Source organism: Balaenoptera ricei, chromosome 12 (assembly GCF_028023285.1).
Source record: "Balaenoptera ricei isolate mBalRic1 chromosome 12, mBalRic1.hap2, whole genome shotgun sequence".
Lineage (NCBI taxonomy): Eukaryota > Metazoa > Chordata > Mammalia > Artiodactyla > Balaenopteridae > Balaenoptera > Balaenoptera ricei.
The window spans coordinates 69,958,142-70,534,857 of record NC_082650.1 but is presented as its reverse complement, the minus strand read 5'-3'; the positions used below and the strand labels follow the sequence as shown (position 1 = coordinate 70,534,857).

General features: G+C 39.0%; 10 protein-coding genes and 2 pseudogenes across 29 annotated transcripts; 7 read left to right on the top strand and 5 right to left on the bottom strand.

Annotated features, from left to right (window-relative positions):
- Nucleotides 1-15,893: 15,893 nt before the first annotated feature.
- Nucleotides 15,894-32,077, bottom strand: CGA (glycoprotein hormones, alpha polypeptide). The gene is made up of 4 exons (XM_059942064.1): nucleotides 32,002-32,077; nucleotides 17,766-17,872; nucleotides 16,426-16,610; nucleotides 15,894-15,993 (listed from the first exon to the last, which is right to left on the bottom strand). The coding sequence occupies exons 2-4, from the start codon at nucleotides 17,863-17,865 to the stop codon at nucleotides 15,916-15,918; spliced, it is 363 nt and encodes a 120-aa protein (XP_059798047.1). The 5' UTR covers nucleotides 17,866-17,872; nucleotides 32,002-32,077; the 3' UTR covers nucleotides 15,894-15,915.
- Nucleotides 32,078-80,246: 48,169 nt separating this feature from the next.
- On the top strand, nucleotides 80,247-168,350 carry ZNF292 (zinc finger protein 292). 4 transcript variants are annotated; one of them, XM_059941695.1, is made up of 10 exons: nucleotides 80,247-80,946; nucleotides 81,146-81,342; nucleotides 82,183-82,254; nucleotides 127,079-127,233; nucleotides 127,428-127,506; nucleotides 129,766-129,901; nucleotides 144,918-145,120; nucleotides 151,228-151,364; nucleotides 153,643-153,784; nucleotides 160,494-168,350. In XM_059941695.1, exons 2-10 carry the CDS (start codon nucleotides 81,175-81,177, stop codon nucleotides 167,634-167,636), a joined length of 8,235 nt encoding a protein of 2,744 aa, XP_059797678.1. In that variant the 5' UTR covers nucleotides 80,247-80,946; nucleotides 81,146-81,174; the 3' UTR covers nucleotides 167,637-168,350. The 4 variants fall into 4 exon arrangements, with proteins under 4 accessions (XP_059797678.1, XP_059797679.1, XP_059797680.1 ...); XM_059941696.1 differs by lacking the exon at nucleotides 82,183-82,254 and having other exon boundaries at nucleotides 80,248-80,946; XM_059941697.1 differs by lacking the exons at nucleotides 129,766-129,901; nucleotides 144,918-145,120; nucleotides 151,228-151,364; nucleotides 153,643-153,784 and having other exon boundaries at nucleotides 80,248-80,946.
- A 19,153-nt stretch (nucleotides 168,351-187,503) lies between these two features.
- GJB7 (gap junction protein beta 7) lies at nucleotides 187,504-198,033 on the bottom strand. The gene is made up of 2 exons (XM_059942063.1): nucleotides 197,945-198,033; nucleotides 187,504-189,168 (listed from the first exon to the last, which is right to left on the bottom strand). Exon 2 carries the CDS (start codon nucleotides 189,139-189,141, stop codon nucleotides 188,335-188,337), a length of 807 nt encoding a protein of 268 aa, XP_059798046.1. The 5' UTR covers nucleotides 189,142-189,168; nucleotides 197,945-198,033; the 3' UTR covers nucleotides 187,504-188,334.
- Nucleotides 198,034-207,562: 9,529 nt separating this feature from the next.
- Nucleotides 207,563-243,549, top strand: C12H6orf163 (chromosome 12 C6orf163 homolog). The gene is made up of 6 exons (XM_059941638.1): nucleotides 207,563-207,604; nucleotides 211,162-211,420; nucleotides 230,420-230,514; nucleotides 231,949-232,056; nucleotides 236,724-236,926; nucleotides 243,101-243,549. Exons 1-6 carry the CDS (start codon nucleotides 207,563-207,565, stop codon nucleotides 243,534-243,536), a joined length of 1,143 nt encoding a protein of 380 aa, XP_059797621.1. The 3' UTR covers nucleotides 243,537-243,549.
- Nucleotides 211,355-221,831, top strand: SMIM8 (small integral membrane protein 8). Of its 2 annotated transcripts, none has more exons than XM_059941693.1 (3): nucleotides 211,355-211,420; nucleotides 218,382-218,539; nucleotides 221,363-221,831. In XM_059941693.1, exons 2-3 carry the CDS (start codon nucleotides 218,405-218,407, stop codon nucleotides 221,519-221,521), a joined length of 294 nt encoding a protein of 97 aa, XP_059797676.1. In that variant the 5' UTR covers nucleotides 211,355-211,420; nucleotides 218,382-218,404; the 3' UTR covers nucleotides 221,522-221,831. The 2 variants fall into 2 exon arrangements, with proteins under 2 accessions (XP_059797676.1, XP_059797677.1); XM_059941694.1 differs by lacking the exon at nucleotides 211,355-211,420 and adding an exon at nucleotides 211,487-211,552.
- Nucleotides 226,764-227,468, top strand: LOC132376389 (density-regulated protein-like; annotated as a pseudogene).
- A 34,769-nt stretch (nucleotides 243,550-278,318) lies between the features above and the next one.
- CFAP206 (cilia and flagella associated protein 206) lies at nucleotides 278,319-313,603 on the top strand. 8 transcript variants are annotated; one of them, XM_059941683.1, is made up of 15 exons: nucleotides 278,319-278,353; nucleotides 279,104-279,134; nucleotides 280,577-280,800; nucleotides 282,189-282,297; nucleotides 284,887-284,970; nucleotides 287,836-287,926; nucleotides 290,203-290,391; nucleotides 291,177-291,335; nucleotides 292,451-292,659; nucleotides 300,832-300,951; nucleotides 302,081-302,279; nucleotides 304,181-304,321; nucleotides 307,260-307,453; nucleotides 309,408-309,551; nucleotides 313,101-313,603. In XM_059941683.1, the coding sequence occupies exons 3-15, from the start codon at nucleotides 280,694-280,696 to the stop codon at nucleotides 313,329-313,331; spliced, it is 1,977 nt and encodes a 658-aa protein (XP_059797666.1). In that variant the 5' UTR covers nucleotides 278,319-278,353; nucleotides 279,104-279,134; nucleotides 280,577-280,693; the 3' UTR covers nucleotides 313,332-313,603. The 8 variants fall into 8 exon arrangements, with proteins under 8 accessions (XP_059797666.1, XP_059797669.1, XP_059797670.1 ...); XM_059941686.1 differs by lacking the exons at nucleotides 278,319-278,353; nucleotides 279,104-279,134 and having other exon boundaries at nucleotides 280,719-280,800; nucleotides 282,185-282,297; XM_059941687.1 differs by lacking the exons at nucleotides 278,319-278,353; nucleotides 279,104-279,134 and having other exon boundaries at nucleotides 280,719-280,927.
- A 9,368-nt stretch (nucleotides 313,604-322,971) lies between these two features.
- Nucleotides 322,972-348,417, top strand: SLC35A1 (solute carrier family 35 member A1). 2 transcript variants are annotated; one of them, XM_059941681.1, is made up of 8 exons: nucleotides 322,972-323,058; nucleotides 327,164-327,341; nucleotides 337,244-337,403; nucleotides 337,595-337,747; nucleotides 342,768-342,834; nucleotides 344,858-345,034; nucleotides 345,489-345,623; nucleotides 347,573-348,417. In XM_059941681.1, exons 1-8 carry the CDS (start codon nucleotides 323,043-323,045, stop codon nucleotides 347,698-347,700), a joined length of 1,014 nt encoding a protein of 337 aa, XP_059797664.1. In that variant the 5' UTR covers nucleotides 322,972-323,042; the 3' UTR covers nucleotides 347,701-348,417. The 2 variants fall into 2 exon arrangements, with proteins under 2 accessions (XP_059797664.1, XP_059797665.1); XM_059941682.1 differs by lacking the exon at nucleotides 327,164-327,341 and having other exon boundaries at nucleotides 322,992-323,058.
- Nucleotides 348,418-352,649: 4,232 nt separating this feature from the next.
- Nucleotides 352,650-432,811, bottom strand: RARS2 (arginyl-tRNA synthetase 2, mitochondrial). 3 transcript variants are annotated; one of them, XM_059942060.1, is made up of 20 exons: nucleotides 432,731-432,810; nucleotides 411,005-411,078; nucleotides 398,725-398,827; nucleotides 397,250-397,333; nucleotides 390,204-390,301; nucleotides 381,971-382,026; nucleotides 379,534-379,617; nucleotides 376,704-376,780; nucleotides 367,895-368,053; nucleotides 366,749-366,855; nucleotides 362,997-363,092; nucleotides 359,135-359,195; nucleotides 357,846-357,922; nucleotides 357,219-357,343; nucleotides 356,552-356,619; nucleotides 356,358-356,467; nucleotides 355,809-355,904; nucleotides 354,800-354,874; nucleotides 353,355-353,418; nucleotides 352,650-352,873 (listed from the first exon to the last, which is right to left on the bottom strand). In XM_059942060.1, exons 1-20 carry the CDS (start codon nucleotides 432,764-432,766, stop codon nucleotides 352,787-352,789), a joined length of 1,737 nt encoding a protein of 578 aa, XP_059798043.1. In that variant the 5' UTR covers nucleotides 432,767-432,810; the 3' UTR covers nucleotides 352,650-352,786. The 3 variants fall into 3 exon arrangements, with proteins under 3 accessions (XP_059798043.1, XP_059798045.1, XP_059798044.1); XM_059942062.1 differs by lacking the exon at nucleotides 411,005-411,078 and having other exon boundaries at nucleotides 352,655-352,873; nucleotides 432,731-432,811; XM_059942061.1 differs by lacking the exons at nucleotides 411,005-411,078; nucleotides 432,731-432,810 and adding an exon at nucleotides 398,994-399,314 and having other exon boundaries at nucleotides 352,655-352,873.
- LOC132376381 (Y-box-binding protein 1-like) lies at nucleotides 365,036-366,690 on the bottom strand (annotated as a pseudogene).
- A 115-nt stretch (nucleotides 432,812-432,926) lies between the features above and the next one.
- On the top strand, nucleotides 432,927-493,834 carry ORC3 (origin recognition complex subunit 3). 6 transcript variants are annotated; one of them, XM_059941676.1, is made up of 20 exons: nucleotides 432,927-433,003; nucleotides 435,553-435,607; nucleotides 439,613-439,710; nucleotides 441,211-441,355; nucleotides 443,960-444,064; nucleotides 445,070-445,221; nucleotides 446,534-446,664; nucleotides 449,029-449,188; nucleotides 450,435-450,548; nucleotides 454,125-454,258; nucleotides 454,742-454,805; nucleotides 465,488-465,604; nucleotides 466,476-466,555; nucleotides 480,083-480,216; nucleotides 482,964-483,046; nucleotides 483,982-484,082; nucleotides 488,004-488,145; nucleotides 489,783-489,899; nucleotides 492,255-492,334; nucleotides 492,825-493,834. In XM_059941676.1, the coding sequence occupies exons 1-20, from the start codon at nucleotides 432,980-432,982 to the stop codon at nucleotides 492,928-492,930; spliced, it is 2,142 nt and encodes a 713-aa protein (XP_059797659.1). In that variant the 5' UTR covers nucleotides 432,927-432,979; the 3' UTR covers nucleotides 492,931-493,834. The 6 variants fall into 6 exon arrangements, with proteins under 6 accessions (XP_059797659.1, XP_059797660.1, XP_059797658.1 ...); XM_059941677.1 differs by having other exon boundaries at nucleotides 446,531-446,664; nucleotides 454,155-454,258; XM_059941675.1 differs by having other exon boundaries at nucleotides 446,531-446,664; nucleotides 482,967-483,046.
- Nucleotides 493,835-499,413: 5,579 nt separating this feature from the next.
- AKIRIN2 (akirin 2) lies at nucleotides 499,414-519,175 on the bottom strand. The gene is made up of 5 exons (XM_059941673.1): nucleotides 518,363-519,175; nucleotides 503,493-503,636; nucleotides 501,532-501,681; nucleotides 500,372-500,443; nucleotides 499,414-500,094 (listed from the first exon to the last, which is right to left on the bottom strand). Exons 1-5 carry the CDS (start codon nucleotides 518,595-518,597, stop codon nucleotides 500,084-500,086), a joined length of 612 nt encoding a protein of 203 aa, XP_059797656.1. The 5' UTR covers nucleotides 518,598-519,175; the 3' UTR covers nucleotides 499,414-500,083.
- Nucleotides 519,176-576,716: the final 57,541 nt, after the last annotated feature.

Sequence of the window (576,716 nt, the reverse complement as noted above, 5' to 3'; positions counted from 1 at the left end):
AATTATTGCACTGCTTTAGATAAGGCAACTTGTACTTTCCCCCTTTGTAAGACTCCTTAAAGGAAGGGTTGCAAACCAGAAGAGGAAAGAATAATGAGCTTTTCGTTATCTATAGAGCCTGTGCCGAAAGGTCCTTTGACAAAGGGAAGATGGGAATCAAGTGTGCCTTGACTGGCTCTAGCATTTTCTTTTGTAGCTATACTAACATTTTTCCAATGTTCAATTTCCTTTTATTGTACTGCTTTACCTAATACATGTTTAACAAAATGTAGTTGGGCAATAATAAAATAGCTGATGGTGCCGGGCAATAAAAAAAATAGCTGACACTTAATAAGCTTTTATTACATGCCAGGTGCTGAGCAATTTACCTCCTCATTCCCTTTAATACTCAAAACAACACGATGAAGAAGGAATTATTATCATTTCCACTTTGCAAGTATGGCAATGAAACCTCAGCAAGGTTAAGTAACTCGCACAAGGATACACAGCTAGGAAATGGCAGTTCCTGGCTCAGACGCATCTCTGCACCAAAGCACATGCTCTTCCTTTTCTATAAGCACATTTAACTGAGATTTCAGGACGTCCTAGTTAAAGAACTCGGTCTCAGAGAAGGTGTCCTGGTTATGATTTACCTTGCTGGCCCTGCCCCTTTAGTCCCTGGGTCCCACAGGGCAGCACTGACACTTGAGGATGAAGGAAGTCCACGTCCCAGCTTCCCAAAGGGATATTTCACCCCAAATAAGCTCAGCGTCCCCTCTGCAGCCAGTAGAGAGGCTCATCAGACAGTCTGGATTCTGCTGACCTCCATTTCCATCCCATGGCAGTCACTGGAGAGCACTCCAAATCTTACTAGCTGTAAGACCTGGGGCAAGTTACCCTCATTTCTGTTTTTCAATCTTTGAAACACAGGTAATAACAATACCTACCTCAAAGATTGTTGTGAGAATTAAATGATTTAAGCATCATTTATATAATGCTTATAACAGTGCTTGGCACACTGTATGAGCTAAAAGATGTTGACCATTATCATTATCACTGATTTAGCAGCTCCAGATTTGCACCCCCTTTTCTCATCGCAGCCTCTTTAGCTGCCTCCACTCTCCACACATGCTACTGGCCTACCGTGAAAGCATCCTCACTTCCAGGTCCCTCCCTCTCCAAAGAACCTAGCAGTTGGCTGGCAGACTGGTGTCACTATAATGCCACCAGGTTTATGACACTCTCCATATTAAAAGAAAAAAATTTTTTTCATCATGACTCTCCATTTTCTAGAAACTAAAGTTCTATATCCTGAGTCCAAAGTCCAATGCTTTCGACAGTCTGCTCCCAACCTACCTTTGCAAGCCTCTCTCCCCAGTTCTCACTTTATTCCTGCCTCATGACCATCCCATACCTTTGTACACACTACACCACACACATGCCGATATACCCACCCTTATCTGTCAACAGTTAACTTATCTCTAAATCCATAGATTAACTCTTACTTTCCCCCAGCCTGTAGCAACTTTTTTCTAGTAGGAGTTCCCACAGCTTTCTTTTTTACCCATTCATTTATTTCTCTACACTTATTCACTTGTTTTGTTATTCTCTTCTGTTTTCCTCAGGTAGACTATAAGAAAATTGAAGGCAATGACTATTGAAATTGTATACAGATCTCCCTCAACTTATGGGGTTATGTCCGGATAAACCCATCATAAGTTGAAAATATTCTAAGTTGAGGGAATTCCCTGGCAGTCCAGTGGTTAGGGCTCCACGCGAGTTCCATCCTGTAGGGCCCAGGTTCGATCCCTTAGGGCCAGGGTTCGATCCCTGGTTAGGGAACTAAGATCCCGCAGGCCGCACGGCCAAAAAAGTTTTTAAAAAAGAAAAAAAAAGAAACTATCGTAAGTCAAAAATGTATTTAATACACCTAACCTAGCAAACATCATAGCTTAGCCTAGCCTACCTTAAATGTGCTCAGAACACTTATGTTAGCCTACAGTTGGGCAAATCATCTAACGCAAAGTCTATTTTATGACACGGCATTGAATATATCGTGTAATCTATCGAAAACCGTACTGAAAGTGAAAAACAGGATGGCTGTACGGGCACAGGATGGTTTAAGTGTTTCAGTTGTTTACCCTGGTGATCGCGTGGCTGGCTAGGAGCTGAGGCGCACTGCTTCTGCCCAGCGTCTCGAGAGAGGATGGTACCTCACATCACCAGTCCAGGAAAAGATCAAAATTCAAGATGTGAAGTGCATTTTCTACTGAATGTGTGTTTTCTTTTAAGTGAACGAGAGAAACTAGTGCTTTCAAAGGAATATGGACCAGGTCATTGCCATCATCATGACTGTTATCCTCACCATCTGTATATTAATTTCTGTAGCTAAAAGTCCTGAGCTAGTATATGAGAAGCTCTGAAGGAATTTTTCAAGAGAACAAAGCTGAAGAGACCTCCTCTTCCAGCCTAACAGGAATCTGAATTTGTGGTCCTGAGAGCCTAAAAATTTAAGTGGAAGGATCTAAGAAGGTGGGTGTGAGATGCTTAGTCCATCTGGATTTCCTGAGGTAGTAAAGTATGGTTAGAAGTGCCAAAGGGAAAAAATAGCAGCCTCACTGGCACCAAGCTCCGAGCAGATCAATTTTTCCTGAAGGCTGTCGCCAACAGAACACTCCAGCAACGTCTTAGGATATAAGAGAGTGCTCTTACCAAGAAATATCAGGAATGATCAAGAAAGGATATACATATATTATTTTTTAGTGGTTTTAACATTTTTTTTAAGCTTTTAAGTTTCTTTTTTTATATAAATTTATTTATTTTATTTATTTATTTTATTTATTTATTTTTGGCTGCGTTGGGTCTTCGTTGCTGCACGCGGGCTTTCTCTAGTTGCAGCGAGCGGGGGCTACTCTCTTCGTTGCAGTGCACGGGCTTCTCACTGCAGTGGCTTCTCTTTTTGCAGAGCACGGGCTCTAGGCACCCAGGCTTCGGTAGTTGTAGCATGCGGGCTCAGTAGTTGTGGCGCACGGGCTTAGTTGCTCTGTGGCATGTGGGATCTTCCTGGACCAGGGCTCGAACCCGTGTCCCCTGCATTGGTAGGCAGATTCTTAACCACTGCGCCACCAGGGAAAGCCCAACGTTCTTGAATAAGGAGCTATTCTCTAAGTATCAGAGTCATCTGGCCAAAAAGTCTGTAAAATAAAATGTGCGCTTACTTTAATTTGCATGTCCTCCCAGAGGTTTGATTTCGATCACTCTGAAGAAGACATAAGAAGGAAGCCCACGTCTTGGGGTGTTCATTGGTCATTCTGGGTAGGCAATACTGCACAAGCCCAGCAGAACAAACATTAATTTTTCCCTCATGCTACATGGCCATTGCAGGTCGGAAGCCCTACTGCTCATAGTCACTCAGGGACCCAGGCTCATAGAGGCTCCGTCATCTGGAACATCACCCTGGAACAGTCCCTGTGGGAGGCGAAGAGAGTTCACCCCAGCCCAGAAGTGACAGGTCCCACTTTCACTAACAGCCCATTGGCCAGAAGTGGTCCCAAGGCTCTAGCTATCTGTAAGGGGAGAAGTTTATCCCAAATGTCTTAGACACACTGCCCTGCATTTCTGCTCTAGTGGATATCAGTGTCCACTGCTTCTGGAAAATATATAGGAGACTCAATTATGTACTTAAATAAGTCACACATTGGGAGAATAGAGAGTCCAAGTGGATGACTTCAGTGTGTTTAATTCCTGGATCAGAAATTAAATTCCTTCTGAACCACATCAGCGTCTGTCTCTTTGAGTTAAAATAATCATCTAGGCCTTCTTTGATATTTTGATTAATGGAACAACTACAGAATGTGACTAAGTGGAACATTTTCTCTTTACCTTCTGAGTAGAGAATGGCCAGACAGTAAACACTTGAGTTTGTTTGGTCAAGAACAAAGTTAAAGACTTAACATTTTCATTTGTGCTATGACTTCATGGAGTTGTTATTTATGGTGATGATTTTTTTTTATTACCTGTGTCCTAAGAGAAAGACTATGCATGAATAAGAACCCCATGACCAGCTTTCTTCACGTCAAAAAAAATGTGAAGTGACATGACAAATGAATCTACTAAGAAATTCCTCTCATTAGAGTGAAGCCAAAACTCCAGAGACTAAAGGCAATAATCACTGCTGCTTTCTCCTGCTGATGCCTAGCTCAAGATGTTTATTCAAGAGAGTTAAGGGAGAAGAAATGCAAAGTATAGGATTTTCAAGCAGTGCTTTGAAATTAAGACTAACATCCTTAGGAAAAATAATTTCAAAAGCAAAAAATAGATGACACTAGTCCCCATTCTTATTTGAGTTCTTATTCTTATTTGAGGACTTTTATCATCATCTGGAGCAGCATTTCTCGATCAAGGATGCACATTAGAAACATCTGTGGAGTTTTAAAGTGTGCATTTACTTGGACTCAAGCATCAGGGATTCTGATTCAATGGGTTTGGGGTTGGGCATAAGCATCTGTAACTTTTAAATCTTAGATGAGATTTTAATATATATAAATTTATATATATATATATATCTTGTTTTGTTTGCCTACACTGTGCGGCTTGTGGGATCTTAGTTCCCCGACCAGGGATTGAACCCGGGCCCTTGGCAGTGAGAGTGTGGAGTCCTAACCATTGTGGACCACCAGGGAATTCCATATATTTTTTTTTTTTTTTTTTTTAATTAGGAAGCACAGTTTTAAAGGTATGACTTCTGTTACCTAAAGGAAAATGGCATTCTGCCTTTTTTTCTCCAGAGGAATTTACGGTCACTAATACATCCTCCATTTATTCAAATACGGAAACTGAGTCAGACCACCAAGGCCCCAGCACCACAGAAAGAGTCATTCTCAGAGGTGAAATTACACCTAGGATTTTCTTAACCCATAATCATTCCCAATTATTTATAGCCATGTAAGTGATAGTTAAATCCTGCTTATCAGTTACTCTCTGAATTGTGTATGGCCTCTATCTGGCTATGAGCAGACTGTCAGTCTGTGACAGCAAGACAGTTAGCATTTATCTTCTCTTTGTATCTGGGACAAAAGCAAATCCTGTGTGATGTAGCCCTTGCCTTCCTTCACTCATTCCAGCCGCACCAGCCAGCATTTTCTGCCTCAACACGTCAAGTGGGCTCTAGATGGGACAGGCCTGAATGGGCAGGAGCATGGGCTAGATGGCCCCTGGCGTGCAGCAGGCACTGGGGCAGGGACGCAGTGGTGGCCTTTGGAGCAGTCCAGTCTGGCTGGAAGAGCTTGTGCTCCACTGAGAGGTCACTGGTCAGCTTCAGCGAGTTCTGCCACGGAGTCAGGAGTGTGTGGGACCTGGTCACTGAGAATTCACAAGTAATTGAAATCTGGAGATCCACTCCAGCTAGACTTTCAGAGTCTGGAAAGGCATTGAATTGGGCCCCAGGTCTGGCTCTGAGTCTCCTCAAAACTAAGGCCAAGGAACAACAAGCTCATTTTCATAAGATTCATCTTCTGCTCTAATAAACATGGACAATTATCTGGGACTTCCCTAGTGGTCTGGTGATTAAGACTCTGCGCTTCCACTGCAGGGGGCACGGGTTCAATCCCTGGTTGGGAAAGAAACTAATAGTCATTTTTAAAGAGACCTTCTCTGACTCTTTTGTCTAAAAATACCCACCTTCCCGCATGTCATTATTCTCTACCACTGCATGCTATTGGTTTTCTATATAACCCTCACCACAGTTTGTAATTATATACCTATTTATTCATTTGTTTGTTTGTTTATTTTCTGTCTTTGCCTGTTAACTATAAACTTCTCAAGGGAAGGACTATGTTATTTCACTCACCAGTGAATACTCAAAGCCTAGCTCAGTGCCTGGCACAGAACAACTGCTCAAAAAATCTGTCACTTAATGTATGCGTAGGGACTTCCCTAGTGGTGCAGTGGTTAAGAATCTGCCTGCCAACACAGGGGACACGGGTTCGAGCCCTGGTCCGGGAAGATCCCACATGCCGCGGAGCAACTAAGCCCGTGCACCACAACTACTGAGCCTGCACTCTAGAGCCCGCAAGCCACAACTATAGAGCTCACGAGCCACAACTACTGAGCCCATGAGCCTAGAGCCCATGCTCCACAATAAGAGAAGCCACTGCAATGAGAAACCCGCGCACCGCAATGAAGAGTAGTCCCCGCTAGCCACACCTAGGGAAAGCCCGTGCACAGCAACGAAGACCCAATGCAGACAAAAATAAATAAATAAATAAATAAATAAATAAATAATTTTTAAAAAAATGAATGGGTGGACAAATGAATATTTCATATAATAGAAGGAAGTCCAACATGCCTTAGGGGAAAAGAAGAGAATGAATACTGTTAGAAATGATCCAAGAAGACATCACAGAGAAGGAGACACATGAACTGAATCTGGAACAATTAATAAGATTTTCCTGGGCTGTGAAGAAGGAAAGCTTTCCAGGCAATGAGAAATCCCAGAGCAGGGGAACAAAGGCATGATATACACGTTTGTGAAACAAAGGCTAGGTGTGGCCAGAGGGTTGGCAGAGTTATATGAGGAAACAAGGCTAAAGGGAGGAGTTGGAGCCCATTGTAAAGAGGTTTGTAGGACTTCCCTGGTGGTCCAGTGGTTAAGACTCCATGTTCCCAATGCAGGGGGCAAGGGTTCAATCCCTGGTTGGGGAACTAAGATCCCACATGCTGCACGGTGCGGCCAAAGTAAAAAACAAAAAAATAAGAAAAATAAAATGAATTTTTAAAAAAAGAGTCTTGTAAGTAGAGAGGATTTTAACTTACAAGGCAAACATAGAGCAAATAGAAGAAGAAGGCAAAGGGCGAAACTCTGGGAAATTTCCTGAGAGAAGTGGAGAGAAAATAGGTTTGAACAGAGCAGTTGGAGAGAAGGAAAACCAAGGGAGGAAAGTGTAATGTGAGACAAGGAAAAGAGAGAGAAGAGGTCAAGAATGTCAGATGCTGCAAGGAGACGAAAGCATTAGAATTTGGCAAATAAATGGATGAGTAATGACCATTAAGAGACTCAGTAAAATAGAGTAAGGGATGCAGAAATCAGATTATAAGGAGGATTTTTGTTAACTTTTTATTTTGAAATAATTTTAGACTTGCAGAAAAGTAGCAGTAAGTAATAAATGATAACTGTGGGGACTTCCCTGGTGGTCCAGTGGTTATGAATCCACCTTCCAATCAGGGGATGTGGGTTCGAGCCCTGGTCGGGGAACTAAGGTCCCACATGCCGCGGGGCAACTAAGCCCGCATGCTCTAGAGCCCACGTGCCACAACTAGAGAGAAGCCTGCGCGCCACAATGAAGAGCCCATGTACCACAACGAAGATCCCGTGTGCCACAACTAAAGACCTGACGCAGCCAAATAAATAAATTAAATATTTAAAAAAATAAATGATAACTTTGGAGAAGTAGAGAAAGCTAGCAGACACCGCCTTAACCAAGACATCATGGTTCACATCCCCAGTAATAAGACATTATCAACATCATAAGCTCCCAGAATGACATACTGAGAAGGACCAAAAATGCACAGCCTCAGTCTGATCAAGAGAAAGCATCAGACAGACCCAAATTGAGGGCCAATCTACAGAATAGCTGGCCAGTTCTCTTTTAAAATGTCAAAGTCATGTAAGAAAAGGAAAGACAAGAAGCTGTCACAGATGGAGGAGACTCAGGAGATATAACACCTAAATGCAAAGTGGGATTCTTGGATTGGATCCCAGAATAGAAAAAGAACATTAGTGGAAAAACTGGTCAAATCCAAATAAGACACCTGAGTAATGAGCCCACAGATATGAAAAAAATATTTAGTGGCCCTTCTCCCAGCCACAGGAGAGAAAATGGACTCAGCAGAATGAACCCATGAAAGCGCTTATAAATATTTTTATGTTCACTAATGTAAAACAATAAAGATAGCAAACCAAATGAGGATAAGGTTAATGGCATTTCACACATCTTAAATTAGGAATAACAGTGACTATAAAACTAATTCTATTTTCCATCCTTAGTTTGCTAAACATTTTTCAGGATCTCCCTTTCCTGAATGTTCAGTAGATGCTTTGGTGTGTGCTTTGCTTTGTAATGATGGCAGCCAAACACAGTCTTTTTCTTTTTTCTAATCTGGTCATCTCTCCCACTGTTTCACAACCTTTCATGTGATCACACACAAAAATTAGGAAAATATGGGGTGAACTGGAGGGTATTTGGGGAATGTCCATATGGAGCTTGGTTAAAAAAAAAAGAATTATAGTTATGAGAAAAATACAAAGTATCAAATTTGTATAAAACTTTCAAATAAAACACTTTCAGAAATTTCAATGAGAAAGATGAGGCTATGTCTTTATAACTTTTTGTCAAGTTTTACCTTTGAAATGGCTACATGAAATTCATCATCAAGACTTTTTAATGATACCCTCTTCAAATTCTTGATAGTCACTACCTGCAAAAAAATCTTGTGCATGCAGGAAACAAAAAAATCCTTAAACCCACTATTTCACAACCATCCAAAATTTTATGATAGTTTAAACTATATATAAGGGACCTAATGGCTTTTCCTTTTCTCCCATTGACAAATGTCATGTTGCTGTGTATTAATGTGAATGGATTTGAGCTTTAACTTTAGCTTGTCAAATAGTTTTAAATAATGAAGTTATAATTTGTCAAGTGCCCATGCATTAGAGCTGTCCCCCTGCAGCTAGTTGGATGCCACTAAAAGGGCACAGCAGAGGCAAAATAAACAGAAGGATCCCATCCGTATGAAGACAAATGTGCCCCGTGAGCAGGACCCATCCTGCCAGGCATCCCTGGAAAGCACACCCGCTCCCCAGCCCCATCCACTTTTTCAAAAGCGCCATGCACCACCTGTCCACTAGGGGCAGCAGTGCCTCTGCAGCTGCCTGATGGGATGGAGGTGTTAGCAGTTGGGGAGAGAGCCACCCTCTGGCCACGCTCAGCTTCGCAGTGCTGGGGTGAGCACTTGTGTCTTCAGCTCTAGGAACCATGGGGCCACCCCGGAGTCCACTCTGCCCATGCCAACGGTGACTACATCCCTGATGTTATGACTGTCTTCCACGTCAGAGAGCAGTACCAGAGACACACAGTCACTAGAATAACCATAATTTAATTTAGATAGTTCATAAATTCCCTCCCTAATGGCCAAGGTTAAGGGTTTAATTCCTCCCACCATAATGTCAACCCAAGCATCTGCCAGAAACCCTTTATCCACATGCCCTTCCCACTTCCTCCATCTTGTCAAAGCTGGGGTGCATTTCTGGGTCAAACCCAGGTTTCCTTTCTTCCTCTTCCTTAATCCCTCTGAAGCCATCGTGGGCAAACCACTACTTCTACTCTGCCTCCCAGTTCCCCTCCATTTCCTAGTCCTGACGCTAATGCTGGCTTTTTCTAATTATCTCCAACATGAGTGGCAATTGAGGAAAAGGTATGTAGAAGGAAATTTGCACATCCTGAAATTCTACTTACTGTCAACTTAGCTGAGAATCAATTACTGTTCACAGACAATTTACAACTGAATAAGTGACTATAATTCAAACACACTTTCTGATCAAGAGCATTTGGAGAAAATTGATGCAGTTTTTTGTGCTTCCCACTTTACTATCCTACATTTTGCAAGCATCCCATTAATGAAATGGCTTTAAAACAACAGAATGTCTTCTTTGAAAACATTCTTACAAACTTTCAATCATGTGCCAAGCTTTTGGCCGCTTCTTCAGAGTGTCCTACCCAACCCCCATTTCCCTCACTCTCTCCCCAAAACCTCAGCTTTCAAGTCCTTCAGACGAGTGAGCCCTGGGAGTCAGGTTCAATAGGAAAATACTTTTCCAAACATGTGCTTTTCTGGGGGTCAAAAGAGGAATTCATTAAAAACATCCAACAGTTATTTCCTGTTTATGTCTCCCATTTTGAAGTTCGATGCAATAACTAACTTCTCTCTTCGCTCCAAGGAAACTCAGACCCAGCTTCAGTTCTTCGTGAAAAGTGTTTAATATTTACAATTCCATATGCTATGCAGTTTTAAATAGCAGAATATGGAAATCCTACTTGGCTTTCAGAACAGAGAAATTTCTTTGTATTTCTCCTAATTAAGTTCAAAAAGAAAGTGCCTGAAGGAGGTGTTGATTGAGTAGAGAGGAACTACAAAGGTGAAGCTGAAGTTCACTCTTCGAGACAGAACATCAGTGGACAAGTCACAGTTCAGACTTCAATTTCTTTTACTGTGATGGCTTCTCACCCTGGGAAAACCTCCAAGTTCTCCTATCCGGTATCCAGGGAGAAATGGGTCCTTTATTGGTAAAGCAAAAATTTCATCCCTTGAGAAAACAATGGAATTTGAAAGAAGCAGCACAAAACTGGAGATGAGGAAACCCAGAGTTCCATGCATTCCCAGTCCCTGTACAAGCAAAGCTTTTTGTGCCTCAATTTATCTAACTGTCAAATGGAGACAGTGCCACCTGCCTTAACTTTCGGTCCCTGAGGGGCTGAGTGAGACTCATTGAGGCACCATCTCAGAACTTTCTGGGAAAGTAAAAGTACTGTACTAATGTCAGGTAGTTTGATGTTGATTAACTTTTTATTAAATAAGCAGACCTCTCTGGACCTCTTGAGGTTTGTGGTCCTAATCAACATCTTCATGTCAGCTTCATGGTCATTTACATGTGGATTCTTTGGTTTTACCTTCCTATTGGACCAGGTTATAGACAATTCTAGTTTCTCCATAGATGGCAAGAATTTGGGGCAATATTTTCTCCAGAAGTTTCTTAGCAGTATAAGGATAATAAAGACATCAATATTTGGAATCTTAGATGTCAACTGAGATTCTCGCCAATTTAAGACATTATCTCTCCAAAAGGCAACAATGGTCATAGTAGGATGATGAGATTATGGGCAGAGCTGCTATAAGATTGCACAGTGTGTGCACTGCACAAAGGTGCCCAGCCAGGGGGTAAGGTCGGCCTGACATCCACTTTCCTATGTCATTTAATTATGAAGCCATTCACTCAAGATGCTCTGCCTGGGCATATTGCTGTAGAAAACTCTAATTTGAAAAGACACACGCATCCCAATGTTCATAGCAGCACTATTTACAATAGCCAAGACATGGAAGCAACCTAAATACCCATATACAGATAATGGATAAAGAAGATGTGGTACATATACACAATGGAATATTACTCAGCCATAAAAAAGAATGAAATAATGCCATTTGCAGTAACATAGATGGACCTAGAGATTACCATACTAAGCGAAGTAAGTCAGACAGAGAAAGACAAATATCATATGATATCACTTATACGTGGAATCTTAGAAAACGATACAAATGAACTTATTTACAAAATAGAAATAGAACAGACATAGAAAGCAAACAGAGGGGGAAGGGGTGGGGGGATAAATTAGGAGCTTGGGATTAAATATACACACTACTGTACATAAAATAGATAACCAACAAGGACCTACTGTATAGCACAGGGACCTTTACTCAATATTTTGTAATAACCTATAAGGGAAAAGAATCTGAAAAAGAATATGTATGCATACATATATCTGAATCACTTTGCTGTACACCTGAAATTAACACAACATCATAAATCAAATATACTTCAATTTAAAAAAAAAAAAAAGATGCTCTGCCTGCCCAGAGAGTCATCTTTTTCCATTCACACAAAGGCTTTATGTAGGCTAGAGGTCTTGACTATGGGTGATTACTTAGATTCTGACAGAGGTTGGGGGAAGAAGTGGAAGTGAGTAGAATTATGGCTTTTCCTTTCTGCTTTAATCCAGTTCAGCCATGTCTGAGGCCACAGACACCTCCAGTGGCCCTTATTGTCCCTCTTGCCTCCCTCTCACACATTTTTCCTTCTGCAACTTTTTGTACCCTCCTCATTCTTCTTTCTCTTCCCTTCCCTCTATCTCTTTCCCTCCCATCTTTTCCTGCCCTTTTCCCTAACTCCCAGGAGACAGACAGGAGCCATCCCTGTTTTACTGGTCTCCTCCTTGAGCCCTGGTCCACAGCGACACCCCTGTAATCACGTAGGAGTTACTGCTCATGGTCAGTTCTCGACACAACTACAAAGTAGTAGACGTCTTGTTTCTTTGTTTTATCCCTTGATCGTACTGCCTGACACCCCTCCCTCCCTGGTAAACAGGATCCAGGACCTGCAGACAGACCTGGTGGCCTGTTTAACTCATCTTGTTAATGGCATTGTTAATGATGTTAATGGTCAGCTGTGTTGCCTCAGTCAGACGTGTTGCCATTCAAGAAAAAGGTGCCTGGGATCCTGTGTTTTAGACATAAGGAAAGAATCTCACGTGGGAGAATTTGGGGCAGCTCTCTCTGGCTGAGGTGAATCCTGGAGAGGTTTTCTTGAAAGAAGCGCCCCTCAAACATGTGATCATCTTCCCTTAATACCACTTTTAGGCATTTTTCAGATGGGTTTGAAACAAAATTTCCAGCCTCCATGCCTGCCTCTCTGCCTCCTTGCTGCTTATCCATCTGAGATGATCGTCCTTTCTCTAGAGGGCTCCTATCACAGCTTTCTAATTGACTGTCCCCAAAGACGTAACAGCCGCTTTCTTAGCCAGGCTGGTCCAGAATCTCTCCTTGGTGGTCCGGCATCTTCTCTTCCTCACACCCTCACGCCCTCGTGAGCAATCCTAGCCACCCCTGTGGGGTTGATACCACTGAGCACAGGTGACCCTCGAGCCCACTCCTCCAGGCTGGAGGCCTTTCCTAAGCTCCGTGTCTATCGCTGCACACGCTGCCTATTAGACACGCTCACCCGGTACCCCTTAGACACCTCAGGTCGGCATGTCCCAAACTGAACTGTCACTTCCCCCATCTGCTCCCACACAGACCTATTCCATGTCCCAGTTTGGGGCACAATTATCCATCAGCGACCCAAGAAGCCAGGAGTCACACCCACAATCATTTCTTCATTTTCTCCTAATTCCTCCCAAATCTGTCCCCTCCTCTTACCCTCACCGCCAGTAGGCCACCACCATCTCTTGCCAAGACAGTTCTGTAAAGGCCCCAATTCACGATCCTGTGACTGGTCTCTCCCCTTCTCAAATCACCCTTTACCTGCTGCCAGAATGATTTTTCTAAAGGGCAAAGCAGAGCCTATTGTTCCTTTAATAGCACTTCTCAAACTCCTCTGCTTAAGAACTCCTAATGCAAGAAGAGTGAACCAGCTCCCAGGAGGCTTGGGATGGGTCAGAAGAGCAGGATGCAGAAGGCACCACCCACAATGTGAAGTTTCTTTTTAAGTCGCAATTTTTAACCCCATTTTGGCAATTTTGCATTCTACTCTATAATGTATCTGTTTTTGTTTTGAAATTAAAATAACATGTCCCCAAATCTTCAAGCAAGATTGATCCTACAGAAAGGTGCATGTTTAATCCTGTGGCTTCAGGAACCCTCAGGCCCCCTAGTTTGAGAAAGGAAGGTCCTAGCTGGAATGTACATTTCTTTGCATGTTATTTGCATGCCTAGTTGACAGTTGTCCATTTGTCTCTGGAGCTCCAGCCCTCCAACCAGCCCCTGAAGTCCAGGCACACTGAACTTCTTGTCATTCTATGACCATCATACTGGTTCCCATCTCAGGACATTTACCTATGCTGTTTCCTCAAAGTAGACTGAACCCCTCCCCCATCAATCTGCTTATCTTCTAGACTCAAGTATCACCTTTCCTGTGAAGCTCTCCATGACGAAGCCCAGTAGACCAAGTTAACCATTCCTCCCTTAATGTCACCACAATCCATACCTTTCACATAGCATAATCTCACTAGATCTTAATTCTTTGCCTGTGTCTCTCTTCCCTACCGGACTGTGGATGGCTTCAGAGCAGCATCCGTGTCTTATTCTAGTGCTCACCAGGGTTGATTAGGCTGATCTGAATGACCACGGGGATGTCCCCTTCCTCTCTCATTCCTTCCTCCATCCCCTCTGTCACATAGGATGATCCCAGATGGACAAGGGCACTCCAGTCAAGGGTGTATCGCTAGCTTTCTTCTCCTGCTGAATCCTCCAAACAAGCTCTCAAGATCTGACACATAGTAGATTCTCAATGAATATCTATTAAATGTTTGAATGAACCCGTGATCAGCACCACTGTTTTCTCAAATTAAGCTGCATTATCTTTTCTCAGTCTTATCTTCCAGAGAATCCTGATATCTCTGAATCTCCATGATCTAATCATGGGCCAGCACTTACTAGACATTAAATAAATGTATAATAAATAAATGAATGAACAAGTTAAGTAATGTGTGTGCATTTCAGTGTTTCTTTAAAAATACATGCACTCATTTAAATTTTTCACCCAGACACCTGGTGTGTTTACCTACCTGTTAGAAATTGGGTTTTCATTCAGAAATGGAATCTGACAAATTGGTGATGAGTGAATTTTTTTTTTTTTTGCAAGTGTTATCTGTGACCAGTGTGATTTTTTTTTTTTTTTTTAATTTCAGGCTCCCTTAGGAGTTGAAATTTTGGGTGGCTTTGATCTCTACCATAGCTAATCTAATTTAATGGGTAAGAACCATGGTCTATCTCTGTTTATAAGTATAAATGCTCAATAAATGTGACTTTGAAGCATGGCATTACTCTTAAGCATTTGGACAGAGCTAAGTGAAAGTGTTTGTTCCTCCTAGCCCACAATGAGTGCTCAGTGAATTCTTTGCTCGTCATTTGTTCATTCCCATCAGGATCTGGACATGGAACGTAAGAGGATGATATCCTTACCTTAGCCTCTGTTTGGTTACAACCTGCCTGCCAGGAACTAATAAGATGCATTTCTTTTTTTTTTTTTTTTTTGGTCAGGCATAAACCAGTGGATAGAAACTTCAGGCTGGGGCTGATTTTGTCTTTACCAAACCCTAGAGCAGTGTTCTTCCTTTTTTTTTTTTTTTTTTTTCCTGATTGAAAACTTCTACCAGTAAAAAAGTTTCTGACCAAACATCCTCAATATCTGCATATTTATTTATTTATAAATTTTATACATGCATGACCATACTAATGTATCTGTACTTCTATAAAATTCATCCAAATGGTCATCTAAAGGGATAATGTAAAAATGAATAGAAATAGAAGTTATATTTTCTTCCTTCACCCCAATGGATTGTCTCATAACTAGCACACTGGCCGAAGGACTCACAGCTTGCTCTGGAAGGCTTGGTGGGAACAAGATTCTCCAGTGTCGGGTCACTGAGTATATAGGGGCCCACACTGGCTCACTCCCTCCCATTAATCCTATTAAAAGTAACTGGCGGGCTTCCCTGATGGCGCAGTGGTTGGGAGTCTGCCTGCCGATGCAGGGGACACGGGTTCGGGCCCTGGTCTGGGAGGATCCCGCATGCCGCGGAGCGACTGGGCCCGTGAGCCACAACTGCTGAGCCGGCGCGTCTGGAGCCTGTGTTCCGCGGCGGGAGGGGCCGCGATGGTGAGAGGCCCGCGCACGGGGATGAGGAGTGGCCCCCGCTCGCCGCGGCTGGGGAGGGCCATCGCGCATAAACGGAGACCCAACACAGCCATAAATAAATAAATTAATTAATTAATTAAAAAAAAAAAAAGTAACTGGCTTGAAACTTTTCAGAAAAAATTAGAATTCAGTGGTAGAATGATGATTTAAAAGACTTTATTTCTAGCGGAACCAGCTTCTTATGGTCATGCTAACTGCTGTATTTCATTCCAAATGAAAAGAACAAGACTGCTGATTATACTGTAGGATAAAGAGAAAGGCAATAAAGCTGCAGTATATTCTTAAAGCGTGTAAAAAATGGTATGGTAAGGAAAAGGAGGGTTTTATCTTGCAAAGTCATAAACACTGAACAAATTAATTTTTCCATTCCAGGAAATCAGCAGTCATCAACATGGCCCTTTGCAAAATATTTAAGATTTGTGATAATAACAAGTACTGCAGTGGCACTCAGTGTGATTCTCCACTCTGGCATTTCCCATGACTGTAGCCTAAGGAGGAAGGGAAAAAAAGATAGATGATATATATAGACAGATAGATAGGTAGGCAAAATTGAAAACTGTTAAATAAAATTGACTCTAGCCAGCTGAATTAAATAGATGCTTGCTATATTTGCATATTCTGCTTTTCAGCTGATATTTTCACTCTGAAAGCTTAGGTTTGCACTAAGTATTCTATACTCTCTCCCAACCTGTCCCTCATCACCTCTAGCCCTACTCTCTTCATTCAGAATAAATCCAGCCTGTGCCCACAAGGTTGCTGACTCTTTTGATTAAAGGGGACAAATGCAGCCCTTCACTCTACAAATGCCCAATAAAGCATGGGTCATCAGATACCTCTGGCATTAGACCCCATGGATGTGCTCTGAGGACATTTCTCTGGTTGAACTGATAGAAAGTTTCTGGGGCCCTTTCAGTTCTCACCTTGGTAAATGCTTTGGCCACACAGCATGTGGCTTCTGAGGTGATGTTCTTTGGGACCAACATTGTCTTCTTGGACCTCGCTGGAGTGGGGTATGCTCTGGAGAAGCAACAGCCCATGCACTGATAGATTGGGGCACCCAGCTTGGAGAAGTATTTGTTTTCCTTTAGCTTGCATTCTGGGCAGCCTATCGCCAGAAAAAAAGAAAGAAAAAAAAAAAGGCAAAGAGTAAAATCATCCAAAAATAATTTTAAAAGAAACTATGCATTTTTCCTTACTATGGGACAGCAAATATTCTTTTTTTTTCTATTGGAAATCAAAAGAAATTAAATAAATAATAAATATTGGGTTGACCCAAAAGATCATCGGGTTCTTCCGTAACTTGGAAAACCCGAACGAACTTTTTGGCCAACCCAGTACTTTTGGCTCTATGTTCATCTTCATACACAATATCTATTTGTACCAACTACAGTTATTTTCATGGGAAAACGATTTTTGCAGATATGCATGGGAAATCTCAGTAGCAGTAGTTTCTCTTTCTTTAAGTATGACTTCTCAATTCCAGTGCTGATAGTATGTCTATAGGGAATGCAAAACTTGACAGATGAAAACACCATGCTCATCCGAAAGAAGGATTTTGCCCAGAGGCAAAATATTTTCCCATTTAGAATCTGCTATTGTTTTTCCCCCCATAGCAACTCCAAATACTGACAAAGAAAAGCATGTCAGAATTAAGAAAGCATGGTGAGTGGGACAGCCTGATATGAGATCAGGCATCTGCACTTGGGAACAGGGGTTAAAATATTATCACTTGTCTAGAGAAAAACCATCACCAATAGTAGCTCACAATTTCTTGGCAGATGGAATTATATCGGCTACTATATGAGATTTTTCAGAAAATACAGCAAAACAAATTTACTGCATAAAATGGTTTTGTTTTCTCACTTGTTAACTGATTTGAAAATTCATCTACAAAGGCTATGTTAAAATCCTCCCACATCTTCTGGGAGACATGTAAAAAAAAGAAAAAAAATCAACTAGCTAGACTGAATAAGGAGCACTTTCTGCCTGTAAAACTCAGATAAAGAATAATCAGGAATCTATTCCAGATGGAAATGTACAGGCTGCTATTTAAATGGACATGTAAGATATCATTTTCACTGTACATTTTTGGAACCTAGTTTAATTTTATGTTCACAGTCTAAAAGTGCCTAGATAGATATCCAACAGCAAAGATTTATCACATTTGAAAAGGAGGTAGAAATGTAATTAATGGAGTTATTGATGTACATCTAGAAATGTGTGCTTTCTTGTTACTGCAAACCCAAGTTTGGTCACACACCCTGCATTGTAAACTCTCCATCAGGAAAGGAATGGAGAATTTGCAGAAACACAGACAATGTGGCCAGAATGACAGCTGCATATTTTCTGTAGTAATCCATGGCTCTTCTGAAAAACAGACATGGGAAAAAAGTTACTATAAAATTGGCTTAACAGGCATAACAACAACCAGTAATTTTAATATTACTATTATTAATAGTAATAGTCAGCAGTGTCTTGACCCCTCTGCTTACAGCTCCCAATATACTCTAAAGCCATGTATAAAAAAAGCAATTTCTCTCTTGGAAAGAGGTAGAGAATTGACTCTTCCCACTTCGCACATCAACCAGTAGAATCAGGTATAATGACAACAACAACAAGTTCTCTTTTTAAAATCTTAACATCCTGTTAAGAAGCTTTAATGTCCTTATTTATGAAACATGAAATTTCACTAGATAGTATCTAAGGATATCTATATGAGTGGATGTATGGATACATAGACAGACAGATAGATAGATAGATAAGCTTATATATGATACATAAAATATACAAGCATTTGAGCACATCCTTCCCATCTCCACATTCCCAGGTGGGAGAACAGAAAGAAAAGATAATACCTCTCCTGCCTTTTTTTTTTTTTTTTTTTTAAAAACCCACAGGGCTTCTTTATTTTTTTTTTAACATCTTTATTGGAGTATAATTGCTTTACAATGGTGTGTTAGTTTCTGCTTTATAACAAAGTGAATCAGTTATACATATACATATGTTCCCATATCTCTTCCCTCTTGCATCTCCCTCCCTCCCACCCTCCCTATCCCACCCCTCTAGGTGGTCACAGAGCACCGAGCTGATCTCCCTGTGCTATGTGGTTGCTTCTCACTGGCTATCTATTTTACGTTTGGTAGTGTATATATGTCCATGCCACTCTCTCACTTTGTCACATCTTACCCTTCCCCCTCCCCATATCCTCAAGCCCATTCTCTAGTAGGTCTGTGTCTTTATTCCCGTCTTGCCACTAGGTTCTTCATGACCTTTTTTTTTTTTTTCCTTAGATTCCATACATATGTGTTAGCATACTGTATTTGTTTTTCTCTTTCTGACTTACTTCACTCTGTATGACAGTAGCTGGGCTGTAAGGCTAGTTATCAATGTGCAAAGTAAATGCTAACCCAGCAATGTGGCAAGAGTAGACAGCAGGTAGTATCCATCAAAGGTTTCCTAAATGCACTTCCTGAGTTATTTATACCTGTAGATACAGCTTTACCTAAGCATTCTGAGTACATGAGATCAGGTTATGCAAGGTCAGCTGAGTGATTGACCATTTATCCAGGCATTGACCTCACCGCATTTAAGAACTGGGTTTTATCCCTACATGTTCTAGAAAAATCTCATGTAAGATAAAAGGGACAAAAGAATTTTTTAATAGATCTTTATTGGAGTATAATTGCTTCACAATACTGTGTTAGTTTCTGTTGTACACCGAAGTGAATCAGCCATATGCACACATATGTCCCCATATCCCCTCCCTCTTGAGCCTCTCTCCCATCCTCCCTATCCCACCCCTCTAGGTCATCGCAAAGCACTGAGCTGATCTCCCTGTGCTATGCTGCTGCTTCCCACTAGCTAACTATTTTACATTCAGTAGCGTATACATGTCAATGCTACTCTCACTTTGCCCCAGCTTCCGCCTCCCACCCCGGGTCCTCAAGTCCATTCTCTATGTCTACATCTTTATTACTGCCCTGCAACTAGGTTCATCAGTACCATTTTTTTTTTTTAGATTCCATATATATGCGTTAACATATGGTATTTGTTTTTCCCTTTCTGACTTACTTCACTCTGTATGACAGACTCTAGGTCCATCCACCGCACCACAAATAACTCAATTTCATTTCTTTTTATGGCTGAGTAATATTCCATTGTATATATGTGAAAGGGACAGATTTTTATCCCCATTTTTAAAGTGCTTATGTTCAAACCATGAAAGATAACAGAGACAGAGAATTAATTACCAATGAGAAGACAATTCAGAACATTTAAAGAATTAACACCAATTTTACAGAGTTACTTTCATAAAATAGAAGAGAAGGGAACAGTTTCCAACTCAGTTTATGAGGCCAGGATTACCCTGACACCAAAACCAGACAAATACAGAACAAAAAAAGAAAACAAGATACTGGTATATCTCATGAAATTAGATGCAAAAATCCAAAACAAAATAATAACCAATTGAACCCAGTAATGTATAAGAAGAATTATTCAACACAACCAACTGAAAATAATTCACAGTATTCAAGGCTGTTTCAATATTTGAAAATCACTTAATTGTAATCCACTATATCAAAAGAATAAAGAAAAATCATATGATTATATCAATCAACACAGGAAAGCATTTAACAGCATCCAGTACTCTTTCATGATAAAAACTCTCATCAAACAAGAACCAAAAGGGTTTTCTCAACTTGATAAAGAGCATTTACAAAAACCTACAGATAACATCACACTTAATGGTGAAAAACCAAGTGCTTTCCCCTTAAGATCAGGAACATGGTAAGGATGTCCACTCTCACACTCTTATTCAATATAGTGCTGGACATTCTGGCCAGCACAATATGGCAAGAAAAAGAAATTAAGGCACACAAATTTAAAATGAAGAAGTAAAACTATCCCTATTTATAGATGATATGATCATCTACATTTAAAAAAAAAGCAAAACAGGGAACCTACAAAAAATGTTCTGGAACTAATTAGTGAGCTCAGCAAGACTGCATGACAAAAACAACACATAAAAATCAACTACATTTCTATATACTAAAAACAATAATGTGGAAACAAATTAAAAACACAATACTATTTATAATCGCTCCAAAGAAAATAAAATACGTATAAATCTAACAAAATATGGGCAGGACTTGTACACTGAAAATTACAAAATACTGATGAAGTAAATTAAAGACCTAAATAAACAGAGAGACATCATGTGCATGGATTGGAAGACTCAACATGGTAAAGACGTCAATTCTCTCCAAATTGATCTCTATGTTTAATGAAATACCTATCAAAATCCTAGCACAGCTTTTGTAGACACAGAGAAGTTTATGATTATTGAATGGCAAAGGATCTAGAATAGCTAAAACAATTTTAGAAACAAAGTGAGAGGAACCAGTCTTCCCAGTGTTGCCTTATTCTATAACTACAGTAATAAAACAGCATGATATTGGCAGAGGGATACACAGACCAATGGAACAGAATAGAGAACCAAAAAATATGCCCAGCTAGCTTTTGACAAAGATGCCAAAGCAATTTTAACAGAGGATTTCGACTTTTTCAATAATGGCTGCTATAACAATTGGACATCCATAGGCAAAACAAATACAAAAACAACAAAACAAACATATAAACAAACACCTTAATGTAAATCTCATACCTTATATGAAAATTAATTCAAAATGGATCATCGACTTAACTGTAAAATGTAAAACTATAAAATTTTTAGGAAAAAATTGGGAAGGGTGGGCAAAGGCTAGGTGAATAGTTTTTAGAGTTGACAATGAAATCCATAAAAGGAAAAAGTGATAAATTAGACCTCATCCAAATTATGGGTTAATCCTCAAAGAGGATGAAAATACAAGATACGGACTTAGAGAAAATGTTTGCAAGCCACATGTCTAACAGAGGACTAGTATCTGGAATATATAAAGAACTCTCAAAACTCAATTAAGAAAATCCAATTGAAAAACGGGCATTGCACTGGAGAAGATATATAGATGGCAAGTAAGCACATTTAACGTATTCTGCATCAACCATTAGGGACGTGCAAATTAAAACCACAATGAGATATTATATACCTATCAGCTAGCTAACATAAAAATAACACCAAATGGATGCAGAGAAACAGGATAATTCAGACGTTGCTAGTGGAAATATAAAATGGTACAGCCCTCTGGAAAATAGTTTGGAAGTTTCTTATAAAACTGAACATGTACTTACCATATAACCCAGCAGTTGTACTTGGGCATTTATCCCAGAGAAATGAAAACTATGTTCAAATAAAACGTATACAAAGGGTCATAGCATCTTTATTTATAGTAGCCCCAAATTGGAAATGATCCAAATGCCCAACAGCAGAGGAATGGTTGGTTCTGCAAACAATAGTACTTCCAATACGAGATTATATACTATGTAGCAACAAATAGGAACATGTTATTGATACACATGCAACTTGGATGGATCTCAAGGGTATCCTGCTGAGTGAAGGTTGCATTCTGTGTGATTCCATTTATATAACACTCTTGAAATGATAAAATTATAGAGATGCTACATTAGCAGTTTCAAGGAGTTAGTATGTGGGGAGAAAGTTGAGGGGAGTAAGTAAATGTGGCTATACAAAGAGAACGAGGGAGCCTTGTGGTGATGGAACAGTTCTTTATCTTGATTGCGGTAGTGTCACAATCTAACATGGGATGAAATTGCACAGAAACACACACATACACACAATACTAGTGAAATCCAAATAAACTCTGTGGGTTGTACCAATGTCAATTTCCTGGTTTTCCCCTTGTACTATAGTTTTGGAAGGTATTATCATTGAGAGAACTAGCTAAAGGATACTCAGGACTTCCCTGTACATTTTTTTTGGGGGGGGGCAACTTCCTCTAAATCTATAATTTATCAAAACCAAAATTTATTTTAAAAAAATTTCAGAATGAGATTTATAATTCCATGTGATTCAAAACCTGTGGTTATTTTTCATGTAGACCGACATGATAAGACCATGTTTTTGCTAGATGTTTATATCAACCCATGTATCTTATAAGAATAATTTGTCAGACAGTAGAACCAACAGTTTATAATACAGAAAACAGACTGTTTACGTGTAGGTAAGGCTAAAACATACGTACGTCATTATTTCTACCTGATTTATATACTTATACACAAGTAATTATGGGTTTTATTTATCTTCACCCATAATTAACACTGAATAAATATTGTCCTAAGTCAGTGGCTCTCAAAGTGAGATCTGGGGACCATAAACACTTTTAGTGGGTCTGTGAGGTCAAAATTATTTTCATAATAATACTAAGATGCTGTTTGGGTTTTTCACTCTCATCGCCTCATGAGTGTTCAGAGAAATTTTCTAGAGGCTACATGACATGTGATATTGCAACAGATTGAATAAAGAAGCACCTGAGAATGTAGCTATGTTCTATTAGCCCAGTACTTTTTAAATTTTCAAAAAGAGGGAATTCCCTCGTGGTCCAGTGGTTGGGACTTGACGCTTTCACTGCCATGACCTCAGGTTCAGTCCCTGGCTGGGAAACTAAGATCCCACAAGCCTCAGGATGTGGCCAAAAAAAAAAAAAAAAAATTGCAAAAAGGTAAAACAATGCCACTCTTCTCACCGACTTTTTTTGTTTTGGAAATTGTCATTTTTTATAAATATATTGTATTTGTGTTAACATGTGATGGGTTTTAAGTTGTTGTTTTTAAAGGAATAAATATTTCTGGGAATTCCCTGGCAGTCCAGTGCTTGGTGCTTTCACTGCTGAGGGCCCGGGTTCAATCCCTGGTCAGGAAAATAAGATCCCACAAGCCATGTGGCCAAAAAAAAAAGAATAAATATTTTAAAACTTTTTCCAACATAATTTCTGTATCAGTAACTATTGATAAATATAACTTCATTAAAATAATTCTTTGAGCTCTTCAATAATTTTTAAGATCATAAACAGATTCTAAGAGCCGAAATTTGAGAACCACTTCTTAAGTGATATACAAAGCCACAAGGAAAATTTCAGAATTGAAACTGGTTTTTTTTTAAACTAGTATCATTTTTGTGCTTTGATATTGCAGCTCATATATTATGAAAATTCAGCATTATGCAGTGAACAATTATATCAGAATTAATTCAGAGAGAAGCATTTATAACAAGATTGCAGAAAGTGAGAGCATGAAACGGATGCATATTTTAGGATTTGCTTTATGATAAAGTGAAGAGAAGATTGAAAAAGCAGAACCAAAGTCACCATTGCTTTAGCTTTCAATAACAGAAACGGCTTTGTCTTTATTTTAAAAAGAGATGAGATTAACCAAGCAGAAAGGGATTAACCCTCCAATTCTAGGTGTTTCTGAAAACATTTTAATAAATGTTTTCATCAGCCTAATCACCCTTAGGCCTTTCTGTTTTGGAATATGGAAGAAAAACATTAAGACCCAGGGCAGGAACAATAATCATGTTCAGCTGGGATTTATGCTATTTTGCAAAACATGCTCAATCTAAATCAGATGTACTAATCTCAGCCTCTTGGTATTCCGAGTGAGGACACTGCAGGCATCACAGACTCTATATATCCAACCCCACAGTGCATCTCCAACACCCACTCAACACACCCTCACCTCCTGCCACCTGCCCCATCAGAATGAAATGAGGCCAAGAAAATGTGTGTATTCTCGACTTGACCTGTAAGGCCTTTCTCCCCCTTCTCAGCCATCCACCTCAGAGTTTTTTAAGGAGCTGCCCAGCCACCAGCTTCATTGTGAAGGTTTCATCCAAGCCCAAAGGGAGAATAAATAACTCTCCACTGCATTTATCCATCACTTTGCTTATAATTCTTAGATGAAGTTCCACAGTCTGCCCTGAACTCTAGCTAGTTATATACCTGTTTGTCTTTCCATCCATGTAAAGCTTCTTAAGGGTAGAAACTGTGCCCCTCTAACCCACCCCCATCCTAGCACAAGGTCTTGCACAGAGTAGATGCAGTTATGTCGCATCGGGACTTTAGAAGAGTAACAGTATCAATCAAAAGTTGCTTATGGGGCTTCCCTGGTGGCGCAGTGGTTGAGAATCTGCCTGCCAATGCAGGGGACACGGGTTCGAGCCCTGGTCTGGGAGGATCCCACATGCCACGGAGCAACTGGGCCGGTGAGCCACAATTACTGAGCCTGCGCGTCTGGAGCCTGTGCTCCGCAACAAGAGAGGCCGCGATGGTGAGAGGCCCGCGCACCGCGATGAAGAGTGGTCCCCACTTGCCGCAACTAGAGAAAGCCCTCACACAGAAACGAAGACTCAACACAGTCATAAATGAATAAATAAAAGAACGTGAATTTCTTTAAAAAAAAAAAAAAAAAAGTTGCTTATGTAGAGCTGTCATTCATACTGAGAAACAAGGTAACTCTTGAATGACAACTTAGAATAAGTGTTTAATAAAATAAAATATTTTCAGATAATAAATTCATTAGAGACGACATATTCTCACTTAGCTATAGAATTTGTAGCTGGGTAATACATAAATGTCTAAGTGTTAAATATGCCACAGGTAAGAGCCATTTTATGCTAAGATATAAAAGTCATAAGAATTCAAAAGAAAACATTAATAAAAAGCATATATAAGAGCTTCAGTGTTTCAACTGGGTATCTGTTAGTTTATATCAAACTAGGTATGTGGGCAAATTTATGTTCTTAATATAATAAGACTCTGTGAGGAAAAGATAGCATTCTTAAAAGTATTAAAGAATATTATTGCCATGATTTACTATTATTATTTTTTATTTTTCATAGAAGTATAGTTGATTTACAATGTTAAACTTACTATTATTATTTAATATGTTTGCATATTATTTATTGTGATTATATACATTAATATATAATTAATGTATTAAATGATTTATATAATAGGTAAATAACAGTGTACCATACACACACATATATGGACATCAGTATATATCTATATATATCTATATATATCTTGACACACCAAGTGCCATACACATACACGCCAACCCCATCTATCAAACAGGGTACAACTTTTTTTTGTACTACTTTTTGATGTGGGAGTGGCAAAGTCATACTGCAGAATGAATTTAGACTGAGTTTTTTTTTCTGGCCATTTTTGAAAAGTACACCTGCCATAGCAGTGAAAACTTAGGGGCAATGAACAATAAGGGGGCTTCTCTTTGCAGCTCCTCTGTTCTGTTTTTATCACAGAAAAAATGTGTTTATAAGGTAAGGTGCCAGGACTGAGAAATCTATCATCCCAGCCTGTCAGTCCTATTATTGAAAGGCTTCAAGGCAAATTAAATACACATACACACACATATATGGATGTATGTATATATGTATGTGTACATGCATGTACGTACACAAATACACATATATGTACATATATATAAAAGGTTGTTCCAAGAAGACAGGTGTTTGGTACAATGTGACATCCTGCTCTTCATTTACCTGCAGAGATGCTGCCATTGCTCCCCCACTGCCAAAGAGTAAGGTTTTCGATTTTTCTAATGGTGGGGGTAGATGGGGTGACTCACCCATACTCTCCACACCAGGAAGCCCAGCTGACTCATAGCACATTTTTGAGATGACTGGCCAGGGTAGAGGCATAATTCTTTGTTAACAAAACAGATTAAATCTAACTGATTTCTAGAGCGTTAACCTAAGGTTTCACTTCATTAGCCCCATCTAGCCCAGCTAACTACCAAGAAGAAGAAAAGTAGGCAGCCTTCAGTGAAGGATCACTAATGAAAAGGACCCTTGAAAGCAAAGACTTGAATCCCCAGCACACTGCCTGGCATGAGATAGGTATGTAAGAGTTGTTTGTTAAACAGAGAAGAGGCCTGTAAGTTTTAGCATCTGGCCTGGTCCAGCGAATAGCAATAGTTCAGCCTGGATGAGAGGTGTGAAGGTGGAGCATCTCAAGGGTAAGTGGATATATTCAGCATCCTTCATCCTTCATCCCACCAACCCCCATGGAGCCAGTCCCCGAACAGGCTCACCTCCACGTCCCACCAGGTGACCACTGATGTCTCCTGCTGGACGAATTTAAAGGGTCTGGGTTCAGTGATCAGGAAACTCAACTTGGAGTAGCCTTGGCTACGAGTTTTCTTTCTTCATGTGCTCTAGTTGCAGTAAATGGGTTTTTACCCTGTTCTTGTAACATATTCTGAATCCCAGGTTGAGCAGTGAATGTCTTCTGTGATCCCATGCTCCAGCCCCCAACCTCAGTAATCCTCCAAGTTCTCAGATCTTCGAAGTAGACATTCAAATATTGCTCCTAGGCACCAGAGTGACCTTGAGACCCTGTATCGCATTCACTGATGGTCAAAGGATGGCTGAGAGAGAAACGGTTAATACTCCCATGATCTGTCTCAAATCCCCTCATTCATTCTTTGATATGGATAATTAATACTTTCTCTATTTTATGAAAAGATGAGTTTTGGATGATTTGACAGTTCAACATTGTAAAGTGCAAAATTTAAGGTCCAAATTGAACATTTGAAAGATGTACTTTGAATAAGTACCTGCTACATGCCAGGCACTGTGCCAAGTATGGGTGACACAAATATGAATAAGTTTCCTGCTCTCTGACCCAGATACAAAGGCAAATGACTGTGAGTTAGAGTGACGAATGCTGTAGTAAAAGCATTCATAGATGTTGAAACATTTGATAGGCTGGGGACAGGAAAATGGAGAGGTGAAAAACTAATGAGAATAAGGAACACATATTTCATGGGGAAGAAAAACATGACGGTAGTAAATATATATTTTACTGTTTTAACATTTGTACAGGAGCTTTGTGTATTCAGCACTCCTCATAACTTCCCTAGCCTAATCACAGGGGTTGCAAATAGTGTATCCCCAAAGTGTCCCAGCATCCAGAGGAAAATAAGTGAAGTCACACAGTTCAGCAGCTGTATTTGGGGTGGGATTTCTGTTTATCAATTACTTAACAGTATTTTTTGGCTTCGCAAAATTCTAAAAGGGAGCCGACTTAATTTTCCAGATGAAATGAAGAGAAAGAGTGAAAAAAGGGGGTCTTAGAGGCAAAAGACATATAAAGTACAACTTGTACAGGTATACTTTGCAAAAAAAACACAAAACAAACAAACAAACAAAAAACCCCAGGGGTTTCCATAAAAACAAACAGAACAAAAGATGATCTTTAAATATTTTTTAAAAAGAAAAAGAGCAGACAGTATTTAGAAGGAAATTGAAGTGCTCATAGGATTATAAAAATTTCAATTCCTTTATGACGATTCTTGTAACGATCATATTTTGAGAAGCTTCTTTTCTTAACTGACTAAATTTAAGGGGCTTAAAATAAAATAAGATGTACACTTTCTACTTTAATTGTTATTTTAAGGCACTTTACAATGTTAACATAATTATGTAATTAAAATCTTAGTTCTTCCATTACCCTTCTGGTTTTTCTAGCACATCAGCATTTTTTTAAATTGTCTGCAAACTAAATCAACAAGAAATTTTGATAGGACAAACTCTATGTACCATAAAATATTGTTTTAAATGAGAAATTCAAATATTTGTTGTTTAAAAATACCCAATTTTTTAAATTAACATTATTGCAGTAATAAATGCTATCAGGAACAAAACATTAAGTAGTGTCAACTTATCACTCAGAAAAGTAAAACATCCAAAGGCCAGAAAAGTTTTGTACAGAGCATTGTTATAGCAATATAAGAATCATTCTTGTAACTTTTAAAATTTGTGCATTACATTTTGTTCTTTATTTGAGCTGTTTTCGTGCAATCTTTTGACACACCAAGTATCATTTCCATTTAAAAGCACTAGATTATAGAAACATTTAATTTACCTTAAAGTCTCTCAATAATAGAATGGACAGGCTGGGTTTGTAGATTTCTCAACCTCAGCACCTCACATCATAAGCATTTTTTTCTGTGATAAAAACAAAGCAGTGAATTCCCTAGAGGTCCAGTGGTTGGGACTCCACATTTCCACTGCAGGGGGCATGGGTTCAATCCCTGGTTGGGGAACTAAGATCCCACATGCTGTGCAGCGCAGCCAAAAATAAAAATAAAAATAAATAATAGTTTAAAAAAAAAAAACAGAGCAGAACTGCAAAGGGAAGCCCCTTATTGTTTATTGCCCCTGTTTTCTCTGCTATGGCAGGTGTATTTCCCAAAGATGGCCACAAAAATATCTCTCAGCCTACATTCACTCTGCAGTATGACCTTGCCACTTCCATATGGAAAAGTGGTGTGTCTAACTTTGTATCCCGTTGATCTAGGTGGGCCCTATGACTACTTACACCAATAGAATAAGGCAGTGATGAGAGTGTCCCTTACACCAATACAACACTGGGCCAGTCGTGGGAGTAGCCCTGCACTGACCTGGCAGTTTCTGCTTCCTGTGTCTTAGAAGCCAGTTGCCGTGTAAGAAGTGTTACTAGTCTGAGACCACCACACAATAAGAAGGCTATAAGCCATGTGGACCGGCCCTGGAGAACGAGATGCCACATAGAGGAAGAGAAAGAGGCCAAGAAGTAACGAGTGAAGAAGCCATTTGGATGACCAGCCCAGTCGAGCCTTCAGATGACTCCAGCCCCAGCCAATATCTGATCACAAATGCATGAGAAATCCAAGTTAAGAATGGCCCAGCTGAGCCCAATCCACCTGCAGGACCTTGAGAGATAATAATAACTTCTTGTTTTACCCACTAAGTTTTTCAGTACTTTGATGCACAGTAATAGATAACTGGAACAACCGCTGTCTCTTATAACAAAAATTTCTCCTCCAGGGTTTGAGATATGGGATGCCGGTCTTGTCTCTCCACTTTCTTCTGGTACTTTTCCTCTGTGGGGTGTGATTTATATAACACAGATTCAGTTAATCTATTAGGGGAAATCTAACAAAGTGTGAAAAAAAATTTGGAGTTAGCATTGCCCACAGTATCTGCCATACTGAATTTGGTAATAATAATAACTTCTACATTAAAAAGAATACCAACCATTAATTGAGCACTTGTGTGTGCTAGGTATTTTCTTTTGAGCACCTTGAACACTTAAATATATTCAATACTCATGACAACCCTGTGAGGTATTCTTCTCATTTTGGCAGGTAAAAGAATTCCAGAGGCGAAGTAACCTATACAAAGTCACAAAATTCACCACTGGCAGACCTAAGATTTTAGAATGTCCCTTTACAACTCCAAGCTCTGAACCACATTTTACTACACTGCCTTCAAAACTTTATATTTCACAATGAACTTCTTAAATGTTTTTTTTTCAGGTGGTATATCCCTAAACAGAATGCTGACATATTTTCTTTTTAGAGTAACATTATGTTATACCAGTTCAAATATAACTTGCTCGTGTAATTTTTTATTTTGCATATTTATCTGACTTCACCTTCTTCGGAACAGCCTTAAGAAAGCCATTTCACTCGGATAAAGAGGCATTTTACACCTGACCAAGTCATGAGGACTAGTGTCTGATTGGTGGGGAGTGACTGGTGGGGGACAAGCATTGGCTTTCATATCCATTTCCCTTGTTTGATTCTCTTTACACTTCTTTGGGGAAAGCACTATTATGTCACCTATTTCGTAGACTAGAAAACCACTTGAGAGAAGTAAAAGGATTTGCCAAAGTCATCTGGAAAGTGGTCTGATCCTAAGATAGTACCCTTTCACCTATACTACCTCTGTAGCCTAGAAACACACAGTTAATCCATTCTCTTTAGGGCATTGATTTAAGCATGGATCATGATGTTACTGTTGTCTTTTCACATTCAATTCATAATATTGCCCTTGATTCCGCTCCCGCTCTGGCCTAAGTGCCCTCTTCTCTCTCTCTTTCTCCTCCTCCTCCTCCTACCCCAGTGCACAACGGATGCTAGAGCATTTCTATAATGTTATCTCTGAGTCTGATGAATCAAGAAATTACTGGATTATTTTGTGCAACATTATGATGGGGAATGCTGAAATGTTACACACCAAAAGCAGAATTTGCAAGGATCATAAGTTGATAGCAAACTACTCTGGGATTCATAATCTATAAAAATGGAAGTATGGTGCTATAGGTCATGCTGTTCTCAATGGAAATATCAACTGATTCCTGTACATTTTCTCTTTGTGAAAGCAGATTATCTTGATCTACTTTTGAACAAAATGCACATATTACGTTCCAATTTTACTATTTCTGTTTCCTAGCTCTTACTTTGAGTTTTCATGTAAATTTGAGAAATATACAAGGAAACTGAGAAGCTGTTCTGGAATATAATAAATTGCTTTTCTAACACTTCACATGCTACCTTTTTCAGCAAGAAATGGTGAGAAATATGACTCAAAATTGCAACGACTCTATTACTGCAAAAAAAAAAGAAAAGAAACTTAAACCAAAACCAAAGTTTAAAGAAATGAAATGAAGACACACAAACTTTTCATAAATGGTGGTTATTCTTATCATTTAAAAATAATTCAAGACTATAGCAAAGTATTACAATCAATTTGGGTGACCAATATTTTGAATAATTGAGTTGGTGTTAAGTAATTATTTTAAAGACATCTTCAGAAACTTAAGAATATTCCTCTGTTCTAATATAAAACATCTTCTTTTTTGAGTGGGGAGAAGATTGTAGAGCTTAGGAAACAAAAGTTCCCATGAAAGTGAAATGGAGCTTCATTATTCCTGAGGGACCCATGTAGTGTCAGTTCATAATTCTTCCATGTACCCAAATCTTGTATCCTCAACATTAATAAGGAGGGACAAAGGAGCACTTTTATTTTCTAGTCCTAATTTCCTAACCAGCTGCTGTTCCAAGCTGCGCTGACGCAAATATAACTAAAGTTAGCAAACATTTCTAGAAACTCTCTGCGGAACAAACCAATTAGACTTAGCCAAGTGATGTAGAATTGCAAGGTCCATCAGTAATAGTGAGAAAAACTACCGACTCTTATTTTTGTGGCATTCTATGAAAGAAGAAAAAGGAAACAATGTTGTTCAAGAGATTTCAGTGTTACAATTCAAGTCTACCCAAGAGGGTCTATTCAAAAAATATCAGAAGCTATGGTCATTCAGCTGAACGGGTGAGCTGCTTTACCATTGACCAGTTTGAAGATGTAGTTATGTGTCATTTAAAAACTGATGACAAAACAATATCACCAACTTACATGTCTACTCCCTCTCTTCCTGACCCCGGAAGCCACTCAAAAGAATGCCTTTCAAATGACATCCAATATTTCTTGAGAAAACTTTTTAGTTACTGACAGGCACTCACACATCACAGCAGGAGACAGTTGGTTTCTGGCTTCAGTTAGATAACATCTTAGCCTGTGATCACAGACCACAATTTTGCAGACTTCCTCCCAATTCAATCATGAGTGCTGAAAAGAGAATGTATAAATGCCTGTCTTCTTACTAAGGTTTATGCACAACCAGCTCCTTTGTATTCTCAAATATTTTACTCCTCAATTAAAATCCCCCAAATTATTTCATTCATATTACCTTCCTCTGGATTTTTTGCAGGATGTGGTCAGGGCAGTTGACTGTGGATCTGAAGAGGGATTTTAGCTTCGTCTTGTGATTTCTCAGTAACTGCTCTTAATAAAGTCCTCACCTGTCTTATATACCAGCAGAGTAATAAAAACTGCGTGTTCCCACCTGCATCTAAGTCCAGGGATCAACAGTAAATTCCATCCAGTGATTGAATGGTACTTTGTGTAATTACCATGACATCAATTTGATCTTATCTCGTTTCAGCCCTTCGATCATTTTTTGTTTTGAGCCATTTCCAGGTGGTGTTGACTGCAAGGTCAGCCTATGAAACAAGAATACACTGTTATTTTCTACATAATTTTATCAAGACTTATACACAACATCCTGAAAGTTGACACTTTCCTATAAACAGGATCCTACAAGCATTACATTTAATTAGCTAAGTACCTGATGTTTACTTAAAACAGAAGAGCTGTAAATTTCAGATGCTAGATATAGAGCATTTCTAAGCTTACAACATTACTCCAGTAGAAAACAGAAAAATAAAACACACACCTATTTAGACTCTTCTAAAATTAAATGTGCATCTGGCTTTAATAAGGATGCATGGAGAAGGCATGAGGCAACGCTGAGAAGGACTGATTGGTTCTCAATATTTGTGCCTTTTCCCCCCTCATTTCACTTTTGTAAAACTCAGTTTCTTCCTAAACAGAAAATACGTATGTTATGGCTTGCCAGCTGAGGAACGCTTAGCTCCAAGATTCCCAGTACATTGTCTTCCTAAAACCCACCAAGCACTTCAGGCTATGGCTGTGGCTGTGTCTATCCTGCTTTCAGGGTTGTGATCCTAAAAAAGTTCAAGACTCCATTCGTTGAAGGAAGAGGGACCCCTTCCAGGGCCCAAGAGTGAGCACTTGTCTAACACTCAAAAATGAATTGTCCCAGGAGACACACATCCTGACAAGCAAGAGACTTTACTGGGAAGGGGCACCCAGGCAGAGAGCAGCAGGGTAAGGGAACCCAGGAGAACTGCTCTGCCATGTGGCTCGCAGACTCAGGTTTTATGGTGATGGGGTTAGTTCCAGGTTGTCTCTGGCCAATCACTCTGACTCAAGGTCCTTCCTGATGGCACACGCATGGCTCAAGATGGATTTCAGCAAGAAGGATTCTAGGAGGTTGGTAGGACAACGGACTGGCATCTCCTCTCTCCTTTTGACCTTTTGTAATGGAGAAGAACAAAATCTGACTCCATGTTGGATCTGTTTCTTTTACTTTAACCTTTGTTTTCCGTTGCTTTTGTTACTATAATCACCAAAAGGATGCTGTCTATAGCTATAAGCATACATAATGGCCTACCTTGGGGAACCCTGCCCCTCTGCCTGAATGTTAAACTAAAGTGCCTTTGTTCAGCTCACAGGGAAGCATCCTGATCCTGCCCACCTGAGATCACACAACGGCTTAGGCCAAAATGGCTTCTCTTATGTCAAGAAAGCCATTCCTGGTTCTCTTTCTCTGGGGACTCCATAACTTATCTGCTTACACGATTGAAACAGGAGGGAAGGGGGCAGGGCACCACCTTTAAAAGAATGACCTAGTTTGAGGACACAACATAAACTGATTAGAACCACATAGGTGCAAGATGGCAGATGGATGAGTCGACTTCCACTAGACCTTGAGCCTCAGTATATGTTCATTGTAACACATCAGCAAGCTAAATGACACACCCATAGGAGCCATGACAGTTCCAAGTCTGACCATAAAGGTCAAAGAGTGGGCGGTGCCCCAATTCCTGGAAATCCCCACCCCTTCCCCAAAATAGTTGGAATACTCCTCCCACTTATTAGCCTGTGAAATTACCCATCCCTATAAAAACTGACAACCCCATACCCTGGGGCTGCTCTTGCCTTCTGAGATGGCCCACACTCTGTGGACTGTGTTTCTCTCTAAATAAATCCACTTCTTACCTATCACTTTGTCTCTCACTGAATTCTTTCTGTGATGAGACATCAAGAACCTGAGCTTCATTAAGTCCTGAGACCAGGTGTGTGATCTCAGTTAAAAGAACATGGGTTCAAGTCCCAGTCTGGGTTTTGGCTGGGACTTGAAAGTCCCAGTGTGTGGGTTCAAGTCCCAATCAGAGTTACACGGTTTCAGGATGACAAGGCAAATAGCCACCTTTACTAGGCAAAGTCCTGAAAGCATGTCATGGTACTGAGGAGGTGTCAGGAACATCTTTGCATAGCGGTATGACACAGTGAAGTACATACCAGCTATGCTAAATGCATGGATTTTTCCTAATGACGTTTTGTCATTTACATACTGAATTCTTTTTCAAAATAACCACCTTTGTAAATGTTTCATGTGCTTAGTTGATTTGTTTTATAAGACATAATTTGATCTTTCTGATAGCAAAGTATGATTATCACAAACATTATGCCGTAATCAGAAGAACAGCTGAGGTATGTAAAATCCTTGCTTTTTCAAGTAGCTTTTGCTTCAGTAATTCCAAAGATATATTACGTGATTTTAAATTTTGAAGCAATACAAGAGTATTTCCAATGAAATGTAAGTCTTCCTCCTACCCCAAAATCCTCACTCCCATTCCCAAAGGTATCCATTTTTAACAATTTCTTAACATTTCCAGAAATGATCTGTGTATATAAACACATTTTCTGGGGTTTTGCTATATACAAACAGAAACATAATATACACATTGTTTAGTGCCCTACCTTCCTTTTTCTTTTTAAATCTAACAGTGTATCTTGGTGGTTTTTTCCATATCCATATATGATGCAGATCTAACCATACTTTTAAAATAGTACAGTATCAGGCGTAGCCACACTGAAGCGGATGACGGGAGCCATAAGAATCTGTAGCCGGTCACAAGGGAAGCAAAGGAGGGTTCGTGCAGCTCGGGCTCCTGTTCATCCTGGCTGCCCTCTGCCATGTAGGTCACAGCCTGGAGTGCTACAGCTGTATTAACCCAGCTAATGGCTGCACTACGGTCGTCAGTTGTTCACATAATCAAGATACTTGTTTCATCGTTAAAGCCATGCTACCCAAAACTTACTACCAGTGTTGGATGTCTGACCGCTGCAGTTTCGAAGCCATTGCGAAAGCCTTAGGCGAGACGGAGCTTCAGTACCGCTGCTGCCAGGAGAACCCGTGTAACAAAAGTGATGGGACGAGTATATCAGGGAAAACAGCTCTGCTGGGCATCTTGCTGCTGGTGGCAGTCTGGCGCTTTTGTCTCTAAATCTACACCAGGAGGGCTTCTCCTAAATCTCCTGTTTCTGTATATGCCTTACTTCCTGTGCGGCTGCATTCCAAAGGCTTTATATTTTCCAACTGGATCCTGTTGGGAAAGACTAGAACTAGCTTGAGCAACTTAGATAAGAGAGAGGAACTCAGAGAGATGCTGAAGACCAGTCCTGTTAGCAGAGAAGACCTTGTGTGAGGGAAAAAGTTTGAGTGAAGCGCATGTGATTTGAGGAAGGTTGCATGCTTCTTACTCTGCTCTTTGCAGTGACAGCTTGAGTAGATTCTCTGCAATCCTCAGTTATTTCCCTCTGGTTCCTTGGATGTAGTTAATGTGATCAGTACTTTTTTGGGAGACTGGGGCAGGGGGCTCCTTTTTAACAGTCTCTCTCACAAGGCATGCTTTTTTCTCGCCTTTCATGGCCCCTGTATTGCCAGGTAGGCATGATGCATGTTCCAGGTGTGGGCTGTCAGGGACAGAGATGCTTAATGACTGTTGTATTCTCAGCTAGAAGGTGTCTGGCTGGGAAGGAGGTAAGCTTTCCGGATGGCAGGGCACGGAAGCACAAGGTTTGCCTTTAGAGAGGTACCAGAGGCTGAAATCTGAGTTTTCCTCTGTCCCTAAATTTTGTATTGGCTTTGCTGTCTTTCACTAGAAAAACTCAGTAGCATAAATTAATGGTGTGTTAAAACTGTCCCTCCCACTCCCTGCCTTTTTTATTGGAATGATAGGCTGTCTTAGCTTTGTCACACACAGTTAAAAACTAAACATTCGAATATTCTATGTTACATGTGACTTGCAGTTATTTAGTGTGCTTATTTTAAATGCTACTGGTAGGAAAACTCTTCATATGTGTACATATAATGCATGAATGGAACCGAAGGAGCCTTTGGGGTTGCGATTTGAGATTTCCAAATGTCATCATGAACAGTAACAGGTCTGCAGGGATGTGTTTTACCTGCCAACATCCAGCCTGTTGGCTCCTAGCTGAGTCAGCACAGATAGTGTAAAATAACACTTGCAAGGGCTATTAGCATAATCATGAATGCTGAGGCTTTCAGAAGCGCTACCAGTTTCCTAAAAAGTGATATACCTTTTCAGGAGGACAAAGTGTTGCCTTTTTCTTGTGGATACTGGTGAATAATTTAAGATCCAGTAGACTTAATGCCATTTGTATGCTTACAATCTTGGCTGTATTTGACAGCATAGCCCGCCTTTTGCTGATGAAAGTGGAATTTCTTGATTAACATTAAAAAAAAAAAATTGATTATGTGATCTGTTGGACAAACTGGAATGAATCCTGCCTTTCTGAAAATAAAATCTCATCAAATGCAAAAAAAAAAAAATAAGTACAAAGTATTATGAATCATTAATTACTTAACCAGCCCTCTATTAATGATTATTTGGATTATATCCAGGTTTTTCCTACTATTACAAACGGTGCTCTAATTATCATCCTTGTTCTGGTTACGTGTACAATTATAGTTCTAGGATACACTTTTAGAAGTAGAATTGCTGGATCAGATTATGAGTATTTTAAACTTGTATAGAGATTGCTCAGGCCCTCTTGTCCACACCCCCCAAAGCTGATGTCATGAAATAAGTTAATTTTTGTGAAACAGATGAAATAGAGTATCTTATTTTCATTTGCATTTATATAATTCTGAGCAAAGTTGAACATCATTTCATAAATTATAGGTCATTTATGGATTATTTGTCCATAACTGCCTATTCAAAAGTATTTCTCAAGTTGTTAATTTTATCTTTAATTTTAAGCTTAACTTTTGACTCTTTTATGATATTTTTTACCATACAATAATTCTTAGGTAGTCAAATATGCCTATCTTTAACTTTTTGACTTGTTGGTTTTATGTCATGCCAATGATACTAAAAAGAAGTATTTGTATTTTATTCTAGGGTGTATACAGCTTTATTTATTTTCAATTTAGATCTTTAATTCATCTGTAATTTATCTGGAGTTGATGAGTGAAGTAGAAATCCGGCCTCTTTTTAAATCTAAACGACAAGCCAGTTATAATACCATGTAGGGACTAATCAATCTTTTTTGTCTCGACTATTCTGAAATGCTACTAAATTCCCAAATATTTTGTGGTCTAGTTTTGGGTTCTCTATTAGGATTCATATTAATAAAAGTTCAACAAATGATAATAAATGTTTTAAATTTGTTAAGATCATTAAGTATTAGATTTAATTATTTAGTGTCTGTCTATCAAGTGTATCAATCAAAGTGCATCACCAAAGAGAAATTATTGAAGTATAGTTGATTTACAATGTTGTGTTAGTTTCAGGTGTACAGCAAAGTGATTCAGTTTTATATATATATATATATATATATATACACATACATATACAGTACATCCTTGTGGTTTATCTATTTTTTATATAGTAGTTTGTATCTGTTAATCCCAAACTCCAAATTCATCCCTCCCCCCGCCGCTTTCCCCTGTGGGAACCATAGGTTTGTTTTCTATGTCTCTGAGTCTGTTTCTACGCGATACTGTAAATCAACCATACTTCAATTTTTAAAAAATGATTACCAGAGTGAATTTAGTTAACATCAAAAAAAGAGAGAGAAATTAGACATAAATCATATCCTTAAATTGCTAACACTCTGGTCACTATAAATAGAAGTATTGGGATTTTCCCTCAACATTCTTTTTGACTCGTCATGAGATACTAAAACAGAACTCGGATTTCCTAACCTCCACTCAACTCTTTAACGTTGTGTAGCTCTGTTTCTTGTAGTCTGTACCGTGTTCCATCTAAATCATATTTATCAGGCTGTTTGTTTAAAGACAGATTCCTGGGTCTCATCTGGGACCTACTGGATCAAAATCACTGTCAGCTGAGCTGAGAAATTTGCATTTTACCTACCGAAGCTTCCAAACCATGATTGTGCAGCATTGTTTAGTAAGCCAGCAATGTAGTTAAGGAAGCAATACGGTGTGGTTTCATCTTCAGCTGCCTCTGCAGCACAATTAAATTGAAAATGGTAAAGTCATTTGTTCCTCTACTTCCCACAAACAGCTGGAACCCCAGCACCAGGAATCTGAGATAAAGATAGCCCAAAGCACCGAACAACTATCCCGCGGTCACAGACACAAATGCAGGCAGCAGACAGTTTCTCGGTTGAGATAAGGTTTTTAATCATCAGCAGCAGGTAAGATGACTGACAGCCTGAAAGAACAACCTGAGACGTGATGTGTGACACACGTGGCGGCAGCTAACTCACCCCAGAAGTGATGGACAAGAAGCAGGCCGACTTGACACAGGCAAATCCGCCAAGAATATTCTCTACTATTTCAGTCAAAGCAGCGTGGCCTAATCAGTAATGCAAACATCCTGTTTCCCAGGCTAACAACCTCTGTCCCTGGAACCCTCAGAGGGTTAGAGATAAAGAAACTGCTGCTCCAATTATGCATAATCTTCCTCTAGTCTGAAATGTCAACAGAGAAGGCAAATAACGCTGCAGAGAAAAGGAGGAAAATCTCACAGGCGAGAAGTAATTTGTTTAACGTTTTCCCATTTCTTTTTGTTTTGCACATGTCTCCTCCCACATCCATTTTAGAAAGCTTTCAGTTATGGGCTATCAATGAAAGGAGAAATCGGTTTTGTGCAAAAATCAAAAAAGAAGCAATTGTATTGATAAGAGTGGTTTGGTTAGATTTATAGTGCAGTAGGAGAGAGAAAAATGAAGCCCAAACGACTTCCTACCCTAATTTTGCAGAAGTCTTAGGAGACATTAGATGTGATATGGGTTTGCCTAAAGCATCTCTATCCTAAAGGGCTTGGCTATTTTGCTGTGAGAGGTAAGGGTGCTACATTCAGAAAACTGTATTTTCCCTCTGTGTCTGTATATATGGCCATGTGCAGCTTTAGAGACAGTGAAGAACTTGGTGGGAGGGAATCACAGCCGCTTTTATTAAGGAAAAAGGATTTCCTTTGCACGATGCTTTCAGTGTGGCTCAGAGGAGCCCCAGGAATCCTTCAAGAAGGAGAAGCCAGCAGTGCCGGCTGTCCTGGTCTAAAATCTTGGCTGCAATTCAACGGCAAGTATGTTTAAGGGGAAAGAGGGAGACCTTGTCACAAACATTATCCTGACACCCTCTCACCACATTCCCAACCAACCCCCACCCCCGAGCTCTAGCTGAACTGCAGGGTGGAAGGATTCTGTCTAAGCTCAGCGTCTAAATACTGCGTAAGCCTCATCTGGGCCGATCAAGTCCCAGTCGCCCTGCAGACAGCGGGAGACTGCTCCTCACCACCGATCCGTAACTCTCCAGCTTGAAGAGGCAGCATGAATCAGCCACTACCCTCCAGCCCTTCCCCACACCCACCTATTTCCCATACTCACATCTCCAGGAAAAATGTACTGTCTGGGATTCGGGGGCCAAATGGGAATAGGGTGTCAGGGTTCCCCCCAGTTCGTTTCTCTCTATGCCTGAGCAGATTCCACAGGGAGTTGTTTTAACTTGCATCACTCTGTAAAGCTGGGTTTCAGGGGAATAAAGGAGAAAGAGAAAGAAGAGGAAGAGTGGGATGTAAAGAATTTGTATATACCTGAAAATTGCCAGATGAATAGACCACCAAAAAATAATGCATGAGGGTAGAGATGGCTGGAAACCAGCATAGAGGGTGATGTCTAAATTTCAGAGAACTGAGGCAACACAATCGTTATTGAGTATGTGGCCCCCTCTCCCTACCCCCCAAATACTGTATTTTTTTTTAGTTAATTTTGTTTTGAAAATTATCTATATCCTTTGAGATAGAGACATACTGGATGGGTCCCAGATATAGGGTTGGAAGCTCTGGTCTCGGCACAAAGCATTCAAAACTCATCCTCTCTCATAGTTTCACTTGAAATCTCTGTTGCAGAACTGACCTGTCCCCTGAGCTTCACGCCAGTGTCTTGGTTCAGTGCACTAATTATCTGTGTAACCAATTACCCCAAACTTTGCAGCTTAAAGCAACAAACATTTCTTACCTCACAGAGTTTTTGAGGGTCAGAAATCTGGGAACATCTTAGTTGGGTGGATCTGAATCAAGATCTCTCCTGAGATTGCAGCCAAGCTCTCAGATGGGGCAGCAGGCATCTCAAAGCTCAATGAGGGCAGAGAACCCATTTCCAAATTCACTCACTTGGTTGCTGGCAAGCCTCGGTTCCTCACTACCTTTTGTTCAGACAGGATAGTTATCACACGGGCTTCTCCATAGGGCTGCTAACAGCATAACAACATGGTAGGGGGTGGGGATGAGGGGAAGGGGGGAGGGAGAGGAGGCACCCAAAACATCCACTGGAACCCTCATTCATTATTAGTGGGAATACCAATGGTATTGTCACTTTAGAATACAGTTTGTTGGTTTCTTGTAACATTAAATATATATTTATGTTGTGATCCAGCAATCTCTCTCCGAGGTATTTACCCAAGAGAAGTTAAAACTTATGTCCGTGCAAAGACCTGCAGATGAAAGTTTATAATAGCTTTAAGCATAATAGCCAAAAGCTAAAAATGTCAATAATTCAATTGTTCTTCAAAGTTTGATACCTCCATAAATAGGAATGCTATTCAGCAATAAAAAGAAACAAACTGGGCTTCCCTGGTGGTGCAGTGGTTGAGAATCCACCTGCCAATGCAGGGGACACAGTTCAATCCCTGGTCCAGGTAGATCCCACATGCTGCGGAGCAACTAAGCCCGTGCGTCATAACTACTGAGCCTGTGCTCTAGAGCTCATGAGCCACAACTACTGAGCCTGCGTGATGCAACTACTGAAGCCTGTGTGCCTAGAGCCCATGCTCCACAACAAGAGAAGCCACACACCGCAACGAAGAGCAGCCCCGGCTCGCCGCAACTAGAGAAAGCCCGCGTGCAGCAATGAGGACCCAACACAGCCAAAAATAAATAAATAAATTAAAAAAAAAAAAAGAAACAAACTACTGGTACCTGCAACACAGGAGTGAATCTCAAAATCATCATGCTAAGTAAGGAAGTCAGGCACGGAAGGCTCTACACGGTATGATTCCATCTGTATCGTTCTGGAAAAGGCAAAACTATAGGGACAGAGATCGGATAAGAGTTTTGGAAATGGGGTGAGGGGTTTGACTCCAAAGAGACACAGAGAAAATTCTCTGAGTGTAGTGGTGGTTACATGACTGTATACTTTTGTTGATACTCATACCATACAACTGGAAAGGATGGATTTTACTGTATGTCAGTTATACATCACTAAACCTGACTTTAAAAAATAATAAAAATAGGGACTTCCCTGGCCGTCCAGTGGTTAAGACTCTGCACTTCCACTGAAGGGGGAGTGGGTTCAGTCCCTGGTCGGAGAACTAAGATCCCACAAGCCACAGGGTGTGGCTAAAAATAAGTAAATAAATAAGGTGGGAAGGGCAAGGGTCAATGCATGGAAGTATGACAGCATGGTGCACACAAGAAAGAGACAGTTCACTATTTCAAGGGCATAACATTCAAAGCAAGGAGTGCAAGTAACAGAGTCCTGAGCTTTTCACTTATGTGTCCAGCTTCACCTCAAACTCAATATATCCAACACCAAAGCCCCCATCCCTCTGTCCTGGAAAAGTACCATCTTGCCTGTTGAGGATGCCATTTTCCTAGTCACTGAAACTCCAAAGCTAGAGTCTTTCTCAACTTCTCCCTTTACCTGTCCTACCAAATCCATGCTACTCTCTTGCAATGCCATGGTTTTTGTGCTTTTGGTGGTGGCAGCAGTGGTACAATGATGACAGTCAGGGTTTTCCACTTCTCTCATGTACCATTTTTTTCTTACCCCACTGCTCTCATAATAGTTCAGGCCTTTATTTCTTCTCACCAGGATTGGAACATGGCGGCCCACTAACGAGTCTTTGTGCATCTGGTCGCTTACCCTTTTTGCCAGATGAGTCTTCTGAAAATACCAACCTCATCCCACCATGTCCTAATCAAAAATCAATTCAAGGTCCTTGTCAATGAAAAGACTCTCTCCTCTTGATCCTAATTTACTTTTCAAGTTTATTCCTCAATCCACCCAGGTCAACAACCTGCTTCAGAGCCAGCCAACTTGAGTTCATTTCCACCTGTGTGCATTTTTGTCAGGACAGATCTTACAGTTCTGACTGAGTTGCCCTCTCCTTCCCTCTCCATATATTTAAGTCCTCCTCTTTCACCATGACTCAGCACAAGTCCTATCTCCCCACTCTCCCCTCTCGCTCTCAGCAGGATGCTTCAAGTCACACTTGCTTCCTTCTCTGAACTCTGCAACAATGATTGTTCCCACCTATCAGGAGGTTTAGTGGTTTTATTGATAATGGTATTTCTACAGCCCTTGGAAGATTTCAAAGCACCTTCCTTTTCATCATCCCATTTGAGGTCTTCTCAACAAATCTAGGAGATTATTCTTATTTCAAAGATAAAAAATCTGAGGCTCTATAATGCACGGTGATTTGCCTTAAGGTCACACAGCTAAGAAGAAGATTTTCAATACATTTTTTTATATAAATTTATTTTATTTTTTCATTTTTATTTTTGGCTGCGTTGGGACTTCATTGCTGTGTGTAGGCTTTCTCTAGTTGCAGTGAGCAGGGGCTACTCTTCTTTGCAGTGTGCGGGCTTCTCATTGCGGTGGCTTCTCTTGTTGTGGAGCACAGGCTCTAGGTACTCGGGCTTCAGTAGTTGTGGCGCGCGGGCTTCAGTAGTTGTGGCTCAAGGGCTCTAGAGTGCAGGCTCAGTAGTTGTAGCGCACGGGCTTAGTTGCTCCTTGGCATGTGGAATCTTCCTGGACCAGGTCTCGAACCCGTGCCCCCTGTATTGGCAGGCAGATTCTTAACCACTGTACCACCAGGGAAGCCCCTCAATACATTTTTTAAATGAACAAATGAAGACAGAGCCAGGAAATTGACTTAGCAATCAATTAGAAGAGGCAAGACTTTTTAATGGAGAAGAAAGTATTTAAGGTCAGAAAAAGACTATATCAAGTCAGAATTCGACCATGATTATATTCATACAGACCACACTGACTGCTTGGCTTTTGTGAGACTGGTAAGATTCAGTAAAGGGCAGAACTTAATCTAAACAGTTCAACAGATGAATTTTTAATAAGCTTAAAACTGGAAAAGAGTACCCTCAGCAAGCATGTATTTCTGCTTTTGTGACTGTTGGAGTTGGCTGTGTGGGAGACTTAACTGCTGTGTAAAATGTGGAATTAAAATTAAAAAGCTCTGATGTATATTTTTAGAGAACAGAAACAATTAAAATAAAATGTAACTCAAAATTCAGTTAGTAGAGCTGGCATTTAAATTGTTTAATTAGCAAAATTCTATATGATTAAAGTAGTCACTTGAAAATGTCTTTCAAAGTAAAGCATTTTAATATGCTCCAGTTCTTAGATGATTGACATCACTTGATCTTTGTGTTCCCCTCTGGAATTGACTTGCTCTGCAGTTTGAGTTAAGAAGGTCCTGGGCTAATGTTTTACAAAGGAGCTTATCAGAATGAAAGCATAAAGTGAATCTTATTTGACAATAAAATATCCTGGACCTTGAAATACTGTTAGCATCTTCAGTGTAGAAAGGAGTATAGTATAGATTCCTCAATCTCTTTCTTCATATTGAAGGCTTGGACCTTTATCTCACATTCCATCTGAGTTACTGGGTGGGTGACTACCCTTAAGGGTGTTGATGAATCAGAGAATTCTTGAGGTTGTGCTTCTGACCCCAAACATTATTTAGACAAAGGATACATTTTTAAAAACCCAGTATGAACAACCATATGGTCTTTGAGAAAGGATATCTAGTTCATTCCATATTTTTTCACCTAGAGCTACCCCAAAACCATGACCAGCAGATAAGAATCCAGTTTTTTAAACTTCCCAGGGCAGAAACTAGCTAGATATTCACCAAATACATTTCCTCTTTCTGTGCACCCAGATAAACTACACTTCCCAACCCCCTTGCACTTAGAAGGGACCGTATGATCAGTTCCTGTAAATGAAATGTGAGAAGGGATGTGCCTCTGCCCCATCAAGGCAGTTAAGAGGGATGCACCTTCTCCGTGTGCTCTCTCTTTTCCCTTGTGTGCTACCTGGATGATGCCAGGGTGCCTCTGAGGTGACATGTTGAGGATGGTAGAGCCACAGCATGGAAGGAGCTTGATCCTTAACCAGCTGTGTGCAGAAGACCCACCTCCCGCCACTAACTGCATTGATCTTCGAGGTGAGCAAGAAATAAATTGTCATTATGATAAGGCAGGAGGGTTTGGGAGATTGTTTATTAGACCACTGGGCATTGGCCTACCTGCTAACTCTCCACTCCCCCCAAAAGAAATTTCTACCACTATAATCCACCATGCAATGTCTAAACAATGTTGCTTCACGTCCTTTTGTTCTAGTTGACTGCTAGAAGCCAGTGGATCTTAACCTTGAAGACAAGGACTTTTTAGAATATGATAAAAATCCAAAACACCTATCCTTAAGAAAATAAACAAATGCACTCATGCTCAAAACTGCCAAGGACTTCCTTGATGGTGCAGTGGTTAAGAATCTGCCTGCCAATGCAGAGGACACGGGGTCAAGCCCTGGTCTGGGAAGATCCCACATGCCGCGGAGCAACTAAGCCCGTGTGCCACAACTACTGAGCCTGCGCTCTAGAACCCATGAGCCACAATTACTGAACCCGCGTGCCACAACTACTGAAGCCCGGCACGCCTAGAGCCTGTGCTCTGCAACAAGAGAAGCCACCTCAGTGAGAAGCCTGCACACCGCAACGAAGAGTAGCCCCCGCTCGCTGCAACTAGAGAAAGCCCGCACGCAGCAACGAAGACCCAATGCAGCCAAAAATAAATAAATAAAATAAATTTATTTAAAAAAAAAAAACTTTGCCTAAAATTTCAAGATGTTTTCAGAATTATCCCAAGCTCATAAACAGACCCCAGGCGAAGATCCCTGCTATTAGCAATTAGTGTATTAGGAATGTAGAGGAGCCTTCAGTAAGTATTAAGTATATATTATTTTCAATCTTTCCAGTTTTACTTCTCATCCCCTTCCTATACAGCTGCAGTCATATTCATGTCTTTGATCTTTGGATTTTAAAAATGTAAAAAATCTAGTTCTCCAACACTGATTTTTCTCTCCCAGAGCAAAGATGTCAGTGTAACAGTCTCAGTGCCAAACATCAATTCTGTGACCAGGCCTTCTGATTTCTGTACTGACTGTGAGCAGTCTCTGCATCAGAACCATCAACGATGTGACGGTTGATATTCTATGCCAGGCACTGTGCAATTGCTTTTGGAAACAGAACCTTAACTCCCTAGCATGAACCTTGAGACCTTTTCAATTTTGCCCTGTCAAGCTCTCTAACCTCATTTCTCATCAGTACCCCACATAAACTCTTTGTTCTTTTTTTTTTTTTGGCTGCGTTGGGTCTTCATTGCTGCTCGCGGGCTTTCTCTACTTGTGGCGAGCGGGGGCTACTCTTTGTTGCGGTGCGCAGGCTTCTCACTGAGGTGGCTTCTCTTGTTGCGGAGCACAGGCTCAGTAGTTGTGGCTCGCGGGCTCTAGAGCGCAGGCTCAGTAGTTGTGGCGCACGGGCTTAGTTGCTGCACGGCATGTGGGATCTCCCCTGACCAGGGCTCAAACCTGTGTCCCCTGCATTGGCAGGCGGATTTTTAACCACTGTGCCACCAGGGAAGTCCAAACTCCTTGTTCTTATAATATCACACTGTTCATGATGCACGGAATCTACCACACTCTTTCGTGCCTCTGTGACTTTGCCTGGAATGTCCTCTCCCTTGACTGTCCAAAATCTCCTATTATCTTCTAGGGTTCAGCCCAAACATCAACTTTCTGGTAACCATCCCTGGCCTGCACACTCCTGAGTGAAGTGTCCCCAGGAGTGCTCCCATGGTACTCATCACACGCAGTGAAGATTTGCTGCTCTGCCTCCCATGGGACTCCTTGAGGGTAAAGACTGTCTTTTATTGCATGCCCTTTTTTTATGATTTTTTTTTTTAAAGATCAAATTTATAGAGAGAATGTTTTGCTTATCTCTTTTAAATTTTATTTATTTATTTATTTATGGCTGTGTTCGGTCTTCGTTTCTGTGCGAGGGCTTTCTCCAGTTGTGGCAAGTGGGGGCCACTCTTCATCGCGGTGCACGGGCCTCTCACTATCGCGGCCTCTCTTGTTGCGGAGCACAGGCTCCAGACACACAGGCTCAGTAATTGTGGCTCACGGGCCCAGCTGCTCCGCGGCATGTGGGATCTTCCGGGACCAGGGCTCGAACCCGTGTCCCCTGCATTGGCAGGCGGATTCTTAACCACTGCGCCACCAGGGAAGCCCCTATGATTTATTTTTTATTGAAGTATAGTTAATTTAAAATGTTGTGTTAGTTTCAAGTGTGCAGCAATGTGATTCAGTTATATACACCTGGCAAAAGCACACCTGGGTCTCAGCCCTCTGTTTCCACGTTAGTCTCTCTTCCAGGGGACTCCATTCTTTTTCCTTTATGCCAGCCTATTCTATACCTCAAGGAATATGACTGCTGATGGATCCTAAACCTCGTATGTCAGAGCTTCCATTACCATGGGTGATTTTTCTCAGGTTCCGGGGCAAAAAACAATCCAGAAGGGTGCTGGCCTGGCTTAGGTCAGATTCTTACTCCTGTATCAATTGTGGTGGGCTATGTAATGGATTTCTCAAAGATGCCCACATCCTGATCCCCAGAATCTGCTTTACATGGCAAAAGGAATCTTATAGATGTGACTAAGTTAAGGATCTTGAAAGAAAGAGATATCTTGGATTATGTGCGTGAAGGCAATATAATCACAAGGGTCCTTAAAACAGGGAAGCAAGAGGATCAGAGAGACACAAAGAAAGAGAGAGAGAGAGACAAAGGCAGAAGCAGAGGTCGTAGAGGAGAGAAGATGCTATACTGTGGCTTTGAAGATGAAGGAAGTGGCCTCAAGTCAAGAAATGTAGGCAGCCTCTGGAAGCCAGAAAAGGCAAGGAAATGCATTTTCCCCTTGAGCCTCAAGAAGGAATGCAGGCTTGCTGGCACCAATGTTATCCCAGTGGAACGATTTTGGACTTCTGACCTCCAGAACTGTACAATAATAAATCTGGTTGGTTTTAAGCCAATGAGTTTGTGGTACAACCTTACAGCAGCAATAGGAAACTAATATGCCAATCAAATATGGCCAAGGAACTGGCTGAGATTTGTCCAGCTTGAGTCACAGCCTGACTCACATTGATTTCCTATGACCAATACCAGCCATAATAGTATCTATGTTCTAGGCTATATTAGAGAGCCAACAGATGTGGAATTGTTATTTTTATTTGTTTAAGCTATTCAACTCCCTTGAGTATCCTCAACATCTAAGATTTCTTTGGTGTAATATGACCAGTTGGTAAATTAAAGGTAAGGATTCTAATATGTTGACTTTCTGAATAATTTTAATATATACATTCTAAAAAGAACTAAATTTTATAACAGATTATATAATGATATAACATTATAAGATTTAATTCTCTATTCAATCACTACCATTGAATGTCTCCCATGTACCAGACACTGTCCACCCAGGTGTTGGTGATCATAAACAAAAATTTATATGTGAACAAAATACAAATGCTCTCTGCTTTCACAGTGTGTATTTTTGAATAGGGGAGATAAATACTAAATAAACACAAATAAATATGTAACTACAAATCATAATGATGTTCTGGAGGCAAAGAGGAGACAAAATATGAAATGAAATTTAGCTGGGAAACAAGTCAGAGAACTTTTAGAGTTTTTGTCTCTTCAGATTTCAAGGTTAAATAATCCATCAGAAATAAAAGTGAATTAGCTGCACTGATCTCTTTCAACCTTAGGTAAATGTAACATATTTCCAAACAAAGGCCCACTCTGAATTTTGGACATATGGCTTCTCCTTTACTTTCTTCTATCTTTTATTTATTCTAAATAGCCTATTAAGGATTGGTGGTGACTTCTTGTGGAGCCTTTCCTTGAGCTTTCGGGTGAGGCAGTCTTTTTTTTTTTTTTTAATTTTTATTTATTTATTTATTTATTTTTGGCTGTGTTGGGTCCTCACCCCTGTGCGAGGGCTTTCTTCAGTCGTGGCAAGCGGGGGCCACTCCTCATCGCGGTGCGCGGGCCTCTCACCATCGCGGCCTCTCTTGTTGCGGAGCACAGGCTCCAGACGCGCAGGCTCAGTAGTTGTGGCTCACGGGCCCAGCCGCTCTGCGGCATGTGGGATCTTCCCAGACCAGGGCTCGAACCTGTGTTCTCTGACATTAGCAGGCAGACTCTCAACCACTGCGCCACCAAGGAAGCCCCGAGCCAGTCTTTAAAATAGAAATATATGTATCTAAAAGGAAAAATTCTCTCTAAATGTATTTAAGCACATGTGTGTGCTGAAAGGTAGCAAGTAAGATAAATCTAGAAAAAGCTTTGGCTGTATTTCTACCGTGGATATAGTTACAGAAGATATCCTGTTTATTTCCTCCCCTCTTTCTCTCAAATTGAATATCTGGGCTAAAGTTATTATTTTTATCTTTTTAAAATTCCTTTCCATAGTTTACCAAGAAGCTGTTTACACTTGGGATTGGATGGTAAAAATTAAGGCTGTGGAGAGGGTAAAGGGATCAGGAATCTTCCTGATTTTATGGGTGGATTCTTGCTATACAATGACTTCTAAACTTCAGCACTGCTGCTTCAAAGGCGAGCTTGTCCCGCTCACCTGCTATCAGCGGATTGCTGACCACAGGCACGCTGCTGCCTCTCAGCAAACGGGCTCTCTCCCAGCAAGGAGTTTGATAAAGATTGCAGAAGTCAAAAAAGGCACAATTGGGGGCTTCCCTGGTGGCGCAGTGGTTGAGAGTCTGCCTGCTAATGCTAGGGGACACGGGTTCGAGCCCTGGTCTGGGAAGATCCCACATGCCGCGGAGCAATTAGGCCCGTGAGCCACAACTACTGAGCCTGCGCGTCTGGAGCCTGTGCTCCGCAATGGGAGAGGCCGCGATAGTGAGAGGCCCGCGCACCGCGATGAAGAGTGGCCCCCGCTCGCCACAACTGGAGAAAGCCCTCGCGCAGAAACGAAGACCCAACACAGCCAAAAATAAATTAATTAATTAATTTTTTTAAAAAAGGCACAATTAATAAGACATCTGAAAGAAGTTGGAAGATGCTATTGGTTCCTTATTCCCTACAAATGGTTTAATCTCCTTAGTCTTTCTTAAAAGAGGGGAAAGAAATCACACACACATACATACTCACATACACATATACAGTCTTGGATTACAATGGGATCTGTGTTTAACCATCAGATCAGATCTTATCATGAGGGCAATTTCTGGGGCCAAGTGACTCAAGGTATGAATTTGTGAATTAAGTTGTAGAATCTCAGATCTTGGTTGGTGAAACCATCATCCTTATTATCACAGTTATGAGTGATTTCTGAGGGTCAGAATCCAGACTATGTAGTTAATATACATCATATTGCCATAATTATTTCTCACAACGACTCTGAAAGATAGAAACCTTTATTCCCATTTTACAAATGAGTGAAAAGACACTTAGAAAACTAAGAAGAGTAGAGCCAACATTTAAACCCAAACTAAACTTTCCACATCCCAGGACGCTCTCTGACTGCATATCAGTATTGTTTTCATTGTTCATTGACTTTAAAATCTCAACCTAAATAAATAATAGTACACAATTTTCTGACTTTGGAATTGTTAAGCCTTAAGCATTGTTTTGAATACATCCAAATTTTTTGCCTTCATTAACTCTACACATATAAATCTGTCAGTTTAGATCCCAACAATAGTTTAATCTTATTTTCCAAAGAGCAATTCTTTAAACTACTAATTTACTACATCTTTCATCCAGTGTGTATGCCAGTTCTGTGTTTTTTAAACTAATGCTGGCTTTCTCAAACCAATGTTCACTGTGAAGAGAAGGCATTCTTTAGAGAAAGCCACTTTCCTATTAACATTATTAAACTCTTTTATCTTGTGGAGAAATCTATCACAAAAATGCAGTAGTTGAGATATACTGGGTTTTATTGTGTTAACAAATTAATCCTGAATTCTCAGTGGCTTAACATAATGAAGACTTATTTCTCGCTCATCCTACATGTCTATCACAGGTCAGCAAGAGTCTCTGTTCCATTCAAGGACCCAGGCTGGCCAAGACCCCACCAACTTGTAGGTGCTCCATATGGAACACATAACTTCCTCAATTAGGAAAGAAGAAAGCCTGGAAAATTATACATAGGCTGTTTATTGCTTCAGTCTGAAGATCAGTTTTGCTCCCATTTCATTGGCCAAAACTAGTCACGTGGGCTCACATACTATAAAGAGGCTCAGAAATGGAGGAGAGCAGATGGGACATTTGGTGAGCATTACTGTTTCTCCCGCGAATAATATAATAATTTTCTTGTCTTTTATTCATCTTTCTTGTCCTTTGAGAACAGCATAAATTATTGGTCAAGCTGCATGAACTCACATAGAAACCCTTTTTAAATTGTACTGTTTTGTCTTTTATGCTCATTTATAATCTGTATCTATTTGAACTAGTTTAAGAATTACAGTATGAAAAAAAAGAGTGGTTTCTTGATGTGCCAGCTAACAATTTCCATTGAGGAAAAATAGGCCTCTGCAATGCCCCTCCTCCTTTTCTATTTTTACCCTTGTAATTTGACAGCACTTTTCCATGATCTGGATGCATAACCCCACTACAAAGAAAGATAAACATTCTCTTATATATAGATGACATGTCTATTCAAACACTCCAAGACTGGCTTTAAGATAGAATCGACCTCCGTATCACATGACTTCCCCAAAAAAGCCTAGAGACCAAGTATTCTAGAATTAGAGTCATTATTTTTGCTCAGTATCACCCAACATTAAATGAGTTCATAATTTAAAACTCCATAAATCCATTCATCAATATTTTACAACCAGTTTAACTTAATATGTCCACCAGAAAATTATATTTCTTAAAGGTATACATTTTCTGGGTCCTTTACTGAAATAGCTTTATGGCCAAGGTCAGTGTTTACTTATAGCTGCTCTAAAGTTTTTCCAGAATGAAATGATTTTGTACGTGATCAGGGTAAAGAACTTTGACCTCTGAGAGCTCATTTGTCTGTGTTTTTGAGCTCACCAAATATTACTTTTTGAAAAGAATATTGCCCGCCTAAAGATGCCACCATAGCCATCTCTGTGCAGAGGTGAGGTGACTACTTTATGAGATCCCTAAATTGTGATCCCAGCCAGTTTGGTGTTAAAAGCCAAGACCTGTGGCTCTACACGCTGAATAAGTGCTGCTTTCCAGACACATGTCAGGGATGATAGCCCCAAACCTACTACCCGTCCATCCCTATCAAAACTCCCAGAGAGAAAAGCAATATTTATTAATGATTGCCCAAAGAATGTGCAGGCTACCCCTCTTTCTCTCTTACTACTCAAAGTGTGATTCAAAGACCAGAAGCATCTGCGTCTTGTTAGAGCTTGTTAGATTTGCAAAAACTGAGACCCTAACTCAAACCTAGTAAATCAGAATCTGCATTTTAACAAGCCTCATATGCACAGTAAAGTTTGAGAAGCACCACTGTAAACCACATTCCTAATCTGGGGTACATGGATCGCTGGATAGGCCTCAGGAAGACTGATTTCCTTGACGTATTTCAGTGTTGTGCACGTGCGTTTGTGCGTTTTCTGGGGAGAGGTTGCATGACTGTCATCAGATTTTCCAAAGGGTTTGCTTCAAACATGTTCACATAGGTTAAAACCCCTCGCTGTGGAGTTTCTAAAGAATTTCTTTGATCTCGACTAGAGCATCAGAGAGGTTTGTACCTTTACCACCTCTATTAGTTATCTGTTGTTGCATAACAAGTTACTCCCAAATTTAGTGGTTTAAAATACAAGTATTTGGGCTTCCCTGGTGGCACAGTGGTTGAGAGTCTGCCTGCCGATGCAGGGGACGCGGGTTCGAGCCCTGGTCTGGGAGGATCCCACGTGCCGCGGAGCGGCTGGGCCCGTGAACCACAATTGCTGAGCCTGCGCGTCTGGAGCCTGTGCTCTGCAACAAGAGAGGCCGCGATGGTGAGGGGCCCGCGCACCGCGATGAAGAGTGGCCCCCACTTGCCGCAACTAGAGAAAGCCCTCGCACAGAGGCGAAGACCCAACACAGCCATAAATAAAATAAATAAATAAAAATAAATTTTAAAAAAATAGTCCACATCAAAAAAATCTTTTAAAAAAAAAATACAAGTATTTATTAAATCACAGTTTCTGTGGGTTCAGAATCTGGGAGTGGCTTGCCTGGGTGCTTTGACTCAGCATCAATCAGAGGATGCAGTTATCTGAAGGTTCAGCTGGGTCTGGAGAATCCACTTCCCAGCTCCCTTACATAGCTATTGTCAGAGGCCTCAGTTCTTTACTGGCTGTTGGTTGGAGACCTCAGTCCCTCACTTAAGCGGATCTCTCCATAATCTGCCTGAGTGTCCTCTTGACATGGCAGCTGGCTTCCCCCAGAGTGAGTGAACTGAGAGAGAGACAGAGTGAGACAGAAAATCACAGTGCCTTTTATGACCTATCTCCAAGTCACACACCATCACTTTAGCCCTAGTTATTCTATCTCACAATGTTTTTTTGAGGATTGGATGATGTAATGCATGTAAATAAATACTTTGGTCAAGTATTTCTCACATGGTAATGACTCAGTAAGTATAACTATTGCACTGAAGGCTACTTTAAGGAGAAATTCTATGAAGATCACTGTTATACAAACTGTAAGGGTATTATTGAGGATATTGTCCACAGCAATCTCTTCATAAAAAAAAAAAAAAAGCCCTGGGAGGATTTCTCCTTGGCCTCAGTGAAAGGAATAGATAGTCATCTCATGGATATTGTGAGTTAGGTGATTATGTACTTCCTGTGTTGGCTGCTAGAAAGCACATAACCACATTCATGGTCTGACCTTAATAAGGGAATGGAGACCCTTTCAGGAAGCATTTTGTGCTCTTATCTTGCTCTTAGCTTTATGTTATTTTCCTACCCTATATTCCACCTATTCTGGTTCTCTCACATGTCTAAAATAAAGTTTGATTTTGTTTCATTATATGTAGTTTTATAAACTATTAAAACCTCCTTGGAACCACACAAAATATAAAACAATGTTTCCAATTTCACTCATAAGAAAGTAGACATTAGTTATAGGAAATTTGACCTGGCATATTCTCTCCATAAATGGAGGGATATGGAATCTAAACATTTTTTAGTAAGAGTCACCTATAATGAAAATTAAGAAAATCCCCCCCATGCAAAAACACAAAAAATTTTAGCACAATTTTAGGGTGGCTTTTGTAGCACACTGGAGCCCTTCCACAAGCCCAGGTTGAGAACCAGTGCCTGTGGGATTTCTCTGATATTTAATTCAGAGGATTCATCTGTCCTCTTTTATTTATTTATTTATTTATTTATTTATTTTTTAAAAATTATTTTATTTATTTATTTTATTTTTGGCTGCATTGAGTCTTTGTTGCTATGCGTGGGCTTTCTCTAGTTGGCAGTGAGCTGGGGCTACTCTTCATTGAGGTGCGCGGGCTTCTCGTTGCGGTGGCTTCTCCTGTTGAGGAACACGGGCTCTAGGCATGCAGGCTTCAGTAGTTGTGGCACATGGGCTCAGTAGTTGTGGCTCCCAGGCTCTAGAGCACAGGCTCAGTAGTTGTGGCGCACGGGCTTAGTTGCTCCATGGCATGTGGGATCTTCCCGGACCAGGGCTCGAACCCGTGTCCCCTGCATTGGCAAGCAGATTCTCAACCACTGCGCCACCAGGGAAGCCCCATCTGTCCTCTTTTAAAGCACACTCTTCAAATGGAGCCTGCATGCCCCTGGGGGTACTCTAAGACTTTTCGGGAGATGGAATGGCATGAATATGCTACGGAGTCCAAGCTCGCTCTGCTTGCCTCACTACAGGCCAATAAATCAGGAGACGAAGTGTTGAGGCAAGGAATAATGACTTTATTTGGAAAGCTGGCAGACTGAGAAGATGGGAGACTAGTGTCCCCAAAAACCATCTTAGTGGGGGGGTCTGGATGCCAGTTTCTTTTATAGAACAGAGAGGGGGAGGAGGTGAGGAAGTAAAGTAAAAAAGCCATTCGTTTTGCAAAATATCTCCTGGCTTGGCCAGCATTGGGAGGGGATGTGTTAATTTCTTCTTTTCTGCAGCCATTCACATTGGGCAGGGTCAGATTATCTCCCTGTGAGCTGAACAAAGGCACTTTAGTTTAACATTCAGGCAGAGGGGCAGGGTTCCCTGAAGCAGGCCATTATGTATGGTTATAATAACAAAAGCAATGAAAAGCAAAGTTCAAAATAAAAGAAACAGCTTCAACATGGAGTCAGATTTTGCTTTTCCCTGTTACAAATAGTTTTTGGACCATCAGTTTCCAAATCCTCAGATTCCATAGGCATTATTTTCTAGACTTGATCTGCCTGAGAATGTGCCACAGTCAAGACATCATGCCTGTTCTCCTTGCCCACCTTCCCTCACCTTTCATAATTGCATTTCCCCACATTACAAAATAAAGACATGTCTCTCATGCATCCCCAAACTTACTATATTGTACTGCTCTGAGAGTAAAAACCACAGAGTGAAAACATAAGGAGAATTCTAAATATCTGTGTTGATAAAGCCATCTTTAATTAAGATACTGTTACTGAATTGGTTGACTTAGACCCTCGCTGGGCTGATACCCCTTGTCTTTGCCAGGTAGCTTCTTTCCCCCTCAGATTCGCACAACCAATAACAAAACCGATGCTGAGACTGGAACAGCACAAGTTTTAGTCAATGGCCAAAGAATGAAAAAGTGGGAACTTAGTTTGCAAATCAACTTCTCAACCCAACTGGAGCAGAGACACCAAATATATAGGAGGGTCAGAGTAAAAGAGAGGGAATTGGAAAGAGAACACATTATCTGAGAACAGGAGTGTGGTTTAGACCCACAGAGGCAACACTCCTTTTCAGTGTTTGTATGGGCTTTTCCAGTTGTTGTCATGGCAGTTGTCAACCGTCATGGTGCTGGTGGGTGTGTCATTGAAACATGCAAATGTATTATAATGAGTGTATAATGAGGGTTAAAGGCAACTGGAGGTCAGATCTTCTACCATCTTGGGCCTAGTGAGTTCTAATCAGGTCTTTTTTTTCTCTTTGCAGTTTCCTCCTGAAACTAAGACAAAAGTAATTGGTTCCCATTCGAGAGAGGGGCAGGAGAATGATTCTGGGGCAACAGCCTTGGTAACAATACCATAAACCCAAATAGACCTTGGCACCATTCTCTGTCTTAAATATATATCTGTTAAGATTGAAGCAAAGTGTTAGATATCTCTGTTGGGGTGTTTCAGTCTTAGATGTATGGCGTAGTGGGGCAGTAGAAGTCATGGCAATTTTTTGCTCAACAACTTCATCCCTTCCAATTTTTACCTATTATCACAAAATGTATTGCCCCTGAGATAGATTCTTCTGAGAGCAAAAAAAAAGAAAAAAAAAAGAGCCTCAGTAAGACAAAGTAGCCGTCTCTTATTTCATTCAGTAACAAACTCCTGGCAAAGCTCCATGACTTATGTAAATACCTTGGCATTAGAATTAGGAAGGAAGAAGATAGGTGGTGGGAGGCACACTAACTCTTACGTTTGATCTGAAAATGAAACCGTATTTCTTCTGATGGAAAGTAAGTGCGATTGGGCTCATTGGTTTGACAAAAGGGCTGGTTTGATCAACTATTTTACATGTCAGATATTTTCCAGAGATTGAATGAACTAAATGTAAATATCCAAGGATTTAAGAAAAAAATAAGTAAATCACATATAATAAGATAAAATATGTTTGCAAAAGGGAATTGACATTAACAATTTTTCAACTTTCCCAACCCTTTCTGGGTAAATTGATATGCTTCTAAGTAAGCCAGTAAGAGTAACTAATACTCATTTGATAACTCTGAGTGAAGCCCTATTGGGAGATTTGCAGAAATGAGAGAATTCTAATGACTAAGTAACAAATACTTTGCAAGTTAGGAGGTTTCTAATTCTGTGCTTTCAACAAAATTGAAGGAGCACCTAATCAAGCTGTCAGTTGCTGTATTTTTAGCACATAACTTGAAAGAAGGTTTTAAAAATTGAGTAATATTACCACAATAAAACTTCTTCCATTCCCATTACTTACGGGAATAAAGATTTCTCAGAGCGTACATCATTAAATTTCTTTTGAAAATTGAATAGAATTGATGTTGAAAATTCCATCTTCTAATGATGTGATAGTTATCCATAGATGCACGTAAAATGTGAGCAGTAAGGGTCGCCACATCATGGGACCGCCGTGAACAGTAAATAAACTAACCAAAAAGGACACAGACCATGTGTGGCAAAAAATCAACAGCAATACACATTAACTATTATTATTATTATTATCATTATTAGCCCTGTAGTTGGCATAGAAGTGACAATCATATGAATCACAGCTGTTTCCACATGCACTTCCAAAATGTTTTATGTTAATAATTATTTATCAAATCATAATATATGTATGTTTTGGTAAATTGGCCCTGAAAATAATTTTTCTGGCAGAGAAGTATGTTAGAATTATCTACTAAAGATTTTCAAACATTAGGATATATTACATTAGGATAAAAAGTATGTGGGGAAGTGCAAGAGAAATAAGTCTGAAAAGAAAAGGCAGCAATGTAAAACTCCGAAGTTAAAGAAGAGTTTGTTTATGTATTTTTTTAAATGGCTTATGATACATATCAAGGTGGTATAATATTTGGATTATGATACATTTTAAAGAGTGATGTAACCATTTTAATGTAAAATATCAAAGTTACCTGTGATCATTTTGTAACATATAGAAATATCAAAGCACTATGTTGGGCTTCCCTGGTGGCGCAGTGGTTGAGAATCCGCCTGCCAATGCAGGGGGCACGGGTTCGAGCCCTGGTCTGGGAAGATACCACATGCCGCGGAGCAACTAGACCCGTGAGCCACAACTACTGAGCCTGCGCGTCTGGAGCCTGTGCTCTGCAACAAGAGAGGCCGCGATAGTGAGAGGCCCGCGCATCGTGATGAAGAGTGGCCCCCGCTTGCCGCAACTAGAGAAAGCCCTCGCACAGAAACGAAGACCCAACACAGCCAAAAATAAATAATTAATAAATAAATTTTAAAAAAAAAAGCACTATGTCACGTGCCTGGAACTAGCATAGTGCTGTAGGTCAATTACACTTCAATTTTTTAACTATTAATAAATAAATGTATCTAACTTAGAATATGGAGGAATTTATACACTTTGCAACTACTTAAACTTACCACGAAATTTTTTTATAACCTAAAAAATAGACTGGGCACATCTATTATGAAAATATCATGAAGACCACTGCCCTGGAGCTCTGTCTTTTATTTCCATTCACTCTGTACCACCTGCTCACTCACTCTCATTGCTCAATTAGCCTCTTTATCATCAACTTTATATATCTGGAGAGAGAGAGAGAGGGAGAGAGAGGGACAGAATATGTATGTAAATAATTATTATATATAAAGTATGATATGGGGCTTCCCTGGTGAAGCAGTGGTTTATCCGCCTGCCGGTGCAGAGGTCACGGGTTCAAGCCCTGGTCAGGGAGGATCCCACATGCCGCGGGGCAGCTAAGCCTGTGCGCCACAACTACTGAGCCTGCGTGCCACAACTACTGCAGCCTTTGCGTCTAGAGCCCGTGCTCCGCAACAAGAGAAGTCACTGCAAGGAGAAGCCCGTGCACCGCAAAAAAGAGTAGCCCCCGCTCGCCGAAACTAGAGAAGGCCCACGTGCAGCAACGAAGACCCAGCACAGCCAAAAATAAATAAATAAATTAATTAATTTTTAAAAAATATATATATATAATATGTATAGAGAGAATATATAATATGTATAATTATTATATTCTCTCTATATCTATCTGGCCTCTGGTGGAGTTTGGGAAAGTAACTCATAATCAAGTAATCAAGCACTTCAGTATTTCTCAGCAAAACATATATATGTGTATATACATAGATAGATACAATTTTTCTAAAATTAAGACTTTAAAAAAGTCTTTGAATTCTGAAACACATCAGTCCCCAAGGGATTGTGAACCTGAAGAGATATAAAAACATCTATCATACACAGTCTTTCTTTCACCATGCATTTGACCTATTAGGTAGGGACTGGCGTTGAAGTTGGGTCTTGGAAACATTTTAAATGAGTAATAATGGGCACCATACAACTAATTTCCATTTACCATTTCCTGTTTACTAGAAACTTCTTAAAATCTCCTTCACTTACAGTCTCAAGAAAATGCTGGTAAACTTGCTTGACTTTCTGGAGATAATAATATAGACCCTAAAAGTTATCCTTTTCATGTTTCTGCTTCTTTACCCAAATGTTAAAGCCTTTCTCCTTTTATTACCCAGGAATTTTACTTGTGCCCCCAGAATCCCACTGAAGGAAGTTTCTGATTCATTCGCCCCTTAGGGGCATCTCAGTGTCCTCTTTTCTAACAGATGTAACAGGTTGGTTCCAACATTCGCATTTTTTTTCACCTTTGTTTCTCTAGATCAAAATTTCTAGAATCCTGTGTCTGTAATTTGCCATGAATACTTTTGTCATTTTCCTTTTTTCTATTTCCAATTCTCTCCTTTCCTTAATTGACCCCAAAATAATCATTCATCTATTTTGGAAATAAATTTTTCATGATAACCAAAATGCATGCAAAAATAAAATTAAGTATATTAGAATTTCATATAAAGAGAACTTGCACTTAGGGAAGGATTGCTGGCTTTACAAGTCTTTGATTATAATTTCTAGCCATTACTTTCATGCAGACAGCCCCTGATTCTCTATATATGCACCACAGTCACAATAATTTATGGGATAATGTGACTTTTCCCAAAAGATGAGACTGATAATTCATGTTCCCAGTTAATAAATGGCTTAATAACTCAAGCAGTTTCTCTCCTGCACATGCCCTCAGACCCAATTTAAACCAGGAATTCCCTGGCGGTCCAGTGGTTAGGCCTCGTGCTTTCACTGATGTGGCCCAGGTTCAATCTCTGGTCGGAAAACTAAGATCCCGCAAGCTGCATGGCGTGACCAAAAACAAAAAACAAAAAGCAAACTGTTGACCAACCTGGAATTAGTTTAATCTTTCAGGCTGATCATCCTAAAGTTTCTGTATACCACACTTTTCAAGACTGTGGCCTTTGCTGTGGTAGATGGTTCAAATCATAAGCATTAGACTCTCTACTTATTAAACTAGGCACACATCAAGTAAAAAATCTTAAGCTCTGTGTATGTGACAATAATTAGGGGTACAAAATGATTTTTCCACAAGACTCGCAGAGAAAGTTTGTGATCTGTACAAATTGTAAAAGCATGGCCCTAACAGAGGAAGATGTGAGACCCCTAATCCCTGAGGTAACATTAAGGGCTTCTCTGTCATTTGTGAATAGTTCTGTTCTCTCAGCAATACTCTCTCAAGTAAGTAACAGTTGGTGTCTCTTTGTCACTGGCACTTTATGACTAGACCCAGCTCCAGCCCTGACATCATGACACATAAGAAGCAAGAAGCTATAGTTATGTTCATCATAATGCATTCCTGCAGACTAAAAGTCAATAACCACTTGACATTCAGAAAACGTCCTCATGCTGGCAAGTCCAATGCTTCAGTCTGCTGGAGCTGCCATAACTAAATACCACAGACTTTGGGTCTTAAACAGCAGACATTTATTTTCTCAGCTCTGGAGGCCAGAAATCCAAGATCAGGGTGCCATCATGGTTGGGTTCTAGTGAGGATTCTCTTCCTGGATTGCGCATTGCCATCTTCTTGCTATGTCTCCACGTGGTGGAGAGAAAGAGGGCAAGCTCTGGCATCTCTTCCTAAAAGTCACTAACCCCATCATGAGGGTCCCACCCTGATGACCTCATCTAAATCTAATTACCTCCCAAGTATCCTATCTCCAAATACCATGACAATGGAAGTTAGGGCTTAAACATATTAATTTCAGGGTTGGGGGGGGACATAATTCAGTCCATAACAGCTTCATAATACCTTTTCGAAGCAAGCAATGAAATAGTTATGCAGAGGCTAAGTTCCATGGGAAAATCACCCGAAAGAAGTGATGTAGCAATAGAGGTACAGGTGCAAGGGCTTTATCGTAAACTTTATGTGCACGTGCACACACCCACACCACACCCACACACAATTTCACAACATGACATCTGAAAAATTTCCCCAAACTGCAGTGCTTGGTTCTGAACATAAGCAGCAATGCACTCTCCTGTTTGTTTCTATTTGGGAAATTTACATTTCAGAATAATTTGGGGTGTTTTTTGACAATTGCACCTGAAGACTAGCCAGAGAAACAAAAGTAAGGATCAGTCATTCTCCCCTGGCCCTTTTGCCTGCTGAAGGGAAAGTCTCCTTGTATATCTATATCCACAACTGAACCTTCAGAAAGAGCACTTCTTTGCCCATTACGCGATTGAATCAGTTAAGGAAAAAAGGAGTTGTTGTCGTTTATCATTAGTTCTTAATTCTTTTCAGTTTCTGCATGCATCCATGCTGCAGTGATTGGATTTAGCCTAGAGAGAATTCCAGAAATAAAAGATTATCCTTTCGAATACCTGTTCCTTCCTTGCTTGGTTTTTGTGTTTTGGGTTTGTTTTATTTTTACTAATAACCAATATGTCTCTGCCTCCCACCCAAGACCTACCTCCTCCATGAATCTTATTTCATTCCACTCTGAATTTTTCCTTTTTCTGGCTTTTAAAACATGTATCGTGGACTTCCCTGGTGGCGCAGTGGTTGAGAGTCCTGCCTGCCAGTGCAGGGGACATGGGTTCAAGCCCTGGTCTGGGAAGATCTCACATGCCACAGAGCAACTAAGCCCGTGCACCACAACTACTGACCCTGCATGCCAAAACTACTGAAGCCCGGGTGCCTAGAGCCCGTGCTCTGCAACAAGAGAAGCCACCGCAATGAGAAGCCCACGCACCACAAGGAAGAGTAGCTCCCGCTCACCACAACTAGAGAAAGCCAGTGCGCAGCAATGAAGACCCAAAGCAGCCAATAAATAAATAAATAAATAAAATATTAAAAACAAACAAACAACAAAAAAACATGTACTGTATGGGCTGCACAATCACTTCCTCAATAGTTTTCTAAGGTGGTCACACATAATATTCAATAAACATTTGATTGATTCATTGATACTCTGTATAAATATTTCTAGTCTATTAATTAGGTATCTGTTACACAGTTCTTAAAAAGAGAGAGTGAGAACAGGAGAGAGAGCAAGTTGTGTGCCACTGAGTTTCTTCCTGGAAGCCTCTTCATGGTTTATGCCACCCAAAGCATCTCCTCTGATCCACAGGGCCACCTGGCACAAAGCAGGACACCAGACATACCCACTCTTGGATGCCCACATGGATCTGGATAGTCTATCAACATCATCCCTCTCCCAACCCAGACTTTTGTTTGGAGAGGTGAGGCCTCCTTTCAAGGGACCACTCACCAACATTTAACTCTTGCTTTCTTTCCGATGTACTCTTCCTCTCCCAGTGCAGGATAAAAAACAAATTTTTAAAGAACTTTTTGCTCTGTTGACTGAAAAAAATGCACAACCTAAAAGGTGAGAGTTATGTTTTATTCGGCAGACAAAACTGAGGACTTAAACCTGGGACACAGCATGTCAGATAACTCTGAGAGACTGCTCGGAGGAGGCAAGAGAGGGGGAGCCAGGATAGACAGGAGTTTTTGCAACAAAGACCAGGTGGTCGGAACATCAAACGATTACTGGGAATTAAGGAAAACCAGATTATCTCAAGTTAAGGAATTTAGTGCTTTTCTATGTACGGGAAGATGCAAAGTCTGGGCTCACTGAAATCATCCCTTTGATTTGCAAGCTATCTGGGCCAGTATCCTGTGCTTTCGCATCCTGAGTGTCCTCAGGGTGTACCTTTGGGAGTGCCTGCAGTGGCTGACTGCTAGTTGGGGGATTGGGGGGTACCCTGCCTCTATCCTGAGTTGCCTCAGGGCTCACCATTCTGGTGGCTGTAATGGGATGGCTTGATGGCTGTGACATCCTTTGTTTACTGATATGGCAGGCAATGTTTTTCATTCACAGCTCTCAGGTAGGAATGAAAGGAGGTCAGGGCAAAGTGGAACTCACTTATCAAGTATTTTTTCCAACCTTTCTGCCTTATACTTGGTCCTGGATATTCAAACTTTAAAAGCAAGGAAACAAATGAACAAAAACAAGAAGTTGCTGCTTTGGGAGCTTCCTGGTGGTCCAGTGGTTAGGACTCTGTGCTTTCACTGCCAAGGGCCCAGGTTCAATCCCTGGTCTGGCAACTAAGATCCGGCAAGGCGTAGGGTGTGGCCAAAAAGAAAAGGAAGTTGCTGCCTTGGTTCTCTAATTCCATTATCCTTGGGACGTCACTGGCCTAACTTCCATCCCACAGCACTATTGGGGATGGGCTAGGGAAACAAAAGAAAACAGAGGGGACCACATCCATTCCTATTTTGAAACATCTTTTGGGTGCAGATTATGGTGATTTGGTTCAATATCCAAGGTAGTCTAATAATCATTGAAGGACTTATTAAAAGAATACATTTGAGAAACAGGATTTAGTAATAAATTCAAATAATTATTTTAAAATGAATCATAAAATTATGTTTGTCCTAGATTCCTGCAGTTTTCTCCATTTCTTAGCTCAAGCCACAACTTACCCTATCAACAACTTTTTTTTTCCTACAGAAATCCATTAACAATTTATATCTGTAAGGAGCAATTCTGATCATTTGACTGCTGTGAAAAGCAGTGGTTTGCTTTCAGCAAAGGTGACATTTTGCCCCTAATCAAGTAAGAGAATAGCTGTGTGAGTAGCTGTTATCTTGGTGTTAAAAAAATGGAGACTGTGCATCCCTAACAAAGAATGTGTTTGCAAGCTGTTGATCTCAGGGGAGATTCAGAGGAGGAAGTTAATATTTTCTTGCTGAATTCTATATCACCATAATACTTTGAATTGATTGTAAATAATGCAAAGGTTTGTATGAGTGAAAATTATCTATATCCAAAGAGCTGCAGGAAAGTAAATTTAGCTGCTGAAGATATATATGTTATAAAGCTTTTTATTAAGTGGTTAATATTACATTCTTCTCCCAATATTTTCTACATTCTTAGTACTGCTACTCAACTATGTTACAAGAGGAATTTATTACATTCATTGTATTCCCATTAATCTTTAAAAAAATAAATATTATATTGCTTTTCATTTTATTTCACTGCTATTGTTTTTCCACTAAGCAATGATTTTTACCATGAGGCTGAAAAAATCAATAGACATTTAACAAGTACTATACACAGGTTTATCATCAATCAAAAACCCCAAGGACCTAACACAGCACTTACTAAAATTGAGTTTGAATTCATCCTTGCTATTGTATTTTGTGAAACTTCTTTTAGAGGCTCTGGTTTATTTTACTGAGAAAATGATGCACTCCTCAATAATAACTGACAAAAGATTTAAGGAAATGTAATTCAGGAAAAAAAAATCATTTACTGCACATAGCTGGAACATGAAAATTTGGAACCCTTTTCTTCCACACTCATTCTACCTTGGTAATACAGTAGAGGAGGATATTTTGTGACTAATTTGGTTTTATGTAATTTTTACATAGCAAACCTTCACTTAAAAGGAGATTGAAGATAGAGCGTTTGCTTTCCAGGAAGGCAAAACCAAACTAATATATTTGAGGAAAAGCTGCAAAAAAAACCCATGAAGTTGCCTTTGGTTATCTGATTATATTACCTACCGCCAAGTCATGAAACTAAAACAAGTCAAAAACATAAGGATCAAATTATTAAAATGATTGTAACACTTCAGAGTTAGAATATAGCACTAAATACTACTAGAAGGGAAAATATATAGTTAACATTAAGGAAAGTTGAAAATATGTATACGGATGGACCTACAGATCAAAAGAATCTAGCTAGCAATGAAGGGTGCAGGTACTGAAAACCAGACAACTCCAGGTATAAAGATCCAGAGATGACAGAAACGAGCTGTCATGCCAGAACCGCAAACTTTTTGTACATCAGTTTCCTCGTATAATCCTCCGTCATCTGGTTACCTCTTCCTTTATCGTAGCCTATCACAGTCCAACCTGCAGTACTTCTTTGGGTTCTGGAACCCACCTGCGAGTTTCTGCCACCTGTCAGGAGGAATTTGATGGCTGAGTGTTTACCAAAGAATAATTCTCACTTATATTAACATGGCACAGCATCAACAGGGCTAGGAGCAGTCTCCTTCCACCTAGAGAAACTTGTAGCCATTATTTTTACACGTTATCCTCACTAAATTGAACTCAGTATTGTTTGAAATGGCAATGCTGTATGTATATGCATGTATACGGTTGTAAAGGAAACTTCTTAGGGAATGTTTTGTCTTTCCCGTTTTTTTTTTTTTTCATTAATTTTTATTGAAGTAGAGTTGCTTTACAACGTTGTGTTAGTTTCTGCTGTACAGCAAAGTGAATCAGTTATATGTATACATATATCCCCTCTTTTTTAGATTTCCTTCCCATTTAGGTCACCACAGAACACTGAGTAGAGTTCCCTGTGCTCTACAGTAGGTTCTCATTAGTTATTTTATTCATAGTAGTGTATATATGTCAATCCCAATCTCCCAATTCATCCCACCACCCACAGGGGAATGTTTAGATAGTTGAGAAAAGGAAAAGAAAGGAAAGGAGTAAAGGAGTAAACACTTTGTAGAGAATAAAATTTAGCAATTAGAAATAAATCTCTGCAAGAAACTGGGGATATTGTAAGTCTAACCATAAAATCTCTGGGCCCTTCTGTAGTCAATCTGTCCTCTGCATAAAAGCTCTCAGAGGTCTACCTCTCCCCTTTCTCCCACCTTTTGGTTTATAAATTGGAGTCAGGGGTATTTTGTTGAAAAGGACCAGCAAACCAAAAGGGGAGGGCTTCCCTGGTGGCTCAGTGGTTAAGAATCTATCTGCCAATGCAGGGGACATGGGTTCAAGCCCTGGTCCGGGAAGAGCCCACATGCGGCGGAGCAACTAAGCCCGTGCGCCACAACTACCGAGCCCTCGTGCCACAACTACTGAAGCCCGCGTACCTAGAGCCCGTGCTCGCAACAAGAGAAGCCACCGCAGTGAGAAACCCGCGCACCGCAATGAAGAGTAACCCCTGCTCGCTGCAACTAGAGAAAAGCCCGCATGCAGCAACAAAGACCCAACACAGCCAAAACTAAAAAATAAATAAAATAAATTAAAAAAAACAAAAAGGAGATAAGGCCCATTTAAAATTTGCAGTTTATGAAAAGGCAGGGCCTCTGGTCAGGTCCAAGTCTTCTCAACTTCTCTAAGGCTAATATTATTTTTGCAGAATATGATACTTGAGTATGTGGTAATCTATAAAATATGAGAAGAAAAATGAGGGCAACAAGCATCACTCCAAGCTTTAGTTAATATTCCTTTAGAACAGGGTGATTTTTCAGAGCCTTAAATGCTTATAACTGAAAATAGCTTTTATGAATAAGAACAAGGTAGATTCTGGCCAGATCAATACCTTGTTTTCAGGGGGCCAGGTTCTCATTCTATGTAACTATGGAAATCAGACTACGCAGGAAGGCAATCTTCCCCAGAGAGAGATGGGTACAGGTGAACCTTCTGATACTGCTAGTGAAATTAAAGTTCCAAATCCAGCTATGTTGATTGAATTCAACACACTCTAATGGGCATATGACTCCTCTTAGTATGCTTTATTTTAGTAAAGGGGAACAAAGCGCAAATAACATGATTGAAAGGCTTACTCGGCTTCTGAGTATCATGCCACTGAACAAACGCGGAAACGCCCTCTGCATCAAGAATCTGGAGTCTATTTAATATAACGTCCTTTACATTAAATAGACCTCCCTCCAACTGCTAACACATTAGCAGTTGGCTTTGATACATTGTATCTAAGTCAAATTACTGTTATTTTTTCTAACATAAATATGTCAGCTTTAAAATTTCAAGTTGTTGATCCTAATTATACTAAAATTAATCAGTTTAAAAACTATTTTCCTTCCTTCTATGACATTAGCACTTGTGTTAGTTTCCTATGACTACTGTAATAAATTATCAAAACTTAGTAGCTTAGAACAATACAAATTTGTTATTTTACACTTCGGGAGGTCAGAAGTCCTAAAGGGTCTTACTGTGCTAAAATCAAGGTTTTGGCAGGGCTGCATTCCTTCTGGAGGCTCTAGGAGAGAATCCATTTTCTTGCCTTTTCCAGTTTCTAGAGGGCCCTGATTTCCTTGGCTGGTAGCTCCCTATCATCTTCAAAGCCAGCAATGGCCAATCAAGTCTTTCTCGCATCGAATCAATCTTCATATTCATTTGTATCATTATTTTAGATTCCACATTCATGTGATATCATATGATATTTGTCTTTGTCTGACTTATGTCACTTAGTATGATAATCTCTAGGTCCATGTTGCTGTAAATTCTTTTTTATGGCTGAGTAACATTCAAATATATATATATATCACATCTTCTTTATTGATTCATCTGTCAGTGGACATTTAGGTTGCTTTTATGTCTTGGCTATTATAAATAGTGCTGCTATGAACATCGGGGTGCGTGCATCTTTTCGAATTAGAGTTTTCATCGTTTCTGGATTTGTGCCCAGGAGTGGGATTGTAGGATCATACGATAACTCTATTTTTAGTTTTTTAAGGAACCTCCATACTGTTCTCAATAGTGGCTGTACCAATTTACATTCCCACCAACAGTGTAGGAGGGGTCCCTTTTATCCACACCCTCTGCAGCATTTATTATTTATTATTATCTTCAATTTTTTGGAATAGTTTGAGAAGGGTAGGTATAAGTTCTTCTTTATTTATTTGGTAGAATTCCTCAGTGAAGCCATCTACTCCTGGACTTTTGTTTGCAAGGATTTTTTAAAATCACAGATTCTATTTCATTTCTAGCAACTGGTCTGTTCAATTTGTCTGTTTCTTCTTTTTTTTTAATTGGAGTAGAGTTGATTGACAATGTTGTGTTAGTTTCAGATGTACAGCAAAGTGATTTGGTTATACATATAAATGCATTCATTCTTTTTCAAATTCTGTTACCAATATAGATTATCACAGAATATTGAGTAAAGTTCCCTGTGCTATATGGTAGGTCCTTGTTGGTTATCTATTTTATATATAGTAGTGTGTGTGTGTTAATCCCGAGCTCCTAATTTATCCCTCCTCCCCATGCTACCCCTTTGGTAACCATAAGTTTGTTTTCTAAGTCTGTGAGTCTGTTTCTGTTTTGTAAATAAATTCATTTGTATCATTTTTTAAAATTAGATTCCACATATGAGTGATATCATTGTCTGTTTCGTCTTGACTCAATCTTGGCAGGCTGTATGTTTGTAGAAATTTGTCCATTTCTTCTAGGTTGTCCAATTTATTGGCATATAACTGTTCCTCTTATGATTTTTTGTATCTCTGCGGTATTGGTTTTTATTTCTCCTCTTTCATTTCTTATTTTGTTTATTCAATTAAATCAGACAGGTTTTTTTCAATATTTATTTATTTATTTATTTTTTTATTTTTGGCTGCGTTGGGTCTTCGTTTCTGTGCGAGGGCTTTCTCTAGTTGCGGCAAGCGGGGGCCACTCTTCATCACGGTGCGCGGGCCTCTCACTGTCGCTGCCTCTCTCGTTGCGGAGCACAGGCTCCAGACGCGCAGGCTCAGTAATTGTGGCTCACGGGCCTAGTTGCTCCGCGGCATGTGGGATCCTCCCAGACCAGGGCTCGAACCCGTGTCCCCTGCATTGGCAGGCAGATTCTCAACCACTGCGCCACCAGGGAAGCCCCAGACACAGTTTTAAACAATTGTTAACTGTGTATAATATTAATATGAAATTCCATGAATATACTATGTTTGAAATTGTTTATTAATTTAGATGTTAAAAGATACCCTTAAGGGGAAAACTTATTCTCTTACATCAATAAAGGAATATTAAGACTGAGCTAATGTTTCCTTCTTATTTAATATTTCTGCTGATAGAATGGCTTTCTGGTATATTATTCCACTTTTGTATTAGTGACAAATGATAAGTGGCTTGATTTCTAGTAAGAGTTACTCGTTTTATATGAAATATTCAGTGAACCAAGGAGGCAACTTCTTTTACCTCTGCCTCAGGATGCCAGGGTCTTGCTGTCATTTCCATTCTTCTAGGGTTTCCTTCTTTGGTGCTCTGCCCTATGTCAAGTGTAGAAAGTAACTGAACACTTACAAGCACTCAACTGTCTGCAGCTTTGGTGCATCATTTAGAAAGTAAGAATCATTTCTTACTGAGTGCTGACTGGCACAACACAGCAGGGGAGTAAAGCTGAAAAGAGAAACCATGAGAAATTTATGTTTTCTTTTTGCTTGTGTTTCCTGTCAAACGAGTAAAAGCAGGACTTAAAAATGAATCAAATGTGCTTCAAATAAACTTTCAAGGTTGCAGTCAAAACATTATTTTTTAACTTCCAAATGATCAATATGTATCGCTCCTCACAGAATTATTAGAAACTACTCTGTACAGATTTATTTGAGGTTGTAGGGCTATAACTATGAAAACTAGTTTTATGACAAACAAGCTTTTGGAGTATTTTGTATTTTTCATATACTTGAACTATATATATATAGGATGCAAAAGGCTACTTTAAAAGGGTAACCGATCACCATTACTTTTCTTTTTTTTTTTTTAAATTAATTAATTAATTTATTTATTTATGGCTGTGTTGGGTCTACGTTTCTGTGCGAGGGCTTTCTCCAGCTGTGGCGAGCGGGGGCCAATCTTCATCGCGGTGCGCGGGCCTCTCACTGTCGCGGCCTCTCCCGTTGCGGAGCACAGGCTCCAGACGCGCAGGCTCAGTAGTTGTGGCTCACGGGCTTACTTGCTCCGCGGCATGTGGGATCTTCCCAGACCAGGGCTCGAACCCGTGTCCCCTGCGTTGGCAGGCGGATTCTCAACCACTGCACCACCAGGGAAGCCCCACCATTACTTTTCTGTAGAAGGTTTTTGCACTAAGAATTTTCAGTTACTCCAAATACTTTCCCTTCAAAACATAGTAATAAAACTAAAGGCCCAGGAATTCCCTGGCAGTCCAGTCATTAAGACTCCATGCTTCCTCTGCAGGGGGCACGGGTACCATCCCTGGTCGGGGAACTAGGTTCCCTTGTTCTGTTAACGATGACTGCAGTGTAATACATGTGCCTTGCAGTGTGTCTGCACGATGCCCAGAATATCTGCAGTGATGACCTTCATGAACTGAAGCCTAAGCTCTTCATTTCCACCTCTGATCTCATAAAGCCATTTTCTGCACAATTATTTTGGAAAATAACTTCCTTTGACACTTTTGTCACTGTTAAATTTCTACTTCTTGGGTTGGGGATATATAGTCTCAGATCCTTAAGACCTGAACTTGTGTCTTAATTGCTCTTGATATTGAGTGATAATTATATTCTTTGTTTTGCCTCCAGCGACATAACGTGGTTCTGTTATATTGGATCTTAGACCTCTTTAGAAATCCCTTTGGACGCTAAATATTTTTCTAAGTTTCTGCCATCAACCTTCTCATTATATCCTCTACTTTGGCAATCTCATCCCAAATCAATATCTCCAATCTGAACTTTTCCCTTCACACATCGACCTGCTTGACGGACAGCGTCACCTAGATGTTTTGCTGGTATCTCCATCCCAAAACGAATTCATCAAGGTCCCCTCCCACCCTTGCTCTCACCCAGGCTAAGCTTTCTCTTGTGTGTTTGTTTTGTTTTGTTTATTTCTGCCTGCGCTGCGCGGCATGTGGGATCTTAGTTCTCTGACCAGGGATGGAACCCGTGCCCCCTGAAGCGGAAGCGCGGAGTCTTAACCACTGGACCGCCAGGGAAGTCCCAGGCTAAGCTTTCTCTTATTTTCCTATTTCTGTTCAGGGCATTACTGCTCTTCCAAGTTTTAGGTTCCAAGCCTTAGAGTTCAGCTTTGACTTTCTGCTTCCCCTTTTCTTTACATGCCATCAGCTGTTCAGACTGGCCAAAGAAATCTTTGTATAGCTTCTATCTTCCCAATGTCATCCCCCAGCAGCTGTCATAAATCTCTCCTAGAGAAGGGTTTCTTTTTTTTATTTTTATTTTTTATTGGAGTATAATTGCTTTACCATGTTGTGTTAGTTTCTGCTGTACAATGAAGTGAATCAGCTATAGGTATACATATATCCTCTCTCTGTTGGACCTCCCTCCCCCTCCCTTTCCCACCCATTTAGGTCATCACAGAGCACCGAGCTGAGCTCCCTATGGATTAAAGACCTAAATGTAAGACCGGACACTATAAAACTCTTAAAGTAAAACATAGGAAAAACACTCTTTAACATAAATCACAGCAAGATCTTTTATGACCCACTTCCTAGAGTAATGAAAATAAAAACAAAAATAAGCAAATGGGATCTAATTAAACTGAAAAGCTTTTGCACAGCAAAGGAAACCATAAACAAGATGAAAAGACAACCCTCAGAATGGGAGAAAATATTTGCAAACGAAGCAACGGACAAAGGATCAATCTCCAAAATATACTAACAGCTCATGCAGCTCAACTAAAAAAAAAAAAAAATGGGCGGAAGACCTAAATAGACATTTCACGAGAGAAAGATTTTTTTAATTAGCCTCTTTACCTTCTGCCTCTTCTTCTATTTTGTGCTAAGGATTTCCAGCTAGAGCTGCTCTTCTAAAGGACAACACTGACTTTAAGGCAACGTAATTTAGAAGAGCTGAGCCCCCAAATCTGCAGTGAGCTAAGGGTGGAGGATTATTTAAGCCACTTTATCTTTCATTCCCTATTTCTTATCTGTATTGTGGATACTAATAATTTCTACAAACTATAATTGTTGCAATTGCATGAAAATATGCACATAAAATGTTTTTCCCTGGCACTTTATTAGCACTCAATAGATGGTAACAGTTATTATTATCATGTCACTTTGCTGTTCAAAATTGTCTATGGTGGGAATTCCCTGGTGGTCCAGTGGTTAGGACTCGGCGTTTTCACTGCTGGGGCCCGGGTTGGATCCCTGGTTGGGGAACTAAGATCCCGCAAGCCTCGCGGCGCAGCCAAAAAGAAAAACAGTCAGTGGTGCCATAATGTCCACCAAATGGTGCAGCTCTAACCTACCTTTCTAGTGCTGAATCCCACTTACTGACCTTCACAAACTCTTTTCAGTCATGCATGCTGAACCGTTCTCTACACATTTCATTTACCTAAGATGCTTCTTACTTTCTCGTTTGTCTTATAGCTATTTATTTAATTTCCCTGTCTGAGTCAACATTCTGTTAATTACAACTGACCTATACTCTTTTCACAGTAAAGGTAAGTAAAAAGGAGGGAAATTATTAACTCACACGTGTGGGCCAGGTGGGGACTACAAGGCTGTCAGGTTTCATGGAAGCCACTCCCTGGGTCACAAGCATTTTGGGACCACAAGGGCTCCACTTTTTTCTACACGTCAGCTTTATTTCCTGCCCCAACATTGGCTTTCTCTGCTTCTCCTTAAACCCTGCAGCAACACACTTCCCAGAGATATGCCTTGTTATTTCCATCCATTTAGTTCCACACACAGATCAAATGACCCTGCATTCCAATCCCAAATTTCTGGGACAGTGTGCCAGGCAGTTCTCAGAGCAAGGCCATTCAGGGTAGGATGCTCCAAAGATGGTTAATGTCTCAGAAAATAAGATCATTAGAGCATGAGTAGTGTCTTATCATCTTTATATTTTCTCATCATTCTTGCAAATTGTGACTTGCATAGACCCCCTTCAATAAATATTTATAGAAAGATCTGAAATTTTCTATTGTGAGTTTGCTAAAAGCAATACGGATATTGAGTGAAGTTAAATTTATAATTTATTTAGTCTGCAGAGAATGATATAGACTTGATTGGAAGCTCCAAGACCTCACAACGCAATGGAAAATTTTGCCAAAAAGTGAAGGACACAGGAAAAGAGGATCAACATCACCAATTATTAGAGAAATGCAAATCAAAACCATAATGAGGTATCATCTCACACTTGTCAGAATGGCCATCATCAAAAAATCTACAAACAATAAATGCTGGAGAGGGTGTCGAGAAAAGGGAACCCTCCTACACTGTTGGTGGGAATGTAAATTGGTGCAGCCACTATGGAAAACAATATGGAACTTCCTACAAAAAACTAAAAGTCGAACTACCATATGATCTGACAATTCCACTCCTGCATATACATCTGGAAAAAACCGAAAACACTAATTTGAAAAGATACATGCACCCCTATGTTTATAGAAGCACTATTTACAATAGCCAAGACATGGAAGCAACCCAAATGCCCATCAATAGATGATTGGCTTAAGATGTGCTATACACACACACACACACACACAATGGAATGTTACTCAGCCATAAAAAAGAATGAAATATTTCCATTTGCAGCAACATGGGTGGACCTAGAGAATATTATGTTTAGTTAAGTAAGTCAGACAGAGAAAGACAAATACTATACAATATCTCTTATATGTGGAATCTAAAAAATAATACAAATGAATGTATATACAAAACGGAAATAGAGTCACAGACTTACAGTTACCAAAGTGGGGGGAGGGGAAATTTAGGGGTACGGGATTAACAGATACAAACTACCATACATAAAACAGAGAAGCAACAAGGATTTATTGTATCACACAGGGAAGTATATCCAATATCTTGTAGTAACCTATAATGGAATATAATCTGAAAAAATACTGAATCACTATGCTGTATAACTGAAACTAACATAATATTGTCAATCAACTATACTTCAATTTAAGAATGATCCTCAGTTTGTCCCAAAATTTAAGAAATGCTCATCGAAATGAGCTATTATTTTTAAATTATGAAATTGTTTTAAAAGCTTGACAAAACATAGATCTACTAAGAATTCCTGGGAAACCGGTCCTTTTCTACACTGTTGATGGGACTATAAGCTGGTCCAATATTTTGGAAGGGCAATTTAGCAACATCTGACTAAATTAAAATCACAAATTGCTTTGATTCAGCAAGTCTTCATTGGGGAATTTATCCCATACATACTTACTTGCTCAAATAATCAAATATATGCACAAGGAAGATCACTGCAGCATTTTTATAGTTAAAAAAAAGAAAAGAGAAAAAAACCAACTTGTTCATCCATGAAATAATTAATTAAATTACCTTCATTTATACCATGGAATATCTTAGGGTCATTACAAAGAATGATGATATGGAAAATTTGTAAATTAATTTTTAAGAGAAAAAAGTAAAGTGGAAGACTGTCCAGCTGAGTGGTATGAGTAGATTTGTTAAGAAAGCAGTGGTGATAAGCACATATTGCTTATATGTGCAGAAGAAAATTTTTTTTTTTTTTTGCCACCGTGGGGCTCATGGGATCTTAGTTCCCCCACCAGGGATTGAACCTGGGCCCTTGGCAGTGAGATCACAGAGTCCTAACCACTGGACCGCCAGGGAAAAGAAGAAAATTCTTAAGAATAAATAAACCATTGCTGAGTCAAGTGGCAGGGTGGGACTTGATCCTGGAGGTTAGGAATGGAGGAAGACGTTTATTTTCTATTTTATGTCTTTCTTTGCTGTTTGAAAATTTTATAAAATTTATAATTTTAAAATTAATGGCACCTAATTAGCAATTTTAGGAAGTCTCAGAACCATGGATATTTGGAATTTACAAATCAAATTTTACATTGCCTTTCTTCCCTGTCCACTTACCCTTATATGTATAAAAAAATACATGTCATTAAGACTTATAAATACAGAGAGAATTTTTTTTTTTTTGGCCGCTCGGCCTGTTCCCCTTCCAGGCATGTGGGATCTTAAGCCCCTGACCAGGGATTGCACCCGTGCCCCCTGCATTGGGAGTGCAGAGTCTTAACCACTGGACCACCAGGGAAGTCCATTACAGACAAAACTTTGAACTCTCTTCCCCTACCCCTTCACACCACTTCTGATAGAGCTGTTAAGAAGTAATCATATTCTTCTGCTCAACAAATAGCCTGGCTAGGGAATGCATGAGGAACAGGTTGAAAAATGCACGTTTATTGAGAACACACCTCCCATGTGCTGCACATGGGAGCACATTGAACTAGGGGCTTAGGAGTCAAATGATTCACAAAACAAAGGCTTTGGATAACAGGATGATTAGAACAAATTATGAAGAGTTAGCTAGAACTTTTTTTTTTTTAAGTGCTTTGTGCCCGTTGGTCGTGGGTGGAGCAAGAAGGAAGGTGTTTAGGCTTTTTTTTTCTTTCTTTCTTTCTTTCTTTTTTTACAAAATTGGTACAAGGGCCATGAGTCAGAGGGAAGGAAGGGAAGGCAGAAATTAGACAACTACAGGTCTAGAACAGTATGATCTGAAGGATCCCGAAGTGATGGTTAGAAAGCAGGTTTCTAGGGCCCAACTCCAGTCTACTTAATCAGACTTTCTAGAGGTGTGGCCTGGGAATCTGCCTTTAAGTCAAATTATTCAAGTGATCTTTATGCACACTAAAGTTTTAGAGGTTCTGCTGTAAGATAATTCAGATCCTGAAGGATAAGCTCTACCTGGACTGAGAGGTAATCTTACATTTATTTTCTCCTTAGATTTCTAGGATGGTAGTAAGGTCCCATATTAAGCATGCAGTAGATGTTAGTGGGTAAACTCGTGGTAAAGAAATTGAGAAAAGATTCAGTTATGTTAAGAAAACAGTTGGACTGGAAATTTAGACTCTCTTGAGAAGACAGTAAAAAAAATCAATATTGTGACAAAATGTAAGAGAAAAGACAAAATTAAATTAGATCTAAAGCACAGATTAAGTATGTGAAAGAGAAAGCTAGAGCCTGTGTTTTTGCAGTTCATCTGATAGAGTGTAACAACTGAGCATCTATCTTGCCTTCTTTTGGGTCTACTTGCTATAACTTTTGATTATAGATAATTTTGTTGATAAAAAGTAGAGTCCCCAAAATATTTGAAAGGCAGTTGTAAATAAGTTTCTAAAGTTTAAAGAGCATCATTGCTCATCCTGTAGAGTCTAGGATATTTTAGATAATATGAGGATAAGTGTAAATCTATATCTATGACAGTCAAAAATAAACTGAATTGAATTTAGTTCAATGGGCATTTATTGACTACTTAATTTTACCTTGAAATGTGCCAAGGAATATTAGAGAAGGGAGCCTGGATATAAGACACAGTGTCTACCCTCAAAGGGCTTACAAGCTCATGAGCAAGGCTCATCTATAGACTAACTATAATAAAAGGCAAGATGAGGGATTTCGAATTAAAATGCAGTGGGGGGTGGGATGAATTGGGAGACTTGGGATTGACATATATACACTACTATGTATAAAATAGATAACTAATGAGAACCTACTGTATAGCACAGGGAACTCTACTCAGTGACCTAAATGGGAAGGAAATCCAAAAGAGGGGATATATGTATATGTTTGGCTGATTCACTTTGCTGTACAGCAGAAACTGACACAGCAGTGTAAAGCAACTATACTCCAATAAAAAAAATGGTATGACATTAAAAAAAATAAAATGCAGTAAGTAGTAGATCGAAGCTACAGGAGTTTTAAAGGGTGGTTATTTCTGTATGGGAAGGGGGGTGGTGGGCTAAGGGAAAGCAGAACAAATCAGTCAACTCTACTCTGGTGACAGATGTATCCAGACTTCACTCCACCAGGAAGACAAAGGAAGACTTCACAGAGGAGCCCTGGTTAGAGAGGAAGTCAAGAGGGTGAGAATGTGGAGTGAGGAATAGTGAGCAAGTGAACATTTTTGTAAAGGTACGATAGAGGGTAAGCGCTTGGTGGGACTGATCCTGCTCCAGTATATGAATAGAACACTAAACACTCAAATTGATGTTAATTGAATTATTATTACTGCCACTGTTGTTATATTGACGAATACGTCTATAAGAATCACAGAGGGGGGCTTCCCTGGTGGCGCAGTGGTTGAGAATTTGCCTGCCAATGCAGGGTACACGGGTTCGAGCCCTGGTCTGGGAAGATCCCACATGCCGCGGAGCAACTAGGCCCGTAAGCCACAACTACTGAGCCTGCGCGTCTGGAGCCTGTGCTCCACAACAAGAGAGGCCACGATAGTGAGAGGCCCGCGCACCGCGATGAGGAGTGGCCCCCACTTGCCACAACTAGAGAAAGCCCTCGCACAGAAACGTAGACCCAACACAGCCAAAAATAAATAAATTAAAAAAAAAAAAGAATCACAGAAATCAGCAAAACTCCTAAGAAGTTGATGTCCTAAAATGGGAAGAGAGACCTGTGCATTTCCAAGTTCAACACATTTTGACAGCCCTATTTTTTAAAATCCAGATACCACAAAAGTGATGCTCTCTGATGGGTTTCCAATGAGGTAAATGAGATACAATGATGAAAACTTAGAAATATAAGAAAAAGGCACTTCTATATTGCCTTTCTAAAGGCAATTTCTATATTTCTTCTTGGGAGAGATGCTGTGAATCAACTCAGGGGTTCTCTACAGATATAGCGTATGCCACATTTATGCTTCCAAGATTTATTTTGCTTTATTTCGCGGTTAATTTACGTTTGAATAATTGAGGCTCTATTAAAAGCATTTTCCTTAGAATGGTATTACTCTTTCTCATCTGCACCTGGCTTTTCCTCATGGAAAGAAAAAAAAAATCCGAATAGGCAATACAAATCTCTCTCCTCATTTAACTACCTGTTTATTTAAATATACATGCTATCTTCTTTCTGGGAAGAACGCAAGGACTAGAATTAATCGTTTTAAATGCGGGCCCAGCGTTTCCGGTGCCTTTGGAATCATTTCAATATGTGGCACAGCACCTGCCTCGTGTTTTCAACTTTGATTGGACTCCATTCGCTGCTCCTCTCATGAAAAATGTTTTCCTTGGGAAAGTGTGGTGTGTTTTTAACCGATCCCAATAGACCTTCAACCCATGCTCCCTCTTTGTGTCTGCGGACACAGAAGTGGTTCCCAGACTCCAGGGGGACTTTCTGCTGGACCGATCCCCAGACAGACTCCGGCCCTCACCTCTGAGATCCAGCAGGCGGCCTGTCTGGGGCCTGGCGGCCCAGCCCCTCGGATGAGAGCAGGTAGAACCCGCCCAAGACCCAGCAGCCGTGCCCGCGTCGCGGCCTCCGCAGGACAGACTCTAGCATCCCCGCCCTGTCGGTTTCCGGAGCCCCGGAGCCCCGCCGCGCCCTGGAGAGGCTCCAGCATCCCTCGGCCTGGAGGCCCCGGGCGCCCGCGGCTCCCGAACCACGAGCCACAGCCGCCCTGTGGCCTCGATCCACAGCGCCGGGTGGAAGAGCCGTGCCGGCAGATGCCGGGGCTGGGGCTGCTGAGCGCCGGCCCCTGGACGAAGAGCGCGAGCACCCGCGCAGCTGCCAGGCGATCGAGCGCCGCGCCGCGCCAGGGGAGTCCCGTTCCTCCTCGGCCGAGTGGGGGCCCGAGGACACGGTTAGCCGAGCAGATCGGAGGCGGCCTCAGCCCGGCTCCAGCCCCGCGCACCTTCCCGGTGGCCGGGGCCCCGGGAGACAGCCGGGGAAGGGAGAAACGGCGGCGGGAGGGCGGGGCGCTCTCCGCCCCCTGAGGCCCGCGCTCTCTCCCCGCGTGCTGGGGTTGCTCGGCGCCCCGGTCGGAAGGACGTGCCCAGCCTCAGCCCTGAGCCGTCCGCCGCGCCCGCAGCATCCCTGGCGCGGCCCTCTGGCTCTGTTAGCAGGCACAGCCCAGCGCCCTTCCTGCCCCCAGGCCCTGCTATTTCAAGAATTTTAGGGGGAAAAAAAAAAGTGCACTAGCGAGCTGGGGGCCGGGGCAGCCCGGGAAACTCGCGAAGCAGGCAGGCAGGCGCGGCCTGGATGCAGCGACCTCTGTCCCCTAAGGGTCTCCCCGGCTTTATTGATCGCAGGGGTGGGGTGGGGGGCTTTTTCTGTCTCCCAGATTTACTCTGAAATCGAGTCCCTTGGGACTGAAGGTCCATATGATTGTATCACGTCCATAGCAGTCGCGCTGTGTCCAAAATGGGCAAGGGCACTCGCGGCGCAGACACTGAGGTCCCCAGAGACGCCAAGTCTCTTGGCCCCGGGGCTTATGCTTGTTTTCTCCATGGAACGGGCCTCCGAATTCCCCCAGGAACGTCTCAGTAAGTAGGGGTGTGTGTGCGCGTGTGTGCAATGATTCCCGTGAACTGACAGTGTTATTACAAGAACAAATGGATGTAAGTACAATACGTCATGTGTACTTGTTGATACACTTTTTTAATGGATAAGAATGAAATTTCTGAGGTCTCGAAGACAAGGTCGACTTGTCAAGGGAAAGTATTTCCAGCCCTCATTTAATTAAAAAACCCTGCACTTCTGTAGTGATTCGATGGACATTCCAGCTAGCACCTTAGACGACTTTGGTGTTGCGAATTGAATCTGCATGCATTCTCATAATAGAACACTTGTCATACGAACTGCCATTGCAGGTCACTCTTCCTCAAAACTGTAAGCTTCCTCAAGGCAGGGACAGTTTTCATTCACCTTTGATTTTCCCCATATCAAGCAGTGCCTGCGCATAAATACTCAATAAATGGTCGTGAATTACACCACTCACTCCTAGTCGTTACATTTTCTATAGATTCTAATACGGAGGAATGCAGGAAGGGGAAGGTGGGGGGAAAGATACCAAATAAAAGTGAAGGACTTAGTCGTCCAAGCTGAGGGACATTTGCAAGACAGTGATAATGCTCAGAATCAATTTGCTAATCAAATCTTTTTGGTTTTAGGGCTATCATGGGCAGGAAGTGGAAATGACCTACAGTCGGGCTTTTTTTTTAAATCAATAAGTGGATACATTTCTCTTTGGATATATTTTCCTTTCTTTTTTTTCTTTCTTTCTATAGATAAGGTGTGGTGTAAACCATTATACTTGCAGTGAAAATGTGTCTTGCTAGCCTTTGATGCCTTAGATGTCCTTGAATTTACTGGTATATGTGGCTAATCTCATATTTCTCATTTTTTATATTTTAACGGTTATCCTAAGATAACATACATTGGAGAAATCTTGTTTGGACATCTAAAATACTTCACTTGGGAGAGTGAGCTGCAAATATTAAAATCCATTAGCTGCCTTAATCGTTGCTTTTTAAGCTCTCAGTGATACTTTTATATCTTTGTTCCTTAGCCCTTGAGTGTACTCCCCAGCCTCTTCCATTTGTAACTATTTGAAGAACCTGTATTGTTAATATGTAATATCAGCACACATATGCTGTACTATTATTTTAGCTGATAATGGTTTTTATAAGGGGTTCATTTGTGCCCACTCATCTTATATAATGGCACTTAAACATCGCCATCACTGATGCATTACAAACATTCACTCTGGACAACATACTGTCTAGAACATTTTCTATTAATACTAGAAATCTCCAGATGCCTCATCACTATCATTGTTTCTGAATTTCTGTAGACAAGTTGTAAGAAAGATTAGCCTTTTGTCTAATTTTTGACTACTAACAAAATATTTGTTTTATTCTGAACTTTAGGCTTAAGCACTTGAATTTTTGTACTACTTCTACTGTTCTGTTCAAGTGCCAAGTGTTCATTCTTTCCAGGTTGTAAATAAAATATGGTTCAGAATGCCATCTCTATTTGCAGCACCAGGAAAAAAATGCTGTTGAATTTGTAATAACTCTCGATAACCCTGTTCTTTTATTTTAACAACTTCCCCTCAGTTGTGATTTTTAATGGAGTCCTTATTGCTCTTTTTTTTTTCTTGACCTACTTTCTTTTCAAGAGCTTTCATATAGAGCGTGTTTTATGTGGCGGTGATTTCTGTTGTGTGTAGGAGAGTCTTAAATCGCGGCGGAACAGATTAGTTGCCTATCACTTATTCCAGAAATGTTTTCGTGGTTTAAAAATCACCTGGTTCCAACGTCCACAATTTCACAGTCTGAAATCTTTTAAGCTATGCTTTTCATGAGTTTGCTCCGTTCTCCAGACTGAGGATTGGACCTCATTCTGCTCTGACCCAATTGTTATTTTTCTTTGTTGCCTCAACCCCCTAGAGATTGTGTTTCCAAGGGAGAGGCGTTCTTGGGACTGACGAGGAGGGGAGTGGGACGAGATCTGGTACCTCAGGCACTGGATCCCGCCTCCCCCTCCTGGTGAGAAGTCAGAGACAATTTTGACAGTTCATAGTCCCGCTTTGGCTCTCACGCTCTTGGTCCATGGGTGGGTTTTACCTGCTCCCACTTCCCCTGCCTCTGGCCTGCCTTCGGGCCAATCGCAAATGCAGCCCTTGCCCCAGCCCACCCAGAGCTCTCCCTCACCCGTCCTCTTGGGGAACTGGGGCATATGTCCGTAGAAGGCTTCGGAGACTGGGGAACCCACGCCGGGATCCGGACGGTCGAGAAGACAGCCCCTCCCCAGGCTTTTCCCCGCGTCGCGGCGCTCACGTGACCGAGAACAGGCCTCCACCGGTCCGCCCATTTCGTCCGCTGCTGCCCACTTCCCGCTGGGGGTAAGTAAACCGCGGTTTTCCGCACCGCCCAACCCCGCCCTCCTCCTTTCCCCTTCCCTTCACCTCCCTCGGGTTCCCTCGCGCCACTCTCCCCGCCCCCCATCCTCCCCACCGGGCCCTTTGTACGTGCTCGGCGGCGTGCGAGCGCGCCCGGCACGTGACCCCGCCGAACGTGGCATTGTGTTATCACGTGACCCAGGTGCGTACGCGACGGAGCGGGGTGTGAAGATGGCGGACGAAGAGGCCGAGCAGGAGAGGTTGAGTCGCGGCGGAGGCGGCTGCGCCGCGGAGCTGCAGCGCCTGGGTGAGCGGCTCCAGGAGCTGGAGCGACAGCTGCGGGAGAGCCGGGTGCCGGCCGTGGAGGCGGCCACGGAGTACTGTCAGCAGCTGTGCCAGGTGAGGGCGCCTGGGGTCCCCTCCCCCTTTCCCCCTGCTAGAGGGGGAAGAGGGCGAGCGAGCGCTTGGCGGCTGTGCGGTGGTCCTCGCTGCCTTGGCATCGTCTGCGCCGCCGCCCGGGCGGGAGCGGGGGAGTACGAGGAAGGCGCCTTTGTGTGGCTGCCGTTGTGGCGGTTGTTGTCGGCGGCTCCCGGCTGGGGGAAGGGAGTTGTGGTCAGGGCGGAAAATCCCCCCTCCCCTTTCCTTCCCCGAACTCGGGACTGCGCGGTCCCCGCGGCCGAGAGATGCAGACTGCGAGGACTGGAGCCCTCTCCGCCGTAGGAGAGGGTAAGGGGGGAACGGAGGCCAGGTCCCCTTCCTCCTCCTCTTATTGTGCACTGGGGATTACCGCGCCCCCCGCCTCTGCGCCCCCGCTTCCCACTCCAACGGGCCTCCGCCCCCACTGGTTTGATTCCTTTGCCTCCTTTTGCTTTCATCCGTCCCGCCCCCGGCCCCGTTCTCGCTGTCTCCGGGCCTTTGTTGTTCGAGTTTCGCCTTAGGACTGAAGGGGCCTTTGTTGATGTTCCGAGGAGCAGTCCCCGCCGACCCCTTCTAGCTGGGCGAGACGTTCGGGGGTAGGCGGCGTGGAGGTTGTCCCTTCCTGCCTTTACTTGCTAGGAGCACCTCTTCCATGGTAAAGGTTGCTCTCCTCGGTGGAGAGAAGCTGTCCCTGTATGTGTATCCTAGGTTCGGATGTCCCTGTGCAGCGGCTTTTCCAGAGTCCGCTTCTCTTTTGCCTTCACCCTTGGAGGAGTGTGGTTTCCTCTCTGCCCTTCCTCTCCCGTCTCCCCACCCCCCTAGTATTTGGAGCCTTCCCTGTTTGGCCTCCCGATGGAACAGAGAAGACTGAGGTTCATGTGTACCCGTGCTCAGGTCAGTTTCAGGCCTTTCCTTCCTTTTCTTGCACAAGGACACTGCTTTCCAGTAACTGCGTTCTAACCAGGTTTTGGAATGTTAATAGCACTGTTTGCTTGATAGAAATCGGGGAGTTTGTGTCTACATTTGGACTTGATTACCTACCCTCCAGTTACGTTTGAAATTTCAAGGTGCTGCTGCTGGCTGTGGTCAAGATTTTGGTTAGATTATCTTCTTGAGGAAGAGAAAGAATATATACGGGTCACATTTAGAGTTAGCTTGTGAACATGTCATGATACAGAAGTTGTTTCATTAAGATACTGAACTTGAGGTCGAACAATGGTGGACCGTTTTAGCATTTCAGAGTAGATCACATTTTCACTTAACTTTTGGCCTCCAAGTTCTGAAATCTTTCTTTATAAGATCAGGGATACTTGATCCCATACCAGAAATTCTCCATTGTTCTATGCACCTTATTGTCGCAAATTATTTGATGGCGGTTCATTATCTTAAAAAGCAAAACAACCAAAAACAAACAAAAAAACTTTGTGAGATTGCATGGTGACTTGTCTGGGAATAAATGCAAGGTGAAAGCCACCCACTTAAGGTAATATAGGTCTGGTGAATACCTATGGCATAATTAGAGATTCTATCATTCCTTTGAATCCTAGTTTTAAAGAATTGTTGAAATTTACTAATTTCACCATCCTGACCGTAACCACTCATTCTTAATTGGTCTTTCAGATTTAAAAATTTATCGTAGATTAAAAAAAAAAACTTTAATAAGATGCTCATGAAAGGAACTCTTTCATTTGTAACTAAAGTTAGCTTTTTAGTCAGTGAAAAGTATTAAAGTCTGGCTTTGCTGAAAGACATTTTTCAGGTAACAGTTTCCACTGATGGATTTAAGGCTTATTGCTGTAAATAGTCTTGACCAGCAGTGTTTATAATCAGGATTAATAATTCTGGGAAAGTGGAATCTCGTACAAGTTGGACTTAATTTGGAGGGTGTGCAACATCAGATATTTATCACTTTAAAATTATTTTTAATGTATGAAACAGTATTTCTTTTTGTCAGCATGAAGATAATTTCCTGTATTAGTTTTAAGTGATTAGTCTTATAACATGTAAATTGTTTTTATTGACCAGTGCTACATGAAATAGTAATAAAACAAATGCTGGGTTTGTGGATTTCAAAAATAATGACATATTGCATGCACTAAAATCCCACAATAATGTAAATGCATTTAAAAGTGATCTCCATTATTCGAATAGTAGAGTGTATCTGATGTTTAAAATCTCCTGTAGAACATTTATATATATATATATATATATATATATATATATATATATATATATATATATATATATAATAAGTTTCCAATTTGGTCTTGCCAGATGGGAGGTAACTTGAAACAGTTGTTTCTTTAAAATTGTATCATAGCCATTATTATTAACATTTTGCTACAAGTTGAGCAGAGCAGTGGTTAACAATTAGGGAATTTATTGGAGCAGTTTAAGAACAGTGCTAGAAATACTAGGAGCTAGAAATTGTATCTACATTTCTAACCTGGAGATTATCATTTAACTTTTTCTATCTAAGCTTTTCCTGTAAAACTGGGATATTCACATGCTTCAAGAAGGCAAAGATGAATAAATATTTGTCAGAGTTAGTGTGCTTCAGAGTTAATAGTCTGCAAGTGTTGATGCTTAGTGCTTTTAAATGTGAATTAGTTTATATTCTGAATTTTTACTTCAACGAAAGGTGAGTTTCTGGAGAATGTAGTGAAACCTACAGAAATAAAGTTGCTTACTCTTTCTAGTTTATAGATTTTTTTTTCCTTTTCAGTGAGGTGTAGGATAGTAACAGATTTCTTGAGTTCTGAGAAGTAAAATAGAAATGAAAAACATTTAAGTTTTTTTTATTGTTAACTGTATTGTTTTGCTGTTTATATTAGGTTGCTTCTTGGAAGCATGCCCCACTTTTATATGAACATTTGCTTAAAGCTTAAGAGTAGGAGGAAGGGAAGGTGGTAGAGGATGGGCATATGGGAGTATTTGTCAGAAAATCTTGGATTTCGTTATATCTTTACAAGCTAGCCGTAATCTGGATAATGTTTAATTTTCCTAAAAGCAAATTAGAATAAGAATATAGGATAACCAGAAATAATTTATTGCATTTATTTGTTTCAGTATCATTATATAAAAACAGATTGTAGTTGGAACTTCTGGGACTGTTTATTGTATTAGACTAGGCCAGGATTCACTCACTCATTCAGCATTGTTATTGAATACCTACACCGAGGGCCAGGCAACCATGAGCATGGTCCCTGGCTTCAAGGATCTTACAGTCTCTGGAGGAAGGTAGACAAGTACTTGTAGTAAACTGTGATTTATATCTTTTATATGGAAGGTTATTTATTTGGGAGCTTGAACAGAAGCATTCCAATAGGAAAATTGTTCTAAAAGGATTTTAAAATGATTATTCATTTAAAAAGTTAAGCCATCGTAATAGTTGAAGAATGATTTGTTGGAGCATGGTGTTTGTTGACAGCATTACATACTGGACTGGATGACTCATTGATTAATACATGAGTTGTGACTGTTTATGGTTGTTTACCTTTTGGTGACATAATTATTTTAAAAGGTAGAATTGCAGTTGTGGAAATATGGTTGTGTATCATACACACACGCACGCTTCTTACTTTTGTTCATACATTAATTCATAGAAGCAGCTTCTCAATTGGGCATATACTTTTTCCCACTGCATTTCTTTCTTAAGGACATTTAGAAACACGTGGGTTCAGTTGCTTGGTTACTGCAGTGACTGGGGATGTGATAACTGGCATTTAGTGCCCATGGGCCATGGATGCTACATTTTCTGAAGTGACCAGGACAGTCCCACCCCATTAAAATTTATCCCTCTGCCTAAATACCCACAAGTGCCCTTTTGAGAAACAGTGACCAGAAAGAATATATTAAGATTTTTTTTGTCCTTATGCTTTTTCATGTTTATATAGTTATATTAAGAAATGCAGTTAATCTGGAGCAGATCCAGGTCAGTGCTTTTCAACCATATATAAATGCACACACTGAGCTTCAGTGCACATTGAACTTGAAAATTTCTACTTTCTTAGCAGAAATTACGAGCAATTACTTAAACAATTACTAAAACAATTCACTTTTACTAGGTTAAGGAGGGTAGCAAAGTCAGCATACTTAGTTATCCTGATTAAAGCAGAGATTTGACCTTTTGATAAAAATTGAAATTCTGTGCTCTTAAGAAAGCATTTAATGCAAGGACTAGGTTTAAATGTTAGGGAATATAAGATACTGGAGACTCTAGTAGGATATAAACTAATAAGATAAGATTTAAATATCACTTCAAGATGACAACTGAAGAGATGTCAAAAGGCTGTGTATCATTAACATATTTGCTTTATTTTTTATTCCCCTTTTTAAAATTGAAAATGTGGTACGTTAAAAATGGTTTTTAAAAATTCAAAGACCGAGAAAGGGCATACACTGAAAACTTGCTCTCCTTCCCACCCTATGCCTCCAGTCACCTTCCACAAAGACAGTCCCCTAATAGTATTTTATGCATCTTCCCAGAAATGCTGTTTACTCTTTTTTTTTAAATTAAAAAATCAGGACATACTGTATACTGCATCTTTTTCTTCACCAAAAAAAGGTATCTTTGAGATCATTCTGTAGCTGCCCACCTAAATCTATGGCTTTCTGTTTTAAACTGTGTAGTAAGTCTAGTCTGCAGCTGTGTCTAGTCAGTTCATTGTTGGTGGTTATTTAGAAGAGTAAGTTAATTTTATGTGTAGTAATTTCAGTAGAGTTCAGAATAGGTAGTAAGCACATCAGGCTAGGGTATCAGACAGAAGGCTTTACTAAAAAGGTAGGATTTGACCTAGACCTTAATGCCTTTATTAACTGTGTTTAGTGCCTTATTGGTATAAGAAACAAATGAAATGAAAACTGTTGAGAGCTACTGTTTAAATTGTGCAGTTACAGTATATCTTTGTATATATTTCTTTCAACTATTTGATACAAGTTGATTCTTTTGTGCGTTTTGCTTAGCTTTAATTGCAGAGGCAAGAATTTTGAAAATACTTAAATATTTTCCTTGAGAAACTCGACTTTCTTTTGATTATTAGAGACTATCTTAAGTTAATTTGTAGGTCACTTCAAATCAGAAGAAAAGATAGCTTGCTTGTTAATTAGTGATAATTACTTTAGGTATTGAGGGAGTAATAAGTCATTTAAACTTTAAAAGTTTAGGTAATGCTCAGGGGAAATAATTTATTAAGTGTTCGTAATTAGTATGATTGCATGCTGGAGATATTAAATTCTACTTTCCAGAATATACTTATACCAGTTTTAGCAAAGGAAAACTTTACCAAATTTTGCTTGCCTCCTTCTTAACACTTCTCGATCCTAAATTAAAATGGGGGAAGGGAAGAGGTATTTTGCAGTTGCCATTCATGATATTTTATATGACTAATCTGCAAAACCAAGGATTTTTGAAAATGTATGGTCTTAACTGTATGAAACTGCTGCTGTACTTATTTTCCTGGAGATTCTGTCAAAGTTGAGAAATTACCTTATTTTTCCCAACTCCCACACGTAAATTCAGTTCATAAAATAAACCAATCAATGTGTGAGTAGCCTTGCTTATAAAATGGAAAGTTTACTTTTTATTAATGTGTTTGTCAGATATGCTGTGTAACTTTTAGCTATGTATTGTTTTCCAGGAGAGCCTCTTGATTCATTGTTTCTCGTATCATTTAGAGTTGCACAGTGCACCTCATAGGAAAAAATGTTACCTTTTCTCACCTTACATATATTTAGCCAAGAAGATTTGTTAAAGTTCAGTCAGTTACATCTTAATTTATTTTAAACATATTGAAATTCCTCTTATATGGGAGCACTAAGGGAGCTATGGAGAATTATGGCGTGGATAGAGCTTACAAAATCTGGTACATATATTAATAGTTAAGTAATACTATTAGATAGTAAAGTATCTAGTGATTAATACAATAAGTAGAGTGTGAATTAAGAAAACTAGAGCATTTTAAAATTACTTACATTAGCTAGAAATTGAAAGGAAAGGAAAGGAAAACACTATTTACATTGGGTCTTGAATGTGGATAACTAAAGTGGGAAGGATGGGAATAAACCTCAGAGAACTGGAACAACTTTTCAAACTGGCATCTTGGAGAAAAATGTCATGGGTTGGGATGAAAAATAGAATAGAAAAGGTAGATTAGAACCAGACTAAGGGTTAAAGATCCAAATCAAGGAATTTTAACTAATCCTGTAAGCGTAGCTAATATATGGTTACATTTCTTAAAGACTTACCCTTCCAAGGTTGAGGCATTGAAATTTTAAAAAGTTCAGAATGTTAGAGCCTTTGGTTTTTCTTGAAGTATCCTGTGTCAGTTACTGCCATGTAACAAACTACTCAAAAACACGGTGGCTTTAAAAGAACAGCCATTTTTATTACTGTTCTCAAGTCTATGGGTGTTTTGGGTTGTTCTGCAGTCAGCTGGTAGGTTGTCTGGGGCTGAATGATCCCAGATGGTCTCACTCATATGTCTTGTGGTTGGTGGGTTGGTTGAGGGGCCCCAGTTAAGTTGGCTCATCTCTGCTCCACTCTTACCCTCTAGTAACGTAGCCTGAATTTCTTTACTTTGCAGCAGGAAAGCCAGTTCTGTAGCACAACTGCTTTTCAAGCCTCTGCTTGTGTCATGTTCGCCATTGTCCCATTGGCTCAACAAATAGTCATACCCAGCCTCTTCGTGGGTACAGGGAGATGTGATTCTTCAGGGATCAATTTTATAACAGTCTATGACATATCCCACTTCTGTTTATTCTCCACTGCAATTCTGTGCACTTTTTTGGGTGAGATTTTAATTTTTTGTTTCTGTAGCCCCACCTCTGCTTTCTTTTTTGTCACACATATTCTGTCATCAAAGCACATCTAGTTGCCCCTTTTCTCTTTGATTGGCAAAAGGCATTTCTATTCCTGCTTTCTAATCTAAATCTCCAAATAGAAGAAGGGCCTCCCACTCCATCACTGTAACTTTGGAAAGTTTGTGGAACAACCTCTTATTTGCCGTGGTTCTTTACCTTAATATTAAACCTGGTCTGTATGTAGTGTTTTGTGTTGTCTCTACCTTGTACAGTTTAGTAATAACATTCTAGTTCTTGTCCTAATATTTGAACTTCTTTTTCCTTTTAACTGATGAACTTGCTTTTAACCTTCCATTCAGTTTGTGAAATTCCCCCAGCATCCTGCTTTTATCCTTCTATCTCAGTGACAGTCCAGTACTCATGACAGTGTTTCTCAAATTTGTGTTTGCAGAAACCCAAGAGAGTCTGTAGATTTTAGAGTTACTCAGCTCAGAGTAAGATTAAGATGTAACTTTTTTTACATCACCACTTAGTTGTCCACTGAAACAAAATTATCACAAAAAAATACTTATCTTTACTGTGTGTGATGCATTCTATTTTCATTTACTATTATTGTTTTTAAAAGCTGCTCTTGATTTTATGATCCACTAATACGTCATAACCGAGAAATTGGAAAACACTGCTTATAGGGAGTCAATGGGCTCAATTCAGTAATAAGCACAAACATAGGTAGTCCTAAGTTGTAAGGTGGCCTTCTAGTCTAGTTGATTCAGAAAATTCATATGGTTTTATTTATGAGGAGCATCAAAATTAAAATACAATTTTAAATGACTGCTAAAAACCCAGCATATGTCCATGGAATCAATTTGAGAAAATACTGGTACATAGGATCAAATCCAAATTTAAGCTTGAGCCCAGTGGTCTCCGTGCTCTTTTGTTTACTTTTTTGTTATATTTTCACTGTTCAGCAGGAACTTTCTGCTCCATCTAAATTGTTCATTCCTCATTTTACTGCCTTTGTGACTTTGTTCAGAGGAGCAGTGTTATGCAGTGGAAAGTCAAATGGCTTTGGGTTCAAATAGGAGGTCCCCAACAATCAAGACAAGATTTTAGCTCATGCTTTGTCTGGGGTGAGGGTGAACCTTGGAGTTAGAGTCTAGACCAAACAGATTGAAGAGGAAGAGAATTAATTTTCAAAACAGGCACTGTTACGCTTTACTAACAATGAATTGTTTAATCTGAAGACTTGTGAGATCATAGGATTAAAAAGCGTTTAGTCTGTTTAAATGTCTGTTTACCCAAATTGCCTCTTAGGACCTCATCATTGTTATATAATACTTGTTCAGTATGACATTGATTTATCAGAAAATGTTCAGTTTTATTAAGCATTTGTTTAGGAAGACTGAGATATATGGTTAAATGGCTAAAATGAAACAGTTCTTTAAAAAATGAATTTCAAATATATGGATAATATATTCGTGTGGAACATTTGGCATCCTTATTGGTGCTTGACGTATAGGCAATGTTATGTTGTAAGTTTATCACTCCTAGATACAGATTTTACATTTGGAAAGAGGTAATCTAAATTTAAAAGTAGTAATTAATTGACTTGATCACCATCCCAGTCATTTTGTTTGTTGGTTTTTTTGGATTGAACCTCCCCTGCCCCACTCCCCTGCAGTGAAAGCGTCCTGATCACTGGACCGCCAGGGAATTCCCTGCGTGAAGATATTTTCTAGGAAGGGTTTCTGAGTGCTTGTCATAACTATTGCTCCTTAGTAATTCAGAATGAACTCTAGTATGTAAAACTGAATATGTTGGCAAGAATGAGTCAGACTTAGTATATTTAATATTGTGACCTATTTAGTGTTTCTGAAAAGGCAATCTGATGTTGTAAATGCTGCCTAAAGAGAAATTATTTTTAACACCAGAAGACCTTTGAGGATTTACCTATCTTGAATGAAAACACTTGTGGTGTTTGGTGCCCTTCCTCACCGAATTATCTTTTATAAATCTTGTTTTACTTGATGAAGAAAACCTACCCTCCAGATTCTTTTATATATACTTTGCTTGACAGCTCATTAGATACTGTGAATTAAAATGTTGGAATTCTAAGGACACTGATTTTAATTTTCATGAAATTGTTTATTGTGACCCTTGGCATGCTACTTAAGACTTTCCTGGGGTTTTTTTGTTTGTTTTTTATCCTTGACATGGAGATGCTACAGACTTTGCTGGTTGTTGGTATAAGAATGGATCAAAGGCATGATTATTTAAAACGATTGTTGTCATATAAAGTAACATTTTCATTTACATTTAGAGACTACTTGGGAAACACCTTTGATGTTTTATACATGATAGTGACCTAGCATAATGTTATTACGTTAATAATTCTATCATTTTGAAGTCATCTATTATCGTCATTTTGAAAATAACATTAGATTACTGATTAACCAGCTTGTTTAAAGCCTACATTTTAGAGAAGGCAGGAATAGATTTTATAATAATTTATGAAAGGTCTTTTTGTCACGGGGGGCATGCAGATTACTCAATGTGTGTGAATGTGCCAGGAGAAGATTATTGACTTTGCAATTAAAATCTTTCCTTTGTCCAAAATTTTAAACCTGGGATTTGAGAGGCTGGGATGAGAAAAGCTAGTATTTACCTAGTAACTAAAAGTGTAGATTTTGAACTATGATTAGAATTCCAGCTCCCTTACTTCTGTGGGATTTCAGGCTCGGTTTTGTGTCTGTGTGCTCATCTGTAGACTGAAGGTAAGAATAATATCTGCCTTAAAGCTGTTGTGACTAAGATATAATGTTTGTTGAGCACTTTGCATATTATGATGCTGGAAGCACACAGCAAATGTTAGCTATTAATACATTTACAGGGACTAGGTCTGAAACTTTCCCTCATAAAAGAATATTAATCTTGGGCTTCCCTGGTGGCGCAATGGTTGGGAGTCCGCCTGCCAATGCAGGGGACACGGGTTCGAGCCCTGGTCTGGGAAGATCCCACATGCCGCGGAGCAACTGGGCCCGTGAGCCACAACTACTGAGCCTGCGCGTCTGGAGCCTGTGCTCCGCAATGGGAGAGGCTGCGATAGTGAGAGGCCCGCGCACCGCGATGAAGAGTGGCCCCCACTCGCCGCAACTAGAGAAAGCCCTCGCACAGAAACGAAGGCCCAACACAGCCAAAAATAAATAAATAAATTTATTAAAAAAAAATAAAAAGAATATTAATCTTAGTAAAATACCCTTTAGTTTCTTATCATCTAGTGGTTTTCAAACTTAAAAAAAAAATGAGGGGAACTCCCTTTTCCTCCCCCACCCCCAAAGTCTTACTTGAAATCTTATGTATAAAACAGAAAAGTTACTGCTGCAGAACAGTTTGACAAATACAGTACTAATCCAGAAAACAACAACGCTATTGCCAGGGGTTGTAAAGGGAGTTCAAGCAGAGTTCTTTTCTGCTGTTATTTTCTTCTCAAATGGTTCTTTTTTCTTATTTTCCTTCATTCTACTGCTTTTCTACATTCTCCCAAAAGATAATGAATGTTCTTGTCTTAGAGGCATAATAAAGCCATCACTGAAGACTTGAATATATTTTATCTTTAAAGACTTTTAATTGTGCTGCTTATTTTTGTTTTACATACCAAGGCACACTAAATAAACTCATTTTTTGGTACCTAAGATTTAAAATAAATTTGCTTCTCTGGAAGCATGACACTGATGTGAATATGTCTAAATAGAGAAACTGTACCTTATCAGAGAAACAATAAATATTAAATAATAGTGAAACTTATGCATGAAACAGTCCCACAGATATACTTAGTGCTTATGTTTAATTCTTTCTGAAACTTTGTTGAGAGGACCTAAGCCATCTTGTATATTCCCTCAAATCTTCATCTCACGTTTTCTCTAGATCTTTTATTTTCTTCCTTGTGTTTCCAAAGAAGTGGCTGTTCCCTGGCAAGTGGATCTTTTCATCTGTGCACCTTCTCAGAGAACCTTTCCACTTTCCTGTTTCTTCACATTTTTCTTTCCAACACTTCTGTCCTTTAGCCTGTAGAGATGTGTGTGTGTCTTTCTCATCTTTTTGCTATGTTGATCGTGTCTTCAGATTTCTCCCTTTTCTTTAACCCCTTCTCTCTACATATGAGATGTCTCCTATCCTAAAAATGTCTTTCTCTAACTCTTGTTTTCTAGTCTTCCTTGCCAGACTTCTTTGGAAAAGTACCCTATACATTGCCTTCATTTCTTACCTTCTGTTGCAGTTTGGATTCTACCCCTCACCACACTAAAGAAGACGCTCTTTTGAAGGTCACTGCTTGGCATATTTGTAATACTTTATTAAATTTAGACCCAAGTAACAATCCAGCAGCTCAGACTATTTCATATACCTGCATATTGTGTTTAATAAAATTTAATTGTTAGCATTTTAAAAATCATAAGCTTTCATGTTGAAATGAGAGTGTTTGGCTTTTCCTGGAAAATCAGAAGATCGGGCAATATTGGACTCATGCATGGCTACAGGCTGAAGTGGCTGCCTGCTCAGCCCCTGTTGGCATTTAAAAGTGTTTGTGACCCCATCTTAAGTTCATCTCCCTTCAGTTTATTTACACTGCTCTCCTGATTCTCCTACCTTTGTGACTGCTCCTTAGTCGTCTTCGCTGACTTTTCCTTTCACCGCTGGAAATGCATGGTAATTATTAGCTAGTATTAATATATTTAAACGGAGTAGATACAACATTTCTGAAATTTTTTGTGGCATTTCCTCAATGTTCTTTTCTTCCTTTCACTCATTAATGACCCTCAACCATTTTCCCTATCTCATCAACGTATCTGAGACAGGACTCTAATCAGAAGGGGGCTCGTCAGCCCTGGTTGACAGTCCGTGCTTTACATACTCATCTTCAGCAGGCATCCCCTCTGACAGCATCTCCTGTCACTCACTCTGGATAGGATTTCCAGGGGTCCATTCTCTTGGACCTTGCCACTCTTAGCTCTTGACTCCTGCTTCCAACCACCTGTGGAACTCTTCCTCGTGAGGTTCAGTAGGTACTTCTAATTAAACAAATCTGAAGTTGAACTCATCTACTCTCCTCTCCACTCCCTACTCCCCACCAAAAAGAAAGCCTGTTGGTATTGGTGACATTCCTCCCCTCCCCCTCAAACTTAGGTTTTGAAATCTTGAGTCATTTTTAGCGCCGCCTTTCACCTCCACAGCCCAGTCACTGAGTTCTGTCAATTTTATTCATGCACTCTTTCCTGTATCCTTCTCTGGTTAGATCTGATATGCTATTAGTGGCCACTTAGTTTCTTGCAACAAAAAATTCAACAGACAGTTTTTTTCATGAAGGTACTTTTCTGTTCTCCATTCTCTCCACTAATCTATCTTCTTCTACATTGTCGCTAAGATGATGTTATCTTTTTAAAGCATGGATATCATATTTTTAAAGACTTTTAGAAGGTAGCACAGTGTGGAAGAGCTCAGACACCATGAGTTGAAATCCCAGCTCTACCATTTACTGACTGGGCTCAGTTTCTTAATATATTAGATGAGGATCGTAGTATTGTGAGGTAAATGAGGCATCAGCACAGCACCCACCACATTAGTAAGCACCACATAAAATGCTGTTCCATGAAAAATAAAATTCAAGCTCACTAGCCTTACATTCAGGGGCTTCCATGACATGACACCTAGCATGCCAGCCTGGCTGATGGGCAGCCATTATGTCTTCATTTCTTTTTTATACAGAGCCTCAGGGGTTTGTAGTCTGTTCTTCTACTGCAGTTTACATAACTTCCCTCACCTCTGTGCTTTGGCTCCAGCTTTCCCCTTCAGGATTTCCTCCTTTTATCAACCCCATTTCTCCATATTTCTTTCCTTCAATCTGTGATGAGATTATGAGGTATTATTATCTTTTTCATGAGGCTTTCTTGTACTCCTAAATGGATTTAATGGCATATTCCCCATCCTTCTTATTGAACTGTATTTTTTCTGGCTTTTATCATAGTTTTTCTATATTAAGATGGTCTCCTCGCCCTCTCCCCAAATTGGAGCTCCTTAAAAGCAGGGGCCATGGCTTAATAAGTGATTAAATCTGTTAAATGGTTGTCTCCTCTTTTTTTGCTTGAATAGGCTGGTTTTAATTGTGGGGTGAATTTTGTGCTCATAAGAGGCCATTACTTCCTGAAATTAGGTTTCTTCTGACCGCAGTTGTTTCATCTCAATTCTGACATTGCGTTTCTGTGTTCAAGGCAAGGATTCAGTTTGATCAAATATGTATAGTTTTTATAAAGCAAACATGAATGAATGATAAGTAGTAGCTCTCTTAATAGCTTGTGTTCATTAAATGCTGACTGTGTGCCAGGAACTGTTAAGTGTAAGTGTGTGTGTGTTTGAGAGGGGGAGAGATTGAGAGAGATGAACTCATTGTAATCCTCAACAACCCTCTGAAGTAGGTGGTTACTATCCCTATATATGAGAGATTGCTGAGGCACGGAGAAGTAAAGTAACTTGCCCAAGTCAGTTAACTCAGACTTAATTTTTAAAAAACAAAGGCAAAACCCAAACTAAGTAAAACATTTTTTTTTTCTTTTTGGGAGGAATATATAAGTGTTAATGTTGAAATTTGTTTTAGGGCACAAAGAGAATTTACAATAGTAAAATTTAATCATTTGAAACTAAACCTCGGGAAAGCAGAGCAATGAATATAAGCAGTTATTGTAGTGGAATTTGAGTAATAGTTTTATTTAAGAGTGTGTTAAGTAAAGTTATTTGTTTAGTAGTAGTGGGAATCTTATTAGTTTTGAATTTCTTTGAGTAATGTATAGGTCTTTTAAGGGTAATCAATACATATTTATAAATTACAATGAGGGCAACTTGTTGAAGAAATCTGTTAGTAATCTCCGGATATAACTACGATCAATTCTTTATTTCATTGGAATAAGAAAAAAACTGCATTTGTGTTGTGTTTGGTTGGCCTTTTTATGTGATGTAAAGAAGTACCTAAAATCCATGGGGTAAAGTAGGTCATCAGTGGTCTTTAAGCTGCTTTTAATTGGGTATCCTACCAGTAAACATTTGAATAGGAACTCTCAGTATGGGAATGCCTCATAAATTTCACACCCGTGTGCACATGCATATTATTTCAGCTTATATAGTTATTTGAGTCTGTTAAATTATAAAGTTTGTTTTAAATAGATTTCATAGGAAAAGTTTTTTTCCCCCTCTGTACTGCATTTTACACTCTGTTTGGAAACCTCTGGTTTATAGTGCTGTGAGTAGCTGAAGTTTCTGAAATATGTTATTAAATAAGTGCTGGATTTATTTTCCCCATTTTCATAGTGTACTGGAGAAATGACAGCAGTGACTCAATCAGAGTTTTTTTTCATACAGTCTTTTAGGCAAATTTAATGTATTGTGTATTTCCAGTTTATTGTTTCTGTCATGCTTTACCCTTTATGAACGTTCCTGAGTATTGAGTGTGCCTGTTACCAGATTCTCTCTTAGCTCTGAATCAACTCTGTTACTTGCTCTGTGATATTGGAGCTTGGCCCTTTAAGCATTTCTCTGTTGATCGATGTTAAGCTGTGTCAGTAGAGGATGCTGAAGGGCCATTACATAAAGAAGGGGCTTCTGTTTGTGTTTCTTGCTCCTGCTGCATGACTGCTAGTGGCACAGATAGGGTCCTCTGCTCCAGATGAGTGCCCCGAGTGGACAGGTTCTTCGTGAGCTCACAGCCCTAGCCCTGACTTTGTGACTGCCTCACCACAGTTCTCCTGCCACGGACATTGCACACCCCGGCCACCAGCACCCCACTTTCCCTGCACGGCTGCTTGTGCTGTACAAGGTTGTTTCCTGTGGCCCTCCCCACGCAGGTACTGCTTGCAAGCAGGTCCTCAACTCCCTTTGCAGACTCACCTACCGGCCACTTAGTCCCAGGCAACCTAACCTGGCAAACTTCTTTGCGATCCAGTAGGCTGTAACCATACCTTCTCCAACAAGGTCCAGATCCTAGCTTTGGGGAAGAGCCCTCCTTCAGGTTTGTTTTTTTCCTTCTGGTACTCTCTCACTTCTTGGGTATTCTTTAGAGCAGCGATCCCCAACCTTTTTGGCACCAGGGACTGGTTTCGTGGAAGAGAGTTTTTCCACGGATGGGAGTGGGGAGGGGTGATTCAAGCACATTACATTTATTGTGCACTTTATTTCTGTTATTATTACATTGTAGTATATAATGAAATAATTATACAGGTCACCATAATGCAGAATCAATGGGAGCCCTGAGCTTGTTTTCACTTGCCTCTCACTGATAGGGTTTTGATACGAGTCTGCAAGCAATTGATTTATTATGGTCTCTGTGCAGTCAAACCTCTCTGCTAATGATGATCTGTATTTGCAGCCGCTCCCCAGGGCTAGCATCACAACCTCAGCTCCACCTCAGATCATCAGGCATTAGATTCTCATAAGGAGAGTGCAAACTAGATCCCTCGCATGTGCAGTTCACGGTAGGGTCCGAGCTCCTATGAGAATCTAATGCTGCCACTGATCTGACAGGAGACAGAGCTCCGGAGGTAGTGCAAGCGATGGGGAGAGGCTGTAAATACAGATGAAGCTTCGCTCACCCGCCCGCCGCTCACTTCCTGCTGTGCGGACGGTACCGGTCTGTGGCCTGGGGGTTGGTGACCCCTGCTTTAGAGTGCTCTTTACCTGTTTATATGTGTTACTCCCCTGTTAAAATTAATAATTCTTTATGTGAAACTTTTCCTGTTCAAATTACTGTGTGGTTCCCAGTTTTTTCGTTTGACCCTATCTGATGCAGTGGGCTAAAATGAGATAAAGTACATACTGAGCGTAAAAACTGTATGTAGATTAGTATCAATACTTTCTGCCTTATACACATTGCCTATTTGGTTCACCTGCTAGTCCATGGAAACAAGCTTTGGTATTTAAAAAAATACCATGGTTGTAAATTCAGGTTTTCATTCTAGTGGGATTATAATTATGTAGTAGTGGTCCTTAAAAATCATTGGTCCCAAAAATTGTTGAGGTAAGGGAATGGAGTGATTGTGTTTCATAGTTAAATATCTCTCATACTTTAAACAGTCAGGAAACATCAAGTGAAAACTTTTCTATCCTATTAAGTTGTTGGCATATTTATTGCTCAAAAATTTTCCACCTGGTCTTTTTTTTTTGGTAAATTAGCAAATGACAGGCATGAGTTATCTTTTAAAAAAAATTCCCCAAGTAGGAGGTTGGGTTAAAAGAAAAGCACACCCACACTCCCAGAGGACGTGGAGCTGTTGAGACAAGGAGACAAAGAAGTGCTATTTTGACTAATTTCTTCGTCGTGCTCACTTGTTAAATGGTTTATTTGTAGACATCTGAATTTGATTCTGTTTAATACTTTAATATTTGAGTTTTCTTGTGGATATTTAAAATCAGTAGCTTTGCTGATTTTAAGATTCCTCTCATGTCTTTAATAACATTTACCACATGTCTGCAGCTATTGCTGTACAGTTGACTAAAGTGTTCTATTAATACTACATTCATTCCCAGGAAGTTTTCTCAATTTTACAGTTGCTGGATTTCTGACTTCCACTTTGGTTTTTGTGAGCCCTAGTTCTAGCTTTTTCTTTGAAGCAGTGATATGTACTTAAAATGGATGATGATAATGTTTCCAGAAGTTGAAGGAGAAAAGAATAAAAGTTAATGATCAGATTATTGATTCTATAGGAAATAATTTTGCTATATTCAGTAACCTTTACACTGGTATGGAAGTAATGAGTCTGCATAGTGTATTAAATAAATTACATTACTTTTTAAAAGTTAATAAAACAGTAGGACACCAGAATCCTATTTGAGGGGTTTCTTACTTCCTGGTCCTACTGCTTTAACGTCACTATTTGTGACAGCTTTGAGTAGAGATATTATTGAAGATAAAACTGATGGCCCTGACTCTGTAGATGATGATTTTCCCAGTGGAACATTTATCCAGTTAGTATATTAAGTACAGTTTTAAAAGCAAATCATATTTCCTGTAGAGGAGCCGATTTCTTAAAAAAATCTAGCTTATAATTACTATGTATACAGTGAGTGCTTTTGAAAAGAAAAAAATGTGCTTTTTAATAAAGTTACAAATAGGAGTTTTTTCCCCCTGCAGTGGAAAGAATGGTACTTTAAGTCTTTGACGTGACATTCAGTAAAGGTGTGATGTACTAGAGAAAGATGATGATTACAAAGAGGTGAGTCTCGTCATCTTAAAGGAAAATAGAATTCTTTGCAACAGTAAAAATAATAGGAAAAAAATTTATAATATATATTACTATCAAATACATTTTTTTTTCCGCTGGTAGGCTCCTGCAAGAAAATATAACATGAAATTGAAATATGTAGTATATGTTGTATCTTACTAAAATGAAATTCAAGTATATTGTATATATTGTAACTTACTGACAAGTTACTTTTTTTAAAAGCTCCCTTCAGGTGACAACAGTATGGCAATTTAATTAACACAGTAATTGTTTTAATTTTGTTGGTGTACCCTTGGTATTCTTTTAGAACTTTAAGCATACTTTTCTGTGTTGTTAGTGGAGGTAAATTCCCAGCTAATCAAAAAAGTCTTTTTATTCACAGAGTATGCTTTAATGTTATTTTGTACTCTAGGAACAGGATGCCATGGAGGAAAGAAGGGTTTCCTATTATTTTTCTGAGTAGTAGGCAAGCTTGCTGTCCAATTTAGAAATAATAGTTGTGAGCAGTTTTTTTGGGGGGAGGGTGGGAGGAGGGCTCCTTAACACTTCATTTTCATTCCTTCTCCCTTCCCTGCCCTCTTTCCCAAGTAGCCACTGTTCTCATATTTCTGTGAGCCCCACTTTGCATCCTCACTCAAACCCCCTATTTCATCAGTGTGGGAAAATGCAACTACCTGTTAAGGAATATCTAGACTAATATGTGATAATGTGTGGGTATATCTTAAGAAGATAAGATTTTGAGTAGATAAATAAAAATGGGGAAATATGGGTAATTTGGGGAAGGATAATTTGGAAAAGAAGGGTATTCAAAGAGACAGACCATACTGTTGCTGCTATCTGAGTTCAGTCTTTTTTGTTTTGTTTTTTTTTAAGAGCTGTTTCTGTACTCCTGAACTCATAGTTGCTCTGAAAATTTGAACTCAAAAAACTTTTTCCTAACTACTTTTACATTACAGCAAAGGTTCATGGGGTAGATGAATAGGGTAAGATGGGAGCCTTTGGTATGTATGGTTTTGTAAATTCAAGATTCCAGTTGTGTCATCAGACACTCTAATCTTTTCCAGTTATTATGCGAGCAAATAAATTACTTTTTTTTTCTAATCCTAATACGAATAATAGTCCAAATTTTAAGGGAAAAATTAACTACAAAAATGTAGCAGGGCTTCCCTGGTGGCGCAGTGGTTGAGAGTCTGCCTGCCAATGCAGGGGACACCGGTTCGAGCCCTGGTCTGGGAAGATCCCACATGCCGTGGAGCAACTAGGCCCCGTGAGTCACAATTACTGAGCCTGCGCGTCTGGAGCCTGTGCTCCGCAACGAGAGAGGCCGCGATAGTGAGAGGCCCACGCACCGCGATGAAGAGTGGCCCCCACTTGCCACAACTAGAGAAAGCCCTCGCACAGAAACGAAGACCCAACACAGCCATAAATAAATAAATTAATTAAATAAATAAAACCCAAAAGTTAAAAAAAAAAGTCAGCTGAAATATTAAAAAAAAAAATGTAGCAAGTTGTCAGTCTTCTCTGACTTAAATACATAAAATATACAGATAATTATGGGTCCAGATAAATCATGATAAATACCAGTGAAATTTAAGGAAAAAAATCATCTTGTCCAATAACTCTCTTGACTACATCTCTGGATTCCGAGGCGTGGCCACTTAGTACTGGAAAATATACATGTCCGTAGCCAGATCTTCAGCTGAAGGGCTGTTGGATGAACCTATTTTGTGGACAAATGTTTGATATTTACTGATGCCCTAATGTAGTTTGGTGCTCCTGCGTTAAAAACTGCTTTCACTACTTAACTGTTTGTCTATGCTAGCAGTGACAACACTAGATGCCTATAAACCCCAGGAATGTCAAATAAATGAAGCACTTGGGTAGGGAAGGAGCAGTGAAGAACCAGAGAGCTCCTCCCTGATTTCCCAGTTGCTACCTTCCTGCTTATCACTGCTACGTGGGATTCTTGACCCAGTATTACTAGATCTTCTGAGTCTTCCAAGAAGAACTAGAAATCCAGATTTTTATGTGCATTGTCCCAATTTTGAAATATTGGCATCTAATTCAAAATGTCAGGGGAGGGAGGTGGGGAAACCCGAAAAACATTGTGTGAGCCAAGCAAAACATGTCCAGGGAATTTAAATTTATTCCTGGATATTTTGAGCGGTCTGTAGCTTGCCAGAAACAGTACATGGAAAAACTCCTACCCCAGATTGAGATTTGGTTATGATTCCATCACTGTCCATGTGTTTTCCTTCTTCATTTGCATCTCTGGAAACTAGTCTCCTGAATGCATCTGGAAAGAGGTATGTACAGATGGCTAATACGGTAAGAGGAGGGAAACAACTCAGGTTACTTTCGCACCTTCTTTAGAATAGAGAGCTCTCTGAGGTAAAGATTCCTATTGGCAGATACCTAAGAAATCTCTTACCATCCTCCTGGTCTTGTATTTCTGCTATAGGACTCTATGCATTGTTTAATTTATCCTGAGGCCCGACAGATTTTTAACCAGTATTCTAAGTTTCCAGAACTGTTTAAACATTGTATATATCCAAGGGTGGTTATATCAGTGTATCAGTGGAAAGACAGAGGAGAACAAATCAGATAATACTAGCTTGCAACCCTGTTAATTTGAAACTTGAGTGATTAAAGAGTTAAAAATATACTTATGTTAAATTAGGTTTTAGAATGTCAGTATTCTTGGGCTTCCCTGGTGGTGCAGTGGTTGAGAATCTGCCAATGCAGGGGACACGGGTTCGAGCCCTGGTCTGGGAAGATCCCACATGCCGCGGAGCGACTAGGCCCGTGAGCCACAATTGCTGAGCCTGCGCGTCTGTAGCCTGTGCTCCGCAACAAGAGAGGCCGCGATAGTGAGAGGTCCGCGCACCGCAATGAAGAGTGGCCCCCGCTTGCCGCAACTAGAGAAAGCCCTCGCACAGAAATGAAGACCCAACACAGCCATAAATAAATACATAAATAAAATTAAATTAAAAAAAAGATCACATTATAAAAAAAAGGTCAGTTTCTTGTTTAATTTTTTGCATTATCTAAGAAAAATTCTGAAGTTTAGATTAATACATGGCCAGCTGTATTATCTTTTGTTTATTTTAGAAAGTTCACTTGTTAAAAATAGCCAAATATCAAGTTTGAAAATTAACATATTAATGAAAGATTTTAACAAATAAAAATGTTTTTTAGAACAAATTTCTTATTAGAATAGTTTTAGATTTACAGAAACATTGTGAAGACAGTACAGTGAATTCCCATGTACCCCAGGGCCAGTTTCCCACATTAGTCACATCTTGCGTTCGTGTGGTACATTTGTCACAGTTAATTGAACCTATATTGATATAGTATCATTAAAGTCCATACTGTATTCACATTTTCTCAGTTTTTTTATCTTAGTGTTTTTCCTGTTCCAGAATCCTATCCAGAATACCACATTACACTTAGTTGTCATATCTGCTTAGGCTCCTTTGTGCTGTAATGATTTCTCAGACTTTTCTTGTTTTTGGTGACCTTAAGTTTTGAGAAGTACTGGTCAGGTATTGTGAAAATGCCTCAATTGGAATTTGTCTAATGATTTTTTCTTGATTAGACTGGGGCTAAGGTTTTTTGGCAGGAAGACCTCACAGGTAAAGTGCTGTTGTCATCACAGTCACATTAAGGGTACCTGTTAACAGTGTGACCGAACACTGTTGATGTTGACCTTGATCACCTGGCTCAGTAGTGTTTGTAGGTTTCTCCACTGTAAAGTTACTCTTTGTTCACCCTTTCCATGATGTACTCTTTGGAAGGAAGTCACTACAGTTAAGAGGTGGGAAGTTATGCTGTATCTCCTTGAGCGTGGTGTCTAGATAAATTATTCATGATTCTTTTACATGGGAAGTTTGTCTCTTTTCCCACATTTATTTATTCAGTCATTTATTTACATCAGTTTGGACTCATGGATATTTGTTTTATACTTTGTGTTATAATTTAACACTACTGTATTTTGTTGCCCAAATTGTTCCTGTTTTGGCTGTTGGGAGCTCTTGCAGTTGACGGACTCCTTTGGATTACTGCCCCCCCCATTTCTGTGTGTGTGTGTGTGTGTGTGTGTGTGTGTTTGTGTGTTAGCACAGTAAGTCTTTCTATCTAGAAGAAAAATTTTTAAATAGAGGTTAAGTTTTTTTTTTCATTTATTTTTGGCTGTGTTGAGTCTTCATTGCTGCGTGCGGGCCCTCTCTAGTTGCGGCGAGCGGGGGCCACTCTCCGCTGTGGTGCGCGGGCTTCTCACTGCGGTGGCCTCTCCTGTTGCGGAGCACGGGCTCCAGGCGCGCAGGCCCAGCAGCTGTGGCACACGGGCTTTGTTGCTCCACAGCATGTGGGACCCTCCTGGACCAGGGCTCAAACCCGTGTCCCCTGCATTGGCAGGCAGACCCTCAACCACTGCGCCACCGGGGAAGCCCTAGGTTAAGTTTTATATACAGATAATCTTTCCATTTTTACTCTCTTTCTAACCCTAAAACTCCATAACTAACAAAATTCCACTATTATGGTTATGCCCTACTCTCAGCATTCTTTATTCAGGTACTTTCAGAGGCATTGGTGAACATTATCTTGGAAGTAAACATTGTCAAGATAGAAGATCCTAGAAGATTTTGAAGTTCTTGAAGCAGTGAAAAATGCCTATGCTTGCTACAGGAAAATTTACCAGAAAATGGAGGTCTCTTAGGCCAGTGGATATATATTTTTAAGAAGACTGCAGAAAAATTCCTTCAAAGGAATATTTAAATAGCTAATAAACATCTTTGAAACATGTTTATTTTATTTTTGATCAACTTTAATATTTTTTGGTGATATAAAACTCATTTCTAGAAATTGGACTCTAATATATAATCTCTCTGTAGAGTTTGATTTACTAGGAGCCAGTGAAGTCATTGTTTGGGGTGGGGTCACTGGTGTTAATTATCCATACAAATATAATCGTCCTTAGCATACCCTGAAAGTCAGTTCTAATACAGTTTTCTATGTAGTAGGAACATTCTTTAAGTCAGATAGATAAAACACTTCTATGTGATTAGTTTTTTTTAACTCTCCAGAACATAGTATTAATAGTCTCTTTCCATTTTTTAACTACTTCCTTTTTTAAGTTATAAAAATGGCATTCTTTTTATTTAAAAATACAAGCAATACAAAGGTGTCATCCTCCCTATCCTGTTCTACTCTTCACTGCAGAGGTGTAACTAGTTACAAAAATTGAGTATCTTTCTAGACATTTTCCTGTGCATTCACATAAATGTAATTCATTTATATGTTCAAATTTAAATAGCAGAATCATGTAATACGTATTGTTCTGTGCTGTACATTTTTTTTTCACCTGATAATATATCCTGATCATCATTCCATGTCGGTAAATTCAGAACTACTTCATTCTTATTTTTTTATTCAAAAAAATTTTTTTTAATTTTATTTATCTGTTTATTTTTGGCCGTATTGGGTCTTCGTTGCTGCGTGCAGGCTTTCTTTAGTTGCAGCGAGCGGGGGCTACTCTTTGTTGTGGTGCGCGGGCTTCTCATTGCAGTAGCTTCTCTTGTTGCGGAGCACAGGTTCTAGGCGTGCAGGCTTCAGTAGGTGTGGCACTTGGGCTCGGTATTTGTGGCTCGCCAGCTCTAGAGCACAGGCTCAGTAGTTGTGGCGCGTGGGCTTTTTTGCTCCACAGCGTGTGGGATCTTCCTGGACCAGGGCTTGAACCCGTGTCCTCTGCATCGGCAGGCGGGTTCTTAACCACTGTGCCACCAGGGAAGCCCTACTTCATTCTTTTTAAATAAAACATTTTATAGTGTGCACATACCATAATTTATTAAACAATTTTCTACTAGTGACATTTGGGTTGTTTCCAATATTTTGGATTACAGAAAGTGTCAGAAAACCCTTGTATCAGTGTCTTTGCATGTGTGTGGCAGCATTTGGTTAGGATTGTTTTGTGGAACCAGAATCTTTAGTTTAGTGGTATACCCATGTAAAATGTTTGTATTGCCAAATTGACCTCCAAAAGACTGTACTAAACATTCTACAACACTGGTTGTTTTTAAGGTTTTGGAATTTCTGCCATCTTGCAGAGTGAATTGGCGGCTCCTTGCTGCCTTTAATCTTATATTCCTGACAGCTGGGGAGGTTTGAAAATTGCTTTTTCATAGACTATGCTTTGCCTTGGAAAAGGCTTTCAGAAGGTTTGTTTTCCATCTCTGATTCTGGGTTATTAGGGTACTACAGTTAAAGTGGTTTTCAGATAGTTTCTATTTTAGAAGCATTTTTTAAACCTTTATATCAGGTATCTCTGAATTGTAGCTAATATTTTCTGGAAAAACTAACATGATTTTGAGCCATTAATGTTTTAAGCAATTTTTAATATATATTGATCGGTATTTTCTTTTTCATTAGTTTCAAATTGATTCTGTGAATTTGATGGGTTAAATCAGAGGAAATTCGGACAGCTAGAGATCTATGTCTTAAATGACACTAATTTGCTTAAAATTTAAATTCTAAAATAAGTCACTATTACATAGTACACATTAACTGTGTGCTTCATGTTCAGTCATTTAGAAAATATTAAAACAAGAATAATTTGTAGTTGGGAAATGGATGTTGCTTAATATAGGTTATTATAAGGTATAAAATACTTGAATGTATTAGGAGGGCTTGGGAAAGTTATTAATTCTCTGTGAATTCCACAGTCCTTATGTGAAACCATTGAAGCCAGATGTGATTCAGAATTCAGAATTTTATGGCTTTCTGGAAAGCTATATGGTGCATATACTGTATTTTACACAATACCTTCAGAGGGGCTTTGGGTTGCATCCCATAAACACATAGCAAGATATATGAGTATTCTCACTAAGTGGAGTAAAAGCTATGAAGTATTTCATTCCTTTTTATTATTTTTATTGGATTATATTCAACCATATGGATATAATACATTTTATTTATCCATCCACTCCATTTAATGGACATTCGGCTTGTTGCCAGTTAGTGTTGCTATGAACATTCATATACATTTATTTTTGTCAACATGTTTATATTTGTTGGGGTGCTTTGCTAGTAGAATTGGATAGTGAATTTATGTTTAACTTTTTATGAAACTGCCAGATTATTTTTCGAAAGTGACTGTGTGTGCCATTTTACATTCTGTATGTACTATTTTGCATTCTTCCCAGCAATGCATGAGGGTTCTAGTTTCTCTATATTCTCACCAAACTTGGTATTGTCTGTCTTTTTAATTACAGCCATTCTAGTGGATGTGTAGTGGTATCTTGTGGTTTAATTTGCATTTCCCTAATGACTAATGATATTGAGCATCTTTTCATGTGCTTTTTAAGCCATTTGTTATGTTTGCTGAACTGTCCATATAAAACTTTAGTCCATTTTTGGGAGAAGGTCATTACTTGTGTTTTTATTATAGAGTTGTAATAGTTTTTTATGTATTCTGGATACAAGTCCTGTATCAGATATATTATTTCCAAACATTTTCTCCTAGCCTAAGCCTTGTCTTTTCATTTTCTTTTTTCTTTCTTTGTTTCTTTTTTTTAATGAATGCTTAATTTTTTCCACGTCTACTGAGAATTGATAAATAAATTTATATATCAGGTGTGCAAGATGACGATTTTATATACATATACATTATGAAATGACTACAATCAAGTTGATTTAACATATCCATCACTTCACATATTTACCATGTGTGTGAGAGTACATGTATTGAGAACACTTAGGATTTACTCTCTTAGTAAATTAGAAATATACAATACAGTATTAATTCTAGTCACCATACTGTACATTAGATCCCTAGAACCTATTTATCTTATAACCGAATGTTTTTACCCTTTGACCAACAGTTCTCTGTTTCCCCCACCCCCCAGTCCCTGGCAACCACCTTTCTACTCTCTGCTTCTATGATTTTGACTTTTTATTTTTTTTAAAGATTCTACGTACGAGTGAGATCATAGTGTTTTTCTCTGTCTGGCTTATTTCACTTAGCATAATGTCCTCCAGGTTCATCCAAGTTGCAGCAAATAACAGGATTTTTTTCTTTGTTATGGCTGAATAATATTCTGTTGTGTATATACACAACATTTTCATTATCCATTCATTTGTTAATAGTCAGGCTGTTTCCATATTTTGGCTGTTGTGAAAAATGCTGCATGAACATGGGAGTCCAGATATCTTTTCAAGATACTGATTTCATTTCCTTTGGGTATATGTCCAAGAAGTAGAGTTGCTGAATCATACATTCCATTTTTAATTTTTTGAGGATCCTCCATACTGTTTTCCATAATGGCTGTACACTTTACAATCTTACTAACAGTGCACAAAGGTTCCCTTTTCTCCCCACCCTCACCAACACCTACTTGGTCTCTTTGATAATAGCTATCCTAAGAGGTCTGAGGTGATACATTGTTATGGTTTTGATTTGTATTTCCCTGATGATTAGTGATGGTGAGCACCTTTTCATGTACCTGTTGGCCACTTGTATGTTGTCTTTGGAAATATATCTATCCAGGTTCTTTGCCCATTAAAAAAAATTTTTTTTCCCATCGACTTGTTTTATGTTCCTTATATATTTCAGATATTAACCCCTCAATCAGATAGATGGTTTGCAAATGTGTTCTCCCATTTTATAGGCTGCCTTTTAATTTTGTTAATTATTTCCTTTGCTGTATAGAAACTTTTCAGGTTGATGTAGTCCTCCTTGTCTATTTTTACTTTTCTTGTCTGTGCTTTTGGTATTATAGCCAAAAAATCATTGCCAAGACCAGTGTCAAGGAGGTTTTTTTCCTATTTTTCCTATGTTTTCATCTAGGAGATTTACAGTTTCAAGTCTTCCTTACATTTAAGTCTTCAATCTGTTTTGAGTTAATTTTTATGTGTGGTTTAAGATAGGAGTTTAGTTTCATTCTTCTGTGTGTGGATATTCAGTTTTCCCAACACCATTTACTGAAGAGACCATCTTTCCCCATTGTGTATTCTTGGCACCCTTGTTAGAGATTAGTCGACTATATATGCATGGGTTTATTTCTGGGTTCTCTGTTGTGTTCTGTTAGTCTATATGTCAGTTTTTATGTTAGTACTATACTGTTTTGATTACTGTAGCTAATATAGTTTGAAATCAGGAATCCAGCTTTGCTTTTTCTCAAGATTACTTTGGCTACTGGGGTCTTTTGTGGTTTTGTACAAATTTTTGTTTCAATTTCTGTGAAAAACGTCATTGGAATTTTGATAGGGATTGCATTGAATCTGTAAATCGCTTTGGGTAGTTATGGACATTTTAACAATAATCATTTTTCTGATCCATGAACATGAAATATCTTTCCATTTATTTGTGATTTCTGCAGTTTCTTTCAATATTGTAGTTTTCATTGTACAGTTCTCCACATCCTTGGTTAAATTTACTCCAGTGTTTTTTGTTTGTTTGTTTTTACGGTTTTTGAAGCTTTTCTTAAAAGCTGGAACTGTTTCCTTAATTCCTGTTACAGCTTGTTCTTTTGTAGACACATAGTTTGTTCTCTCATAGTTTCTAAATTTCTCTTATAGTTTGTTCTCTTATAGTTTGTTGTTAGTGTATAAAAATGCAACTGATTTTCCTATGTTGATTTTGTATCTTCCAACTTTACTGAATTTGTATTTTTTTTATTTTCTAAATGAGGTCTTATGAAGTGCAAAAGTTTTAAATTTTGACGAAGTCCAATTTCTTTTTATAGATCATACTTGTAGTGTTGTATCTAAGAACTTTTTCCCTAATCCAGTGTCACTAAGATTTCTTCCTGTGTTTTTTTTTTTGTAGAAGTTTTATAGGTTTAGCACTTTATTTAAATATGGTCTATCTTGAGTTACTTTTTGCATGTGATATAAGGTAAATGTCTTATTTCATTTTTATGTGTGTGGATATCCAGTTATCCCAATGCCATTTGTTATGTTGAGAATGGATCACATCCCCTCATAGTTCAACTTGTATTAACATTTTTCCTAGGAAAAGAAGTAATTTTTTTCATTTGCTTTTAATCAAAGTTTTTGTGGATCAGTAGATATAAGTGACCAAGGAAAAACTAGTTTCTGTTGAATTTTATTACCATCCAAGATAGTTGTAAATTATAGAACTGAAGGGAATTGATCACCTTTTAAGCTGGGCTTCCTGCTGCCATATTTCACGTCTAAAGTAGATGTATTTGTTCGTTTGAGCTGCTATAACATAAATAACATAAACTGTATGGCTTATAAACAATAGAAATTCATTTCTCACAGTTCTGGAGGTTGGCGAGTCCAAGATCAAGGCACTAGCAGAATCTGGTCTGTTGAGAGCCCACTTTCTGGTTCATAGACAGCACCTTTTCACCATGTCTCACATGATGGAAGAGGCAAGGGAGCTTTCTTGGACCTCTTCTGTAAGGGCACTAATTCCATTTATGAGGACTCTGCCCTCATGACCTAATCACTTCTCAAAGGCTCCACCTTCTAATACCATCACCTGGGGGTTATTATTTCAACATATGAATTTTGAGGGGCACACACATATTTAGTCCATATCAGTAGGAATGTCGTATTTGTGGCAGTTGGCCCATGATAGAGAGACATACCCAGTAGACTATGGTACCCTTTTCTGCTGAACCCTAGCAAGTTGAGATTGAGACTCATGCTGTTATTATTTCTGGGATTTTGACTATGCTTATTTGAGTATGATTATGTATATATACTGTGCGTGTGGGTCCCTGGAGATATTAAGGTTACAGTCTTTGTGGAGGTTTTCCTCTCTAGGATTTTGGACCTCCCATGTGATATTCAGCTGTATGTTGGAATAAAATTATCACTCTAGACTTGAACCACGTGTTTACCTTCACTATGACTGCTTCACTCTTGGAGTCACAATATAAAGGTACAGGTCATCCAGACACATGCTGTCATGGTTTTTAGAGTATACGTACAAAGTTAGAAATATTGTGGAGACTAAACTGAAGTCAAAATTGTCATTTTTTGGGGGTTTCCTCGGTGGCGCAGTGTTTGAGAGTCTGCCTGCCAATGCAGGGAACACGGGTTCGAGCCCTGGTCTGGGAAGATCCCACATGCCGCGGAGCAACTAGGCCCGTGAGCCACAACTACTGAGCCTGCGCGTCTGGAGCCTGTGCTCCGCAACAAGAGAGGCCGCGATAGTGAGAGGCCCGAGCACCGCGATGAAGAGTGGCCCCCACTTGCTGCAACTAGAGAAAGCCCTCGCACAGAAACGAAGACCCAACACAGCCAAAAATAAATAAATAAATAAATATATATATTTTTTAAATTGTCATTTTTAGGGTGTCCTGTATGCAGAAGCAGTTATATAGTGTTATGAGAATTAGTTCAATGGATGGGATCTAAAAACACTTCCTCTCTAGGTTACAATGTACTAGACATTGTTACTTTTTATCTCTATTACATCAGGTTTCTTAGGAAATTAGAATCACCTGTGGGCATTGTGAACAGGTTAGTGTCAAACATGTTCATATTAGTCCAAGATTGAGACCCTCTACACGAGCGGTTCCCAACCTTTTTGGCACCAGGGACCGGTTTCGTGGAAGACAGTTTTTCTATGGATGGGGGGGGGGCGGTGGTTGGGTGGTGGTTCAGGCGGTAATGCGAGCAATGGGGAGCGGCAGATGAACCTTCGCTCACTCACCTGCCACTCACCTCCTGCTGTGTGGCCCAGTTCCTAACAGGCCACGGAACTGTACCAGGGGTACCCGGGGGTTGGGGACCCCTGCTCTACACTAAGGAACTCATTTGGTTGCTTTTGTAAAACTTGTTTATAGCAAAGGATATATTATAAGAACTAGAGAAATTAATGGGCCACACCACGTCAAGGTAGGGAAGAGAAAATGTTGGGGTCATGATGTTCATGCCACCAAAATGCTGCAAAGAAAGTAGGCCTTGGATTCTGAGAAATTCTGGAGAATTACAGCATCCATATTGGAGATTATTTAGGATTTTAAGCTATCAGAAGCTCAGTTTCTGAATGATTACTTCACATCCTAGAATGAGTGTATGAGAGTGCAAATTATGTCAAATTCATAATTGATTTTCTTTGAAGATGCTGAAGTGCCACTGAAATAACTACAACAGTGGGCCATTTGCCAAGGACAGAAGACTAAGGTTATGGGGAAACAAAGTATCTGGAATAATGTGGAAGTAAGATTATGAAATAATATTGGATTTCATCACAAGTGAGAGAGACTCATTGAATTCTCACTGTTCAGGAGAAAGATGATACAAAAGCAGCAGCCCCAGAAGAAAGTACAGTAAGGGACAAGCTCAAACCTGAGATGCTGAGGCAGACTTGGGAGGTGCAAGTGATGCAGATGAACATCAGTTCTTTGAAGTCAGGCTTCTGACTAGCTTGGTAGTTGGGAGTAACCTCCTTCACCAATTCTAGTCAGAGGAAACTTTTATTATGGACATGTTAATATGTATTCCTGGGAATATGGGTTGCAAATACTTCTTCCCCGTTTGTAGCTTTTCATTTGGTTTTATGTGGGGTTTTGGTGAACCAGATATTAAGTTCTAATGTAGCTTTGGTTGTCAGTGTCTTCCTTTATGGTTGTGTGTTTTGTTTAAGAAATCCTTCATTGTCCCTTGAAATATTCTCAAGATCTTGAGATCTTCTCCTCCTGTGTTCTTAAAGTTTTAAAGTATTGCTTTTCACATTTAGATATTTAGATATTTAATCCATATGGAATATGATTTTGTTGTATGCTGGGAATAGTTGTAGTTTTTTTCTTCTGAAGAGCTGGTTGTTTAAGCATTATTTATGAAATGGTCTGTACTTTTCTCACTAGTTACTAACGGCACATCTGTTATATACCCAGGTTCCCATATATACTTAGCTTTGTTTTAAAGCTCTCTCTAATTCTTTTCTGTCATCTATGCCTGTACCAATATCATGCTCTTTTAATTTCCGTCTCTTTAAGTCTTGCTATCTGATTAGGGTATGTACTCCCACCTGGCTCTTTCAAAATTGGTTTGGCTTTTTGTGTGAATTTTAGAGTCAACTTGTCAGGTTATATGAAAAATCCTTATGGGGAATTTCTTTGGCATTGCTTTGACTTTATATATCAAATTTGGGTCATATTGCCATTTTAAAAATTTGTCTTCTAACATCCATGAATGCAGTATCTCCATTAATACAGGCCTTCTTTTATGTCTTTAAGTGAAGTTTCATAATTTTTTTCTGAAGATTTTATATATATTTCATTAAATTTATTCTTAGGTACCTCATGGGTTTAGTTATTGTGAGTGGTATCTTTTTAACAGTTATATTTTTACTTGCTTGTGAATAGAATTGATTTATATCCTGATTATATCTTGCAACTAATTTGAATTCTCTTGGACTTATGTATGCATTTTCTGCAGTAATGACATTTTTATTTTTCCTTTGCAGCCTTTATTGTGTTCATTTCTTTTTCTCATTGTGCTGATTAGGCCTACAGTGTTGAGTAGAAGCAGTGATAGCAGATGTTTTTGTTTTGTTTCTGACTTTAAAGGGAAATGCTTTTAACTTTTCACCATTAAGTATGAGGTTTGCCGTGGGTTTTACTGAATACATTTCATCAAGTTAAGGAGCTTTCCTTCTATTCATTGTTGCAAAAAGGTTTTGTTTTGGGCTTCCCTGGTGGCACAGTGGTTGAGAGTCTGCCTGCCAACGCAGGGGACACGGGTTCGAGCCCTGGTCTGGAAAGATCCCACATGCCGCGGAGCGACTAGGCCCATGAGCCACAACTACTGAGCCTCTGCGTCTGGAGCCTGTGCTCCGCAACGGGAGAGGCCGCAACGGCGAGAGGCCCGCGCACCACGATGAAGAGTGGCCCCCGCTCGCCACAACTGGAGAAAGCCCTCGCACAGAAACGAAGACCCAACACAGCCAAAAATAAATAAGTAAATAAATTTTTAAAAAGGTTTTGTTTTTTTTCTTTACGTTGAATGGGTTTTTATTTTGATCATGTCCTTTTTTTGGTAATTATTGAGGTAATCATATAGCTTCCCCTTTAAATCTGTTACTATGATAAATTAGTTTAAAATTAGAGAAATCTTTTTACTGTCTTCATATTGCCAAGATAAATCCTTCTGGGTCCAAAATACATTTAAAAAAATACATTGCAGCCCTTCCTCTTCCCTTCCTGAATAATTCAGTCCTTGATTCCTTATGTAGAGGGGACAAAGTAGGTGTCTGTGGTGGGAGCAGGAGTGTTGCATAGGCCCAGAGTGAGGGTCAAAGCCCAGGTTGGATGAGTAGCAGCTCTGTGGTGCAGGAGTCAGAGCTCAATTAGGGTGAGGAGGGCTCCATAGGGAGTTGGCAGGGGTGGCTGCATCTGGGGATTTAGAGCCCAAGTGAGATGAGTAGGTTGCCCATGGGGTGGGGGAGGGGAGAGCAGCCTGCTGTGGGGCTTCAGAAGGGGGGCATTTCCACAGAGGGGCAGCCTGGCAGAGGATGTCAGCGCCTAAGCAGAGGGAGAAGGGGGAACTACCTGGAGAGACAGCCAGTTCCAGCATGCTGAGCCCAAGCGGAGTGAGGAGGGCAGGCCCTGACTTAATCAAATGATCAAAATGAACATCATCCATAATGGGACAAATTGAAATCATGTACTGCTTGATAGCATACAGTGAGCAGAAATCATCATTGCTTCTGTGGTATTCCTGCCAAAATGCATAACATGGATATAATTATGAGAAAACACCAAACCTAAATTGAGGGTTATTCTACAAAATAACTGGCCTGTAATCTTTGACATTGTAAGGGTCCTAAATGAGTCTTTAAAGTTTCACTTAGGACTTGGAGACCGAAGGGACATGACAAGTAAATGCAAGGCATGGTTCTGAACTGTATCCTTTTTTTGTGAAAGACATCATTGGGATAATTGGCACACTTGAGTGGTGTCTGAGGATTAAATGGTAGTAGCGTATGTACCAGTATTTTTTTCTTGATTCTCGTGGTCATACTCTCTGATCATGTAGGAAGTCTTTGTTTGTAGGAAATACACATTAAAATATTTGAAGGCAGTAGAGCACCAGGTTGGCAACTAACTCCCAAATGGTTCAGCAAAAAATTTTCTCTATACTGTATTTCCAACTTTCTGTAACTTTGTGATTGTTTCAAAATATTTAAAATTTTTTTAAAGTTTATTGCCGTATTTGGTTTGGTAATATTGGGGATTTTAAAATCTGTTTATTAAGAGAGATTGGCCTGTGATTTTTCCTTTCTCATATCACATTTACCCAGTTTTTAAGTTTATAGTAGCCTCAAACAATGAATTGGGGGAAGTTTCCCTCCCTCCCCTTTTCCCTTCCTTTCTTCCAGAAGTTTCTATAATAGACAGTCTGTTTCCTCAAAGATCGTTTAATGGATTTTCCTGTAGAAAACCAACTTGATTCTCTCTTTTTTTTAAATTGGTTTCAGTTTATTTAGTGGGTAAAGGACTTTTTCTGTTCTTGAGATAGTTTTGGTAACAATTTCTACCCATTTCATTCAGATTTTTAAGCTGTTTCATTAAAAAACAAGTAAACAGTTAAAAAAAGATTTTAAAGCTATTTCAAATAAGGAATAAGGTTATTCAATGTATTATCTTAAGATTTTTTAAAAATCTGTATTCTGTAGTTTTGGTCCCTTTCTCATTCCTAATTCTATTTATTTGTGCCTTCTCCTTTTTTTTGATTATTTTTGCCAAAGGTTTTTGGGTTTTTTTTTTTTAGGTCTTTCAAATGATCAGTGTTTGGTTTTGTTGATCCTCTCTGTTGTATCTTCATCTTCTATTTCATATATAAATATATCTGCTCTTGTTTTTACTACTTTAAAATTTTTAAACTCTCTCTGAATTTATTCTCTTTATCTAACTTAAGTTAGCTACTTAACTCAGCTGTTTTCACAAAATTCTGTGTAACAACCACAAAACCCTAGTGACATCTAATAGCAAGTATGTATTGCTCATTCATCTGAAGTCAGGGCATGGTTGGCTAGGCAATCTGCTGGTGTTGGCTGCAGTCATACACAGGTTTAAGGTTGGCTGGATGTTGCCTGGTATAGGCTGGCCTCAACTAGAGCAACAGGGATGGCATCTTCTCATCTTCCTGGGAACAGCAGGCTAATCTGGACATATCTTCTCCTTTTGATGGTAGAAGCATACGAAGGAGCAAGATTCTTAAACTCATAGATGACCTACCATCACTTCTGACACATTCTTTTGGTCAAAACAAGTCACATGGGGTAGGAAAATATTCTCTACCACTATGAGAAGTATTCCAAAGTCATGTGAAAAACGGCGTGGATACAAGGAGGAGTGAGGAATTCAGTCTACCACACTTGCCATCCCCAATATTTTGCCTTCCAAACTTTTTATTATAGAAAAAGTACAAAAATAGTACACTGAATACTCATGTACCTTTTACAAGATTCACCGGTGTTAACATTTTGCTATATTTGCTTTGTCTCATGCTGTAATGCGCTTTTTCTCCGTGAATCCTTTAGAGCTAGGCATCATGACATTGCCTCAGTCCAAAAATTGGACTTGTATTTATCTCTTAAGTCCAAAAATACAGGCATCACACTCAGGAAATTTTAACATTGACACAATAATATTATCTAATTACAATATATGTTCAGATTTCTCTGTTTGTCCCAGTAATATTCTCTATGACTTTTTCATTTTGTCTTTTTCTAATGCAGCCAGTTTTGCTTTATCACAGCATAAGTATCCCTAGCAAAAAACCTTGCTATGCAAAATTGCACAACAAAAATCACAAGGCTTATGGGGAAAATGGGGTTAGAGGCACAACACTCGAAAACTTCATCAGTGTCACACACAGAACCTTATAAAAACTGTAGTACAATTTTATACCCCTTTAGTGGTTAAGACGTACATAACTATTAAAATAAATGTGGTGCTTTACCTTGGAAAAGACTTGTACTTTCTTTGTAGGAGTGGGTGTCAGAAGGGATGCAGTTTGTGAGTTATTGTGAGGTGGTGGAAGGAGAGTTCTCTGAAATTGGACAGAAGGTTGTAAAACCACGTGTGGATGGGTGTGGCTCATCACACACCTGGTGAACTGATGTAGCTGATAACATGTTTTTGAGGTGTGTGCATTTTGTATTTTCCTGCAAGTTTAGTTCAGCTGGGTATAGTTTTCTGCTTTCACCTAATGTTTCTCACCAAAAAAATCACACATAGGCAAATGGGAAATTAATGTTTTGCTCATACTGTGTTGGAACAAATTTGCATGTTTTTTTCAAAGCTATAGCATAACAGTATAAACATTTGCATCTATAAATTTTCCTCTTAAGATTGTTCTAGCTGTGTCCTACAAATTTTGATGTGCTTTTGCAATAGTTCAAGTCTAAGTATTCCCCGATTTCTATTATGATTTCTTCCACCCGTGATTTAGAAATAGACTTAAGGGGGGAGAGGGATAGATTGGGAGTTTGGGATTGACATGTACACACTACTGTGTGTGTGTATGTATTAATTAATTAATTAATTTACTTTTGGCTGTGTTGGGTCTTCGTTGCTGCACGTGTGCTTTCTCTAGTTGCAGCAAGTGGGGACTACTCTTCATTTTGGTGTGTGGGCTTGTCATTGCAGTGGCTTGTCTTTGTTGCGGAGCACGGGCTCTAGGCACACAGGCTTCAGTAGTTGTGGCACGCAGGCTCAGTAGTTGTGGCGCACGGGCTTAGTTGCTCTGCGGCATGTGGGATCTTCCCGGACCAGGGATGAAACCCGTGTCCCCTGCGTTGGCAGGCGGATTCTTAACCACTGTGCCACCAGGGAAGTCCCACACTACTATATATATATATATATATATATATATATATATATATATATATATATATATATATACACATACATTTTAAACATCTTTATTGGAGTATAATTGCTTTACAATGGTGTGTTAGTTTCTGCTTTATAACAAAGTGAATCAGTTATACATATACATATGTTCCCATATCTCTTCCCTCTTGCGTCTCCCTCCCTCCCACCCTCCCTATCCCACCCCTCTAGGTGGTCACAAAGCACCGAGCTGATCTCCCTGTGCTATGCGGCTGCTTCCCACTAGCTAGCTATTTTACGTTTGGTAGTGTATATATGTCCATGCCACTCTCTCACTTTGTCACAGCTTACCCTTCCCCCTCCCCATATCCGCAAGTCCATCCTCTAGTAGGTCTGTGTCTTTATTCCCGTCTTGCCCCTAGGTTCTTCATGACCTTTTTTTTTTTTTCTTAGATTCCATATATATGTGTTAGCATGCTGTATTTGTTTTTCTCTTTCTGACTTACTTCACTCTGTATGACAGACTCTAGGTCCATCCACCTCACTACAAATAACTCAGTTTTGTTTCTTTCTGTGGCTAAGTAATATTCCATTGTATATATGTGCCACATCTTCTTTATCCATTCATCTGTTGATGGACACTTAGGTTGCTTCCATGTCCTGGCTATTGTAAGTAAAGCTGCATTGAACATTTTGGTACATGACTCTTTTTGAATTATGGTTTTCTCAGGGTATATGCCCAGTAGTGGGATTGCTGGGTCGTGTGGTAGTTCTATTTTTAGTTTTTTAAGGAACTTCCATACTGTTCTCCATAGTGGCTGTATCAATTTACATTCCCACCAACAGTGCAAGAGGGTTCCCTTTTCTCCACACCCTCTCCAGCATTTATTGTTTCTAGATTTTTTTGATGATGGCCATTCTGACCGGTGTGAGATGATATCTCATTGTAGTTTTGATTTGCATTTCTCTAATGATTATTGATGTTGAGCATATTTTCATGTGTTTGTTGGCAATCTGTAAATCTTCTTTGGAGAAATGTCTATTTAGGTCTTCTGCCCATTTTTGGATTGGGTTGTTTGTTTTTTTGATATTGAGCTGCATAAGGTGCTTGTAAATTTTGGAGATTAATCCTTTCTCAGTTGCTTCATTTGCAAGTATTTTCTCCTATTCTGAGGGTTGTCTTTTGGTCTTATTTATGGTTTCCTTTGCTGTGCAAAAGCTTTTGCATTTCATTAGGTCCCATTTGTTTATTTTTGTTTTTATTTCCATTTCTCTAGGAGCTGGGTCTAAAAAGGATCTTGCTATGATTTATGTCATAGAGTGTTCTGCCTGTGTTTTCCTCTAAGAGTTTGATAGTGTCTGGCCTTACATTTAGGTCTTTAATCCATTTTGAGTTTATTTTTGTGTATGGTGTTAGGGAGTGTTCTAATTTCCTTCTTTTACATGTAGCTGTCCAGTTTTCCCAGCACCACTTATTGAAGAGGCTGTCTTTTCTCCACTGTATATTATTGCCTCCTTTATCAAAGATAAGGTGACCATATGCACGTGGGTTTATCTCTGGGCTTTCTATCCTGTTCCATTGATCTATATTTCTGTTTTTGTGCCAGTACCATACTGTCTTGATTACTGTAGCTTTGTGGTATAGTCTGAAGTCAGGGAGCCTGATTCCTCCAGCTCCATTTTTCGTTCTCAAGATTGCTTTGGCTATTCGGGGTCTTTTGTGTTTCCATACAAATCCACACTACTATATTTAAAATAGATAACCAACAAGGACCTACTGTATGGCACAGGGAACTCTGCTCAATATTCTGTAATAACCTAAATGGGGAAAGAATTTGTAAAAGAATAGGTACATGTATATGTATAACTGAATCACTTTGCTCTACACCTGAAATTAACACAACATTGTTAATCAACTATACTCCAATATAAAATAAAAATTTTTTAAAAATACGCTTAAAAATTTTTAAATTTGTAGTTTTCTTTGTAAGGGTATTTTGTTAATAGTTTCTGACTTTATTGCATCATGTTCAAAGAACGTGAAATGTATGATATTAATTCTTTGTTATTTTTTGTGACTATGTGACCTAGTTTATGGTCAGTTTTTGTAAGTGTTTTGTGTTTTTAAAGAATGTGCATTCTTTAATTGCTGAGTGCAGGTTAATGTACTTAAATTATCTTATTTCCTTAGCTGAATATTCTATGTATATATCACTAATTCAATCCAAACTCTCCCTCAGTTGTATAAATCCCTTCTCAGCTTATTCAGGCACATTAGGTAGTCTTGTCAATTTCATCTTGAATAAATTTGTCCTAGAGCCATCTGATATGCTGTAGTTATTTTTCAGGCCCATTGCACAGCTGTCTTCTTGGAATCTTTCTTCATTTCCTGTCTCTTGTGTTAGATTCCCTTTTTCCTAGATATCATTTTCACTCCTTCCCTGGTTTATTCCCTCATTTTGGTGAAATTCCCTCTTCAGTAGCATCCTGAAAAAATATGCCTAGAAGTTGAAATTTTCGAGAACTTGCATGTCTGAAAATGACTTTTCTGTCTTAATACTTATGATAGTTGGATGGAAATAATCGCCCCTCAGTTTTTAATGCAGTGCTTCATTTTCCTTTGGCTCCAGTGTTGCTGTTGAGAAGTCTGCTCCCTGGTCCCCCCCAAGCTTGTTTTGATCCTCTCTTTGTCCTTGAGCTCTGAAATGTTATGAAATAGTACCTTGGTATAGGTCTAGTTTGAGTAATTGTGTTGGGCACTTAGTGGGTCTTTCAATTCTAAAATTCGTGTCCTTAGATTCTAGGAAATTAACTTGAATTAGTTCTTTGATTTGTTCCCCTCCATTTCTCTAACTTCCTGGAATTCATCTTGTTGATTTTGAGACCTCTAGCACTATTCTCCAAAGTTTTTTGTCTTTTCTTTCCTTCCCTTTTACTCTACTTTCTGGGGAAATTTCCTCAGTTTATCTTTCACCTCTTTAACTGAGGTTTTCATTTCTGCTATTATATTTTTAATTTGAATCTTTTTAAAATAAATATTCTTTTATGATATGGTATTTTTTTTCATAGGTCTAATAGACTCTCTCTCACACACACACCCCCTCTAGAATATTAATGATAGTTTCTTGGAATTTTGTCTTCTCCCTGTATAGTCTCTGCTTGCTCCAAGTTTCTTTCTTTCTTTTTATTTTTTTTTTAACTAATTTGTTTCAACCTCCTGAGTGGTCCTTGGCTGTCCATATTTAAAGGTATACCACTGAAAAACTGATTGAGAGCTCCAAGCTCATGAGTGGGATTTGTTGTGGTCTTCACTATAGGGGCACCTAGCTGTTTTCTTTTCATGGGGGAAGGCCTGGTGTCAGAATCTTTGGGTCTTTTCTCTTGAATTTCCTGAGAAGGACTCAGCTAAGGAGGTTCTGGCAATTTTGGAGGGAAAAGGACATGAGAAAGGAAGCTGTCTCTATAGTCAGTATGTAAAGTTGACTTAATGCTCCCCTTATCTCTGTGCAGACACCTTTTTTTCTATACTTCTCTCCAGAATAAACTGCTGGGGAAAGAGAGGAGTAGTGCCCAGCTTTGGTCACCTAGCTGTGGAGAGGGATGCAGAAATAAGAGAGGCCAACTGCTTAAATAGACTTTCAGCCAATCCTCTCATTCTCAGTCTCACCTTTGCCCCCATTTCCAGAGGCACCTGGTGCTCCCAGTTCTTGAGCCCTTCCGTGATTCTTCAGAATTAGGTCTTTACCTAAAGCCTACTTTGGAGTCATTTTCCATAGAGTGCCAATCTTCCATATGCTTTCCAGTGTTTAAAATTTTGTTTCTCTTTCCTCTGTTCCTATTTTCTTAGTCCTTGTGGATTTATGCCAGTTTAAAAAAAAAAAAATTACTGTTGGTTTAGTGAGGTTTGGAGAGAACAAGGTGCAAAATGTATGTGTCCAATCCACCATTTTCACGCAAAACCTTAAAATAAATTTTAGTAACTTTGAAATTATAAAGGAGTGTCACTCACCAAAGGCTCAGTGGGTACAAAAAAGTCAAAACTCTGTTATTCGCCTTCTTTCATTCCTGTACAGTGGAGTTTTTCTGGAGGTTACATGATCTGTGATGTTGCAGCAGATTAAATGCAGGGATATGAGAATCCTGCTCTTTTCTATTAAGCCAAACATTGAAGAGATTTGAAAAATGTAAAAAACGCCACTCTTCTAATTTTTTTGAAAACAATTTTTTTCATTAAAAATACCCTGTTTATAGTAACATGTGATGGGTTTGTTGTTATTTTAAATTCATTTATAAGTATATAATTAAACGTCTCAGTTTTCATTTCTAATTCTCACATGGTGAAAATCAATAGTTATAATCCCCATAAACAAACGCTTTGGGATTCTCAGTAATTTTTAAGAAAGGGTCATGAGATCAAAACTTTTGAGAACTTCCAGTCTAGAGAATCATAGCTATAAATTGGAATTGGACCATGAGTGTAACAGTATAAACATATCAAACACTCCAGTCTTACCTTTATGTAGGGCAATAATGTCATTTAATCCTCATGCTTATTAAATTTAACACCCCTGTGGTTTTATTCCCCTTTTATTCTTCTTTCGTTTTCTCTCCTAATAATCCTTAGAGGAACTAAAGGAAGCTTCTGGAAGTTAATCTATACTGTCTTCCTCCCTAGAGTATATATGTCCTAGTCTCTGCTGATTTAGATAATGAGAAATCAGCTTAACAGCCAGAATATTAAACGTGCATTTTTGTTCCCAAGGGGGTGAAAATTGGTTCTTAAGGAGCAAAAAGAATCTTAGATATTACAATAGCTTGTGACCCATAAACAGATAGACAGTACGTCTGTGGTATTAAAATTTCATTGGGGGTGGGGGAGAGTTAGGGAAAAAAGTCAGAAGTTTCCTGAGGAGCGGATGAAAATGAAAAAGAGGTTGAGAAACACTGTTGTAGAGATCCTGCTGGAATATGATCTTTTAACCTTTCTTTTGCTTGTATTTCTTTCTCTGATCGTAATACACACTATAGGAAAGGTGGTGATGACATAACTCGCAGGAATACAATAGGCCCCTTAAAGAGGGAGGCAGCTAGGTAAGGCTTCCCGCACACAGAGAGCCCATGCCTCAGCTCCCGCCAGTTATTTCAGTGCCGGAATACGGACCCAAGGTTTCCAAATTAAAAAAAAAAAAGTCAGAAATCCAAGTTCTGTGTAAACTTATGACTTTTAAGTGTTAGAAACTAATTAAAATAATTTTTAACAATATGCCCACCAATCAAAACCTCTCTGAGCCACCCCCACTAGTGTAGTCTCTTCTGGTGGGATGGAATGTGTCTCCCAAATATGACTGCTTTACTGCATTCTGAACTCAGCCATTTTGCGCCTGCTTGAGTAACTTCAGTGATGGAGGCCAACCTGTTCAATTTTTGGTTAACTGTAATTGCTTGATGCAGTCTCATAGGAAGCAGAAATGTATCTCCTTAAAACTTTAACTTAGTGGTGCTGGTTTGTCCTGTGAGAGCACACAGAGTAAGACTAACTCTTGTTTTATGTGACAAGTCTTCAGATTTGTTAATTTGGCTGTGAATCAAAGTTTTATTTCTCTAGAAATGTAGAGCATAGTATTTAAGAACTCAGGCTCTGAAGTCAGACTATTAAGGTTTGAATCTCCTCTCTGCCTCTAGTTCTGTGCTCTTGGGGCTTATTTGTTACTTTAACTATTTTATGCCTTTGTCCATTTTAATATAAGCATATTACTGTAATTTATCTAATTGCTAATAGGTATTGTAAAGCTTGCAGAACAGTGCCTAGCATATAGTAAATATTCAGTAAATGTTATTTATTGTCCAGATTAAGCACCCCGTCCTTAGTTCCATTAATCATTCTTTTATAGAACACAGTTTTAACTTTTCTTACTATACTTAGTTTACAGTTTACTCATTAATGGAAGCAATCTGGTGCCTCATAGGAAGACTTATAGGTTTCTTTTCCTATAGCTTATCCTCTATACCATCCCCTCGCATATCCCTCTCCAAACCAGATCACAACGACTTTTATTTTTGTTCATTTGTGTATGTGTATTTAAATATAAAAACACCCCCCCACACACACACATTAACTTACTCATTCTTGAACACATGTGGGAGTAAAAACCATTGAAGAGGCAACCAAAGTGTGAGGCTTAGGCCCCTCCCCCACCTTCCTAATAGAACCCTGATTTTATTCACGCATTTTCGTTCTTCAGCATGGCTTTGTGCTTCGGAGAAACCTTGGAGAGTGGGCAACCATGGAGTTCCTTTATGGCTGTGTGATTTTTGACATAGGTGTCTGATGAAATTCTGGCCGTTGGAACCTGAGGAGAAATTTACTGATAGAAATTGGGTTTATGGTTTCTGGGAAGGGTTTCTTTGTTGCTTGAAAAGATGTACATGAAGTGGTAGTCTCATCTTTTCTCTGGTTATTGCTGAGACCTAGGGACTGGGTGGGGCACCACCTGAGGATGGCAGAGTGAAGGCAGAGGTGGTCCTTGAGGACGTTGTTGAGCCGCTAAACTAACCAATCCCAGAACTTGCTCTTCCTCTTAATCTCTTATTATGTGGGAAACCTTTCTTACTGTTTCTGCTGCTTTGAGTTGGATTTTCTTACTTTCAGCTGAAATAAGCTTAACCAATAAAGAGGTCAAGGTATTTAATTCTGTTATGGCTGGCAAACTAGATAAATAGTACATAACCTCATAGAGTTATGAGGAATAATTGAAGTAATAAAGTAATCTACAGATTTATAGTTGTGACATTACCACAAACAGTATTTGTAGTGGACAGAATGTTTCACAGAGAGTGAGGAGGCTGCCTGGCTTTGCTGATTACCAATTCAGTTAATATTCGAATTGCAGGTCACTGGACTTGGCAAAACAGAATTAAGTGATCTTTAAGGTCTGTTCTGATTCTGTGTAAAAAATATGAGTCTGATTGTTCTGGAATTCCTGCCTGAAAGCCTTTGTATAGATTAAGGTAGTAGATATAAATAAGTAACTTTTTTAGTTGAAGGAAGCATAATTTATTAACTAGTCATGTTAGGAATGCTTCCAGTTTCACAGTGGTTCTACTAATCTTAGTGTCTTGAGAAACAAGGGAAGCTCTACTATCAATACACTTACTGGTTATGAATATCAACTCATACCTTTATAAAAATAGATACTTAACCCAACTTTTAAGCTTATTCTCCTATATGTAGTCAGTATGAGCATGTCATTAGTTTTCTTTTTCTACCATCTCTTATAATCTGCTGTGATCCCTTTCTTGTACCCTTTCCCTAGTTAACATTATTCCCAGACCGTTAAAAAGCCACCTAAAAGGTGTGCTTTTCACCAGAATCTGCTTTCTCCTCCTCTTTCCTCATCTATAAAATGAGGTGAAAGTATATCATTTTTAAGGTGCTTTATGGTTCTCACATTCTGCGACTTGTCAATTATTTTTCTCAATTCAGACTCTGTTATACCCAAAAGAAATCATCTTTGATTATAATTAAAGGTAAGTTTAAAAACATTTTCGGACTTCCCTGGTGGCGCAGTGGTTAAGAATCCACCTGCCAGTGCAGGGGATACGGGTTCGAGCCCTGGTCCAGGAAGATCCCACATGCCGCGGAGCAACTAAGCCCGCGAGCCACAACTACTGAGCCCTCGCACCACAACTACTGAAGCCCGCATGCCTAGAGCCCATGCTCCACAAGAAGAGAAGCCACCTCAATTAGAAGCCCGCACACCACAACAAAGAGTAGCCCCTGCTCACCATAACTAGAGAAAGCCTGTGTGCAGCAACGAAGACCCAACGCAGCCAAAATTAAATAAATAAATAAATTTAGTAGAAAAAACAAAAAAACTTTTTCACCTGAGGACAGTAGAACTCAATTATATAAAGGAAAGAAGTAATGTATAAGTACCCTTTGCAGAGCTAGACATATCAAGAAATGTAGAGCTTGGGTAAAATGTAGATATATGTACATACATGTAGATATATGTGATTTTTTTTTCATGTAATATTATTTTAATAAGAAATCCAATCACAATGAGCAGGAATGAGGGAATAGGGGAATAAAGCAAAGCAGGAATATGTCAACCAATATGACAATGCATCATCAAGCTGGCCACCTGTTAAATCTATCAGACTGAACCTCTTAGAAGCTATATGAACTGCATTTCAGGATCACCCCTAGGGTTCGGGGGTGGGAGGGTGGGAAAGGAAGAGGAAGAATTTATCTACTGGTTCTCATCTTGGATTGATCAGAGTCTTTCCCCAAAGGGCACTAACTCCCCTACACTTGAGTTTAACTCCTCTATTCTTCCCGGTTGCAAATGTGTGGGTCTGGGCACTGAGTGGACCCCAGAGCAGTGGTCACATGGAAGCCCTGCGGCAGGTAGCAAAGGGCTTGCAGAATGACAGGAGATGAAGCTGCTAGGTTATGCCTGCATGAGGGTTTGCATAGAGGTGAAATGAGACAAGTGAGTCCTAGAGGATCTGCAATAGTATATAAGAGGTATCTAAAACATTTAGGGTTTTTTTGGGGGGTGTTGGGAGACAAGAAAGGAAGAAGCTTATAATTTCAAAGCTTTTTGGAAATCACTACAATACATTTTCTTTTTCAGGAAAAATTAAAACTATTATGGGAAATTGATTCATTATTGCAAGAGTACTAATAGGGGAAACCTAAGCTTTCAGTCGAACCCACGTGAAATTGGGTACATTGGCCAGGCATGAAATTCCCCAGACACCTAAACTTCTTTTTCCAGAAAAAGGAAAATAATATTTAATGATTTTATGTAGAAAGACAGGTGCTAGCTAAAGTAAGAATTGTATGCATAGTTGGTGTTAATTCCAAAAACCTTGAAGATGTGAGTGAGGTCATCCTCCATCATATCACCAGTTTTATTCCTAGAAGTAGATGGATAATCCCAAAACAATTCCAGAATGCAGATTTTTCCCTTCAGTTGGTAGGTTTTGTTTAGATTTTTCTTTAAGTCCTGTTGAGAGATATTTGTACTGCTGACACCAAACACATGGTGTTTTTTCCAGGACCACTTCTCAAACTCTCCAACACCAAATAGGTGTCCCACAGTTCAGTTAGCTCAGACTCCACAGGTTAAAGGGCTCAGTCCCACAAGACTGCCCTTACTTCAGATGCCAGTTGCAAGTACTGGGCCTTCAATCCAACTTGGAGAGAGTCAGGGTTTGTGAATATATGACTACTCAGAGAGTAAGTTGTTACTATGTTGCTCTTTAATTTACCAGATTACCTTTTCTATCCTTCTTTTCTTCCATATTCTCTTTGATCACTTACTACTTCTAGTAGTTAGAGGGTTGTAGAGAGAAGAAGGTAATAAGTGTTTTCTTTTGAGTGTCTGATGGTAGAATATAATTCCTTCATTCCTACCTTCCTACCTTCCTCCCTTCCTACTTCCCTACCTGCACATTTGTAGAAAGCTGCTTCTGTATACCAGAGGATACAAGCAAGGCCTTATGGAGTTTTCCTTCAAGATACCTCTTTTCTAGGAAATAACACCTGAATTTGCCACATGTTGATGAGTCTTAAACCTTGAAGAGTGAGAAAGACTAATTGTGGCAGTCTTCTATATTCTGAAAACATTTAATTAGAGTTCTACTTCATTTAGCATAATAGTAGAACCTTTTAGATAGTTTTTAGTAACTCACAATGTTAGTAGTTGTAGAACGCATAGGTGTCTAACTACTGTTGCCAGTTTCTTCTATCTCTTCATTCTGTAGGATAAACAGCATTTTGTTTTTCTTGATGAAGAGTTTTTTATTGTAAAAAACAAGCACTTTAGGGGCTTCCCTGGTGGTGCAGTGGTTAAGAATCCGCCTGCCAATGCAGGGGACACGGGTTCCAGGCTTGGTCTGGGAAGATCCCACATGTCGCGGAGCAGCTAAGCCTGTGCGCCACAACTACTGAGCCTGTGCTCTAGAGCCCGCGAGCCACAACTACTGAGCCCGCGAGCCACAACTACTGAAGCCCGTGCGCCACAGCTACTGAAGCCCACACACCTAGAGCCCGTGCTCGGCAACAAGAGAAGTCACCGCAGTGGGAAGCCCGCGCACAGCAACAAAGAGTAGCCCCCGCTCGCCACAACTAGAGAAAGCCCGCGCGCAGCAACGAAGACCCAACGCAGCCAAAAATGAAAATAAATAAAATAAACAAATTTTTAAAAACCCAAAAAAACAAACACTTTATTACAAAAATTTCTTGACCTTATAATCATTCTTTAATAGTGATTTTATGTGTGTTGAACATCTTTAGATGATATTTTTAATGATAAAGCTCGTCATAAAAACCAGTAATATACTATGTAGTATTATTTTTTATTAACTGAAAAAATTACATGTCTTTTCTGACCGTATGTGGTTAATTTATTGTTAAGTGTTGAATTTTATGTTCCTTGCATGAAAAATAGAACACATAAATATTTGAAATTCTTCACTGCATGCCTGGTCAAGTATTACTTGCCCAGGTGTCTTCTTTTTAAAATAACTTTTAAATCTTAGAAATTTGTGGGTGAAAGGGTGGATTTTGACTTGGAAAGAGAGGAGATAATGCTTTCACTATTTAAAACCAGACTTCATGAAAAGATGCTGTTGTTGGATGAATTAACACTAACCTTGTCTCCTACAAAGAGCTGCTGGAAATAAGATTACGGCTTTATTACTTTCAATATTTTAATCAGTATAAACTACTTTTTGTTTTTATAAATAAAAGTTATTTTTCAAAATTTCTTAGGGAGGAAAGAAAAACAGTTGATTAATCAATATATATTTTTATTTACTTCCAAACAGACACTCCTTGAATATGCAGAGAAATGGAAAACTTCAGAAGATCCTTTACCTTTATTGGAGGTATACACAGTGGCTATCCAAAGTTATGTTAAAGCCCGACCTTATCTTACCTCTGAATGTGAAAATGTAGCATTGGTTCTGGAACGCTTGGCATTGTGAGTAGACCTTTGAGTAAATAAAAAATTAGATTTAGCTTTTTTGTTTTTAACTCTGTATCTCAGATCTTATGATAGTTTAATTTTAAATAGATTAGTTATGGACAGTATACTGATGATATTAGAATTATTCATCTTATTTTACTTTGAATTTTAGTAATTATTTGTATCCTTACCAACTTTTTGTTTTTTAGAAGCTGTGTTGAACTTTTACTGTGTCTGCCTGTTGAGTTATCTGATAAACAGTGGGAACAATTTCAGACACTGGTGCAGGTGAGAATATTTACCTACTAGATTTAATATAGGTATATTTTATGGTGATTTTCTTTATTCTTATATTTGGTTAAACTTTAAATGATTTAAGTAATGACAAACATTAATTGCTGTTCTTGTTAACATTAATGTCTTGCATATAGTCAGTGCTCAATAGATGTTTGCTAAATGAATATGTACATTTAAGTAGATTGGTTGAATATTGCACTGTTCTTTAAGATCAGATAATTAGAACTTTGCCAGAGCAGTAAGGGAACACAAAAGAAAATGCCCTCATTTGTATTTAGAAACAGTTTAACTAATTGTTGAAAATTGCAATATGCTTTATAAGAATTTAACATATCTCATTTAATCCTTATGAAAACTTTGTGGGGGTAGGTATATTTTTCCCATTTTAAAGGTGAGGAAACTGAGGCTCAACTCTAAAATACTTATCTGCCCAAACTTGTATAGCTAATATCAGAGTAGTTATTTGAACCAAGATTCTTTGCCCCATAGGCCATACTTTTTCTCCTATATCTGAAAACACATGCTTTATCTCTGTTACTTAGGGCTGTTATTCTACTTATAAAAGTACTACATAGTTTAGCACTTAGTTGTTTTGGAGTATTTCAAGAATGTTAAATTTTGTTAAGCACTAGATTGTGCTGGATATTTTATAGCTTCAAGTAAATTTTGATTAATTGGTTAGTTAAAAAGAATGTTCCTGCCAGCTAGTCTCAAAAAGTAGAGTTGTCTCTCTATTCCTCTAGCCAGAGTTCTTAAAATATCTTTTGGCCTTATGTTTTTCCATAGAAGAGATAGTAAAAGAGGATTAGTTTCAAATTTTAGAAGCATGTGAAATAAACTATAGTTAGGCAGAGAAATCAACTTTCCTATTTTAATATTAAAATTACATCAAGTGCAAAATTCTTGAAGATAGGATTCATATCTTTATTCCAAAAGATTCAACATAGAGTTTTACACATAGTAGATACTTAATAACTGTTGAAAGTGTCTTGTCCTGTTTGTCACATTGCAGCTAACTTTTTGATCATGCAATTTGTACTTCAGCATATCAGTAACGTGTCTCAGGTTTTTTTTCCAGCAAGTGATTATTTTTAGGTAAATGATTATCTCAGAACTTTTTTTCATTGTTTGGCACTCAGATACACTCTACCACAGAATTAGTTATATAAATAGTTTATATACAAATATAATACTGAATTCCTCATATTAATTTTGTTTGTCAACATAAGGTAAACTTTTCAACTTTCTTTTTTGAAACAATAGCACTACTTGATACTTTTTCATATGGTTTAATGAGGAGGAAATAACTCTTTAAATCCCAGTATGGAGCTCTCAGCAGTTGCTCAGAGAAAATTTCTTAAAGCACTTGAACTTGTTCAGTGAGATTTTTATGGTTTTGAGGAATAGACTTTTTATACAAACACAGCGTGCAGCTTTAAGAGTTTCCATGACACTTTGCTTTCATTTCAGAGCTTCCTCAGGCTTATTTTTTACCTGCTTAACAGCATTTGTTTTATTTTGCCTGTGTTTTAACTGTTTTTAAGCATCTCTTTACCCCACTAGAGGACAAGCCCCATAAACGCAGGGACTAGTTGCTCTCTTCCTTGATACTTTGCCCATAGAAATTCTCAATAAACATTTTCTGAATTGAGTTAGAACTGTTGGTCTTTTGTGACCTGAAGAATATGCTAATTGCATGAACACTTGGAAACAACAAGCAAGGTTCAGTGTCAGCTTTAATAGGATGTTGTAAGGCTATATCATGAATAAATGAAAAATCATACATTTAGTTGTTTTCTTTTCATAAGTCCCTTTTATTGAAATATGTGTATACAAGTTGTCACTTAGGCCTTGATGCAGATTTGTCATTTGTTAATGATAGAAGTTTTTTTGGAAAATTTTTTACTAACACAGAGGATATAAAACGTGTAAGGTCTTTCATGCTATGGATACTCTAATAGCTTCCTTGAGAAATAACTTTGCTCTTGGTTTAGATTTTGGGGAGAAAATAATATGAACTTATTTCTAGAAATACATTTTATTTATTTAAAATTTATAATTAATGTAATTCTTATCCTTGAGATTCATCTTTAAAAATCAGAAGTAAAGGATTCAGCACTTTGTAATGTGACATGAAAATTTTAAGATAAAAGTCTTATTTTTCAAAAGTTTAGTATTATATTTAAAGCCTGATAAGCTTGCTTTTGAAAATCTGTTGTAATTCTTTGGATGTTTATTTAATATTTATAGGTAGCTCATGAAAAGCTGATGGAGAATGGCAGCTGTGAATTGCATTTTTTAGCTACTCTAGCTCAAGAGACTGGGGTGTGGAAAAACCCGGTACTGTGCACTATTCTTTCCCAGGAACCATTGGATAAGGATAAAGGTAAATTTTCTAGAGAGCAGAGAGAAAAAAAAAGAATCATTAGACTAGAAATAAGTACTTAAAACTGTTTTGATATAATTCGTCTCAAGATATTCCAAGAAGGACCATTTAATTAAATTTTATGTGAGGTGCTTAAGGCCCTTCACCTTTTTTTTATTGGGGGAAGATGTGTTTATAGGATTATATAATCTTAGAGTAACAGTTTTTTTCTCAACATTATTTTATCAGAGGAATTCCCTCTGCAACATCCTGACAGGTGGCAATCTAGCTTATATTTGATAACTAACTTATTTGACAGATGGAGAAGCAGAAACAGGGTAGTGAAATGATTTTCCTCAGAATAAGAAATTAATGCGGGAACTCTCCAGTCTTCTGTCTCTGAGATTAGTAGTCTTTCTCAAACAGCTTTTTTCTCAGACTTACTTTATCCTGCTTTGTTATTATTGTATGAGCTTAGGCAACAAAGATCCCAGTCAAACTCAAACTGGCAGGTAGCCTATCAGAATTAGATGGCTAAATCACTAATATGTATAACACTTAATGTTCAGAATTCAAAAATTGTATGTGCTACGAAGAAGAGCACAATTATTGTCTTTGGTACTTTTCTTGAGATTATTTAGGAAAGTGCCCAGATTTCACCCCAAGTTTTCCCAAGGTATTTAACTAGAGAAGTAAATAAGCTTCTTCCATTGTTTATTGATGTTTTCTTGTTGATTGATGGCAAACTCTAGGTATTTTGCTATATGATAGCAGTTTCTGAAGGCTCTGAGAAAGGAGTGTAGGTTCATTGTTTGTTAACTCTTCTGGTACTTTGATATTTACCAAAAGGCTTCTCAGCTAATCTCGAAACTTCTCTTCAAGCTGGTTGTTCCTACCTGACTCCCCTCTTAACATTTCTCCGCATTTCTGGATAGTTTTAGCAGTGTTATCTGTTTCTTAGTTTTCACCGAAAGTTTATTTTTATTACCTCCCTTCCTTTGTGTATATCCACAGATTTAGCTACATTGTTCTCAGACCCTCATTATTTAAAATAAGAACAACAACAACAACATTTAAAAGTTGAGAATCTTAGAGGTTGTTTTGCCTTTGGCATATTAGTTTTTTATCTACAATATATTACCACCACCATGTTTTTATTCTTTTAACCAAATTATACTTTTTAGTCTTCCCAGCTTTGGAAATATTGGACGTATAATATATTAATAATAATATCAAATTACATTGTATAGTTCCTTACAGTTTGAAATGTGCTTTTATGTGCATGGTTTCATTTAGCGTTCACACTGATCCTGGGGGAAAAGTGGGATCTTTATTGTCCCTGTTTTACAGGTGAGAAAATGGAGGCTCAGAAAGATTAGTTGTCATTTCTACATCACATTGTCAGTGATGTGAGGTAGAGCCAGGAATTGAAGTGAGGTCCCCAGCTTCTCTCCTTTTTATATTATGCCACGTTGCACCCAGCCTAATAAAATAAAATTGCACCTAGCTTAAATAATTAAATCCTTTTTTCTGTTGTCGGTTTCTGAAGACTGTCTTTGCCAAACTCACACATTATGCTAACGCAGGAAAATGGAACCTTTACCTTAGCAGAGATTTAAAATTTACCTTAAAAGAATATGTGCTCAGTTTCCTTATTTGTTTAAATGTGCCTAACATTGTTTCTGTTAACAAATGTCTTTGCCTATCTCTGTGCTGCTCTATTCCATGGTCTTCCCATGGCATAGCTACTGGAATAATTTGGACTGTGCAGGCAAAAGGAGTTTCTACAATAACAGATGGATTGTAGGTAGCCAGCTTTCAATACCACTCGTGAAGCAACCAGAGAGATGTTACGTGACTGAGAGACTCTGCAACCATAATCTTTACTTGGTCCTCCATTATTTAGAATACTTCTGTGATGGGAGTTAGTCTGTGGGTAATCACATAGACTAGAAGTGTATGTTTATTTCCTCCTTTGAAAAACTTGAAGGGAATTAACATTTTACACATACATGCTAATTGATTTATATTTTCAAATTGGATGCTTCTACAGCGTGTGGAACTTTTAGCTTTTTATATGATATATCCAGCCCCTTGGTTTAACCTACACTAGGCTATAGCAAGTTTGATGAGAAGAGCTAGAGCTCAGACAGTAATCAGTACACCGTAATAAGCTGTGCTCATTAGTTTGTTTATAGCAAAGCCTTTGAAGGTTTGATGTCCTATTTGAACAGTAGATGATCCACTTAATCTTGATTTGTTTTAAATAATTAATTTTTATTGACTAATTTTAGAACTACTAAAGCCCAGATAAACCAAGAAATGCTCTTTGATTTAGGGACTGACAGTGTGTGGGACTAAATTAAAAATGCTGGTTTCACCTTAAGGTTTTAGTATCCTAGAATAAGATAACTCTAGTAACTAAATCAGCATAATTCAAGTAGATGTCCATTGAATATCACAGGATCTTTAGGCTTACATATTACTTTTGCTTTTCTTTAGTTATCTCAGAATTGGAAAGGCACTGAATGCACATTTATTTTTTACCCAATTTTAACTCCCTTCTAAAACATCACTGATAAATAAATGGGCCTTTGCTTGAAGACTTCTAGAGAATGGTAACTATGTAATTCAGTCCATTCATAGCCTGCTATTAGATAATCTTCATTGTGTAAATTGTGAAAAACTACATTCTTAGAGTTGCCATCCTTTGGATCTAGTGCTACCCCTAAAGCCATACCTAACAAAGTACAAATCCCTCTTTCGTGCCATAGCAATCGAGATGCTTAAGGGTCGTCATCCTGTCTATACTTAGTCTTCTTTTATTCTAAAGACTAAAAGCCGTCCTGGTGTGGCATGATTTTAAATCTACGGTCATGATTCCTGACCTTTTAGTGCATTTTGTTTGTTGTTCTCACTCATGTGTAGTTCTCAAAACTTATGTGTACCCCAAATGCTATCTGGCAGGCTCTGAAGTCATTGGTACTCTCATCCCCTTCATCTTAGTGTGACTTAAGATGACGTTACCTTTTTGGGTGGCCTTACTCTCACAACTCAATGAGGTTACTAAAATCACAAAAATTAAAAAAAAAAAAAACTGCTCTTAAATTATTTACATTTTTATATGTTGTGTTTTGGCACACAAAGTAGTCTTTTTTTTTCTTCTTAATTTCACTGTGTTAGATCCATTCTGCCTCTGCAACTTGTCAATATCATTTAAAATCTTGGTTTTGTTAATTCAAGATTTTTGTCCTTCCCTGTTTAAGCAGATCTTATTAGCATACACTCTGTTGGCATCCAAGGTCTTTTTTTTTTTTTTTTAATTCATTTTATTTATTTTTATTTTTGGCTGCGTTGGGTCTTCATTGCTGTGTGTGGGCTTTCTCTGGTTGCGGCGAGCGGGGTCTACTCTTCATTGTGGTGCACAGGCTTCTCGTTGCGGTCGCTTCTCTCATTGCGGAGCGTGGGCTTCAGTAGTTGTGGCATGCGGGCTCTAGTGCTCAGGCTCAGTAGTTGTGATGCACAGGCTTAGTGGCTCCGCGACATGTGGGATCTTCCTGGGCCAGGGCTCGAACCCGTGTCCCCTGCATTGGCAGGCGGATTCTTAACCACTGTGCCACCAGGGAAGCCTGGCATCCAGGTTCTTGATAATAACCATTAAAAAGGTCATATCCAAAAACCTACCCTATGGGGTACTTATAGAAATCTTCTTGCTTGCCTTCAGTCTTTTAGCCAGTGCCCTTTAATTATGGTTGTTTCATCAAATAAACCTATTTCCTTATGTCTGGTCCATGGCTCTCCTTTTTGTCTATCAGGATTTGGTGAAAGACCACAAGAGGTATTTGGCTAGAGTTGTATTAAAGTAAGATTGTTTAATATTGAGGTTAGTCTGACCTAATTAATTTTTAAATTAACTTTTTATTTTAGAATAGTTTTAGATTTACAGAAAAATTGTGAAGAGTTTCCAAATAATCCACAACCATTTTTCCCAACTGTTAATATCTTACATTAGCATGATACATTTGTCACAATTAATAAACCAATATCGATACTTTGTTACTGACTAAAGTCCATACCTTATTCACATTTCCTTAGTTTTTACCTAATGTCCTTCTTCTGTTCCAGGATCCCACCCAGGATACCATATTACATTTAGTTGACATATCTCCTTAGGCTCCTCTTGGCTGTGACAGTTTTTCAGACTTTCCTTGTTTTTGATGACCTTGACAGTTTTGAGGAGTACTGGTCAGGTATTTTGTATCCCCTCAATTGGGATGTGTCTGATGCTGCTCTCATGATTAGAACTGGGCTTATGGGTGTAGGGGAGAAAGACCACAGAGGTAAAGTGCCATTGTCATCACATCATACCAAAGGTACATATAATCAACATGATTTCTCACTGTTGGTGTTCACCTTGGTCACCTGGCTGAGGCAGTGTGTTTGTCAGGTTTCTCCACTGTGAAATTACTTTTTTCCCCCCCTTTCCATGCTGTACTCTTGGGAAAGAACTTACCTTGTACAGCCCACACTTAAGAGGTGGAGAGTTAAGCTCCACCTCCTCGAGGAGGCAGTATCTACACAGATTATTTGGAGTTCTCCACAGGAGATTTGTCTTTTCTTCCTTATCTGTCTATCTATCTGTTTAGTCAATATGGACTCATGAATATTTATTTTATACTTTGGTGATAATCCAGTACTACTTTATTTTGTTGCTCAAATAGTTCAGCTTTGGCCCCCAAGAACTCTTTGAGTTAACTTCTGTGACCCTTTGACATATCGCCATCATTGTGAGTTATGTTTTTTGTTTGGGTACTTCCTTGTTTTCTGGCACTAGAAGATGCTCCAGGCTTACCGTGCATATTTCCTGCCCTAATCCTAGAATCAGCTATTTCTCCAAGGAACCCTAGTTCCTTTTATTGGAGAATAGTATTGATATTAGAAACCAAGACCTGGTAATTGGGTGTGCTCATTGCTACTGAGATGTCATTGCCTCTAGGACCTCTCGGCAGACAAAGTAAGAAAATATATGTAAGTATAACTAATCTGTATATGTACACATATCTATAAATGTTTCTATATGTAACCAGCTGTATCTATATTAAACTAAATGTGAGAGTTTATACTGATGTCTCCAACTCTAATCTATATCACATGTATCATTCTAGCCTTCTCTTCTTGCTTACCTGTAACCTCTCACTTCAATAGAATGTCATATAATTGGAATCATACAGTATGTAGCCTTTTCAGACTTACTTCTCTTACCATTGGCCATCCATATACTTAATCAATCCTAGTATACATGTATAGTGGTTTCAGAATTGATAACCTCTACCCCTGTGGGTACGGTTCCTCTTTCCATTATTCTTGCTGACTCCACTCATCCAAAGTTAGGTGAGCACCCCATTTTCTCACCTCTTTCAGTGAAGTTCTTTCATTACATTTGTAAGACAGATTCTTTTGCCATATCCTACGTTCTATCCTCGGCTTCCCAACCTCCTAAATATTTTTTTTAATTTGCATACCTTGAGTCCTTCTTCATGCTGTAAAGTTCTATGGGTTTTGACCAATGCATAGTATCATGTATCCACCATTACCGTATCATACAGAATAGTTTCACTGCCCTAAAAAAAATTAACTGTGCTTCACCGATTCAGCCCTCTCCAGAACACCTGACAACTACTGATCCACTTACTATCTCTATAGTATTGCTCTTTCGAGATTGTCATATAATTATAGACTTTTCAGTCTAGCTTCTTTCACTTGGCAATATGCATGTAACATTCATCTATGTCTTTGTGTGGCTTAATAGCTCGTTCCTTTTTATTGCTGAATAGTATTCCATTGTGTGAATGTACCATAGTTTGTTTATCCATTCACCTATTAAAGGACATCTTGTTTGCTGCCAGTTTGGGGCATTTATGAATAAAACTGCTATAAACATTGGCATGCAAGTTCTTGTGTGAACATAAGTTTTCACATCAGTTGGGTAAATACCTAGGAGTAAGATTGCTAGGTCATATGGTAGGACTATGTTTTGCTTTGTAAGAAACTGCCAAACTACCATTCTGCATGTTGCTCTGCATTCTCACTGGCAATTGGTGTTGTCTATTTTGGGAATTTTAGCCATTCTAATGGGTGTGTAGTGATATCCCATTGTTGTTTTAATTTGTGTTCCTGTACTGACAAGTGATACTGCACATCTTTTCACATGAGTATTTGCCATCTGTATATCTTCTTGGGAGAGGCATCCATTTATCTTCTGCCTGCTTTTTAATTGTGTTGTATTCTTATTTTTTAAAAATTTTTATTGGAGTGTAGTTGATTTACAACGTTGTGTTAGTTTCTGCTGTACAGCAGAGTGAATCAGTTATACATATACATGTATCCACTCTTTTTTAGATTCTTTTCCCATATAGGTCATTACAGAGTATTGAGTACAGTTCCCTGTGCTATACAGTAGGTTCTTATTAGTTATCTGTTTTATATATAGTAGTGTGTACATGTCAATCCCAATCTCCCAATTTATCCCTGCTCTCCCTTTCCCCCTTGGTAACCATAAGTTTGTTTTCTACATCTATGACTCTGTTTCTGTCTTGTAAATAGGTTCATTTGTACCATTTTTTTAGATTCCACATATAAGCGTATCCATACGATATTTGTCTTTCTCCATACGATATTTGACTTACTTCACTCAGTATGACAATCTGTAGGTCCATCCATTGTTTTCTTATTGTTGAGTCACAGTTCTTTGTTATATTTTGATACAAGTCCTTTAGCAGATAGGAGTTTTGCAGATATATTCAGTTTACTCTGTGGCTTGTCCTTTTTCTTTACAGTGCCTTTCAGAGAGCAGAAGTTTTAACTTTTAATAAAGTCCAACTTATCATTTTTTTCTTTCATGGATTGTGCTTTTGGTGTTTTATCTAAAAATAATTACCAAACCCAAGGTCATATAGATTTTTCTCCTGTTTTCTCCCAGAAGTTTTATAGTTTTGCATTTTATATTTGGGTCTGTGATACATTTTGAATTAACTTTTATAAAAGTGTAACCTAATTTATGTTTGATGAATCTGTCTTGGCTCTTAACAGTCATGCTTTTTTTCCTGACCACTCACAAGCCATGTTTTTAATATATTAATTTTGAGACTCTTAGGAATATATCTATTCCTCTAGTCTACAGTTTGCAAAATGTACCTTAAGCCCCATTTTGAAAATTACATCTTCCCATCTATTTCCATTTTCTCCATTGTTTGTTCTACCTTTTCAATTTAAAGCTTTTTATCAGAACCACCATAAGAATAAAGGAATCCTCTTTTTCTCTGTCATCATAAATAATACATAATCAAACCTAAGGAGCAGGCCCTTCTGAAGAAGTTACCCATCTCCACCAATTTGATCACATTCAACTTTTTTGGTGAGCTAGGGGTCATCTTGAGTTTTAGCTGTAATAACAGTTCGCATAGGTTAGTACCAGGTGCTGACACTCATGGTGCACGCATCCTTGGTCCTGAGCCTGCTGCTTTTCCTTCCTTTGTATATGTCATTATTGTAAAATCTAAACTCTGAAAGAGCTCCCTATTAACAGTCACACTGAATTCCTTCAGCCCTTTCCCTTCCACTTCCATTGTGGAATAATTTGCAATTGCATAAATTGTATTTTTATCAGCTTGCCCGTTCTTTCTTGAATCCTAAGCCCTGTGGTTCTCTCTCTTTTTTTTGAAGCCCTTGGTTTTCAAAGGAAATTTCTAAAACTTCAGCTTTTCCACAGTACTTATAAATCCTCCAGAGCTTTGTGAGAAAATGTCTTCTTTTCAGTAATAAACTTTGCATTTTAAAATGAGCAGGGAAAAAGTGCTGCTAGGTTTACCCGATATTAACATACGTAAAATGTAATAATATTTTAAAGGGAGAGGAGATGGGAGGAGAGAACAAATGATAACTAATAATTTCCAGGTAAATAGTGTGAGGGCAGATCTGATTCCATGCAGCTGAATTTGTTTTCTAATAGTAAATCTCCAGTTCTTTTGCTCATTGATACTTTTCCTATATTTTTCATGTATGTGTTTATATCTTTACCTGTCTGTGTAGAGAATACCAAAAGGGGTGATTCTGAGACCTAGACTTACATCTGTTGATGGTTTTTTTGTGTGTGTTAGGACATTTCTTATAGAAAGTCACTAAAAAGAACACCTTATCGACTATATACATTTAGTACTCTTAGAAATACAGTTTTCTTAACTTGTTTCTATTTGGTTGTCTTTTTTTTTTGCCTTGTCTCTCCCTTTTGCTCTTAACTGACCTTGTTATAAAAAATAAATCAGTGGAGCATTTTAGATTTTATTTTTAAAAATCACTGCTAAATTAGATTGCCTTGTGTTTAGGTTTTACTTGTGTATAACCCTTATTAGATCATTGAGGATCAGTGACTCTGGATAGAATTAAGCTGATAGAACTTAACTGCAGTAAAATTGTGAAAGTGTTCACTCTCCCATTTCAGGCTGATGCTTTATTTTGCATTTTGTTAACCTTAATAATATTCTACTATTACATAATGAGATATAATATGGTGACCACCAAGATTTTATTTTTACTAAAAATGATTTTAAAACATACACTAATTGGCTTTTCTAAACATCCTAGAAAAATTCATTATTTCTGTTCTAATGAGTGTATTTCATTATGATGTTACATGGATAAAGTTGTCAGAATTTAATCAAATGTAATAGTAATAATTCAATCTTATTTCACACAAATTTTAGGGTTACATATTTACTAGGTTCATCTATATTATGGAACATTTTTTTAATGTTTAAAAATTCTGATTTATATCAGTCATGTCAAAGAATCAGTTATGATCATAATGTTTCAGACTTAATGACAAAGCAAGCAACATGATTTAAGAAATTCTGAAATCTTCAAGTGAAAATTCTATTTCTTGTGTATGTAGCTTGTTCTTCCAGGAAAAGGTGAGAGGTCAGGTGAAGATTAAGACTGTCCCTAACTGGTAATTTGAACGCTGAAATATACTTACCTTAGAGCAGTGGTTCTTAATCCTGGCAGTGCTTAAATCGCCTGGAGAGTTTTTAGACATACCTGTGCTGGAGGCCTACCACAGACCAATTAAATTAGAGTCTCTGGGTTTGAGCCCCTGGTATTAGTACTTTTTAGAAGTCAAGATAATTGTACAGCCAGGGTTAAGAACCACTGATGTAGAGCTTAAAGTGTTATGTGTTTTTTTGTGTTTTTTTAAAGATGAAAGTTACTTTAATTTATTTTTATTTATTTATTTATTTTTGGCTGTGTTGGGTCTTCGTTTCTGTACGAGGGCTTTCTCTAGTTGCGGCAAGCGGGGGCCACTCTTCATCGCGGTGTGCGGGCCTCTCACTATCGCGGCCTCTCCAGTTGCGGAGCCCAGGCTGCAGACGCGCAGGCTCAGCAGTTGTGGCTCATGGGCCTAGTTGCTCTGCGGCATGTGGGACCTTCCCAGACCAGGGCTCGAACCCGTGTCCCCTGCATTGGCAGGCAGAGTCCCAACCACTGCGCCACCAGGGAAGCCCCAAGTGTTATGTTTTTATTAAATTTCTGAATTTGGATTTTTTGTCTAACAATGCTGAATTGATTTTTAATGCATTTTTTTCTTGTGGTAAAAAAACAACATAAAATGTACCATTTAATCGTTTTGAAGTGTACAGTTCAGTAGTGTTAAGTATGTTCATAATGTTTTGAAACAGATCTCCAGAACTTTTTCATCTTGCAAAATTAAGCCCTGTTTTAAACAACAACTGCCCCCTTTCCCCATCCTTCACTCCCAGCCCCTGGCTAATCAACATTCTACTTTTTGTTTCTATGACTTTGACTACTTTAGATACGTCATAGAAGTGGAATCATACTGTATTTACCTTTTTGTGAGTGGCTTATTTCACTTAGCATAATGTCCTCGAGATTCAACTGTGTTGTAGCATGTGACAGGATTTCCTTCTTTTTTAAAGGTGAATAATACTGCATCATATGTATATTCCACATTTGTTTATCCATTTATCTATTGATGGACATTGGATTGCTTCTGCCTCTTGGCCCTTGTGAGTAGTGCTGCTATGAACATGGGAGTGCAGATATCTCTCTGAGACCCTCCTTTCACTTCTTTTGTGTACATAACCAGAAGTGGGATAGCTGTACCACATGGTAGTTCTATTTCTAATTTTCTGAGGAACTTCTATACTGTTTTCCTTAGAGGTTGCATCATTTTATAGTCCTGTCAATAGTGTACAAAGGTTCCAATTTCTCCACATCCTCACCAACACTTATTTTCTGTTTTTTTGTTTTGTTTTGCTTTGTTTTTGATAATAGCCATTCTTTTGGCTGTGAAGTGATATCTCATTGTAGCTTTGCTTTGTGTTTCTCTGGTGATTAGTGACGTTGAGCATTTTTTCATATGCTTGTTGGCCATTTGTATATAATCTTCAGAGAAATGTCTATTCAAATCCTTTGCCCATTTTCAATTGGATTATTTGATTTTTGTTGTCGTTGTTGAGTTGTAGGAGTTCTTATATATTCTGGGCATTAACCCCTTATCAGATATATGATTTGCATATATTTTCTCCCATTCTGTAGGTTGCCTTTTCACTCTGTTGCTTCTGTCCTTTGATATGTAAAAGTTAACTTTGATGTAGTCTCATTTGTTTTTGTTGTTGTTGTTGTTGTTTATACCTTGTTATCATATCCAATAAATCATTGCCAAATCCAGTATCTTGATGCTTTTCCCCATTGTTTTCTTCTAGGAATTTTATAGTTTTGGGTCTTATATTTAGGTCTTTAATTCATTTCAGGTTTGTTTTTTTATATGGTGTAAGATAAGGGTCCAGCTTCATTCTCTTGCATGTGGATATCCAGTTTTCCCAACACCATTTGTTGAAAAGACTATCATTTTCCTATTGAGTGGTCTTGGCACCTCATTGAAGATTATTTGACCATATAGTGAGGGTTTTATTTCTGGGTTTTTTCTATTCTGTTGCATCGCCTACATGCCTATCTGTGTGCCAGTTTTGATTAGCTTTGTAGTATATTTGAAGTGAGGAAGTGTGAGACCTCCAACTTTGTTCTCTTTCAAAATTGTTTTGGCTATTTGGGGTCCCTTAAGATTCCATATGAATTTTAGGATAAATTTTTCTATCTCTACAAATAAAATAAAATAGCCATTGCAGTTTTGTTGGGATTACATAGAATCTGTAGATTGCTTTGGGTAGTTGGACATCTTAACAGTATTAAGTCTTCCAGTCCATGAACATGGGGATCTTTCCATTTACTTGTGTCGTCTTTAATTTCTTTCAGCAATGTTTTGTAGGTTTTAGTGTACGAGTCTTTCACTCTCTTGGTTAGGTGTATTCCTAAGTACTTTATTCTTTTTGTTGCTATTATAAATGGAATTGTTTTCTGAATTTCCTTTTCAGATTGTTCATTGTTAGTGAATAGAAATGCAACTTATTTTTGTGTTTTGATTTTTATATCCTACAACTTTGCTAAATTCGTTTATTAGTTCTAATAGTTTTTTGTTTTTTGGGTAGAATCTTTAGGGTTTTCTACCTATAAGATGATGCCATCTGCAATCAGATGATTTTATTTCTTCCTTTCCAGTTTGGATGCCTTTTATTTCTTGCCCAATCAATCTTGCTGAATAAATTTTAAAAGAAAATATAAATTGTATTTTTAAAAAGAAATAGGTGATGCAGATTCATGTAGGCCATGATGGTAATTTTGGAATTTACCCTTTGAAGGCAGAGGGATGCCACTTGGGGGTTTTAACTAGGAGAAGACAGTCGAGCGTGTGCTTTAGGAAAAAGAAAAGGCACCCTCAGTCCTAGTGGAGATGTGATGGAAAGAGGAAGAGTGGCTGCAGAAGACTAGTAGAGTGCAACAAAGTGGTCTGATAGATAAATGATTTGGGCTGGGAGGTGGGGGTCAGTGAGTGGTTGGCGTAGGGATGGAGAAAAATGAATAGGATTGAGTACTTAGGAGTTAGAAGTGACAGGATTATATGGTGGATTGTAGGTTAGGATGAGGAGGAGGCAGAAGAGAACAATTTTAATGCCAAGTCTTAGTTCTGGGTTGAGATACCACATACTGTGGTATAGAGATTTTTGTATGCAGAGTTTGAGATGCTTGTGAAACAGCTACCCAGAGATACTGCAAGGGGAATTGTGAGCAAATCTGAGTGTGGAGATATATACCCAGTAAACAGGTTGACTCCACTTTGGGGGGGGAATCCAGGACCTAGTCCTAAGTTTTGGTGCATGGTACATGATCAGTTAATATTTGGATAAAGATTTATCACAAATATTCAACTTATATATTGTAATATATTTAAAATTATCTTCCATGTTTTTCTTTTTTACTATTATGTAAGTAGCATTTTATGGGAAGAAGGGCATTATTACTTTCTTAATTGAACTGGCTGGGTATCATTCATTTACATTGCCATTTTATGTCATCCAGCTCTCGATAGGCTTGAATGTAGTAAAACCTGCTTTTTTCCCCCAAGTACATAAATACAGACAAAATAGATAAAAAGGCTACACAAGTAAAATTCAAAGTATTTTTTCGTTTTCTGGGATGGGGATGGGTAAAGCAGGGTAGGGAGTGAAATTTTATGTGACTAGGTACTCAAGGATAAAGATAACAAAACTTGTTTCATAAGTCTGGTAGTCTTTGATGTGCTATTATAACTCTGTAAGGAAAACATATCCTGGAGTAGAGAGAAATAGAGAAAGATACAGAGGAATTGGGACAAGGAAAGCAGTAAAAGAAAAATGGAGAAAAGAGAGGGGGAGTGAGGGGAGTGAGTTTCCCTCCCCTGAGGGAGAAGTTCTGAATTGAGTGTTGTTGAATGTAATCTAATTTTGATCTGTTTGAAACATGAGCTTCAGAATACATTATTACTTTCCTTTAAAAGCTAATGCTACTTCACAGCTCTTTACTGCTGTGTAGTGCTGTTCTGATAACTAGTAGACACACTAGTTAAATAAGATTTTTTTTTTTTTTTTCTTATCACACCACTGTGTTAAGGCGGAAGTTGCAAGACCCCATTATTCTGGTCCTCGTTCTGTCATTAACTGGCTTTATGACCCTAGAAGGTCACTTGCCTTCTGTGAGCCTCAGTTTACTCATCTGCCAAATGATGGAGCTGGACAAAATGATCTAAAGTTCCTGCTGCTCTAATATTCTGTATTTCTTTGAAATCAATTTTGCCCTAAGTGTGGCAAAGGTTTCCCATTGTTTAAAAAAACACACACACAAGTATGTTTTTGGAATGTATAATAATAGCATATATTTTACTATACTTGTTAGTACAGAAATTATTTTGTATAATTTGTCGTTCTAACTACACATGCTGCTCTTTGAGATTTTAGGGACTATTTGAAATTCCTCCTATTAAGATTGTCATTAGTTTTGTTAAAAATCTTGCCACCTTTAAATAATGTCTTTGCCATGAACTTCAGAGTTTGTTGATTATGAGTTTTTGTGGGAGTATTTGAAATAATTCCCAGACTTTTTATTGCTAGAGTTTCCTGGAAACTCAAGCTGTATTTTAAAGTCTGTGACTTATAGCCGGAATAACTTTGTTTTAACTCTTCTTTCCTTAAAGTTGTCATTGAAAATCTTTACAGATTTTACTTTGGCCATTGAACTAAACTGTGAAAAGGTATTTGCCATATAACTGTCTTAACCAGGATCGTGTCATATTAAAAAAAGAAAAGTAATGCCCTGTATATGTCAGACATATCATCAGAGGCACCAGAGGGTTATGCAGATAGTGTTATTTATCTGTGTTCAGTCTTTATACTTTTTGGTTTAGTTTAATATGTAAAGAATAGAGAGTAGCAGATACAAAGGTCTAGACTTCAAGAAAAGGATGAAATTTGTGATCCTGTGTTAAATTGCTTACATGCTCATGGTTTTAATACTGAGGAGCCGTAATCATACTATTTTATAGAAGAGCATTTTCATAGTGGAGTACAGTTAGATCTAAATAATAAAGGTACTAGAGGGTAGCAAAGGATATTTAAAGAAGGGAAGAACATCTCTTATTTTCCATCTTCTAACCCACAACTTACTTACTAGACATGTCTTCCAGTCTGTTCACAAGTGAGAAATTGTGTATTTTATAGTATTTATAGGGCATTTAAAATTTTATTACTGAAAGCCTTCCAAAGGTTTCCAGCTAGCCATCACCAAGTAAATTTTTAAACACGATTTTCATCCTGGTAAAGAAAACTTAGGGAAAAGTTTAAATTTGCATTTGTTAAAATTTAAAATCTCCTTCACCAAAAAAAAAAAGTTAAATTTTTATTTGTAGTTGATCAAACAAGCACTAGGAAATTTAAGATTTCAACAGAATAGAATTTTATTATGCAAGTGTTGAGGTTTGTTGATTGGTATTTTAAAAACCCACAGAACTTTCAGCAGACTACCCCCACCCCCTTATTTATTTTTCTGTAGATATTTAAATTTGTTCTGAAACACTCATTAAGGCAAGATAGACTTCACCTTTGTAAAATGAAAAATACATCAACAGTATTGAACACAATATTAGCTGAATTTCATCTTCTTGAATATCCAAACATCCTTTTGTGGTTTCCCATGTACGTGTGTAATGTCCTAACTCTGCAAATTTCTAGAAATGCTAACGCCTGGTATTCAAGAATAAATGCTGTGGGGAAAAGAATTTAGTATAATTTTAATAACACTGAGTTTCAGAATTCAATGCAAAATTATTTTTAAAATCAGGAATTTAACTCACCTCATTGTAAATGGTACTTTCAGGGGCAAAAATATTTAATGCAGCTCTAAAAAGTTAGCAGCATAACTCCTTCTGCTTATAAGGTCAAGTATTTTGTGATAGCCTGAGACTAATAGGAAACTGCAACAACAACAAAAAAGAGTTTTAGTTTCTGTGCTTTAAAAAAATATTCCTTATAAGTATTTGTATTGCAAATGAACTATTACCAAATGTTAATAATCTATTATGTCTTGTTTTTTAAAGTGAATGAATTTTTAGCTTTTGAGGGTCCCATCTTGTTGGATATGAGAATTAAACATCTAATCAAAACAGATCAGTTAAGTCAAGCAACTGCTCTAGCAAAGCTGTGTTCTGACCATCCAGAGATTGGTACAAAAGGTAGTTTTAAGCAAACTTACCTTGTCTGTCTTTGTACATCATCACCAAATGAAAAGTTAATCGAAGAGGTGAGTATCTTTTCTTTTGTTAGTAATTATTTTTTAAAGTCAAGAAAATAATTTTTAATTAGATTAGAATGTCTTTGACTTCCCTTTCTCTTAGTGAAGAGCCGTTGTTGTCAGTCTTAAATCTGGGGTGTGCTCTTAGATAGTGATTCTAAGCAGCTTTCAGAGTTATACGTAAACGTTTCATCTGGCTTCTATTTTAAATAATTTGGCTCTTTTAACTGCTTTGGCTAAATTATGGGAAAGATGGTGGTAGCTTAATTTAGTTAGGATGTTTATATTTATTAGTGTTTGGGCCTTAATTTCAGTTTTACCTGACTTCAGGATACTTGCAGATTTTTTTCTAACTGGCTAATTTAAGTAACTTAAAAAATTTATATGACTTCCCGCTAGGAGTACTTTCTCTCTCTCTTTCTCTCTCTCTATATATCTTTCTCTCTTTATCTATCTATATATATAAATATTTTATTTGCATACTTAATGTAAAACTTTTTCTTTGTAAGACAGGTGATTCTGGTTTTTTTTTTTTACTTCTAGTTGGCATAAAGCATAGTATTTATGTATTTGTGTATTTTATACTACAGAATTCAAAAAGTAGAATCATGATCCAAATGGGAATTTTGCAATTGGAGGACTCATAATTCCAAAATGAAGTTGGAGACAGGGTAGGAGAATTGAAAGCTGTTGATCAAAAAACAGGGAATATGTATATAAAGAGTATAGATAAACTATAATACATTGGACAGTGTTGTGTGAACATTTAATGTACATGTGTCTTATATCTCTAATATAAGTATCTTTCGATTCCAGAGCAATAGAGAATGGAGAACAAAGGGATTGTGGGACAGATTTTAGGATATACAAAGGGAAAAGCTGAGATAAACAACAGAGAAGACAGTTAACAGAGCATGCATGATCCCCTGAGTAGTCAGAGAGAGATTGTAATCAGAGTCCAGAAGAAGGATAACCTCGGACAGAAAGCTAAATGCCCACATGAGGTTAGAGGTTGTAATTATAATGGTGATTGACTTTTCTTGAGAATAGAAAATAAAGAGGAAGATGATAGCCTTGGACTGAGATTAGAAATAAGCCTGTTGTGTATGTTGAGGATAATGAGGATACTGGGAGAGTGATGCCTGGTAATTTCTAGGCCAGGTAGAGTAGAGCCAAGGGCTCTAGCTTAGGGGAGATATCATTAGTTTAGACCTTAGCTGTTTTTTTCTTTAATATTTCTCTTTTGTCTCAGGTAATGGCTTTTTAATCACTGTATAACAGGAGCTAAATAGAAGATTGAAATTTTCGTATTCAGGATAACTTTGTAGACAAGTTCATTGGCAGATGTATCAAGTTTCTTGGGATAACAGCCTTTGAAATGTGTGTAACATTGTTTTTTAGTCTTTAAATAAATTAGTTATTGTGATGCTGCATCTTAGATATTTTTCAGCTCCACTAAAGTTTTCATTATCAGTTCAGTCCCAGCCCTTAAGTCAATCTGTCCATCCGTCCATCCTTCCTTCAGCAGATTTTATTAAGTAAGAGATTAGATGTGTGCTGTCTAAACACTGAGGGGATTTAAAAGTAAGGCATAGGTCCTACCCTAAAGAAGCATGCCTTCTAGTAGGAATCTATCTAAAGACAGGGTGGTTAGGTTAACTTTGAAAGTCCTGTTTGAAGTTGAAGACTATGAATTTGTAATCTCCAGGAAAAATCTCTATTTCTAGCTGTCTTGAATAATCAAAAAATCTTGCAATACTGAACCTAAATTCCCTTTTGGTCTAATTATCCAGAGTTAAGTAGCAGCAGCCCAGCTTGCTCTGGGAGAGCTTCAGAAAAATTCTCTCTGAGGACCCTGGGTATCTCTGATGTCATATGAAATTATTTTTTCCTTCTCTTGTTAAGCAGGTGGAATTAAGATATTTCATGTTCTTTAAGCAGAGTTCACTAAAGCCTCTTTCCCACCCCAGGAACAAAACTAGATCACATAGTGTAGAACGGGATGGGATATGTGTAAGTCTACACATTCCTTGTTAAAAATCCCTTTTTGCTTAGAGATTGTTTGATTACTCTTTTATGTTTCTATTACAAACATATAGAAACTGGTTCTTCATTGTTGCAAGTGGAGTAAGTTGTCTCATTATTTCTGCCCCAAGGAAAGGTAATCACTTTGGAACAATTGCCCAGACATTGCCCCCTTCAGAAGAGGTATGCTACATGACCCACTTCAAACATTCACTTTATCTGTCTGGTTCTTGTAAACATTTGAGGCTTTTACCCATTCCTTAGAGTAGTAGGCAGGAATAGATATTGGAAAGAGTCAACCATGGTCTGGATCTGTAGTCCTTTTGAGGAAATCCTTGTCCAAGTGAGCCAGTAGACAAGGGATTGACTATTTCTCAGGACCCTTTCAGTGTGATAGAGGTAGCAGAGGAATGGGACTGAGATGAATGTTTATCTGGCTTCTCTATAGAAGGAATGGACTTTGGCCTGGATTCTTGGTGTAGGTGTAAAAATGAAGTTAGCATTGTTTATTTTATATCCAGTATTTCTATTGGTTTTGTCATCAAAATAAACACATAGATGTTAAAAAAGTAAAATCTTCTACCTTCTGTCTCTCTAACCATTATTTCCCCATTTAATACTCCTCTGACTAATCATTAAGTGTGAAATTTGACATTTCTGATATTTTTACATATACACACACACACTTTAAACATACTTACACATACCCTGGCTGCTGTTCACTTTTCCTCCTCTTAGTTTGGACATCTTTCCATATCATTTCTTATAGATCAACCTCATTCTTTCTCATGGCTGCATAATTTCATAGTATAGATTTGTAATAATATCTTAGCCAAACTAGGGGTCATTTAAATTGTTGCCTTGTCCATACATCCTTTCATTCTTCTTGAGGGTATACTGGTAGGGTAAATTTCTGTAAGTGGAATTGCTGGATCAAAGAACCTACACATCTTAAATTAATAAATAGGGCCGTACTACCATCCAAAAAAAGATTATGCCAGTGTATACTCCCATAAACAGTATATGAAGTTTTTTTCTTTCCTAACGCTATAGATTATTCGTCTTTTAAATCTAGCCTAAGATTTTGCTACCCTGAGAGTATAAGAAAAAAAAATTAGCTAATTATTTTAATGTGACAGGTTTACCATTTAAGTCCTTTTCTAGACGGAAAGCAATTTCATTTTGATAAGCAAAAGACTATTCCTAAAATATGTTAAAGCTAATACATTTTAAAAGTACACTTGGTAAATGTATGTAAAATATTGATGAAGTGTTCTTTATTTTTTGAATATCTTGCAGAAAGAGCCATATTAAGACATGGAAGTCATTATTCACATTTTTGAAATGATTTTTATGCTTTACAAAGGGATTTAGCATAGTATATCTTTAACAAACAGATCATTTTAATTGGCTTTAAAAATTTTATTCATATTTCTAAATTTTCTGGTACTAGATTTTTATTCATTTTTCAAAGCAATACAAAATAGCTATCTATAATGTATAAATAGTTCTTATATAGGTAATATATTGGTAATCCTTACTTTATGCTGCCTTGGATTATAAAAAATAATTCTTGCTCACTGATGGCTAAATTTGACCTATATTTCACTTGCACAATTTTAATTAAGCCATTTATTAGTTTAGGTTTCATTTTCGCTTTAGTGTCCTATTTTTTTCAAGTGGGCCATCTAGTGGCAAATCGGGAATGAAGGCTATCAAATAGCACATAGTAAAACTTGTTTCCTTAGTATACCTATAAAAAGTGAGGTTTTCTGTATTATTGAATATAGCAGATGTTTCAGTTGGTATGTTGTATATAAGTGGATAAATTTATAGAGGCTACCTTACATAGATACAAATATATATTTTTAACTATTAAGTATAAGCTAATGTAGGTAATATCATTGGGGAAATAAATTTCTTTCCTTATATATAATGTACACATTTTGCATTATATGAGAATTCAGTAAGAATGGCTTAGGTTTTAGAAGAACAACAAAAAATATTTGATTCAAAATAAATCAGACTTACAAGATGTAAGAATTTTTGTTAAACCTGAACATGTAAAATCAATATCTAGCAAGAAAGACCCTCAATATGCTTGTGCATGTAGAATTCTAGAAAGAGCACAGACTTTGAAGCGAGACCTGGGTTGAAATCTTGACTCTGCTAATTAAGGATGTAACTTTGAGCAAGTAACTTAACCTCTCTGAGCCTTATCTCTAAAAAGAAATAGTATTTACCAGGCAAGCTATCATGTTGATTAACAATGCTATTTCTGAAGAAGCTGACACAAATGAATAATAGTAGCTGCTGTTTACTGTGTTTATTGACATCTTATGTATAAAATGTTAATGATACCTACCTAGTAGAAAAGTTATGATTAAATAATAATTACATACATATATAAAATGTCTAACAATGCATTTAACTTATTGTAGATATTTGAAAATATTAATTGTATAAATATATATTGTTCAGCCCTTTTTGTGTTTGTTTACATAGGGTCACTTAGAGATAAAGATTTGTAAGAAAGAGGCAGACAGAGGAGTAGTGGAAAGAGTACTGTGCCAGGGAGTTCCAGGACTTAGGTTTCAGTCGTAACTCTGACACTAACTTCATACTTCCTTTAAGAAATCATTGTTGTTAAACACATAGACTCGGAGTTGGGTCTTTTCTTATCTTAGTGTTTTCTAGCTCAGTGTAATGTAAAAAATGGAACCTCTGAATCTATCCCCATGCAATCTTTATCCTCATTATCAAAGATCAACCTCAAGATTACCCTCATTCCCATTCAGACACTTGTTTAATCCTAAACACGTTACATTTTACACATACACACACTTTTCCTGTACTCAAAAAGTAGTGAGGAGACATAGAAAGTCAACAAGGAGGTGTATAGTTACCTCTGTGGTACATGGGTGCTAGTGGCCTGTATTAATCTTCAGTTCTTTTTGCCATTTGTCAGTTGTACCATGTTGGAATTAATCTTTCTAATTCTGTGGAACACCAGTGATTTGTGACTGTTTGCTGTTTGTCAAATCCTTATCTTACAGCAAATACTTGTAGAGATCATAGGTAAATTCTGTTTGTTTTATGTAGTAAATCATTGTAATGAGGTTATAAATTTTAATTTAAAAAAAAAGCATTAGATGTAAGTGCATAATTAAATGAAGCAAGTTGCCTTCATCTAGGTTATACTTATGCATGCATGACTGTTGACAAGCTTTGAGATGGAATGAATGTATATGAAAAGAAAAATAATGGAGATTTATAGAAAACTGAGGTGAGCTTCATTTTAAAGTGGTATAGCTACATAAAATGTTTCATATTATACTTTTTTCCCCTCCAATAAATAGACACTTTGTTTTTTTAGTCTATATCCAGTAGACATTTCCGTCTTTTTGCTGATTCTAATGCTTTTTTTTTTTTTTAATTATTAGCACCTTTAATTTTTATTTATTTATTTTTTGGCTGTGTTGGGTCTTCGTTTCTGTGCGAGGGCTTCCTCTAGTTGCAGCAAGCAGGGGCCACTCTTCATCGCGGTGCGCCGGCCTCTTCACTATCGCGGCCTCTCTTGTTGTGGAGCACAGGCTCCAAATGCACAGGCTCAGTATTTGTGGCTCACGGGCTTAGCTGCTCCGCGGCATGTGGGATCTTCCCAGACCAGGGCTCGAACCCGTGTCCCCTGCACTGGCAGGCAGACTCCCAACCACTGCGCCACCAGGAAAGCCCTCTAATGCTTTTTAAATTACTGGGTAAAGGGGAAGAAATACAAGTAGCAGCTTTTCTTTTTCAGTATTATAGACCTGATTTAATGGGTAGAGGTTGCTTATAATTAGCATTAGTTATTTACATGTAAATGAATGCTTATAAAGGTCTTGAAAATCGTTGGTTCTCTGACTTGAAGAAAGATTATTTCTTTAAACTGCAGCCTAGTCATGACAAACTGTGAATTGATAGTGTTTGAGTTAATGAGGTTTTACTGATGAACATGATCTGTAAATATCTAATAAAAATTGTAAAGTATATTACTATATATTCTAACATAAAACCATTTTATGGCATATTTCTATATCCTTTCCCTGTAGATTTCAGAAGTTGATTGCAAAGATGCCCTAGAAATGATCTGTAACTTAGAATCTGAGGGTGATGAAAAAAATGCTCTTGTCTTATGCACTGCATTTTTATCACGTCAGCTTCAACAGGGAGATATGTACTGTGCTTGGTGAGTTGATTTTATTTTGAAGAGAGAAGTTTGTTCAATAAGATTACAGGATAGGTTGTGCAGATAGCTTAAGAACACATTTTTAAAAATCTTTTTAGTGTTACAAAGACAAAAAGCTTATTTTCAGATATTATATGCTGTGCAAACTGATTATCAAGTAGTTCATATTATAACTTTAAAAACTTTATATTAAGGACCACACAACTCCTTAGTATACCAGCAATGATCATATAATGATCAATTATGATTAATTTTTAAATGTTGGAAGATGAAAGAAGGGCTTATGTCTAATGCCACAATAAAAATTTTTTCAGACATGTAAGCAACCTCTGATTTAATGTTTGTATTTTTCCTCTGCATATTGCAGACTTCTTTACTACATAACTAGCTGCTAGTCATTTATGTATAGAAATATAGTTCATTTCTGTGAGGTATCATTCTACTTCACTAACTTCATAGTACATTTCCTAGTGGGCAAACCTGTTATATATAATCCTTTGGGAGGACACAGCTAACGGAGATGATGACTTCAGTTAACTCAAAAAACTTAAGATCAACTGTCTTAAGTTAGTGTTAGCTAAAACTGACAATTTATGTGGTCAGTCGACAGCATTATTAGTCTTCAATGTTGTGTTGGTATTGTGGAAAAACAAAAGAAAATTTAGTTTACAACGTTCTGATATTTAAGGATATTTACCAAGTGACACACGTCATATAAATGAATATAGAACAGGCAAGCTAAATAAATGGTTGTATAATCAAAAAGACTAAAGTTCATAATTATAAAGGTTTTCTGAACAGTTGAGCTCAGTTATGAAGGAAAAATTGTATATGCAATACAGAGAGGATTGAGATAAAAGGCAGGTAGAAGGATTCTGAAGGGAGAATAAATAACATGTATTTATTGAGGACAAGTAGGTTTTCTATATAACATAAATATTAATGATGACTAAGAAATTAATGTGTTATATTGGTTTACAAAAGGCATCAAAGTCTGGGTTTTATATGAAAAGCAAAAGCAGTCTATTAAAAGCCCTTAGTAGAAGGAGGGCAAAATAGAAGTTTATGTTCAAGAAACACTGTTTAAGACTAACAGTTGAGAATGGATTGGAGCCTGAACAGTGAGGGCCAATTGGGGGTAGGAAGTGGCAGTACAGGTAATTGAGTTGAGATAGGAAAATCAACTAGAAAGCCAGTAAATAGTCCAGCTGGGAAGTTATGAAGGTTTCCTGTGGATGTGGGGTGGGGTGAGAGAAATGTTGAAGGTAACAGTCTTGAGGATAGTAAAAAGCAGAGGCTGATAGATATGATCAGTGATAATGATGCATTAAATTAGAAGAATGGTGAGCTGGAGAGAATGTTAATCATCTTTTTCATATATTAAGTTTCAGGTTTCAGAAGAGATCAAAGTGGGGAAGTCTTATAAAGAACTAGAGAGGTGAAAGTGGCCAAGACTGGAGAGACAGATTTTGAAGTCCTCAGTATGAAGGTTAAAATCCAGTAAATGAGCAAGTTATTCAAGTTGATGGTGGAAAGGGCACAGTTTGAAGGAGTGGAACCTGAGGAATTAATAGGAAAGGCCTTTATGGAGGAGAATACTTGAGGGGGGAAGTTGAAGCAAGGAAGAAGATTTTTGTGGAAGTTAGCTATGGAGGACAGAAGAGAAATAGGACAATAGGTAAAAGGGAGGAAAGTTCATCAGTTCAGTAGGATTACTTTCTAAGAAAATATAGTGTAATTGCATTTGAAATAAATTTCAAAGTTTATTTTTCAAAGTTTCTTTTTTTTTCCACTGCTGTGGCACAGATTAGTTATTTTCTTCTGGGTTCTGTGTCATCCTTGATTCTTAACATTATCTAATAATTTAAATTTAAGTTAGAAGGTAAAAATTAAATGCTTTTTAAAAATCATTATGCCATTGAAGCTTTTTATATATACACACACATTTTGCACTTTCTTATTACTTTAAAGTTCAGATGTGGCCCAAAGTTACCATTTGTATAACTTGTTTAAATGTCAGGTGCTTTCCTAGTAAAAGGTAGTGAGTGCTTCTCTGAGATTCAGAAATCTTAATCAGTAAAATGATAAGTCATATCTTGATTTTTATTTAATAAGTCTAAAGAAATTTGAGATTTTTTTTTCTTTTAAACCTCATTCCACATATAGAATTGGAATCTATAACCAGTTTTAATTTCACATGTAATTACTAGCCTGACATGTTCGTGATTTTACATTATAGCTCCAGCTTACTTTTTTACTTTTTTTTTTTTTTTTTAAGGGAACTCACTCTCTTTTGGAGTAAATTACAGCAAAGAGTAGAACCATCTATACAAGTGTACCTAGAAAGATGTCGTCAACTTTCTTTGTTAACCAAGACGGTATATCACATTTTCTTCCTGATTAAAGTTATTAATTCAGAGGTAAGAATGATCAAGGTATCTTAATTTCAAATACATAAATTACCTTTAATAAAAGACTTTAACTTTATTATTTTGGCACCTCTTCCAGTGATTTTTGTTTATTTCATTTAGTGCTTTGAACATTGATTTTCTTATTAGTCCTGATGATACTTGATACAGAGAACCTTAAAAATGCAAATGAGAGCCAGGGGCTTGCTCTTAGCCTGAAGAAAAGCAATATACCTAATACTTGCATTTTATCATTCCACAATTTTTACTGCCAGGTGTTATACTATTTTGATAATTTGGCTCTATAGAAATTTAGAAAGTGTAAAGAGAAATATAGAGATAGTTTCCTTTGCTAGCAGGCTGGCAGATTACGGTATCTAAAAATCCTTCTACAAAAGACCCAAAAATACTTGATAAAATAAAACAAACATTGTTCTTAATGTATAGCAGCTGAGATTGCAAGAATATTGGGGAAATCCCTAGGCTCAAAAAGAAGAGAAACCTAAAAACTGGAGTAGAAATTTGAGCTGATGCTAGGATTCTCCTAACCTGGTGAGGATTGGGGTATGTTACTAAGGGGGTTGAGTTTTTATATCCACACAGGGATAAGATAAGAGATGGGATCTTGGGCCCTTTCAAGTTGGGGAGTTAGAACTGAGTTCCATATTCCCCTTCTTCCCTCCACCAACTTTTGAAGTACTATAATTTCATTGAAAAGTGGACTAGAAAAATATTATACTGTGTAACACAGATGATGATAGGGAACCATGTGCATGTCCGACTGGACTGTGGGTCAGAGGAGGAAAATGTTTTCCCTAATAAATTGTAACCATAGGTCTGCCCTCACACTATTTGGGGTCCACATTTACCCTTCCATATAACCAGGAATCCCCACACCAAGTGAGTGTCAGGGAGGAAGACCTTTTCCTCTCCCTTTTCTTCTTAGTTATGTTGGCTGGTCTAAGAATTAAACTGACACAGGACAGATTAACAAGAGAAGATCAGGCAAAAGTTTAATAACATGTATACATGGGAGAGACCCAGGAAAATTGAGTAACTCGTCAAAATGGCCGAAACTCTCACCTTAAATACCATCTTCAGCTAAAGACAAGAGGATGTTGGGGGTAGTGGTTTAGGACTTCAGAGGGGAGGAAGGCAATTCACATGAAGATGGAAAAGCAATGGTTGGTAAACCAGTGGTGTGCTGGGCCATGCAGAGACTACCGGACACAGTGGACTCTGATCTCTCGGCCCTGCAGAGTTTCTCCCCACCACCCCTAGTCCATATTCTTTGCAGAGATCTCTGGTGACAGCTCTATTCCAGGAACAGGCCCTCTGTCTAAATTCTTTTAGGCAGTAACGGATAGGGGTGGTGGGTAACAGGAAGAACTTCCTATTCTTCTGTTTCTTAAAAGTAATCAGCCTAACATAATCCTCACGTCAAAGAGATGCATTTGGTGGTGGCAGATTTTGCTCCCTTACGTAAGTGGTATTTAAGAAGGTAAGGATGGAGTCCTGGGCTGGTAATGCCTGGGATCCCTGGCAGAAGCAAATGAAGAGCTGCTTTGGAGGGACCTACCTTCAGTACAGGATTCTTAGGTACAGCCCTTCCTCACATGGGTTCACCATCAAGATTTACAAAACAGAGAACAGTCTGCCATGAGGGAATTGTAACAGGGAGAACTAACAATAGGATTAAACATGCAAGGATAAAAACGATAAATTACATATATTTAAAGGCATAAATAAGTTAACCTCAAGCTCTATTAAACATATGAAACAATCTGACATGAATGAATTTCAGTAGACAGAAAGAATGATAGAATTATTTGCCTAATACTTTAAATAATACAGTTATGGATAAATTATAAAACACATATATTTAAAGATATAAAATAAGGAATTGAAGTATAAGAAAGAGAAGTCCTATAAAAATGACCAAGCAGATTTTTAAAAGAATCAAAAGAACTTTTAGAAATATAAAAACATAGTCATAGAAATGAAAACACTTAATAGATGGATTAAACAGTAGATTAGACACAATTCAAAAGGGAAGTGATGAGCAGAGATTGCGTGTTTCCATTTATCTATTAGCAAAAATCAGAATCCAACTTTTACAAAATTAATTTTTCTTATAGTAACCCTTGTAGGATGCACTTGGTTTCCCCTTTAAATGTACACGGAAGTCACTTTCCAAAGTTGCTAGCACTGCATGGAATGGTATGCCAGACAGGTCTTAAGAATCCTTGAATTTTGTTTTTGAAAGTAGGAACGAAAAGACATTCTTATTCTTTTTAAAAAATGTCTTTTAAGATCTATAGCTGGTCAGAAAATATTATATGTATCTTTGCTTTTTTTCTCCTGAAATAATTTCTCTTCATTTTCAGGAGTAAAGAACAGGAATGAATCCTTCTGCTTTCCAGTTTTTCTTTATTGACCTTGTTAACTCATCCTGCTTTTTCATTTTACATGTCATAGCGCTGCAGTTAAAAAATAAACTTAACAATAAGTTTCTTAGAAAATTACTATGTAATTTTAAAATATAGGTTGTGCCACTACTTTATATCTAACTTAAAGAGCAGCATGGCAAAGTAGATGGAACTTGAAACTAGAAGCCAGACAAACTGGGTATAAATCTTGACTTGCTGTTGACCACCTGGTAACCTTAACCACTTTGGATTTCATTTCTTAATCAGTGGAATTGAGGAGGTTAGGTAAAAGGGACTCTCCTCCCTCAACCTTACACCCTGCTCACAAGGAGACCTTGTTGGAGAGGGGGGAAAAATCTTGGACAAGAGCTACACTGTTCATTATGGTAGCCATCAGACACTTATGGCTAGTTAATCTAAGTAAAATATAAAATTCCGTTCTTCAGTTACAGTAGCCACATTGTAGGTGCTCAGTAGCTCCATGTGACTAGTGGCTACCATATTGAACAGCACAGATAAAGAACATGTCCATCACTGCAGACAGTTCTATTGAGTAGTGCTTTTCTAGAGAGACTTTGGGCTCAGAAGTAAAGCACATAAGAAAGCACTTAAAGCGTGAATAGCTTGGGAAAGTTGTCCAGGGGAGCAGGATCATGTGCAATGTGGTAATTGCTTTGCCCCAAAATCTTGGTTCCCGTTGCATGAAATGTCTCCCTTTGTTTTTATTTTCTGAAATCTGATCAAACAGAGGTTTTATCTTAAAAGTAGAATCATAGATGATTATTGTTTTAGGACTATGAAAGAGACCTTAAAGTTATGTTGTAGTGACTGCATTCTAGTGTAACTCCTCATTTTTTAACATGATGAAATTTATCCTCAAGGTTGATGATTTGAGTTAACTGGTGCCCCCCCCCCTTTTCTCCCCAAAACTCCAGGAGTTGTTGAAAATTATTGCCTAGCTACTCACATATTACCTAAAATAATTGTTTCCTTCTTAAACTCTAATTGAGATCTGCAAAGGAAATGGAGCAGATAGCTTGGTTCATCATTTTATTTATGCTTTTTCCTAGACCCCTGAAGTCAGAGAGTTGAAAAATATAGCCCTGCCCTTAAGGATCTCATATTTATTGATGGAGACACACTAACAGTTGCAATGTAATATGGGTCTCTCAAATATAGTGGAATATCGAGACTCCTGGGAGGGAGAGCACATTGCTGAGCATAGTGCCTGGTATAAAGTAGGTGCTGATTGAATAAAAGAAGAGGGCCCTCTAACCCACTGGTCTGTTCAGACTCTCAAATAGTGATGGCCAAACAAAGCTGGAGAGGGAGAGTGTTCCTAGTAACAGAAAAAGAATGAAAGGTAGTGTAAAGAAAAAACTGTTTTCTCCTCTATTCACTACTCACTGAATACTTCCTGATCACCAAGTGTGTGGAGACTTTTTTCCGCACCAGGCAGTCCTCTGATTCTCCGAACACCAGCTGGGTGTCCTACAATTTAACTCAACTCTGACACTGTTCACCTAGAGATAGCATAGAATCCGCAGGTTAAGGGCTCAGTCTTACAAGACTGCCCTCCTCCCCCAACGTCAACTACCAGTCTTGAGTCCAGGGTGTCACCTGTGCTTCTGACCAGCTGGCTATAAATTAGAGGTTTCCACAACTTTTGGTCAGATTTGATTAATTTACTAGAGTGGCTCACAGAACTCAGGAAGACAGTTTACCAGCTAGATTACTGGTTTATTTTAAAAGGATTCAACTCAGGAAAAGCCAGATGGTAGAGATGCACAGGGCAAGGTATGGGGGAGAGAGTGAGCTACTCTCCCCCACCTCTACTTGTTCACAAACCCAGAAGCTCCCTGAACCGAGTTCTTTATGGGTTTTTATAGAGACTTCTTTGGCCATTGGTAATAGATTCAGCCTCCATCCTCTCTCTCCTCCTTGGAGGGAGAGGAGGGGGACTGAAAGTTTCAACCCTCTGATCACAGGTTGGTTCCCCTGACAGCCAGCCCCCAGCCTGTGGTTATCTAGGGGCTTTCAGAAATCATCTCATTAATAAACTCCAGTGTGATTGAAAGGGCCTTATTATGAATAACCAAAAAACACTCATTTCACCTATTTCAAAAGCTGGGAACAAAAGATGCCCCTATAGCTATTATTACTTAGGAAACTACAAAGGTTTTAGGAGCTATGTGGGAACTGGGGGGGGAAAGACCAAAATATATATTTCTTAGCAGTATATTACAATATCACAAGTTGTATCAAGACGTGAGAGAATGGCGTAGTTGGGGAACTACAGTTCACATTGCCTGGAGTGTAGGCTATTTGGGTAGGGAAAAGATAAAAGATGAGGCTAGACCAGATGAGGCATAGGTCAGATTGTGAGGGCCCTTTTGTATTCATTCTGTGCTAAGAAGTTTATATTTAATTCTGAAAGACACGGGTAATAACCATTTAAGAATTTTAAAGCAGGGTAAGCCATGATGCTGTGGGTGGATAGGGAAGAGCTGAATGGGATGTTAATGGGGAAGGAATATCAGCATGTAAGCCTTGGGTAGCTTTGGGTCAAGGATATTAGGCAGCCCAGAGGAAAGGAATAGAAAAGGGGGGTACCAAAGATAAAACCTTGCATTTTTCAGAAGATTGCCTGCTGCTGTGCCTGTGCTAGAGAGGGGGATGAGTCTCTATTCCTTCTCTGAATGGATCTCACTTAGGTTTCTGCTCCAGTGACTCATAAATTCAAGCTGGTGCTATCAGTACTTTTATTAATTGATACTATTAAATAGGTTTTTATGGGCTAATTACTTGTTTAATCACATTGTACTTAATGGGAAATTGTGAATTCAAACTCAACTCTTAAAAACAGTTGTTACATAACCAGTTTATGATCTGAATATTACCTATAAACTTAATTTTCAATCACACACACACAAAGATGAAAACTCAGAAGAATAAAAATTTTAACATAGTTTGTTTTGTTAGCCTTATTTCTTAAGGTTTCAAATGTATTTATAACATTAAGATGGCCAGTTCAGCATCTCAGCCTCTTTTACTCATTTTCCTTTTGGCCCACAAATCTAAGCTTCTGTTTTAGTAAAATATTTTATTTTCCTTCTTAACCTGTAAAAATACAGATCCTCTCAGCTTTTTTGGACTTTTTTTGACTTTCTTGCCCTTTGATCTTATGTCACACATATTTCATTCCCATGAATGTGGCCACATCTTGTGCCTGGCTTATTTTTCATATATTTGTTCTCTTTTAGCCTTTTAAAACCCATTTTTATTTCTTCATTACATGTATCTTTCAAATGAGTCTTACCTTTATTACTGCTATATTATAATAATAGTTCAAGATGCTAATTCAAAAGGAAAAAAGTTTATTGTGTCTCCTGCTACTACTAATTCTTAAGATAGTCCAGGGACTTCCCTGGTGGTCCAGTGGTTAAGACTTCGCCTTCTAGTGCAGGGGGCGTGGGTTCGATCCCTGGTCAGGGAGCTAAGATCCCACATGCCTCGCAGCCAAAAAACCAAAACACAAAACAGAAGAAATATTGTAACAAATTCAATAAAGACTTTAAAAATGGTCCACATCAAAAAAAATGTTAAAAAAAAAAAAGATGGTCCAGCCATGAGGTAGGTGATTTGGCATTCAAATTTATGATAGAACTAGAATTCCCAATATTAAGGAACAAATAACTTTATTCTCTTAAATGTGAAAATCTCCTTTTATTACTAATGAGTTAGGAATTATGGGGACATTCTCAGTTTTGTAATTGGACTAAGGGTTTTGTTTCAGAAGGATTGTAAATATAAACTTAGGAAATGAAATTTGTGATAAAGTTAATGATATTTATTGATCACTTACTGTGTGCCAGACATGATACTAAACTATACCAACTACTTTAGATACACGATATCTATTAATGCTCACAGCAGTTTCATGAAGTTTGTGTTGTTTTGATCTCTATTTTATATTGTGATATGAAAGGTCAGAGAAGTTAAATAATGTCCAAGTTTGCCTAGCCGTTAGATGATTTTATACTCATGTCTTAACTTAGCTCCCAAAGTTTATGCTTTTTCTGCTATTCTCTACAGTTCATTACACACATAGACACACACACACACACACACACACACACACACAAAGCTACAATGCTTTGGAAGGGGTATCTGCATATATTGGCTATTGCAAAATTTGAGAAAAGCAAACCTCAGTTTTAAAATTACTAAATTCTCGAATCTGTGTTGATGAGTGTAAATTAAGATAACATTTCTCACTTGCTTTTTCACAGACTGAAGGGGCTGGACTTGCCACTTGTATAGAACTATGTGTAAAAGCTCTTCGCCTGGAATCTACAGAAAATACTGAAGTGAAAATATCTATTTGCAAGACCATTTCGTGTTTGTTGCCTGATGATCTGGAAGTTAAACGTGCTTGTCAACTGAGTGAATTTCTTATTGAGCCTACAGTAGATGCATATTATGCTGTGGAAATGTTGTATAACCAACCAGACCAGAAATATGATGAAGAGAATCTTCCAATACCAAATTCTCTACGCTGTGAGCTCTTACTTGTATTGAAAACTCAGTGGCCCTTTGATCCAGAATTCTGGGATTGGAAAACCTTAAAACGACAGTGTCTTGCATTAATGGGAGAAGAAGCATCCATTGTGTCTTCAATAGATGAACTAAATGACAGTGAGGTTTATGAGAAAGTAGCAGACTATCAGGAAGAGAGTAAAGAAACTTCCATGAATGGTGGAATTGGTGCTAATTCTGGCCTTCTTAGAGACATTTGTGATGAAAAGCAGAAAAAGAGAGAGATAAAACAACTAAGAGAGAGGGGATTTATATCTGCTAGGTTCAGGAACTGGCAAGCCTACATGCAGTATTGTGTGCTGTGTGACAAAGAATTCCTTGGTCATCGAATAGTACGACATGCTCAAAAACATTACAAAGATGGGATTTACAGTTGCCCCATATGTGCAAAGAACTTTAATTCTAAAGAAACTTTTGTCCCTCACGTCACATTGCATGTTAAACAATCTAGTAAAGAGAGACTAGCAGCTATGAAACCATTAAGGAGGTTGGGAAGGCCTCCTAAGATCACAACTACCAACGAGAATCAGAAGACTAATGCTGTGGCCAAGCAGGAACAGCGGCCTATCAAGAAGAATAGTCTCTATTCAACAGACTTCATAGTGTTTAATGATAATGATGGTTCAGATGATGAAACTGATGACAAAGACAAATCTTATGAGCCAGAGGTGATCCCAGTCCAGAAACCAGTACCTGTTAATGAATTCAATTGCCCTGTAACTTTTTGTAAAAAGGGCTTTAAGTACTTTAAAAATTTAATTGCTCATGTAAAGGGACATAAGGATAATGAAGATGCCAAGCGCTTTCTTGAAATGCAAAGCAAAAAAGTTATTTGCCAGTACTGTAGACGGCATTTTGTAAGTGTTACTCATCTCAATGATCACTTACAAATGCACTGTGGCAGTAAACCATATATCTGTATACAAATGAAATGTAAGGCCGGTTTTAATAGTTACGCAGAGCTCTTAACCCACCGAAAGGAACATCAAGTCTTTAGAGCAAAGTGCATGTTTCCTAAATGTGGCAGAATTTTTTCAGAAGCTTATTTACTATATGATCATGAAGCACAACATTATAATACCTATACTTGTAAGTTCACAGGTTGTGGTAAAGTTTATCGTTCTCAGAGTGAACTAGAAAAGCATCTGGATGATCACAGTACTCCTGAAAAAGTGCTGCCTCCTGAAGACCAACTTAATTCATCTGGAGATTCTGTTCAGCCTTCCAGAGTGAATCAGAATGCAGAAGGGAACACTGAGAAAGGAGGATCTGTGCTTCCTTCAGAAAATAACATTGAAAACACCTTCCCAGCAGATAGAAGTGATGCTTGGGATAAAAGCAAGGCAGAATCACCTGTGACCAGACAAGACCAGATTTCTGCTTCAGAGCTCAGGCAAGCTGATGGACCATTGCCAGATGGTTTGGAAAACCCTGCTCCTGCTCCTCTGCTTCAGGCCAGTGAGGTCGCTGTGTCCATTAAGGTATCCCTCAATCAGGGGATTGAGGATAACTTTGGAAAGCAAGAAAACTCAGCTGTGCAAGGCACTGGTGAATCACTGGTCACAAACTTACATACACCAGTTGAAGATCCTTGTAATGATTTGTGTCATACAGGTTTCCAAGAGAGAAAAGAACAGGATTGTTTTAATGAAGCCCAGATTACTCAGAATTCTTTAGTAGATTCGGAAGCCCTCAAAATAGATGACCTTACTCCACAAAACTTAGAAAGACAGGTGAACAACCTGATGACCTTTTCTGTGCAAAATCAGGCAGGATTTCAAAACAATTTACCAACTGCCAAGTTTGAATGTGGAGGTAATGTTAAAACATCGTCCAATCTTTATAATTTACCTCTGAAGACATTAGAAAGTATCACATTTGTTCCACCACAGCCCAACCTCAGTAATTCTTTAGGAACTCCATCAGTGCCTCCAAAAGCACCAGTTCAGAAATTCAGTTGCCAGGTTGAGGGATGTACTCGAACCTATAACTCTTCACAGAGTATTGGGAAACACATGAAGACAGCACACCCCGACCAGTATGCAGCATTCAAAATGCAGCGCAAAAGCAAAAGGGGTCAGAAAGCTAACAACTTAAGTACACCAAATAATGGAAAGTTTGTTTATTTTTTGCCATCACAGGTGAGCAGCTCTAATAATGCATTTTTTACACCACAGACCAAAGCCAATGGGAATCCTACTTGTTCTAATCAGTTGCAGCACGTCTCACCTTCCATTTTCCCAGCTCATTTAGCAAATGTGTCAGCTCCACTGTTGCCCTCAGTGGAAAGTGTCATAAATCCAAATATACCTTCTCAGGATAAAAATGAACAAGGTGGTATGTTATGTTCCCAAATGGAAAATTTATCTAGTACTACCTTGCCAGCACAAATGGAAGATCTAACCAAAACAGTTTTGCCTTTGAATATCGACAGCGGCTCAGATCCTTTCCTTCCGTTACCTGCAGAAAGTAGTTCAATGTCTCTCTTCCCTTCACCAGCAGATAGTGGGACTAATTCTGTTTTTTCCCAGCTGGAAAATAATACAAATCATTTTTCCTCACAGATTGAAGGAAACACTAATTCCCCTTTTCTAAAGGGAGGTAATGGTGAGAATGCAGTTTTTCCTTCACAAGTCAATGTTGCAGATGACTTCAGTGGCACCAGTGCCCAACAGTCTGCACTGGAAAAAGTGAAAAAAGACCGTGGGCAGGGCCCAAATGGGAAGGAAAGAAAACCCAAGCACAACAAAAGGGCTAAGTGGCCGGCAATTATCAGAGACGGGAAATTTATTTGCAGCAGGTGTTACAGGGCTTTTACTAACCCCAGGTCTCTGGGTGGACACTTGTCTAAGCGATCTTACTGTAAACCACTGGATGGGGCAGAAATTGCTCAAGAACTTCTGCAGAGTAACGGGCAGCCTTCTCTTCTTGCCAGCATGATTCTCTCCACAAATGCAGTAAACTCACAGCAGCCGCAGCAGTCTGCCTTCGGTCCAGGAGCATGTTTTAAAGATCCATCATTCCTGCAACTTCTTGCTGCTGAAAATCGCTCCTCAGCATTTTTACCAAATACATTTCCTCGGAGTGGTGTGACTAACTTTAATACAAGTGTTAGTCAAGAGGGAAGTGAAATTATTAAACAGGCTTTGGAAACTGCCGGCATTCCCAGTACATTTGAGGGTGCTGATGTGCTCTCTCATGTCCCCCCAGGTTGTGTTTCAGACCCAGCACCAGTAAATGCAACGGTGATGCCAAATCCACCTGTGCCATCCCTGCTGCAGACTGTATGCCACGCAAACCCCCTGCTGACAGACCAGAATAGGACACGAAACTCCAAAACTTCCTCCATTGAGGAATGCAACAGTTTGCCTGTTTTTCCAGCAAATGACTTACTACTGAAGACTGTTGAAAATGGTCTGTGCTCTAGTTCATTCCCTAATTCTAGTGGGCCATCACAAAATTTTATCAGTAACAGTTCACGAGTTTCCGTTATAAGTGGTCCTCAGAACACAAGGTCTAGTCATTTAAATAAAAAGGGAAACAGTGCTTCTAAGAGAAGAAAGAAAGTTGCTCCTCCACTAATTGCCCCTAATGCTCCCCAAAACTTGGTAACAAGTGACTTAACGGCAATGGGACTTATAGCAAAGAGGATTGAGATACCAACTACTAACCTTCATTCAACTGTAATTCCCAATTGTGAACCTCAGGGTTTGGTGGAAAATCTAACACAGAAATTAAATAATGTTGACAATCAGTTGTTTATAACTGATGTGAAAGAAAACTTTAAAACCAGTCTTGAGTCCCATACAGTGTTAGCTCCCTTAACATTAAAAACTGAAAATGGTGATTCCCAAATGATGGCTTTGAATTCATGCACACCTTCAATAACTTCTGATTTGCAGATTTCTGAAGACAATGTTATACAAAACTTTGAAAAAACTCTTGAAATTATTAAAAGTGCTATGAATTCTCAAATACTTGAGGTAAAAAGTGGATCTCAGGGTATTGGTGAAACATCACAGAATGCTCAAATAAATTATAACATTCAGCTTCCATCAGTAAACACTGTACAAAATAACAAATTATCTGATTCTTCTCAGTTTTCCTCCTTCATAGGTGTCATGCCGACAAAAAGTAACATTCCTCAGTCTGAAATATTACATAAGGAGGATCAAGTACAGGAGATTTTAGAAGGCTTACAGAAATTAAAATTAGAAAACGACCTGTCCTCTCCAGCACCCCAGTGTGTACTGATAAATACATCAGTGACACTGACTCCCACTCCTGTTAAATCAATTCCAAATGTCACACTTGTTCAGCCAGTTTCTGAAATGATAAGCAACATTCAGTTTAATGACAGAGTTAATAAACCCTTTGTGTGTCAAAACCAAGGCTGTAATTACAGTGCTATGACAAAAGATGCACTATTTAAGCACTATGGTAAAATTCATCAATACACTCCAGAGATGATTCTTGAAATTAAGAAGAATCAGTTGAAATTTGCTCCATTTAAATGTGTAGTACCTACATGTACAAAGACATTTACAAGAAATTCGAATCTCCGGGCACACTGTCAGTTGGTACATCATTTTACAACAGAAGAAATGGTAAAGTTAAAAATAAAAAGGCCTTATGGAAGAAAATCTCAGAGTGAAAATTCGTCAGCCCCACGAATTACACAAGTAAAAAGACAGCTAGCTACGACAGAGGAAAATAAAAGGGAATTCCAGCCTGCTTTAGAATTGGGAGCAATGAAAGAAAATACCCTCAGTAATATAGCAGTGATCCCAGAAAAACAACTTTTAGAAAAAAAAAATCCTGAAAAAACAGAAAGTTCTTCACAAGTGATTACAGTTACTTCAGAACAATGTAATACAAATTCTCTCACAAATGTACAAACCAAAGTACGGAAAGTTAGGAGACATAAAAAAGAAAAGGAGGAGAGAAAACGCAAGAAGCCAGTTTCTCAATCTCTTGAGTTTCCCACAAGATACAGTCCCTACAGACCTTATCGATGTGTTCATCAGGGTTGCTTTGCCGCCTTTACAATACAGCAAAACTTAATTCTGCATTACCAGGCTGTGCACAAATCAGATCTACCTGCATTTTCTGCAGAGGTTGAAGAAGAAAGCGAAGCTGGTAAAGAAAGTGAAGAAATTGAAACTAAACAAACTGTGAAAGAATTTCGATGTCAGGTGAGTGACTGCTCTCGAATTTTCCAAGCAATTACTGGCCTAATACAACACTACATGAAACTTCACGAGATGTCTCCTGAGGAAATTGAAAGTATGACTGCTTCGGTGGATGTTGGGAAATTTCCATGTGATCAGTCAGAGTGTAAATCTTCATTTACCACATATTTGAACTATGTTGTTCATCTTGAGGCAGATCATGGAATTGGGGCAAGGGTAAGTAAAACTGAAGAAGATGGCATATACAAGTGTGATTGTGAAGGCTGTGACCGAATATATGCAACCCGGTCTAATCTCCTCCGACACATTTTTAATAAGCATAATGACAAACATAAAGCTCATCTGATTCGGCCAAGAAGATTAACACCTGGTCAGGAAAATATATCAAGCAAGGCAAACCAAGAAAAGACAAAGTCTAAACATCGGGGGACAAAGTACAGATCTGGAAGGGAAGGAACCAAAATGCCTAAGACCAAACGAAAGAAAAAAAATAATTTGGAAAACAAGACTGCAAAGATTGTGCAGATTGAAGAAAATAAGCCTTATTCTCTGAAACGTGGAAAGCATGTATATTCTATAAAGGCTAGAAATGATGCCTTATCTGAGTGTACGAGCAGATTTGTCACCCAGTATCCATGTATGATAAAGGGGTGTACATCAGTTGTTACAAGCGAAAGCAATATAATTAGACATTATAAATGCCATAAATTATCTAAGGCATTTACATCACAACACCGCAATCTTCTCATTGTCTTCAAACGGTGTTGTAACTCACAATTAAAGGAAACTTCTGAGCAAGAAGTTGAAAAGAGTGATGTGAAAGATTCTGACACAGGTATATCAGAGAGCAATGATAACTCAAGAACAACTGTAGTTCCACAGAAGGAAGTTGAAAAAAATGAAAAAGATGAAGTGGATGAGCTAACAGAATTATTTATTACCAAATTAATAAATGAAGACAACACAAGTGTGGAGACCCAAGCTCAGACCTCTTCAAATGTTAGTAAAGATTTTCAGGAAGATAACCCCTGCCAGTCAGAAAAACAAAAAGCAAGTAATTTGAAGAGAGTTAATAAAGAAAAAAATGTCTCCCAAAATAAAAAGAGGAAAGTTGAAAAAGCTGAACCAGCACTGGCAGTTGAGTTGAGTAGTATGCACAAGGAAGAAGAAACCGCTGTTGCAATACAAACCACTGAGGAGCATCCTGCATCTTTTGACTGGAGCTCATTTAAACCAATGGGATTCGAAGTATCATTTCTGAAGTTTCTTGAGGAGTCTGCAGTGAAGCAGAAGAAAAATACTGACAAAGACCATCCAAATAGTGGGAATAAAAAAGGATCCCATTCAAATGCAAGAAAAAATGTTGACAAGACTGCTGTGACTAGTGGAAATCATATATGTTCTTGTAAAGAAAGTGAAACCTTTGTACAGTTTGCCAATCCATCACAGCTTCAGTGCAGTGATAATGTAAAAATTGTTTTAGACAAGACTCTTAAAGATTGCACTGAGCTTGTCTTAAAGCAACTTCAGGAAATGAAACCTACCGTCAGTCTGAAAAAACTTGAAGTGCATTCAAATGATCCAGATGTGTCTGTTATGAAAGAAATCAGTATGGGCAAAGCCACGGGGAGAGGGCAGAACTGATAACTCGTGCTATTAATACATTATTTACAGTTTTATTTTAAATAGGAAGCCATCAAGCATGCTAGAATTGTGTAACTTTTTTGTTTTTCTTTTGTTGTTGCTGACATGAATTAACCTGGCCAAAAAAGAAAAAAAGAAAAGGAAAAAAAAATCAACATGACATTTGTCATGTAAAACTTTTTTTTATCCCTATGGGACTTGAGGAACAGAATCAATATTTCAGTTACTGTAAATAGTTGAGCTAAACCTCAAATTTCTATCAGCCAGTTGCCCTTTCCATGAACTAAACTGAATTGTCTGTGTGATTGATATGTTTCACCGGGTCACTGCTCATGTGTAACAGTACTCTGTTTGTAGATACCTTTTTTGTATATATTTATTATTGTAAATCATTTGCTGCCACCAGCAGTGTGTAAGTCTAAACTATTAAATGACACATTTATATTTGGAATTTTAATTTTTAACTAAGTGATCAAGTTTTTAAAACTGTTCTTTTATTGTTTTAAATTAAGAATTTTTTTAACTAAAACTAGAAACTCTGCCATAGTTCATTGATTTTTACATAAAACATTTATTTACAAGACTATCTCAAAAAATTACTTTTCACGAAGTAGGCACATTATATCAACACCTTGCTCTGCTTTGTAAATTTACCCTCCAGGATTTTTTGGGTGGTACTCATGTGAAATTAAAGCAGATTCTTTAGCAATTTCCTATAGCTGCAGTTTTCTTTTCAGTGCTTCTAATTGGATATAGTTACTATGATTCCATGAAATATAATGGAAATGTGAATAAAGAATTTACTACATCAAAGATTTTAAACATTTGGTATTTAAAAAAAAATCCTTTGTGAATGTGATAGAAACTAGTAGTGTGGAGCAGTGTAAATATTTGAGGTGGTGATTTGTGAAGTAGCCCAGTATTGCCTTAAATAAAATCACATTTCATTTCTTGTTTTATACATGTGATCTTATAAAGGTTTTTGGGTTTTATTTGTTTTTTTTCCCCCCATTTTCTGAGATTTATAGATTGGTGTATAGCTTTAAACTGTATAAACTTTTGTGGAAAGATTTTTTTAAACATTTTTATAAATCTTAAAATTGGTATCATCAAAGTGAGCCCATCTTGTGTTTATAAAATGCAAGAGTCCTTAAACATTTATAATTACATAGATGAAACACTTTCTATAAGGAAGTTGGATGTTTTGATTTTACTGTTTATAGATGTTAGATTGTACAGATTTGTCTGTATTTTCCCACCATATCTAATGATACTTTTTTCATTAGATTGGTCTTCCAGAGCAGTATTAGTTGTTATAATTGATTATTTTGGTTATTCAGTATATAGTTAGCTCTTATAGATTAGCTTTATTCACCATATTTATACTGTGGATTTACGGCCAGAGATAGAGGTTATTTCAGGAGAGTTTATGACCTTCCTTTGAATTCCAATTAAAATCAGTACTGGAAACAAAAGAAAACATCCTTTCAAATTTACTTTTGTTTCTGTTTGCCATAAATAGTAGCATTGATTTTTGACTTTGTTATAAACCAGTTGCATTCACAATATTATTAGCCTGAGATATTGTGATATGAAAATGTGTATATTCTCTGTGCAACATCAGACTTGCAGGAAAAATGAAGCACTTAACATTAACTGAAATTGCTGGTACTCTGAATAAATAAGCATGGTCAAGGAGTGAATTATTTTCTTTTGGAAAATATTTTTTTAAGTTTTATTATTAAAGTATTATAGTTTTATTTTTAGGGCCGAATGGGTTATATTGAATAGTTGGTTTCACCTCCTTAAGGTTTATTACCAATATGCATAAAACTTGACACATTAAAATCCCTGTCCTTTGGTAAGCCCACTGTTATTTATTAAAATAAAAGTTGTTCTTATGGGTGATTAATACATGTTTTTTTCTAAATTAATAATAACTTAACTTTGAGTCATTTTAATATTAAATTTTTGTTAACAACTGAATGTTTCCGTACAGTTTTCTTAGAAGTTGACCTAGATCTTAAAGGTAGGCATTTGGCAAACTGCCCTGTGTAGTACAGCAGTAAGTAGGTTTATTTCTGATGAATGTCGTGAAGAGCCTGTTAAGGGAAAATGCCAGTGTACTGGGGCTTTTCTTTTGCTCATTAGCTTAAGAAAATTAACCACTAGAACTTCTGTAATTGTTCTCCTACATGTCGTGGGGGGGGGGGGGGCAGTTTGCCAACATTGAGTTAATTTTTTTATATTCCAGGTACTGTATGCTAAAAGTAATTATGGAATAGTGGGCTTTTTAGCATGGAACAGAAAAATCAAATTATGGTATAAAATAAATAATGAATTTATAGAACAACAGCATGTTGGTAAAATTTGATACAGAATGTAATGCCTAAGTATTAAAAAAGTGTCAAAAAGTATGTATTTTTCATGGTATAATTTTCCGCAATCTCTTGTCTTTGAGATATTTTCTTCCTACAGTGTAAATTTGCCTAAGTTTTCATCACTTGAAACGTGAATTTTTTTCCCTCTTCTAAATGCAGAGAATTTGAATCTTACAGATCAGAACATGTTATTCAGAATACATCATTAAGTGAAATATAACAGTTTGAGAAATTTTCAGCAATGTTAAATTCAGCATAATTATTTAAAATGGCTGGACAGAGTTTTACAAAGGCAAATTTTGATCATCAGGTAAGCAAACAGTTGCTATAGTTATTAAGACAAAAGTACATGGAAGCTAGAGACATCAAGGAGAGAATGCTCTGTTTTTCAGGGAAAAAGAGATAGGTGGTTATGAGTGTTTCTAGAAAGATGGGTCTTGAAAGATCAATGAGTGGTCGGCGGCTGCTCAGAGGGGAAAGGGGAATTCTAGGCAGGAGGTAGGAAGCGGCATAGTGCGTTTGCAGTATTGCAGGTGCTCTGTGTGGAAGGATAGGGAGTTGGAGAAGCTGAAGCTGAGGAGGCTGATGGGCCAGGTCGTGAAGGTTCTTGTTTGCCACATTTAGTCTTTATCATGTTTTGTTTTTTAAGTGGTTACTGAATGCGTTTCAGTTGAACAGTTTGATCAGGTACCGATTTTAGAAAGATAATTAGCACTGTATAGAGGATAGGTTGGATAAGTTGGAGGTTAAAAGCAGGGAGACTTGAAATAGCCCGTGCAAAAATTGATGGGCGCCAGAAAAAAGAATGTTACTGGAGTTGAGAAAGAGACTAATGAATGTGAGAGGTGTTAAGAAGTGGAGCAGTAAGGCAGCCTTTTTCAAAATGTTTAGTGTAGTGTGATATCAGTGGGTGGGAAGGTGATGGCAGTGATGAAAGACATTTTCTAAACTGCATGCTGTAGCTCCCCTTAAAGAATCCAGTGCACATCAGCATATTGAAGACTGAGAGGTTCTGCTGTACAGAAAAGATGTTAACTGTTAAAGGAGGAATTTTTCAGACTTAAATGACCGTGAACATTAAAAAAATTTTTTTAATGTTAATGCTTAGGTATATCCCACTAAGTTAGTGATCTAAGGAACATGCTTTGGGAAACAGCCATCTAAAATGTCATTCATTCAGCCAGAGCTGATGATCAGCAGGTGTGCACCAGTGCACCTGTACCAGCTGTTTACACGTGGTGATTATATTCTGATTGGTCAGTTTATCCATTCCAATTGGATTGATTCCCCTGCTGTATTGGTTGTTAATGTTTCATCACCCTACATCCAAATAATATTTATTGAACATTAAGTGCACTTTGATTAAAATCCAGTCTCCTTACTCAAAGTCCCTGCCAACCTCTCCAGGCATTCTTATGCTACTTCCCATTTTCCAGATGCTTCCATCTCTTGGAGCACATACTAAGCTTCCCCACCACCACCACCACCACTTCAAGGCCTTTACACATATTTACTCCTCTGTCTGGAATGCTTATTCCTCTATTTGTATAGTAAAGCTTAAATGTCACCTCATCAGAGAGCCACCCGGATCACTCTGTAATGAAGTGTCACATGTTCATTCTCCATACCAGTGTTTTTAATTTTTATATTTGTCACTATCTATGCCGCCCAACACTACCACTCAGTGAACAAAATTTGTTTTATTTCCTGATGACCTTGCTCATTAGAGGTACCTCTCATTTCAGTGATCGCTCCATAGATGGGAGCCCTACGCTTTGACATAATCGAAACCTGTATCACTTCCAAATCTGGAATTCAGATTCCCTTTCTCCAACCACAATCTTTCTCCAGCTCATCTGCTCGAGATACCTCCATTAAAAGGTATTTCTACCTCATCACGACTAACAGTTAATGCTACCACTTGCTCACTATTCATCAGTTCACTCCCTGTCCTCAACTTGTCTGGCTTAGAGACTAGATCCCACTTTGCAAATATCCTCAGACCATACCCCTGCACCTCCCTTTATGTCATGATCTGGAAAAATCGCAGTTTTCTGTCTACTCTTGAGCAGTTGAATGGGAGAAAATTGTTACAACAGGCAGGTTTATAATCTCAAAACTTAAATAGGCTCAAAACTGGCAATTTTTCTGCAGTTTTATTGTAACAACGTGTTTCCACAAACTTAAATGATTTATGTACTTTTTTTTCTGCTGCGAAAATACAAAAGTTTGACAGGAACTTTCTCAAATTTCATCACTAAATTTACAAACCCATCTATATCTGCACTTTCTTCTACTTGTTGAAAGCCAATCCCTCCTCACCTTCTCAAAAACTTGGAATTAACTACTCTTGTTTCATCAGTCTTTTACTAGATCCTTTCCAACAGCTCATAATATGTCCCTAATAGCTACTGTTCTTGAAAGAAAGGGGTGGGGAGAGTGGTCATTTGATCACATCCAACTATAACCCCTTTTATTTAGTTCCCATCATAACTAATCTGAATTGCCTCCATTTTTCATTTACTACCACTTTGTGTGTCCCTACAACTTTGCTGAAATTGCTTTCATCAGGATCACCAGTCTCTTCCATGCTGTCATACCTGTAGGTTCTTTTTCTGCCCTCATTTACTGCCTCAGGAGCATTCAGTAGGGTTGATGACTTCCTCTTTGAAGTATTTTCTCTTGGTTTTCTTGGCATTGTCTCTTGGCTTTCTCCTTATCCTTACCGTTTCTGGCTGCTCCATCACTGACTTCAATCCTAGTTGCTCTTCCAGGACCTGGACCTTTGGCTCCTTGTGTGACTCTACACTCTCTTTGGATGGTTTCCATTCTGTGGAGCTTAGTTTTATCAGTGTACCTGTCATACCTGAACACATAACCCTAGGACCAAACTTTTTATAGTTCCAGGCTTTCATGTTCAGCTGCCTACCTCATAGTTAGGCATATCATGTCATATCAAAGTCATTTTCCCCACCCCGCCTTCAACCTATTCCTTTCCCAGTACTCTGTCTGAAGTCACTACCTAGGCTTCTCAAGTTAGGTTCTCTAGCCCCATGGCCAGTTACTCCATTACAGCACTCAACTTCCTTGATAACATTCATCTTGAGTTGTAATGGCTTTTTTTCTGCTGTGTTTAAATCTCACGCCACCACCACCACTGCAGCAAAACCAACATATAGGTTGCACAAGGGCAGAAATCTTTCTAGTTAGGTCACCTACTGCTTTATGCCAAGCACCTAGTCCAGTACCTTAAACATAATAGGTACTTAGCAGTAGTAAAATTTCATTGAATGCTTAAATGGAAGTTGAAGAAAACTTGACTCAAACTCTCATGGAGCTCAGAAGTACACAATTACTATCATTACTAGTTCTAGGGGTACTGTAAGAATATATAATAGGGTGAGAATATGATACTGCATGGTCTGTAGTGAGGGGAAGCAGTTAATGAAGACTTCACTAAAGAAGGAGGTATTGGAGGAAGGAAGGCAGAGAAAGCTTCAGACTAAGGGGAAACTGAAAAACTGGTAGGAATAACTTTTGAGGAAATGGTAAAACAAAACAAAACTGATAGCGTTTGAAGTGAGCAAGGAAAGGTAAGCAAGGACCACATCACACTGTGTCTTAGACCTAATTGTATTGGACTTTATCCTGGGTTCACATTTGGGTTCCAAGCAAAAGAATAATATTCTTAACATCTGCAGTTTTGTGGGGTTTTTTAAATTTATTTTTGGGCAGAGGCTACTCTTCGTTGTGGTGCGCGGGCTTCTCATTGTGGTGGCTTCCCGTTGCAGAGCACGGGTTCTAGGCACGCAGGCTTCAGTAGTTGTGGCATGCGGGCTCAGTAGTTGTGGCGTGCGGGCTCTAGGGTGTGCGGGCTTCAGTAGCTGTGGCGCATGGGCTCAGTAGTTGTGGCATGCGGTCTCCAGAGCACAGGCTCAGTAGTTGTGGCACACGGGCTTAGTTGCTCCACGGCACGTGGGATCCTCCTGGACCAGGGATCAAACCCATGTCCCCTGCATTTGCAGGCGGTTTCTTAATCACTGTGCCACCAGGGAAGCCCCACATTTGCAGTTTTAAAAGTTCACTCTGGTGAGAGCATTCCAGTGGGGAATTCAAGTAGACCAGTTAAGGCTGTCCAAGTCATCCAGGGGAGAGAGGATACTGTCGGTGTGGAGTGGTGATGGCTGAAGGAGAAAGGTGGATGGACTGGAGAGACCAAAAGTATCTGACAGGACTTGATCATTATGAGTTATGGGAAAGGAAGAGGAGGGGAGAAGTAGAGAAGATTTCCAGGGTTTTGCCTTGAATAAGTAGTTGAAGAAATACCATTTGTTCAGGTAGGTGAGACTGGAAGAGGAGCAGTTTTGTGAATGGGTGATTGGCTAGGGAAAAGTGTATAGAAAAGGGCCCAGGGCTGAACTCCGAGGAACTCAGTATTTAAAAGTAGATTAAGAGATAGGAAAAATCATGAGACAAATAGGATGGAAAGCATCCTCTGGCTTTAGTGGTAAGAAAGTAATCAGTGACCTTGGCAATTACATAGTTTGAATGGAAGCCAGTTTTGAGAGATGTAGAGAGCAGGTGGAAACACCTATTTTTGGAAAGTTGGTTGTGAAAGAGAAGGTAGAATGGTAGCTGGAGAGTGTTATGGATTCCAACTAGTTTTTATAAATGCAGCATATTTTAAGTGCCAGTGAGGAGGATTTGGTAGAAAGGGGTTCAGATGCGAGAAATAGATTATCATAAAATTCTTTAGTTTCTGGCTTGGGTAATTGTGAATGATGATGCTGTTTACCAAGATAATATACAGGCATACCTCAGAGATACTGTGGCTTAAGTTCCAGACCACCGCAATAAAGCAAATATCGCAATAAATCGAGTCACACAAACTTCTTGGTTTCCCAGTGCGTATAAAAGTTATGTTTACACTCTACTGTAGTCCGTTAAGTATGCAGTAGCATCACGTCTGAAAAACAGTGTGCACACTTTAAAAATACTTTGTTGCAGGAGCAGTGGGATGAATTGGGAGAATGACTTGACACACATACACTGCTGTGTATAAAATAGACAGCCAGTGAGAACCTGCCGTAGAGCACAGGGAACTCTACTCGGTGCTCTGTGGTGACCTAAACGGGAAGGGAATCCAAAAAAGGGGATATGTGTATGCGTATAACTGATTCACTTTGCTGTACACAGCAGGAATTAACACAACATTACTCAAAAACAGCTATACTCAAAAAAATTAATTTTAAAAATGCTTTATTGTTAAAAAACGCTAACCATCATCTGAGCCTTCAGCTAGTTGTGATCTTTTGGCAGGAGTAACATCAAAGATCACTGACCACAGACCACCATAACAAACAGAATAGTAAGTTTGAAATACTGCATGAATTACCAAAATGTGGCACAGACGTGAAGTGGGCAAATGCTGTTGGAAAAATGGCCCCGATAGACTTGCTGGACACAAGGTTGCCACAGACCTCCAGTTTGTAAAAAATGCAGTATTTGTGAAGTGCAGTAAAGCAAAGAGCAATAAAACAGGTATGTCTGTAGAAGGAACATAGCGTTGAAGGAAAGGTTAATACTGAGTTTGAGGTTCTTGTAGGTCATTAAGGCAGAGAAGTATAGTGATCAGTTCTTTATAGGGGTCTGAAACAACAGCTCTGTCCCTTGAGGACAAGCATCCTGTCTTTGTCTTCTATCTCCTGAGCATTTAGCCCATAATCTGAGGTATAGTAAGCACTTAATACATTTTGCTGGAATTGAAAGAAGCAGCAAGCACGTAGGAAAAAAATACGTCACCACGGAGAGAACCCTGAGGAACACCAATACTTAGTGGACACTCAGTGGGCAGAAGAAAAACTAGCAGAGAAGACTTGGGAAGGAAGGGTTAGGTGACAGCCAGGAAAGGAGGTAGGGTATGGAGCATTATGGAAGCCAGAAGAGAGAAAGTGGGGAAGGAAACCAGTCAGGAGCTGACCTTATTTGAAGGCCTTTAAGGTAAAGTCGAATACTTGTGAATTCTGGGAGGTACCCATTAAAGAGGCAGAAGTTGACATAGAGTAGTAGATGGAACCTGGTCTCAAGAGCAGGTGGAGGTATTAGCATTACCGAATAGAAAGGACATCTCTTAGACTAAGTCTGTTTGTTAAGTAGGAATGTTGAGTTCCTAGGAAACAGAACATTCCTGCCCCACAGCAAGCCTTGGAAAAGTAGGAAATCAGCATTTAAATGTTAAAGTTTGAAGTGAAGAATGAGAGAAGGGGCTAAATATAAAAGGATTACTGATCAGCATTCAAGGCCCAGCTGAGTTAGGAAAGCATAATCTTGTAGTAGCACTGTCTGCATGGTTATGTAATATTTCCAGTAGTGTTCCTCAGCTTGAATAGAAGAGGAAGAAGGAAGAGGTTGCATAGTCCCAGGAGGAGTATTACATCAATGAATTGAGCCTGGTTAGGGTAGGAAACAAAGCCAAGAGGACAGAAGAAGATGGAGTGGTCTGGCTTCCCTGGTGGCGCAGTGGTTAAGAATCCGCCTGCCAATGCAGGGAACAAGGGTTCGAGCCCTGGTCCGGGAAGATACCACAGGCCGTGCAGCAACTAAGCGCGTGCACCACAACTACTGAGCCAGCGGTCTAGAGCCTGCGAGCCACAACTACTGAGCCCATGCGCCTAGAGCCCATGCTCCGCAACAAGAGAAGCCACCCAATGAGAAGCCTGCGCACCACAACGAAGAGTAGGCCCCGCTCGCCACAACTAGACAAAAGCCTGTGCACAGCAACAAAGACCAAACGCAGCCAAAAATAAGAATAATTTTTTTTTAAAAAGAAAATGGAGTGGTCAAGGGACTGGAGGTCTTCTTTATTTTTTTTTTTTTGAGGGGGGGTTAGAAGATTCAATATACAATTTTTAAATTTTGGTGTATAGTTGATTACCAGTGTGTTTCAGGTGTACAGCAAAGTGATTCAGTTATACATGTATCTATTTTTCAAATTCATTTCCCATTTAGGTTATTACAGATTATTGAGCAGAGTTCCCTGTGCTGTACAGTAGGTCCTTGTTATCTATTTTAAATATAGCAGAGTGTACATGTCAATCCCAAACTCCCAGTCTATCCCTTGCCCCTGGTAACCATAAATTCTCTAAGTCTGTGAGTCTGTTTTTGTTTTGTAAATAAATTCATTTGTATCATTTTTTTTTAGATTCCGCAGGAGGTCTTAATGGTGCCAAAGAGAGGGTATAGTGGGCATAAGGCCAAGAATTAGGTATGAAAGACTAGAGCATTGCAATTTAAGATTTTAGGAGTAATGTAACACAGTGTCTGGAAATGGCCAGAGAAGTATATTTCTGAATTAGAATGTAGATGAAGGCTGACAGAGTTGAGAAATTGAAACAGCTTTTGGTCTAATTTATTGGATGGACTGTACACAGAAGATGCTGTTAGTAGGAAGTGGTGAAGAAGACTAAGTCCAGTGCTGAAGTCCTAAATTAAGAGATTCAGTGGAGAGCGTGCTTCCAGACTACATGGTACACGTAAGGAGTTTTGGAAAGTAGCTTCTTCATGGTATCTTCTTGGCCCAAAAGTCTTGGGAGATCCAGGTTAAGTTAAGATAAAGTTGCAGAATATAAAGATGAGCTTTGAATTCTTTCTTCAAGACCAAGAGTACAGACTAGCAGGAACCTGCTCTATCTAGCTTTCCCAGGCCTGAGTCCCGTGTGTCAGATCTGCTAGTAATAGTAAAACAGTTAATATTATTTGACTTTTACTATATGCCAGGCACCATGCTAGGAACTTTCCTTGTACTTCCATTTATTCTTTCACCAACTCTAAGAGTTCGGTGCTCTTATCCTTATTTTAAGATGAGGACAGTCTAGGTGTCTTGCCTGAAGATTGCACAGCTAGTATGTGGCAGAGCTGAGAGCTGAAACCAAGCAGACTGACTCCAGAGTTTGTACATCCCTTGATAGGGAGAACACGGGCAGCTGCAGGAGCTAACAGGTTGCTCAGTGTCTTTAGCTGGAATGATGTTGTGAAAATTGTCCTGGTAGCTGGAGGGAATTTTCCCCAAGTGATTAGGAAACAGTATTAGGAGATGATTTGTAAATGATACTCCTTTTTTAAGACCCACATTTATGAAATTTTTTCATCTGTAGTTTAATATTGATTCCAAAGGAGGAAAAACCACTTCTGGAAGCCAATCTAGAGCCGTGAAGGTAGGGAACATAGAGGAGCAAAGGGCCCCTACTGGCGATGTTCACTCAGAAACCAAAGGAGCTGAGAGAGAGAAGGAAATGAGAAGCAACTGTGGAGGGCTAGAGTGGATTCTGCCCAGCTCTCTAGTCAGTGTGTACGGGGAGCCCTATAATTGAGACTGTAGTCAGGGGTTTTGTTTGCTGCCCCCTTAGCTACCAGGTTCTCGTGCTCCCCAGGATAGCTGTGGGTGTGGCAAAAGAATGTTCATTCTGCAAGCTGCACTTGCACAGACTTTAGTGCTACCAGTCCTGGACCCCCTAAGTGCCCCTATCCCACAGGGGAGGTTAGAGAAGAGGAACGGGGCATCGGGGTGGTAGTAGTAGCCCTCATGTGCCAAGGTCCCTGCGAAGCAGTGAGGTGTTGAAGTCACAGGGCTTTTGAGGACACGGTGGGTTTCAAACTCTTCAGGAGCAGATCACACCAGGAAATTCTTAGAAATCAGGTACCTAGGAGTTATCCTCACCAGGGTACTGCCCCCCACCCTTGCCAAGTCAAAGTCCTCCCTTTTATACGGAGGCTCCACAGTGTTAAGCAACACCTAGACACTTAGGGATGGGAAGGGGGATGGGATTATACAGAGCATCAATCTCTTACATATTTCTACAGCACTTCTGCAATCTATACAACCCAGATGTTCAAACAACTGAAACCTTTTGGTAATTCTTGCTTGTTACCTCCAACCCTACAAAACCACTTTGTTAGCTGGTAAACTCATTACATTTACTTATTTGAAAATTTCAAAAGCATCCTTAATGTATTTGCTAAACCTACTTACAGCTACTTAAAACTGGAGCATTACAAAGTTTTTTTCTCAAGTATGTCTGTCCTCAAAGGAAATTTTCTAATCCATGATGGCAGTTGGGTGGTGTTCTAACCTGATTTATACAGTTTAAAGTGTAATTCTCAACCCCTGCTCCATGAGAAGAATAGGAAAATTAGCAACCCTGTTTTATTAAGACAGTGACATATAGGGAAATTAAATGACTTGTGACAGTAAACCTACAAAACAGGTCTCTTGACCCTTGGTTCAGAACGCTTTCTCTCTGTCCTGCTGGTTGAAGGTGTTTCCATTTCAAAGCAGGAGGATGAAGGTGGAGAGTGGCAGGGTTATACAGGGAAAGTTCTCATTGGAAATATGGGAAGCAGTGCCATATACTTATTTTAGTAATAAGGCAAAATTATAAGTTGTCACATGTCATGGCATATGTTGGTGTCTTACACTTTAAAAATAGTTTTTCTAAAAAAAATGTAGTCTACATGTTACCAATATAAAACGAGAAACTGGAGCAACTCTAGTTTCTTCCAACAAAACTTTGATCCCACACCAGTTCCCCAGCCAAAGTAGATGAGCCAGAACTATGAAAGGCAACAGCACCTCTGCTGGAAGTGAAGCAACCAGAAACATCCAGAATGTTCTGTGTGATAATGGTGTGCACTTTCCAACACAAAATAGTGATTGCTTGTGTGTAATCATTGAGCTTTTAACTTGTATTATTGTGCTCCTGTGCTCGCCCGCACCCTCTCTCTCTCTTTCTCTCTCTCTCTCTCTCTCTGTCTCTCTCTGTCTCTAAGCTTACAACCCTGACAATGAGAGAAAATCTACATTTCGATTTTAAAACTATAGGCTGGAAGCCAGCATTCCTACAGCCTGGCTATGTTTTGTTTTCTTTTCACTAACCAAACTATAACGTGTAGGCAGCTTTTTTCAGAAGTACAACAGGGAAGCAAAGGGCAGACATGCTCCAGCAGAGCTTTCAAGTCTGATACATTGAATCAGGTGCTCAGTGGACCAGCAGTTTGAGCGCTGAGCTCAAAGATCCTGGAAGGGAGGCTTGGGAACCCAAGACTGAAGTCTGGCTCTATCTAGTAGGACAATGGGTAATATTTAATAATCGTGTCAGACACTGCTCCTGATATGTCCACTCATTTAATCACAACCATAGGAGGTAGCTGGCTGTCACCACCTGACTCATCTATTCCAGGAGACCCATGTGTTCTCACTGAGGTTACCAATCCTAGAATACTGCTTGCAGGGAAATTTATATAGTAGTTATAATAGTATATATGTACATGTACACACACATATGTACGTATACCTCCAGCAGAGAAAGCAGACATTGTAGTAGATTTTATAACCCTGTCAGAGTGGGAAGAGAGACCCTGCCACCATTTGGATTTGGTAAAATCTATATTTAAATCCTGTTATTACCTTGCTTTCCCATCTCTATTAGAGGCTATGTTCATATTGGCTTCACAGGAAAAGTTACATACACTCCTTTTCAGCCATCGTGTATGCGTGTTCTATTCCATAAATATTTAGATGGTTTTTGTGCACTTGTCTCTCAGTGCATGCTTTTTAATTCACTTCACTTGCAGCCGCCAGCATCTGTCTCTCTGACTTAAGGTTTGTAAGCCTTTGCTGGAATGAAGTTGGTCTGGAAGTGAAATTTGAGGTGCAGCTCATTTACCTGCATATAAAATAAGTTTAAAGTGGGTATGTGTGTGTAAACTCCTCCGTTCCAGAGGCTTTGCTGTATGTGCTGGTCAAATGCTGAGTTGCACAGGAGTAAGTGGCCACAAGGTGGCAAGCTAAGACTGGAAAGTGTGTGTGTAGCTAAGGTCCAGAAACTGAATCAGGAATTACGTTTTCATTGTTTTTTAAATTATCTTTATAAAGGGCATGGACTAATATGTGGTGGTCATTTATATTTTTGACTACTTATGATAGTTTGAATAGATATTGGAACAGTTTTAAAAATTGGGAGGTGACTATGATATATTAGCTGTTGATTCATTTTAGGATAAATAGGCCACCGTTTACAACGGAAACAGACTAGAGTCACGTTGCATGGATTATACACATTTTTAACTTTTCCCAAAGCACCAGTCAAAAAATCTTGTTTTGATAAGAAGGTAGTCAGTGCCATCTCTACATGCAAAGGAGACTTGGAAATGTGCCTTTTAAGCTGGGCACGTTGCCACTCCCAACAAAATCAGAATCAGCAAAATCAGAATTAGTTGCCTAATAAAGTAAAACAAACAAACAATCAAAAACTGGGTGCAACACAGTTGGTCATTACATGGAATACGAATATTCCAGAGATCTTTGAAGCTATATGTACAGGAAGCTTCTGGAAGGCTAGATTTGGAGTTTTAAAAAACCGAATTCTTGCTCTGTCATTTCCTCTAACGTTAGGCAAGTCACTTTATCATTCTGAGTTGTAGTCTTCTCATTTGTAAGTATTTTTAAGGTTTCTTCCAATTCCAGAATACTATGATTTTTTAGTTTATACAACATAGTTATGCTGTAAATTTCATGAATACATTAATTGCTGCCAGCAACTAGTGTGGATTAAGCCCTTAAGGTATGATGATGAAGGCCTTGGCTCTTGCCTGCATTCAATATGCTCATATTTAGAGGGGGATTAAAAAAAACCAAGCAAATAATATAGGGAGAAGTGATATAATACAGCCATGTATTAATATCTAACATTTAAAAAAATAACCTCTATGTGCCAGTGCTTTGCGCGGATCATCTCATTTAATTCGTTCAGCAACCCTATAAGATAGGTATTATTTACCCCCATTTTATATCAAAAATTTGCTCTCTGATAGAAATATTTGATCCAAACTTTGAAATGAAATCAGAATTTCTCAAGCTGAAGAAAAGAAGAATGAAAACATACAAAACATTGATTATCTTACATGTCACTATAATGCCATGATTTTAAAGAAGGTAAATCTTATAACCATTTCTAGGGAACTGCCTAACTTGTTTGTTGTAATGAGGAGTCTTGTTATTGTATAATACATGAAATTTGTTTTTCTAAGGCAATTCTCTATTAATCAGAGATCTTTCTGGGGTATCAGGTTTATATAGTGATATATCCAATATAAAGTCTCACTGCTTTATCAGGCAATCATTTAATTGCGATGCAGTTCAAATTAATAGAACATTTCTATATTAGGTAAAAATCTTTATCTCTTTGATGTTCACCCATTGGTCCTGGTTCTCAAATCTTGGAACATGAAATAAGTTATTTGTTTTCCAAGCATTGGGAAAGTCATTCCCTATAGTCTGAACACGAACTTCTAGTACAACAGAATTAAGTGAACTTTCTTTCATTAGCGTCATATTACACTGTGTTCATGTTAAGGTGATGGACAGCTAAAACTCCAAGGACTTTACCTCATGAACCGATATCAATCCTGGTCTCATATTAAAAATTTAATCTTGATGCAGAATGATTACTTGTTGCATTTCACCTGACTTGTTCTTTTTTAAATATATTTTTAATTAATTAATTAATTACTTTATTTATTTATTTATTTTGGCTGCACCCGCGTCTTAGTTGTGGCAGCGGGCTCTTCGTTGCAGCATGTGGACTTCTTAGTTTCGGCATGTATGTGGGATCTAGATCCCTGACCAGGGATCAAACCTGGGACACCTGCATTGGCAGTGTGGAGTCTTACCCACTGGACCACCAGGGAAGTTCCTCACCTGACTTGTTCTGAACAAAATTCTATTGAGATCTATAAACATGTCTCATTTCTGCCATTCAATATACTGGTCATTTCTTTTGTCTTCAGTAGATAGAAGCGTGCCTTCTGTGTCTTCATCCTAATCAGTAATATGAATGTAGTCAGGAACTGTTTTTGTCTGTAAGTAAAAGAGACTAACAAATCAATGACTTACATCAGGTGGGAGTTAAGTTCTCTTTCACATAACAACAAAAACAAAAGCATGGAGACAGGCGGTGCAGAGCTAATGGCAATTCCATAATGGTGTCAGTGTCCCAGGAGCTTTCTTTCTGCTCCTTCATCCATAAGGTCTTGCTTCCATCCTCAAAGTCACCTCATGGTAGAAGATGTTCACTGCAGCTCCAGCTATGATGTCTCAGTCAGGAAGAGACGGGGGGAGCAAAAAGCATGCAAGGTAGATCGGCCCCACTTTTTAACTCTCCCCAAAGCATCAGTCACAAAATCTTGTTTTGACAAGAAGGTTGTCACACACTGCTAACTACATGCAAAGGAGACTTGGAAATGTGCTTTTTTTTTTTTTTAAAGCTGGGCACATTGCCACCCCCAACAAAATCAGAATTCTTTTAGGTGGAGAGGAATAAATATTGGATAGATGAAAGATGGAAGAGGCAAGAGGAACACAAACATTTTTTTCCCCAGAAACACTGTGCTGCTCAGTACCAGGGACCTAAGCTGTGGCAACACAAGGATGTGAAGAGGTGAATGAGACACAATTCTCGACCTTGGTCACAGTCAGTAGTTTTAATATCATCATTAAATTAATGTGATTAGGAGCAATCTTCTCTAAGAAGATTGGCTTATCAGGTTTGCTAATCTTCTACAGAAAGGTCTCAAGTTACTGTACTTACTCTCCTTTGAGATCAATGCTTTTTTTTTTTTTTTTCCTCCAATGCTTCAATGCTTTTTAATTGAAGGCACTTGGCTAACCTAGTGAGTCATACTTTTAGTAACAGGGGATTGATGATCATCAATTTAATTAATGACATTTTTATAACAAGAATGTGGAAATTGTACTGCTTAATATTCGTCTCCTCTGCCCCAGTCTTCTGCAGAGTTTTAACAGTGACCTTTCCCTGAGGGCTAGGACTCTGGAGTCCACTTCTTCAACTTCCTGTTGCTCTGCACAGACAAGCAGAGCCTGCCGCAGTTCTCTACCACAGCCATTCTGCCCATCTCCACTCTGACAGGAGACATTAATGTCTGAGAGAAATTTTAAGATAAAAATAAGTTCAAGATAAAAAAGCTAAAACAAGATTTTAAAAACTACATATATCACTTTTGTCTGGACAACATTTTTTCTTTTTTCTTTTAATAGAAAATTAAATCTCCATAGCTGGCGAAGGATCCGATACTTCACCTGTAAGTAGACGGGAATGGTGGCTTATTTGGGTAACATCCAGAACTCATTTCCCATTGCTTTCAGACAGAATTTATGGGTACAGTTATAGAATTTTAAAAGATCATCTTCATCTTCTCAGAATAGGAAGGCTGTTTGTTAAACTCTCTGGCACAGTGAAAACAAGATAGGTCTCTGGAAAATTCTCAGAACTCGCCACAATCACCAATGTCTTTTACAGCTGAAAGAAGATTTGCTTTGTTAGAAAAGACCCAATTTTATATTAAAGAAAGAGCTGCTGGCAGGTCTCTCCCAGAACACCTCCCTTGGGCTTTTGTCATTAAAATTCAATTGAACGCTGACAATTTTTACCTCCACGTGCCCCACCACTGCTTTCCTTCCTCACCAGTTTTTCACAGAGCTGCGAAATGCCCTCTCATTTGTGCTGTGTCATACTAAATATACAAACAAAATAAAATGTAAACTAGGAATACACTGGCATCAGTGTTTAAGGCAAGTGTTACATGCATGTGATGAGATGTGAGCTAGAAAGAGATGGAGCACTTTGGGGTTTTCAATTGCTTTACTTTATTTATTAAAAATTTAAGCACTTCCGGGACTTCCCTGGTGGCACAGTGGTTAAGAATCCGCCTGCCAATGCAGGGGACACAGGTTTGAGCCTTGGTCCGGGAAGATCCCACATGCCGCAGAGCAGCTAAGCCCGTGTGCCACAACTACTGAGCCGGTGCTCTAGAGCCCGTGAGTCACTACTACTGAGCCCGCGTACCACAACTACTGAAGCCCACGCACCTAGAGCCCATGCTCCGCAACAAGAGAAGTCACCACAATGAGAAGCCCACGCACTGCCATGAAGAGTAGCCCACGCTTGCTGCAACTAGAGAAAGCCCACGCGCAGCAACGAAGACCCAATGCAGCCAAAAATAAATAAATAAAAACAAATAAATTAATTAATTAAAAAAAAAAATTTAAGCACTTCCCTGGTGGTCCAGTGGTTAAGACTCCGCGCTTCCACTGCAGGGGGTGCGGGTTCGATCCCTGGCCGGGGAAGAACCCGCATGCCGTGCAACCAAAAAATAAAAAATGCTTAAGGCATCTTTGGGAAATAAAGGTAGAGATATTTTTTTAAAAAATTAAAAACAAAAGTACATGTGAAACAATGAAAAGATTTATAAAAAGTTCATCTCTCCTTCTCTTATTGTAACCAGTGTTGACATCCTTTCCCGTCTTTCCTCCTATTGACACAAACATTCTATACATACACACGTGTAAAAGTTAGGATGCTTGAAGCCTAAGAAGGAAAGGCTAATACAGGAGAAGAGTCATACCTCTTTTTTCTATTATACAGGAAAGAAGTTAATGAAAAACATGATTTTATTAGGACTCTTTCAGTTGCAAGACCCAGAAACCCAATTTAAACCAGTTTAAACAAAAATGGGGAATTTATCTTCGATGTAACTAAACTGCAGAAAGGGTAGGGGTGGAGCCAGTGTCAGGGATAGCAGGATCAAAGAATTCAAACATCCTCAGGTATTTGCCTTTTTTCCCCTCCCGGCTAGTCTTTGCAGTTTGTCTGTCTGAAGAAAGTTGGCTTAGTTTCCTTGGGAAGACTGGAACCATAGCCACTTGCATGCCTAGGCATTCTTCTATCCAAGTACTTGAAAAAAAAATTCCCTCCAGCTCCAATTAGAGGAAACCCCGTGGCCAGGGGCAAAGTCTGTAACCAGAAAGATTCTGAGGAAGAGTGCAAGGGAAACAAAATAATTGCAAGTCAGGAATGGCTTGAGTGAAATTAGAAAGACATCTGTTTAGTGATCTGGGAAGCCTGATGTGGTGAGCAGGTGGTTTAAGGCAGACCTATGGTGATTGTTAACTCTGCTTTTACTAGCTGTGTGTCCCTGAAAAGACTAACTGCCTTTGTGGGTCTCACTTTAGGGGGGTCAAGTGAGGTGATGTAAATACAGGATACAGGTGTGAGATACTCCAACCCGTCTTCACCTCCATGCTCCTTAATGGAAGTGGTAATTTTCTGGAGGTGGGAATTATATCTAAAGATGCACAACACAGTGTCTTGCTTCTATTTATCATTGCTCAATAAATATTTATTGATAAGAGAAAGAATAAAGATGGCAAAATTTAACTGCCAATTTCTCTCAATCAAATGCTTTGGGTCTTCACTGACACCAGGACAGCCTCCAGAATGTTCATATAGGAAACTCAGTTTGTAAATTAATTAAGCTTTAAGAAGAAAAAAATTATTCCCCTTCCTATCTAAACAACTTTATGCATGGCCTTTACCTCCATTACCTTTAAGTCTCCTCTGTACGCAAAGTGGAAAGGCAAGAATGTACATATGCATCCAATCCTTTTAGCTTGAGCAGAGCTTGTTGTCATAACTGAGGGAAGAGGCTGAGGTCCCCAAAGGCGTTTCAGCAGCAAATTCATCCTCAAACTGAAAAATTCCCTGATGTCCGTTCCAGTTCTGTGCACTAAAACCCTATGTTCTAGATTCCATGCCATGATCAGGGCCTCCAAAACCTTAAACCTCTTTAACCACCTATTACTGCAGAAAAAAATATATGTTCCTTGAAGTCCTTCCTGGTTACCTGAATTTGTGAAGGCTAGCTTTTGTGAAAACACAAACATGTTTTCATGTCACAAGGTGAAGTACAATGGATGCAAGTACCTGAGTCCAGCAGTGACGTGTGGTGTAAACTGGAGGAGGGGGACCACAGAGTTCACATCCTCTCTGCTGTCCAGACAGTCTTTAAAACAGATTATGACCGCTGTTGGCAGCATGGTCTGGAGGCTACATAATGACACAAATAACCTTCGTTATGCATGAACTGTAGTGAGACATTTTATGTTAAAGAGGGCAGGCTGTGGAAGACATGACATAATTTGTTTTAGTTAAAATTACATTTTTATGCACTTACTTTTTGTTTAAAAAATCCCAGCAGAGAAGAATGATTTCTGAGCTATCTTTACCAGGCAGGGTTGCAAATCCTATTCTAAAATTGTCAGAACAAGTTTTATTTCACAGAATAATCATGCCCAGTGCAGCCAAGTAACGATATCAATGACAGTCAAGTAACACCGCAAAACCACTTCATTTTTATTCTGGAGAAATGCACATATGTTAGAGTATTAAATCCAAGGAGAATATATCTGTGATTTTTTTTAAAATAGGAAAGTAAAAGAAAGCCATAGTTTTCAAATCAAGTGATAATAAACATATCTTTTTCTTTTTTTTTTTACATTTTTTGAACCAATGTAACAGCATAGTACACATTTTACTATCTATTCTAGAAGGAGATGTACTAGCAAATCGTAGGCAAACTATGACATATTGTATAGTACATTGTGAATTCCTGATTGTAAAAAGGTCCAACATATGGAAATTTACAAAGTATTTCATTGTTCTGTGGTTAAAGATAAGTGTTCGGTAACTATCAGGTAGGCATATTCTTTTTCTGGGTCCTCCCCTTGCTCCCTACCAATGTGCTTCTCTCTGTGGGACCTGCCTTCCCTCGTGACTCTAGAATGACCCTTGCAAATGTCTGCTAGTTCAGGCTTAAGTGGAATTATCTCCCAGTAACATTTGTATTTAAGTTGGAGACCAGTAAATGATGGCTTTCTTCCCTTTCCCCTAGTCCACTTATATCCAGGGACACCTAAACTGCAAAGCATCCTGGGCTTTGTGGAGTTTTCCCCAGGCTGAACCCTCTCACTGAATGTGCTTCTGTGTGCCCCTGGTTAGCTGCTACCCCACCCTCATCATAGTCTTTCTCTACAAAGTTTGAGTAGGGCTGAGTGAGTGGAGCGTTGGCTGCCACTTGGAACGATTGCCAGTGCCTCAATAGTTGCTTGGAGGCCATCTCATTTGAAAGAAGTGTCACTTTTTATATTTTCCAGTTGATAGATCTAAGCACTTAGAAGAATGCTGTTAGTTGGCTTTCTTCAGACTAAGTTGCAATTAACTATTCAAACACAACTCATGTAGGGTTCATGTGGATGAACCCTACCACCAAACAATGAGACCTCTGTCTAGTATATACAACTGAGCACATATTGAAAATTTTAAAAATTCCTCCCAAGTGACATTAAGGCTGACACCCTTTGCTTTCCAAGGAAGCCTATGTCTACTTCAGAGGGATGCGGGTTTGCTTTAAGCCTCTTGTGTGCCACAGAGTACCTTTGTTTCCCCTCCCTGGGCTGTGCTCATGGCTGAGTCTAAATGGTGCTTCTGGAGCAAGGGAGGGGCCCCCATCTCACCATATTTAACATATCTGAGGTTGTGGCACTCACACACTGAGGACTTGAGTTTTTTAGAGTATTTTTGGAGACAGCACTTAATAAAACACTTGAGGACCAAAAAACTCAGTTCAGTGAAATTCAACACAATGCACAGGCATGAGGTAATGACCAAGAAGAGGATGAAAATTGTTTTCTCCGTGGGTTTGGAGACGAAGCAGTCCACAGTGTTGGGACAAGGCTTCAAATCACACTGCATAAAGTAGGGAACACTAAAGCCACCATAGAGCTTGTAAAATAAAACCAGGAAGCCAATTTCAAAACCAGTTTTAACAATGAGGCTGATAAGGTAAGTGTACCACAGGCCCCCATCCATGGTGCCTGGGCTGACATAGAGTTTCTTCCTGTGCCTTTTCTCTCTACCCTCGCGATAGGCTACATGTAGAACCACCAGAAGTGAAGGCGTGGAGACCATGATCAGTTGTAAGGCCCAAAGTCTGACCTGGGAGATGGGGAAGAAGTAGTCAAAACACACATTTTCACAACCAGGCTGTCTAACGTTGCACTCAAACTCTTTCTGCTCATCTTTCCACACATGCTCTGCCGCCACCATGTAGACCAGCAAACGGAAGATGAACATGACAGCCAGCCAGATCCACCCGATCCCAGTGGAGTATTTATTTACTCCACTCAGGAGGTCTCTGAGGAACATCCAACTCATGACTTAGGTTCAAAAGAAGGCAATATTCTGCAAAAGAAAACAGTTTCATCATGATTCATTTACTTCTATTCCATTGATCATTTCTACTGTCTTACTCGTAGATTATGGAATTATGGAAGATAAACTTGGCTTTTTGCATTATTACAACCCTGGATGTTCAGGGCTCTCTAAGAATCCCATAGGATATGCTCGCTTTCATACAAGGAGATGACACGGCTGGTCCACAGGACGTAAATGAGCCCATGCCCAGTTTAATTTGGAATTTGGTTTGTCATCCCACACACACTAGCCCATTCCCAAACAAATCCTTCTACTTCATTGCTTCTCTCTAAGGATGGTTGGGCTCTGTGGCTGATCTAGAAAGAATTAGATATGAATCCCAAGGTGACCTTGGTACCTTGAGATATCCCTCACATGCCAGCTTCTCTTTTTTTTTAATGTTCTTTTTTTATTGAAGTATAGTAGATTTACAATATTGTGTTAGTTTCAGGTGTACAGCAAAATGATTCCGATATATATTTATTTCAGGTTATTTTCCATTATAGGTTATTACAAGATGCTGACTATAGTTCCCTGTGTTCTACAGTAAATCCTTGTTGCTAATCTATTTTATATATGGTTGTGTGTGTGTGTTAATCTCAAACCCCTAATTTATCCCTTCCCACCCTTTTCCTTTTTGGTAACCATAAATTTGTTTTCTATGCCTGTGAGTCTATTTCTGTGTATTAATTTTTGGATTCCACACATTGAAGTTGTAGTCTCTACTCACTTCCTCTAATTTGTCAGTGCCCATCCCTAATCCTTAAAGGTTATTCCCTGTCCCTACCGCCTCCTGTGTCCCATGTCTCATCCCAGCTGCTTGCCTACAATTTGATAGTGAGAAGTGAGCCTCTCCACTATGAACTCCCTCAAACTCATGCTCTCTCATCCCTCCAGATCTACTTACATCGGTGCCCAACTTACCTTCTTTACCCAGTTTGGAGGGAGAGGGTTGGTCTCTTCTCACCTCAAAATGATCATTCCAGCTCTAATCCCATTCTTGATCTACCCATTTCCCCTGCTCTGAATTCTGTATCTTCACCCTCTACTGCCCTCTTCTTCTCAGTGTATAAACGTGCTGAAGTGTTGTCCATTTTTAGTGGGGGATTCTTCATAGCTTCTCTTTCTGGCAACCTCTATCTTTATCCCTTATTTCTACTTCCTCAACTATTATTTACTCATCAACTCACTGAGTCTAGTTTTTCTTCTCAGCATTGCACTTAATTTCAACTACCTCTCAATTACCAAGTGTTCTGGACACTTCGAATCTCCTTTAATTTTCCTGTGGCGTTTGTTACTGTTGCCTGTACTTGTGTTTTTGAAACTCTTTCAGCCTTGATTTCCATACCATTCTCCCCGCTCTTTCTGTTATTCTGATCCTCTTGATTGTACCATCTTAGTTGTCTTTGCCCAGCCCTGAACAGCTCTGTCCTCTGCTCCTTTCTCCCTGCATATGCTCTCCCTGCAAAACCTCATGCATTCCTACAGATTCGACTACTGCTTTCAGGTTCTTGTTTCCCAAATCTTAGGCTCTTCCCCAGACTTCCAGATCTCACTGCCTCCTGGCTATTATCTAAATATCCTACAGGCATCTCAAACTTGATATGTCTGTAGTTCAGTGTATTATCTGCTCTGCCCTTTGATTTCCTTATGTGGTTAAACAGCATCACTAACGCCCAAGCACCCAAGTCAGAAATCTTATATTCATCCTAGATGCCTCTCTCACGACCGTTTTAAAATTGCTCATCAAGTTCTTCTGATTCCTCCTAAATATCTCTCAAATTCACTTCCAAGTCACTGCTGAGCTCTCTCTCACCCATACAGCCCTCCCACTGCTTTCTACATCCGGTCTCAGCATCTCCTCCATTCCCCTCCTAGTACACCCTCAATGCTGCTCAATTCTCTTGCGCCCCTCTCCGTCTCTTTTGCTCTTTACCCTACAAAAGCGGATAGGAAGCTAGGGAGCCTTCTTTTTCATCTCAGCGACATTGTCTTTCTCGCACTCTCGGCTTCCATTTTGTCATATAACTGAACTCCATGGGCTGGGCAGTGATTTTTGTTTGTTGAGCCTACAGTGTGCTCAGCCTTCTCTGTTTAGTGCTCTTTTGAGTTGGTCTGTCACAACCAGCCTGGAAAGTGGGGTTTTTGTTGGTTTGTTTATGGTGGCGGTTGTGTTGTTCTTTCAGATGAGAAAGCAGACTCTGAAAAATAAAGCCACTTCCCAAGGTCACAAAAATAAGAGGCAAAGCAGGGTTCAAATCCAATTTTCGTTACTCTAAAACAGAGTTTCTCAACAGCGGCACCATTGACATTTTGGGCTGGATAATTCTTTGTTCCAGCAGCTGTCCTGTGCATTGTAGGCAGTTTAACAGCATCCCTGGCTTCTCCCAGCTAGATGTCAGTAGCACCACCTCCCACCCTATTTGTGACAACCGGAAATGTCTCCGGACAATTCCAAATGTACACTGGGGAGATGTAGCAAAATCTCTCCAGTTGAAACCATTGCTCTTAACTCTCTAGTGCAATCAGGAGATGTGGACTGGAGCCCCAGGTCTGCCGCTAAGATACTTCATGATTTCTCAGGTGAAAACCTTGCCATTTCAGGCCGTATCTGCTATTACAAAGATGGATTACTTCTTGCCTTCTCTATAGACTCTGCCAAAGGAGCATCATGGAAGTGATGATGTGAGGGGAACCAGGGGGTAAAGAAAATGGGGATATTGTGATAGTAGCATTCTTGCCAGAGCACATCACATGATCTCGTCCAGAGGGAACATTATGTAACAAGCCCACATGCTAGAACCCTGAGGAGGTGCATGAAGGGTAAGAGGTATTTTCAGAGACAACAAAGACACATGTACACAATGCCCTATTCAGCAGGGAATAAATACCTCAATGTCCTTGGTTTTCAGAACACAAACAAAATTGTATTAAATAAAAAGGATTCTCAAATCCACCTGAAAGGTAAACATCTCCATGAATTATTAAAACAAAGCCCCAAAGATTAAAAAGGGGACAAAAGGGTCTTATGTTTCTCTATGACATGTGTCATTGGGCATTTGTCTGTATTACTCAGGAGGATGTTTATGTAATGTTGCAAAATATTTAAAAGTACCCTGTTGGACATTTCAGAGAACGGATAAAGGTAAGAGATTTTCTTTTTTTTCAAAAAGAAAAGTAGTAAGAAAGTGACTGGTGTTTGAATAGGATCAGAAGACTGACGCCATCAAATGTGTCAGGACTATGAATTTCATCTGACTAATGTCCATCCTATTTTGAAGTTCTCTGCTGATGGAAAGGCAATGGCTTTTCTCAGGAGGGAGGGGTGTTCTAATATGAGTTCACTTTTAACAGGAGTGGTTTACCATAGCGGATAAGAGCCTGAACACAGTGTTGGACTCCTTGGGTTCAAGTCCGAGTTCATCTGTGATAATAATAGTACCTACGTCATGGGGCTCAAAACAGAGTCTGACACACAGTAGGTGCTCAGTAAGCATTATCATTATAATTTTTAGTTTTTCCATTAAAAACCTTTTCTTGGTGTCAAAGTGAAGTCTTTCCAATTGCAAGGTAAGTATATATATATATACATATGTATATATATATATATATATTTTTTTTTTTTCTTTCTCTAGCTCTGTTCCTATGAAGGATAATAGTTAGGAATCTCCCAGTAATAGCCCTTTAAGCATTTGAAAGCAGTGAAGTCATCAGCTCAACATTTTTATCTCTTAATAATGTAGATTGTCTCCTTATTTTTAAAAAGAGTCTTTAATTTATCCCTTTTATTAAATTACTAAGGATTACTCCCAATTTTTAAAGAGTTTCCATTTACCATGTCTAATGTACAAATTATCCTATGACTCTCTCCTTTCTCTTAAGAAGCAGCAGTTAACTGCATAGGAATTTAGTTTGGAAAACATAAATATTTTCAGAAAGTAAAATATTCAATATTCCAATATCAGGAATAATTTTGGAAATTGGAAATTTCCCCCAAACATTTGATCTAAATTAATTTTGTCTGTTATGTATTACAGACAAAATAAGTTGAACAGAGTTCTGTGGAATATAAGTGAAGTGTGTATTGGGAAATAATGTGCATGTGTATGTTTCTCTAGGGGGAGTGGATTTAAAGAGGCTGGGGAGAAAGGTTGGAACTTATATTCTGGAGGGCTTTGAACACTTTTTTTTTTAAACATCTTTATTGGAGTATAATTGCTTTACAATGGGGTGTTAGTTTCTACTTTATAACAAAGTGAATCAGCTATACATGTACATATAGCCCCATATCTCCTCCCTCTTGCGTCTCCCTCCCACCCTCCCTATCCCACCCCTCTAAGTGGTCACAAAGCACCAAGCTGATCTCCCTGTGCTATGTGGCTGCTTCCCACTAGCTATCTATTTTACATTTGGTAGTGTATATATGTCCGTGCCACTCTCTCACTTCGTCCCAGCTTACCCTTCTCCCTCCCTGTGTCCTCAAGTCCATTCTCTACACCTGCATCTTTATTCCTATCCTGCCCCTAGGTTCTTCAGAACCACTTTTTTTTTTTTTTTTTTTTTTTAGATTCCATATATATGTGTTAGCATACGGTATTTGTTTTCCTCTTTCTGACTTACTTCACTCTGTATGGCAGACTCTAGGTCCATCCACCTCACTACAAATAACTCAGTTTCGTTTCTTTTTATGGCTGAGTAATATTACATTGTATATATGTGCCTCATCTTCTTTATCCATTCATCTGTCAATGGACACTGAGGTTGCTTCCATGTCCTGGCCATTGTAAATAGAGCTGCAATGAACATTTTGGTACATGACTCTTTTTGAATTATAGTTTTCTCAGGGTATATGCCCAGTAGTGGGATTGCTGGGTCATATGGTAGTTCTATTTTTAGTTATTTAAGGAATCTCCATACTGTTCTCCATAGTGGCTGTATCAATTTACATTCCCACCAACAGTGCAAGAGGGTTCCCTTTTCTCCACACCCTCTCCAGCCTTTATTGTTTGTAGATTTTTTGATGATGGCCATTCTGACTGGTGTGAGGTGATACCTCATTGTAGCCCTGATTTGCATTTCTCTAATGATTAGTGATATTGAACACATTTTAAAGAAGTTTATTCTTTGTTCTGTGAAAAAAAAATGGGAGTGAGAAGAAGTTGCTGGGACAATCAGATTTCCACATGCAAAAGAATGAAGTTGGATCCCTTCCTCACACCATTAAAAAAATTTAACTCAAAATGGATCAATGACAAAAATATAAGAGCAAAACCCATAAAACTCAAAATCCTCCACCAGCTATTCTAAGGTTCTACTAACTGATTAAGAGAAATTAAGAATAGTATCACAGGCCTCCATAAAACATGACGTCCTGGAGTGAGAGCACTGTCAAGCTAAATTAAGTAACTCAGAATTTGGAGACAAATACCTCCTTTGAGTGTGAAATGAGTAAAAAACATCATGGGATGTTATTTATAGAAGAAACCCACCCCAGAGAGATAATAATCTGTCCTGTATTCCTGGGATAACCTGGAAAAATACTAGAAAGTTGGTAGATATGTAGATTTAAGGGTGTAAGATTATGCAAGACTTCGAACATCAAGAAGAGAATTGGAGGGCTTCCCTGGTGGCGCAGTGGTTAAGAATCCACCTGACAATGCAAGGGACATGGGTTCGAGGCCTGGTCCGGGAAGATCCCACATGCCGCAGAGCAACTAAGCCCGTGTGCCACAACTACTGAGCCCACATGTCACAACTACTGAAGCCCGCGGGCCTGGAGCCCGTGCTCCACAACAAAGACAAGGCACCGCAATGAGAAGCCCGCACGCTGCAATGAAGAGTAGCTCCCGCTTGCTGCAACTAGAGAAAGCCCGTGCGCAGCATCGAAGACCTAATGCAGCCAAAAATAAATAAATTAAAAAAAAAAAAAAGGAAGAGAATTGGAAACTTTTTTCCAATCATAGCAACCAGAAGGTACCTGAGTAAAGTGGGTAGTAAATGAAGAAACAGAGAGAAGATAACCAACCATGTGGTCCTGTGAGTGGCATCAAGACATGGCAGCAAAGGTTCACAAAAAAGTAGAGGTCTGGGTGAAAGATAGGTGAACAGAAACGACCTAAAATGACATGGACCTGCTAAGAGTCTACACAGTTCTCTGGGTAGGGAGAACACAGTAATGTGCAGACACCACTCTCTCTTCTGCAACTGAGGATCCTGGGTTTTCAGGGACAACCCCTATTGCAAACATGCTGAGCTATTGTCAGAGCTAGTGAGAACATGTGCAAGTCTTAGGTTTAAAAAAATGAGTCCCAATAACCATCTGGTAGGACAAGGATAACTAATGCATCTGGCTCCTATACATCCTGGATTAAATGTCCATTACAATTATTTGATTCTCATTACTCCAAGTGACCAAGCAACCTTCTGAGGAATTGTTTTCTTGCTGAGATTCCTTAAGCTGTGCAATGAAGTCCTCCTGAGATTAGATGCAAGACTTCCAGTCCCTGGAGAGGTGCTTTACAAATCAGGCTTCCTGGGGCTTGGTTAACGTGGATGAGTCCCTTAGGGATGACTCCACTCGGGGTGAACTAACTATACACCTGAGCTTCTGAGCCTTTGGGCCTGAGCACCAGCCCGCCCGTTCTTCTCTTATTGCAGGATGAGCCTTTGCCATGCCAGCAACTTCTAGCCACACAGGAGGCTTCACTTCTTGTGTGGTTCAGGCATCTGGAAGCAAGTGCCCTCTCTGGGCTCTGAATGGGCACAAACACTGTCCAAGAAACCCTGGCACTGCCAGGAGCCGGGGACCTGCTCTGTCGTTACCAAGGAGTGCTGTTTTGAAACTTGCATTAGAGGGGCACCAGATATCGAATGCCACACACACCACTGGTGACAAGCCCTGAAAAAGCCATCAGCCTCCATACCCAGCTTCTTTCACTTCTCAGTAATAATAATACCTTGGATATTATTATCCCTGGATAGTGCTTGACCGTTTCCAAAACATCTCACAGCCTCTCATCTGACCCCCACCCCATCTTCTGTAGTAGGCAGTGTGTGGTAGGACCCTTAATACAGTGACGAAGAAACCAAAACTCAGGGAAGTGGCTTGTCCACAACGCGCAATAGTCAGTAGAAAATCCAGCAGCAGAAGCCAGGTCCTGCAGGATGGGTCTCCAGCTCCCCCTGGAGCTGATTTCTGTCCAACCTTGCACACAAATCATTTAACCCCCAAAGAAAACAGTTTCCTCTCAAGGACCTCTTTCCATCTCTGAGGCCCATAGAACGTGCTGACACGTGTGAACACTTTAACCCCTTGTTTGATTTTAAGGCATTTTCATTTTTAGAGATGGCCTATTTGGGAAACGCCAAAAGCAGAAAGTTTCTCAACCCAGGACCTGTGGCCCATGAAGGGCTGTTGTTAGATTCTCAAGGGTCTATGAGAAGAGTTTGTGTGTGTGCTTTCGGTCTAGGATCTTCAAACAGGCAAACAAAAGCACCGCTGAATGACCAGCTCATAACAAGGGCTGCCCCAGGATTTCAGCACTCACATTTACGTGTTTGGCAAACTACACAGCCTTCAGGCCAAATCCAGCCCACCACCTGTTTTGTAAATAAAGTTTTTTGGGACACAGCCATGCCCATTCATTTACTATCGTCTTTGGGCGGCTTTTATGCCAAAACAGCAGAGTTGAGTAGTTGCAATAGAGATAAAACTGCTCTCAAAGCCTAAAATATTAACTATCAGGCCTTCTGCAGAAAACATTTACTGACCTCTGATATATATAAATTATGTTTAAAAGCATCTTGGAACCAAGTTGCAGAACTTTAATCACCTAGTCCTGTGAGCAGCAGCACAGAATGGGTTGTGCTCAGGAAAAAGCCACATGAAGCCACAGGGAGGGCCGCGGGAACCAAGGTGCTGGTGGCTGGAACGGGGACCGGTGGTGGAAGAAGCAGCCAGGACCAGCCCGACGCGTCAAGCAGGCCCATCACAAGGGCTCTGCCGTCAGAATCTCATCCTCGCCGTGAGTAGCGATTTCATTTCAGCAAAACGACATCTTTTGTCTGCTAAACTTTAATTAGTTTAAATTTAATTTATTGGTTTCGCAACGTTTGGTTTTTCTTTTGTAAATATAGCCCCATAAAAGCCATAAGTCTAAAGATTAGCCTGTAGATGTAAAATTATTTTACGCCTGATTTTATGTTTTATACATATCAATAACAGTATAGTAAAACTTGAATTGTCAATACTGAGGGTCCACAAGCAGTGCTGAGTAGAACAGTACCCACCCAGGCTGACACGTGTCCACATGCACCACGTGCCTGGGATTTCATTTTCCCGTGTGAATAAAGGTGTTGCCATTTTCAGAGGACCCCCTCTTAGGAACAGTGCAAAGGTTGTCCTCAGGCCACACAGAAAAGGCTACTGAAAGGTCCTGAGCTGTGCCTCTGTGCTCCCATCACCTCACTTAACATCAGTCCACATCCTGTGCTCAGGCCAGGCTTCTGCCCTGGTCACAGGCTCCCAAAGCCCTTGTCACCCACACGTTCCAAACGGGCAACTTTACTTAGCGGCAGCACATCCAGAAAGGGCATCTGTGATGCGGCACAAAACTGAAGAGCAGTATGTCTAGGTTTGTCATAATTAGGATCCCTTCCCTGAGGGAAACTTTTGGGAAAGAGGTAACGACCACCCAATTACAAGAAATGGCATTTTCCCAGTAAATAAACAAATCCTACCATAAGAGAAATAAGCTTAACTTACCTCTTGACACAGATGTGAAGATTAAAAAGAAATCCAGTCCGCTGCTCATTCCATTTAAAAAACCATGAGTTGATTATATCATTTCCCTGAGAGGGAACTGGTGTTTTAAGCTGAGGAAAATGGAGTCCAGTGGTTTCCAAGGTAGCGTAAGCGGAACAGGTGTAACCTGATCATTTGTTTTGGCTCATAACTTCGATGCGCATTCTTATGTCTCTGCTGTTTAAAATATATGTTAAAAGAGAACTGAAACTGAAAAACCAATTCAAAGCCACTGACGTACACACAGTTCATTGAACATGCCTTTTTATAAAACCTTGTCATTATCTAAGCAAAGAAGCTGGGACAATGAGGGAGGGTGTTTCATCTCTTTAAATGATTTCCCAAGATTCTTTATCAAAAGCCATCTAAGGGGGAAAAATAGGCAAAAGAACAATTTAAGTCAATCTATCTTTGATGAGCTTATTTTAACTTCACGTCATGGGTCATAATCTTAGAAATCCAGAAAGTAAAAAGCATAGTAAACATCACTTTTCTAAACCCAGGAAGCATTGATAACAGACATTTTCTATGTATATCACAAACAGAAAGAAAAAGTACTTTATCTTTTTATGGAGCCATTTCTAGGCATGAGTTTAGCTAAAATTAAAGACGTGCAGAAATGAAAATGAAACCCTTTTTCTCTTGGAACAAGAATAACTTAGAAACAGAATTTTACAGTTGGAAATGATATTAGATGTTATGAAATTGAATGCCTTCATTTTAGAGATGAGAAAACAGAACCACTGAGAGCAACCTGTTGCAGGTCCCAGAGCCAGTATATGAAGTGTAGAAAAGAGCTGGGCAGGAAACCCAAGCCCCAGACTTTTGCACTGTCATAGCCACCTCCACAGACCAGGTGGATTTCAGTTCTCCCTTACTGCTCTTAACATTCGTGACCTTTAAAATTATTCCATATATTCATATATTTAATCCAAAATTCAAAGAGGACTGCAGTTTATTTTGCAAAAACATTGATCTACATTATTAATTATCCTACTGGATAATTACTGGATAAACCTCTTCCATACCCAATAAAGCAAATCTTGTTTGATTTGGTTTTGTTTTAACAGAGAGATCCCAGGATCCTAGAATACTGACCCAGTTTCCAAAGAGTTGATATCACGATAAGATCCCAAAGCCTTATCTCTGGAATTGATCATCCCTTTTAGTTTCCATTCCTTTGTTTAGCACTTATCAAACTTCATCTGTGACCTTAAAACGTTACCTGATTGTACTGAGACAACTTCTGCCAGGAATAGTTGGACTGAGGTGGTTTGTTGTTAGGGCAACCTTCAGAGTGGCCTTACTGAATCCCCAAGCACTAATGATTCAGAAGATCCCAGCCTTCCAATAAGGTTAGCACTAACCCAAACAAAGGTAGCATTCGATGACCCAGTATGGCAGAGGTGTAGTTTTCTAGACGAAGGTCCCTGTCCTCAAGGATCATGTAGCATCTTGCACACAAGCTAGGGGAGGGAGAAATTGCTGGGCCTAGGGGGCTATCAGGAGAGGTTCTATAGAAGAAGAGGATGTGGGTTGTATCTTTGTGGAGCAAGAGGCAAGAACATGGGTGTGTCCTGGACACAGTGCCTCTGATGAACCTGACACCTTCTCAGTTATGCTCACGATGCTTTCAGTGTTTTTGACAAAGAGATTTCATTCTCTCCCCTCCATTTTTTGTTTGGAAGAAGTAAACATAATAAGGACTGCAAAAGGAGTGATGTGTTGTAGCAGAAATAACACCATCTTGAAGTCAGAAAGCTAAGGGTGGGGAGAGGTAAGAAAGCCAGAGCTGGAAAGAGAATGGAATGAATGCTGTTTGTTCACCTTGTTCTCCTCTGCTTTCTCTTCACTGTGAGAATGTGTCCCTGCAGGACGTCAGCATGAGCAGAGCCCGGAACACGGAGGCAGTATAAGTCAGAGCCTTCAAATGTCCAGCGTGGCCCCCTGGATGAACCACACAGGGGTGGAGGCTGCAGGAAAACCTGCTTGAGGATCGCTGTGTTAACAAAGACAACAGAGGTGTGTCGAATGCAGAGCCATATGAGAAGAACACGACCAAGGTCTAAGCGTTAACATCACAGCTGGCGGCAGTGATGGACGTATAAGCACTCCTGTGCATTGGGAACACTCACGCACAGAGTACTGTGCTCTGAACTTGACCTTTATTGTTTCTTAGCATAATGTCTCTTCCAAGGGAGGTCAGGAGTCTTTTCTCCTCACTTTAGACAGAGCTGGAGCACTGCGTTTTTTTCTGGCCTCCGTAAGACCTTTGACAAGCTCAAGTAGCTCTACAAGACAGTGACCAGGGTGGAGAGGGTGTCTCTAAACGAGTCTTGAAAATATGGATTGGAGGTATTTAGCCTGGAGAGGCAAGGTTCAAGGGAGTTACTTATCAGAATTTGTGTCAATTCTCTACTAAAATGTTTTTTTGCAACAGTACAGATCCCATAGACCGGAGTTCAGACAAACCAGGGTTGGAATCCTGGACCTGTTTTTTTTTTTTTTTTTTTTAAATTAATTGATTAATTAATTAATTTTTGGCTGTGTTGGGTCTTCGTTTCTGTGCGAGGGCTTTCTCTAGTTGTGGCAAGTGGGGGCCACTCTTCATCGCGGTGCGCGGGCCTCTCACTATCGCGGCCTCTCTTGTTGCGGAGCACAGGCTCCAGACGCGCAGGCTCAGTAGCTATGGCTCACGGGCCTAGTTGCTCTGCGGCATGTGGGATCTTCCCAGACCAGGGCTCGAACCTGTGTCCCCTGCATTGGCAGGCAGATTCTCAACCACTGCGCCACCAGGGAAGCCTCCGGACTTGTTTTTTACTTAACTTCATGAACTTGCTCAAGATGCTTGAGTTTTCTGAGCCTCAATTTCCTTGTCTGCAAAATGGGAAAGGCATTCCCTTCTTTGGTTTTCTTATAACGCTTAAATGAAATAATAACTGCTCAATAAATAGTAGCAGTTGTTATCTTTGTCCACTGAGAGCAACGCTGACTTTGGGTTGTGAGATTTTCTGTAAAAACAAAATGGAACCAGAAATGAGAGAAGTATGCATAGACTCGAAAAACAAAAAAAATTACCTTTTGCACTGGGCAGCAAAGCACATATGGGGAGAACTTGCCTCTGCATCTCAGAGCAATTGCTTTCCAGTACAATTTGTGAACACAAGATACTTACATGAAGAAGTAGTACCCATCCCTTTTTTTTTCTTTTTTAAAATTTTTATTGGAGTGTAGTTGACTTACAATGTTGCGTTAGTTTCTGCTGTACAGCAAAGTGAATCAGTTATACATATACATATATCCACTCTTTTTAAGATTCTTTTCCCATATAGGTCATTACGAAGTAATGAGTAGAGTTCCTTGTGCTGTACAGTAGGTCTTTATTAGTTATCTATTTTATATATAATAGTGTGTATATGTCAATCCCAATTCCCAATTTATGCCTCTCCTCTTCCCCCACTGTTAACCATAAGATTGTTTTCTACATCTGTAACTCTATTTCTGTTTTGTAAATAAGTTCATTTGTACCATTTTTTTTGGATTCCACATATAAGCAATACCATACGATATTTGTGCTTCTCTGACTTACTTCACTCAGTATGACAATATCTAGGTCCATCCATGTTGCTGCAAATGGCATTATTTTGTTCTTTTTCATGGCTAATATCCCATTGTATATAGGTACCATATCTTCTTTATCCATTCCTCTGTTGATGGACATTTGGGTTGCTTTCATGTCCTGGTTATTGTAAATAGTGCTTCAATGAACACTGTGGTACATGTGTCTTTTTGAATTATGGTTTTCTCAGGGTATATGCCCAGTAGTGGGATTGCTGGGTCATATGGTAGTTCTATTTTTAGTTTTTTAAGGAACCTCCATACTGTTCTCCATAGTGGCTGTATCAATTTACATTGCCACCAACAATGCAAGAGGGTTCCCTTTTCTGCACACCCTCTCCAGCATTTATTGTTTGTAGATTTTTTGATGATGGCTGTTCTGACTGGTGTGAGGTGATACCTCATTGTAGTTTTGATTTGCATTTCTCTAATAATTAGTAATATTGAGCATCTTTTCATATGCTTTTTGGCCATTTGTATTTCTTCTTTGGAGAAATGTTTATTTAGATCTTCTGCCCATTTTTTGATTGGGTTGTTTGTTTTTTTGTTATTGAGCTGCATGAGCTGTTTGTAGTTTAGAAATTAATCCCTTGTCAGTCATTTTGTTTGCAAACATTTTCTCCCATTCTGTTGGTTGTCTTTTCATTTTGTTTATGGTTTCCTTTGCTGGGTAAAAGCATTTGAGTTTAATTAGGTCCCATTTGTTTATTTTTGTTTCTATTTTCATTACTTTAGGAGGTGGGTCAAAAAAGATATTGCTGTGATTTATGTCAGAGAGTGTTCTGCCTATGTTTTCCTCTAAGAGTTTTATAGTATCTGGCCTTACATTTAGGTCTTTAATCCACTTTGTGTTTATTTTTGTGTATGGTGTTAGGGAGAGTTCTAATTTCGTTCTTTTTTTTTTCTTTCTTTTTTTAAATCAAGTGCTTATTAGGAGGAAAAGGGGTACATGTAGAGAGACACATGGGCCGACTCAGGGAGAGAGTCACCTCTAATTTCATTCTTATAATGTGGGATGTTAGTTCCCTGACCAGGGATTGAACCTGCGCCCCCTGCAGAGGAAGCGCAGAGTCTTAACCACTGGACCACCAGGGAAGTCACTACTCATCTCTTTCTAACATGGCAATTCTCAGTTATACCAGGAGCTCATGGGAGTTTTTAGCATCTAGAACAACTCCAGGAACACAATAAATATTTCTTATGTATTTATTTATTGGAGTATAGTTGATTTACAATATTGTGTTAGTTTCAGGTGTACAGCACACTGATTCAGTTATACATACATATTTTTTTCAGATTCCTTTCCCTTATAGGTTATTACAAAATATTGAGTATAGCTCCCTGTGCTATACAATAGGTCCTTGTTGCTTATCTGTTTTACATATAGTAGTGTGTATATGTTAATCCCATACTCCTAATTTATCTGTCCCCTCCCTAAATATTTCTCAGTAATGGTTGATGGGAGCACTATCAAGTGCTTCTGAGGTTTCACATTCTGGTGAGAATGAGCTGAAGGGCTCTGTGTCTTCAGTTGCTGCCTCTTGCCCTGGTGCCATCGGTGATTCATCTAACTTCTGACTGATGTAGGGGAGGATCGAGGAAAAATGCTTCGTGGGTACAGAATAGCTGAGGCGTCAGAAAGGTCACATTTCTATACCTACAATGAGTTTTCAACATTTTTCAAAGGAAAATGTGAGCATCATTTCCTGATTGTAACCACTCTTAAATCAGCCCTTTCTGGACCCAGTGGCACAATGGGCTCGCCCCACACCAGGCGGCCATCAGCAGAGACACAGCTCCTGGCCCCATCTAGGCACCGCATCTCCCCCCAGGTCACTGAAAGCACTCGCATTTTCAATATTTGCACTGAAAGCATCAAATATTTTCTAAGCATTTTCCATGTCCAGGAAATGTTTGAGATCTTGTTTTTCCTAAGGAAAAGAAAGTCACATATTCTCTGGCATCAGTCTAGCCACCAGGCTTTCAAAGCTTTCAGGGTTTGAGGAGGCTCTAAGTTAATCAAGGCATGTCCTCTAAACAAATATTACACTTGTATGCCAGATAAGCGTAGGTTTTCATCTCTCTTCCCTTATTATTTGAATTTTCTTTAAGAAAAACAATAATATGAATGGCTTTGTGTGCATGTAAACGTTAATGCAGATGTTGGAGAATAAACAACAAATGTGTATCTTCTCCACCAATTTTTGCCAAACAAATAGTTCCTAATTTAATCACTTGCATGCCTCCCCACCCTTCCGAAAAATAATATTATTTTAATAACTAAATTCTAGATGGGAGACACAAATATAGGCAACAAAATCCCATTGTGTATAGAAAATCTATAGAAATCTGTAAATGTACCCTGGAGATTAATAATATGAAATAGAAATAAATACATACATGAGTAAGGATCTCCCACTCCACAGTGGCTGGAATACTCATTGCAACTATAACTTCATTATGTGCTTGGAATCGTTAGCTCGATTATCTGGCAGCAGTGTGCCAAGTATTGGGTAACAGTGTCTGACATGTAATAGGCATTTGATAAGTGTTAGTTAAATTTAGGGTTGAAAAGGCAAGTAATGAATAATAGTTGATGAAACAATTTGAGATTCCCGCATGAAAGGGGATCTCAGTAGGTTAAAAGTAGGAGCTGTTGGTTATGTCAATTGAATAGATGGGTAAAAATATTAAGACATACATACATAACTATAGAAGATGAAATAATTAGGTCAAATACTTCCTCCAGTGCTTGACTAAACTTAAAAAAAAAATCACAACAAAACCCAACGCAGATAAAAAAGTACCTTGGACATATTTTTTTGTGGTTCAGAGAAGTACACACTTTAAATTCCATTCAGGGCTTAAGGTCTGTGGATTGACCACTCTGTGTGTTGCCATAACATCTCAGCAGATGGTGTTCTGTAAAGTAAACATGGACATAAGACAGACAACCGTTCTAAGTTTTGATGCCTACGTATGCTTACCTTGTGCTCCTTGCAGTATAATAAACACAGTTAATTTTACACACAGCCTGCATATGGTTGTACATAGAATTAAGACTATGGCACCCAGAGCCAATGCTTCACAGCCACAGCCTGAACCCCAGGGACTGTTCAGCATCTCTAGCCTATCGGAAAATCTGAAAAGGAAACCCAGCATGTGTAATGACCTCTGTCAGGCATTTGAGAGCAAGAAGAAAGATTGTTGGGGGAGTACCACTACACACCCACCAGAATGACTAAAATTAAAAAGACAGAGTTTTGGTAGGAATGTGCATATACTGCTGGTGAGAGTATAAATTGGTGCAATCACTTTGGAAACTGTTAAATGTAATAAAATTGAACATACACCCACTGATGACTCAGCAATTCCAATCCCAAGTGTATACATATGTGCATCAAAATACACTAATATTCATAACAGCATTATTCATAATAGTCTCAAACTGGAAACACCCAAATGCCCACCAACATAAGAATGGGTACATAAATTGTGATGTATTCATATTGTCAACCTCCTCACAAAGACTGCTAGGGAAAACTGTTGATCAGGCACAGCTTACAGTCTTGGTAGGGTCTCTAAGTGGGGAAATTATGGAAGAGTATTTGTAGGGTTTGAGATTCTGGGCTCACAAGGTTTATGCCAGGTCTTTCAAGGTAGGAAACTGGTTGGGACTAGGTCAAGTTCATGACACTATATTTTAGGATTGGTGGTCATAGCAAAGCAACATTCTGCAGATGAGTTTTATGAAGAGAAAACAATTGTCCTGATAAGTGAGTTGTTTACCCAGATTGGAAAACTGTTTGCTTATAGAAATTGGTTGGCAAAAACTTCCTGAGGCAAACAGTAAATTTCTTTATTGATCTGCTACTGTATCTTCCCAGTTATATTGACACTGGCTAATCTCAGCTATCAGTCCCATCAGTTAAGTTCATGCTGAGGCAGGAAATCTCACTTCTCAGGACAATGCAATACTATATAGCAATGGAAATGAACCACAGACTGATAAATGCATCAATATGAATGAATTTTAAAACATAACAGTTAAAAAAATTAATATATGGTGATAGAAGTAGAAATGGCGGTTACCAGGGAAGGGGTTGGATAGTGACTGAAAGGAGGTGTGATGTGGTTCTGGGATGCTCTTCTGGGATATTCTAGCTCCTATTCTGGGTGGTGGTCACTTGAGTGTGGACACTTTGTGAGTATCCATCAAGCTGTTCACTTAGAATTTGTATACTTTCCTTCAATTAAACAAATGCTTCAACTGAACAAAAAGATTACTTGAAAAATAGAGGTGAGTAAAGGAAAGGCTTAAATTCTAGCACCAGTTTATATTAAATCATTGGTACTGAAAGTAAGTACAGCAACAATATTAAAGAAAATCTGAACAAAAGAAAATAATTCCTCATAATTACACAGTCCTGTTACCCTGTTTGTCTTGATTCACCCGCCTTGTTATTCTGTGCCTGTGTCACTTTGCTTTACTCCATCAGGCCTCCAGGGGCTAACGGCAGAGTATGCTTTCCCTGTCTGCCCCTCCAATTGTATTGATCAAAGCTCTACACCCTTTCTGCAAACAAACAAACAAACAAACATTGTACAATATGATGTTCATGATGTTCTGCTAGACTCTGGGGTCTCTCCCTAAATGTTTGTTTAAGTTTTATAATAGGCTGCATTTTACATCTGCATGGCTGGAAGAGAGACAGACACTCTTGGTTGCTTGGAGTGAGAGGTGCAGGCTGACTGATCTAAAAGAGAAATAGAGCGAGCCTCTGGCTCAGATTAGAAAACCCTGACGCCTGTTCACACGGAGGCTGTCCTCTTCTGGAGATTTGCCTTTTCACTGTGGATTTTTACAACTGTTCTCATTAATCCGGAAAAGCACTTAACTTGTCACCAGGTAACCTTAATTTAGCACATTCACAGCTTTCCTGAGAATAAAAACACTTACTGTAATCCACAAATAACCTGCCCTGCGTGTCATCTGCTGTATAACAATTTCCACATGACCTGAGGAAAAGCTCCAAGTTTTTTCAAACTAAAGAAAGAACAGGAGAAGAAAAAAGAAAGAAATTAAAGAAAATAGAAGACAAGGGAATCTTTCTTATTTGAACTTAAAGAGACTTTTCATTTTTGTTTAAGCCATGACACAACATCCTTTTAGGACCATTACAATAAAGGACTTTATTACATTTTATGCATCTAAGTAACTCAGTTATTTGTTTTATGTCCTAAAAGGAAGGCATTAAAAATAATTAGAATAGAGTTTCTAATCTTCCTAAAAATCTCTATTTATTTATTTATTTATATTGGATTATAGTTGATTTACAACGTTGTGTTAGTTTCAGGTGTACAGCAAAGTGATTCAGTTATGCATACATATATATTTTTTTCCAGATTCATTTCCCTTATAGGTTATTACAAAATATTGAGTATAGTTCCCTGTACTATGCAGTAGGTCCAAATCTTCGCATTTTTTGAAACTTAGGAAACACCTTCTCAGGATAAATGTCATTGCCTCCAAATAAAATTGTCCCACTCACTTGATTAGATTTGCCCTGATCCCAATCCATGCAGACCTATGATCAACACTAACTTATTTAAGTCTCCACCGTCTGAAATGATTGTTTCGTCTGATTTGCTGGAGGCTTCATTGGGTCAGACATTTAAATTTTCAGAGGAATTTCTTAAGATGAGTTAAAATGTGACACATCTCTCTCCCCAGGGTAGAAACTATATAATAAAAAGCAGTTATGTCTTATCTGGCAAATGAAGAAGGGAAGTGACCCATCATGAATGTCAGTGGTTCTCAAGGTGAGGTCCAAGAAACAGCAGTGGCAGCACCTGGGAACTTGCAATGGAATTTCTCAGGCCCCACCCCAGACCTACTTTCTGAAATACGCTGGAGATGGGGTCCTGTAACTGGTGTTTTAACAAGGGTGAGTCTGACGCATGCTCAAGTTTGCCAACCCTCGATGTAGGATAATGCTGAGGGTATGTGAATGTCAGACCAACTGGCAAGACTTCAGAAACACTAAGCCATCTTGTGAGTTCATCTGTTAGTCTCTGGGACTTCTCTCTAAACGTTTGTACATTTTGTAATACACTGCATTTTACCTCTACATTAAAATGGTTTTATTTCAAAGGTAGGTACAGTGAACAGCAGTTCCTATTCAATCATACAACCCAAATATCCCCAACTTTCTCTAGCATCTGGATAAAAATAAGGTCACTTGAACATTGATACTGACATTTCACTGACTTATTTGCCTACAGGCAAACCTCAGGGCCTATGCCCTCCACACCCAAGGGCGTGGCTATTGACAGCGGGCTGGCCACAAAGCCTTGCTTGGGCCCCCTCTACCTCAGAGGGCTCCCCTCCTCTCTGGAAATTGGGTTTGGGCAAAGGTGGAAGAGTAAGAAGAAGGGTGGGCTTGGGGGTTTGTTTGTGTTTTTATCCAATGAGGGGAGCAAGTTGATAAAGGAATAAAAGATCTGTGCCTCAGTTGAGAGTAGTTGTTTCTGCAGCCCTGGGTGCCGTCAGAGGCAGTTACAGAATTGATGTCCAACAATAATCAGTATCAAGGCTGCAAAGAACAAAGAGCTTTTTGGGGGGGTTCTTAAAAAATTGCAATTTGGGAGACACAGAATCAGGTAAAACTAAAAGCCTGTTCTGGGGAAGAGAAAGAGTCAGGGGCTTATAAAAGCAAAAGCCACAGGATTGTTCAAGAATTATGGCTGACTCTGATGCAGGAAAGGAAATATTTGTCCTTAAGGGATAGGCTGTCACCGGTTATTTTAGGGTAAGCGTCCAACAAATATCCTGAGTTTCTGGAGCACTGGGCAGATGTTCTGGATGCCTGCTTTAGACGGTAAGTGATCGAAGGTCAGGTTCCATCCAGGCTGAGACATGCGTAAGTCACACTTTCTCGATGGCCTCCAGGCTCCATGTGAGAGAGCTCTCTTAGCAATACCAACTCCATTTTGATTTTCCTTTCACAACCGGGGCCTGCAGGCCCATGGTGGCAGCTCTACCCTCCTCCACTAGGACCCCTTTCACAATATCTCACTTTCACCCCGTTCTGGGAAAGTGTCTCCCATGGTCCAGAGGCCCATGCGTTGGTTGGCTGCTCTTCATCATGGTACCTCCTCCTTAGAATCTCACTAGTCCACTTCACAACCCTTCTATGAATATTTCTGGAGCTCTTCATGTGTCTGGAAATACAGCTACGAGCAAAACATAGAGCCTTCATGCAGCTTACATGAAGCTTCATGGAGCTTTCATGGCATAGTCATGCCTTCATGGAACTTACATGCTAATGGAGAAGAAAGACAATAAATAAATAAATAATATGATGTAACGACACTATTTTTTCAAGTCCCTCAGGAGTCTCTCCTGTGCATTCAGCGCCAGGCCCACCCATTTCCTCCACTCTGGTCACCTCATTTAGTCACCCACCGTGAGGGGAAGGCATCCCTTCACCACCATGTGAGCATGGGGCAGCAGTACCCCTCGGTGGAAAAGCTCTAGTCTGTGGTCCCTGCCGGCTGCTGCTTTTCAGGAGTTCTGTGTAACTTCTCAGGAAGCAGGTCTACCTGTGGGGTGGATGTCTGCTTGTTTTGTCTTCCTAGCACCTCTACCCCATCCCAACCCCCAGAGAATGTCTCCTCCACAACTGGGATAACATGACCTTGACCCAGGCTGGGCCAGTCCTGCTATCCCTTCCTCCTGTGCACAACAATTTGTCCTGAAAAAGGGTACATGACCCAAAGGTCATGAAAGCCAATCACAATTCTTTTATGAGATTTGATATATGGATGATTAGAAAAGCTCCCTTTCCACTTGGATGTACCTTAACGTGGTAGGAGGCTGGAACTGCCAGCAGGGAGGTACCCAAGACATGCAGTAAGTGTACCTGAGAAGCGCATAGAGAAATGAGACAAGGGAGTCCTGTTGGCATCTATGGATGTCCCATATCTCACTGTTCCCCAAACCAGTCCCCTCCCTGTACTTAATTACATGAGATAATACAGATCCTTTTGCACTCAAGTTACTTTCAGTTATTTGCAGCTGAAATAACAGTTGTATGCTGAGCCCACATTAATTATATCACCTACTTTGACTTGGTGTGATGCTAGGGAAAAGAATCCAGCATTCATTTTATAAAAATTACTGCAACAACATGGTGAAGAATCCGCCTGCCAATGCAGGGGACACAGGTCGAGCCCTGGTCTGGGAAGATCCCACATGCTGCGGAGCAACTAAGCTCATGTGCCACGACTACTGAAGCCCGCATGCCTAGAGCCCATGCAAAGATTAATTCTATTAATTCTTGCCTGAAAAAAAAGTACCCTTCCCTTGAGAAGGCTCACAGACCACCAGTATTGTCCCTAGAGCAGACTTTGGGAACTTCTGATTAAAATAGTTGTCTTTCATAAATCTGAATGCATTTTCACACAGATGAAACTTTGTTTTATGCAGCCAATCCCATCAAATAGAAAAGCTCCTAATCCTAGCAAATACCAGATGTCCTGTTAAACATTATTAAATATTGATGGTGCTATCTTATAATTTTTTTAATTAATTAATTAATTAATTTAAATCTTTGGCTGCATTGGTCTTCGTTGCTGAGCACGGGCTTTCTCTAGTTGCGGTGAGCAGGGGCTACTCTTTAATGCGGTGCATGGTCTTCTCCTTGCGGTGGCTTCTCTTGTTGCGGAGCACAGGCTCTAGGCATGAGGGCTTCAGTAGCTGTGGCTCGCGGGCTCTAGAGCGCAAGCTCAGTAGTTGTGGCGCACAGGCTCAGTTGCTCCACGGCATGTGGGATCTTCCCGGACCAGGGCTCAAACCCGTGTCCCCTGCATTGGCAGGTGGATTCTTAACCACTGTGCCACCGGGGAAGTCCTTCTTGTCTTTTTGATGATAGCCCTTGTAACAGGTGTGAGGCGATATCTCACTGTGGTTTTGCATTTCCCTAATGATTAGTGATGTTGAGCACCTTTTCATGTTACAAACAGCTTTTTAATTAAAATTTAACTTATTTGTCAGAAGATTGCCTACTAATACCAGATGTCAATGAACTTTTAAAACTTAAACCTCAAATTAAAGTCAATTTGGCTTGAGAGAACAAGTTTTAAATTCAAAATCCATTTGCCAAAACTTTACATAAATCCATGCCAAAATCTGGGCACCTGATATTCTATTTTGTTTGTTTTAACACAACTTTTATCCCAACAAACTTCAACATCAGCAAAGTACGTGCAAACCGGTGTCCATATCTATTCTTATCACAACCATAGCCACACGTATCTTGCATCTTAGAATCTCAAGGCACTAACAGAATGTCAGAGGATTAACCGTACATTTAAATTACTGTGTCCCTGAAATGCGGCTAGGAGGAGACCAGATCCGAGCCTTGTTTCCCAAATCGGAAAGCTTTCCCCTTCCGTTAATAAATTTATGTAATTCTAGGTGATGTCTCCTTTTATTTATACAAAACACACACGCGAAACTGGAAAGTTATTTGAACCCGGTAGGCTGAAAACTTAAGGTAAAAAAGGAAGAAACCAAAAACGCCCTCTGCAAACTCCATCCCGCGGGCGGGCTGCAGGGCTTGGGAGATGGAGGAGAGGCGCTAGACTGGTACCCCTCCGCTCCCGCGCCCCTGCGCCGCAGCCTCCGGACTGTAGGGGCCGCTGCGGCGCCGAGCTTGCCGAGCGCGCTGGGCCGCTCTCTCCTGCAGGGGGAGACGAGGCGCAGGAGGAGAGGCGGAGCGCAACGGGCGAGGAGAGGAGGTGACCTCGCGGCAGGTGAGCGGCGGCAGGGCCGGGGTGGCTGGGCGGCGGGCCGGCGGGCCGGCGGGTGGGGACAGGGCGGCCGCTCTACAGCGCACTCGACCCTGGCCTTGGAGGGCCCGGCCGCCCTGCGGACCTCGCTCCCAGGTGCGTGGACTCGGCGGCGTTCTCTCAGGCCTCCCGAATCCTCGCCTCTCGGTGGGCGCCCTGAGCCGGGTCTGGGAGATCTCTGACCCCACCGGGCGCGTGTCCCGCCCCATCCGTGGACACTTCCACCGCCAGAACCCTATTTCCTGGACAGTTTCTTGGTATCCCAGCTCACCAAACTTCCTAATTAGGGGCAAGTGGTTTTGTAACTGTTTTCACGTGAGGTGCCTCTTTCCTTTTTAACTGTGTTTAGTCATGTGTTCCTCCTGCAACACAATGTCTGGAACTTAACTGAATGCAGTTGTTTTGTTTTGTTTTTTTCTGGAGCCTTCAAAGGTATCTGTCTTTGAGTAATAGCCAGATGTATTGTGGGTACCACACTATGGGGAGGGCAGCGGACCCAGATAGTACTTTACACCTCTCAGATTGTAGGCAACAACCGTTGTTCCCAAAATCTTTCTCCTTTTTCTAGGTACAGTAAATTTCAAGAGATTTTTTAATAGCGTTTTTTACCTTAAAAACAGCAAATACAGAATTTATCTTTAAAATTTAAGTGATTATAATTTTATGTTTCTTAAATCTTGTAATAACTTACAAATGCAGAGTCTTATCAATTTAGGAGTAAGGTGGGGTGAATGGTGGTCTAGGGGTGGGCTGGAAATTGAGAGACCTGGATTATCTCACTCTCCCTTGGGCAAAGGCAATCTCTGTGGGTTTAGATTTCTTTGTTTAAAAAAAGGGGATTGGATTCGATGGTGAAGGTGACAGTAGCTACCAGTTATTGAACATCTGTTTTGTCCTTTAAAAAATGTTACTTCATTTAATCCACATAGTAATTCTATGCCTTAGATAATATTATCCCTTTTATAAAGGTGCAGACTGAGGCTTAGAGAGGTTGTCACTCAAAAACATACACCTAATCCGTAGCAAAGTTGGCATTTGAGGCTATGCTACAGTCCCTCAAGACAAGTCCTCTGATTCTGTCCCACACTTGCTTATTCTAATTCAGATTATTTTTAAGGTGTCCTGCCCCAGACTTCAAGTGATTTTCTTAAATATTAAAATAGTGTGGTATGTGGAACTAAAATAACAAGTACATTTATATCTCATTAAAGTATTTTGTCCATTTTATAATTCCCTAAGTCTTAAAAACAAGGCTTTGATTATTGCTGACATGCCTTCTCTCTAATGTTCTATGATTCTGATAATTTTCTAAATTTATCTTCTACTGAGATGCTTATTTCAAAAATGAACATCTGAAGATTGAGGTTTTCCCCCAAAGTAACTCAGGTTCTTTATATCTTGGTCTAATTTTTATGTCATGCCAATTTTATTTCACTGAATTGTTTAATGTCAGTTGCCAAATATATTCTGGATCATCCTGCAGAGTAAGAGTTTTACTAAAGCAGAGAAAATCATTCAAAAATGACTGTTCCTGACTCGGCTTAGGAACATCTTTGTATAGCCTCGCACAGTGTGCATTATTCATTCCAGGGGAGCACCATTCTCACTCACACTTTAGGATGTGAATGACCCTTGTGGCATTGGTGCAAAGAGTCAGTCCTTTACCTTTGTTGCTTCCTTTTCCTATCGCATATTGCCTTCACCAGAGGGTGGGCAGAAGAAAAAGGTAAAGAACTTTTTACCAGGAGGGACATATGAAGTAAATGCAGTTTAGTTTAGATCTTTTTTTTTAATTTTTATTTTATATTGGAGTATAGTTAATTTACAATGTTGTGTTAGTTTCAGGTGTACAGCAAAGTCATTTGGTTATACAAATACATATATCCATTCTTTTTCAGATTCTTTTCCCTTATAGGTTATTACAGAATATTGAGTAGAGTTCCCTGTGCTATACAGTAGGTCCTGGTTGATTATCTATTTTATATATAGTATTGTGTGTATCTTAATCCCAAACTCCTAATTTATCCACACTCCCACCTTTCCCCTTTGGTAACCCTAAGTTTGTTTTCTATGTCTGTGAGTCTGTTTCTGTTTTGTAAATAAGTTGATTTGTATCATTTTTTTAGATTCCACATATGGTATTTGTCTTTCTCTTTCTGACTTACTTTGCTTAGTATGATAAGCTCTAGGTCCATCCATGTTACTGCAATTGACATCATTTCTTTCTTTTTTATGGCTGAGTAATATTCCATTGTGTATATATACCACATCATCTTTATCCATTCACCTGTTGATGACATTTAGGTTGCTTCCGTGTCTTGGCTATTGTAAATAGTGCTGCAATGAACATTGGGGTGCATGTATCTTTTCAAATTATTGTTTTCCTCCAGATATATGCCCAGGAGTGGGATTGCTGGGTCATATGGTAGCTCTATTTTTAGTTTTTTAAGGAAACTCCATACCGTTCTCCATAGTGGCTGTACCAATTTACATTCCCACCAGCAGTGTAGGAAGGTTTCCTTTTCTCCACACCCTCTCCAGTATTTATTGTTTGTAGACTTTTTGATGATGGCCATTCTGACCAGCGTGAGGTGATACCTCATTGTAGCTTTGATTTGCATTTCTCTCATGATTAGCTATGTTGAACATCTTTTCATGTGCCTATGGGCCATGTGTATGTCTTTTTTGGAGAAATGTCTATTTAGGTCTTCCACCCATTTTTTGATTGGGTTGTTTGTTTTTTTGATATTGAGCTGCGTAAGCTGTTTGTATATTTTGGAGATTAATCCCTTGTCAGTCGCATCGTTTGCAAATATTTTCTCCCATTCTGTAGGTTGTCTTTTCGTTTTGTTTATGGTTTCCTTTGCTGTGCAAAAGCTAAGTTTAATTAGGTCCCATTTGTTTATTTTTGTTTTTATTTTCATTACTCTAGGAGGTTGATCCTTTTGGATTCAAAAAGATATTGCTGTGATTTATGTCAAAGAGTGTTTTGCCTGTGTTGTGCTCTCAGAGTTTTATAGTATCCAGCCTTACATTTAGGTCTTTAACCCATTTTGAGTTTATTTTTGTGTTATGTTGTTAGAGAATGTTCTGATTTCATTCTTTTACATGTAGCTGTCCAGTTTTCCCAGCACTACTTATTGAAGAGACTGTCTTTTCTCCAGGAGGGACATATGAAGTAAATACAGTTTAGTTTAGATCTTTTTTACAGGCAAGTATGAAAAATTCTACTCTCTTCTATTTAAAAAAAATTATATACAGTTTCTTTTCATGAATTGATAAGGGAACAATAAATGGGTGATGGAAAAATGAAGAAGAAATAAGAATGGGGGCACCTGGACAGATTGCACAGCCAGGTGGTGGCCCTGGGATACCTGATTTATTGAGTGTTTTACAGGTGGGCCCACACAGAAACTAATCACCAAATTACTTTGCCAGGAGCAGTTCAGTGCCAGGTTCCCATCATCCTTGCTGGGTGGGTGGGTGTGTGTGTGTGTGTGTGTGTGTGTGTGTGTGTGTTTAATATTTATTTATTTGGCTGCGCTGGGTCTTACTTGTGGCATGCGGAATCTAGTTCCCTGACCAGGGATCGAACCCAGGCCCCCTGAATTGGAAGCGCGGAGTCTTAACTGCTGGACCACCAGGGAAGTCCGGAGATTCCCCTTTTAATGCAGTAAATGAGGGTCCTCGCTTACAAATAAACATATCTTGAAAGCAAGTATATCTAGAGATTGGTCAGTATCATATACAAATAAGAAAGTGCTAGTTACCTGCAGTGGGAAAAAAAGAGTAAGGGAAGAAGTGGGAGAAAGTGATGGGGAGACTTAGGAAGTTCTGATGGATGTGTGCTAGATGTTAACTGTTGTCTTAGGTACTGCTGATTCGACTGGTAATGTTGGAATAGGTTGTTGCTGTGCTTTGAACTTACGGTGCTGCAACTTTTTTTTTTTTTTAAATAAATAAATTTATTTATTTATTTATTTATTTATTTTTGGGTGTGTTGGGTCTTCGTTTCTGTGCGAGGGCTTTCTCTAGTTGCGGCGAGCGGGGGCCACTCCTCATCGCGGTGCGTGGGCCTCTCACTATCGCGGCCTATCTCGTTGCGGAGCACAGGCTCCAGACACGCAGGCTCAGTAATTGTGGCTCACGGGCCTAGTTGCTCTGCGGCATGTGGGATCTTCCCAGACCAGGGCTCGAACCCGTGTCCCCTGCATTAGCAGGCAGACTCCCAACCACTGCGCCACCAGGGAAGCCCAGTGCTGCAGCTTTTTAAAATGGAATTATATTAGCTCTGCACTTGAAAGTAGCTGGTCTGCTTTTACTGCTAGATTAAAAGTTTGCTTTTGAAATAGAGACTTGTTTTCCCAAAAAGCACTGACAGTTGACACATCTGTGAAGAAACAGCTAAGGTTTTGCATCTTACATACTTTATTTATTCAACCACCACATCTTGAATTTCTGCCCCAGTCATATTCCTACAGCTCTGTGTGCCGGGCATGTGAGGAGATGCAGAAGAACCTTCTCTTACATGAAAAAAATGTTCTGCTCTGTTCTGTTCTTATATATCACAAATTCTTACCTACTAAGGCCCTTTTTGGCCTCAGTAATCTGTTTCTTTTTACTTAAAGTACAGAAGGTTGTTAAAAATTCTTTACTTGTTTGATCAGTGGCATAAACAAGTTCATGCAGTTTGGGAAGAACTGTTGTAACATCTTCAGTGACTGTGGCTCATTAAAGGAGAAGCAGCAATAGAACTGAGCTGTCTTATTCCAGGCCTAGTAAAAGAATGACGTATAATGGAAAATATTATTTTCATACATTCCCCAAAGTATCACAAACAATGGAAATTGTGGCATATTAAATCTTTTTAAATATAGTGTAGTAGGTAACTCTTTAAATTGTAAAAGGCCCTTTCAATAAACATTTGCAGTGGTTTCTAGCCCAGGTGTTCTTTAATTGTCATTTCTGGCAAAGAGTTTAACATAAACAGTTTAACATAAACAGAATGTGGATGTCTAGAGGTTGCAGTATAATAAATACTACCTTGATTGCTTATTTGCTTGATTCGTCACAAAGCAAATGTAGGTTCGGCTAAGGAAAGAGGAGACCAAAGAATCTTGCATGTGTATATATATAAATATTAATATATCTGAGAGGCTTTAGAGGCTGTCTTCCAGGTTATAGTCCTCAGTAAGGTCCCCAAATAAAACTTAACTCGCAACTTTTAGTATGCGCATTTTTCTTCAGTCGACAGTTTCAAGAAGTTCATGTAAGAGACGGGCATGTGAGTGGACCCCTGGTTCTGCAGAAAACGTTGGATTTTTTTGCCAACCTTGGGCATGATGAGTTTCAAGCAAGTGTGTGCTGGCTGAACAAATTTCAGGCATGTTATGGAATGATTCAGAAGTTGTCTGTAGTGAAAAAAACACCGTTCAGTAGAGAAAACTAGTAACTTGAATGCAGTTGAAATTTTTAAAAAATTGCTTGTTACAGCTTGAATGATGTTTTAAATGCTGATGAAATAAGTGTTTTACGAGTTGTTACCTCATATACTTCGTGTCCAAGGTAGACTTCGCAGAAGAGGTAAACAGAGGTTGATGATTGCTCTATTCTGCTGTAATGCATCGTGGTCGGAAGAGATGAGACCACTTGTCATTGGCAAGTCAGCTAACCCCCAGGGCTTCAGAAATGTTTATTTGCTCCCCAGTGATTATGAAGCCAATACACATGCCGAAAGTATGGGAGGTTTATTTAATGAATGGCTGAGAATGGTTAGCAAGGGGATGGAAGGAGTGAAATGCAAGATCCTCTTGCTGATGGACACCTGCTGTGCCCATAGCACACTCCTGTGTTTGGATCACACATGTGTTGAGCTTTCCCATTGAATAATCAGTATGTTTTGAAAAAACTGAACTCCTAACTTTCTCCATAAGTAATAAAGTTGCAAAAATATTGTTTTTATAAAGACTATAAAATGGAAGACTTAAAGAATACTTGAATAAACAAAGCCCCAGTGAGTGTTTAAATGTGAGTGTTTGACTCTCATTTCATAACATTTACTATATGATAGGGTTCAACATTTCCCCCGAAGAATTTTATTATATTGTCATCAAGTTCAGCCTTTCTTTGGAAGGTGTCTTTCCCTGCCTTCTCCCTTGCAACTCTGCCCCCCACCACCCCAAGCATTCGGTGGCAGGAATGGTAGGAATAAGCTTTTGCCTAATAGTATCTAGAAGAGAAAAATATTCACAAAGTGATGACATTCCAGCTGGGAGAACCAGAAGCCAAAGGACATACTCGGCTCTAATAGGATAAATTCTGAGTAATTAAGAGAAAAAAGGGTATTCAGATTGAAGAGGTAGCATAGTGGTTGTTTCCAGAGAGTGGCTGATAGGCAGAGAGGGAGTGGGGACTGACAGCTGCTCACCCTTCCTGTCTGGTGCTGGTGCTGGGGTGGCCGGTGGAGGAAGGCAGAGGGGGTGGGAGAAGTGGAGCAATGGAATGCTCCTGTCCTGAAAGGGCTATTGGAAGGTGAGGAAGAGTGAAAATGGAAGGAAATTAAGAAGGTGTGGATAACCCACCGGCCACTTCCACCCTTAGCACCCCTTTCAAATAACAAGATACAGTGTGACTCAGACCAACAAACAAATTATCTAGCCTCCTGGAAAAGTAGGAAGACAATTTTTGCATACCTCACTAGTTTGGTCTAAGAGATGAAAAATAAAATAGCCATTTTACCAAGCAAAACCTGAAGTTCCATTTACAAAGTATGTGTTATACAAAGGAAGAAAATAATTTACCATCACTTTTGGTGGAAAAGTGGACTGGAATTCAAAAAAGAATGAAAACAGAATCAGTTTCTTAAAGAGCATTATCAAAAGAACACAGTCTGGAAGGGAAAAAACGTCTCTCATTTTATTTTTAGGTACTAAATCATCATTAGTCAAGATGTCTTCAGCACCTGAGCCTCCAGCTGTTAAAAAGGAGCCACCCAAGGAAAAAGACCTGGGAAACCCAGGGCTCAGAGGGATCCGCACCACAACCTTATTTCGAGCTGTGAATCCAGAGCTCTTCATTAAACCTGTAAGAAATGCATCCAGGATAAGACTTTTTTTTTTTTTAATATTTATTTATTTATTTGGCTGCGCTGGGTCCCAGTTGCAGCATGTGGGACCTTTAGTTGCTGCATGTGGGATTCAGCCCCCTGACCAGGGATCGAACCAGGCCCCCTGCACTGGGAGCACGGAGTCCCAGCCACTAGACCACCAGGGAAGTTCCCAGGATAAGACTTTATGTTCAATTTAACTAGGCTGTCAGAAATAGAAAGTTCTTATTATTTGATTTTATCATGGAAGACCTCTCTGTGAATAAAAAGCAGGTGGAAGGAAAATCTTAAATGCTGTTTCACTTAATACACATATAAAACTAATTATTTTGAGGACATTTGGAGAATTTTAATGGAAAATGGTTGGATTTTAATGGATTGACTTTTCAAATTCCCGTTTAAAATTTTATTTTACTATCTGCGTTAATTTTAAGGAAATTTTTATTGTTTGATCAAGTATTATTAAGTAAATAAGATCTTCCATTGAAACAAAGAAAACAGACTGAAAATCTGATCATTCTTATAGTCTACAATTCCAGGCTTTATTAATATTTTAACCTAGGGGAATACTGCAAACATATCTTGAAAAATTTCAAAACATGCATTTGTACACTGTTAGGGAGTTAGCTAATCATTTGTATTTTTGTAGCAAGTTATTGAATATATTTGATATGATAAATTTTACTTTTTTAAAAACTCAAATCATACAGTGTACTTAAATGTATTGAGTGTGATTAGAATTTTAATAACATAGTTGCCAGTATAAGCTAAATAGTATAAGCTAAAGTTAAATAGGTCAATTTAACAATCAAATAATTAAATCAAGATAGAATGTTTTAAAAACGTTGAACTAATGTATTCTTTTTTTTGTATATATAAATTTATTTATTATTTATTGGCTGCGTTAGGTCTTCGTTGCTGCACGTGGGCTTTCTCTAGTTGCGGCGAGCAGGGGCTACTCTTCGTTGCGGTTCGTGGGCTACTTTTTGTTGCCGTGCCTGGGCTTCTCATTGCGGTGGCTTCTCTTGTTCTGGAGCACGGGCTCTAGGTGCACAGGCTTCAGCAGTTGTGGCACGCAGACTCAGTAGTTGTGGCTCGCGGGCTCTAGAGCGCAGGCTCAGTAGTTGTGGCTCACGGGCTCTAGAGCACAGGCTCAGTAGTTGTGGCGCACGGGCTCAGTTGTTCCACAGCATGTGGGATCTTCCCGGACCAGGGCTGGAACCCATGTCCCCTGTATTGGCAGGTGGATTCTTAACCACTGCGCCACCTGGGAAGTCCCTAATGTATTCTTTTAATTGCCAAATACATTTCAAGAATTGTAAATTTAGGGCTTCCCTGGTGGTGCAGTGGTTAAGAATCCGCCTGCCAGGGCAGGGAACATGGGTTCAAGCCCTGGTCCGGGAAGATCCCACATGCCGCGGAGCAACTGAGCCCGTGCGCCGCAACTACTGAGCCTGTGCTCTAGAGCCCACAAGCCACAACTGCTGAGCCCGTGTGCCACAACTACTGAAGCCCATGCGCCTGGAGCCCGTGCTCCACAACAAGAGAAGCCACCGCAATGAGAAGCCCACACACCGCAACGAAGAGTAGCCCTCGCTGCAACTAGAGAAAGCCCGTGCGCAGCAACAAAGACCCAACGCAGCCATAAATAAATGAATGAATGAATGAATAAATAAATAAAATAAGAAATATTTAAAAAAAGAGTTGTAAATTTAAACTGCTCTGAGGTTTGACCTTTATTTTTTTGATGATTAAGATTTGAAATAATAGGGGCTTCCCTGGTGGCGCAGTGGTTGAGAGTCTGCCTGCCAATGCAGGGGACACGGGTTCGAGCCCTGGTCTGGGAAGATCCCACATGCCACGGAGCAACTGGGCCCGTGAGCCACAATTGCTGAGCCTGCGCTTCTGGAGACTGTGCTCCACAACAAGAGAGGCCGCGATGGTGAGAGGCCCGCGCACCGCGATGAAGAGTGGTCCCCACTTGCCGCGACTGGAGAAAGCCCTTGCACAGAAACGAAGACTCAACACAGTCATAAATAAATAAATAAATAAATAAATAAAAGAACGTGAATTTCTTTAAAAAAAAAGATTTGAAATAATAGTAATACAACAGGTATGGTGACAAGCAGAAAATAAAATTTAAAAAGCTTTTAAAAAAAAATATTCAGAGCTGCATCACTTTGCCTCTTAGGGTCTTGGATTTTACAGCAGCAAATCAAGGTTATTATAGTAACATTTCTCTTCCAATCACTAAATTTCTTGAGGTAATAGAATAAGTTCCCAGAGAAGAGCGTGTATATTTTGCTGTGCCTGGTATATGACATGAAAGGGTTTCTGCCAGTTTTCCATGAACTCAGGTGAGAAGAATAGCATGTATACTTCATTCCTCACTTCCTAATAAAATTAACTAATTTAAGGTTTGCAAGTGGGAAGCTTGGGCCCAGAGAAGTTAAGCAGCTTTTCCACATCACACAGATAACACTGAAAACTCTGAGCACTGGACCAGTTTTCATGCCTCTCGTTTCCCCCGCACCTCTTCCAGCCTCACCTTCCTAAAGGTGAAGGTCGGAGATGTCCCAGCTGTGGAGAGAAGAAGCAAGAGTCTTCTATAGTCTCTAAATTATCAGGAGTTGAGTTAATTGAATAAAGAACTGGGTAAATTTTTATAAATGAAATTCATACCATAGGAATGCTGGTGTGGTACTAAAGCCTTGGCATGTCAAGAGGAAAGTGCAAGAGATACTTGAGTCTCCTCAAATGATGAGTCTTAATGAGGTCTTACAATTTTTTTTCTTTGACAGAACAAACCTGTAATGGCTTTCGGATTGATAACCCTTTCACTTTGTGTGGCTTATATCGGTTATCTACATGCGACACAGGAGAATAAGAAGGACCTCTATGAAGCTATTGATAGTGAGGGACACAGTTATATGAGGAGGAAAACATCTAAGTGGGATTAACAGTGCTGGTTACTGCAGATGGAGCTTTACTGGGGACTCTGAAACCTTCAGGTGAAGATTAGCGCCACACAGTGTCTTGTTTCTTGTTCTAGAAGACGCTACTGAGGAGGAAGGATGGCGGCTGCAGCCAGGCCACTATAGTGAACGTTGTCCTTTCAAAACCGTAGCCATTATCGCATTCTTTTTCCACAGAAAGAGCTGCTCAGTATTTTTCCTTGACTAAATCCTCTTGTAAAAGTGCCATGAGAATGGAAGTCACTTTTGTGAATTAAGTTCTATATAATAAAAAGTACCGATGCTCTTAAATTTACATGGTATTTTTTTTTTTTACATGGTATTTTTAACATTTTAAGGGGAATTGTGCATTTACAACTGTTGTGAGTGTTTAGTTTGTTTTGCTGTTTGCAAGGACAGTGTTCATTTTCTACCTGGCATAGAACTGCTTTTTGTGAAGAAAGAAGTAATTGTAAATTATCGTAAAGCCTGTAGTTAAAAACAAATAGTTTTTACAGAGTCACAGATGGGTCTTATATTTCGATTTTCCATTTCAGCTAATTTTGGTCCAGAATTTTATTTTAATTGAATAGATAGTCCCATTCAACTACTAAAATAAAGATTAAATGAGAGAATAACCCAAAGTAATTGGAGTTTTTCTTTTTTAAAAAAGAAAGTATATTATACTGAGTATGATGTTTTTATTTGACTACAATCGTTATCTGTTTTGGTTTTTGTAAATTAATGTTACAGTGATATTATAAATGTAGACCAAATGTTCTTACAGTTATTTAAAAACTAGAACTACTCAATAGATAAGAAAAGAAGGTCTGGTTTTAAAATAACCATAAGAACATGGGTTTACCTTATATATATATACCTTTCTGATGAGTGTTCTAGACCTGTTTCATTTCTAGATATTTACCGCATTCTCCAAATCATTGGAATTGGAGCTCAGTAATAAATCTCATCTCTGAAATTTTGTTTCATTTATTATTAACAAGTAAAATAATTGCACAGGCAGATCATCATAATGTAATATTTAATTTCGAGTGCTTTATTGTGGTTTTGCAAGATACATGAAAATGTAATTATGTCTCATTTGTAAATATTAAAGAGCTTAGCTAATTATCTACATGCAACTAAATTAAATCTTTACTACTGAGCCCTAAATATTTCTTTGCTAGATGTCTCTGTATAGTACACTTCAAATAGTTTAAAATGCACTTAGGAGGTATAAAATGCCTTTTAATTTAAAGTGTTATCTTCTGCTGTTGGTTATTAAAGAACTAGAGTTCTTCTGTTTTCAACTTACGCATTTAACGTCACATCATTGTCTTTAGAGTTCTTCTAGTAGTCAACAAAATAAGTTGCTATTTGGTGGGGGAGGTATTAGTTAGGTGAGCTATCAGGAGATTATTGCAGCAAAGAAGGGCAGCAGGAACTGGACAGAGGGCAGCCTTAAGCCATGTGACGTGTGTGAATGAACCAGGGTAGCAGTAGATTCCGCAAGGCACACAGCTGTGAAAAATAGTGCAAGGGAAGAATCCCATTGAATTCTAGGAGCAAGTAACCTAACTGTGCTACTATTTACAGGGTGGTTACAAGTTCTGTAGCACAGTCTTTCTGTGTGCAGTGTCAAAGGCTGCCTGGCTGTGTGTTGATGTTTTTATTCCTTCTCTAAAGGAAAATGCCACTTTGACAGAGTCAGTTGTCTAAGGAGGGGATGCTCAGGGCAAGATAATTACAGCCTTTTGTAGTCTGGGTTCAAGTGGTAGGAGGAATGTTTTCCAATGCAGGAATCTGGTTGAGATTGGGCAAACTCAGTAACATAAGAGATTCAGTCTTGAAGCAAGTCTTGGTAAGTGAACCATTGATAAGGTGTAAGCGACCTCTTTGCCCAGGGAAGCAATCTCTTCTGATAGAAGAGCTATTTGCCCAGAGGAGCAAGCAGTTCAATTGACAAGTTGATAAGAATTTCCTGACGTAAACAGTGAAGTTACTTATTATCTTATACCCTTATAGAGTGACCAATCTGTCCCAGTTTGCCAGGCACCGAGGGGGTTCTTGAGATGTAGAACTTTCCATTTTAAAACAAGGACAACAAATTAGTTAACTCTGATTTTTAAAACCAAGCTTAGTAATTTTGAGTGCTTGCTTAATGAAAGTAAATTTTCCTTTAAGATACTTGTGATATTTCCCAGTTTTATTGTCATGGCACAAAAACATGTTTATAGATAACCTGAAAAAAATTAAACTCCCTCCTTTTCTGTCCTAAAAAATCAATTCTTTAAAACAAACCATTTAACAGAACGTACAGCAGGCTGAATAATACTCCTTTTCCCCCAACCACCCCAGAGATGTTTGGATCCTAATCCCTAGAACCTTGTGAATATGTTCCATTATATGGCAGAAGGGTCTTGACAGATGTGATTAAGTTCAGAATTTTGAGATGGGGAAATTATCCTTTATTATCTGGGTGGGCTTGATATAATCACAGAAGTCCTTACAAGAGGGAGGCAGATGATAAGAGGAAGAAACAATGTCACCCTGCAAACAGGAAGAGAAAAGGCTATATTGATGTGAGCCCATGGGCCAAGGAATGTGGGTGGCCTCTGGAAGCTGGAAAAGGCAAGGAAACAGATTCTCCCCTAAAGCCTCCAGAAGGGCCAGTGCTGCTAACATCTTAATTTTAGCCCCTTAAGACTCATTTTAGACTTCTGACCTCCGGAAGTGCAAGAGAATGAATTTGTGTTGTTTTAAGCTACTAAATATGTGGTAATTTGTTACATCCCCAGAAGGAAACTAATACAGAAAGTATCTGGGAAATGAACAGCTGTACTATGCTCCCTTTAGTCATTATTTCTAGTTGCTTTTATGAGCAAAGCTTGTCTTACCTAGCAACAGTTGCTAAGTAAGTTAACAATTTAATCTAGAGTCTAGGAGGGAGCAACTGCTTAAATCTTCCGAAATCCAGTGCCCAGACCTTATATGGCAGAGGCTTTCAGTACCGTTCTTTACCATTAGGCACATAACCACTACCTAATCATGGCAAATCATTTAATCCTTGCAAGCCTCTAGCATTGTCTTCAAACGTTGAACCTCTTCCAGCTTTCTCAAACGTCTAGCTTTTCTTAAAATTACTTTTTCTGATCCTAAGAGTGCTTGTACATAGTAAAAGACATCTTAAATTTAATTATGATCAGAAATCAGGATTACACAAACTTTGTTTGCTGTGCTGTATGTAATAAAATAATTCCACCAGCCCCCTTTGGGGAAACCTTCAAATGGATCCATGAGTACAAGCCATTTAAGACACGCTTTTACACTCACAAAGATATACTGGGTAAGTGACTTTGCTGTTTTCCTTTGTTCTAATGTTTCATAGCATTATATGACATTCTTCCTGATGTGTAGACTTTGATCAGCTCTCCTGATCAAAGTTGCTTGTCCTGCAGGGGTGTCTGTTTGGCATGAGAAGAATGTGGGTTGAAATCCAGTTCTCCACTTCCCAGCTGTGTGCCTTGACAGTATGCTTAGCCTGTCAGTCTGTCTCCTTATATGTAAATAGGTATGTTAATACTTATCTTGCAGATTTGTCTGGAGGCTTTAATGAAATATTTGTACCTATTCTAAAGCCTGGCACATAATAGTAACTGAGAGTTCTTTTTGCCCTTCCTCATACTTGGGCACCTTCCATACACATAGGAGAGGAAATATCTCTAAGTAATACCTTAATACATGGGTGAAAGAAACTATATTCTTTTTTTTAATACATCTTTATTGGAGTATAATGCTTCACAATGGTGTGTTAGTTTCTGCTGTATAACAAAGTGAATCAGCTATACGTATACTTATATCCCCATATCCCCTCCCTCTTGCGTCTCCCTCCCACCCTCCCTATCCCACCCCTCTAGGTCGTCGCAAAGCACCGAGATGATCTCCCTGTGCTATGCAGCTGCTTCCCACTAGCTATCTATTTTACATTTGGTAGTGTATATATGTCCATGCCACTCTCTCACCTCGTCCCAGCTTACCCTTCTGCCTCCCCGCCCCTGCCCTCAAGTCCATTCTCTATGTCTGTGTCTTTATTCCTGTCCTGCCACTAGGTACATCAGTGCCATTTTTTTTTAGATTCCATATATATGCGTTAGCATGTGGTAAAACTATATTCTTTATTAGTAGCTGGTGACATAAAAGTAGGTAGATCTGGGTAACATGAGTATATGTACTATATATACACTTCTTATTTTTCCTCTTTTAAATCCTTTTGTTTTTTTTTTAAATTTTTATTGAAATATAGTTGATTTACCATGTTTCAGGTATATAGCAAAGTGATTCATTTTATATATATATATAAATATAAAAATTTATATAAATATTTTATATAAATATATTTTATATAAATATATATAATATATTTACATAAAATATATATTCTTTTATATAAAATATGTTCTTTTTCAGATTGTTTTCCATCATAGATTATTACAAGATATTGAGTATAATTCCTTGTGCTGTACAGTAGGTCCTTGTTGTTTTATCTATTTTATATATAGTAGTGTGTATCTGTTAATCCCAAATTCCCAATTTATCCCTCCCCCCCATATATACACTTCTGGTAAGCAAATCAAGTTGTAATTACAGGTTTCCTTCTCTCCTCATCTCTGTCAGATTTTTCAGTCTGACTATAAGCCTTAAAAGTGTTTTCCTAAAAACTCTCAAAATACTTCTCATATCCTCTCTTCCTTAATATGTTAAATTAGTGGTGATTAAATTTCACTCCTGATCTTTGAAAATGTAAGAAGCTAGAGAATGGAGGGTGTTTTGAAAAAGCTAAAATGTAGCGGGAGATCAAATTGGGATCATCCTCTAAAAATATCAATACCAAAACTGATAACTGATTTTAACTTTTAGTAACTGTTTAGTATGACTTATTAATTATTATCTCTATAATGATTTGACCTTTTACACCCAGAACAGTGGATATCTATTCTTAATATGCTTTTACTGGTTGATTCCTTATGCCTCCTAGGATATCTGAATCCAAACATTAAGTGAATAAATTAAAGCATGTTGAAATATCTGTATAAACGCTAATGAGTATTGCATAGGGTAGTTCTCAACCCTGGCAGTGTCCTACAGAACTTTTAAATCCAAACACAGACTCATTGGATTTAATACTGTTACCGAGCTCTTGGGCGGCTCTGGCCGGGGGAGAGGTCTCATGTGTCACTTCATCTGGTGGTAGTGGCGGGCGCGGAGATGGCGGAGACTGTGCGACCACCTGGGTTTTGAAATGGCTGCTGACATTTCTGAATCCGGTGGGCATGACTGCAAAGGAGACCCGAGGAGCAATACCAAGTTAGATGCAGATTACCCACTTCGAGTCCTTTACTGCGGAGTCTTATTCGTTACCAACAGAGTACTGTGAATATATGCCTGATGTTGCTAAATGTCGACACTGGTTAGAGAATAATTTTCCAAATGAGTTTGCAAAACTTACTGTAGAAAATTCACCCGAACAAGAAGCTGGAATTAGTGAGGGTCAAGGAACAGCCGGGGAAGAGGAAGAGAAGAAAAAACAAAAGAGAGGTGGAAGGGGTCAAACAAAACAAAAAAAGAAGACTGTACCACAAAAGGTTACGATAGCCAAAATTCCCAGAGCAAAGAAGAAATATGTAACAAGAGTGTGTGGCCTTGCAACTTTTGAAATCGATCTTGAAGAAGCACAAAGGTTTTTTGCTCAGAAATTCTCCTGCGTGCCTCAGTAATAGGGGAGGATGAAATCATCATTCAGGGAGACTTTACAGATGACATAAGTGATGTCATTCAGGAAAAATGGCCAGAAGTGGATGATGATAGCATTGAAGATCTTGGAGAAGTGAAGAAACGATTTTGAAAATTTGTCTGTATTTAATGATCTGAACTGATTGTTGATATGGCCAAGGGGAGAGAGGCCTTTTAAGATATATATATATATATATATATATATATATATATATATTTATCCCACAGTAAAACTGTAGCCTACCCTCACCCCTGGCATTTTCACTGTTCTGTACAAGGCTGCTTGTTTGTTTTTTTTTTTTATTGCCAAAGTCAAATAAACAGGAGAGGGTGTCATGCTTATGCATGAAATAGAATTTAGTCAAATAAAAAATTTTGGTCATTTGGTACTGTTTCTTTTTAACTTTTTATTTTTGGAAAAACTAGACTTTCTGTGGAAAGCTTTTCTGTTGATTATTTTTAAATAATCATGATTTAATCAAATCGTGATTTTTTTTGTTGTTGTTGTTAAGCTGAGTGATATTTTGAAGAATTTGAATTTGGCTTCATCACCAGTAATAACTGTCTCCTTGCTTCTTTGGTATGATAGTTTTGAGATGCTTAAGCATCTCATGGATCTGTAGTTGAATTTGCTTCACTGTCACCAGCCAAGTTCACTCTGTGGGCCTATTAACATATTTTTGGTAATAGTTGTTCAAGCTGTTCTGGAGATTATTTGGTAAAGTATATTAAAAGCCTTAAAACCATCTGCACTGTTTGACCCACTTCTTGACATTATCCTAAAGATATAATGTCTGGCTTAAAACTATGGTTGAGGGTGTTCTTCAAAGTGCTACTCATGATATAAAAAAATTACAAATGATAAAGATGAACAATTGGGAAATGTTTAAAGAAATGATGGTTTGTCATATGGTAGAATATTTGCATATATTTTAAAATATTTTCTAGGAATACTTGGAAAGGTGTTTGATAATGTTAAGTAGGAGGTCAGACCCTCAAATCCATTTTATACATTATTTTCATCATTGTTTTGAGTGGATAGGCATTCAGAGAGGCTGAGTTCTTTTTCTGGCTATAAATTTATGTGAGTAAAATTCTGCTAACCATTTGAAAATAATATACACCATTGCTCAATATAGTCTGGGAAATAGCAATTGAAATTTGTTTTCCTTACAAGAGAAACAGTGACAATGAATCTTAATGAGTACATTAAATGAATTTAAAATCTGTTTTTATAAAGGTCTTAAGTCAGGTGCTACAAACTGAAAAGAAGACTCATGGTATTTTAAATTGCTATAGATACCTTTAAGAAAATTAGAACCCATTGTTTATTGTCATGCAAATTGCAATATTAAATGAATTAGTGGGTTTTTTTTTTTTAATTTATTTACTTATTTTTGGCTGTGTTGGGTCTTCGTTTCTGTGCGAGGGCTTTCTCTAGTTGCGGCGAGCGGGGGCTACTCTTCATTGCGGTGCGCGGGCCTCTCACTATCGCGGCCTCTCCTGTTGTGGAGCACAGGCTCCAGACGCGCAGGCTCAGAAGTTGTGGTTCACGGGCCTAGTTGCTCCGCGGCATGTGGGATCCTCCCAGACCAGGGCTCGAACCCGTGTCCCCTGCACTGGCAGGCAGACTCTCAACCACTGCGCCACCAGGGAAGTCCCAAATTAGTGGGTTTTTAAATAATTGAAATCTTAGAATGTATAATAAAGATGTAAATTAAGAAAATGAAATTCTGCATTAACTGTGAATTTAGCTAAATAAAATTATCTGATAAAGCAAATTTACCCATTAAAAAAAAAAAATCTGTTACCGCGTCCAAACCCAGGCCCCCTGCATTGGGAGCACAGAGTCTAAACCACTGCGCCACCAGGGAAGTCCCTCTCATGTTACCTCTTAATGCCTCCTAATCACCAAACACCTCCAGTTTAAAAACCTTGGAGGAAAAAGAGCTCTGTTCTCCTTACAGCTTTATATAAAATCCTGGAGAAGAGTGTGGTTGGCCAGACTTGAGCATGTGCCCAATCCCGGGCCCATTAATGGGGCCAGTTAATGGGGATCATGTGATGGGCCAAGCAGGTTGGCTGCTGTGATTGGCAGTCCCAGAACAGGTGAGAGGGGGAAGTTCTTGAGCAAAATGGGTCCTGTTACCAGAGGGAGAAAAGAGATGTTGGTCAGACAAAACATATGTCCCCAATGTCTTATCTGTGTTTATGGCCAGCGAGGCACCACGAGAGATACACTGCAGTTTGAGATGTGCTTTGTAATTTTAGGGAGCTGATCATCAAGACCTAATCACCAGAATGGTTAATAATTTGACACATCTAAGATGTGAGCAATAAATGGAATAAATAAGTACTGTAATAGTTTGAATTGGAGAGAAAGATCACTGTGTGTGTGTGTGTGTGTGTGTGTGTGTGTGTGTGTGTGTGTGTGTGTGTGGTTTCAGCATCCTCATGCAGGCTGTGAGCCACCTCTGACAACCCACTCTGGCAGGAGAAGATGGAGAAATCCCTGGGCCCAGCTCAGTGCACTCAGAGCTCTGTCCCCAGCTCTCTGATATTGTGTGGTCCTCGAACCTCTTTAGGTTTTTATTTTCTTGTCTGGGTGGAGAGGGAAATATTATGGGAATATTGTTATTTGGAAATAAGATCATTGACAAGAGAAGTGCTAAACTCCTACCCACAACTAAAGCAGCTAAACCCATGAAGACCTACACATTAGAAGGGCATATAGCGTATTAAAGAAAGCATTCTGCTCCCACTGTCCCGGTGGAGGTAACTAGCACCAGCACCCAGAGAGGAACTGGACAGTGTGCTAATGTCTCTTGGATATTCACTCACCGTTCAACTCTGGGGTGCAGAATGTGTTCCTCCTGCTATTTTACTTCCCCAGTTGCCTCCCTGTGGACTGGGTCTGATGCAGGTGCTGTGAGTTCCCTCTTAATCAGTTAGGGAAGAGCTTACCCCTTTCATGGGTATCTTTAAAGACTGACATTTCCTGAAAGGATATATTTCTTAGATAACTCTAATAAATAACTCGATAACAGTGAAAAGGAAAGCCAAGAAACAGTCTATGGATATTTGTGATTTTTTTTTTTCTCTTCAAACACACAGATATTGGGGCAGATATTCTGAATAAGGAAGAGCAGTTGCAAGAAGCTGTACTCAAAGAACGTATTGCAAAAGCAGAAGCTGACGTATGGGCTAAGGTAAAAGAAGTTGGAAATCAACCTGAATGCATCTTTGCGGTTCTTTCATGTTTTGGATTTGTATGAAAGAGTGGAGTCAGGCAGAACTGACTTTGAATGCTGGCATCTGTGGGACCAGGGTAGCAAGTTCTTCAACTCCGTAGTCTTGGCGTCTTCAAATGTAAAAGAGGAACAGTAATACTCACTCTGTAGGATTGTTGAGAGAGTTCAATGAAATAACGTGCCGGGCACACAGTAGGTGCTAAGTAAGAAGTAGAAATCATCAGGAGCTTCCTTCTGTCTAAATTGCCCCTATGTGTGGATGACTCCTGCTCCCTTTATTCTCATGGGATTAAAACCTTTTTAGAAAGACATTCTTGTTGTAGTTGTTTATTATTGCTTAATATTTAGTATATAGTAGACCATTCGTTTGTGCAGTGTGTAATGCCCCTAAGTGCCTGTTTTTTCCAAATGCTGCGTCATAGCTGACTCTCCTTTTCACCCCTTCTCCCAGCTCCCCTTCGCTCCAAAGTCCTTGACACCTTGTCCATGTGACTGCCGAGGGCCATGGGGGCCATTTGAGGGTCTTGGGGCTCACGGTCAGATCCCAGACGCTTCAGCGAAGCAGAATCTCAATCCTCCAGCTCCCACTTCTTCCAGTTAGAGGGAAAATGCCATACGTGACTTCCTAAAGAAAATGAGCGCTCCTTGAGAGCAGGACAACCCACAGTGCTAGAACATTATTTCTCAGTTTCTCTATAAAGTAAACATCATAGCAAAGAGTGTTGGAATTGCCCAGCGTTAGTCCCAGCAAAAGCTTGGTATTAAAGTACTTCGAAAGTACAAAATGCTCCAGTGCAAAGGGTAATAGATATAAGAATCTTACTAGACATGTATCCTTATCAATAATAAAATTTAAATTGATTGTGAGCCATTAATTATATACCCTAACACAAGAGAATGCTTTTGTGAATAATGTACAATTTAAATATAAGTATAACAATATACAATTTAAATATAACAAATGTTCTGGGCATTCTCTTAAAATAAAATAATGAAACCTCTTCCTGAAGGCCCTGATGCAGGGGATCTGGGATGGTACTCAGCCTCCCTTCTCAGCAGTTTCAGGCTTTGTGCATTTTTCCACTTCTCTGTATTCTCCAGATTTTCTGCGATGAGCATACATTACTTTGATAGTCAATCAAGCAAGAAATAAAGTGCCAAAGAAAAAAGACAACCCAGCAGCCTGCAGTAAAGCTCTCCTTAGCAATTCCTGAAACAGTGATTTTAGCCACGGTTTGGGCCGTGTTAGGGCATCTCTGGCTGAGGCCTAGTTTGCTATGGGAGGTTTGAGACGGGAACAGAGCCCGTAGTCAGGGGCCCCAGGGTGGTTGCTAGTTTTCATTAAACATGAAAACCTGATATATATTAATAAATAAATGAACTCTTTCAAAGGCTGATGAACGCCAAAGAGAAGCAGTGAAGAAAGCCCTTGAAGAAGCAAATGACATGCACAAAATGAAAATCCAGATTCTGAAAGAGGAACATCAAAAAGATTTACAGGTTTTTATAGTGGCTTGTTTGTTGTCTTTTTAGTGGTACTTTAGTAAAAAGCTCTGGCGTGTTCCATGGTGGTTGGTTGGGAGGCCCAGGATTTTCACAGAAGATATGCTGGACTCCGTGGCAACAGTGATGCATGGGTGCAAGAGAATCCCTTTGACATAATGAAGCATAATGAAGGGCCTTTGATATAATGAACCCAAACCTTTATGGGGTTAAGGTATGAAGGAGGCACCCCTGCCTGCCGGACCCCACATCCCTTGCCACTGGCTCTCTTTCCTCCTCTCAGTGCCCTTCTTCTGGACCCTCAAACCTGTATGCCCCACACTCTTTCCCACCTTGGGGACTTTGCCAGAATGTTCTTCCTGCACTTCATCAGACATCAGACATCACTGGTCAAGGGAGGCCTTACCTGATCAGCTCTGTCCTGCTACCCATACACTGTCCTTGTCACCCCGCCCTCTTTAACAGCATCACCACCTAGCGCTGGTGTAAGTAAATAGATTGGAGGATTGATTACTTGTTGACTATCTGATCGCCACCTGCCTGCAGCCTCCATAAGGGTGTGTCTGTCTCGCTACCACCCTCATCCCGGTGCCAGCACGGTGCCTTGACTGTGTAACTGGGAAAACGGGCTGAAGAGAGGAAGCAGGCGCTTCTTTCCCTTCTCCTGAGCTCTCTGATTGCATCCTTCTTCCTCATGTTGCATTTACCGTGATGCCAAGAGGGACCTCTGTTTCTCAGGTATTTCCTGCAGGACCAGAGATCACACAATGAGGGGAACTCTTTCCAGCCTGTAACTTGCTCCAGTACACGACTCTGGGTAGTTAGTAAACTGTCCAGGCAGAGACCCAGGGGTTCCTTACACAGTTCAGTCCCAAACTCTGCTCAAAGGAAAAAACATACAGAACTATTTTCACACGTGGGTCACGGGAGGGACAGGACAGGGCACGATGCAGGTGTGATGATTCCTGGGCAGAGGCTGGAGGGAAAGTGGCAGAAGTGTGGACCCAGGTTTGGCCTAATTCAATAAGAACATAACGAATAAACAGTTCAGGGACCATGGGCCCTTTTGTCTCTCGTTTCGGCCGTGAGCACCTGCCATGTATCAGCTCTGTACCAGGTGAGATTAAATAGACTGTCCTCAGAAAACTTTCTGGCAGGAAAGGGAGCTCCACCCCAGGGCTCCTAAGGGATGGTTGACCCTCCCTGCTTGGCTCCAGTGGCCATGGCACCTGAGGGGCAGGCTGAGGTGGTCCACTGCCCATCCCTGATTTCACTTCGAAACGTGAGGAGCATTTATAGCATGTCCAGATAGGCCTGCTGCTCAGCTAGCTGGGACCAGAATGGCCACGCTGGTTCTTGAATAGTGAAATACTTCTCTATCAGTTGATAAATCACCACTCCCCGGGCCACTAACACCTTCACCACCCTGGACCTCCCGCAGCCCAGCAATTTGAAGGGGCAACCGTTTCTATGGGTGTGGGCCTCTAGGACCCTGCCCTGTGCTGTAGCCAGAGGATACACATTTTAAATATCACTTCTGGCATTAGGTTGTGATGATGCAAGGGTAACTTAGATGTGATGCCAGTTTCAAGGAGCTTGCATCCTAGTCTTGCTCCAGGTAATTTGATGGTACCCCATATATATAGTCTTTGGGCTGAGTCGATGCACTTAGTGTTAAAATAGAAGAAGTCCTAAGAAATTTTAAAGAGGGAGGTTGACCTTTCCAAATTATTCTAAAAAAGTCTCAGGGACTTTTTTTTTTTTATTATTATTATGATGACTGAGTGATTTGTCTAAGAGAGGTGTGGAGGGTTGTTTCAGCTGTAGGGTCCCCAGACATAAACACCACTATTGCTCCTCAGGATGTGTCTCTGAACCACCTCCTTAGAGTCTACTTACCTGCAGATTCCTGGGCCCCACCTGACCTACAGAGTCATTGGCAGCGTATTTAACCAGCAGCCCATGTGATTCTCACATATATTAAAGTTTAATATAAACACATATAAAGTCACCCATATTCTCTCATGTTAAAGTTTGAGATTACCCGTATAGAGAGCAGAAAACCAAGTTCTTCTAGAACCAAACAGCATTACATTCTGAGACGTAGAAATCACCAGGTATTGCTCTTTTGTGATGTTAAGAATCTGGGTGTCAGATGCTTGCTGTTAAATAAAATTTCCAGGTCTTGTCCAATGGACAGATAGGATTTTGAAAAGGTGCTAATATTATCTTATTCAAATACAATAATATTAAAAAGTAAATAATAAAATGGAAGCTAAGGGAAAATGAGAGTAGGAAATATAATGAAGTCAGGTGTGAATCCAAAACTTAGAAATGTCTGTGTGCCATGAGGTCCTGTGCAGTTATCATAGCTGGCCCTTGAGCTTTCTGACAGTCAATGCACAGAGGAAAGTGCTATGAATCACCATGTCCCTGAGGTAAAAACAAATCCGGGACTCAGGTGGCCCAGATCTTCCTCCATGTGATACCTGAGAGAAACTTCTCATGAGAGAGGCATTGTGTAATAAAGGAAGGTCTGTCAAACACCTGCACAGTAAAGAGGATGGATTTCATGAGGCTGTCTCTTATCTCTAGATAGAGGCTGATTCACTCAAAATGCATTTCAGTAAAAGTAATTTAACTGGAAGGCTTTCCATTGAGTAAGAACACTGCCAAACAGTAGGTCATTGAATTATTTTTTCGTAGCTTTAAATAGGTATTGGACATGCTGTATGAGGCAGTAAAATGATTTTGGTTTTACTAAACCATTACATAAAAGAGGGACAGGGTTTAATTCTCTGAATCCTAGTTCAGAACCCAGTCAAACTAAAGGGCTGGTGTGTCATTTTTAAATTCTATGATTCAAATAGAAATGTATTATGATAATACTTCATCTATCTAAGGCTCAACCATTCAGCAATCTCAGTTACTGGAAATGTACTTGAAAACCCAGAAATAATCCCTAAGAAGTTAAAATATCCCCTAAGACGTTAAATAACAGCCTCTGACTACGAGATAGAGACTCAGGCTTATTACCTGTAGCAGAACCTTCCATTCCCTGCTCAGTGATTGTCTCTGAGAGACAGGGAGGAGGAGGGAGGGAGGAAACTCACTGTCTTATAAGCCTGGACGGCAATTCTGGAAGGAAAACAAACTGATGAATCTCTGGAAAGACCCCAGCATCACAGCCAGCAATGAAGCAGGAAGCTGGTGGGCGAGAATCCTGCTTTTGTTTCTAGTTCTTCCACTGACTCACTCTGTGAAATAACTTAGTTTCTTTTGCTTTGTTTTTATTCTTTTTAAAAAAAATTTTTGTTTAATATTGGAGCAGAGTTGATTTACAATGTTGTATTAGTTTCAGGTGTACAACAAAGTGATTCAGTTATACATATACATGTTTCTATACTTTATCAAATCCTTTTCCCATTTAGGTTATCACAGAATATTGAGCACCTTTGTTTCTTTATGTTCTCTCTTATCCCTGAAACAGATACAAACTGACCTTTAAATGAAAGTTTTGAAACTCCTGGATGGAATTAATTGCCCCTCCTTTCTGGCGTGTATTTCTGTTAAACCACTGGTTGCAGGATGGGGTCTGGGTCTCCTCTGCTAGGCAGCGGGTCCCGAGGAGGATTCCAGCCTCCTTCTGTCTGTAACATCGGGCCTAGCGCTGTGCCTGTCACACTGTGCTGTCAGTGGACATTTCCAGGGATACAGGGTTTTCCTTGGGAGCCTGTTTCCCTCAGGTCCTGGTTTGGCAAGTGCCTCCTCTTTTTACTCGGCTGAAGGCTCCACAGGTCCTTCTACCCTGGCACAGTGGAGCCCTTGCTCCCGTCCCCTTTGTGAACAAGGAAGAGCCCCTCAACGCGAATGAGCTGGAATGCTCCAGAACGACAGTGGGGACTGGCAGGCAGCTTCCTGTGACTGCGGTCGTGTGCGGTGCTTGCTGCCCGGGCCTCAGGTCTCCTCCTACCTGGGAGACTTTCATAGTCATTATTTCTGCCATTTTCCAGGACTGACTTCCTAAGGCAGTATCGTACTCTGTATTTCTAATCATGAATAAAGATAATAGGACACTATAGAATATTTGGACAATCAAGAAAAAATACCTGTGGCCCAATTACTTTTCTTTTTGCAATTCCTTTCCAATATTATCTATATACGTATTTTATGCTAAATAGTTTGTGCATTTCTGATTTTACTTAACATCATTATAAATGAAACTTTTCCATATAGTATACACTCTTCTTTATTTTTTCCTTTTAATAGCCATGTAATATTCCGTGGTAAGGCTATACCATTCCAGTTTTTTTCTTTTTCCATTTTTTTCTGTAAAAAAATATATTTTTTTATTGAATGAAAGATTCTTTAAATTCTATGGTGCTTTACACTTTTCAGAAGTTTCACACATATGATTTCATACAACCCCATAATCCCCTTTTTTTCCCCACCCCCTGTATTGCCCCTCCCCCTTCCCTCTCCCCACTGGTAAACATTAGTTAGATCTCTATATCTGTGAGTCTGCTTCTTTTTAAAATACACTCTTCTTTTAAATCATTAGGTTTAACTGGTGTACATTCCATCGGGCAGATGAATTATGATTTGAATAACGTTTTTAAACATCAAAGCTGTAACACCTAAACCTAGTTTTTCTGTTCCTTAAGGAAATGGCATCTAAGACCAAGATCGAGTTGCATCAAAACATGGAGGAAGAACTGCAGCGAGAACACCTGGCTGCTGAGCAACGCATGGTCCACAGGATCCAGAGGATCATGATGGAGTGCCACCGGGAGAAGGTCCAGGCCGTGGAGGAAGCCCGGGCCCAGGAGAGGCACGTAGCCCAGGAGGAGATCCAGGCCCAGAGAAGGTACTCCAGGGGGTACCCCTGCAAATCAGTGTCTTACTCTGTCAGAATCAACTTGGAGAAAGGGATAAGGTTGAAGCACATAGGTGGATATTTCCCAGCTTTTGTATTTTTACATTTTTTTAAAATTTACTTATTTTTTATTTTTATTTTTGGCTGCCTTGGGTCTTTGTTGCTGCACGTGGGCTTTCTCTAGTTGTGGTGAGCGGGGGCTACTCTTCATTGCGGTACGCGGGCTTCTCATTGCAGTGGCTTCTCTTGTGGAGCACGGGCTCTAGGTGCATGGGCTTCAGTAGTTGTGGCTCGTGGGTGTAGAGTGCAAGCTCAGTTGTTGTGGCGCATGGGCTTAGTTGCTCCGCGGCATGTGGGATCTTCCCGGGTCAGGGATCGAACCCGTGTCCCCTGCATTGGCAGGCAGATTCTTAACCACTGCACCACCAGGGAAGCCCTGTTTTTACATTTTTATTATGGAATATATCAAACATAGAGAACAATATATAGTATATTGTAGAATATGTGTGTGTGTGTGTGTGTGTGTGTGTGGTTTAAAGAAAAATAACACGAATACTCAAGGGCCTACCAGCCATCTGAAGGGACTGAAAAGTCCCATGTTCTTCCTCAACCACATTTCCTTCCTTTCCCCCCTCTCGCGAGATAACTACTGTTCTAAAAATTGTGTTTTTCATTCTATATCTCCAGTTTTAGGGTAGAAGAGGAATCAAGAAATACTTTTCCACAGGCACATATAAGTCAGTCTTCACATTCTCTAGCCCATACCATACACTACTGTGGATGGGTTACTTTTGGTCTTTTTCTTATTACACAAGTCATAATGCTGTAAACGAAGTTGACCTTATGGAAATATAGAGAGCAAAAATTGCTAAGTCACTGCTTCCTACCCCGTCCCTGTCTCCCAGAGACAATCATTTTAAAGAACGGGGTCTGTATCCTTCTGTGCCCTTTTGATGTATTTACAGCCTTATATATGTTCATAATCTGAAATAATTTTTACATAAATTGGATCACATATATATGTGTGAAAAATACCAAAGGAACCATTTTATATATGTAATGAACATTTGATGGAATTGGCCAGTTTTAACAGGACAGCAGTCAGGAGCCCTAGTGGCCAAGAGAGAACTTCGGTTTCCGGGTGTTCAGCGACCTGACCAAGCTCATGTAGCTGAAGCAGCAGGACCAAAACTGAAACCTTTGTATTCCACCTCCTGGACTAGGGCTTGTCTCTTGCTTTGCTGCTTGAGTTAACAAATCTATTTGTATATAATTAATGGGTAAAATCGTCCTTGTTAGAACTGTTTAGAATAGGGCCAAAGGTAAAATTCTGTAGGGGGTGCAGATAAATAGGAATGAAGGCTGCAGCCGCAGCTATTTCGGTGGTCCCCCCTTCTTGCACAGGCTGTAAGTCACTGTGAGGCAGAGGAGGAAGAGGCGAGAGGATTTCAGGAGAAAGAGAAGGTGGTAACTCCTGAGTGAGCTGTGGTCCAAAGCAGTGGAAGATGGTTCTCCTCTCCCTCTGCTTCCCACCCTCCATCTGCAGGAGCTCTGTCTATCCTGAAGGAGCCTCTGGGTCCTCTCTTCACGCACACCGGCAGCCTCCTGCTCCCTCCTTCACTCTTTCGCTTTTGTCCCCCTTTGGCCCTTTCCTCTGTGAGGTTCAACAGCCACCTTTCATTAAGCCAGTTGACTAAGATTAGGGAACTGCCATGCCTGTTATTTAAGTATATCCATCTAGAATGTCCATTTTGTTATTGACGTGTCCCAAGTGCCTGGCGGAGAACCTCACGCATGGTGGGTGCCCTTTAAATAGTTATCAAAGGTTCAAGTTTGTTCCAATCAGCTGAACCCACTCTGCAGCACACCAGGTCTTATTTCGAGACATTGCTAGATTCCAGCGTTCTTGTAGAGCATTTGCAGAAATTAATATATGGAGAAGGGCCACTGTTGAGGATTCCACTGTGGATCTCTTACTTGGCTCTAAACTTTCACTCAAGACTTCAGGATTCAGAATACTTACATATTGTGACAAGTTTGTTAAATGCTCAGAAAACTTTCTTTGTGGGTTGAGGTGATTGAGTTCTAAACAGATTATCTAGGAGACACTGTACTCTTTCTCTTAAAGGTAAAAAAAAGAAAAAAGAAAGAAACATCTTGCTCGGAAAGGTTCTAAGTATTTTCTCACCCAAGGCAAAGGCATGACTGAAGTGACTGCTCAGGGATGTGTGTGGTCATGGCTGTAATTCCTGGTGACAGCTGCCCTTTATTCCACACTAGACCATGCAAGGCCCTTTGTATGCTTCTCATTGAATCCTCATATCCCTTCCTGGGGGATTGAGTCGTCTTTCATATCTTCAGATGAACATGCTGAGTCTTAGAGAGAGACTAAGCAACTGCCCAAGGTCACCTGGAGAAGATACAAACCCTGGTGTGTATGATACCGAAGCTTGTGACCTTCCCTTACGCCGCCCTGCTCACTTCACCAGGGTTCATCAAGTGCCTTCTGGGGATGTGGTTCTGAGCTCGGGCACTGAGGAGTAAGGCTCTTGCCTCAACATTATGTGATGTAACTAAAGCATAGCTGTCCCCTTTGAGCAAGGCTAGAGGGACTTGTGCAAAGAACACATGGGTGCTGGAGGAGTTCTCGGTCCTGGAAAGATCAAGCAAAGAGTGTGTAGGCTGTGTAGTGAGGTGGGTTTCTTGGAGGAAGGTAGTCTTGGTTTGGGCCTTAGAGAGAAGGAAGGAGGTCCCATTTGTGAAGGACTGAGAAGAGTGGGGACAGCATGAGCAAACACATGGAGGGGAAGGTCGGGAGTTTAATGAGGCAGAGCCAAGGGGAGTTGGGAGCATTAATACCCCAGAGATATAAACGCGCTGCTGAAGGTTGGACTCTGGAGATGCCTCCTCTCCTCCCCGCCCCGTCTGATGTCTACCGCCCCAGCTTGGGTATCACTAATTGTCCTGCAGACCAGGTGCAATAGGTTCCCAGCGTCTCAGGTAGAACATCAGAATATATTTTCCTTATAAACACACTGGTTATAGCTAATTAAAACAGTGCTAAGAGCCCTGTAGTTCAAGTGAAATAGCTCATTGTGGGCTCACCTGGCAGATGATCTGCTATGTTCAGTGTTTCTCCAAACATTGGATGCACAAATGAATTTTGGAAACAGATCCCTGCATAACTTAGGAATTGCCTATGGAGAAATGAAGTGTTGGTTTTTACTGTACCAACACTGGGAAAATAACTGGCGAAAGTTGGAAAGGACATTTAAAAAAATATCAGATCCTTTTAAGCGAGAACAGATTTTGGTAGTAAGGAGTTTAAAGGGGACTGTCATGGAGGGTGGGAGCTGGTGTCATCTAAGGTACACTTTGAGCAGATGTACCTGAGATCAGCTCTGGTGGAGCTTTTTAGTCAGCCCCGTAGATGGACACCTCCTCTGTGTGGGTCCAGAGAAAGCCAGGCCGACCTAGTAGGAAGCTCACACCTGCTTGTGATGGAGCCATGGTTCTGGAGAAGGGGTGTAACTTCCTCCTTGGGGATTTGGGGCTGGCTCAAGGAAATGCCTTCCAGTTCCTTCTGATCTAAGCACCACGGGCTCTGATCATCATCTCCACAATCTCACCAACATCCTAAAGATTTTATAAATCATCAGCCTGAATCCTAAGGTTGTGTGTAGATGCACCTTCTGAACACTATCTATGCCTCTACTGTCCTGTGACCTGGGCTGAGAATCAGGAAGTTGGTTTTGATTCCTCTTCTTTCTGTAGCCCCTAAATCCTAGCAATAACGAATTCTGGCACTTGTGACTTTGTAATATTTCTTGGATTTCCCCCTTTCTCTCCCTCTTCCTATCCCTTTCTCTTTCATCATTAATTTAGATCATTGTACACTCAGAATGTTACAAAATAGTACAAATTGGTCTCTCTTACTTCACCCAACTCGGATTCAGTTTACCTGATATTATCAGAATAACAATTCTATAATTATTTATTTATTTATTTATTTTTGGCTGTGTTGGGTCTTTGTTTCTGTGCGAGGGCTTTCTCCAGTTGCAGCAAGCGGGGGCCACTCTTCATCGTGGTGCACGGGCCTCTCACTATCACGGCCTCTCTTGTTGTGGAGCACAGGCTCCAGACGCGCAGGCTCAGTAGTTGTGGCTCACGGGCCTAGTTGCTCCGTGGCATGTGGGGTCTTCCCAGACCAGGGCTCGAACCCGTGTCCCCTGCATTGGCAGGCAGATTCTCAACCACTGTGCCACCAGGGAAGCCCCAGAATAACAATTCTAAAATGTTATTTTCAGTGTGTTGCCCTCCTGATAAGAAATGTATAGTGATCTCTTATGCTATTGAAGCAGGCAATGTTTTCTACTGAAGGGCAGGAACTCTCCGATTTGCCCCATTGTGTGACATTGAACAATAACTGTCTCCCCAAGCCTCACTTTCCTCACCTGTTATGCGGGAATAATAAGAGGTAATAAATACAAATAGAACCGGCTTCAGTGGGTGAAAATTAAATGAGATATAGTGCATGTAAATTGCTTAGCACAGTCCCTGGGACACAGTAAGTACTCAATAAATGGTGACCCTTGTTATTAATAACGGATATAGCCTAGTTGGTGGGAGAGGGAATGAGAAAAATAGCATAGTAGCTGGAGAGGCTCAGGACAAATGATGTTTACCTCCAGACTGGGAAAATCTGTCAGGTTTGAAAGTCAAGTTGAAAGAATCAGAGACTGAGAGAACTGCATCTTGGAGGGTAGAAGCTGGGGTAAGTCTTGGAAGGACTGTATTAGACTAGGAGGCAGAGAGGGGAGTGTTTTTATTAACAACCATAAATACTCGAATTCAACATTTGTAGGTTTTTTAATCCTCAAATCTTTAGAGGTTCTATTCCAACTAGGTATCAGGAGATATCCACCAGAAGTGTATCTCAGTGGCTAAGAGATTTGCCCTGAACCCAGACTGCCTGGGTTGTAGCACTTGTTTTGCCACTTCTTCTAATTAAGTGAAATTGAGCAAGTTGCTTGACCTCTCTGAGACACAGTTCCTCATCTATAAAATAGGCCTCATAGACTGAACTGCCTCATAGACTTGTTTGAGTAATCATTGAGTTTAGTATATTAATCATTGAGTTACTATTGAGTTTATAGTTGGCTGCTATAAATTCTATATAATTATATACATTATAACCAGAGGCCTATGAATTCATTCAGCAGTGGTTCTCAAAGTATGGTCCCAGACCCTGTCAGCAGGTCCCCAAGGTCAAAGCTATTTTCTTAATAATACTAAGATGTGATTTGCCTTTTCACTCTATCTCATGAATATGTAGTGGTGTTTTCCAGGGTTTTATGATGTGTGATATCTCAACAGATTGAAACAAAACGAAAATCTAGCGCCTTTTTCTATTAAGCCAGACAGTAAAGAGTTTTGCCACAAATGTAAAATGATGCCACTTTTCTCACCAAAAGTTTTTTGATTTAGAAAAAATATTTTTCCTATGAGGTGTTTTATGTTAATGTTTAATGGATTTATCGATACTTCACATGAATTTATAAATGTTGGTTAAATGTCTGACTTTTAACTTTTAAAACTGTTAGGGTCACTAGATATAACCCATATGAACAAAAGTCCTTTGGGTTTCTTGGTCATTTTAAGAGCGAAAAGTGATCTTGAGACCAAAAAGTTTGAGACTGCTGTCTTAGAGTATTGCTCAGATAGAATCAAGAGTAGGGCTAAACTCACCCTGTGAGACAGTTTCCTCCCCTCTGGCTAAAGGTGAGTAGCTGGGTTGAAATATAGAAATACTTTCTTTAGGGGTTTGGAAATCTGAGCCTATTTCTTCATTTTTTTTAGAACTCTGCATTCATATTTTTCTGACCACAGTGGACTCGAGTCCCTAAAGTTAGCGTTAGACACTAGACTAGTGGCCTCGCCCTAGCCCACAGTGGGGAAATCAATGTGCTCCTTCCCTGCTCTAAAAAATATTTTTTTATTGTTAACATCTAATCAAAGCTCATCTCTACCAGCCTGTCTCAGACTGGTGGCTCATGTAAACCATGAAATCATTTCTCCTACATCTGCGGTGAAAGACAAAATCTTTTTTTTTTTGGTGGCTAATCCATCTAACTGTTAATATTCAACCCTTATTCCTTTCTGTAGAAAGACCATGGAGGAACTTTTGAGAGCTGGTGTCACAGTTATGAAGGATCAAAAGAAGAGTGTGAGCCATCTGATAAAGGAAAAAGAACATGCAATGAACGTCTACTATTGCGTGGCTCAGAGACAGAAGCAAGAAGAGGTTCAGGAAGTGCTTCAAGAAGCAGAGAAAACACATCAGGCCACGCTTGGAAATGTGATGGACAAACTGCTTAACACGCAGGGGGAGCTGCTGTCCATGGCGAAGCAACTGGGAATCATGACAAATTGGAAAGATTTCCTGGAGGAGGAGTTACAGGAAACCAGGGTAGCGTTTCAAAACTACATCAATTATACGTTTCCGAAGCTCTCACCGGGACATGCAGATTTTATTCTGCCAGAAAGAAAGAAAACACCTTCCAGTCTTCTTACCCAGGAGAACCAAGCAACTCTTGATTAGAAGTCTTCATCTGAAATGGCACTACAAAAGACATTGTTCTAAAGGCTAAATAAATTCACTCAAAAACCATTTATTGATCCCCGGTTATGTGCAGGGGACTAGTGAGCTGTGAGCATTTTGATGGAAAACCAAAATATTCAAAAGCACATTCCAGGCTACAATGAGGTTCCAAGTCTAATGGAGGAGAGGTAACAGTGAGGGGGGTCAAAACTGACTAGGAGGGAAGAAGATTTCTTGGAAGAAGTCTAAACATACTTCTGTATCTGGCTTTACTCACGTTTACATCAGACATTTAACTATTTTAGTATTTGTTGCAGTTAAAAAACAGTAAAGGGACATGTTCTTAGATGGTTTCCGTTGTGGAGAGGTGTGTCTAGTAATCCAGTATGTCTAGTAATCTAGTCTAAAGATTATTATTTGGTGAACTGCAATAGCTTTGTAGGAAAAAAAGCAAAGTTTCTCAGATTCAATAGGATAAAACTTAAATTCTGGGAAGCCTATATAAAATAATTCAGAAGGGACTCTCTTATATTTGCCATTTGTGAAAGAAAAATATGTCTTTAGAGGTCAGATTCCTTGCCTCAGGGATGGGGAGCCCCCTTATGTTTATACCCAAGCCCAGGAGTGCTTGGAGCTCATCTCCTGTAGGTCAAAATGCAGAAAATCATTCTGTACCGCAATGCTCAGGACCAACAAATGTCAACATCTACTGAATTAAAATGGAAGAAAACCCAAGCCATAAAGACTGCTCCAAAAAAATCTATCCACTTTAATGTAGCATCCTTAAATTATTAATCACCAACTTATATTGGTGGCTTTAAAATTAAATACCTGGAAAGCCATTTTCAGTAAATTAAAAAGTGCTGTTGTCAAGCAGGCCTTAGGTGGATTTGTTTACATTGACCGGTCTGGGATTTCCTAATGATAAAAGTAGTGATTTGTTTACAACTGCATAATGGACTACACTCTCCTAGCGTTTAGCTTCCTGATTCTGCAGGACTACTGTGGTCCATACTAATCGATTGCCTAGGGGCTGGAAGTCAGAACATTTATACAGTACTTTACACTGCTTTTTCCAGCACGTTCTTCTCATAGCAGTCAATGGGATAGGCAGGACAGGGGTGGTTGTTATCCCATTTTGACAAATGATAACATGAAAACTACTATGTACGTATTTACATGTGTGAAGCACTTTTTTTTAAGTTGAAGTATAGTTGATTTACAATATTGTGTTTCAGGTATACGGCAAAGTGATTCAGTTATATATATATATATTTTCAGATTATTTTCCATTATAGGTTATTACAAGATATTGAATATAGTTCCCTGAGCTATATGGTAAATCCTTATTGTTTATTTTATATATAGTCGTGTGTGTATGTTAATCCCATACTCCTAATTTATCCCTCCCCCACCTCTTTCCCTTTGGTAACCATAAGTTTGTTTTCCATGTGAGTCTGTTTCTGTTTTGTATATAGCTTCATTTGTATTATTTTTTAGATTCCACATATAAGTGATATCATATAATATTTGTCTTTCTCTGTCTGACTTACTTCACTCAGTATGATATTCTCTAGGTCCATCCATGTTGCTGCAAATGGCAATATTTCATTCTTTTTATGGCTGAGTAATATCCCATTGTGTATATACCACATCTTCTTAAACCAGTTGTCTGTTGATGGGCACTTGGGTTGTTTCCATGTCTTGGCTAGTGTAAATAGTGCTGCAGTGAACATTGGGATACATGTATCTTTTCAAATTAGGCTTTTCATCTTTTCCGGTTATAAGCCCAGGAGTGGAATTGCTGGATCATATGGTGATTCTATTTTTGGTTTTTTAAGGAACTTCCATAGTGTTTCCATAGTGGCTGCATCAATTTACATTCCCAACAGTGTAGGAGGGTTCCCTTTTCTCTACATGTGAAGCACTTTAAAAACCTTAATATTTAATCCTCACAATGACTTTTGAAAGTAATTATAACTGCCCCCAATTTATAGAGAGGGAAACCGAGGCTCAGGGAGATTCAGTAACTTTCTCCAGGGCACACAGCTAGTGACAGAGAGGGAATTCAAAATATCACAAGGCACAGGCAGATGGTTACATGAGAGAGACCTGGGTTTTGCAGACTTGAATAGATAAGAACAGCAGCTGACACTGGGGAGTGCTAGCATGCGCCAACTGTGCGTACACAAGTGGACTCATTCATGTTCACAGCAGGCTGTGAAAGGTAGGAACCATTAACACAGGCACAGACAGGTCAAGTCACTTTCTCAACGTCATACAGCGAGGAAGGGTCAGAGCCGGTGTCAAATCCACAGAGTCAGTCTTCAGCCCACGCCTTCCATCATTATTTTTGTTCAGATGTAAAGGCCTTGGTGCCTGGTTGGTTGACTCTGCAGGTGCGTGTCTTCGTGGCTTCTCTGATGAGGACCAGAAGGACGTGGTCTGTCCTCTACGGCATGCATCATTTTTGTCCCTTCTAGAAGTGAAAGGAAGTTGTACCTAGGATTGTGTGTCTGAGTTATTGGAGTCATTCACCAGATTTGCAGCTGAGCACAAGGAAGGAAAGCAGAAGGAAAGCATCTTCTGAAGACGTTCACTTCATGGCCACAGTGAAGGTGTGTCTTTTGGTATCAGTGATACAGCGCGTAACATAAAAAGAAAGCAGGCGACTTATTTTTGGTTTGGAAAAAGGAATCTAGCTTCTCAGGCTTCAACCAGATTGGAATAAATTATCTGTGTTTTTAGTATTTTCCTTGTTTATATTGATACTTCACCCTCAGCTCCCACCCCAATCCCAACCGTTAGCTCCCTTAGGGTTTTTAAAGTAATGTGGATGCTTCCAATAAGGGCAGAGTTAGAGATCTTGTTACTGTCCTGACCCCAGCTTGACCTGCCCACCAGAGGACTCCTCCCCCCGCTTCCCCACAGTGCTAATCAGCCCCCCTGTTGTAGGGGTGATCACAGGGGGTTCTGTCAGGACAGACTGACCTGATCCCAGAGCCCCACTTGCTTTTCCTCTTAGAGCCTGGAGTCAGCACGAACCACGGAGGGGAGGGGACCTCTTCAGTCCTCTGTTCTCATTCTGCTCTGCCTGTCCCAAGGCCAAATTGAAGAAACAGTATCTTTACTCTTACCCAAATCCTTCACTTTGATCACTTCAAACCACAGTTCTTTCTAGCTTGAATGTCTCCAAGATATACCCCTGAGAATTAAAGTTCAAAGTGGATGGATAATCTGCTCTAAAGGGCAGAAAAAGCTGATAGTAAACTAAAAATGAGACCTCCCTCGTATTTCCATAATCCCATCTACGGAACTTCTCAGCAGTCTCTCTTATTTTTTATTTTTTTAATACATTTATTTATTTATTTATTTTTGGCTGCATTGGGTCTTCGTTACTGTGCGCGGGCTTTCTCTAGTTGCGGTGAGCGGGGGCTACTCTACGTTGCGGTGCGCAGGCTTCTCATTGCAGTCGTTTCACTTGTTGCGGAGCACGGGCTCTAGGTGCGCGGGCTTCAGTAGTTGTGGCTCGTGGGCTTCAGTAGTTGTGGCACATGGGCTTCAGTAGTTGTGGCTCGTGGGCTCTAGAGCTCAGGCTCAGTAGTTGTGGTGCACGGGCTTAGTTGCTCCGCGGCATGTGGGATCTTCCCAGCCCAGGGCTCAAACCCGTGTCCCCTGCACTGGCAGGCGGATTCTTAACCACTGCGCCACCAGGGAAGCCCTCAGCAGTCTCTTGTTTCCATGATACTGATAAGGATGATCCTTGTGGATAAAAAAAGGAAACAATGGAAAATACAGCAACGACCACTGACTGAGCATCTGCTATGTATCATCTATTGCACTGAATTCCTCACTAAACCTTGTCTTACTGAAATCTCACAGCAACCCCGTAAGATGCCTCCTATTACCCCCATTTTGAAAATTAGGAAACTGAGACTCAGAGAAGGAAAGTTGCTTGTTGAAAAATGACAAATTGACTGCAGAGCCATGTGTTTTCCACAGTTACAGCACAGAGCCTAATTTAGTGCCTGTGTAAACACTGAGTAGGCGTCAGGGGTGCACTGCTTTCAAAACACATTGGAATTGTAGCGGGCAAGTCTGAATTACTGTGCAGAACCCTTGCTCTTCCAGTGGGCATGGGCTGGGAGCCAAGAATTGATCAGCCTTCCCTGAATGTGCTTGAGGAACCCTCCTGATGCGGAGTCCGGGGAAGAATTTATGGAGGGGCATAACCCAGAGCTCCCCCTCACCACGCAGGTGTCGAGAAGGGCAGAGTCCCTGGCGGGTCCTGAGACAGATCAATTGCCTGAAGCTCAAAGGTGAGAATTACAATGTCAAGTGAAAAATTGAAAGTGAGGTATGTCTTTGAAATCTCAGTGGGACACTTACTCAAATTTTCTAACAAAATCTGATTGAGACTAAGGCTATTTTCAGAAAGAAAGATTCCCTGAGTGAACCAATTTTTAGTATAACTTGTCTTGAGAACACTTAGTAACTCTCCTGGTACCAATTACTTTGAGTACAATACCTAGAAAAGCCACTCTGGATCTTAGATACTAAGCCCCATGCAAGTTATTAAAATTGTAACCATTTTGGAAAGTTACTTTAAAAAGAGCTTAGGGAATTCCCTGGTGGTCCAGTGGTTAGAACTTGGCACTTTCACTGCTGGGGCCTGGGTTCCATCCCTGGTCAGGGATCTAAGATCCCGTAAGCTGCGAGGCGCGGCCAAAAACAAACAGACAAAAGAGCTTAAAGTGCATTTTTCTTAGTTGTCTTAGAGGCTCCCTGTACAGTAGGAGTCTTTGCAGCTCCCATGGTTTCTGATATTTAGGAAGCTATGTTAATTCCTGGAGGCCATCTGGGAACTTAATTTGAGGACCCTAAGAAATTACTGTAGTTAAATTTTATAGAAGTCATTCCACCAAGAAAAGAACCTTGTTTTCAGAGACAGTAGACCTGTGGGCTGGGAAACAGGTGCCTACCCTCCCTAGGAGAGATGGAGAAGCTACCTCACCCCCACAGCAGTCACAAAGCACAGGGGTCGGGCTATGTAGTAATCACTGGACCTTTATGTGACAAAGAAGTCATTCTGGTATTGTCCTTCTCTAACTTTGATTCCATTTGACCTGTTCATAGCCCACATATTCTAGCTTTGGGGGCCTTTTTTTTCACTGACATCATGTAGACACTATTTGACAAAATAGGTTTGTTTACAGAACAGAGGGTTTTGACATTCTGCTGCCTCTAATAAGCTCTCCTTTCTGCTTGGCTGAGATCACTCAGAAGAGGAAAGAAGAAACCGTTGCCTTTTGCTGTCCAGTTATTGGAAGCCAGGGCATGCGTGAGTGCTTCACCTGCGTTATTCAGCTCCTGCCTCATGGCAACCAGCTAAAGAAATTCAAGCACATCGAGGATGGGTATTCCGCATCAAGTCACTCCATTTGAAAAGTGCAGATGCATTCAATGCAATACCATCTGATTCCAACTAGCAGGATTGAAAACCAATGGTTTTACTCTAGTTAGTTCTAAATAGAAACACTTTAATATTGAATTGAATGAAGTTCAAATTATCCTTTTCTACATAGCAACTGCATGTTAGGTCTTAAAATTAGCAAGGATCCAAGTTTATCGATCTGCCTTTCCTTACTTTTAACCATATGTGATATTTCCTATTTCTCATAGCACTCTTTCCATCTGACCTGCTTTGGGTGTCTGTTTCCTACCACTGGACTTTAAGATCCACTGGACTCTCTCTGCTGAGGACCCACAACAAACTCCAGGACCAGGTAGTATCCTTGACATATCACTCTATGCATAAGTATTTCCCATCCCCTCTCCCCTGACTCAGTATTCCCAAGGAAAGCTATTTCTATTACTGGTTCATTTGAAGGATTATCATTTAATTACATAATAGAATGTATCCATAGAGTTAGGCATTTCAGCTAGAAATCTACATATCTCTAGAAGCTCTACAATCTGTTCTAAAGAATCTACATCTCTAGAAATCATAGAGATGTATGGGATATTAATTATTGATTTTGTTTATTCAACATGCAGTAGGAAGCAACCTACTGTATACCAGGTGCCGTGTTAGATGCTCGGGTTCTTGGTACACGAAATAGGTGGTGGTCCTTACTCTTAGAGAAGTCAGCTAAGTGGGTAGAAGGATAGTGAGTACATGCATTATAACACTGTCGAGGGCGGGAGAAGTAGCAGTAATGGGCTCACAGCTCATTTTCTAACTCATGTCATGTTGTACTGCCAAGGCGTTAATATCTACCATCAGTAGCCTGCTAGCCAAACTGGTACACTTGCTTTGTGCTTAGTCCTGTCCACATTTGCGAAGGAATGGCTTGATTTAAATTTTGTTTTCAGCAAAGTGGATTCTACGATCTCAAAGATAAATTTTCCTAGTTCTCATATGGTTTTGTTCTTCTTGAGGTTGTTAGGTGGCCACTAGTAGATGGTTGTTTCCCCTGTCGGTTCAGGCCAACAGCTTCCTACTTGACAAAATACCATCTCTGGGTTTTCTGGAATACAAGGAAATTCCAGCCTCTTTGTCAGAGGCCTCAGGAAGACACAAAAGACAATGCTACAACTGCTATCACCCATTCCAGGGAGTCCAGAGTCATGGTCTGGCTTCATACTGTCTGGTTTCAGAGATACACTCAGTGGACTTTGGCCAGGGAGCATCCCCCAAGTAATGGGAGCATTGTGGGAATAAACCCCACTGTTCTGTTGCTGAGGAATTGAGGCAAGCTGCTCAGGGAGAACGACACTCTAGAAGGGTGTGACCAAGTCACTCCTTGGGTCTCATCTCCAGGCCTTTTCTTTGCCTCTTTCAGTCATCAACATGAGACTGATTGCCTGAAAAGACTTCTTGACAAACAAGTAGTATTTGGTAACTGTTAGTTATTGTTATTTTTCATCCCTACAGAAATGAGATCACAAGTCATATATGGCTCTGCATTTTTCATGCAGATCCTATAGCCACTGATTCTAATTTTTAGAATGTACCGATTTTATTAATTTTTATTTCTTCAGTATTTTATGGATATATATATATATATATATATATATATATACATGGATGTGAATTATAGTCTATCTACTGCTTGTAGATTTTAAAGTATATTTAGTCAATGGTGAGTAGAACTTTATTTTAGCTTTAAAAATTTAATCTTATGAGATGCCTGCTGACATTTATTTTAAAATTGTTTTATTCAGTTCCTTTTTTCTCTTGCACCCTGTGGAGTATGTTTATTGACTACAGATGTTAAGCACTTTGCTAAGGAACAGAAAGCTGCAAGATAGAATACGTACTTCACCTGAGTGGGTGCATAGAAACCGGCCGTGTGTCTGAATCTTTAAGAACTCAAGTGGAAGGTATGCTTACAAGTTTAAAGGTCAGACTCACAACACACAGACTTGAATTGGAATGACTGCAAGATAGTTTCAGGATTATAAGACTTCTATGTAAAAGAAGTTAATAAAAGGCATATTAAGGTAAGTCCCTTATAATTATGATTTTGAACAAACTGCTTTAAATTATGCTATAGCATGAAAAAAACAAATGAAGGGATATGAGGATCGTGGGGCTCAGAGCCCAGAACAACAGCCCAGGACAGTCATAAAGATGAAACTATGCTTGCTCCTGCAACCAGAAGCCCAGCAAGAATTAGCTCAGAGACAAAATAGGAAAAGACTTTGTTTTTCAATGATTTCAGTACAGTAACGGTAATAGCTAGGATTGGAACTGGAGAGTGTGAATGTAATCGGAACCCACCGAAATACTTCAGGGTTGCTATTGTTGCTGTTGTTTTTGATCTTGGTCTTGGCATTGTTTGAGAGGTAATAGACAAGCTGATTCTAAATTTTAGGTGGAAGGATATATGTATACCTATAGCTGATTCACTTTGTTGTACAGCAGAAACTAACACAACATCGTAAAGCAATTATACTCCAATAAAGATATTTAAAAAAATAAATTTCAGGTGGAAAAATAAGCAGCAAGAATTTTTAGGGATATTCTGACAATAAATGCAATGATGGGGCACTAGCCTTTTCACTCTATGCCATTAGAAACTGAAAAAGTAGTCCTGGGGCATGAACAGACATGAGAATCAATGGTACAGAATAGAATTTAAGAATAAAATGTAAAGGTATAGGGAAAACTTAGGGGTGTTGTTCCAAAATATGGAACATTCCATTTCAAATCTCTTTAATGTCACTTATTAATTTAACATAAGACAAAAATGGCATCTTGAAATCGTAAAGAAAAGATGCCTTATTTAAATAATGGTTTGGAGGTAAATAGATAGTCATTGAGGGCAGAGATGATTGAATCCTATCTTATAATTCATTAAAATATATTCTAGGTGGACCAAAGGTTTAAAAGTAAAAGCAAAACTGCAAAAATATTAGAAGTCACTTGAGAATGTTTAAATAAATCAGATTGAGGATAGCCTTTTATGTTTGTCATAAAGCCCAGAAGAAAAAAGTATTAATAAAAATGATAAATTCAACTTCGTTAAAAGCTTTTTAAAAATCTGCTAGGCCAGAAATCATAAGCAAGGTCAAAAGACAAACCACAAACAAGAGAAAAATATTTCCATTTCCTATGTAGGCAAAGGGCTTATTTCTCTACTATATAGATAACTTCTAGGAATCAATAAGGAATGGATCAGCAATCCAATAGAAAAATAGATGAAAAATATAACTAGAAAATAGAAAAAGAATCAAACATCATTTAAACTTATGAAGAAATGTTCCAATCACTTAAAATAAGAGGAATGCAAATTAAAACTTCATTAAAAATTCATTTTCTACCTATCAGACTAGCAAAGATAAGAAATTATAAAACTGTGCTGGTAAAAGTGTGAGAAAACAAACACTGTCATACATGGCTGGAGGGAACATAAATTAGTACAAGTTCTATGGAATTCAATTTGGCAATACCTATTATAACTAAAAAGCATATACCCTTTGACCCAACAATTCCACTTCCAGGAATTTATCCTACAGATATTCTTATACATGTAAAATAATATATGGACCAGATTGTCATTACAGTATTATCTGTAAAAACAAAAGACTAGAAACAATAGAACTGGTTATGTAAATTATGGTACATCTTTCTAATGCTGCAATTCCAATGAAATAATAAGCTTCTATAAAAAAGGAGAAAAAAATGTATGTGCTGATAAAAAAACTTCCTAGACTTCCAAGATATATTTGTTGAATGAATGAATATGTCATTAAGTGAAAAGTCAAGGTTCTAATGATATGCATAGTATAAATCTATGTATACATTCACCTATTCAACAAATATCTTTGAGCATCTGCTCTGTGTCAGGTATCACACTCCACACTTGGGATGTGTCCATAGCAAAACAGACAAAGATCTCAACCGTAGTGGAGCTTACATTCTGTTAAAGGGGACCATCAGTAAACAACAAATGTGAACATAATATAGTATATCCGAAACTGGTAAGTTCTATGGGTAAAAATAGAGCAGAGCGTGGGAGATCGGGGGGCTGGGGGAGGGGAAGAAGATAGCGTGCATTGTTACAAACAGCGTGGTCAAGTTGGGCCTTAGAAGGCAAAATTTGAAGAGACTTGAAGGAGGTGAGGGGGTTTATGGAGAGGATCTGTGAGAAGAGAGTGAGGAAGAGGCCCTAAGGCAGGACTGTGTCTGCTGTGCGCTGGGAGCCGCAGAGAGGCTGGGCAGAGTGAGCTGGAAAGAAGAGTAGGAAAAGGTTCGGAAGATGATGGGAGGCTGGTCCATGCAGGGCCTTGTAAGGAGGTTGACTTTTATTCTGCATGAACAGGGAACCATGCAGGGTTTGGAGGTACAGTGTGGCATTTTAGGGCTTACAGTGTAAAAGGATTCCTCTTGCGCTCTGTGGAGACTAGGCTGTGGGAGAGCCGGATGGAAGCAGCAAGAGCACCGGGAGCCGTGGAAGGCAGTGATCCTGCTGAGAGGGGCCGTTGGCTGCCGCCTGGGAGACAGCAGAGGAGCTGGTGGGAAGAGACCAGACTCTGGAAACATTTTCAAAGTAGTGAGTAGGCTTTCCTGACAGACTGGATGTGGCGTGTGAAAGAAAGAGAGGGATCAGGGACGACTGAGCAGCCCGAAGGCTGGGGTCGTGATGGACTGGATGGGAACGCTGCAGGGGAAGCTTTCTGGAGGGAAAAGAGCAGGAATTCAGTTTGAACATGTTGAATTTGAAACATCTATTAGACATCCAAATGACTGTTTAATCGATATCATCTCTAGATGGTACATAGAGCCATGAGTACGGATATGTTATTATGTGTTTGCTTATATATGTATAAAATATCTCTTTTCTAGACATATACAAAAATCTGGTCATTCTGGTTGCCTGTTTAGGAGAGAATTGAGTGGCTGGGGATCAAGTGTTGAATGGAACCTTAGCTTTCATTGTACATCAGTTTAAACCTTTTAATTTTGAACCATATGAATATATTATAGTAACAATTAATATAATGTTTAAAAATAATAAAAATTACAAGCCATATTATAAAACTCCTACATAATGTTGCCTAAACGTTTTTTTCTCATTGTTAAAAAAAATTTTTTTTTAAATGCTGAGAAAAGGATAGGTTAGTTTTACTGATTCCAAAGACATTTATTGAACATCTATTATATATGATACTGAAATTTTTTTTATTTTTAAATTTTATTTATTTATTTTTGGCTGTGTTGGGTCTTCGTTGCTGCACGCGGGCTTTCTCTAGTTGCGGCTAGCAGGGGCTACTCTTCCTTGCGGTGCACAAGCTTCTCATTGTGGTGGCTTCTCTTGTTGTGGAGCATGGGCTCTAGGCGCTCGGGCTTCAGTAGTTGTGGCACTTGGGCTCAGTAGTTGTGGCGCACGGGCTTAGTTGCTCTGCGGCATGTGGGATCTTCCCAGACCAGGGCTCAAACCCGTGTCTCCTGCATTGGCAGGCGTATTCTTAACCACTGCACCGCCAGGGAAGTCCTAAGATACTGAAATTTTAAAAAAATTAACAAGATATGGTCTCTTTTTAAACACAATAATGTGTTAAATTTGAATGTAAATCTGCCTGTCTGTTGGAACTAATTAGTAGCAAAAGCTACAATTTATTAGGATTAGCAAACAGCTGATTTATAAAGCACAGCTGCTGGGGGGTTTTTTGAATACAATAGAGTAAGTAGGTATCACATGGTTATTCTGACCCTCAGAAAGGATTCAGAATTATTTTATGATCCAAAACTAAATTAAATAGCTAAAGATACGAGTTGGTCATAGATTTTCTAGAAAAATAATACTTGATCTACCTCTTTTAATTCTTGCTCAGTACTTTCTGATCTGTGTGTGTGTTTGGTTTGTTTTGTTTTGATACAGAAAAGTACAGAGAATCATATAAGAAACACCTATATGGTCCACTATCCAGAATTAACAAATATGAACATTTGGTCATTGTTTTAATCAGCTCAAGGTGCTATAACAAATTTTCATAGTCTGGGTGGCTTAAACAACAAACATTTATTTCTCATAGTTCTGGAGGCTGGGAAGTCCAAGATCAAGGTACCAGCAGATCTGGTGTCTGATGAAAGCCTACTTCCTGGCTTGTAGATGGCTGTCTTCTCATTGTATCCTCACATGGCAGAGAGCAGAGAGAGGAAGCAAACTCTTATGTCTCTCTATTATAAAGGCACTAATTTTATTCATGAGGGCTCCATCCTTTTGACCTAATTACCTGTCAAAGGCCCCACCTCCTAACACCATCACCTTGGGGATTAGGATTTCAACATGTGAATTTGGGGGAGCACATTCAATCCATAGTTTGCTTTATATGCCACATTCATGCCGCAGTCATGTTTGCCTTATATATTTAATAGCACATATAAAATATTACAAATAAAATCTGGGTCTTCTTTGTTCTTCTTTCAATCCCATTCGCTTTCTTCCTTAGAAATAACCACTCTCTTAAATGAGTGTGCGTCCTTCCGGTCCTCATTTTACTACACATTTGTGTTCATAAATAAGATGTAAACTTTAAATAGATACTACTATTTTGTATACATTATTCTGCAACTTGCCTATTTTCACCTAACATTATGTTTTTGAGATCTATCCATGTTGATACATGTCACTGTCTTATTATCTAGAGAGAAGTGAAATCATGGCAATTTTTATTTGGTTATTTTTCATAAGGAAACCATACATGAACTGGAATTGGGTTAATTGCTAAATGCCCTAGAACATTAAGACTGTATTCCCAAACTGTATGCCAACTTTCCCCAGGTGCCATAGCAAACTCACGGGGGTGAAGCAGGATATTTTTAAATTTCAAGGAAAACACGGTGACATTTGTCAGATACCACGCAAACTACTACTATTAGTTGTTTAGACCTATTAGGTACTTGATTTAGCCTAGGTCCAGATAGTTAGGCACTTCTTTTGGCCTAGGGAATGCCATGAAGAATTATTGAGACACTAAGTTCATTAGGAACTGAGAAAGTTCTAGAATCTGTACATTAAGAATAAGAAACCCATGAACCTGTGTTCTGTATCTGGCCCCACTACCTGGTGTAAAACTACAACAATTACAGGCAGAGTGCCTCCGAGAAACTGACCAGCCCAACCTTGCAAACCTCAGTCTACTTCATTAATAAAAACAGTAAGTAATTGTATGGAGCACCTAGGAGGAATAGTTTAGTGTTTTAAATCTTTGGCAAACTGCCTAAGATGAGTATCTAAATTACTTCAAATATATGGTTTTCACCAAAAATGCCCCTCAGACTATGATAAACCTTAAATGTGCATTTAGCTATTTTCTTGTGCTAGGAGTGGGGCAAGCACTGAGGAGGGTCAGGGAGGGGTACAGGTGTTGAAGAGGAGAAGACTTTGGGCATGGTTTTTAGAGAATAACAAATCAGCCAGCTTTTACTCATAAGCCTATTTCTGAAGATTTAACCTTTGAGTCATTCCTTCTGAGAGACCAGGAACTCAGCTTGAGGAATATTATTGAATACTACTTAATCCCCGTTTCATCTCAAAGGGCGGCATTAAGGACGCTGATTTAAGAATGCTTGCATTCCTACTTAGTACCACTAGGGGCGCTGTCAGGGGCACTCAGGTTTTCTGCAGAGGGAGAAGGTGATTGAGAAGACAGGAAAGGTGACAATGTCCTTGTCCTCCACCATGGACACATCACATCCTCCGTAATCCTAGGACCAAGGCCACCTGCCTTGCTTCACGGCTCCCTATTTTCTATAAGCTCAATGTAGTATTTCTGCCACCATGTACATTTATTTCTATTTAAATATAAAGAGCCTGTAAGAGAAAAAAAGGATTGTTTATAAAAGGTCATAAGGATACGTTATAACAGTCTTCAAAAGGAAACATGAAAAAGGCTGGGTTTGAAAGGAAATCGCTGAATTTGAAAAGAGAAAAAAAAAGCAGTAGATTTTTGAGAGAATGACTTTTGATTTTAACAAAATTAATTTCTTATGTTGCTAAGACATCTGAGCTAAAAATATACTGCCTTTTCTTCCTGAGTAAATGATATCTGTCTCCCAAAGGACCATCTGTGGTCATTATGATGTCACCTTCTCAGAAACCTGAGGACATTAGTGGATCAGGTGTCTTGAGTCTTAATAAAGCACCGATAACATTTAAAAATAAATGATTGTATAACCTATTCTTACTTTCTTTGTAGAGAGGGGCACTTCCAAGAAATATCATCAACCATATTCTCTTTCAATTATAAACAGATTCAAATGTAATTTTTTCCAGGATGTTAACATCACATTTTAAGACCCATTACCGAGAAATAAATAATTCAGAGTGTTTTCTGGATTACTGGAATCTAAAAGTAAAGCCAGCTTTGAGGTCATGTAATAGTTTTACCAAACCTAAAGCCATCCTAAAGGTCAGCATCAGATTCATAGTCATGTTTGCCCAGTCCTTCTGTGATTACAGGCACTTGAATAAGTGCCTATGGCAGATATTTTTATTTTTCTCAGAGCTAGGATTTTAGGTAGAGAAACACCTGGCAGTGGCATATCAAACATCATGTCAGAAATGCTAAGATACAATCTGGTATTAAATAAGGATTTGACTCCTAAATGGAATGGAAATATAAAGGAAAAAAATTTTTAATCAAAATTTTTTCAGATCTTAGATAGGAAATCTAGGCTGGAGGTGGTAGGTTTGGTCATTCATTAAGCACTCATGGAAAACCTGTTGTGTAAGTTCATAGGGACTACAGAGATATATCGGACAGTAGTGGGAGAGGATGGGTTCATAAACAATGATAAGAACAACACTATTCCAAATCTGGGGAGTGCCCCAATGGAGGCATTAACAAAGGGGTGCAGGAGTTCAGAGAAATGTAATGGCTAGTTTTGATCTGGGCCTTGAAGGACCAGTCCAATCTCAGTTGGCAGATTTGGTGAGAAGTTGGGTAATCCAAACAGAGAGGAGTTTAGGAGGAAAGGCAGAGTCAGGAAAATCATCTAATATGGTCCATAAAGTGTGGGTTGTGAGAAATAAGGCTGGAGAGAGGTCAGGGTTAACCACGGAGGCTCTCGAACACCATGCTAGAGAACTGGAATTTATTTGCTAGGCGATAGCATGATTATTAACATCTTCAAAATGGATCAGAGAAAGATGTCCCCAGTAAAAATAAAGAGCTAAAGCAACCAAGTGATCCTCCAAGTTCACAATGCAGGAAACTCTTTTGTTGTCAAGAGACACTTTCCTATTCAGAAAAAAAAAGAGTGAAAGCTTTTGCTATCATTTTTCACTTTTGTAACTCGGAACACTGCTTTCTAATGGGGTTTTGAGAAGACCCAAGGATTAACAAAATGACACATTTGCAAACAGTAAAGTCCTATTTATTTAATTTTTTCTTCTCAAGTAATAAGAACAACAATTTACATGAGTGGGAGAATGATATAACATTAAGAACATGGAATAGAAGCGTTTTATCCTATAAGAACTAATGATAAATAACATTCTCCAGACAAAGTGAGAAAGAAGGAGAGGCAGGATGGAGTGGGGGAAAAGAGATAGAAGAAACAAACAGGGAAGACAGGAGGAGAAAGAAAGATGAGGAAGAAGGAAGGCAGATTGATGGAGGTAAAGAGGGTCCTTAGGAGAGAGACACATGGTGAGTGGGTGAGTAATGCTTAGGTACGTAGATGGCAGGAAGCTTCAGGAGATCCCTGATCTGTTCACTTCCCTCTGCTGACCATTTTCTCTCTTCTTCCATCACTGACACCCTCTCCAAAGTTCTGAGCTGGGTACTGCTTGCTCCTCTCCGAATCAAGGAATAAAGAGAACCTAAGCATTATATTTAGGTCATAGATCACAAGATGACAAGCCTCCTGATGGCCAATGATGGCCAATGAATGGATAATGATCTTAGGAATTGTCTACTTTTGCAAAAGACTTCGTAGATGTATAATTTTACTGCAAAGACATTTCACTTTTCAAAGCGCTTTCATGTCTCTTATCTCCTTTGAGCTTTCAGTTATGTAGAATAAGCATTCTCCTCCTTTTACAGATCAGAAGAGGTAAAATGGTTGTAGATCTTCCTCAGTGCTATTCATCTCCCCAAAGACCATCTGTGGCCGCTATGATGTCACCTTGGTAGAAACTTGAGGATATGAGTGGATCAGATGTCTGGGGAGTGAGTGGAAACTATCTCAAGTCTCGATAAAACACCAGAAACATTTTAAAACCGGTGATTATATAACCTATTCTTGTTTTTCTTTTTTTTTTTTTTTTTTTTTTGAGCGGAGTACAGTTTATGGTAGTGAAAAAGGTACTAGGCTGAATCAGAAGATCTGAGTTTTAATAGTAATAATGATATTATGAGCTAATAAAAATAGCTGTTTAGTGTTTAGTAAGCACTTATGGCAGACGCTGTGCTAAACCCCATATATGCATTATTCCCTTCTACCTCCACCACCGCTGTATGAGGTCAATGCTGTTTTTTGATAAGTGATGCAACTAAGGTTTAGAGAGCTTAAACAATCTGGCCAAATGTTTTAGTTCAGGCTCTGCATCATTCTGTTAATAACCTTTTTGGGCCTCTCATTTCTTCATCTGTAAAATAAGGCCACTGAGATGATCTGAAAAAGAATGAAGATGTAGTTTATGCATCAAAGTAAGAGTGCCTGTTACACTACGTCAGGAACTGCTAAACTTTTTCTGTTAAGGATCAAATATGAAATATTTAGGCTTTGCAGGTCCTACCATCTCTGTTGCAACTACTCAACTCCGTTGTTGTGGAGCGAAAGCAGCCTTAGACAGTGCTTAGGATGAGCATGGCCGTGTCCCAATCAAACTTTACTACGGACACTGACACTTGAATTTCACAGAATTTCACATCACAAAATGTTATTGTTCTTTGTTTTTTCAACGGTTTAAGAAAGTATAAAAATCCTTCTTAGCTTGCAAGCAATACATAAACAGGTAGGGGGATGGAGTTGGCCTGCGAGCTGTCATTTGCGGACCTTTATGTGAAGATCTCACAGATATCTGTGTCTACAGAAGCTTTTCTTAGAAAACAGTTGCATCTAAAAAATAGACATGACCGATAACATAATTTCTACATGATCAGGAAGGAAATGCTTTTCAAGTAGAAGAAACTGTTCCATCTGTTCTCGTCAGTAACCACTGACTCTGTAGAGCCTTGTACTTTTGGTGTGCACCATATTAGAAGGAATTGCTGGACCACGGTGAGCGTCTGTCTATCTATCTGTCTATCTGTCTGTCTGTCTGTCTGTCTGTCTGTCTGTCTGTCTATCTATTCTGACCTAGATGTAGTGGATTGTAGAGGCAAATAACCAAATTTATTCCGGAGGTAAGATCCAGAGAAGAATCTTCTAGGTAAAGCATTGTTGCCAGATTCAGAAATAGTTGGTTTTAAAAAAAATAAGGGCTTCCCTGGTGGCACAGTGGTTAAGAATCCACCTGCCAATGCAGGGGACACAGGTTTGAGCCCTGGTCCAGGAAGATCCCACATGCCGTGGAGCAACTAAGCCCGTGCGCCACAACTACTGAGCCTGTGCCCTAGAGCCCATGAGCCACAACTACTGAAGCCCGCGTGCCACAACTACTGAAGCCCACGCACCTAGAGCCTGTGCTCCGCAACAAGAGAAGCCACCACAATGAGAAGCCCGCTCACTGCAACGAAGAGTAGCCCCCGCTCACCGCAACTAGAGAAAGCCCACGTGCAGCAACGAAGACCCAATGTAGCCAAAAATAAATAAGTAAAATAAATTTATTTAAAAAAAATAAATAAAAGCATTACATAGGCAGTTGGTGAAAGTAACGAATAGCTTTTTGAGCGTCTACAGTTATGGGTCTGGTTCTCCTCAAGGTAGCCAGGCTCCTGGCAGGTTTGGAGGCAGCATTAGCAGGAGTGAGCACGAGTGTACTGTCCTCGGTTTTGTCTCCACATGCAGTCTTCCTGGTGGTTATTAGCACCCCAAATTACAGTATCTGGAAACAGAATGTGCATCCCTGCCCCCTAGTCCGTGCTCGGGGGCGCATTTGCACATGTACACTGGCTCGTCCGGCTGTGTTCCTTCCAGACTCCATTCATTTTGCTGGCTTCTCTATAATCTGTCAGGCATCCCGGTGTGAGGATTCCTTTAATCTCTTGATACCCTGACCAAAGGAGTTAGTGTGTGACCATCTACTACCGTGTCAGTAAATATCTTATACAGACATTCAATTTGGGATGTTGTCCCGCGGAGGCTTAAGAACAGGTCTCATTCCTGGAGGAGTGGCTGAAGGGGAGGCATGTCCCCTTCATCTCCAATGTCCATCATCTGTGGAAAAGGCAGGCCCTCATAAAGGAAACAGGAATTCTGAATTCTGTCTCACCCCACGGGAAGGTCCCACATCCTCCTGGACCCAGCCCTCTAAGGGCCTGACTTTGAAGAGAAAAGGTGCCAGCTGAGTGCTTTTGAGTGGTAGACACAAGGATGGACAGCAGGAAGGAAAGTCAAGTCTCCACTTTGTTCAAAACTTGGAGAGCGGGCCACACCTTGTAACCAGATTATGGTACTTTTTGTTATGATTTCTTTATTTGTGTTATTACCCTGGACTTTGGTAAATTCTGGTTTAAATATTCCAGCCTTGCTTCAAGATTGCCGCAGTTTTAAAAGCAAGCGTGTAAAAGCTGAGGTGTTAAAAGGGGAGCAGTGCCCCCCTGAGGCCAGCTCAGTGCTGGCAGCAGTAACCAGAGGGATCCCCAAGGGCCTGTGCAGTCCTACTGGGAGATTACAAGGTTAGGAGTCCGTGTTCTCTAAGGAAGGCCATCTTCATCACTGTGTGTTCGCCACAATTTCTAAATCCCTTTGCAGATAAACATCCTTTTACAGCAAGGGTGAGACGATAGCATATAGGTTAGGCTTAGGCTGGAGTCTGTGTGACCTCAAGTAAGTTGCTTCATCTCTCTGTGCTTCAGTTTCCTCATCCATAAAATATGTATAATAATACCTCTCTGAAATGACTTATTAAAAGGATTCAATGTGTTAATATATAAAAATACTTAGCACAGTGCCAGGCTCATAGTACAGCCTCAGTATAAGTTCTCTGTTATTACTATAGTCTCTTGCCAGACTTGTTTTATATCAGGCTGATTAATGGGACCAAACAATCCTCTTCCTTGGGTCTTCTGATTTCCTGGAAGATTAGTAAACTGTAGTAAAACTATAAACATGCGCTCCTAGGATTCTAGCGCCAGGCTAAGCGCTATAAGAACTCAAAAGAATTTTGCAACTTAGTTCTTGTCCTCTGGGTGCTTACAAACAAGTTGGAAAGGCAGATGCATGGGTTTAATTATGGCTCCACTGCTTAATAACCTTGATGATATTGGACAAAGTCTTTTTTTAAGCTCTCTAGGCCTCAGTTTCCTCTTTTGCAAAATGCAGATTATGATAGTGACTACCTCATAGGGGTTAATATGAGAACTAAATAAGTTCATAAAGGTAAAGTGCTTACAACAAAGTGCTGGCATATGGTAAATGTTAGTTTCCTAGTCTATATCACCATGAAGCAGTGCATGTGTGATGAAGTACCAAGAAGAGGGGTGCCTCGGGGATAGAGCAGAGGTCCATGCAGCTTCATGGACCTTCATGGAGGAGGTAAGAGTTGAGCTGAGGTTGCAGGTTGGGTAGCATTGGGACAGGCAAAGACAATTTCAGGGAAGGAATAGTATTCCCAAAAACACTAAGAAGGAAACTGGCAGGGACATTTGTTATTGCAGACCGCTTCCTTAATTCCTGTGTAACAGAAACTTCTTTGAGAATTGCAATGTGTAACAAATGGATATAAATGCTTAACAAATATTTTCTGACTTGCAAAAGAGACAAGGAGCGTACTGTGGGTTACTTCTCACTAAAAGTTATGTCGGCTTCTTAAATTCTATAAAATTCTTAGTCTAGATTATTGGAGCTAAGCATACGCGGTTATGTAGTTGGAAAAAAATGGAAGAAATTGTAGCCGTAGGATCCTGTTTCGACAGCAGGCGGCTCCCTAGCATATAGGTAAGAAAAGTGGCCCTGTGGTCTACATAGGGATCATTTAAGTCATTTGAGTAGTTGTCACACATTGTATATCATTGAGGCTGAATTTGGAAGCAGTTCTTTGCATTGATTTTTTTGCATTGCTTTTTGTATGAAAGATGACATTCATGCAGCAGGAGGGAACTTCTTCCTTCTTGGGAGCTATGCTTACCTCTGAGGATCACAATCTGATTATTGTTCTTTCTGGGAATGAAAGTCAGATCCCTGGCAGTATACATTCCCTCCATTCCATCATTGAAGGACTTTAATAGCACCTCACTTATACATGCTGGGAGCATCACAAATTTGGACTTCCCACCCTTCCAACGTTAGACTACAATTTCTGTAACAGCACCGATGACCCACCACTCACCTTTCGTCACTTCTTTTCTTTTTTAAATTAATTTTTATTGGAGTGTAGTTGATTTACAATGTTGTGTTCGTTTCTGCTGTACAGCAGACTGAGTCAGTTATACATATACATATATCCACTCTTTTTTAGATTCTTTTCCCATATAGGTCATTACCGAGTATTGAGTAGAGTTCCTTGTGCTATACAGTAGGTCCTTGTTAGTTACCTATTTTATATAAAGTAGTGTGTATGTGTCAGTCCCGATCTCCCAATTTATCCCTCCCCTCCCCCATCACTTCTTGATATTTCGGCTCCACAGACCTCAGCTTCCTGTCACTAGATATCAGAAGTAACAGTCTTTCTGCCAAGTTGGCCTCCTGACACCCACAGGTATAAGTTCAGTTATATATACCCTGGTCAGCTCAACCCACTGTCCCCTATCATTTCTCCACCTCAGCTTGAGCTTTGCTACAGTTTTCTGTTCCAGGGTGCTGCTGGAGAAAGTCCACAAATGGAGCAAATCTAGGCCACTGTAGATTTAAAATAATAGAATTACAGGGCTGAGGGTTTACTTAGGGCTCCTCTGGTTCATACACCTCCTCTTATGGTTTTCTAAAATGAGGAAACCAGAGAGGTTACTTAGTCTGTCAATTCCACTTTTGCCTCTGTAGACCAGTCTTTTTAATTTTTTTAGTGTTTAAAAAAGTTTTTTTATTGAAGTACAGTTAATTTACAATGTTGTGTTAGTTTCAAGTGCACAGCAAAGTGATTCAGTTCTTTTTCAGATTCTTTGCCATTATAGGTTATTACAAGATACTGAGAGTAGTTCCCTGTGCTATACAGTAGGTCCTTGTTGTTTAACCTATTTTATATATAGTAGTGTGTATCTGCTAATCCCAGACTCCTAATTTATCCCTCCCTCCCTTCCCCTTTGGTAACCATAAATTTGTTTTCTATGTCTGTGGGTCTATTTCTGTTTTGTAAATAAGTTCATTTGTATCATTTTTTTAGATTCCATACATAAGTGATGTCATATGATATTTGTCTTTCTCTGTTGTAGACCAGTCCTAACTCTCCCTTCCCAGCACGCCCTATGGACTCTCTGACTTATTACACTGGCCATACCCAGAATGTTCTGTATCAGACTGGCGAGAGCAGCAACATATTGGAAGGAGCTGAGGACTTCTCTAGAAGCTGCATTCGCATAGCTCGCTGCTCTTTCTACTTAGATGTATTTATTGGGGAAGGAGGATGCCCCTAAAGAACTTGTCCCCATGCCACCTCTGGTTCCAGTACTGTGCAGTGCTCTTGGCCCTCCTGTCCAAAACTATCACTGTGAAGTTTGTTTCAATGAGAAAAGGACAAGAGTTGAAAACTTTTATCTACACAAAATCTGCACACAAATGTTTATAGCAGGTTTATGCATAATTTCAAAAACTCAGAAGCAAACAAGATGTCCTTCAATGGATGAATGGGTAAGCAAACTGTGGTACATCCAGATAATGGAATATTACTGTTGTTGATGGAAATAATCAATAAACAATCTATAATAGGAATAGAAAAGAGTTTTATTTGAGCCAAACTGAGGACTGTAGCCCGGAAGACAGCCTCTCAGATATCTCTGAGGAACTGCTCTGGAGAAGCATGGTTTTCACCATAGTTTTATATCTTGTCAGAATAAAGAACATCAAACAAGTCAGAGATGGAGTCCTTCAAGTTTTCAAAAGAACAGATCAGCATGTACACAACTGGTCAGTATGGCCTTGGCACCTGGGAAAGAAGTCTTATCATCAAAGGAGTACCATCATTGGCATCCAAGGAAGGGAGACATTTACCTTTATTTTTAACAGGGACATTCTTTACTTCTGGTCAAGGTGCCCTTCTCTTTAAAGCAGATGTACAGTGTCTGTTTGATAGGCCTCAAACAGGCTGTTTTCGTTAGCATAAAGTTCAAGTTAAATTATGTATAAGCCAGGATGACTTTCCCTGTACCTCAATATGTGAACATTTCTTTCATCATTATTCAATGCTAAAAAGAAATCAAGCTATCAAGCCAGGAAAAGAGATGGAGGAAACTTATATGCATATCGTTAAGTGAAAGAAGCCAGTCAGAAAAGCCTACGTGCTATATGATTCCAACTAATATGACACTCTGGAAAAGGTAAACCTAGAGAGACAGAAAAAAAAAGATCAGTGGTTGTCAGGGGCTGGGGGAGGGGATAAGAGGAGGGAGCTGGAGGAGGGGAGAGGGAGGCATAGTAGGTGGAGTACATGGGAGTTTTAGGGCAGTGGAACTATTCTGTGTGATAGCGTAATGGTGGATACATGTTATTATCCATTTGTCAAAAGCTGTAGAATATACAACACAGTGAACCCTAATGCAAACATGGACTTTAGTTAGTAATATTGTATCAGTGTGGGCTCATCTATTGTAACAAATACACCACACTAATGCAAGATGTAGGGGAAACTGGGGGGTGGAGTGAGGAGTATATGAGAACTCTCTAAACTTTCTGCTCCATTTTTCTGTAAACCTAATGCCTCTCTAAAAAAGAAAGTCTAATTGGGAAATCTCTGTATCTTCCTTTCAATTTTGCTATCAACCTAAAACTGCTCTTAAAAAGCCTTTTTAAAAATAAAATGAAGTATATTAATTAAAAAATAAGTAAATGTAGGGGGCATCCCTGGTGGCATAGTGGTTAAGAATCAGCCTGCCAATGCAGGGGTTGCGGGTTCGAGCCCTGGTCTGGGAAGATCCCGCACGCCACGGAGCAACTAAGCCCGTGTGCCACAACTACTGAGCCTGCGAGCCACAGCTACTGAGCCCACGTGCCTAGAGACCGTGCTCCACAACAAGAGAAGACCCGAAATGAGAAGCCCGCACGCCGCAAGGAAGAGTAGCCCCTGCTCGCCACAACTAGAGAAAGCCCGCTCACAGCAACGAAGACCCAACGCAGCCAAAAATAAATAAATAAAATAAATTAAAAAAAAATAAGTAAATGTATAAGAAAGGAAGAAATAAAACAGTCATTCTTGGCATATGATATCATTGCATACTTAGAAAAGCCGAGAATCCACAAATAAATTATTAGTAGAATTAATAAGAGAGTTTAGCAAAAATCAATGCGCAAAAACCAGTGTGATTTTCCATACTGGCCACAAACAATCAGAATATAACAAAAGATGTTCAAGTCTTCTATGAATAAAAACTTAAAACTTTATTGAAAGAGAGTTAAGGCCAAAATGTATGAGACATTTTATGTTCAGTAATAGAAAATTTAAAGGATAAAAAGATTTAAACATGCTGCCCAAATAGATCTATAGATTCAAAAAAATCCAATAACTATCCCAATAAGTTTTTTTCTGGGACATGAAAAGATGATCCTAAAATTCATAAGGAAGAGCAAAGTCCAAGAATAGAAGGAGGATGAGGGCAAAGGAAGTCAAGGGCCGAGGGGAATTGGAGAGGGACTTACAGATCTAGATGATGTCCTTCAGCAATGAGAGACATCTCTGGTCAGAGAGTTCTGAAGGGCAGTGTTATGGACTGAATGTTTTGTCCTCCACAAATTCTTATGTTGAAGCCCTAACACCTAATATGATAGTACTGGGAAGCAGAGCCTTTGGGAGTTATTAGGTTCAGATAAGGTCATGAGGGTGGAGCTCCTATGATGGCATTAGTGCCCTTATAAGAAGAGACATCAAAGGGCTTGCTGCCTCTCCACCCTTGATATGTGGACACCAGGAATGTCTGCAAACCAGAAAGAGAGCTCTCACCAGAACCTGACCAGGCTAGCACCTTGATCTTGGACTTCTCAGCCTCTAGAACTATGAGAAATAAACGCCTTTTGTTTAAGCCACCCAGCCTGTATTTTGCTGTAGCTGCCTGAGCTAAGACAGGCAGCAATGGTTTGGGGTCTTTTACAGCTACAATGTTTGTCTTATCTATGGCTAGCAAATATTAGTTGCAGTTTTGTGAGAGGCAGGCAGACTCTAAATGGCTAAAAAATATGCTTGTTTGGGCTCTATTTAATGCAATTGGATGTGTAAGAATTTGAGTTTGGCACTGGCAGGCTTTGAGCTAATAGTCCAAGCATATTGTGAAGAAGTAAACAACATAAGGGCCAATAAACAGGGGCTATCGTTAACTCATTATATAACCTAAGATACTCCTGAGGAAGAATCAGGCAGGGGGATGATGCGTATCAGACACATAGCCTTATCATACAAATATTTCAATTAAAACAGTGTGGTATTGGTTTAGGGATCACTCAATAGACCAATGGAATAGAATAGACAACCTAAACATTGGCCCATTTATTTAAGAAGATTTGATTTAAAAACTGGTTCTGAAGAGCCTAGGGTCAGGACAAGAATAAAGACGCAGATGTAGAGAATGGACTTGAGGATGCGGGGAAGGGGAAAGGTAAGCTGGGACGAAGTGAGAGAGTGGCATGGACATATATACACTACCAAATGTAAAATAGCTAGTGGGAAGCAGCTGCATAGCACAGGGAGATCAGCTCGGTGCTTTGTGACCACCTAGAGGGGTGGGTCAGGGAGGGTGGGAGGGATATGAAAGAGGGAGGAGATATGGGGATATATGTATATGTATAGCTGATTCACTTTGTTATACAGCAGAAACTAACACTAATTGTAAAGCAATTATACTCCAATAAAGATGTTAAAAAAAAGAAAAATATAAGGTATGATAAGAATATAAAACATACATACATGGATAAATACAGAATAAATAATTACACAAATACGTTAACAATATCAGCCTTTGTTAATGAAACTGTAAGTGATGGAGTTTTATCACCCCCAGATTTCCATAAAGATAATATGTTACTTTTATAATGGGAAGTGTCCCACTAAACTATTTGTAAAAATAATTTTATTGAAGTATAGTTGATTTACAATGTTGTGTTAATTTCTGCTGTACAGTGAAGTGATTTGGTTATACATATATATATTCTTTTTCATATTCTTTTCCATTATGGTTTATCACAGGATACTGAATATAGTTCCCTGTGTTATACAGTAGGACCTTGTTTTTTATCCATCCTATGTATAATAGTTTGCATCTACTAATCCCAAACTCCCACTCCTTCCCTACCCTACCCCTTGGCAACCACAAGTCTGTTTTCTATGTCTGTGAGTCTGTTTCTGTTTTGTAGATATGTTCATTTGTGTCATATTTTAGATTCCACATATAGGAGGTATTATATGGTATTTGTCTTTTTCTTACTTCGCTTAGTATGATAATCTCTAGGTCCATCCATGTTACTGCAAATGGCATTATTTCATTCTTTTTTATGGCTGAGTAATATTCCATTGTGTGTATATATGTGTGTGTGGGTGTGTGTGTGTGTATACCACATCTTCCTTATCCGTTCATCTGTCAGTAGACATTTAGATTGTTTCCATGTCTTGGCTATTGTAAATAGTGCTGCTATGAACATGGGTTCTTTTCAAATTATAGTTTTGTCTGAATATATGCTCAGGAGTGGGATTGCAGGATCATATGGCAACTCTATTTTTAGTTTTTTGAGGAGCCTCCATACTGTTCTCCATAGTGGCTGCACCAATTTACATTCCCATGAACAGTGTAGGAGGTTTCCCTTTTCTCCACACCCTCTGCAGCATTTGTTATTCGTAGACTTTTTTTTTAATATAAATTTATTCATTTATTTATTTATTTTCAGCTGCATTGGGTCTTCATTGCTGCGTGTGGGCTTTCTCTAGTTGCGGCGAGCGGAGGCTACTCTTCATTGTGTTGTGTGGCTTTCTCATTGCGGTAGCTTCTCTTGTTGCGGAGCATGGGCTCTAGGCACACGGGCCTCAGTAGCCGTGGCACACGGGCTCAGTAGTTGTGGCTTGAGGGCTTTAGAGCACAGGCTCAGTAGTTGTGGCGCACAGGCTTAGTTGCTCCACGGCATGTGGGATCTTCCTGGACCAGGGCTTGAACCCGTGTCCCCTGCATTGGCAGGCAGATTCTTAACCACTGTGCCACCAAGGAAGTCCCCTCATTGTATTTTTGATTTTGCATTTCTCTAATAATCAGCGATGCTGAGCATCTTTTCATGTGCCTAATGGCCATCTGTATGTCTTCTTTGGAGAAATGTCTCTTTAGGTCTTCTGCCCATTTTTCTATTGGGTTGTGTGTTTTTTTGTCCCGATAAACTGTTTTTATACTAGGCACTTAATAAATATTTAAATGCCAGCCAAATTTTCATGCTTTTAATATTGTAGGTGTGTATCTAATAATTGTTGAAGCCAGAATTGCTTCCTTGTGCAGTCGGGCTCATCTTGGTACACCTGTCAAACCACTTCAGTTACCCACTCAAACTGTCATACTGCTCATGGCTTAATTTTAAATGGAACACAGCTCTAGCATGAGACTGTGATTTAGGAGAGGATATCCTTTTGATGTATTTTGATGACCTGAATGACAATATATTTCTTCTTCAAGGTTTTTACCTGTCAGTGAAGGATTTACATTGGAGTATTAGCTGTTTATGAAGACTGATAGACTCTTGACCTTAAGAATATTTATTTGTAATATGTATTCATTCACAATAATTGTTACTGAGTGTGTAATATATGTCAGGCATTGGTCTAGGAGCCTGGAACACAAAGATGAGTAAGATTGGTAGGCCCCTGCCTCACCCCTCAAGCTCACACTGTATTCAAGGGAAACAGACATGAACACCAATAAGTGACAAGGAGTGTTGGGGCTCTAGGGTAGAGGTCTGCATAAAGTGCAGTGGAGGCCCAAAGAGGGAAGTGACCAAACATGTGTAGGTGGGAGATTTGGTTAGGAATGACTTCACTGAATAGGGTGACATTTGAACTGTGTCTTGAAAGTCACAGTTAGGTAGGGCAAGTATTCTAATTAAAGGAAGTTGCTTTAGCCAAAGCACAGAATGCTCAAGGGTGAGAGTCATTTGGAAGTTCGAGTTGAGGTACAGCAGGCATGAGTGCCAATAGAACTTTCTGCAATGATGGAAAAGTTCTGTATCTTCACTGTCAAATATGGTAGCCACTAACCACATGTTGCTGGCGCAACTGAAGAATTAAATTTTAAATTTCATGTAATTTTAACTACTTTAAAAACAGATGCATGTGGTTGGTGGCTACCAGATTGGACAGTGCAGGTCTAGAGATGAGGCCAGATCAAGGAGGAGCTTCCATCCCATTCTAGGGGGACTGAATTTTCTCTTGTAGGTAGTAGGAAATCTTCAAAGAGCTGTACATAGGGAATTACTTGATCAGCCTTGCATTTGGGAGGGGGGCAGACTAGAAGCAGATGAAACATTTAAGAGACCTCCAAACATAGTAACTAGGGAAGTAATTAGGGAAGGGAATGGACATCAGACAGGCTAAGAAGGTAGAAGGGGCTGGCTTAGTGACAAGACTGCGTGTGAAGAGTGACAGAGGGAGAGAAGGAAGATTACCTGAAGCAGGTTCCGGGCTGCTTCAGTCACTGGGCCTGTTATTAAATCGGTGACAACTCATCCAAACAAAGAATGCCAAGAGTGGGATGGGCTTGGAGAGAAGATTAGTGTTAGAGATAATGAGCTTGGAGTGCAGGTGAGAAATTCAGGTGACCTATTACTAGCTTTCTATTGGGTTGGCCAAAAAGTTATTTTGGGTTTTTCCGTAAGGTGTTACGGAATATACTTGCAGTGTGACAGGAGGAATTGGCAGTCCAACCCTCCCCATTGGAGGGACAACTGTCTTAAAATAATCTGATGGAATTTTAGGCCATTATCTGGCCACAAGAAAATAGCTGCTGAAAGTGGAATGCAGCTGTTTTACAATTTCAGCAAAGCTAGAAGAGGGTCAAAAAAATTCCTTCTCAAAAAAATGAGGACTTACGGACTACAGAGCAAGATGAGTTCCTTGATAATTGAGAAAAAAAAATTATTTCTTTTTTTAAAATTATAGTATAGTTGATTTACAATGTGTTAGTTTCAGGTGTACAGCAAAGTGAATCAGATGTATATATATTTTTCAGATTCTTTTCCATTATAGGTTATTATAAGATATTGAATATAGTTCCCTATGCTGTACGGTAGGTCTTTATTGTTTATCTATTTTATATATAGTAGTGTGTATCTGTTAATCCCAAACTCCTAATTTATCCCTCCCCCCCTTTCCCCTTTGGTAACCATAAGTTTGTTTTCTATGTCTGTGAGCCTGAAAATATTATTTCTTTAATAAGGGTTTAGACTGTACAAAATTGAAGTTTGTCCTTGGGAGCCATGCTGTAGTGCCCTTCAGAGGGAGAGGGAAGCACAAAGATGAAATTCAGTCTGGAGCCCAATCCCCAGGCCTCATGCCCACCTCCAACACCTGCTCTTCCTGTAAGTCTAGGGATCTGTAACTCAGTCAGCGCCCACCTTCTGAAGCCCAAGCATCATTGGAAACTGCCGACTCTAGTTTGAGGCATGGATGGAAGGAGAGAAGACTAAGCATCCTCTCTTCCTGGGGATGTTTAAAGGGGTACTTGGAGGTAGGTAAGACATCCTAAAGCATGAGAGCCAAAAGTTATGTCAGAGGAAGATCTTCTGAAGACCTCTCATTTAAATGCCTCCTCTTTTCCTTCCAAAATTGTAATTCCTTCCAAAATCACGCTAACTTTTCAGTAAAGACATTAAAGCCCTCTAAAATTTCTCTTTTTTTTTCACTCGCCCACTCCTAAAGTCATCTCCGTAACCCAGATCATCTGGTGTGACTATTACATCCCAGGCTCTGTTCTTAGGGATGCTGGGATTCCACAAAATATCTTCGCTGCCTTCAAGGAGCTTGTGGACTAGTGGGGGAGACAGACAAGAAAATAGACTCTCCAAGAGTACTGAGAGCTCTGTCAGGTGTATGTACTGGGGGGATGGGCTATGGACATTCCTCTTGGGATGGTGAAAATGTTTTGGAATCAGATGGAGGTGAAGGTTTAGGACTCTAAACCCAATATTGACAGGTCAGAGAAAGTTTCATAGGAGACATGGCTTCTGAAAACATGGAGGAATTAACCAGGTGAAGAGGGAAAAGGGACATTCAGATAGAGGAAGTAACCTCTGTGCAAAGTTCTGGAGGCCAGCAAGTAATGCAACATGGCCAGAGAGTAGAAAGAGTGTGGTCTTGGGGGAGTGGAGGTAGTTGTGAGAGCTGAGGTTGGATGGCTGAGCTGAGATCAGATCATGATCACCTTGTATGCCATGCCAAGGAGTTTGGACTTTACCCCAAGGCCACTGAGAAGCCTTCATAAGGTTTTAGGCAGGGGAATGGCTTGATCAGATTTCCATTTTTGAAGTATCGTTTTAGAGTAGGCAAGGATTTGGAGGGATACGAGACTGGAGGCAGGGAGCTCATTTAGTTGGCTGCTGTAGTAATCCAGGCCCAGCCCCCCAAAAAGTAGTTGCTTTAATAAATTCAGGAGAAGTGGGAATGGAGAGAATTGAAGTAATTCAAGAGACAATAATGAAGACTTGGTTCTTAATGTAAGGATTGGGGAGATGGGTGTGGGAGTGGGTGGGTGAAAGCTACCTAGTAACATTATCTGCATATACAGAGTAGGTAAGTAGATAAGATACCAGAGTTTACCATGGGGGCTCCCACAGTATTTCTGATATGCTATCCCTCATTCTCCAGCGTTGAGAATCACTTCCACAGAGGCTGTAATGCAAAGGTTTTTGTGCTTTAGATCCTGCTTTCCTCATTAGGACTATGTGTACGAAAATTTTTTTTTTATGTGTACGATATTTACCTGGTTTGGGGGGTAAATACCTTTAAGAAAGAACCTTTTGCCTTCACTTTTCTTTTAGAGGCTCGATTTTGATTCTAATAGAATTCACTGATTTAATTTTTTCATTTTGTGTTCTTGTAATTTCAATTCTCTTGCAGCACATGAAAGAGCAGGACCCCATGCTTGGGGATCTGCAGTAAGTGTTTCAGGTTCCCCCCAACCCCATCTAGGTTGTGAAAATCTGACCTTAAGGTTTGTTGTTTCCCCACTGGCTGATTCATGTGATGGAGAAAAAGGTGGGAAACAAAAATAATTTGTGCTTTTGCTCATCATTCATCTTATCTTTAAAGGTAATTGACAATCATAAAGAAAAGTAGATTTTTAAGGGTCAGCCTAATGAACTTAAGAAGCTTGCTATTTTTGTGTCAGGAAACTCAAAATTTGCTTTTTTTCTGCCTCTTCATATCTGTGCCCATGTAACTAACCTCTAAAGAGGAATCTTTCTAAGGAAGATGATTAAGAAATGATCTTGTGGGACTTCCCTGGCGCCGCAGTGGATAAGACTCTGTGCCCCCAATGCAGGGGGCCCAGGTTCGATCCCTGGTCTGGTAACTAGAGCCCACAGTCATGCCACAACTAAGAGTTTGCATGCCACAACTAAGGAGCCAGTGAGCCGCAACTAAGGAGCCCACCTGCCACAACTAAGGAGCCTGCCTGCTGCAACTAAGACCCAATGCAACCGAATAAATAAATAAATATTTTTTAAAAAATTATCTTGTGATCTTCTTGACTGAAAGGACGTGGGAAGTAGACTGAAAATAGTTCATGCTTTTTCTAAGGGAAACTGCAGTAAGGAGCGACTTGCATTGTCTTGCTTGTGCCACAGTTTCTTTTTCGTCATTACCCTGAAAATTCAGCTTCCCTTTCCATTAGCAAGCATTTTTGTGGAGAAGGAAAGTTAAACTGGGAAAGGAAATTGTCAGCTAATTCTAAGACTATGACTTGCTCCATTTCAAAATTGGTATACCACGTATATTATATAGACTAACACAATGGCTGTGTTTTTTTTTCTTTTAAAAGTAGCCAACCATTGCATAGCATATGGATAATAATGGAGAAGAAGAATGAGGTATGGTGAAAAGCACAAGATCTGGATTTTTTTAACTTTTGAGGATTTTTTGGAAACCAGGATGCAGCTCTATTTTAATGATCTATAGCCAAAAAGCATAACCCAAAGTAGAGAAGTTCTACATTATTGTGCCTTTTCTTTACTTTTTATTATGAAATAGAGCATATACAGAAACCATAATTATAAAGTGAACATCCACATAACCACTGTCCAGGTGCATTCGAGAATCTTAATCTACTGACACTTGCATGAGTTTCAGAGAATCTGAATTCTCTGAAATTACATGTAAAATTAGGGACCTTATGCATTTTTCTGGGGGAAAGAGTCTAGAACTTTTCTTAGAATCTTAAAAGAGTTCCCTTCAAATTTTAAATACTGATTTGAGCAATAGAACTAAGATGGCCCTGTGACTTAGTAGCTGTGTAATCTTAGGCTGGTCTTTTTTGCTCTCTGAATCTTGAATTTGTAGAATGCAATGAACAATAATAGTTCACGCTCTTGTGACGCTGTTGTAAGGAACCACTCATTTGTTATTATCTGTGAAATAACTTGGTAAACTCTTGCAAATGTTCATTATATATCTCTGTTAGTAAATGGAAACTTTCTTAGTAAGGTCTTTGCAATATCTAAAGAACTGCTAAATTGCTTTTGTTGATCAAGGCTGGTTTAAAAATCCTGATCTATCATTATAACAGCTATTCTGGCAACACTCCAATTCTGGACTAGGAAAACTATCTATTTTTCCCAGGTGGCCCCTGAGCTACTCAGCAATGTCTGAAGAAAGTCACGTCACTTGGCAGATTGCTTTCACTTTATATTCATGATCGTAACCTTCAGATGAATATCCATTCTTCTCAGCAATGAACTGAAATTTTCTATTAACCATAGTTTTCTACTCTCCTAGATGACTGTTTCCTATTATCCTCTCTCCAAGATTATCCACAGTTCCATTTCTGACCATGATGGAATAACAAGGACTGAAGTGAACTTCCTGCCACAAACAACAAGAAAACTGGACAAAATATATAAAGCAACTGTTTTCAGACATTGGAAGACAGCACAGGACTATGATGCCTGAGAAAAAGGGAGCATATGAGGTTGAATGCCAGCCCTAACTTTCTGCGTGGAGGCAATTTCCAGAATGCTCAGAAAATAAACCCAAACAGAGACTAGAGATCTAGCTGAGTTGAGGAGACAGAGACCAGCATTCCCAGAGGCTGAGGGAGCTGGAATTTGAAGGGCAGAGTTTTTTAAAAACAACAACAACAAAAAACAACAAAAAACCCACAGCTCCATAAATCTGAGTCTTTGCTAAATGTTTGGCTGTGCATACATCGACTGAAAATCCACACAGCCCATCAAAGAATAACCAGGGAGTTGCAAGCTAAATGATTCCCAGAAATCACAGAGGATGGGCAGACATTTGAGCTCTGACCAGTCATAGTGGGAAGTCCTCAGTGAAAACCTCTGAGCAGTCATTACTTAGTAGTGGGGCAAAATTATCCCCGGAGTGAAGACTACTCTAGCCTCATCCTAGTACAGCTGAAACACAGTTTTCAAAGGAATCAAAATGATACACAAATAACTGCCTAAAAAAAACCAAAGCTCAACACTCCTTGAAGGGAGACAACAAAATTCAGGCACTCAACAAGGATAACATTTACACTGTCCACCATTCAACAAAAGTTAGTAAACATGCTAAAATGCTCAACTCATTTGCTCTTAAGACTTTAGGGAAATACAAACACACACACACACACACACACACACACACTCACATATATATATTCCCCTGTTTAAAAGTGTGATAGTCCCTGATCCCTGACATCTTAAAGTCACTTAATCATAGGAATTAAGTCTATGCCATTTCGTGAAGGTAATCCTATTTATCTTTGAGTTAAAAACATTCAGTAAAATGGAGCTCACTTTCTCTCCTATGACTTCCATCACAACTGCTCAACTCTGTTTGTTTTATGTTAAGTTAGATCCACTACTGTCTGTAGATTTGTAATCTGGTGTTCTGAAACAACATAAAGTCCTCTTTCTCTTCTAACAAAACTGAGACTAGTTCTCAGGCCATGTTTTCCTTAAGGTAAATATATCCAACTCCTTCCATTTCTTTCTGACAAGATTCTTCTTATCATTTTTTGGAGGCTCTCTAGTTCCTCCATGTTTCTTTTTAAATTGCTGCCATGTTAAAACTAGAAAAAACTTGTTCTACAAAGACTGGAAGTCCAGTAAGTCATGCGAGTGTGAAATACATTTTCATATTGATCTTGTCTACAATAGTGTTAAAGGTAATAATCATATCTAAAATGTATTGATCCCTTAAGCTATGCCAGACACTATGCTAAGTGCTTCATAAGGATTCCCTCATTTTATTCTAACAAATCTATGAGGTAGATGCTATTATTATCTTTGTTTCATAAATGAGAAATTTGGACCATTGAGAGGTTTACAGATGAACTATTATCACAGTAATATTGTATAATAAGCTACCCCAAAACTCAGTGGTTTAAAACAATGCATATTTGTTATCACGCATCTATAGGTTGGCTGGAGTTGGGCTGATCTAGGTTGGGCCCATCTGGACAGCTCTGCATCTCACCGAAAGACTGGTTCAGGCAATTCTGCTCCATATGCCTCTCATTCTTCTCCTGGGACCCAAGAGCTAGCCAGGGTATGTTCTTCTCATGACAATGACACAAGCTCAAGAGGGAAAGAAGAAATGTGGGGTCTCTTAAGGCCTTGACTCTGAACTTGATACACTGTCACTTCCATACATCCCATTGGCCAAAGCAGGTCATATAGCTAAACTCAAAATCAAAGGGCAAGGAGGGATACTCCACATAAGTCCATAACGAGGGTGTGCGTGCAAGGAGCAGTGAAGAATTAGGGCCAATTATTCAATGTAGCACAAAAGGCTAAATAATACTTCCTAAGTCACACCTATTGTAGGTAGCAGTTAGGGATTGAATTTGGCTGAATGTAGCAGAAAACCTAAATAATGAGATAGAGGTTTATTTTCTCTGATGTTATGGGAAGTCTGGAGGTAGCCCGTCAAGAAGACTGATACGGCTGCTCTGAGATATCACCAGGAACTCAGGCTCTTTTTTAGATTTTTGTTTCCTCACCCTTAAGCTGTGGTTCTCATCTTCATGTTCACAGTAAGGCTGCTGGAACTTCGGCCAGTACCTTCTCATTTCAAGTACAAAGAAAAGGGAAGGAGATAGACATAAAAATGAAAGGGCTTTCTCTGCCTCTCCATCCACTGACTCCACTTACATCTCATTGGCCAGGACCATGTCACACGTCACCCCTAGCTGAAAGCGGAGGGTGTTGAGATATCTTTTTTTTTTCTTTCAGAATAGAACATTGTCATTTACAACACAATCAGGGTTGGTAAGGGAGAAGAACTTGTATATTAGGTAGGCAATTAGCAGTATCAGACACACTCAGGAAGTATTTGTGCCAGGATTTGCCCATTAGTTTAAAATTATACCTAACATGATGGAATTATTCTTACCATCTTAAAAAATATTTAATATTCTTGTTTCTTGTTTGTTTTTTTTGGCCATGCCACGCAGCCTGCAGGATCTTAGTTCCCCAACCAGGGATTGAACCCGTGCCCCCTGCAGTGGAAGCGTAGAGTCTTAACCACTGGACCGCCAGAGGAGTCCCCAAAAATACTTAATATTCTAACGTAAGTAATATATGCTCATGAAACACATTTTAGTAGATATCTTACAGTATAAAGACGAAAACAGCCATGCTCTCATTGCCTAGATATAACCACTGTTAAAATTTTTCTATATCACTTTCTTTTTTGTTGTGTCACCTTGTGTATTTACAGTTTCCAAATTGGGCTCAGTCTCTACGAATCGCTAGTCCTCTCATTTTTTTCTCTATTTTGTTTTATAGATCATAAGACTATATACTCATTATAGAAAATCTAGAAATCCAGAAAAGTATAAAGGAATAAAAATAATAACTAACCCATACTCAGGTAAGTAATAAAGTAATAAATAAATAACTTACTCAGATCCACACACTGCTAAGGATATTGGTAAATTGACTTATATACTTTTTATATATTATGTATATATGTATATGAATATAGTTGAGGTCATACTGTATATATATTTTGCATTTGGCTTTTTAAAAATATAAGGCAAACACCAGGTTTTTACTCACATTTTAAATGCCTGCCTAATGTTTTACTTTATCAATATTCCTTAAGTCTCAGGTGTTTGTATTTCCAGTGTTTTGCTCTTATGTATCTTGCTACTCTAAAAATCTATTTTTGCACAAGCTTCATCCACATTCCACAAAAATTTTCTAGAAGGGGAAGATAAATAATCCTTTTATACTATGACTTGCATATTTTTTGTGTTGATTCATTTCCTAATAATTTGTGAATGTCCTTAAGTAAAGTTTATTTGGTATATTTGCTTGCAATTTGAGAAAAATTACTGGCAGTAGCCTTTTTAAAAATAAAACTTTGTTGTTTGATGCTCTGCTTCTAATATCATTTTAATGCTGTTTCGTACTTTCATGTCAGTAGGTAGACCTAACGAACATTACTGTTAAAGGACAAAACCTCATTATTCCATCTCCAGACTCGGATGCGTTGTATGTGCTTCTAGAACGTGCAGTTTTCTCTTCTGGCATCTTGGGCTATCCTATTACTGACTTCCTTTGAACAAGAGGACATGAAATTAAACTGTGATCCTTCTTTTGTTTTTTTTAAAACTAGATACTAATGGAAGAGATGTTCACATATTGAGGTATGGGGAAAGTCATCCTGGCTTATACGTAATTTAACTTGAATTTTATGCTAACTAAAACAGCCGGTTTGTGGCCTATCAAACATACACCGTACATCTGCTTTAATCATTAAAGAAAAGTGCATTGACCCTGTCCGTGTTAAAATTAGAGCTCTTTCCTTGGCAGCCAATGCTGGTACTCCTTCAATGATAAGACTTCCTTCCTGGTGCCAAGGCCATACTGACTGGCTGTGTACATGCTAATCTGTTTTTTTGAAACCTTGAAGGAATGCATCCCTGACTTGTTTGATATTCTTTGTTCTGACAAAATATAAAACTGTTGAAAACCATGCTTTTCAGGAGCAATTCCTCAGAGTTATCTGAGAGGCTGTGTCTAGGGCTGTAGGCCTCAGTTAAAACTCTTTTCTGTTCCTGTTGTGGATTGTTTATTATTTCCAGCAACAATACTTTTATATGCACTGCAATTCTCAAGAATACAACCCTTCTGTTTTCCCATCTCTAGGAACTGGCCTCTGCTCGCCTCCCCCACTGTATCCCCCTTTTTAAAAAATAAATTTATTTATTTATTTATGGCTGTGTTGGGTCTTCGTTTCTGTGCGAGGGCTTTCTCCAGTTGCGGCGAGTGGGGGCCACTCTTCATCGCAGTGCGTGGGCCTCTCATTATCGCGGCCTCTCTTGTTGCGGAGCACAGGCTCCAGATGCGCAGGCTCAGTAGTTGTGGCCCACGGGCCTAGTTGCTCCGCGGCATGTAGGATCTTCCCAGACCAGGGCTCGAACCCGTGTCCCCTGCATTGGCAGGCAGACTCTCAACCACTGCGCCACCAGGGAAGCCCGGATTTTTTTCTTTTTTTTAAGTTTACTGGTTTCGGGACTTAATGAAGCATCAGGTTCTTGATGTCTCATCACAGGAAGAATTCAGTGAGTGACAGAGTGATTGGTAAGAAGTGGATTTATTTAGAGAGAAACACACTCCACAGACAGAGTGTGGGCCATCTCAGAAGGTGAGAAAAGGCCTGTATCCCCTTTTTAAAAAAAAAAAAAAAGGCTGCATAGGTTTCCATGCTACCAAGTTAATACTCTTGTTTAAGGAATCTTGTGTTTGACACCCTTAACCCACTGAGGTGTAGTGAACCTGCCTTCTTCTGCCTGGGATTTGGGTCTCTCTGTATTTTTATTTTTTATTTTTGGCTGCGTTGGGTCTTCATTGCTGTGCGTGGGCTCAGTAGTTGTGGCACGTGGGCTCAGCAGTCGTGGCTCGCGGGCTCTAGAGCGCAGGCTCAGTAGTTGTGGTGCACGGGCTTAGCTGCTCCACGGCATGTGGGATCTTCCCCGACCGGGGATAGAACTCGTGTTCCCTGCATTGGCAGGCGGATTCTTAACCACCGCACCACCAGGGAAGTTCCTCGGTCTCTCTCTATTTTGCTTGTCTTTGTTTTATACAGTTATTCTCGTCCATCCTCCCGGGAAAGACTATCAAGCTTGGACCCAGGCACGCCTCCCCACCTTGGCCCTACCCACATCCTGGTCCCGCCCCCTTCGGGCCCTAGCGTTCGGTTTCCATGGTTACACCGCTGCCTCCGAGAGAGCCCAGCTGCCCAGAAGGTCCCCGCAAAGACCTCGGGGAAGAATCGCGTAGACGCGGCTCCAGCTCTCCATTCCGGCCAAGGTCAGTCCATTCGAGGCTCCGCGCCCTTGAGCTCGGGGTGTACCCCGCGAGGAAGCGAGCGTGGGGCCGTGGACAGAGCCTGGGCCGCTGGAGCATCCCGTCTAGCCTGGTTGAGGCTGAACTGTCGGTAAGGACTCCTTTCGGGGCGCCGCCGCTGAACGGAAACAGCGGTCACTTCCGGCCGGAGGCGCCCAGGTCTGCAGGTCAGGTTTCTAACCCGTAATGCGCCGGCGCCTGAGCCCGCTCGCCGCTGCTCGGGGCCGCTTGCACGCCCCCGACGGCCTGAACTTGGGGGTTTAGGCTTCCCAGAGTCAGGCAGGGGCGGGTACTGAGGGGAGTCGTGAGCGGCCCGGGTCCGGCGCCCGAGGGCGCTCGCGCACGCGCACACGCAAGGCTAACCTTTGAGCACGGGCTAGTTAGGAGCTGCTGTTTTAAGCGCTTACCTTCTGCCACGCACTGTTTTAACCATTAAATGTATAGAATTCAATCCCCGCGACAACTCCGGGGAGAGGGTAGTAGTCGAATCTATATTTTTCAGATGAGAAAACCGCTTCAAAGAGAGGTGAAGCAGATGCCCGAGGTCTCAGCTAGAAAATGGTCGGGTCACGATGGAAACCGGGCACTCCGGTTCTATTGGACAAGATGACAAGTGTTGTTAACCTTACCTGAACCCTAATAATGCTGAAAGTTAGCTTTATCTACCTGGGATTGCCTTTGTTATTCTCTACATGCTTATTTCCCCTGTGCTCAGTTACTGGTACGAATCAGAAAACCTGATAGCCATTAAAACCCGCCACCTTTTCCTGGTTTATAGTAAAGGGAATTAATAACCAGGAGTTCATTTATTTCCATGATGCGTAACTCCTGTAATACTTTTTGCTTTTATGTTTTTCATCAAGAGTCTAAATGCCAACTTGGATGTGCTAGAAAGAGAATTTAGACGATCCAAGCAAGAATTGTTTTCCAAGAGTCATTATAATTATGAAAGGTCATTTAGAGAATGTGGTGGAATAAGCATTTCCTCTTTCAAGCTGTACTCGGCCGCCTACACAAATGGGAGTGGGGTTTCTCATTAATTCTACTACTCCCTGCCCCCAATAGTGTTTAACCTTTTTTTAAATTTAAAAATATCATGCTATAAATGTACTTTTGGTGACCACCATCATTTAAATAAAGAGGGAATGTTTCAATCATTTGAAACATTCCAATTGCTCTCACTGTCATTTTTATAAATATGATACAAAGTAGTGAAAACAGGAGGGGCCTAGTTACTCGTAAATACTAATAAGTTAATAAATAATATGACTTTACAAATATGTTAGTGGTGAAATCTAAAGAGGAAATAATAGTATATAAATGCAATTAAAAAAATCTTTTTATTTAGCCAGAATGCCTCCCACTCAGGCTGAAAGTGTTATAAAGAATATCATTCGAGAAATAGGACAAGAATGTGCAGCCCATGGAGAGATTGTTTCTGAAACTCTGGTTGCTTTTATGGTAAGAATGAATATTTTTGTGAATTACTGCTTTATTAAAAAATGTGTTTAAGCGGTGCCCATTTTCCTCTTAAAATTCTGTGGTGTTTTCCTAACTGTTATTCCGTTGAAAACATACTGAGACCGTTGGACAAGTTAGCCAAAAATATTTTTTTTAAGTCTATAAAGCATGTTAGTTCTCGATTTAAGAGACTGATTTAGAAGATCTTGATAAGTTTTAGAAACATCAATAATGTTTTCCTATGTGGGAGTTTTTTTAAGATGTATTTTTTTTTTTTTTTTTTTTTTTTTTAAATTTTACTTATTTATTTATGGCTGTGTTGGGTCTTCGTTTCTGTGCGAGGGCTTTCTCTAGTTGCGGCAAGCGGGGACCACTCTTCATCGCGGTGCGCGGGCCTCTCATTATCGCGGCCTCTCTTGTTGCGGGGCACAGGCTCCAGACGCGCAGGCTCAGTAATTGTGGCTCACGGGCCCAGTTGCTCCGCGGCATGTGGGATCTTCCCAGACCAGGGCTCGAACCCGTGTCCCCTGCATTGGCAGGCGGATTCTCAACCACTGCGCCACCAGGGAAGCCCTAAGATGTATTTTTGTTCACTGTTGTAAAAATTACTGATTGCCTTGATCTCGGAGAGGCAGCAGTGAGCGATGGCGTGAAGCGAGATCTTAATTCCCTGCCCAGGAGTTGAACCTGGGTAGCCTGGATGAAAACCAGGAATCCTAGCCACCAGACCAGCAAGAGCTAGAGGCTAGAAGCTATTTTTCCCTGGCTCTTGTCCCCAGTGAAAAATGCATTTCTCACGGAGGCAAAAACTGTAAAAACAGGTAGAAGGTTTATTCTTAGAGACACAGCACAACAAGAAGTGGGAGAGCACACAGAGAAACAGTTTCTTTAGTTAAGACAGAAGCTAGGCAGGGACTTCCCTGGTGGCGCAGTGGTTAAGAATCCGCCTGCCAATGCAGGGGACACGGGTTTGATCCCTGGTCCGGGAAGATCCCACATGCCGCGGAGCAGCTAAGCCCGTGCGCCACAACTACTGAGCCTGTGCTGTAGAGCCCACAAGCCACAACTACTGAGCCCATGTACCGCAGCTAGTGGAGCCCGTGTGCCTAGAGCCTGTGCCCTGCAAAAGGAGAAGCCACCGCAATGAGAAGCCTACGCACCACAACGAAGAGTAGCCCCCGCTCTCTGCAACTAGAGAAAGCCCCGTGTGCAGCAACAAAGACCCAATGCAGCCAAAAATAAACAAATAAATAAATAAATTTATTAAAAAAGAAAAAAAGAAGCTAGGCAAAGATGCACATCTGGAGAGAAAGGGTGTGTGCGTCCTCCCTAATGAGGAGGAGTGCAGTAAACATGCAGTTAAATCATTTATGTAGATCAGTTCTTCCAGGTCTTTGCCTTCCTTCTGGCAATCGTCTTGTTTTTTCACCCCTGGCTAATTTGTTTCAGGACCCTCTCCCTAGGTGCGCATGCACCTCTCAGCCAAGATGGATCTCGATGCAAAGGCATCTGGGAGAAGCAAGATTCATTGTGGCCTGGCATTGTCCCCTGACTTTTGACCCCCAAGGAGACTTTCTGCGCACACCTAGTGTCTCCCTTGCCCCAAGGTGGGGGAGGAGGGAAGCGGAGATCCCTTGATCCTTTACTCAAACAAGTTTGTGCCCCTCTTTGTTCTCCCCATGACTGTTATCTTAAGGCATCCCCAAGAGACAAAACTTGGCTATTTACCCTGTCTCTGTGGTAGCTTCCATTTCGGAGAGTAAATAGGAGACTGATTTTTTTTTTTTTTTTAATTTTTTTTTCTTTAAAGTATTTGTTTATTTATTTATTTAGGCTGTGTTGGGTCTTCGTTTCTGTGCGAGGGCTTTCTCTAGTTGCGGCAAGCGGGGGCCACTCTTCATCGCGGTGCGCGGGCCTCTCACTATCGCGGCCTCTCTCGTTGCGGAGCACAGGCTCCAGACGCGCAGGCTCAGTAATTGTGGCTCACGGGCCCAGTTGCTCCGCGGCATGTGGGATCTTCCCAGACCAGGGCTCGAACCCGTGTCCACTGCATTGGCAGACAGATTCTCAACCACTGGGCCACCAGGGAAGCCCTAGGAGACTGATTTTAAACGTCTAACCAGGAGCCCATCTAACTCCTGTCTCAGGAAATGCAAACAGGAGACTAGCTGTAAGTGTCTGGCCTGAAGCCCACTTTTTCCTGCCCTATGAAATGTAAACAGGAGGCTAGAGGTAAAGGCCTAGCCTGGAGCCCATCTGTCTCCTGCCTCAGTCTCTCTACTCTTGCTTTTGTTTTAACAATACACAATAAAAAATACGATAAAAATATTCAGTTTCCCAATGTAAAATCTAGCCATTGCTTTCAACCTGTTTCTCCATGTCTTTTTTCTAACACCATGTTCAGATTTGATGTTTATTGCTCCCTTTTTTCAGCCTCTAATGAAGGTGTGGATGAATTGGGTTATAAGAAAATCAGCTGAATAATCAATGGCTGGGTAGTCAAGAGGCAGTTATTCAAAAAATGGAAAATTGTTAAACTAATTTTGTAGTAACATGAAATAAATTTAATGGACTCTTTCCTACTCTCAGGTGAAAGCTGTTGTCCTGGACCCAAGTAATGGCTTTAACACGGATAGAACTCTCATGAAAGGTGATGTGCAGAAACTTGTAAAGGTGATTATCCAACAGTTCTCAAATTTTGAATTACTTACTTGCAATTCTAAATATAGTATTTGTGTTGCTCAATATTGCCTTCAGCTCCTTGAAAGAAAACCCCACCAAATAGTGGTGCAAACAAATGAGAGGTTTATTTTTTCACATAAAACGAAGTCTAGAGGTACATAGGCTATTTTTCCTGACTTCCTGGGTTACCAGCGTGCATGTGTTTTCACCCCAGGGTCACAAGATAGCTCTCCCACCTCTAGGCAGGCATAAGGTAAGAGGACAAAGGTAAAAATGTGTATGCAATTGGGTCTGTCACTTTCTTTTTGGAAAATAATAGGCTTTCCCAGACTCCCTCCGGGTCTGTTTGCATTTATTGACTAGAATGATACTGCAAGTGAGCCTGGGATATTGATTTGTTTTTTCTTTCCCTTTTTAGCTGACCAAGTCTTTACCTTAATCCAAACTGGGGCTTTGTTAGTAAGGAAGGAGGGTTGTGGATGCTGGCAGGTAGCAGTGTCTGCCACAGTATTTTAGAGGCATCTTGTTATTAATCTAATGTTACATTGAGAACATTATTATTAACTGACTTGTCATATACTGTGAAATTATAGTACTAAATTAAGATTCATATAATTATTGATTCAATGTAATTTGTGTTTTTCAATTCTAAGGGAAAAATTGAACCCAGAGCAAAGAATTCATCGTTAGAATCAAGTAGGTGTGCCTGAAAAGCAATTTTAAGAACTAAAGAGGGCAGGAACTTTAGACATTGTTAATTTTTTCATACGTTTTAAGTTTGACTCACTGGGTTTAGATGCTTCAATATTTATTTTCTAGATATTCCTCAATGTATTTCCTAAAATTTCAACATTATTGATTTTTTCCTGGGCTTAATGATTTTAATTCCCTCCTTCACACAAAAGACTTGAAACAAGCTTTCCCAGACTTGTACGTGATATTTTCTGAGCTCAAACAAATGGCAGAGAAAATTTTCATCATCTCCGTCTTCTCTCACAGCCAGCAATTCACATAGTGGAGTGCAAGTCTGTCTGCAGATGCTAGAGGGTCAGGAAGAGCTTTGGAAGCTTGGAGCTGGGGAATATGTCGTTACGATAACTGTGCAGAAGAGACTCCATGATTCTCTAAGGCAGCTGAGAGCTGGGTCTTTCTGTGCTGAATTTGAGAATGTAGTGTAAAGTCTGTTTTTAGCGGTAGGGGAAATGACTGATGGTTATTCAGAAATTTGATTGGACAGCCGTGGAGGAGAATCAAGGAAGGGCAGAAAATGTTTTTCTCCTTTACATGGCTCAAGAAGAGTTCTTTTTTTTTCCCCTCCAACTCAACTAAGTTGGAAAGAATCAAGCTCAATATACTTTTTCTTTAAATTTATTTTTTTATTGAAGTATAGTTGATTTACAGTGTTGTGTTAATTTCTGCTGTACAGCAAAGTGACTCAGTTATACACTTATATACATTCTTTTTTATATTCTTTTCCATTATGGTTTATGCCAGGATATTGAATATAGTTCCCTGTGCTCAATATACTTTTAATAGGACAGGTACATTAACTGTCAATTTATATAATAATTCAAGTGATAAAGATTGTTTTCTTTTTTCTCAATTAAAAATCATGTTGATGAGCTAGTCTGTGCATTTGTAAAGTCTGTGCTTGGAACGGCACTTCTCCACCTGGAGGGGTCCAGGTGCATGGGTCCCCTAAAGATAGTGTTCTGTCCTCACTCCTGCTTTCCCCTCTTCCTCCTCCCAGGAAAGGAGGGTTGGTGGCCTGGGAGTTGGGTTGAGAGTGAAGCTGTTGATGTGCCCGCTAGGTGCAGACATAATAAAGTCTAACAGGTGAGATGGGGGAAGACTGGGCTTGGGGGGGGTGCAGAAGAGAGAAGAAAAGAAAAATTCAGGTTGATCCTCTATTCTAAAGGGGCAAAGCAGAGAAGGGGGATGAGCCATCATGTTTGGGGAAAAACAGGAGAAAATGGACCAGAGGAAGAAATTTTGAAACAGAAGGTAGAGCCAGAGAAAGTCTGTGAGCAGGGGACGTAGCCGCGGCAGCTTTTTATAAAATGCACATGACCTCCATCATCAGCAAAAAAGGAATGTTAAGGCTCAGATAAACAGTAATGATGGGGCTTCCCTGGTGGCTCAGCGGTTAAGAATCCTCTTGCCAATGCAGTGGACATGGGTTCTAGCCCTGGTCCGGGAAGATCCCACATGCCGCGGAGCAACTGGGCCCGTGAGCCACAACTACTGAGCCTGCGCTCTAGAGACCGTGAGCCACAACTACTGAGCCCACGTGCCACAACTACTGAAGCCCACACGCCTAGAGCCCGTGCTCCACAACAAGAGAAGCCACCGCAATGAGGAGCCCACGCACTGCAATGAAGAGTAGCCCCCGCTCACCGCGACTAGAGAAAGCCCGTGTGCAGCAACGAAGACCCAATGCAGCCAAAAATAAAAAAAAAATAAAAAAAAAAAAAACAACAAAACAGTAATAAGGAACTCAGGAAGAGCTGTAGACAGGAGCATAAGCTTCATGGCACATTCACCCACATTCAGACTGCAGAGACTAAGCAAAAGGTCAAGTTCCTTGCCTCCAACTAGACTATTAGTCACTTGGGTATGGTAATATTGGTTAACTCAGGGGGAATAACTTATTGCTTAATAAATGTTGTTCGTTAAGTAAACTGTAAAGCATAAATTCCTCAATGAGAAAAAAAGTAATAAAAATGGTTATTGGTAGATAAATATCAGAAATAATGGCTTTGATGTTGTTCTTTGATTTTGAGAATAACTTTGGAAAATACTTCTGATTGTTTCAGAAAATATAACTGGAAGCATGTATGTGATTTTCTTTTTTAGCTTTGCGTGACTCGGCTATTGGACAGTAAAAATCCTTCCCTGGACACCATTAAGATGCAAGTCTATTTTGATATGAATTATACAAGTCGAGGTAACATATATCTACCGATTTTGATACCCTTTTAAAGAAGATTCATATTGTATTTCAGGTAATAAGGGTGTTGACTTAAAAAATGTTCACAACCTAAAAGTTGAGAGTTATGTTTTATTCAGCGGGAAATTTTAGGACTTCAAGCCCGGGAGACAGCATCTCAAGTAACCCTGAGAGAACTGCTCTGAGGAGGCAAAGCAGGGGGAGTCAGCTTATACAGAAGTTTTGCAACAAAGGGCAAGTAGTCTGAACGTCAAAAGAGTATTGTTAATTAAAGGAAACCGATATCCCAAATTAAGGAAATTAGGGCTTTTCTTTGTATGAGAAGATGCAAGAGTCTGGGCTCACTGATATGGACCTCAGCTATCTGGAGCCAGTATCCTGTGTTTTCACATCCTGAGTTTCCTCAGGGCTCCCCGTGGGGAGTGGCTGCAGTCTGATGGCTGCTAGATGGCAGGTATTCTTTCCTTCCTGAGTTCCCTCAGGGCTCACCAGCTCACACTGGAGGGCTGCAAGTGCAGATGGCTGTGACATCCTTTGTTTACTGATGTGGCAGGCAATATTCCATTTCTCAAGGGCTTCATTTGGTTGACCAAGAACAATTTAACTTTTTTGTTTATCTTTTGAAATTTTTTCCAACTTTGAAGAATGTAATAATGTTGGAGATGCTAAATGAGAAGAACACCAATGGCCTTTGTGAGTGTCAAAAGTTTCCAAGTCTATTGTGTTTTGACTATTATACCACTAATACATAATAAATTAAAGCAACCAGGTCACTGAAGTTAAAATTTTTTAATTTGCTTATTTTATTTTTCCTGGTTTATGTTATTATCACATAATGCTTACCTAAATTATGTAACTTACCCAAAAATGAAGTGACTGATGGGAAATTTAAGCTTAGAACATATTTCCTTATGTAAATAGTTTCTTACATACATCAGAAATAAACTGGAAACAAGAGAAAAAAGGAAATGAAATTTCTCTATAGACTACACTGCCTCTGCCCCACTGTAATTCAATCATTATTAACCATTTGGTGATTTTTGTTGTCTTTTTTTTTCCCTCTCTGTATTAACCTTTCAGTTATGCTACATGTGTAAAATCATACATCTTGCTTTTTTGATCAATAATAATATATTAGAACAATAAATAATAATGGAATTGATGATGTAATTTAGATTTTTCTTAATTTCAAAGTTTGAGTTGTTTTTGTGGTAAGATTATAGCTATGAACTGGGCATGGTTGATATGTTAATTATTGCCCTTGTTATAGGGTGTCTTATTGACTTAGTTGCAAGAATTGTAGTGCTGGTGAACTGTGGCTGCTTCCACGATTAAGCCTAAACCTCACTGTATTACAGGAAGAAGGGAGAGGGATACCATTCTTGATACAACATCATATTACAGTAGTGATATTCAAAGGAAATTTATCTAGAACTAAAATAGAAATACACATAATTGAAGAGGAATATTTATACTACCTATATGGATATTTATATTAGATGTGTTTACTTACAGTATACTACACCTACTTACCTAGAGAATATAGATAGTACAATATTTATACTGTATGTGTTTATAATATATATTATAAATTGTCTTGTGTACTTTCTGCTTAAGTAGGAGGTTTTAGCCCTATCTGCTCTTACGTTTGGATTGTCTGTTTAAAGGCTTACGTGTTTTGATAAAGCATGCCATTTAAATCGCGGTAGTAAGTCTTTCCCACTAGATTTTTGTCTTGAGGTTACTTGCTGGCCATTGTTTATTTTTGCTTACTACATCTTACGAAAATACTTGTTTTCATGCAGTAGAATTGCTATAGCAAGCCATTTTTTCCTCTGGTCCTATTTTCTTTTTAAAAAAATATTTATTTATTTATTTATTATTATTATTTTTTTGTCTGTGTTGGGTCTTCGTTGCTGCATGCAGGCTTTCTCTAGTTGCAGCGAGCGGGGGCTGCTCTTCCTTGCAGTGCGTGGGCTTCTCATTGCCGTGGCTTCTCTTGTTGTGGAGCATGGGCTTCAGTAGCTGTGGCATGTGGGCTCAGTAGTTGTGACTCGTGGGCTCTAGAGCGCAGGCTCAGTAGTTGTGGCGCACGGGCTTAGTTGCTCCGTGGTATGTGGGATCTTCCTGGACCAGGGCTCGAACCTGTGTCCCCTGCATTGGCAGGCAGATTCTTAACCACTGCGCCACCAGGGAAGTCACTGGTCCTATTTTCTTATGTGAGAAGAATTCTAAGTATCAATATACGGAACATTGTCCTTTGCCAATTTTAGAGGAATTTCTCGAAGAACATCACCGGGTCGTAGAGTCTAGATTAAGCTCTGTTAGCAGAGAAATTACAGATAGTCGAGCATGTGTTCGAGAAGAGCTGGAAAGCCTCTACCGCAAGATCGTCAGCTACGTGTTACTGCGCTCTGGGCTGGGGTCCCCAACAGACATCAAGATTGTCAGAGAGGCAACAGGTAAAAAATATACACCATTTCCATTCCATCCATGAACATGGTATCTTATAAAATATGTTGAATTATAAGTATTGAAGATTGAAGTTTTCTTCTTTTATCTGAAAAAAAATTAGCACAAATAAGAGGTTAAAACTTAACCCAGATTTTTCTTACACAGTGTATCAACACTAAAACTCAAGTAGCACTTTTGGGAAGTGAATATTGTTAATCTTCTTAGAGCTGTATGTACCTAGGGGCCTATTACTCCTCACTACAGAAACATTGGCAGTATGATTAACCAGGCTGATTGGGGAACGGGGACTGCTGGGAGAGGGGATTTCATACTGATGAGAGGAGTTGAGTCTGTCATCTAGGATGGATGATGGGAAATGGCACTGTTTTAGGAAACAGGAAATACTTGCCCACTTTCGTACTTTAAGATAAGGAATAGGCAATATCTCTAATCTTCCCACGGCTTTCTTCCATAATTATTTTAAAGCATCATTTTTTTTCTACTCAGAGCCCTAATTAGAAAGCTTGTTTTAATGCCCATTGCCAAAAAATTACTGATGGATGCTTAATTATGAAAATAGACGTGAAGCAATGGCATTATTTTCAGTAGCTCAGCTTTCTTGATAAATGCTAAATTTTGCTATGTATTCTGGAATCAGGTATCAGACATTTAAAGAATCATCTAAGTAACTCTATAAAGACAAGCCCCTTAACTTTCTGCTGAAAGGAACTTGTTTTTTACATTCTGATATCTTTACTTACCATTTTGTTGTCCTTATTGTGGTCTGTTTTAGCTGCCCTACAGAGTGTTTTTCCTCAGGCGGAGCTTGGGACATTTCTAACTCTTTCTAAGAAGGACAAAGAACGCCAGCTGAAAGAACTCACCATGATTGTTACTGGAATTCGTTTATTTAACCGAGACTGTGGAAAGGGAGGAGAAGGCATTGATGACTGTAGGTATATTATTAAGTTAATTCTATAGGTTAGGTAAGTTTAAAATTTAATGGGAACAGAGGAAAATAATTCGCAGTACACCACTGGCGTTCTTAGATTTAAGGTTTGCAGTTTTGACCATACCTTAAGTACAGCTACTGTTCATAATGTATAGTAATTTTTCATTTTACTGGGGCAAGACCTTAAATTTTATGTACCATGAAGCTAGTATGGGAGCATGAATCAGTGAAAGGACTGAGAGGGCCTTCTGGAGGCCAGCCTCCCCAGTTCAGTGGAGCTCTGTGTTCTTTACTCCAAGTCAAATAACCAAAAGGGAATAAAATTCAGTGATTTAAAAAATAAAAATCACCCTGAGAAGCAAACCATTGTTGATGTGGTTAATGGAATGAAATGGTCCAAGAGGAGATACTTGCAAATCTGTAAATTCAGGAGACTCTACTATGCTGTTATATACTTAATGCATTCATTATCTGTAAGTTTGAAAGTACTCATTGAAATATTTGCTCAAAGACCTACCAGTAGAAGTAACTTCTTTATGCATTTGGTACACACGTAGGCCCACTGAGAAGGTGTTAGTGTCTTTTTACCAGATCACTGATCTAGTACAATAAGGTAATTTTTTTTGCAATTTAAAAACTCTTCTAAAAAGTCAATTCCCATTCTTCATAAAGTTTCCTGTCTTGCTAGACAGTTCTGTTATTTTTCAGTATCCCAGTGAGTTTCTTAAGTGGTACACTTTTATTTTCTTTTTTACTAGTAGTAAAGAAGATACACAGAAGGAGAGATACAGTGGCTTTTCTAGAGGCACGTGGTTAATACAGCACATAACACCAACGCCTGTCTATTCTTTAGGATCTTCTATATTTTAGTAGCAAAAGCTGATCTGCTTTAACTTTTGGTTATTATTCTGGCAATGTCTTTTTTTTTTTTTTGAATAGGCTTTTCTTTTTGGACTCTTTCCATCCTGGTGTAGGAGCCATGCCTCCTTATTGTTAATTTGGTTAAGGAAAAAAACTAACTCAACCTAATGTTTAAAGATGACCACTTTCTAGGCTTTTTCTTCTGAATCTTTTTAGATTGCCTCATGTCTCTCTTATTATACCTCTCAAACCAGTGCCAGCTATTCTACGGGAAGCAATCCCAGCCACCACTCAGCATGTTGATTCCCAACTTGAGGTGGTCCAGGACCGGGCATACCGCTACACAGCCATCCTCGAGAAAGTAGCAAAGAACCCACTCTTGAGTCGAGAACTTCAGCCCTATTTGTTAAAAGAAGCACTGTATAACATGCGACAATATGAGATCTTCCTTCAGATCATTTTGGTGAGTTAATGTCATAAGAGCTGGTCTTTCCCACAGAATGCAGCCTCTTTGTATATATATTCTTTGCTTTGAATTAAATATGTAGTTTAATTTAAAAAAACCCACTGGTTAGACAGATTTTTTTTAAAGTAGAGTTGATTTACAATATTGTGTTAATTTCTGCTGTACAGCAAAGTGATTGAGATATATATATATACACACACACACACACATTCTTTTTTTGTATTCTTTTCTATTATGGTTTATCATAGGATATTGAATATAGTTCCCTGTGCTATACAGTAGGACCTTGTTGTTTATTGCCACCTCTTTGTATATTATGGGGTGAAAACAAAAGATAGAACCAGGTCGTTGATAAAGAAGGCAACCTTAATAACTGCTCAGTATATATTTCATCTGTAGGATCAAGAGATCCTAAAATAGAAATGGGAAAGTTGGATGTTGATTTTAATAAAGATGTGTTGGCAGGAATGGATTTTTGGTAGTTGATTCTCTTTGTTCCTCGGTAATATGATTGTTGCATCGTTGCCCTAGTTAAGCAGGTATGTGTATATATATATGTAAGCAATGCTGCATTGTTTGCTTTCATTCAGAGCAAGTGTCTAACATATAGTTTGGCAGGTTGTTGGCACTCAAAGAACTTTTATATAATTATTTGTTCTAATTGTAAAAATTGGTAGAAAAGATTTTTATTTCTGATGTTTTTAGGTCGAATGAACAAGCCAAACACTATCCCCAGAGAGCTGGAAAATATGAAGTAGTGATTTTAAACTTTTTTTTAAAGCAGCAGAGCCCTTTCAGATGGAAACTTACTCAAAATCCTAAAAATATAAAGCAAGTATCTAGATGAAAGGATTGGAGGACCTTTCACCAAGGAGCATCCCCAAGCCACCCTAAGATTCCAGGGAACACAGTTTGTTAACTATGTCATGGCAGCAAGCTATGTTTCCACCACTTACTGTTTTGTTTCTGTTTTTTTCCCCCAGCTGTACTGAGGTATAATTGACAAAGTTGTAGGATATTTAAAGTGTACAGTGTGATGATCTGATATACATACATATTGTGAAAGGATTCTCCCACTGAATTAATTAGCACATCCATCCCCCTGGTCACTGTTTACCTTCACACAGCCTCTATTTTCCAAAAACCATAAGACCGCAGGATCAGTGGAACTGTCTTTTGTACAGGTGAATACTAATGTCTTGAGGGATAGAACAAGCTGTACTCTGCCCCCTCTTCATTTTCACTTGTATCTTAATGACTCACTGCCACTTTCGGCTGCACTCAATCTGTCTTCTCTCCTTACCTCCGCTACAGAGAATAGAAAGATCACATCCAAAAGACATGACTTCATTGCAACAAACTAGGAGTGGTCCTCACAGCTGACCTGCTATCTAATTGCCTTCAGAAGGGAGGACTCTAAATCAACTATTTGAAACCAAATCATTCTTTAGGGTACATGTTCCCCTAACACTGACTTGTGGCTAGCAGCCTTATGTAACTAGTAAGATACTAAGAGGATTTCACGGTCGGTTTATCGTGAGTGCATACAGGTCCACAGGAGCAGAATCTCACATTTACTTTTGTCATTTATGTCCAGAACGGATATTATAAGAAAGAACTTTGGGAAACTGTCACACATACTGTAAGGATGTTGTAGAGGACATTGTTCATTATATAGTATCTTCTCACAGCTTTCACTCATGAAACATATTCAGCCAACTAACTGACAGTCTTATATTCTCATTGGAGTTCTTACTCTCAGAGCTAGAGGGACGGTTAATAGAGTGTAGAAGTGATAAGTGTGGGTCCTGCAGCCAGACTGCATGGGTTCTAATCCTGACTTTGCCACTTACGAAATCTGTGTCCTTGACGAAGTTGCTTGACTTCTCTGTGCCTTAGTTCCCACGTTTGTAAAAAGGGGTTATTGATAGTCTCCACTAGGTAAATAAGGTAGAACAGTGCTTGCAGCCAGTGAGAGCTCAGTAAACGGATGATGATGAAGATGATGATGATGATGATGATGATGATGATGATGATGATGATGATGATGGCAGTGTTTATTACCATCACCATCGTCGGGGCATTAGCAGAACAGCTCTAATTTCATCTCAGTAGGGGCACAAGCTGAAGACCTCTTACTTTTCTAGACAATATCTCATTTCCAAGCCCTCTGTTGCTCGTGTTATTAGAAAGTTCACGTTCTGATCTTAACACTCTTTATGACTGTCTCATACTCCTTTCAGTCAGGGTCAGGATGAGTTTTCTTAGCCTTCTGACTTTTTTGCTGCTTAATCAGTGTTTCTTTTTGTTGTTGTTGTTTTTATTTTTATTGAGATATACTTGATTTACAATGTTGTATTTCAGGTGTATGACATAGTCATTCAAATTTTTATAGATTATACTTCATTTATAGTTATTATAGAATATTGTCTATGTTCCCTGTGCTGTACAATATATCCTTGTAGTTTATTTATTTTATACATAGTAGTTTGTACCTCTTAATCCCCTACCCCTATCATGCCCTTCCCCCCTCCCTTCTTTCCAATGGTAACCACTAGTTTGTTCTCTATATCTGTGAGTCTGCTTCTTTTTTTAATATTCACTAATTTGTTTTATTTTGTAGATTCCGCATATAAGTGGTAACATACAGTATTTGTCTTTCTCTGACTTATTTCACTAAGCATGATACCTTCTAAGTCCATCCATGCTGTTGCAGATGGCAAAATTTCATTCTTTTTTATGGCTGACATGGATATGATAGTTTTTAGCTATCCAACCTCCCCCATCAATCTACCTAAGTTACAGTTAAGGTTAATTGTTACAGAATGGATTCAGTTTAATCAGTATTATCACTAGGTTATAAAATACGTCAGTTTATGTTTAGCTGAAACCTCTTCCTGGGTATGAAATCTATGAATACTCTTTTTTAAAGTCACATTATTTGAACAGATATTAATGTGCTTTTTTGAAGTATTGATTTTGATGCAAAATTTTTCTTTTGCCAATGCTACATTCAGTTTACGTAGACATTTGAAAAATCCAATTATAGCTTGGGTAAGATAGTTATTGTTTTTTGATCAGGACTTTATCTGCTGCAGTGAACAAATCAAATACTCTGGAAGAGAAAAGGAAGGGGTGATTGCAGTCTTGTTGACTGTCTTAGCTGAGAGAACAGAATTCCATCCTCTGTGGGCTTTTGAAGAGCAAGGCAGTCACCATAGAGAGAAAGCCACTTATTGTTATCGTGCAAGTAAATGTTGCATGACACACAATATTTCTTAAAATATGTAAGTCAAGACTTTTGTACACTTCCTCCCCCCAGGCTATGTCTGCAGGGCCCATTCGTAGCATAGATTATACAGGACTTCTTGATTTTTCTGATAATGCAAGTAAGATATCAGTTAGGTGGAATTTATGCTTGTTTTAGACTTGTTGAAAAATGTCCATCGAAGAAAGTATGAAAAACTTATAAATTAAAAAGTGGGGGAGAGGAAGAAGAATGCTAGGTTCACATGCTTTCTCCAAGCATTTTTTGGACTGCATTATGATAAGAAAGTTGAAACGACTTTATTCTTATTTTTTTCCTCCAACAATCTCATTAGAAATATCTTTGTGTTAGGATGCCGTCAAGTTCGTGGTGGCAGATACAGGTTTTCCAAAATGTGAATTTTATCATTGGTAACAAAAACTATCGTTTTCCCAAAGTGACAGACCATTTCATTCACTCTCAAGAAAATATCTTCCGATAGCTAAGGCTCAGAAACCATAGTTTGTCTGCCAGTTGTTCTTTCAAGTAAAAATGCTGTTCTACTGGAAGGGAAAAAAGGCTAGTTCAGCTTGCAATCCAGTCATGTAAGAGAACTATGTGTTTTAATATGCAATAGAAGTGTTTTATATATACTTTCTGTTTGATCACACTGATTATTAAAAAGCTGTGCACTTGGGCTTCCCCGGGGGCGCAGTGGTTAAGAATCCGCCTGCCAATGCAGGGGACATGGGTTCGAGCTCTGGTCCGGGAAGATCCCACATGCCGCGGAGCAACTAAGCCTGTGCACCACAACTACTGAGCCTGCGCTCTAGAGCCCGAGAGCCACAGCTACTGAGCCTGTGTGCCACAACTACTGAAGCTCACGTGCCTAGAGCCTGTGCTGCGCAACAAGAGAAACCACCACAATGGGAAGCCCGCACACCACAACGAAGAGTAGCCCCCGCTCACTGCAACTAGAGGAAGCCCGTGCAAAGCAACGAAGACCCAACACAGCCAAAAATAAATAAAATAAAATAAATTAAAAAAAAGAAAAAGAAAAAAGCTGTGCACTTAAAGGTCAAAATTCAATCAAATTAATACATTTTACTGCATCATTAAGGATAGTGCTAAGTGAAACTAGCTTTTTTATTGAGATACAATTGACATGTAAGATTATATTAGTTTCAGATGTATAACATAATGATTCCATATATGTATATATTACAAAATGATGACCACAATAAATCTAGTTAAATTCTTCGCCACATATTGTTACATTTTTTTCCCTTGTGATGAGAACTGTTAAGATCTACTCTCTTACCAACTTTCAATTGTACAATACAGTATTGTTAACTAGTGATAGTCACCATGCTGTACATTACATCCCCACGACTTATGTATCTTATAAGTGGAAGTTTGTACCTTTTGACCCCCTTCACCCATTTTGCCCACTCCCCTCCCCATCCCCTACCTATGGCAACTACCAATCTGTCCTCTGTATCTATGAGCTCAGTTTTTTTTTTTTTTTTTTTTTAAAGTTTCCACATATAGCAGTGAGGTCCTATTGTGTATAGCATGGGGAATTATATTCAATACTTTGTCATAACCTATAATGGAAAAGAACCTGAAAAACTTTTATATGTATGACTGAATCACTTTGCTATACATCAGAAACTAACACAACATTGTAAATCAACTGTACTTCAATTTAAAAAAAAGATTCCAGGGACTTCCCTGGTGGTCCAGTGGTAAAGAATCCGCCTTGCAATGCAGGGGACACAGGTTTGATCCCTGGTCAGGGAACGAAGATCCCACATGCCACGGAGCAACTGAAGCCCCCGTGCCACAACTACTGAGCCTGCATGCCTCGACTAGAGAGCCCACGTGCCACAAACGACAGAGCCCACGCGCCTTGGAGCCCACACACCACAACTACAGAGCCCACCCGCCCAGCCTGCGTGCCACAACTAGAGAAGAGAAAACCCGCATGCCACAATTAGAAGAGAGAAGCCTGCACGCCACAACAAAAGATCCTGTGTGCCTCAGCGAAGACCCCACATGCCGCAACTAAGACCTGATGCAGCCAAAAATAAATAAATAAATAAATAAATAAATAAATAAATAAATAAATAAATCTTTGAAAAAAGAATAAATAAAAATTAAAAAAAGATTCCACATATAAGTGAGATCGTATGATATTTGTCTTTGTCTGACTTACTTCACTTAGTAAAATTCCCTCAAATTTCATTTTTGTTGCTGCAAACGGCAGAACTCCTTGTAAATAATGCTGCAATGAACATGGGGGCACATATATCTTCTTGAGTTAGTGTTTTTGTTTCCTTCAGACAAATTCCCAGAAATGGAATTGTTGGGTGATGTGGTGGTTCTATTTTTAATTTTTTGAGGAACCTCCCTACTTTTTCCATAGCAGCTGCACCAGGTTACATTCCCACCAACAGTGCACGTGTGTTCCCTTTTTATCCCCACATCTTTGCCAACGCCTGTTATTTCTTGTCATTTTGATAGTAGCCATTCTATCAGATGTGAAGTGATATCTCATTGTGGTTTTGATTTTCATTTTCCTGATGATTAGAGATGTTGAGCAATTTTTTATGTACCTGTTGGCCTTCTGTATGTCTTCTTTGGAAAAATGTCCATTCAGATCCTCTGCCTGTTTTTAAATTGTATTGTTTGTTTGTTTGTTTGTTTTTGCTATTGAGTTGTGTTAGTTCTTTATATATTTTGGATGTTAATTGCTTATCAGATACATGATTTGCAAATATTTTCTCCCACTCCATTGGTTGCCTTTTCATTTTGTTGATGGTTTCCTTTGCTGTGCAGAAGCTTTCTAGTTTGATATAGTTCTATTTGTTGATTTTTGCTTTTGTAGCCTTTGTTTCTGGTGTCAAATAAAAAAAAAAAACTGTCACCAAGACTGAGGGCAAGACCTTACTGTCTATGCTTTCTTCTAGGAGTTTTATGGTTTCAGGTCTTACGTTCAAGTCCTTAATCCACTTTGAATTGATTTTTGTGTGTGGCATAAAATAGTGGTGCAGTTTCATTCTTTGCATGTGGCTGTCCAGTTTTTCCAACACCATTTATTGAAGAGACTATCCTTTCCCCATTGTGTATTCTTGGCTCCTTTGTGGTAAATTAATTGACTATATATGTATGGGTTTATTTCTGGGCTCTGTATTCTGTTTCATGGATCTATGTGTCTGTTTTGATGCCAATACCGTGTTGTTTCAATTACCGTGATTTTGTAGTATAATTTGAAATTAGTAAGCATGATGCCTTCAGCTTTCTTCTTCTTTCTCAAGACGCTTTGGCTATTCGAGGTCTTTTGTGGTTTTGTACAAATTTTAGGATTGTTTGTTATATTTCTTTGAAAAATGCCACTGGAATTTTGATATGGGTTGCATTGAATCTGTAGATTGCTTTGGGTAGTATGGTCATATTAACAATATTAATTTTTCTGATCCCTGAGCAGGGAGTATCTTTCCCTTTATTTATGAGGACTCACTTTGCAACTAAAAATTCTACATGGTTGTGAACAAGTTCTTTTTGGTAAAATGTAAACAGAGTGATTGTTCTAGGACACTATCAGGAAAAATCAAGAAGTTCTGTGTGCCTAATCTGTGAATGGAGCCTGCAAGCATAGCTTGGGGGAGTAGGTCTGGAGTATCTTTACTTATAGTTTTTAAAGAAGTGTTATGTATTGAATGTAACTTTTACTTTGGAGAACATACGTGAATTATTTCTGTTTCTTGTTGTTTGTGTACAAATCTAAAGACTTTAAGGACTGCATTTTCCTATTTGATTCCTAAAAGAAAACTAGCAATCAAGGGGAAAAAACTCTGAGGGTTAGAGAAGCGACTTATTAGATAGGATAAACAATATGTAAATTATTATTATAAATTTTATTATAAATAAATAATGGGAGAATGAGACAAGAGGAGGGGAGATGCTTAAAGAGTAGTATGGGTAAAATTGAAACAGGATGCACATTACATTGTGAATAAAAAAATTCATTAGTTGAAATACAGGGATGATATTTGATATGTCTTATGAAGTAATAATTTTTTGTCATTTAAAAATAGTCTAGTAAAACATATAGTTAGGCTACAGATATCTGAGAATTCAAATGCAGTTTTTTTCTCTTCACGTAATTGTTACTCTTTAACACTGTGCTAATAACCCCATACCACTGCCATTTCTGGTCACATCTTAGGATAAGAGCCCTGGGCTCAGACGATCTGGTGTAGAACCATGATTCTACCCCTCATTAGCTGTGTATCCTTGGGCAATTTACTTACCTTTCTGTACCTTGGTTTTCTTATTTGTACTTACCTCTTTTTTTTACTTATAAGTATTTAATATGGTGCTTAGCACATAATAAGAATAAATGTTAGTAATTATTTCAGAGTCAGCATTTAGCACCTTATTTTCAGATTGCTATGGTTGTATGAGAAATATATTGTTTTTCTTTCAATGCTGTGATTTTTAACACTTTCTGCATTCTTGAATGCAATTTTTAAAAATCTGGGTATCAAAGTAGTTTTCAAAGGAATACCTCATTAATTTTACCTTTGAGGAATGGGAAAAGAACAGTTCTAGAAAACTATGTCAGAGAATCCACTGCTCGGGAATGCAATTATACTGAATATCAAAGAATACCTGTATACATTTGAGAAAAATTATAGCCATTGTATTTCAAAAGATTCATCCATTCAACAAATGTTCCTGGAGCACCATCCACATGCCAGTTCTGTTCTTGGTGTTGGGAATACCATGGAGAGCAGAATCCTTGCTCTCACTGAGCTTACTGTCAGGAGATGTGGGGAGCAGGTGGGGCTTAAGACATACATAATGTTTGCAGTAAAATTATAAAAATATGAATGCCAATTATGTTGTCTTCACAGTCGGATATAATTACTTGTGCTCAAGAAGTGGAAATGATGATAAAGCAGTTAGGAGCCCAACTGGAACAATTAAAATTTACTGTAAAATCAAAGACGGCTGTCCCAACATCACAAGTCTTTGTAAGCATTTGTCATCCACTTTGACCTTGTTTAAAGGTGAATGTACTCTTAAGTCCTATAAAGTTGGATCAGAAGTAATTTCAATTTTATTTAATTACTAAAAATAATAATATTAGCTTTATATGAGGTGATCCTGTTGTGTTTGGTTATTTTGTAGTAATAATCATATAACCAGGACGTTACAAGTTGGATGAGAGGATTCCCTTGGTAGGCCATTGCTACTCAACAAAGTGCAGATATATATTATAATAACCATAATATCAGTATTGTCTGTGGCAGCAAAAATAATCCATAGTGCAGTGTTGAAAACGTTTTTACAGTAGCTGGTTAAGAAATTGCCTTCAGCACAGAGGTGATGTAACTTGTGACCTTTCTGAAAAGACAGATAAAATCACTTTGTTTACCAGGCCTGCACTTATTCTGACTTTCTGATTATCTATACCACCCTATGGGCAAATCTGGGAGCCCCAAAGAAGTACAAGATGTACATGCAGTATTTTATAGAGCATTTTGAGTCTCTGATCATTTTCTGTACTCATTCCCAACATTTGACTTTAAAAACCTGGAAACAAAAGGCTAAGTTGTTTCACTTATAAGTAGGGCCTGATTAATTTTTTATTTGTTGTATAAGTCAGTGACCTTTAATAGGAATAAAAAATACTTTATGTCACTGACACAAAATCTTTAACTCATAAGCTCACAAGAAATGGCCCAAGATGTATCCCTAGACTTTCCAAGTTCTTTTGAATTGTAATTGAGCCAGATAAATCTAATTATAATGAGTCATATTTAGCTTTTTTTAAAAAAAGAAGCTATTTCCCCCTAGACCTTTTGAGGTGAAGCGTCCATGAATGTTTCTTAGGTGATCATGTGTATTTGGCTCTTTTGAGTAAACTAACTTACTGGCAATCATACCAAAATAAAATGCTTTGATATACAAGTTTATTTTCTCATAATTTATGAGTCCAATTTCTACTGAGATTCTATTGTCTAATTTCATGAGACTTTTACTTGTCTTACGGGAGAATTAATCTCTTTACAAACAAAAATTTGTACTTATTTTTAAGAGTAGAGTGATTTGTAATTTTATTAAACAGTGACATTTTGAACATTTTTGTCTCTTCCTCAGCCCACCTTCATTGCCCTTTCCAATCTGTGGACTAGCTTTCAGGATGAAACTGTTCTGATTAGCATCCTCAGTAATTTAACTACTCATCTTGAGCCATTTCTGGGGACTCATGAACTGTTCTTTCCTGAGAAAGTGACGCAAGCTCTTCTTGATGGAGTGACTGTGAAAACTGATGTGTGTAGAATGAAAGAGCACATTGGTAACAGAAATCATCCATTATTTCCTCTTCCTCCTAAAATTACCTCTAGAATAAAGTCACTCTTTTGTTTTAAAATTTTCAGGCGTATCTTTCTGATAAAGTTTTGAATATCTTTCTTGATTGTAAGACTGCTAATGTTCATTATAGAAAATATGGAAAACAGAAAATATATAAACTGAAGAGTTTGCTATCCAGCAATAACCATTCCTAGTGTTATTGTTAGTGTTTTGGTTAACAGTGATTTCCTGTGCTTATAGGTTTCTATTGTAATCTTAGTGATTTTATTATCGGTTTGTAGTAGAAAAGGGTATTAATCCTTGCTATATTTGTTGCAAATAAAGCTCCATTTCTTTGGAATGCGATTTGCCATATATCTACCCAGATTCAGGTTGAAATTTATAAATCAATAAATGTTATCCCTATAAAATGGAGCTTATTTGAGGCCCTTTAAGAGATGCATTGATTCTTATAGAAAGGCTGTCTTTATCAATAAACTTCCTTTTACTTGTTTAGTCCCTGCTGTCTTCTTAAAGACAACTCAAAATTCATGAGAAATGTCAAAATAGAGTCTGGGATTTGAATTGTTGCCTAAAAAGAAAGTTTTTCCAGAAAGTGAAATTAGATCATGGACTCTCCAAATTTCCTTTTCACATTCTGTTTTTGTAAAAGCAAAAAATAAAAACCTAGTGGCAGGGCAGGAATAAAGACGCAGACGTAGAGAACGGACTTGAGGACATGGGGGCGGGGGGGAGGGGGAAGCTGGGATGAAGTGAGAGAGTAGCACTGACATATATACGCTACCAAGTATAAAATAGATAGCTAGTGGGAAGCAGCTGCATAGCACAGGGAGATCAGCTCCGTGCTTTGTGACCACCTAGAGGGGTGGGATAGGGAGGGTGGGAGGGAGAAGCAAGAGGGAGGGGATATGGGGATATATGTATACATATAGCTGATTCAATTTGTTATACAGCAGAAACAAACACAACATAGTAAAGCAATTATACTCCAATAAAGATGTGAAAAAAAAAAGCGGTAATTTGCATTCTTAAATTATTAGAATACATAAAATCTGAAAATGAAATCAGAGAGACTCAAAAACATCCTTCCAGTTAGTTTTTCCTACTCTTTTCATTTTGTTAAAACAGCATATCTGTGCAAATGCTAAATGAAACTGAAAAATTAAAGTCACTTCAGCAGTAGATATTAAACTCAACTATATTGGCAAGACGTGCCATTTCCTACTATAAGTCAAACGTTTTTATTCACTAGAACACAGTTTATCAAGTTACTGCTCCAGGGAATTGGGAGACCCAGTGTTCTTTTGAAAGAATTTAATTTACACTCACCACATCTCATCACCGTTTGAGGCTTTCAGGCATATCAGGAAAAAAGAGTGAAGAAGGTCTGTTTCCTCCACAGTATGCATTTACTTTCAGCTGTAGCCACGGGGTCACTAGTAGTGTCTGCTGTTTGGATACAGAGCCAGAAACAGGAGTGTAGGTAGCACTGCAAAAGTAAGAACCTCGGGGATCAGTGTTTTATAAATTCGCGTTTTTATTTGCTTAAAAAAAATTGGCAAAACTAGGAAGACTTTTTAGAAGTGTGAATAACAGAAAAATATATCCTCTGTTACCAAAATCACTAAGTTACTAAGAGATGTTTCCTTGCCTCTTTCTGCTCAGAACATTCTCAGTTGTTTAAAGAACTGACAGTCCTAGTATATGAGCATCATATTCAAAGTATTTTGCCACCTCGCATATTATTAAGAGCTACACTGTCTTGAACGAAGTTAATTTATCTCTGTTTTAGTCAGATAGCAGCCAAGTGCCTTCTGCTCATTTCCTGGGTGGTTTACTCTTCCCACTGAATACAGTTTTTCTTGTGCTCCTCTTTCATTTTAGAAGAGAGAGTAAATCTGGCGGATTTCAGAAAACTAGAATGGCTTTTCCCAGAAACAACAGCCAATTTTGACAAATTGTTGATTCAGTATCGGGGATTTTGTGCTTACACATTTGCTACAACAGATGGTCTTCTTCTTCCAGGTACGTCATTGGAAATAATACTGTTCTCCCTTCTCCAATTTTTTCCTTAAATGATGTGCCCTCATTGTCACTCACTCACTCACTTTGTAAAATTTTATGGACTCTAATGGTGAACTAGGAAAGGAGCTACAAAGATGACCTAAATGCAGTATTTATCTTTGAAGTGCTCGCAGCATAACCTGATAGACTGACATAAACAAGAAATTATAATACAAGCGATACGTGATGGAATGTGTATATAATGAAATATGGATGCTACACTATCATAAAAGGGGGATGACTCTTATGTCAATGAAGGATTTCAGAAGTGTCATGTGGCATTCCTAAAATAGATCATCTTCCAAAGTGATTACTTGAAAGCGCAACACTAGTTTGACTGATATGTTTATTAAACAATATTCTTTGTCACTTTATGGTTATATCCCATTAACATAGATCAGGATTTCTGTATAAGGACGTGGCCAATATTTTATCAAGTAAAATTTCTCTATGATGTATATATTACTAGAACTTCTCTAAAGAATAAATCAGAAATTGAGATGAAATAAATTATTATCCAGAAAGTGCCATGTGAATTGGCAATAGAATTATTACAAAGAATTATTGGGATTGTGTGTATACAGGCTAGAGAACATACACATTGACTCATTTTTTTTTAATGGTAAATATTTTTTCATTATGGGAGTAATAAAAGGTTTACCTTCAGAGAACTGAGAGAATAGTATTCTGAGGTCCTGTGAGGATCACTGACACTGAGGAGAAGTCAATCAAGAGCCATGAAGAAGTAAAAAGCAATAGACTGGAGATGATTTCTCTCTCCCCTTGTCTTTTTTTTCCTTCCCTTCGCTGCCCCCCCCCCAAATCTCTCTCTCTCTCTCTCTCTCTCTCTCCCTCCCTCCACAAATAAGAAGGGAAGGGAGTCATGAGAGACACAAACACAGAAACATGGATGTGGGGTGACACAGAGGTAGCATGATGTGGTTGGAAAAGCTATGGGCCAAGATTGGGAGAGCCTGGTTTCTTTTTCTTTTTTAATATTTATTTATTGTTTATTTTTGGCTGTGCCGGGTCTTAGTTGCGGCATGCGGGATCTTCTTCGCGGCATGCGGAATCTTTTTTTTTTTTTTTAGTTGTGGCATGTGGGCTTCTTAGTTGCGCGGGCGAACTCTTAGTTGCAGCACACATGCAGGATCTAGTTCCCTGGCCAGGGATGAACCCAGGCGCCCTGCATTGGGAACGCAGAGTCTGAACTGCTGGACCACCAGGGAAGTCCCGGGAGAGCCTGGGTCTAGTCCGCGTTGTCCCATTAGTAAACAGAGTAACTTTCAGCAAATCTCTTGTCTTTTGTGGACCTCAGCTTCCACGTCAGGAAAAGGAGAAGGACCAACTAGGAGGTGTGTTTGGTTCCTTCCAGCTCCTACCAACTATGATTCTAAGAAAGGGGGAGAAAGAGAAAAAAAGTAGAAGGGCTTGAGGGGCTTTGGGTTTAGAATCCTCTCAGAATCAGGTAGTCTGGAGATTTTATTTCTATGTGCTACAATATTTCCTGGGCACCAGCCGCCTGCATTGCCTCGGAGGAATCCCGTGGGAGTCCCTCCTTCCTCGGGACTGCAGACCACAGGGCTTGAGTCCCCCGGGTAATGCTGGGACTTACCAGGCAGGGTCCTTTTCAGATGACATCACTGACTATACTGCCCACCTCTCGTTCCCTTGTGCACTGCTCTAGCCCCACTGGCCTTCTTGCTATTCTCGAACATTCCGAGCTCATTTTCACCTCGAATCTTTTGCACTTGCTATTCCCTCTACTTGGACAGCTCTATTCTCCCGCAGCTACATACCTTGCTCCCTCATCTTATTCAGCCTTCTCTGACCACCCAACTTAAAATATCAATCTCGCCCTTCTTCCTTTTACTATGTGTTTAACCTGCTTTGCTTACTTGTTTTCTGTAGCACTGATCACTCTCTGGGCTATGGTATATTGATTGATTTCTTTTCTCTGTATTCTCAGTGCCAAGAACAGGGTCAGTAAATATTTGTTGAATAAGTGAAAGAATAAATAAATAAGACAGTGTTATGTTTCCTATATAATTCCCACAAACTGTGGATACTTCTAACCCATATTTTATGTAGTATCTTTTCATAGTGGGAGATACTTTCTAACATGCAAATGTACATTTTGGAACAGATGTTTCATTTTTGTAGTTCTTACAGAATTATTTTAAAAACAGTGCTTCTAGTAGTTAGTTTACTTTAAGGAGATTTGAAAAACCTAGATGATTAAGTGGCTTCTCATAAAAGATTTTTAAACAACTTATATCTGGATAGTGAAATATTTTTAGATAAAATCATAATTTAAAATTTAAAAATATGGGACTTCCTGGTGGTCCAGTGGTTAAGATTCTGTGCTTCCAATGTAGGGGGCACAGGTTTGCTCCCTGGTCGGGGAACTAACATCCTGCATGCTTCATGGTGTGGCCAAAAAATAAAATAAAATAAAATAAAAAATGTATAAAATAAATTTCATTTGAATTTTACATAAAATATAATTTAACGAAATGTATAACTTAAATTGCTAGTTGTAACATTTTAGCTAATAAAGACATAAGTGATATGTTAAAAATAGAGTATTAGGGAATGGTTCTATGAATGTATTATAAACAAAGAATCAGTATTTCATATCTTTTTTAAAAAATATATTTATTTATTTATTTGGTTGCACCAGGTCTTAGTTGCGGCAGGCGGGCTCCTTAGTTGCGGCTCCAGGGCTCCTTAGTTGTGGCATGCAAACTCTTAGTTGTGGCATGCATGCGGGATCTAGTTCCCCAACCAGGGACCAAACCCAGGCCCCCTGCACTGGGAGTGCAGAGTCTTATCCACTGCGCCACCAGGGAAGTCTCAGTATTTCATATCGAATTCAATTCCTTTTCTTAATTTTCAGGAAATCCAGCAATTGGAATTTTGAAATATAAAGAAAAGTATTACACTTTCAATACCAGAGATGCTGCATATTCATTTGCAGAAAATCCTGAAAATTACATTGATAAAATTAGAGAAAAAGCCAAAAAAAATGCAGAATTGATTCAGCTACTGGAACTTCATCAACAGTTTGAAACCCTTATTCCATATTCTCAGGTAAGCAGGGTTGGCGTTTTAAGAATTCATGACATTTAAAAGTGTAGTTAATAAAAAAAGTTACATTTTGTTGTAGAATGGTCCCCCAAGTCCCGGCAAGAGACAGGGTCAGAATGAGGGCCTTTACAGGTTATCTGAAAGGGGTTCACACCCGAAGATGGAAACTAAGGAAATCCACAAAGAATAAATGAAAACAGGGTAAGGAGTCAAATTGATGAATTAGACTGGAAAAATCTGAAAGAGCAAGACTACATTTAGATAAATAATTGGAACTACAGTATTTCCTTATCTGAAATGGAAGGAGCTTAGCACAGATAACATAGGTGGTAACTTAGGCTCAGAATTGTAAAATAATTTAACAGGTTTAAATTGCAGTAGTCTGAAAGGCCACAAAATGGATCTGAAGGTGTGTTTCTGTGTGTGTGTGTGCCGGTTCCTTAATTCATTCAGCAGACACTTACTGAGCCGCTTGCTGTGCACCAGGCATGATTCTGGGCACAGTGAACAAAGCAGGTAGCAATCCCTGCCCGCACGGGGCTCACATTCTACCGCTGTGTGTCCTTGTTTTCTTCCTCTTTGTCTCTCATTTGTACTGTTCACATTTTAATTGCTCTTTCTGTCATCCTCTCTTGTTTAATTTACCTCTTTTAAACTCACTAAACTAAAACCCTGCAATACATGGTTTATGAATGGTTTGTGTTTGTTGTATTTATCAACATTTTGACAGTGAAGCAGGTGGGTGTGGGTACGACTGACCAGGTTGGCAGGGATCCCAGCAGTGACTGGTAAGAGGACGATGGGGCTGGTGACAGTGAGGAACAGAGGATGGTCTGAACACTTGGGCAGGAAGACTGACAACCAGCCAAGGACAATGTGGTCAGAAGGGGGCAGCTGTTGGCACTCTTGTTCTGACAACAGCTGCCAGTCTGTTGATGTGATGCTCCAGCTGCCGTTTTAAGAAAGCACAAAGACAGTGAAAGGCTAGAATCAGATCACCAGGAAGGTGTGCCGTACGTAGATACTCTTCTATTAAAGAACAGTTTTCCTCTACATATCTGGTCTTGTTCTTCCCTTTCTGTGTATTTAATCCTGTGTATTGAATCCTTCACTGACCTTTAATACCTATGGAAGTGAGTATTCTTTCTTCATATTTCAATGCTGTATTCATTATTTTTTCTTGCCATTTACTTGCATAATATTGTAAATTATCTTTTCAGCATATTTTTACCTACCTAAGTATATCATAAGATCATTTTGAAGGCAAAAATTATATCTTATGCTAAATGGTAGGCATTCAGTAATCATCTGTTTCTTGATTTGGGGAAAGAAGTTCATCTCTTCCCCCTCCTCTTTACTAGGACTTGAGTTTCTTAAACCTCTGCCACCCGCTCCAGCAACTTTATTTCCAGCATAATCATAACTTGTTTAGCCTGGAATCACTGAATACTTAATATTTTAATAGTGAGCTTCTTGGTGCTTTGGCAGAAAGATGAATATATTCCACTAAAATAGATAATAATCTGCTATGTACGCAGAGCTTGAGTTTAAGATATATTCTAAAGATGTTCTGATACTTTAAACAAATGTGATGTATACCTAATATTTAGTAGCTATTCTAAACTTCTATCCATTTCCAATAAGGTATTCACTTATGGTCCCCACTGTGAAAATTGGAGAGGGACATTTGACTTGGGATGAGTGATGTTAGGTTTTCTCCTTACAAACTACACCTCCTACATTAAGTTCAAAAAATCAGGCACAAATCCATAATGCCTGGGAAAATAATTACATTTGGCTTGCTAATTATGAACTTTTTAAAATTTTGCTGGTATTTACAAGTATGTTTCATGTTCTTGTTTTCCTAATGTTTTGTCAGTTTTAGCTAAATATTTTAGTTATCTGTAAATAGTGTTTATTTTTTACAAATATTAATTACAAAACTCCACTTCTTTAGATGAAAGAGGTTGACAAACATTATATAAAACCAATTGCAAAGTGTGAAAGTAGCACACAGACGGATACACATTTATTGCCACCAACAATTGTGAGATCATATGAGTGGAATGAATGGGAATTAAGAAGAAAAGCTATAAAATTGGTTTGTAACAATATTTTCTAAAATTATTTATAGGTTGGGGAATTTTAATATGTTGTTACTCATAGAGTTGGTAAGCTAAATTATTTATATAAAATAGTGAGTTGTACACAGTTTTTTTTGCTAAAATAAAAATAATTAGTATAATTTATAATTTTCCAGCTTTACATTGTAAGATTATCTTCTAGGTTTTTTAAAAAAATTAGTTTATTTATTTATTTATTTTTGGCTGCGCTGGGTCTTTGTTGCTGCGTGTGGGCTTTTCTCTAGTTGGAGCGAGCGGGGGCTACTCTTTGTTACGGTTCGAGGGCTTCTCATTGTGGTGGCTTCTCCTGTTGCGGAGCACGGGTTCTAGGCACGCGGACTCAGTAGTTGTGGCGCACGGGCTTAGTTGCTCCGAGGCATGTGGGAATCCTCCCGGACCAGGGATCGAACCCGTGTCCCCTGCATTAGCAGACGGATTCTTAACCACTGCGCCACCAGGGAAGTCCCTATCTTCTAGTTTTAAGCATATATAGAAATACAGAAGCATGAAACTGCTCTCAAATTATATCATCCAGTAACTAGAACAATGATAGTTGCTATCTTTCTCTCTGTCTCCTTTTCTCAATCTCTACTCTGTCTACTGATGTATATAATAGTTTAATTAATTGTGCTAACCTATGAGGTGCTAGTATTTAAAGCCCTGCAGCTTCCTCTGATCATTTAAAGCATACCCTTCTCTTTTTTGGACTTTTGTTTGAGAAGCAGAATGCTACTGCTGTTGTAGCACAGATACAGTCCCCTCTTACTGTCAGCTTGTTCTCTCCAGACGTCTCACTTGTCCTTCTGATTCGCAGTCATCTTAATCACAGTAGGTACCTACCCTTGAAGCCTTCTTTGAAGCTCTCATCCCTATCTGACTCAGTGGAATTCCCCCCACTCTTCCTTTTGATAGTATCTGGTCATTTTAAACAACAAATATTTATAGTGTGAAGGAACAAACTCTTTTCATAACTGTAGCCTTTTCTCAGTATATTTTATGCAGCTCTTTAACGGAAATCAGGTGTGGAAATAAAGGAAGACTACTCAAATGAGAACAGAGGCTATTTATTCGAAACTTGCTATATCAAGGGAGCCAGTCACCATCACTTGTGTTTGGCAGAGACTCAAAGTTGGGGAGAGGAGTGAGAAAGTTTGATAGTGAAAAAGGGGAAGGCTTCAGGTATTCCTCTGATTGGAGGATGTTGACAGGGGAAACTGGAGGCGGGCTAACTAGCAGCGGGCGATGGGGGGGCATCTTTTGTGATTGGCTTAGTGAGCATATTTGGCTTTCTCTGGTTGGTCCAGAGATGGAAAGGGAGGCAGCAGGAGAAAAAAAAAAATAGGGCGGTTCTGCTGTTTTGAGCTGATTGCTACAGCTACCGAGGTTGTGGTTTGGCTTCCAAGACTGGTTGCTGCAGAGGTTGTGGGTTAGAGTTCTGTTATCATATAAGGTCCAACCTAGGTCCGTTTGTATATTCAGTCTCTCTTTTCACTAACCACATCATTTCCCTTGCCGCCCTATCTGGTGGCAGCTTTTCAGTCCCCTGATTTCTCAAGATGCGGAAGGTTCAGCTTCCTGGAATATTTTCCAGATCAGCGGTCCCCAACTTTTTTGGCACCAGGGACCGGTTTCGTGGAAGACAGTTTTTCCGCAGGGGAGGTGGGAGATGGCTCAGGCGGTGATGGGAGCGATGGGGGCGATGGGGGATATGGGGAGCGGCAGATGAAGTTTCTCTCGCTCGCCTGCCGCTCACCTCCTGCTGTGCGGCCCGGTTCCTAACAGGCTGCGGACCGGTACTGGTCCTCGGCCCGGGGGTTGGGGACCCCTGTTCCGGATCATTGTTCCATTAGCATTCTTACCAGTTACTCTTCTGTAGTTCATGAAGCTCCCGTTCCCTGCATTCTTTTCTGTTATCTATCAATACTAGACTCATTTGAGCTCATCAGATGTATACTGGGTAACGTATATATATCCTACCACCTTGTTCTTCAGGAACTAATAGTCTAGCAAGTGACATTGATACACTAAAAATATTTTGGTATCTCTTGGTATGTGGTATAACAGAAGTGAAATAAAAATTCTACTCCATTGACTTAGGTGACATTTTAAGTTGGTCTTGAGATACACATAGACAAAGGAGAAGAGTGGAGTGATGGTTGGACAGGATATGAGAGGTATAGGTGGCAGATTAGGTCTGGCCTGGAAATGTTAAGAGAATGCGGTGTTCAGTGGGGCTGAACCTCATACTGACTGGACCCTCTCTTCTCACTCTTCGACTTCATTCTTCTTCCCACCTTAGATGGAATTATCCCCTAGAATTGCAGCATGTTGAATGCCAGCTCCCCGTATATTACCAACATGACCTGTCGATAAGACAAAGCTGAGTATATGGCTTAGAGCTGTAAGGGAAACCACCCCTTCAGCAGAGCTTTGCGGTGTCTCAGAGGGGGAACAGCAAGGTCAGGATTTATTGAGACTTTGAAGTTTGGTGGAAGGCACGTCTTTTGATGCCTGGGCTCAGTCAGGGGATGTGTTGGGGGCCTGAACTGGGTTGTAAAGATTATGAAAAAGCAGTCCAGGATTGATGGGAATAGCAAGGTGAATCTTCAGGCAAGGGATGCAGAGTCTTAGGGCTTCTTCTGTGTGTTAATGCTTACCACTGAAGAGTCATGCATCTTTCAGGATGTTCTGTAATGAACAATCAAGTTATTTGCTTTGGCAAGAGTCTCTTGGAATAGTAAAATTATGCTAGTGAAGACAAAGGAATAGCAAAGTCCTGTTAATGTAGACGATAAGCTGTGTGTGGGAGAAGTAGTTTTGGTTCTCAATCACCTGCAGTGTCTCTAACGCTGAAATGTTTCCTCTAATTCCAGGTCTCTCCTTCTTAACTCACATGCTGTAATCCCTTCTGAGTTTTTTCCTTGGACTTTACCACAACTTCAATAAAACTCTTATTCTCTTTTTTATAAACTCCTCCTTGCTTCCCAGCCTGAGCAGTCTGTTTAACCTCATGTTTAGTTGCGATCCATAAAAGGAGTAAGCATAATGTAGAAAAATGTAAAGTATTATCTGGAAACATCAGAGCTTTTTCTATTAAAAGTTTTGGGTGAAGCCCATTTAGGTAAGACAATGGAAATCTTAAATTTTTGTTTTTTAAAAAAATAAGCCAAGAATGGTGGGAAAATCCAAGTTGTATGACTCTCAAAGTATAATAATGAATGAATTATTATATTATTATATCAACAAAGAATTGAGCTCACTGTAAGTTTGAATCTGTTTGTTCTCTCTTTGGGTCCATTTTCATTATTTAATCTATTTTCCTACTTCTCAGCAAAGGGTATTTCTTTTCTATTATGTTCTAAATTTTCCAATGTTTTAATGTTTTGCAGAAACATGCTATGTTGCAGGACTAATTTCTTTGTGGATTGAGAGAAAAAAAAAAAAAGGCCGATACTAACTGGTACCCGAGAGTATTTTATTCGTTCTTTAGAGAAATGTTCATTCCTGTGTATTCTCTTTCTACTTAGGCCAATTTGCGTCGGAAAGTTACTCACTCGGTACAGACTGATCTTAGTCACATGAGAAGAGAAAATTGTTCCCAGGTGTACCCTTCAAAGGATGCTAGCACACAGTCAATGAGGGAAGGCAGCAGCCGAGTGCCCCGGCCCCAGATTTACATAGCTGGTTTCCGCGGGGGCCATACCAAGACCACCTATGAAGTCAAGGTGAACTTAACTAGGGCCATTGATGAAACCTAGTTAGAGACCACACTTTTAACGTAGATACCACTGAATTGTGAACAATGGCATATATTTAAAAGTATTTTTGCATCCATGAAAACTAGCTAATTTTGTGGGGCTGGCACGTTCATTGGTGGTATGAATGTTTTTGGGTTCTCACCCATATGGACTGCCAGACTGCTACAACAAATGAAAAATTGTTTTCTGTAATACATTTTTCATTCTATTAAAATTGCAAAGTAAAACTCTGTCCATTCCTCTTTGACTTGGAAGAAAAAGTTTGGCAGCATTAAGACTGAAATTATTAGATATTAATAATATAAGATGATTAGATATTAATATATATAAGATTGTTATGCATGGGATAGAAATTTATTTTGATAACTTTTTATATATTGATATAAGATGATTGTGCCTGGGATAGAAGTTTATTTCTAAAATCATATTTAATGTTGAACATTAAAAATTTAAACCATAATCAATATTTTCAGCCTCATTAGCTATTAAATGTAACATGGATTAAATTGATATGTAATAAGACCTCACTAATTTGGAACAGTTAGAACAAAGATCCACATGATGTTTTTATTTTTTAAAATTTTATTTAAAAAAATATTTATTTTTATTATGTATTTTTTAAAATTTATTTTGGCTGCACTGGGTCTTAGTTGTGGCATGCAGGATCTTCGTTGTGGCGTGCGGGATCTTTAGTTGCAGCATGCGGACTTCTTAGTTGCGGCATGTGGGGGGCATGTGAACTCTTAGCTGCGGCATGCTTGCAGGATCTAGTTCCCTGACCAGGAATCCAACCTGGGCCCCCTGCATTGGGAGCGCGGAGTCTTACCCACTGGACCACCAGGGAAGTCCCACATGAGATTTTTTAAAATCTGGAAATTTTACATGGAATCTGGATTCTGGCCCCTTGAAAAGATCGGAATATCTAGCAGCACTCGGCCAGCATTCCTGTAACTAGTAGCTTTGCCCTTTCATAGGGCAGGTACTTCTGGTTTTAATTCTTGCTGCCTTACGGGTCTCCTACTTCACTCCTTTGACCTATTTGCCTGACTCCATAGGTTGTGTTTAGGGCCCCTGTCAATTACTGATAGCCGAATTTTAGAGCTGTTGTTTTGTTAATGCCTTACACACTCCCAGTACCTAAGCACGGATAATGAAGTCTCTCAAGCGGAGGGACTGTCAAAACTTGCCTTGGCAGCCTGGGGGCAGGGGGTGTCATTTACATTTAGCACATATTTTTGGCTTAGGTGACTCTTACTAAGGTGTTTGTATAATTTGTTTTCTATGTAGGTTAAATGTTACTTATAATATGATATGCTTCAAAATCCATTTTCCTCAGATACTATAAAGGTAAACTTCAAACAGATCTACTTCTAAGTTGTCATGATTTTCATACCTGTAGTTTAATTTTTTTATTGAAGCATAGTTGATTTACAATGTGTTAATTTCTGCTATACAGCAAAGTGATTCAGTTATCCATATATCTGCATCCTTTTTTATATTCTTTTCCATTATGGTTTATCACAGGATATTGAATATTGTTCCCTGTGCTATACAGTAGGACCTTGTTGTTTATCATACCTGTAGTTTAAAAATGAAGTTAAAGATGGGCTGGCTGGCTGGCTGTTGAGGCAGGGCCTGGGGGTGGAGGTGGTGTGGCGTGGACGTGGGGTTGGGAGGGCTCTGTGCCTGAAGAGGGTGGGATGATTACAGCTAATACTAAACTTTGCAAATTCAGGAATTTGATTTTACCTGTTCTAATCAACCCTCCTTTGATTCTGCAAGATTCCTAAACACAGAAAAGGATGGCTGATAAGCCACAATTTGGGGTTACCAAGTTAGGGCTGAAAGTAGAATTGCCAAGTGCATAAAAATACCAAATACTATTTGAAAAGCTAAATATCAGAAAGTCATCTGGTAAGTACAACAGAAAGAGAATACAGGGAGCTAGATCAAACGGTAAACTCATCTTCTCCCAAGACCTCCACTGTCTACCCAAGCCCCATCACTCTCTAAAGATTTCCAACCATATGCTGGAGCCAGTGTCAGTTGTTTACCCCCATTTCAGCAGGTCACAGGCCGAACTCATTTCCTCTACCGAACTTGTTTCTCCCTGTGTATTTCCTTCTGTGGTCAAAGGCATCACTACCTACTCAGTAGGATAAATTAAAAACTTCTGGATTGTCTCTCTCACACAGCCCCTGCATTTAACTAGTCACCAAGCCCTGTTGATTTGGCTTCATCTGCCTTTGGGAACCGTGTCTTCCTATTCTCACTGCTATTGCCGTAGTTCAGGACTTAGTCCTATTGCCTGATTCATCGGCGTAATTTTTCTAACACACAAATTTGATCAGGTCACCTGGCTTCCTCGCCTACAACCTTCACTTCCCTTGCTTAAAAAGACACTTTTCCATTATCTGGGGGATAAAAACTCCTTGCCATATTATATAAGACTTTTCATATATATCCATGTATCTTCCAGTTTCATTTTCTGCCCCCTCATGCTCTCTGCACACACTGTACATACAGGCAAATGGAGCCCAAACTCTGAGTATGTTACGGTCTCTGATGCCACCCCTCTCTGTGCTTGCTTGTCACTCTGTCTCCTGGAATGTACTCCACAGACACCCTCAGGAAATCTGTTTGTTCCCATGAAATCTGTTGATCAGATTTTACTTTTCCAGTGAAGGTTTTCCCCATCACCTTTGAGAGAATTAATCGCTCTTCCTTTGGGTTTTCACTGGATTTTATTCATATTCTTATTATAACACTTGAAGTAAAAAGGTCTATATGTGTCCATCTGTATTCTCCCTGTTAGACTGTGCATTTCTTGAGATTTGAACTGTGTTTCAGTCATTCTTATATCCCTGGTATTGTTATAGAACCTTGTTGGATGCATGGATTTTGAAAGAAAAGGAATGAAAGAAAGGACACACTGGAAGCAGAGTACTGGTTGAGTGATTATTCTCATAGTCAAGGTGGTAGCTCAGTCGCAAAGTAGTTTTTGGAAAAGAGGGAGAAAAACCAAGAGGAAAAGGAAGATCATCTATGGGGAAGGTGGTGGGAAATAAAGTTGGATAAGCAGGGTTGGTATAGATTTTGGAGGACACTGAAAGCCAAGCAGAGGAATGTTTTGCCTTCCTGTAGTAGGATATTAGAAAACTGTGGCAGATTCTTGAACAGAAGATCCATTGTGGGAGAGAGATACTGGAACTGGGGAGACGGTGAGGCAGCTGTCACAAGAGTTAGGGCATTGCAGTAACGGAAGACATGAAGGCGCAAATGTGAGATTTAATGAAGGGAATCTAACATTCCAGGGAAGGGAAGGGAAAATCAAAGTCTCTACCCTAGGGTTTCTAGGAAACAGAGGATAACTGAGAAGAGGAACTGGTTGGTCAAAAAAGAATGTGTTCAGTACTAGAAATTTTGAGTTTAAGAAATGACAAAGATAGTAAAGCAGAGGTGACTGGAATTTGATCTAGAGAAAGATAATTTGGGGGATCATCCCCAACGAATGGGGATGGAATGAGGAGGAAGAGATAAGACAGAGGAGCAGTCAGAAGAGTAGAAAAAGATGTAAAGGAATCTCTGTGATTATGGAAGTAAAGTCTAGGTCTACTACTTATTAGCTGCGTTATTTAATCTCTCTCTGCTGCAGTTTCTTCATCATAAAAACTGGGGTAATAACATTTCCCAACTCATTGGGTTGTTGAGAGGATTAAATGAGTTAGTTAACACGTGTAAAGCATTTGTCTGGTAAGTGCCTTGTCATTGTTAGCCAGGAGAGGAGAGAAGCCCCAGTGTTTCACTTCTGCTGCACTCCCATCCTCATTTTCCCCGATTTCTGTTTTCTAGCTCTTAGTGCCTAGAATAATGCTAGGCACATTAGGACTTTTAGTAAATGTCTGATGAACAAACACAAGAGGATGAGGAATGGAGTTGGCAGCTGCTAAGCTGTTTTAATAGAGTTGGCTTGAGTAGAAATAAGATTGCAGCCAGCGAAGCAGAAAATTGTAGAACTAAGTACAGAGTACTTACCAGTGACTGGCAGGAAAAGAGAAACGGGATTATGGTAACTAAAAATGGAAGAAGAGGCAAGGGAGAGTTAAGCTCAAATAAGAAATGTTTAGATACTGATGATTTTTACTCACATTTAACTCTTTTAGTTCAGACACTGAATTGTACATTGTCTCTTTGTATTTTAAAACAAATTTTCTCAATTCTAAAATGCAACAGTTCTTCTGGCTTATCTTTAGTAATTTTATACCATAGGAAAGAGTTGTTTTAAAATAATAACCTAGCAAATTGGTTTTGGAAGTTTTCTTAATAGCAGAATGAGAATAATATGCTTAATCTCATTCTGTCTACAGTTTGAGATTTGTCTACACAGTTCTTTATGGTTAATGGTTTACTATACTTTAAACCTTACCACTTTTAATAATCTATTATACAGCTACCATAGTTGAACTACAGCCTCCTTAAGCCTTTTGGTATTTGCTTCCTGCACAGTCTTCTTGTTTAATGAATGAAGTTCACACTTTTATATGCTTTGTTACTAATGGAGACATAGTGGGCTTCCTTTCGCACAGTTCACTGAGACTAGGGTAGCTCTGATACCAGAGCAGAGATAGAAGTGAGCAGGGTATCGAGGCAAATGCTGCAGTTTGGTAGGGACAATCAGGAATATCACTGGGGTCTGAAATGGAAATAGCAACAGCTGCTGTAAGGTTATTTCATCATCAGGCAAATGAGCTTATGGCTCACATGTTGAAGATGGCTGCTCCTTGCTCTAACCAAGGTTTGTATAGAAAACTAGGCATACATAAAAGAAACACATTCAACTGATATTTGTCCTCGAAGACTTAGGATAATTAGAACTGAGAAAGTAAAAATTAGCTTGAACTAAGAATATAAATATCTGCTTGGCCATTCATTGGGCTGGGATAACGAACACAGAAATCCCAGCTGCAAAGTTAACAGGAAATAACATACCTCTCGAGGATATGCTACAGTTGTAAACTATAATAACAACTCCCTTTTTTGAGTGTCTGCTTTCTAATTCACTGAAAAATTTTGTTCTCTAAAATCGTACGCTACTAGGAACCTTGCTGTTGAAATTGTATCAGTAAGAATGAAACACTCCATCCTTGCTTGAAGGATTTAAGTCACTTTGACACAAAGAAGCAGCCTCAGTTTCCAACGTAGGTGCAAAGCCTTCATTTAAGGGGCTCCTGAATACAACAGTCCACATCTATAGTAACTTCAGGGTTTCCAAGAAACAGGATCCTGAGACTGTTCTGCAGTCCAGATCTGATGTTGAGTTTTTCACACACAGCCCTGCTTTGAAGCTATCAAAATATTGCTTCTTTTTATTTATTTATTATTTTTTAACATCTTTATTGGAGTATAATTGCTTTACAATGGTGTGTTAGTTTCTGCTTTATAACAAAGTGAATCAGCTATACATATACATATATCCCCATATCTCCTCCCTCTTGCGTCTCCCTCCCATCTTCCCTATCCCACCCCTCTATGTGGTCACAAAGCACCGAGCTGATCTCCCTGTACTATGCGGCTGCTTCCCACTAGCTATCTATTTTACATTTGGTAGTGTATATATGTCCATGCCACTCTCTCACTTCGTCCCAGCTTACCCTTCCCCCTCCCTGTGTCCTCAAGTCCATTCTCTACGTCTGCGTCTTTATTCCTGTCCTGCCCCTAGGATCTTCAGAACCATTTTTTTTTTTTTTTTTTTTTTAGATTCCGTATATATGTGTTAGCATATGGTATTTGTTTTTCTCTTTCTGACTTACTTCACTCTGTATGACAGACTCTAGGTCCATCCACCTCACTACAAACAACTCAATTTAGTTTCTTTTTATGGCTGAGTAATATTCCATTGTATATATGTGCCACATCTTCTTTATCCATTCATCTGTCAATGGACACTTAGGTTGCTTCCATGTCCTGGCTATTGTAAATAGAGCTGCAATGAACATTGTGGTACATGACTTTTTGAATTATGGTTTTCTCATTGTATATGCCCAGTAGTGGGATTGCTGGGTCGTATGGTAGTTCTATTTTTAGTTTTCTAAGGAACCTCCATACTGTTCTCCATAGTGGCTGTATCAATTTACATTCCCACCAACAGTGCAAGAGGGTTCCCTTTTCTCCACACCCTCTCCAGCATTTATTGTTTGTAGATTTTTTGATGATGGCCATTCTGACTGGTGTGAGGTGATACCTCAATGTAGTTTTGATTTGCATTTCTTTAATGATTAGTGATGTTGAGCATCCTTTCATGTGTTTGTTGGCAATCTGTATATCTTCTTTTGAGAAGTGTCTATTTAGGTCTTCTGCCCATTTTTGGATTGGGTTGTTTTTTTGATATTGAGCTGCATGAGCTGCTTGTAAATTTTGGAGATTAATCCTTTGTCAGTTGCTTCACTTGCAAATATTTTCTCCCATTCTGAGGGTGGTCTTTTCATCTTGTTTATGGTTTCCTTTGCTGTGCAAAAGCTTTTAAGTTTCATTAGGTCCCATTTGTTCATTTTTGCTTTTATTTCCATTTCTCTAGGAGGTGGGTCAAAAAGGATCTTGCTGTGATTTATGTCATAGAGTGTTCTGCCTATGTTTTCCTCTAAGAGTTTTATAGTGTCTGGCCTTACATTTAGGTCTTTAATCCATTTTGAGTTTATTTTTGTGTATGGTGTTAGGGAGTGTTCTAATTTCATTCTTTTACATGTAGCTATCCAGTTTTCCCAGCACCACTTATTGAAGAGACTGTCTTTTCTGCATTGTATATTCTTGCCTCCTTTATCAAAAATAAGGTGACCATATGTGCATGGGTTTACCTCTGGGCCTTCTATCCTGTTCCATTGATCTATATTTCTGTTTTTGTGCCAGTACCATACTGTCTTGATTACTGTAGAATTGTGGTATAGTCTGAAGTCTGGGAGCCTGATTCCTCCAGCTCCGTTTTTCTTTCTCAAGATTGCTTTGGCTATTCGGGGTCTTTTGTGTTTCCATACAAATTGTGAATTTTTTTGTTCTAGTTCTGTGAAAAATGCCATTGGTAGTTTGATAGGGATTGCGTTGAATCTGTAGATTGCTTTGGGTAGTATAGTCATTTTCACAATGTTGATTCTTCCAATCCAAGAACATGGTGTGTCTCTCCATCTATTTGTATCATCTTTAATTTCTTTCATCAGTGTCCTATAGTTTTCTGCATACAGGTCTTTTGTCTCCTTAGGTAGGTTTATTCCTAGGTATTTTATTCTTTTTGTTGCAAAATATCGCTTCTTTTTAAATTTCACCTAACTCCATTCTTCCCCCACATTCTATAACTCTGTCTTTTCCTTTGTTTCCTGAGACTTCCCACAGTTATTCTGGTGTGTAGTCTCTCTCGCTGGAATGAGCCAATAATCCTGACTCTGTCTGACTATAAGTTTGTCCCTGGTGGTTTTGGGCTGATCACGTTAGGACAAAGGGCATCAAAATCTAGTCAAGGCTTATGGCAATGGAGAAGAAAGTCTTCACAGGCAATGAAAATTTACAGGAAAGGTGGGGTTCAGCAACATGATATGTATGTGAACCAGAAATGCCACAAAACGGGCCCAAAAGCATTTTACCCACCACCCTAATTATGATCAGTGTGTGTGTGTGTGTGTGTGTGTGTGTGTGTGTAATACTATTCTCCCCCAGAAGGAACCATAGTTTCTTGAAGTGTAGTTGATTCCATGGCCTAGGACAGGGAAGAATGAAGACTGGCCTGGAACCTGGAACCTGGAAATCAAAAATGCTTCAAAAAGCTTGTGCAGATTTAAAGGAGTAGGCTTACAGGGACCATACTGGGACAATTTGAGTGTCCAGAGGAGAATAATTATAGTTAATTGAAGTAAGTTGAGACTATAATGATACTCCAAAATGGGAAGAGATAAACTGTACAGAGCAGTAGTTATAAAACAAAAGAAGAAATGTCTGATAGAATATTTTTAATTTTCACAATTAATTTCAAGTACACATATGAGTTTTTGCTTAAGTGTACGTGTAAGAAATACACAGCATGGAACTGAATAATTCCATAAATGAGAACTGTACCAATTACAGGAAGAGGTGATCAGCACCAGTGAGCACACATACACCAGGCAGAGGGAAGATCCAACACTGTTCCAAAGTGAGGTTACTCAAATGTCTGACTATATAAACTGTGATCTCCTTCTGTGAGCCCCTTCTGACATTAATGTGATGCTAATAAGGAATGCAAAATATTCCAATAATGTTAATAGACTATATATATATATCTGTATCTATGTATATAATGATAAGACAATGGTATATAACATTGACCACCCAAACCTTTAAAAAATCATTTTGGAGAAAGATCATGCCACAGAAGGTGTAGGCTGCTGGGCATCTCAGAATCTTGTACTCACGTTCCTGTAAGAACTGAGGTACTTACGTAGTATTTTTAATCAATCCACATATCTTGATGACCATTCATTTTGCCAGTGATTTATTTCTAACATCGCTTATGCTAATTAATATGCTTCAGTGAACGTGGAGATCATAGCAGTTGAAGTAAATGCCTGTTGATATGTCTAATGTTTTCGAAGCCCTTTCGTTGTGTGAAGATCGTGCAGTTAGCATGTCTGGCTAGGTAAATATAATTAATGATAATGCTGACGATGAGGACACAGGCACAAGACTTCTGAACAATATGTAATATAAACTATACAGTAAGCCCCCTACATACGAACGAGGTCTGTTCTAAGAACATGTTTGTGAGTCCAATTTGTTCATAAGTCCAACAAAGTTAGCCCAGGTACCCAACTAACATAATCGGCTACAGAGTACTGTAATAGGTTTATAATACTTTTCACACAAATAATACATAAAAACAAACAAAAAATAAAACACTTGAAACCTTATAGTACAGTATCTTGAAAAGTACAGTAGTACAGTACAACAGCTGGTATGCAGGGGCTGGCATCGAGTGAACAGGCAAGAAGAGTTACTGACTGGAGGAGGGAGAAGGTGTGGGAGATGGTAGAGCTGAAGGATCGTCAGCAATACGAGAGGGAGGGCAAGCTGCAATTCCACTCACGCCTGACGTTAATGGCATGCACGTTCGCATCTTTGAAAGTTCGCCACCTGAAGGTTGGTATATAGGGGACTTAACTGTAAGTTTAAATAAGAGGTAACAAAGGAGTTTAATGAAGGAGGAAGTTACAGAAGTTGCCAACGCTGTCGAAAGTAGTCTCTGTTACTTTACGAGTTCTTGGAGGTGCTACAACAGCTTTGCCAGGCACGAATCCCTAAATCTAAGCCCAATTCCTATTTGCCGCCCAGTCACCTGGTGAGGACTACAGCTCCCAGAAGGCAACGCTCCGCTCCCTTGGCTCCGGCTTCCTTAGCCGGCCGGGAGTTGTAGTTTACAAGAGAGCGACTTGGAACCGAGTTTTACGCACTCGTCAACATAGACTGGGCGCAACAGGCCTCTCCTGCATCCGGATCCTCCCGTTTTCCGCAGCCTTCCGATTCGTCCGCCTAATCTTTGTGCTTGGCTGGGCGGGAATCCGTGGCTGGTCGGCCGGCGAGGCGCTCTAGGCCGAGCGGCTTTCGTCTCTATGACCCAGGAGGCGGTCCCCGGTGCCCTGCGCAGCGCGCGCGAAGGGGGTGCGCGTCAGTTCCGCGCGGTGCTGTCGGGGAACCATGGCTGCTGTGAGAGGTGAGGCCGGGGGCTGCCGGGACTGGGGACTGGGGACCCCGCGGGGGGCGGTGGCGAGCGAGCGTCAGCGCTGGTCTGCACCTGTCGGCGGCCGGCCATCCTCCGCGCCCGCGGGGCTCTGGGGCCCAGGGGCCAGGCCGGGGCGTCGGGCAGCAGGAGTTTGTGTTGAGCCGCTCCCGGGCTTGAGCGCGCGCCGCCGCCGCTCGGGGCAGTGCGGGGCAGCCAGCCTCGCACTGCCTTCCCCGCGGCGGACTCCGCGCTGGACAGCTCGGCAGCCCAAAACTGCGCCTGCCTCGACGAGCTGGCAGTGGGTGGGAACCGAATTCAGACAGGCCCGGGCTGCGGCGGACCCGGCGAGGGGCCGGGGCGCAGGTGCGGGGCTGGAGACGCATCACCCAGCGGGAAGCAGGACCGGTCTCTGTCCCGGCTGGGGTCACCGCGGCTGCGGTCTCCGCTGCGCCTCCTGCCCTAGGATGCTCAGAGGCATAAGGGCATGCTCCGGGTGCAGAGCCTAAGCAGCGACTGGCCAACGTAACAGCCACTAAAAACATCATTGCGGCATTAAAATAGCATTGCAACCGTAACGAGGTGGAGAAAGCAGTCGTTAACAGAGTTACTCCCAAGGAGAATGTTGTATGTTGTTAGAAGGAATACTTTGATGTTTTGCCAGAAGGGTGGGGCGAGATCCACCCCCCCCGCCCCCTTCCCCAGGGATAGCACATTAGAGTAATACTGTTTGATGACTAATTGCCATTTCATGAGGGTGAGTCTGATTAACTCCGCAGCGCTTTTGCTTTGCTGAGTCCGGTAAGTAAGTAAGGACCAGAGCTGCATTTCTGAATGGTAGAGCTGCAGCTAGGAGAGGTTGGACAACACCCGGATTCTTTCTCCACCCTTCTTTCGTAGAGCTCTTGGCTTTACCTCTGAATAAACGTTGAACAAATATTTAAAGAACAGCTTTTTGCATGGGTGCCAAATTATTTTCCTGGTTGAAGAGGCCACGTTTATCATTAAGGCCCTGCCCAGGGGGTATTGTCTGTAGTTGCATATGCTTCTCTTACTTGCTTCTCAAATAAGCCCAACCTTAAGAGTCTTTTTGTAGCAACACAGGAAGTAAAGGGAAAAAAGTAGAATTGTTTTGATAACTGACATAAAATAGGAATAGCGAGATTAATGGTGAAGGCAACTTCAGAATTACATAAGTCGAATCATTATCTGAAATAGTTGCCACAATTTACAGACTTAGGCTTATTGCCAATACATATTTGCTGTGCCTGGGTCATGTTATAAATCTTATATGCCCACTAGAAATGTGTAATACAAAATTGCAGTTTCCTGAGCTTCCTGATATTCACAAAGGATTTATTTATCTGGGACTTACTGAATTTCCAAGTTCTCAGGTGTTACAAATAATGTCTCCTCTAAAATATAGTAAAATATAACTGAGCAAAAGATTTAACTCCAGACTGTAAATTTCGTTTGGGGGGCATTTTCCATACAAAAACAGATACTGCGTGGGAGCTAATGGGAACTTTGTGAGAAGGAGAAAACAGTGCTGATGTGCCAGTGGGCCCACTCAACAATGCAGTTGAGTTTTGAACTTTTTTTTTTTCCCGTGGCGGAGCCTCTGGGCATGTGGGGTGGAACCCACGCCCCCTGCAGTGGAAGCGTGAAGTCTTAACCACTGGCCCACCTGGGAAGTCCCTGTATGGACTTTTGATATTACCCTGAAAAAAATTGAAATTGCTAATAATTGAACTTTCATATTGGAGAATTAATGACTGGAGTGAAGAAGATATTTTGATCTAATGGTAAGCTGAAATTAGAGAAGATAATGCTTAAAAAAGCATTAAGTATTTTTAAAAAGTTTATTACATGTTTCAAAAGTGGTATTCTATACCAAAGCCCTATATATTATACAAATATCTAAACTTATTTGCTTACGCTTCTATTTCCATCACTAGTTATTTTCAAGAATATCTTCTATATTCCCATTAATCACGATGCTAAGAGGTGTACTTTCAAAGTGTTAAACATTCACTATGTTGTTTTGGAATCAGGAACCTATATAAGAGCTAAAATAAAGTAGTTTTTAGTTTGGCAATCCTAACCTCTCTTATTTATGAAAGTATTGATAATCTAGGACATGGGCTGGTAAACTTTTTCTGTTAACAGCTGATGGTCTCGGTCTAACTACTCACCCTGCTGTTGCCGGGCACAAAAAGTACCCATAGATAGTTCAGAAACAAATGAGTGTAGCTGTGTTCCAGTAAAACTTTTTTATGGACACTGAATCTGAATGTCATATAATTTTCACGCATCCCAAAAGATTAACGAAAAACTTTTTTCCAGCCGTTTAAAAATGTAAAACTATTCTCAGCTTGCAGGCCATATAAAAATGAGAGGAAATGTAGGTTGCTCACCCCTGATCCAGAAGATGGGAAATGCTTTCTCCTGTACTGCTGTTTATTTTTTAAGTCTTAAATTTCCTCCTGTGTAGGAAAGTTTTAGAGCAAGCAAAGTATTATAGTAATCTCCTTCAATCCCTTTTACATTAACATTGCTTTTTGGGTCCTCGGATCTATTGGAAAGAAAGTTTAGTCAGAGAAGCTCTATTTCTTCTATTCTACCATATTACTTTCTAGTTAAGACCTAATGTAATTTAAAAAAATCTGCCTGAAATTTACAAATAATTCTTTAATTCACCCAGGGAAAAATATTTATATTGAAGAATCTGTTTCCTAGTGAGTTTCTACCATACCATGTAATTTATTTGAAACTCTTATTTTATTTTCCTGTGCAAGTCACCTTTGAATTGTGGTTAGGCTTCCAAAGTGGTGAACAAAAGTGTACTTAGGTGTAATGTAGTTACAGTAGCAGCCCAGAGTTACCCCCTGTCCCTCTGATTCTTAACACAGGTTGTCAAAGTATGGCCCATTGGTCAAACCCAGCCTATCACTTGTTTTTGTATGGCCTATCAGCTAAGAATGGTTTTTACAGGTGAATGTTTGAAATTAATCTGATGGAACCCTAACTTTGAAGACCAATGAAGCAAAATATTACTCACCCACCCCATAGAATTCCCTTCTTCTCAATACTGTAAAGCATTGTACTCAATTATTGTTATATTTTGAATTTGTCCAATTAAATATAAATTAAATGTGAAAGTATATTTTCTCTCTTGTCACCTAAGTACATACATGATATCCTTGATTTTGCCTTGTGGCCTAAAAAACCTAAAATATTTACTCTTGGCCCTTTACAGAAAAAAATTTGCTCATCTCTGTTTAACATGTGCCTGAAGATTTGAAAGAAGGTTACAGATAGCTGGGGATGAGAGAGGTGTGAAGTGGGTAAAGAAAGTAGACGTAGTTTGAGCATTAGGTGATAGTAGTCTCAGAGCAGGGCTGGGAGTACGGAAGGAGCCCTGGTACCCTGGTGCTTGTGGTTTTATTGAAGGTGTTGGACCGGCCCTGGCACCTGAGTGATGGCTGCTGCTCAGATATACTTGCAAGAAGTTCTTAAGTTGAGTGTTCATAAGTTGTGTATATTTTCTGGATTTCAAGTTTTACAGAACTTCATTCTTAATACTCTTTTTTATGGTGTTATGAATTATCTTTCTTATAACGCTATGAAATGAGAGGCTGGACGTAATTTGTTTTTTATTATGATGAAGTTCTATATTATTTTATCACTCCGTTATTCCTTTTGTTTTCTTTCTGCTGTCTCTCTATTTAGAACATACACCGCAGTAATCGTTTTCATCCTGCTTTCGTGTTTTGCTTTCACAAGTATGAATTATAAAGATATATAAAGTACATGATTTATAACATCCTAAACTAGAGTTAGTTATGCCACATAACCTTGCACTTAAGCCCTCCCCAGGAACAAAATCTATGCCTAACCAGTTGATACTTAAAGTCAGCTGTGTTTTGTGTGTGTATGTTTGTTTCTGTTCATGTAGTTGGAAAATATTGTTTTGAAATAAATTTTTAAACGTATTTTGTGCTTGAAATTGGAAAGCATTTTGAAGTATAACACTGCTTAACTTTCATATACATAATATTGTCTACTAAATAATATCTTTGTTGCACGTATTTTCCAGAAAATGTCCATTTATTATTCAAGTTGTACTGCTTGGCAGTGATGACCCTGGTGGCTGCAACTTATACCATAGCTTTAAGATACACAAGGACATCAGACAAAGAACTCTACTTTTCAACCACAGCCGTGTGTATCACAGAAGTTATAAAGTTATTGCTAAGTGTGGGAATTTTAGCTAAGTGAGTATAAATACTTTTTAGTGTGTTAAGTTATTAAGTTTTTACTCAGTTATGTTTTTATCAGAAGATTCAAGCTACATCTTCGTATGTTTGATTGCTTTAGAGCAGTCTTCCTCAACTCAGGACAGTTTTGCTCCCTTGGAGATATTATTTTGGTTGACCCAACTTGGGGGATGCTGCTGGCATCAAGTAGGTGGAGGCCAAGGGTGCTGATAAACATCCTACAGTGTCCCGTCCTCCAGGACAGCACTCCATAACAAAGAATTATCCAACCCCACATACTAGTAGTGCCGAAGTTGAAGAATTCCACCCTAAAGCAGGGGTTAGCAAACTGTGGCCCATTCGCCAAATCCAGTTTGCTGCTTATTTTTGTTGCAACAGAGACAGTATGGCTCACACAGCCTAGACTATTTACAGTTTGGTTCTTACAGGAAACATTTGCTGACTTATGCTGTAGAGGAATATAATGATAATAATAGTTAACATTTCTTGAGTGTTTCCTGTATTAAGTGTTAGGCACTGTGCTAAGTGCTTTTCATTAGTTATCTCATTTAATCTTTATATATTTTTTAGGTTAAGTACTATAATTACCCCTATTTTATCTATACAGCATCTGAGGTTCCTCCTTGTTGTACTGTTACTATGTGGCAGCACTGGGTTTTGTATCAGTAACATCCTATGAAAATCGTTTTAGCCAAGTAAGAGAGGGTTAAGAATAGGGGCTTTGGAGTGAGACAGACCTAATTTTAGTCCTAGACTCATTGGGATTATGACTTTCCATATATTACTTAACTTCTCTGAGCTTTAGTTTCTTCATTTCTTCTTCTTTTTTTTAAAGTTCATGTTAATAAGTCTTCAGTCCTGCCCATAAGCCCAATAGTTTTATGCTTGTCTGTTTTCATTTCCCACATTATATTATTCATAGACTGGAATACTTTAAGTCTGATAAAAATCAGATGACTTTCTCACCACCAATAAAGAAATATATGCAGTGAGTTTATGGGGCTGAAAAGGGAAATTCTAGACACTGAGTCTATAAAACTAGGGGTCAGAGTCCATTCAAGACAGAGGAAAACAACCATAGTCTGTGGATGAGAGAAAAACAGCAACAACAGACAACAGAAAATGAAACAAGAGGAGGTGAGCTTTGGGTTATGTTGTATAGTTTCTTCATTTCTTAATTGGAGAAAATAGGGCTGTGAGAATTAAATAAAATCTGGTAGGAAATTACTTGGGGAACGATTTTTGAGATGGGGACCCATCTGGGTCATGTGGGTGGGTGAATTCATCTAGGTTTCAAGATGTGGGCTGGTGAGAGTGGGAAGTAGTGAGGAATAGCGTGTGTGTAGGTTTAATTACACTTAAACACTTTAAAATTTTATTTAACAAATATTTATTAAGTGATTTCTGTGTGACAGTTTTATAATGGGTGCTGGATATACAGGTATGAATGAAATAGATATGGTTTCTGCTTGCTTGGAACTTAGGTTCAGTGGAAGAGACAGAAAATGAACTAGTAAACACACACATTATTACAAATAACCATCTGAAAAAAATACTCTAAAAATGGCTTGGGGAAGGAAGAAAGAACAGAAAAATAACTTGAGACTTGATGGTGGAAAGCTTTAATAGAAAATGTGTGTTTAAAATTTATCATGTAGGCAGAGATACTGTGGCAGCCTAACTTGTTAGGTTGCAAGTAGGGTAAAACCTCAGACCTTTCACAGCTTTTTACTTAACAAGATCCATTTTTAAGGAAATTTGGCTTCCACTATTCTGCATAATGTCAGGTAAAGGAGAGGCCTTACTGTACCTTTAAAACTTTAAAAGGCAGTGTTCCAAAGGAAAAAATCTCTGTTTGAAGCTCTAGAACAACATCCATATAACAATTTAAGCGTTAATAAATGAATAAAATCTTAGGGCTTAACTTCTTTTAAAACAAAAATGGCGGTATTGGAAAAAGGGGAATAGGGGAACACATTTCTTCTCCTTATTCCCCAGCTCCTTAGGGAGAAAAAATTATGACCCAGGAATGAAATAGGGCCGTCAAGCATGAAATGAGCTATTTTAAACTGTAAGATCAAATCATGGTTTTGTTGTTTCGTAACTGTTAAGACTTTTTAAAAACCGATGTGCAGAAAAGCAATGAGGCCTTTGGTTTAACTCAGCAGTTGGGCTAGTGTCCTGCCAGCCTGCCTGCATGACTTTTTGTTTTATTTTGATGCTTTTTCAGCTTTGCATTGCTTGCTGTTCTTAAGTTATTCAGTGTTATGGATATGGTCATTTGTAGTTTGTTTTGTGGAAATGTTTTTGGAAATTATATCAAAATATTAATAAAAGCAGAAAAGTTTCCAAGAGTTCACCAGACAAGTCCCAATAATGGTGTTGAAATAGCAACAGTGTGGAAAACTAAATACTGTACTTCATCATCATGATCATCACCAGTAATCAGTTACTGTGTATGTCACCAGCATAGTGTAGAGGCTTTTATGAACATTTACCTGCAGAGTACACAAGACCAGGGAAAATCAGGACAAAGTAAAGTATTATGACACAGAGTTTTGGTGGCTGGCATTTGACACTACATGGCTAACAAGAATTTGGCTGTGAAGAAGAATCATTTAAAACACAACGAGTTTCCAAGTGGAAAAAGCACTGGAAAATCATAAAGCATGAAAGAAGTGAAATGCATTTGAAATTACTGGATTTTAAAGCAAATGTAATTTTTATGGAGAAACATGTTGGCAAATTATCACGTTCTTATTCAAAACACATTGGTAGAATGGAATACCTGCTACTCATAACAAGAAAATATTTTATTTCTTAGAGCAAAGGGATTACTTTTAAGAGGGCATCTGTGAAAAATGTTAATCTCTTGGAATGGTAAAAGAGTGACAGAGAAAGAATTATTTTACCCTATGAGGTCACAGGTTGATAGCTATGGAATGAAATGAAAGGATATCATGATGGCATCTTCAGCAATATGTCATGAGACAATCGTTAATGAAACTAAAGCATAGCTGTGTGGGAAACATACCCAGTGAAAATGTTGAGGGCTTCCTCTCTGAGGACGTTACATTTAAACCCAGACCTGAAGATTGAGTGGAAGTTGGGCAAGAGAAGAGCAGAGAGAAGGCAAAGAGAACAGTGTGTTTGAAGAACAACAAATCAGTGTGTCTGGAGTGCTGTGAGGGGGGATTGGTGCTAAGATGAAGCAGGAGAGGTGGGCAGGGTATCAAGAGTAATCCTATGGGCCTGTAAAGGATTTTGGATTTTATCTCAAGTGCATTGAAAATCACTGAATGGTTTAAATCAGGGACTAACATGGCGACCCATATTACTTTGAGTTACTTTGTTGATTCCTTTGAGGAGAATGGATTGGAAGGGTATAAGAGTTGGAAGTAAGGGAGCCTATTAGAGCCCAGGGATTGTGGCCATGACGACAGCGCAGGTGATGAAGGTAATGGATTTGAGTTATGTTCTAGAAGTAGAATCTATAGGACTTGGTGATGGGTTTGGTGACTGTTGATTCTTACTATCTCAGTAGTTACCACGGACACTGAATTACTGAATACTGAACTTTTGCTCCTAGAGGAAATACAGGGATAGGTTCCTGTGAGCCTCTGGTCACAACATTTTCATCAACTGATCACTATATAACCATGTTTCTGTTTAAAGACACCTTATTTAATATGTATTGTTGACTCATTAGCATTGAACTCAGGGCCAACAGCACTATTAATCATGCCTGGACAAAGCTTATCTACCATGTATTTTCTCCATAAGGCACATCACAGCTTTCTTGCACTAAGGGACACTAGCCAGCACTTTAGCACTATTGATTGCTATAATATATAATGTTATAAGTTGAAATTGCCTTAGAAAAATCAAAGAATAATGCTTCTTTGGGGGACAGTTGCGAAAAATGAATTTTTGAAAACCTAATGAGCAGATATCTAACTTCTTTTCTTTAGAAAGCAAGTAACTACACTCTGGAATACCAACTGTTAATCACTGTCAAAATGTGTTACGTAAAGTGCCAAACATCCTCTTTTAAGATTGCAGCAACTAAATTTGCTGCCTTCAGACATTCAGGATTGTTGCTGTTGAGAATGGCAGGCTGCCAGAGAGTGAAGGTGTTAAGGAAACATTCTTCCCTGTCTCCCCTAAAAAAACGGTGAGGGAAACATGCAGGTAAACACAGCTAATTTTCATTTCATTCTCGTACCACTGCTTTAGCCTTAGCTATTATTTCATCTTCTACGATGAGAAATCTTAGGTTGAGGGAAGTTTTCATTTGCCAGAGGTACCTAGAAAGTGATTGGCAGTGATAGGATTAGGAGGCAAGTTCCCTGATGTCTAATTTTCAAATTATAAGTATTTTAGAACAAAATAATTGAGCAGTTTTGTGATTAGCTAGGGCAAAGATAAGCATTTAGTAACATTGTTAGACATTTCAGTAATTGCAATAATTTTATTTTTTGTTTTTTCTCTTAAGTTTTTATTTCCAAATGTTAAATTTTACCATATTCTTGATTGCTATGTATTTGTGTGGGTGTATATTGTTTTTATGTTTTGAGAGCAAGTTTTACACAAGATGCCCCTTTGTCCCTAAATTCTTCAGTGCATATTTTCTAAAAACAAGGACATTCTCTTACATAATAACAGAATATCAAAATTGAGACATTAGTATTGATACAATACTGTTATCTAATTCACAGACCTTAGATAATTTTGTTGCCCACTGATGTCCTTTAACAGTAAAATAATCACACTTTACAGTAGTGTTATATCTCTAGCTGCCTTTAATCTGAGACAGTTCCTCCATCTTTTTTTTCTTTGACATTGTTGAAGAGCATAGTCCATTTACTTTGTAGAATGTCCCACAGTTTATGTTTATTGATTGCTTTCTTATGATTAAATTTAGGGTTTTGGTCAGGAATATCACGGAAATGATGTGTCCTTCTCAGTGCAGTGTATCATGAAGCACATAATATCCATTTGCCCCATTACTGGTGATTTAACTTTGATTCCTTGATTAAGGTAGTGCCTGCCAGGTCTCTCCAGATAAAGTTACCAATTTTCTCTTTGTAACTATTAAGTATCTTGTGGAGAGAATCTTTGAAACTAGGTATATATCCTCTTTCTCATCATTTTTATTGTCCTTTGATGTTGCCAAATGGTAATTTCCCAGTTCCATCATTCCCTATGCATTTATTGGTTGGCATTCTACTCTAAGAAACCTTCCCTTCTCTCCCTCTTCCTCTCTCTCCCCCCCACCTGTCCTTCTCCCTCTCAGTGTAGATTCATGGATTATTATATTATATTGGCTGGAATCCATTATTATCATTTATTTCGATGCTCAAATTGTCCCAGATTTGGACAGTGGGATCATCTTCAAGCTTCCTCCTGTTTCTTTTCTTTTCTTTTTCACTTACATATTTTCATCAGCCTTTGAGCAGTTTCTTTTTAGCAGAGCAAGATGTTCAAAGCTTATCTTATACTTTCCCTGCCCCAATCCCAAAATCATACATTTCTCTAAGAAGCCTTGTTCCTTTTTTCCCAAAATGTTATTTAGAAACCAGAATCTAGACATGAGGTGTGCACACTGCTACTGGGGGTATCATAACTTCTGGGCCCTTTCAGTAGACGGAGCTAGGTAACATGTATGTGTATACATACATATCTGTCTGTTTCTCTGTTTCTGTATATATATATGTGTTTGTGTATACAACTATGAGTTATATATTGTTTGATACCTGCAATTCTGATCCAGTACCACAGAGTTCATTACAACTGTTCCCTTTTCCGTATTCCCTTTTCCAATGGTGGTGAGTTTGACTTCCGTTATCCTCAAGATATTTACTTATTTGCTCAGTCCTAGAATACATAATAAGTAGATTCAGAACTTCTAAGATACAGCTGTGAAAAAGCAAACCTACTAACTAAAGTTCAGTATTTGTATGTAGTTTTTTTTTTGCCTTTAGTTTTAGAGCATATAGTAAAAAGACTGTGTTTTAGAATACTTGGGTTAGTTCTCTTTTTCTCCTTCAGTGTAATTTTGGTATTCATTAAAAAAACTGACAGGGTTGTTTTTTCTTTTTTTGGTTTCTGTTTGTAATTAATTTGGAGTTTTCCGCCATCCTTGTTGCTTTTACTTACAATTTCCAGTAATCTTTGGAATATGAAATTATACTTGTTTCAATCAAAAGTTAATTTAGAACTGCAAGAAAAAAAGGGGAGTGTGGGGAAGAATTAATGAATGGCTACTTTGATAAATAAGGTTTAAGGTTTATACGGTCTGATTGGGGAGTTTTGGTTACATGCATTGTGTGTGCATACAGTTTACACTGCTTTGCTTTTTAACTTTTTTTTCACTTAAATGTTTTATCTTAGAGATGGTTCCATGTCTGTACATAGAAATCTGTCTCATTCTTTTTAAGAGCTGTGTGGTATTCCACTATATGGATGTATCACATACACCAGTTTCTATTGATGGGCATTTGGGTGTGTCCAGTCTTCTGCTACTACAAAACGAAGACGTAATAATTATCTTTTTATATACACTGCTGTGCACATGTATAATTACATCAGACCACTTTTATACCGAAAAGGAAATTAATAAATCCTATATTTGGGGAGGGGAGCAGCTTAGCAGTTGGATGTTGCAAAAGCTTTATATGTGAGTAAGTTATTTTTTAAGTATTTGACTAAGTTACCAATTTCTAAGTTATAATTCCAGTTGAAACATCAAACAGTACATTTAAAAATATTTTAGTTTTTCATAAAATAATTACTATAACAATTCACAGGAAAATTGCTAGTTAGCTGTATGCTTTACTAAACCCTGTCATAGCTATTAAGATTGACACTTTTGATTTAAGTCTGTCATTTGTGATGTGAAAAGGAAATGAAAACACTGCATGTTGTCTTAGAACAAAGTCAACTTTTTATTGTTTGCTATCCACCACAGCCTGTAAAGACTAAAGAAACCTAGAAGGAGGTGTAAATGTACATACACTTTGGGTGTGTTTAGTAATAAACCAAATGCATCTTAAATCTTTGTACTACTTATCCAGATAAGACTGGAGAAAATTATTTTACTATTTCATAGTATTATCTAGAATACTCAATGAAGCTGTCAGGTACTTATGTCATAGATTATCCAGCCCTATTCTGTTTTTCTTGCTGAGTTTACATTTTGACTGCCTCTTTGTACTCAATGCTATAAGGGGTTTAGGGTCATGGGGAGGAAGTAAAAGTCATGTACCTCATATGATGGGTATTTTTGTCCTCAAGTGACCTCATTATTGGTTTTTATACCTAGCTCCCCAAAATCTTTTTATGTGAGTTAATTTTAATTAACTTTGCAGATGATAAGAAATTTGTAAGGGAAATTTAAATTTCTTAAGCTCATGAGTAACTTCTGCTGTATTATTCCATTTTGCACAGTGCCTTGGTAACCTAGCCAAGGATTTTAGGCCTGCTAGTAGTTCTCCTCAGATCAGGAGCTGGAAGAATGAGGCCTACTTTTGACCAAACATAGATGAGAAAGAATTGGTTTCAGCTGGTTGATAGGAATTGGGGGGGGGGGGGCGGCAGCGGGATCTCTGCAACCAACATGGAGCTTCAGCAGTCCTTGAGGTAACAGGTTGCACATGGATTCTAGTCCAGTGATAAAAATCAAACAGTACATTTAATGGGACAGACTATATCTAAAAAAGTTAGTGTATGCTTTTTGATTATACACATGCTTTCTCTTATCTCACAATGTCATTTATATAATTAAATTCAATAAATTTGTTTTTAACAAAAGGTACTCATTAAAGTGCTTGGGATTTGATTTCCAGAGAATATCAGAGCAGGAAAATGGAAGAAAAAGTGGTCTTTGGTTTTTATGTTTTTTTAGTATTCAGAGAACACTATTCAAGGCTGTAGTATATTTAGAATTGATCATTTATCTTTGTCTACTTAACAGTAAAACAAAAGGATAGATGATTACTAGTGTTTTCTGGAAGATATATTGCTATTTTTTTTAACTTTAGTGAGTAAAACTAAGTTTTAGAGCTGTATTCTTATTAAATATATTAAATTAAGCAAGATATAATCTAATACCGAAATAATTTATTTCCTCTTTTAAAACTTTCTGTGTGGTAACATTCCCCTATATTCTTTCTTATACCTCCTAAATCTCTTTATTCTACTTTCTAATATCATTAATTATTTTGAGCTTTTGTTTTCTTTTACAAGTTCTTTTAGCATTCTCTGCTATTTTTTGTAACTTATTTCAAAATATCTTGTTATAATTATATAATATTGATATAATTCTAAGGTACCATGGTGAAGCTTGAGCTTTCCAGTAGTTAGCATTCTGGTATACCTTGGCTTCTCTAATATCTGCATTAGAGAAGGAAGCAGAAAAAGATAGTAAAGTCTTCCTGGCAGTGGAGAAGTAATAGTTCCTAAGTATCCAATAAAAAGGATATAGCCAGAAGAGCCAAAGACCTGAAGGTTAATCTGGACACACCGTACTCTACTGGTTTTTCATGTTGAAGGAAAGGAGTACTCAGATTGGCTGGTGATGTCTCACAGGCCCTTCATTTGATGTGAAAGCTGAAAAGTGTGGGAGAAAAGATAAGAGAAAAGTGACAGGGAGAAAAGGGGCCACAGCAGCCTTGATTATTGGTACAGGCATGGTGGTTAATAGAAGAAGCTTTAAGAAGGGCATCTTTTGTTTCTGTGGCCTAGGCCAAATTTCCTGTCTTAATAATTTTCTTGGGGGCTGGAGTGTTCTACAGTGGATAGGCATAGGTAGTTAATTAGACATTATGGACTTTTTGCTTCTCCTCAGAACTTGGGTAATTATTTTTGCACTATTCAAATATGAACATATCCAATTAGTGACTGTTGATTCTAATGTTAACCCAAAATATAGAGGCTCATTGTGAGTTGAAATAGCTCGATCTTCCCAACAAAGTATTATGGTCCTTTTAAGGATCTTGTGAGGGGCAGTTAGGAGCCTTTTTTTTTTTTTTTTTTTAGGAGCCTTTTGATGTAGTACTTTTTTTGGTGTTAATGCTTATAAAAGTGTTCTTTGATGTGTATTTTCAGGAAATAAATGAGCTGATTTACAACAGGGGTAAATATGAGCCAGATTAGCTAGTTCCTCCTGAGGAAAAATAAGAATACTTAAGAGCATGCATCAATCAATATGCACTCAAGTAGTAAGCTTTATGTATGTTACAGGTACAGTTTACCTTACTGATATTAGTAAATTATTCAGATTTCCTGCAAAATTATACAGATACATACTTGATTAAAGATTTATTGTCTACCATATTGCACAAACACGGAATTAATTTACAAATAATATTGACCTGCATCACTCAATTCCTATCTCAAGTAACTTCTATAACTACTAACGCTTTTTTCTTTTGTTTGCAGTTTAAATCTATTGTAATTTTAAAAATTAAAAAAATGTATATGCAACCTGGTTAATCTAAAACATAATCTGGGTGAACTTGATGCAATGGCAGTTAAAGTGGCAGGGATTAAATTAATTTTTTATAGGTAATATCGGCAATTCTGGTGTCCTGTTACTCTCATTGTTTAATATACTCAAAAGCCCCTGAAACTCTGACCAGAGGATGAGGATGGTAAACCTAATTGTCATATTTTCCCAAATAAAGATTGTAGTTGTTTTGCTTTTATGGGGATGCATTGCTGGTTTGCTTCTTTTAGTAAATCTAAAATTAGTTAAAAATTCTAGAAATAAGTTTGCTAAATTATATCGATGAACTTAACACAATGTAGCTATCCTGTGTGTGACAGTATCTAATAGAAAGGATGATCTTTCATTTTCTTCCTTATCCCTTTCTCATTTCCCCTTTTTGTTTTCAAAGAGAAACTGGTAATCTGGGTAGATTCAAGGCATCTTTAAGAGAAAATGTCCTGGGGAGCCCCAAGGAACTGATGAAGTTGAGCGTGCCTTCCTTAGTGTATGCTGTGCAGAACAACATGGCTTTCCTGGCTCTTAGCAATCTGGATGCAGCAGTATACCAGGTAGGTGAAGCAGGTGATAATGGCAGGCGCAAAATCTTAAAAACTGTTTTCACGGTGAAAAGATTTTTTACTAACCCTTTATCAAACTATCGAATATTTTTCTCTACAGTTCTGTTAATGATATCAGAAATAATATATTTGTGTCAGAGTCTAATGTTAACCGAGCTGATGAGTTCATTGTTTGTTGGTAGGTGACGTACCAGTTGAAGATTCCTTGTACTGCTCTATGTACTGTTCTGATGTTAAACAGGACGCTCAGCAGGTTACAGTGGATTTCAGTTTTTATGCTGTGTGGAGGAGTCGTCCTCGTACAGTGGAGACCAGCCCAGGCCACGGGAGTCATGGTAAGAAGCTGAGTGCTTACTGTAGCTAAACGGGAACTTCCCAAAGACCTGAGCACTCCACACAGTCACACTGAAAAGAAGGGAGCATGATTCATAACCTCTGCCATATAGATGCGCCGTTTCCCCCTTAGGATGATGTCATTGTTAAGGAGAGTAATACCTCCGGGCTTCCTTTTTGAGAAGGAAGAATGTGCGTAAACCATGTTAGAGACGAGTGGTATCTTAAACTCCATATAGTGCACCTCCTTCGTTTCATGGATAACAGAAATGAAGTCCAAAGAGGTGAAGTGACATACCCACAGTTGCACAGTTAACAGCTAACCTATAACTCAGTTGTGCCAACTTCCACACAGTGGCTATGTTCACAACTTCTAGGCCTCTTTTAGACATTTTCTCAGAAATACTGGGCAGAGTTTTCCCCATCTAATTTTCGTGTTCTCCCGCAACTCACAAAATTTTTTATCATTTTGCACACACATCCACTGTCAGCAGTAGGGCTTACAGAAGAGTAGTGTTTTTCCCAATAACTGGTAACTACAATAGGGCAAAAAGCGCCTTTACTTCTGACTTTTAGTTCAAGAGTTAAATGTTAAGGTACATACCTGATTTTTTTTTTTTTTAATATATTGTATGCTTTTATTGGTTATTTTCCCAAAGAAGTAGGAAGTGGAACTATAGTGAAGGGCCTGAAGGTCAGGAGCTTCTCTCTGCAACTGCACACTCTTAACTCTTAGCAGATGAAAGACCATGGTTCTCTTAGGAGTATAAGGCAGCTGGGGATGTACGCAGAGCTTGTGAAAATAGAAAGCTCCTTTTTAGGTAGTTACTTTCTGGCCTGGTGGAAGAATTTTTTTCCCCAGAAAGTGAGTTTTAAATTAATATGTATTGTCTTTACATGATGTTTAAACGTGCTCATATTCTCGGTGACATTTCAAAACACTGATCAACTGGGCACTGCACGTATAACTCAGATGTAGAACTGTAAAGAATTTGGGAAGTAAGGCAAACACTTAAAAGGTAAATATGAACTTCCAGTAACACCCTACACCTTTAGAAAAGGGTCACCTCACCTAGGTAATATGTGTGAAAAGCTTAGTAAGCTAAAGCAGAGTATTCTACTTTTGGAGCACTCTAGAAAGTTCTTTCATATTTTAAACAGAATGTAGCTCCCTGTAACTGCCTCTCATTGTTCCTTGTTCTTGTCAGAGTAACTCAAATCCCTGCTAACTCCATACGAGGAGCCTTTGAATGTTTGAGAACAGTGTCGCACCTCCACCCTCCGTGTCTTTTCTCCTCCCCCACGGAGACAACCTTGTTGTTTCTTTCTGTAATATGGCTTCTGGAGACTTTATGATTCGCATTTCTTTTCTAGGTGCATTTATCCGTTCTTTTTCCTCAGTGTGTCCTAAAAGTTCACTCTGTCTCCAGATAATGACCGAGTGGTGTGAGGTGTAGTTCGCTAATTACCTCCTTTGTTCCGAATACCAGAGACTTGTTAAATCAGCGTAAGGTTATATTAGGTTTTTTTTTGGCTGGAGGAGGCTATCCATTATATAACGGATTATACAACCACATGTAGCTGTTTCACACAAATAGTTTGTCTCAGATGTGTTTTGTGCCGCGGGCTTCTTCTAAACCAGAATGCAAAATGTGTTTATATTTATTAAGCCCATCTTGTTTGCTTTGGGTTATTGTTCAAGCCTTTGAGGACTTTCCAGTCCTTATGCATTATTAGCTTTTTCTTTGAATGTTATGCTTTCTACAGATTCGACACCTATGTCTTCTGGGTCTTCACTGAAAATTTTAGACAGGACAGGACCAGAGTTCTGTGGCCATACCTCTGGACTCTCTTTAGCTTGACTTTTTTTTTTTCTTTTTCCTTGCTTAAGAAACATTCTTTCACAGTTTTTATGGGTCAGGAATTAGAGGGTGCCTGAGCTGGCCTCTTTTAGACATTCTGGCTTGAGGTCTCTCATAAGGTTGCAATCAAGATATCAGCTAGGGCTGCAGTCAACTGAAGACTTGCCTAGGCCTGGAGGATCTGTTTCTAGGATGGCTTATTCATATGCCTGGCTGGTTGATATTGGTTGTTGGTCTAGCTTGGTTTTATTCTGTTAACTAGCACTTTGCTATATGAGCACTCACTCAGCTGTGAATAGAACTACTGTTATCCTCACTACATTTCTCTGTCTTGTTCACAGAAATATTATGCAAATCTGTCAGATTTCTTGCTAAACATTATCTCTATGGAATTCCCCTCAGCACTTACACTAGGAATTCTTTCAGTAAGAAAATTTGGTAAGTCGTATTCTTATGGAAGCCACACCATTTTCTTGTGATGACCATTACACTTTTGATGGTTTCTTCAAAAGTTCTCCATGTCACCTGTTGCAGCATTTCGCTGGTATTCAGTAATAACAACAGCAGCTGCAGTCACGTGTCATACTGGATACTAGCAGTGTTCTAAGCGCTTTACATACATTAACTCACTTATGCTCAGAGCCACCATACGAGGCATGTATTTTTATTTCCATTTTCTTATGAGGAAACTGATAGGCAAAGAAGGCTAGCAATGACTCAAACTTGCTTGGACCCAGGCAGCATGGCTTCCAGAGCCTATGCTCTTGGTGAGTGTACTGGGCCGCCTTACAGGTCTCAAGCTGCTGTTTATAATTTCTGCAGCTTTTCTTTCCCTCTGCCTTTTTGAAAATCAGGACAGTATTTGCCCAATTCAAATTTTCTGGCATAGCTTCTATGCCCCATTATTCTTCAGAGATACAGTGATCAGTACCTTGGATTTGCTACTATTCTTGGTCAGGATACTTCTGAATTTATTTAGGTAGGTGTTCTCACAACAGCAAACTACATGTCTTGGACTTTGGTTCCCATTCATTCATTTAAAATCATTATTCACAGAGAAAATGGAAACTAGGTTTGGGTAACTCTTATTTTCTTGCTATCTAACAGTATGTCATCTAGCCGAAGAAGCATACTCTTTTCTTCCTAAACTAAACATACTTTTAAAGGCCTTCTTTAAATTTTGCAAGCCTCCACTTATACTGAGTTTTCAATGTTTTGATACTAAAACTCCTGGTTGGTTCCTCTTGGTTTTGTGTACTGTAGTTTTTTTTTTTTTTTTTAGTGTTCCTATAAAATGAGAATCCATTGAAGATGCCCTTAATTAGTAACACTGATTTCTTTCTTTACTGTTCATTAGAATCTCATTCTTAAGAAACTCTTACCCTCATAACCCATCTTCCCACTAGCTATGGAATTCTAAGTTTTATTTTTTTGAATTTGATTTATTCAAGACTGGAGCTCAAGTCTCTTAACTATGCTGTGTTTGGCTATTGCTCATGCTAAAACGACATGGTTGCCATTTTCCTAGGTTTCCATCACTTCCACTTCATCACCCAGCGTTTCTTTTTTCTTTTGGCTGCATTGGGTCTTTGCTGCGCGTGGGCTTTCTCTAAGTTGCAGCAAGCGGGGGCTACTCTTCCTTGCGATGCGCAGGCTTCTCATTGCGGTGGCTTTTCTTGTTGCGGAGCATGGGCTCTAGGCGTGTGGGCTTCAGTAGTTGTGGCGCAAGGGCTTAGTTGCTCGCGGCAAGTGGGATCTTCCCGGACCAGGGATCGAACCCGTGTCCCCTGCATTGGCAGGTGGATTCTTAACCACTGCGCCACCAGGGAAGTCCCACCCAGCAGTTTCTTATCAGTCAGAATTAAGTCCAGAGAAGCAGTGCCTATCACCATTTTTCCTAACTGTAGAGATTAAACTGGCAGAAAAGCAACCAAGAATTTGTCAGACAGACACTGTCTTCAGTAGCTTGAGCTTCCAAGCAGTTGTTGGGATAGATGAAATCTCACACCGTTATCTTTTCTTCTTTCTATGCTGGCCTTGTAGTTTGTATTAGGAAAGCATCCATGTTTATCAGTTGTAGTCTATAGTAGTGGTTCTCAAACTTTAGTGTACATCAGACTCAACGGGAAGGTTAAACAGATTGCTAGGCCCCATCCCCATAGTTTATGATTCAGTAGCTCTCGGGAGGGGCCTGTCAATTTTCATTTCTCTCAAGTTCCCAGGTGATGCTGCTGCTGTTGGTCCAGGGACCATACTTTGAGAACCATTAGTCCATAATGTCTTCTATTTCTCCTTTTATCTTCATGCAGACATTTCAGACCAAGCTTTCTCTCTCAGGTACTTAACATCAAGTAATACCCTCCTTCTCTCAGGCTTATTTATTTTGAACAAGGTATGTGCTTGTCATATTACAGACACGTGTCTCAACCCTTTAGTTTCAGTGTTACCACTAAGATAACATTTATCTCTGAGGAAAGACTGATGAAAGCTCCTGATGGTTAGTTTAGGGAAGAGGAAATAAAGTTGAAACAATAGGTTGGGGGCCCATATACCTGCATCTGTTAGCAAAGTATTATGATTATATATATGTGTCCATCTCTCCCATCCATGAACTATTTAAGAATCAAAGCTGTGTATCATCTTCATCTTTATTCATTTAGAATATAAAACAGTATATCTGGCACATAGATGGCATGCTATTAATATTTGATAAAAATTCAGTGAAGTAGGAAATCTTACATGTCATTACTCCATCCTGTAGGTGATAGGGAATAAATTAAACAAGTCAAACTGCTACCATCTCCATGCTTGATCCTGTAAGAGCTTGAGTTATGGTGGTGGCAGAAGTTAAAATGAAGAGGCGGGCTGACTGCACAGTTCTGTGCTTGGGTGCCCATTGTTATTAGGAAGTAGGCACACGTTATATCAAGCGTTTACTCTGGCTATAATTTGAGGGATAGGTTTTTAACTTAAGTACTTTGGCTTATCTCTGGGATGGCCTTTTGTTTGGTCCTATCTTATTCTATAGAATAGCCATGTCTGATATGGCACATACTTTCAGCAGAACTATAAACAGATTTTTGTATTCATTTGTTTGTTCTCTTGGATGAATTGTATTTATTAGTCACTAAAAATAACTTTTGAAACATTACTGTTGCAGGTGGAACAGAATCCATTATTAGGGTTTGGTGCTATAGCTGTTGCTGTATTGTGCTCAGGATTTGCAGGTAAGTCATAAAAGCATCATTTTATTCTGTTGTCAAATTTTTTAAAAAACATCAGACTTTAAATAGGGATTGACTTTATCTTGCTTTATCAAACTAACAATTTTATGCCTATTAAAGCTTATCTTCTTACTTAATAGCTATATAGTTTTATGTCAGCTGTTTTTCCAGTAAGCATGTGGTAGTGCTTAACTCAATTTAGACCTCAGTCCTTATTCATCTTTGCAGGTATCTAAGAATGTGTTTCTGTCATCCTTGACTATCCCCGGTCCAGCCAAGAACCCCAAAATAAATTAAAAAATGGAGGAAGTTAGCCATCAGAAAGCTCAAGTACCTCTTTCTGTTTTCCTGGCACTATCCTCAGTTTCGATTCTGCTGCTTTAGGTTGTTTGTTAGTTACTAGCTCAGTATCTGTATTTCCCTGGTAACCTCAAGTTCTTCCTCTGCTTCAACAGATTAGGAATTATGGAGTAGGGAGGAAAGGGGGGGTGATACCTAAGAAAACCTAATACCCAGAAGTAACAGCCAAAAGGGGAGGGAAGAATCAAAATCACTGACATCAAATAAATGTGGAAGTCTGGACTCATATATGTAGGGACAGGCTATCCTTCACTGAATCAAGAAGAGACAAAGTATGAATGTTAAGTGCAATGTAAGAAATGTTTTAGAAATAGTTCCAACAGAGAAGAAACTGAAAGTAAAGAGTATATTAATTATAGCCATACATCTTTATTATTTATCTTTATTTGTGCTATTTCAATAGTACTCTTTATTTTTGACTAGGAAAGTATTTTTCACTTCTGTATCTAGTCATTTGATAAGAGGGGAAAAATCTAAATTTAGGAATATACTTAATGATAGCATCATGCTAAACTTTTATTCTTAGGAAACAACAAATTAGAAACAAAAATTGGGTTACCCCCCAAATAATATACTATTTGATTTTTAGCACTGTTTTGAACAGTAAAATGTTTGTGTCCAACAGTCTATTTACCATAAGGCGTGTATTCTTAATACACAGTTGAGGAAATGGTATGTGGTTTACTATTCCTCTATGCTTGGAGTAACTGAGAACTGAATAGTTAAATGGTTTTCCCAGATAGGAAAATCAAAAGTAGAAATAGGAAAAGCTATTATATGTTTGTTCCATTCTCGGGTTCTTTCCAACATAGGTTCATCAAAAACAATCTTGGTTTTCATTTGAAGTTTTAGTTGATTAGTACTTTAGTGGCAATTCCTAAGTCTCTAATTAACACAGTGTTTATAACAAAAATCTTTAATGTCCTTGCTAAACATGCATTCATTTTAAGTATAAAACTTACAGCAGTGCTATGTGATTTTGGGGGTGGGGTGGGGACTCATGTGCGCTTTTGGAGCACCTAAAAAGCGTCGGATCCTCACCCCCAGAAAAATGCACATAGACACAAAACATATCTAGTTAGGGAGTTCACGGTCCTTCTGACATTGTGGGTGAACTTGGCCTGTGGACCCCTGCTTTAAAGGAAAATGGCTTCACTCAGCACGTTCTATTTAAATTTTATTTTGGTTGTGTCACTCAGAAAAAATCCTAAGTGGTGATTATGTAGGTTATTTTGCAAAGTTGGGAGTATTCATACTAGGCAGATATTATAGGGGTATGTTTAAGATAATTGACTCTAATAGTATAGTGTTCCAGCTGACCAAAGCAAGTCTTTTAGTGGCATTAATAAAGAGCTTTTGTGGTCTATCTCACTGCTATAATAAAGGCGGAAACTATTAATAGTAATATGAGTCTCCTGTTAAATGTGGGTTAGAAAGCTCCCTCTTGGTTATTAATTCTAGATGCTCTGTAAAAATACAAATTGGTAATGTTCGGTATGCCATGCGTCACAACCAACATAATAAATCTGCATTTAATTAATGTAAAATGTGTCTGTTCCGCAAATCATATACTTTATATTATCATATTTTTGGGTTATTATTCTAAAAGACATTTTAGATTAATTTCTAATAATATCTATTTCATATTTGCATGCTTTTCTTTCAGGAGTGTATTTTGAAAAAGTTTTAAAGAGTTCAGACACTTCCCTTTGGGTGAGAAACATTCAAATGTATCTATCAGGGATTGTTGTGACATTAGTTGGCGTCTACTTGTCAGATGGAGCTGAAATTAAAGAAAAAGGATTTTTCTATGGTTACACATACTATGTCTGGCTTGTCATCTGTAAGTATCCAGGAATTAAAGGTTCTGGGTAGATTCCCCCCCCCTTTTTTTCCTCAAGTTAGATGTCCAGTTTAAGCCTTTATAGCATTTTGAAATTGTTCCTTTGATACTGTGAATACCAGTTTGAAAATGTAATATTGGTTTTACTGATTTACTTTTGTGGCAAAGCTATCCCAAAGCAATTTTGCCTTCACAATCAAAAGTATCTAATGTGTTAGCAATAAATGTGTACAGTTTAGCAGTAGACTACATAGCCCTTTGGGCATCTGAAAAACAGTGCTGTTTTGTAGGAACTATGACTCCTAGTACAAGCTCTCTCAGATGGCTGCCTCTAAGGAAAACAGTATTTTCCTAGGTAAATCAGTATGGCATCTCTGGGGGTGAAAACTGCCTCACCATCACAGAATGTTTCATTTATCTGAGCGTTAAGGTTTTCTTTCTTTCTGTATGCGAGTTCTTGCCAGTGTTGGAGGCCTCTACACTTCTGTTGTGGTCAAGTACACAGACAACATCATGAAAGGCTTTTCTGCGGCAGCAGCCATTGTCCTTTCTACCATTGCTTCAGTGATGCTGTTTGGATTACAGATAAGTATGTCTTAGTTTGTACTGTAAGTTTTTAACATGGAAGAGCGTCTCACTTCCTTGGTTCATTTCATCTTTCATTAAATATGGCAGTTGCTTGTAGAGTTTACAGAAATTCCTAGTTTTGTTACAATTTATCCTACAGGTGCAGCAGTTCATAGTTGTGTGGAATGTGGGTCCACAGTACTTAGGTTGTTTAAATGGTTCTAGAGCTGAAAGTGAGCGGGCTACTCAGTAGAAAGAGTGTTTCTGCAGACAAGGCCTCCCTGATTAATTTCCACACAGTGGAATTAGAGTAAACTTGGCTTTTTATTCTGAGGTAAGAACAGAGAACTTCTTTCATTTCCCCCTTAGTTTGTACCTTCCTGTTTTAGACTTGGGTATAAACTGGTTTTGAAACTACAATCCAAATCTAAATTTTCTCTTTAATAAAGCTATTTGTTTCATTTAATATGTAATTAATACAAAATTCATTACTATAGCTGGCATTCTAGGACCTCCTTTATGCTGGTCCTTCTAATATAATTTTCCCTAGCCATATCCACCATTAGTTGGCTTCTGAATTATTTAAGCAGTGATATTGACTTAACATTTCCTGGTGCTTTTATGCTGTGATAATTTTCTTTACTGATCAATTATACCATAAACTAATACATGAGAAAAATCTGTCAAATATCAACATTAAGTAAAAGAAACAGATCTGGCCTATATTTACATTTCATTTTAAAATTGACTTGTTATACATGCAAATAGAAGAATACCAACCTTGTAGAAATCTTAGAAAAAAATTTGATAGTCTGGTTCAAATCTTGCTTGTACCATTTATTAGCTGTAAAACCTTGGGGAAGTTACTTAACCCATGTCTCAGTTTGTCTGTAAAATGGGAATGATAATATCACCTATCTCGTAGGGTTGTTTTAGGCAAAGTGCTTAGAACAGTGCCTGGCACATAGTAGGTAGGTATTTTGTATAAAGCCAACTACTTACCATTTCAGTAACAGATATTTCTAGGCCCTCCTTCTGATGTTTTTCTTACCTGATTTGTGTGAACTTTCACTTGTAGCTCTGATCCATCCTTATGCTCAACAAATCCTATGCCTGTGCTCCTAAAGAATATTTGGAAACAGTATAAATGCTTTTTGGTCAGTGTTCTGTCTTACTGATGGTCAAGGAAATTAATTAGAATGTCTTAGCAATTTTCCTATTTAGATTTAATTTACCCTCTTCCCCTTTTGGAAGGCAAAGCTAGTCTTTTCTAGTTAGGGATGAACTAAAAGTCATAGCTCGATGTTGTTTCTCTGCATGACATTTTTAAAGCTATTAAGACTGTGCCATTGTACTCCACATAGAATATGGTTTAGTTTTGACATAAGGATTTATTTATATGATGCCTACTTGTCAAGTTTGGGCAAGTTGTAATTCAGTTGTGTATTAAGATGAAAAAAAAAAAAAGATGTTAGCAGAAAATGGAATTTTACTCATTAAATCACCACCTCATCTCCTATTCAGAAATCTTCAATGGTTTGAATCATTGGTCACCTAACTCTTTGAATTTTGCTTAACTGCCTTTTACTCTAAACTTTCACAGGTTTCTAGTATCATGGAAAATCCATATTCCACTGTGTTTTCTTTCAGTCAGCATAGAGGGATGTTAGTATGTTCTTTGTCAGTGGTCCAGGACAGTCATACTTGCGTTCTTGGAAAGTATGTAGTCAGTGATTGTCACTCCCTTGATTTCACTACTTTTTTTGGTGAGTGGGGTGGGGGTGGAGCTAGAATTGATGACCTTTCTAAACCTTACCATCATCATATAGAACACTAAAATTTATTTTCCATGCAATCTGATAGTGTAAACCCACAATTGAAAGTCTTCAAAATTTTAAACTAATCATTGTTACATAGTTTTAAGGACACAAATACAGATTCTTTTTTTTTTTCTTTTTTTCTTCTTTTCAGCACTCACCTTTGCTCTGGGTACTCTTCTTGTATGTGTTTCTATATATCTCTATGGATTACCCAGGCAAGACACTACATCCATCCAACAAGGAGAACCAACTTCAAAAGAGAGAGTCGGTGGTGTGTGATTTTAGCCTCAAAAGAGATTCCTGCTAAGACTAAACCATTTGCATTAAACTAGAGCCTTAAGTCAATCCCAGAAGGTAGCTTAAAAAAATGAACAAAAACTGTGTCGCATAAGCATTAAGAAGAAAGCTACGTGAGTGTATTGCTACAAAGATTTAATGTGGCCTGTTTGGAATCAACCTGTTTTGTTTTAGAGTGAAGGATTTTTACTATTGTATATATAATGTACATATAAAGTATGGAGATGATGTGGTATTAGAAAAAAATCATGCAAGGCTACAATATTTAATTAACAAGGTTTGGGATTATGTTAAGGGTTAAAGTGCCAAAGCCATTTCTGTACTAACTGTTCTCTTGTGCAGGTTCCAGGGGAGAAGGGTGACCCGTCCTTATTCTCCAATGCATGTACAGTATTTGGTCCCAGCAGCAGTAAAGACCTAGCTCTTTTCTTACAAAAGAGAGGCAAAGACAAGACAGGCTAGTTCAGAAACAAACTGAATCTCAAACTGAATCTATTTCATAACTCAGACAATGATTTCTGGATGGTGACTGAGTACTCCTTTAAAGTGCTGTATTTGTGCCATTCATTGTCTGGATTCACATTTCTTTGCTCTTAGATGATATAATTTTCTTCAAAAAATATTTCTAATGTCACTTTTGTACTTTTTTTTATGAAGTATGTTTAACTGTTGAGCTCAATAATTTGTGAAATTTCAGTGTTTTTTAAAAAAAATTTCTATAATGTTATGGGAAAATTCAGCAATAAAAATTTATTTATATGAAACCTGTTTGATCACTATTTGTATTGTAGATATGACCATTAAGATAATGCAAAAATGGGCTTCCCTGGTGGCTCAGTGGCTAAGAATCTGCCTGCCAATGCAGGGGACACGGGTTCAAGCCCTGGTCCGGGAGGATCCCACATGCTGCAGAGCAGCTAAGCCCGTGCGCCACAACTACTGAGCCTGCGCTTTAGAGCCCACGAGCCACAACTGCTCAGCCCGTGTGCCACAACTACTGAAGGCTGTGTCCCTAGAGCCTGTGCTCCGCAATAAGAGAAGCCACCACAATGAGAAGCCTGTGCACCGCAATCAGAGAAAGCCCGTGTGCAGCAACGAGGACCCAATGCAGCCAAAAATAAAATAAATTAAATAAATTTTAAAAAAAGATAATGCACAAACATAAACACAAGCCCAAAACATTAATTTTTTTACTTTCTGTATGTTGTAATTTTATCAAGGCTCTTTGGTTGCAAAAAATGGCTATAAACCTCCTCCAGCTAGCCTTAAAAAAAAAAAAGGAATTTATAAGGACTGCAATCAAGGCTGTATGGCTCTAAATTGTAGGAATTAATGAACAGCCTTTTCAGAGAGCTGCTTTCAGAGAGACTCGGCTCTAACCATCACTGTCCCTTGTGTCATTTTACTCAAGATTCAAATATAAGGAAGGGACTTACCTGGTGGTCCAGTGGGTAAGACTCCACGCTCGCAATGCAAGGGGCCCAGGTTCGATCCCTGGTTGGGGAACTAGATCCTGCATGCATGCTGCAACTACAAGTTCGCATGTCTCAACTAAAGATCCCACACGCAGCAACTAAAACCCGGCGCAGCCAAAATAAATAAATAGATATTAAAAACAAACAACTCCCCCCCCCCCCAAAAAAAAACAAATACTAAAGAAGCTACCACAGATCTGGGAAGGGGAATGTTTGTTCAAAGAAGGGGAGGGAGATATTGGATGTGTAAAACATGTCCCAACTTTTTATTCCATGGCTGATTTGTGCTAAGGAAATACTGATGATACTTTAAGTAGAAAATAAACAATCTGGAAGATAATTCACTTAAAATTGGAGTCTTTTCTAGGATTAAGAAGGTATACCATACTTGCCAATATAAAAGTATGCTCATTCAACTAAAGAAGCTTTAGTTCATGCTAATTTGCTTCTCTATGCATAAAATTAGATTGTCATTGGTGGTATTCAGAAGATTTCTAGTAGCAATAGTTAGAATAAATTATAACAGATCTGAATGGAAATTCTCAGGTGAGGATAGCTGTAACCATCAAACAGATCACATCCTACTCATGTTTCCTAAAGCAGGTCACACAAAATATACTTACCAATACGCAGATACATGAAACTGTTTGAGAAACTCCATTTCAAATGTGGTTTAATGGACTAATTTTTACAAAGATCCTAATTCGATATCTGTAAAGTAATTCCTTGTTATTCAAATGTGTTCAATGCCCCAGTTCACATAGTCTGGTAAGAGTTACCTGTATACAGCCATGAAAAGTATGAGACCTGTTCTCTGGGAGTAGTTGTCAGCTGTATTGACAAAAAAGCTCAATTTTGTGCTCCTGAAATTTATTAAGAACAGTCATAATTCTAAGAAAATTGAGATTTTTCTTCCTCATCAATTTTAAAACATGGAAACACATAATCTCAGTTACAAGAAGAGTTTTTGGATGAATGGCACTGTAAGAAATGTCAAGGCAGAGGAGATAGGATGGCAGAGTAGGAGGAAGTGGAACTCACCTCCCCCCATGAACACATCAAAAATATATCTACATGTGGTGAGAAGATGCTCATCATTGCTAATTATTGGAGAAATGCAAATCAAAACTACAATGAGGTACCACCTCACACCAGAACGGCCATCATTAAAAAGTCTACAAATAACAAATGCTGGAGAGGGTGTGGAGAAAAGGGAACCCTCTTTGCACTGTTGGTGGGAATGTAAATTGGTGCAGCCACTATGGAGAACAGTATGGAGGTTCCTCAAAAACCTAAAAATAGAATTGCCATATGATCCAGCAATCCCACTCCTGGGCATATAACCAGACAAAACTATAATTCAAAAAGATAATATGGGGCTTCCCTGGTGGCACAGTGGTTGAGAATCTGCCTGCCAATGCAGGGGACACGGGTTTGAGCCCTGGTCTGGGAGGATCCCACATGCCGCGGAGCAACTGGGCCTGTGAGCCACAACTACTGAGCCTGCGTGTCTGGAGCCTGTGCTCCGCAACAAGAGAGGCCGCGACAGTGAAAGGCCCGCGCACCGCGATGAAGAGTGGCCCCCGCTCGCCACAACTAGAGAAAGCCCTCGCCCAGAAATGAAGATCCAACACAGCCAAAAATAAATTAAAAAAAAAAAAAAATGATATATGGACCTGTATGTTCATAGCAGCACTATTCACAATAGCCAAGACATGGAAACAGCCTAAATGTCCATCGACAGATGAATGGATTAAGATGTGGAATATATAAACAATGCACTATTACTCAGCCATTAAAAAAAAGAATGAAATAATGCCATTTGCAGCAACATGGATGGACCTAGAGATTATCATTCTAAGCAAAGTAAGTCAGAAAGAGAAAGACATACCTTATGATACCTCTTATATGTGGAATCTAAAATATGACACAGATGAACATATCTACGAAACAGAAACAGACTCACAGACATAGAGAACAGACTTGTGGTTGCCAAGGTAGGGAAGGAATGGGAGTCTGGGATTAGTAGACGCAAACTATTATACATAGGATGGATAAACAACAAGGTCCTACTGTATAACACAGGGAACTATATTCAATATCCTGTGATGAACCATAAGTGGAAAAGAATATGAAAAAGAATATGTATAACCAAATCACTTCACTGTATAGCAGAAATTAACACAACATTGTAAATCAACTATACTTCAATAAAAAATTATTTAAAAACTAAAAAAAAAAAATCCTATCTATCTATCTATATCTACATGTGGAACAGTCTCACTGAAAACTAACTGGAAACTGGCAGAAAGACTCCTGTATAGCCAAGGCTGTAAGAAAGATCCACACAGAATCGGGTAGGAAGGGAAGAGAAGTGAGCAGGTTGGGACTTGTGCCCCAGGGAGGGGACTCAGAAAAAGGGAGATCACACGGGTGGAGATCCTCCCTGGAAGTGAGCAGTTCAAGCCACATATTGGGCACCCCAGCCCTGGGTCCGGCACAGGGAAGGCAGCCCCCTGGCTGGTCTGAGGGCTGGTGGGACAGGAGGGCTGTGGGAAGCCTGGACACTGCTCACGAGGAGTGTGCACATTTGCGCACAGACACAGTAGGGGACTTTTACTCCCACTGTTGGTGGGAATGTAAATGGGTGCAGCCACTTTGGAAAACAGTGTGGAGGCGCCTCAAAAAACTAAAAATAGAACTACCATATGACCCAGCAATTCCACTCCTGGGTATATATCTGAAGAAAACAAAAACACTAATTCAAAAAGATACATGCACCCCAATGTTCATAGCAGCACTGTTTACAATAGCAAAAATATGGAAGTAACCTAGTGTCCATCAACAGAAGATGTGGTGTATATACATGAATATTAGCCATAAAAAGAATGAAATTTTGCCATTCCCAACAACGTGGATGGGCCTAGAGATTATGCTTAGTGAAATAAGTCAGAGAAAGACAAATACTCCGTTATCCCTTATATGTGGAATCTAAGAAATAAAACAAACAAATGAATATAACAAAACAGACTGACAGCTGTAGAGAATAAACTAGTGGTTACCAGTGGGGAGTGGGAAGGGGGGAGGAGCAAGATAGGGGTAGGGGCTTAAGAGATACAAACTACTATGTATAAAATAAGAAAGATACATTGCACAGCACAGGAAAATATAGCCATTGCTTTGTAATAACTTTAAATGGAGTTTAATTTATAAAAATATTGAATCACTATGTTGTACACCTGAAACTAATGTAATATTGTAAATCAACTATACTCCAATTAAAAAAGAAAAAAAAACCCTCAAGCCAGAGTTTAAACTCTAATCCTTTGTCTCCGGTAGACCACAATGACTTTAAAAAGATTTAACTTAGTTTAACAAAAGTCTGTTTAGTACTTATTGACCATGAGGAAACTCAGATGATTTTTTTAAAAGATAAAGATTTAATAAGTTGATAAATCACTTAATAAAATATAGACAATAAAATATAGATTCTGACACAGAATATTAGTTTCAATTCTATTCTAAATAGCAAGGCATGTAAGAATAGATAACTAGAATTCATTTAGTATTTTAAAAGCAATTTTAATTAGAAATTACATCCTACATACAGGTGTTATTCCAAGAAGTTTCATTCCGTTGGCTAGGACTGAGCGGGCAGCTCTGAAAAGATGAAGTCTGGCCTACAAAATAAATTCAAGAATGATTCAAGGTCAGTTCAGTAACAGGCTAACTGTAAGTGAATAGATAAAATTGCTTTTAGAAATAATTCTAACTTTTTTCTAATTTAAAGTAGAACAGTATCTCCAAGTGCCCTAGGGTTTCCTGTAGGCAAAGGAAGACAAATTCCTAGAATTTGTTATAGTAAGACTGGTACCCAAGGGTTGCGGAGTGGGAGTAACAGTAACACCATAAAGTATAGCTTCAGATAAGGGGAACTAATCACCCTATCACTTGATGTAGGAAAAGGTGTTTCATGGACAAGTATGTTGGAAAGTAACATTGATTGTTACAGCCCAATTCTAATTATTACCTTGAGTGTATAAGTACACTGCTGTAGTTGAACAACAGGATGCTATTTTAGAAACATTTACAAGACTGACTCAGTAATAAGTCTGAGGATGCTAGAGATTACATTACACAGCAAAACTCAACATAACATACCCCGGCCACTTCAGGAGGACTGCTTTTTATGTGTAGTGTTTTGTGTGCCACCGCTGCAAGATGACTGAAACAGGAAGAGAATAATCATGATTAGGACCAGCTAATTTCCTGTGTAACATATAAGCTTGATATCTAATCTTACTCCCTCAACTTAGAGAAATCAAAGCCGAGAGCCACTAAAGGATATTTCCAAAGTTGGGAAGTTGAGGCTGAATTCACTGCTTTTCAATAACTGGCAAAGTGAAAAACACTAAACTCCGGTTTTAGATTTTTGGTCCTGGTTCTACTAATACCAGGTGGTATTATGATTACAGTTTCATTGTTCTTAAGATTATGATTTTATTGTTAGTTTTACAAGTATAGGGGATTCTTTTCTAATAATTAGTTTTCCCTTATTTAGGCATCCCTCAAGATGAAATGTATAACATGGTCTGGCCTGTCTCCTTCTGTACTGGGAGGAGGTGGGGTAAGACTAGTTATCAATCCACTCTGCATACACTGGCCACTCTTCTTTAAAATATTTTTTCTATTTAGGTTATGGCAGCAAGAAGAACAGTGCCAGAGAAATGATGCTTATGACATTAGTTTCAATGATTAAGTGACATTTAATAAGACTTTCTGGCTTCTTCATCTCTACATGTCTAAGTGGAAATTAAAGGAAAAAAAATCTATAAATCTGGGGAAGAAAGGTAAAAAGCATATTCAAGAAAAAAGTCCCAATAAATCTCTGATTTCAGTAAATCTTGAGTAAAAGCAAATACTTCTTTTCTTAAATAGCTTTATGAGAAGATACAACTGTTGCTATAAAACTCAACCTCTATTCAAACTTTCTAAAACAGCCACCATGAAATTTCTATCCAAGCGTCATCTACTCGCTTTCCAATTCATTCTCTACCCTCTATCAGACTGACTTTTCTGTGCCTCTGCTTAAAACCTTTTTATGAACCCCACTGCCCTGAAAATAAGTCAGAATGCCTTAGTACACAACATACTCATTCTCCCAGAAGTTCTTTTAATGTATCATGTTCTTGCTCAACTCGGGGCTTTTCTCTCCTTCTCTGCCCCCTTGCTTCTCCTGACTAACATCTACTCCTCTCCTCTGAGAAGCCTTCTCTGAGCCCTCAAGGCTGGGCTAAGTGCCCTAACATTGCCCCTCATGTCCAATCTATCCTAACACGTGCTGTACTGTGACCACCCATGATGTACCTATAGGTTCCTGTTCACTAGACTCCAGTGACCAGACCTTCAGTCACTGGATGAATGAATGAATGAATGAATGAACATTAACTGCTAATTTGCAAAGATGAAGCAAGAATTCCTGTAACTTAAAGCATATAATTTTTTAGGCCAATGGATTTGTCTATAGGAGACCTTTAGATGAAAGAAAGGTCCTTTGTCATATCAAATGTCTTTTAATACCCCAAAATAGCAAGTTTATAACATACCTTAGAGTTAGAAGGTAACTGACAATGTGCCTGGGTTGAAGGTCTTGGGCTGACCTATAAAGCACCTCATCGAACCTAAAAGAAAGATGACAGGAGTGGTTGGCAGGGGAAGGCTGGGTGCATATTACACTAAGCTAAGATCTACGATGTAAGGTTGACTTGATATCATTAATGGTAGAAGATATATGAAAAAAGACCTTGCGTAAATTTGAAGGTAAAGGCACATCTTTCTTTCTTACAAGTTCCTTGATGGCAGGTACTTTCTAAATCACCTTGAGATCCCATAGGCCTAGCCCAAAGCAAGGACTCAAATCATGGCTGTTAAATGTACGAAGCCTCTAGCCATGCTTAGGAACATAATCTAGCAAACAGGAGTCTACTCACTGCCAAGAAAACCAGGTTGGCTTATTTTTCCTCACAAATTAGCCAAATGTTAGTAAACTAACCCCTCATCCCAGGAAAGAACCACTGACCACTGTGTGGCAATCAGAGAAATAGGGCTTGTTGTTAACCCTCCATATCCCTTCCAGATATTCATCAGTCTCTCCTGACAAGTCTGGCTTCACGGATAATGCTCATGAGAGCTCAGAAGTATGGTCTCTTGCCCAGTGTATTTGAAGCTGAACTGAAACCAAGAGGCAAATGAAGGGCTTATGGTCTCAGGGACGGTGCACAAAGGCAGGGATCTTCCTTCACTTATCACAGAGGGTGAGAAGATGATCGTTTCTACACTAAAAGGTTATGCTTTTACCAGGCTTTACGTTCTCACACCATGACCTAAAGGGTGTTAGACACCTGGGCTAATTCAATGGTGATAATATTTTTTAAGCCCAAGGATTAGCCGTGAGCATGCCCTCTGTCTGCTCCCAAAGGGCAGGCAATCACTTTTTGGTCACACCTTTGGAAAAGCGCTGTCTACAGTCACTGGCCTGTTGATTCCAGTGGTCAGCAAACTACAACAGTCATTTCATGGAGCAGAAGCAGACTTGATAATGTTAGGAAACTGTACCTGAGAAGATGCTGGAGAATGGAAACAGACTGTGGCTCTTGTAAGCAAGCAGTGTTGAAGTCATTTAGATAACCGCATCCAAAAGTCTCTTCCAAACTGTTATCACAAGTTTAAACACAACAAAGGATTAAACAAGTCATCCTAGGACTCAGTTGCAAGTGATGAACATCACCTCATAACGCACAGTCTTGCTTTCCTTAATATAGTCCTAGACTCAGAAGCTACCATCATTTGACCCAATGCCTCAGTTTTTCCTAAATCTGTTTCTTCATCTGAAAACAGAGTATACTCTTTGGCAGGGTTATTCTGAGTACTAAATAAGGTAATATACATAAAAGCATTCCGTTTCATAGGTGTGCAATACATAAATGTTTAAAAAACCCCACAAGATCCAAACATAATAAGAGGTCCACTGTACTTCAACTAGTTTTGAATGTGAGATGTCGGAGAAGCCCAGAAAACAGGGCCTTTGGTCTCGGAATCACTCCATCCAGACCCCACCCTGGGAAGGACAGAGCAGCCCAGTGTTTCCCTGCAGGCCCTTCTCACCTGTGGAGGCGGGCGTGTGTGTACTGCAGGAAGACTCCCGTGTCCCCGCGACTCTGGAAAACACGATCCCAGCTGAACTGATAGTCAGATAACAGGAAACCTCTGAAGTCCTAAAATGACAGAGGAAATCTTCAGCGCTGGGATTTGTCCTAGTACCAAATAAAAGGCTCTCCCGGGAAGCAGTCTTCACAGACCTGAATGATGAGGGCTGCGAGCCCCACCCTCTCTGCTGTCTCCTGGGGGTTCTCCAGCTCTCTGGTAGCTAAAATAGACAAAGGCAGCTCCTTTAACCTTGCATGAAACTGTACAGAATCCGGGACTAAAGTGGAGATAAAACCTGACAAAACCATATGCTGACAGCATCAAGAATAAACAGGTGTACAGCAGGCAATTAACTGTCCTAATGTGGGCTGATTTAACTTTGATAATGATGTTTTCAAGCCTTTGTTAAAAGGGAAGAAACACGAATTTATTTTTCTTACAAATATCCCTTGTAAGACATTAGATAGAGCTGGTACTTATTCTTCCAAAGGTGAAGGTTAAACAAAGCCATAAGGACTTGGGACTTGCTTCTGATTATGGAACACAGGAACTCTGCGCAGGCACTCCAACCGTGGGGTGACAATGCTAGAGCTGCCCAGGAAAAGAGGCTCAGGGTGTATCGATTCCCATTACTAAACTGAGTAACAGCCCAGCAGCAAGTCTAGAAGTGCTGGCACCTTGAATTAGCAAAGCTATTTGTGCCAAGGTTTATGAAAGTTCAATGGAGGGATGGTCATAATACATCACACTGCACAGGAGTCCAGCAAAACATAAAAGTGCACGTAAGTTATGCCTGTAACAACAAAAAAATGAATTCACTCTTAACAGAAGCCATGTTCTGTAGCATCCTCAATCGAATCTCATTTAGAACATCTTCCAGAAAAGTAACGTCTCCTCTTCGCGTCTTCATTCCCTGCACTACCCCAAAGGGCACGTGCTGGCACCTAAAATGGAGCAGGCACTTAGTTCACTGAAAAGGAGCTGGTGATCAAAGAATATAACAATACCCTTATAGAGAATAGTCTTAACTTCAACTCTCATAGAGAGGTTTTAAAAAATTAATAAATTGAAATATGCTGTGACGTATGCCACAGAAGATGTTAAACACACAGCTTCATTTCATAATCACTAGCATATGATTAAATTACTAGTTGCCTTTATGAAAAAAAGGAGATGGGAATTAAGAATTTTGAAAATCAAGCCACTGAGCGATATCTAATAAAACCATTTATTAAATGTTTATAAGCTAGAAATTAATATAACCAGGACAAAAATTAGCACAAAGAACAAATCTGTTTTTTCTAACATCTAACACTAACATCTTGAAACAAAGAAGTGAAGTTTGAATGAAAATCTTTAACAATTTGCTACATTTTTGGACATGGCTGACCTAGCAAAACTTTAATCTTGAGCAGGCAATTAAGAACCATGCAGACAGTACGGTACCTTTCTGCCCAGTCGTATCCCATGATCTGCAGCATTTGGAACACTTGCTGAAAATGCTTTTTTTGCCCTTTATCTGTCTTGAGAAAAAAATGTATTTAAAATAAAAGAACACTGATAAGTTAATCTACAATAGGTTGGACATAAATCAAATTAAAATGTTTGAGTTTTGACAGACTAGAGTCACTGTCAGTGGATATGTTTTAAATAAGCACACAAAGCGGATGCCACCAGAAGAAGGTCTAAGGTGAGTCCTCTAAAACAGAAGGAAGTAAGAGCTGCAGCACTCCACTGAGTCAGGAGGGAATATGAAATTTAACCTTCTGAGTATTCTATCTAAATTCCTCCTCTCTCAGCTGTTATGACCTTTATCTCCAAGAAGGCCAAAGCTAAGCTCTAAAAAGATATTTAATAGCAACTTTTTTTTTCCTTCGGGGAAAGGGAGGTTGCACACACAGAGAAAGGAAGGGAAGAGGAGACTAGAATATTACTCAGCATAAAAGGAACAAACTATTGACACATGCAATAGTTTGGGTGGATCTCAAGGGCATTCATTATGCTGAGTGAAAACAGCCAACCTCAAAATGTTACCTAATGTGGTTCCATTTATATAACATTCTCAAAGTGACAAAACGGTATGATGGAGAACAGAGCAGTGGTTGCCAGTGGTTAGGGTTGGAGGAACGCATGATTATTAAGTGGTTGCTATAAGAGAGGCTGTTTTGTGATGGAACAGTTTTGTATTCTGAATGTGGTGATGGTTACATGAATCTACACGTGATAAAATTTCATACCCCCATCCACCATGCCCATACACAAGCGTGTGTAAAAACTGGTGAAATTTAACTAAGGTCTCTACCAATGTTAGTTTCCTGGTATAGACAAAGTATCATGGTTATGTAAGATATTATCTTTGGAGAAGACTGAAGGCTACATGGAAACTCTACCATTTTGAAACTTCTGTGAGTCCTAAAATATTTAAAATAGAAAGTTATTTTAAAAAAATGCATTATAGTGACATGTACATATTTGTTACACATAACCATTCATTTGGGTAATTTTTGTTTTTTTTTGTTTTTTTTTACTATGAAGCAATGTGAACTTTTTCATTTTTAAGATTTTTTTTTTTTAAACATAGTGTTTGCCACCATACATACACTTAACATTGAATCCTTTCTATAGTTTGAGAAAATTATTTTTGCCTAGTTTTTCAACAAGGCATTCAATTTCTATCTTTGCAGTTTTCATGAAGTAGGGATCATAACCTTTTGTTCTTTATTGTGATTACTTACCACATAAATCATTTTATCAAAATTATACTTGTCCATTCGATCTATAGCAGCTGCAAGATCTCTGAAAAAAAACGGCCATAGATTAAGAGTTACTAAGCAGATCTGGGTAATAATTTGTTTTACCTATTTAATAGTAATGAGGCTTTTCTCATTAAGAACTACTGTTATTCCAAGCCTCGGGTATAGTACCCATGCTTATATAATCCCAGTACCATACTTTGATACAAAGTAGTAATAACAAAAACAGCTCTGGGAAAAGAATTATGAAAGTGCTGTGAAAAGATCAAAAATAAATAAAAGCTCTGGGACAAGTAGTAATAATAACTAAATAGCTCTAGGCAAGGTGTTTATAGGTAAATGTTTTATGATTTGTTAACTAAGCCTCTACTGGAAAGAATTACCTTCCTGTCACTTTTCTGCAATATACTTTCTTAAAGAACATATTTAAAACATAGGTGATATAGTATCTTCTAGCTACTCTTCCAACGTCTTGGATCATTCGAAAGCAATACTTTCTAAAGCATTTAAAAAGACCATAAATTCCTTTGACAAAAATTCCACTTACCTCTTATCTCTGGTTAAGGACAAAATACCCAGTTTGCACACAGTACAGAATATTTAAAAACAAACCATAAACTATAAAATTTTAAGTGAAAAATTTTAGGTGAAAATTATTTAAATATTGAATTTTAAAATTTGAGCTAATTAACTTGTGGAGAATATAGTTAATAACTATGTAATATCTTTGTATGGTGACATATCATAACTAGACTCACCATGGTGATCATTTTGAATATACAGAAATACCAAATCACTACGTTGTGTAACAGGCACTAACGTAGTGTTGTAGGTCAATTATAATCCAAAACCAAACAAACTCATAGAAAAAGAGATAGGATTTGTAGAATTTCAGAGGCAAGGGATAGAGAGAGGGGGAATTGGATGAAGGTGGTCAAAAGGTACAAACTCCCAGTTGTAAGATAAATAAGTACTAGGGATGTAAAGTACAAAATGATAAATAGAATTAACACTGCTGTATGTTATATATGAAAGTTAATGTTAAGAGAGTAAACCCTAAGAGTTCTCATCACAAGAAAAATTTTTTTCTATTTCTTTAGTTTTGTTATCTATATGAAACTATGGCTGTTCACTAAACTTATTGTGATAATCATTTCGTGACGTATGTAAGTCAAATCATTATACACCTTACACAGTGCTGTATGCCAATTATATCTCAATAAAACTGCAAGAAAAAAAAATTAAAGCTATTTTTGCTTAACAATGCATGACACTGGGAGGATTTTGAGGATTTTTAAAGTTCCTAGATCTTTTGAAATGTTGGGGATCATCAAAATGTCATTGGTACCTACTTCAGGATCCTGATATAACAGAGCAAACGCCCCCTGCATTGTAAGCGTGGAGTCTTAACCCCTGGACCACCAGGGAAGTCCCCAGAGCATGTGTTCAGAATGGAGGCAAAAACTGTCTCGTGAGGGACAAAAAAATCTTACTCTATTTATGTATAAAGCACATATATGCGTACAATACATACAGACACATCTGTGGTGTTAAAATTTCATGAGGATGGGCAAGTATAAAAAATATGGCTAAAAAGGCTCCTGAGAAGGGTTATAATTTAAAAAAAGGCTGTAAAACACTGATACAGATTATCCCAAAAACAAAGTCACAAATATACACCCCCATTATATTTTTTGATTTGAGCCAAGCACAAAACAAAGAAAAACTTTTTGATCCAAAGAAAAAGAGATGAATATAAGAAAAAGTCCTAGGTTGAGTTTGTAGAACCTGAATTTGAAAGCCGGAGAGGGCTTCCCTGGTGGTACAGTGGTTAAAAATCCGCCTGCCAATGCAGGGGATACGGCTTCGAGCCCTGGCCCGGGAAGATCCTACATGCCTCAGAGCAACTAAGCCCATGCGCCACAACTACTGAGCCTGACTCTAGAGCCTGTGAGCCACAACTACTGAGCCCGTGTGTCACAACTACTGAAGCCTGCACTCTAGAGCCCGCGAGCCACAACTACCGAGCCTGTGCTCTAGAGCCTGTGAGCCACAACTACTGAAGCCTGCGTGCCTCGAGCCCGTGCTCCACAACAGGAGAAGCCACCGCAATGAGAAGCCCACACACCGCAACGAAGAGTAGTGCCCGCTCGCCGCAACTAGAGAAAGCCCACGCGCAGCAATGAAGACCCAACACAGCCAAAAATAAATATAAATAAAATAAATAAATTAAAAAATAAAAAGCCGGAAGAAATGCCAGGTCATTTAGTTCAGGTCTCTCTTTTCACAAAGTAGGGAACCATGGCCCAGAGAGGTTAAGTGATGGTCATGGTCTCAGAACAAAAATTCAGGTCTCCAGCCTCACCCTGTGCTCTTGTCAGTATCCTCCTGCATTTTTCTTTGTCTGTTATAACAACTCCCTTAATTTACAACCACACACAAAGCTGTATTCTATAAGGAACCCATTGAAAGGACAGAAACAACTACAGTTAGAGCAAGGTGAAAAATCAAACATTTCAACAAGTGGCAAAAAGATGATTCTCCCAAAGAAAAAAGGGAAAGTATAGGTATTAAGGTAAATAAACAGAAAAATCTGGACCTAATGATAGCCCCCAAAAAGATACCAGATAAGGATAGTTAATAAGGATAGTTATAGTCTTTATGACATGGAGCCTCTATTCTGAGCAGACACATTTCTTTTTTTTATTTGAGTATAGTTGACTTACAATATTGTGTTAGTTTCAGTGATTCAGTATTTTTGCAGATTATATTCCACTATAGTTTATTACAAGATAATGAGTTTAATTCCCTGTTGCTTACATGAGTAAACACATTTCTTATAACCACTACTCAAAGGTTTATTTAATCTGTCCAGCAATAATTAGCTGGCACAAAAAAAATTTTCTACTGTATATTTTTTTGTATCTAGAAAAAGAAATGTACCTCTTAAATATACAGGGTCTTCTCATTTCCTAACTCCAATTGTATGGAATTGATAAAGAGAAATGCCAAAAAGTAACAGAAAATAAGAATGATTTTTCTAAGGGACAGTAAGAGAGGCAGATGGTTGTTTAAAGTTGTTTGGGAAAAAATGATGGTAGTTAACAACAACAACAAAATATCATTAACTATGCTACAAAAGTGGTTTGTGATCCAACATAAAATTCTAGCCCGGGAGACACTAGAACCTTTTGCTAGCAGTGCTTGAGTATGGCCATGTTTGCCTGTGTGGCTTTTTTATGGTCCTGTCTTCTCCTTCCTATTAGCTTTGTCCCAGAAGTAAGTGTGCTTGATAAACCCAGTTCTTACTGATTAACAGAGACTGCTCCTTTCCACAGGGGTTGGTCATGGAGACAGATGAAAAAATATAAGCGGCATGGCCTACTTCTCCCTCGGTCTATTTTACCACAGTCTGAATGAGGACTGGTACTTATATGCACATAAGATGATCTTTACAGAGTGAGGATACCACTGAGCCAACATGAGCACCTTTTAGTATACATTTTCTGTCAATATGCAATTATAAAATATTTATAGTTGGCTATGAGGTACTTCAATTTTATAGTTTGTAGAACAATGTATTCACCTGTGGAAATCCTATGATGTTTAACTAACTGTAATCAGTTTTTCAGTTACTTTTCCGATGATATTAAACCTTTCCAGAAACTATAAATGGCCATAAATAGAAATCCAATAAAAATATTTTGAGCGATGAGAACAAAAGATTTTAGAAATCAGGATTTGGTAACAGTTTTGAGAATAAAATGATTGTCTTAGCATTAATCCTAGAACAAAGAATGTGAAGTCATGCATTCTAATGATGAGGGTCACACAAGACACACACCTGGTTGCATAGAGAGACGTCCCATCACTTCGCATTACAGTACAAATTGAGGAGGGGTCACCATTCCCTGACAGATCCACTACAGCTGTGCCTTTTCTAGAAATGCAAAAAGGTAACTCTGAAACAACATAATGAATTAAAACCATTAATAGTATAGTATCTATAACATTATCTTTGGCAAACCAGAAGCTATTTTTATTACCTAAGCAGCAATAACTGGTATAACCAACAATGAAGAAAAATAAGAAGGAATCTGACCTTGAATGAATCTATTAAGAGTAGGTATTTTGTAATTAATATTTACTTATCTTTTTAAATTCTGTACTCTGGATGAAGTACTTAAAGTCTTTAACATAACTAGTTGAAAAATGAGATATCAACTTCAGTTTAACCATGAAACATCACGTTCTTCTTCTAATCCAAGTTACTCAATATTGGGCTAATTTTTAACATGCAAGAAAGTACCCTTGAGTAATAAAACCATAGAATTTTGTTACTGTCTTTCCTGCCCGATGAAAAATTAGAATCTGTATATGGCGATCTAAAAATTTTCCTTAAGGACATTACTGAGGATGTCGTGAGCCACATTCTCCATGTCTTTCTTATAAGGATGACGAGCTCTTTGTTACTATGAAAAATGGCACATTTTAAAAAATTAATTTTTATTGGACTATGGTTGCTTTACAATGTTGTGTTAGCCTCCACTGCACAACAAAATGAATCAGCCATACACATGCAGATATCCCCTCCCTTTTGGACTTCCCTCCCATTTAGGTAGGCGTTCCCTGTGCTATATATACAGTACGTTCCCATCGGTTGTCTACTTTATACATAGCATCAATAATGTATATGTGTCAATCTCAGTCTCCCAATTCCTCCCTCCCCACCCCTTCCCGCCTTGGTATCCGTACATTTGTTCTCTACGTCTGTGTCTCTATTTATACTTTGCAAATAAGATCATCTATACCATTTTTCTAGATTCCACATATATACATTATACGATATTTGCTCTTCTCTTTCTGACTTACTTCACTCTGTATGACATTCTCTAGGTCTGTCCACATCTCTACAAATGACCCCATTTCATTCCTTTTTATGGCTGAGTAATATTCCATTGTATATATGTACCATGTCTTCTTTATCCATTCCTCTGTTGATGGACATTTAGGTTGCTTCCATGTCCTGGCTATTGTAAATAGTGCTGCTATGAACATTGGGGTGCATGTGTTTTTTTGAATTATAGTTTTCTCAGGGTATATGCCCAGTAGTGGGATTGCTGGATCATATGGTAGTTCTATTTTTAGTTTTTTAAGGAACCTCCATACTGTTTTCCATAGTGGCTGTATCAATTTACATTCCCACCAACAGTTTATGAGGGTTCCCCTTTCTCCACACCCCGTCCCAGCATTTATTGTTTGTAGATTTTTTGATGATGGTCATTCTGATGGGTGTCAGGTGATACGTCGTTGTACTTTTGATTTGCATTTCTCTAATAATTAGTGATGTTGAGAATCTTTTCATGTGTTTGCTGGCCATCTGGAAAAATGGCATTTCTAAGTAACTGGTTTGCTTCTGTGTTACACATGGCTGGGCTCCTATGAATGGTGCCATTTCTGTTTGGCTGACAGGAAGCTCAAAGCTAAATTAGAAATCTACCTTAAGCAAAGAAGCAGAATCCCAGTGTGTGTTACACGATGTACTAATATCATCCCTGACGTCCTATTATTTTTTCTGCCCTGCTTCTTGATTTCCTCGTTTTACTCTTTCAAAAGCTTAGGGTTGTAGTATACCTTTTTTTAAAAACTTATTTAAGACCTTTATTAACAGGTGCTTGCAGTTTGTTGACTTTTTGAAAAAATCAAGCTGTAAACTTTTATTATAAATTAAAAATGAGGTTCTTAAAAATCTCAACTCGACCAGATATGAAACAATTTAAAAACCTTTAAAGGTGTATTGAGAAAATCCAGGTTTTTTTTTTTTTTTTTTTTTTTTTTAAAAACACGTTTGTCATTACCAAAAGAGACGTCTTTAGGTAAAAATAATAAAACCCCCATGCTGCATAGATAACGCAGATAGTTCTGGTTATCCGGTCAACAGGCAAAAAGCAAGCACTTTAGTCTTTAGCTCCAATCTTCTGTTCATTTCTTATTGCTGGAATTTCATATTCATTTCTTCTTGTTGGATGACGAAACCGGATGATGGTAGAGATGGTAAGCCGGCATTTACTCAGCCCCGCCCTGCTCAGTCTCAGGAGTGGACGAATTCTCAGCTGGTGGATCGGCTGCTTTTGTCTCTTTACCATTTTGTGGTTTAGGGTTTTCTGGGCGTCTGCGCCTGTAATTGAAGTTGCGGCGGTACCGACGTTGAGGTGGCTGCTGACCTGACCTTGGGTCTCATCTCCTTGATTTTCCTTATCTTCTTCACTGCCGTCCTCTCTGCTCTGTCTTTGGCGAGGAGGGCCCCTGCGGAATGGTGGTCTATAACCCCGATACACGTTCTGTCTCACTGGTCTACCTTGTTCTCCTGCACCCTGGATGTCAGCACCCTCCATCACCTCTCCCTACACAGGACGGTGGACCGCTGTGGTCGACGCCCATAGGCTCTCCGCACGCCCATAGGCTCTCGGCACGCAGTAAGGTGGGCGCCTGCGCCTGCGGTAGGGCCGGCGCTGTCGGGCCTGGCCTTCGGGGGCACTCTCGGATCCCTCCGTCTTTTCCCCACTCTCGCTGTTCCGGTAATTCTGCTGGAGGTGGCTTGGAGGACCCCTGCAACGCGGACAGTGGCTGTGATGGTTACGGGCTGGTGCACGTGTACCGCCTTGCGATGGACCCCTGCAACGCGGACAGTGGCTGTGATGGTTACGGGCTGGTGCACGTGTACCGCCTTGCGCTGGACCCCCAGGGCCTGCAACGTCTGCTGCTCCGCACCCTCTTCTCCTTCAGCGACAGGGAGCTCCGCAGTCTCTCCGTCCCCTACACCGCGAAGGCACTTCCCGGGTTCTTCTTCTTTACGGCAGTCCGGTGTACACATACATCTTCCTTGGTGTCGTTCCTGTTGCTGAAGCCATATCCGTTTCTTACACTGAACCATTTTATGTTCCCAGAACCTTCGATGTGATGAGTTTCTTGTCCCCGCCGGCAGGCGCCGCCGACGTGAGGCTGCCCGGGCCACCGTCCCCTGCGCTGCTGCGCGTCGTGCCGGGCTCGGTGTCGGCAGCGCTGAGGGCGGCGGCCGGGTCTCGACCGCGCTGCTCACGGCTGCGGCTCCTCCCCGGCTGTGATGGCAACCAGGCCGGCGGCGGCGGCGGTGAGGCTGCTCGGGGCTCTCTGGGGGCCGCTCTCCGCTCCCGCTACCCATCGAACTCAGTACACCTGTTTTTATAAACTGCTTTAAATCCTTTTGGAACAGGATGGAATCTTTTTAAAAAGGCAGGGTTGAGTACAAAGAGGTATATTTCCCTCTTCCAGTTATACCATTATCAGCTTGTGTGACCTTAGGCAGGTCACTTATACTTTCTGTGCTTGTTTCCTCATATGTAACGTCAAGATAATATTCTTTCTCCCAAGCTTACCAGGATTTTGCGACGGCAACAAGAGACAGCATGTGGGAAAGTACTCTGAAGAGCAAAAAGCACTGTAAAAAATGCCAGGAAGGCTGCACACGACCTTCTGCTGTCCCTACTGAGAGAAAACATCAATACCAACTTCAAAGCAGAATGAATAACTTTCTAAAGAATAGTAACCTGATCATACATTGTTTTCTGTAGGAGTCCTTTACTGTCCAGCAACTTTAAGACTTCTTGAGATTTTTCACGATAAAATGATTCTCCTGAATAGTCATCAAAGTGTACTCCTAGACGCTAAAAGGATTTGGAAACAAAAGAAAAAAAAGTTACGCATGTGTCCTATTATCTTACCCTAAGACAAAATACGATGTTCTACAGTCTGTCAGACAGATGGGGAAAATAAGAATGAAATCAAGTCACTCCGTGACTCAAACCTTCCTAACAGCTCCCCCGCACGGTCAAGCCCTCACAGTGGTACTGTGCTGTCCAACATGGGAGTTGCCAGACACAAATGGCTATTCAAATTCAAATTAAGGAAAATTGAAGATTTACTTTCTCTGTTACGCTACTCACACTTCAAGTGCTCAATGGCCACATGTGGCTAGAGGCTACCATATTGGACAGCAGAGATCCAGAACGTTTCCACTGCAGCAGGAAGCTACACTGGACAGCCCTGGAAAATGTCCTACATCCCGCCCCACTCTACAACCTCTTCAACCTCCTCTCTTACATTTCTTCATCTTGCTTCCTTACTCCAGCCATGTGGGATCTTTGCTGAAACTCTCTTCAGACAGCACACCTGATCCCACCCCCTCCCCTGCTTCACTTTTCTCCATACATCATCACCACCTAACAGACTGTATATGTTGTTGAATTTGCACTGCCTTGAATTTGTTTAATCTGCTGTGTCCATGCTGGAGTGTAAAGTCCATGAGAAAAGAACTTATATCTCTTTTATTCACTGTTGTATTTCTCCCACCCCCAACATGTTTTTAGACAAACAAATTTATAGCCGTCACATATTATGCCTAAGGAAGCAAAAGAAGAAAAAATGATTAAGAAAAAGTGAAGGAATGATAGAAGAGAGAAGAGAAAAGCCAAACTGAAATGAAGTATCAGGATGTCACTTCACATTCAGCCTGTGAAGTTCACAGGCTTTCTTTTGTAGCTCTAACTTTCAGCCCAAAGAACAATATCTGAGTCCCAATTATCAACTCAGTGACAAATGACAAATCTGTTCTTAAAATATAAGCTTCAGAAGCAACCTTCCTACCCAGGAGTACCCGTCAAGAGCTGCACCACATGACAGGAGAGCTGGAGAGTGGGCGGGCACCTTGTAAATCCGAATGTACTCTTCTATGCTCAAGTCCCGAAATTTCTGCCAGAGTGCAAGTGCTTGCGTGTCGCCCAGTTCCAATCGCTGGAAGAACTCATGTGCTGATTTTGCTACATTTTTATCGTCTGCTGCTTCTTTATTAACTTGTACATAAACCTAAAGGCACAACAGTACGTTAAATGAAGTACATTACTAGTCACTGTTATCTCCAAAAAGGAAAAGAAGAAAACAAAACAATCTGGAGAATTCTCATTTAAAGGTTATACAAGTGCACTCGTCACAGAGTGTAACCTTTTTTTCTTTTCTTTTTTTTTTTGCCATGGACCCTTACCTTAGTGAGCCCTAATAACCCCTTCTCAAAATGCATAAAGTAAAATACATAGGATTATAAAGGAAATAATTACATTGAAATACAATTATTCAAATTTTAAAAAATACTCGTGATATAGTAACAGAGGAAGTGCTAAATTTCTGACTGAGGTTACTGAAAATATGTAATTTTTTCTTCTCATCCAAGTTCACAGACCCTTGGGTTAAGAATGCCTGGTTAGGGACTTCCCTGGTGCCGCAGTGGTTAAGAATCCGCCTGCCAATGCAGGGGACACGGGTTCGAGCCCTGGTCTGGGAAGACCCCATATGCCATGGAGCAACTAAGCCCGTGCGCCACAACTACTAAGCCTGTCCTCTAGAGCCCACAAGCCACAACTACTGAGCCTGCGTGCCTAGAGCCCGTGCTCCGCAGCAAGAGAAGCCACCGTGATGATAAGTCTGTGCACCCAACGAAGAATAGCCCCCACTCGCTGCAACTAGAGAAAGCCTGTGCACAGCAACGACGACCCAACACAGCCAAAAATAAGTAAATAAATAAATTCAAAAAAAATAGGGACTTCCCTGGTGGTCCAGTGGTTAAGACTCTGCACTTCCACGGTAGGGAGTGCAGGTTCGATCCCTGGTCTGGGAACTAAGATCCGACATGCCGCACACCGCAGCCAAAAAAAAGAATGCCTGGTTTAGACTAAGCTAGCATTACTTCTAAAAAAAAAAAAAAAAAGTGAAATTATTGCTGCAACTTCTCTGAGAAAAGATTGAAGCTAGCAGAATGGTTCAATCTGGAAAAGAAAAGGCCACAGGGTGATTCAGCCGTTGTTTTAATGAAAAAAATTTTAAACTGTTCTCTAAATCTGCAAAGACCAGAAAAAAACAGGCGATTTAGGAAGACCTTTGGGATAGTGAGCTTAGTTATACTCCGACTTGGGCTCCTGAGAACCGTGTGGAGCATGCACTCCTGGAGTGCTTTTGCACCATCCGTCCTGTCTGGCTGAGTCCTGCCCCAACCCAATGAGAGGAGTGCAGTTGGATGGCTTGTTAAGGGCTCTTCCACTTCTAGGATTCTGTGTTCACAGAATCATTTTCCAGTCTCTAAAATGCAAGGTTAATAAATGACATAAAAATATCAACACTACACCTCAAGTAATACTGAAGTTATGCATTACGGACTATAAAGATTTTACTTACAAGTTGTAACTCACTTCCAGGGTGAAGCACGAACAATAAATTTACTATCCTCATATTTTTTTCCAGAAAGCTATTAAAGTAGCATGAAAGTAATAAAAATTGGCAAATAAACTACCAAAAAATATGAGGCCTCTAAACTCTTACAGTAATATCAAAATATCATGGCAGCAGCATTTGGGTAGAAAAAGTGATTTTATTGCTGGAGAATACTTTAGGACAACCATAATGTGGCTTATACCCACTAGATACTACCAACAAAAGGGACAGGGCATTAAACAACTATCTCAAGCTAAAAATGTCTCACCTTTCATAGATGGCTCATGTTAATTATTGGAATGGCAGAAGTAAATAAATCAGTACTCCTAAATAAAGGTTAAAACTACCTCATCTTTTTTTTCCCCCTCTTTAAAGCATATTGTGCAGAAAAGAGTTAATGTAGCAGGCCTGGAAACTGTTATCCTTAAAATGTGTTGTTTGCAAGGTTAGCCCTTGGCTGGCCTCTGGGAACTTGAATTTTGAGAATGTTCCCACCAACCTAACTGATAAGAGTGGCTCACGGTGCCTAAACTGTTTATGCAAACAATATGGTTTATGCCAAACACCTGCTTTCCTTCTGGGAGTTTGGAATTTTACTACATGCTACACAGGGGGTGCTTACATATCAACCTCCAATCGAACCTACCAGTCAGCTTCCCTGGCAGACAACATTTCACACACGCTGTCACAATTTGTTGTATGAGGAATTAAATGCATCCTGGGTGACTCCACTAGGAAAGGACTCTTGGAAGCTTGGGCCTGGTTTCCTCTGGACTTCCCCCCATGTGCCTTTTCCCTTTGCTGGTTTTGTTTTGCATCCTTTTGCTGTAATAAATCATAGCTGTGAGTACAACTGTATGTTGAGTCCTGTGAGTCCTAGTGAATCCCTAACCTGGGGGTGATCTTGGGAGACCTGACACACATATCATAAAAAATTAATTTCTACATGGTCCTATGAATAAGTCAGTTAGAAAACAGAGAAAGAAGATTTTTGGTAAGGCATAGGAAAACAGAGTCACTGTAAGATAATAATCGGCAGACTTCCTGACCTTTGAATGACCTATCCATTGACAACTGTGTAACAGTCCAGCCTACAGGAGTAAAGATATATATGTGTCTATAAATGGCTTGTGATTCAAAGTTAATCTCTCCCCCCTTCCCCCATCTCTCTCTTCCCGTCTCTCTCCATCTCTCTCTCTCTCACATACACATGTGTGTGTACATGTGTGTATTCGATTTCTAAGCAAATATACAAAAAATATCCTTATTTTCAGAAGAGGAAAGGTATTAGTTTTTTAAAAAAATTTAGGACCCTAAACTCAAATAGCCAAACATTCAGAAATCTAATAAGCATTCAAAATATTGATAAGAATATTTTTAGAAAAAAAAAATCACCAGAATCTTTTCCCTTTCTTAAAATTTAAAATAGAAATAATTAAAACATAACAAAAAGCCCTTCCTAATTCTTGAAGAACCCTGGCATTTCAGCAATTTGTAGTGATAAACCAAACATTACTGAAAATCAACTGATACTATCAAACAATAGAAGAGCCTTAATTAGCACTTAAGAATCTGCTTGTAAATGCACTATATAAAACTAATTGTTAACATTCATCAACGTTTTAGAAAAGAAATGCGTTTTCCTTCACAAAGTAAATTTTATACTCTGCATTTCTGACACTATAGACAGTTTTTAATCTACAGTTACCATGAACACTCTACCCTTAGAAAGTATGCATTCTGAAGACAGCTCCCTTTTGGGGTTAGATCCAGACTCAAAGGGAATAAAAAGGAAATTTTAAATTTGGATATGATAAATAAGAGAGTGTGGCTGAAGAAAAGTGTTTTTGAGGATGGAAACACAATTTTTCTTTTTAGTTACTAGAATGCAAAAGCCAGCTGTATTTCTGTTAGAGAGTAAGCTAAATGTCTGAGACTTAACTGAAATGAATATTAATCCTTCCTTTTCACTATTTCTAGATGTTGGGATTGCCAAAAAACATATGACATTTTATTTCTAATTTAATTGATTAATTATAATCAGCTCTCGGGATGATCTGCCCAAATGTAAAGAAATAAGTGTGAAAAATTAAAGTAGTAGAAAATGCTCTCACTCCCTCTTATTCTTATTAAATTTGATTCTAGAATACCATTAGCCACATAGGCACAGCTGAATTCCTTGGTGCAGGGCTCTAACCCCATCCCTGGTTATTTCTGTCTTTAAAACTGAGAGTAACTGCTAAGGATGGTTAGCGTAACTTGGACACTAAAGACCCTTTTATCTGAATATTTATTTGCCCTCTATCTTAGAATGCATTTAATTTTGATCTCATTTTTAAGAAAATAACATATATCAAATTCATGATTATAATTCAAACAAGCTCATTTTTAGTTTCATGTTTCATGTATTGATCAGAAATTTCTCTGGTTGAGACTGATTCCTGATGTTACATGAAATATTAAAGAAATTCAAATTAATGTAATTATAATTTAATACATCAATACATCAAACAGCTAATAAAGTCAAAACTTCCTAGGTAAAAAAATAACTCATTTGAAGTAATTATTAATTACCAAATTTCTCATTAGTACATCATTATCAGCATATAAACAGCATTTTACCATCCCTTCATCTTCTTTTAATGTTTGGAATCTCCTATTTTTATCCTCTGTACATACACAATAACATCCATGATATCTTACACCTTTATCCAAGGGTGATAATTACTAACTTGTAGATCACCATGCACCCGTGCCTAATAAATACTTTCCTCATGCTGAAAGAAGTGTTTTTCATACATTTCAATAGGGTGAGATAATGACTGAGCTCTTAACATGTATTCTGGCCTTGCTCGGTATTTCCATCCTTGCTCTAAGAACGCTCAGAGGGCAATGGGACACTGTAGTGCTGTCCCAGGGTAGTAGGGGTGAGGCAGAAAGGCACGTGGCTTTGCGGAAGATGGCCAAGAGCAATGGTGAAGCGGAGAAGCTGCAGGCAGAGAGGAAAGGAGAGCTGCCTAGACTGAGGAGGAGCTGAGGGAAACACTCCCGGGAGCAGAAGAAGCTGAGCAGCCCCTCAGGTGGCAGCAGGCCCTCAGAGGGCAACGGTTCACAGTGTCCCTACACAGGGAGGCTGGTCTCTGGGCCTGTGGAACTGGGCCACAGCAAGACCTCCAGGTGAAGTCTGTCAAATAAGCAGAGCTGTGTGCCTCTATGGCATCATGTAGGCTTGGGTACTGGCCTGTGAGTCAAGACCAATGTGGACTGAAGCCAAGAAAAGGCCTCCATGGCCACCCTGGGATGCACATAAGAGCCTCTGTGTGACCTGGGAGGTGGGAAATCCCTAACATTGACTTAAGCTGAGTCCCACCGCTCTCAAAAGGGATGGCTGTGTTCCAATCTAGGTTTAGAATTTAAAAGCTATTTCTTGTAGGTAAGTGTTATAATGAGTAAAATCCACACCAACCATAACAGTCATTTTTCCTGAAAAAAGTAAAGTGACCTAAACCAACAAATAACTTTTGAATTCAATTCTTTAAAAAATAAGAATTTTTAACTGCATAAATAATCCTATATATGTCTAGAATCAATTTAGTCTTGAATTACTTTAAGTTTGAGAAGTTGTTTTGAGATTCGAAAGCCAGAAAACACACGGTCTCTTGACGAATGAACACTTCCTCCACATTTTAAAAAACGGGAGCAAGTAAACATTATCACTCATCAGGTTGGTGCTTTGGTCCTGTCCTATTTTCTTTTTATTACTTCTTTTTTTTTTTTTTTGCTACTGATATAGGGAAACTCACGGTGAAGTCTGTTATCTAATATTACCTAGTAATACATCATCTCTGACTTTCTATGTCTTTTTTATTAAACGCCCATCACTGTGATTACCTCAAATCCTTTCAGAAAGGGGCAGGGTAAAAATAATGAAATACTATAGGCGTCATTTTGAAACTTTAAAAATGCCAGTGCTACGGTACAGGACTAATGCATATTTTATTGGCATGATATTTACCTCTTATGGCAGGCTGCTCATATTTCAGAGGAATTCTATAGTTCACAAAATCCAAATTAATACGCAACACCAATAAGTCAAGTTCTAAAACCTTCTAGGGCAAAAAACCCCAAAACAAAAAACCAAAAGCAGAAAAAGCAGCTGGGTTATACGTTCTTAAAGGCACAGTGTTATCAAGGTCCATTCAAGTAGTTTAAATCTAGGAGGAACCCTGAGAAATTACTTTTAAAAATTATTAAAACAGATATGAGTAAATGATGACTCCCATATGCCCATGATTTAGATTTAACACTAACTTATCATAAGAAATTACTTTTAGATACAAATGGAAAGTCTTTTTGATAAGTATTCCAAAACTTACTACAAATGTTTTCTTTGAATCAACAGTGTGAATTTTAACAGCAAATATATTATTTAACTCATCGGCCGATTCAGGGGGGAGGAACTATTAAAAACCACTTCCCGTTTTGTGACAACAAATTAGAACAACTAAAGGAAAGGTTTCAAATGTTGGCTAACAAAAGTCCTAGGTCTATGCACAGCATGGCCAGATGTCCTGGGAAAAGAATGACTACAGGTACAGAGAAACACCAGTAATAAAGCAAAGCACAAACGTGGAAATGCAGTAGAGAAACGACTGTAGTTGTAAATATTTTCATCACAGAAAAGAAATGTTAAAACTATCATATAATATCATTTCTAATCTGGCCAAGAAACCAGAACTGGGGGGATACTGATCATGGTGCAATTTAGAGGGATGTAGGCCACAAAATCTGCTCTTGGATGGCCGAAGCCAAATTCAAAACAAATACGCCAGAAGGTTGAAACTGCCAAAACTAAACTACTAATTGTGCCCTTGGTACAGCAACTCAAGGACGAAAGAAAGGAAAATGCTTTGTAAGTAATTACAAGCAGTGGAAATGAATGGCTCAGAAAGGCATTCCATAATGCCAGCGGGGGGCGGTGCAGTGCAGTGCACAGAACACTCCGGAGCCAAACTGCCTGTGTTGGAACCTTGGGTCTGGCCCTTGGGTTCTTCATCAGTAAACTGCATAATAAAATAAGTTAGATTTTTGACCAATGATAAATAGGGTGTCCTACGATAGTTAGCCCTTCCTTGGAGCTATACAATAGGTTTCTTTATGCCACAACTTAAATGGAAGAGGCAAATTCCTTCAAGCATTTACTGCAAGGCACAGTGTGTGAGGCTGCAGATACAAGATCAGGAAGACAGGTCCTTCCTCTCAAAGAGCTCCAAGTATAACTCGAGAAGGAAAAGAATGGGTTCGACCAAGGTTCAGGTTTTCTGTTTAGGAACAGGGTAAAATCATTTATTAATATTTGCTTAACGTTCCAAAAATAAAAAAAGGGAAAAATTCCTCATTTATACTAAACGTTGTTGTTGAAAGTAATCTACAGTGACAGCTGTAATTTTAAAATGCACCTGGGTCTCCAAAAATTAGCACAAAGATAAAATAACCTAGAGGCTGCCACTTTAGGCTCTGCATTTTCTCCATCCTGCAAAGGAAGGAGGAAGAGAGCAGATAAGTACTCTAAATGGATTTCTATCTTCTATTACAAACAGCAAGGTGGGTGTATCTGACTTGCTCTCTTTTGTCTATAAATACTGCTCCCCTATGAAGCTACTAGGCAAAAGAACACTGAATGAAAGCAACAACACTGTGCCTTGAGTTTTCAGTTATTCATAAAAGTACCCCCTGCCCTTGTTCCTTCCTTTTGTGTGTCCATCAATTAACAACCTCTAACAGAGATGTCTGATCTCCCACTTCTTATGAGTCTCAAGAGGCAGGACACTGTATTAAACTGCATAGAAAGAAACATATGTTTAGGTTTCTATGGAGTTTAAGAACAAATTTTACTAAAATATTTAAAACATTATGGGCAAGAAAGATTTACAATTTACAGGATTAAATTAAAAACTTCTGAGGTTGGGTGGGTGAAAGATGAGAGTGGTAACTCTCATATGTCAAACTGTACTCTAAATTCTTAAAAATGTTCTCTCAACGGCAGAAGGTCTCCAAGTGGGTATTTGTATTTCCTGCACCGTGGGTTGTCTCTGGGGCCTGGATCTGACGAAAGGTTCACTAACCTCGTGGTAAAAAATACTCACGATTATTCAAAGTTTTAAAAAATAATACAGTAAAAATTCCAGGCACTAAGGTGGCAGGCTTTATAGACAACCATAAAGAATTATTAATTTTTAAACTCTTGACTATCAATAAAACTCTTAATGGGAAAGAGAGATAAAAAAATCTTTTGGTTAATAGTATAAATCAAAATGTAGGCATTTACCGTGAGAGTGAAGGCAAAGACTTAGGAGGAAATCACAAACCTTTAAAGGTCTTTAAGAATCAGAACGTGTTTTGTTAATTTAGCTATTGATACAAAGCCAGCTGCAGGAGAAAAATAATTCAACAAAAAGGAAAATGATGAAGTGCTCTCTGTGGCTCTGGCTAGAGAAGTAAAACATTGATTGGCAAGTGCTCTTCCTCATACACATCCTTAGTCTGATCCCTGGTATGTCACCAGCGTGGCTGACATAGTATCTGTGTTCCTTCTTGTCAGGCCCAGAAACAGCAGAGATAACAACTGGGACAATGAAAAGGAAACACATCCCTTGAGATTAATTGGACAGGAAGGGCTTTATTAATGAACTCCAGGAAGGACTGAGGACAGAAAAGCAGAGTATCCAACGGACTAAATGAGGTAGAACAGAAAGAAGTTCACATTGGGCAAAAGGCAGGAAAAGGAGCTTAAAGAAAAATGAAAAAAGTGCACACAAATTCAGAGAAACACATGTGCTTTCCCCCACATCAGAACAAGAGCAAAAAAGTATACACTCATGTTTTCTCAAGGCTAAATGAATTATACTTATTAACATGAAGAAAACTGCAGTACGTAACTAATAAAGACTGAAAGAGTTCTATGCTGAATATGTTATTCTGTGTGTCTATGCTAAGAAGTTTCTATACCTGGAGAAATACTGTCCCAAATCAACTAAAATACTAGTAAAAGAAACACCTGGATTCGAAAATGAAAGGAACTCCCTAGTAAAGTATAAGCAACATTTTCAATTGTTTTGGGTCCTTGTTTTAAGGAACAGTTTTGTTTTGTTTTGTTTTTTTAAAACCTCTGGGATTAAAAATATGTTACGAAGCTGCACTGTACTCTGAAAAAAAAAGCTGAAGCATTTTCGAACATTGTTTCTTGCCAACTTACTTCAAAGAGATGCTGTAAAGGATTGGACTGGAGTTTTTCTTCATAGCCAAACAGCTGGAAGCCAGTTCCCAAAAGACCTAGCATAGTAATCCATAAACGAAAAAATTATACAATCGAACAGTAGAGAACAGTCATGGCAGGGAACAGGTATAGTTCTATAAAAAGATTAACCTCTCATAATTATGCACCCTGAAAATATTGCAAAACACACACTATCACGTTCTGCTACCCCATAAACTGACACAAGTCAAATTCAATATATTGAATCATAAATTCAATATATTGAAGAGCTCACTGAAATTAATTCCACAGAAACCAAAAGACTATGAGCTCATCCAAGGCAGAGCCTGGGACTAATTTATCTTTATGCTAACGGTGCCCAAAACCTCCCTACAAGACGTTAATAAAACAAGCATTTATTGAGCAGCTACTCTGTGGAAGGACATCGTGATGCCAGGCACTAGACACTCAAAATTTGTGAAAAGAAACTGATGGAAAGTGTTTTCAAAACTAACTTTTTAAACTTGTAGGTGTGAAAATAAAACAAGGTAGGATTAGCTTAGTGTTACAATATTAGTTCTTAAATAACTGAAGATAAAACTTGAAACAGCCCTGATTACTTCTCCCATTCAAGGTGACCAAGTGACATAATGCTTTGATCTGGCTGATCTGCTTTGATTTGTCTTTTATTTGCCAATTTTTTTTTTCTTTTAGTCTTTGATGATAAGTTCAGGGAAGGTATTAATTTCAACCTTTTTTTAAAAAATAATTGAGGTTTGTAAACTACAATGAAAATCCTTAGTATGGACTGTGAATATTTATACTCTTAAGATATTTTGCTAAAAGATGACCACAATTTTGGATCGAAAGGATAGATGCAGCCTGGGCCAAGAGTAATTACAGGTAGTGCAATTACTTTAAAAGCTAATCTGTTTCTACAACTATATCAGTTACCTAGCTTCAGATCTAAAGGAGCAATTGCCACTGGGCCTTGCTGATGTACATTCTTCTATGTAGGCTCAGCAGAAAGTGGGATGTTACTAAACACGGAGTAGACAATCTTTGGGGCTTAGACAGGAACTAGAAGGATGACTAAAACATATATCAGCACTATTCACTTTCAAGCAAAAGCAAATGGGATTATGATTCAGGGTCTTGGGAGTAGGGTGTGGAAAGAGTGTTCTAAAAAACAGAAATAGGACAAGTAAAGGCCAATTCCATTTAATATTCAACCTAATACATTTTCAAAAACTAATTCTGTACTTAGGAACTGTCTGCCAACTTTTAATAGGGGATAGGTGAACAGCCAAAATTAAAACTCTTCAACAATGATGGTTATGATGGAAATGTCGACAGATCATTAACCATAGTAGTCCTTTAGAAAAAAACTACAATAAAATCCTGAAGCTAAAATGTAATGAATATCATAATCACATATTTGCTAATGGCTGTGAAATGCCTGAATCGGCCAAACTGATATAAAGTGGATGCCATCTATTAAATCTGACTGTTCAGCCTAGAGTCCAAACCTCTCAGTACCCACTGTGAACTGCAGGTGGGTTTATAAAATGCAGGGCATGTTTTCTGTTCCTCCACAGTGAATAGTAAGGGCACTGTTAGGTTCAAGTTGTACCCTTTTCAGGGTCTAAAAAGGATTCTGATTAACTGAAAGGATAATATTCATAAGAGAAGGTCATGATAAATCTGTCTTTCGGAAACTGATTTCATTTCACTAGATATGGAACATAACAGTATCAGAGAACTTCAGAACTGGCACTTTACAGAAGCTTTAAAATGTTACACAGCCTTTCTTTTGGAGTAGTATTGTGAAATACTTCCCAAGACAGATTCATTCATCATTCTGAGTGCCTCTTAAGTGCCAAGCACTATGGATACAAAAATAAGTAAGACACAGCCCATGCTTTCATGGAACATTTCCCCTAGCAGAGGAGAGAAGCACACAAAAGAATACAGTAAGAGAGAAGCCTATTTGAGTAGAGCTGGGTACTAGGAACTTGGTGATGTGAGAAAGTGGGCAAGGGGGTGTCTGGCTGTCAGAGAACACTTTTCAGAGGTGACACTAGGGCTGAATCTTAAAATGCACCTGGTAGTTGCCAGAGATTTTAATAAAAAGTTCGCATTTCACATGCTACCAGTCCTTCACTACCATAGCAACTTCATTTATCTTGTCCTTCCACACCTTGATTACTGCAGTATATGAGCTAGGAATGGTTCTGAGTAAACTCATGACATTAGAGATAATCTGTGGCACTGAACTGTTTGGGTCTCACTCTTCTCTTTCTCTCTTTTCTTTTTGACCCTCACCCTCACCGCCCCCCTCCGCCACTTGTACAATTTAAGGGGAAGCCAAAGTATCCCAGTTTGTTCTTCCTTTATGCCACTGGCCCAGGGTACGACATTTCATGTAGGATGGACCAGGGATGCTGGACTTCACTAGTTTTAAAAATGGCAGGGCTGTGGTTGAGAAGGGTGTATACCTAGGCTTACTTTTTCCCTAATACTTACTTCTACATTTAACTAACGAATGTAAGCTACTTTTCTTTAATAAAACCAAATAAGTCTGTATTTATCAGGTCTCGTTCTGATTGTATGAAGCTTCCTCCCCGAAAACTTACTTGTATGGTGAGAATTACTCTAATAAGTAATATACAAGATTTATGCAAAAGAGCCATTAGGGGAAAAAAACAGGTAGGAGGCACTACTTCATCCAATGGAATTCTGCCCGTATTCTGTCCAGGTGATTAAGTAATGAGATATTAAAAGAAATTAAACTTAATGATATGAAAAATAAAACCTCAGATTTACTTACCAAATTGCATGCCCCAATCTCCAAGATAATTTATTCTTGTTACTTGATGTCCTAAAGCTTCTTTGAGATTTGCTATAAAGTTTCCTAGTAAATCAATAAAATACACAGTTTCTCATTATCCATTTTGGTATAAGAACCATGTGCTTCTCTAATATCAAAGCATAACACTGAAAATTCTTTTGGCAAAATTTACTAACAATTTCTTTTTACTAAAACATTCATTATTGTGTTTTCATCTACTTTATGGAAAGGGAGTAAGGAATTATTTTGGAGGAGGTAGTTATTCTAAAGAATCTCACAATTTTCAACAACATTAATGGGGGTTAGGAACACATGTTCAAGTAATTGCGATTCCAAGTCAATTCCAAGGACAGAAAATAACAGAATCTCAGTAGTTAACAAGAAATATGTAATTTGGCTATGTCCTAAAGAACCTAGCCAGACTGATTTTTCTTTTTCTAGGTAGCCCATTCCACCTTCTTTCAATCATGAAGTCCATCCTCTCATGCTGCTCCCTAACTAACAGCACATAGCAGTCCAAGGCCTCCACCTTCCTGTACTGCTGATGCTGGTTTGACATTTGACCTCTATTCCACTCTCCTTCTAGTGTGCCCTCACATACTGCAGAGGCTGGAAAGCTAAAAATAACACTCCTCAGAATCTCTGGCAGTTAGGGTTCCAGAAGCCATTTAGGTTTGGGCAATTTGATACACTTTGTACGTGATCTAGAAGGTAGAAATGAGGTGGAAAGGGAGCTACCTTTATTTTTTCTGACAAGCACAGTAGTGGAGGCTTTGTTTTTTAGTGGCATCACTACTAGAGGTCCTGGTGTCCTGTCATCTGACCTCCAAGGGAAGTGAAAGATAGGGTATAGGTGGCCTCTTTTGCTAGTCTGAATTCTAGAAGGCATGGCAGGAGTAGTGGCAGTTTCCTGACTGTGGCAGTGGCAGTGATCGCAGAAAAGGCAGAAGCTCCCTTGATGACCAAGCTCTGTGCTATACTTTTGTGAGTCGTCTATGTCAGCTTAATCCAAAGCTTCTTCAGCACTCCCAACAACTTTGCAAACTATTCAATATCCCATAGTAAATTCCTTCCTGCTTTTACTAGAGTGGATCTAGTTTTCTGCAAATAACCCCTCGCCAATATGCATAGCTGACAAAGTACTGCAGCTACTTCTCCAGTTTCCCTACTTCTAGACTTTCCCAAGGTATATGGTCTCAGCAACAGGACTCACCTTTTGCAGCTGGTACTCAGACTATATTCCTATTTTTTCTTAGCACCTTAGTATCTTATAAGTCCAACTAAATGTCTGAACCTAGGCTTTTGGAATTAGACTGCCTAATTTCAAATCCTGGCTGCAATACTTACTAGCTGTGTGACTTCGGGAAAGTTACTTTTGGTATCTGAGTTTCCTCATCTATAATCGCAGTACTTAAGAAACAGGGCTATTGTGAAACTAGTTGAGATAACTCATGAAAACACTTAACATGGTAAGTTTCAATAATTATCTCTTCCTGGTTCAAATATTTCCCTTAACAACTGTCAAACAACTATCATGTTCAACCCTGTGCTTTTGACTTACTCATGTAAGACAACAGCTTTTCTTATACATTGTATTTCTTATATTCTTTTTCATCAAGTCCTGTCATTTCCTCTCTTAAAACGCTGCTTGAGAACTTTGTAACAATGAGAGCTGACTAGTGCGGTAACAATCTATGCCACAAATACTGATTTCTCCAAGTCTTTAAAGTATTCCAGTACGGAATAAATGACTTTCTTGTAAGCATGCAAAAGACAGATTTCTATACTGGAAGACAGATTACATGAGATAAACTCCAAAATCCCTTCCATTTCTAATATTATACAATTCTAACTGCAGTTTTAAGATTGGGCTGCTACACGATGTCATGCTTTAAGTAAATGGAAACCATAAGCCTATTATACACTGAAGCATTACAGCCATGAAGTACAACACTATAGTAATCTCCCTTTATTAGGATAGTCTTGTTTCAATTTTCAGTCTTGAAAACTCCAGTTAGTACTCACATGACTGAGACTGAGTTTCTTTTATAAAACAAATATGAACAAAAAAATTGGGAGGATGACTATCAATCCCATATAACTATTTTCATTTTGGCATCTTTCAGTCCTTCTTTATATGCATACGTATTTTTAACAAGTTAAAATCAAAACATACATACCAGTTAAACCTGGTTTCTGAGTTAATCTTTTGGTTTTGAAACAAATTCTTTTTGCCATTTCTAAACCAATTTTTTCCATTTTTTTGGTCATATTTAATTAGCATTAAGCTCATATAAATTTCAACTTCTTTGTTTTTTGTCCTTTTGTTACTTAAGCCTTAAACCATTAGACTGTATTACCAAATACAGCCCCGAAAGGCATGCTCAGTATTTTCTGTGAAACTAATGACACTTACCTATGATGGTAGAACGCAAATGTCCAACATGAAATTTTTTGGCAACATTAGGTGAACTGCAAGATAATTGCAAAAGTTTATTTTTTCTGTTCTAAGAACAAGAGTTCTAAAATGAACTAGGTTATAGCTCCATAGTTTAATACAATTGTGGACTACAGCCTTTGGTAATTTAGGGCAAAGATAGTTAAAGATTAGACATTTAGAGCAAAGATAAATTAGATCTCAGAAAGAACCATCCTTAGTGAAATTGATCCTGTGACTCTTTTTTTTAAAGATAGTAGTCATCTTTTCTTTTTTAAATTTATTTATTTTTGGCTGTGTTGGGTCTTCGTTTCTGTGCGAGGGCTTTCTCTAGTTGCGGCAAGCGGGGGCCACCCTTCATCGCGGTGCACGGGCCTCTCACTATCGCGGCCTCTCTTGTTGCGGAGCACAGGCTCCAGACACGCAGGCTCAGCAGTTGTGGCTCACGGGCCCAGCTGCTATGCGGCATGTGGGATCTTCCCAGACCAGGGCTCGAACCCGTGTCCCCTGCATTGGCAGGCGGATTCTCAACCACTGCACCACCAGGGAAGCCCGATCCTGTGACTCCTGAGGTAGTCACATAACATACACAGAAGTGGCACACTTAGGAAGCAGATACATTTGAGGACTGATAAAAAGATGAGGAAATTCAGACATATGTTTTGATACAAACAATGTACATTATTAGAAATTAAGTTTAGTGCACTACTTCTCAATTCTTTAACTTCTTAAAAATTATTGGGGACCCCAAAGAAATTTTGCTTATATGAGTAATATCTATCAATATTTATTGTATCAGAAATTAAAACAAAAATATAGAAATATTTATATATAAAGCTTCCCAGGATAACCAGAAATAGGATTTACCACTCCAAATTCTCAAGCAACACATTTATTACTCTTGGTGGTTGAGATGTTGTAATCAATAATTTAACAACAGCAAATGCTTCTAGAGCACACTCACTATCTGACAGGCACAGTGTGACACACTTTATATGCATTAATTCACTTAATGCTCAGAAGAGCTGTGATGTAAGGTACTCTCATCTTTTATTTGTGATGAGGGACTTGAGATACAAAAAGGAAAAAAGATAATGAAGCAAATTTGGCAATATCTTGAGGACTCTTGAACCTGGGTGATGAGCCTATGGGACTTAACATACCTTTCCTCTATTTTGTGTATGTTTGAAAATTTCATAAGTTTTTCAATATTAAAAAAAGATATATTAACTAGAACACAGCTGGTTAAAATTGGTGAAGGGATTTCCCACAGTGGTTAAGAAACTGCCTGCCAATTCAGGGGACACGGGTTTGAGCCCTGGTCCAGGAAGACCCCACACGCCGCGGAGCAACTAAGCCCGTGCGCCGCAACTACTGAGCCTGAGCTCTAGAGGCCGCGCGCCACAACTACTGAAGCCGAGGCGCCTACAGCCCGTGCTCCGCAACAAGAGAAGCCACCGCAATGAGAAGCCTGCGCACTGCAACGAAGAGTAGCTCCCACTGGCCGCAACTAGAGAAAGCCTGTGTGCAGCGAAGAAGACCCAATGCACCAGAAAGAAAATAAATAAATAAATTTATATTAAAAAAAAAAAGTGGTAAAAACAGAGCTTAATTTTGGTCTGTCTCCAAAGCATTGTTATCAATATTTACCCTTTTAAGGGTATTACAATTTAAAAACTTGATCCTACAGATACCTGTGCACAATTGTGAAGTCATGAAACTATGAGGATACTCATTTAATCATTATTTAGAAAGAAAGCAAATGTTCTTCAATAGGGTTAAAACAACCAGGAAACAAGAAAGATACATACAACACTGGTTTTACGAAACTAAACAACAGGACAGTGAAGGACTGTGATCCCTATGAGGAACGTCAGCCAACAGGGTGACCCTTAGGACTGCCTTACTAGCAAATTCGTGAGATGTAGCTAAAGCAGAACAATCTATACCATGAAATGTTTATATTAGAAAAGAAGAAAGGTTTCAAATCAATGACCTAAAGCTCTCCTGTAAGAAACTAGAAAGGGAGGCTCAAACCAAATCCAAAGTAAGCAGAATAAAAGAGAGTAATACAGATGAAGGTTAAAAAAAAAAAATGACAGAGAAACTGTTATATCTCCTAATCGTAGTGGTGGTGATGAGACCTGGACATCTTTGACAAAACTCATCAAATTACATGTTGAAATATGGTGAACTGTATTGTACTGTATGTAATTATACCTCAATAAAGCTGATTAAAAAAAAAAATCTCCAGACAACAGAATAATATGAAATAATAAAAATAAGCCAGCCCTGGATGTACTGACAGCAAGGAGAAGAACAGCAAATAATGTGTGTGATCTGTTTACAAATGCACAGAATATCTCTAGGTGGGTAACCAAGAAACTGGTATTGGTGAATGCCCATATGGAGAGAACTGGGAAACTAGGTTAGGGAGTACACATCCTTCTCACTGAATACCCTTTTGTAATCTTTGAATTTTTAAAAACTAGGTATTTATATTATCTAATAACAAAAAAGCTTTCACATAGCTTTTGCATTGTTTTAAAAAAGTGAGTATAGTTGATTTACATTATATAAGTTCCAGGCATACAACAGTGAATCACAACTTTTAAAGATTATACTCCATTTATAGTTATTATAAAATGTTGGCTATAGTCCCTGTGCTGTACAATATATCCTTGTAGCTTATTTTATACATAGTAGTTTGTATGTCTACCTCTACCCTCTACCTTGCCCCTCCCTACTTCCCTCTCCCCACTGGTAACCACAAGTTTGTGCTCTATATCTGTGAGTCTGTTACTTTTTTGTTATATTCATTAGTCTATTTTTTAGGTTCCACATATAAATAATAACATACAGTATTTGTCTTTTTCTGTCTGACTTATTTCACTTAGCACAATGCCCTCCAAGTCCATCCATGTTGCTGTAAATGGCAAAATTTCATTCTTTTTTATGGCTGAGTACTATTCCATTTTGTGTGTGTGTGTGTGTGTGTGTGTGTGTGTGTGTGTGTGTCTGCACACACATGTGTGTCTTCTTTATCCAGTCATCTGTTGATAATACTTAGGCTGCTTCCATATCTTGCCTACTGTAAATAACACTGCTATGAACATTGGGGTGCATGTATCTTTTTGAATTAGTGTTTTCATTTTCTTCAGATGTATACCCAGGAGTGATATTGCTGGACCATATGGTAGCTCCATTTTTAGTTTTTTGAGGAACCTCCATACTGTTTTCCACAGTGGCTGCATCAATTTACATTCTCACCAACAGTGCACGAGGTTTCCCTTTTCTCACATTTTTGCCAACATTTGTTATTTGTGGTCTTTTTGATGATACCCATTCTGAGGTGTGAGGTGATATCTCATTGTGGTTTTGGTTTGCATTTCTCTGATGATTAGCCATGTTGAGCATCTTTTTTTTTTTTTTTAAATAAGTTTATTTATTTATTTATGGCTGCATTGGGTCTTTGTTGCTGTGCACGGGCTTTCTCTAGTTGCGGCAAGTGGGGGCTACTCTTCATTGCTGTGTGCGGGCTTCTCATTGTGGTGGCTTCTCTTGTTGCAGAGCATGGGCTCTGGGTGCACGGGCTTCAGTAGTTGTGGCTCTCAGGCTCAGTAGCTGTGGCTCACGGGCTCTAGAGTGCAGGCTCAGTAGTTGTGGCGCACGGGCTTAGTTGCTCCGTGGCATGAGGGATCTTCCAGGACCAGGGCTCGAACCCATGTCCCCTAAATTGGCAGGTAGTTCTTAACTGCTGTGCCATCAGGGAAGTCCCCCATGTTGAGCATCTTTTCATGTGCCTGTTGGCCACAGCTTTTGTACTTTTTCTTTAGAATTAGAAGAACTGAGTCTATCTAGGGCTTCACAAAACCTCCCTTGAAATCATCAATTTGCCATTCTCTGGCACCACATTCCTGCTCAGAAGGGAATACAATGATATGGAAAATACAAATTCAATTCCTTTGGCAATGAAAGTAACTACTATGAATACAATTTGGACACTTTACTGAAAATTTAAAAAAAATTCTTTCATGTAATTTCCTCAATCTTGTAAGAAAAGAGATAATATTACTCTTATTTTCCATACAAGAAAAGAGACTAGAGAAATAAACTGTCCCATCTAAGATGACTGAATCAGTTACTAAGTGAAAACTGGTACCCTGATCTCCTGGACTTCCATATTACCAGAGGCCCTCAAGTTGTTTTGTGAGAACACTTCACACTGGGGAACAGCAGGGAGTGGGGAAGACTGTGTTGATGAAAGAAGAGGAAAGGCTACCACTGCTGGCTGTGCTCCTGCAGATTTGATTGGAACAAAATAGGAAAGGCTGACTCTGCAGAGAGGAGAGAGGCAACAGTAGTTAGCTTCAATTCTTACTCTACCTACCAGGTAGAGCCCAAGCCCAGGGGGGACAGTCATCTACGCTGGCACTTCATCACACTGCTCCTGGATCAGACAAAATATAGGGAAACCAACCATATATCAATATATCAGGGAGGCAGGAAAGGTTAAGGATACAGGATTCAGAATCAGCTCTGTGACTATGAGCAAGTTCCTTGACCTATCATCACCATCATCATCTCAATTTAAGGGGTAAGTTTCTTGAACACAGTGATTCTATCTCTTGCTTTGAGGGGAAAGTTGCCTGGTATATTAAAGAAACTCTGTAGTTAAAGAAATTCTCTCCTCCCACCTCTCTCATTTTCAGGACAAATTCAATAATAATGTTTTCTATCAATTTTTACCCTCTCCTCTACCTGTTTGTCTCTACTTTGAAACCACAATGATAAGCGCCACAGCAACTGGAAAACTTCTAAGGGAGAAAGCAGCTATGGTCCCACAGCAATGCCAGATGGAAAATAACAGAGAGCAAAGATGGCTGCTGGGAAATGGACTTTGTTTTCATCAGCATTCAGATGCTCATTTAAGTTCCAGCCTTCCTTAACTGCTTTAGAAAAAAGTTGAGAGATGCAAATCTATAAGCAAATAAACTGCCATTCAAAAAGCCTATAGACTACAACTCAAATAGAACATGTTATTTTTAGACATAAGCATAAACAAAAAAGAGCATTATATGGGAAACACAAACTTTGGAGAAAAGCCAAAGAATCAGTGAGTAAGAAAGACTAAGGTCTTGGTATTTTGAGCTTGGCTGGGGAGAAGGGATGGTGAAGGGGAAGTGAACGTTGAGAAGAAGGCATTAAAAGTGAGCACTGGTGGCAACTTTTCATGTTTTCGTGTTTCAAGAAACTTGTGATGGCACTATTTCAAGGGTGAATGGGTAGTAACAGATATTATTCTTCTTTCCTACTGATTTTCCTTTGCTGTTGGTTAGGTAAGAGCAAGGAGTGTACAAGTACTGAAGTACCTCCCCAGAGAAGGGTATGTGTCCTGCATCACTGTAAAGACATGAATGAAAAGAATTAAAGGTGGCTACAAACTCTTTGCCACTCTCCGTTAAGAGGTGTAATCTACTCCCCTGCTCTGAATCAGGGATGATCTTGTGACTTGCTTTGACCAGCTGACAGTGACAGAAGTGATGATGTGCCTGTTACAAAACCAGATATTTTACTATCTTGGAGCCCTGAGCACCTTTGTAAAGAGGTCTGGCTATTCTGCTGGAGAATGCAGAGAGAGAGATGCCTGGCCAGCCCTCAGGGGAGATGCCAGACAAGTAAATGAGCCACCCGGATTTCTAGTCCTAGTATAATGTCTAGATGACCAGAGTTGCATAAGTGACCACAGGCAAGTAAAAGAATCATTAGGCTATGTCCTCCCTGTTTTCCTGGTCTACAGAGTCATGAACGTTAAAGTGGTTGTTGTTTTAAGACACTAATCAGGAGTGTGGCAAACTTTTTCTTAAAGAGCCAGATAGCAAATATTTTAGGCCATCTGGTCTCTATCTCAATTATTCAACTCTACTGAACTCAACTGCCATTAGAGTATGAAAGTAGCCACTGTGACAATATGTAAATGAATGTGCAAGCCTGTATTCCAATAAAACTTTATTTACAAAAACATGGCAGGCTGGATTTTGCCCATGGGCTAAAGTTTGCCAATCCCTGTATCAAGTTTTGTAGTGGCTTGTTATGCAAGAGATGACTGAAATGATGGCAACTTTCCTTGGGGGATGGCCTTAGTGTAGTTCCTCTTTGGGGTGAGGATGACTGCAGAAGTCCCTCTCTGTTCTTTTGATGCAACAACGTTTACACTAAACTTTAAATATCTTGATTGGAGCACAGCAGTAGCGTAAGATTTATTCATAACATATATCTGCTCTATAAAAAGGTTAGCTTACTCAACAATCAGTCCTTATCATAAACAGATGAGTTTACCCAGTCTTAGAGGGCCTGCTTTTTCTAAGAACATGACTGAGTGGCAGAGACAGTACAAATGTGGAATCCATGAAACCCATTCACCTCTGATTACTCCAGGTACTAATCATAACTAAGTTTAACTAAGTTATCATCATAAATTATAATAATGAGTTAGAAAACTTGAAATATTTGCCATGTCAATTTTTAAAAATCTTCCACAAAAACATATACTTAAGACAAAGGCTCTAGAAAGTTCTATCTTTCTAAGTGGGAAAGCAGCTCATTGAAGCTCTTCCTTGGCTTTTAGGAAGGCAAATACAATATCTCTAATAATGCTCAAGAGCTGTCATCCTGTCAGCTGTACCCTGAAAGTGATCCCTTTTCTATTTTGGTTACCTAAAAACAATTCATAGATTAGATGGTTTTATTGATGGCATATAAGAAAGTTATCATGAAGACTATTTAGAGGCACATTAAAATGTCAGGCTATTTCTCTGGTAATTTTAAATAATACGCATTACATGTAATGGACCTTGTGATGTTGGATTTGAACTGGTAACATCAGTAAAAATTGAGTTCCAGTAGTAATAAGCACTCCTACAGCCCAGAACTTGGCTTCTAAATACCTTCCTCACAAAAAGGAACCAGGACTTCTTGGGGGAAATGGACAATTCCAGGTCTGAGTAAGATTGGAACATCTTATGCCAAAAAGAAACGTACAGCAAGGCTTAAGGGGACATGCAAAGAGAATAAAGGAGCCTAATCTGGGATAATGAGTATAAAAACCAGTAATTTAAAAACAATCTTTTCCATGATCCAGCAATCCCACTTCTGGGTATATATCTAAAGGAAACAAATTATCTTGAAGAGAAATCTGTACTCTCATGTTCACTGCAGCATTATTCACAATAGCCAAGGTATGGAAACAACCTAGGTGTCCATCAGTAGATGAATGGATAAAGAAAACGTGGTATGTATATATAATGGAATATTATTCAGCCTTAAAAATGAAGGAAATTCTGTCATTTGCAACAACATGGAGGAAACTGTAGGGCATTATGCTAAGTAAAATGAGCCAGACAGAGAAAGACAAATACTGCGTGGTATCACTTATATGTGGGATCTAAAGACTAAAAAGTCAAACTCCCAGAAACAGAGACTGGAGAAGTGGTTTTCAGGGGCTGGAGGCTGGGGGAAATAGGGAGAGGTTGGTAAAAGGGTACAAACTTTCAGCTATAAGACAAGTAAGTTCTGAGGACCTAATGTATAACATGTTGACTATGGTTGATAACACTGTATTGTATAACTGAAATTTGCTAAGCGAGTAGAACAAATGTTCTCACACACATACACAAAAAAAGAAAATATGTGAGGTGATAGATATATTTACTAATTCAAAGGGGGAAATCCTCTCACAATGTACACATATATCAAATCATCATGCTGTACACTTTATCTTACAATTTTATTTGTCAATTCTGCCTCAATAAAGCTAAAAATATATATACATATATTACAAACACAACAAAGCTTGTTCTCTGATAATCACATTACTCTGAAATTCTTAATATGATAGTAACCATTATCTGTGCTTTAGGAGTCTACTAAAAGGAAGAACTAGATCTTCCAAAAAAAAAAAACAAAAAACCACAAAATGGTTAATACATAATTAAAAAAGAAAAACATAATAATCACTAGGTACTTTGATTAAAGTCCAAAATTTTTATTCATGGTTCAATGATCAACTCACTGTGATTTTAAGGAAATAATATAATCTAACTGATTTTTGATTTTTCCATGTGTAATTCTGTGAGATACCAGATGATAACAGTAAAACACTCACCTGCCCAGCCAGTTGATTAACCAACACGTATGATGGGTAGGCACTCACCTGAATTCAACCACGATCTTCTTCTGGGGAAGGCCAGAAAACAGTTCACTTTTTAATCCATATTTTGAGCCATCTTCAATCACTTCTTGTAGTACTGTCTGAAAAGTAAAAGGTATGGGATTTAATGAAGAAAAAATTTGCAATTTTCTTAATTACTTTGTTACTGAGAACTAACTATTGCTAATTTGCTCATTCTAATTTATGGAACTGAGAATTTTATAGTATTGTTAGCAGTACCACCTTCTTCTATCGCTAATGCTAGTCAGAGCAGTCATAACACAGGTTAACATCTACTGGGCCTCTGTGCCCTTTTATACATCATGTCTATTCATCCTTATAGTAGCCAATGATGTAGATACTTTACAGATGAAGAAACTGAAGTTTAGAGAGGTAATTGCCAAAAGTCCCACAGCAAATAGAAACAACAAAACCAGAAGCAGCATCTAATATTTATCAAATGCATATTACGTGCCAGGCACTGTACTAAACATTTTATATGTATTATATGTATTAATTCTCACAACAACCCTAAGAGATGAGTATATTTTTACAAACGAGGAAACAGTAGCTCAGACTGGTTAAGTAACTTTCCCAAGGTCATACTGCAAAAACTTTGCTCACTCCACAGCTTATGTGTTAACTCTGCATGGTGCTGCTACTTTTGTGATACTAATGATCACAGTAATGGTAGAAAATAAATAAAAAATTATAATTTAAGTTCCTCTTGGCTACATAAGTAAAAAACAAGGAGATATCACAGAAACTGCCAAAACATATTCCAGGTTAATTTTTAGTTATTAACATAGAATTACTGTATGGTTCACAAAATTCGTACTTTATTTTTTGCTAACAGTGATGATGCATTTATTCATGTATTTACTTTTTACTGTAGGATTTTGAAATTACTGATAGATTTTTATTTACTCATACTGATTTTTGCTTCACACACAGTATTTGAAGTCCTAAAAATGTAGTTTATGATATGAAGAATTCTACTATCATAAGAGCTGGTTAAGACAGTCACTTTGGGACTTCCCTGGTGGCGCAGTGGTTAAGAATCCACCTGCCAGTTCAGGGGACATGGGTTTGATCCCTGGTCCAGGAAGATCCCACATACTGCGGAGCAACTAAGCCCGTGCGCCACAACTACTGAGCCCGTGCGCCTGGAGCCCGTGCTCCGCAACAAGAGAAGCCGCTACAATGAGAAGCTCACGCACTGCAACAACGCAACTAGAGAAAGCCTGCATACAGCAACGAAGACCCAACGCAACCAAATACATAAATAAATAATTAAAAAAAAAAAAGACAGTCACTTAATGGAAAAGGGCAGAGAAGGTAGTAGGAGGCAACAAAGCAACACTTTTAAGAAGCATCTATAGAGTGCCAGGCTCAAGTCTAGATGCTTCTTTCTTATCTTTAAGCCTCACAACCTTAAAATGGGCAAAACTTCCCATTTAATAGACGCAAGAACTAAGTGTGTATTTGCCCAAGGACAAAGAGAAAATAATATTCTCCTCACTGACACTGTGCATTAGGACATAAAGAGAAAGGACTAATATACAGACATTAAGTACAATAGTGCCTGTCCTGTATGACGGACTCATTAAATGTTTGTTACTCCAAGAACATGGGTCACAAGAAGATTGCAAGTGGGAAGGTAAATGTAAGTGAGAGGCAATTCATACTCAGATTATTCAAAGGTTAAGGCCTACCCATCCTTTTGACTTTCTATCCCTTTTTATGTTACAGATGGTAGACTCCACAAAAGGTAATAGCAGTAAGTTAGAATTCTCTTTAACAAATGACCCTTGGTTCATTGATTTCGCTGGCATAAACAAAAAAAGGCAACTTTAATAAAAGACTATCTTACATGCTCCACTTCCAAACCATTCACTGACAATTCGACCTACCTGCTAACTAGCTAGCTTTTTTCTCTACCATTTCACTGCAAGTGCTCTCAAAATCAGTATTCTAAATGCCAAACCCAATTGAACACTTAAATTGTATTTAATACATTATTTTTATGAATACATTCTTTTCATAAAATTAAAAAATTAAACAAATTAAGATAAGGCTAAAGTCTAGAGTCCCTTTTGTTCATCTTCCCTAATACTGGTCCCTTCCTGCTTTCCCCCGGAGTAACTACTTTTCAAGCATCATTTTAGCTGATTACTACTCCCTTCTCCTTGCAACTACCCTGCTTCCTTGGTTGTAGTGACATCATTCTACTGAATTTTCCTTTCCTTTATTTCCTTTGCAGACCCGTCTTCCACTGCCTGCCCCCACTCCCTACCCTGTGCTCCTTTCTTGCTTCTAGCTCCTTACTTTAGGCTTCTCCTAGGTGTAAAGTACTAAGACTTTACTACTTACCTACCAGAATCTTGTGCTAGAATGATATAGTCAACTCAGGATTGAACATCTCTCTCAGGCACTTCAAACAGAATATACTCCTCTTCCTTCAACGTTCTTCATTTCCACGAATTTCACTCTGAACCCCCCAGCTAACCAAGTCAGAAACCTAGGAGGAGTTCCTAAGATCTACCCTTTTCCCTCAACCTCCAGAACCAATCACCTGTTACTCACCGAGCCCTGCTCATGCTATCTCCTAAATATTATAATTTTCCCCTCTGCCCTGGTTTAGACCATCACCATCTGTCAGCTACACCACTACGAAAACAACTACAACAAAACAATAGCACCTATCTTCTTATATAATATACATATTTAATCAGGTCTATGTTCTGTTTAAAGCCTTCAATGATTCCCTACCACTTAAGAGATTTTATCAGTTTCTGGTTTTTTACTTTACATGCATATCATTTTTACTTTTAATTTTGAGGAAATTGATTTGTTGAAAGGCACTTTGTAATATCCATAAAAATCACAAGTTAGAAGTGTTAGTTTTTTTTGATGATATATAACTATTAAAATGAAATAAATTTCATAAGTGTAAGAAATACCAAAAAATCATGTGTGCCACCTGTAGTACACATAACACACCATGGAAAATAATGACAGAGGAAAGAGCTGAAACGCTTAGCATGTAAGGACCTTCATACTGTGTAATTTCATATCCTCCCCCATGCCATCCTATGTGCAAATCATACTCAATCACCTCCTGATTTCCAGACAATGCCATGTTTTTGACTGTACTCTGTCCCAAACTGTCCCCTCTGCCTGGAATGTCTGCCCTTGTATCTCCCAAGTATATTCTTTATCTTCATCCCAATTCAAGGTTACCTCCTGTCTCCTTGAGATAGATTTACTATGAGGGAGTGGGGAAAAAAAAATTTACGTATATCTTTCTTTACACTAGGATTGCATCTTATACATGCCCTCATTATATAATCCGTCCCACTGTCTACCCATCACACATTACACTGTGATATTTTTTATGCTTTGCTTTTTTAGATCATAAGCTCCTTGAGGACAAGATACATGCCATTTTGTCTTTAGATTTCAGTAATACAGTCCCTGGCAAATAATAAGAAGGAAGTTTATTGAATTAGTGGGCACAAAGAATAATGTCAGTGAGCTAGTAAAGTTCTCTGATATTTTAATAGAGTAAGTTAGAGGCCCATCTATTCACCAGTATGTATGTTTAAAGGTAAGCGGTACTCAGTAATGTAAATGTAGGTACATAAAGAATGTATAACCAGAAATTAAATCTTTCAAAGGTTTCACTTTTTGGAATGCTTTAGCAAATTAACGAATATTCCAATTGGCAGGTGCTTTCTGTTTATCCACCACCATTATATTTTCTGTGGATGATTTTGTCATTTTATCTAATTCTTTATTGGTCAATATATATATTTTTAATTTATTTTATATATTTATCTTTGGCTGCGTTGGGTCTTCATTGCTGTGCGTGGGCTTTCTCTAGTTGTGGCGAGCGGGGGCTACTCTTTGTTGCGGTGCACGGGCTTCTCATTGTAGTAGCTTCTCTTGTTGCGGAGCACAGGCTCTAGGTCATGTGGGCTTCAGTAGCTGCAGGACACAGGCTCAGTAGTTGTGGCTCACAGGCTCTAGAGCATAGGCTCAGTAGTTGTGGTGCATGGGCTTAGCTGCTCCACGGCATGTGGGATCTTCTGGGACCAGGGCTCGAACCCGTGTCCCCTGCATTGGCAGGCGGATTCTTAACCACTGCACCACCAGGGAAGTCCCTGGTCAGCATTTCTTGACGGCTCTCAAAAGAACTTCTAAGGAAGCTACCACTACTTGATTGGTCAGTTCCTTAGTCAATAGTTGAAAAGTGCTTAATCATTCATTCCTTCCATGTGTTCAGCTAATTGGCACTACCCATGACTTGAATGCATCCACTGCCTATTGACATAAACTCAATTAGTGAAATAATGAGCAGAGTTAGAGCCACTTAAATCAGTCTCTCTCTTTCTGTCTTTTTTTCCCCTTAAGTTTTGGTAGAGCATGCACAGTTGAATTTGGCAAATAAAAATGAATGTGTGCATGCGAAATAAAAAATTGTATTATCCACTGTGTATTTCTAAGGCACACCTAAAAAACAGGATTTTGTTTGCCTTTTTCCTATTTGGTTAAACTCATATATTCTCTTTTTTTTCTCCCCATAAACTGAATTAACTATTATTCAAAGTTAGTTTCTCCTGAAAGTCATCTATAGACTACTCCAGGTAGAAGTTTGGTACCAAAGTGACAGTTCTTCACAATGATAAGTTCTTCTAGCTTTGAAAAATGTATTATCCAGTCTCAGAGATTGGGCAGTTCCTACTACATTTAATTTCACATTTTAGCCTCCTACCTTTGATGATGATTTATATGAAGACATTATAAGCTATTATTAGTGATCCAAACCTAAGCTAACATTTAATCATCTCTGGTGCTGCCAGTGCTAGTAATTCAACTGCAATGCATGAACAGATATATTTTATGCAAGGCTAAGTTTGTACATGTGGAAACAACGATAAATTCATAATTCTCTGCTTGAGGAGTAAGTTTTGGACATAGATCATTGGCTCCATGTGAATCTCAGTAACTTTAACATGGAAAAAAAAAGTTTTATAATGGTCCTAAGAAGGGTTGAATTTTCTTGATAGGATCTGAAAACTTCAGACATGCAAATGAACATTGTTTAAGGCCTGAAAATAATGGAGCCAGGTGTAGAAGAAATTAGGCTTTGAGCAGATAAGAATTATTATTAAAAAATTATAACACAGGTACATTCAATACTCCTTTTTTCAGACTATGGGTGTTCACTGCTCTAGGATGTATCTTTACTGTGACACTGAGCAGGCTACTGTAAGCAATCTGCTTGTTCCTTTAAAGAAAGTCACACTAATATCCAGATCCTCAAAGCTACAAGGAAGGGAGGGTTTCCATGTGAGAAACAGTAGCTGGACCTCAAAGCCCTAACTCTTTCCCTCCGTTGTCAATTGAGAAGGACTTGGGAATATATTTAATAAGTGAGCTAGTGGGCATCCTTAAACAGATAAAATCTCCTAGTTAATTAATTGTAATAAAGCATGAAAATTCATGGCCATTGAAAATTTAAATTATTAACTATGCCTTGCCTCGAAATATAAACTATATTTCTTTCAGCTAAGCTGGCTGTAAAGGCAAACTCCATCTACCGTAGCACATTTTCCCATAGTAAAATTGCCTATCAAATGGCCTAAAGTTTGGAAGGCATGTTGGCAAGTTCCATTCTCCTTCCATAAACACTGAGGCAGCAACTGGAAGAAAGAGTCACTTATTTAAAAATGGTACATTAGATTCACTGGTTTGCTAAGTTGACACGAAATGTTATCAAGAGCCCAACAAGTTGTAGACACTTTTTAAAAAGCTCAAAACAAATTTTTCTTGTCTCTGTGATGGATTTTGGTTTAACAAGTTTGTCTTGAAGTAACAGTGAAAAAAAGGTAAAAGAAAAAAGTTCAAAGATCTAGAGACAAGCATGAAACACTAACTCTCCTTCAGAAGAATTATAGGGCTGATGGGTAAATGTCTGTAAACTATATAACCTTGGGAAGAAACTATATTATTAGAAATTTTGGTTTTACAGTTATTTTCAATTCAAGACCATAGCATATACTAAGTCTGACCAATCCAACAATGGTGTGTATTTCTTTTTTTAAATTAATAGACCAAACCATGCATTATGATAAATTTTAAAGTTCAATTGAGATAAAACTCAACAAATGGTCTCACATCCAGGATGACTTGTCCTCCATGGGCTCACTCAAGGGAGACCCAATTCGTCTATGAGGTTTCCCCAACTCCCTCAGGTCATCCAGATTTTACCATCTCTGATGTTTCTAATGCTTATTGTATCAATCACTTTTTAAAAAAAATTTTGTTTTATTAAGAGAACTGTCTTATGGTTTCTCTTATATAAATTTTATGCTTCCAACAGATTATAGGCTACCAGAGAGTGAAACCAGCAGTACCTTTCTTGTATTCAATATGGAGTCCATTAATTCATTTAACCATAGTTATCTCGCACCTACTGCATGCCTGGCACTGCGATAGGAACCGGGGATGTGAGAAAAACAGATGCTATAAGCCCCAATGGAAATTAGAGTTTAAAGAGCAATAGGCATTAATCAAATTGGGAATTCCCTGGCGGTCCAGTGGTTAGAGTTCTGCACTTCCACTGCAGGGGGCACAGGTTCGATCCTTGGTCAGGGGATTAAGATCCTGCTTGCTGCATGGCACAGTCAGGAAAAAAAAAAAAAAAAAAAGAATAAATAAAATAAATAAAAAATTAATTAAAAAATAAAGTTATAGAAAAAAGATGTAAAATAGCAACTACAATAAATTTTGCAAAGGAGACATATACAGTGTCATGAGCGTATATGAATGAAGGGGTAAGAAAGGCACTGCTAGGGAACATCAAGATCTGTAGGATAAGCAGATTTAACTCGGGGTGGCACTCCAGGCAGAGGGATCAGAATGTGCAAAGATTCTGAGGCAAGAGGAGGCACAATAAGTTTTAAGAACTGGAGGGAAACCACTGTAGCTGAAGCAGAGGGAATGAGTGAAGGTGCAACAGCTGCAACATAACCCATTCTTACCTTTGTTAATAGTTCTCTGTTTATTTTGAAATTTACAGTCCCTGGACCAGTGCTGATTTCACTCACCACCGTGTCACATTTTAGCTGAAAAGATAACAAATCAAGTAAAACAGGCATGTTATGAAATAGGCTTAATGAGCTTTGTAGTTCTAACCCCATCGGATTGGCTCCCAAGGGCAGCAGGTGGGTCCTCTCTCACAGTCATCGTGTCTGGACCTCGGCCTTAGCCCGTCTCCCCAGTTCCATCATTCTATTTGCATTTACACGTTTTCTTCTTTTCCAGGCTAGAATGCTACTCTCTATTCAAAATCTCTCTCTTCCTCTTTCCCATTCTCTCACTTCAAATTCCCTTTCTAACGTGGAAAAAAGGGAGCATCACTTTACCCCCACCCTATGTACCCTGACATGCAATGAATTCTTTTTATTTCATCTGCCTTGCATGAGAGTGACAGAACATGACATTCTGTCAAGGCATCTGCTAGAACAACTCACACCCACACATAAAATGTAAATAATTTAAATGCTCGGTCTTCAATGGATACGCTTTACATTTTTAACCAACTAGATGTTCAAAGCACCCGAGATACCCATGAATCTTGAAGAAACACCTGCTGTCACTGAGGAGCCACTAGCCTTTATTTCTGAGAACTCACAGGAGGAGGAGGAAATAAATCTTATAATTAGGATAATTTTATTCCTGGTATACTTCCTGATAAAAATCTGGGGTAATTTCTGTGGTCAAATAAACATTTACTTAGCTACCAAAGCTCCTTTATCATAGTCATTCTTTAAACATTTTTTTCTATGAAAGTGACTTTCATTGTTTGGACTCTTCAGTGTGCCCATGCCCTCCTCTGTGTCACATGTAATAACCTTATTTTTTAAAAAAACTTCCCCCCAAACCTGCTTTTCTAAAGGTATTACACTAACAATTTAGACGTGGTCATTCACCGCAATCCCTTCAATTCCTCTTTTAGATACGGAACCCATCAGAGAAATTAGAAATGGAAGAGGTTTGTTAAATCACCTAACCACTTCTTCTCCGCAATCATGATTCTATTTACATCTAATCATTTCTTCTCATATTTTAACGTTCATCTTCCCAGAAACTTATTTTAAAAATTGCAACCCACTGCTCTAATTTATCAAGCTTGTTCTACTAAATTCAGAAGTCCATCCAGCTTCAATCTGTAAATTTAATTAACACTTCAGTCTTCCTGTAAGTAGTTAATCAAAAAATTGAATAATGTCAGCTCAAGAGGAATGTTTTATACCTAATTTCAAAAACCATCTTAACCTTACAGTATGCAGCTAAAATAAATTTAAATTATACTTTTCAAGGCGCCTTGAACAAAAATGCTATTAAATTCATTATTATGGCTGAGATAGCCTGCAGAGATAGCTTGTAGAGTAGTTTTTTCTTTGAAATACTACATTTATTATAATGTCAAAAAGAGATAATAGTGCTAAAGTACCTTCTCTGCCAGTCTCATGGCTTGAAGTTGAATATCTGGTCTTGAATGGCCATTGTTGTGTTCCAACAGAGAATCCACAGAAAGCTGAAAGTCAGCTACTTCTCTAAAGACAGACATTGAAACAGGAAAAGGCTGTTACCTTAAAAACATTACTAGTGTAACAAACAAACAAATGAAAAAGACTAATTAGTCTGTGTTCTCTACATTGACACAATTTTATCAGAAGGAATTACACTTTCAAAATATAAAGCAATCAGAAATATCATCACCTTGTATTGATTTAGAACTTTATCTTGCATCACCTTACAAAACTCTTCCTCTTCCATTACCTAGTTGTAGCTTTATGGTATCTCTGTGGGAGAGGCAGAGCAACCACCTTATTTGATAGATGTGAAAAATGATGTCCGGCAAGTTCAATGTCTCCCCTAAAAATCCTCCTGCAACTAATAAGCAGACTCAGTAAAAAGCTCAAGTCTCTTGACTGCTTCTATCAGTACAAATCTTCTTCCACTATTCCTCATGCTTCCTTCATTCAAGTCCCTTCATTGACCTTCAAGTGACCAAAGCACAATTTTTAAAAAATGTTGTAATCTGAGTTTCAACATGAGAGGAAGAATATTCTTCTTAACACTGAGTAGTTCCTTAAGGAGATAGACAGTGCTGTTCTTTTCATTGGGCTGGTGATGAAACAATGCAAAAACAAAGAAACCAAGAAAGAAACACAAAGCAACCGATTAGTGAAAACAATCATTTGCTTCAGAAGAGCAGTTATCTCTAGGAAAGGATGGTAGGGAGTGGAATCAAAGAAGTATATACAGGTGGCTTCAATGGTATCTGTAATGTTTGATTTCTGAAAACAAAAATTTGGAAAAAAATTAAGACCTGACATTCAAAAGTGAGCATGAGTGTTCATTGTATTATTCGCTATAAATTTTCTGTAGCTTGGAATCTTCTAGGTGTAAAAATAATTTTAATTAATATACAAACATCCACATAATTACCAACACTGAACATCCTCTGATGTTTAATAATGAAGTAGAGAATGAGACTTTATGGGCAGGATAAGTGCGTTGAACCATTATCTGTCTAGCCCATCTGTAATGCAAAATAGAAGAGCACAAATCACTTCCTTCTTACCACTCTTGAAATTCAGGCACATGTCTAAAAAATTCTGTGTGGCTTCTGATCACATTAAAGAATCTAGTCAATAATGACCATTAAGAATTTTCCTGAGCCTTGAGAAGTGACCAGGGCAGCAGAGTAGGAAGACCCTGAGCTTCCTTCCTTCCACATGCACACCAAAATTGCAGCGATTTACAGAGCAACTATCCATGAAATCCACCTGAAGACTAGGAGAAATTATCTCCTACTGCTAAGGAAGGAACCACAATGAGACTAGTAAGAGGGGCAGAGATGTGGTAGAGTCAAGACCCACAAACGGGAGGATAATTACAATTACAGAGGTTTTCTCCAAGGAGCAAAGCCCCACACTGGGCTCCCCAGCCTGGGGGTCTACACTGGGAAGATGAGCCTGTAGCATGTTGGTTTTGAAAGCCGGTGGGGCTTACTTTCAGGAGAGCCAGAGGACTGTGGGAAATATAAACTCCACTCTTAAAGGGTGCACACAAAATTTCACAAGCTCTAAGACCAGGGCAAAAGCATAACTCGAAAGGAGCATGGGTCAGACCCACTTGCAGGTCTTGGAGAGCCTCCCAAAGAGCAGGAGGCAAATGGAGCTCACCCTGGGGACAGAGACGCTGACAGCAGCCAATTTAGGGAGCTCATCCCATGAGGACACTGGTGCAGGTACGCGCCATTTTGAAACCCTCCCTCTAGCTTATCAGTGCTGGGACCCAGCTTCATGCACCAGCCAGTCCTCACCACCCCTGGGATACCCCAGGCAGGGACCTGGCCCCACCCAGCAGTGGGCTGACACTAGCCCAGGGATCCCCAAGCTGCCAGAGGTGGTCATAGGACCCTCTTTACCCACTGGGGTGGACACCAGCCCTGGGACTCCCTAGGCCCTGCAGCAAGAGACACAGCTTCGCCCACTAGTGGGCCAGCATTAGACTCTGGATCCACTGGGACACATCCCCACCCAACAGAACGCTGACATCACCTCCAGGATAGCTTGGGCACCTCAGCCAGCCATGTCAGGATATGACCACACTCACCAGTGGGCCATCACCAGCCCTGTCAAGAATCGACCCTGCCCACCAGGAGGCCACCACCAGCCCCGGGACCACCCAACGCCATGGCCCTATCCATCAGCAAGCTAACACTAGCTCTGGGACTCTGAGCCCTGCAGCCAGCCACCCCAGGACGTAGCTCCCCACCAGAGGGCCAGCACTAGCCCCAGGACCCCCTGCAGCTCTGTAGCCAGTCGCCTTCTGAACCAGCCCTGCCCACCTGCTGGCCTGCACCAGGCCCTGGACTCCCCTGGCAACACAGCCAGCCACACCAGGACCCAGCCCTCCTGACCAGCCTGTCAGCACCAATAATTGGACACATCAGGCCAAGCAGCTAGCTGGGCAGGGACACAGCCCCACCAGCTGAAGGTCAGATGTTTCAGGATCTCCAGAGCTGCCAGCTGCCCTGGGACTTGGCCCTGCCCACCAGTGAGCAGGCACTAGCCCTGGAACCTACTGGGCCTTGGCCCAGCCCCAGTGGGCTGACACTGACACTGGGACCACTAGGGCCTCGCAGCTACAGATGCCAGGACCTGGCTCTGCCCACCAATGGGCCAGCACTAGCCCTAGGACCCATTGGGGCTCCGTAGCCAGTTGTCTAGCGACCGGGTCCTAGCCATCTATTGGTTGGTACCAGGACCAGGACTCCCCTGGCCATGAACTCCACTGCACCAGGATCTGGCCCCACCTACCAGTGACTGGCAGCCTTCACACAAGGCAGGGCCTGGCAACCCACTGTCCTACCCACAAAAGAGCCAGGCCTACTTGCATGCCCACAGTAGTCAGCCTGCCACAATAGAAAGACCCAAAAAGCCCACATAGGGGACACCTCTAAAGCATATGACTCTAGTGACCAGAGGGGAGCGTGCTGCTAGGACCCACATGAAGTTTTCTACATAAGGTCACTTGTCTAGAATAGGAAATGTAACCAACCTACCAAATACATAGAAATAAAAACATAATTAGACAAAATGAGGTCTCAGAGAAATACATTCCAAATGAAGTAACAAGATAAAACCCCAGAAGAAGAATTGAGTTAAGTGGCGATAAGCAATCTACCCAATAAAGAGTTTAAGGTAATGATCACAAAGATGCTTGGGAGAATGGATGAACAGAGGGAGAAGTTTTAAACAAATAGAAGATATAAAGTAGAATCAAACAGAGCTAAAGCATACAACAACTGAAATAAAAATACACTACAAGAAATTAATAGGAGATTAGATGATACAGAGGACGGATCAGTGAATTGGAAGAGCAGTGGAAATTACTACTCTGTGGGCTGAAAAGGAGGGAGTGGATGATATATTTACAGCAACAAAACGGAAAAAAAACCCTACAACCAAGAATACTGTATCTAACAAGGCTTTCATTCAGATTTGAAGGAGAGATCAAAAGTTTTACAGACAAGCAAAAGCTAAGAGTTCAGCACCATGAAACTAGCTTTAAAAGAAATGTTAATGGGATGGAAGAATATTGTTAAAATGACCATACTACCCAAGGCAATCTACAGATTCAATGCAATCCTTATCAAAATATCAATGGCATTTTCCATAGAAAAAGAATAATTCTAAAACTTGTATGGAAACACAAAAGACCCAGAATAGCCAAAATAATCTTAAGAACAACAAAGCTGAAGTATAACACTCCCTGATTTCAAACTATGCTACAAATCTACAGTAATCAAAACAGTATAGTACTGGCATAAAAACAGACATATAGGGACTCCCCTGGTGGCGCAATGGTTAAGAATCCACCTGCCAATGCAGGGGACACGGGTTCAAGCCCTGGTCGGGGAAGATCCCACATGCTGTGGAGCAACTAAGCCTGTGCACCACAACTACTGAGCCTGTGCTCTAGAGCCTGCGAGCCACAACTACTGAAGCCCATGTGCCTAGAGCCCATGCTCCGCAACAAGAGAAGCCACCGCAATGAGAAGCCTGTGCACCACAACGAAGAGTAGCCCCCACTCGCCGCAACCAGAGAAAGCACGTGCAGCAACGAAGACCCAACGCAGCCAAAAATAAATAAATAAAAAACAAACCAAAAAAACAGACATATAGATCAATGGAACAGAATAGAGAGCCCAGAAATAAACCAACATTTATATGGGCAACTCATCTACAACAAAGGAGGAAAGAATATACAATCGAGAAAAGACAGCCTCTTCAATAAATGGTGCTGGGAAACTGGACATTTACATGCAAAAGAATCAAACTGTATTACTCTCTCACACCATGCACAAAAAAGAAATTCAAAATGGATTAAGGACTTAAACGTAAGACCTGAAACAATAAAACCTGTAGAGGAAAACATAGGCAGTACATTCTTTGACACTGGTCTTAATAATATTTCTTTTGCATATGTCTCCTCAGGCAAGGAAGGCAAAGCAAAAATAAACCAATGGGATCTAATCAATCTAAAAAGCTATTGCACAGCAAAGGAAACTATCACCAAAATGCAAATCACCTACTGAATGGGAGAAGATATTTGCAAACAATATATCCAACAATGGGTCAATATCCAAAATATACAAAGAAATCATACAACTCAACATCAAATAAACAAACAACCCAATTAAAAAATGGGCAGGGTTCCAGGATTGACATTTTTCCAAAGAAGACATACAGATGGCCAACAGGCACATGAAAAGTTGCTCAACATCACTAACCCTCAGGCAAATGCAGATCAAAATCACAATGAGGTATCATTCCTACCTGTCAGAATTGCTATTACCAAAAAGACAACAAATAATAAGTGTTGGCAAGGATGTGGAGAAAATGGAACCCTTATGCACTGTTGCTGGGAATGTAAATTGGTGCTGCTACTGTGTAAAATAGTATGCAGATTCCTCAAAAAATTAAAACTAAGCTACCATACAGTCTATGAATTCCAAGTCTGGGTATTTATCCAAAGAAAATGAAAACACTAATTTGAAAAGATATGTATACCCCTATGTTCACTGCAGCATTATTTACTATAGCCAAGATACGGAAGGAACTTCAGTGCCCATCAATAGATGAGCAAATAAAGAAGATGTGGTATGTGTGTGTGTGTGCACACACACACGCACCACACACTGGAATATTATTCAGCCATAAAAAGAATGCAATCTTGCCATTTGCAGCAACATGGATGGACCTAGATGGTATTCTACTAAGTGAAATAAGTCAGACAGAGAAAGACAAATACTATATGATTTCACTTAATTGCAGACTCTAAAAAACAAAACAGATGAACAAACATAACCAAACAGAAACAGAATCATAGATACAGAGAACAAACAGGTGGTTGCCAGAGGGAAAGGGTGTAGGGGGAAGAGAGAAATAGGTGAGGAAGATTAAAAGGTACAAACTTTCAGTTACAAAATAAATCAGTCACAGGTATGAAATGTACAGTGTGGGGAATACAGTCAATAATTACGCAATGCCGTTGCATGGTGACCAATGACAACTAGACTTAACATGATCATTTTGAAATGTACAGAAATCACTATGTTGTAGAATATGAACAGTGTTGTAGGTCAATTATACTTCAAAAACAAACAAACAAGCAAACAAACTAACAGACTCCTAGAAAAAGAGATCAGATTTGTGGCTACCACAGGTGGGGGTTAGGGGAAGGGGGAATTAGATGAAGGTAGTCAAAAGGTACAAACTTCCAGTTATAAGATAAATAAGTACTAGGGATATAATGTACAACATGACAAAGATAATTAACACTTGTATGTTAAGAGAGTAAATCCTGAGAGTTTTTATCACAAGGAAAAAAATTTTTTTCTCTATTTCTTTAATGTTGTCTATAGGGGATGATGGATGTTCACTAAACTTACTGCGGTCATCATTTCATGACAATATGTACGCCAAATCACTATGCTGTACATCTTAAACTCATACAGTGCTGTATGTCAATCATATCTCAATAAAACTGGGGGGGGGGGGGAAGGATTCTCCTGCGCCTTAATCCATTATCCAGCAGCCTAGTGTGGATTACACTTATCAACCCAAACTCATCTACTGACATTTGAGGTGTAACCGAAGACCCAAATTCAACTATTAATCAGTGTCTGTGTGCTCTTGGGCATGTTGCTTAATTTCTTTTGTAGCACAGTAAAATGGTGATGATAATGGCGCCTACTTAAGTTCTGGTAAAATAATCCTAGTTCTGATGTTAAATAAAAATGTGAATACAGTACCAAGCCATGGGGAATTATTCTGTCTGTAGTTCTTCACTTACTGGATTGGTTGGCAAACCATTCTGTTTCTTTTCTAAGACTATTCTCTAATGATTACATAACAATTTAATTTTCTAAAGATTAACTTTAATTGTGGAAACTCATATAAGGTTTGAATATATTTATTCTTACCAAAGAACTCTGTTTAGTCAAGTATTTGTGCCAATAATGTGGGAAACTGAAGAAATTAGTCTAACAAAATGGGAATAACACAAAGATTTTAAAAAATAAAAACCATATAAAGTTAAAATAAGAGCTATAACAGCAATATTAATTGAAAATAAAGATTTGAATGTACCAAAGATTAAATAATGATTTGACATATAGCTAAGATGCTTTCTTTTTTTTGAAATTGAAGTATAGTTGATTTACAATGTTGTGTTAATTTTTGCTGTACAGCAAATTGATTTTGTTACACATACATACATATATACATACATTCTTTCTGATATTCTTTTCCACTATGGTTTATCTCAGGATATTGAATATACTTCCCTGTGTGGGATACTTTATAAAAGGTTTAATATGACCATAAACCTACAGGATGGCTCTCAAACATCCAGGAAAACCCAAACAGGTCACATGATTTTCTACAGATGGTTTAAAAAGTTAATAGTACGAAGTATCCAAAATTTTATTTGAGACATAAATAATAAACTAATTCAATTTAAAAATTCTCAATAAAATCAAATATTTTCAAGTAGTTCAGTGGTATAAGGACAAATTTAAAAAATCATCCTTTTAGGCCAATAATAATGATTAACACCAATTTATTAAACTAAGAATATTTAAAACACAAATTCTGAATTCGGTGCTGGGTTATTTGCTAGTATGAAAGGACCCATAGAGAAGTAAATGCTTCAGGGAGGTGAGGGTAATCAACCAGACTTGATCCCAGTGTTCCCTTTTGGGAGATTTTAATTATACACCCACCAGAAACTTTTGCTTTGTCTATTTAGTGAAGTAATTTTTAAAAAATTGAAGTACTGTATAGTTGATTTACAATATTGTGTTAGTTGCAGGTGTGCAGCAAAGTGATTCAGTTACACACACACACACAAATGTGTGTGTGTGTATATATATTCTTTTTCAGATTCTTTTCCACTGTAGGTTATTACAAGATATTGAATATAGTTCCTGGTGCTATACAGTAAGTCCTTGTTGTTATCTATTTTATATATAGTAGTGTGTATCTGTTGATCCCAAACTCCTAATTTATCCCTCCCTCCCCCGCTTCCCCTTTGGTAATCATAAGCTTGTTTTCTGTGTCTGTGAGTGTTTGTTTTGTAAATAAGTTCATTTGCATCATTTTTTTAGATTCCCCATATAAATGATATCATTTGATATTTGCCTTTCTCTGTCTGACTTAGTTCACTTACTATGGTAATCTCTAGGTCCATCCATGTTGCTGCAAATGGCAATATTTCATTCTTTTTTATGGCCGAGTAATATTCTATTACGCACGTGTGCACGCACGCACACACACACACCATCTTCTTTATCCATTCCTCTGCTGATGGACACTTAGGTTGCCTCCATGTCTTGGCTATTGCAAACAGTGCTGCTATGAACATTGGGGGGCATGTATCTTTTCGAATTACAGTTTTTGTCTTTTCCGGATATATGCCCAGGAGTGGAATTGAGTTTTTTTTTTTTTTTTTTTTTTTTAACAAATCTCCATACTGTTTTCCACAGTGGCTTTACCAATTTACATTCCCACCAACAATGTAGGAGGGTTCCCTTTTCTCCACATCCTGGAGAGGCAATTCTTGAATGTGAACTATGTGAAAAGTCAGAACTGCAACAATCTAAATGTCCATCAACAGGGCAGCGTTAAGAGTAAGCCACTGTTAAAAAGTGGTATTTTCAAAGAAATGATGCCAAGAGAAAGGGTTCAAAATCATACATAGTTGTTTTATAGCTATGACTTTTTTAAGGCTGAAAGACATATTCAAAGAGAAAAGATAAAAGATATACCAAATTGCTAACATCAGTTGTCTTACTGTATGTAGTAAGAGTATTGGGGAGTTTTTCTTCTTATTCTTCTGTATTTTCCTTAATTTCCTTAAGGTTATGTTTTGCTTTCGTGACAGAAAAACTAATTAAAAAAAAATCCCTTTAAAATGACATAACATCTAGACTATGAAAAGCAGCTGTCAAAATAGTCCACTGTGAAGCAGGAGAGTGGGTGGGGGGTAGACAACACAAAACTGGCCATGTGCTAATGATCTTGAGTGATGGGCACATAGCAGCTCACTAAACTATACCCTCTACTTTCATATCGTTTATAATTAAAAAAATAAGTTTAAAAAGCAATAGCTACTTCCCCACTACTTCTGAGAAGTTGTTGTGGTTTCAGACTGAAATCCATAGATCTGAGTAGTACTGGCTGGTAACAAAGTTACTAATTCTGTGTACTACAAGCAGTATTAAACAGGAATTTCACCACAGTTGAAAATACAGCTGGGACTTCCCTGGCAGTCCAGTGGCTAAGACTCTGCACATCCACTGCAGGGGGTGTGGCTTCAATTCCTGGTCAGGGAACTAAGATTCTGCATGTCGTGGCCAAAAAAAAAAAAAAAAAATTCAGCTGACTCTTAAACAACCGGGGGGAGTTAGGGACACTGACCATCCGAGCAGTTGAAAATCCCAGTGTAATTTTACAGTCAGCCTTCCAAATCCACGGTTCTGTATCCACGGTTCAACCAACCATGGATTATGTAGTACCATAGTTCAGGCTAGCTGAAAAAATCCATGTATAACTGGACCCATGCAGTTTAAACCCATGTTGTTCAAGGGACAACTGTATAACTGAATTAGGAGACCTGAGCAAATGGATTCATATCACATTAAATAAACCAAATTAACAAAAATAAAATTTCTTAATTCTCCTGGCATGTTATAGCGTTTTAGAATCAAGTTAGAAATATAGAACAGTTAGGCTTTTGACTTCCCTGGTGGTGCAGTTAGTTAAGAATCCACCTGCCAATGCAGGGGACACGGGTTCGATCCCTGGTCCGGGAAGATCCCACGTGCCGTGGAGCAATTAAGCCATTGCGCCACAACTACTGAGCCTGGGCTCTAGAGCCCGCGAGCCACAACTACTGAAGCTCACATGCCTAGAGCCCGTGCTCTGCAACAAGAGAAGCCACCGCAATGAGAAGCCCGCGCACTGCGATGAAGAGTAGCCCCTGCTCACCACAAGTAGAGAAAGCCTGCGTGCAGCAATGAAGACCCAACACAGCCAAAAAAAAACCACCAAAAAACAAGAACAGTTAGGCTTTGTTTTAGTACTCTAAAGAATAACTGGGTTTATGAAGGCAAAGCTAGGGATTTCCTTTGTTGTAAACAAATTTAATATGCAGAATTTTAGACTGGTAGCCTAGAAAAATTGAGGTCCTCCCCAATATTTATTTTCTATAAACCAAAGTCCTGGTATTTCAGATTGTTAAAGTGGAGCTACCCAAAGGAACTGCAAGCAGGTAAAGAAAGTCTTATTCAAAAGAGGGGCCAAGACAACAGGCTCATGGAAAGATGCTCAGCATCACTAATTATTAGGAAAATGCAAATCAAACCAATAATGAGATATCCCCTCACATCAGAATAGGTACTGTCAAAAAGGTGAGAAATAAGTGTTGGCAAGGATGTGGAGAAAAGGGAACCCTCATATACTGTTGGTGGGAATATAAATTGGTGCAGCCACTATGGAGATTCCGCAAAAAGTTAATAGAACCACCACATAATCCAGCTATCCTACTTCTGGGTATTTATCAAAAGAATATGAAAGCACTAATTTGAAAAGATAAAAGCACCCCTATGTTTACTGCAGCATTATTTACAATAGCCAACGCATGGAAACAACCTAAGTGTCCATAAATGAATAGATAAAGATGTGGTACATATATACAATGGAATACTACTTAGCCATAAAAAAGAAATAATGCCATTTGCAGCAACATGGATGGACCTAGAGATTATCATACTAAGTGAAAGTAAGTCAGACAGAGAAAGACAGCTATTGTATGATAGTGCTTATATGTGGAATCTAAAAAAAGGGTACAAATGAACTTATCTACAAAACAGAAATGGAGTTACAGATGTAGAGAACAAACTTATGGTTACCAGGGGTAAGGTCGGGGAGGGATAAGATTGGGATTGACATATACACACTACTATATATAAAATAGGTAACTAATAAGGACCTACTGTATAGCACAGGGAACTCTACTCAATACTCTGTAATGGCCTATATGGGAAAAGAATCTAAAAAAAGAGGGGATATATGTTTACGTATAACAGATTCACTTTGCTGTACATCTGAAACTAACACAACACTGTAAATTAACTGTACTCCAATAAAAAATTTTAAAAAAGGAGATGTGGTATATATATAAACAATGGAATACTACTCAGCCATAGAAAAAAGATGAGATCTTGCCATCTGGGACAATGTGGTTGGACCTCGAGGGTATTACGCTAAATGAAATAAGTCAGACAAAGAAAGACAAATACCGTATGATTTCACTCATATGTGGAGTATAAGAAATAAAAACAAAGTAAGTGAACAAACCAAACATGCAGCTACAGAGACAGAGTGGTGGTTACCAGAGGGGAAGGGGTGGTGCGGCAGGGGGGTGGGTGAAATGGGTGAAGGGGATCAACTGTATGATGACACATGGAAACTGAAGTTTTGGTGGTGAGCACGCTATACTGTTTAGAGAATGCTGTGAGCATGAAATTTATAAGCCAATGTTACTTCAATTAAGGAAAAAAAAGAAACAAAAAGATGGGCCAATACAGTTCAGCTTATTAAAGGTCTTTGAAACATAAAATAAAAACTGAGACATTCCATTATGCAAAATGTCCTTTACAGATTTTATGAAATAGGTAACTGGTTTGCATCATTACATCAATTTACATATAATTATATGGCCCATCTTTTGGTCAGTGGTTGCCTCTGTTCTTGGAACTCAGTATAGATGAAGCTGTAGCAGGCCATTTTAAGATGCTCTCTTTTACAAGGACATACGTAGCCTTTCTCTTTCTTTTCCACTTATCTCTTTGTCCTATTCTGGGAAAAAGAACATTCATTCTACTCAATCTTAAAATCCTGACAAAGTTAAGGGGACAAAATACAAGGACATAATGGTATAATGATAATGGTATCATTATATCATAATGGTACAATGATAACTTAAGCTTAGGGCTTAAATGCCTACTATGTAGCTAATTTCTTGTCATTATTAATTAACTGAGAGGGTATTTTATCCAAGTATTAAAGTTTTCTAGCCAACTCGTAAACAGGTATCAATGAGAATGACCAAACTCACAAAAGAGATATCTCTCTGAATCCAAGAAGCAACTATAGGTTGTATGTAGTCCTAACCAGTAATTCTCTATCACTGGGGGGCCTCGAATGGAAACAAGCAAAAAACCAAAACCTGCAAAAAAAATCTAGCAGGTAAATATGGTACAATAGTATTCAAGTATTAGATAGGTGGAAAATCTCTAAGATCCCTTCAAAAACTGATTTTCTAACTACAATCTAACTACAATCTTAGTTCTTTTATTTGCTGTTACAGAATTAAATTTGAACTTCATTCCAAATTTTTCTTAAAGACTGCCATAATTATAGTTATTAGAATAAACATCAAGACAGCATGAGAATACAAATATAATCTGCCATGTCAGTATGTAAAATACAGATTTTAATTTTATTATTTAAATCCATGGGAATAATAGGTTAAATCATATATTAAGGTTAATTTCAAGGACTATTCCATAAATTGAAGAGTAACTTTTTTTGTATATTGACAAAGCCAGTAACATTCGAGATCATTACAAATATATTATACTTAACTCTTTTCTGGAAATTGGAACTGCAGATATTGACTTGATCAAGTATTCTGGAGGAAGATCCAACACTCTTGAAAGCTAAAAATCAAAAAGAACAAACAGCACAAGACTGTTAATATATTTGTTCCAGATTCAATAGAATGCTACTCAACAATTGAAAAAAAATATTGAGACACAACACAAATGAGCTACAAATGCACTATGCAATGTGACAAAAGCCAGACTCAAAAGGCTATATAATGTATGATTGTTTATTTGACATTCCGGAAAACCGAAAACTGTAAGGATAAAGATTAGATCAGTGGTTGCCAGGGGTTGAGGATGAGAAAAGGGTTTGACCATAAATTGCCAAATAGAACTGTTTACCAAAAAGGATGAATTTTATATTTATAAATTTTAAAATAGATTTAAAAAACTTTTTATTTATTTATTTATTTTTACAAAAAAAAGAAGGGATGAACTGCTGGGACCAAAGATAATTTGCTTTTTAATTCACTCATAAAATCTTTTTGTGTTAGGCACTGTTTTAGGAGTTGGCGATATAGCAGTGAATAAAAGAAACAAAAATCTCATGCTATTTAAATAAACAAGCAAACAAATACATAATGGGGGGAAAATCTGACCCCCAGGCTCTATCAAAAGTTTACTCACTTGTTTGTTTGTTTATTTATGGCTGCGTTAGATCTTCGTTGCTGCGCGCAGGCTTTCTCTAGTTGCAGTGAGCAGGGGCTACTCCTTGTTGCGGTGTGCGGGCTTCTCATTGAGGTGACTTTGTTGCGGAGCACAGGCTCTAGGCGTGTGGGCTTCAGTAGTTGTGGCATGTGGGCTCAGTAGTTGTGGCTCGTGGACTCTAGAGCCCAGGCTTAGTAGTTGTGACTCTCAGGCTTAGTGGCTCCGTGGCATGTGGGATCTTCCTGGACCAGGGCTCGAACCCGTGTCCCCTGCATTGGCAGGCGGATTCTTAACCACTGCGCCACCAGGGAAGTCCCTACTCACTTGTATTTTTGAAAAGCTCACTGAATGATTGTAATGCACAGTCATAGTTGTGAACTATTGCCTTCATCAGGAACTCAAATTATGCCTAATTTTTCTTTGAAACAATCCTATGACTTTCATACTATTATAGCCTTCATTTCATGAATGATGAAACTGAAGTACAGAGAATTTATGTAACTTGCTTAGGTGGAAAAGCTGGGATGTAAACACAAGCTATCTATAGCCAGACCTACCTTCAACCCCTATGTCATATCAATACCCTTTCAACAAGAAATGCATGAAAACGAAACAGTGAAAATAGCAGTACAGCCATAATGAATTTAAAACTGTCTTCATCTTTCTTGCCCACTTCCTCAATCCTTACGCAGCCTCTGCAATGGACAAGTCATGGCTCATGAGAGAGAAGGGAAAGGGAGTAATGGGGTAAATAGGAAAAGTAAAGACTGTAAGAAGCAATCTTAATCTTCCTCAGAGGGGTCTGTAAGTGTTCAGAAGGAAAGGAATAAAACTAAAGTCACTATCTCCATTATTAGTAATAATATTTACCCTATTATCAAAAGAAATTGTTTGTTGAATTTCATTAACGTAAAAAAAAGGTCAAAACTTGCAGACCAGGAGCTGTCATTTACCTTTAAGATAGTCTATATATTTCTGCTGATCAAGTATGTGTTGATTTTTAAATTTAAATCTCAGAGTACAGTCTTTATTCTTAAATTCTAGCCTTTAGGAACTGAATTACTGTATCCTTTACAAAAAAGGCTTTTTTTCCTTAAGATACTTTCCCAGAAGTGGATAAATACCTCCAAAGCACTTACAGAATAAAGGCTGCAACTGTTCATGTTTATATTACAAAATGTTCCTGCCAAAACAGATACATCAGTAATAAAGATTCTATTATAATTTCTCTTAAAAAAAATTCAAATTCCAGTTCCACTTTTACTGTCTATGAGCCCTTGGGAAAGTCATTTTACATCAACAAACTTAAGTTTTCACATCTGAAAAATGGGGATAATAAATCTATTAATAATAAACTAGGGCTCTTGTGAGGACTAACAAAATTGTGTCATGTAATAAGCACGTAATAAATATTATTTCCTTCTTCCTTTAAAAGGTTTTATTTTGGGAGACTTCCCTGGCGGTCCTATGGTTAAGACTCTGCATTTCCATTGCAGGGGGCATGGGTCAGGGAAATAAGATCCCGCATTTTGGACATAATGTCTTTCAAACTTACCCATAACCTTCTCCTATAAGACCTTCTGCCTATCTTAGATATAACTAAACTCTGCTGGAAAAAAAAAAAAAAAAAGAATGTTGTTCACCATCCAGTTATACATGGATTAAGTCATTAGCCACTGCAGTTTCTGACCGATAATGAACCCTGAGAGGAGTTCAGGACAAAAAACAGGATGAGGCACACTGTACTGTGGAAAAACAGGCCCCTTAGATAGTTCTATGTACACCTCAGGAAGAATTTTAATAAAACCAGATTCTTGCATCTTCCCATATCTAGAAAAGCACCAAAATCATTAACAGAGATAGCTGTCCCTTGGGACTAGCTGTCATCTTTTACTGAGACGTGAGCTTGACTGCACATATTCCCCAGCCAACGATCATGATTAAACTGGCTTCCCCCCCTACCTCTTCGGAGTTTACTCAGAGCTGCTGAGTGGCTGTCTCCCAGGATACAGTCATCAGTAAGGTCCCTCAATAAAGCTGAAACTGACAACTCACACCTCTTACACTGTGCGTTTTTCATTCAACACAGGCCAATTTTTTCATCTTTATCTCACAAATAAGTTGTGAACTTTGGAATGTAAACATATTACCTAGGACCAACACAAAAAATTCTCTGAATCAAACTAAAAACTACTTAAAGTTTACTTCTTCTACCATACCTCATTTGCTCCAAAAGAGCTCTGAGGGGGCTTAAACCATAAAAATAAAATGGAGGTATAAAATTGTGCCAGCAAACTCAAGCTAAAGATAATCAGACTTCTTGGCAACCAAGGTGCAAAGGGAATCTACACAGCACTTTTTACCTCGTAAGAGATCCAGCAAGTCAGTAGGGACAAAGTTTTCCTAAAAGTAAATTCTAAGACCAAGTTATATACACATGAAGATGCGTAGACCAAAATAGAAAATACCTTCAATAGTAATTTTACAAAGGCACAGAAACATTCTTATATGATGTAAATTCAAAAAACCAAGAAGAAAGGGACTGGGGGATAAAGGAGGAATGGGGAGTAACTGTTTAATAAGGACACTTTCAGTTTTGCAAGATGAAAAGAGTTCTGGAGATGGTTGGTGGTGATGGTTGCATAACAATGTGAATGTACTTAATGCCACTGAACGTACATTTTAAAATGGTTAAGATAGTAACTTTATATTAGAGAAATGCAAATCAAAAATAAAATGAGGTACCATCTCACACTGGTCAGAATGGCTATCATTAAAAACTCTACAAATAACAAATCCTGGAGAGGATGTGAAGAAAAGGGAAACTTCCTACACTGTTGGTGGGAATGTAAGTTGGTACAGCCACTATGAAGAACAGTGTAGAGGTTCCTCAGAAAACTAAAAATAGAACTACCATATGATCCAGCAATCCCCCTCCTGGGCATATATCCGGAAAAGATGAAAAGCCTAATTTGAAAAGATACATGCATCCCAATGTTCACTGCAGCACTAATCACATAGCCAAGACATGGAAGCAACCTAAAAGTCCATCGACAGATCAAGGGATAAAGAAGATGTTACATATATTCAACGGGATACTATTCAGGCATAAAAAAGAATGAAATAATGCCATTTGCAGCAACATGTATGCAACTAGAGATTATCATACTAAGTGAGTAAGTCAAAAAGAGAAAGACAAATACCATATGATATCACTTATATGTGGAATCTAAAAACATGACACAAATGAAACTATCTATGAAACAGAAACAGACTCACGGACATAAGAGAATAGAGTTGTGGTTGCCAAGGGGGAGAGGTTTGGGGAGGGATGGAGTGGGAGGCTGGGTTTAGCAGATGCAAGCTATTATATATGGAATGGATAAACAACAAGGTCCTACTGTATAGCACAGGGAACTATATTCAGTATCCTGTGATAAACCATAATGGAAAAGAATACAGAAAAAGTATATATATGTATACATGAATCACTTTGCTGTATAGCAGAAATTAACAGAACATCATAAATCAACTATACTTCAATAAGACAACAAACCATAAAAAAAGATGTTAAATTTTATGTTATGTGTATTTTCCCACAATTAAAAACAAAACCCAGAAAGACTTTGGGATTAAGTAGTGGAAAGAAGTCTTCTTTACATAATCTCCCATTTCCTACCCATTATCAAAGTAAAATGAAAAGGAAGGAAGAAAGGAGAGGAGAAAGAAAGGAAGGTAGGTCATAGGCTGGTTGGTTCTCCAGCAAAAAATACACATGATAGGCAAAGCCCAAAGTTATAAACTTCAAAAGTGGTAACCAAGCAAAGATACATCAGATTCTGAGAAGAAATGGGGCAGCCCTGTTTGGCAAGGCTCCTAAGCTGAATTAACAATTCTCATTAATACCCAAATCTGGAGAGAAAACACTGAATGAATTCCATTATTTTTTTCATCTATGCCTGAGAGATGCTACAGAACTGCAGGAAAGAATGAGTAAAAGAGAGAAGTGATTTCCAGCACAAGTGAAGCTTCTAGGGCAGAATCTGAGGGCCTCCCCAATGGAAACACAATACATTCCCCAATTACAGGGAGTAAATCCTGATATTGTGCTGCATGGGCAGGAAGAATCAGAGGAGAAACTTTTATAGGAAGATGGAAAGATATCAGAACTAGCTACCAAAAATATCCAAGTCAGAATAACATGTACAGGTCACCACGACCTCCTGGAGAGACAAAAGAGGAGTGGAATGCTGCAGAGTTTATATTTTTGTAATCAAAAAAGTGAGGTGAGCCAAGAACAATTCTGAAATGGAGAGTGAAGAAGTCACCCACACAATGCGGAAGCAAATATAAAGTCTGGGCAGAGCTGTCAAGCACTGGTAAATGAAAAATAGGCATGAAAAACAGACAAACAAACTGAAAAAGAGAGAGCGATACGGAGAGGGAGGGGCAGGGACTGAAAGAAAAAGATAGTATGAAAGGAATGTGGCATACAGGACATCAAAGAACTCTAGAAGAAAAATATAACAATACATTCTTCATAAGGGCTTCCAGATTTGTGAATAAGCAAGAACTGAAAGCTGGAAAAACAAGAGTGAGATAAAAAAGGAGTCTAAAGATTAAATAAATTGATGATCAAACATTTATTATAGAACTATTAATTAAGAAACACAAAGAGTGTACTCAGAATTGAAAATAAAAGTATAACATATAAGGGCTAAGATAATCAGATAATACAGATTTTAAAAAACATAAAGAGATCAAAGATAAATAAAACTGGGTACAAGATAATCCAACTTTAGGATAACTGGTGTCCCTAAAATACAAAAAGCAGCACCAAAGAAGCAAGCAGACAGGAAGACAGGTACATTGGTTCTCCAGCAGCATTAAGGACAGAGAGACAAAGCACAAAGCCACACTCTTCAAAAAGTGATAGTCAAGAAAAGATACAAAAGATTCTCAAGCAGAATGGAGCACCCTTATTTAGCAGGGCTCCTACCTTAGTCTTATTTCCCAGAAGCCATAAAGATGAATGAATAAAACCCAAGAAAAATAAAAGTATTCATAGATATATATCTTGGATCCCCAAAAGCAGGGCCTGGGAAAAGGACTGTGGGCAGGTAGGTAGTTTATCTGGGAAGTGATTGCTAAGGGCAGAAGTGATATACTGGGGAGAGTGAGAGAGGAGAAAAAGTAAATACAAGATTGTGCTATCAAGTTCACTGCTATAGGCAATAGGGGCTTAATTTCTATCTTACTTTTCAAGAGGCATACACAATGTATATCAAAAGTGTCTATCCAAAAATAGGGAGCAGGAGCTTCTATCCCCCAGTGACTGAGGGGTGTCCTTGAGGGTGTTCACTCCACCACACTTGAGCCAAGTATGGGTTGGTAGCAGGCTTTCTGACAGCATGAAGTGCTGTTAACAGTAAGTGGATGGAAGCACATGTGAAACTGTTCACTTAAGTGGCAGCTAGAACCAGGTGTGACCAAGGTGATAGGAGATTGGGCATAATAGCCAATAAAAGGGAAATCCTCCCTGAAATTAAGAACGAAATCTAAATTGTATATTACTGCAATGGCACACCACTCAGCAGTAAAATGAAAGAACTGGACCTCTGTGCACCATTATGGATAAATCTTTTTTAAAATTTGAAGGAAACAAACAAAACCCCAAGTTGCAGAAGGATAATTACAGTTTGATTACCACTTATATAAAATTTAGTAACTTGCAAAAGAATACTATTTAGGGATACATTCCTAGGTAGTAAGTCACATGCACAGGCATGATAAACAAAACCTCATATGTGAGGAAAGAGAGTTTGCATCCAGGGATGGGTACCCAGGAGATTTTAATAGTGTTTGTAATAGTTTATTGCTCAAGCAGGGTGAAGGGTACATGGATACTAACAGTATTCTTCTCCATGATTAAATATTTCCTAAAAAAAAAAAAAAAAGAAACAAATGGAATCTATAGATCAAAATAAATGACTATGTCAGGAAAACATAATACAGAAAATTCAACACTGAGACACATCCTGGTCAAGTCACTAAATTTCAAAAATAAAGCACCCAATCAAGAAAACTCCAGAGATGAAATAAATGTACTTTACTTTGTAGCCATGTTACCTAATCACAAAGATCATGATCTGGTTAAAGTAAATAATTTAGCAATGATATTGTATAGGGCAAAATTCATCTACTGGAGAAGCTGCAAACTGATTTGTTTAATTTCACTTGCTCAGTTCTTTTCTTAATTTGAGTTAGTTGCCACCATATGAAAATTGGAAAAAAATTAAAATAACATTAGATTGTTATATGACATTTGCTTCTGTAGTATCAGACTTCGGAAAATCAAAAATCAGAACTAAACAATCTGGTGTTATTGCTTTATTTCTAAAAGGAAGATTTTTAATATTATTTCTAAATTTATTATTTTCATATTATTTCTAAGCATGCTAATTTTCTAGTTATTAACCCTCCTTTTGATATGTCTAGGACTATTTTATCTGAGTCATAATTTCTTAAAAAAACAAAAGTAAAGTTAAAAAAAAAAAACCCCTTCTTGAAAAATCTACTCATAAAGAAATCCAGACAATTAAGCCATGTATCAGGAAAAGGATTGGTGGTAAGCAATGTATCCAATTCAAAATAAAGTGAATAAGAGATAAGTCATGCAAATACCATTAATAAACAGACTAAGTGTTACAAACTTTGAGAAAGTTACTGAAACAAATTAGGAAAGGTAGAGGAAAGTTATACCAACTATAAGAGTGCTTATGTTCTCTTCTTTCATGGCAAGGGTTGATACTGCCTAAATCTGAAACATCAAGATTTTTAAAAATTTATAATTAACATACAATATTATATTAGTTTCAGGTGTACAACACAGTGATGCATGATCACCAAAATAAGTGCAGTTACCATACAAAGTTACAGTATTATTGACTATATTCCTTATGTGTATGTTACATCCTGTAACTTAACATATTTTACAGCTGTAAGTTTGTACCTCTTAATTCCCTTTACCTATTTTGTCCAACCCCCTACCCGCTCCCCTCTGGTAAAAACCAGTCTGCTCTCTGTATCTATGAGTCTCTGAAACATCAAGATTTATAAAAATAAGCTCCAAATTGTGATGTTCTTCATAATCTCTTAACTGTAGAGGACTCGTTTAGGAAATTGATCAATAATTCTTTGAATTGCACTTTGGATTCTTTTTCTTTTGTTATATTCAAGCTAAACTGTGTTTAATACTTTTTACTTAAAACTGCATTTAGGTTATGAGTACATTAAGGAATCACAATAGTATTATACTTTTAGCAGTTGCACATTTTCCATTGTAAAACTTAAAAAAATAAAACTTGTTACAATACAGTCCAATTTTTATAAAACGCATATCTATTCTGTGTTCCCATCTTCGTTCTTTTTTCTGCCTGTATATCTGCAAAGAAATGTATCTAAAATAGAGGTCAATCAATGTTAGTGATGGTAACTTTATTTTTTAAATTCTTTGCACCTTTTTGTATTGTAATTCTTTACAATAAGCAGGTATTATTTTTGCAAAAATGAGAAAGATTTTTTTCTTTACCAAAGCACAACTTTATAAAAGTATCTACTGTTAAGGAATTCCTACTGAAAATTAAGCAGTATGGTTCAGATATATAGCTTTCTGTTTATTTAACTTCATGTGGGTCCACTGGGCTGCACCCTGCAGGCCTGCAAGCCTTGTTGGATGCCCAGCCTGGAGACCGAAGAAAGAGCCCAGACACAGCTACACAGACACTACTGATTCATCGGATAGAGGATCTTACACGTCTGAAGCAAAAGGTCCTGGAGCAACACCCCACTGTGTATGGCTGACGGCAGACAGGACATGGCAGCCATCTTCGCTACTTGGGCGAGAAGGACGCTACCATTTATAGGGGGAATTGACGTCAGGTTGGCTCAACTGTTACCAGAAAAACCAGCAGCTGAGGCAGGGGGCAATCAAGTAGGCGGTTACTGATTAAGCCCTATAATTAAGAGGATTGGGTAGTTATGGGAGTGAAGCAGGGACTGGTCAGCAGGGAATATACAGACAGCAAGGGAACAGCCATCTTGAATGGCCTGATCATACAGGTGCTAAAGCTTTCACCTAGGGTAATGGATAATAATAAGGTCCCCAACACCAGAAAGCCTCTGAGGTGGTGGTGGTGTGGAGAGGGGCTTCAAAATACCCCATCCTCAGAACTCTAACAGATAATATAATGACTAATGAATTCTGCATGCATACAATACAAACACAATTCTAAGTACCCTATTTATATTAATTCATTGAACCTTAATGACAAGCCTATAAGGAGCTAAATAATTTTCCACATTTTACAGATGAAGTACAGTGAACTTACACACCTATCAGAGAAGCTGGATTTAAACCCACGTGTCTTCTGTTCTTAATCACTATACCAGTGGTTCTCACATTTTGCTGCACATGGGAATGACCCAGGGATCTTTAGAAAACACCGATGTCTGGCTTCCACATGCAAATATGCTGTCTAATTAATACAGGGTATGACCTGGGCAACAGATGTTAAAAAGTTCTGGGGGTTGACTCTAATGTGAGGTAGAGCGTGGGGACCACTGAGCTACACCTTTCTGCTTCCTGGTCGTCCTTGGCTAGGGGTTATCAAGCCCGGATGAACACCAAAATCCCCTGATAAGGTTGCGAACTTCAAGGCCCCCACCCAACCCCAGCCCAAGGGGCCTGGGCTTAGGTATTTTTTTCAATGCTTCTCAGGTGATTCCAGTCTCAAGTAGACAAAGCTTGAGAAGCACTGCAGAGGGAGACACCAGCTGCCTTCCACTTTAACAATCAGTGCCCAAACTAGTGAGGGATTTTAATTAATTCGAGGAGTACCTTTCAAATGGGGTGGGCGCACACACACACACACACAAAGAAACAAAGAAAAAGGAACCACTGTCAAACGTCAGAGAGCGTGGTTTTTAATTCACCTACAGTCTCACAGGTTCAGAATTATTCTGGAAATAATAGGACTTGTCTCTGAGGTTGAACTTAGTGTTTTCTCTGGTGAAAATGTGACCTATGAGTTTCCTTAGCTACAGATTTCGTTTTTCCCCTTTAGGTAAAGGTGTTTCTCCTGGCGACAGGTGAAACAAGAGCCTATCGATAACTATCTACTTGAGGCCTCAGATTAGTGAAGGAAAATATTTTTACAGAATGTGCTAAAAGTTTACTCAGTTGAAAATAAAAATAATAAAAGAAGACTAAGGCTCAAAACTTTAGAGCTAAAAACAGAGGAATAAAATCCACAAAACAGGGGACTTCCCTGGTGGTGCACTGGTTAAGAATCTGCCTGCCAATGCAGGGGACACAGTTCAATCCCTGGTCCAGGGAGATCCCACATGCCATGGAGCAACTAAGCCCGTGCACCACAACTACTGAGCCTGCGCTCTAGAGCCCACAAGCCACAACTACCGAGCCTGCATGCCACAACTAACGAAGCCCACGTGCCTAGAAGCCCGTGGCTCCGCAACAAGAGAAGCCACCGCAACGAGAAGCCCACGCACCGCAAGGAAGAGTAGCCCCCGCTCGCCGCAACTAGAGAAAGCCCACGCAGTCAAAAATAAATAAATAAAATTTATATTAAAAAAAAAACCCCACAAAACATTAGTCACAGTCCTTGAGAAATAAACTGAATAACTTCCAACTGAATGAAGAGGAAATCTGAGGTTGAAAGCAGAAGCCCTTCTTAAAGGGAGTATCAAAAGTGAAAATATACATATGCCAGATCTGGGTTGGGAATCTAAGACCAGAGATTCTCATGTATAATATAATAATGACTAATATGTATTGAGTGCTCACAATGTACCAGGTACAATTCTAAGCCTTGGATTTGACAACCTGAAGTCAAAGATTCTAATGTAATAGAATCTTTGGCTCCTAGGGTACCCAGCATGAGAGAGCCATTAATTAATCAGCTTGTGGGCAGTTCTCAACCATTTCTTCCCCTGGCACACAGGCACACATAAGTCTTATGCTTAGTACTCAGGTACTGAACACAAAGCCAAAAAATATCCTATCAGTCTGGCTCTAGATAGGCTCTAAATTCATTTAGGAGCTAAGCTTGCCAGGTTCAAGATCAAAATCTCCAATAACCACATAAAAACCCTAATTTTGCAGATGAAAAAGAGATCCTTATGCTTTAGCAACCAAACATGTAGGTGGCAGAACTGATATCTTATGAAAATTAGTTCTGTATTTTATAACACAGTCTACAAGGCAATTAGTTTTAAAATTCTTGAAAGATTATCAATCACTCTTCTAGATCTTAAATTACTTAATCTGTCAATTACCCCTGGTTATTCCTCAGTTCTGACTCTCTAATATAACCAGGTCAGCTGTGGATGTTTGCCACCAAGAGCCAATGCACGAGTACTCCCGCATCTGCAGAGATATTCTTCAGGTCTGAATTAGCTCAAAGACTCAAGCAGTAAGCAAACGAGGTATCAACGGAAACTTCAGGGTTCAGAAAAGAACTTCCCAAATGATTTGATGGGCAAGTCATTCGCAATTATTTATAATGAAAGAAATTTAGCATGGCTCTTACAGAACTTGTGGTTTGAAGCAGAACTGAATGCTAGTGGGCCTGTGAGAATAGGTTAGAAGCAAAGCACACACCTAGATAATTCAGTCAGTTACTGTAGCTCATCTGAATGTGGACGAGTAATCTTCCCAACGTAACCAGTTCTAAGCTGAAATATTTATGTTGGGAAGATATTTCAGCTTAGGACTGGATGACAACAACTGGACAAGTTTAACTGCTCCTTGAAGTCACACCAGAGATCTGACAACAAAACTCCTCAGCAGTCAAGGAGACCTCTCCTCTATTCACAGTTAGCAGTGTATCTCCTCTATCAAGTTATGTAGATATAAATTAATAAGGAGGGGAACTTAAGGCCCTTAAAATGTAACAATTACATAACAACGAAATGCAGTTTGTGAGCTTATGCTGGAAAAAAAGGCTGTTGAAAAACATCAACAAAACTAGAATGGATTGTAAACTAGATAAAAGTGAATCAGTGTGACTACCCAAAGCAATCTACAGTTTCAGGGCAATCCCTATCAAACTACCAATGACATTTTTCACAGAACTAGAAAAAAAAATTGCACAATTTGTATGGAAACACAAAAGACCCTGAATAGCCAAAGCAATCTTGAGAAAGAAAAACACTGGAGGAATCAGACTCCTGGACTTCAGACTATACTACAAAGCTACAGTAATCAAGACAATATGGTACTGGCACAAAAACAGAAATAGAGATCAATGGAACAGGATAGAAAGCCCAGAGATAAACCCACACACATATGGTCACCTTATCTTTGATAAAGGAGGCAAGAGTATACAATGGAGAAAAGACAGCCTCTTCAATAAGTGGTGCTGGGAAAACTGGATAGCTACATGTAAAAGAATGAAATTAGAACACTCCCTAACACCATACACAAAAATAAACTCAAAATGGATTAAAGACCTACATGTAAGGCCAGACACTATAAAATTCTTAGAGGAAAACATAGGAAGAACACTCTATGACATAAATCACAGCAAGATCCTTTTTGACCCACCTCTTAGAGAAATGGAAATAAAAACAAAAATAAACAAATGGGACCTAATGAAACTTAAAAACTTTTGCACAAGACGGGAATAAAGACACAGACCTACTAGAGAATGGACTTGAGGATATGGGGAGGGGGTGGGGTGAGATGTGACAGGGTAAGAGAGTGTCATGGACATATATACACTACCAAATGTAAAATAGATAGCTAGTGGGAAGCAGCCACATAGCACAGGGAGATCAGCTCGGTGCTTTGTGACCACCTAGAGGGGTGGGATGGGGAGGGTGGGAGGGAGGGAGATGCAAGAGGGAAGAGATATGGGAACATGCTGTATGTGTATAACTGATTCACTTTGTTATAAAGCAGAAGCTAACACACCAAAAAAAAACCCAAAAAAACAAACAAACAAACAAAAACTTTTGCACAGCAAAGGAAACCGTAAACAAGACAGAAAGACAACCCTCAGAATGGGAGAAAATATTTGCAAATGAAGCAACTGACAAAGGATTAATCTCCAAAATTTACAAGCAGCTCATGCAGCTCAATATCAAAAAAACAAACAACCCAATCCAAAAATGGGCAGAAGACCTAAACAGACATTTCTCCAAAGAAGATATATAGATTGCCAACAAACACATGAAAAGATGCTCAACATCACTAATCATTAGAGAAGTGCAAATCAAAACTACACTGAGGTATCACCTCACACCAGTCAGAATGGCCATCATCAAAAAATCTACAAACAATAAATGCTGGAGAGGGTGTGGAGAAAAGGGAACCCTCTTGCACTGTTGGTGGGAATGTAAATTGATACAGCCACTATGGAGAACAGTATGGAGGTTCCTTATAAAACTAAAAATAGAACTACCATATGACCCAGCAATCCCACTACTGAGCATATACCCTGAGAAAACCATAATTCAAAAAGAGTCACGTACCACAATGTTCATTGCAGCACTATTTACAATAGCCAGGACATGGAAACAACCTAAGTGTCCATGGACAGATGAATGGATAAAGAAGATGTGGCATATATATACAATGTAATGTTACTCAGCCATAAAAAGAAACGAAATTGAGTTATTTGTAGTGAGGTGGATGGACCTAGAGTCTGTCATACAGAGTGAAGTAAGTCAGAAAGAGAAAAATAAATACCGTATGCTAACACATATATATAGAATCTAAAAAAAAAAAAAAAAGGTTCTGATGAACCTAGGGGCAGGACAGGAATAAAGACACAGACGTAGAGAATGGACTTGAGGACGGGGGGAGCGGGGGGGAGAGGGTAAGCTAGGAAGAAGTGAGAGAGTAGCACTGACATATATATACTACCAAATGTAAAAACAGATAGCTAGTGGGAAGCAACTGCATAGCACAGATCAGCTGAGATCAGCTGGGTGCTCTGCGACCACCTAGAGGGGTGGGATAAGGAGGGTGGGAGGGAGACGCAAGACGGAGGGGATATGGGGATATACGTATGCATATAGCTGATTCACTTTGTTATACAGCAGCAACTAACACAACACTATAAAGCAATTATACTCCAATAAAGATGTTAAAAAGAAAAAGACAAACAAAAAGTGTATCAGTGTGATATGAATGTAGTAGCTGTATTGTGGTTATATAACGTAAGCCTTGTTCTTAGAAAGTAAACAATTAGGCATTAGCAGGTTACGGAGCATGATTTATGAAACCCACCCTCAAGTGATACAGGAAAACAGATTATACAGATATAGAGAGAAAGATGAAGCAAATGTGGTAAAATGTTAATTGGTGAATCTGGATAAGGGTATATGGAGTTCCTCTGTACTACTCTCATGACTTTTCTCTAAGTTTGAAAATACTTCAAAATTAAAAGGAATTAAAATCAACCAGCTGAATTTATTCTAAACTTAACATCAAAACCTAAATGAAAAGGAAGTGAGAAAGGGAAACAAATCTACACTCTGTCATTATGTTTCTGAGCCAGAGATAGTGCTGAACATTTTACAAAAGTCATTCTACAGAATCCAAAGAATTTCGATTTTGAGTCAGACAGTTGGGTTGGTTAATCACTGAACTCCACAATTTTGTAGCTCTGTGACTTTAGATTCTTTTCATCTTCTTGAGTCTCAGGGTCCTCCTCTATAAAATGGAGATAATGCTACCAAGAGCACAAGATGATTGAGATGATTAAGTGAGATGATAATATCAAGTACTGCACACCTTATCTGCATAGCACTGTTCTAAGGGTTGGGAGAGAAATCTCTATGGGACTCTTAAGTTTCTGCATGTCTTGTAAGCAAAGCCCAAACTGCTCTTTGTTCTGGACTATGTTTCCAAGGAGGTTTATATAACAAACAGCTTTGTGAGACAGAAATAGTGTCCCACATCAGAACAAAGGGGAACATGCCTGCTGCCATTATAAAGGTCTCAGGGTCCTCTCCTATATAACACACACACTGCCTGTGCAGGTATCATCTGACCCTCTTCACCGTGCCCTGTGGGAAGAAGAGGAGCTTGGGGAACCCACACAAGAAAACGTTGATACTCTGGCTACTACTTTTTCTGGGAATAATAAAATAATAAAAGCCTTTTATTTCGCCCAGGGCTCTCATATTTTCTGCCACCATCCATGAACTATGGTTGACTAACTTGTAGGATAAAATCACAAACCCCTCACAGTTCTTAACACTAAGCACTTTCTGTTAATATTACCTCATTAAACCTGATCAATAGCCCTGTAAAGTTCAGCATAATGCTGCATGGTACAAGTAAGGTATTCCACAAATAGTTACTGTTTTTTTTTTTAATCAGTCATCAATTTTATACATATCACTGTATACATGTCAATCCCAATCGTCCAATAGTTACTATTATCTTCTTCATTATCATCATCATCATTAATCCTTGCAATAATCCTGTAAATGAGAAATCAATACCGTCATCTGATAGCTGATGGGTTAATTAAAAGCTGCCAAGAGTAAGTCAGTCACATTCGTGAAGGGGCTGGAATTTGAATTCTTTCCACCATGTCATCTCACAGCTTTAAAATTATGAACTCATTTGGTGAAGCTGCAAGCTTTATATTATATCCCAACAGCTATGTTTCAGGCACTTCGCTGATCTGGGGAAATAACAGTGAATAAAATATGCTCTCTGTCTTCGTGAAGCTTATAGAGGAAATATACACCAAAACAAGTAACACAAGACCAAATAATCGTTAACTCTTATAAGTGTTATGGCAGAAGCAAACAAGGGACTGAGATAGAGGATAACTGGAGGACACAGTTTCCAAACTATAGGTTGTCAGTTGGGAAGAAATTCAGTGAGTCCCAACCAGCATTTTTTGGAAAAATGAAGCAGCACAGAATAGAAAAGAATGCACACACATTATAAAGTACTGTTCTGTGAAACTTCCATCTGGCATAGGAAGTCATGGTATAAAATCATTTCCTTTAGGCACAGGGAATAATCTATGCAATGGGAATGTAATGGCAATGGAAAGAACTTGCTATGTTGGAAAACGAGAAAATTAGTGTGGCTACCATCCTACAGAAAGAAGGGATAGAGTGGCATGAATTGAGGTTGGAAAGAAAGATGTTAAGGTTCTGGCAGTGGGTTTGTGTAGTTTTAAACAGATAAGTGATATGATCTGATTTACATTCTAGAAGTCACTTTTGTTGCTATAAGGAGAATGGATTGGAGAGAGGGCAAGAAAGGAAACAGAAAGACCCATCAGAATGCTGGTGTTAGCAGCTGATGTAGGTGATAATGGTAGCTTGGCTTGGGGTGTGGGAATGAAGAGAGAGCAGAGATGGAAAAGAGTGGATGAATTCAAGGTGTTACTCTGAAGACAGAATCAGTAGAACTTGCTGAAGTGAGCATCAGAGGTATACTCTAAACAGTCAGTCATACCCAAATATTGTGGTTCCATGCACATGCCATGCTCTACCATGTCAGTGTCTATGCACATGCTCTTCTTGAAATACCCTATCCCCACCAAGCTCTCACTCTACTCACTCAGTACACTTCTACACATCCTCTCCTCAGGATTGAGCCCCAACATAGCCTTCTCTGACACTACGAAGCTGTCTTCTCCACATTCCCTTAGCACTTCACAAGCGCTTCTAACATAGTGGTTACAGACGGCACTGCAATTACCTGTTTATACAGCTGTTTCTCAAGTTACTCTGGAGCCATGCCAGGGCAGGAACCATATTCCATTCACTTTCAACCTGGGGACTGATAGTGCTTAGAAAACTTTAGACTCAAAGAACCAGAGAAATGGCAACATAAAAAAAATCCCAGCTTTGTCACTGGTTTTGAAGATGGAAAAATGAGGCCGTGAGCCAGTGTAGGAGTGGCCAAGATGACTGAGTAGGAAGACACTGACCTCACCTCCTCCCAGGGGCACACCAAAATTACAACTATTTACAGAGCAACTAGTGAGGACAAAGACTCAAAGACTAGCAGAAAATGTCTTCTTACAATTAAAGACATAAAGAAGGAACCACAACTAGATGGGTAGGAGGGGTGGAGAACAGTATAGGCAAGACCCATACCCCGAGATGGGCAACCCACAAAAGGGAGGAAAATTACAACAGCAGAGGTTCTCCCAAAGGAGCCAGGGGTCTGAGCCCCACATCAGGCTCCCCAGCCTGGAGGTCCTACACAAGGAAGACAAGTTCTAAGAACATTTGGCTTTGAAGGGTAGTGGGGCTTACTTTCAGGAGAGCCAGAGGGCTATAGCAAACAGACTCCGCTCTTAAAGGGCACACACAAAATCTCATACACTCTGAGACCTGGCAGAAGCAGTAATTTGAAAGGAGCAAAAATAAATAAATGAGCTGATGTCAAACTAAAAAACTTTTGCACAGCAAAGGAAACTACCAACAAAATGAAAAAGCCCACCTACTGAACAAGAGAAGATACTTGCAAATGATACACCTGACAAGGGGTTAACATCCAAAATATACAAAGAACTAATCAAACTCAACATCAAAAAAAAAAAACCAAACAAACCCCCAAGCCCCAAAAAACAAAAAAACCCAACAATCCAATTAAAAAATGGGTAGAGGACCTGAACAGACATTTTCCCAAGATATACAGATGGCCAACTGGCACATGAAAAGATGCTCAACATCACTAATCATCAGGCACATGCAGATCAAAACAATGAGATATCAATTCACACCTGTCAGAATGGCTATTATCAAAAGACAACAAATAAAAAGTGTTGGTGAGGATGTGGATAAAAGGGAACACTTGTGCACTAATGTTGGGAATGTAAATTGGTGAAGCCACTATGTAAAATAGTTTGGAGATTTCTCAAAAAGTTAAAAATAGAACTACCATACAATTTATGAATTCCACTTCTAGGTATATATCCAAAGAAAATAAAAACACTAATTCAGAAAGATATATGCACCCCTGTGTTCATTATAGCATTATTTACTATAGTCAAGGTATGGAAGCAATGTCAGTGCCCATCAATAGATGCATGGATAAAGAAGATGTGGTGTAGGTATACCATGGACTAATATACAGCTATAAAAAAAAAAAAAAGGAGTCTTACCATCAGTGACAACATGGATGGATCTAAAGGATATTATGCTATGTAACATAAGTCACACAGAGAAAGGGAAATACAAATGAACAACCATAACCAAACAGGAACAGAGTTATAGCTACAAAGAACAACTGGTTGCTGGTGGGGAAGTGCTGGAGGGAGGAGAGAAATAGGTGAAGGAGATTAAAAAAAAACTGTAGATTCATTAATCAAAATTTGCTGAATGAATGTACCCTTTCGTGTAATACATTCCTTCACTCCTAAACTAGGTAAGGACCCTCATTCACAGAGGTATGTATTACACAATTTTTATTTTATTTATTTTTATCCTTGTTTCAGATCATCTCTTTTTTTAATTATTTAATTAATTTTGGGAGCTGAGTTGGGTCTTCGTTGCTGTGCACGGGCTTTCTCTAGTTGTGGTGAGCGGGGGCTACTCTTTGTTGCTGTACGCAGGCTTCTCATTGCGGTGGCTTCTCTTGTTGTGGAGCACGGGCTCTAGGTGTGTGGGCTTCAGTAGTTGTGGCATGCGGGCTCAGCAGTTGTGGCTCACAGGCTCTAGAGTGCAAGCTCAGTAGTTGTGGTGCACAGGTCTAGTTGCTCTGTGGCATGTGGGATCTTCCCGGACCAGGGATCGAACCTGTGTCCCCTGCATTGGCAGGTGGATTCCTAACCACTGTACCACCACGGAAGTCCCAGATCATCTCTTGATGACCTTTTGTTTGGGGAAATATACATTTACTTGGTTTATGTTGTCAGACAACTCTATTACATTCTGTTTAATGATTAGATCGTGCTCCTTGCCTTCACAAACTAAACAGCATAGTGTATAAGAAGGAGCCGATTTTGAAGTTAGATCTCTGTTCATAAACCAACTCTTCAATTTATTGACCAGGAGATGTGGGTAGCTTATTTAATCTCTCTAGATCTCAATCTGCTCAACTGTATCATAAGGTTAATACTTCTCTGTTTTAGGGTTGTCCCAGGGCTTAAATGTGAAAGTGAGGTAATTAGCACAAATATACTCAATACATATTAATTCCTGTTTCTCCAACTTGCTTTCTTTACAAGGAAGAATATAGCCTTTGCAAAACTAAACACAAATTGTTTCTGGTCATGGCACTATCTTGACCTAAGGGCTTTGAATGGAAACCACCTCACACACACAAAGCTTGGACACTGAGGTCTAAAACTACCTATGCTGGACATAGTTTACTGTCCACATTAACATGACTTTATTATTTCTTTGTCTTAATTAGCATAATTTTACTCTTCTGGGAGACTCCTGCCCAAATAGCTAGATTGTTCACTACAGGAACTTCCTGAAAAATCTATCAATTCTGCAATATAAAGAAAGCATCAACAGTTTATGTCCTAAGAGTCCTTGCTCTTTCCATCAATCTTTTTTTCTTTTTGGCACCGTGCGGCATGCGGGATCTCAGTTCCCCGACCAGGGATCGAACCCGTGCCCCCTGCAGTGGAAGCGAGGAGTCCTAACCACTGGACCTCCAGGGAATTCCCCCATCAATCTTAAAACTGTTAAGATCAGTATCCAATCCTCCTCAAGCCATCTCCTCCACTTCCCTGTCCTCTCACCCTCTGCCACTGAAAGACCAGCCTTAAACCATACTTCAAATGCCTTCCCAGTGAGAGACACTACCAAAGCTCTGTTGTGTTAGCCCAGTAAGCCATGAACCCAGCTTTTTCTTATCAAATGGTCCATTGGTGATACTTGGGAAGCTGGCACTGGACAGGGCAGTACTGTTGCAGCAAAAGTAGAAATGAAGTTTTCCCTCTCCTGAGAACAAGGAAAATAAAGGGAACAGTGAACAGGCTAGAGAAGAAACATAACCTGGCCTGAAAGAGTTAATCATTCCTAGTTTTTTTTTGTTTTTTTTTTTTAACTGTTACTAATCTGTAGTGTCTGTAACTAGATTTGTACTTCACAAAGCTAACCCATTACTCTTTAACACTATGTGAATTACATCCTGGACTCCCTTGTAGCAAATCACCCTTGTAGCATTTGCATTTCAGAAAAGAGGTCACAGGCCGATAACCCACAGACAAACGGACCCAATTACGGGGCTGTCTGATGCCAGCTGTGACTATTTTGAAATAACGCAGGAAGAAGAAGAATGCAGGACCTTGACTACTTTGATCCTTATCTTACACCCCGTACTGCTGCGAGCCCCACATATAAAATCTTCTCCGATTCCCGAAGGAGAGGGGGACAAAGTTCTTGAGGCGCTAGCCTGCTGTGTTTTCCCTTCTGCCTGGCAGAAAAATAAAGCCATCTCTCTCTTCCTCCAAAATCTGTCTCCGTATTTCTGTTCGGTGTCGGCGCACAGGGAAGCCGATATTTCGGCAACAGTACATCTCCAAGCATAAAGTCAAGACAGAGGGACTTCCAGAAATACTGTAAAAATGAACTAAATGAAATATATATTATATGCCAGACAACGTATGTCCACTAATGTGTCCATTAAAAGGAAATGGGTTTGTCAAAACTACAACAGAAAGTTTTGTTGAAAAACTGCATAGTTGGCGGACGCGTTTTAAAAATTATTTCTGATGAAATCTAATGTTCCAGTGTTTTATTCCCATCCTCATTACAGAGCTGTTCAAATACTGAAACCGAGTCCCTCTGCCAAGTTTATGATTAACCTCTCTATCCAAAACGTTATTCCCTTTCTTGTCTAACACCTGTTCGCCTCAAGACTGAGGAGGAGTATCAAAGAAAAGGGGGAATTGAAACCGAGCAGGACCCTACGGGGCTCTCCCAGGTACAAAAGACTTTCTGTTTCCTTGTTTCTCATTTGTAGGAAAAAGGCTTAGCCCCCTAGACCTTCCCCGAGTTCCAAAGGGCAGATGCAAACAGTTACTCATCAGAAAAGTGAGGGCAGACAGAAACAAAGGAAAAGCAGTAAAACAACAGAGCAGCGAAAAAGCGGAATCCTAGTTCCCCCTCAGGGGATACACATAACAATATACTGTATCTTTGAGTTCTTCTACTGGAACTAAGGCCCCAACCCAGGTGGAGGATGGTAACTAGTAGCTAAGAACCCAGTCTGGTCAGAACCTAGGGAATGAGATGTTGATCTTTTCTGACCCAGGTAACTTCTACTAAAGCCTGTACTCTCAACCTCTGCCCCAATTCTATATTGAATTCACCTCTGCTCAAGCCCCTTCATGAATATGCACATACCTTGAGCTTAAAACTTCCCCAATTTTGCCATCTGGGGAGATACTGCTTCGGGAAATATCCCCCCTCGCCCGTCCCCCTCCCCTTCTCCTTACTTGCTGCAAGTAATAAATCCTTCCTTCTCCAGGTCTTTGGTTTGGTTGTGTCTTTTGCCCCCATGCTCACCAAGAGGCAAACCCAGTTTTCCGGTAACAATATGCCTCAGAATCAAGAAAAACAGGGTCTCATGTTATCTTTGGAGTTACCAAAAATAATGCTAGGACAGGCAGCGAAAATGACTGGAAGAGAAATGACCAGTTTTTAAACTAGATCCTTTCAAATGAAAATTCAGATCCATCATCAACTTCACTAAGCGTATGGAGCACTAATTTCTAAAGGGTCTAATCATGCATGGCCCACTGACTTGCCACCCAGGTAAAGCACACTGAGCTGCCAGGCGGTAAGCCGTGAGAGAAGCAACATGTGCCTCTCAAGGTTTACTTTTCACCCTGAGAAACTGATCTGGGCCGCAAGCTCGACTCTCGACTGGGTTTGCCTCGGCGGCTCAAGCAGCTCCAAAAAGGGGGAAGGAGGCAGCAGAAACAAAAACAGGGTATCCGCGGAACCCGCCCTCCCGATGACTGGGGACTGGCCCGTAGCGGAGTTCGGGGGGCGGGGGCCCTCTTTATGCCAGTTCCCGGGCCCGTACCTGACAGGCGATAGACCTGCGGAAGCCGCACGCCATATCTGTCTCCACGAAGCCGGTCCCAGCTGGATGGTGTTGAGCTTCGCCCCGCCCTCCTCTGCACGCCCCGCCTCCGCGCGCCGGAAGCCCGCCCCGGAAGGTGCTGCCAGCCAATCAAGGAGCCGCGTGGCCCACAACTAACCTCTGCCCCGTTGCCGCGAGGGAGCGCGGGAAATCCCGGGTGCAGCTGGAATTTCGCAGGTGGTGAGGACCATGGCCACCTCTTCGGTGTCCAAGGTATGTGGGGGCGGGCGCCCACTGGGACTCCACAGCTGCCTCATTCCCTTGTGAAGAAGGGATGAAGCGGAGGTTACGTAGACCTCGTTGTACCGGCTCGAGGGGAGGAGATGGCGGGCCGAGCTGAGGCGTCTTGGCTCCACGTCCAGTGGAGGCCAGCTTTCCTTGGGGAGCGAAAACGCCGATCTGCCTTAGTGTTCTTTCTGCCTCGGAGGAATTTTAAGTTCTGGTTTGTGGAGGTCGGATGCCCCGAGGATGTGTCCCAGTGTCCCCTCCTTTTTCCTTCTCATGTATATTTATTGTGAGCCTTTGGGCTCTGTTAGGTACCGAGATACAAGTGGTAAACAAAATAAACACAGATATTTCCATCATTACCGAAAATTCTATTAGACAGTGCTGTTACAGACCAAGTAAAGTAAGACCTTTAGTAATATTAGGAGTACGGCCGGAAGCCCCTGAAAGTTAAGCTATCTGATAAAGCTGAGAATGCAGATAAGTTGCAAAGACATTTGTCCCGGTGTTGAAACAGTAAATTAATGAAGAAGGCTCTACCATGGATTTAGTTTTAATTTTGATTAAAATTACATTAAAATAAAATGATGAGACTCAGTGCCTTCCAAGACTACATATCCAGGAGGAACTACGAGCCATAGGATTTAAGCGTATTGAAGACTGACCGACTGTGATGTTAGGTGCAAATGCCAGAAGAGCTTAACTGCTAGTATTTTTTATGAGGGTTGGTACTGTTTTTGTTTTGTCCTGGTTATAAAGTTCCATAGGTTTTCAGTGGTCTGTCCCTTAATCCTTTTTGTTGCATAAGCCTTTCTTATTTTTGTGTATCTTGCAGAATTGTGAGAGGTTTGTTTTTTTGTTTTTGTTTTTTTTCAGGAAAACATTTATGACAACAGAAATGCTTGTATTGAGATGATGATGGAGACCTTAAATAAATAAGAATCTTTAAGGATTATTTCATTGGTTCATGGAACTGTCAGCTTCCTTTTTTTTTCCCCTGTCTAAACTTTCCTTGTCATATTTTTTGGCTCTTGGTTCTCCTCCTAATTTCTTCCATCTCCAACACCATCACTTGATCAGTAGTGAAAAGTGGATAACGATATTACTCCCGCTGCCATACATCGGGATCCATTCCCATCACTCTTCATGTCTCACTCCTTCATAGCTCCTTTTCCTGCTCCTGAATTACAGGTGGCTATAGAAAGGAGGCAGTGACAAGCTTGTCATGGCACCAAATGATTTTTCTTAAAAAATTTGTGTGTTTTAAATAGTTCCATTAGTTGCAGATACAAGAATGTAAGGCACAATTCTTATTTTGGACCCTGTAATCCAAATGGCCAGTTTATATTTGTACAGCAGTCTTTAGGTCTATCCTGAGATGACTTTTTCTAGCTATATTTCTTTCATTCTTTCATTTTCCATAGAAATGGGAATCTAAGAAGCTGTCCACGATGTATGGCTTTAGAATTGGTAGAACAAATGTGGGGCCAGCAGCTTACGGCCTGTGTATCACTAATCAAATAATAACATGAGACTAAATGTAGTTAGGAAATTACCAGAAAAATTATTTGGCAAGCATTGGTCCATTATGTATACTGATTGCCTAAGGTATGTGTTAACACTATCCTAAACATTGGGGAAACAGTTATGAATTAAATGCGGTCTGTACTCTGAAGGTGCTTACAAGCTACTTGGGGAGGGACTTCCCTGGTGGTCCAGTGGTTAAGACTCCACGCTTCCACTGCAGGGGGCACGGGTTCGATCCCTGGTCGGGCAACTAAGATCCCGCATGTGCCACACACACAAAAAAAAGATGATAAAATATATATATATATATATAAAAGAAACAACTACTTGGGGAGACAGCTCCATAAATAACTATCATACATAGTAAGAGTGACTTAAAACCAAGCGAAATAAAGATATTCAAGTACTGTGAGATATTAGGGGAAAGAATAATTCTGACTAGAGAATTAGAGAAGGTTTCCCAAAGCAGGTGAGTTTGAGTTGAACTTTAATGGACAAATGAATAAGAATTTATCTGATGAAGAAAGGTATGTAAGGTGAGTCAGTAGCCAGAACTGTCTGTGTCCTGTCAAGGTTCTAGATACTTGGAGTTTAATTTAATAATAAATACTTCTTTTGAGATGAGAGGGCATCAGTATTTTTAATCATCTTGATTTTCATTTAATGTATAGTACTAATGTTCTTTCTTCACTAGGTTTTATAAAAATGGAACCTTTCTGGGTTTAAATTTCATCAGCTTTTATTTTGTCTGTCTCTTAGATTAGGTCCCAAAGAACAAAATCAAAGATGAGCTTCCCATGGGAAGGAGGAGAAAGAAGTGGTTAGTCCCCTTGTTGTTTGAGAATTTTCCTTCTGTAATTCAGGTTGAAGAAAGATGATTTCTTAGCACTTTAAAGAAATGCCTTAAAAAGAAAAAAATCTGCTTATCCATAAAATACTAGGTTAATCAGATATGTCTGCTTCTTGGCTGCTTTGACTTTATGCTTTTTTTCTCTCTTTCTTTTTTATAGGGTTGTTTTGTGTTTAAGCCAAACTTCAAGAAGAGAAAGATCTCTGTGCCAATAGGTAAGATGTCTTAATATCAGATTTGTTAGTTTTCCTCCCCCAAGTCTTGAACTAACCTCTTATTGAATTAGTAATTCTCCTGTCTAAGCTTGCTTTACTTACCATGTTGTTATAGCAGTTATGTTCCAAGGCATAGGACAAAGCGATAAGGGGCACTCCCCAGGGCTCTAATCTAAAAGGGAATCCAAATGTACCATCAAAAGGCAATTCGAAATTTCCTTCAAAGGGTATGTCACCATTCTTTAAAAGAGATTGTCTTAAAAATCTCAGTGATTTCTTGGGATGAGGTAGGGAGTATTGACTGCAGAAGGGCAGAGGGACCTTTTGTTTTTTTGGCTGCGTTGGATCTTAGTTGAGGCATGCGGGATCTTTGGTGTGCGAGATCTTCGTTGTGGCGCACGGGCTTCTCTCTAGTTGTGGTGTGTGGGTTTTCTCTCTAGTTGTGGTGCGTGGGCTCCGGAGTGTGTGGGCTCTGTAGTTTGTGGCACGCGGGCTCTCTCATTGAGGTGTGCAGGCTCAGTAGTTGTGGCGCGTGGGCTTAGTTGCTCCGTGGCATGTGGGAATCTTAGTTCCCCGACCAGGGATTGAACCCGTGTCCCCTGCATTGGAAGGCAGATTCTTTACCACTGGACCACCAGGGAAGTCCCAAGAGGGACTCTTGGAGTGATTGGAATGTTCTCTGGACAGAGGATGGTTATGTGAGTGTATACCTTTGTTAGGACATATCAAACTGTTAAAATGGGCATATTTTATTATTTGTAAGTTATACTGCGATAAAATTAAATTATTTATAAAAAATATTGTCTTCACGTTCTTTACTTATCTCCAGATATCTGTTTAGTGATCAAGTTAAGAAGACTTGACTACTTCAAACAAATCAAGATGTTATTATGAGTCAGAAAATGTTTATTGTACTGGTTCTCAATGGGGCCTGCAGATTAGAATCACTTGGGGAACTTTTAAAAAAAAAAAACTGTTTTTTTTTTTTTTTTTTTTTGATGTAATTGTAGATTCACATGCAGTTGTAAGAAAGAGTGTAGAGAGTTCCCTTGAACCCTCACCCAGTTATCCCCAGTGGTAATGTATTGCATGACTATAGTACAGTATCACAACCAGCAAACTGACAGTGGGACAATCCATCGACCTTATTCCGATTTCAACTTGGAGAGTTTCTTAAGAACACGAATGCCCAAACTGCAGCCCAGACCAACTGAATCAGTATCTTTGGGAATGGGACCCAGGTGTTGGTATTTTTTAAAAGCTCCTCTCAGGCATGTTGAGTATTTACACTCACTATTCAGCACTGTGAAGATTAATTCGGATGGAAAAATTATGTGCAATTAAGCATATTCATTCACACTCATTTTTAAATTTTGAGTTAAAAAAGAAAAACTGGACTATACTATTGTTTGACTAAGGAAATAAACAGCTCCAATATATAGAATTGGATTATTCTAAATCATCTCATGATGTAGACCTTTAAGGTGTTAATTCTTCAGTTTGAGACCAGCTAGGTAAAGTACCTGTGCTCAGGGAGCAAATAATAAAATAATGGTCCATATTGAGGGCAATAGAGGGTAGAAAGTATGACTTAAAATAAGAATGCAGTTTCTCATTAACAGGAGAATAAACAGTGGTGTTGAACTTTACACTCATAGATTTAGTCTCAAAAAAACCTGAAGCTTTCTATATTACTTGCCCTCCTCACCTCCCCAAATAAAAAGTGACAGTGATGGACTTGGAAATAGTGAACGAAGAAGAGCTACATTATAAATTATTTTGTTTTTAAGTGATTGACTTATCAACATATTTCTTTAATGTTGGAGATTGCTAAACTTAACTAGAAATAGTTCATTTTCAGAGAAGAATTCAAGACTTGTTCCCCTGTTATCCATGAAGGATACATAGCATGAAATGACATCTGATATCATGAGCAATGTCATTATAACTAAGAAAAGCACTAACATTTATTGAGTGTTTTTTATGTGCCAGACAATTTTAAGCACTTTATATGTGTTAAGCTATGAAGAAAGTAGTATTATTATCTCCATTAAAGTATATCAGGATATTCAGATGTAGAAAGAACTTTCTCAGTGATAGTGCTAGCAGGTGGCAGAGCTGGGATTTGAAACCAGGCTGTCTGATCCCAGAGCCTAAGGTCTAACCACTACCTAATACTGTTTCTCATAATACAAGGGAAGTTTTTGCTTAGAACTTTTTGTATTGAATTTCAGCTATAATTTATTAAGATTTGTGAGTCAATGACAATTAGAAAGAAAGTTCCTTAACATGGAAGAGAATTTCTGTTCCAAACTATCAGTTAACAAAACTTGTTGGGAGGATACTAGCAGCATCTCAGTGAAATCAGGAAAAAATGTGTACTTTCACAATTATTATTTAATACCATGAAAGTTCTAGCTGTTGCAATAAAATACCTAGCAGTAAACAACAAAAAAATATGAAGGAAAGTAGAAAACTATAAGGCATGTAAACTATTTGATTAAAAAAAGAGAACTGTAGTGTTTTGGGATGTGAATTTTTTGAAACGTATTTAAAAATGTCATTTCTCCCCAAATCAATCTACAGATTTTATTTTATCCAGTCAAACACCAGGGTAATTAATTTTGAGAAGTGACAAAATTAATTTGGCAGAATGTCTTAAATTTTTTTTTTTTAAATTATTTATTTATTTAGGGCTGTGTTGGGTCTTCGCTGCTGCGCACGGGCTTTCCCTAGTTGCAGCGAGCGGGGGCTACTCTTTGTTGTGGTGCGCGGGCTTCTCATTGCAGTGGCTCCTCTTGTTGCGGAGCACAGGCTCTAGGCGCGTGGGCTTCAGTAGTTGTGGCTCGCGGGCTGAGCAGTTGTGGCTCGCAGGCTCTAGAGCGCAGGCTCAGCTGTGGCGCATGGGCTTAGTTGCTCTGTGGCATGTGGGATCTTCCTGGACCAGGGCTCGAACCTGTGTCCCCTGCATTGGCAGGCGGATTCTTAACTGCTGTGCCATCAGGGAAGCCCTTAAATTTTTTTGAAAGAGAAAAATGTTTGGTGGAGCTGGGAGGAAGCTCTGGATCTGTTTGATGTTAGAATGCACTTCAAAGCTCTAGCAGTTACAGGAGTTCAGGACTGCCATGGGAGTAGAACTGGATTCAGTAGAACAAAAGAAGTTCAAAAACAGTTTTCAAGTGCATATGTAAGTATTCAGACAATAAGGGCATCTGACATGGGTGGGAGAAAGGGTGGGTTATTCAATAAGTGCACCTCTTTCAAACTGAAAGTTATAACCCAAGTGTGAGTCATGAAATCAGTTTAGTGGATCTTGATAGTTTTAAAAAACAGAAGAGAAAACATTTGCTGTCACATGATAATGAGAAGTATTGTTTTATGGGGTTTCTGTTTTTGTTTTTCTTAGATTCATGTGTATTGGATTATGATGTAAAATGTGTTCCTTAATACGGATCATGGTTTAAAAAGTTTGAAAACCATTGCAATAAATAGTGTGTTGATAAATGGCTAATCATTCAGAGGAAGCCATTCAAGAATGATATAAAATACAGACTAAATAAAAGGCTGCACTAAACTATTTCAGCTAAACAAAGAATAAGAATAGTAGTAATAAGAATCATTTAATAAAGGAGAGTTAAAAGCAAATATGTGAAGCAAAGTATACAGAGCCTTAGCATAAGAGCAAATAATGAAAATACGTTAATATTAAATGTATATACCTCAAACCAAAACCATTAAAAACTGTTAGAAGTTCAAAAGTAAATGATAGAAATACAATCGAAAAATTAAAAAGATTTTCAAACTTACAGATACCATTAATATAGTAAAAATATAAGATATATAAATAAAATTAAATATAAAGGATATTGAATGTCACCTATCCCCAAATATATATATTTTTGATACTTGTAAAAAAAATTCAACCCCATCACTTACTTTGCACAGAGATTTTCTAACTATTATTATGTAAAAAAGAAACTGACTTATTTCCTTCTGTGTTTTTAGAGGACTATTTTAATAAAGGGAAAAATGAGTCTGAGGACAGTAAGCTTCGCTTTGAAACTTACCAGTTGATATGGCAGCAGATGAAATCTGAAACTGAGGTGAATACTTTTTTTTAATAGCTTAACATTTCTTTAATATCATAAATCTAATATTCCTTCCCATTTTCCTTTCTACCAATTTATAAGAGTGTTGATGAAATATATGTAATCTTGGTTAAGCGTAATCTGTATACCCTAAAAAAAAAAACAAACCCTTATGTTTCAAGTATTAAGCATAGCTTCAGGTATTGCAACATATGTTTATAATTATCACTGCTAATGCACAGGCCCTTTACATGTCCTCACAGCTTTCAAATGGTGGCACTCCTTTAATTATCCATTCAGTTACACAAGTAAGAAATCAAGCTATTTGTAAACCACTTCATTCCCTCATCCTCATATTCAGTTACCATGTTCTTTATATTTCAGCCCTGAAAAGTTTCTCCACTGTAGCAGATTTGTAGATGTAGGGCCAACATTTTGAGGGAACTTGTTTTGTTCGACCAACACAGGATTGTGTTTCCTGTTTTTTAATGCCTTTGGAGTGTTACGCACTTTCCAGTTTGTTTCTGCTTCCCACCACTCTCTACTGCTTTACACCTGGTGGCTTTGCTCCTTCATGTATTCCTTGGAAAGCTTGAAGCAATTTGGGTTTGTGATTTCTAGTTTAGGAAACCTAAATGGTCATAATAGATTGTCATAGTCTCCTCTTAACTGATGTCCCTGCCTCTGATGTCACACCCTTCTGGTCTGTCATTAGTCCCTATGCCACCATTGGCCACATCCCATCAGGCAGATCCAGGCTACAGGGGTTTTCCAGCCCCACTACCAGTACAGCCCCTCCAGTCCCCTCTAATCTGGTCTTCACAGTGCTGCCAGATGAACCCTTCTTAACCTTGATTTAATCATGCCTCTGCTCCAAATCCCTTTAATGGTTCTCCCCACAGTACAAAATCTAAACCCTTTAACATCAAATATATATTTCCTTGGTATAGTTCCTTGAGTATTTGTCCAGCCTCATTCCTGGCCACTTCTCATGTTCTTATTCTTAGCTATATCTGTGGTTCCCCAGGTGTTTTGTGCTTTCTTCCTTGATTGCCTCCTCCACTCCCCATTCCTTCTTAACTTTCTTTCGTCCACCATCACCTCCTGCATCACTTGCTCTAATTCTTTTGCTCAAATATATCACCTGCTCAGCTTAAGGTGGATGATCCTACTCTTTGTTCCTATATTATCATAGCACTCTGAGCAATGTATTTCAATTTAATTCTAAGTGTTCTAGCTCAATTTTTTCACTTTTTTTAGGGAAGAGACTCTTTCATTTGTAAGGTGGTTAGTAAATGTTTGTTGAATGAATAAATGAGATTCTTTAAGGAGGGAATTCAAAGCACTGTTCACTGGAGATTTAAGGAAAAACAATTTTTAATTTCATCTATCTTATAATTATTTTACATGTGATCTTTGGAATTGAAATCATGACAGTTTTCTTTCCCAAACTTGGAAAGATGTATCAGATTACTGCTAAAAATAATTCATAAAGTTTTGTGGTTTTTTTTGTAGCGACTACAAGAGGAATTAAATAAAAGCCTGTTTGACAGTCTAATTGAATTTCTGCAGAAGTCTCATTCTGGGTTCCAGAAGAATTCAAGAGACTGGGGCTGTCAAATAAAACTCAGAGAAATTCCAACTGCTGCTCTTGTTCTAGGTACATATGTGTGTGTTTGTTTTTTGTAATAGTGGTTTTGTTGTTGAGAATAGTGGGAATCACCTGTTCTGATAAACTTGTTTTGTCTTTTTCATTTACAGAATTAAACCAATTAAAGTTTGCATACTTCCAAAACCAATAAAATTTCCTTATACTGACCATACATCTGTAAATTAAAAGAAATTGATCTAGGGTTAGTTAGTACCCTCCTCACTTTTTTGTCAGAAAAATGAAGGGGAAATATAGTTGTGTTACTCTTTCTTCCTTAGTTATTTGAATTTGAGATTTGAATTCAGTAATAAAGAAACTACCAGTATGTTGATAGATACGATTTTTATACTTTATCATATCTTTAATGAAATTACTCTATGACCTTAATTTATTTCCCTGTGCTTATTTTTTCAATCTTGGATTGTTTTGTAATGTTGTATTAATATTAATGGTGTGAAGGGGGTTTGGATGAACTATATATAAGTTGCTTTCAGATTGCTGATTGTAAACTTTTTAGGTACTTAAGTATCCATCATTAATATCCCATTTTAATCAAACATCTGGATTGCACGATAATGGAAAAAATTTCTTTGGAATATTAGCAAATTTTCTTCATTCCTTCTGAAAGGAAAGTTGGATTTATTTGGATTCCAAACATACTCTTCATTGTATTTCCAATTTGTTGTTTATTCAAGGTTTTTATACTAGTGAGCTCTGAGATAAGAAATTAATTCTGTTGTTTAATACTGCCTCTAATACTGTTCATTACCTAAATCTTACTCCTGATATTCACGGCAATACTTCTCAAACCTTAATGATACCTACAGATAACCTCCAGGGGATCTTAGTAAACACAGATTTTTGTTAATAGGTCTAGGGTGGGGCTGGAAACTGCATTTCTAACAGGCTTCCAGGTAATGCCCATATTGCCAATCCCAGGATCCCTCTGAGTAACAAGACTCCAGGGACTGATTTTTATAATGCTGTGGACCAGCTTTTCAGTGCAGCCTGCCACTTAATTTCAAATCCCTTCCATTTATGGATGAGAAACTGAGGCCCAGTGATGGCTGGCTTGTACTGTTGGGTGCTTTGTTTCTCTCCCGCCAGGTTACAGCAATTGGAAGTAGAGTGGGGGAAACACAGTCAAGAGGGAGGATTGTTGTGAGATAACTGTTTAAATCCCTTCTCTGCCTGCTGTCATAAGGAGAAAAGAAGCTAATGGAAATCATAAGTTTCAAAGTCAGTGGTCTGAGGAGAACATTTTTCCAGTTGAAGACATTGTTGATTATCTTGTTTTCAATAGACAAATCCATTGTTTTAAGGAACATAGTGTTAAATAGCTAATAAAGTCTGTCAGTGAAAGACAAGAGAAGCCAGTGTTTTATTAAACTCCCAAATTTGTTCAGTGATGCAGTACAGTATCACATTCCTAGACCGTAATGCATGCTAAATACCATTTTGATATCTGTACTCAAAGAATACTTATACAGTTACACAGTTATACATTTTCTGTTTTCAAAAAGGTATATATGTCCATTTTAAAATAGCCGGCCTACATTTTTATTTGTCTCCTAGAAAAAAAGTTGCTTACTGGTGGTCTGGATGATTCTGAACCTTTTGTTTTCCTTCCAAGCACTTGAAGTTGTTTTTTTTGTTGAATATTTGAATTTTATTTTTTTATACAGCAGGTTCTTATTAGTTATCCATTTTATACATATTAGTGTATATATGTCAATCCCAATCTCCCAATTCATCACACCACCACCCCCTCCCCACCACTTTCTCCCCTTGGTGTCCATATGTTTGTTCTCTACATCTGTGTCTCTTATTTCTGCCCTGCAAACCGGTTCATCTGTCCCATTTTTCTAGGTTCCACATATATGCGTTAAAATACGATATTCCAAGCAGTTGAAGTTTTATAGTACCAAGTCTTAAGCAGTTTCAAGATGTCTGCCGCTGGCACCAAAGCAGTTTCTAAGCACCAAAGCACTTTCTAGAAGTCACAGACTGTGACATTAGGGAAGGTATCAGTGAATAGAATTTTTTCCAAAGTAGTGGGGAAATTTCCACTCAACTCTGATACCTGCATGCAGAGCACTAAAACTGGTTTGTGGAAATGAGAACCAGGGATTCAGTAAATACTTAAAGGACTTAAAGTTTTAATTTGTTTTTAGACTCTTCCCCTAGTATACACTTACCTTTTGTATTTACTACTAAGATCATTAATAGAATTGATATTAATGATTGGATTCTCCTCAGTTGTTAAGTCAGGGTCACAGTAAGGCCCTTGTTTTTGAATGATTATTTTAAAGTGCTCTTTATGAATTTGAAATTGCTTTTAAAATGTTTTCAAGGGTCAACTACACATCCCCAGTAGTTTTTTTAAGGAAAATTTGTGCTAAATACCTTTTCTGATAAGTATAGTGCGTGCCTCTATATGTATCTGTTTTTAATGGAGAGCTCTTCATTTATGCAGTATGTTTTCTTAGTTTCTATTATTAATCATGCTTTTAAAATATTTTATGAATTCACTTGACATGTTAAATAGCTTTTCTTGTTGTTAAATTATTAATGATAAAAATGATGGTGTAATATTGATTTATTATCCCATAGGTGTGAATGTAACAGATCATGATTTAACATTCAGAAGTCTAACAGAAGTCCTTCAGAATAATGTTACTCCATATGTAGTTTCATTGCAAGCTAAAGATTGTCCAGGTGAAGTATAAATGCTATAACAACCTTGATGAGATGTTACATATCTCTTCCGTCCTTCCATCTCTCTAGCTTTCTTTATCCTTTTTTATTTGCGGGAGGAGCATGGCACTACATTTTTGGCAGGACGAGGTTTAGTGCCTCCGGCGTAATCTTGACTATTGTAGGACTCTCTGCCGCTTTAGTTTATTCTGACCCCACCCCTACCAATCAGCTTCACCTCCAGTAATAGTCTAGGCACTCACAAGATGTGTTCCTGAACCCAGTAAAATTTTAATAAGTTGGAAGGTTTGGGACAGGGAGTTGAGAATTGAGGACTGAGGAGCTCTTATTTAGCCCAACAGAGAAGAGACTACATACATAGGCTCATATATACAGCCTCCAATCATCTTATTATCCCACTTTGAAAGGCCACTGTGGTAAAAAACAGTCCATTGCCAGAGTTAATCTTGGGTATCTGGAGCCATTAAATCATAAAGAATGTGGACAGTAAAAGAGTAAAATGTGCTTAGATTTGGGCTGATACAAGGGCTTTAAGTGCTTATATTTATGTTCATATTCATAAACAGTTTGGAATTAAGTAAAAGCCCTTAGGGCATCTTTAAAAATGACTATAAGGAAGAGTTGTAATCAGTAAAATAACTTATGTAAATAACACTGTTGATCTCTTCTTAGGGGTCTTAAAAACGTTTTGCTGTCCAGTGTAATTTAAATACATATTATTCCTAATATAATTTATAGTTTTCATGTTTGCACATTTGCTTAGGTAACACTTTTATTACAGACAATAAACATAAACTTTGGCCTAGTGTTAGTCTGAATTAATGAAATGAAAATATTAGGGAGAGGATACTAATGAACCTCAATAGTTAATATGTTAAATGTTATGTTAGGTTAAGTGTAGAAAAACACATTCTACCCAAATAGTGTAATATATTGATCGAGAAGTTTCAGGTGTTTTAGATGTGTTTTAAGGGGATATGCTTTCTTATGTTTTATGTTCTGCAGATATGAAACATTTTTTGCAAAAGCTGGCCTCACAGTTGATGGACTGCAATGTAGACGTCCAATCCAAAGAGAAAGAAAGTGTTCAGGTCACCCAGAAAAAGATACATTATTCAATGGATTCTCTTTCCACTTGGTATATGAATGTCACACAGGTAAATGTAAACTGACAATTTTTTGCCAGGAAATTGGCATATGATTGAAGAGGTCTGGAATTATAGTAAACATAGTACTGTTTTGTTCTAATAAGGATATGTTTATGCAGCACTAGCTGTTAATTTAATAGAAGCTACTTATTTTTCCCAAGGCTACTAGAATTTAGAAATTTTCTTTTATCAGTATGTAGCCTAATTCCTGGGAGGTGTTTAGGTTCTTAAAAGGCCATTTTATTTGTGGGAGAATGTCATCTAATGACAAAACAGCATCAGGAATTTGTTCTGCTGCAGATTCTATCTCTGTGACAATGTCTTTGTCTTTAATATATTATCTCTTAGGTTCAGTATTTACTTTTGTGCAGTAGAACCATGCTTTCAGTACCCACTGTTGACTTAGTTTGATGAGGAATGGTCATACACACACACACACACACACACATATATAATATATATGTAAATCTCCTTTGTTCCATGTTTAGAATTCTTGAGGAATAAATGCTCTGTAAGTAAAGTATGTTTAACAAGCAGATACATAAATAGAAGTCTCATTCTACCATGACAGTCTCTGGTGAAACTAAATAACCTAGATGATTCATGGATAACTGCACCATAAAACCACAGCCTTAGTTTATGATGCTGTGTAGCCAGATAGTGTGGGAAAAGTTACTGTGGTGACATTTTCTGCAGAACGTATTTGCTGAAGTCATCATAAGTGAAGTTTATTTTGCTTTATATAGGGATTAAACTGGGTCTAATGCTTACCATAATATCTTAATTTGATCCACAGTTTTAGATTTTTCTAGAAATCAAATACTGCCTGCAATTTAGGTCAGAAATCTTTAAAAGATTGGGATTGGACCAGATGACATTTAAGATGCTTTTCAACTTGAAATTTCATAATAGTAGAGCAGCATGTAGTGTTATTCATTACAGTTTTTAATTAAAAATACTGGTTCTCACTCTAAAGCAAAGCAAAATATAACATTGTACTAACAGAAAATCAATTTTGTAGAAAATACTCTCTTCTCCCCATGCTTTTCCTGTCATTTTCTCAGATAGCAGAAAATATAAATATTTCATATGAGTTATAGATTTTACTGAACTTTTTTCTTCTTGGTTATTATTCCCATGTCAGACACAGAAAGATTCTGCTAATAACTGTTGGAATGAATTTCTCTTTATCATGTGGGAGAAATAAAAGAAACAATGTTACTGTGAAATATGATGGAAGATATATCAACTTGTGGCATTATAACATTGTTTGGGTAGTAAAGTTTACTTTTAACTTCTTTCCACAATGGCTTAAAAGAAGACCGACCCAAAAATACCAAGAAAAAAGAGGACTCCTTCTAGCCAATGGCAGTCTCCTCCTGTTGTGCTTATCTTAAAGGATATGGAAAGCTTCACCACAAAAGTACTCCAAGACTTTATAATTATCAGCAGGTAGATGGCATATCTTCTGGCTTTTTTCTCAAAATTCTTCTTATTAAGAAAACATACAACTTTAATCAAAAAGCAACCTTTTGCAGAGAAAATGAGTAGCAGTTTAACCCTCATTTTAATACTAGTGGATTGAAACCAGGATGATTTCAAATTCCTTATAAAATTGAATGTTTGAACACCTCCTGTACGATTTTCATTTGCTTTTTGATCCAAAAATGAGAATCAGAAGTTAACCAGTTTTTAATTAGAATGATAAGGCAGTATAAAGTGTAGTTTCTCTCACCAAAGTTGTCTGTTTCTTACTTGCCCACTAGATGGATAAACTACTCCAGGTTGAGATATTTTTGTCATGTCTTATTTTCTGATACCTGTCCACCCTTAGAAGCTCTGAGTTACATATGGCTCTACTGAGCAAGAATGTTTTTTTAAATAACATTATTTTATATGGTATTTCTTTTTATTTATTTATTTATTTATTTATTTTTGGCTGCGTTGGGTCTTCGTTGCTGCGCACGGGCTTTCTCTAGTTGCGGTGAGCAGGGGCTGCTCTTCGTTGTGGTGCGCGGGCTTCTCATTGCAGTGGCTTGTTGCGGAGCACGGGCTCTAGGCGCACGGGCTTCAGTAGTTGTGGCACGCGGGCTCAGTAGTTGTGGCTCACAGGCTCTAGAGCGCAGGCTCAGTAGTTGTGGCGCACGGGTTCAGTTGCTCCGCGGCATGTGGGATCTTCCCGGACCAGGGATCGAACCCGTGTCCTCTGCGTTAGCAGGCGGATTCTTAACCACTGCGCCACCAGGGAAGTCCTATATGGTATTTCTAATGAGAAACTACTTTTATGATCTTATTGGATCTTCAAGGCAATCCTGTGAGACTTGGAATTGAAGTAAATAACCCTATTTTTTATAAATTTTATTTATTTATTTATTTATTTTTAGCTGTGTTGGGTCTCCGTTGCAGTGCATGGGCTTCTCATCGCGGTGGCTTCTGTTGTTGCGGAGCACGGGCTCTAGGTGCGCAGGCTTCCGTAGTTGCAGCACGCGGGCTCGGTAGTTGTGGCTCATGGGCTCTAGAGTACAGGCTCGGTAGTTGTGGCTCACGGACTTAGTTGCTCCGCGGCATGTGGGATCTTCCCAGGCCAGGGATCGAACCCGTGTCCCCTGCGTTGGCAGGCGGATTCTCAACCAGTGTGCCACCAGGGAAGCCCTAAATAACCCTATTAAAAAACCCCGTGACATGCTTTTCCCCATGGTACATTTTTTACAATATAAATTAATTTGGTTTCTTCTGTATGTTAACTTGCTTAATAGTTACGGCTACATTTGCCTAAAGCTGTATTGTGTGATAATCTACTAATAATAATTCCTACTTTGATACTCTTTTTTTTCCCCCATTTGAAACTAAGATTTCCAGATCCTAAGACTTTTCTTAATGCTAACACTGAACTGATTAACATGCTGAAAAAATGCACAATACAGAATAGTGACAGAAAAGCTGTGCTTTTTTGGAACGCAGACTTGTGACTACTTTTACCATCAAAAGTAAGAAAGAAGAACTTAAACAGTAAGATAGTTCAAATACTTCAGTACTATGAAAGTAGAACTGCATACAGCTAGAATACTGAAAAGCAATAGCTAATAGGAGGGAACAAGCAAAATTATCAGCTACGATACAGAGGGCTCTGACCTACAATAGCCCTCAGGGATATTGATGTTTTACTCTGTGGAAGTCATTTATGTTCATATTGGTAATGCTAAGAATAAATCATGTTCAATAAGTTTGAGTTAAGACTGTGGGGAAAGAATGTAATATTTTTTTAATGATGTCCATTAAAAATATCTTACCTATTTGTAAGAAAAGTTTTCTAAAGCTTAGCTGTTATGGTGGGGTGACATAGTGTCTGTTAGAAATGTACATAAATAGAATAAGTTACTTTGAAAATTAGTGAGCTTCATGTTACTGAACTCTTAAAGCATAGTCTAGATGTCTGACTGTGAGGAAGACTGTAGGTACGGCTCAAACTTTGGGCGAGAGGATGAATAGCATCTAATGCCTTTTCTAACACTTGATTTTGTATAACCTTAGAGGGAAGCACTTGATCTCTCTGGACCACTATGTTCTTATTGCTAAAATGAGAGGATCTATTAATAGATTGATTTCAGAGCTAGAATGTCTGGGAAATAACTATTTCTGTGTTACTGTAACAGAAGAAAATGAGTGACCTAAAAATTTTTATTATTTAGTATGATCTTCCTTAGCAGTGTCTTATAAAGTAGGCCTTAAAATAAAGGTGGTCTTATTTTAAACTATGGTGTATTGAAATATATTTGCTAAAGACATTCCACTTTTGCATCTTCCTTTGAAAACTAGTCAGCATCTACATGAATTTCCACTAATACTCATTTTTGGAATCGCCACGTCTCCTATTGTCGTCCATCGGTTGCTTCCTCATGCAGTATCATCTCTATTGTGTATAGAACTATTCCAGTCTTTGTCTTGCAAGGAGCACCTGACTACAGTACTTGATAAGGTAAAAAGAAAAAATTTTACCAGTGAAATAGGATGAAAAGAAAACTGCCATGGACAGTTTATAAATATAAATGTTAGTGATAAATTTCTCAGTATGATATTGTATATATTCCTTCACATATTTTACTATTTTTATTTAATCATTTTCTCATGTATAGTATTGCCTCTTCACTTAAAATATAAGCTTTATGAAAAGAACGATCATATCTTTCTATATCTACCTACCTATTTATCTATCAACCAGTCATTACTCAATAGAAACTTAAAGGTTTTTAAGATAAATTTTTACAGAATTTAATGACTTCCTAGTAACAATAACAATGTTTTCACACTTACATTTTATATTAAATGATTTGAAGTTTTTCATGGACTCTTTCCTGTCATGCTGCTCATGACAAAAAGTAAATACCAACGCCTTCCCAGACCTTACCTCTATGTTTCTATGTAAGTGGAAATACTGTTCTTTAGTATTGACCTTCCGTGAACTGTTGCTAAACTCACCTCCTTGAAGATGTCCTTTGTGCTGCTGTGTAAGCTAAACTAACGACCACCTTCCACTTATTTAGTAACCACTTCTGCATTTTTTTCCCTTAAAGGTGGTAGCCACTGACTTTAGGGAAATTTTTTCCAGCTACAGTACTTAAAGTTGCTAGGTTGTTTCCAAATTCCGTTGGCCTTCTATCACTCTGTTTCTGTTTGAAAAGCCTAGTATGACTTTTTGTTTTCAGATGTAAAATCTTCAGTGTAGGCCATTGAAAATTAGCTGAATAATGCAAATTCACCTATTTAATATTTTTTAAATAGACACCTGTTAATTTGGGTTTCTCATTCAACAGTACATAATGTGTTGTTACTCTTCGTTAATGTGCATCAATATGGATGAAAAAGAAATCTAATAACAAGAATTGTCAAAGCCTACGGCTTCTTCAGTGGCTTCTGTTGGGAGAAAAGCGTTTGTATAGATGATATTTTTTAATAGAATTTTTTAAAATTAGGAATTGAATGAAGGATGATGGACATCTGTGATTCTGAAGATATAGTATGAATAGCTTCTTTTGTTGTTGTTACTGTTGTATAAGTTTATTTAAAATTTTGGTTGATATCTGACCTAAAAAAAATCTAGCTACTAGTATAGCTTTCATAGGTACTGTGTTTTGGTATCATTCGTTGCCTCATTATTTATGCTTGATGTTTATGAAGAGGGACGACTAACCAGGAATATGTCCTGCCTCCCTTTTCTCTTTCAGCTACTTCTTACAACTCAATTTCCATTTAAACTAAGTGAAAAAGTGTTGCAGGTTCTGACCAACATCTTTTTGTATCATGATTTCTCAATCCAAAACTTTATAAAAGGACTTCAGGTAAGAAGACACTAATGGGTTTGAAAATTCACAAGCTGATTCTAAATAATTTGCATGTTATTTCAGACTGACTTTTTAGTGTGATAATTGGGCATTTTAAATGGCAAAATCTGAATAAGTAAGTTCAAGTTATATTATTCTAGATTCTATGATTCCTTTGTTACCTTGCAGCAAAATGTAGAGAATACGTTAATTAGAACATCAAAAATGGAAAAAGACCTCTCCATTCCAGTGATTCTTAACCATTTGGGGGTGAGGAGGAAGGGACCTTTATTTTTGAGAATCTGATGAATGCTAATGGGCTTTCTACCTAGGAAATGCTATATATAAGGGGTCAGCAAACTTTTTCTCTAAAGGGCTAGATATTAAATATTTTTGGCTTTGCATGCTACATGTGGTCTCTGTTGAATGTCTTGTTATTTTTTTAAAATAACCCTCTATAAAGGTATAAAAATAATTTGTAGTTCCTGGGCCATACAAAAATAGGCTATGGGCTCTAGTTTGCTGTGCCCTGCACATATGTGTGTGTGTTCATTTATATTTATTCCTATATATTGTGAATGAATTTTCGCTAAAGTTTCATAAATTTCAAGAGGAAAATTCATAAACTTAGCTTCATAACACCTAATCTAAAAAAGGACTCCATTCTCCAGTTGTTTCAAAGTTGATAGTATTTCCTTCTTTCGGCAACAACCTAAAATACCGTAGCAAAGTATAGTCGTGAACACATGCCGGTTTTCAGGTTCATGAAAACCTATGTATTAGTAACCTTCAGTACAAAAGTGCAATATGATAATACCTCATGTTTGTGTAGTGCCTTGAAGATTATAAATTATTTCTCATACGTGTTCTTCCTCTACATTAAAAACTATAGTATTTTATTACATAAGAGTATTAGCTCTTATGGCTAATATGTGTCGTTTTTTTCAACTTAGACTTTTTAAAAAGAGTATTTTAAAGCAAGAAAATATTATTTACCTTAGCAATATGTGAAATTAAATGAAATTGAGATGTAACTTTCTAATTTATTTCTCATTCATTTCATTTTACTCATCTTATTTGCTCATGAGTGTTTATCACGGGTCTACTGTAAGTCAAGCACTAAGCTGAGCCCTGGAGATACAGAGGACAAAGAAATCTCTGTCTTCAAATTGCTTATTTAGTGAAGCAGGCAGAAGAGTAGAATGGCCGTTACAGTTCTGAGTAGTCAGTGCTGTTAAAGAAACATGCCCGGGGTTCCATAGGAGAACAGAAGTGTATCCTAAGGAACAGGAGCTAGCTGGGTCAAAATTGGAAAGGCCACAGTAGAGGGAGAGAGCTCTGTTAGAGGGCTACTGCAGTTACCTAGATAAGATACAACAAGGGCGAAACAGGTAGTGATAGTGGGACTAGGGAGAAGGAAACAGATTTGAAGATGAGATAGAATCTTGGTACTCGGTGGATGATAGGGTGTGTAAGAGAGGAGCATCTTACAGACACACAGGTTCTAGCTTGGCAGATAGTTTGGAGGTTGGTACCCTTTATTAAGTGTACATGTTAAAATAAAGAGCCAGTTTGTCAGAAAAGGATGAGTTTCTTTTTATGTATGGTAAATTTAGGGCATGTGGGATATAAAGATTTGGTACCCAGGAGAAAGATCTGGACTAGAAATATTTAGGATTTATCATTAAAAGGTGGTGGTTGAAGCTGTGTAATGAGGATGAAGTCACCTAGAGGAGTGAGGAAAGGACCAAGAGTAGAGCCCTAAGGCAAGCTGACTGTATGAGTGAGCAATAGAAAAGGAGACTAAAAACAATAAGGAAAACCAACAGAAGGGAGAGATCACTGAAGTTAAGGGAAAAGAAAATATAAACTGTAGGCTCAAATACCATTGAGAAAGTCAGTGAAGAAAAGCATATTAACCAGATTACTTAATCTTTCTGTTTCTCAGTTTTCTCATCTGTAAAATGAAGGGATCTGATTAGATGACTTTAGGTTCCTGATAATTTTTTTATGCTAGGCATTTTACTAAGTATTAACATTGCTTCATTAATATGTATTATTCTCAGTTTTGCACTTGGAGAAACAGAGGCTTAGGTTAAGTAGCTTGGCCAAGGTCACACAGCTAATGAGTGGCAGAGTCTTTAGACCCCATTTGTCTAGTTTTCCTAATCATCAGTGGGAAATATGTGTAAGTTTTTACTTCTGTAGAAGATGCAGTAGGGCATATAATCATTCGGTATATGTTTGAGTCCTTCCCTTATTAGGTGGATGTGTTAACCAACTTGTTAATTGACCCAAATATTGGGAACACACTTGGACCAAATAGTTAGGTATTACTGGGTTCTTGTCCTATCTATAGCTCTACTGTAACTCATGTGACTTAGTCCCATTCCTCCTCCCCAGCAAGTCAGTTATCGTGTTTGGTTTTTACTTTTCTCATGTTTAAAAAGTAGTGTTAACATTGGAATAAATATTATCACATTAATATAATTGGAAATATATAAGTAAGAAATAAGATCATGTTGATATGTGCAAAAATACTTTAGCACTTGGCATGAACAGTTGCTTTCTATTTTGTACTTGTTTCTAAGTTAGGCTGGCCCTTTGCCTTATAGCCTTATTTTGGAGGATGGACTATTTTGGACTATTTTGGAGGATTTCCTCTTGCCTTGGATATCTGGTCTTCAGCTCTACAGGTTCAGAAATTCATTATCAGTTTACCCAGGAAGGATCAAGCTCAAATACCTTAAGACTGATATATAAGCTAGCATATTAATTTATTATTTGTGATGTGGAATGCTATTTTCCAGGGACCAGGATGTGTTTTGTCCACTATCTAGGGAACTGCCTCTTTGGTACAAGGTATCTGGAAAAACCAAACTGGTCATGAGAAGCTTGCTTAGATTCAGAGCTTTTAACATGTGGATAGTCTTGTAAAATATGTCTTATAAGTTATGGTAGGATCTGGAAAATCAATCACCCTTGTACTGCAGAGACCACAGCATTCTAGACTGGAATACATGTATCTACCAGATACTGTACCATCTTTTCCTCCATGAAATAAAACTGAATTTAAAAAGATACATTTTCTTTGGACGTCCCCCTTTTTTCATATTGTTTTTTATGAGTAGGCAAAATTTCTGCTATTGTAGCATTTTTATTTATTTAGCAGACCAGTTTTTACACTGATTCTAGATTGGTATTTTCTTATGAGTATTTGAACATCCGTTAGGCTATTAGGTCACACCGCAGTCACATCCCCACGACATTTACTGTTACTGTAAGTGAGTTGCTCCTGCAGATAGCTAAGTTATTTATATTAGTTTCTTTTAGTTTCTACTTCAGACATTACAATTTTCTGACCTTGTTGACAAAATTGGAGTCTTAAAATATTCAAAGTATATAGCCATTTGTGCATTATTTGCATTGCTATTGTGACATTATTAAATATATTAGTGCCATAAATATTTTTGCTGTTTTAAAAAAAAAACCTTAAAATTGAGCAAACATAGGGCAAAGGAGTTACTGTCAAAATACAGCAAATATATTTAATTTTTTTTTTTTTAATATATTTAATTTTAACATTTCTTACAGCTTTCTCTATTAGAACATTTCTATTCCCAGCCCCTCAGTGTTCTGTGCTGTAATCTCCCAGAAGCCAAGAGAAGAATAAATTTTTTATCAGATAATCAATGTGAAAACATCCGACGTCTTCCATCGTTTAGGAGGTAAAAAGAGAAGTACATATTTAACACATCTTATAAAAGAGTTTGGGGCAAAATAAGGGATCTCAGACCCAGTTATTTTTGAAGTGGGTAGAGGGAAAAATAACTTCTTTGTTTAGAGCAAAATAAAACACTTTTGTTTTTAATTGAGACATTTCTTTGTTGGATCTGAACACTTGGCATAAAGAAAAATATTTTTACAAGGGGACATAATTTGCAGGTTCTCCAGAGTTACGTTTTATAAATAACATTTCCTATTTCTGGAGTTTATGGCTTTTGTTTATTATTAGACCCCTAGACTGTGAAATGCAGCTGATTTAAGGAGTTAAAAATTACCGTAAACCATGACTGTCATCTTGAACTTACGTTTGAGAAGAAATAAAAGAATGTGGCCACCAATCTACGTAGTTCTTTTTTTCCATATACTATTCAAATATTTAGAATTCTAATTTTCTCTTTTTGTGTATGGGATGGTAAAAATTTTAGGTACGTGGAAAAGCAAGCTTCAGAAAAGCAAGTTGCACTGTTGACCAATGAGAGATTTTTGAAGGTAAGAATATGGATATATTTGTTTCAGTGTTATTCTCTTTTTTTTCTTCATGGAAAAGAACACGCACATAAAATTTATTGAGTTAACTTTATTTAAAAAAATTTGTACATCCTAATATGCTTTGCACAATGAAGTATTGGATCTTGATAATTGTATAGGAATGTGACTATTAAAGGTGACACAAAACTTCAGTTCTAAAAGGAAGACTTTTTTTTTAATCAAGTAATAAAACTGGAACATGAGGTTTCTCCTGTGGTCTGTTTTGAAAACACTTGCAGATTTCAGCTTTCTTTCCACACAGCAGTTTTGGAATCTGTAGGCGGTCTCATTTTAGTGTTCTTGTAAAGGCTGTCATAAATAAAAACACATAGAAGCCATGCAGCTTAGAGACCCACTGCTAAGTGGGTATTGATTTGATTTGAAAAAAATGTCATTACATATTGATAATATAGTGCCAGGAAAGAAGTAATGAGCTTAGAAAATGATGAGTTAGCCATACAACATAGGGAATATCAAAAGAGGGAGTTTTTTTTCTTTCTAAAATAAATAATACTTGGACATGATACATGATTCAAAAGGCAAAGTTAATATACAGTGAAAAGACTCCGTTCCACCTTTGTTCTCCAACTACCCACTTACCCTCCCTGGATTCAGCCAGTGTTACTAGTTTCTTACGTATTATTCTAGAGATATTCTCCACATATACAAGTAATTATATGTATTTTGGGGATTTACTCCTCTATCTTACAGAAGGTAAGTATATATACTATTCTGTACCTTGTTTTGTTTTGCACTTAATCTTGGAAATCATTTTATATCAGTACTAAAGAGTGGCATTGTATTATTATTTTTTTAGATTACCTTTTTTTGTTGTGGTATAGTTGATATACAATATTGTATAAGTTTCAGGTGTACACCATACAGTGATTCACAATTTTTAAAGGCTATACTCCGTTTATAGTTATTATAAAATATTGGCCGTATTCCCTGTGTTGTACAATATATCCTTGTAGCTTATTTATTTTATACATAGTAGTTTGTACCTCTTAATCCCCTACCCCTGTCCTGCCCCTACCCCCTACCCTTACCCTACTGGTAACCGTATCTGTGAGTCTGTTTCTTTTTTGTTATATTCACGAGTTTGTTTTATTTTTTAGATTCTACATGTAAGTGATATCATACAGTATTTGTCTTTGTCAGACATATTTCACTCAGCATAATACCCTCCAAGTCGATCCATGTTGTTGCAAATGGTAAAATTTCATTCTTTCTTATGGCTGATTAGTATTCCCACTGTATATATATTCACCACATCTTCTTTATCCAGTCATCTGTTGATGGACACTTAGGTGCCAATATATTGGCAATTGTAAATAATGCTGCTATGAACATTGGGTGCATGTATCTTTTCAAATTAGTGTTTTTGGGTTTTTCCGATATATATCCAGGAGTGGAATTGCTGGGTCATCTGGTAGTTCTATTTTTAGTTTTTTGAGAACCCTCCATACTGCTTTCCACAGTGGCTGAACCAATTTACATTCCCGCCAACAGTGTACGAGAGGGTTAGCTTTTCTCCACATCCTTGCCAACATTTGTTTTTTGTGTTCTTTTTGATGATAGACGTTCTGATAGGTGTGAGGTGATATCTCATTGTGGTTTTGTTTTTCATTTTCTGGATGATTAGCAATGTTGAGCGTCTTTGCATGTACCTGTTGGCTACCTGCATTTCCTCTTTGGAAAAATGTCTATTCAGTTCTGCCCATTTTTTAAGTTGTTTGTTTTTTGAAGTTGAGTTATGTGAGCTGTTTATATATGCTGGATATTAAACCCTTATCAATAATATAATTTGCAAATATTTACTCCCATTCAGTAAGTTGTCTTTTTATTTTGTTGATGGTTTCCTTTGCTGTGCAAAAGATTTTAAGTTTAATTAGGTCCCATTTGTTTATTTTTGCTTTTGTTTCCTTTGCCTTAGGAGACAGATCCAAACAAATATTGCTGTGAATTGTCAGAGTGTTCTGCCTACGTTTTCTTCTAGGCGTTTTATGGGTTTCAGTCTTACATTTAGGTCTTTAATCCATTTTGAGTTCATTTTTGTATGTGGTGTTATAGAATGTTCTAATTTTATTCTTTTACATGTAGTTGTAAGAGTGGCATCATATTTTATTGAATGAATTTACCTTCATTTATTTAATAAGTCCCTTACAATTAGAATGCATAATGTCACACTTATTTTCATACTCTTTATAACTTTTTAAGGAAAAAGTTATTAGAAAATTGTAATAAAATTAAGATGAGATTGAAGTTAAGCCCTAGTGCTCTGTGGGTTTTACTGATACAAACTATTTTCAAATTTTGAATAAAAGAGTATTAGTTCCTAGTGGGCATGTGTTCTATATAGGTAAATACTAATTTACCTCCTTTTTTTTCTTTTTAATAAATTGATTTATTTTTGGCTGCGTTGGGTCTTCATTGCTGCACGCAATGAATTATGACATACATAATTACAGTGGGGAATGGCTTTTTTTAAACGTTATTTCTGAGGCAGAATCCACACTGAGCCATAATATGTAATCACTTCTAGATTGGGTTTAATAATCATTTTAATAATCTTTGTAATCTTTTCAGAGCAGTATAGGAAGTCTTCAAACCCTAATATAGGTTATTTCAGTAGAGAAGAAACTTAAGAACCAGTGGGAAAGGATGTGTACATGTTTATTGAGTTTTTCAAGATTAGGTAGATTAGCTCTGTGCTGAGTCAGCTAGTTGCCAAGTGCATTTCCTGCTAGAACTTTCTGTCAAGAGTATTTTCAGAAGCCAGGAATAGATTTTTTTAAAAATTATTTTATTTATTTATTTTTGGCTGTGTTGGGTCTTCATTGCTGCGCATGCTTTCTCTAGTTGCGGTGAGTGGGGGCTACTCTTCGTTGGGTGCATGGGCTTCTCATTGTGGTGGCTTCTCTTGTCACAGAGCATGGGCTCTAGGCACGCCGGCTTCAGTAGTTGTGGTGCGCGGGCTTCAGTAGTTGCGGCGCGCGGGCTCTAGAGCGCAGGCTCAGTAGTTGTGGCGCACGGGCTTAGTTGCTCCGTGTCATGTGGGATCTTCTTGGAACAGGGCTCGAACTCGTGTCCCCTGCATTGGCAGGTGGATTCTTAACCACTGTGCCACCAGGGAAGTCCTAAGGAGTAGATTTTTAAAGAGTACCTTTAACCGTTGAGATAACAAAGGGAGAGAATGTCTAGGCTGGTCTGTTACAGAAATAGCCTGACATTTAGCTTTGCTTTTCAGTAACTTTTTGTGTATTTTCTAAGCATTAATTTATACTGTGCTTGTACTTGTTGCACTTATCAGCCCTGTTTGTTATTATCCTTGCTGTATTCATTTTGGGATCGCATATTTAATCATTTAGAGGCATATTTTCTTGAGACTTACATAGTAAGAAATATGAAGGAGCACAAAGATTTGTACCCTTAACCTGAAAAAGTCGTCTGCAGGCTACCTGGTAAATTCAAAAGACAGAAGATATCTGTGAAAAAAATTAATCAGTATGTCTGTTGATTTTTCTGGTTTAGAGCAAAAGTATCTTTGACTATTTTATTCTTATAATGCTTTTCTTTTTCTCTTTTTATAGTTTTGTTTTAAAATACATGATAATTTTATGTGTATTTTTCTACAATAAAAAAAAATTTTAAAAACTCCATATGATAATAATATGCTACTGCATGACACAGGGGAAGATCCTGATCTTGACCTCAGAAATCTTGCGTTTGAACTCTAGCTGCTCATCAGTGATGTGTACTTAAGGAAATCACTTACCCTATTTAAGCCTCAATTTCCTTAGCTCTGAAATTGGATGATAATTTCTTAGTATGATTTCCTCATAGGATTAGTGATAATCAAAGTCTGTTCAGCAAGTGAGAGTGAGTTAAAAACAAATAGAACAATAAAACTTATAAATGTAAATCATATTGTTACTATATATTTTTCACTGATAAAAATTAAGATCAATATAAATATACTGTTATATATTCTATAACATACATACTATATATAATACTCTGTTATACAGTCATATAGATTATATAGTTATATAGACTTACCTACTGTTAGAATTGATCATTTTGTGCCCATTTTCTACATTCAGATTTCTAAGACATAGACCTCATAGTGTTATTGAGAGAAATTTATACTCTTTATATCAAGATTGTTTCTGCCCTAAAAGTCTGGTTTGCTTTCTACTCTGATAAACTAAATGAGTGATTCTCAGACCTTAGCATACATCAGAATCACTTGGAGGACTTGTTAAAACAGAGATATCTGGGCTCCATCCCCAGAGTTTCTGATTTTGTAGTCCTGTGCTGGGCCCTAGGAATTTGCATTTCTAGCAAGGTCCCAGATAATGCTGATGCTGCTGGTCTGGTGACCATTCTTTAAGAACCACTGAATTAGACTGACTCCCTAGAAGGAAACATTATTTATTGTTTCCCTTACCCTGTTTTCTTAAGTGTAGAAGTAAGCTACTAAATTCCAACCTAAACAAATGATTCATCTCAATTATCTTCTGACTGGAATCAAGATGTAAAAAAAAAAAAACCAAAAAAGACAAAAAAAAACTTCAACTCCCTTAAAATTATGGACCCTTAGTTTCATAGATACTGCTTCAAAATTGTGTACCAGCTTTGTATTTCGTAAACTTAAGGAATGAATTTTTTAAATGTACTTGTAAGTTTAAAAATTTAGCTAACCCAATCATGTACATTTGTAGAAGATTCACTAAGAAGTTCAAACTAAGATGGGACCTTAGAATCTTTACTCTTTCATCATACAGCTGATGAAAGAGTAAAGATTCTGTGCATTTTCTCATTTCTGAGTAGTCTGTCCTTGAACAGTTGTACAGTGCAGCTGGGTACAATGGCCAGAACATGTACTCTGATAATCAACAATCAAGTTCTTCTAAGTTTAAGCAGAATAAGCTTGCTCAAGCTCCTATTAATTCAAACTTCTGATAACTCAGTAGCTTTCAAAGCCTGTAATAGAAGTTTAACCAAATAATCTTTAAAGTTCCTTTTGGCTCTAGAATGCTAAGATTGTATTTACTTGTTCATTAAACAGATTAATAATATTTTTTTCTGACTGCTTAAATCATTTAGATTCCTCATTAACATTTCATTTTAGTGCGTAAGTTTAATTGAAATTAAATTTGGTAAAATATTATGGTAAACAGCTGTAGGTTTTAAGTGAAATAGGAATAGTGACTAGATATATTTTTACCATGTTTTTGCCTCATAGTATTGCTTTAGTAATCAAGCTTTCTTTTTTTTTAACTTAAATCTTTAATTTATGAAACTATATTTCATGAGAAATTGAGCTGTCAAAAGTGCCTTAAACAGGACTTTCAAATTCACCATAATTACAGAGATACAATTTTTACTCTTGGCTTGTGCCTGAAATTTTGTTTCAAGTCAGGTATCAAGGAGAGCTTTGAAGAAGATTTTGGCGTCATATCACATTTGCGTAACTGTTATCATTATCCTATAATAAAAAAACCCCTAGTTCTTGAAATACTGGAAAGATTTTTTTTTTGGCTGTGCCAGATCTTAGTTGCAGCATGCGGGATCTTTTAGTTGTGGCATGTGGGATCTAGTTCCCTGACCAGGGGTGAACCTGGCCCCCTGCATTGGGAGCGTGGAGTCTTAACCACTGGGCCACCAGGCAAGTCCCTGGAAAGATTTTTAATAGTGAAAAATTCTCTTCCTTTCCATGAGCAAATGTTTTGGGTGGGGGGGAGAATATTAACAGCTTTTCCCAATTAGTGGTTTTTATGCATTGTCCGAATACCATATCTAAGATTAGGCCCATTTTAATCTTGTGCTCTCTACACCGACCACATTCTATATTACTAGTAGTGATTTGCTATTCATGTTGGTCCTGTCTTGCCAAGAAATTGCATTATCCTCAGTATATTTAATGAGTGACTAGTTCCAAGTACTTCATCTAAGAAGATCAATTTATGTATTTTTATTCAAATCTTACTTAAAACTATGTGGCATGTTCTCAGCCCTTAAAGGGTTAAACTTCATGGTATGTAGAAAACTTAGATTCAGTCTCTTGCAGCTGACAGTTGAAGTTTTATTATTCTGACTTTTAATGTTTCATGCCACTATGCCTATGTGCCCAACTAGATTTTAACTCCATTGAGAATGGGAAGTAAGAGAACGTCTTAGAGTTGTATTATATTACTATTATGAAGATAATCTGATTCAGCATGCTGATTTTACAAGTGAGGAACTGCAGCCAAGAGAAAGGAAGTGAAATATCTGAAATCACAGAGCAAGTTAGTGGTAGGGCAAGGACTTCTGGTCACCATTTAGTTATGCTTATCATGAGCTTGTTGCAGACCTGCCTTTCACCTTTGCCCATGCCTCTTCTTTCTGTTTCTTTTGGCAGAACCAAAGGGCAGAAGGAAGGGGGAAATCTGTTAGAATAATAAAAGGAAAAGAGAAGGAAAAAAGAAAACCACTGCAAACAAACTACCAAACGTGATCAAACAAGCTAGGCATTATTAGCCTGGTAGTGTCTGAGGAATTGACACTTTAAATCCAAACCCTTCATCACGTGCTTCTGATGTAAATGCCGGGGTAGGAGTAAGGAGGACAAAAGCCTGAGACAGATGAGAGGACTGGCACTCACGCCACTCAAGAGCTGGGAGAAAATGGTGGTTTGCTGTTCTCTAGGTAGCTGCCATGTGATCGGGGAAACACTGTCAGCCAAAATTTCTCTCTAATGAGAAAAATAACACTTAGTTCTGTCAAGATGATAAATAAGAAAATGCTGTGTTCTTGGACAGCTGATGCGTTTTCATCCAAAAATTCAATGTTTGTTTTACCAGCTTTTAATGATCTGAAAGGAATAAATTGCAGAAATTTAGTCACTTTTACATACTTTCGTGTAATCTTCTTGAGATCACTCTTCACCCCATGCATACAATTCTAGACACGAAAGTGATAAATACTGTGGAAATAAGAAGAAAAATAAATGCAGAAACTAAGCATCATGGCAAATGTAATTCTACTCAAGTTTTCTTTACCTATATATATATTTAAGTTTTACACAGTCATTGGCTTCTCCAAAAAAAAGTAACTAGATCAGTAATGATAGAGGCCTTGTCATATAAGTAAACAATACATGAATGATTTTTGAATGAATGACAGAATTGATGTGATTGGAGATGGCTGATTTAAAAGGGTGTATTACACGTTGACTGGCAACTGACAGCTTGCTATAAATGTGATTTTTTAGGTCCATAGTGGTTTTTGTTTTTAATCTGAGGCAACATTTACAAATTGAGATATTTTACATCATAAATTCAGACTTTTGTCTTCTTTTGAAAAATTATTTAAGTCTGGCCCACACCCAGCAAGACAAAAGCGGTTGCTTTTATTTAGGAGAGAGACTGTGTTGGCCTCCATTCATTCATGCACTTCCTCATTCAACAAGTATTTTTTGAGTGACTGCTGTATGCCAGGTATTAATCTAGTAAAGGACTGAACAAAACAGTCAAAACCCTCTGCCTTCGTGGAGCTTATCTGTTACCAAGATGAGTAGGTAAAATATCTATGTTAGTGATAATTGCTAAGGTGAAAACAGTTAAAGAAAGGGAATATGGACGGTGTGCATGGGGAGTGGGATTGAAATTTTAAATAAGAGCCTCACCAAGAAGGTGACTTTTTAATAAAGAGGAAGTTGTAGAGCTTGCCATGCAGGAATCTGTAGGAAGAGAGTTCCAAGCAGAGCAACAGTAAGTGGAAAAGACCTGAGGTTGGAGCATGTCTGGAGCGTTTGAGGACGAGCAAGGAGGTTGTTTCTGCTCTGTTTTTCTTTTTTTTTTTTAATTTATTTATTTTTATTTTTTTTTTAATTTATGGCTGTGTTGGGTCTTCGTTTCTGTGCGAGGGCTTTCTCCAGTTGCGGAGAGCGGGGGCCACTCTTCATCGCGGTGCGCGGGCCTCTCACTATCGCGGCCTCTCTTGTTGCGGAGCACAGGCTCCAGACGCACAGGCTCAGTAGTTGTGGCTCATGGGCCTAGTTGCTCCGCGGCATGTGGGATCTTCCCAGACCAGGGCTCGAACCTGTGTCCCCTGCAATGGCAGGCAGATTCTCAACCACTGCGCCACCAGGGAAGCCCTGCTCTGTTTTTCTTACAGCACACTGTTCCTATATCTGTTTCAAAGATCAGTAGAGACCAAGAGGGCTTCATGTTTCAAGAACAGAAGAAAACATATCTCTTTGGGAAATAATAAATATTTCTAGACAGTGTATCTCTGTTGAAAAGGACCATCCTAAACACAATTATGAAATAAAACAGTGGCAGCTATGACTAGGGTACAGAAAGGATGCCGAGGAAAAGTTTAATGCATGGAAAACAGGAGTACTGTTTGAACAGGCTTTGCTTTTGCATGAGCATAGTGTGATGCTGCTGTAATGTGTTTATTAAGTGGGAAATTTTCTCATACATCAAAACCAGACTTAAGTTTATGAAAAAGTGTTCCTAAAGTGCATTAGGATTGTTGCCCTGCATAGATAAAGGCATTTGCAGATAGGTATCTCAGTAAGACAAAGAACTTAGAGAACAGGTTACGTGAAAAAGTTAAATTAGTCATTTGTGATGTTTTCTGCTGCAGCTGATAAGCACACAGATATAAATAACAGTGGAATCTTTCTTATATGGAGATTAGGTTCTAAAGTCAGCACATAAAGCAAAGATTTGGGATGGTCAAAATTACTCTTGAAAATCTCTTAGAAAGATATCACAGATCTTCTCTCAGTTAAGTCCCATGTAGCCGGTTTTATTTCCAGTGTTGGAACCAGAACCCCATTTCCTCACATGAAATAGTCTGCCATGTTATAGGAACAAAACCAAACAAAATGTTTTTTAAATGCTAGCATTCCACTTAGCACGGGGATGTGATCCACAGTGGGAAGTGTGAAGAGACCAAGACCATCTGGGAGAAAACATGTTCGTATCCCTCCTCTCACACTTATTACAGGGCATATAGTTCCTTGAGCGTGTAACATTGCCCATACCATGTCAAGTATTTCTTTTCTCTCCACATACAAGTAAATTCAGTGAAGATGGCATTCATTTCTACTGTATCACCTAGTTATATGTATTTACAGTTACTCCACAAAGCAAAAGTAATAGGTAGTGCATGAAGCAGCAAGAAGTATGATTATTATTCAATAATAGATTCCTTTTTCTCCAGAATATTGCCCCTGTTTAAAAGCTGTTTAATCACACATCAAGGCAAACAGTTAGTGGCTTTATGCAGTCTCTGTCATAGCTTACAGTGAAAGTAGAATTAAAGTATACCTTGCCAGTGGTGGTTAAAATACCCTTTGTTATGATAGGAGACCTAGATTTTTGTAATTCCAACTAACTCAGATACTGGTGGGAAAACATTTTGATACTAAAAGCTTTTCTTTCACTTGCCCTATGCTTTCAGGTAATGGTCCATAGATCGCTGACCAAGGAATTGATTTCTGAGTTAGAGTTTAGGAAAATATATCAGATTTGTTGGTTTATATATGTTGGATTTGCTTGAATTTATTGGTATCTGAGGTATTATTTTCTGCATGGTTGACCACTGAAAATAATGGGTATCTGCAAGATATTACTGAAAAAAAAGACAGCTCAGTAGTTAAAGTCCTTTATTTGACTTCTCATTGGAGAAAAAAATTTGAAGACCATGCCACAGATCATAATCCTCTTAAGAAAATGTTACAGAAATAAGCAGTGATAAAAGTATTTGAGGACTGAAAAATGCTTGACAGGATGTAGTGTTTTAAAATCATTTCTAAACCATTTCAGAAGGTTCTAGAAAACATAATCACTTCCAACCACCCCCCGCCCCCAAGAAAAACCTTTTGAAACTGATTTGTGAGCTCAGTCATCCCATAGGTTTCTTAAGACACTATCTCCCATATCATACTTGTTGGATTCTAAATTATAAAGCTTGTTGGCTTCACATTCCTCTTTTTCACTTTTTTTTCCCCTTAGTTGGTAAAGTGACTAAACCAGTATTGGAGATTCCCAGCAAAAAACAGGGGTTTACACCTGCAGTATTTCTTCTACAGTCTCTCCTTCTTCCCTTTCAAACACAACTTTACCAGGACTTTAAGAAAAGCATACATACATCTTAAGCGGAACCTCAGCAACCGTTAATTACATTGGTAGTGGGCGCTCTGGTGATCTCCTCACCCTTCTGATGCCAGTGAGGTAGAGGGTGATGGGCATACCTTGCTGTGGTACACACCAGGTGACTAGCATGGGCAGGCATCCAGCGGGCGCTCTTTTGCACACTTGTATTTTGGGGAGCCAAGTTATTGTGGCAGTGCTGTAGATAGGAGGAAATTAAATTACAATATTAATTTTGGTGTGTGTGAAATATTGCCAGACTTGACACTAAATACAAAATATCCAGCCTTTATCCTAGATTTTGTGTGCATTAAAAATTCTCAGAATTAAGGTTAATTTGTAATTCTGAACCTTTTCTCATCAGTTTTCTGGAAATTTTATATATATATATATATATATACCCATGAATTAGATTTTAGTATTTTATTCTTTTAATTGCTGGCTTACATATTTGTAATGTATTCTATGATTTTTTTGTTTTTTTAGGAGGAAACACAGTCATTACTAGAAAACCTGCATGTTTACCATACAAATTACTTCCTGGTTTTGAGGTGTCTTCATCAGTTCACCTCTTCTCTTCCCAAGTACCCACTGGGTCGACAGGTAACCAGAACTTACTCATTTGGAATCTACAAAGTAGGAATATTAGTGGTTTTTTGCTTTGAGTTTGGTAGCATTCAGGCATCAGAATTTGAAATGGATCCAAATCTTGCAGTGAGTATGCAATCTAAATCCATTCCAGCTGTACACTTTACTCGTTATTGAAACAGTATTTTTTGTCTGATGGCCACAACTAGAAACAGCCACATGAATCCAAGTGGTGTTGCTTTCTCTCCAATGTACATGTGCTAAGGCATTTAAACTTTTTTTCTTTAACATTTCTTTGTCACTTATACTGAGAGAGCTGATCCTCTGCTTTAGTGAAATGGAAAAAGGAATCTGTTTGAGACCATTTAATGGTTAACCTTGCATTACACCCAGAGCTAAAGGGAGGCAGTTTAAGAATTTGCTCCTTGCAAAATTATGCTCTGCTGGCCTTCGTGTCATAGCATAAACCTGTGAACCACCTGTCAAGTGAATGCCATGGAAGAATTCTGTATTCCTAAATCTTTGCATCCTTAACTCAAAGGTTTAGAGAACAAATATAAATACGTAAGAATGACTTGTTTATAAGACATTTTCTGCCATTAAACCTTTTTAGTAATCACATCATCATTTTAATAATTTTCTTATTGCAAAGTGACCGGTGATATCAGCCAATCCCAATATGGTTTCATTTTGCTTTCATGTGAATGGTGTTTTATGTAAATGCCTGATCCATGTGATATATGCCAAGTCTGTTGTCATCTACAGAAAGTGGCTGTTTTTAATAACATTATTTTTCTTGACTTGACCATTTATGATTTTTCCAAACGTAGTGTGCAAACTTAGGAGATCACTTTTGATTCCTCACAAGTGTGCTATTCACTTCCAGATCAGAGAGCTGTACTGCACGTGTTTAGAAAAGAACATACTGGATTCAGAGGAGTATGCATCGGCTTTGCAGCTGCTGAGGTAGTTTGTTTTTTTCCTTTTTTGTCTGCTCTAAGCCTGCCAATAAGTAACACCTGCCTCCAGAACTCTGCCTGCCAAGGAGTTTCGTAAGTAGCCATGTTGTAGCTAATATTTGTATATGTCTTGAATTTATGTTTGTAGCTTATAGTGTTTTTAATGTAGCAACCATCCATTTCTTTGCTGGTTTTACCTTGTTTTTGAACTTTTGATTTTTTAAGTAAAATGAGTGTTTATTTAGTGAAATATTGACACGACACAGGGAGAACTTAGGTATGGATCATTCCCATCCAGCCAGCTTGCTGTCATGGTAGGGAAGGTGGTCATGGAAAGCAAGCTCACATGGCCCTGACCTGGTTGGGCAGAGGAGCAGCATCACTGGGTGAAGTGCATCCTGTGAAGGAGGCCATGGCTGACCTTGATGAGGAGCAGCTACCAGTGGGCAGTGGCCCTGATGCCTTCTCCCACCTGAGCTGGCTCTATCCACATTCATTTAATATTGGCTAAGTCATAAATTATTTGTCTAATATTGTATGAATAAATAAGATATCTTGGTGTTATCAGATATCAAAGATCACTTATTATCCCTGACACATTTACCTTTTAAAGTTATAATTATTTGTTTTCCTTGGCTTTACTTCTTATATGTATGGTGACTTCTTAGTGTTTCATAAAAATAATGACCACTTGGATAGTGAGAAAAGGGAAATCAAGTGGAGTTAAGTTTCTGAACACAGTCTTATAATTTTCTTCAGTGGATATCAATGCTTATATGAAAATATCATAAAGAAGTCTGAGAACTGAATATTTATTAAGCCTTGGCTTCCCCTGGGCCCACAAGAAAAGAACAGATGGGCACAGTAGGAGGAAAATTCACATTAAAAGCACTTTAAGTCCGGAGACTTAATAATACAAATGTTAGTAATCTAGCAGGTGCAGCTTAAGATAGGAAACTAATTTTATGCTATCTGGAAAAATAACTCCTCATGGAAACTAGATTGCCACTGAAAAGCTATGTTTTATTTCATTTTTTTAAATGCCAATAACAGATTTCTATGTATTTATATACTTCAACTGGAATGTTTCTGAGACTTCTTTTGTTTTCTGTTCAAGTCAACATACTTATCTCAAACACCCAGTTGATTCTTGCTGGGTTTCCTCTTTAACCTTCGTGATTAGTAATTGCCTTCCTTTTCCAGTTGGGTATTTCCAAATTTGTAGATTTCTTTGTCAGGGAGGGACTTGTTCTTCTCCTTCTGCATCTCCCTGGCACTGGCAATCTTGGGGTTCAAGTCAGGGGTCAAGAATGCCAGTTCCAAATTAGGGTAAGGAAATGTGAGCAATAATAGTAATGGTATGCACTGTTGAACAGTAGTAACCAGGGTTTATGAAGGCTTGCTGTGTGCCACGCTGTGTTGGGCACTTTCAGTGCATTTTCCTGAGTAGTACTGAGTCTAATACTCAGTGCACATTTGTGGCAGACACTGTTAGCCACACTTTACAGCTGAGGAACCTGAAGCATAGATAGGGTTTAAGTGATTTGCCTGAGATCTCATAGTTGTTGAAACTAGGATTCTAATCCAGGTCTGACTTCAAAGCTGTCATACTTTCCACTGTACTTTGCTAAGCTCTAAAATAGGGATGTGGGGATCTGAGTAAAGCAGAAACAATGAACAGAAAGCAAAGTTTCAGTCATTTTGCTAAGCTGAGGTCAGAAACATAGGAATATTAAAAACACTAAGGATCAAATATACAATAGCTGCTACAGCAAGGGCAGGCAAGAGTCTGGGAACTACAAGAGAGAAAGGAATCTGGCAACCTCCAAACTGGAATTCTTCTTTTCCCCTTTGTACAGATTAGATGTGGAGAAAAAGTCAGGGACACTCATCAGTTTAGGCATTCTAAGTAGGAAACATCTGAATTTAGGAAACCAGACATTCTTGTCATCTGTTGTCAAATAATTGAAGTCATAAGAGAAAATAAGGTTAAAATGATCACTGAATGTTACTTTGGAAAGAAAAACTAAGGTACTGTTAGAAACGTAGTCTAGTAACATTTCTAATTTGAACTTTTTGTTAAGTACTTTAATAGCAATATTTCTCTTGAAGAATCCATTTTATCTGGAAACTGACATGTTTAAATAACCATAGATCTACTTGTTGAAATATTTTTTGACCATTAAAAAGTACTTAATTCCTATCATTTGTGTGGAACCACAGAAGACCCTGAAGAACCAAAACAGTTTCGAGGAAGAACACAGGTGGAGGCATCATGCTTCCTGATTTCAGACTACATTACAGAGCTATAGTAATCAAAACAGTATGATATTGGCGTGAAAACAGACACATAGATGAATGGAACAGAATAGAGGACCCAGAAGTAAACCCATGTTTACATGGGCAATTAATTTATGACACAGGAGCCAAGAATATACAATGGGGAAAGGACAGTCTTCAATAAATGGTGTTGGGAAAACTGGACCACTATATTCCACCATACATAAAAATCAACTCAAAATGGATTAAAGACTTGAACACAGAGTTGAAATCATAAAACTAGAAGAAAACATAAGTGGTAAGCTCCTTGACATTGGTCTTGGCAGTGGTTTTTTGGCTTTGACACCAAAAGCAAAGGCAAAAAAGCAAAAGTAAACAAGTGGGACTACATCAAACTAAAAAGCTTCTGCACAGTTAAGGAAACCATCAACAAAATGAAAAGGCATCCTACAGAATGGGAGAAAATATTTGTAAATCATATATCTGATGAGGGGTTAATATCTAAATTATATAGAGAACTCATGCAACACAATAGAAAAAAAAATCTGATGAAAAAATGAGCAGAGGATATGAATAGACATTTCTCCGAAGAGGACATACAGATGGCCAACAGGTACATGAAAAGGTGCTAAACATCATTAATCATCAAGGAAATGCAAATCAAAACCACAATAAGATATTGCCTGTTAGAATGGCTATCATCAAAAAGACAAGAAATAACAAGTGTTGGATTTCCCTGGTGGCGCAGTGGTTAAGAATCTGCCTGCCAATGCAGGGGACACGGGTTCAAGCCCTGGTCCGGGAAGATCCCACATGCCGCGGAGCAACTAAGCCCGTGCACCACAGCTACTGAGCCTGCGCTCTAGGGTGTGCGAGCCACAGCTACTGAGCCCATGTGCTGCAACTACTGAAGCCCGCGTGCCTAGAGCCCAAGCTCCGAAACGAGAAGCTACTGCAGTGAAAAGCCCGTGCACCACAACGAAGAGAAGCCCTCGCTCGCCACAACTAGAGAAAGCCCGTGCGCAGCAACGAAGACCCAACGACGAAGACCCAACGCAGGCAAAAATAAATAAATAAATAAATTTATTTAAAACAAACAAAAAAACAAGTGTTGATGAGGGTGTGGAGAAAAGGGAACCCTTGTACCCAGTTGGTCAGAATGTAAATTGGTGCAGCCACTATGGAAGACAGTGTGGAGGTTCCTCAAAAAATTAAAAATAGAGCTACTTTATGAACCGGCAATCCCACTTCTGGGTATTTATCAGAAGGAAACAAAAGCACTAACTCAAAAGGATATCTGTACCCCTGTGTTTATTACAACATTGTTTACAATAGCCAACACATGGAATCAACCTAAGTGTCCATCAGTGGGTGAATGGATAAGGAAGATGTGTGTGTGTGTGTGTGTATGTGTGTGTGTATTATTCAGAAATAAAAAGAAGGAAATCCTGCCGTAACACCGAACTCATAGATACAGAGGACAGATTGGTGGTTGCCAGAGGTTGGGGGGGGTGCAAAATTGGTGGTGGTCAAAAGGTACAGACTTCCAGTTGTAAAATAAAGAAACCCTGGGAATGTAATGTACAGCAGGGTGACTATAGTCAATAATATTGTATCGTGTATTTGAGAGTTGCTAAGAGAGTAGATCTTAAAAGTTCTCATCAAAAGAAAAAAAAATTGTAACTACATGAGTTGACAGGTGTTAACTAGACTTATCGTGGAGATCATTTCACAAAATATACATATATTGAATTGTATACCAGTAACTAATGTGTTATATGTCAATTATATCTCAATTAAGAAATACTTACAAGGAACTTGTAATAATGTTGAAAAATGTCAAGTATTCATGAGTGGAAAAAAACCTATAGAATTTTATATCACAGTTATTTTAAAATGTAGGCAGCAGACACTGATGTGTGGAGAGCATGCATTTTTTTTTTTTAACTTTTTTTTTTTTTTGGCTGCGTCAGGTCTTCATTGCGGCATGCGGGCTCTTTCTGTTGCGGCATGCGGGCTTCTCTCTAGCTGTGGTGTGCGGGTTTTCTCTCTCTACTTGTGGCGCATGGGTTCCAGGGTACTTGGGCTCTGTAGTTGTGGCGTGTGGGTTCCAGAGCGTGTGGGCTTTGTAGTTTGCCTCACGCAGCCTCTCTAGTTGAGGCACGTGGGCTCAGTAGTTGTGGCGTGTGGGCTCAGTTGCACCATGGCATGAGAGCATGCGTTTATAATATGTCATAATCTGACATGAGTACAATGGTTCTGCATGTCTTCCATAACCTTTCCTCTCTCAGTCAACTCTTGGAGCATGAAGACCACATTCTTTTACAGGATATGAGTTGGTTAATTTTCACTCAACTGTGTGTCTTTAAATAAGGGTATGTTTAAGTTAAAACACCATTTGGGAACAGAAAGTGGTAAAAATTATGCTAACCGAGCATTGAGCTGGGTGAGTGGCTTTTCCTGGTCAGGTATGAAAGACATTAAGAGGAAAAATTTACCTTTCTATTGGAGAAAATTTCTAGACAGCCACCTAAAAATCCAACACTAGACAAAGAATTTTTAAAATTCGAAAAAACATGCTTCAGTAATAAGGTTTTATGGGTTGACATAAATCATAAAGTCCTCAACTTATAGGCCCATGAGAGCTCAGCTGGACTGAAGCACACTGCCCTCTGCCAGCAGTACCAGTGGAGCACCACAGCAATGGTTCTTAGATTGGGGGTAATGAAAAGTCTGCCCCTCTTCTTAGGAGAACTTACTGTGCCCTCCACCCCGTCAACTGAAAATCCCTCATCTAGAGTTATCCCATTGTTTTTCCCCAATAAGGAAACCAAAGCCAGAACCGTTGAGTGACTTTTCTGCAGTTGGCAGAGCTGGAATTTAAATCCGAATCTTCAAAGTTCAGTCAGTTTTTCAGCCCTATTCCAATTATTCGAGAGGTAGTATAAAAAGAAATTTATATGGGTTTGTGGCCAGTAGTCCATGATGAGAGCGTACCCAAAATTTTAAAATGGGGCAGCAGAGCAAGCTTCTGTGGCCTCACACCCCCTCCCCTCTGGACACTAGTCATCTTGGCACAGTGTGCAGGCATGTACATGAAAGGAGCCACAGTGTCTGGTCTGCTTATCCCAAGTGCAACCTTATGAGCTTGCCATAGAAACACATTTGTAAATTGAAGTTGAGTGATAGCTGAGGGAATTTACTTTAGGCTGAAAGAGATTATTCTAATTTCTGAATAAGGCTTTTGAGTTAAACAGTAATATATTAGCAGGTCAGCTCAGCTTTCATTGAGTTAAAAAAACATGACTCAAGTAATAATATTAACATTTGATCACTTTAGCTTAGTTCAAAGAAGCTAGAGATTTAGAGTCTAAATAATGCATTGTTTCCTGACTTGGCAGATCAAATTTTGATGATATTTAAAGATCTTGTTATGAAAAATGACGCAGCTCCGCAGTATATGAGGTGCTTCCTAAATAGCAATAATCTAACTTTTGATGATCAAGATTTATCCATGCGGAAGCTATATGAGACTGCACCACTAAAATATGATTTCTTTTAGAACAGGGATTGCTAATCCTGAATTTGCATCATATCAGGCCCTCCACAATTTTTTGTGTGCTGGTGGTAAAATCAAACAGCTGAATTGTTGAAGCTCATTTTAAAGCAGAAGATGCTGAGTGGCACTGTTTTTGGAGTAATGGTTTTCAGACTTTAGTGTACATAAGAATCAGTTGAGGTATTAAACATGTAGATTTCTACCCTCCCCCCAAAGATTCTGAATCTGACTGCTGGGCACTTGGGTGTGGTGGTCAGCAGGAATCTGCATTTAAGAAGCACTTCAGCACATTTGGACAGGTGGTCCAGGGACCACACTTTGAGAAACGCTGTTGTAGACAATAAAGGGGAATAAAAATGGAGTACAAAAAATTGAGGGAAAAAAATGAAGCCATCAAAGAAAAAGAAACTGATGGCTTTAGGCAGTTGATCTCAAATTAGTTCCAAAACTAGACTAAGGTATTCCACTGCTAATAGTGAACAATGGTTTTTATCTCAATAAACAGAAACAAGATCTGCATTTGTATTTTGTTTTTCTTTATTAAAAATTTAGTGTGTACTGCCACTTTTCTGCTAGTAAAATGAACAGGTAGCTAAGAAATATTAATTTAAAAAAATCAGAAATTGCTGATCAAACTGAGTTTGACAACTTTATTTCTTCTGAACTCAGGGTTGTACTTTTGTAGTACATCAATAAAATAGGTATATATTTTATGTTGCTAAAGTTGTCTCTAACCATATGGTAGAGTTAACTTGATTCATTTTGACATACTGAAAAGAACATGGTGTTTCACAAAGGGCCCCGTGACTTCCAGGTGCTCCCCTACATGAGCCAATTTGAAAATAGAGAAATTATTCTTCACATTAGGTCATGAAATTATTTTTCAGTGCATGGCCATTGCCTTGTTCATCCATTAAAAAAATGTTTTTTTAATACTTGGTACGTGGAGTCACTGACTGATGACAAAGATGACACAGTGTGGGTCCTTACCCACACTGAATTTTGGCCAAGTGGGAGATTAAGGTGGATAAGTAGACAGGCAGGTAGAATACAGAGTAATAAGTGCTGTGCTGGGTGAGGTCTAGGGCACTAAGGAACTAATAGACTGGACAGTTAACCTCTGTTTGGGAGGTCGAGCAGTTTCTTGGAGGAAGTGGCGTCTAATATGAAATATCAAGGTTAAAAGGAATTATGCATATTTTTGGTTTCTGTTTCACTTGTTAGGATCATATGTGATTACTTTGTTGTATTGTCTTAGAAGAAGACAGTCTCTGTGAATGTTTTTTTTGTAAGCCTTTTTGTTTTGCTTTCTTCTAGTCTTTATTGATATATTTGCAGGTTTGAGTCTTTGAATATTTGAATATTTTTTGAAGCTGTTTTATACTGGTAGTATCTGTTTAGAACTTGAGAACTCATTATTCGGAAGATCTTTGCATTAGCCGTGGATTGGCCAGTTTCTCCTTCTAGCCCGTTCTCAATCAGACGTTTATATAATCAGTACTTAACCAGAAATTGTTGCCTTTCTGCATGATGAAGCAGAACACGCATTACGCATTGCCCTGCAGGATGATTGCTTTTAAATGGTTGCTAAATGATTCTCTTTCTGTCTTAGTTAAGGAAACTTTTTTTAAAAATAACAACCTATAAAGCTTTCAACACATCAAGTATCACAGTCTGTTTTGAACCATTTATGCAAAAGTGATATAATCACTTAATCAAGTTGGTTAAAGATAAATAGCTTTTTCAGCATTAATGAGACGTGTCTTAGATGCGTTTGTTTTTCCTTTCTCTTTAAAGTAGTCCAGTGTGCTGGCTTTCAAACTTTTAGACTTTGATACAGTTTGTTCTCTGTATCTGCAGGTTCTACATCCATGGATTCAACCAACCATAGATTGAAAATATTAAAAAAAAAAAAAATTCCAAGAAGTTCTAAAAAGCAGAAAAAAAAGCGTGTGAATTTGCTACGCACTGGCAACTATTTACATAGTATTTATATTGTATTTGCAATTATGTGCATAGCATTTACACTGTATTAGATATTATAAGTAATCTAGAGATGATTTAAAGTATCTGGGAGGATATGCGTAGGTTATGTGCAAATATTATGCCATTTAATATAAGGGACTTGAGCATCCTCGGATATTTGTATCTTCAGGGGTCCTGGAACCGATCCCGCATAGATATCGAGGGACAACTGTATTTACTTTTCAATTTTATTCTACTTCTTTTAAAGTAAATGCTAGATGGAATCCACCAAAATTTGAAAGCATTGTCACACTATCTCCAGTTTCTCTCCTCTCATTCTCTCTTTAGCTGATTTGGTTTTTCCACTCTAGCAGTGTACTTCGATCAAGGTCACCAGTGACCCTCATGTTGCTAAATGTTTCTAATGATCAATTCTGTCTTCATTTGCATTAACCTATTATCAGCATCTAACACAGTTCATCACTGCTTCCTTAGTGACTTCTAGGGCCTAGAGTCTCTTGGTTTTCCTCTTACCTCAGTGCACGCTCCTCCCCCTCAGTCTTCTTTGGTAATTTCTCTTCTCCCTGACATCCTAACATTACAGTGCCCCAGGGCTTAATCAAGAGCCCACACTTTTCTCCTGAGTGCCAGACTCTTATGTCCATCTACCTGTTTACACCTCCACTTGGATATCTGATATACAGCTCATGGTTAACATGTTCAAAATTGAATGCCTGATCTTCCCCTGAAACCTAGAATCTTCCTGCAGTCTCCCTATCCTTCCAGTTGTTCAAAGCCAAAAACTTGGGTTCTGCCTTCAAAATATTTCAAGAACCAAACCTCTTCTTGCCACCTTCCCTCACTGGTACCACCATTGTCCAAGGCACCGTCACCTCTCATCTGGATTATTGCCATCACCTCCTAACTGGCTTCCTTGCTTCCACGTATGCTCCCTTACAGGTTTTTCTCAAAATAGCAGTCAAAATAATCCTTTTAAAATATGTCAGATAATGTCACTCCTTTGCTCAAAACTCCCGTTTTCACTCAGGGTAAAACCACCGTCTATACAATGACCATACATGATCTAGCCCTTCATTCCTTCTCTCTGATTTCATTGCCTACCACTCGGTCTCGACTTCCACTTATGTAACCTCAGCCTCCTTGTTTTTTTTGAATAGACCAGACATACACCCACCGTAGGGCCTTTGCATGCATTGTTTTCTCTCAGGAAAAGCTCTTCTCCTACATTCTTATATGGCTGTCTTACCTCCTTCACATGTTTGATCAAATGTCATCTTCTCAATGGGGCCTAATAACTTTTAAAATTGAAACCTACCTGCCCTCAAACCCTCCCCTCTAACTGCTCAATATTTTTCCATAATACCAATTTTTAACATATATATAGTAATATAAGATAGTGTTTGTTATCTCTGCACCACCCCCCAGCCCAGCTAGAATGTCAGTTTCATGAGGACAGGGTTTTTTGATTCACTGAGTTGTATCTTAAATGCCCAGAACCATGCCTGGTATTAGTAAGTATTCAGTAGATGTTTATTGAATGACTGACTGAATGAATGAATGAATGGTTTCTTGACTAAATAATGGTTGAAACCCATTTTGAAAACTCAGTTTGAAAAATGCTGGTCTGGTGGCTAGACTCAATCCTAATTTTCTTCTTTTTGGCTGCGTTCAGTCTTCGTTGCTGCTCATGGGCTTTCTCTAGTTGAGGCGAGTGGGGGCTACTCTTCCTTGCGGTGCGCGGGCTTCTCATTGCGGTGGCTTCTCTTGTTGTGGAGCACGGGCTCTAGGCATGCAGGCTCCACCAGTTGTGGCACATGGGCTCAGTAGTTGCAGCTCGCGGGCTCTAGAGCGCAGGCTCCGCGGCATGTGGGATCTTCCCGGGCCAGGGCTCGAACCCATGTCCCCTCCATTGGCAGGTGGATTCTTAACCACTGCGCTACCAGGAAAGTCCCTCAATCCTTAATTTTCTATTTGGGCTGCTATATGTAACAAACTTTGGGGGGATAAAATTAATTTTTATTTTTTAGTCATTTTTAGTTAATTTTGTTCAGTTAGGTGTGGTTTGTCCAAAGTGCTTGCTGGAGTCACTCTAACAGTAATCTAAATGAAAACATAACAGTACTTTTCTGACATTACCCCTTGTGTTATATAACTTTGAAAGCCAGTCATCCACTGTTGGCAGTTTGTACTTTCAGATTTTTTTTTTCAGGCACAAACATATATTAAATCATACTATACAGTGTTCCACAATTTGCATTTTTTTTGTTTTTTGGATTTGTCTGATTGATTTTTGTCATGGTAGTTATTTGTTTTGCTTCTAATATTCTATCATGGACATTGTGTCTTGAGATGCACTATAAGATCATTGGTAAGAGCACGGGTGCCCAGCCAGACTGGGTTCAAATCCCAGCTTTGCCAACCAGACTCTGGGCAAGTTACTTGAGTCTTCTGTGCCTCTGTTTTCTCATCTCTTAACATGGGAATAATAATAGTATCTCATCATACAGTGTTGTGGAGATCAAATGACGCCTGGTATACATACCTGTGTGTAGAAATATTAGCTGTCATCACTTGTATTACTTCATTATTTATCCCCACTATGTAGTATCCCTTGTTTTGAAAGTGTAACACTTTATTTAATTAGTCCCTTGTTTGATATATGTTTAGGTTGTTTCTAATTCTCTGTTGTTACAAACAGTAATCACCGAGGGTGAGTTTGTGTTTGCACATTAGTATATTTATTTCCACAAAATAAATACATAGACTTTCTGAGTCTAAAATATAAACACTATTGTACACTTGCACCAACAATGTATCAATATTTATTTCCCTGTACTCTTGCTGATGCTGGATGTTATCAGACTTAAATAGTTTTCTTTCTTTCTTCTAGTAGTTCTTGATTGATGGACTGGTTCTTTCCCCTCCCCAACATTTTTATTCTTTCTGAAATATATTGAGGTAATGATCTGTTTTTTTCAAACTAGTTATTTCCAATACTCCACGTCTCTTCCCCACTGATTTGAAGTGGTACCTTTGTGTCATGTACCAAATTCTCATATGTACCTTGATCTCTTTCTAGACTCTTATTTCCTTCTATCGTCCTGTCTATTCCTATACAAAGTAAAATCTGATTTTAATCACTGTAGCGTATACCTTTTGATATATTAATAGTGCCACTCGCTACATACACTCAAGTATACACACTTTGTTCCTCTGTTTTAGGAACAATTATTTTTCCAGATTAATTTCATAGTGATTTTTTGGGGGCTTTTAAAAAATGCCCACTGGAATTTTGTTTCAAAAAGTGTTAAATTTTGGATTAATTTGGAGTGAATTTATATCTTTACAGTATTGAGAGTTAGAACTTAAAATGTCTATTCAGGGCTTTCATTTTTTTGCTATGTCTTACACGTTTGTCATAATATTCTATAGTTTTTGTTGCCATTTTGAACATGCTCTTTTTTCCATAGTTTAATGTTAAGATATTGATTACATGTAAATGTAAGGTATTGACGTGTGTGTACATGTACACACACATATGTATTTGCCTTATATGTACCCACCCTTTTACACTCTTTAATACTTCTGTAGCTTTCTTAGACTTCCTAACCTTACCGTTGTATCCTGTGCAAATAATAAATTTCATCTCCCTTTCTGATGTTTGTACCACTTGCTTCTTTTTTCTTGTTGTAGAATAGATTCTAGAATGATGCTGAATAATAGTGATGATAGCAGGCATCTGTGTTAGTTCGTTGTGTAAATATATATAATTTAATTGAAAATTTTTAATTAATGACTTTATTGGGTTGTTCACATTATTTGCCCTAATCAGCCTTACTTCAAGTCTTGCTTTATATTAAACCTGAGAGTACTTGGGAACGTATATGGTCTTTTGTTACTCTGGAAACAATAAGAACATAGTCTTTGGCTAAGAATAAAAAGAGTAATAACTGTCTGAATCCCTGGAAGTTTATACCTGAGATGAAAGAGCTACCCCTTCCAATCAAATGCCACATTAAACATTATGACTAGTAAAGTTAGATTTCAAAATTATATGACATGATGCCATTTTCTATTGCATCCTGAAAATGAATAATAGGCTGGGCTTTGCCCTCCTCACTATTCAATTCTGTAAGCTGCAAAGAGATGTGAGGTGTGGCTGCCTGTGGCCTGGGGAGCTGGTCCTCAGGGTGCTGCTCTTGCGGGTTAGACCTCCTCTGGCGTTTCCTCAGCCTCTGCCCTTACAGCAAGCCAGTGCCCGGGATTCCTTGGAGCCTGGAAATGCTGATCTAGGCTGAGTAGGGCTAAAGTTCGGGTATGACAGATTGTTCAACCGTATGTGACTTTGAGTTAACTCTCTTCTCTTAATAGTTTGACTCCATCTGGGCAATAGAAAGCCAGAAATTTTAAATAATCTCAAATGTAATCAAGAATTAAATGTGTTGGCTTGGTTGTCTTTGACCTGTTTGTTAGCTGCCTTTCATTCACAGATAAAGATTACACTTTGGATAATTATTTCATTGTTGTAGAAAGAGGAAGAGAAGATTTTATATTCTTAAAACTAGGGAAGAGTTTACGTTTTGTCCACCCCTGCCAGTTTCTATATTTATTGGTTGTATGAGTGTTTTCTTCTTTTGTTTTTGTTCTGGGTTTTTTTTTGTTTTTTTTTTTTTGGTTTGGGTTTAAATTTTAGTTGAAGTAACCAGCTTAATTTTGAGGTAATCATAGTCTACTTAGCTTCATTTTTTTTCCCTGAGTAATAATAGTATTTTCCCCAAATTTTTTACTATGAAAAATGTCAAACATAAGATAGTTTTCTTACAGAATGACCCATATTCTGGGTTTGGCTGATTGTTTTCTTTCATGATTAATGTAAGAACTTTTAATCATTGTACTTTCATCTGTTACTGAATATGATCTTAGGGGAGAGATCCTATAAGTAATGACCCTGAAAACAGGATCTTAAATTTAGAATATCTGTGTTCATTCTCCATGTCTAACAAAGATTTCCTCTGTGGCCTTGAAGGAATTACACAATCATTCTACCTATGCTATATAGAACAAGCAGAATTGCCTACTAGTTTTAAAGTTCAGTGGATTTACTGATTGGTGTTAACAAAGCCCATAGAAGACATAAAGCCTAGCTAAAATAATAAAGAAATCACTGATAATACTTTTTTGGTCATTTCAAGCAAGGTTTCATTTAGCATGAGTGTTATATCCTCAGCAGACGTTTCTTGTCTCTTATTTACCTTTAGATCTGAAGGAAAGGGAAACTAACCTTAAATGCCTGCTGTGTGGTAAGCACTGTGCTAGAGTCTTTATTCAAATGCATCTTCTTATTGAATTCTTAAGCGTCCATCTGCCTTGTGAAATAGGTGAGTTCCTATTTCCATTTTACAGGCAAGGAAGCCAAAGATCAAAGATGTTTAGTGAAGTGTTCTATATTACAAACATAGTAAGTGCCAGAGCCAGGCCATGAACCCAGATTGTAAACTTTCCAAGTTGAGCTTTATCATGAGAACTCTTCTGAATACTTCTGAATATCACATACATTGAGGAAAGTCTCCCCCAAAAAAGTTGGTAGCTACCAATGAAGCATTTTACACCATCTTCTTCTGACCAGAAACATTTAAAATGTAGACAGTGTTTTTTAAGTATATGAATTTTCCAGTTATATTACATTTCCTGTCACTGATTCTGTTCTAGGATGTTGGCAAAGGATGAACTGATGGCCATGCTTCAGAAATGTTTCAAGGTTTTTAAGTCCTCTTCTGAAAAGCAGCTTGGCAACACAGCAAAGAGAATAGAGGAGTTCCTGGCCCAGTTTCAGAGCCTCGATGGTGAGAATATAATAGCTGGCCAATTCTACTGGCTATGACAGTCATTTAACTATAAAATAACATGGAAAACCCTACGTTCTGATGTGTTGAGAGATGAAGAGGTAACGTAGTTTGTGATCAGTCAGTATACCAAGCCTCAGAATAGCACAACGTGACAACCACAACTAAGCCAAATGGTTCTCTTCCAGATTTGGTTTAAACAATGAAAACTATCAAATGGGCAGGAAAAAAATTTCTTTCTCCAGATGGACAGTTTTGAGGACTTACCTTAGGGGAGAAAACAAAAAGGGCAGCAAAAAGAAATCAAAAAGATTGGAGAGAGTAGCAGGGCATCATAATTAAGGACTCCTTTTAGATGTTTTTCTTAAGCATTTCATCAAGTTCTTTATAGATTTCAAAAACACTGCATAAATTATTTGTAAGCCTGAAAATTAATAGCTGTGAATTGCTTTCACAGCAGTGAGGCTCATTGGTATGCTGATTACCAAAATATGCATGAGGTTTGCTTTAATCAGGTTTACAAAGCTTGAATCTTTCAGTCCTCAATGAACTGCGGCAGCCTGGCATTCCTCAGTGCTGGAGGGCACCGTTTCCTTTACCTTGCATGACCTGCACAGGGTTCGTTACGTTTGCCGAACGCTGGGTGCCCGCTTGTGCACAGGTAGCCTGTTCAGCACTCTCATGCTCCAGGACTTCTTTGGTCTGAGGGGGCTCCGTGGATTGATACTGATGTTTAACTTTTCATGGGCTCATCCCTTGCTCTGTTTCTAGCACCAAGGTATAGTATTCTTTCAGTAAAACAAGCAAAATGACTGTGCACTTCTTAATTTCCCCTATTTAGGGAAATTTTTAATGGGGTCTGGGGAAAAGAGGCAACTTGGTGTATAAGCACACGGATCGAACCATGGCATGGTGAAAACATTGCACTTGGAATGTCCGTATCAATCTTTTCTGTGTTTGGCAAGTGTCCCTTTGTCTTTAAATCCTTTGGATTTAGGAAACTACTTTTGCTGAACCCCTCCCTCTCTCTCCATAGCTGCAGCACTAGGCCCCATGAGTGCTGAGCCAGTGCAAGATGAAAGAGCCAGCCTGCTTGACTGGAGGGGCATGAGCGTGAGGAAGTGCCACCCCATGGTACCAGGGGCTCCCTCCAGATCACGCGCAGGCATTATTGCTCTGTGGTGCATTTGCAGGACAAGTGAGCCAAACCATTTTCAAATCATAAACATTTTAAAGGGCTGGAAATTGGTATCATAGAGATTATTGAGTCCAGCTGCAACAGAAACTAAAGCCCAGGAAGAGGAAGGAGCTTGCCTGAGATCTCATAGCTAGCTAGGGTAGTACCCAGCCTGGAGCCCACCTCTTTCTTAATCACCAGCTCATTGTTTTTTTCTCACCGATTCACAGTCGCCACCTAATTAGGGTCACTGGGACAGTGAGGGGCCGCCCTTAAGGATATAAACAGGGTAAAAGACTTAGAAGAATATAAGATAAATTAGGTAAATTTCAATCTTTTACAAAATCGGACTCAGGGATTTTTGTAAAATGAAACTGCAGATATTATAATAATTTTAATTAGATTTCATGTAACATAAGCTAGTGAACAAATCCTGTGATGTGCTAATATTAAATAAAGGAACGCAGCTTTTAGAAATGGGAAGGTTGGTAATTAAGATGATTAACAGTCTGAAGAATAAAGAATTTTGTAAGTTGAAGCAAAACCAGTGTCTTGAATAAATGTACTTTTCTATTTTCAAAAGTGGCACATTATTAATAATAAAGTGAAATTAACCCCACCCTCCCATATTGGACAAGCATACAGTTTGACTGTATGCTATCTCTAGTTCCTTGACAGTTATTACACATTACAGTTTAGGTTTAAAATTACATTTGGAGGGTTAAGTAGGTCAGAGTGTCATATCAGATTTATTTTTAAGGCTCTGCTACATGTTAATGAAATGGGACAGAGAATTTATTAGATATTTTAACCTTAAATCATATCTTTCTTTAACCAAGATTTATCAATAGCTAAAAAGAAATTTATTCTTCGAGAACAAGGCAGATTCTCCGGCTGCATCTTCCTGTCTTAGGTTTGGCCAAATAAGCCATGTGAGTGTGAGGTTCCTAAAACCTGCCCTGCACCAGGGAGAGGCTGTTAGAACCTCATGTTCTCTGGAAACACAACTACACCTTTTACCAGATATGGTTTTCTGTTTCCTTTGCTAAAGAACCATGATGCAGTTTGTATTTCAGTAAATTATTTCAAAACTTTTATGCACTACCCACTTCAGACTTATATAGCATGTCAAATATAGTGAATGGGAAGATCCAGGCCAAGTTTACCAGGGTGTAGGTTTGTATTGTTTACATCAATCATGGCATAATCAAAGGACCATAATTTAAGTTTGTTCGTTTTTTAAAAGCTATTTATAACAGCACAAAGATTTGGAGATTTTTTTTTCTGTTGGTTTGAGGGGATTTGTGTGTATTTTGTTTTGTTCTCACTGTTGGTCACACTTTTAAAATTCAGTAGCTGGTTTCTTTGAAGACCTCTCTGCAGCATAACTTATGTAATATTTATTGACCTTCAGCTTCTGGAAGAAATCATTTATGTGATGGAACCTTGATCCCCTGCCACATTAAAAAAAAAAAAATAGATGAAATTTTATTTCCCTTGGAGTAGTAGAAATGTTTGTTCTCTTAAATGGATTTACCCAAGCTGCTGTATGTTGGTTTTGTATTAAAAGCAGAAGCCAAAGAAGAAGAAGAAGATACTTCTGAGTCACAGTCAAAGGGACTTCAGAAGACAGACCTCTATCATCTTCAGAAGGTCAGATCACTTCCTTATCCTTCCAGCCACATCCCTTGATGCTCCCGTGTGCTCTAGATTAGCTCTGCCTGCATGTTTTTGTTTTCATTTTTAAACCACAACTAGGAACAAAGCAGACTTTGTAACTCACTTATAAAGTGAACATCCTGTTTATCCCACTGCTATCCTCATTCTCCGTGTAGAAGTCGGTGGAAACTGTTCCGATAGCCTCAGAGAGAAAGAGAATTAACTAGTAATAAGGGAAAATGGGAACCTGGTTGCAAAAAGGAATCTGATGATTTATCTGATGTATTTGTTTGTCAGTTTGATCAAATTGAGAGGTTCAGAAGAGACTCTTTAGTTTTAGGTACTTTTCTTGATTTTTTAAAGAAATGCATATTGAGTATAGAGCGGAAATTGAGCCACAGTGTGTCTAGTATAGCCTTTTTCAGATAGTTCTAACTTTAGCAGACTTTGTAACTCACAAAGGATCTTGGTTGTCAAAGTAAAGAACCTTCTGTAAACCATGATACCAAGTTATGATAAACGTAGAATAAAATATCAATCTAAGCAAAACAAAGCATGTGGAATCTATTCTGTTAGCATGGCAAAGAGCAAGCGTTTTCTCTTCTTCTTGGAAGTCCTTTTCTCAAATGAATTAATGGGTTGTGGCTCGGGAGCACTCTGCCCTATAACTTAGTAACGACGTAAACTGCCCTTCTCCTCTTTCCCTGAAAAGTCACTTGGTATTTTTTGAAGCAAAATATCTAGGAGGAGAGATTCTTCCCAGTCCTGAAAAATAAAAGATAAACACAACCCCTTTTGATCTGGTTCTTTCTCTGTACATTCTGTCGTATGGAAAGGGCATCAGCTGCCTCTGCCTGAGCAACAGAGCTGCCCTCTGAGGGGCTTTCTGTCTCAGAATCACCAGAAAAGGTATGTTCTTCCATCCATAGTCATTACTGGAAATGAAGGAGTTAAGAAGAACAAGTAAGAGGCAGACCAAGTTTGAAGTCCTCAGAGAACAACTTGTGAGCTTCATCGACAGTCTGGTGAGGTGAGTCCGTTGTTGCTCTCCAGAGCTAAAAATCAGGCTATTTGCCCAAATCGCACTGGTGTGACAGCTGTCCACAGCCAGTCCGGGACACTTCTGGATTAGGCTTTTTGCTCCCCGAGGCCCTCCGTCCAGCACAGACTTGTAACTTCCCATCCTTATTAAGGTGGCTCAGCAGATGGCTTGGTTCTTTCTTTTACTGCCAGTTCAAGAACGCAGGTTTAAATTTGATCTAGTTCTTTAGGCCTGGGCGGGGGTGGGGATGGAAACAGAACAGGAAACAGAAAAGTGAGTGTTTTCCCCCTAGTAGCAGAGTGTTTGCATTACACTTAATCCTTGCTCTGTCTTTGCTCAGAGTATGCTGGATCTGGGCCAAACCCAGAAAACAGCCCAGCCCAGCTGTAATACCCTATTTTATCCTGAGTGAAGGGTTTCTAATTCTGAGGGATACCAGTGCAACTCAGGATCATGGCAGCACAGTCGCATGGTGAGCAGGGCACTCAGAGTCAGTCTAGAAGTCCACCAGTCCTACCTGTATTTTAAGGTGATTGCTTTCTTGGGAAACCCAGATCATTCTGATATTTGGATTTCCCAAAAGCCAGCTCTGTGTAGCTCTTTAAAATCACATACCTAACCTGCAGGTGGGACATGCCATATAGGAAAAAAATGAGAGGTCTGAAAAATAAAATGATTTAATAGTTAAATAGGGAAAAAACTGTTCTTTGTCATTGCTTATTCTGTTTTTTAATGGCAGTTGAAACTCAGCAGCAGGCTAGGCACTGACTAGAATCAAGTACTAAAAAAAAAAAGCAGCTCAGTTATTGAAGACAAAGAGTGGTTTTCTAATAAATTGCCTGTCCTTCTTGAAAATGAAGAGTTCCATTTTCCAGGACAGTTTTGGGGCAGAGTCATTTTTCCTGGTCGCTGGGGGAGAAATTACTGATGTCAGGACAGGGGTCGAAACAGTCAACCAAGTATGATAAGAAGAAGGTTAAAGTGAGAGAAATGGGTCACATAAAAGTGACCTACTGGCTAGAAATGACCTTGGAAAACTCAGAGAATTAACCTTGCCCTACTGGGCCTTCCTGTTCTTGTAGTTTCTAGCCTCAAGTTCCTGGTTTTTCCCTTTTACCAAGTTGTGACCATTGTAGTTGCTAAAAATGATTTTACAGTGTAATTTGGCATAATTTATAGGTCAAATGTCATGTTCCTTTCTGCATTCCCACAAATCCCAAATTGTAGGCTCTGAAACCAACCAACCATGTCCCTTTTATGATCTTTGACCTAATATGCCTGACTTTTCACCTTCCTGAGCAGTTATTGAAAGAAAGCTGGGTGGGCATGAATGAAATGCGTTGTATTGTGAAATCACAAAAATTTCCATGCCAGGATTTACTATCTTTACCAAGATTGAGTATCCCAGCAGGGAAGAGATTATGACTGTAGCATGTTAGAGCTAAATGGGACCTGAGGAGTCATGTGGCAGCTAAAGCCCAGAGAGAGGCTATGACTTTTGGAAAGTCACATAGTTAGTCCCAGTCTGCTGACATCTTTCAGAAGGCCCGTTCTCTCTCCCCGCACTGTCCCCAAAGACCACACCACAGATGTCTGAACAGAGCTTGGAGTTCTGGAGAAAAGAGGTCCTTGAAAGATAACTATAAGCAACCGACTCCAGGAAGTAGAGTTCCCCATACACCATGAGCAGCTCTTGCTGAAACTACTGAGAAATGAGAATAAGTTGCCACTTTCTAAGTTACTGTTTTCACCAAAATACAAGCTTCAACTTTGTAGCCCTTGTGGATACTAAGTGGTCCTACCAGCTCCCCCAGACCACCGGCTCTTCTGCTTGTGGACTCCGCTCTGAGTCTAAACTGAGCATCATGCAGAGCTCCGGTGCCAGACTCACTGCTGATGTCCGCGCCAGCCTCCAGATTTGGAGTTGAATAAAAATTCTAATGTATGATGATGTTTTGTCAGTATTTTTCAACTAACATAGCCCAGTGGAAACAAAATACAGGTAAGTATTTAGACTCTGGAGGTTCTTTGAGGATATCTAACAAGGACTTTTACCTTGAGAATTATCTGAATCTCTGAAAATTAAATAAAGATGTTAAAAAGGGAGAGGAGGACAAATATGAGACAAAACTTTTTCTGAAACTGACTCTTATCTGGTTGCCTTGTTAGATTTCCAGTCCTTATTACAGAGCAAGGACTGCAATGTGATCTTTTAATGACCATTATGTATAATGATTGGGGAGAAAACAGCCTGAGGTTGGGATAGGAAAAGTTTATGCTCAGAAATTACAAATGGGTAGCCGGCCATCCAGGGAGGCAGCTGGCATCACCGAAACCATTCCTGAGACTACAGCTAAATAGCTTAATCTCGAGTCAGATGTTAGCAGTACTTGAGGTATAGAATGCTGGTTCTTAGGGCCAAGTCAGAATCATAATGCTCTTTGCACACGGGCTTTATTCCAATGACTCTGAAGAAGGAGCAGCATCTGGAAGCTAAATGAGCAGGGGGCCAGGAGCTCTTGAGGCGGGCAGGACGGAGATGGTGGGGAGTGAGGGACACGGCTCATGCCCTCTCTGCGTCCTCTCTTCCTCAGAGCCAGACCACATGGGTGGAGCAGGTGTGGGGGGATTTTTCTCGGCCCTGGTATCCTCTCCAGGAGGGAAGAAAGCCAGGACACCAGGAAGCAGAGTAATTTCCCCAGTGGCTGGGCTGAGGGAGCTGCTTGGTTCTGCCTGCACGGGTGGGAAAGGGAGCTGATACAAATCTGTCATGTGACCAAAATACTTTAGGCCCAGGACTAACTAAGCCCCAGAAATATTTATGAAGGCATGTGAGTTAACTGCTTTAATCAAGTTAGTGACTTATTAATCTGTCTTTGGGTTATGGGTGCCAGAGCTTCTCCCTTCCAGTTTGCTACCCTCTAGGCCACCCAGGAACCACGGCCGTCACGGCTCATACCAGCTGATAGGCTCATTATATATTCAGATGAAATTTTTAATGCTTTATTTTTTAAGTTCAGATTTCATTAAAATTGGTTTATTATCTAGCTCATAAATGAGACAGAAGAATCCCAAGTTACAGTGGTATTTTTTTAATAATTGAAATTTTAATGATAAATGATTTCCTTGTTTTTAATATTCTGAAGCTAAAATTTAGCCTTTTCTGCCTATAAAGTAAGGAGGAAGTCTAACACATAAAAAACTTTACCTGTATTACTTCTATGAGAGATATTTCTGTGATCAAAAAAGAATTTCCTGAACTCTTAATTCCAGGTCTGAGGCCTGTGTCTAACACTGCCAGGAGTTGAATGTTTGCTATGATAAGGACTATGGATACCTCTGTTTCCTAAGTAATTTAAGAAAGTATTCATTTATACTTTAAGAAATTCTACCTTAAATATTTTGAGCAAAGTGGGAAGCAGGCACATAGCATAGGAAGATCGGCTCGGTGCTTTGTCACCACCTGGAGGGGTGGGATAGGGAGGTTGGGAGGGAGACGCAAGAGGGAAGAGATATGGGGACATATGTATACGTATAGCTGATTCACTTTGTATTAAAGCAGAAACTAACACACCATTGTAAAACAATTATACTCCAATAAAGACGTTTAAAAAAAAAAAAGATTTTGAGCAGAAATGTAATTTATATACATTTGTTCCTAGAAATCTAAATCAGAACTAAAATATAGTTTCTTGTACACCAGAGAGTCAAAGTTTTAAACAATATTACATGGAGAGGTAGAATTCTGAGTGCAGCTGCACTGGATTTGATATTTGGTTGGTTTTGGCTATTGTTGATTTTGCTTTTTCAGTAAGTTGCTCAGCCCTCTACAGAGGACTGACAAAAGTGGTTTATTGAAAATAGACCTGTGCTTACCTAAAAGCTGATACCTGACTTTGGTGGTTTCAGAGAATACCTCCTGCTTCCAGAGACACAGCCTCTGCATGAGGTGCTGTACTTCAGTGCTGCCCACACCCTTCGCCAGCACCTGAACGCTGCCCCGCGGATCGCCCTCCATACCGCACTCAACAACCCATATTATTACCTCAAGGTAAGAAGCAGTCCTTTCTCTGATAATTTAGTTCACACTCCAGGCTTTATGTATCACAAAAATATTGTAAATTTGCAGTTCTAATGAGCAGGGAACTGGCAGCTCAGGGTTGCACCTCTTTCAGATATTTTTTAAAATTCTTTAGATTTTTAGAGGGCTTTTTCTAAGCCAATGAACTAACACTGCCAACTTTTGATCATGCGTAATTGTCTTCTCCTTCATGTGATAAAACCAGATCATAGGCACTAAGACTTGAGAATAATGCTACTACTCTTGAAAATAAAGGAAAGGTTTCTTACAGACATAACAGCAGATAATAGGTCAAACCATATGGCCCAGTGAAATTACTTAAAAGATCCAAATGATTGTTTCTGATGCAAAAAAAAAAAAAAAAAAAAAAAAAAAGGAATTTAATCTTGGATTTTAAACCAAAGAAAGATCTGCTCTGAGATTATCTCCAGAGCTGAGTATAGAGGACAGCCAGCAATATGCCAGGGATAAAACTGCTAAACTCCAGACACATTTGCCAGTTCCAAGTTGTTCTTTAAACGGAGAGTTCAAGACAGTTCAGAATTTTTAAAACTAACTTTCTTATGACCAGGTAACGTGATCATTTTAAACAGCTCAGTAAGCTATATTTCAGTTATATACAAAGCAATTTCTTGATTATTTGCTAAGTTAATATTAAATTGTTAATTTGTTAATAAGTTATCAACTCAGTTAAACACCTAGAAATCTTGCAACAGAGGATACTTAAGAAGTGACTCCATAAAACCTATGAAGAGAGTTCCGATGTATTGGTTTCCTGTCCAAAATGGCACACGAACATGCTAAGCCTTACAAGAGAATACTGAGTAGGAAGATGTAAATCAGTGATTTTTCAATGATGGTGGTAGTGGGGTACTTGAATAATTTCATATTTAAGGCACAAAATATCAATTATTTTTATTATATAAACCACAAATTAAAACTCTTTACATAATCTTTTTGGCTAGTAGTAAGTCTCAGAGGAGAACTGGTGCGATTTCAGCAGTTTTGGGAAGGATATAATTCCCATGTGTATGTTTGAGAGAGATTTTGTTTCTTAATAAGAACCATCATTTTCACATAGGTTGAAAAAACACTGATGGTTTTGTAGAGGTTAGGATCTGCAGTGTTGACAGTAGTCTTCTTTGAGAGATAACTTATATCCCTGGTAGTGGTGTGTTGGTATTTATTAATACAGTATAGTAATTGCTAGAATTCATGTAATTACAAATGTTGGAAGTGGCATTTTATTGAAAATCCACAAAATTCCATAAACTTTTATGGAAACCAGAAATGCATTAAAGTCTCAATAATGAATAATGTATGATTAAAATGAAAAAAATTAATAATTTATGATGAAAATGAAGAATATGCTTGTCTTCTGATCCTGGCTGTATTCATCTAGTGATTAGGAGCTAGAGGGATTTTGACCAAGACCTCATCCTAAACAACCAGCTAACTATTGGAGAGTAGGTGCAACTCACAAAATAAAGGAAACCAAAGACTCCACTTATTGGCTTACTAAGTTCAGGTTAGCAGGTTAATTAATGTCTGATTTTGTTCCTCATCATTTCTGAAAGGTAGTTATCTTAGTTTACTGTTATTTTTAGAATGAAGCACTGAGAAGTGAAGAAGGTTGTATTCCAAATGTCGCCCCAGACATCTGCATAGCATATAAACTGCACCTGGAGTGCAGCAGGCTAATCAACCTTGTGGACTGGTCGGAGGTAGGTCAGGGGGAAAGAGCAAGCTGTCTATGTGTCTAACCATCCATGACAACTTTCCTGGAATGTTTTTGTACTTTTGGTACTTTGAAACTCATCTCTTATTTTTTCAATGCCCTGTCTTTGGTTTGGAAAGCATTATAAATCACCTGGCAAGTTTCTCCAGAAAAGCAGCTAACTGCTCAACAGTCCCACACAAACCCCTGCACTCTGATCCCACACCTTCAACCGAGCCAATTCTGCATCCATGCCCGGTCAAAATAAGTACATTTTAGTATGTTTAGCAAAAGCTGAACAGTTTAGGTCAGTTCCGTTATTCCACAGAATAAAGAAGTACATTATTAACTAGCATTTCCCTTATTGCATAAAAGAAAAGAAAATATTGGAATAACTACACAAAAGTTAACTCTGTTAAAGGCCCTATTTGACAAATGTCACCATTTAAAAATATGCATAATTGGCTGCTTCCAAGAAAAATAGGCATTTTCCTGGGAGATGGAGGTTGGAGTAGAGGATACAGGGCATCCTTTGCTTTTCAACTTTGAATAGTTTTGCTTCCTGTTTTTCTCTGCACATTTCTTAGTTCTCTGAAATATAAGATTATTCAGAAACCATTCCATTATCTTTTAATTTTTTTTTCTTATGCAGAGAGCACAATACTTTATTTATTTTTAATAGATCTTTATTGGAGCGTAATTGCTTCACAATACTGTTAGTTTCTGTTGTACAACAAAGTGAATCAGCCATATACATACATATGTCCCGTTATCCCCTCCCTCTTGCGTCTCCCTCCCACCCTCCCTATCCCACCCCTCTAGGTGGTCACAGAGCACAGAGCTGATCTCCCTGTGCTATGCGGCTGTTTCCCACTAGCTATCTTACATTTGGTAGCGTATATATGTCCATGCCACTCTCTCACTTCGTCCCAGCTTACCCTTCCCCCTCCCCGTGTCCTCAAGTCTATTCTCTACATCTGTGTCTTTATTCCTGTCCTGCCGCTAGGTTCTTCAGAACCATTGTTTTTTTTTAGATTCCATATATACGTGTTAGCATATGGTATTTGTTTTCCTCTTTCTGACTTCACTCTGTGTGACAGACTCTAGGTCCACCCACCTCACTACAAATAACTCAATTTCGTTTCTTTTTATGGCTGAGTAATATTCCATTGTATATATATGCCACATCTTCTTTATCCATTCATCTGTCGATGGACACTTAGGTTGCTTCCATGTCCTGGCTATTGAAAATAGTGCTGCAATGAACATTGTGGTACATGACTCTTTTTGATTTATGGTTTTCTCAGGGTATATGCCCAGTAGTGGGATTGCTGGGTCGTATGGTAGTTCTATTTTTAGTTTTTTAAGGAACCTCCATACTGTTCTCCATTGTGGCTGTATCAATTTACATTCCCACTAACAGTGCAAGAGGGTTCCCTTTTCTTCACACCCTCTCCAGCATTTATTGTTTGTAGATTTTTTGATGATGGCCATTCTGACTGGTGTGAGGTGATATCTCATTGTAGTTTTGATTTGCATTTCTCTAATAATTAGTGATGTTGAGCATCTTTTCATGTGCCTCTTGGCCATCTGTATGTCTTCTTTGGTGAAATGTCTATTTAGGTCTTCCACCCATTTTTTAATTGGATTGTTTGCTTTTTTGATATTGAGCTCCATGAGCTGTTTGTATATTTTGGAGATTAATCCTTTGTCTGTTGTTTCATTTGCAAATATTTTCTCCCATTCTGAGGGTTGTCTTTTTGTCTTGTTTATGGTTTCCTTTGCTGTGCAAAAGCTTTGAAGTTTCATTAGGTCCCATTTGTTTATTTTTGTTTTTATTTCCATTACTCTAGGAGGTGGGTCAAAAAAGACCTTGCTGTGGTTTATGTCAAAGAGTGTTTTTCCTATATTTTCCTCTAAGAGTTTTATAGTGTCTGGTCTTACATTTAGGTCTTTAATCCATTTGGAGTTTATTTTTGTGTATGGTGTTAGGGAGTGTTCTAATTTCATTCTTTTACATGTAGCTGTCCAGTTTTCCTAGCACCACTTATTGAAGAGGCTGTCTTCAGCCTCTTGTATGTTCTTGCCTCCTTTGTCGTAAATTAGGTGACCATATGTGGGTGGGTTTACCTCTGGGCTTTCTATCCTGTACCATTGATCTATATTTCTGTTTTTGTGTACTTACTTATAGTGATCATCAATGTAGTTTTGAGACTCTGAAATTTGGTATAATTTTTAAAAATGTGTCAACTACCAGCAGCAGCAGTGCTTGACCTGGCTTAAATACAGAGCCATCAAGTGCAATAAAAGATGTTTGGCAGTGGCAGAGATTTTTATCTTCTTTTGTCCTATCTCTCAAAAGGCCTTTGCAACAGTTGTGACAGCTGCTGAAAAAATGGATGCAAATTCTGTAACCTCAGAAGAAAGGAATGAAATTATCCAGTATCCTTTAAAATCAATTCTACAGTGTCCAAGTAAGCATACAGAATAGTTTATAGTTTCTCCAGATCTACATTAGAGATTTAACCATACCATCCCAGAGTAACTTGTTTCTAAATACTTATTCCGAATTTAAAATGGCCCAAATCTAAACTATTTGGTCTAAAAACTTATATAAAGGTCATGTTCCAAAATTCACCAAAAATGGTCATTATTGAATTCTCTATTTTTCTGAGGTTATTAATATACTTTAAGAAGTTGGCAGGGAAGCAGTTTTCATACTCTGTGAAAAATGAGAACCAGACAAGTGTTACACACTTTTCCATTCGTGTCTTATTGACAGTAGAGTCTAATTACATTTAATGTTTTCCAGTTAGGGTTTTAGTTTAATTTAGTAGTATGTATTCAGTTTACTAAATAATGTTTTAACATTGAGATTTTAACCCTTTTTTGTCAGAAGTACACAGTGAATTTCCTTAGCTATAGCCTCCAGTGCTCGGTTTATTAGAGCTGTTTCTGAGCTAGAACTTTTAGGATTTATAAAGCCTACCAAACAGAAGACTGACCATGTGGCAAGGCTAACATGGGGAGGCTGCTAGAAAGCAAATGAGTGAAGCCAGAAAGATAGCATTTAGCTTAAGAAAAAGGAGACCAATCATATTTACACACCGGTAGAGGAAGATTGCTTGGGAAGAAGAATAATGTGTAATCCCTGTGTGATGTTTAAACAGAAAAGTAGACTGTTAATCCCTATCAGGAATGTATCAAAGCACCTTTGGAGTACTTTAGAATCCAACAAGTAACATGCTAACATTGCAAGTAGAACCTCTCTCAGAGTATCACTGCAATTTTCAGTCATTAAGAAATTATGAATAAATTGTTCTTGAACATACATAATGTATAAATGTAATAAATTCCTTTGTCTAGGAGTATCTATTAATATGCATTTGATTTAATAGTACTTATTCCTGCTCCCGCAGTTTCTTGCACTGGCATTCCTCACTTTAGTAAATTATGTAATAAGATGAACATTCTAGAGGTTTCTCCTCGTGACTACAGAGGTTCTAAAACTGCCTCTGCTGCCCCATTTCCTTTAGTCTTACAACTTAAAATTAAGTCCCAAGTTGTTTGGCTTTATGCTTAAAGGCAGTAAATATTCTACTTAAGGATGACCCGTCATGGAGTCTTAGAGCCTCTAAGGCCTTTACAAATCACATCAACCTTTTAAGACTCAGATGAAATGACATCTGAATCTCTTCCATGACAAGAACTCATCAAGACAATGAAACAAAGAGACCTCAAGTTCATTATTTAATATTCTATTTCCAAGAGAATTCTGGGATGTGTCTTTAAGTATACTCACTAACATACCAAAATTACCATGCAAATATGACCAGGAGAAAAAAAGTCCAAATTCAGTGAAGACTGTTTTAGTTGCAAACCTTAGAACTGTGTACTTGCAGGTCTTTTTGTGTGTGTGTGCTTTGAGGACAAATTTAATGTATAACTGTTTTAAAATTTAATATAAACAAACTTAATATATAACTTAAACTTCATTAATTCTGGAGTGTAAAGGAGGTATTTTGAGTATAAAGGGCATCTTAGCCCTCTGGCAACAGGGTGGGCCGAGATGACATTAACGGATAAATGCTCCCTTCCCCACTTCCCGCTCCAAAAACTAAAAGTGCTAGATGAAATATACTCCAAAACAAATCATCAGAATGTTGCCAGGGTTAAAAAGAAAGGTAAATCCCAAGGTACCAGAAATAATTGCAAGCCAGAGCAGAAAGTGTCTAGCCCTACAAAGCTTTGAGACAATTACCAGAGTAGCATTAGTTCAGATAGATTAAAAGTCTTACTGTCTTCATCTAAAAGATGCAAGGATTTCTTATTCAGCAGAATTTAAAAACATGTACATATGCACAAAGGGCTGTCAACTTGGAAAGTAAGGAATTTATGATATGTAAACACAAACACCACCACCAATAAGGAAGAAACTGGACAAATAAGAGGCTTTTGACACCTTGGAATCCATGTGTTAAAGGCAGAGCCTCTGTCATCTAGGGGTCCCTGAATGAGGGCATGGAGCAGAGCCTCTGCCAGTGCTCATGATCAGAGCAGAGAACAGATTTCTACCGTGTGAAGTTTTCCACGATTTATCTTAACAGCAGCTAGGTCACTGTTTTTTCTCAATATTCTCTAGCCATTCCCCTCCAATCAGAGGTGCCCTCGATCATGTGTTTCATTTTTGACTATGGTTGGTAAAATCTAGGGAAAGAATGTGTGGATGATTTTAAGGATTTTCCACCTATTGTCTAAGTGAGGCAATCAGCAATACTCCATGTCTGATTAACGTGAAGACACCATCAGTATCTACAATGCAATTTCCTCAGCTTTCAAATGGTGCAGATGAGCGTCAGATAAAATTGTGTTTAGAAACCATTCCTTTTGACAAAATGCTTACACTGTAAGGTACAGAGGAACTGGCCTCACACAGACCCAGCAGATTTACGTCAGTCTGAGGCACTTGAGGGCTCTCAGCCCTGCTTCCTTTTTCTTTTGCTAGGCACTTAGTTGAATTCAGCTTATCTAAATGCATGTCAGGCACTGAACCACTTTGATTTTTCTTACTATCTACTTAAAGATTAGGTAAGGGAGTAGCAGGATGGAAACTGTTTTGTAAATATTCAAAAAGCTGTAAAATTGAAACATGAAGCTCATTTGTGGTAGCCATTAATGGAGCACAAAACCCTCAAGCCAGCCTATAAAGTGTCAGCTTAATTATGTCCATTCCTTAATACTGTAAAAACTTACAAATGGGATATTCTGATGCGCTAAATCTTGCATTTAATGAAATACTAATCTGAAATGTTTGAAAATTTCAAACTGTTGAAGTAGTTTGAAATTTTTTCACAAAGTATTTATTGAGCGCATACCATGTGCCAGGCACTGTTGCGGGCACTTGTGATACTTCAGTGAGCACAGATCTTTGCCCTCATGCCATTCTAGCAAAGGGAGTACAACGATTAATTATATAGTATATTACAGAAAAAACAAAACAAAAAAAAACAAACAGCAAAAAGAAGCAGGACGTCATGCTGCAATTTTAAACAGTGGTCAGAACAGGCCTGAGATGATGTTTGAACAAAAAGATTTAGCCATGAAGTTTTATGGAAGAAGTGCATCGTACACAGAGAACAGCAATAACAGAGGTCCTAAGGGCAGTATGCAAGCTGCACTGGAGGAACAGCAAAGGTGGCCAGTGTGGGACACGCAGTGAGCAAGAGGGAAACTCAAAACTGAGCGGGGTGGGGTGGAGGGCAGGTAAGTTACGGCCCTGTAGACCACTGTAAAGTCCTTAACGTCTGTAGGTGGGAAGCCATCTAAGTAAGACTGAGACCTTTAAGGGATCACTGACTGCTATGAGAATAGACTGGAATAGGTGAGGAGACGCAAATAAGGCAAAACAAAGACCAACTTGGAGGTCACTGAAATCATCCAAGCAAGACACAAATGTCAATGAGAGTAATAGTAGATGGTGAGATTTTAGATGGATCCAAGATCGGATGAAGGATGTGAGGAATTCAGGGCTGTTTTTTGGCTGAGAAACTTCTGAATGGAGATGCCATTAGCTGAGGAGAAGTTTAAGAGGCAAAAACAAGGAGTTTGGTTTTGGACGGACGTCTTCAGACCTCTCATTAGATATCCAGGTGGAAAGGTCACACAGGGATGCGAATATAACCATCTTTAGGATTAGATGAGATCACCAAAGTGAGTATGAGCAGAGGGGGCAAGGAGCCCAGGGTCAAACTCTGGTTATGTTTTAAAGTTCAGAGACAGGAAGACTGGGCCAGCAGCCAGTAATGGGAGGAGAATCAGGCAAGTGTGGTTAGTACCTTGCAAGCCAACTGAACAAAGTGTTTTAAGGTCAAATGTTGATTAGATTTAGCAATGTGGAATATATTGGTGACTGAGTGGTTGAATAGTGAAGACTAAGCCTGGTAGCCATCACCTACCAGATGACCTAACAAGTGTCTAAACTTATCACTAGTCCATACTTATCACACAGCGCCATACTTTGTGTGATACACTGCAGAGATCATAGCATCCTCTTATACAAAAGGTTTAACCTGAAACTAATAAATGCTTTAGACCTAACTTCCAGTTTACAGTAAGTGCAAAGGGATAGAAAAGTTTAAATTAATGACATTGATTAATTAATGACAAAGAAACATTCAACAAAACAGGCCTAGTTGTTCCAGAAAGTCAGAATCTTGATTGAATCCTGCTTTAGCGAGAAAGCTGCAAAAGACATTTTGAGGACAAATGGGAAAATCTGAATATGGACTAGATGTTAAATTAGGGAAGCATTACTTTAAGTGGGATAATGTTATTGAAGTTATGTAGGAGAAACCCCTTGTTCTTAGATGCATCATGTATACGTTCTTTGAAGCAGTTAAAAATATAAAGCAAATAAAATAAAAATACAAAGCATATAAAGCAAATATGGCAAAATAATTGTTCCCTTTAAGTGGATCGTTGGACCAATCTTTCAGCTTTTATGTTTTGATTTTTTTTCCTAATAAAAAAATTTGGTGACAAAAGGAGGGGGGGGAGGAGAAGATTGGAAATTTAGAAAATTCTTGAGTTCTGCTTTAAAGGTTATAGAACAGAAAAATAGGTAATAGCTAGAGAGGGATTATAAGATCAAAAGACTTAATAGCATGTTTATTATGCTTATGGGAATGATCTAGTACAGAGAAAGGAAATGGAGGCAGGAGAGGACTGCTGGCCCTGTCTTTGAATGAGCTAATGCTCCTCACCTAGGGCAGAGGCAGGAGCAGAGAATTGCTGGAGCCCTACCAATGAGTAGACAAGGACAAGCTCATTAGGTGCTTGAGCAGGATATTCACTTATTAACACCGATTACTGTATAATTGTGAAGTAAGGGAGTAAAGAGAACCCTAACAAGGCAAATACTGTATAGTCATTTCCAACCCTAGCTGCTTGGATCAGCGGGGGAGCATATTTAAACAGATTCCAAGTCTTCCCTCCCCACTTCTTTAGTCTTCTAAAGCAGTCTCTGTGGGTAGAACCTGGGAAAGCACCCCAGTTAATACTGCTCATGCAATCAGTGTCTCATTTGGAAACCATTTTCTGTAGGGATATAAGGTCTTGCCATAGGCCAAAGATAGCTTTGATATTTTTACCTAGAATCTTTATTTTTTTCAGATTGCCTGTGCCTGTTTTTCCTAATACAAAGAACTATACCTGGTGATGTGCCTTGTTAATAGTGACTTACTGAACACATTACAGTAACCTGAGTACAGCAGCACACCAGCACTGCCTTTTACTGTAAAAGAAAAGAATAAGATGACTGTTAGCACACTAAATTCTGTAGATACTTACTTACTAGAAGCAGTTTCAGGGCTCTTTGGGAACTCAAAGTGCGGCTGGTGATTTGCACTAATCACCACCTACTGGGTCCATCTAAATCTTGGATTAACTAAGTCCAAGAAGTTGCCTGCATTTTTTATTTTCTGAAATTACCTCACACACTACTTAAAATCAGTAAGGAGCCTATGAGCTAGGACATTTTGCTAAGGTGGACAGCAGAAACTTGGCTATGGAGGAAATTTTGTTCTTGATCAAAGCTGAATCTAGAATGAAAACATATTACTTGTGGCTCCATTCAGATTGCCAGCACTGATTTCCTTCCTTTTAGCATATCTTGCCCTCTAAATATAAAAACCAGCTCTTTTATAAATTTAAATCTACATAAAAATTCACACATGCTTATTATATAAAAGAATGTTCGTCATTTTGGGGTGAGAAGGGATAAAGCATGTTTACAGTTGCTCTGCCCCCCTCCTCCACGTCTTAACTTACTGCTTGCATTCTGAAATGCTGTCCCACTATACCAGCGGTTCTCGGCTGGGGACTGTTTTCTTCCCCTACCCCGGACATCTGTCAGTATCTGGAGGCACATTTTTTTGGTTGTCACAACTGGGGGAGGGTGCTATTGGCATCTAGTGGTTGAGGCCAGAAATGCTGCTGAACCTCCTACAACACACAAGGTAAGTCTCCCCACAACAAAGAACCAATCTGGCCCAAATTGTCAGCAATGCTGAGGTTGAGAATGAGTCCATTAAAACCAAGTAGAATTATCCACCCTACTTAAGGCCACCCTGCACTATACCAATGTTTCTCAGGCACTTAATGGGCATATGAATTACCTGGGGATCTTGTGAAAGCCCTATACCACTTTTTGGCCTTGTTTTAAAGAAAGAATTGGTGAAATATAATCACTAAAGTTAAAAAGGGGAAAAATTCTTTTTGTGTATTCCACTAATTAGGTCAATTATAAATATTTATGTCCCAGTATATTTATGACTTAATTAGTAGAAACATGTTAATAGAATTTAACAAAAGAATTCACTTAAGTATTTTTGCTCACTTCATTATAGGAAAGCTGTGTTTGGAAAGCATGTATGGAAAGGGAATTAGATGTGCTGAATCATGCTTTCATATAATGTCCTTTAAAAAAGGTAAAAATTCTTGGGCTTCCCTGGTGGCACAGTGGTTGAGAGTCTGCCTGCCAGTGCAGGGGACACGGGTTCGAGCCCTGGTCTGGGAAGATCCCACATGCCGCGGAGCAACTGGGCCCGTGAGCCACAACTACTGAGCCTGCGCGTCTGGAGCCTGTGCTCCGCAACAAGAGAGGCCGCGATAGTGAGAGGCCCGCGCACCGTGATGAAGAGTGGCCCCCGCTTGCCGCAACTAGAGAAAGCCCTCGCACAGAAACGAAGACCCAACACAGCCATAAATAAATTAAAAAATAAAAGTAAAAATTCTACAGTTGTTAAAACTGACCTATTATTTAACCTATCATGCAGTTAGAAGAGAAACACTTTGGAGTCAGAACTCAGTTTGTGAAAATAGCACTCAAATCTTAGATTATTTGGTATGTGAAAAGACTGATTTTGAAATCTTATTAACTTCACTGATCCCTGGACAATGCTTACATTTAAAACACTGGCTTTATTCAAATACTACCCATCTGTACATTAAAAACAAGCAGATTAGAAGTAAATGTTTTATTCTTCCAACTAAATTCCAGTACTACAAGGGCAGTAAAACAATGATACACTGGGAAAAAAATGCAGCCATAAACATTTGTTAAAAAGACTGATAGAATAAATAAAAACTACCAAAAAAGGGTGGGGGGGAATCATATAAACCCATTCTGAAACCCCAAGAAGTCCTGGAGTACAGAAATGCCCTCCTCCTTCACTATTTCACAGGAAGCACTGAAGGCTATTTGCTTAATAATGTCCTGGGATTACACTCTACATTATTAATAACTGGTTACAGCTTGGTTGTAGTGCACAATTAAAATCACACTAACTTCATCTGAATTGTCATTCTACAGTTTTATTTACACAACCAGTGAACGGCATGTTCTTAGAATACCAGCTTTAATCCTTTCCAAACATTAATATAAGCCAAATTGTAATGATACAGCAAATGAGGCCACTGGCATTAATACAGGTAGCAAAGGTCCACATCCAGGTGGTACTGACATCAAGGAAATTTCCAAAACCGGTTGCTGCCTAGGAGTGGTTGCCACTGATGAAAACTTGAAACAACCTGTATTCACAGGGGGTGTTGGCATTGCTGCATGTCATAACTGGGACCTCTTGCAACAACTCAACAAGGAACAAGGCAGCCCACAAATGCAGAAAACATGATTCATGAAACATCTAAAGGGAGAAAAAAGGAAAATTAGTGCTAAGTTCAGGTCAAAATTTAAACACATGCCAAATCTTCATCCCTAATATATTTGCCCCTAGGTATTTAAGTAACCAAAAGTAAGCCTTAGTAAAGTTTTGCTGCCTATTTCTCTCCAAACTTTTTCTCCATGATTTTCTGTTAAAGTCTCTTCTTGGGTATGAAGATAATTATAATAAACTATAATTATAACAAACGTCTTCTCCGTAAAAGACTGTCTTGTTTTTGGTTTAAAGATGAAATACTTACAACTAGCAGGCTGTTCTCCATATCGTCGCATTATTTGATCATGCGTGAACTTCACAAATGCATCATATTGTTCTATAAATAAAGATAAACATCAATTACATGATTTGCAAAAATGCCCTCTTCTCTAATATATTAGAGCTACACAAACTGAAAAGTCCAATATATATAGTGAGACAATTCTAAGCTGGCACTTAATCAGACACAAAACCTCAGTAATAATAGCTTATCAAATGGAAAGAGCATGGAGCTTAGTCAGGAAACCTACATTTGTTCAAATCACACAACCTCATGTATAGGCTGGGTGGGGCTTATTTCTTAACCTATTAAATTTAAAGGGCTTGAAAAAAAAGATATCTTTCTCCTCTGAAAGTTATTATAAGTAGTCTGTGAATGGCAACTTACTGCAATGAGGGGAAACAGGACAACAAAAGCGTAGCAAAATATATGATACATCCATACATCCAAAATATATGATACATCCACCTGTAACCTAATCAGGTGCCACAGAAAAAGATGTTACATAACTAAGCAAATTCTCTTACCTATATTAGCACCTTGACTGATTTAACTCCTTAATCAAGAAGTTTACAATATCAATATCCAGTAAAAATCTGTGGCTTGAAAATCTGGGGGGAAATTCTGATTAAGTTACCATACATAATATATTTACTACACTTAAATTACCAAATTTTATGGGAAAAAAATAGTTTTTGGGATAATTTAAAGAAGACCGCAGCAGCTTGATACTCTAAAATTAGGTACACAGTGCCAGTTAGATTACTTCAAGTGTCCAGAACTGATGGCAAAATTATCATGAAAGATACAAAGTCAAAAAACCCACAACCAAATTGAGCTAAGTAAACAGCCAAAGCACAGGGTATACCAAAAGAAAAATCTAGTTCCCTAATACTGCTGCTGATCTCCATGGCTAACATACTACTTCTTAAGGTCACTAAGGAGGACCGTGAGCTATAGGTAAGTTCATTTCCTTTCTTGAATTGAAATTCTCTGGTTCTTAGAAAATACCCTGTACCCGTGTATAGAAAGGGTAATTTAACTGATGTGAAGTGTATGTGGGAAAGAATGCATTTCTTTTTTTTTTTTTTTTGAATGCATTTCTTAGGATGAGTTTCTGGGAGACTCTAAAACTCATCTCATACCTGCAAGTTTTGTGTTCAATATTTCTTCATACTCTTCTCGAACTTTCTCTTCACGCTCTTTCAATAAACGTTCACAGATCATCCCAACCTGCCGTAGAGTGAATAAGGGCTGTTCTTTTTTTAATGGTGAGGAGGTTGCTGATGGAGTCCCTATGTACAACATGAACAACAACAAAAACCGCACCAGATTTAGAGCCGTCACAGAAAGCATCATCTAACTGAGGAGGTTTCACTTGGATGTTTTCAATGCCCATATATCAATAAAAGCATTTTTCTATCAGTTTTTAGCACAGCATCTCCTTAGTCTTAAAACAGGTTTAATCCTATCAGCTTATGGCTTTGGAAGAACACAGCAAGATGTATGCCATCAAATATAAGGGGGAAAAAAGTGTGAAGATGAGTGGAGACAATGTGACAAGATACAAAACTTAAATTTTTGTTTTTAAATTAATGATATTAGCTAGAAGAGACTTTATAAAAAGAAATACTGAGAATATATCCCTAATATTCAACATTAAATTTCACGGTTCAGCATCCTTAAATATTAATGTAGCAGCCACTTAGATAGATTTCTTCAGAATGCATTCCTCTTAAAAGTATTACTTAAGGCACTTTGATTTTCCAAAAACATTCCTCTTTTCTTGAAAAGAACATCTGAAATTAATCTTTGCGAACTCAGGATTATGATAGTCATCCACGGTAACACTGCTGCAAGTATTCTAGACACGTACAAATACACACATTTGCTATCAATTGTTTGTCCTGTTTATCTGCCCCAATTCCTCTTTTCACTTGCTCCTTATAACTTGCATGGCTGGGACCAGTATGTCCAAAAAAAAAAAAATTTTTTTTGTGCTGTGTCTACCAACAAGCTGTAACAGAATACCAGAATCCTTGTATTCTGGTATATAAGAATAAACTATACCAGCTTCAGTCCACAGCTACTAAAAAGTAAGGCTCTACCTTTATTTACTTTCAAATTCGCAGCTTTGTTAGTTGAGACTGCCAGTTCACTGATCTTGTAAGAAGTAAAGTGATGAATTATGATGGGCTTGGTTCCCGCTGAGGGTAGAGTCTTGTCTTACCCTCACCTCCCCTTACCAAGTTTCACCCACTTATACCTGGCCCACCAAATTGGCAGGAATACTGCAGAATTTAGTTCTGAACAATTTCATGTTTCCTTATCTAATTTTATTTGACTGTTTTATAGCCTGTGAATGTTTGTTTTCTTGTTCTGCCTGGTTTTCCTATCCCTGCTGGGAGGGAAGGGAAGGCAAGGCAAGCAGGCAACTACTGTCACACAAAAAACTATTTTTGCTGAGAACTTTACTAAAGTAAGAACCATTTTTGATGGCTCTTCTTTAGTAAGAAGTTTTACTTTCCCTTCACTTCAAACAGCCCTGAGTTTTACATCTTAAATTTTAAAAAGTGTATTTGCAAACTATTCTCTCCAACAAGAGGCAGGGAAAAAACCGATATAGGATCAAAATTATCAACCTTTAGGGACTATCCTAAAACAAAAGTATGTGAGGGTATATGTTCAGGGACATTTTTGTAAATACTGTAATAGCAGAAATTCTGAGTCTATCTATCATTATTAAATAATTATGGGAAATCCATAAAATGGCATCGTATTCAGCCATGGCAAGGTACATCTATACCTAATAGAGAAACATGTGGCTATATCTTTTTTTTTTTTTTTTTTAAATGGAGGCTACAAATCATAGCATTTATGGGGAAGTCCACTTAGGAGATACTATATACAGGTGGTTGCCTTTGAGTCATGAGAATCCAGGTGGCTATTACTTTTGTACCATATTTTTAAGAGATCATGAATAATTCGTATAAATGTTTTTTTTTTAATCAAGGGGAGAAATAGGAGCTTGATGACCGAAGGCAACTTGTATTACTTTTTCCCATAATAAGTGAAAGGAAATGTTACTTAGTAAGTTTGTTATTACCTGGTGAAGCTGGTCCGCTGAGGAGAAATGCCTGTGGCTGTGCATCAGAAGTACAACATGGATCTGTCTGTTGGAAACTAGTTTCTAAATGTCTTCTCTTCTGCATGCGCTTATACTCTTGTTTTATGTTGTACAGAATTTGTTCTAAAAGAAAAAAGTCAAAATTTGGCAAGATATAAACTTTCAAGTTAAAAAAAAATAGGTTGGGTTCTACCAAAAATATTCTCTTCAAATAATATCTAGAAAACTTATGTTCTGGGAGGAATTAGTTTCAGCATAATGGGGACACTCATTCAGAAATAGCACATACACAACACCTGGAATCCAGCTATTCTACAGTACCATTCTTTCTCAGCACTGACTAGTAAAAAATAAGGTTTTCATTCAACGTAAAGATAAGGGAGTCTGTGAACTGAAACACGTATTTAACTCAGATTCTGAAGAGTACCAAACTCAAAGGTCATTTATTCACCACACACATAACTATTAAACTAACAGGTTTTTCTAAGACCATAAATAATTAGAAGCAGGAAGGACTATGTAAATACAGTCACACACCAGTGAGAAGTGACAGTAGCAGGTCAGCAAAATGACAGAGTAGATGTGAACTAAAAAATCATCATACATTAAATGGCTATATAGCCATTAATATTAAGCTCAACAGAATTGATGAATATTACAGCATTAGCAGCAAAGTACTGTTCTGAATCTTTGGGGTAAAAACCCATGTAAAGTGATTGGTACGTAACAGATACTCAATTAAGAACCACTACACCACAGGTGCCATTATCTTCAACCAAACCAGGAATAAAAAAGTATAAGGAACATATCCTTTAGGCCAGTATGATACATTTTAGAAGATTTCTAATTCAAAATAGTTATCATTTAGCCTCTCCAGAAAATCCCTCCCTGAGGTTTCCACTCCCCTCCAAACACTTTCTCACCACCACCATAGTTCCTAAATTAATAGGTTATCCACATGAAAACTACATCCCAAGAAGTTTATTAATCCCAATCCAAAACAGAAATAACAGGCAATAAAATGTTTCATAAATATAATGGAGTATAATTTTAACAATTCAATGATGCAATTTCAAAATGAAATGAAACTCAATTGAAGGCTAAAAATTTATGTAAGATGAAAACAATCCTTTTTAAAAAATTTAATACTAGAGGTTTTTTTGTTTTTGTTTTTGTTTTTTAGGTATATACTTCTCATCTCTCTTTTCACTTTATTTCCCAGTAAGGACTTTTAGGGCTTTTGAGAGATAAGACTGAGGGGACATCAATCAGTCCCATAAGAATTTAGATTCTGCCAGTTTCATTATTGTATTGATAATTAGAAATCAATTAAAAAATAAAAACAAGCTGCAAAAGATATATCCAGTGAAGATTCCATTTATGTAAATGTTGTGTGTAAACAAATCTGTTTACATACACATGAATGCGAACTCACACACTGGAATAACTAACCTCAGGATGGTTGTGTGAATGTATTTAATATTTTTCAGAATGTTAACGTTTATATTAAACATGGTCATGTTCACTCCTTTTCCATTTATGTGAAATTGTTTATAATTTAAAAACAAAGTTACCAGTGTGAAATAAAATGGCTGTCTATTGAACAGTTAAGCACCTTGATAGAAACAGGCTTCCTAAGATTCACAGGTGACCAATAAAACTAGTGCAACATTCTATACCAACCAGGTCAGGCACACATATCCTCATTTTCCTTAAATAACAACTCTTTCAGTAGCGATATTCTAAAAGGTTTCTAAAGTAATGATGTTTCGATCTCATAGCAAGCTTCACTCATTTATCATTTTATGTTCAAAGCTACCATCATCCTCATCAAAAGTGTCATTCAAAGCATCCTAAAGTTTATTCACAACCAAAGAGTTCAAATATATTAGCACAAAGTAACTTAATCTTAACCTCTTTTGTGTGACTTATTCTTTGATCACCACACAAATTATTCTTCCTTTTGCTTCACAAAATCAAAGTACAACTAAGATGTACCAAAAGAATAGTTGTAACAGACTCAATTTGTTCATCTGAAAGTCTCAAACAAGATCTAGCCTAGGATTAACATAACGTAGCTTTATAAAATCGCCATACCATCTAATACTTAATAAGAGACATCATTACAAGCACAGGAACTGTAAGGCATAACTTACAAATGAATTCACCAATTTAAATGTAGTTTGATGAGTTCTGACAAGTGCATACATAGTCCTGGAACCACCACAACCACAATAATGAACTTTATCACCCCCCAAAAGTTCTCTCATATTCCTATTCACCACCTTTACCAACACCACTGCTACTTATCCGCTGTCATTATAGTTTTGTCTTTTCTAAAAGAGTGTAGATTTTTGCCTTCTTTCACTTAGCAAAATGCTTTTGAGATTCATACATGATGTTGCATCAAACCGTAATTCCTTTTTATTAATTAGTATTCCATTGTGTATACATCACAACTTAACTGTTCTCCTTTTAGTGGACATTTGGATTGTTTCCAATTGGGGGCTATTATGAATATTCAAGTACAAGTCTATAGGTGGACAAATTTTCATTTCTCTTGAGTAAATACCTAGGAGTGGAACTGGATGGCCTGATTATATGGTAAGTGCATAGCTCTACTTTGTAAGAAACTGCCAAACCATTTTCCAGAGTAACTGTACATTTTGCATTCCCACCAGCAATGTATGAGTTCCAGCTTCTCCACATCTTTGCCAACACTTGATTACTGTCAGTTAGAGCTGAAGAATTTCGAATGCTACTGCACTGCTTTTTATATCTATTATGATACAACTATGTCATCTAAGCCTCACTATGCCCTCAGATGCCCTAATACTGGTAACATGTGATCAACAACGTTATGAAGTGAATGGTCCAATTTAACTTGACCAAAACCCTCAATGTTCAAAGTAGCAAAAAGCTAACTACAAGCTTCAAGTTCACGTTCTCTTGGTTCAGAGGTATATGCAGTTTTGAAGCTAATAACCAAGAAATCTCCCCAAATTCAATATTCCACAATTCACATTTTAAGCTCAACCTACATATTTGGCCAACTTTAGTTGCTTCCATGCCAGGTGGATAAAGGCCTTCCAGACATCAATAAAGTACCTATGTCTACTTAGTCTTAAATTACTTAAATCTAGCCATCTCTTATCAAACTAGAATGTGACATTTTATTCCAAGTACACATAACTTCTGACATGGTGTTGCCAAAAAAATTTACCAGTCCATTAAAGAAAGTCAAATAAAGCTTCACTAACATTATCAGTTTTAATCATGCAGACTTCATATTTGGCTTATGAAGCAAAGATTAAATTTGCAGCAAATCACTTGGAGCAAAATATGGAGTTATTTTCACGACAATCTACACTACAAATGGTTGTGGTATATCCCTTTTCAAAATCCTTAAAACTACATCACCCTTGTACTATACGGTCAATCCCTGAACAACATGGGGATTTGGGGTGCAGACTCTTCCCCAGTTGAAAATCCACATTAACTTGTAGTTGGCCCCTGTATCCAAGAGTACGGTTCCTCCACGTCGGCGGGATTCCACATCCTTGGATTTAACCACCTTTGGATGGTGAAGTACTATAGTATTTACTATTGACCTGTCAGTTCAAGCCCACACTGTTCAAAGGTTAACTGTAAAATACTTGTAAGAGTTTCTTGCACTGTACTAGGTTAAGTGCAGGTCAGAATTAGCAAATTTATGACTAATGACATTTGCATTCTCAAATCAGTAAATACCATTGAGAATGCTAATAAAATTCTCCTCCGTAATAGGCAGACTGTCAGTGAGCCAGCACTTATTCCTTTGGAATATTAAAAAATACATATAAACAAAAAAACCTAGGTAAATGTGAAAAGAAAAGAAAGGCCTGGCCTGAGGCAATAAAGCCTGTTTACGCATCTTTGTTGCCAATGATTACTTGAAAAACCCTGGTCACAAAGAACAAGGTCAACAATATAAGCAGGAGAAAGTTGACGGGATAAAAAAAATAACTGAGTTGATAATGGTAAGAGAAACAGCATCAAGATGGGACTGAGAGCAAAGGGAAAATGGAATTAAAAAGCAACCAGAAATGTGTTTAAAGGAGAACCACAAAATGGGGGATGGGGGGTGAGGGTTTGTCAAGTATCTCTCTAGAGTCCATAACCATAAGATGTCTAAAACTTGGTGATATGTGAAACTAAACTTTTTGCTCCAGACTTGTATGGATGGACTTCCTGTTTTCCTACTGACATAATTACTAGATCAAACAGTAAGGCTTCGTTAACAGTTTTAAGTTCAGTTGTGTAAAACCCCTTTATTATCACCTAATATGCTAATTTCTCTATGGAGTACCTTTGAAAACAAACAAGGTAAAAGCCTGCTAATGCAGGGGACACGGGTTCAAGCCCTGGTCTGGGAAGATCCCACATGCCGCGGAGCAACTGGGCCCGTGAGCCACAACTACTGAGCCTGCGCGTCTGGAGCCGGTGCCCCGCAGCAGGAGGGGCCGCGATAGTGAGAGGCCCGCGCACAGCGATGAAGAGTGGCCCCCACTTGCCGCAACTAGAGAAAGCCCTCGCGCGAAACGAAGACCCAACACAGCCAGAAATAAAAAATAAATATAAAAAAATAAATATAAAAAAATAAATGATCGCTTCTGTGAAAGTTGCTTCGTATTTAAAAAAAAAAAAAACAAGGTAAAAGTTCATCCAGATTTAACTCAAACAATGGGATTAAAAATGAAATATATCTTGAAAGCCTGTCAGTGCTAGGGAGGAACACAAATAAAATGAAAAATCTGTACACAATTAAGTACAGAAAACCTGCAGTAGCCATTAAGACCTAAAACGGAAACTGTTCCAAATAAAATAACAGACCAAATCTAGCGCTCAGAACTACACAGACATTGCCATGTCTACTTTATAAATTAAAACACACAGAATTCAGAGTTGCTATGGAGACCCACCTTTGTAATTCAGCTATTCTCCCAGATCATCTGATCAGAAACTAACACAGTTCTTATGGACTCCTTGAGGGAAACTTAAGGACAATGTTCTTATCCAGCCAAGAGCTATCTAACTAAAAAGAATGAGCTGATGCCATTTTAAATTTACTTCAAAATTATTGCTATGTCAAAGGAACCTGGAACCAAATTTTTAACACAAGACTGTTAAGTTGTATCTACAGTTTTAACTTCTATTTGGATTACCATGAATCCTAGTAAGCATAATATAGCTACACACAATTATATAAACACTAGGATATTGGCTACAGTACTTTAAAAGCAACTGGCTGAGATTCTAAATTTACATTACATAATATTTTACTGTATAAGAGGCATTCATTTATCTCCTACAAGAGGAGAAATAACTATAATTACTACAGGTCAAATTCTATTATTTCACTGGAACTACAGTAGCCAATGATTACTTACTTGAAATAAATGGCTCAATTTATTAAAATCCTTCAGGTTGAAGTATAAATTACAAAATAACTGCGCAGTGGGAGTCACTAATGCAAGGAGTCCAACAACGCTCAATCAGCAGGTAGCTCCTCCCTGATATCCAAGAAGTTTCATACCTCTATTTTATATTACACTAGATTCTAAAGGGATATATGTTAACCATGCTGCTGTTGTTGTTTACTTCTTTACTATCTGCAAATGTCTTCTCAAACAGCTTACAAGCTAGGAAAACACCAAGTAATAAGAACAAAAAAAAAAGAAGTAAATGGTGAAGAGAAGGGGGAAACTGAACCATCCAAAATCCAAAACCCAAATATGCAAGCTACAGAAAACATTCAGTGCCAAGGCAAGTTTCAGCTTCTATTCCAATTAACCATGGGCCATCAAAACAAGGTAAGGTTTGGAAGGACAGAGAGCAGACTCCTTGAGGAGGACTGTAGGGCAGCACAATCAAGCTAAAGAACAAACCCTAACACACATTAGGACACCCAAAACACACATATGCACATAAATATCTAGATACAGCACACCTGGAAACCAGTGGCTGCAAACTGATGATTTAGGAGCTAAATGGAACCCAAAGACATGTCTGGCCTGAATACTTTCTTTTTAAAACAATGTGGCCAACATTTAAAAGTTGGGTGATTTTACATTAAAAGTCAGATTTTTGGCTACTGCTGTTGGGGGGGAGTGGTGAGGAGGTATTGGACTATGTGGCAAAATTCAGCTGAAGAGCGGCTGCTACCTTTTGGGCTTAAGTTCTCAAGTGCTTCTAAAGCTTTGCACACGCAAACCACCTGGGGATTTTGTTAAAATGAAGAATATGAGGGACAGAGACTGAGTTAGGCATTTCTATTGAGTTTCCAGGTGATACTGCAGGCCAGGAGCAAGATTGGAATTCACAAGTCCTCACCTCATTCACTCATTTTTATTACTTGCCTGAACTATGGGCATTTAAATTTCTATCCCCTGCTTAAAATAGTAACTCCTCTACTGTGGCAATTAAAAAAAAAAAGTGCTTGGTTTATGTATTATTGGACATGCCACGAAATGGAGGGGAAGAGAAGGAAAGCAGTAACAGCAGAGATTATTACAAGTACCAAAATATTAAGGATGATCTAATTCATTTTGCCACTCTCACCTGGATGGCTTTTGTCATTCAGAAACAGACATATCACCCCCCCAAGCAGGAAAATATTCTGTAAATCAATTTAAACTTGGACCTACTTAAAGAGATTCATTACATGACAGTAACATACATATATTGATTCATTTATATGAATTTTATATTCATTATGTGATTGAAAGTAGACAAATGCATTTGCTTTTCCATTCTGTCTGCTTTAAAAAGAGCAAGTAAGACTGTCTCTCACGCCAGAAGACACTGATTGGAAACCTACAGACATCTTTTGTTTATCCCATGTATTTTGTAACTTAGTTGTGAATACTTAAAAGTCAACAGATTTCGAGAAAATTCTGACTTCTGGGCAAAGAAAGCCTTCTGGGAAGGTATGACAATAAAAAGTCTAAACTTTCCATGGCTGGACCTGAGAGGAACGGCCTGAACTAAAGATATAAATTAGAAAGTCACCTGTAGGAAGTCAGGAGCATGCATGTGATCACTCAGGGAGCTATTAAGCTAGACAGGAATGGAGCTGAACCTAGAACTAAAGAACTCCTAAGTTTATGGCCAGATGAAGACAAAAAGCAGCTTGAGAAGCAGCTGGAGAAGTGGAAGAAAACAGTGCTATTGCAGAAGGTTAAAATACAAAAGGTATTTCAAAAAGAAGGGAGTGTCAGCAGTGCGAATGCTGTAATAAGAAAGGTCAAACAAGATGAGGATTGATTGATTGTGTGCCATGCAAGTCATCAGTGGCTTGACAAGAGCTGTCTGAGATACAAATATACTAGGAGTAAGTTGAGAGCCAAAGAAATGGAAGCAAGTAGACTACCTGAAAGCTCTTTGAATTTGGTTTTGAAGTGGAGAAATCTGGATGACTGCTGGAGGAAAATGAGGATGTTTCATTTACTTTATAATGAGAAGCCTGACCATATTTAAAGCCAAAAGCAAAGATCTGGTTGAGAGATAAAAATCAGAGGATAAGGTTCCTTTGGAGAGAAGTGGGATCCTTCCCTCACTATCTCATTTAATCTTCCTCAATGATACAAAAAAAACATAGGCACAAACATTGGTAGTGTTGGTACTGGGAAAAATGAAGAAGCTACCATTTGATGGCCTCTATTTTTTCTGTGAAGTAAAAGGCATGGTTATTCACTGAAAAATGGCAGGACTGATGGACAATGTAAAAAGTCCTGTTTGAAGTTGCCCTACTGTAACTTTCTCCAGCACTCAGGGACAAGAAATGCTCTTAATTCTCACAACATCCCTAGGAGGCAGATACTACTATAATCATGTGCGTAATTTTACAGATGAGGAAAATGAGGCTTTGTTTCAATGTCTTCTGAAAGGTCATACAGCTGAAAGAAGGTAAACCCAAGCCTGATCTCAGGACCTAACCTCTTAACATCTACTACCCTCTCCAGTATTAGTACACCTAGCCAATATTCCGCTAAGTACCTGAAATTAAAATGTATCACAATGAGGAGAGCGAATTCTTAAAAAGCAGGATGTCACTTAGAATAGAGGGATCCACTGCCATGTATTATTAATACTTCATACACTGAAACGTCAAACTCTATGACTGTTAAGAAGGTAGTGACCAAAATGGAGCATAATTCTCATTTACCTAGAGCCCTGCAATTGCAATCACTGGCTGTAACAAAATAATTATAAGAAATTTTCAGGTTATATCCGGGTACTTATAAAAAGGATGCTTCAAGTGTCTCTAAACAGCCCCTGCTGAGGACAGGCATCTATAACTAACCAGCATGTTTTATTGGTGTTTCCAAAGTTAGGAATTACTCTAAATTGGTAGGTCGGCATTACCACACATACAGGACTGATTACAAGACCAGCTTCTGATAATGTACTATTTCACCTTGGGCCATGGATCAGGTTCCCCTGTTCTGTCACAACCACCTAAAACCTCCTACACTTTTAACCAATTATACTGCTTAGACAAGTTTTTCTTCCAGAGAATTATGTATCAGCACTAGGAACAAGGCAATCTTCTGTAACAAAAGGCAAAGTTCAAGGAAAGTAATGTTTGAAAAGTTGGCTTTCTGCAATCTTTCAAATTCTACTCCACATTCTATTCTTCAATTGCTACATCAGTTCAATGATACTATTTTTTTTTTAAAAGAAACAAAAGAAAGAAAATCAACTCTTCCAGGTCCCTCCCTCCAAACTTCCTCCCTTTAGTTTGATCTTTAGACGGAGTTTTCTAAGAATTAACATTAATGGAAATGAAGATAAATGCTAATAAACCAAAGTCAGAATGCACACCACAGACTAGAACACTTTCAGAAACAGCCAATACATAAACTTCAATAGTAAAAGTGTGACTTAATTAAGTAAACCAATTTCAATGCTTAGGCTGCCAAAGGTGAAAATAATGCTAATGTGGACAACTGTCCACAAAGAATTAAAATAGGTATTTTGATAAAGCATAAAGTTTATGGTATTTTTATTCAAGTTTAGCTGGCTTTAAAAAGTTATCAGCAGTGGCAGCTCTGTCAGTCCCTGGACAGACTTTGTCTTTTCTTTGCCTAACCAGCATAGAATCTGGAACTCAAACTTAAGTGGTTCATAAAAGCTTGAACAAGTGACTTCTAGAGGAAGTATTTAGATTTTTTAATAATGCTGAGAAAATCCAGATACATGAATAGATGTAGAAATTAAAAACTAAGTCAAACTCAAAGGTTGTATTACTGAAAAAAATCACAGTAATAAAAGGTCACATTTTAATAAAATCAGAATGTTGCAAAGCATTTATACTTCACGATGATCTGCCTATGACATTTGTGACAGATAAAAATTAATAACTTACGATTTGTAAAGGGAGGAAGAAAGTTATACTCCAAGACAAACTACAAGCATATTCTGAGCTGTTTTTCTAGCGTTGGAAAGATAAAAACCACTACTACCACTACCCAAAAAAACCTATCATCACAAGAAAGATTACACAATCTGGCATAATGCAAAATTTTGATCAAAAGGCTGAAATATCAAAGCTGACAACTTGACATACAGTAGATTTTTAATTTACCTGCAAGCATTCTCTCCCTGCTCAATTATAACTGCAGTATCTTCTCATCATGCAAAAAAAATTGTTTTAACTTAAATCATTCAATCGCTTTAGAAATGAAAGCTCAGAACTTCATATTACAAAATATTTTCTCCTAAAAATCACATAAAATCTTTAAAAATGTAATTCTTCGAACCAGCAAATCTCTGAAAATGGTAAAATCCTTGTAAATGGGCTATTTCAAATACTGAAACGCACATAACCATGTTTATCACTGTCCAGAAAGATGAGGGAATACTGAGAAGTAGACTTCAAGCACCTCAAAAAAGTATTGTTCAAAGTTTTAAACTAAATAAATGCTGTATTTCTTGTTACTACTCATTTGTTTGAGTCACAATTAAAAAAATATACATGTTGTCACATATTGTGGCTTTATTGTCACAAAAAAATCTAAAAAGAAAAAGTGGTACAGAAGGAGGAGTAGAAATGAAATTGTATTTTTTTCCTTAAACTTCCGAGTCTCTAAGAACCTTGGGAGATGCCAAGGCTTGATTAATTCAACAAATACATTCAATTAATATTTTAAAACTTTATTTGTGGTAAGACATTAACTAAGAGGGAAAGGATGGCAGATAAGAATACCTCTGGGGTTATTTTCAAACTCTACAAGTCCCATCTATCCCCTCAAAATCCAGGGGACATTCCTTTTAACTAACGGTCTTTGCTACAAGACTGCCACTGATGCATCACATTTCTCAGGTGTTTAGAAAGTTGTAAAACATTGGTAAGCTGAGTTCTAGAATCCTTATGCTCAGCAGTAAAATTGAAGATGAATCTCTTAAACTAGATTCATTTGTGAAAACCTCTTTACCATCTGCAGATGGTTCATACAGGCTTGAACAAGTATTCCACCCTTGTAGGTAGTCTTCTCAAAGGCAAGAAATTCACTGTGGTTTCACATATGCATAGAGAACATTCTGTGAGTCAACAGTACTAGCACAGTGTTAATGCAAAGACTGCAAGGACCATTAAGTTGCTGGTTAATTCACTTATGAGTACTTGAAAAGACCCAACCCCAGTACCATTCATTATCTTGTTTCATGAACCAACTATCCAAGAGGTCCAAACTTAACCTATGCTATCATTACTGCATTCTTCTTTAAATGGAAGATGAATCAAAGGTTTCTTTTCAAAGAGGAAAAATAACACAAAACTGGGCAATTCCAATGAATCTCTTATTCTCAACCTTTCAAAACAAAAGCATTTCTATCACTGTCTTCCTGGGTCTATCTAAACACATAGGAAAGACCTATCTGAATAATACCCAATATATTCTCTTTCCTATAAAACCCTTCAAGAAAACTGAAGACATTTATTATTCTCCTTTACATCTTAGTGTACGTCTCTGTGGCAACCATGGTGGCTAGGAGCATTTTCACCTAAAGAGAGCTAACAACCCTGCCCTCTGATCTAGCCATGTTTACCCAATGTGTTTCTGTGCTCAAGATAGGCTTTCATTTTCCTACTTTCAAAACAAAATAGCTCAATAATGAATACAACTGCATGCTGCTTTTAATGGCTATAAATGTACATGATTATTAAATGCATAATTCATACAACTATTAAATAAATACAGCTACATATGCAGTCCTAAATAAAATATCAGGTTTAAAGTACAAAGACCATTAAAAACAGTTTATTTGCCAAATCCACTGAGAAACTAGAAGCAACTTAACAGCTGTCTAAATAACCACAAAATATTAAAACCACTTCTGGCTCAATATAAATGACATCTGAAATGAAATGTTGCCTCCTCCAACAGACATCTCATTTGTTTGTGTAGAACCATTTATACTTCATTTAAGCCAGCTGGTGTCTCCATTTGCAGGCATGTATCAATGTCCACAAAACAATCTAAGTTCCTGTAAACCCTTCCCCATTCACAAGCTGCAATTTCCATTCTTGATGGCAAGTTTCCAGCAAATACAATGAGTTTTTACAAAGGAATTTAACTCTTCATCCAACTCAATTCCTAAGGCAGACTAGAGCAATGGTAACAAGTCAAACAATGTATATAAAGGTGCCTAGCAAACTCACAAATAGGTTGAGTCCATAGAGGGATCACTTCACTCAACCACTCATTCATTCACTACACAATTATGAATAACAATGTCTTGGATTTGACTGACAAGTATAATATTTTGGTTTTATTAAAATAATTTTGTTCTTGGGAATGTCACGATAATCTTTTGGCTAAATGATAATATTCTGAGATGTTTCAAAAACCAATCGACAAGGATAGAACACTCTGAATCTGTTTTCAACTAACTTGCCAGGATGAGTACTAATGAAGCTAGGAGAGGCATTCATTTTCCCAACCACAGCCAATGGTTACCCTCCCACACACCTTGTTATCATTCACTTTTCCTTTTCCACATTCAGGGGTTATTACAGACCTCACTGCTGACAACCTCAACCAGGGATGGGCAAACTTTTTCTGAAAAGGACCAGACAGTAAATATCTGAGCTTTGGGAAAATACAGTCTCTGTCACAATTACTCGACCCCGCTATTGTAGCCTGCAAGGGACATGGACAATACTTTAAAAAAAAAAAAAAAGAATGAGCATGGCTGTGTTCCAATAAAATTTATTTGCCAGCTCTTTCATTTTTCCTGGTATTAAGTTGCACTAGTTTGAAAAATATTGATTTAAATAACAGTCATCAAGTCAAACTTTGGAATAACCTTCCTGGGATGACTAAAACAAAAACAAAAACAAAAAACAAAGCTAGGGTTTAAAACAGATGTCCTAGTTCCTGAAACTACTAGTAAAGCCTCAACATGACTTCAACTACATATCAGAAAACACTATATACATATCCAGAGAACAATGATAAAATCATGATAAATTGTGCACATGCTCTGAAAAATAATTCACTTCAGTAGTCTAGTTGTATATTGTTTAAATTATATTTGAACTCACAGAAGTGAAAACAAAGAGCTTCCATAGAGCCCCAGTCAATCTCAATTTGGTAAGTTGCTTTCCGTTCCCAATCCCAGCTACTTATTTCTGCTAAGGATACATGGGTATTCACTCTTGTAAAGTTTAGGAATCACCACTTTTAAAATAGGAATCTAAAAATTAGGTATTTGGGGAAATTATTTCCAAGTTAGATGACATGAAAACTGGGAAGCTCTTTGATACCTGCACGACACTGCAGCTCCCATTATGACACCATGATTACAAGAACCATTACAAGAACCATTGAGCATGCCCAAAACTGGCCATGTAAACACAAGGCTAAATTAAATTACATGTAAAGTGTCATTCAAAATCATAGTTAAAAAGGTAAATTCTAGCAATTCAAAAGTTATGCAATTTTAACTGCTTTTCTCTAGCTGAAATAGCTAAAAAAAACTTTTCACAGACTCAATAAATATCAGGGTGTGGTTTTAGAGTTAGGATATGATCAAACTTCAAGTAGATGTCAAAAACACCTTGAAAAACAAAACAGCAATATTTTGGAAAATGTCAATTTGAATCAGCAGGCTTAAACGATTCCAATAATTCCAGTCATTTTACTATTACAGTCCACTTAACTGAAATGTAAGATAATGTGCAGCCAACTGCATTAGCCAATACTTCAAATACATCAATGAAATGACAAATTTGCAAAGGATCACAATTCTTTCTGAATTAATTCCCTTTAAAGTGAGAACAAATATAGCCCCTAGCTGACCTACCTTATATGCTCAAAACTATTTTAGCATTTAGATATACTTTAACTCCCAAACCTAACAATGTATTAATTCACACCCCCCCCCATGAAATTTACTGCTGGTTAGCTAGAGCTATTTTTAAGTGGCCTTATAAAGTACAGACTCCACAGTATCATTTCAACTTTCAATGACAGCATTTCACTAAAAAGACAAACTCTAAAAATAACGTTAACCACCAGGAGCTCATTCTTGACACTGTTTCAATAGCAAAAAATGGTAGCCTAGGCATTTGAGGTTCTCCCCATATATTTGGGGAAGGATATTTTAAAAATCTGACCTGAAAAAAGCCCCAAACTAAGTCAATTCCAGATGGAAGTTACCAAATGCAGGTAAATACTGCCCACAGATTTTTTTTTTAAGCTAACGATAAAGAAACATGTAAATCAAATTATGAAAAGGCTTTGTCTACAGATCATGTTATTACCAAAGGCTCACACACACGAAACCTTTGCTGGCTACACACACAAAGGAAACATTTACACTACCAGTCCACAAAAACCTATCTTAAGACTGTGCCAGGAGCACACAAGGACTTTCAAAGTACAGAAAAAAATGGACACACACATGCAGTACAAAGCAGCCAAAAGGTAGTTCCCCACAGTCACTTTCAGGAAATGTCTCAAGATGAAAAGCAAAAATAGTCTGAAGTCCCCTGGAATCTTCGGTTGATTTATTATTCCCAAGGCCTGGGCTTTTTCGCCCAACAGACTTTGTCGGGCAGAAATAAAGCACTTCCAACTAAAAGCAACTACTCAGCCCCGATTTTCAATACAATTTGCTTTTCATTAAAAGTTCGAGTTTCTCAAGGTCTAGACGTACAGTGCGATCAGATTACGGCACTCAGGAAGAGCAGTTTCTTTGTTGTTGACCCTGCTAGGGAAACAGGTCTTGACTCAGCCCAAGTGGCGTTCTTGTGGGTGATTAATGACAGGCCTAGATCTCGCCCCAGTGACATCCCTCCCCACCCCCTCCGTACTAAAATCAGCCATGTCCGAAAGGGAGGAGGGGCTGCCGCCTCGCCTCCAACCACCCAGTCCCAGACTTGATAGGTGCAACCAATCGATGCCGGGGAGACAGCCACCGAGAGTCGGGTGAACGCGTGACCCTTCGCTTGCCTAGATTTCCGTGTAGCACCCTCTCTGATCATTTCCGCTTGGGCTCTCCAGACTACGGAAACGCTCAATTCTGGTCCCTCGGCGCAAAGAAAAGGACCTTCCTCTTCCCCACAATACCCGGCGAGGCACGGCCCCTACCCCCCCGCTCCCGACTCCCCCACCCCAAGCCGTTCCCATTGTGTCTCCAAGGCTGGAGGAGCTCGTGAATAGGACTGTGGTCGTGGTCGCCGGAGGGCTCCGCTAAGCCCGGGGGCCGGTCCGGCAGTCCAGTCCCTCGGACGCGGCCCGGGCCCCCCCCCCCGTCCTCTCGCCCCCTCCCCCCACGGCGGCCGCGGGGCCGAGTCCCACCTGTGGTGAGGCGGGAGGAGACGTCGCCGAAGGGAGATGGCTCCATTCGGAGATACTTCTGCGGCGAGGCGGCGGCGGCCGAGAAGGAGGCGGCGGTGGCCGCGGCGGCCGACAACGGGGAGGCGGCGGCCGAGGTGGGCGCCGACAATGGCGCACATCGCCTCCGCTTCGGGGACGCCGGGCTCAGCAGCGGGTCGAAATCCAGAGTCCGTTTCAGAGTGGCTCCGCACGCCATGGCCGGGGCGCCGGGCTCGTGTTGGGTCGGGGAGGGGAGGACGAGGGAAGGGGGGCAGAGCGGGGCCCCGAAAAGAGCCTAACCGACCGGCTCAAGAGCGGAAAGGCGGGTGGCGAAGCGCCGGCAAGGGGAGCAGAGCCGCCGCCGCCGCTGCTGCCTCCGCGGCAGGGGCAGTGGCCCGGGCCGGCCGGGGCGAGGGCGGGAGGGGCGGTGGCGGCGGCTCACGCCAGCCGCGTCGGGGGTGGGGGGGGCTCTTCCGCCTCCTCAGGCGCGGCTCCCCCGGGAGAGGCTCCGGCCGCCCCCGCCGTCCGTTCGGGCTTTGCGCCGCGCCTGAGGCGCTCCTGCGCGGAGACCGGCTCCCTCAGAAGTCGAAACCAGCCCCGTGAGGTGTGAGGCTGCAACGCGGCTCCTAAGACGCCCGAGCAGCGTCAGAAGCTAGAGAGCGTCGGTCGATGCGGCGGGATTGAGAGGTGGCGGTGGCGGCGGCGGCGGCGGCAGGAGCGCCACCGAACACGTCCAGCCGCTTCCCCCTCCACTGTACGACTCTTCCACCCGCCGCCGGCCCCAATATGGCGTCAATAACAACGCCGCCGATTCAAATCCTGCGGCCTCAGGGCGCGTGCGCCTGGGCGGCTGGCCACCCTCGTGGTGCATTCTCGGGAGTTGTAGTTTTTCACTGTCGGGAGGAATCGGCGTGAAAAGCGGTTAGGGAGGAGTCACGGAAACTACGACTCCCGTCATTCAAGGCGCGCGATTCCGAGTTCCGGATTGGAATTTAAATCCCCCTCCACAGCTTGTGTAAAAGGAAGAGAGCGAAAGAGAAAAAAGAAAAGGCTCAGAGAGAGTGGGAGAAAAGAAAGCCAACCAGTGGGGAAAGCAGGCTCAAAAAAAATCTTTAAAATTCAGGACATAGTTGTCCTGGTACCGCTCCCACAGTGATTTAACAACCGGGAAATAGAAAACTAAGCCAACCTAGCAGTTCAAGACTGACTAATTTCGGTAATAAGAGTGCCAAAACCAAAACCTGTCGCAACGACGGGCTAGGAAATGATAAGATTTTGGAACCTATTTAGGACTGCAAGAGAGAACAACAGTAATAGTATCAGGTTACAGGAACCTTGATTGAACTCCGTGCTTTGCCCTTCCCAGGAAGCTGCTTGCATCCACCTACTAAACTCTGCAAAGCAAGGTTTACCCTGTAAATGAATAGGATTTGAACGACGTACAGAACCAGATAGTTTTGCTTAGGATGAAAAGTTAGTGATATCAGAAATTGCACTATCTCTGTTGAGTATTGGTGTATATCTTGTGAACGGTAAAAATTAAATCCAAAGACACTATGAAATGTCTGGAGAGTAGATATTGGACCCATTTTGTAAGCAGAAAAAAAAAGTTTTTTTCTAAAAGTTATACTTCTAATCAGGTACCTAAAATAAAAATCAAGTACAGGATTAATAAAGTGATTTATGTGAAAAACTGTTATTGGTCCTTTGCCTATGGAAGCTATCACCAGTCCAATACAAAACTAGTTATCTATGTGAATGCCATATTATCAAATGATCATGAGTATCAAATATTGGCTTTCAATGCTTATTTATTCCTGTCATTTATTCAGTAACTAAAAGATGTACTATTTTGTACCATTTTGTCTATTATTCTTCACACCATTTTTGGACAGTAGTTTAATATATTCTTGTTTTATAGAACTGTTCAACTCTTCAAAGATCAGCAGTGCTGATCACACTGCCTGTGTCAACAACTAAGTTGTGCTAATTTTAACATATTATACTGTTCAGAAAGTATCTTTGGAAAAAGATCAGCATTTAATGAAACAGCAGCTGAACTATGACACCTAATAGGTAAATTTTTACTAAATTCTGAACACTCCATGAAATCTATGATATGGTGAAAATAACAGACCATACATATTTTATGTAAATGAGTAGGAAAAGCTAGGTTGACCAATGGAAAACAAGCAACAAAGCATTTATATTCCTGGTAAATATTTTCTGAAATTAAGATTTAACCTTAAATTATAGAGCTTACTTTGGAAAAGGAATGTTATGAGTCGAATTGTGTCTCCTCAAAATTTATATGTTGAAGTGCTAATCTCAGGTATCTCAGAATGTGACCATATTTGGAAATAGGATCACTTCAGATGTAATTAGTTAAGATCAGGTCATACTGGAATAGGGTGGGCCCCTAATCCAATATGACTGGTATCCTTACAAAAAGGGGAAATTTGGACACAGATGGGTAGAACACCATGTGCACATGAAGGCAGAAACGTAGGTGATGCATCTACAAACCAAAGAAAGCCAAAGATTGCCAGCAAGCCATCAGAAGCTAGGAGAGAGGCATGGAACAGACCCTTCCTCACAGTCCTCAGAAGGAAGTAACCCTGCTGATATCTTGATCTCAGTGTTCTAGTCTCCAGACAGTGAGACAATAAAATTCTATTGTTTAAGCCACCCAGTTTGTGATACTCTGATATTAGGAAATTAATAAAGGGGTGGTGGTTATTTGAGTTACACCCAGTTGCCTGGAAAATGAGGAAAGAGTTGTGTGTAAAGGTGGCAGGAGATATCTGGTAAACTTGACATTCTAGTCATAGTAACTGCCCTTGCAGTCATCGCTGCACTGCATATCTGCAAAAGGCTCTCTGTTATGATTAAACAGTGACAGGGCTGGGGCAGCCTTCCTTTCTACCAGTGGCTCAGGAGCCTGCTAAGAAGCTTACAGGAACAAGAGGAACACTCTCCAATTCACCTCTGTGTCTTCGCCCAGGTTCTCTTCCATACTTGTTGCCTGACTACTTTAAGACTCAACCTTCCTGGAACATGTCAAGGCTGAATTCGTTTTATAGATTCACAGAAAAAGAGACACCTATCTGCATATCTTCATCATTACCCTTCCCACATTGTAATACTGTAATTCTCTGCTCATGACTCTGCCTCTGCCACCACTGTATTAGCTCCTTGCCAATAGTCTAGTACCTTGCACACTTCAACGAATACCCATTGAATGTTTCTCAAACATTTTTCAATCACCCTATTCTCCCAGTAGTCCACAATATACTTGTCCCTTGAGATAGATACCTACTAAAATATAACAGCAACCCTTTTAGGGTAGAAGAAAACTGTTGAGGGGAAAAAAAAAAAACCCTAAAAAAATTTCTTAGACTAAAATTAAAAATAAAAATAATACTTGAAAGGCCATAAATCTTAACATCACCTTAAGTCTTCACAAGTTTAGAAGTGAATTTTTATTCACTTCTAGAGGCAAGGAGAACTATATTTAACACATTAATAAGTTGAATCAGGCCACATGAATCTAAATATATAGTACAGCTAAAGGCTCCAGTGACCCACACAGGCCAGAATTGCTCTTGTTGGGACTAAAAGGCCTATAACAAGTTTTAAAGGCTTGAAATATTTAGAATAGTTTTGTGACAATCCAGCAAGTATTTTCTGATTTGTACAATCTCTGAAGAAAATCAAACTGCTTTACCAAGATGCTGGTCTTTGCTTGGTATTAGACTTTTCTAACACCTCCCAAAATATTCCCCAGGATCTGATTCTGATGAGTCATTCTTTGACTAAAGCCATTAAAAGTATACATCACTGGATGACACAAAAATCTCATCATCTTGAGCCTGAAGATCGTCTTTGTACCATAAATCATTTTCAAACAATTTTTCTGATGTCAAATAAAGGTAAATGCAAATATGCAAGGTGGGGAGAGGTGTTTGCTGACTTTGCATGTTGAGTTTGAGTAATTGGTAGGTTCAGCATTAAGAATAGCCATTCTAATTCAGGAGTCACTTCAAATCTATATTCAGAGCAAGCATTGCTGAGGGCAAAAAAAAAAAGTTTAATCATTGTGTAAATGAGCGCAGTAGGGAAGAATAGACATTGTAATTCCTTCCACATAACATGTTGCAGGCTTGCTGGAGTCTCTGATAAGCACTGTATCTGGAATACTAGATACTATTTTTCATTGGCCCTTTTGAACTTTGGTTTCATTATTTTACTTGTGGTCATTATTTTGAGTTGATTGGATAGACCATAGAGTCATCAAAACCATTTATCTGTGCATGATTTCTAGAGGTCACCTAGTCTAGTCCCCAGCCTCAAGGTATGGTTACCAGTGAACTACTCAAGCCAAATCAGTGTCTATCTGACTCTTTCTAAAGAATTTTCAGAAACAGCATCCAAAATCCTGTTGTGCAGGCAACTGCAAATTCTCTTATATTTAGCTTTAACCTCCTCTCCATCAGAGGCTGATTTCGACTTGTATAGTACTCTTTAAAGAACAATGCACTCTAGGAAATAAGCATGATTCACTTATCCTGAGGGACTTAGAGAGAAACCACAGGATAGTCTCTGGACAGTCAAAATAATTTTTTATGAAGGGCTTTTCAAAAAAATTTGCATACTTTTCTCAAGTATGTGCCCTCAAGGACCTGTATCCTTACAGAAACTGTTTACTCTTTACAGAGAAGCCAACCATGTTTAGGGATCTTATTTCTCAGCCCAAACCAATTAGAAGAATCAAGAAGAGGGAAAAGGGAATTGAAGATGCTATATATACGCTGACTACAACAACCAATACAATCATTGGAGAGCAAAGAAAGAGACTGTAAAAAATAACTACAGAATTCAAAAAGCACAACAGCCTTGAACCACTGAAGTGTCAGGACAATCAGCCCAATGACACCTGAGGCATTACTGTATTATTACATCACCATATAATAAGGGTAGGGTTGCCAGATTAACAAATAAAAATATAAGATCCCAGTTCAATTTGAATTTTATAAACAAGGAATAATTTGTTAGTACAAGTATGTCTCAAACATTGCCTGTGTTTATCTGAAATTCAAGTTTTACTGGGTATCCAGTATTTTTATCTGGCAACCCTAAATAAGACAGGGACCCCAAAGTCATAAGCAAACTGTGCTTAGTATACAGCTCAAAAACTGTGTAACTAATACGATATTAGAAAACTTTTCATCGATAGTATTTAAGATTAAGAAAATCAAAACTTTCAGTTGTCTGGAAAGTTAATTAATGTGATATACTTTGAACCATGCATGTTCTATTCTTTGCAGAGTGCCAGGCATAAAATAAAGACTTAACATTGGATGAGGAGTGAAAAGCTTAACACACCATCTCCCCATTGGAGAGCCCTGAAGGTTGTCCCTAGCCCCACCTGATTGTATAGTTTTAGAGTTCCTTCACACCTTCTCCTGCAGGTGTCAATTCTGTTGTCTTGCTTGAGTCCAAGCCTGACTCAGAGGTGGTGTCACTGTCCGTGTCGGGCTCCCGTGCCCTCTTGTGCCTGTTTTCCTGGGCTTCCGTGATGCCACCGTGAACCTTCCCTGATGTGGCTTTTCAAGAGAATGAGATGATGCCTACACTTCCCTGATATTTTCGGCTTCCTCAGCAAGCCCATTGATATACGGGGCAGTCAGGTGTGTGGTGTAAAGGAAATGAAGAAACAGGCCCCACTCTTCCTCCCAGGAGCAGCTTTTCCAACCCCACACACTGATAACAAGCATCAATCTGGGACCAATGATTGGTCACTTGCAGCCCTCCTGGCCTACATCAAGGGCTTCACTGGATGCCCAAGAAACTGCTAGATTTCATCTGAAAGTTGTGTCCCACAGTTAGTTATTCTTTGTGGTCTGATTAGTCCAAGAAATCATCCCCATGTGAAAGGAGATAGTCTGCACTCTTAACAGGATTTGCCCCTGAGCAGTGGAACACGGAGTGGGTCTGTGGGAACCAGATGAACAAGACATGGTTCCCACCCTTGAAGAAGCTTACTTCCTACTTTATATGATTGTCTGAAGATACTTTTACAAGAATCCCCTTTATCATAATTATTTGAAAAATAAAATATAATTTTATGGAAATAATGTCATCTCAGTGATCATCTGAAAATTAAAAGCCCATACATCCCCAAACGGTGCCTAGCACATAGTAAACCCTTAGTGAGTGATGGCTGTTTTCATCGTGCTAAGTCAAACTACAAAATTTCCGCAAGCTGGAAGTAGTGAAAGAATATAGAGTATTTTCTTGTCCATTATTCTGCACAGAGGCCAATCACAGCTGCTGCGGTCTAGTTTCTGAGACAACCTCTCCCCTCTCCTCCATCCCCTGCCACTAGGAAGGAACTAGACAAGATCTAGTTTCCAAATTGGTGTTGTTGAGTTACAGGGTGTACCTCACTTTAATCTCACTTAGAAACGTGAGTTAGAGCCTAGGTTGGCAATATTTGGAGGAATAAAAGTATTATTTACAGGGATCCCACGATCCCTTGGCCCAGGTGCTTTCTCAGTTCATCCTAAATAAAAATTCAAGGCAGTAGTGTTAATCCCATTTTACTCTTGAACCTGTGGCTCATGCCTAAGGTCACACTGTCTTAAATGGGTCAGAGTTGGGACTATCACCCAAGTGTGTGTGAGATCCCAAAGGTGTGTTCTTGTACTCCACACTGTTGACTTGGGCAGTGAAGAAACCTGGAGAGAAAGAGATGGATTAATTTAAATTTTACAAAGCATCATAATGGAAATAAGTAGCAAGTGGTCAATCAAAAAAAAGTGTTCTTTTTAAAAACAGTGTGAGCATATGTTCCAGAAGACACAGAAGAATGTATCCTATGACTGCTTCACTGTGTTTTGTTTCCCCATGAAATCTGATCCTTGAGTACCAAGCTTTGAGATGATTGATTGTTGTGGTATCATGTTTCTGTTCTAAGGCAATTGTGAGACCCCAGGGAGTATTATGGAATCACGTGTGGTCTACATGACTTATTTTCCTTTCCTAAGAAGATCTTTCATCGTGTCTCCAAAACAGCTAGCTACAGATCCCTAAAAATCGTTCCTAAATAATATTAACCACATCTTCTACTTCATTTGCTAAGAAGCAGCTAAATAGAAGTTCAGGTTCCTTTCATTCCTCTTGGTTGCTTGCTGCTTAAAATGTGGCCCAAGGATGAGAAGTTTTGGCGTCACCTGGGCACACACCTGGAGCTACTACTGCATGAAAATCTGCATTTTAACAAGCTCCCCCAGGTGATTCATGGGCACATTAAATTTGAGAAGCTCTGCTCTAGTTCACTTAGCTTCTCCCTGGCAGGTGTGCTATAAAACACTATGCCATGGTCCTCAGGTGTGTGCCGGACCCTCCATGAAGCCACAGTGAAACTACGATAAATAAGACATGGCCCCTGTGATAGAGAGAAAGCAGAATAAAAGAAGGGGGTCCAGGCAATCTAAAAATGCTCACCTGGATCAATGAAAATTCCTAGATCTAAGTGTCTTTCTGCTCTGTGAAAGAATGGAGTTCAGAATGGCTTTCAATGGAGATAACACACTTGAAGGCTGTGGTTGCTTTTCAAGAGATTATAACCCAGGAAAGTAGTAAGAAGAAAAGCAAAAGGTGCATACATCTCCCATGCTGCTAAACTGTTCCTTCTGTCCTCAGTAACCACCCCTCTACAGCACTCCAGCAGAGATGTAAGACTGCTAAGCTTCTTAGAATCTACTCACTTAAACGTTTATTGAGTGATTTCCATACGCCCATCTCAGTGCCAGCTGCTCCAGTTACAGGTGAAAACTATGTGATCCCAGCACTCATGAAGCTCATAGGTGTGTGTAGACAATTATTACCCAAGTCTGTGACTGTGAACGAAGGCTGTGGCTTGCAGTTTGAGAGGAAAGGACTAATTCTGTTCCAGTTTTCTTTCCTCTGTAAATTTGATAACATTACTTTCATGTCCTGAGCGTTCCCCTCAAGCATTTTTTAGCACCTGAGATGCAAGTGTATGAGTAGGAGACAGCTACTTTCTTCAGGAGTGGAAATGGTCTTGATAAAAAACTGAAGCATCGGGCTTCCCTGGTGGCGCAGTGGTTGAGAATCTGCCTGCTAATGCAGGGGACACGGGTTCGAGCCCTGGTCTGGGAAGATCCCACATGCCACGGAGCAGCTGGACCCGTGAGCCACAACTACTGAGCCTGCGCGTCTGGAGCCTGTGCCCCGCAACGGGAGGGGCCGCGATAGTGAAAAGGCCCGCGCACCGCAATGAAGAGCGGTCCCCGCACCGCGATGAAGAGTGGCCCCCGCTTGCCGCAACTAGAGAAAGCCCTCGCACGAACCGAAGACCCAAACACAAACAAAAATAAATAAATAAATAATAAAGTAGCTATTAAAAAAAAAAAATCATCCCCTTGAAAAATAGTCTTTAAAAAAAAAAAAAAAAAAAAACGGAAGCATCATCTATCATCCAACAATATTTCTTCTAAAATTAGGTAACTCATCATTCTAGCGCTGTGTTTCCTATCACTGCTACTCAAAGTGTGGTCTGTGGGTTTGTTCCCAGCCACAACAAGATAAGTATAGAAATCGACAATGATGGCTTAGAAACTTCTAGAGCAATTCGACATTGTCACAACATGCAAGGGCATCACCAGAGGACCAGTCTTGTTGAACAGGGTGCTATAGATTGGATGTTTGTTCCCCCTCACCACACACACAAAATTCATATGTTAAAACCTAATTCCCAGTGTGACGGTATTTGGAGGTGAGGCCTTTGGGATGTGGTTAGGTCATGGGGGTGGAGCCCTCATGAACGGGATTAGTGCTGTTATAAAAGAGAGAGAGCTCCCTTGCCTCTCCCGCCATGTGAGGACCCAGAGAGAAGGCAGTGTCTATGAAATAGAAGCAAACCCTCTACTGGTGCCTTGATCTTGGACTTCCCAGCCTCCAGAACTGTAAGAAATAAATGTTTGTTGTTGTTAAGCCTCCCAGCTTATGGTATTTTGTTATGGCAGCCTGAACAAACTAAGATACAGGGTATAGTTCAGGCATTGAACTGGAATGTCTGAGTCACATGTGACACAACTTCTTACTAGCCATCCCAATACATCCATGATATTTTAAGGTTAATTTGTCAACTGTAACCCCAAAGTGTATAAAATCCAGAATTCATCTTGTTCACTTGTTTAGCAAAGATAATTTAAATTTAACTATAACTTTAAGAGATCAGTTTTGGAACTGACTACTGATGAAGGATTGAAAATGAATGTTGAATATACAACATCATGTGCTTCATTTTAGATAAAAGTAGAAGATGAATATCCAGAGCTTGCAGAAATGGCTTTAAATTCTCTTTTTCCTTTCTCATCTACCTACCTCTGTGAGACTGGTTTCTTTACTATGAATGTTATTAAAACAAACATAGAAACTGTTTAGATATACACCATCCCCTCTTTGTAGCGCTTTCATCTATTTAGCGTAGATTAGATAAATTAACAAGCAAAAAGCAAGCTCACCTATCACATGAAAAACTTTAAATAATAATATACAAAATGTTTGTTTCAAGTACGCATATCAGCATTTAACGTGGAGAATTGCTGTTTCCCTCCTAACTTTTTGTTTCATCACAAATGTGGAATGACAAGAAAGTACCGAAGCAAAGCTATTAATTGCCTGTATTCAGGCTTTCAATGAACAGCGGACACATTTCTGCAGTTTACTTTTTCCTATGCATTGTTCTCTGATTATTGAAATATATGTCTATTGAATCTTATAAAATATATGGGCTTGTATTTTATATCTTCTCTTTTTTATTTCCTTTTTCTAATAATTCTTTTTTTGTTCTATATCCAAACGTATTGGTCCACCTGGATTGCAGGGAAAAATCTGGTCCTTCATTTCAGAGAGTTTGAGAAAAACTTCTCTATAGTAACCTGCATGTTAATGATTACTGTCAAACCCAACTCATGAAAAAGAAAGAACGCTATTAACCTGTATGTATATAGTGTTGGCTACCTGCCAGGCATGTCCCATGTGCTTTACAAGTATTAACTCATGTGCTCTTACGTTATGAATTAGGTACTATTGTATCATTGTATTACTGTTGAGAATACTGAGGCACAGAGATGTTGAGTCCCTTGCTCAAGGTCACACAGCTCTAAAGCAGGGCCTAGTTCCAGAGTCTGAGCTCTAATCCACAGAAGAGATGTAACACAGGTGTCATAGTCATAGCCCTCCACCAAATAACTATGAGCTTACGTGAATCATTTAACTCATGAAGGAAAGGAAAAGGGAGAATTAGAAAAGATAACAAAAGCTGCAATGGAGAGTACTTCCCAGGTGCCAGGCATTGAGCTAAGTGCTTTCCATGCATGATCACAGTGTCTCCTGAGGGTGGGGTGCTGTAGGAAATGGTTTAGGTAGTAGGGGAGATGACTTAGTGGTGTATGGGCAAGGCAGAAATCAAACTGCATCACATAATGAGAAAGCCGTTCTTTCTTCAAGCCTCTGACTGCTTCTGCCCACATCTGGTCGAGTCTCTTTGGTGCAGGTCTTAAATGACTTTCTTACATTGGCTTATTTCCTTTTGTTCCAAAAGGAGAGCAGGCCGGAGGTGAACAATTTCTCTGTCAACAAGGTCACTTTTTATTTTCACTGCACCTTCAATTTAGGGCAAGTAGTTCCCTGTTTATGATAAGGACATAAAATTTCCTTTCAAAATGTATTTAAGTTTCAAACAGGAGCTATGGAAAAATACAAAGAGGATAATAATATAGTTCTTACATGGACTTGGAAAAAAATATGATGAATGAAGTTTGGAAAATACTTTGTTATCTTTCAGCAACCTGGTAAGGTAGGTATGATTGTTCTCCATTCATAGGTAGGAGACCTGAGGTTTGAAAAAGTTCAGAAACCCTCCAAAGGCTACTCTGTAGGAAGGTGAGGAGTTGGCATTCAAACCTAGAAGTGTCTGCCTCCAAAACTGCCTCCTTTACATGGCAATCATGCTGGTTTCCTCGAAGACTGTCACTCAGAGCCCCTCTGATTGTACTTCGTGTCTAAATCAGCAGTTCTCACTGCGTGTGCGCCTTTCTGGTAGTCCTCCAAAAAGGTCCTCCTCTGGGTACTTTCATCGTAATCCTATGATGTTGTTCATCTCTTTCACTCTTGTTTGCTCACAAGTGTATAGGGAAGTTTTCCAGAGGCTACGTGACATGTGCTATCACGACACACTGAATGCAGAAGCAGATATGAGAATCTGGCTGCCTTCAGTTAAGCCAGAAATTAAAAAGGCTGACGAAAAAGTAAATAATGCCATTCTTCTCATGGAATATGTTTCATTTGTTGGCTTGTTTTAGAAAATACGGTTATTTTTAAAAATGTGATTTATGTTGACATGTGATGGGTTTATTGTTATTTTTAAGTAAATAAATTTTACACATTTATCCATCTTAATTTTGAGTACATTAAACATCAATATGTGTAGCCCATAGAAACAAGTTCTTTGGGGTCATCAAGAGTTGTATAAAGGAGTCTTAAGATGGAAAATATGTGATGGGATAATATTTTTTAATATTAATGGAACTTTTTTCTCCCAATATTTCCACCCTTCCTTTCCTCCCCTTTCCCTTTAAGTAGGTAGCCCCTGTGAGTCATTGCTTCAGGGGAGGGACATTACCGAATGGAAAGCAGAAATAGGGTCTAGCTTTTGTGTTTCCCAAAAGCCTAAACCTAATAGGGAAGTTATGCTCGGTGCTTTGAAATAGGAATATCAAAATACAGCAAGCAGGGTTTCCCTGGTGGTGCAGTAGGTAAGAATCCGCCTGCCAATGCAGGGGACACGGGTTCGAGCCCTGGCCCGGGAAGATCCCACATGCCGCGGAGCAACTAAGCCCGTGCACCACCACTACTGAGCCTGCGCTCTAGAGGCTGGGAGCCACAACTACTGAGCCTGCGTGCTGCAGCTACTGAAGTCCGCGTGCCTAGAGCCCGTGCTCCGCAACAAGAGAAGCCACTGCAATGAGAAGCCCATGCACCGCAACGAAGACCCAAAGCAGCCAAAAAAAAAAAAAAAAAAAAAAAAAATACAGCAAGTGCCACCGAGAAAAAATATAGCAATGTTGAGAAAGGGCAGTTTTCCCAGGGCTAGAAAAATATTTCTCACCTCTTGAGGGTGGGTGTGGGGAAGAACAAAGACAGAAGAGAGATTAGGAGAACAGAAAGGAGAAGACTGGGCTGAAGGGGCCAGGAAGACAGAAACTAGGCACTGCTCAGCCAAAGTGGAGCATCTTCCATTGTCCTGGAGCCACGTGGGACCTGGGAAGTGTCACTGCCTAAATCCAGTGTCTTTGAGAGCCAGCTCCCCCCCCTCCACCCCCATGACGGTCCGCAGGAGTGACACATTCTGATTCACCCAACCTGGTCACCCACACCCTGAAAACATCCCTGGACCATCAGAAGCCCAAGGGGGGGGGGCGTGGTTGGGGCCCTGGCTGCCTGGAGGGGTAGTGGTTGTGGGGATGAGAGGTAACAGCTCTGGACCCTGTAATTGGAAGTTCAGATTGGAATCAGCTGCAGATCGCCCTGAGCTGGGGGAGCAGTTTTTACAAATATTAGGAGCATCACACATACCTGCTGGCAGATAAGCAAATAAGGGACTGTGTGGTATTCTAGCAGAAGCTGCAAACTGATTGCAGTGTCCTTGGGTTCAGCCCACAGGTAAGTATTCTTGGTCCAGTACAGGGCATCTGCTTGGTTGGTTGGCTGGTTTTCATTAGATGCTCTTGGGAGGAGTCCATGAACCATCCAGGGCCCACTGTCCTTTCTCCCAGCCAGCCCCTGCACCCATCAACATTCCCTGCCTGGCCCCTGAGGACACCTGACTTTTCTGAGCCCTGCAATACAAAGTGGGTGATCTATAGTAGGACTCCTGAAGATGAAACCCTGAAACTACACAGAATCATGAGCCTCTGCATTTTTCTGAGGAGAGCGTCTTAGCTTTCATCAGCTCCACAGAGGATTCTCTGACACCTGTGTTGGAATCCTGGTCGCTGTTCACTGGCTGTGTGACCTTGAGCATGTCACTTAACCTGTCTGTGCCTCTGTTTCCTCATCTGTGAAATGGGGTGATAATAGTATCTAACTCTTAGGGCTGATGTGAGGATAAATGAGCTAATACTACATATAAAGCGTTTGGGATGGCAAACCCTTCAGAGCTGTTGGCTGTCATTATTACAGGGGAGGTAGACCATGGGGGCGGGGGGTAGGGGGTAGAAATCCTGTGTCAGAGGGGCCAGCCTAGAGCAGAGAGGTGATTGAGGGCACCTTTGGTGACCCCGGCCCATCTTCAGGATGTAGCCTGTGCAGCCCTCAGAACCCATTCATTCAGCAGACAGTCCAGCACACTGGAAACCAACAAGTCTTCTCCGCACGTGACCAAAAAGGCTGCCGGCAGCTGGAATATGTGTGCCTCTTGTCCTGGGAAAGATAAGTATCTGCAGGTGGCAGTCAGAGGGGCCCGGAGCCACGATCTCGGAGACCACGGTTCTGCCCTGGAGACCAATGCCGCTTTAGTTCTAAGCCCGAGACACCACGCTGGGCGGCCCAGGGAGCAGAAAGCATAACAGCGTCCGTCAGCAACTGGAATCCTGCTCCACCACTTTCTAGCTGAGTGTTCTTGAGCAACTTACTGTAAACCTCCCTAAGCCATAGTTTCCTCTTTTGAGAAATTGAGCAATAATATATCCACTTTGCCAATTCAATGACGTAACATAAGCAAGACACTTAGCAAGTACATAGCAAGTGCTCAGGAAATGGAGCCATGGCTCTGGCAAGGTGTACAGTACTGAGGCAGCGAAGACATATTTGACCCATTTGGGGGTCATTTTTTGCTTCAGCTTCTCTTTAAGCTTGGGCATTTCTTAGGGCTCCTTTGGGCTTCTTAGGAACCATGAAAGGGGGAAATGAAGATGAGAATATTCTTTCAAAATTAACTCCTCCCCCCACCCAATATTCCCATGGTGAAGAATTTGTGGCACTGTTATATTCACAGAAGTCCATTCCAACCAGCTTAAGAAGACAGAGCTTTCTCACAGGCTTGGAGGACAGGAAGTCCTCAAGGCCACAGGCCCTCACCTCTGCTTCCAGGGGATGCCTGCTTCTTTCCTTTCTCTCTGCAGGTCTGCTTTCTCTTCTTGACGATGTGACCAGAATGGCTGACCCAGCCCAGCTTTGCCTCATTATGTAGTTTAAATGCAGCAGATTAGATGTTCCCTGTTCTCAAATCCAAGTTCCCAGGAGAGGAAATTTCTTGGCCAGCTCCGGTAACATACTTGGACCTGCTGCTGTCAACCAAAAGTATGTATATATGGGGTGGGAGGGGGAGGAAACAGGAGTGGTACAGACACACAGGTTCAACCAGTTCATAAAAGAAGAAGATCAAATGGCTAAGGAACACCCACCTGAAAAGATACTAATCTTTGCTAAAATGCAAAGAAATGCAGATTAGCCAATAATGTGAAGTGCTCATTTTTTTCTTTTTGGACATCACATTGGCAATAATGAAAAATAAAGATAATTGCAGGAAACTTGTTAAAAGTATAAAGTGATGTGACTTTTCTGGTTTGTTATTGAGCATTAGGTTGTCATATTTTAAATGTACATAAGATTTAACCCAGAACTTTTAGTTGTAGGAAATTATCCTAAAGAAATAATTAAAACATGCAAAGGCATATATGTATATAGATGTTTATTGCAATACTTTTAATATTTAAGAAAAACTTAGAGGATCATAGACGCCCTTCAGTGGAGGGTAAAGATTATGGTACAAAAGAATACTACTGAGAGGCCATTATAAAAGATGAGATAGATTCATATGTAAGATGTACACGACAAGCTATTTAAAGTAAAAAAAAAAAAGCAAACCACGAAAAAGAGTAAATAATGTGATTCCATTTTTGTCAAACATGCAGTATATAGTACATACTGTACATACTATCTTAGAAATATGTATGCATACACTCTATATGTATTTGCCTGTGTATATGTGTATACATAATATATAACAATTACACGGCATATGTTGTATAACAGTTACATATTGTATATACACACATTTATAGATATCTGTAAGGATAGATATAAAACTAATAATTTTGGCCATCTCTGGGAATAAATAGAATTATGGAAAGTTTTCACTTCTTGCTTTCTCCATTTTTATATTATTGAACTTTTTAAAAACAAGGTTGAATTATTTTTATAACTGGATGAAAAAAACTAGTAAGAGATTCCATTTCTGGGGGAAAAGAGAGTACAGATTTTATATATAAAAGAGAAACATTTGCTATTTTAAAATTAAAGAAGGACAACAAAAATCCATTTTCCCAGTGGCAGATAGGCATAGGAGGTGGCAAGAGCTTTCTAGGGTGGAAAGGAGAAAAGTCAGTTTCTCCTGGTACCACAGAGTACATTAGGGCTGTCCTACTGGAAGAATTTGGCTAACCCACAACCCAAAGGGCCTTCCCCCTTCTGCTGTAGATGAATGAATGAACTTAACTGAATTGAACACTTCAGCTCAAATCTAGAGATAATATGTTTATATATTTACATATGAAAAGAGGAGGCAGGTAGTAGATGATGAGAGTTGAGGTATGCAGCCAAGTGAGGGGTTGGATATAGAAAGAGCTAGAAGCCAACCTGGGAAAAGTGAAGGTGGCCTGGTTCAATTCCAGAGGTGGGTTTGTGTGGGTGCTTGGGGCCTTTTTAAAGGAAATTGAATAGGTGGGGGAATTGAAACTCTCACTGGGATTATTATTATTTTTTAAGTGTTTCCCTTCGTATCCTTCCTTTCTTGATAGAAACATGCTAAATATTAAAAAAGAAAAAAATCAATAAAAGGTCCCATTGTGCAGAGGGGAGAGGGATAAATTAGAAGTTTGGGATTAATATATATACACTACTATATTAAAATAAATAACCAACAAGGACCTACTGTATAGCACAGGGAACTATACTCAATATCTTGTAATAACCTGTTATGGAGAGAATATAAAAAAAGAATATATATATATATATATATATATATATATATATACACATATATATATCTGAATCACTTTGCTGTACACCTGAAACTAATACAACATTGTAAGTCAACTATATTTCAATAAAAAAATTTTTTTAATCCAACAGAAAAAATAAACAAAAATAAAAGAGCCCATTGTAATTTCTTTTAATACCATAGTGGATTTCAGTGGGGGAATAAATTAATCTTGCTGTGTAGGTCACTTTACAAGAATGCCTCAAGTTTACACAGGAGAGTTGTATTAATTTGGCGTAGATAGAAAGCAATTTCAATTAGCACAGTCTTTTGTCTTTGCAGTAGGCAGTTCACCAATAAGACATTTTAGAGCATTGTTCACCAACAACATTAGAAGTGAGTGAATTTCACCATATTACTTTTTCAGACCTCTAACACCTTGGCAGGCAGACTCTTGTAGAATAAGACCTGTTTCTCCTTTTCTTTTAGAATTCCATTCTAAGCAAGAAACATTTGCTTAATGCCTACCTAGGGACTTCAACATTGCTAGTGCATATAATGGCCTTCCAAAAATGTTTACGGTAATGGGAATTTGGGGGATAATATACCACTGGCCATACTGCCAAGACAGCTATTTGAATGATTGTTCATATAAAACCTGCCAAATCGCTGATATTAGCATTTGTCATTCCTTGCATTATGAGATTCTGAAGATGAAAATAATAACTGGAGACAGACAGCAAGAGCTGGCAGGTCATCTTGCTCAGCTCCCTCAGGTTAGATAAGAGGAAATGAGTCTCTGAGAGAGCAGGGTGTTGTCTAGTTTCATGACTAAGGAGTGGCAGAGATTTTTTTTTTTGTTCCAAATCTTATGCTCTTTTTTATTATCACTCGGCATGCTGCTCTCAGACCCAAGTCTGTCTCAGAAATGCCAAACATTCTCTTCTCCCTACCCACATTGCACCTTGGAGACTCTGCCCCACTCATCACCCTGGGAGGGTTACACTACCTACCATGTGACTGTGCCCCACCAGTCTCAGTGACTGACCCAGGGATAGATATCTGACCTCAGCTGGACTGAGCAGATACCCTCCCAAGAATTTGGAATAGGGATAAAGAAGCTGAGTCATTGAGCTGTGCGGAGCCAAGCTGCAAGGTCATGGCCAGCTGGTCTGTCACAGCAGCCACAAACCTCATACTAGTGAGTGAGGGGAAGCTGAGAAATCATGAGTCAGCAGAAAAAGTCCATCTGCAGAAGGATGGAGCAGATGTCCCAAAACAAACAGAGACACCATGTACCTGCAAAGGTAGAGGAGAGACAGAGGGAGAAAAAAAATCTGCATAATCCCCTTGTGGTCCCATAATGCCCAGCTTTATCTCCTGCACTACTTATTGTAACCCTGTAATAAACTCTGCCTTTCAATCAATCCTCTTTTGATTTGAGCTAAGTGAAATTCTGTTCTTTGCATCTAAATTTTTCCTAAGACACTCCAATTCATAGTGAATAAATTTTTGGGTGAAAAGACTGCTCTGTTTTTTATGAAGATTATGGAAATTGAAGTCTTATCTCAAAACCCACAACAGAATGATTGGTTTTCTGCATTCTCTTCCCTAATTATCCAGACCCTGGAGACCAAGCTTTCCAGGTGAATAATTTCCAGAATTTCTGATGGGAGTTAGCCCAACTTTGGGTCTTCCCTCAAAGTATGCTAGAGTTATTCTGTCCAGAGATAGAGATCTTACTGGGATAGCTGCCACTTTGGGAATATATGCCAGGACTTCCTAGAGTATTTCCATTGATAGTTTCTAAGGCTTGAGCTTGCTTTCTCATAAAAGCTCTGTTCCTTTGGATGTACTTGTGGCTTAACATTGACCCAGCTGGGAGGTGGCCATATCCATGAGAAGTTCAGGTACTATTCCTGTGTTCATTTCAAATAATGGAAAGAGCTTTTTGAAAAATTCTACTTACTCTTCTAAAATTCTTAGAACTAATCTAAGTATAAAATAATGGAGAAATGATTGAGTAAATTAGGGTTCATCAGCTAATGGACTACTATACAGATATTTAAAACAGGGTAACTACCAAGATTAAACACCATGGAAAGATATTTATGATACACCATGGAAAGATATTTATGATTCAGCAAATAAGGGAAAAGAGCAGAATCCAAAGTTATAAGTATTGACCATGTGAAAATAGGTTCATGAAAATGACATGTTTCTTGATAGTTCTCAGCAAGGTAATTGAGATAGCCCCAGCCAATCTCTAGATCTTGGTATGTAGGATAAAAATCTATTGGGCATCTGCCTTAGATGATTTTGGATGAGTCTTAGGAAAATGGAACAATTAGGGGATTTCTCAGCAGTACCACTGCCAGTTTTCCCTGGGCACTTATATCAGTGTTTATTTGAATGACTTCAATGAGGGTATTTTACTTACCCTAACTCAGAGGCTCACGATTTGAGAGATCGACAGAGGATTCAACATATTATAGTCTTGTTTTGCAGAAATTATTGGGTGGGATTTTTCTGTGAGTAAATGGGGCAGTAGAAATCTCTGCTTACCACTACTTTCCACCCCGACTTTGCCATTTGGCATCTGTCCACCTGTCTTTATTTTAACTATCCCAGCTTATGGTTCATAAAAGATCATAAAGCAATATTATGCCCACAGATTGAGCCCCACAAATAGCATTCACAAATCTCTCCTCTAGAAAATATTACCAAAAATGCCTCAGAATTCTATACTCACAAAATTCCCTTTGCTTTTTTGGTCTGTGTTATGATTTGGGGGGGAAACGGTTTTGCTCTTGTATAGTGAATTCCTATAACCTTTTCCAAATTCATCAAAGGGTAAAGAAAGGAAAGACTGGTGCATGTGAGGAGGGACATCCAGCCATGTTCTGAGGGAAAGATTTCACCAGCTGCCAAAGTGGCCCAAAAGAATTTAAAGGGAAGAGACATTCCAAGGAAGGCATAAGCCCTCTGGTTGAATTCATGCTAAAGATGCGCTCTAGTGAGATCTGACTGTTGAAAAAGTATCTTAGAGTCTCAGTATTCCTCTTACTTCTAGCTGAATCCTAGAGAAGAAAGGAGGCTTATTTTGAGGATGTGGTAGGAAGGAAGGCAAGCTACATGAGAAGGGATAGCAGGAGATGTAGGGAGAAACGTGACTCAAGATGTACGTGGGGATAGTTTGACTTCCAGGGAGAAGTGATTCTTTCATCACTGCAATGCAGTATCTACCCTCTCATATTTTCTGACAGTCAATATTTCCAAACATCTACAGGGATATATACAAATACTCATTTAAAATATTGAACCATGCATAAATTAAATATCATGTTTTAATGTATATGAAATATAGTAACATTTTAGCAGTGGTTATATTGAAAGTGTAGAGTGAAAAAGAGAGGTAATGAGGGAAGAAGATACTGAATACATCCAATTATTTTTGTAGGGTATAAAACGTCTCATAGCACATGTATGGTTAACCTGAAACCTTAAAGCATGTTAATTATAAATCTCAAGTAGTTCTGAGATAAGATATGATTTTGGTTTAGTCCATAAAATAAACTTTGAGTCTGGGGGCCAAGAAAGGATTTTCTCAGATATTGTGTTTTCTTTTTCATTTTTCTATTTTTATCAAAAAAGTATAAGGATAAAGTACAAAATGTATGAAAGATGAAAACTTTCTTGTGTCTTTCTGATGACAGAAAGGTGAGTCATTTGCTCAAACGCCAGCCCAGAAATTTTCTCTCATGCATCGTCGAATAAGACGCCTCAGCCGGGCACCCCTCCAGCTGGTAAGAGGATCTCTGAGTCGCATGATGCAAAGGGGAGGGGCTGAACCTGCAGCCCTCCGTCTCCCCTCCCTCTGGTTTCTGGCAGCCTTTCTGCACGCAGATCATCCTCTACCATGATTCTGCGCGCAAGTTTCCAGTGCTATTCCCCTCGGCCCACTCCCATTTGGGTCAGAACCCTGAGCCTCTGTAGAGATGCAAAAGCAGGCAGGTCTGCCTCAGCCTCACTATGACACAAAGGAATATGACCTTTAGGTTTCCCTGGGAATGGTTCGTGTGGTTGGCTGAGCCTCAAGATCAAGGTCATCAGTGTGATTCCTGGAAAGAGATGCAGAGTCGTTGTCTCTAGTCTGGGCCAGGTGTCTCGAATCCTAAAATTTTAGGATAGGCAGTGTATGCTGTGGTTCTTGAGAAGGACCAGGCAGGTGAGGAAGTTTGCAATGATGCATGTCAACACTTCCACTAGGGAAACGTAAAGACGTGTGTCCTTAGCTGTGTCACCTAGCTTAGCTGGGTCACCTGAACAAAAGCAGTTCAGCAGCACAAGTATTAGAAATCAGACAAGGCCCAGGGCAGGACAGCCCATGCTCCTCTCCAGGAGTCCAGTCCCAGTCACTTTTCCTTGCAGAGGGGGCAGGAAAGTCCTTCTCTCTACTGTGAATTTCCATCGTGATAACTACACATTTGGAAAGGAATTCAGATGAAGGAAACTCTGTGGCTTCCTTGGTGAAGTAAACCAGTTTGGGCCAGAAAAAGGTAAGTAGCCAGTGTCAGAGTAGGAACCCTACTTCCTGTCTCCCCTCCTGAATCATTGTGTAATGAGCTTCTGATATGCAGAAAGCCCTGAAGAAATGCAGCAGAGAAGGAAGTGAATAAGCCAACTGCATTGCCTCCAAGCCCGAGGAACACCCTGCTTTGGGGATAAAATTGCAACTCTCATGCCAACAGTTCAGGCAAGGGAACCTACACAAATAATGCTTGGAATTCAATGGAAGAACAGCCCAAAGAGATCTTGTAGTCATTTTTTTTATATTGCCCTCTAAGATTGCCCTTTTGCTTGGTTTGTTTGCTTGCTTGGTTTTGCTCAGGTGATGAGAGGAGGGAATAAATAACCCACTTTCTGGTTCTGAGTAGCATCTGTTTAGATGACACAGAGGGACGTCATCCAGGTAAAAGAGGGTGTGGAACCCCGCTACCTCACACCTCCTTCCTGAGTAAATGAAAAGCCAAGGGCTACCATAGAAAGTAATTTTTGTCCAGCTCTTGGGGGGAGGGAAGTATTTTCACACTCAGAATGTCACACTCCAAATTTTAACCTAGAGCTGTTTCCTGCTCTTACTCATAAAGTGATTCACAAGGTTTTGGTAACTTTAGCGTCTTCAGAATGGAGGAACCAGCAGGCCAGTGGCCACCTGATGGAATTACACAACATGGCTTATTTTGGAGGAAAGGGAAGTCAGTGTGAGGATCATTTATTTCATCAGCCTCGTGATCACAAAAGTTATCCAGGCTAAAAACAGTCTTTAACCACTCTGCCATTTATACTTCTCCCCCTAGCTTCCAAATTCTCATACTTAAATTCTCTTCTTGTGAAAACTACTTTTGACTTAAAAATTCTTCCGTCTGTCCTTACTTTTCTATCACTTTTTCTCCTCATTTAATCCTTTCCATTATCCAATAATAGAAATAGGAGAGCATAAGGAGTTGAGGAGGTTTCCTAACTCAACCTCAAACCAAGGAGTAAGAAGAAAAATGGAAGACGCTCTTACCCCAGTTTCTTGGCTGTAATTAAGAAACCAGCCTGTGGCCAAATCCAATCAGTTAAATGAAGAAAGCTGTAGGTTGGCCATGTGCAGTTACCACCAGACTAAGGTCATGATGACACTAGTATGGAGGTTTGAGAAAGGAGACCCAAAGATCAAGAATTTCAGGATCTGATTTTTAAAAATTCTTTTTAATTAAAAAAATTAAAAAAACTTTTTTCAGGATCTGACAGTAAGCCCTAGGAAGACACTTGATCTGGTGAAATAGCTAATGCTTAGGAGGTTACTGTGTGCTGAGCACTGTTCCAATCACTTTACGCATGTTAACTTATTCCATGCTCTCAATAAGGCTACCAGGTATTTACCATTATTATCCCCATTTTGCAGATGAAGGAAACGGAGGCACAAAATGGTGCCTGTGGTGGATGTGGAGAGGCACTGTCCTTCAAAGGATTTTCTCGCTGGCTGCCTTCACCTGTCAGTGGCTTTAGGCTCTGCCTCAGCTATTTGGCCTGAGGTCATAACCTTCCCAGGGCAGCCTGCATTGGACAGAGGGACAAAGTATAAAGACCCAGCCATTGCCCCAAGAATTATCCCAAGATGGAACAATTCTGATGGGTAATAGTCACAACAGAGCTCCCTGCTTGGTTGGTAGAAGATTTTATGAGCCTGTATCACATTTTAACTTCCGCCTCAACAAGGGTGACTAGCCATCCCAGTTTGCCCAGGACTGTCCTGGTTTTAGCACGGAAAGTTCTGTGTGCCAAGAAGCTCTCATACCAGGCAAACCAGATGGTTGGTTGCTTCGGACCAATCCTGCTTCCTTCCCCTTCCTTCTAAATATATTGATCCCTAATAATGATTTTGCACCGCAAACTCCATCTCAGTGTCTGCTTCCTGAGAAACCCACATGGACAGTGCCCTGATCACATCACAGGCAACGGACCTTCCGGCATCAGACTGTGTGTTCCTAATCTCCAAGCTTCTGGAGATTATAAAAGTTGTTCTGGTAACTTGAATGGTGTACTCAACAGAGAACAGAGGAAGATTCTCCAGGCTCCATACAGCCCAGGTGAAATACTTCTCAACAAGAATGAAAGTAGTTCATGTTCTTCAATGTGCCAGGCAATGAGCTCAAAGTGCTTTGTCTGTGAAGGAGGTACCTATCAATATCCTTATTTTACAAATGAGAAAGCTGAGGCTTAGAGAATTTACTTGCCCTAGGATTTTAACCTAAGCACTCTGCTTCTAAATTAGAAGTTTAGATAAACCTGAGTAGCTTAGCATTATAGAACGGAGAGAATTTTTTTGGAGTAGAGGTATAGAGTGGGTTCAGTGAAGATTCTACATTAAAAAAAAAAAAAAAAAAAGACCCAGAAACATGGCAAGAGGTTACAATCCAAGTTATTAAAAAAGTTGAAAGAGTTTAAGAACAGGGATGTTAAATATTCAGATGTAAGTTGTTTATGTTGCAGTGAAGTAAACCTCTGTCGCTCTCTTCATCTTCTCGAACTTTCCCAAATCTTCAGTGAAGTTTAGCACAGAAAAGTCACACATTCAGTATGTGTGTAAACCACAAAGGGGCTGCCTGAGCAGAAAACAGGGACTAGTAGGGGCAAGAAATCAGAGGTAGAGGGGCCATGAGGCAGCCCTCTCCAAATTCCTCTCATCCCCACCGGCCACCAGGCCTGGAGGAATTTGCAGAAATATTCAGGAGGTTATTAGATTTTCCACAGGCCTGGAAAGAGATTTGAGTCTAATTTGTTTATATCTTTAGGGCTAGGGAGATTCCAGATGACAGCTGACATGCACATGCATGACAAGAGGTTTATGAAGATAAATCAAAATGATAAAGGCAGCTATCTGGGAGAGGCAAGTAAGAAACTCGGTAATTTGTATTTTCTTTTTGGTGCTTTTTCTGGATTTTCAAGATTCCTGCAATAAATTCGTGTTAATTCTGTAATCTGAGAAAAGAGCAATAAATGATCAGTGTCTATTTCTCCTGTGTTCCTATATAGACTCTTCTGTCTCTTGGGTGTGCCTAGTCTCTAAAAAGAAACAGATGAAACAAACACACAAAAAAACCACGCCACTGATGCATGCAGAGGTATTTCATATAGTTACAGAAATAGAGTCTACATATTGTGTGAGGCCTCATAACCTTCGTGTGAGAGCATCCAAAATGTTTTAGGTCAATATCATGGGTCTAGGAAGAGAGGGTCTTTAAGATTTTAAGCTAATCCTTGAGACTTTGATCAGGCAAAGTTGATATTGATCAGGTCAAGGTTTAATCCTGACTTGATTCTTGACTCATGTAATTTTGAGTGTGCAAGTAATTTTCTCTTTTTAACTTTCCTCTTCTCAAAGTGACCAATATTTTTTTTGCAAACAGATAATGCTTACAAAAAACTTTGAGGGCTCTGAATTAAAGATTCTATATAAAAGGAGAGTTATGACACATGACTGTCCAATCCTCTTGATTATAGGGCTTAATTAGTCCCTGGTAACTGATGAGCCCACCTGATGTCAATTTCCCCTTATAAATGGTGGCCTCCTTCTCCCCTGAGTGGTAAGGGTGGCTGTTATGTCCTGCCTGCCGGCTGGCGCACACAGTAGGGTGTCACTCTGGGACCTTGCTTCGATATGTAAGATCCCCCTGTGCAATAGAGCATTAATGTCTCTGCCACTGTCTCCAGGGCTCTTTCTTCAGTGTCAAGGCTGGGCAACTACAGGGTTTGCAGGCCTGTGGGGTGCAGCCCTACAGTCATTAAAAAAAAAAAGGAGAGTTATGATTGTGACGTATTTCAATGTCATTGCTCAAGCAAGTGACCAACATTCAGACCAAGAACAGAAACAAAATTAAAAACAAGTTTCCTTGCTTCTTTTGAATAACACAGGTGGTAGTAAAGAATGAAACGGATAATTAAAACATAAGTGTTTTTTCTCCCTATTCATCAGAAGGGTTTAATAGAAAAAACAAAGGTACGGTTTAGTATTTGGAAATAGTTTAAATACTCTGGGGTGCAGAGGGATGCAAGATCCATGATGTCATATCTTGGACATATCATCTTTGACTTGCTAATTTCCACACTTGGGCAGAGAGTGGTTGAAAAATGAATACTCTTTGTTTTTTTAGAAAATGAAGAGATCCTGAGCAAACGCATGGGAATTTTAAAGTGTCATTGTAAAGAGAGAGGAGATTCTGTAAGCCTTTAGATCCATGTCCTTTTTTTTTTTTTTTTCTTTTTTTTTTTGGCTGTGACTCATGGCTTCAGGGATCTTAGTTCCCCAAACAGGGACTGAAACCTATGCCTTTGGCAGTGAGAGTGCAGAGTCCTAACCACTGGACCACCAGGGAATTCCCAAGATCCATGTCCTCTTGACTGACAAGTCAAAATGTATTTTCTCTCATCCATGACATCAAAGCCTGAACCTGACCATCAAGCTTTGCTTTCTTCTGCTGAGATGGTACTTATTGCCCAGGAGCTGCTTCTGTATCTACTCCTGAGTCACTGGGCAAGATTTACTTCCGGGGCCCAACTTATAAACAAACATATTTAAATTTCATATTGATTTTAAGATTTCTTTATTGCTAGTAAGGACTTGAGAATTGTGAGGATATAAATGTTATCACTTATAGTCAACTCTAGAACTGAAAGAACTTTCAAGTAAACTAACCAGATGCATGTGACATCCATTTACAGTAATGACAGCAATAAAGTTAGTGAGTAAGATATGAAATTAAAAGGAAAAGTTTGTAACTAGGTGATATACTGTTTTAAAGTTTTTGTATGATGTTAAAAAACTTGTTTCTCTGGTTTAGATCCTGGTTTAGAAGCTAGCTGTAAAAGACATTTGGGGATAATTGGGGGAAATTTTGAACATGGACTGCATGTTAGGTGATATTAAGGAATTAATCTTAATTTTGTTCAGTGAGATAATCTTATATTCGCTCTGAAGGAAAATGTTCTAACTTTTTAGTGATGTGTGCTGAAATATTTGTAGGTAGGATGTCACTATGTCTCTAATTTGCTTTAAAAACTTCAGCATAAAAAGTAAAGTGAGTTAGAAAAAATTAAAATTTGTTTCCTGCTCTCTGTTTACATTTTTATTCATGATTTTTTCTTCTCAAGACATCTCTCCTTCTTGTATTCTTATTTGTTTATGGTTATTATTTTTATTATAAAAGTAAGATAACAATATTACAAAAATTGAAAAATTCATAATCCCACCTGCCCATCCCAAATATCATTAGGAGATGTATTTTCTTTCAAATCTTTCCCAAATTATATTGTGTTTTTTACTTTGATCAGAGTGTGTGTACGATTCAGTCTCCTATGTTTTTGCTCTTAACATTGTATCTTGTGTCTTGTTTCTTGGAAATTGTCTTAAATTTCCAAACATATATCCTTTCAGTGCTACTAAAGGACAAGGTATTTTTTAACTTCCCTACAACCCATGCCTGTCCCTACTGTCTGTCTCCTGGCCAGTCAAGCCCAGGTGGCCATTTGCTGAACATATGTGGGTTGCCTCATGGCCGGTGCGGCACAGCTGGAATGGACACAGAAGTGAGTCATTGCACGAGGAAGTCTGGGCTCCTCCCTCACACCCCACACATAGCAGAGAGGTAGCCTTCAGGTCTCCTGCAAAACGGGGAAAAGTCTGTTGCATATTTGCATGGGGCCAAAGGACGACTCCACAGATGACGCCAGTTATAAGGGGGAAAACAGAACTTTACAATGGTGAAATCTGGGGTCACCACTCAAACCCTGTGACCAACTTCAGCATTACCAGTTGGGGCACACTAGACATTATGTACCTCTTGATATGGTGCAATAAGTAGTACACGTCTTTATCTGTGAAGTAGTGCTGCCAAAAGGCTTACATCTCATGAAAACTTCTGTATCTGCATTTCAGTTTACAGGAAATCCAGGGGATTAGAAAAAACACGTTAAGTGATACCACGAGGAAACAATCACACAAATCTAGAAGTTTGGACATCGTACAAAACAACTGGCCCAGACTTCTCAACAAGCCAAAGTCATGTAAAGAAAGAAGGAGGGGGAAAGGGGTCTGTTTTATATTAAAAGAGACTTGAAATCCATAACAGCAAAATGCAATGTGTGTTCCTTGTTTGGATCCTGATTTGAATAAACCAGATATAAAAGAAAGTTGGGGGAAAGCTGGGTATTAGACGGTAATAGAAATTATTGAAAATTTGTTAGATTTGTTACATAGGAGAATGTTTTTATTTATTGGAGATTGTATGTTCATTGTACTATTCTTTTTTCTTTTCAATATATTTATTAAGTATAGTTGATTTATAATATTGTGTTAGTTTCAGGTGTACAGCATAGTGATTCATTTTTGTTTGTTTGTTTGCTTTTGGCAAATTATATTCCACTATAGGTTATTACAAAATATTGGGTGTAGTTCCCTGTATTATAAAATAAATCCTTGTTGCTTATCTATTTCATATATAGCAGTTTGTATCTGTCAATCCCATACTCCTAATTTGTCTCTCCTCCCCTCATCTTTGGTAACCATAATTTTTTCTCTATGAGTCTGTTTCTGTATTGTATATACATTCATTTGTATTATTTTTAGATTCTACACATAAATGATATCATATAGTATTTGTCTATCTTATTTCAGTAAGCATAATAGTCTCTAGGTCCATCCATGTTGCTGCAAATGGCAATATTTCATTCTTCTTATGGCTGAGTAATATTCCATTATAATATATATATACCACATATTCTTTTTTTTTTTTTTTTTTTTTTTTATACCACATATTCTTAAGCCAGTCATCTGTTGATGTGCACTTGAGCTGCTTCCGTGTCCTGACTATTGTAAATAATGCTGCTATGAACACTGGGTACATGTATCTTTTCGAATTAGAGTTTTTACCCAGGAGTGGAATTACTGGATCGTATGGTAGTTCTGTTTTTAGCTTTTTAAGGAAACGCCATACTGTTTTCCATAGTGGCTGTACCTTTTCCATGTATTTTAAATATTTCATCATTAAAAAGGTCTTCTGCGAATGGAGTGGAGGCAGGGGAAGGGTTATTCTTTCACTAGGAGCGGGATGGGGTGTTTCTATTATTTTCTGTTATAATAAATGAGTTACTGTTCAAGACCTGAGAGATGAGATAATCAAATAATATAAAGTTACACAAAATTAAACAAACTGTATTTTGTGTTGTAGAGTTTAATTTCATTTGCTTCTCTCTGAGATGGGGATAACACAGGCAAACAGTCTTAAAATAGGAATACCTAATATGAAGTTTCTACTGCACAGGAGGAGAGAAAAGATAACTGTAATACATATTTATTTAGGACATACCACGTGCCGGGCACCATGCCGAGTGTTGGAGATACTAGAGGAAGGCCAGTGTGGGGCTTTCCTGTTGGCACAGTGGTTGAGAATCCACCTCCCAATGCAGGGGACACGGGTTCGAGCCCTGGTCCGGCAAGATCCCACATACCGCGGGGCAACTAAGTCCGTGCGCCACAACTACTGAGCCTGCGCTCTAGAGCCCGCGAGCCACAACTACTGAAGCCTGCACGCCTAGAGCCCGTGCTCCGCAACAAGAGAAGCCTCCGCTCGCCGCAACTAGAGAAAGCTCGCGTGCAGCAACGAAGACAAAATGCAGCCAAAAATCAATAAATTAATTAAAAAAAAAAAAAAAGGCCAGTGTGGTCCCTGCCACAGTGGAATGTACTCTCTGGAGGGGAAGACAGACAAAAACTTGCAAACAGACAAACAACATAACAGGAGCAATTCCTCTCGTTGGGGAAACGAACAAGGGCTGCAAAAGAGAACAACAAGGGTGATGGTCAGGAAAGGGGTCTCCTGGAGGCACACTTAGGCTGAGTCCTATGAGACGATGACTCAGTCAGAGAACGGGGAAGAGGAGCGTAATCTAGGTGGAGGGACCTGTGTATGCCAAGGCCCTCATGGAGGAAAGGAATGGAAGAAAACCTGTGTGACATAGACGTGGTGAGCAAAGGGCACTGTGGTGAGCTGGAGAAATGGCTTTTAGGCCACGGCAAGGACTTTAGATTTTTTTCCTAAGTGTGATGGGCAGCCATATTCAATAGTATTCCTGTATTTAAAAATATCTCATTTTGCAGAAGATTTAAGGAAATTGCTAACACACTAAAAGCTTAGGAACCACATGTTCCATACTCCAGCCACACTCAGTATAACCACTCACTATAACACTTTCAGTTCTTCTAATTGGATGCCTCCCACATGCCAGTATGGCCAACTGATACTCATTTGGTGCATTAGGAATCTATTGCTGGATAACAACTTACCCCAAAATGTAGTGACTTCAACCAATAATGAATATGTATTATCTCACAGTTTCTGGGTCAGGAGTTCAAGAGTGGCTTAGCTGTCTGATCTGGTTTGGGGGTCTCTCATGCAGTTTCAGTCAAGATGTTGGCTGAAGTCATTGGACATCTTGGTTGGGACTGGAGGAGACACTGCCAAGATGGCGCCCTCACACTGTTGTTGTCAGGAGGCCTGGCTTTCCTGCCATGTGGTCCTCTTCATAAGCCTGCATGAGCATCCTCATGACATGGCAGCTGACTCCTCTCAAGTGAGTGATCCAAGTAAGAGAGTAAGGAGGAAATCACAGTGCTCTTGATATCCTAGTCTTGGAAGCAACACACACTGTCACTTCTGCCTCCTTAAGAGATGAGTCATTAGGTCCAGCCCACACTCAAGGGGAGGGGAATTAAGTCCCACCTCTTGAAAGGAGGTGTCTCCAAAAATTTGTGGACATATTTTAAAACCACCACATTCAGTGACAACTCAAGTGTCATGCTCTATGTGAAGCCTGCCTTGATTTCCCTGAGCAGAGCTGGTCCCTCTCTTCTCTCAGTTTTCAGAGCATTTCATTTCTGTCTCTTAGAGCTCTAGCCTTGTTTATGGAAATCTGTTTAACAAGTCTATCTTTCTCACTAGCCTGAAAGCTCCGTCAGACCAAGGGAACATGTCTTCTTGATCATCTGCATCCTCAATATGCTAATTAATGAAATTTTCAGACCATTACAGGACACTACCATCCACCACTCCTGAGATAGGGTTTTTAAAAGACTCCTTCATACTTGGTGTTTTTCTTGCCTCTCTTTTCTCTTGATTTACTCTTTGTATTATATTTAGACATATCCTCTCTACTAGATGATAAACTCCAAAAATAAGACTTAGTCATCTCTCTTTTTAAATTCCTCATGGCACCACAGGAATTGCTCTGTATTATAATAATAAATGTCTTTTTAAAAGAATTAAACAAGAGAGGGCCCTGTACAGTTAAAAACTCTTTCCAGCTTCTTTGGTAATTGGAATATCTCCTGACTACCCCAGGTCTATGTAAACTCTAGAAAAGAAAAATGCCTTCAGTTCATAATGCATGAAACATTCTGTTGCAGAAGAACTCTGAAGCACAAGTGCTCTTCTGTTCTGTTCGCTTCCTTATCGTTTGGGAGAATCAAGATCTAACACTGTGAGGCTCTCCTTAGCATTCAGCGGAAAGAACGTGAGATCTTTTTATCTTCTCTCCAAACATGAAAAGCCATATTTCTTCCCATAGTTACAAAGTATCATACTGTCCTTGGTCTAGTTTATAGAATGTTATCAATTCAGGTAGGCAGTTTTATCTAGATTAAGTTAGAAGCCCAGATGGCCTTGGTTCTGATGATTAGGAATCTTGTGACATCCCGAGAAGTCTTCTGGGGCAGATTTCTTTGTGTTTAGAAGAAATGGTTGGACCACCTCTGAGCCTGTGACAGGCCCAGGCTGGGGGCAGCGGGAGAAGAGGGGAGAAGAGGTGAACAGAGGATGGAACATGCCCTGCCCCTCTGCCCTGTTTCTCCTTGACAGGGAAGTTCTTTCTCATGGTTCCTCATTAAAGAATCAAGATTACTGCACATTAAAACTAAAGAAAAGTTAATGGAAGAGCCTTCAGCAAAATAGTCAGTGCAGCATATTAAAGGGTCACTTTCTTCTCAAAAGGAAAAAGTAAATGCATATCATTTCTTTTCTGTCTCTGACCTGTAAAGACAGAACGGCCTTGATAGGACAAAAGTGCCTGCTTTTACGGGACTCTCCTATTTCTCAAAAGATGATCTCGGATAAGATGAAAGCCCAGAGCATGGTATCTGGCACACAACGGATTCTCAGACAGTGGTGACCGCGCTGATGGTTATAATGCTGATGCTGGTTGGGTTCTCTGATACTGTGACAACTAAGCTGTCATAAAATTTCTGGACAGTTTCTCCAGCAGGAGGGAAAATAGGTCCTGAAGGAAGAGTCAGAGAATCTGAACTTCACTGGGTGGTATTTATTTGGCCTTGACACATTCACATTTGGCATGTCTCAGTTACACAGCACAGTAAACTTGAAAGAATGAACTAGGCTTTTAAAGATGTTTGAAAGAAGTGCATCCTGGGAAACCTCTCCTCCCCAGGGGAGCATGGCAGGAGGCCTCTTGAGGGAGAAACACCTCCACCCTTCTTAAGGAGGATAGAAGATAGAGGGTGTTTGTTTCACAGAGGAGTTGACAGCCAAATTACTGTTTTCTTTGTTAAACCGATTTCTGAAACATGTTACTACCTTGCCTGACTGTTGCCTGAAAGGGTGGAGGGGCAGAGAATAAAACTGCAAATTGCTGGTTAGTTAACCAATATTTGAGTTTTGACAAATCCCGAATTCATGCTAAAGTTATATTTAATTTCAAATTTAACGTGAAATCTGGAAAATCTAAAATCTCAGTGACAAGGAATCAAAGATAAATGTGTTTAAAATTCAATGCAGAAAGATTAGGAGTTTAAAAAGAAAATCATTTCAGTTAATACACAGTCTCCCCTTTGGTTCTCTTTTCTAAGTCAACTGAAAATGTTTAATCACGTGCCTTTAATTAAAGTTCTGTACCCATGGAGAAGCACAAAGCAGAGTTTGTTTCACGTAGACAAGAGTATCTAATGGTCCGTTGCTAGAAAATTGATATTTAATAACATACATTTCTAACAGAGACTCCCATTTTGTTTCACGTTGTGGAAAAACTGAACCTTGCTGAGGGGAAAATAGCCTTAAACATCACTTCCTTTTTTTTTTTTTTTTGTCTTTTAGTTTTTATCTCATTCACAATAATTATTATTGGTGTATTAACTTAGCTTGAGCATATTAAACATAATTGTCTGGGTGGGATAAGCACCCTGAGATTTATTTGCGAAGAAGCACCGACTAATTTCACCAACCACCCCCAGACCAACCAGGAGAATTCACATAGGCACCGTGTGACTTACCAGATGCTGCACTAGGAAGACAGAGGAGAGAAGAGGACTGTGTCCTGGGAGAAGGCAGGCTGGGCTGGCTGCCAGGACCCTCTGTTCTAGCCCAGCCCTGCTGGGAAAAATCAGTATAAACCAGGGCAGGCCATTACCCCCTATGGTTTCCATTTCCTTCTCTAGACCTTGAGTGGGTTGACTAGATGGCTCATAAGATGAAGCTAATTTGTAATGTCTTGCACATCTGTACATGGCAAGGTTCCATGATGTCCAATGTGATGTAGAGCACGGGGGCGAGTCTGGGAGCAAGTCCAGGGCAAGACAATCTTGTCTCAGAGTGACTCTCAGGTGAGTGAGTCACTGCCCCATTCTTCATCGATTAAATGTGGATGATAATGAGCCCCATGACACAGGACTGTTGTGAGTCCTGAATGTGGTAATGCACCTAAAGCCCTTAGAATAGAGTCTGGTGTAAATGGCAGCTGACATTTGGTTTAAAAAATACTTCCGTTTCCAGATGGGTTCAGTGTTTTCGCCTGGTCACCACCCCCAACTGTCTGGAGTGTCCATATGTCCTCTGTGAATATTTCGTGACTTTTATTATTCCCGTGGAAGTGTTTGATGGATGTTCTGCATGGCTATTAGAGCTCTAATTTTCAAGCTGTGAAAAAAAAAAAAGTGAAACTTATTAGGGAAAAATGCCTTAAGCTTTAAATACTGTTAATGTTCTTTGGTTTTAATCTCATGTACAGTGACTGCTGTTTAATGCCTCTGCATGGCATTAAGTACCAGGATCTGAAGATTAAGTATCAGGATCTCAAGGGCAGTATTAGAAACGCTGCTCCCACGGTTTTTACAAGTCATTAGACCTTGACTAGACCCCAACTCAAAGGCATTTATTCACGCACTCATTCACTCACTCACAAGCTTTTATTGAGCACTTACTATGTGTCAGTCACTGGACCAGAGAAATAATACACAGTTTCTCCTTTAGAAGAGCTGAGAGCCTATGGGGAAGACAGATGAACAAATTTATAAATTACCAAGTGGTAAGTACTGTTTCAAGGACATGAACAAAATGCTGTCAGAGCCCAGAGGACCAAGCAACTGATTGTGGCTGGAGGAGTCAAGAAGTGACGACCGAGCAAGGAAAGCCTTTGTGCGTGATTGTGCGTGTGTTTGTCTGTCAGCGTTACAGGGAGGGGCAGACCAAAGGCATTGTGAAAGGGGTTCAGGGCCTTTGGGAGGCACAATCTACATCTCTGGGAAATAATTAGCTTCTTTTTAAAGTGGTAGGAGAGAGATAGGGAACAAACTCATATAAAATCCCAGCTACTTCCAGGGTTGAGAGCATTTATATCAGGTATCCTGATGGCAAAGGGAATAGCACTATGGATACTTAAGTGTTAAGTCTGGAACTCAAAAGCAGGTGCATAATGATTTTGAGAATCCCCCCCCCCCGAAACAACCTGGTATAGCCACAAAGGAGCTAAATTTATTCTAAAATGTATGTAGTATGGAATGCATCCACCATTCCCCAAAAGCCTTTTATTTGAGGCAGGCTTGTGAGTGAGGAAAGAATATAGATGTTAGAATACAAAAGATAAATGGAAGGATTTTAGAATCTCACAAAATCAGTACCATGAACATTCATATACCTACCACCTAGGTTCAACCATCATTAACAATTTTCCACTTCACCATATTTGAGTCACGTATAGATATGTCTGTGTGTGTGTGTATACGTATTTTGGAATCACTTTAAAGAAAATTACCAACATCAAGATATTTTATACTGAAATACTCTGCACACATGCACACGTGTCCCCCAGGTAAGGACATTTTCCTACTTACCCCAACACCAGCATCACATCTAACAGAATAAATTACCTAATTTCTAATACTGAACCAGTATTTATTTTCCCCTGGTTGTCCCTAATGATCTTTTATAGCTCTTTTTTTTTAAACAAGACAAATATTTGTTTTTAATGGGTGGCATAAGATTTTTGGACTCCTTGGAGAGACATGGACAAGTCTAATGTCTACTTTAAACTGTATTTTGCACTCTGCCAGATTTCTCTGAAGCCTGAATATCCCTTAGGCTTGTGTAAGTATACATAAATGCTCAAGTGAAATGGAATTAATCTGCCAAGGAAAGCTAAAGAAAAGAGCTGGGATTTAGAAAACTGTGACATTCTAAGAATCTCGGCCCTTCAGGCTGAGTCTCTCCAAAAGATTGATCTGCTTTTTCCTAACAGAGAGCCCTTGAGAGATTAAATTGATGGTAGAGCAAAAATGCTAACAGATGATACTCAACTTTTCTTCTTGACACACCATGGTGAACTTGGGTATTTTAGTCAGATGTTAGGAAAATTTTAAAAAGTGAAGCAAGAACCTTCTGACTGCGTTTCAAAATCATCTTTTCACACCTCTCCTCATCATCTCACACCACCCAGGATTCAATCAGTGCTGCCACAAGTCCTGCCAGGCTCCGTGCCCCAGACGCAAGATATCCTCCAAGGTGTGCGGTCTGAAGATGCTCTGACTCCCGGCACAGTGAAAAATGTTCCTTTCTACCAGGAGAACTGAAGCTACGGTTGGAGGGAGAAGACCTCATTACAGTATAAGAAAAGGATTTGGGACCCAAGTGTGGACACGGGGGTTGGGGAGAGTGTAGGGTGTGATGAATTGGGAGATGGGGATTGACATATGTGCACTGCCATGTGTAAAACAGAGAGCTAGTGGGAACATGCTGTGTAGCGCAGGGAGCTCAGCTCGGTGCTCTGTGGTGACCTAGATGGGTGGGATGAGGGGTGGGTGGGAGGGAGGGGATATATGTATACATAGAGCTGATTCACTTCAGTGTGCAGTAGAATCTAACACAACATTGTAAAGCAACTATACCCCAATTAAAAAAAAAAAAAAGAATTTGGGACCAAAGGATATACATTTAAAACGTTTTGAAATGATCTCCAATTTACAGAAATGTTATAAGTACAGTACAAAGAATTTTGTTCCAGAACCATATGAGAGTAATCCCCTAATACTTTATTCTCCTACGTAACCTCAATACAGCTACCAAAATTAGGGAATTAACCCTAATACGTTACTACCATCTAACACTCAGATCCCATACAAGTTTCACCAAATTCCTTTATAGCAGAAAAAGTTCAGTTTGGAATCCCACGTTGCCTTTAGTTGCCATGTCCCTGTAATCTCCAATCTGGAAGGATCCCTCAGTCTCCACTTGGCTTTTGTGATCTTAAAAATTTTGAGAACTCTACACCAGTTGTTTTGTAGAATGCCCCTCAGTTTGGTTTTGTCAGGTGTTTCCTCATGATTAGATTAAGATTACAGGAATATTACAGGAGTAATGATGTGGTCTTCTCATTGCATCCCATTGGGCGGCACGATTTTGATTTGTCCCATTAGTGATAATAGTCACTCTGATATTTTGATTAAGGTGTTACCTGCCCAGTTGCTTTGATGTAAAGCTACTCTTTTCCCTTTTGTAACTATTTAGTATTTTGTGAGGTGGTATTTTGTAATGATGTAAAAGTCCCGATCCTAATCAAACTCTAAATTCATTCATTTATTAATTTATGTCCTTAAGGCTTGTGTTTCCATTTTAGTCATCTTATAATCTGTTACTATCATTATTTATTTTGATGCTCAGATTTTCCTGGATTTGTCCAACGGCAGTCCCTTCAAGCTGACTGCTGTGTCCTTTTGACAAAGCCCCACCATTCGAGCACTTCCTTCTTTCTGATACAAGTTATATTCTAAATTTACCTGTACTTTCCAGGCTCCAGCCCTGAATCAGCCATTTCTCCAAGGAGCCTTTGTTCCTTTTAGTGAAGAATGGTATTTATAAGCTAGGTGTGCTCCTTGTTACTGGGGATCTGTTCCCAGGCTCTCTCACTGGACAGAACTAACCAATATACATGTGAACTACTTTCCTATTGCTGCTATAACAAATTAGCACACACATAGTAGCTTAAGACAACACAGATTTATTATCTTACAGCTCTGGAGGTCAGAAGTCCTAAAATCAAGGTGTCAGCAGAGCTATATTCCTTCTGGAAGCTCTAGAAGAGTATTCATTTCCTTGCCTTTCCAGCTTCTAGAAGAAGCTCCCTGCATTCCTTAGTTTGTGGCCTCTTCCTCACAAATGTCAAATGGCCAGCAGCACAGCATCTTCAAATCTCTCTCTCTTTCTCTCCTATCTCTGCTTCTGTCATCACATCTCTGACCGACCCTCCTGCCTTCCAATATAATCACAAGCACCATTGTGATTATATTGGGCCCACCCAGATAACCCAGGATAATCTTCCCGTCTCAGGATATTTAACTTAATAATATCTGCAAAGTCCCTTTTGCCCTGTAAGGTAACACATTCACAGGTTTGGGGCATTAAGATGTAGACATCTGGGGAGTCCATTATTCTACCTTCCACAGTATGTAGGTGGGTATAAACACATTTATTTCTGTATCTATATAAATATATTGGAAACCATGAGTTCACCTGGATCCCTTCGATTCTGATCTCACAACTCCAGAGTTCATTCCTCTGTTTCAATATTTGCAACTCTCTTCACCAACAGTAAGAAACCTGGCTCCCCTTGTCCCTAATAAGTCACTCATTGGATTTATCGCCTCTGTGTAACCAGTCTCTTATTTCACTTCCGTCCCCTTACCCCTGGAGGAATGTCCTCCCACTCTGCCTGCACTCTGATATGTTACATTTGGCTGCCCTTCCCCGGGGACGCCCTCCTCACCCGACGTGGACTCTGCCACCCCAAGCCGGCCTGCCTCCCCCGCCGGAGCACCCTCAGCAGCCCCCCTATGGGGACAGCCTTCTCGCCCTACTGGGGTTCCAGCAGTCACCTCTGACCACCTCTTAGGTCCCGTGCTCTGCCCCACCTAATGATTTTGGGAGCCAATTGTTGCGAGGGGGAAGAAGAAAAGTCCAAATGGCACACTTCTAGGAAGGAGAAAGGGCCCTGAAACCCTGATCCAAACAAGGGTGGGAAATGTGGAATGCTGTTGAGGGGGAGGGGAGCAGGAATGAGGTAGAAGGACACAAACAATCGGGGACTTGAGGCCTGAGAAATACAGGATGCAGGAATGCGCCTCTGTTCTTGGGCCTCTTTGCATCTCTGAGGAGTCGACTCATATTTTTCTGGGCCGAGAAGGCTGCCACCAGCCTGGAGCCGCATCAAACCACTTTTTATTAAAAAAAAAAAAAACAAAACCCACCCTTTGGCTCCTGATGTTTTTTATGCTGATTAAGAACACTGACTTGGCTACGCGAACAAGAGAGCTGATTGTTGCCCTCTCTCTTGAAGCAGAAGAGGCTTTTGATCAAGTTGAGTGGGAGTTGATGTTTGAGGTACTTTAAAAAATTAAATTGGGAGATAAGCTTATGAACTGAATTTGAACTTCATTCCAAGCTCATTGAACAGAAATGTTTCAGATCCTTTTAATCTGGAAAAAGCCCATCGCAATCGCCCTTTTCATCCCTTGTTTTTCTTTAAGATAAAGTTCCTTCTCAAATTGCTTGTCATTTATCTACCTACTGAGAAGCGCACTTCAAAAATAAACTCTGAAGCTTACAGATGTATGTGTTTCTTTCTTTCTGAGGGGATGGGCACCTTGGCTCAGCTGCCTTCTCTCTTCACCCCCTGGCACTCGGAGCAAGGATGCTGTCTGCAGTGACTACGGAGGACCAGTTTCTCGGAGACCATCTGGGGTCACGCTTGGCTTCATGGGGCTGAGGGTTGGTTGCAGAGAAAGAAAGAGCTTGTGGGTACTAACCTCAGTTTCTCCCCTGGCTTCTCAGTGACTTCAGGCGAGTTGTTTCGTTCCCACGTATTTGGTCTGCTCCTTCCGCCATATGAAACGAATGATACCCCTCGTCCACTTATCTCACAGGGATGTCGTCAGGGCTGATTAATGCACAGGGCGGTCACACATTGCATACATGCGATGAGCTAAGAAAAGTGAGACCATGAGCCCAGAGACCTCTTCCAGTTAGGGGTGATCTTTGCCTTCAGGAATGAGTGATGTTTATGGTGTTAGTAATTTTTGGCCATTTCTCTGTTTGTCTTATTAGTTCAACTCATGCTATCATTAATTATATACATAATAATACGCTTGGCTCAGCACAGATGAAGTCATCCACTTCAGTATTTTTAGTGTACTTCCTATGTACCTGGCACTTCCTGTACTAGAATTAAAAACCTAAGGAAAAACCAAATCATGCGAAGGTCAAAAAATGTGAACTCTTTATGAGCAAATTCATGTTTATGTTTCTACTGTTCCCTCTGAAGATTTATTTGTTTGAACAGAAGCTCCTCTTTTTTTAATCACAAAACTTATCTGAGGGAAGCTGAGCTTCAGTTTCCTGAGTATTTGTGAAACACACAGCTTAGTGTTTTAAAAGGAAAGACTCCCCATTAGCCAATTTCTCAGAGAACTGACAATCCCCCTAAAGACATGGTGTTCCACTTAATTTCCACATAGCTGTTCCCTGCTAAAAAGGGCATTAACCCAAATTAGGCCTGCCCCTTTGCAGTGCCAAGCAGGTAGTAAAATTGAATACCATCAGTATATCCTCAACATAGGGAAGTTAAGCCAGACTGGACATGAACTGAAAACTAAACGAAAAATGATTATCTCATCCTCCTGAAAAATTCTCACCATGCACATGTGGAAAGAACCGCTTCCCTCCCGCCTCCGCATGCAGATGGCCGCTGCCTTCAATGACACGACCTTTGAACAGGCAGCAGCAGGAAAGCCTTGTGCTCTCCTATCCACCAGAGCTGACATCTAAGCTCCAAATGCCAAGGGAAAAATAAAAAAACACACACAAAATAATACAACACAGAGTGGGATAGAAGGGTTTGGCAACTTTGTTTCCAGTTGCTGTCTTTGGCTCTGAGTAGGGCTTCTGGCTGGCCACTGTTGGAAAACTTTTGGACTATTTTTGACAGACTGAACAGGCCACATGAAATGTCTATTATTACTTCAATCTTGGCTGGCTCTAGCGCACAGCGCCAGCTGCCTTCTGTCCCTCGCCCTGCAGCCTCTGATTACTGGGCTTAGCTCCCACACACGGAGACCCCCCCACCCCCAGAGGCTGTCTGAGCATCACTACCTCTTAGGGGTGAGACCACCCCCAGTTAAGGTCTTCTCGACACTGTAGCTGCTGATGTTTCCGAAGGAGAATGAAGCCCAGCCTGATTTTTCTTTTCTAAAACTGTCCTAACTGTGTCAAAATCGAAGGTACCAACAAGCCCTTAAGTCGGAAGCCAGATAAAATTCTCCAGGATTGCAACGTTTAAGATGCACGTGTATTTCTAATATGTATTTGAGAACCAGGGACATTGTTATCAGTTCTCTAAGCAACTCCCACATGGAGAGCTTGGTTTTGCTCCCCAAATCCTATTTTCTCCTTCTTGGTTAAGGAGGAAGGATGAAGCAGTTTAAAGGACCTCCATGTGATTTAAAAAGAATCCATGAAACTTCAAGTGTTTAAAAGTAATAACTCTCCTATCTTTACATGTGTAACCTCAGCTCTGAAAAAAGTCCAGAGGCCTGTGGTCTGACCTGTTGTTGTTGACATTCCCTGGCCTCCTACACAAGAGGAAAGACATATCCATTTCTCTGGACTTTGGACCATTTGAAGACCACTCTGTGGTGTGTCAAAAGGCTGGGATTGACCGCTTTCTATTTTTATTAGGAATCCTGAGCTTTAGGAAAATGGAATTTTAGCCAGGGGGGGCAGCTTTGCTTTTGTAATGGATTTTTGTTTCTTTGAGCTCAAGTCCCATTGCCTTGGGAACCATTAAAAATGGAAGAATGATGACGAGACAGGGAACATCTTTATACAGATTGGTTGGTAGAAAAATTGAGCCAAGAAAGAGCCAGGGTGGTAGTGGTCTGACTTTGCCACTGATCCACTTGTTCAGTGAGCTGAGCCCACTCTTCATTGCTTCACAGCTCAGTTTCTATCCCTGTAAAGTCAGGATGCTGACCTTCGTGGCACCGGCAGAAAGGCAGGAGGGTTGAGACCACGGGCTCTGGAGGCAGATGCCCTGTCTCAGTTCTAACTCCATCATTTCTAAGTGTGCGACTTTGGACAAGTTACTTGACACACCTCTGTGCCTCAGTTTCCTCAGCTATAAAATGGGGATAAATATAGTACTCACTTCTTAGGACTCTTGTGAGGTATACGTGTCACGATACAGGTAAAATACCTGCTCAATCAGCAGGCATTTTTTTTTTTTTTAATTGAGGTGTAGTTGTCTTACAATGTTGTGTTAGTTTCTACTGTATAGCGAAGTGGAGTTCCCTGTGCTATACAGCAGGTTCTTATTAGTTATCTATTTTATATATATTAGTGTATATATGTCAATCCCAGTCACCCAATTCATCTCCCCTGCTTTCCCCCCTTGGTGTCCATACGTTTGTTCTCTACATCTGTGTCTCTGTTTCTCCCTTGCAAACCGGTTCATCTGTACCATTTTTCTAGATTCCACATATATGTGTTAATATACGATATTTGTTTTTCTCTTTCTGACTTACTTCACTCTGTATGACAGTTCTAGGTCCATCCACATCTCTACAAATGACCCAATTTCATTCCTTTTTATGGCTGAGTAATATTCCATTGTATATATGTACCACATCTTCTTTATCCATTCATCTGTTGATGGGCGTTTAGGTTTCTTCCATGACCTGGCCATTGTAAATAGTGCACATTGTAAATAATGAACACTGGGGTGCATGTGTCTTTTTGAATTATGGTTTTCTCTGGGTATATGCCCAGTAGTGGGATTGCTGGGTCATATACTAACTCAGTTTTTAGTTTTTAAAGGAACCTTGATACTGTTCTCCATAGTGGCTGTATCAATTTACATTTCCACCAACAGTGCAAGAAGGTTCCCTTTTCTCCACACCCTCTCCAGCATTTGTTGTTTGTAGATTTTCTGATGATGCCCATTCTAACCAGTGTGAGCTGATACCTCATTGTAGTTTTGATTTGCATTTCTGTAATAATTAGTGATGTTGAGCAGCTTTTCATGTGTCCCTTGGCCATCTGTTGTCTTCATTGGAGAAATGTTTATTTAGGTCTTCTGCTCATTTTTGGATTGGGTTGTTTGTTTTTTTAATATTGAGCTGCATGAGCTGTTTATATATTTTGGAGATCAATCCTTTGTCTGTTGATTCATTTGAAAATATTTTCTCCCATTCTGAGGGTTGTCTTTTCATCTTGTTTATAGTTTCCTTTGCTGTGCAAAAGCTTTTAAGTTTCATTAGGTCCCATTCGTTTATTTTTGTTTTTATTTCTATTACTCTAGGAGGTGGGTCAAAAAAGATCTTGCTCTGATTTATGTCAAAGAGTGTTCCTCCTATGTTTCCTCTAAGAGTTTTATAGTGTTCAGTCTCACATTTAGGTCTCTAATCCATTTTGAGTTTATTTTTGTGTATGGTGTTAGGGAGTGTTCTAATTTCATTCTTTTACATGTAGCTGTCCAGTTTTCCCATCACCACTTATTGAAAAGACTGTCTTTTCTCCATTGTATATCCTTGCCTCCTTTGTCATAGATTAGTTGACCATAGGTGCGTGGGTTTATCTCTGGGCTTTCTTTCCTGTTCCATTGATCTATGTTTCTGTTTTTGTGCCAGTACCATATTGTCTTGATTACTGTAGCTTTGTAGTATAGTGTGAAGTCAGGGAGTCTGATTCCTCAAGCTCCTTTGTTTCCCTCAAGACTGCTTTGGCTATTCGGGGTCTTTTGTGTCTCCATACAAATTTTAAGATTTTTTGTTCTAGTTCTGTAAAAAATGCCATTGGTACTTTGAGAGAGGTTGCACTGAATCTGTAGATTGCTTTGGGTAGTACAGTCATTTTCACAATATTGATTCTTCCAATCCAAGAACATGGCATATCTCTCCATCTGTTTGTGTCATCTTTGACTTCTTTCATCAGTGTCTTATAGTTTTCTGAGTATAGGTCTTTTACCTCCTTAGGTAGGTTTATTCCTAGATATTTTATTCTTTTTGTTGCAATGGTGAATGGGATTGTTTCCTTAATTTCTCTTTCTGATTTTTCGTTGTTAGAGTATAGGAATGCAAGAGATTTCTGTGCATTAATTTTGTATCCTGCAACTTTATCAAATTCATTGATTAGCTCTAGTAGTTTTCTGGTGGCATCTTTAGGTTTATCTATGTATAGTATCATGTCATCTGCAAACAGTGACAGTTTTACTTCTTCTTTTCCAATTTGTATTCCTTTTATTTCTTTTTCTTCTCTGATGGCTAGGACTTCCAAAACTATGTTGAATAATAGTGGTGAGAGTGGACATCTTTGTCTTGTTCCTGATCTTAGAGGAAATGCTTTCAGGTTTTCACCATTGAGAATGATGTTTGCCGTGGGTTTGTCGTATATGGCTTTTATTATGTTGACTTAGGTTCCCTCTATGTCCACTTTCTGGAGAGTTTTTTTTTTATCATAAATGGTGTTGAATTTTGTCAAAAGCTTTTTCTGCATCTATTGAGATGATCATATGGTTTTTATTCTTCAGTTTGTTAATATGGTGTATCACATTGATTGATTTTTGTATATTGAAAAATCCTTGCATCCCTGGGATAAATCCCACTTGATCATGGTGTATGATCCATTCAATATACTGTTGGATTCTGTTTGCTAGTATTTTGTTGAGGATTTTTGCATCTATATCCATCAGTGATATTGGTCTGTAATTTTCTTTTTTTGTAGTATCTTTGTCTGGTTTTGGTATCAGTGTGATGGTGGCCTCGTAGAATGAGTTTGGGAGTGTTCCTTCCTCTGCAATTTTTTAGTAGAGTTTGAGAAGGATGGGTGTTAGCTCTTCTCTAAATGTTTGATAGAATTCACCTGTGAAGCCATCTGGACCTGGACTTTTGTTTGTTGGAAGATTTTTAATCACAGTTTCAATTTCATTACTTATGATCGGTCTGTTCATATTTTCTATTTCTTCCTGGTTCAGTCTTGGAAGGTTATACCTTTCTAAGAATTTGTCCATTTCTTCCAAGTTGTCCATTTTACTGGCATAGAGTTGCTTGTAGTAGTCTCTTATGATGCTTTGTATTTCTCCAAATACATAAATATGATGCTTTGTATTTCTGCCACTATAATTTCTCCTTTTTCATTTCTAATTTTATTGATTTGAGTCCTCTCCCTCTTTTTCTTGATGCGTCTGGCTAAAGGTTTATCAATTTTGCTTATCTTCTCAAAGATCCAGCTTTTAGTTTTGTTGATCTTTGCTATTGTTTCTTTGTTTCTATTTCATTTATTTCTACTCTGACCATTATGATTTCTTTCCTTCTACTAACTTTGGATTTTGTTTGTTCTTCTTTCTCTAGTTCCTTTAGGTGTAAAGTTAGATTGTTTATTTGAGATTTTTCTTGTTTTTGAGGTAGGCTTGTATTGCTATAAACTTCCCTCTTAGAACTGCTTTTGCTGCATCCTATAGGTTTTGGATCATCGTGTTTTCATTGTCATTTGTCTCTAGGTATTTTCTGATTTCCTCTTTGATTTCTTCAGTGATTTCTTGGTTATTTAGTAACGTATTGTTTAGCCTCCATGTGTTTGTGTTTTTCTATGTTTTTTTCCCTGTAATCGATTTCTAATCTCATAGCATTGTGGTCAGAAAAGATGCTTGTTATGATTTCAATTTTCTTAAATTTACCAAGGCTTGATTTGTGACCCAAGATGTGATCTATCCTGGAGAATGTTCCGTGTGCACTTGAGAAGAAAGTGTAATCTGCTGTGTTTGGATGGAAAGTCCTATAAATATCAATTAAATCTATCTGGTCTATTGTGTCATTTAAAGCTTGTGTTTCTTTACTAATTTTCTGTCTGGATGTTCTGCCCGTTGGGGTAAGTGAGGTGTTAAAGTCCCCCACTAGTATTGTGTTACCGTCGATTCCCTCTTTTACAGCAGTTAGCATTTGCCTTACGTATTGAGGTGCTCCTATGTTGGGTGCATGCATATTTATAATTGTTATATCTGCTTCTTGGATTGATCCCTTGATCATTATGTAGTGTCCTATTTGTCTCTTGTAATAGTCTTTGTTTTAAAGTCTATTTTGTCTGATATGAGAATTGCTCCAGCTTTCTTTTGATTTCCATTTGCATGGAATATCTTTTTCCATCCCCTCACTTTCAGTCTGTATGTGTCCCTAGGTCTGAAGTGGGTTTCTTGTAGACAGCATGTAAATGGGTCTTGTTTTTGTATCCATTCAGTGAGCCTGTGTCTTTTGGTTGGAGCATTTAATCCATTCACATTTAAGGTGATTATCAATATGTATCTTCCTATTACCATTTTCTTAATTGTTTTGGGTTTGTTTTTGTAGGTCCTTTTCTTCTCTTGTGTTTCCCACTTAGAGAAGTTCCTTTAGCATTTGTTGTAAAGCTGGTTTGGTGGTGCTGAATTCTCTTAGCTTTTGCTTGTCTGTAAAGCTTTTGATTTCTCCGTTGAATCTGAATGAGATCCTTGCCGGGTAGAGTAATCTTGGTTGTAGGTTCTTCCCTTTCATCACTTTAAATATACTGTGCCACTCCTTCCGGCTTGTAGAGTTTCTGCTGAGAAATCAGCTGTTAACCTTATGGGAGTTCCCTTGTATGTTATTTGTTGTTTTTCCCTTGTTGCTTTTAATAATTTTTCTTTGTCTTTGATTTTTGTCAATTTGATTACTACTTGTCTTGGTGTGTTTCTCCTTGGGTTTATCCTGCCTGCGACTCTCTGTGCTTCCTGGAACTGGGTGGCTATTTCCTTTACCATGTTAGGGAATTTTTGACTATAATCTCTTCAAATATTTTCTCGTGTCCTTTCTCTCTCTCTTCTCCTTCTAGGACCCCTATAATGCGAACGTTGGTGCGTTCAATGTTGTCCCAGAGGTCTCTTAGGCTGTCTTCATTTCTTTTCATTCTTTTTTCTTTATTCTGTTCTGTGGCAGTGAATTCCACCATTTTGTTTTCCAGGTCACTTATCCATTTTTCTACCTCAGTTATTCTGCTCTTGATTCCTTCTAGCATATTTTCATTTCAGTTATTGTATTGTTCATCTCTGTTTGTTTGTTCTTTAATTCTTCTAGGTGCTTGTTCTTTAATTCTTTTAGGTGTTTGTTAAACATTTCTTGCATCTTCTTGATCTTTGCCTCCATTTTTTTTCCAAGGTCCTGGATCATCTTCATTATCATTATTCTGAATTCTTTTTCTGGAAGGTTGCCTATCTCCACTTCATTTAGCTGCTGTTCTGGGGTTTTATCTTGTTCCTTCATCTGATACATAGTCCTCTGCCTTTTCATTTTGTCTATCTTTCTGTGAATGTGGTTTTCATTCCACAGACTGCAGGATTGTAGTTCTTCTTGCTTCTGCTGTCTGCCCTCTCCTGGATGAGGCTATCTAAGAGGCTTGTGCAAACTTCCTGATTGGAGGGACTGGTGGCAGATAGTGCTGGGTGTTGCTCTCTACGTATCTTTTTCTACAGCTCGAAATCAAGGTACCTGTTGTAATTACCAACAAATAATGGAGAGCTTAGTTGAAATGACATCACAGTACAATTTATTGTTAGTGAACCACTTAAGTGTCTTCTGGATCATTTTTAAGAAAAAAATAACCCTTTCTTGTTCAGTGTGGTGCAACAGGGGAATATAGTCTTTCTAGCTAAAAAAGTTTTAGTTGAGGTTTATCAGCTGTGTGAACTTGAATAAGTTCCTGCTAGAATATAAGTTCCATTAGCTTGGGTTCACTGATAAAGCCGCCTGTAGTAGGCACTCAGTAAGTACTTGCTAAGTGAATGAAGTCATTTATGTTTCTGAACCTTGATTTCCTCATATGAAAGAGGGAAATGTAATACTTCAAAACTTTGTCATGGAGATTGTGGATGATGTATTGTAAAATACCTGAGCAGAGAAGACAGTCTGATTAGAGAGAACCTTGGAGTAACTTCAGTGGTATTGTTGTCTCCAGGTATGATTTGTTTCTCTCTCTCTCTTTCAAGTTTTATATTTTGGCTTACTTTTACCAGTTCGCTCATGAACCTTTTATCCCTCTCTCCTAGTACCACCTTCAGGTAGATTTTAGCTCTATTGCAGGCAATTCTTCATTTAAAACTATCAACCAGAAAGTAGGACCCTACCACATATGCTACCACTGGGCAACCTCTTAATGATGGGCTAAAAGAATATTTATGTATAAATGTAGTGTGTTGCTCTTTGGGGGACTTTTAGCTCATCTGAACAAATGCTTTTGAACAAACAAGATCCTTCAGCCATGTCCTTTTATTTCCATGACTGCCTCTCCCCATAGTTTCTGTTTTCTGCCCGTAATAAGTTGTTCTCAGTTCTTGAATAAACCATATTCTTTCTCAGTCTCTAGCCTTCACGTGTCTGTTTCCTCTGCCAAGACTTCCCATGACCCCACCCTGTCCTTTAGGTCTCACTTTATATGTCATATCCTCAAGGGTGCCTTTTCTAGTCTCTCATCATATGATCCCATAAGATCTGTGCTTCCTCTCATAATACTAATCACACCTGTCATTACTTCATGACTTTTCTAACTGTACTGTGAGCCCCAGGATGGCAGAATCTGCTTTGTTTACCATTACATCCCCAGTAACTGGCACAAAGTAAACACTCTGAAATTTTTGTTGAATTGAAATTGAACAAGCTAAACCAATGCCTCAAAAAGATTTCAGCACTGGGGTGGAGGGGTGGATCTCAAAATATAGTGATAATATTTTCTCAAACAAAAGACAAAAAATTATGTCAGATAAAGGATTTTGTTTTTGATTTGTTAAATTGTTTATATGAAAATTCTCATAGACCTGAATATTAAAGACTTCAGTTATATATTTAATAATTTGCCTTTATCAAAAAGATTAAAATTACTTGACATTTTGATGATCAAGAGATATCTGGTATGAATGCTTCTTACACCTAAAGTAATCTGGAGTTCAATAAAAGAAAAGCCTATGTCATGGGTTAATATTTTTAAAACACTAACTGACATGTTGTTCATTCTGGTAATTCCTAGTTGTTCCATGATGCCTCACAGCCCTTGATTCTAGAGCCAAATAGCATGAGTTCAAATCCAGTTTCCACCACTTAGTTCTTATTGATTTTAGGCAAATTACTTAAACTCTGTATACTACATTTTCTTTGTCTGTAAACTGGGATAGTAATAGTACCTGTGTAAAAGGATTATTTTGAAGATTAACTGAGATAATACATGTGAATTATTAGACTGATGCTTGGCACATGGTTCTCAATAAATATTATATTATCATCAACATCACAGTTGAAAACAAAATAGTCATTGCTTAGCTTTGCATTTTAAAATACTTAAAAAATATGTAATAGAGTGACATAAGCAAAAATGGCAGAGCCAGGACCTCCAAAAATTACATGAAAGCAGCAAGAAAACTAGCAAAAGACAGAATTAACTTTTTTTTGGAACTCTAGAAATTAATCAAAGGCTTGCAGCCCTCCAGGGAGCATTTATTAAATAAAATAGCTGACTCTCAATAAAAATAGCAAGCTCTGTGGCATTTTAACATGCCCCACTGTCCAGCTCCATGGTAGCCTGAAAACCAAGGGCCTGCAATCAAGAGGAAAACCAGCAGCATGGTAGCCACTGAAGAAGGCAGAATGAGGTTGCAGTTCCTTTAAAGGCTCATTCCCAGAGAACTGTCATTATGTGACCTGTATGATGGCTCTCTGTAAGACTCATTTCAAGGCTATCTTTATTTAACTTTAACTTGGAACTTGTTCACTGCCTCTGCAAAGTGTCCTTTCCCCTGGAACGAGGTGGGTTTTTTTTTTTTTCCATTTTTTAAAAAACCTTTTTATTTTATATTGGAGTATAGCTGATTAACAAGGTTGTGATAGTTTCAGGTGCACAGCAAAGTGACTCAGCCATACATATATATGTATCCATTCTCCCCCAAACTCCCCTCCCATTCAGGCTGTCATATAACATTGAGCAGAGTTCCCTGTGCTATACGGTAGGTCCTTGTTGGTTATCCATTTTAAATATAGCAGTGTGTTTACAATAACCAGAACATGGAAGCAACCTAAGTGTCCATCGACAGATGAATGGATAAAGAAGATGTGGCACATATATACAATGGAATATTACTCAGCCATAAAACGAAACGAAATTGAGTTATTTGTAGTGAGGTGGATGGACCTAGAGTCTGTCATACAGAGTGAAGTAAGTCGGAAAGAGAAAAACAATGGGGGCTTCCCTGGTGGCGCAGTGGTTGAGAATCTGCCTGCCAATGCAGGGGACACGGGTTCGAGCCCTGGTCTGGGAAGATCCCACATGCCGCGGAGCAACTGGGTCCGTGAGCCACAACTACTGAGCCTGTGCGTCCGGAGCCTGTGCTCCGCAACAAGAGAGGCTGCAATAGTGAGAGGCCCGCGCACAGCAATGAAGAGTGGCCCCCACTTGCCGCAACTGGAGAAAGCCCTCGCACAGAAACGAAGACCCAACACAGCCATAAATAAATAAATAAATAAATAAATAATTAAATAGTCGCTTCTATTTAAAAAAAAAAAAAAAAGAAAGAGAAAAAGAAATACCGTATGCTAACACATATATATGGGGCAGGACAGGAATAAAAACGCAGACATAGAGAATGGACTTGAGGACACAGGGAGGGTGAAGGGTAAGCTGGGACGAAGTGAGAGAGTGGCATGGACATATATACACTACCAAATGTAAAATAGTTTTTGGGAAGCAGCCGCATAGCATAGGGAGATCAGCTCGGTGCTTTGTGTCCACCTAGAGGGGTGGGATAAGGAGGTTGGTAGGGAGAAGCAAGAGGGAGGAAATATGGGCATATATGTATATGTATAGCTGATTCACTTTGTTATACAGCAGAAGCTAATATACCATTGTAAAGCAATTATACTCCAATAAAGATGTTAAAATATATATATATATATATATATATATATATATATATATATATATATATATATATATAGCAGTGTGTACCTGTCAATCCCAAACTCCCTGACTATCCCTTCCCCCCATCCATCCCCCCTGGTAACCATAAGTTGGAATGAGGTGTTTGTTGAAAAAATTTAGAGGCAATTATTTAACTTTGTGGCTGCCTGAGGCAGTGGATAACTGAAAAGCTTTAAAGGAAAAACTGAGGAGTGAGATGGCTACAGGGGCTTTGAAAAACTCTGACATACTCCTGGGAATTTAGAAGGCCATGTGCATGTGTAGGGCTCTGTGCATGCCAAGACCTGTGTGTATGTTCAGGAAAGACCTGAGAAAGTCTTAAGCTCTCACCACTGACTGACCTTGAGGCTCTACAGAAAGTAAGCGCTAAGGCAAAATTGTCAGCTTCCTGGCTAAATATGGAAGGCATGCCCCAACGCACACAGAACCCTTCACCAAAGCCTGGGAAACTTATTGGTTCTAGGTATTTAAGTTTTCAGATGTCTAATCACTAGCTGACCACTAAGATAAATGAGCAGAGACTTCAGTAGCTACACATGAAAATAATATAGACTTTCGACATTCGTTCAGAAATGTCACTAAATAAACAACAGAGACCCTGAGCGGGGGGCAGGATTTGGTTTCTAGAGTTGCCACATTATATTATTTTAAATGTCTAGTTTTCAGCAAAAATTCTAGACTTTCAAAGAAAAAAACCCATATTATCCACATATATAGCAAAAAATCAATAGAAACTATCTCTGAAAAACTCAGACATTGGACTTACTTGAGAAAAACTTTAAGTCAGCTATTTTAAGTATGTTCAGAGAACTATTGAGAATCACATCTAAAGAACTAAAGGAAAGTAGGAGAATGACATTTCACCAAGCAGAAAATATCAATACAGAGATAGAAATTATAAAGAATGAAATAGAAGTTTTGGATTTTAAAAGTATAATAACTGAAATGAAAAATTTGGTAGAGGGACTCAACAACAGATTTGAGCAGCTAGAAGAAAAGAATCCTCAAACTTGGAGATATGTCAATTGAATTATCCAGTGTGGGGAACAGAAAGAAAAAAAAGAATGAAGAAAAATGATCAGAGCCTCAGAACCTTGTGGGACATCATCAAGTATACATATTTATAATGGAAATCCCAGAAGGAGAGGAGAGAGAAAGGAGCAGAAAGAATACTTGATGAAATCTCTGAAAACTCTCCAAATTTAATGACAAATCTACAGAGGTGATAGCCTGAGAACTAAAGAGCTTTTGGTTTGCAAGGTCCAGGATTTGGGGGAAGAAAAGTCTATTTTTATTTAGGGCATACCATTTACACAGGATATAAGGAAGCATGCATAATGATATCAGATGCCAGACGGAGAGAAGATAAGACCCCTTTCTGGTCTAGGTGGAGGAGCTCAGAACATTTGAAGAGGAATATTAGAGCTGAGATGTTAGTGCGGGGCTTTGACTTTACATCCTCTCTCTCAAGGTAAAAATTCTGGTTGAATGTGGATGGAAATCTCAGACAAGTCTAGGGATTCCTCAATCCATCTGGGGCTCTGGGAAGTGTGCCCTAGACCAATCTTTGGGTCACAATAGGGAAGAAAAGGAAGTGCAGTATGTTTAGGGGGAGAGGATGTGAAAAAGTTGGTTTGCTTATCCTTTCCCTGTCTATATCCTTCAGTCCATGGGGCTGGAACAGATCTGTTGATAATTTTTCATGTCTTAGTGGGATCCTGAATGAGGTTCATAACTGAGGGTGGGTGTGTCTGTCAGAGAGTCACAATGGTGTAGAACAAGGGGACCCAGAGTAGAGGTCAAGGGAGAACAGTCCTGCAAAGGGATGGGATGAAAGATGTGGCTAAGTGTCAGAGGATCTGCAGCGCCATTGACAGCTGGTGTGAGAGAGACCACCATGTCCCCAGGCTGTCCTGGAGCACCAAAGTGCCAAAGATTACTCCAGCCTGACTTTGGCCATGATCACAGTGGAAACAGATGTTACGGCCCAAGACTTGGTGAAACAAGCCACACTTCAGGAAGGCCAGTAAGGACAGACATGACACATGGACCAATGTCCTTCCTCTGATGCTAAAATGATATGTAATCCCCCCCCCCCAGAACTTAGATTATTCTGGGAAGAAGAGGAGAAAGGAAGAGAATCTTAAAAGACTACATTTTAAGATGGAAATGACTCAAGTCTCTAGAATTGGCACAACTAAGTGTTCTGCTCTCCAAGGAGATGGGATCATGAGAGCTAAATTTAATTTCAGCCGTAGACAAAGAAAATTATATCCCTGCACATCTGGACTCTTGTACTGTGAAAATGTATTCTCACCGTACCTATTTAGATTACTCCTCATTTAATTCCAAATTACATGTATTTTGTGTTATATATGCATTTAATTGTGTAAATTACATACTCCGCAAAGAAAGAGAAATTTTTTTTTTGGTTAATTAATTAATTAATTTATTTATTTATTTTTGGCTGTGTTGGGTCTTCATTTCTGTGCGAGGCCTTTTTCTAGTTGCGGCAAGCGGGGGCCGCTCTTCATCGCGGTGCGCAGGCCTTTCACCGTCGCGGCCTCTCGTTGCGGGGCACAGGCTCCAGACGCGCAGGCTCAGTAGTTGTGGCTCACGGGCCCAGTTGCTCCGCGGCATGTGGGATCTTCCCAGACCAGGGCTCGAACCCGTGTCCCCTGCATTGGCAGGCAGACTCTCAACCACTGCGCCACTAGGGAAGCCCGAGAAATATTTTTTGATCAGCTTGTGAGGGTCCACCCACCATTCCACTCAGTGAGCGTATGTCCCTGACTGAATGTGAGCTGAGCTCTGATCAATACCCAAGGTCTTTGCGTAGCGTGAAAACCTCGCCAAACTGAACGTGATTCTATTGCTGAAGATACTTAACTTTTAAAATCGTAAATGCTAGTTCATAATTTCATCTGGTGCTCAACTCAAAAGACAACAATCTGTTGTAGCATTGGAGTAAACACTGTCTCTGTGGAATTTACTGAGAGAGTGTAATGGTGTCCAACGTGGAGCCTTCCTAAGGGATTGTCAAGGGGAATTTACCTACATGTGCTTTTCTCTGTATGTGTTAACATTTGAACCTATCCACGAGGTAAGGTAAGACTTCATTGTAGATTCAAGTTTTTGGCTGAATATTCAGAGAACAGTTCAAGACACACTGCCTTTAAACAGCTTACAGTGGCTTTATGTTTGTAGGTTAATTTTTTTTTAATAACTTCCCAGATCAAGTTAAATTAATATTTACCTTTCTCAAAATGTTGGGATGATCACCCTAAATTAAGTTCAAATGTGGTATATTAATATCTTCTTGTAACAAAGTACTAATGTTTGAGGAAAAAGATTGCCTTGTGGATTTAGTTTCATATATACTGGGGTCTCTCAAAGATGAACAAACATTTGGAGGCAACTGGAATTCCATGCTGAGTTAAAGCATTCAGCTGGCTAAGCACAGTTGCCAAGGCCTTGGGCAATGATCCTGAAATGGGGGCCATTGCAAGTGGGGCCTTGTTTCTAAGTCTGAACAGACTCTAGAGTATACCTGGGCATTTTCCCCTCTTCTATTGGTCAAAAAGTCAAAAAAGGGAACTCAGCATTGACCTTTTGTGGGGAGGTATTTAGGAAGTCTTTGTTTAAAACTGAATTTTTATTTTTTAAAAAAAGTAAGTACATGTACATAGTTTTAAAAGTACAGTAATATTACTGAATTCCATCTCTCCTCATCTCCTAATTCCTTTTTCTAAGAAGTAAAAACTTTCAAACACCTTCAAAAATAGATAAAGAAGCTACCAATTTTCTGGTATTTATTTATGTATTTCTGAATAATACTGTTATTACTTTTTCAGCTTTAGATCTTATCTATAGACTTCCTACTATGAAAATGAAGACTGATTGATGGTTTCTTACCACCCATTCCACCCCAATATGCACATGGGACCTATAGAGAGCCACAGGTGTGGAGAGGTCATGAGACCTTGGTCTCCTATGTTCTGTAGGCCAAGGAACAGAGCTGCTGCCCAAATGCCACAGCCTGGAGGTGAGGGTTGGGGTAAGGGTGGAATCAATATTTCAACCTCTCCTGCCCTCTTATTTCTTGTGTAAACACTGATAACAGTGGGAGACATCTCACTGGTTGAATGCAACCAGAAGCCAGAGGGCAAATAATATCAATGGGGATGATGGCATTCCAGAATGGTAGAGGTCAGATGGTGGTACCTGACTGTGTGAGGAAAAAGGGCACTTAACCTTCAAGGACCCAAGCCTGGGTCCTGCAGTCTACAGAGGTCGGCTACCTGAATCCAAGAGAGAGCAGAAAAAAATCTAGCACATATGATTTTTTGTTTTCCCTGAAGATAGTGATTGCCTCACTTTTTGTTGTTGTTTGTTTGCAAAGTTTTCTATTGTACTGTTGAAACAAAAAATGATATTTTTGTCTTGATTGCAATAAGACTAAGAACTTTTCATCCAGAGACAATCCAGAAACAACAGGGTCTGTCTGGTTCTGGTCCCCCAAATAATATAACCTTGAATATTTCTTGTAAACCCGGACTCCCTAACAAAAACAATTTTGTCCCTGATTTTTACTATATGGATGTCTAAAGATAAGCCATGACCTTTGCGAATGAGATAATGATGTGAGAAAATTATTTTTTCCATCATGAACAGATTAATGTAAACTTCGTACCTTGATAATTTTGTGGGGTTTTTTCCCTTTAAAAACTTGTGTTCTCTACCAAATGTAAAATAGATAGCTAGTGGGAAGCAGCCACATAGCACAGGGAGATCAGCTCGGTGCTTTGTGTCCACCTAGAGGGGTGGGATAGGGAGGGTGCAAGGGAGATGCAAGAGGGAGGAGATATGGGGATATATGTGTATATATATATATATATATATATATATATATATATAGCTGATTCACTTTGTTATACAGCAGAAACTAATACACCATTGTAAAGCAATTATACTCCAATAAAGATGTTAAAAAAAAAAAAGATAACCAACAAAGACCTACTGTATAGCACAGGGAACACTGCTCAATATTCTGTAATAACCTAAATGGGAAAAGAATTTGAAAAAGAACAGATACATGTATATGTATAACTGAATCATTTTGTTGTATACCTGAAACCAACACAACATTGTTAATCAACTATGCTCCAGTATAAAATAAAAATTTAAAAAATAGACAATAGGACCTACTGTATAGCACAGGGAAATCTACTCAATATTCTGTAATAACCTATATGGGAAATGAATCTGAAAAAGAATAGATATATGTATATGTATAACTGAACCACTTTACTGTACACCTGAAATGAACACAACATTGTAAATCAACTATACTCCAATAAAAATTAAAAAAAAAAATTGACACAAAAACTTGTGTTTTAAACTTTGTGAGCCAGTCCTTATGGGTCTGACTTCCCTGTAGTCTTTGCAGGTAAAGTTTTCTTTCTTTTTCTAAGTGCTTCAGTCTCCAAGTCTTCTCTTGACATGACCTATCAGTGATTCATCCAGAAACTTGCTCACAGCCATGAAAGTTTCTCCTCAATGTTTAAGCACATTGGGTATTCAATCAATTTCTACCCTTGGAATCTGTCTGGTTCAACCTCTCCAGAAAGTAAACAACAGTCTTTTATCTGAGTAGGGAAAAAGTGATTTTTGGCTGCACAGGGAGGAGGGAAATGATGGCCGAGAGGGTATCAGGTGTTCTAAATCTTTCTTATACAGACTTATATGATGATCATGTTCTCTGCTTGCCTTCAACATTTCCTGGTGTCTTCAATTTCTAAGGCCATCAGGGAAGCTTATCACGGACTCCCTCGCTGCCCTCTTGAAAGTTTAGATTTCAGTTTTTTCCACTCTGCTAAATCAATTACTACTTATCCATTTGTATTCTAGCTTCCAACGTTTGTGTTCATCTCTGTCTGCTTTCATTTTCTCACTCATTTTCTTTGTTCCTAGGGGCCTTTTCTATTCTTTTACTTTCATTTGGTGAGATTTTGGCAGGGAGGGGAGTAAAATACACAGGTTCAATTAGCTGTATTTAATCAGATGTCAGAACTGCTTCTTTGGGGGCACAAAAATGCTAAGAAATAACTCCCTGCACACAGACCTTGTTCGGGGTTCAACTCTCAGGGGAACCTGGGATAAGATAGTTGGTGTCAGAAATGGCACCAGAAAGCAGGCCCTTGTGGGATTTTAGAGCTGGGTCACTTGCCAGTTAGTTGGCAAGAAGAATCCTATTGTTGGTAGTAGATGGATGGTGATTAACCCTGGCGTGTAATAACATCATAATTACTAAGACTCCACGGTGACCTAGGATGAGGTACAAGTGGAAGAGAAAGCACTAAGTTATATAGTTGTTATACACTTGAATGGTACAGGGGCAATATGAATTATAAAAACTGTGGAGATTTTATGGATTGCTTTGGAGGCCTTGAGAAAAGGATAAAACAAGCCTGGTTCAGCCAACTGTTAACGCAAGGTGGAAGGCCTCCTTGGCACAATTTAAGGAGACCTTTGTCTCCTGTGGTTATGTGGAATGCTGTGCTGAAAATTAGGACCATGATTTAATTGTAAGGGGGGTAAACTTTCAAAGGAGACTGAATGTGTGACTTTGGCAAGTCTCCTATGTCAAGGTCAGGATCCTGATAGGAAAAAAGTGTAACTCTGAGAACTAGGATAGGGATATTAGGGTGAACAAGCCTGAGAATCTTGAATCTTCCAAACCCTCTTAAACTTCTGGGTTGGCAAAAAAAATCCTTATTCTCCTTGGTAAAGAGAGGAGCCTTCACTTGCTTGGAGACTATGCATTTAGCTTACCCAAGGCAGGTGCCTCTGTTCTCACCAAAATCTACCCTGGCAGACCAGTAATGAGGGTCAGGTATCAGAATAGCTCAAACAGGGAAGTGCAGTCTTTGCTCCAGGAGAAAGTAGCTTATGCACTGGAGAAATTGCTGGAGCTGATTAATACATCTGAGCAGGAATTAGGGGCATATGTGAGGGGGTAAATCTTGAGGGAATTGGACCATGGGGGGCTGTTGATCTGGTGAACTTGTACTTCTCAATCTCCACTAAAAGGGGGGATCAAAAGTAGTTCACCTTCACATGAGAAGGGCAGCAGTAAACATTCATGCTCCTGCCCCAGGACTAAGTAAATGCTCCTGCTTTCTACCACAGGGACTTCAATCTTGTGGACAATCATCAGATCACCACACAGCATCTTGCTAAATGGATCTGGTGAGCAGGAAGTAGAAGGTACCGTATATGCCCTAGTAGAATCACGCATAGCAGAGAGAGAGAGAGAAATCCCCTGAAGATTCAGGGACTTGCCACATTGGCGAAGTTTTTAGGGATCAGGTGGTCTAGAGCTTTCCAGGACATCCCTCTAAAATAAAAAACAAGAGGTCTTACCTCACCCCTCCTACCACTAGGAATGAGGCATCGGACTTGTCTCTCTAGCAGCTCTGCCTTTCAGTGACAGGAGATGAGAATATTCTTAAAAGTTACCCCAGAGGCCCTCTAGATTTCAAAGCAGGCTTTGAATTGGCAGTTGGTCGATCTGAGTCTATTATTTTCTTTTCTCAAGGCTTCCAATTCTGCTAATAGCAGTAAGGCCAATCCACACATTTTATAGTCACAGTTGCTCCCATGCTTTTCAAGCACCATGGCAACTGCATATCCATTGCCTAACCTTCCATCTCCATCTAATATCAATTAAATTCCGGGGAAAGCCTTAGCACTTGTGATACCATTGCATGCCAGAATTTCCACTCCATTCACCACCCTATTTGAATAATAGGGTTCAATAATTTGAACCCTATTTCTTTCAGATTAGTGAGTAATCTAGCACCAAAATGTCATCCTGAGTGTCTGCTTTCTAGGGCCATTTTTGGTGCCAACTGTCTCTGTGATGGGCAGAATTCTAAGATGATCCCCAATGACCCTTGTCTTTGTATAATCCACATCCCTTTGGGGGAGGGTGGAATCTGTGACTATGGTACATCATATGGCCAAAGGGATTTTGCAGATGTAGGTCCCAAATCAGTTGACCTTAAAATAGGAGGATTGTCTAGGTAAAACTGACCTAATCACATGAGCCATTTAAATCTGGGTTTAAAGATCAGAAACAGAGGTCAGAGAGATTTGAAGCACAAGAATGATCTGACTTGTTGCTGTTGGCTTTGAAGATGGAGGGAACTGAGTGGCAAGGAATGCGGGTGCCATCTAGTAGCTGAGAACAGCCCCTCACCTACAGCCAGAAAAGAAAGGGGAACCTCAGTCTTACAACTGTGAGGAACCAAATTCTTCTGCAACCAGGTAGGACTGGAAATGAACTCCAAGCTCCTCATGAGAATGTAACTTGGGCTATACCTTGATTTCAGTCTTTTGAGAACCTGAGTAATAAACCCAGCCACACCATGGTAAACTTCTGACCTACAGAACTGTAACCTGATAAATAGGTATTGTTTCTAGGCCACTACGTCTGTGGTAATTTGTTACACGGAAATGGAAAATGAATAGAGTCTAAGCCTGCGTTGCTTAGAAAGCAGAGCCTGAGGCCAAGGATTATGTGCTACTACTTTATTATGGAGCACAATTCCCAGAGAACAGCAATGAGAGAAAGGGGGGTGAGGCAGGGAAGGAGAGAAGTACAACTTGAGAGTGTTTATTAAGAGTGATTTATTCCAGAGCAACCTGTGTCTATTAACAGATGAATGGATAGAGAAGATGTGGTCTATATATACAATGGAATATTACACAGCCATAAAAAACAACAAAATATTGTAATTTACAACAACATGGATGGACCTAGAGATTATCATCTTAAGTGAAACAGTCAGGCAGAGAAAGACAAATATCATATGATATCATTTATATGTGGAATCTAAAAAAATAATACAAATCAACTTATTTACAAAGCAGAAACAGACTCACAGATACAGAAAACAAACTTATGATTATCAAAGGGGAAAGGGGAAGGGGAGGGATAAATTAGGAGTATGGGATTAGCAGATACACACCACTGTATATAAAATAAACAACAACAAGGATTTTACTGTATAGTACGTGGGACTATATTCAATATCTTGTAACAACCTATAATGGAAAAGCATCTGAAGTTGTACACCTGAAACTAACACAATATTGTAAAACAACTATAGTTTAATAAATTTAAAAAAAAGTGACTAATTCCAGTCAAGAAAGGGAGAAGAATTATTTATTGGTTCCTGGCTCCCTTTGGCCTCAGGTTTTCTCCACTGGTTCTTAATTCCCCTGTACTTCCTGATTGTGTATATATGTGTAGGTACTGAATGTGTTCTGTCGGGTATCACACCTCAGCATTGACAGGAAA

What these genes read in the sequence shown, in the direction of transcription:
- GJB7 (XM_059942063.1), bottom strand. Translation starts at nt 189,141, where the DNA reads ATGAGTTGGATGTTCCTCAGAGACCTCCTGAGTGGAGTAAATAAATAC.
- C12H6orf163 (XM_059941638.1), top strand. Translation starts at nt 207,563, where the DNA reads ATGCTCAAGTTTGCCAACCCTCGATGTAGGATAATGCTGAGG. An exon ending in AGGAGGTGACCTCGCGGCAG is followed by an intron (nt 211,421 to 230,419) that starts GTGAGCGGCGGC and finishes TCAAACACACAG; the next exon opens with ATATTGGGGCAGATATTCTG. An exon ending in AAGCTGACGTATGGGCTAAG is followed by an intron (nt 230,515 to 231,948) that starts GTAAAAGAAGTT and finishes ACTCTTTCAAAG; the next exon opens with GCTGATGAACGCCAAAGAGA.
- SLC35A1 (XM_059941681.1), top strand. An exon ending in CCCAGGCCACGGGAGTCATG is followed by an intron (nt 337,748 to 342,767) that starts GTAAGAAGCTGA and finishes TTACTGTTGCAG; the next exon opens with GTGGAACAGAATCCATTATT. An exon ending in CTATGTCTGGCTTGTCATCT is followed by an intron (nt 345,035 to 345,488) that starts GTAAGTATCCAG and finishes TCTGTATGCGAG; the next exon opens with TTCTTGCCAGTGTTGGAGGC.
- RARS2 (XM_059942060.1), bottom strand. Translation starts at nt 432,766, where the DNA reads ATGGCGTGCGGCTTCCGCAGGTCTATCGCCTGTCAG. An exon ending in ACAGAGAACTATTAACAAAG is followed by an intron (nt 390,302 to 397,249) that starts GTAAGAATGGGT and finishes TTTACTTTTCAG; the next exon opens with ACAGTACTACAAGAAGTGAT. An exon ending in GGATACGACTGGGCAGAAAG is followed by an intron (nt 357,344 to 357,845) that starts GTACCGTACTGT and finishes GCTCCATTTTAG; the next exon opens with GTGCCAGCACGTGCCCTTTG.
- SMIM8 (XM_059941693.1), top strand. Translation starts at nt 218,405, where the DNA reads ATGTCTTCAGCACCTGAGCCTCCAGCTGTTAAAAAGGAGCCACCCAAG. An exon ending in CAGAGCTCTTCATTAAACCT is followed by an intron (nt 218,540 to 221,362) that starts GTAAGAAATGCA and finishes TTTCTTTGACAG; the next exon opens with AACAAACCTGTAATGGCTTT.
- ZNF292 (XM_059941695.1), top strand. Translation starts at nt 81,175, where the DNA reads ATGGCGGACGAAGAGGCCGAGCAGGAGAGGTTGAGTCGCGGCGGAGGC. An exon ending in ACTGTCAGCAGCTGTGCCAG is followed by an intron (nt 81,343 to 82,182) that starts GTGAGGGCGCCT and finishes CCACCCCCCTAG; the next exon opens with TATTTGGAGCCTTCCCTGTT. An exon ending in TTAAAGTTATTAATTCAGAG is followed by an intron (nt 153,785 to 160,493) that starts GTAAGAATGATC and finishes GCTTTTTCACAG; the next exon opens with ACTGAAGGGGCTGGACTTGC.
- AKIRIN2 (XM_059941673.1), bottom strand. Translation starts at nt 518,597, where the DNA reads ATGGCGTGCGGAGCCACTCTGAAACGGACTCTGGATTTCGACCCGCTG. An exon ending in CAGCGGACCAGCTTCACCAG is followed by an intron (nt 501,682 to 503,492) that starts GTAATAACAAAC and finishes TGTTGTACATAG; the next exon opens with GGACTCCATCAGCAACCTCC. An exon ending in ATTGAACACAAAACTTGCAG is followed by an intron (nt 500,444 to 501,531) that starts GTATGAGATGAG and finishes CTTTATTTATAG; the next exon opens with AACAATATGATGCATTTGTG.
- ORC3 (XM_059941674.1), top strand. Translation starts at nt 432,980, where the DNA reads ATGGCCACCTCTTCGGTGTCCAAG. An exon ending in AAAGATCTCTGTGCCAATAG is followed by an intron (nt 435,608 to 439,612) that starts GTAAGATGTCTT and finishes CTGTGTTTTTAG; the next exon opens with AGGACTATTTTAATAAAGGG. An exon ending in AACTGCTGCTCTTGTTCTAG is followed by an intron (nt 441,356 to 443,959) that starts GTACATATGTGT and finishes ATTATCCCATAG; the next exon opens with GTGTGAATGTAACAGATCAT.
- CFAP206 (XM_059941683.1), top strand. Translation starts at nt 280,694, where the DNA reads ATGGTTACACCGCTGCCTCCGAGAGAGCCCAGCTGCCCAGAAGGTCCC. An exon ending in GATTGTCAGAGAGGCAACAG is followed by an intron (nt 290,392 to 291,176) that starts GTAAAAAATATA and finishes GGTCTGTTTTAG; the next exon opens with CTGCCCTACAGAGTGTTTTT. An exon ending in AGGAGAAGGCATTGATGACT is followed by an intron (nt 291,336 to 292,450) that starts GTAGGTATATTA and finishes CTCTCAAACCAG; the next exon opens with TGCCAGCTATTCTACGGGAA.
- CGA (XM_059942064.1), bottom strand. Translation starts at nt 17,865, where the DNA reads ATGGATTACTACAGAAAATATGCAGCTGTCATTCTGGCCACATTGTCT. An exon ending in TGGAGAGTTTACAATGCAGG is followed by an intron (nt 16,611 to 17,765) that starts GTGTGTGACCAA and finishes TTCTGGCGATAG; the next exon opens with GCTGCCCAGAATGCAAGCTA. An exon ending in TGGCCAAAGCATTTACCAAG is followed by an intron (nt 15,994 to 16,425) that starts GTGAGAACTGAA and finishes CTTCCTCCTTAG; the next exon opens with GCTACAGTCATGGGAAATGC.